The 466,580-nt window shown below is 41.6% G+C and overlaps 2 protein-coding genes across 9 annotated transcripts; one reads left to right on the top strand and one right to left on the bottom strand.

Moving 5' to 3' along the window:
- Nucleotides 1–14,304: 14,304 nt before the first annotated feature.
- Nucleotides 14,305–395,665, bottom strand: pknox2 (pbx/knotted 1 homeobox 2). 7 transcript variants are annotated; one of them, XM_052039850.1, is made up of 14 exons: nt 393,915–394,026; nt 324,190–324,250; nt 203,140–203,281; nt 187,109–187,198; nt 158,922–159,030; nt 143,405–143,541; nt 106,342–106,513; nt 95,445–95,633; nt 75,257–75,371; nt 67,595–67,692; nt 51,154–51,276; nt 29,113–29,189; nt 16,043–16,218; nt 14,334–15,186 (listed from the first exon to the last, which is right to left on the bottom strand). In XM_052039850.1, exons 5-14 carry the CDS (start codon nt 159,006–159,008, stop codon nt 14,957–14,959), a joined length of 1,404 nt encoding a protein of 467 aa, XP_051895810.1. In that variant the 5' UTR covers nt 159,009–159,030; nt 187,109–187,198; nt 203,140–203,281; nt 324,190–324,250; nt 393,915–394,026; the 3' UTR covers nt 14,334–14,956. The 7 variants fall into 7 exon arrangements, with proteins under 7 accessions (XP_051895815.1, XP_051895810.1, XP_051895808.1 ...); XM_052039855.1 differs by lacking the exons at nt 203,140–203,281; nt 393,915–394,026 and adding an exon at nt 395,569–395,665 and having other exon boundaries at nt 14,305–15,186; XM_052039848.1 differs by lacking the exon at nt 203,140–203,281.
- Nucleotides 395,666–428,477: 32,812 nt separating this feature from the next.
- On the top strand, nt 428,478–444,522 carry tmem218 (transmembrane protein 218). 2 transcript variants are annotated; one of them, XM_052039938.1, is made up of 4 exons: nt 428,478–428,531; nt 431,899–432,019; nt 433,371–433,476; nt 442,286–444,522. In XM_052039938.1, the coding sequence occupies exons 2-4, from the start codon at nt 431,910–431,912 to the stop codon at nt 442,418–442,420; spliced, it is 351 nt and encodes a 116-aa protein (XP_051895898.1). In that variant the 5' UTR covers nt 428,478–428,531; nt 431,899–431,909; the 3' UTR covers nt 442,421–444,522. The 2 variants fall into 2 exon arrangements, with proteins under 2 accessions (XP_051895898.1, XP_051895899.1); XM_052039939.1 differs by lacking the exon at nt 428,478–428,531 and adding an exon at nt 430,929–430,974.
- The last annotated feature ends 22,058 nt before the right edge of the window (nt 444,523–466,580 follow it).

Here is a 466,580-nt window from a genome sequence, read left to right as displayed (position 1 = left end):
CACATGCATCCACATTACCCTCTGAGCTTCACGCGAGCAACAAATTTTATTGCACTCTGGTGTATATGACAATAATCTAATCTGAATCTGAATCATATATTACTTTGAGACACATCAACTCCAGAGCTCACTTGAGTGACATCCCAACAGATAAAATGAGCTCATCCAAAACCCCGTTACCAAAATCCTAACTTTTGCCAGTAACACGATGACCAAATATAAGGTCCTTCATACTTCACAACCAATTAAGTTATTTTAAGTTACATGATTCCATTCTGCATAGCAGAATCCCAATACTCCCGAGCACAACTTATTTTGGCAACAGGTCCTTCAGTACCTTAAATTTAGGATCTCATTAGTTTAAAATTACCCAACTACAGGCCATCCCCATCTTATGAATGCCCGACTTATTAAAACGCCTATATATGAACAAGCTACCATAATATTATTAAATTCAAAAGTCCAATGTACATACATACATTTGTTTCTACAAATGACAGACCCAGTTTCCTTTCTCTCTCTTGGTAATTATTCTTTCTTATCAGTCTTATATGCTTTTGATGCCATTCCTCAGTACACTGTGGCGGTGTGGTTACCACATCGAGTGATTTTTACGTATTTTCCAACTTACGCACAAAATCGACATCTGCAAAAATGGATCCCGTTCTGCAGAATTTTAGAGAAAGGGATAGAACACAAAACAGTACAGCACAGGAGAGAAAATTCGGTCTATGATGTTGTGCCAATCTTGAGGCCAATTTATTCTAAATGTCCTCCTCCTGTGTATCATCCGTATCCCTCCATTCCCTTCATATTCATGTGTCTATCTAAAATCCTCTTAATCTTCACCAAACTGGCTGCCTTCACCACTACCCCTGGTAACCCCCAGGCACCTACCGCTCTCTGCGTAAAAAACTTGCCTCTCACGTTGCCTTTAAACTTCCCCCCTCTAACTTTAAGAGCATGTTCTCTGGTGTTTGACATTCCTACCCTAGGAAAAAGATTCTGACTGTCTACCCTATCTATGCCTCTACCCTAACTATGGATGTACTGAAAGAGTAACTTTCTCCAATCCTGCAAGCCTTTGAGATCTTCTTCAACTCTGCATATCATTGGCCTCCAGTTGCCTTGGAACTAAACTCTAAAATTACTTCATTACCTTCTCTTCTTCTCTCCTCCTTTAAGACATTCCATTATGGAACCTTCATTGGCTAATTGCTGGCTCAATAGTCCTTATGTCTCTGTTGGGCTGGTGAAAGGTTTGTCCAATTACTCTACTTGAAGTTCCTTGGAGTGTTTTGCCATCTTGGAGACACTAAATAAATGCAAGTTATTGTTACTGTTACTTTGATCAACTTCAATTGACTTGTCAAGGAAGTGGTCTCAGAACCCAAGAGAAATGCAAGAAATTGATCAAGCAGAGACACAATAAACGGCAGATGCAGGAATCTGGAACAAAAAGCAAACTGCTGAAGGAAATCTGGAGGTCGAGCAGGATCTATGGAGATAAAGGGATGGTCAATGTTTCAGGTTGAGACCCTGCATCGGGACTGAGAGTGTAGAGGGGAGATAGCCAGTACATAGAGGTGAGAGGGAGCACTTCTGGGTGGATTGTTGTCTAAGGATTCTTAGACAACAAACACAGACACAATGCCTATCCCTAGATCTGATGCTAGCAGGTTAGGTGAGATATCAGTGCACAATGGGGAGAGCTGTCGAGCTAACCATTCCTCAGGAAGTAGTAGTTCCTTTGCAAAGGAAGAGAGTGGGAGCTAGCAGGGAAAACAAAGGGAGGATCATCCTGGTGAAACTGAAACAAATAGTTGACTGGGTCCCAGATCAGTAAACAGTTTTGTTAAATTCATGCTCATTAGAACTTGGGGATAAGAATATAAGAAACAGAAGAAGGAGTAGATCACTTGGCTTCTCAATCCATTAAAAGATATTTGATTAAGTACATGGATAGGAAAGGCATAGGGGGATATGTGGGCAAATTGGACTAGCTTGGTGAGCATCATGGTCAGCATGGATGAGTTGGGCCAAAGGGCCTGTTTCCATGCTGTATTACATTATGACTCTATGGCATGTTTTGCCATGGCTGCTCTTTCATCTTGCACCAAGCCTGGAGGGCTTACTTCTTTTAATATCCAAAAATCAATCAATATTTGTTTTGAGTGTACTCAATGACGAAGCCCGGTGGCTCTCTTGGTTAGACAATGCCAAAGCTTTACTGTGTCCTGGGTAAAAAAAATCTTCTTATCTCAGTCCTGAATGGCCAAACCCTTATTTTGTGACAATGGATTCAGACACCTCCTATTCACAGTAAAGTAAGCTTTTACTTAGGATACCTTTATCACAGGTGAGCCCCAGTAGTGAGGGGGGGGGGGGGGTTATGGCACAACTTCATAAAGCTCAGCTGAAGTTTGGTGTGCAGTTCTGATGGCTACACTGTGGGAAAGAGGTGATTGCTCTGGAGAAGATGCAAAGGAAATTCCTCGGGATGTTGCAAGCGGTATTTCAGTTAAAGGAGAGACTGGGTTTGTTTTCCTTGGGACAGAGGAGGCTGAGGGGAAACCAGATAGAGGTGTACAAAATTACGAGAGGAATAGATAAGGTGGAAAATAGGAAACCTTTCCCCACACCAGAGGTGCCCAAAACTAGAGGGCATAGTTTGGGGTGCGGAGTAAGGGTTTGGAGAGGATCTGAGGGGGAATTTTTTCACCCAGTGTGATTGAAATTTGGAACGCACTGCCTGTGGAAGTGATGGAGGCAGCGACTCTCATATCACTTAAAAAGTATCTAGAAAAGCACTTGAAACGCTAGTCTATAAAAGGCTACAGAACAAATGCTGGTAAATGGAATTAGTATGAATAATGGTCAGCATGGACATGGTGGGCTGAAGGGGCTGTTTCAGTGCTGTGTGACTCTTTGTAAGTTCACGCAGCTGTTATGATAATATAAAATGCACCATAGTTAAGCTCAATCATTCCTGCACTTAATGACAGCACGCATGCAATATTTATGTAGAAAGGAACTCTGGTTGAATCTTTCCCCTTTGCTAATTCAAAGTCACCATGGTTAATTATGATGTCCCTCAGCACTACAGCCAATTAATTCATTACTGTATTGTAGGAAAAGTGGCAGCTAATCTTTGCATAGCAATGCCCACAAATAGCAACGAGACAAATGAGCACTTAATGTGTCCATTGTTATTGGTTGATGTTGGCAGTAAATAAGGGGGAAGATAAATCATCTGGGATTCTTGCATCCTTTTTTCCTACTTCCTGCTGGAAACTGTGTGTCCAGGTTTTCCAAGTGAGCACAGGATGGGGGATTACTTTCCCTTCCTGTCAAATATCCAGCCCACACCCATCATTATCTGCAGGAAACGTTCACCTTGGGTGAGTGAATAGCATCTGCCCGTCAGTATAAGGCAACTCACAAAGAGCAATTAGTGAGTTGGAGAGGCAGCAGAGAACAAAATTTCATCGTCCTTGTTGACAAATCTTGCTGTCACAAGAATTTCAACCTGGTCCAATGGTAAAATTACGCACAGCCAAGAGCATGTGTAGATTTTCATTCTGTCGAATTTGGTGCATACTCCCTGAGAGCATTAAAGCCAGCTGACAGAAAGGCAGGAAGCTGGTGGTTGAGAATTGGTCTTTGGTACTGGTAGTGTGCAGTCAGAGGTACTTGAGGCAACAGCACTCAGGATTAAAGCCCTCTGACAGATCTGTCCGGTCGCTGTTGCACCTACTGGGGAAGTACATTCCAATGCCTTTGCAGTCAGCAGCTCCACTGATTCTCATACAATCTAGTCAGAGGCTTGGCTTTCAGTCCCTTGTAATTCAGTTGTGGGCATTGTTCCTCAGGAAGGATTTATTGGTCTTGGGAAAATGCTATGCAAGTTCAGCAGAATGACATCAGGTTTAACTTAGGTAAATATAGCATGTATTCCTTTTGATTTCAAAGAATGAGGTTGGTGGCAGAGTGGGGGGGGGGGAATGGCTGGATGTTTAAATTGTTCATGGTATTTGATAGGATTTGCAGAGAAACTATTTCTTCCAGGGTGATTGGGGAATTCAGGAGACCAATCAGAATTGGAGATCTATTCAGGAGCAAAATCAGGAGCAATATTTTCACACAAAGAATGGAGGAAACTTGGATGTTCCAAGACCAATAAATCCTTCCTGAGGAACAATGCCCAGATCTGAATTACAAAGGATATTGATGCTGGGACCTTTCAAGTGTGGCAATCAGACTTTTTCGGAGTGGGATAGAGAGATATATGTGAGGTAAGATTTCTTTTTTGTTCAATTTATTACCCTAATTGCTGTGATAAGCTGCCTTATTGAACCATCTGCCACCCTTCTGATGGTTAGTTCCACAGTGCTGTTGGTTAGGTCAGAGTCACACGGCACAGAAACAGGGCCTCTGGCCCATTCAGTCCATGTCAAACATTAAGCACCCATCTATAGCAATCTTACTCTAAACCCATTTTTACTTTCCCTACATTCCCATCAACTTCCTCCAGATTCTACCAGGGGCAATTTTTACAGTGGCCGATTAAACAATCTGCAAAACTTTGGGATATGGGAGGAAACCAGAGCACACAGAGGAAGCCCACATAGTCACAAGGAGAATGTGCAAACTCCACACAGTAAACACTTGGGTTTGGGATTGAACAGGGATCCCTGGAGTTCTGAGGCAATCTGCACCACCATGCACTCCAGGAATTAGATCCTGTGACAATGAAGGAAAAGAGACAGCTTTCCAAGTCAGGACAGGAAGCTTGAATCTTGCAAGTGTTGGTGTTTGTATCACACTTGTTGCCTTTGTCATTCTTCATGGAAGAGATTGCGGATTTGGGAGCTTGGCAAAAAACTGCCACTCAGTGTGTTTTGCAGTTGGTGCACAATGCAGTATTAAGGGATGAAAGATTAAGGTAGGTAAATGGTTCTGAGGCATGGATCAACCATAATCTAATGGAATAGCAAAGCAAAACTGAAAGACTAAATAGCCTACATTTCATTACTTGTCCTTCACTTTTTCTGCTCTCTCTTCTCAGGCAGTTGCCCCACTTACTTCTACTCCAGTCTTGTTGATTCAGAGGTGATTGATGAGATCAGTGTAGGAACCACAGAGACTTCCATTAAGAGGGCAGGAGGTACCTGACAAGGCGAATGGATAGGCACTTCGTAAGGTGGTCTGTTCCTTCTGCCATTTATGCAGAACCTCTGCATGTTCCTGATGCACAGATTCAAGGTCCCAAATGGTCATAGAGTCATACAGCATGGAAACAGGCCCTTTGGCCCAACTGGTCCATGCCAACCAAGATTCCCATCTAAGATAGTCCCATTTGCCTGCGTTTGGCCCATATCCTTCTAAACCTTTCCTATCCATGTACCGGTCCAAGCACCTTTTAAAAGTTGTTAATGTGTCTGCCTCAACCACTTCCTCTGGCAGCTCATTCCATATACTGACTACCCTCTGGGTGAAAAAGTTGCCCCTCAGGTTCCTATTGAATCTCTTCCCTCTCACCTTAACCCTATGCCTCCTAGTCCTTGATTCCTCAACCCTGGGAAAAATTCTGTGTGCATTCACCCTATCCATGCCCCTCATGATTTTATACACCTCTATAAGATCACTACTCGTTCTCCTATGCTCCAATGAAAAATGTCCCAACCTCTCTCCACAACTCAGCCCCTTGATTCCCGGCAACATCCTTGTAAATCTCCTCTGAACTCTTTCCAGTTTAATGGCGTCTTTCCTATAGCAGAGTGACCAAAACTGAACACTATATTCCAATTGTGGCTGCACTTGTACAACTGCAACATAACATCCCAACTTCTATACTCAATGCCAAATGCCTTCTTCACTTTGAGCAGTCATGGACCAAGGACTCCCAAGAGTCAGCAGGGATGTTGCATGTTTTCAAAGAGGCTTTGAGAACATCCTTAAATCTGTCTGGCTGGTAATCTCTTCCCACAGTAGAGCTCACAACAGAATGCCTGCTTCAGGAGTCTGGTATGAGGCATGCAAAGTTTGTGGGCTACCTAAGAGAGCCAACTGGGGGTAATCAGGGCCTCAAAGGTAGGGATGTTGGCCTGTGGAGGACACTGATGTGGTCTCTCATTTACTATGCTGATGACAACTGACCAATAGTTCACTTCCTTACCAGTATTAAGGAACTTTAAGAATCACACTTTGCATATAGAACATTAAATTACATTGTCTTAAACTACCTCAATCAATAATGCACCAAATAAATCCAGGAACAGCATTTCTTTTTATCAGAGGTTATAAGTGTTACTGTGGGAGAGCAGGCTGTGTTTACATTAAATATTGACCTGAGGTTTCAAGGGCATCTTAGGATTAGCTCGCTTTCCTGACTTTGTGTGTTTACTTTGAAAACAAATTGTTGGTGCAGTCTTTCATTGTGGCAATGAATGTTTGGTTCAAGCACTGCCTCTGAGTTAAGAGTTCATCTCAGCAGAGTAAATGAGCGACAAATGGTCTTTAGATAAAGCGATGGTGCCTCTGGCTATGCTGGCCTGTGAATCATATTAACCAGTTGCAAACCACGGCTCAGTGGTTTCACTGCAGGCTCTGAGTTCATAGGGTTCAAGTACGATTGCAAACTTGGTTATGAATTGGAGCTGGACTGAAAGTTTAGAGGATGGAAGATGGGTGACTAAGGTAGCACTGGAACTTTGAACCAACATTTACCCTATTTCTAATCTAAGTGATAATGGCATTGTAGCAAATGGCATATAAATTCACCCAAACTTTGGCTCCCCAGGCAGCTTCTGTTCATTATTCCATCAACCCTCCCCTGAACATAGTTTCCCTGGGTGAAAATTCTTTTAATAAAAGCATCCATTGTCCTGTTAATAAAAGCAGCCATTATCTATGAAATGCTAAACAATGATATCATTTCTAATAATACAGTATGATGTATATTAAAAACATCTCTGCTTCGATAGAGGTCAAACATGTCAATTTTAAAAAAAGGTATGCCTAGAATTTGAATTTCATCTGTTTTGGTCAATCAACTGTTATACTTAGTGCTGATACTGATTTGGGTCACCTGCAAAAGGTAGTGAAATTAGCTAAAGAAAGATTTTAAACACCAGAAAGATGTGCTAAAATAGGACCTGCAGGTTTCCTACAGGAGCTGCCGAGAATCATTGTGGCTGCTGAATCTCTTTGGAGCTGTGCACAAAGATCTTTAAGAACCCAGCTCAATAACTACTACAAACCAGGTCCATAAAAGGCTGCAGTAGAGAGGGGGAGCAATGTGGTTTACTCTGTGTGTGTGTGTGTGTGGGGGGGGGGGGGGGGTGGGGGCGGTTGCGGTGGGAGCTGGAGAAGGTCCCAATGCCACTGTCTGCCCTGGGAGACCCCTGTTACATGTTCCCTTAAAAGGCGATAACCTTTGATCAGGCAAGGAAAAATCAATGCAAAAACCTTTGGACTATGAGGCAACCAGACGTTGTGATCAAAACATCAAAGACGCAGTGAAGTCTCTAATTCATATCTAATTGGACAGTTCAGCCCACTGTGCTCTTTCTTTTGTGACTGTCATATGGCAGTCATTTCCCAACATAGGAAAGAGGTTAAACTGTGGTGCTGATAACATTACCTCATTTCACAAGATCAGAAGATCACAAGACAAAGGAGCAGAAGTAGGCATTCGTCCCATCGAGTCTGCTCCGTGAGCTAAACTAAAACTATTCCTATCTAGCCCCAATTTCCTGCCTTATCCCCATATCCCTTGATAACTTGACTAATTAGATACCTAGCTATCTCTTCCTTAAACGCCCCCAATGATCGGGCCTCCACAGCTGTACGTGGCAAAGAATTCCATAATTTCACTACCCTCTGGCTAAAGAAATTTCTCCTCATCTCTGTTTTAAACCGGTACCCTCTAAGACCATGTCCTCTAGTCCTGGACTCACCCACGAGGGAAAAACAGCTTAGCCACATCTACTCTGTCCAGTCCTTTCAACATTTGAAATGTTTCTATGAGGTCCCCTCTCATTCTTCTGTACTCCAGTGAGTACAGTCCTAGAGCTGACAAATGCTCATCATAATTAAGCCCTTTCATTCTGGGAATCATCCTCGTAAATCTTTTCTGAACCCTCTCCAACATCAGTACATCCTTCCTAAGATAAGGAGCCCAAAACTGCACAAAGTACTCCAAATGAGGCCTCACCAGTGCCCTATAGAGCCTCATCAACACATCCTTACTTTTATACATTATACCTCTCGAAATGAATGCCAACATAGCATTCGCTTTCTTTACCACTGATCCGACCTGATGGTTAACCTTTAGGGTATCCTGCACGAGTACGCCCAAGTTCCTTTGCACTTCTGTACTTTGAATTTTATCCCCATCTAGAGAATAATCTGCCCGTTTATTTCTTTTTCCAAAGTGTACAACGGCACATTTCTCAACATTGAATCTCATCTGCCATTTCTTTGCCCATTCTCCTAAAGTATCTAAGTCTCACTGCAACTTTCCTGTTTCTTCAATACTCCCTACTCCTCCACCTATCTTGGTGTCGTCTGCAAACGTAGCCACAAAACCATTTACTCCATAATCCAAATCATTGATGTACAATGTAAAAAGAAGCGGCCCCAATACCGACCCCTGCGGAACAGCACTGGTAACAGGTAGCTGACCAGAACAGGATGCCTTTATTCCCACCTTTTGCTTTCTGCCTACCAGCCAATGCTCCACCCATTCTAATATCCTTCCTGTAATTCCATGAGCTCTCATCTTATTAATCAGCCTCTTGTGCGGCACCTGGTCGAAGGTCTTTGGAAAGTCTAAATACACAACATCCACAGCCTCTCCCTTATCCACCTGACCTGAGATTTCCTCAAAAAACTCCAAAAGGTTGGTCAGGTAGGATCTCCCCTTCACGAAACCATGCTGGCTTGGACCTATCTTGCCTGGCACCTCTAGGTATTCCATAACCTCGTCCTTGAGGATCAATTCCAATATCTTTCCCACCACCGATATCAGACTAATAGGTCTGTAATTTCCTTTATGCTGCCTCCCGCCTTTCTTATACAGTGGAACTACATTTGTGACCCTCCAGTCCTCTGGAACCATGCCAGAGTCTATTGATACCTGGAAAATTATCACCAATGCCTCCACAATCTCTAAAGCCACCTCCTTCAGAACCCGAGGGTGCACTTCATCTGGTTCTGGAGACTTATCTGTCTTTAGTCCATTTAGCTTCCCTAGCACCTTCTCTCTAGTAATCTTGACTGAACTCAGTTCCATCCCCTGAAACCCCTGACTATCAGGTATATTGCTGATGTCCTCCACAGTGAAGACCGATGCAAAATACTCATTTAGTTCCTCTGCCATCTCTTTGTTATCCATTATAATCTCTCCCGCACTGTTTTCAATTGGTCCTATATCAACCCGTGTCTCTCTTTTACTCTTCATATATTTAAAAAAACTTCCTATACACTGTGTACCCCTGGACATTCAGTTCCCAATCACATCCGTCATTAAGCCATGACTTGGTGATTGCCACAATGTCATATTTTTTAATCTGTAGCTGTGTCACTAGGTCATCCACCTTATTTCTAATGCTACGTGCATTTAAATATAGTACATTTAGACCAGTATCTGCTACCGATTTCGCTGTACTTCCGTTGTTCAGCAAATTATCCTGTCTTTTCACCTGCCTGTCCTTCTTACCATCTTCACTGAACACTGTCTTGGACTTGTTCCTATATACCTCTTCCTCTATCCTAACATCCTGGTTTCCTTCCCCCTGCCAAATTAGTTTAAACCCTCCCCAACAGCTATATTAAACATTCCCGCCAGGATATTGGACCCCTTGGAGTTCAGGTGTAACCCATCCTTTGTGAATAGGTCATACCTCTCCCAAAAAAGATGCCAATGATCCAAGAATTTGAAGCCCTGCCCCCTGCACCAGTTACTCAGCCACGCATTCATCTGCCTGATCTTGCTATTCTTACTTTCAGTAGCACGTGGCACAGGCAGTAATCCTGAGATTACTACCCTGGAGGTCCTGCTTCTCAACCTTCTTCCTAGCTCCTTGCAATCTTCCTTCAGGACCTCCTCTCTTTTTCTACCTATGTCATTGGTACCTACATGTACCAAGACTTCTGGCTGATCACCCTCTCCCCTCAGAATATTCTGGACCCGCTCCGAGACATCCCGTACCCTGGCACCAGGGAGGCAACACACCATCTGGGTATTGTTGACGGGTTCGCAGAATCTCTTATCTGTTCCCCTCACTATAGAATCCCCAATAACCGCTGCATTTCTCCTTGCTCGCTGGACCACAGCACCAGGCTCGGTGCCAAAGTCCCATTTGCCGTGGTCTTCCTCTGTCGGGTCATCCTCTCCAACAGAATCTACAATGAGATACCGATTTTTGAGGGGGACCACCACAGAGGTATTCTCTACAAATTCTTTATAGCTTCTGTCTATCTCCTCCTCACTCTCCCTAATCAGCCGAAGGTCATCGAGCTGCAGCTCCAGATCCCTAGCATGATCCCTGAGGAGCCACATCTCAATGCACTTTGCGCAGATGTAGTCCTTGGGGAGGCTGGTAGTCTCCCAGGGTCCCCACATCTGGCACTTCAAACATAACATTAATCCCAGATGCATACTGCTATGGCACTGTCTAATGTTACTAAAATAAATAAACTAGTAATAAGTAAACTAGTAACTTATCCCCGCTCTATAAATCTCGCCTCTTACCCATTCTCGCCTAAGCCCATTGAGCCAAAGCCCAATCACACTGCTCCCTCTCACTCCGCTGCCCACTCCAAATGCTGCCCGCTGGATATGGCGGTTTTCTTTTTAAACTGCTCGCACGCTACCCGCTTACGTCACACGCCTGCGCAGTCCAGCCCCACTATTCCTGATTCAATTAGAGAGAGAAAAAAAACACTTAGCTGCTCTGAAGTCTGAAGTTCGCTGAAACGACCCAAAACATTAGATGTGCTTAAAAGTCAGCACTGATTGTTCCAATTTCAAGGCTGTAGTAGTCCCTTTTGTTCAAGGCTTGATTAAAATTCAAAGAGCTCAACTTAACAAATATCCCTTAGTGTCTTTTGAGGAATTACGAATTCCAGCTGCAGGGAGCAGAAAATGAGGGGAAACATTTGTATTAAGATAAATGTCACCGTCCACTGATGCAAGGTTTTGTATGTCTGATCACTTCTCTTTCATGGTAGGGAACTATTGGGCTGGTAGTAGGTGCTCTCATTGGTTTGTATCAGATCCAGAGTCTGACTTCAAGGTGATTTTCTGACAAGAAGAGGTTGCGGGGAGAGCCTTCATCTACACAGAGCCTCCCGTTAGTAACCTTAAAAGGGTGTTGGCCTCATGAGGGTATATTTGCCAGAAGAGGGCCTGAATTAAGCCTGGAGTGCGGCTGGACTTGGACGTCTTGGTCACAGGCACCTGACTTTCCCATGCAGAACCTGTGACCAAGTTGAAGTAGAACGTCCTTTCAAACAGCTGGTGAGGTCTGGGATAGTAACTAATGGAAATAATTCCCAGTAAGCCAAGTAGGTGAAAACAAAATGTTGGCAGAATTTAGGATGCAAAGAGGCAGCCAGCTGTGCCGAATCTCCACAGTTCTGAAGAGAAACGTAGCACTGGAGCAGTGTTCCAGCAGTTACAAACTGGAGGGCTACCATCCAATGGGGCTGCTATCAGGCTCTTGGCAGCAGAATGCCAACGTACTGTGTTGGGATGATTCCAAGGGGAGAAGACCAATCAATGAGAACTCAAATTCAATGTTATTAAGTTGTCTAAGTGATCAGCTGGTAACTATTCCCCTTTAGGGTTGACAAGATTGATTTGGCTCTACTAAGACAGATTTGGCAATAAAAAACTACATAGATTGAGAGGAACATGAGATGCAGATGTGAAACAGTTGGAATGACCATAAGATGCCCCGGCTGTTTCCTGGCAAGCTGATACATCAGAGGTAAAAGTCAACCTTCTATTTAGTTATCTCCATCTCTTTGTTTATCATGAATTTTTGCACCAACTTGTTAGTTGGTTCAGTTAGTACAATTCTGATCCCTCATTCAATGTTCCCAGTCATGACTTGAATATAAAAGCTTGACTGACGGCAACACAGTACTGAGTGCCACACTGTACAGTCTTCCTTTAGATGGGATGTTAAACTGTTAACATCTGTCCACACAGATAGGTGCTAAAAGTCCCATGATGCCATATTAAGGAGAGCAGGAATATTTTTTGGGTGTGAAGACGATGGATCAGTCACCAAAAGTTTATGAATTCAACGTCCCAATGAAAAATCTTCTGGCTGCAGAATGCGAAATTGAATTTAACAAATCTAGTGCTCAGTGTGTTTTTAAAGTTGAACCTCCCATGGCCAAGCAGAATGAATACTATTCTACCACTGATGCCCAAGTCAAACAACAGCAGAGGAAAACTGAACTGGCCACACATGCCATTATTGTAACCCATAGAAATCTGCTCTGGAAAAAGTGGTTGCTGCCAACAATGCTTTAGGATAATGAACTGCCAGAGACATGGCTTGGAATACCTTGCTACATATGAGAAGGAGATGCATATTTTACTCAACTATCAAATTTTCAGGAATTGGTTTGCATGAGAAATATAAAACAGAGGCCCATATAGGGACGAGATCTTCCAGGCATTAATTAAAGAAACACCTCTTCACACAAAGGAAGGTGAATATCTGTAATTCTTCCACAAAAAGCTGCAGATTCTGTGGGGGGGTTGAGGGGAATTTAAATTTTTAAATCCAATCTAGATTTTTATTGGGTAAAGTTGTCAAGGGATATGGTGCTGAGATATAGATCAGCTATGATCTAACAGAATGGTGGAGCATGCTAGGGATTGACAGACTTCTCTTGTTCCTGTGAAATTAGTCGCAAGGGTACAAATTATTGATACAGTTGTAAAATCAATTTAAATCACATGTTGAAGATAATACAGAGGTGGCATTGCATACAAGTGGGATTTAGGACAGTTCAATTCCTTTACGATGACAATGTGAAAGAACAAAGTCAGAGATTCACTACCAAAGGGGAGCTAAGCTGTCAAGCGGGACATCCAGAGCAACACAGAGTGCTGGAGGAACTCAGCGGGTCAGGCAGCATCTATGGAGAGAAATGGACAGTTGACATTTCAGGTCAAGATCCAAAACATTGGCTGTTTATTTCCCTCCACAGATGCTGCCTGACCTGCTGAGTTCCTCCAGCGCTTTGTGCGTTGCTCGGATTTCCAGCATCTGCAGTCTCTTGCGTCTCTGTCAAATCTTCTAGATCTCCTGAAGTTCAGCAGAATCCATTTCTTGTTCATTGCCATGACGACCAGGAGTTGCATTTTACTTTGTGAGTTACATAGAGTTTGAAGAAGTATAGAAATTGAGTCCTGTATGTCTCTGTGTGAAGCAGAAACCATCCAGCATCCAAAGTGAAGTGACCATGCCTCTGCAGAGTACAACATTTGCAAGTGATGATCATCAGTAAGCCCTTCCTGCTCTGGCTAACCTAAATCCCAAGTACTTCTGGGACTAAGTCCAGGTGTATATAGAACAGAGGTCGGTGAACAATCTCATACAGATTAACAACATTCTAACTGATAGGCAGGGCAGGCCTGTGTAGTAACACACAAGATGCTGGAGGTACTCAGTAGGTCAGGCAGTATCTACGGAGGAAAATGAATAGTTGACAAGCTGCCTGACCCACTGAGTTCCTCCAGCACTTTGTGTGTTGCTCAAGATTCCATCATCTGAAGTCTCTTGTGTGTCCAGACCTGTGTCATTGTAGGAACTACTACTGTTACAATGTTCCTGTCAAGATGAATACTGATAGGAGTTAGTTGAAGCTTGAAGCTGCTACGACTCAGGAAAAGGAAGTTACTCTGGGCAGTTACAAAACACAACACTTTTCTCAGACCTACAAAGATAGGGAACACTTCCTCAGGTAAACAGTTTTTACATCTCAAGAAAACAGATTTTTAGTAACTGGAAATACTAGAGAAATATCTAGACAGCTCATCAAAATTTGAGTATCTTAGCTTGTCGTAACTCCAGGAACAAACTGATGTTTGGTGTCATCAGTCTACAGAAGGGTGATGACAATATCTCCTCAGGTGAAGAATTAGGTCCAGATTCCAGGAACAGCTTTATCTACTCTGCAGCCTCCATGAATGAAACATTAATCTCCTGGACACTATTGTGAATAACAGCCAGGAGAAAAGTCATAAGATTATTAAAAAACTAATGTTTTTTTAAAGCTTTTCTTTGAATGCCTTTATTTACTATTTATAAAAGTATACAAGATGGGCATCAAAAGGCTGTCTGATGGGGGAAGAGTTGTCAGAGACCCAAGTCATGTGATGAAGGTTCCAGGAATGCATCCAGCCCAAGCTGGCAACCTTGGGCAAGTTCTAACACTTGGAGAACAGACCTGCCAGGGCCATTTTTATCAAACTGGAGAGAAGCAGGGCAGAAGTGAAAGTGCAACAACCAATTTCTACCCTTTTTTCAAACGTTATTTATTTCAGTGGGAAAGAGGGAGCGAGAGCATGAGGGAAATATCCTTGGCATTTCGCTGCACCCTCCCTCCCCAGTGTTAAGAAAAGCTTCAGTCCGAGTGTAAAGCTGGGGCAGTGAGGGGCTGTGGAAGTGACCACAGCAGCCAAGTAAAAAATACAAATGTAAAACAAATGTCGAAAAAAAATGAAGAATACATTCACAATAACATTCATTAATACAGAATTAATCACAAAATAGATTTTAGACACAGGGGCCTTCATTCTTATGACTGTCACATCATTGTGACCTGTTCCTGGAGAAGAGTCTTTAATTAATTTTAAAAAAAAACAGTCCGCACACTGGTCAAACTTTACTTCCTTTGCCTCCTCTGTGTGCACGCAGTGCTGTTAGTCGAGTGAGTCACTATTGTCCAGGCCCAGGTCATTTACATTGGTCGTCTGCAGTTCCCCATTGTCGTCGTCCTCCTCCTCATCTTCCTCTTCGATCTCCTCCTCCTCATCCGTTCCGTCCAGCGAGTCGTCGCCCGCGTGGCCAGCCATCATGGCCTGCTGCATGGCAAGGGTGGCGGTGTCGGAGGAGAGCGTCTGCAGACTGTCCATGGCTGTGGTCATTGTGCCTGCAAGGGAGGAAGCCCGTTACTGTTTGTAGTGGTGATCCAAGAGAGAGCAGGAAAAGGATGGGAAGAGGGAGCGGGTGGCGGGGAAGCAGATACTGAAGGAAGGAGAGTGGAAGAAATGGGAGAGGAAAGTCAGAACGAGAGGGGGCTGGGAAGGGAAAGAGAGGGGGCTGGGAAGGGGAACGAGAGGGGGCTGGGAAGGGAAAGAGAGCTTTTTGGAGAAAAACCAGGGGCAGGCACAGTAGTGTAGCGGTTAGCGTAACGCTTTACAGCGCCAGCGACCTGGGTTCAAATCCGGCCGCTGTCTGTAAGGAGTTTGTACATTGTCCCCGTGTCTGCGGGGGTTTCCTCCCACATTCCAAAGACGTACGGGTTAGGAAGTTGTGGGCGTGCTATGTTGGCGCCGGAAGCGTGGCGACACTTGTGGGCTGCCCCCAGAACACTACGCAAAAAGATGTATTTCACTGTGTGTTTCGAAGTACACGTGACTAATAAAGAGATCTTTTATCTTAATGGAATAAAATGAGAATGAGAGGGAAATAAGGGAGAATGTGGAGTTGGAAAGAATGAAAAGATTTGGGGGAGAGAGAGAGAAAGGGAGTTGGAAGTGTCAGGAGAGAGGGGAGCCAGAAAAATAAAGGAAAAAGGTGAAGGAAAAAGAGAATGTAGAAAAGGTTGAGAAAAAGAACAGGGAAGACAGGAAAGTGGAGGGAGAGAGAGATTGAAGGAACAGGGAAAAGCAGGAAAGGAAGCACAGGCTGGTCACAGTTCGGGAGACAGAGAGAAGGCTGCAGCACAGCAGGGACTAAGATCCTTGCTGCATGCCAGGTTATGTGAGCACCAACTGCATGCTTACTGTCCGGGTTGCTGGGATTCCCTCCTTGCTGTTGTAGAACACCTGCTGCAATTGAGTCAGGCCAGAAACGCTGAGTTGGCCGGTGCTGGGATTTGATTTTCTTAGCTTTAGGAGCTGGGTCAGGGTTACTGGCATCAAGCATCGGCTGAAGGATACGCCGCCTGGCATTGATAAACCTGGAGTGAGACAGGACGGTGTTAGTTCAAACCTCAAACTCCACCTGAGGGCGAAGGGTAACAGTACTCGCAGTCAACAGTTTACTCCAAGGAAACAATTACACAGCACGAAATCTGCGCACATGAACATAAGACCTGCTCTACTAAAAGACCAACAATTTTGTGGGAACGCTGGAAGTTTCACGTTCTCTTCCAAGCGGCACTCCACCTAATGGATATTTTTCATTATCATCGAATCACCATCCTGGAATTCTCAATCCACAACCACTGTGGAAAGACCCAACACCTGCAAATGTGACAATGAAGCTGTTGGACTGTCATTCAATCCCAATTCATTCACTGATGCTTCCTAATCAACCTTGGGCCTACATGAGGCTCTAAGCCCATGCTATAATGGATGAATGTAACTGCCCCCTGAAGTGGCCTAGAAATTTACTCAAACTTCTTTTTGCTTAATAGGAAAGCCAAGCAACAAGACCACCACCACAATCATAGTGCAACAAGGGAGAGTGATAAATCCGAGAAGGAGCAGCCCTATAAAGGCAGACGATCATCTGGTCAGAACCACGGGACAGGCAATTCATGTGACCTTGCCAATTCAATCCAACTGGCATTAAGCATTGGCTGCAGGGTATTCTGGCTGGCATTTATAAACCTGGAGTAAGACAGCACTGTGTTAGTACAAAGCTTAAACTGCACCCGAGAACCAGTTTCCTTTCCCTTAACAGTGAAATTGAGAACCTGGTCTGCAAAGATAAATTCTGTTCCAGGAGTTTGAAGGATGAGTTGGCCTGATGCCCGTACCTTGGGAACACTGTATTATTCAACCACCAACATTCTGAGATACCTCTGTGAGTGGTGCCCCTCTTGAGCACATTGATGGTGGAATTATTTCACAACGATAATATTGCTTGTGTAAAAATTTCTCTAGAATAAGAAGTTTAGTGCTGTTGTCGCACGAGCAAACACGTCACTGAGTCAATGTATTTGGGTTAACCCATTTCATGCTGGAAGAGGTGGGTGAACAGCTGCTGCCAGCACATGCTTCTGCTACTCTCAGGGCTTTTCCTCCTTGAAATGGGAAGATGCTGGAAGGGGTGACACGTTCATAGAGCTGTAGGGTCTGCACAGGTGGTTGTGGTAAAATAGTGAAGAAAATTTGCCAGACAGAGACACAAGAGACTGCAGATGCTGGAATATGGAGCAGCAAGCAAGATGCTGTAGGAACTCAGTGGGACAGGCAGCATCTGTGGAGGGAAACAGACAGTCAACATTTCAGGGTGAGATGAAGGGTCTCGATCTGAAACATCACCTGTCCATTTTCCTCCACAGATGCTGCCTGACTCATTGAGTTCCTTCAACAGCTCGTCTTTTTTGCTCAAGATAAACTGCCAGCACTGTGCACCTTGGCTCAACCAGTAGCAGTCTGCAGTCTGATTTGGGGTGGGGAGATCTGGTGAGGTCCTCCAGTGACATTTTCCATCTACTGGTCTAATTGCTGGTTGCAGACCTGCTTTTCTCTCTCGCTTCCTGCAGCGTATGGCCTACTAGTGCTCACTGTTGATCACAAATCTGGGTGGAGACTTGTACCCTAGCTTTAGGAGGAGGAAAAAGGGAGGAGAACGCAAAGAAAAAAATCCTAATGGAACAGCCAGGGGAACAGCTGGACCCTGGCTTATTGGGCTGTCTACAGGTGGAACTGTGCCCAAAGTGAAGACTGAACCCACAGGTTGTCAAAATTCTGGCCAATCACTTTGTTAGGACCAGAATAAACTAGAAGCAGAAAATACTACAACGCTCAGCAGATCAGCCAGCATCTGTGGAAGGAGAACCAGAGTTAACACTTCAGGTCAGAGACTCCAACAAGTAAGACCAGTTGTGCTTCAAGTCATGACCACATTGCAATAGCAGTGACTGGGTAGGACAAAGAGTAGCAGCTTGGACTAGAAACACTGCCAGATAGCTAATACTCCTACCACTGCTCTTTGCTAACTTCAACCAACAACCATCAAGGATAGTCCCTTTAACATAGGGAAAGGTACCCAGGTCCTTTCCACAGATGTAAGGAAAGAAAATGCATGCCTTGACATGTTCTTTTTAAGAGAAGTCTTAAAAGGGGAAAGATAAAAGTTGGAAGGCCTTAGGTATCAAATTCCATAGTCAGGCCCTGACTGCTATTGGTGTATTAATAACTGAGAGTAATTGAGTGGGATTTAATTCAAGACATCTTGGTCTGTGTGGTTCAATGTCAGATCACATGAGGTATTTACAGATCATGCACTGGGACAACATCAGAACAAATGTTCTTTTAAAAATATACTCTACTAGTTTGAGGAGATTTGGTATGTCACCAAAGACCCTTATAATTTTCTACAGATGTACAGTGGAGAGCATTCTGACTGGTTGCATCACGGCCTGGTGTGGAGACTCTAATGCACAGGATCACAAAAGGCTGCAGAGGGTTGTAGACTCAGCCAGCTCCATCACGTGCACAACCCTCCAACAATTCAGGAAAAGCTTCTTCCCTTCTGCCATCAAATTTCTGAATGATCCATGAACACCACCTCACTATTCCTTTATTTTGCACTATTTATTTATTTTTGTAATTTATAGATTTTTATGCGTTTGCACTGTACTGTTGCCACAAAACAACAAATTTTACGTCACATGTCAGTGATAATAAATCTAATTCTGAACCCTCCCCACGTCGAGAACATCTTCAAGAGACAGTGCCTCAAGAAGGCGGCAGCATCCATCATTAAGGACCCTCACCACCCAGGACATGCCCTCTTCTCGTCAGGGAGGAGGTACAGGAGCCTGAAGACCCACACTCAACGATTCAGAAACAGCTTCCGCCACCAGATTTCTGAACAGTCCATGAACCCATGAACACTACCTCATTATTCCTTCTTTTTGCACTATTAGGTTATTTTTGTAATTTATAGTAATTTTATGTCTTTGCGCTGTATTGCACATTGCCACAAAACAACAAATTTCACATCATTTAAGTCAGTGATAATAAATCTGAAATCTGAAATTTTTGGTGTGATAGTGGGACTTGTTCTATCTGCCCATAACATTGTCTTCTCTGTAGGAGAGGAGTCTTGCCTCAGACCAGGAAAGAGACCCTCAAATATACCAGCAATGCTTACAAACACTGGCACCCCAGGTCTGGAAGGACGGTCTGTGGGAAGAATTCAATTGACCCTAATTTCTACAGCTACACTTCTTCTCAAGCAGTCCCTCAAGGTGAAGGATAACTTGCTTCCATTCCAGTTCGCTGAGACACGAGGTGGCTGATGTGGGACCTGCAGAATTAATCCTTAAATACTCTTTTCCTTAGATGGCCAAAGGCTGAATTGGCGCACTGAGAGCAACGGTGAATTTCATCATCGATGTCTGCCTTTGCTGAATGGCAGCTCCCAAGATATTCCAGCATATTCTCATGGACTTCTGGTAGGGACAGTGCTGTGCAGCAGGAGCAGGTCGATAGAGGACCTTAATAGTGGAAAGCCCATTCTCTTGTATGCTCCAGTGAACAAGTCAATGATGACTTGGAGGGAGGCCTCTGAATGTACACGGAAGCCGGCATCATCTGCGTATTGCAGCGTGGGATTGAGGTTGGAGTAACCTTGGTTCTGAGTGGGGGCAGCACGGATACGATAGTTTCTTATTCATCCAATAAATCAGCTCCACTCTAATGAGAAGCCTGTTGTGAGGTGAAGAGCAATACTACAATAGGAGAAGTGTTGGAGTAATGACACAGCCTTGCTTGACCCTGGTCTGTACTAGAAGTGGATGTCATAGACTCATTGATTAGAATCATAAAATAATAAAGTTCCCATTTAAATAACTTCATAATTGAAGGAGTTTTCCATATCTCACCTGAAAATGGACATAATCCAAAAAAATGTCCAAATTTTGTAATCCAAGTATGTCTGAATGAAGTTATCGATACCAATTATGAATAGGAAAGGTTGAGAGGGACATAGGCCAAATGCTGGCAAATGGGTCTAGCTTAGGTGACCATCTTGGTCGGCATGGATGAGTTGAGCCAAAGGGCCTGTTTCTGTGCTGTATGACTCTATGACTTGCATGCTGACATGTAGTCTCTGCATTTTCCTTGGAGTTACAGTGTGATCAAAATTAAGTCTATTGTGTCTCTTGATGACAGAATCCACAGTGCAATCCAGAAAGCAGCTCTTCAGCCACTGGGAGAAGGCAGTTGAGGAAGACCCTTGTGGTAACGTACCCTGTGCCAGAACCCTCTGTAGTTCCCACAATCAGATTTGCCTCCTTGAGAGCATTCACAAGGATGGTATCTCTGACAATATGGCACATGATCCTCTTCCCACATGTGGGACACAAGGCTGTGAATGTGTGTCTGATGTTCCTCTCTGCCTTTTTGGTCTGGGGCACAAACTCTATCCAAGGAACTGGGTTCTTTTAGTAGCTGGTTGTCATTACTTTAACAATCTGCTACTGTCAAATTCAGCTGTTGAAGTAGCTTAACAAGCAAAAATCGAACATTTTAACAATGAAGTTTTTCTTCAGAAAACATTTTGAATACACGATGGAGAACTGTAATATGAAAGAATTGAACTTCAATAGAAAGCACATACTGATATTTTTAAAGTATATTTATAGGAAGTGGAATCCAATGGTTCCCCATCTTAGTCTGTGTATCCTTCAATCACCCTCTGCAATCACCGGGCTACTGGACAGGGAAACATTACAATTGAGCAAACAAAGACAAGAGAAGGTGTTGGTGCGTTTGTCCAATCCAAGACCATGAATGGAAATTAAAACAAAGGTCTTTCAAAGAACCTTGAAGTTTCATGAGAATACTCAAGGAAACGGATGCAGTAAACCATGATTCCAAAGGAAGAGAAAAAGCACAATGCAATTACAGATTGGTGAGTTTAAGGTCAGGTACCGGAAGATAAACAACGACAGAGGAAGTCAGCAGTTGGAAAAGGAGAAGCTGATCAAGGAGTTACAAACAAGACTGCAGATGCTGGAATATGGTGCAACAAGCAAGATGCTGGAGGAACTCAGCATGTTAGGCAGCATCTGTGGAGAATCTCCCTCCACAGATGCTGCCTGACCTGCTAAGTTCCTCCAGCACTTTGTTTGTTGTTCCAGATTCCAGCATCTGCAGTCTCTAGGGTCTCCTCCTTTCTAACAAAGGAGTTGGCAGGTTTGACAAGGGTGTACCATGCCAACTCGAGAGAGTCTCTCGGCTTCACTAAGCCACGGCTGACACTAACAAGCCAACAACGAATTAAAATAAACCATAACATTAATGGCAAATCAGTTAGCGACAAAAAATTGCATTTATGCAGAAGCATGTTAACCAGAGTAGTTCAATCCAAGTAACAGCTGAAGACAGCAGTCCAACAACAGGGCTCACATGCTCATGTCTGCTCAATGGGTTTACCATTTCCTTCCTGGAGGTGGCAGCACCAGACTGTACATCAGCTGACCCGTGTCCGAGCATGTGCTGCTGGTTTAGTCACACCCCACGGACACAAGGGAGTTACAGAAATTTTCCAGGAAAGGTTCTCAGAAACACTTTCGATTTGCAAAATGTGTAACAGCGCTTAGTGATCCAACTTCACCAGCTCAAACCAATTATTTCAATAATCTTACAGAGATACTAAATGGCAAGTCGGAAAAGAAGCTAAGACTTTTAATACAGCCACTGGCTACATCATAAAATATTTGTAGGATTAGTATATCACAGACACTATGGCCTTCCAAAATATTAAAAACTGCCAGTGCAGAGTATGGCGTTTTGAATGTAAAATCCTTTGCAATATCCCTAGGCTTCTAGATACTCACCCTGTTGTGTGATTTCAATACTGTACCTGTTCTATTTTAAAAGTAAATTGATTTAATTGGTGTAATCACACAGCATTGTGTTTAATGGTATAAACGACTGGCACTGAGGTAATTACGGTTAGTGTCAGATTACCATCATTATTAAGTTTCTGAAGTGAGATGTAAGTATGCAGCATTATACCAGGCAGAACTCTGAGCCAAATATCTTTACAGTGAGGCCAGGCAGAATCTGTGCAAACACCCAACTTTGCTCCTGCTATACCCTGCTGTGTAGCATGTTCATTAAGACAAGTACAAATGAGAGAAGGCATTTCCAACTCACCTTTCCACAGAAACACGCAATTCTGTGACCTCTTCCTCACCATGAACTAGTTTGCAGTAGTTCAACAGGTTTCACCTAAAACTTCCAATGCCAATGGATAAGGCAGGCTTTTACTTAATCAGTCTGGGACTATGTTTCACTTTGTTTGAATTGGAGAAAGGACAATTCATCATACACTGGGCAACGTAACAATTCGAGCAATTTGACAACAGGATGTTTGGTGAGGAAAGGGGGTGAGAAGGAGGGTAAAGGATCTGGGGCACAGGAGGGTGGGAGGGACAAAGGAGCTAAGGAGTTTGGATAAACATCCAACTGATACAAATGAGTACCCAAATAGGCTCACTCAGAGAATTGAATGACCAACTCCCTATCTCCCCCTCATACCCCTCTCTTTACAGTTCCAATAATCCAAGTGAATCTTTGTGTCAACTCTCTATGAAACAAAGAGAAGAAACCACCAATACCATTACTGGTCTTCATTGAAGATTAGTGAAGAGATTGAAATAAAGGCAAAGTATGAGATGATAGGATAAATATTAGTCCTGCATAGTTTTCAGCCAGAGATACTGAAGAAAGGTGTGAATATTTGGGATGTTACAAAGATCCCTGAATTTTTTCAAAATCCCAAAGAATTAGAAAGTAGCAAATATTATTCAAAACAAAGGAACAGGACACAAACCAAGGAATTACAGAGTAGTGAGATTAAGCTCAGATGCCGGAAGATTATTCAATCCAGTAATGTGAACAGAGGGCATTGGCAGTTGGAAGAGGAGAGGCTGATTAAAGACTTGGCAGGATTATGAAAGCTGTGTCATGTCTGACCTGAGAGAGTCATCGAGGAGATGGACATGGAGCGATTCTGTCAGACACTGCCTCGCCATTTGAATTCCAGTGGCTGTAAAGTGAATGAATACCTGAACACTCATCTGAATTGTCATATGGGTGCAAGGAAATGCCTTAAAAGTGTAAGAAACTCTCTCCTGAGTCCTGGACAATGTTTATCCCTGAAACAACAGCACTAAAATATATCAACTGGTCACTGTCAAATTGTTCCGGTGTAGGATCTTGTTGTGCACTTTAGCTACACGTTAAAAGTATGATTACAGCCATGGATAAATACAGGTGCTGGATAAATACAAGAGTTGGGTAGGGAGTGGGTGAGGGGACGATGTGGATGGGGGAAACTGTTGGGGGGGGGGTCAGGAGGAAGTGTGTGGAAGAAAGAGTGGGGATGGGAGTAGGCACAGAGAGCTGTTTGGGGCCAGGATTTGGGGGCTGCACTGGGAGGGGCTGCTGAGCTAACAAGGGTGGAAGAGGGAAGCAGGATTATTTGGTGGGGAAAGGGGCTGCGAGGAGATAAGGGAGCTGAAGAACAGGAGGGTGGGAGGGACGTAAGGGTTGGAAGAGGTAAGGAGTGGAGGATGGGGCAAGACAGGCTCAGAGAGATGTTGCACAACTGCAGCAAGAACATAAAGTAGTTCTGCAAGACAAGAAGTGATACTGGAGAGTCACCATCCTTGCAAAGTTTATAATTCCGATTTGGACATTTACCAGCTGTACCACTGGCCACATTGAGCCAGGTACGTTAACAACATTTAAAAGGTACTTGGACAGGTACACTAAAAGGAAAGGTTTAGAGGAATATGGGCCAAATGTAGGCAAATAGGACTGACTCAGATGGGAATCTTGGTCAGAATGGACCAGTTGGGCCGAAGGGCCTGTTTCTGTGCTGTATGACTCTGTATTTCCCCCTTCCGTCCCTGCCCCCACATAGACACCTCCAAAAAAAGCAAAAGACATGGGTAAAGTCCACATTGAGGAGACAAAAGCCACTAAGCGTGGGTACTGTCAGCATGCGATCATCTTTGGGTTGTGATTACTGCACAAACACCGCCTCACTGTCTGCAGTGGTCAACTTGACATCTGCGGCGACTACGTCCGGGGACTGCAGAGTGCGAGCTTCAGAAATGCCTGTGGCCTGGACAACCCAAGTCTCCAGGACATTCTGAACAAAGTTTTTTTTTATGCTTAAAAGATATCTGAAAGCATTTCCGCTTTAGCCCTTTGCTGCGCCAACCATTTTCAGTGCAGTGTGTGGGTAGAAGCTAACCACAGTGCTCAGTTTAATCCGCCTGTAAAGTGTCCCTTTGTTTCTGCCTCCCTAAGTCTATCTGTTCCACTTCATCATAATGCTACGGCTAAAAGCACACATAATGGATGAATTCTTCCAAGGAGATAGGACCTGCTGTGTCTCTGACTCTCTGCACAGGGAACAGCTGAACTGCTGCAGGTCCTCACACAAGGCTTGCTTTGTCTGTCGCTCTCCTTTTAAGCCCAGGCAGTGTTGGAAGGACGCCTGAAGCCAGGTTGGCAGAAGCACGTTCAATAAGCTTTCTGTCAAAATTGTTCACAATCTGCTACAGGCAGAATGGCTTTTAACTCCTCCTGTTATGACGAGTGTGTGGTCATGCCAGGGTCGTGCTGCAGTCTCAGATGAGGGAGTGTGACCTGGTGATGAGCACCATCACAAATATAGGACAGGGCTGCAAAGCTCTGCAGACTTCGACACGTTGATGCTTCGGAATCTGACCCATACAGGCCTGAGGACAATCCCAAGAACGGGCTGGGACCAAAGTGCAAGGAAACTCTTTCACTGGACAGGATGACTTTAGTCACCGTGTCAACATCTCTTCGTGTCCCAGTGAAGTGTGGACGCTGCAGCGTCTCTGTACTATTCTGAGGGGACAGCCTGTGATTCCCCACCACGGTAATAGCACCAGACTCTTTGGTATGCTCTGTCATTCAATCAGACCACAGCTGAGGAAATAGAAGCAGGAGTCGTTCATACAGCCCTTTACACCCTCCCTGCTATTCAGTGAGATTGTTGCCTCCATCACTTTATTTTCACCACCTGACTGCCAATTCCTCCAACTCCCTCCATAAACCTGTTGATATCAACAGAGCATCCACAGCCCAGAGGCAGAAAGTTCCAAAGACCTACACTCTCTGTATAAAATAATTCTTCCTCATTTGTCCTAAATGGTTGTTCCCTTATCCTGAGACCAAGTCCCCTAGTTCTTCAGCTAGAGGAAACCACCCCTCCAGAAAGCTTCACCTCTAATATACCCATCTTTGCTCCATCCCTTTATACCCTTAACTAATAAAATCCACCAATCTCACCTTCAAAGCCCTGAGACCCACCATCTGACGGAGAGTATTCCAGATTTCCATTATTCACTTATTGCACTTAACGAATAAAATGTTCCCAAATTTATCATAGAGTCATACAGCACCATAACAGGCCCTTCAGCCCAATTTGTCCATGCCAGGAGATACCTCTATGCTAATCCCTTTTTCCTGCATGTGGCCCAAATCCCTCTATTCCTTTCCTATCCATGTACCTGTCCAAATGCTTTCCAAATGCTGTGATTGGACCCACCTCTACCACATCCTCTGGCAGCTCGTTCCATATACCCACCACCATCTGCGAGAAAAATGCCCCTCAGATCTCCTTAAATATTTCCCCTCTCACCTTATACCTCTGTCCTTTTGTTTTAGACTCTCCTACCCTTAGACAAAGACCAACTAGCTATGCTGCTCATAATTTTATAAATCTCTATAATGTCAGCCCTTAGTTTCTCTGTGATCCAGTGAGAACAATCCCTGTCCATCCAATCTCTCCTTGTAACTACAGCCCTCCATTCCAGGCAACATCTTGGTGAACCTCTTCTGCACTCTTTCTAGCACTACGTCATCCTTTCTATAGCATTGTGGCCAGAACTGCAGACGATATTCCAAGTGTGGCCTAACCAATGTCTTGTATAGCTGTAACAGGATGTCCCAATTGTTGTACTCAATACCCCTGCCTATCTCTCACTTTGGGCTGACTCAAACTGATAACAATTACCCTGTGGCACCCAGGAAGGGCAAGTATCCAGTTTAGGCAAAATGCAGTCTCCCACTGACAAAATGTGGAGACAGTACATGCCTTGGTCTCTGAATATCGATTTACACTTCTGTGGCTGATCTGCTGCTTAATGCCTCTGATCCCTAGTTTGCTTATCGCCCAGTCCCATACTAGATACTCCAATCCCTGGCTTCAGCTGAACTGTTTAGGTCGCTTCATCTAACCATCTCCCCTACCTTCACTTTGCAAGATGTTGTTTAGATCCCATTATTCTTTCCCCTGTCAGCAGAGACGAATGGTGCCCCTCTCCAATACCCCACTGCCATCCTTGGCTAAATCTGCCCAAATCAGCCCCAGTGTTTGAAGTGGAGATAAACACTCCTGCTAAAGGTCACATTTCTCCCATGTGTTTACCAGTAACATATGGTATCTGCACGATTACAGAGATTCAGGAGTTACCTTGCATGATGCATTGCATATCATGTATGTTGGAATATTGCTCCCCTGCAGCCTCAAATGAAACAGTTATGGTGTTCTGTGTTGTACTGCTTCAACATGCATTTTACCCCTAGAATAATTTCTAGACCATTAGATTTCTCCTGCACTCCTCTTTTTGAGAGAGTTCATCACTACTCTTCCAAGCTCCCCATTACTGTGGAGCATGCTCTCTGCATTTATCAATGTAGAGGAAAATCAAAAAGGAATAAGCAGCTGTATTTTCCCATTCACTTACACAAGTTGAAAAATTCAGTCAAAGCATTTTTAAGATATCGCAGACAGTGGTGGTTCAACATTGTAGTCTCAAAGGCTCTGGTTCGGAAATTGTAGCACCATTTTGGTTAGAGTTCACTGCCCAAGTGGAACAAAAATACATCATCTAGGTCTGAGGTTGGGTTCAAGATATGAGACATGGCCAGTGGTGGTGGGCATGATTGGGATCTGGCAAAGGGGGGGGGGGGGATGGGTTGGGAATGGAGTGGGGAATGGGGGCATGGTCAAAAATCATGGGGATAAACAAATCAGTTTGCAAATCAGGGCTGGGGTCAGGGAAAGGATAGGAAGTCAGTGTCATCATTGTGAGATCATTGTGGGCCTTGGGGGGATGGAGGGGGGATATTATTTAAGAACCTGGGCTAATCCACTGACTGAGATAACTACACAGGGTTGGTGGGTCGACGCAAGGTAAATAAGGGACTTTCCTTGGTGGAGTCTTAGTTGACACTGTTCTGTGAAAACACCGTTGTCCTTGGAGTGACCGTCGATGATTATTCCCACAACAAAGTGGATTAACTTCTTCAGCAACACAGCAAAAGAAGCTTTGCATGGGAAATGATGTCATTTGATGCTGCAATCCTGTGTGATGCATGTGGAAGTGGCCAGAGAGACTTGAAATGACCCAGAAATTGTTATTATTGCATAGCTCCTTCTAAGTTAATTTCAATTAAGTAGCATTGAAATAAACAGTGCCACATGATCTAATTTCTGGATACTATACCTTATTCCCTTTTTTCTAAACATTATTGTAAAATATTTTTCCTTCTAAAACAGGGACCTGTGGAAACTTAGAAAAGCTGGGATAGTTTTTCTTGCAGCAGAGGTCAACAGAACATTAAGTCGAAGAGTCCGCAACTATAAATTGTTTTCAAAGGGCAAATGAGAAACTATTTTCCAATGGGAGAAGGGCCAATAACCGGAGGACTTAAAGTTTAGTCAACTGGAAAAGAACTTGAGGGGTGGGGAGTGATGAGGGGAACGTTTTTAATTCAGCAAGAAATTATGGCCTGAGTCCACAGATGGAAAGGGCAGCAGATGCAAACTCAATAACAAATTTCAAAAGAGATTTGGACATGTTACTAAAAGAGGAAGGAATTGCAGAATTAGGGGAAAGAGCAAGAAAACATGACCGATTGGGTGGTTATTTCAAAGAGCCAGCATAGGCATGGCTGATCAAATGGCCTCCTTCTGTGCTATAAATGTTGATTACTCCTTCTGGTATGCCTTTTCCCAACCAGAAGTAATTTGTAAATTCTATTTAAAGTTTAATTTAACCAGTCAGAAACCAGGAGTGTTATGTATTGCCACACCATCCTCTGTGCCTGATATTTCAATGTACTTTCTGTCACGATGACAGAAGATGAAGATTAGCCATAAATTCCCAGGAACACTTCACCCGCTGTTACTAAGGAAACACTTTAAAATTAAACCAAGCTTGTGAATTTTAATTAATATTATACTTCTCTTAAGAACAGCAGATGAGAAATTTTCCCTGCTCAGTATACACTAGGTGCATCCCTAATTATCACATTAAACAGTATTTCTGATATATTAATCTTACACAGCCAAAGGTCTGGAAGAGACAAGGAGTTTATCAAGCAGAGAAAGGAGAGTAAAGCCCCATATAATAAATCCCACTGAAATCCGTGGATTTCCTTGTAAACCAAGTTATCTGCAGCCACGTTACTCAATTGGCTCTGCATTATACCCTTGTTACTTTCAGGGTCAGTCAACTGGAATTCTTTAAAACTAGGGTTTAAATTCTTTAATTATTAAAATCAAAATATAAAGGGAAGATTCTCGACTTGAGTGTGTGCGTGTGTACAGAATGAGCTGACCTCAGCTGAGTCAGTGGGGATTTATTCCATCAGATTACTGAACTCACAGGCCTGAAGCAAGGATTTGTAACCCCTGAACTCCCAGACCTCGTTATTCTATTGTCAGTCTGTTCTTCTCCAAGGATGACACAGGCTCATTAAATTATGGAAATAAAACAATGCATTGTCGATCTGTCCTCATCCGTGCATAAATTTCAAAAAGCTCTTACCAGTTGTTGACCTGTAAGAGTGTGAGGTTTGTTTGACCAGCAATCTGTCTCTTCTCGTCCTCTGTCGGGTAAGGATGCTGAAGAGAAAAACAACAGTTCCGTCAGAACAGCTGCATCAGTTTATGGGCCTAGCAGTTGCCAGTTCTCACAGTAAAACTCATCGTGGAGATGGTACAGCTGCCCCAGCCTGCACTGCTGGGGTGACATTACTCTGACTGGCTCCAGCTTACACTCCAAAGTCCCTGAAGGAGTTGAGGACTCTTTAAACTTTGCAATTAAAGCAACAGACTTGTTAGCAGATAAGGAGAGCTTGAGATACGATCTCATCTGATCAGTGGAGCAGGGACACAGATGCAGTTTGAATTCAGCACTCTAAGGCGAGCAAGTGGGAGAGACTGAAAGGTGGGAGAAAGAGGAGAGGAAAGAAAAGCCACAGCACAGAATTTTACTAAAGGATGTAGACCAAGTTACCAACACAATAAAGAAGAGGTGCCCTGTGAATTGTAAATCACCATAACTTGCTGGGTGTTGGTCTGATTCTTTATTAATTTCATGGAAATGGCATCAAGCCTTAACCTCCCCTTGAATTTCATAAAGTTTCTATAATTGTTCGTTAATCCTTGTGTGTTTGCTATGTAATGGCAAAAAGTACTCGCTTTAACAATGTGTGACTATTAATCAACCTCAATAGCCTTGTGATTAAGCAATTGAAGTGCTGAATCTCATTCTTGTTGTAGTCTCCGAGAATGTCAAAACAAAAACTTATTTTCTTACTTTGCATTCTCCATTTTTTTCTTTTTCTTAATCTAATAATTCTTTCACTTTATTTCATTTTCTGTTTTCCATTTACAGTGCATTCCCTAATTCTAGTTCACTTGCATTCCTCCATTTATTTTTAATCATTTTTTGAGAAGTTAGCTGTTCCCCGACTTCATCAAGACCCTGGATGCCATTTGCCTTGTGCCATAATTGGGCTATAATTTCAGCAACCAATCTTTTAGTACAAAATTTCAAAGTCTAACTAACAGCATGTCATATGATGTCTTTTTTCAGCAAATTTCAGCCAAAGATAACCAGATGACAAGCAATAATTGAGTTCATTTTGTTGATGTTCTTCTACAGATAGTTTACCATGTTCCTTCATAGAAAGTAATTATATAGATCAACTCACAATTCAGCAACAGGATACCACTCCCTGGTACGAGAAACGGACTGTACGAGATGAGAAATTGATATCCTTTGAACATGTATACAGCAAAAATTGTTCACTGGGAATATTCCTCAAGCTTTTGATATTAAACTATCAGTGAGGCTGAAGGAACCGTTGTTATGTGCAAATATTACAGTAACCAGGCATGATTACAGACAATAATCTGAATTTTACTGTCATCATTGCACTGTTCTACCACAGCTTTGGGAAAAATACCTCGATGCCTATTCAGTCATTGAATTAGTATATCCGTGAGATAGACGAGTTAAACCCAGTATAAAAATCCAAATTGGCATTTGACTTCTAACTACTCTTTTAACGGTTTGATGCATTAAACATTACCCTCTTAAAAGGTGTGGCAAGTATTAATTACTTCCAATCAGCCTTTCAATATGGAGATCTTAAAAAAATGTAAAAACATTCTTTTCTTCCTTCTTTCATCCAATCTTTCTTCTCCAGTTTCTTTGTCCATTTTTGAACTGACATTGAATTCACCCACTCCACCCTTTGCGTTGCTCATTTCACAGTTCTTCAATTGGATCAGGTGAGGAAATCAAAGTTGCTTGTTTTGTTTGCTCAAGTATCAGATGCCCCATTCCCCTCACTATTTTTATTGCTTTGCAACTTTTCAGTAGCTTGTTGTGTAAAAAGGCAAGTATAACTGATGCCCTACAACTGCAAACTATGGTCTATTAGCTTGTGTGATTTGACCCCTCCTGTGTTGTAGCTTCATCTCTAATCGTTTCAAAATGATAACAATCCCCTGAATGGAAGTACACTACATGTTGATCATCAAAAGAGGTGAAGCATCACAATCTCCTCATAAACAATTGAGCAAACGGTAGTACCCTCACTTCAGAGTCGGGGTTGAACTATATACTGAGACTTGAGTTCATTATGGTGACCCTAACTTCACTGCAGTGTTGATGGAGTGTTGTGTTGTTGGAGGCATCTGGCTATCCACCTATGGGATTACTTTTAGTAGGTGCTTCTATCGTTGAATTTAAACTTCAAATTTAAAATCATCATGTTTAGCTCTCTTTGTGGCCTTTCTCCTTTCTAACTCTGTAAGAACCCCTTCCTCGAATGTCCTATTGACCAAATATCTTTTTAAATTGCACTTTGGTTCTTTTACATTCATCTGAGAGGTTTAAAGTTGCTTTCATATTCCTTCAGTAGTGCACTGATGTCTCAGCCTAGGTTACATGTTCAAATCTCCGGAGTGGAGCTGGAATCCATGACTCCTTGAGCCAAGGCTAACACATGCCAGGAAGTCCCACAGATCACAAACAAACAATTAAAGTCCCAAATTCTTGAGCATTAGTGCCAAATGAAAAACTAATGTCCTATAGTCAACTCATTTAAATTAGACAGCCACTGAGGGATTAACTGAGGCACTGGCACGCAAAATGGGAAATCTGCTACATCAACATTAACTCAACAAATATCGAAGGTCTTTCTTTACCCTCATTTGATTTTGTTTGGGATCTAGGCAAAGCTGGCATTTATTGCCCATCCCTATAACTGTCCTTGAGCAAATGATGGTTTGCCATCTTTCTGAACCATTGCATTCTTTCTGGTGAAGTGCTTCAAAGTAAGAAGTTCCAGGACATAAACTGATGGAGCAGTAAATTTTTTCCAAGTCAGGATGATGTGCAACTTGATGGGTGATCCCATGCCAGGATCCAATTGTTAACAATTGCTAGCCTGCATCCTTGGTTGATCTCCAGGGCTGCACTCGTTGCCTCTATAATGCTGTGCTGCCATGTAGTGGGGTAAGGGTATATCCAGGGACTGTGATGGTAATTTCTGGTACATTGTAGGATATGGTTCTGTGAGTGTGACTATAGCACATTGTTCCTTGACTAGTCTGTGGACAGCTCTCCCAATTGTTCTGTTTAGACACCAGTCCCCAGACGTTTGTGAGGAAGTCAACAGGACTGAGAGTGACTTTTCTGTGTCCAAATTCAGTGCTGAGGTAAATCCTTCCAGTTGTATCCTTTTATTGCTTCAATGAAGAGCCAATGGTACAACAGAGTGGTTTACTGGGCCATTTTCATTGACGGTAGTTAAGAGTCAACTATATTGCTGCAAGAGTCAGTGAGTAGGGATCGCAATCATCTCCCTTGAAGGACATCCGTGGACCAGATGTGTTTTTATGAGAATCTGTAAATTCATGATCATCATTACTAATGCTGGTTGTTTTGAATTTTAATTCCATATTGTTCCATTTTAAGCCAAATTTAAATTCCACAACTGCCTTGGTGAGATTTGAACTCACATCTCTGGATTGTTAGTCTGGGCTAGTCTTCTGGTTACTTAACCTCTGTAACACCATCATATCCAGTTGGAATGAATGGAGATGTCTCTGATTCACTAATACCTTTTATCAGGGTGACACCTATCCTAACTAACCTATTCTTGCAAATATTTTTCATTAGTTCATCATTCTGAGGTGTCCAAATACTCCATGGGGTTGGTCTTCATTAGCTCAACCTTGGGATTTGTTAATTTATGCAGATTACAGAGGTGGAAAATACGAATAACTTTGATCCTTTTTTGTTAGAAAAACTTTCCTAAATTTATCACAATTCTGAACATATGCTATTACAGTGCTGTGGTAAGAGGTGTGCAATTCAGTAGCCACTCTTTCAGGGCTGTTTTCAATTTGTTTGCTATGTGTCCTTCAGTCAAACCTTAAGGGCACACCCACTGTACAATAAGGACTGAGAAATCTTAATAATTTTTAATCAAATTAAAAATTAATTTGTCGCAAGGATTGAATTATTAGCATGCATCCTCCACAATCACTGAGGGAAATGCAAGTCCCCGATCTGTTTGCTGTTGTAACCAGACAAATACTACAAGAAATACAGAGTGTTAAAGGTATCTAAAGCAGTACAAATTGCTTAGGCTCTCGCTTTCAATAGTCCATGGACAAGATCATCATTAACCCCCTTCAGGGCCTCATTAGGATGTGCAGCCAAGCCTGGCCCACAAGCCCATGAAGTCTTCTAATTGCATGAATCAGTGGTAATTGGGGCCTGAAGTAATGTATAGGAGAATCTGTCAAGCAGCTCTCTAACCTCGTATATCACTCGGCTTCAGAGCTTCAAGCCTTAAACTTCAACCTTTCAAAATCGAAAGGCATACTAATTTTAGAAAAACAGACGATGCCGTTGTTGTTTATTTTCTCAAAACTTGTCCCTGACAATCGCTCTGATGAGTATTATACTTGTCAGTTAAAGATGTTTTTAAGAGAATGATTAAAACCTGCACAGCAAGCTGACACCTCACAAGAATCCTGTGAGAGGGAGAGACAGAGGCACAGAAAAAAGCTCATGCACAGCTCAAATGGGTTAATTTCCATTATTCATGAGATTATGCCTATTTTCACCAGCCAACAAGTACCGCAGCAATGTGTCAAGCACTTTTCAATCCCTGCAGTCATTTTCCTTTCTCATCCTCACATACGCCTTCAACTTTATGAACCGTGGAGGGATGAAAGGCTTTCCCTGCAGCCTCCTGTTGGAAGTACTGGAGCAGACTTAAACTGCTGAGGACCATTTGTTTTCTTACCCTCTCCCTGGTTAGACTGGTAATACAATCAATGCTTTCCCATTCTTGACCTGTGCATCCCTCACTTTTAGGACTAGAGGAAATCTTACCACGATGAGCTACACAATGGAAAACTGAGTTTGGAATAAATCACGGAAATACAGTGAATATTTGAGAACTGTGCACTTTGGGAAACTGGACAAGGTCTTCTGATCATGATGTGCATGAATGAATGCTACACTTTTGCCCGTACAGCAAGGCTAATCTTCATGCAGTGCTTGTTTAGAGCGTTTCCAGGTCCAATCTGAATGACCAGCAATTTGTATATTTTTCCAGTACACTCCAACCGGACCATGTTTGCAATGCACTCATCTCCCTGAAAGAATACTAGTTAAAGACCTACATATTAGACAGCAACTTCTACATGAATCACAAACATGTTCAAGACACAAACATGTCAACCAGAAGACGACATTTCTCATGATCATTGTCGTGCTCTTTCATCTTTAGGCACTGCTTCATCTGCTGCACCACACCAAAGACTGATGTCCGCACCTCCCTTGGCTTCCAACATCAGGGCAGCTGAGTTCCGCCACAATAATGACCATGGAGCTAACAGAAGCTAGTGGATAATGCCATTGGAGTAATGCTTTGATTCAAGTGCCTGCACCACTTCAGGATGATCTATCCAGCGAGGGTTTCACGTTTTGTCATCATTTGCTGTCTTCTGCTTAACTCAGCCATCAACTGGGCCCAGCCTTTGCCTGAGACCCTCCAATAGATGAAGGGGATGGTGGTGTGGGGGCCGAGATTGCGGTGAGAAATGGATAATTACAGCAGGCAGCAGAGAAGGAGCCTGTCAGACAGGCAAAGGCAGCCCTATTTGGCTCTAACTTCAATTAACTTCATTGTCTGTAGATTGTCTCAAGTTTCAAGCATTCTGCTACCCGGCTGGGAGCTTGTAAGTTGGGATCACACCTGCATAACCAGACTTCGGAACTCAAAGTCCCACAGGGAGAGGCTACTGCAGCGGTGCCATTCTGTACTTCAACCACAGCAGATCTCACCTTGCAGGAAAGGGGATGTAGAGAAATTTCTTACCCAAGGATTTGCTGTCTTTAACAGCTAAAAATGCCAATGGTTCATTGTGCACATTGGATATTGCTTCATCATAAACAGCTGTGGTTATGCTGATCCCTCAGGAAACAAACAGGAGTCATTCATTCCAATTGAGTGGGATTCATTAAGGATACGTGCGGACAAATTGAAGTGTAAACACCTGAGGAATCAATATCAGGAACATAACTGGCAATAACCTGCTCGTGAAGACTGTAACATGTAATGTTCAACATCACAACCAACAGTGCAGCTGGGCGGACACCCGGTGGGACTATATCGTGAGACGCAGAGTTGAATCCTGAAGGATCTGAGGAACTGGGAAGGTCAGGGATTTTTTGAACAGGACCTTCAGAAATCCAGGTTGCTAATACAAAGTCACAGAACTGGAGACAAAAAGCAGAGCAACGATATGTGCCTTCATAAGCACAGGTATTTGATAGAAGGGCGATGGGTGGCACACTGCCTCATAGCTCCAGTAATTTGGGTTCAATCCTGACCTCTGCCGTCTGTGTGTGCCGTTTGCGTGTTCTCCCTGTGACCACATGGGTTCCCACTCGCTCTTCTGGTTTCCTGCCACATCCCAAAGATGTGCAGACTGGTGGGTTAATTGCCCACTGTAGATTGCCCCCAGTGTGTAGGTGAGTGATAGCATCTGGGGGAAGTTGATGGGAATGTGGGGAGAATACGTTACAGGGAAGATTAGTGGGGAAATGTGATTGCTCTGCAAGCCAGCATAGATTCAATGAGCCAAAATATAAAACATGACATGACAAAAGCTTGAAGATGAAACCTACTAGGCAGACCTCTTGACTGAAGCATTTCACAGATAAATGGAGGAATTGTTAAAGTTAACAGTCATCTCACAAAATATGGAAAATGAACTGACAATGGCCATGTTTCAATAATAGTACAAGACTTTATAGGACCAAGAACATGGTTTGAGTAATGGATACACACCCAACCTTTACAATAACTTCATCTTAAGCTAGCTTTATAATGATTGTCAACAACTGGCCTCAATAACACCTCAGGGCTATGGGGGGTCTGCTCAGCAGGAAAAAAGAATGCCACCATCAGAATCTTTCATCCACTACCGGACCATTAGAATAATAGGCAATAGAGCAGCTCCCTGACACTGCTCACTTTTCATACATCTGTCAAGAGGCTCAGATTCCTTTGTAACACTTTCATCTTCTCGCTGGAGAGGAATGGGAAGGTGCCTTCGCAATTGGCACACGTAACTAATGAATTAATTCCTTGTCCGTTTTCAAGAACATTCAACAAAGAAAAGGAACGATAAAGGTTCCACTGAAGCAGACCACTGCAGCACGAATTGCTCTATTCCTCATCAGCTTCTTCAGTCACTCCATCTGCAAACCCCACAGTCGTGATATTGAATGATTGTAATGAAATATTTTAATCCATGAGCAAGCAATAATACCAGAAGAAATTTACTCTACATCAATAGAAAATAATTACTTGATATTTTCTAATTATGATTGCCTTCTAACAATGCTCAACAATATTTTGGCCTCCAACCATCACTCCCCGCCACCCTCCACTTCCCCCTGCTCCTCCCCTCCTCTCCATTCCTCTGCAGAGGCTTTCCCCTTTGTTCAGGAGCTGCAGACATTCTTGACGGATGACCATGACAGGAACTTGTGTGGAAGGATCTGATGGTGTCTGCAGCATCTCAAGACAAAGAGTTGTAGTCCAGATTGTGGAGGAGGCAGGTGAGCACGTTGCCTGGCATCCACTGGAGGGAAGAGAGATGCCAACATCCTGGCAGAGATCAGCACTTCCATGACAGACAAAGGACTGCTTATCTGCAAAGCCCAGATCACACCACAGCTGTCAAAGAGTCCTGACTCAAGCCAATTCAGATAACCAGTTCCCACATGCTGGCAGTCTGCTCCCTGACGGCAACAGTGTGCCCCCGACTGTCAGCCCTCAGTTCTCGAAGAACAGCAATTTGTTCCCGGAGGAATGCCTCAGTTCTTGCAGAATGGCAGTCTAGTCTCAAGTGATTGAACAAGCCTGGGACTCCAGTGAGAGGTGAAAATTGTGGATGGTCTATTCATTTGTGGCAAGAGGTCAGCTTCATTGACTTTGAATTTCCTGCATTAGTTGGTGTAAAACTGTGTACCACTTCCAGGTGGAAATAATATGCTTCTAGCTCTGCACAAATCCCTACTGGGATTTAGGGATTGGGTTGTTGGTGTCAATGGACACCCAACATTTAATGCCCATCCTTAATTTCAGTTAAGTCAAGTGCATTGGTAGATCTGGAATCTCACAGTCTGAGAAAGGACAGCAGATTTCGGTCCCTGAAGAGAAACAGTATTTATCACCATCCATCACTGACACTAGCATTCTAATTCCAGATTTATTTAGTTAACAGAATTTAAATTTCCCAGCTATCATGGTCTCACACTCAGGTCACTGCATCGTTAGTCCAGGACTCTGGATATTAATCCAGTAACTGTACTACTATGCTGCTGCACCCAACACAAACTCCTCCATGTTGCTTGATATCTCTTATAGGTGTCTTGCCATCTCTTGATATCTCTTGTCAGGTGGCCAAAGCACTCAGCAGTTTGGTGTGCATGTATACCAGTCTTCCCATCTGTGCTCCTCAATCATAATACTCATCCAGTTCCTCTCGGACAGAATTGATGTGCACGCTCTTTTTCTGAGAGCTGGCACATTACCTCTGGCCTGACAGCATCCCACTAGGGTCAGGTGAAGCACACCCTTCTCACCTCGCGCTCACTGTCCCAGTGATGGGCCATTGTGGTATCACATATGATTATGTAGTCTCTTCGTCTCCCTCAGCTGGATGGTATTCCCCTGCAAGGTGGGGAGAGGGAGTTAGGGTGGGAGGAGCCATCCTTGAGAGACTGCAGTGACAAGTTTTCCCTTGCATCCACCTAGGCACTCCTTGTCCAGTTATGGAATTTACTTTTGGTACTGCTCCCAAGCATGAGATGGATCAATGTATGCAGAGAGTTCAGTTGCCATGTCACCTTGATGTTTGTCACAGGTACTGAAGACGTTCTTCCTCCACTCCACCTCCATCCACAAGGTCTTGGTTAATGAATCTCAGACTCCCTTCCTCTCAGCTATTCTCTCTCAGTTAACAAAACACACCTGCTACAGCTTTGTGTAACCTTTTCTAGAGCCCCAGCATGAATTAATGCTGGAAAGTTCTGGAACACGTTAAGTCCAAATAGTAATTCTTGGGGCCTGTACAGATTGACATTGATGGAAGCAGTGGGCACTGAAAATGTATGTTGTCGCCATGGTCACCATCAGAAACCACGTCCAATCTATTCTGGTGCAGGTCAATGCTCCTATTTAGGAGTAAACCAAAATTTAGGCATTTAGGGCAAGGAGATCCATACTTATGATTTTCAAAACATGCATAAAAATATGATTGATTTGACAATACAATACAATTCTGATAATCCGGCACTCTCGGACTTTGGTGGCAGACTAATATATTGCCCGTTACTATACCAACACACATTAAAATCAATTTAAAAAAAAAATGTCACACAGTAGCATAAGAAATTTTCCAGTGAACTAGGCAGGTTTAAAGGGAGTGCAGGAAACAAAACCTGGTGAGTTTGAAGGGAGCACAGGAAACAGGGCCCAGGTGAGTTTAAATGCAGCCTGGGAAACAATGCCAACATGAATTCCATCCAACATAAGCCTTGCAGGTGAAGCAATGCCCTGCTTTGCAAAGTTGAGTCTTTTTTATCAGGGACTGTTCAATGATGACCCATACATATTACAGTATGTGCATGAGGCTCTGGACACGCAAATCATTATATTCCCCTTGCTATCAGCCAGCTCGGAACTATTACCCAGGAACATAACAAAATACGAACAGGAGGAGGCCACTCAGCCCCTCAAGCTCTTGAACAGACTTCTTCTATGATAAGGAACTCCTGATCTCTCAACCTACCCTGTCATTACCCTTGCACCTTATTTGTCTACATGCACTGCATTTTCTGTCTAACTGTAACACGATATTCTGCATTCTGTTATTGTTTTTCCTTTTGCACTATATCAATGGCATGCAAAGCTTTTCACTGTATCTCAGTACACGTGACAATAATAAACCAATTACCAAGCCTGTCCCACCATTCTATATGATCACGATTGATCTGTCCCAGGCCTCATCTCCTCTTGGTATTGGTTTATTATTGTCACTTGTACCGAGGTACAGTGAAAAACTTGTCTTGCATGCCGTTTGTACAGATCAATTCATTACACAGTGCATTGAGGTAGTACAGGGTGCATTGAGGTAGTACAGGGTAAAAACAATAACAGAACACAGACTAAAGTGTCACAGCTAGAGGGAAGTGCATTGCAGGTAGACAATAAGGTGCAAGGTCAAACAAAGTAGATTGTGAGGTCAAGAGTCCATCTCTTCCATGCCACCTCCCCAGAGCCCTCAATTCCCTGATCTTTCAGAAATGTATCTGCTTTCTCTTTAAATACTCCCAATGATCCAGCCTCCACAACCCTCCAGGGTAAAGAATTCCAGAGATTCCACCTTAGAAATAACCTCCAGCGAGGTGTGGAGAGTTTGGTGCCGTCAGTCTGTTGCATGTGGCACAAACCTTGCCGATAAAAAGACGGCAGCTTCTGCTAGAGGGAAAGGAGAAAAGAAACCAAGAGGCTGGGTGATGTGAGGTGGAAACTGTAGAGCGGGAGGAGAAGGAGGAAAATAACAGCTCCCTCCACCTCCTTGCTGAGCATCCAGAGCCTCAGCCCCCAGCTGAGGGGAGGGAGACATTAACTCCCTCTTCACCCAGTGAGGTGCCCACAAAATAAAACTCTGTGATGCTGATCAAGTCACCCTCTGCACAGTCCTTAATACACACTTAACACACCCTCTACACAGTACATCAATCATTGGCAGCAGCTCCACCCACAGAAGTGGCAATGATAAACATTGTAAGAGCAGAACAAGTAGAAGATAAGAAATACAAGATAACACTTTGGGGCTAAAAGCGACTGTTGCCAGAACAACATGGTGGCTGTTGCAGGAGTCTAAACCACAATTTTTAAAGGGAGAGCATTATTTAATATCCAACCACAATTAAGGTTGTGTTCGACCATGTTCACATGACATTAGCAACCTTTCTGAGTTAGGCAAGTCAGGGTATGCAGCAATGACAGCAGCTGCTACTTTGTAAGGATGTCAAATCAAATGCCACATCAATGGAACATTATTATATCTTTCAGTAAAATTACACACTAACATCTTTCCCATTTCACAACCTTGTATGTGGGTTTTGATATCCCAATATTACGGCACGGTATTCCCAATGTGTCCACACAGATTCAATGACCCGAAAGAAAATTTTGCCTCACATGGACTGACTTCAAACAGCTGCTCATGGCCAACTGAAGCTGGAAGTCATGGACAGGTGACATGTTAGCCAGCTTCTGAAGGGATCAGATAGACAAAGGTGCAATGATAGGCTGGCATAAGGCTGCATTACCTGTAGAGGGGCACTGTGGCAAAGTGGTTGAGATATGAATGGTACCTCACCAGCGCAACCTTTGACAATCTGAGGATAAAGGTCAAGACCACAAACCTGGGACAAGGTCCATGGTCTACTGAAAGCAGTGACCTCCACCCTCCTATGCACTTCAGAGACTTCGACTACTTACATCAGGCACATCAAAGCCAGAAGTACCACCAATGTGGTCTCCACAAATCCTCCAGGAAAAGTAAACCACTTTGGGGTTCACTCCCAGCAAATGTCCCCAGCATTAAAGCTGTTCTCACACTCACCCAGCTACCATGGTTGGGTCACATTGATCGTATGAGAGTAGTGACTCATCCAGTTCCATCACAGGTACAGCTCTCCCCCACCATCGGGGACATCTACAAGAGGCGATGTCTCAGGAAGGCAACATCCATCATCAGGGACTTCCCACCATCTGGGCCATGCCCTCTCCTTGATGCTGCCATCAGGCAGGAGGTACAGAAGCCTGAAGACCCACACAGCAAGGTTCAACAACAGCTTCTTCCCCACTGCCATCAGGTTCTTGAACCGACCTGAAAAGCCCTAACGTGACTTCAGACTGTATTTCTTTCTCTTTCAATTTGGACTAATGTTGTTATGTTTGTCATGCAAGTTGCATATAATTTATGTTAATTTAAGTTGATGTTAACATATGTTTGTCATGTTTGTAATGTACTGTGCTGCTGCTACACACAGCTAATTTTCATGGCATTTATATCTGGGTATATAAGCCTATGACAATAACTTGAACTTGCCTGACGTCACATTCCCAAAACAGGCACTCTACACTGAGCTCTGCATGAGATTACCAGGAGGACAGAAGAAACACTACTAAGATATTCTTCAAGCTTTCATGAGACAAATGTAACATCCTCACCAGCCTTTGGGAATCCCTAGCCCGTGACCAATTAAAATGGAGGAGCAGCATCTGGAATGGCATTGAGAACCTGGAGTCGCTTCGTCAGAAGCACATAGAAGCCCAGGGAAAACAGCAGGAGCACAGTACTTCCCACGCTACCCACATACTCATCCCGTCAAGCACCTCCTGCCCCACTTACAGTAATCTGTGGATCCCACATTGGCCCCATCAGCTATCTCAGAATGGGAGTGAACGTAAGTTTTCCTTGACCATAGGGATTGCACAAGACTTCATACAAGTATCACCATATATTCAATCCCTCTTTCTAAGTACATTGTTTGTGCTAATAGATTAGGATGAACCAGGTTCAACACCATGCTCACACAGATTTAGCTTACAAGCTGGACAAGGTCTGAGGGAGACAGGGATTCAGTTATTGGCTCGTGGGTGAAGTAACTGAAGAACAGTTCACCCGAGGGTTTCAGGAAAGTTTATCAGTGTGTCAATGGAGAAAGTACCAGAGTCTGCATGCATTTGCAACACTGTCGTAAACACTGGTGAAAACTACCCATTCTGGTGCTCCTTACCACATAACAACCATTGCCTTTACATTATCAGTTCATACCCGTCAACCAGTTTCAGTCCAATGTATAGAAGAACTTTCAAATCTTTAATAAATGTATTTATAACAAAAATCAAATTTCAAAACCTAACAATATGGCAGAAAAAATGAACTTCAAACAGTTTGGTAAGAGGTGTTGGCGAGCAGAGGGACGGAGATAAAGAATGGGAGTAGGGGTGGGAGTGAGGTTGAGGTAGGAGTGGGGTTGAGGGTAGGGAAAGTGGGTATGAGTGTGGGAGGTAAAGGGAAGAGGACAGATGAAAATAAGGATAGAAGGAGAGACATAGAGTGAGAGAGGGGAGGGTAGAAGGAGCAGAGGGAAAGGGTTTAAAGGGAGATTGGAAGGATAAAGAGAGAATGGGGGGATTGGAGAGGGTGGAAGTGGAAGGAGGTGTGTGTGCGGTTTATGGGGGTAGAGGAAGGAGAAATGGAGGTAAAAGAATGTACTTGAGGAGTGGGGTCAGCGAGAGGGGGAATGGAGGGGGGGCATAGAGAGTAGAGAAAGAAGTGCGAGAGAATTGACTTTCAAAGGCAGCAGATCAAACAGAGACATGGCTTTCAATCAAAGAGTTCACATTCAATCATCATGTCTGAAAGCGGTCAGGCTTTCTCTGCATATCTCTCCGTCCCACTCTCTCCCTCTCTCTTCGTCTGCCTCTCGCAGCCTCTCTCTCCAACTACCTCTCTCTCTCCCCTTCCCCCTTTCTCTCCCTCTCTTGCTCTCTCCATCTGTCTCTCTCAGCCCCTTTTCTCTTTTCCTGCCACTCCCTCCTCCCACTCTCCGCCTTCTTCTCCCCTACTCTCAAAGATTTCTCTCCAGTGTTTCTGCTTCCAATGGCAGGTGTGGGAGCTGAGCTGTGTTATCTGCAGCCCTGAATGTCAGCAGGTCAAGCCCCGCTATATGTTGCCTTGACTCCAACAGACCACAAGTGGCAGCCAGCAGCGAGCTCTGACCTTGGCAGGTGGGTTGAGGGGGAAAAGATTGTCCTAACAGCACCAGTTTTCGAGTGGTGGACTGGTTAGATACCCTAGTTGCCTTTGGCCTGTAATATTTTTCCCAGGACTGTAAGACTCCAATGTTCAAAAGAAAACCACAAGAGATACTGGCATTCTGCAAGACTTGGTAGGCATTCACAACCAGTGATCATAAACAAAACATAAATTTCTCCTTGGGTTTCAGCTGCAAAACAATGGTCACCTCAAGCCTTAATTCAGAAGTTTACAAATTCAATTCCTACTCCATGGGTTAGAGAGGGAAAAACAGGCATCACTCTTATGCAGTACTCAGGAATTGCTGTACTGTCGAAAGAACATAAGACAGTTCCATCAAGTATCCTACTTTACTCTGATCTCTCAACCAACATCACTATAAAATAAATTATAGGCCACAACAACAAATTTTAACAGTGATTAATCATAAAAATATTAAAAGATAGAAATGCTCAGCAAGTCAGGAAGCATTTGCAGAGAGTTAACATTTTAGGTCAAGAACCTTTAATCGGAAAGGTTGGGTTCTTCCAGGACTATTTGCTTTTAATTTCATAAGAACATAAGAAATAGGAGCAGGAGGAGGCCATCTGGCCTGTCGAGCCTGCTCCGCCATTCAATAAGATCATGGTTGATCTGGCCGTGGACTCAGATCCATCTAACTGCCTTTTCCCCATAACCCTTAAAACCCCTACTATGCAAAAATCTATCTAACTGTGTCTTAAGTATATTTAATGAGGTAGCCTCTACTGCTTCCCTGGGCAGAGAATTCCACACATTCACTACTCTCTGGGAAAAACAGTTCCTCCTCATCTCTGTCCTAAATCTACTCCCCCAAACCTTGAGTTTTCAGATTTCCAGCATCTTGCTATTTGATTATCCTTGAAAACTTAACCGGCAAGAAAGCACTTTGCGGGGAGCTATTAAAAGTGATCTTTAGTCTGACCAGTTTTCAGTTGAGGTGCAAATAGGGCAGTGAGCTAAAATCTAAACAAAATATCCATTCATCATGACAAGCTGGCGCTCAGTGGAATGAAGGACTTCATGGTTATTAGGAGATGATTGGAAACTGGAATCAAGATCTACTAAAAAGGGTTGGACATACTTTTCTGAGTGTTTTTTTTGTAGTCCCTCAAAACTCAGCAATGGTTCAGCTCCATATGGGAAGCTAAATAATGCTTCCTTCTACATTAGGTGGTTCAGATACAAAGTTAACTAGAATCAACAATAACAAGCAAATTCACTTCACAGACATGAACCAGCACCAAACTAATGTAAGTGCCTGGAGCTAGTGTGGTTAATAGGTTGCTGACATAGCTCTCGGTAAAGAATAAAAGTAGAAGGATGAAGAGTTAGTAATTAATGCAGTTTTTGCTCAGACAATTGGCACATTTAGTGTAGGACTAAACATTTGGATGAAAGTAAGCAAATCTGGCATTGTTAGGAAATTCAATCATACAGGTAACTATTTTATGCAGTAGGTAATGGGAATGGAACAACTTTAAAGGAAGGCCATTAATGCAGACAGCACAAAGAGGCTCAAAGGGCAAAGAGATATGTTTCAGCAAAACAAGAAGGGATTGATGAATATTGGGAGACACTAGGAAATTGTTATCAAGATTGATTATAAAAGGAAGGGAAACTAATCAATTTGCTGTGTTTGAGTGACTTTTTCAACCAGACCACTGATTTAATAAACTACTCACAGGTTACTTTTCTCACTGTCATTTTTAACATTGATATTGTATGTAATCACAATAAGAAAATCAAGATACAATGCAATTTTATCACGACAATGCTATAATCACTATCTTCAGTTGTAAATTTTTACTGTTGATCCACAAGCTGAGACAAATCAACTAAGTATGTTGAAACAAGACAGGATTGTGTTATCTGTGTCATAAATAAGAATAAGTTTGGATCAAATACCAACAGGAATTTAATTATGCAAAAGGGAGGCAAGCATCTAGAGTAATCAGTAGCACCATCTGCGAGTGATACAAAGTTGAATGTTAGGTGGTAAAATCACACGAAGAGAGGGATAAGCATCCAGTTCATGATTGAACAAACCAAGTTTTGGACTTTTCATTGTCGGGAAGGAATACAACAACATTGCATCCCCATGTGTGGAAGGAGAAATGTCACTTGAAGTATCCAGAAGAGAAGCCGGCAGCAAACACAGTCATGGATGAAGTTCCTCGTAAGTAAAATGACTTCTGCTGCAGACAACTCTTGTTGTTTGCCTTCGCTGCAGTTTTGTGCACTGGAAGTGCACCAGCTGGTGTCTTTACTGCAGCTGTGCAGAGTGGATTAAAACAGTAGCTCATGGTATCAGAGTGTGTGAATTAATGGAAAAAACTTGAATATTGTGCTTAACTGAAGAATTCCAGTGCCAAACCATATTCAATGTATACAATTCCCAAGACTATTTCATCTAGTAATAAGGTGCTTTTCCACCATCCATCCTTAACAGATAGTGTCCTGAATATCTCTGGTATTGACAATATTATGGAAAAATTTACCCTGCGCTTCACAGACTCAATGATAACAAAGGCTCAAGCTAGACTGTTGCACCACAGTGATGAATCTCTGTCAGGCATCCATGAACATCTCAATCTATCTCGCAATTCAAAGAAGAACAAGAAAAGGGATCAACATGAGTGAACAAGGATGACTTTAGTTAATGATAAACAGGGAATTCCCTCTATCCCTCTATAATTCACAAGACAATATGAATAAGAAAGGCTGTTTGGCCAATCTTAGATGTCTACATTGCAGTCTGCCCGTTACACGTCCACTCTGCAACATGACATATAAAATTCTCAGAGTACATAAATTAGAAGCACTCATGTTCTGAGACGGTGATCTTAATAATGGCTCATTAATCTACAATCAGCAACTAAGATATCCCTTTGTTCACCATTCAGGTTTATAACAGTTGTATTTATTTGAATTATCTGTACATAATGCATTTTAGCCTATGATAAACAGGAATATTCAGAACAAATAAATTCTGTAACTTCTTCCTGCTCAGTCATTAACTCATGAAATATACCATCAGTGGGTGCAGTGCTTAAGCTGCCAACACTGCATTAAATTTTATCCTCAGCAAGGAACGAAAGAAACGTACATTGGTGCAGGAAAAATGTGAAGTCTTTTAGGAATATTGGAAATGATGTCATAAATTCCTTCAAAGTGGAATCAGATTGCCATTTGAAAAGGAAAAATAACAGGGCAGATAGTGCTGGAGAGATGCTGGGATCCTCCAGCAGATCACTTGTTGCTCCAGAGAGTGCTGGATGCAGCCACTTCCAGGAACTTGCTGCCCTTGATCCCTGCCCACCCACACTGACCATTCTGGATGCAAAGAACTGAACAACCTAACCCCTCTGCACCCAGGAGGCAAGTGCCAAAGACTTTTGAATTGTTTTTAAATATCTTTTATAATCAGAGAACAGTTTGGAGAGATACAAATTTAAAAGTGATTAAAGGCTTACCACAATTACCTTTCCCAACAACCTCAGTGACTCCATTAAACTGAGGGTGGAGATACAAAATGTATCCAGCCACTCTGTTCAGCATGTCACTGCTCTGCAGCAGGGCTCAATGGCAAGTCCACAGATGGAGCCATAGGTCAGAATCTCTGGCACCTAATTTCCAAGTTGGTTTGCTAAAGTAACAGCAAGTCCGAATTCAACTGAGCCAAGTAACAGCAGGCAGTCCTATATAGAAACACCAGCTGTCAGTCAGCTTGATTCTGTCCATTAAAGGAATTACAGGAAATATTAGAAAGGGTAAGATCAGACTACGGGTTTGTTTTAGAGGTTGAATGTCAATTTTAGTCAGGAGTTATGTGGATAGCAGCCATTAATACAAACAATAATCAATCGTCAATCAAGGACAAGGATAACTGCATGAAAACACACCATTGTCTGCAGAGAGGGCAATTTCTCAGTGCAGTGGTAAAAGGCTGTTCTGGGTGTCTGGATTCCCAACAAAAGTGCCTGAATAAGCAGACATGTTCTTGTCAGTTGAGAGATCCTCCCATTGTAAATATTTAGTTCTGTGGAGCCATTTGTACACACCCAAAATGTTGAAGTAAGCTATGTAATTTTAACTACTGAAACTGTATTTAATCAACTGGTGTTATCTTTGCACTTAAAGACTATAAAACTTCCATACACTTTGAGTTCAGATTGATTCCACTGAGGGATTCTCTCAGGAGGGAGTCCTCTACCAGGTCTCCCCCTGAGTCTCTGCTTGTGCTGAATAAAAACCTGTTATATCTGCAGCTCTGGTCTCTGTGTGGCTCATTCAGTCACAACAAGGCTGATGTGCAGAAAAGCTTGTGTAGACACAATAGGCTGATTGGGCTTTTGCTGTTCCTGGAAGAGAACCCAGACGAACCTTGAGGTAGAAAAGTCCAAAAGAGTTAAATGGCTGATTTTCAATTTTGTACTGTAAGATAATCAATTTTCCATAGATGCTAATTTACAGATGTTTCCCAGGTTGGAAACACCATACACACTATATTGAAGTGACAGTATGCTGTAATCTGCCTCCACAGTTCAGTTGCACTGAAGCTGATGGAATGAATTCTGCAGGCAGAATACAACACTGTTGCTACTATTTTCTAGGCAGTTAAGTCTTCCTCTATTTTGGGGTAAAAGTACTACTTTTGTGCTCACACACTCCATGATGCAGGGAAATATCCACTTGCCAGACATGAAATTTTATTAGCAGGGAACAAAAGTAGCTAGTCATGATGCATGTTCAACACTGTCTCTTCAAAAGAGAACATTATATAATGAAGCAAAACAGTGATTATGCAAGCTTCAGAAAGGCCAACTATCCTTTAACCAAAAGATACCAATGATCAAATGTTCATTAGACTAGAGACCAAATGTTCATTACACTAGAGATGCACAACCTTTTGTGTGTGCAGAGCCAGATTAACGATCTTAAACTCTTTTGAAAGTCACTCACATGAATGGCGAAATCATGAATTTTCTGTGAGGTCTTTGCCACTGCCACTCTTCCTGTGTTCCAATGTGGGATCCCTCCTAGACTCCAGTGGTGGAGTGGCAACTACTTCCAGTTTCCCAGGGAATATTTTTCATGCTAAACATGCACAAGGTCAGACCCAACACAGTGAGTCTGTTCAGTTCAGTGGACTCTGAAAGAGTTCACTCACAATTTTTGAATTGTTAAAACTAAATAAATCTGTTGCTTTCTAATGGTTTATTATTAAACATTTAACTTCTAAATTTTATTTTAAATGTGTTTTTGCATAGTTTTTCCATTTTTTTTTCTGTATTTGTGAGCATCAGCAATATTCCCAGACATTCAGAGATTGTTGTTGAGCAGATGTGCCTTGGGGCATGCCACAGCCAGCTAACAAAGCTCCACAGAACCTCACTGATTAAATCTGGCTTCGCAGACCTGCTGGTGGGTTACAGTTGGCCTTTGCCTGTCATGAAGATCACCGCCAGCCAATGTAGGTCATGTTGCAGCCCATCCAGAAGGTGCTACATGTGAGTAAGGGTATGGGATCAGTGAATGTGGGCAGCCTGCTATTCACCAAGGTGGGCCAGACAAAAATGCACCATGTACTGGACTTAGCCCGCAAGCCACATGTTGTGCATCATGGCATTAGATGGAGGCATCAATGGAATTTTGATTGTGGACCTATTGGAGAGTGACGTGACAGGTTAGTAGAAACTTTAAACATTTTGCATAAAGCTGTTTGCTCTGTTTCTCAGAGTCATATTAAAACCCAAAATGGTTACATCCTCCAAGAAAACTACAGATTTTTGGGTCTCTGGGTAGACTGAAACCCAGAATTTTGAATTGCATTAGTAAGTAAGTAGTTCATATATGATGACTCAAATAGGTACATTTAGTACTACAAACCTCTGCAATTCTATCAACAGGATGTTCCAACAGTGAGAACAGCCACCTTGGCCCAAAATTCTGCACATGGACCGCTCAGTGCTCACAAAGGTTGCCACCAGTATCTTGGTAATTCTCTATATTTCCATTTATCAATCAGCTCAGTAAATCTGCAAAATATTCTACACTCCTACCATCTTCTGTGTAAAACTTATTTTAAACCTTACCTTCAACATTTTTTCTCATCATTTTGTTACTCTTAACAGTTCCAAATAAAATCACATAGTATGTCACACAATGATGCTCAATATTACCACATCTTTGTGTTGAAACTTCACAGCATGAGGTGAATCAGGAAAGTGTCACTGTATTTATACCAAGTCATTAATTAAAATTATATGGTGCCCAGTTCAGTTTAGAGGTTAGCAGATCTCACATCCAACACAGCAATAAACTGCCTACAAATAATGCAAGCAAAATTTCAGTCGTTTAGTATATTTGTAAGGGTTATGGAACTTCCTGAATAATTCATTGCATTATTCAAAGGGAGGGGCAAATTTTTGCACACTGATCTGCAAACTACCCCTCAGTAGTCATCTGCCTTGGAGCCTATGCTTTCTTGGAGTGGGTTCCAGTCTGCTGCAGGGAAGCTGGCTCCCAGGTGATCAGGAAGTCCAGTACAGCACAATTGACATTTTCTGCCCTTAGTTTCTTTGACTATGATGACTGTCAAAGCTATAATTTAAACTGAATGCTTGCGCATGTCAGAAAATAATAAAAACTAAAACATGAAAAAATTAAAACACTTGAAACAGTTAACTATTAAGAAAGGATGGTAAAGCAATTAAATAATTTAAATCAACTCAATTAAATGAAAAAGAAATCAACTTCTTCTGATAGTTTTCCCTGTGGCAGTTCCTTTTCATTGAAAGCAATAGGCCCGACTAGACTTGAACTGGCTCAACAAACAGATTTCCCAATCCAAGTGTTGGGGAATCTGCAGACATCTGACTCGATGAGTCCAACAGCAGCTGACGAGGAGGCTGCAGTTCCACCTGTGCTCAGGTGTCCCCAGCCTCTGCCAGTTAAGTAGGTAAAGTCCAGCAGATAGTTTGCCGAGTGCTATTAGAACTCTGCATTTGCAAAGTTATAATTGGAAGATAATATAGCCCCTTTACTATCTAACAGCATGAATCCCTGTACTATTCATTTCTGCCACTACCATACAGATAACAACTAATTTTGTTGAACTCTGGAACATTAGGTTTGACCCCGAGTACAATATTCATTTTATTCAGGAAATAGTTCATTATTAATGACTTCTAATAAAGGTAATATAAAGTTTAAAATTTAATATAATCCACTTTCCGATCATGATCATAATTTATTTTCAGAATAAGTAGACATGGACAAAAGTTTGCTAATACTTCCTGGCAACTTATAACAAGTACAAGCAAGGTCAGGGGTCAGAAAGTCGTGACTGTAAAATAAAAATGTTTGCATGAAGTGGTTTATATTGTAATTGCATGGGATTGCTGACAAAGTAAGCAAGTTTCCAGGGCATGGAATATAAAAGTTGGGACGTTATGTTGCAACTTTATAAAACACTGGTTAGACTGTAGTTGGAGTATTGTGTGCATTTCAGGTCGAGGGTGTAGGAGAGGGCGTAGTGGAGATTCACCAGAATGTTGCCTGGATTGGAGGACTTTAGTAATGGGAAAAGATTGGATAGGCTGGGCTGGTTTTCCCTGGCGTGAAGGAGACTGCAGGGTGACCTGACAGAGATATATAAAATTAAGAGGTATAGATAGGATAGTCAGAATCTTGGAGGAAAAACAAGGCGGCATAGGTTAAAGGTGAGAGCAAGGAATTTTAAATTGGACTTGAGGGGAAAGTTATTTTTCCCCCCCACACAGGGAGTGGTTGATATCAGGAACCTGCTGCCAGAGGAGGTGGTGAATTCAAATACAATCACCACATTTAAGAGAAATTTAGACAGGCATTTGAATAGGCAAAGCATAGAAGGACCTGACGCAAGCAAATGGGACCAGGGTAAATGGGCAAAAAAGGTCGGCATGGATGTGGTGGGTTGAAAAACCTGTTTCTGTGATGTATGACTCTGTGACTTTATGATTCTAATTAGACAGGTCACAAATATAATAGAATCACATTGAAAATTGAGCATTGTCATCGATAATATCAGGACTGTGGCCGTCCTCACCCAAGAGCAAATTTGCTGACTCACCACAAGATGCTGGAAGAGCCAGGACCGCATGATGTTTGTGGCATGTTTGGGCAGGACTCCACGCTTGCTCTTTGACTTCTTGTCTTCCCCATCCTGTAGGAGAGAGGTCAGCTCCAGGTTCACCTAGTTTTACAGGGAGAACACAAAGGTTCTGATGAGGAAATACTTCTTCCACAACTCCCACTCCCTCCTCATTTGATCTCATCCAGCATCACATTTGATCCTCCTATTTTGCATCAGCAGCTAGGTCAGGTCTGGTAGGAGCTGAAGCTGTAGTCTTTAACCCTTCCACCCAAAGTTACCAGCTTCATTGGTAAAATAATGTCTGGACTGCCTGGATGAGCACAGCTCCAGCAACTCTCAGGAAGCCCAACCTCATTGATAAAGTGACCTGCTCAATTGATACCCCATACATCAGCCTAAACACTCATTCCCTATACCACTGGCACACAGTGGCTGAAGTGTATCCCATCTACAAAATGCACTTTCTCTGCAGCTGTGACACTTTACTCTGCATTCCGTATTGTTTTACCTTGTTTGTACCACCTCAATGCACTGTGTAATGAATTGATTTGTATGAACTGTTTGCAAGACAAGTTTTTCACTGTAGCTCAGTACAAGTGACAACAATAAACCAATTCCAATCCCATTGCTGTTCCTCACCTGGGGCTACTCTAAACCATCTACCAAATCCATGAACTATACCAAGAAGGAAAAGGTAGCAGATGTATTGACTGCAGGTTTCTCTCCAAGTCACACACCATCTTAATCTGGGAACGTATCACCATCCCTTCATCATCACTGGGTCTAAATGCTGCAACCCCCTCCCCAGAAACCCTGGATATCTTCACCAGCAGGACTGCAGTGATTTAAGAAGACAATTCATAATCACCTTCTCAAGGGCAATCAGTTCTGATGAAGGGTCTTTGACCTGAAACGTTAACTCTTTCTCTTTCTACAGATACAGCCTGACCCTCTGAGTGTTTCCAGCATCTTGTGCTTTTGCTACGTGATTAACTTCCATTTGGTGTAAGGACTACTAAGGTGGATTTGTCAGATGGCTAAGGGTGAGGAGGCAGTACTTGGAGTTAGGAGGTAGAGTGCTGAAACCTGCAGGGGCACGTCCAAATAGATTTGGCAGCCTTGGCTGCAAATCTCCTGTGAGATGCACTGGGATAGTCTCAGAGCAGTGCCTGGTGTTCCTCTGAGATTATGGCTGAGGCATAATGATGAGGCAGAATGAGAACTTTATGCTGCAGTCTTCTGTATTACCCCAGACCCGCAAGTGACAATGGGAGTTGGAGATGGGAAAGGATTCATTTTCCTCCAGATAACATTCCATGCATGGTAGGCATAAAATTCATAAAAAAATATAAACTAACAGTAACCTGTGTGCAATAAATATCAGCATCTATGAAACGCAGCTTCACATGATTATACAAATCAGAGTACCTCACACATACTCACTACAACGAGATCAAATCTTAAATCGCACAGAGATGGTACAAAGAGAAAATTAAAAACATCATTTCTAATCGTGTACATGTGGGGAATTTTAATCTTTTCAGACACCAGGACTCCAACTTCCTGAAGAAACAAGGCTGCTGGAAGCAGCGGAGGCATGACAGTTACCATGGGGATAAGGAAACACAGGCCTAGTGGCTGCATCACCTGGAGCCAGAGGAAAATTCCTGGGAAGCTATTTGATTTTAATCGGGAGAGGAACACTGCAGCGGTGCTAAATACTGCATTTAAAAGATCAGTTCAAATGTCAGAATAATTTACAATAAAAACCTTCATTGTCAGTCCAGATTCACCTATGCTAATTAAAAATAGTGACAACAGCTCCTTCAATGAGTGAGGTACTTGAATACTGCGAATAGGAGCCATGGAGTGGGAAGGTCCATGTTCTATCCCTGGTCTGACTGAGGTGGTATTCTCAGCCAGTGCTGACATTACATTAAAATGACACCCAAAAGTCACAGGATGAATGGAAAAATTAGAATCCTTTTTTTTAAAAAACATTTTTATTTTGTAAATAAATATGTTCTGTAAGTGTAAATTTAACAAGTAGAAAGACAAACCCATTTAGCAAAATGCCCTTTCCGTTCATCCTGTGACTCCTGGGTGACTTTTCCTGCTGAGACTCAAGCTCTAATAACTGTGAGGCACAAAGGGAACGTGGTGGGACAGATGACGTAAATGGGAGAACCCAGAAGAATGAGCTCACTGGACATTCTGCTGCTTTTAATTGTGGCATCCAGTTTAACCATTTTCAATTCACATCCCAGGAGAAACCAGACAGTTTGAGGAGCTGTTGGCTGTCAATATGTAGACAGGAATGGAACAATGATTGGAGGTACCCTGGATATGGAGGGGATAGATGCTTGGACAATGGAGGCCTTGAAAGTGCTAAGTAGTTCACCAACAGGTATTCAAACATCTCCATTTAATGGGAGTGTGGGTGTTGTAGCTAGACTGTAATTACAGATCAGAAATCAGTAGTTTTATCCCATGTTGGTGGTTAAATTTTCCTGTAAATGTTCAGTGTAACATCTTCAGCTTCACACATCTCACCTCACACTTGGAGGGATTGTTGAACTTGTCTCAGCATGATGAGCACCTTCAGGAGAGGACAATTTATGAAACAGTGCCTTCTCAAATGCCCTTTCTCACTTGGGACCAAAAAAGATCAAATGTTCAGCAAGCGGGTAACATTGTAGCTGTCCACCACATGGAACACAGACAGGACCTTGCCTCAGAATCATGCTTTTCTGACATTATTCCTTTGCCTCTTCCTCAAAGTATTTCCTTCCATTTTCGAAAATGCTAATTAACCTGGGGATACAAATCACTGTTACCACCTTTGGATATCCAAGTTTAGATTAGCTAACTCTTCCAATGAATGTGGATACAATCAAAATAGCATTGGCAGCTCTGCAACTCATTTGAATGAATCATTCTTCATAGAACATAGTTTTCAACTGAACTAACGTGGATCAGGTGATCGCCACTGTTCAATGCATCACCGCCTTGAACCAAACTCATATTCTCTCATAATCTATATTACTCCAATTAATGAATACATGTGTAGTAACATCACTTTTGCTATAACATAATAGAGTGACAACTTGCCTTTGTTTTTTTAAGGTGTAATCACAGTTTAAAAACCTCATTGAAGCACACTGTCTATGAAGTTGTGTCACTACAACATTACTGGTGCAAATACTACAGACAGGGCACATATTGTTTGAGATCCTAAAATCAAATCCCATCTTCAGTTTCAGATGGGTCCAAGGTAACCTACAACACCGTTTAAAGTGAAGAAAGTTTGCCCAATTTTATGGACAACATTCCTCCCCTAACCATCACCTATAAAATAGATCAACTAGTCTGTTACTCATTTAATTAGCCCATACCACTTAAACAAGCAAATCACTGACTGCAATAAACTATTAGGATATTCCATCAATGTGGTAAAGAGCTGGAGAAATGTCAGGGCAAATGTCAAATACAGTCATTTTCCAGAAAGTAAGCCTACACGTTCTTCCAGTGTTCCATCAGAATAACAACTTTAGCACAATTCTGTGAAGAGGATGTGATGCACACACACACACATGCTCACACACACAAACACATAATACAATACAATCTATCATTAAAGATCACTTAAATGATTTTGTAATAAGAACATGGAACTGGATGGTGGAGACAGGTACCCTCATAACACTTATTAAGTATCCAGACAAGCATGTGAATTGCCAAGGCATAGAAAGCTGTGAATGAAATGCTGGTAAATGGGATTATTATAGTGGATAATTGATAACAGCATGAACATGTGGGTTGAAGGGCCAGTTCTGTGCTCTATGACTCTAGGCACTTCAGAATAAAAATGACTTAATTAACTGAGTACTGTGTGTATATAAGCCTGCCCACATCATATGTACTTTCTGTATTGTTTTCTCTGTTGCACTTTGTTGATGACAGTTGAACAACATCAGATCAGATATACATTGGTTATCCGTATGTTATGGCGAATGATGAACTATTATAAAATGTCGTGTAGCATTAATAACTATACCTACGCAGAGTAAATATCCACCGCTGAATAATACAAGTGAGAACGAGGCTGGATATAATGAGCTGAGGGAGGAAGTGAAAAGAAAACTAAGACAAACAAAAAAGAATATGAGAATAAAATAACAGTTAACATAAAAGGGAACCCAAAAATCTTTACAAGCATGCTACTGTGTGGGAACAGTTAGTGTCGGCTTTCAGACCAAGAAGGCTATTTATATATTGAGACAGAAGGCATGGCAGAAGTACTTTGTATTTCATAATTTTGGCTGAGTGCTTTGTATCAGTCTTCAGCAAGGAAGAGGATGCTTCAAAACCTCAGTAGATGTGGAAATAATGAATGGAAACCGATAAAGTGGAGATTTTAGAAAGTCTGATGATTCTTAAAGTAATGTCACCTGTTGTAGATGAAATGCTAACTTGCTGAGTAGTCTGGTGGTTGCAGAAGAGCTTGACACAATCTTCAGTCCTCCCTAGATACAGGGGAGGTGCCAATGCACTGGAATATGCCTCATGGGAGGGTTCCAAGGACATGCCCAGCAAATACAGGTTGGATGGTTCAATCTTGGTGATGGGGCAACTTTTAGACGCAGTAAATCAGGGAAAAATGAAAAGGGAGAGCCAGAGAAGACTTGTTGAAGGCAGATCATGTTTGACTGTCCTGATTGATATATCGATGATGTGTTAGCTAGGCTGCACATGGAGAACTATGCAGTTGTGGTCCTCTTACTTAAGTCAAGATAGCAGCATTGAAGGCAGTATAGAAGAGATTCATAAGGCTAATTCCTGGAATGAGAGTGTCATCTTGTCACGAATGGCCAGAAGTTAGATCTGCATTCTTTGCAGTTTAGAAGGTGTTAGTGATCTTTCTGAAACATACAAGATCCTAGGGTGTTATCACAAGGAACATAGTTTCAAGATTAGCAAACAGACATTTAAAATTGAGATGCATAGAAATTTCTTCTTGCAGAGAGTGGTGAATCCCTGAAATTCTTTAACCTGGAGGGCTGAAGAGGCTAAACCACTGGAGGTATTTAAAGAGAAGTTAGATACATTTTTGAAGGATCGGGGAACTGAAGGCCATGGGGAACTGGCACAGAAGAGGATTTGAGGGTTGGGGCAGATCAGCATGAACTTATTTAATGGTGGGACAGGCTTGAGGAGCTAGATGACCTATTACTGCTCAAGTTTTCTTGTGTTCTAATAACATTAAAGACTGATGAAGGGAATTCTGTAGATTTGTCAATGTGGAATGTCAGAAGCTATTTGACCAAGTTCCACTGAAAAGGCTGGTTTCCAAATGGAGGCTTATGGAATAAAAGGGACAGTGGCAGCATGGATAAAAAACTGTTTTCTTTAAGATAAAATGCAGAGTCTTGACAAATGGTCGTTAATCAGACTGGAGGGAGGTAGACAGTGGTGTTGCACAGGCATCAGTGCAGGAACCATTAAATAATGACTTGAAAATGTACGCACAAGATAACATTTCCAAATATTCAAGTGACACAGAACTTGGTGGACATCAAGGATGGTAACAGACTACAAAGGTTTACAAATAGGCTGACACAATAAATAGCAGATGTGTTAAATGGAACTACAAAGTGATACATTTCAGCAGAAAGAATTAGGGGACAATATACAAATGGCACAGTTCTAAAGACGTATTTAGATAGGATAAGGAAAGAAGCTGTTCCAGTAGAGAGTTAAAGGACAGAGAAAAACAAACCTGTGTTGGGATGTGTGAAATGTGAAGAAAGTCTATCATGTCAAGAGTGGCTAACATCTGAAATTTTCTGCCTGCAAGGCTCATGGAAGAGACTCATTTAAGGCTTTCAGAAGGAAATTGGATAGACACTTGAGGGAAAATAACACAAGGAAACAGTGAGGAATAGGACTGACTAGATCACTTTACAAAAACTTCTCAAAAATTCAATGGGCAAAATTGCTTCCTTCTGTGTCATAATGATTCTATAATTCACTTAATTACACAGTATGCAAAGCACAGAAACGAGCCATTTGACCCAACTTGTCTTTGTTCCCCCCCCCCACCCTCCCAGCATTATTCATTTAACACTATCTACGTGCCCTTTCCCTCCACTTTCCTCATGCTTTTGCCTTCACTGGAACCATGCACATTGTAATGGGCGTTAATCCTTTTCAATTTTGTTCCTCTAAAATGAGCCAATGTTTGGTTTGCTTTTGGTGGCCTTATAAACCTGCATTGCTACTCTTATTATCTACTTATCTGTACTCTTAGATCACCTTGCTCTTCCACCCACCCAGAGAGAGAGGCAGTGGTGGTGGAGGCCGCCGTGGTTAAGAAACATGAGAGGGAAAGAGCATCAAGAGCGATGAAGAGTAAAAGACAGACACGAAACAAATACGTTAAAGATTAAAGGATTAGATGATAGGCAAAATTAACGCGAAAGGTGCAAATAACACCAGGGCAGCTGCTCAGGTTACAAATGTGAGCTCATTTTATTTTCATAATAACTTCAATCAGCCCCAGGCCTCAATTTTAAGAAGAAAAGGCATTAATGAGCTAAATCATCTTTAATGGGGGAGGACCATAGAAATAAAATCATCGAAAAAAAGTTAATGGTTTGGTATCTTCAAATGTGAAAATAATACAAATTGTGTAACAAATAAAGCACATATTAAACCAAAAGTCTATCATTTCAACCAGTGGCCTCTTGTAGATGTACCACCTGATGTGCTGCACTTAATATGCGTCACAAGGATTCAAAGGTCAAGAAAGCCATTTGTTTTACGTAGCTCGTAGTTCCACTGAAAACTTATTACCATGCAACACTGCATTTCAGTGAATGATTCCAGAATATTTGCCTTCATAACTTTCCCTTGGAGACTGTTCCACATGTTAGTCACCCTTCATTTTTCCTGACATCAGTGCTGAAGTTTTCCATAACCAATCGCACCCATTTCCCTTGCCTTGGAGTAGTAACTGGAAATCAAGGATCTCCTTGAAGCTGGGCATAAGAGTGCCAAAGCCTTGAGACACGGATTGCAGCCTCGTTGAGAATTTTCAGAGTGATGTCTGGAAATGAAAAATCTTGGAAACCACTTATGTGAGGCGTTCATTTCCTCAGGAATTTCTAACCCTCCACATAGCCAATGAAGATTTCCTTCAGGCAAACACAGCAATCAACTTGCAGGCAAGGTCCAACAACCTTAGCTTTATTCTTTCATACGTCCTCTGCTGTCTGGCATGTCCTGAGATTCAGGTTCACCGGGTTGGCATCTCATTTTCAGGTGGGCCTGAGCTGCCCACCAAACAAGGATTGGTATCTTGGTTTAAAAATAAAAATGGAGTAAACCAGAGGGGAAATGAAGTGAAATATTTTTTATGCAGCAGGTTATTATGATGTGGAATGTGCTGCCAGAAGGCATGGTGGGTGCAGATTCAATACCGAAGGAAATACGTGGGAAGACACAGAGTCCAGAGCTATTGAAATGAACAGGGGAATGGGAACAACTGGACAACTCTTTCAAAAGACTAATGGGTAAAGATGCCTCCTTGTTTGCCACATGATTCTACGATTTGTGTGTGGAGGTTCTCAAGAGAATTTAACGTAATTGGCATATATCTCAGTTAAAGTATTCTGCCAGTTCTGCATTCAGCCTTCACCTACTGTATGTAGTCAAGAACAAAGGATGAGGACTGAACACAGAAGAGGCAGGTTTTTTTACTCCGTCCCAATTTCAATCTGATGGATTGTGTAGTTCTGGAAGAAAGACTAAAGCACAAGACAACCACCGTCTATGTATGCATGGAGGTTCTTTCATCATTTAGACAAGGGATGTGTTTGTTTCTGCTTCTGTACGATTCAAACAGCTGTCTCTGGTCATCACAGTGACACCTGGGCTACATATCAAAACTGCCAGAGGACTCTGTAATGTTGCTTACTGTCTTAAGCATAGCTCACTGAGAACTTTTAGGAATATTCCTGGAAAAAAAACATTGTTGAAAAGTTTAGTACCTGAGGTGGGTGTCACCTACCTCAGATACCACACTTTCAACAATGTTTTCAACTTGATTAGTACAATCGCTAGTTTGGGAGAAGAAAATTTGAGAGTAAATTGACTTCTTTGATGTAAAAGAAGGAACTTATCATTACTAACCTTCAAATGCTTTCTAATCTCTGTCCCTACTGCCTCCTTCTCAGCTCAATAATCATAGCTGGCTTGTGAAACACCTGACAAAGTATTATTGTAGGGAGTTTATCAGCCAATCACCACATGCATTCAGCATTAGAGTGTGTGCAGAGGAGATATACAAGGATGTGGTCTTGGCATAACGAGAGACTGGCTAGACTGGAGTCTGAGGGGAGATACAAAACTAATAGTTCTAGGTTGAATGACAAGGAAGGCCCCATTTCCTTGGTGGAGTGGTTGATCGCCAGAAGACTAAGGTTTAAGTTAATTGGTGGAAGATTAAAGAGAAGTTAGAACATAGAATAGTATAGCACAGTACAGGCCTTCAGCTCACGATGTTGTGCCGACCTATATAAACCTACTCCACGATCAATCTAACCCTTCCCTCCTACACAGCACATAACCCTCCATTGTTCTTACATCCATGTGCCTATCTAGGAGGTCCTTAAATGTCCCTATTGTGTCAGCCTCTACCACCACCCCTGGCAGTGCGTTCCAGGCACCCACCACTCTCTGCGTAAAAAACTGACCTCCGACATCTCCCCTAAAATTTCCTCCACTCACCTTAAATGGATGTCCTCTGGTATTGGCCATCGCCACTCTGGGAAAAAGGTGTTGGCTGTCCACTCTATCTATGCCCCTCATAATCTCAGATAGAGTGGACAGCCAGCATCTTTTTCCCAGGGCGGCAATGGACAACACCACAGGACATCCATTTAAGGTGAGTGGAGGGACGTTCAGGGGAGATGTCAGAGGTCAGTTTTTTTTTACACAGAGTGGTGGATGCCTGGACAAAAAGTAGAAGAAAATATTCTTCTCCCAAAGAATATTAGGACTGGAACTCAAAACCTGAAAGGATGTTGGAGGCAGAAACCTCAATACATTTAAAGGATGATGGGATGAGTACTTGAAGAGTGGTATCCTACAGGGCTAGAGATTGGGATTTGGGAAGAGGGATTCATCTTTATACACAAGGATACATCAGCGAAATGGTGCCTTTGGTTACACAAAATTCTAAGAATTCTATGATCTTTATCCAACCACAAGAGAGTTGCTATAAATTTTCTGAGCCAGATAGACTAGGAAGATCATCTGTTTGTTGAATTTGCTGATTTAATTTACAGAGACTCAGAAACATTGGGAGGACAATGGATGATGCCAACACAATAGTTACAGAGGAAGAATGTGAAATATTCAATGGGCAAACATAATAAGAAAGGAAGCATTAAGGGTATAGCACCTTTGAAAGTGGATAAACCACCAAGTCCAGCTGAAATATATTCCCAGCTGTTTAAGGAAGCAAGGGAGGGAACTGCAAAGGCTTTGACTTTCATTTTCCAAGCTTTCCTGGCTACAGGAGTAGTCAAAGGATTGGAGGACTCCCACTTCGTACTGTTGTTTAAAAAAGAAATAGTAACTGGCCAGTTAACTTTGATCGTGGACAAATTATTGGGAGCAGTTCTGAGGGACACTATAAACCTTCACTTAAAAGGCATAGATTATTCAAGGACAGTCAGCATGGATATGTTATGACAAGGTTGCACTTTACTAACTCCATAATCAATTTATTCATAAGGTAACAAGAAGGGTTGAGGGGGGGCAATGCACTGGAGGTAGTCCACTGCAATTTTAGCATGGCCTTAGACAGGACTGCAAATGGTAGGCTAGATAACAAAAGGTAGAAGTACATGGTTCATTAAGGGGTTTAAAACTATGAGGGACTTAGAGTAAACAGGAAGAACAAATTTCCTTTAGCACAGGAGCTAAAAACAAGAAAACAACAGACACAAGGTAATTGGCAGGATTAGAGTTGAGGAAAATATTTTTCACCAAGAGTGTGGTTGGGGTCTGGAACTCATTGTGTGAAGGGACGTAGAGACAGAAACTCTCATCACTTGGATGTGTACTAGAAAAAACATGTGCTGCAAGGTGGGATTCAGCTGAACAGCTCTTTTTTGACTGGCACCAACAAAATGGGTCAAATAGCCTACTTCTATGTTGTTGTGGTATAACTGGCTTCAGTGCCTCTAGGCTGGTTGGAAAGAGGAAAATTAGCTAGATTTACCTTGAAGAAAAGCATGAGTATAACACAATCAGATTTTCGTTATGACTTCACTCCATAATCAAATAACCTGAACATAGACACTATAAAATTGTAGAACAGAATCTCAGCTGTACTGCTAAGCATTTGCACTCTTGAATTCCAGTACGGCTACAACAATGACATTTTCTGGAAAATTTGCGCAGTCTCAAAAATCTGGGTGTAATGTTTTCAAGTGTAGTGTTATCAAATGATACTTACTAATCAATAACTTGCTCACTGATGCCAGTTTCGATTTTGCCAAGACCACTCTGGTTCAGACTTCACCATAACCTTGGTCCACACATGGACAGAAAGAACTGAATTACAGCAGTGAAGGGGTGTGGATGCCCTTGACACCAAGACAGAATATGATTCAGTATGACATCAATGAGTCCAAGCAAAACTGAAGTTAGTGTTTGGGGTGGGATTAGAGTCATTGTAATCTCGTACAAAAGAAAACTGAATTTGTTGAAGCCCAGTTATTTTGGCTCCAAAATAAGTAGCAAGTAATGTTCACATCACTGTGAAGATGTGATTGGATTGGAATGGGTGCAGAGGAGGATTGCAAGAATGTTGCCAGGAATGGAAAATTATAGTTTTGGGGAAAGCTCGGACAGGCTGGAGTCACTTTCTTTGGAAAAGAGGAGACTAAAGGGAGAGTTAATTCTGGTGTACATAATAAAGGCCTTGTTAGAGTCACGTCACATCAGTGCCATGCACTGGCCACCTCCACCTCCACTGGGGGAGGGGGAGGAGTGGGGGTTGTGAGGTAGGCATCAATGACCAGAAACCTAACCAACAATGCAAATACTGTAGTTACTAAGAGCAGACCAGAGGCTAGGTCATTCTGTGGTGTGTGACTCACCTCTGAACTCCATATGGTCTTTCCACTAACAACAAGGTCCAAGTCAAGATTATAATGGAATGCTCTTCGTTTGTCTGGGTTAATGCAGTACTAACAGTTGATCAAAAACCATTCAAAACAAAGTCTGGCTGACTGGTATCCACCATATCCACCACCTTAAAAGTTAACTTCACTCACCACTGTTGTACTGTGTGTACACCTCCCAAACCTGCAACCTCGGCTGCAAGGAAGGGCAAGGTTAACAGGCTAAGTTGAACACTAAATTGCAAGTCGAACACTAAGTTGCAAGTCATTCAATAAGATTACTGCACAAAGTAGAATGCATGGGATTGGGGATGGTGTATTGGCAAATGGTAACATGGTAAATGCTAAATGCTAACAGCAAATTGAGTCAGGATAAACGAGTCATTTTTCTGATTAGCAATCATTGGGTGCCACAGAGATCAGTGCTGAGGCCTCAACTATTTATATCAATGACTTGACCGGAGGAACTGAATACACTGTTAGCCAAATATAAGTGATTTGTCAAGTTGTGCACTGGATACAAAGAACCTGCAAAGGGATGTAGGTAGGTTATGTAATCAGGAAAGAAGTTAGCCACTTTTGAAGGAAGAATCAACAAACAAATTGTTCAAACAGAATGAGTCTACGAAGTACAGCAATTCCAGGGACTCTGGAACATGAAGCACAAAATATTATCAGGCAGATAGGCAGATACACCAAGTAATTAGGAAGGCTAATGGAACATTGCATTTATTGTAAGAGGTATAAAGTGTAAAATTAGGGAATTTTAATGCTTGTGAGGTCATCTGGAGTGTCAGGTACAGCTTTGGTCTCCTTGGTTAAGGAAGGACCTGTTTGTTTTGGAGACAATGCAGGGGAGGTTCATTAGCTTGATTCCTGGGATGAAGGCACTGATCTATGAAGAAAGGCTGAGCAGTTGGGCCAATTGTAGGTGGTATCCAAGAATGAGAGGTGCTCTTAACGAGACAAAAGATCCTGAAGGGGATTGACAGGATGGATGCTGATCGTTTGTTTCCCCCCACTGGGAGTATCTAGAACCAGGGGAACAATAAGGGGTCTCCCATTTTAGATGGGGATAAGGAGGGATTTCTTCTCTCAGAGGGTAATGAATCTTTGGAAATTTTCTATCTGAGAGTACTGTGGAGGTGAAGTCATTGATTGTATTTTTGGCAGAGGCTGACAAACATTTGAACTTCAAGGGAGTGAGAGGGTATGGGGGGAATCAGGAAAGTGATGCTGAGGCCAAGATTGAATTAGCACCACCTGATCATATTGAATGGTGGAGCAGGCTCAAGTGGCTGATGGGTCTACTCCCACTCTGGTTTTTATGTTCATCATCACTTGGAAATATGCAATAGTTTCTAAAACACTGGTGGGTCAAAATACTGAAACTATCTATGTAACAGCACCAAAAGAATGCCTCCACCATACAGACTGCAAATATTCAAGAAGGCAGCTCATTAGCATCTTCTCCAGGACTATTAAAAACGGGAACAGTGATTTGAACTAATGATTAAAAACTAATGATGTCCATAGGTGGGGAGCAAATTCAAAATTCTCTGGCCACTTGGAGGATTAAAATGCAAGGTTGACTAGTGTTTCCCGTCAATTTACTAGACTGGTGTGATCAGATTTCAACACTGAAAGAATTCAATAGGCCAGATGAAGGGAAAAACTTGCTACCGAATGGGAACAAAGAACGAAGAACACAAGCTGAAAATTAGAGCCAGAACATTTATAAATCATAAATCAGAGGCTAATAGAAACCTGGAATTCTCTGTGCCAAGAAAGCTGTGGGTGCTGAGGAATAATTGGAACTTTCAAGGTTATGGTAGGTAGCTTGCTTGTCACACATGGTTGTTAAGGGATCTGGAGCAAAGAGGGGGGTAACTGAAATTGAAGTGTAGGTCAATCAGGATCCTGTTCTGGAGAAGCTCTGGGGGAATATGTTTGAGGGTTGAATAACCTATTCCTGTTTTATGTATGAAGAAAAAATGGGAGATAGGTGTGAGATGGCTCTGTGATGGACCTTCAATGAAGGTCCAACACATGATTCCTCACTTCAACCTTTTGGCCCCAATTCCTTCCACAAACAATGCAATAGACATCGTTCATATAGAATTTCTGTTTAAAATCACGTTCATTATGACCCCTTTAAGGCACGACATCATTATAGAAGGTAATTTTTTTGGTATCTTAAATTACTTCAGAGTCTTGGAAGCTTGCAGTGATTGCCTCACAGCAAGTGCTAATGAATTGTTGCACTCATAAAGATTTCTGTCAGAATTCTACTTATTCAAAAAAAATAATGAGGTGTCTATGCAGGATCATTTGGTGAAAGTCAATGAGAAATAGTCACTTTCCTTCTGATTTGACAGCTAGCACATTCTCTGAACTCCTGGTCCGAAAATAAATGCAGGACAACCTTGGTGTGATTAACATTCTTTTAATTGGTGTGATCAAGCTACACAGTACTTAATGGTACAGCAGTGATTACATTTACTGTCAGATTTCTGTCAATGTTCACACATTGAAATAAATTGCAATACAGAATATCCAACCAAATAACTTGATTATGCACTCCCTATTTAAACAGGTGCCTAGAAATTGGATATCACCCTCTTTTGACACCAACATGTGCTGCGTATAGAGCTATTGCCCATTCAATTCTCCCAAAAGTTTCATAAGATTGGGCAAGAATGTCTCATAAGCAGCGCAGTGGCATTCTTTCCACTTAATGGACCCGGGAATGAAAGGCTTAACGTATGAGAAACGTTTGGTGGCTCTGGGCCTGTACTCGATGGAGTTCAGAAGGATGAGGAGGGATCTCACTGAAACCTACTGAATACTGAAAGGCCTGGATAGAGTGGACGTGGAAAAGATGTTTCCATTAGTAGGAGAGTCTAGGATCCGAATGCACAGCCTCAGAATAAGACCATAAGGTATAGGAGCAGAATTAGGCCATTCGGCCCTTCGAGTCTGCTCCACCATTCAATCATGGCTGATTTACTTTTTCCCTCTCAACCCCATTCTCCTGTCTTCTCCCTGTAACCTTTGACGCCCTTACTAATCAAGAACCTATCAATCTCCGCTTTAAATACACCCAATGACTTGGCCTCCACAGTTGTCTGCGGCAATGAATTCCACAGAATGAATTCCACCCCCTGGCTAAAGAAATTCCTCCTTATCTCTGTTCTAAAGGGACGTCCTTCTATTCTGAGGCTGTGCCCTCTGGTCCTAGACTCTCCCACTACTGGAAACATCCTCTCCACATCCACTCTATCCAGGCCTTTCAATATTCAGTAGGTTTCAATGAGATCCCCCCTCATCCTTCTAAACCCCAGTGAGTACAGACCCACATCTATAAAACACTCCTCATACATTAACCCTTTCATTCCCGGGATCATTTTTGTAAATCTCCTCTGGACGCCTCCAATGCCAGCACATCCTTCCTTAGATATGGGGCCTTAGAATGAGGGGACGTCCCTTAGAATGAGGGGACATACCTTTAAAACTGAGATGATGAGGAATTTCTTTGCCAGGGGATGGTGAATCTATGGAATTCCTAACCACAGAGAGCTGTGGAGGCCAAGTCACTGGGTGTATTCAAGGCAGAGATTGATAGGTTCTTGGTAAAGGGGTTAAAGGTTACAAGGAGAACATAGAACAGCGAAGGAGAGAGAATGGAGTTGAAAAAAAGCCACAATTGAATGACAGAAGACTCGATGGGCCGAATGGCCTAATTCTGCACCTGTACCTTATGGTCTTAAACAGGACCCATACATTTCTCATTGACAGCTGCAATCAGAGCTTATAACTGCCCTGCATTTGCTGATTAACCGGAAGTGAATAAGAGTTTAGAGGAATCTCCACATGGCAGCTACTGTAAAGACAAGTATAAAGGTGAGGGACATGGCAGAGAAGTGATGGGATCTGTTGTTCTTCTGTGGGTCTGAGTAGGCCCTACATGATGGCGTGGCCTGATTAGTGAGAATGGCTCCACTCAGCCATGAGGTGTGGGTTGATCAAGGGGCTTGCGAGCACAACACATATCACAGATTTAGCCTGCACAAAACACGCGAGGATAGTGAAGACATCACTACACATGGAGATTCCATTACTCTGACCACTGAACACTGAGGCTGGCAGAAATCGTGAGCTAGACATGGACATCAGTGTCCACCTATTTTAATTGATATCTCACACGCAATTCGCACATAAACAACGTACACAAGTATACCCAACTTCAACATTGATTCCATTGCTGCTACACACTTTTGCCTGTACAGTTTTACTAAATTTTTGCTTACAATGAGAAACGACAGATACTCCCCATCAGTCTCAAACATTTCCGAAGCAGAAGTAGGAAAGCTCTTTGTATTCTGCCCCATTGCTGTGCATAGTTCACCTGAGTATCCCAAATTCGGCAACTGCAAGAGGCCACTGGATTTCTGATGTAACTTTGGCCATCTAAAATTTAGCATCAATCAGTGCTGTGGGCATGAATCCATCAGGAACTGAAGTTGGGGCTCTCTGATTTCATTTAAACAGGATGCTTAAGGCCAGTAGACAGTCATGCCAATCAATTTGAAATGGTTTTCAAATCATGAAGTGTCTAGTCCTCTGTAGCATCTGATCCCTACGTGCCGGTGAATGCAACAACAAACAAGTATTTCTAAAGGAGATTTATATTGCCTGAAGGTGGTCCAATCAGCAAATTACTTTTTAAGTGTAATCGGTGTTATTATGCAGACCAATGCTACAGCCAATGTGCACAGCAAGATTCCACACACAGCAAAGTGATAATCAGATCTCATGTGCTGTACTGTTCAGAAATATGTTTACTGGGCCACAACGGGTCCTGATACAATTTATTGTTATTCATTCTTCACAAAAGCACTGTCATCTCAATGTAGTTTAAGTCAGTACCCTGCATTAATGATACTTTGGCTGGGATATAATCAGTATCCTGACTTTGTGTCTAATGTTCTCATGATCTATACCGGTTCTCTTTGGGGAGAGGCAAATCCCTGAGTCAGACATTCAACTGAGCCTGTGATGTATCATTGTCCAATTTTCAATCTGATTTACAGAGGCTCTTGGTTTCTGATGTTCAAGTAATTCAGTCAGGAATTTTAGACTTTAGACATAGCAATGCTAATGCTTTCGCCTCAAAAACTAAAATACATAGGATGATAAAAAATGTCTTTATCTCTCACCTGTGTGTTCTGGATCTGTATTGTACCCTGCGGAATGGCCTGGGTCACCACTTGACCCTGAGAGGTTACCATAGTTACCGGCTGGTAAATTGTTCCACCTGCATAAGAATACAGCACAAAGATAACATGGAAATATTTTCATTTCCTTTTTTAGAATCTTTCTGTCACAAACTAATCTGCATTCATGCGGTACAGCTTTATTATTCCAGAGTCAAATGGGGCAAAACAGTACAGAGAGGGCAAACAAAGTGATATAGGAAAAGCAGACAAAATAATATAGGAAAAGCAATCCAATAGTACAAGTAAAGCAGACAAAATATTATGTGCAAAGGAGATTTTATGACGCATCTATTTTTCAGTTTTGGGAACAGTAATTGAAAGCCAGGAATTTCAGAAAGGTAAAACTCTTAACTCTTTAAACCCTGTTAGTTTCATTATTCATCCATTGTACAGGAAATATCCAAAACTGCTCTGCTGCTTTGTGACAATGTGGTTATTCAGTTGGCAGTTCAGATGTCAAGGGCCCATATGGAAATGGCACTGTTCTCTCTCTCTCTCCCTCCCACTCTCTAAACACAACTCAGCTCTCTGGGCTATTTGAGATCAGGTTCCACAAACTTGTTACTGATCACTCAATGGCTTATACCTTGCTAACTGTCAAATTGTAGGCTAGATTTAATACAACTAGAATAAAATTTCAGAAAGATTCTAAAAGCCAAAGAAGCTGATGCACATCAATACACCACTACTGCATACCCATTTCCAAACTACAACTGGTTCTGGCAACTGATAACAGATAAGTCGTCTAAAAGTTAGCTTACTTTTCCTCATATTAAGTATGGTCAGTTGTCAGATATTTTAAATGTAAAGAAAATTAAGATGTAATGAAAAACAAAATAAATGATAAATTAGTTCAAAGCCTCCACAGATATTTATTAGTTTTTAACCAGTAGACCATTCTAATCTGACCATGCTCAAAGACACCTTCTGTCCCACTGTTATAAGACTATTGAATGATCCCCTGGTATGATAAAGATGGACTCTTGACCTCACAATCCACCTCGTCATGACCTTGCACCTTATTGTCTGCCTACACTTTCTCTGTAACTGTGACACTTTACTCTGCATTCTGTATGTTTTCTCTTGTACTACCTCAGTGCACTGATGTGATGAAATGATCTGTATGGATGGCATGCAAAACAAAGTTTTTCATTGTACCTCAGTACAAGTGACAATAATAAACCAATAAAGTGGTGCTATATTGCTTTTAGATTGCCATGGACTGGGATGTATTTAACAATAGGGTAAATGGGAAAGATATACTGAACCAGGAAATGAAAGGTTAAGCATGATGATTGAAAATTTAGTTTTTAAAAAACAGGTATGATTGGTTAATGGTTAAGTTACAGGACTGACAACCCCAAGGTTTTAAAGCACACCTCATAAAATGGCAAGTTGTGAAAAGAAATTCAATAAATCTGGCAAGCTGCGGATTATCAGAAAAAAGTTGCCAATTACTATGAAAATTAATGTCCTTGGGTAAAATAACTGCCTACATGAAACTCTAGCTCTGCATCGCGTGATTGATTCAATGCCCCAAGGTCAACCAAGTTTGGGCAATAAATACTTCCTTGACAATGTCAACCACTATCCCAAGAACAATTCTTTTCTAAATTGGGTTTAGAAAAACCTTTGAAAGAGGAGAGACAAGTGCCATAATATGACTGATGACATATTATTCTTCTTGCATTCCCATCCTTAGTAACAATCTGGCAACAACTAACCAGCAATCTACTGCCACTAACTAAACACGATTGCTTCTCTCACAAAGATGTTTTTTGTGAAACTTCAAACCCCTGACACATGATGAGTATGCTCAAATTTTCCAAGCATAATTAGTAAAAAGGAGGCCTTAGACAAATATCAAAGCATGTTGAGCTGGATTCTGCTGGATACAATCCACCACTCAGGTCCCATACACTGGGTTGAATGTTGAGGGCTGAGTTAGCTAGCCCTCTGGAACCTTCATAGAATTATAGAACAGTACAGCACAATACAGGCCTTTCGGCCCACAATGTTGTGCCGACCTTTAAACCTCACCTAAGACTATCTAATCTTGAACCTTGAATCAGGAGATGAGGTCACATAAGTGACTAGGTCTCAGGCAGGGACTACACCCTTGGAATGTTGCCAACAGACTTTGACAGAAGGCAGAGATGGAGGTGGGGCTTTGCCTGCTGTCAATTTTAAATGTTCTTAAATACCTCTGGCACTTAGATGCATTTTAGAACTATTAGTACCAAAACAAAAAATTTTTAAACTAAAATTTTAAAGAATAAAGTTAATTATACACACCATAAAACATATGGAAATAATTTTAAAATATTGAACAAAAATAAAAAAAAACTTAGCTTCCCCTTTGCCTGGTAGAATCAGGCCTAGAATCCCAAATGAAGTCCGTTTGTTCTCATATCCCAAGACAGGTTTGGACCTGATGCACATTCTGAATGACGATAAGCAAGGAGGTGAAAGGTTACCATAGGTAGATAGGAACGCCAAGTTGAGGTTACAATTGGATCAGCCACGATCTTACTTAATGTCGGAGCAGGCATAAGGGGCCAGTTGGCTTACTCCTGCTCCTAATTTGTATGCAGGTTCGATTCCCTAATGTAATGCTGAGGAAGCCCAGCAAGTAGGCATGGTGCAATCCATCACGTAGTCCATCTCAGATTTCCACATTCAACAGCACAGGTTTGGAAATCTGAATCCTACTGAAGTTTCATCTGGTGAAAGTCAGCAGTTCCAATCTGAGTCGCCAACTCCAGCCAGCAAGAGTTACGCCAATAATGAGTTTGCAAAATAAGTATGTTACTGGCAAATTAATTTCGTTGTGTCTGTGAGAAAATGGCCTGTATCATGGTGACAAACAGTGGGTAGGTCCAAGACGTTCAGCTGTCAAACAGTTGTTTGCAATTTAACATACCTTGAGCTTCGGCATACACAGGGTCAAAGATAGAAGTCTAAGATGTGCTGAAGGTCAGACGCTACTGCATCGGAGGACTCACGATCAAACAGAATAGTGGAGCAACAAAACACTTGGCTTTATTGGTTCTTGATTGGTAAGGGAGATGAGGGTTACGGGGAGAAGGAGGGAGAATAGAACTTAAAAGAAAATCAGCTATAATTGAATGGTGGAGCACTCTCAATGGGCCAAATGGCCTAATTCTGCTCCTATATCTTGTGGTCTTAGGTCTTTATGCCAAGGAAGGTTGGTGTATAGAGGAAGGCACCAATGAGAAAAGATAAGTGCTTAACTTATTTCATTTTATTTTGTTTAATTATGTCTTATTAAGTATTTTGTTTCTGAATCTTTTAAATAATCTTTTTTTAAACTATTTCAATCTATTTAAATAGCTTTATATTTCTTCATCAGAGACATTTAACAACAGTTTAAAGTCCTTTGACAGATGGAAAGCTATGAAAGGCTCAGGGAATTCCAAGTGTGGGCCCTAGGCCTCATCACCCAGGACTCATTCTGCCTCACCGCATGCCTGTCAGCTCGTCTAGCCCTCCACGTCCAGAAAAACCAAGTCCAGGCAGGTGCTGCAGGCCAACAAGTTGAGACAACTCCTCATTGTTGCGAGATGTAAATCCTGGTGCTCCCTCCCAAGAGCATGGTGGGAGCTCCTTCACCAGAAAGACTGCAGCAGTTCAAGATGGTGGCTCACCACCACCTTTTCGAGGACATTTAGGGATCAACAATAAGTGCTGGCCTTGCCAGCATGGCCAAATCCCAAGAAGTTAATTGATAAATAAAAGAAAACTCGTGGAGGATCATAAAGAATGATGGGGAGGAAGCCAGTGCGGAGCATAAACCATAGCATAGTCTTATCATAATTAAAAACTAGAAAATACCTGAACCAATGCATCTAATCTAATTCTTCAATGTTCTAAAATTTTAAGTAGTGTCCCCTGAGTTCATGTTTCAACAAAGTAGGGCAGCAACGCAGCAACAAATGTTTGGAGAAATGGGATTCCAGTCAAAACACCGTCCTACATAGAGTCATAGAGTAATACAGCACGGAAACAAGCCCTCTGGCCCAACTGGTCCACGCCGACCACAGCATCCTCCTTGCACAGCATCCCAGTTGCCCGCATTTGGCCCATAACCTTCCAAGTCCCTCCCCTCCATGTGCCTATCCACATGCCTCTTAAATGTTGCAATTGTACCCACCTTAACCACTTCCTCTGGCAGCTCATTCCAGGTACTCAACACGTGAAGAAATTACCTCTCAGGTCTCTTTTAGATCGCTCCCCTCTTATCTTGTATCTGTGCCCTCTAGTTATGGACTCCCCAACCCAGAGGAAAAGACCATGACTGACCACATTATCTATACCCTTGATGATTTTATAAACTTCTATGAGGTCACCCCTCATTCTCCTACACTCCAAGGAATAAAGATCCAGCGTGGTCAACATAAGTTTAGAAACCAATAACTCTTTTACTCAGTTTGGTTACTAAATATCTCTTCTTGACTACCTGGCACCCACTCCTCAATATCTTCTCCAGTGGCAGTAATAAAACAGCTGTCAATGATTGATAAAGGTATCGGGTGCCCAAAATGGAAAAAGTGTTCCATTTCCCAGCAATGGCACAACAGCCCAGATCTTCCGTTGAGCAGCAGAGCTGCTGCCTTATACTCCAGTGACATGGGTTTAATCCTCATCTGCAGTGCTGTCTGTGTTTTGTTTGCACATTCTCCCTGTGACTGCTGCTCTGGTTTCTTCCCACATCCAAAAGGTGTGTGGGTTGGTAGGTTAATTGGGCACTGTGCAGGTGAGTGGTAGAATCTGAGAGGAGCTAGTGGGAATGTGGGGAGAATATAAATGGGTTAGGGTCGGTAATGTAAAAAATGGGTGCTTGTTGGTTGGTGCGGACATGATGGGCCAGAGGGCCTATTTCCCTGCTGTGTCTGTCAATGACAGTATTCATTCTCACCTGGAATGGTTTCCTGGTACAAACATCCACAAGGAAGCCAGCTCTCAGTGAGACTCAGCCTTGAGCAGGACCTGTCTGAACACATGGAAAGCCCTGCCCAGGATTAGCTTTGACAGACAATTAAGTCACACCTTGAGTCTTACAGCTTGCCAAACTAAAAACTTGAGTAAACACACAAGATGCTGGAGGAACACAGCGGGTCAGACACCATCGATGGAGGGAAATGGACAGTCGACACTTCAGGTCGAGACCCTTCATCCAGATGCTGCCTGACCTGCTGAGTTCCTCCAGCACCTTGTGTATTGCTCCAGATTCCAGCATCAGCAGTCTCTCTTATCTCCATAAAAACTTGAAAATACTATTCAAAAACAATTAAGTACACTTTTGCCTACTCAATAAATCAAAAGAATATCTAAAAGCAAATTGCATTTAACCTCCTCCTTTGCAGTCATTTTTCTCCCTGAGAACTTGCTCCAGTTCTGACCTTCCGCAGGCTCTCCTCAGCTGAGGTGCTGAGGAATTTGAGGAAGTTTGTGCTCTGTTATGTGGGGTCCAAGGGCAGAGTAGGTCCAGAAGACCACAGCCATTAGCTGTGCAGAGGTTCCAAACTTCCACATGGTTATGGAAGTAAAAAGCCTCAGTCCCGTTGTAAAAGATCCAAAACAATGAGCACAACATCCACAGCATCCTCAGCAGTCAGATTCTGGTGCACAGCTGAACAATGTGCTGATTAGTATTTGCACAATCTATTACAGTCTGCAAACTAAATACTCCTAAAGGGCAAATCACAAAAACAAAATAAAGATTACAACATGGAAACAGGCTGTTCAGTCCACCTAATCCAGCACAGTGGGGCAAGTAGAGCCGCTACCTCACAGTGCCAGAGACCCAGGTTCAATCCTGATCTCTGGTGCTACCTGTGTGGAGTTTGCATGTTCTCCCTGTGATCGTGTAGGTTTCCTCCAGGTCATCTGGTTTCCTCCCACATCCAAAGACATGTAGGTTGGTAGGTTAAATGGCCACTGTAAACTAGCGTGTAGTTGAGTGGTAGGATGTGGGGGGAGTTGATGAGAATAAAATGGAATTAATGTAGGATTAGTGCAAATGGGTAGTTGATGGTTGGAGCAGGGCTTTTTTGTTCAGTGCTGTGTGATTCTACTTCTTGACAGTATTTATCCTCTCTTCCAATTTATCTCCATTCCCCACATGAAGCTTTCCAGTATATCCTGTATGTTGACTTAGTTTCTGCTCAGAGAAACACCAAGTCAGTAAAATTGGAATGTAGATTTAAAATGACTGATATAGCACCGGGATCTCTGAGATCTACAAAGTGTGTTCTCTGTTCTCTGACAGAACAAAAGGTGATATACTGGAATGAAATAGGGAAATAAGAATTGCATCAGTAAATGTGACCATGACATTGGTAGTCTGCCCCCAAGATCTCCACCAGTTCAGTGAGGTACTTCTACTAAGGAAACAGGCCATCTTTAACTGGTCTGGTCTAAATGTGACTCCAGACCCTTATTAAAAAGCTCTCTCAAATAGCCTAGCAAGATGCTCATGTGACTTGCCATCTCATCAATAAATGCAGCTACATCAGCAAATGTCCACATCCCAAGGATTAATTTAAAAAGATACTGTAGAGTATAGAGAATAAAATCTTAGCTATCCAAGGGCAAAGGTGAATACCTGCTGAGGTTCCACCCCATACCCCTGACATGGGTGGCCAGAATAACTGACCACAAATCAGCATCCTCTATTGTACTTAAGACCCTGTCCAGAGATTCAAGGGTAAGGCTCACATCAAGCACATTCCAGCCATTTAAACCAGCCACTGAATGGAATATGGTTTAGTCCTTAAGGGAATTAGTCCAGGAAATGTTTATAGGGCCAAAATAAAATTACGCAAAAATATCAAATTAACAGGAAAAGCCATATTTCATTTTGGACAATTGAAGCTTTCAAGGTTGTCAAAATTGTTCAGAAAGATCGATCCAAATTTGTTGGAAGTAGTTGATCTAGGGCAGGGATATGGACTGTAACTACTCTAAGCATTCTTACAGCGAGGAAGAGAGCTAAAATCTTCCACAGTTCTGAAGAAAGGTCTTGGACCTGAAACGTCAACTTTGTTTGTCTCTCCACAGATGCTGGCTGACCTGATGAGTGTTTGAGCATTTTCTGTTTTTATTAAAGATATCTAACTTTGAACTCTTGATCTCCCAAGCTACCTCATTGTGGCCCTTGCACTTTATTTGTCTACCTGCAATGCACTCTCTCTGTAAACACTACACTATATTCTGCACTGTGTTTTCTTTTTAACTACCTCAATGTAGTTGTGTATGGCATGATCTGGATGGCAAGCAAAACAAAAGCTTTTCACTGTATCTTGGTGCACCTGACAACAGTTAACCAATACCAATACAGTTCTTAGTTTGCAATTCAACACGGCACATTACACATTTCTAATTATAAGTGCATCACCATCCTCCTTTATTTCTTGGCGAAAAGGAACAAGTATTCTCTGCTGACTAATGTTTCAATTGTTATGGAGGTGGAGAAGTGATGTTGGGGAAAGGATAGAAAGAACGAATGCAAGCTGGGGGAAGGAGAAGATAAAATAGGAAACTAACCAGCCCTTCTCAACACATATTGATAGCCCTTACCTGTTACCACCTGTGTTGGCATGGCAGCATTCCCTTGTTGTAGTGCAGAGGTCGGTACCACAATCCCCTGGGAGTTGACGGCATTGGTTATCGTCGTCAGAGAGGATGGAGAGCTCTATACCAAAAAGCAAAGGATAAGAAAAATATGAAAGGTAATGGTAAGCAGAGTTTGCATCTACAGCTTTACACAGGAAACTAGACCAATATTCCAGATAAGCCCCTGTTTAAAACATAAAGGAACATCACACCAACTAATAATACCAATACTAGGATTTCTTCAGTAAAGATCTCTGATTATTTGTAAGGTTGACCAAAATACCAAACTGCTGAACTAAATGTCAAGTCAACAATTTCTGAATGCACTGTGCTCTAGATTCCAGAAGATTATATGACTCACGTCAGTCTTATAAGCATCTTAAGTTGAATGGGGTTGTTGAAAAAGTCAATTTGTGAATAAATGGTCATGGGGCTTACTTATAACAATGGAGGAAATGTTGATTTGTCAATTATTGTTAAGTTCTAATTTTATCTCGGGTTGGATGATGAGAATGCAAGGGCTGAAATGTAGAGCAGTTTATTCATCCCCAATGCTTGAACAGCAAGTTCTTTCTGGAGGTAGTGGATCCGAGTATCCTGACAACATACGTATTTTAAATTAAGCCCTTATTCCCTCTGAGTTTTAAGGCAATTTCTGCAGAATGCAAAAGTAGAAATATGATGCTAAATCTATACAAGTGCTACAATGACCACTATTAGACTGGTCCGTTCACTTTGGTTTCCCCTAAACACACAAATTTCCTTATGTACATTATTGCAAAGATGCTGAAGGATAAAATGTAACATATATTCGATGGAACAAGATTTCACGATAATAGAAGACATGAAAAATTGGGGACACAAGAGATTGCAGATGCTGGAATCCAAGGCAATAAACAAACTGCTGGAGGAATTCAGTGGGTCGAGCAGCATCTCTGGGTGGGAAAGGAATTTGCGACCCTGCATCAGGATTGGATGCAGGGTCTTGGTCCAAAATGTCAACAATTCCTTTCCCCACTGAGCTCCTCCAGCAGTTTGTTTTTTGGGGTGTCATTTGTTGGAATAAAGGAAGTTAAAGAGTAAATTGATGGAGGTTTCTAAATTCATGAAGTCAAGAAATAGAGACAATTGTCCAGAAGGTTTGGTGCTGGACTGTCCTTACACTGGAGTGGCGATGATCCTTTACATCATGGGCACTGCTGCAAGATTCAGTGCACTTTTTTGTATTTGAAAATGTGCCACCAGAAGCCTGGTTGGGATTGGGGTGATTAGGGAGGGGGAGTCAGTAGTTGTAGATTCCATCAGGGCCTGTGTTGTGGTCAGGGTGGGATCAGAACAATCAGGGCCTTTGTTGAGGCAATAGAGAGAGTCCAGTATATGGAACACTGCCGAATGCAGGGAGTTCTAACTATAATGGAATTCTGGAAAACGTGGGCTGTTTTGGTTACGATAAAAGAGGTCGAGCAGTAAACTGATGGAGGCTTCAGTGCTGGGGAGGGTTCAGTGAAGAACAATTGGAGCTTGGGGCGTTTAGGCCGAATATTGTTACTGAGAATCGGGAAGGGAGACCAAGGCCCAGGTGTGAGCAATGGTGTTATATGATTACATTTCCAATTAATTCCCACTTCTAGTGGTTGAGGGGTTCCAGGGCAAAAGCATAAATACATGAATAATAGCAAGCTATTTAGAATAGAGAGTGGGAGAATTTCATTTTAGGGGTGCAGGGAGTGGGGTGGGGGGGAAGAATTATGACGTAAAGAAGCTAAACATAGACACAGAATCACAAAATGATACATGAATTGTGCTGAGTAGCCTCTTACTGATTTATAATTTCTGATCAATTTGTGGTGTACAGCTGACACTCTTTCCTCAGCGCAACTGGACAATGGACAATTAGTTCATCAAAAATACTGCCTTGGAAGCGTCATTCATATCCCAAGAGCAAATAATGGTAGAATGCAGTAAGATGGCACTTGTTAATCATAGAAAACTTCATATCCTCAGTGATGCACATAATATGTATGATAACTTCAAATCTGCAGCAAAGGTCACGAGTTTACTATTAAACAATTAATGGCGTTGGGATCTTTGAGCTGATATAGAAGAAGTGGTCTCGGGAGAGAGATTACAGCAGGAAGATTAAATATTACACGGTGATCAGAAATTCATTTTTCAATTTCAAATTAATTTGGTAGCACATCTTGGACTACTTATGAAATTGGACATACTGCAAATTCTAATTTTTTTGTACTTATTTGATAGTTAGTGCCAGCCAAGTAGTCAGCCTTGCAATCACTCAACATTACGAATGACTGAAAGCTCAAGTTTGAGAAACAAACCTGGTGGTGGAAAGCACGTTGTAGTTATAGTGAATCCGCTTATTTGGAGCTTTGCCAAACACTGATCTTTCAGTAGCAAGCAGAATAGGAAACCTATAATTCATCAAGTATGCTTCAGCATGCAAAAATAATCCTGACAGCGTTAAAGAAATTCTGTAAAAATCAGACTCAAAATGTAACCATTTCATAAAGGATTCCAGTAAGACTGATAATTAAATATATTGCATGCCACACAATATTAATAAAAGGCAAACATTAATGAAATAATGGAGCTTGTTGTATTTCTAATAAAGCAACAATAAACTTAAATTCAGAAAATTAACTAAGGGGCCAAAGTTTGGAATGATCTAAATCTTCTCCAGTGATAAGGCGACAGTTTAAATGACTCCATCAGTCAGAAGCATAGGGCATGAAGTCTTCATTCGTGACCCCGAGCACAGAATACTTAAGTACCGCACTGATGAGAGGTTAAACTCAGAAGTGCCTTCCTCCTGATGAGAGGTTAAACTCAGAAGCTGCCTGCCTTTGTGTGTATATGTGAAAGCATCTCATGATCCTGTTCCAAGAGTGGTTAGCACACACGGCTGCACCAAATCATCAAAATTCCGTCGATCAGCATTTCTAAAATAAACTTCTAATTTTTGAAATCACATTATTCAAATTTTTCAGCGCAAGCTGCAGACAACATGCATTTTCTGCTCACTGCTGAGTTAGCTGAACTCAGTACAGGGATTTAGGACTGAAATGAAACCAGTGCTGGCCAGCGGGGAAGACAAAAATTTCTGTCTGTGTTCCTCAGCCCTGTCCAATGAGTCCTGCTGGAAAACTGCATGATTGGAAGTGGGATACTGTCTACAGCAGAACAGGCTGTCTGCCTGGGAGGTATCTACGACTGCAGGGAGATGGGTATCTGCGTCACCTGCCTGATCCTCCAGCTGAGGGATCCAAGCCCTTTTGATGTGGAATGGGGAGACAAGCTCACATGCACCTGGCTCGTGCACAGTGGGCGTTAAATTAGTGCACCAGGTGTGGCAGAGGGAGCAGGAAGTTCAAAGAAGCAATCTCATGATTAGATACGGCCAAACCAGCAGAGAGAGGGGTGGAAAAATTGGATATGGTTAGAGACAGACAGAGAGATGTAGCTAAGATATGAACAGAGATATAAATAGGATACATATAGATTGATAGGAAACAGGAATAACAGTTGATTCTTGGAATTAGCCTCAAGCTACTGATGTTTTGGACAGAGAGGATTTTTATCTGGTGCTGTGCCACTTCTGAGAGGTTACTCAGATTCAGATTGGGGCCAGGAGTGTATGTGGACTGAAACAAAATACATCACAGACTAGATGGGCCACTGGATCTTTCACTGCCCATCAGTTCTCATATGTTTGCATCTGAGGAACCAGTAGCATTACGATGCAAAAACCATTCACATCCAACAAGGTTTTCCCTGTCTGACATTTATCTACGAGGTAAACTTTCCACAGCTTAATTCCACCCCTCCCCCTCTCCCCTTATATACACCCAAGGCGTTTTTGACTTTATCCTCATATTTTACTGATTAACTTAATCCCCATTACTTTCCTGTACAACTCATTCTAATTAGATTGCTGCAAAAAAGGCAAAAAAAACTGGGGAGGGAAAAAAAACAAGCTGTAGCAGCCATAGGACAGATTTACATCTCATTAAATTCCTACTTATTATTTCAGAAAATTGCTGATAAAAATGTGCATCTCAATTTGTTGGGGCTAGAAGCTTCATCATCGCATATCTAACATCTCTCTCGTCGCCCTGGCTGCGAGTCGTTGTCATGGTAACCCGCAATAATAGAAACTAATAAATTACAATCGAGACACCAGTCTCACAATTATCAATCTGTATATGCAGATTTACTGCTAATTTACCTCACAAGGCTAACTGCAACACCAAAACACTATGGGTTTTTTTTTAATGAAGAGATTTTACCTAATTGGGATAGGGAGAGAAGACTTAACACATCGAATGATAGCGAATAAAAACAAAATATTAATTCCAAAAAACTACATAAAGGGGCAAGGCAGACTTACATGTCAAGCAACGCTTAAAGTCATGCTTGTTTACCTCAATTAAGGTCTGTAAATGTTAGTAGGTTTAAACTCAGAGAAATAAATCGTATAGATTTGGATAGATCAATCCCTTCTCATTGCCTTCCACTGTATAGAATCCTAATAGATTAAACTCCTTCCATACCAACAACAGAATTTCCTAATGCATCAATAACTTTATTTATATAATGCATTTGAGGGGGTCAAAGGCACTTAACAGAAGTGTTATCAAACATTTGATATCAATCAAGGAAGCTTGGTCAAAGTTAGTCTTATGAAGTGGCTTGAATGAGGGAAGAAATGTAAGAGAAACGGAGGTGTGGGGAAGAAAATCTGAAATTCAGAGCCTTGAAAGCTAAAGGTACAACAATTACGTGTGGAATTATTAAATTCATGGATGAGCAAGAGGTCAGAAGTAGATGAGCCCTGTTTTGCAGACGGATATAGGGCCGGAGGACATCACAGAGATGGGAGAGGGAAAGGATTTGAAAACAAGATGAGCATTTTAAAACTGAGGCAATTATTACTGCCACTATATGGAATTCCAATTACTCAAGCTCCTCCTTCATTCCTGCTACACAAAATTCAAATGTCTAAACTCCCTCCTTTTGCTTTTACTAAGCAAAAGTCCATTCGATCAGAACATGGGACACAGAAGCAGGAGTAGGGCATTCGACCCCTTTAGTCCACACTGCCATTCTGGCTGATCTTTTTGCTCAGCATCACTTTCCTTGACTTGCTCCATAAACCTTGATTCCCTTTATACATTCAACAATTGCATTGTGCCCCCACAGCCCTCTTGGGGAGAGGATTCCAAAGACTCACTGCAGTCTGGGTGAAGAAAGTTCTTCTCATCTGAGTGCTGAATGGCCAATCCCTTAATGTGAGACTGTGACACTGGTCCTAGACGCCCCTGACAAGGGAAACATTAATTTGACATGTACTCTGTTATGTAGCCCATGGATTTTGTATGTTTCAATGAGATGTCCCTGCAATCTTCTGAATTCTAGACAGTACAGGCACACTATATTTAATCGCTCCTCATTGGACCATCCCAACATCCAATAATCAACCTTTTGAATCTTCCTTGCATTTCCTCTCTCATAAGTAGGGGGAGCAGACCTATACACAATATTCTTGGACTCAGCAGGGCCCTCTATGATTACAGTAATTTACTCTTTACTTTTGTACTTGTATTGTCTTCCAATAAAAACCAACATATCCTTTGCCTTCCTAATTGCTCATTGTCCCTGTATGTTAATTTTCTGTGATTTGTATCCCTCTGAACATCAACACTTTTCAATCACTCAGCATTTAAAGTTACACCAAACTCTTCTATTTTTTTTCCTACCAAAATGAACAACCTCACATTTTCCCCACATTATATTCCAACTGCCATGATCTCGGCCATTCACCTCAACTACAAACATCCTCTTGATATCGATCATGAACAGCTGGGGCCCCAGCACCGATCCCTGTGGAAACCCAGTAGCCGTACCCTTCTAACCTCCATCTTCTGCCCATTACCAATCCTGAACCCACCCAAGTATCTTACTCATAGTCTCACATGCTCTAATTTTGTTTAATAACCTCCTGTATGCCTTCTGAAAGTCCCAAAACACTATAGATTGCAATCTCAAAATCTCTAACATGAAATAGCTTTCATAAATCCATACTGACTCTGCCCAATCCCACAGTTATTTTCTGTGCCCCGTTACCATTTCACTAATAGCATTTTCCCTACTTATGATGTCAGTTTAATTTTCTCCCTCACTCTTTTTTAAATAGTGCAGTTACATGTGACCCTCTAGTCTGTGAGAACCATCTATGGAATCTAAGGAATTTTATAAGATGAGAACCCAATGTGTCTCTATTGCCGCTTCTTTCAAAACCTTGGGATGTAGATAATCAGATTCTGAGGACTTTTCGCTTTCGGTCCATTATTTTGTCCAGCATCAGTTTTGTTTTACCAATTCTCATTTCTTTCAGATCCATATCCATTCTACATATATTCACAACATTCAGGAACTTTTCTGCAGCCTTCTGCATGGACAGGTACAAAATATTTCTTTAATTTCTCTGCCATTTCCTAAATCTCAATATAATTTCTCCTATCTCGATCTGTAAGGGATCCACATTTAGTAACCTTTTCCTGATTATGCACCTATAAAAGCTGGAACTAGTTTATATACTTCTCACCAGACTGCTCCCATACTCTACTTTTTTTCTGATCAACATTTTGTTCTGCTTTCTGAATTCTGAAATATTTCTCGTCCTCAGTTTTATTGCTCTTTCTGACACATTGTAGGTATTTTCTTTTGGTCTAATACTATTTTTAACTTCTCTTGTTAGCCACAGTTGGATCACGTTATCTGGAGTTTTATCCTTTAAAGGGACAACATTTAAAGATTAGCCTTTGATTAGTTACTGTCATTTAAAAACAATAGTTTCTTAAACTACCATAGCTAAATCATGCCTCATATATTTTCAGTTTGCTTTGTTTAGACACATTAAACTAAATCACTTTCAATTTTTATATAAAATTATATCCTATTTTGATCACTCTTCCCTACGGCCCCTTGACAGGAAGATTACTAACCAACCTTTTCTCATCGCACTAAGCAAGATCTAAAATAGTCTATTCCCCAACTAGCTCCTAGTCATATTGATTTAGAAAACCATCTTGTATACATGCCATGAATACATCCTCCACACAATTACTGCTAATTCAGTTTATCCAGTCTATGTGCAGACTAAATTACATTACCCTTGTTACGCAAATCTCTAATTTCCTGATTTATACCATACCCGACATAACCACCAGCTGGGCATCAAAGAGAACTCCCAATTTTCTTTTTCCCCGCCGTGTTTCTGAGCTCGACCCAGATTGATTATACCCATCCTTCTCAGCCAACTTTATCCTATCTTTTATTATCAGTGGTACCTATTCTCTTTTTACATTTGATGTATATTTTCTAAATATTAAGAATCCTGGAAGATTTAATTTTCTGCCTTGGTCAATTTGCAACCAAGTTTCTGGGGTTAGATTGTACTCACTGCATTTGCACCATTTGCACCACTGATTTTCTGAGAATGTTGTGTGCATTCAAATAAGGACTTTTCAGTTTTGTTTCTTTACATTTTCTTTCTATTCTTATATCTGTATGTTCCTTTCCATTCTGTTCCACAATATGGAATTCCAAATGACCAAACTCCTTCCCTTTCACTCACACTCCACAGAATTATAAGGAATCACACATGCTGCACCAAATTCTAACAGGTTAAATTTCTCATCCTTTTGTGTTTGGTGACAAAAGATAGAGGTCATTAATCATTACATGTAGAATAGAGCTGCTAAGTTACTAAGTGCTCACCAGATACTCCTCACTGAAGAGGTCCAGTAAATGACCCCTCTCATTAAAAAAATATGATGATATTGATGAGACTGAGATAGAAGGTCTCCAGACCTGCTCATTGAAAGATGCAACATGTTTTAATTAGGAAAAAAGTAATATAAAAATCAATAGAAATAAATATTGACCCATTAACATCCGTGTAGACTTACCTGAGTACAAAATGTTCTCCAATTATTCATGGGTTTTATTGCCTTAATGATACTTTGTCAGCGAGCATTGTTTACTTTCACCTGAACAGTAAAAACTACAAGACTGATCTTTCACAGCCTGGCATCCTCTCATTATCAGATTTACAATGGTTAAGCATTTTGTGTTGTTTTAATTTAGATGCAGTTCTGGCACCCGTGATTAAATGAATTGCGCTGCCAATCAAAATGTCTGAAATATAAAGACAACAAACAGTTTGGGAAAGGCACCAGTAAATGAGGGGACTTGTGAGAGTACCTCAGGAAACACTGGAGAGAGGGCCCCAGGGAATGAGGGAACCGGAGGGAGGGCCCCAGGGAACGAGGGAACTGGAGGGAGGTCACCACATCTAGGAGGTGGATTCTAAATTCACCTCTCCCCCCCCACACCCTTACCCATCAGTGAAACCTTATGGCAGAAGAGTGAAGGGATTCCTCTCAGAATAGACAATCAACAGGAGCAGAAACTCTGGATGCTTAATTTGCCTCCCTAGTTCAAGGATGTTAAAAGACAGGCTTGGCTGGTTCAGCTAGTTCAACTCTTGATATGTCCCTATAAAGTTGTTATGTTTGACAGTGGAAGCACGTGAGCAGAAGTCAGCACTGTAAGCAATAGTCCCTCTTGAAAAGGGTATTTAAGGCCAAAAAGTTGGCTCCAATGGAGAAACCAGAGGTTGTTAGGACATGGTTATCCAACCAGAGATGGCTGGTAGCAATGGCAGGTGTGTACAATGACAAAACCTTTATCCAGGTTGAAACCAAACCTGAGGTGATTGGCCATTACCTTTGGGGAGTTCTCCAACACCTACAACACCATCAAATATTGTGGAGCTGGTGCTGGTGGTACTTACTCTTCCAGATACATTTCTCTGAAGTAGGAGTTTATCCTGGAAATGTTGTGAAAATAAAACTCATTCCAGTAAAAAGAAAATGAAATAGATACAGTCCAAAAGGATTCCTGATCTGTACATTTCAATCTCAGACTGGTCCAATATTCGTTCATTAAAAGGCTTTCATAATCATTGGTGCAGAAATTGGCTACCATGCATTTCCTATATTAAGAAAGTGTCCATATTCCAAAATAGTTAATTGGGTGTGAAACAATTTGTATTCAACTGAGGTTTGAAAGGCACATTAAAAATGCAAGCACTTGGGATATTCTTTTTAACAAAACTTATTCTGATGGAAAACCTGTATAGCTTTGTGCAGTGGCATAATCAGTGAGACATTTCCAGAAAACAAGGAGTTTCAAAAGCCACCTCTCCTACCTATCACACAAACATGTTGGGACATATGTTTTTTTTGCCCAGCAATATTGAGCTATTAATACTAGACAAGCAATGCATGTTAAGTCTTCAGTTCCTCAAGGAAAGCTTTCAGTCATTACTGCAACAAAGCAGCTTTAGCTAAGGCCACAACCTCAGCTGAAAGGGAAATCAAAGCCTTTTCACAATACAACATGACACAGTAATGCACTGTGGTATCAAACAATCTTGTCAGATTGGAACCAAGGAGGGCGCTATTGGATGAAGCCAGAGAACATTAACATCATACAGAATTCAATGCTTCAACCTGCCACATGAACCTAAGTGGGTCAGTTTGCATGAAGCAGAGGGGAAATAAGTGTAATCATTGACCCATCCCTCTTAAAACAGAGTTATAGGAGTTGGGTTCCAAACTCCCACTGAGATCTTTTGGCAGAGTCAAGAACTGTAAAGGGAGTTGCGTTCTATTTCATGGACATGTCTCCCACAGTTTCACATACAGCACTGCCTCATTTGAGTTTGAAGTGGATTGAAAATTTTCTAAAGGCTCAACCTGCATGTCTGATATGAAGTAGAATGCTGATTCTGTTTTGTGGCAGTTGTCCCACTTTAGCAGCTCTTGAAATGGAGACCTTAGTTATTAAGAATTTAATCAACTTTTCGACAGATGCAAACAAACATTCAGAAGTCAGATCCTGATCCGAGCCCACATCAAACTATGTTCCTGCCCTTGGGCAGTTTCACACCCAGGAAAAGATAGCAATGCTATTAGCACAGAAACAACATCCGATGTAGATATTGCTTCCTTTAACTTCAGAGGAAAGGCAAATATTGTTCAGTTGGCAAACCTCAGCTATTGTTAAGACATTTATCTTTATTTCTTATTCACTAAAAGCAAACCCTCCAGCCACAAGAGCTCCAGATTACTTGTGCTCACAATATTACTTAAACCCAACCACAGTCAGAATCTCCACTAATTCACAGAATTGACCTCAACAGCAGAGCAACAACCTTGAAGCAAATGAGAGATATTATTAACTGACAGTTGCTATTCCAATGCTGTATTGTTCCTAATTCCAAACAAGCCAAGATCACTGAAACTTTAAACTCGAATTGATGCTGCTGTAACATGAGAGCAGCTTACCCCCTTCCCCATAAGACTTCCGTTGCTCATTCATCAAGCACCCTTCATCCTGTCTAAACATGACCCTCACTTAATTTTGTTAAATAGTGAATTACCCTGTCTGAACCTACATTCTGCGCATGAGATTTGAGTGAGATCAGAATCCTCTTTGGAATTGAACAATTCAAATGGGTTTATATGGCCTTTTCTGATCTAGCCTATTTTTATCACCAGTAAAGCAGAAGTATCACTGGAAAAACAAAAGCATTCAAAGAAAAGAGAAATAAAACACAATTATGTAAATGTTCCTCTAATTTTTTTCTTCTGGTTGCTGCTTACAATAGCATCCTGGAGATTAATCTATAATTCATAGAGGCCCCAGGACAATCCTGAAGGCTGTTGCATTTACTTATCATTTACTTATCTTGCAACACTGACTGCACCTCAAAGTAATTCATTATAAGTGAAATATTGAGCTGCTTCTGACAGACATGATAAGGCACCATGTAAATGTAAGATTGACCGCCTGGCCTAACTAGTTTATTACAACAAGGGGACATTCATTTTTCTGGATAGCATTGAGGACAGCTAAATAGGGTCCTTTCCTCCTGCCAGCCATGACAGTGTGGTGCCCATTAACATGCCTGTAATAGTAAATTTAGTACTGAGCTTCCCACAGCTCACTGAACATAGCTCTGCAACTCTCGTTATACTGGATAATAATGAGTTATACTTGTGCCATGCAATATTAGAAGTCGAATAGTATGCTGCTTGCTGTACCTCTCCAGCACAGCATTCTATTCAGGATGTGTCTGTCTCCTCATTCCACTGAAAGTAGCCGAACAATTAGCATTTTTTTCCAACTTGTAAAACCTGCACTGCTACTGATGCACATTATAATATTAAATAGCTTAGGTGCCAAGCACCATGCACACCCCCTCCTCCAAATGTGCAGATTAAAAACATGAAACCAATGACAATCAGCTCTTCTAGCCATCTGCATGCTCCATTTTGAGAAGATTCATGTTGGAGACAATATAATTAATTTCGGCAAATTTTCCCTGCAGAAATGGATGCAAGCTTTTACAGTGAGGTTGACCCTTTTCCATACATACTACAAATTAGATACAGGATAAAACTATCTCCCACCCCCACCATACTATTACCCCTTTCTCTAACCAACATGCATACCAGGTTCACAAAAAATAAAAATAAATTGACAGTATTACCTTCAGGCCCCTTCACAAGCTCTATTCACTCGCCATTGACTCAGTCCCTCTGCCTAGCAAATATCAAGGTTGAAATTGTTCACAGCTTTAGTGTAATATCTGCTTCTAACCTCATACATGCATACTCAACAAGACTGCCTATTTCCACCCTTGTAACATCACCCAACTCGACCAGTGGCTCAGCTTCTGAAACAAACGTTCATTTAAACTTCTAAATGACAACTCCCATGTGTTCCTGACTGGCCATCTTTACTGTAACCTCCATAAACTTGGTTATCCAAAACTCTGCTGTTTGAGATTTAACACACATCATATCCTATGTTTGCTGACCTCCACTGGCTTCTTTTTCAGTAATGCTTCAATTGTAGCATTATTTTTCTTGTGTTTTAACCCTTCCTTGGTTTTCCTCTCCCTTTCTCTGGAATCTTCCTCTTGCCCTACAACCCTCCAAGAAAACCCTTGACTCCTGATCATCCCAAATTTTACAGCTCCACCCCTGGGGGTTGTGCCTTCTCATGCCAATAGCCCAAAGTCTGGAATTACTCCTTAAACAATTCCTCTGTGACCTTTAATATCTGCTGTTTGGACTATCCTTTGAGCCATCCTCTCTAATACTTCCTTATGTGGCTGAGTGTCAGATTTTGTTTGATCACGATGCCTTAGATTTTATTTTTACTGTTGCTGTTATATGTCATATGTTACCAGTTATTACTGATGTTTTCTTGCACCTAATAGAAATTCCTGAGTTCAAGTAGGAGGACTCAAATTAATTAACCTAGACTATCTCTCAGCAACTGTAAAGTGAGTGGGTGTCTTATGAAAAGGACTGTAAGGAAGTCCTTAGGTTAGCACCTAAAACACCCCAGTGATTTTGAGCTGCAACGGCTTGTCTCTATATTTCAGTTCCAATGTGCAGGACATCATTGTAGAGGGCTATTTCTTCATAGCCAATAAAAGCAAAAGAATGGTAAGAAGTAAGCCTCAACATGGCACTTATTACAAAGTTGTCAGGGTATATAGTGTTGCATTCATGCTAACAGAAATCTTTTGTTTTTGCAACCTGGACAGACTTTTCCCAAAACAGTTTTTAAGACCACAATTGTGTTTCTGTATTGTTACTCATTTCTTGGTGTTCTATAAATAGCCTATTAATAATTGTATGCCCACGGGGAAGCATCAGGGGTGTGGGACTAATTAAAATAGTCCAGGCACAATGAACCAAAGATTTCCCTTTGTGTTCTGTGATTCTGTTCTAATCATCAACAGCTGCATTATGGGAGAACAGGTAAATCAAATATTACATCTTAGATGGAGTATAGTGTTGATCATCATTCTCAACCAGGTCATCATCCCAGTTACCTGGTCAGGTAAAGTCAAGATACTCACCTCATCTCTTGACACAGTGCCATTCAAAAGCCTTTAGCCAAGCCAACACACCAGTGTTTCAAGTAGACAATGTTCTGATTTTCTAGAACAGTAATGCTAGAATCTCAAAGAGCAAAAGTTCCTCACTGCACTCTTCGTATTTCTCCATGCCGTGTTATGCACAACCTGAAGATGTTGAAAGTGCTTTAACAATATTTTTTTTAGGTCAAACTTGTAAAGTAGGGAACCTGATAAGCTCACAAGGACACACAACAGCTATGGAATAATGTGTGGATGATCTGTTTTACTGATGTTTGAGGTATGAATGTCGACAGAACCACCTTTTTTGAAACAGTGTCACCCCCACTGGAGTGTCACCCTAGGTTTTGTGTTCAACAAGTCTTTGGAGTAGGGCTTTAACCTGAAACATGCTGATCCAAGGTGAGGGCGAGACCACTGAGCCATAGCTGAACCTTGGTTGTTAGAATCTGATTAATCACCAACTAAAAAATGGTGGGTGCTGCTGGATTACCCAATCATAGCCAGTGGTGGTCACAGGGGCACCAAAAGGTGGCCCCAATTCATGGTTGGGGAAATTAAATGCAGTTAGGGAGGCCACACTAGCAGGCTAGTGCAGTAAAAGAAAATTAACTGTTTCTCTCTATGCAGACACTGCCTGATCAACTGATTGTTTCCAGCACTTTCTGTTTTAGCTCTGTACAAGTGAACACATCTATATTCCAGCTGCAATGTCCCTCATAGCTGCTAATATTATAACAGGGAGAATTGGCACCATCTATCCCAAGTAGTAGAAACTAAAACAGAAGCTGCATATGTGAATTTATTAAAGATCAAGTAAAAAGGGTAGTATTGACCACAACCCTTTACCAGTATTCACCTGCTATTAAAGATAAGCACAATGTAGGGGCCATGAGAGGCATGGATAAATCAGACATCAGTCTGAACCGTACCTATTGGTCAAGGCTTCTGCTGTTGCCTGGGAATTAGCACACGGGCATATATCTGGATGGAGCATGGGAAGGCAAAGAAAAGGGGAAGGTGAGAAATTCACTATTGCAGAGAAGGACAAGTTCAATCAGTTCAATTGGCTAGCTTTGTGCATCCTAGCCCCGAATCGAAGAGCTCTGTAGAAGGGCTGAGAGAGCACAGAAGCTGAGGCACTACTGGAGAGAATAAGTGTGTGGAACAAAAGCTGGTGGGGAAAGGGCATTTGTTTGAGCTCTGAGGGTTTGGGATTTGAAGAAATGGAGGTTGAAGGTGCAATTGGGTGGTGAGCAGATGTTGGAGACATGATTAGAACAGAATCCAGTGACTGGAGATCCCACCAGACATCCAAAATGATATCAGCAGTGAAGAGTGGGAGAGTTAGTAGAATAACAAGAACATTTTTGGAGACACAAGAGACTGCAGATGCTGGAATCTGGAGTAAAAAACAAACTGCTGGAGGAGTTCAGTGGGTCTGGCAGCATCTATGGAGAGAAATGGACAGTCGACATTTCATGTCAAGATCCTTCAACTGGACTGAGCATTTTTGAAGAAGGATCTGTCCAAAAGAAGGTCAATGCCTCCATCTCAATGGACAAAAGGAGGCTGGTCCCCTTTGAGTAATGCAGAAGCAGACCTCAATTGCCTTGACAGGATTCATTTTTGAGTGAGTGGCCTTTGCCGCTGGCAGACCTCCAATGAGTTTTGCGTGAGTGATGAGAAAAGATGCGCTACATTCCACGTGACGTCATTGCACGTGTCTGGGCTCCTATACACATAAAGGACTGGGATAAATTTTGCAAACTTTGCATGCTTAGCAATAAGGCTTTAGAGTAAATTCTTTCATGCAACATACAAAAAAGTAGCCCAGAGGAAATACTTCACAAGTAAATATCAAAATACAGGGCTTATACTGACAAAACAAAATTGGATCAATTATCTAACACCTAGCGTTAAATTAAGCTCAACCCACAGGTGACTGACAGTCAGTGGAGACAGCTCCATTGCAGCTTAGCGCCATCAGCAGTTTAAACTACCTTGCATATACTATACCTTAAAAGTAAAACCAGTGAGCACCAAACACTCACAAACTTTAAAATTCACCAGTGGTTTCAACCTCAGAACATAACAATTAGTGAATGAGAAAGTGGATTATAATCTGGAGTCTTGGAACATAAATTATCTAAAAATAATCTTTAAAGCACTATTTTAGCAATAACAGCTGAGTTTCATTACATTCTCACAATAATCATGACACCCTTCACTGCAACCCTGCACATGTTTTACCACCACTACCTGAATAGCAAGCAGGATCAGAAACAGTGGTTGATTCAACCCCTGAAGCACAGAGTCAATTGTAATACCCCTCAGTAACCCAACTGATCCGATGCAATCCAAATGCTTATCAATGAGGAAGAGAACTCAGGACTCGATTATTTATTTTCCAATTATACTCAAAATGTGGATGCCAGGGCAAGGCCACCATTCATCATTACCTTTCAGAAGGTAGTGGCAGGTCCATTTTGAACTGTAGCATCCATTCAAGGAAATTACTTGCAAGTTACTGTTTGGTAAGGAGTTCCAGGTTCTTAGGCCTACAGGTGATTAAAGAATGGCTATATATCTCCAGACCAAGGTGGGATGCACCTTGGTGGAAACTTGTGGAGGCACTCCTCTGTGTTTGCTGTCTTTGTTCTTCTGGCCAACGGAGATCATGGCTTTCAATGGTGCTGCCAAAGCCTTGGTGCAGAACCTCTTTATTCCTTTTTATAATATGAAGTTTTCACTACATCCACTATGCACTGATGATGGAGTAAATATTTAAAATGGGGGATTAGTGCTGATCAAACTTGGTGATAGGTTCTGAAGTGTGAAGTTGGAACCACACTCACTCAGGTTAGAGGAGATATAAAAATCATACTGACATGTTTTGCTTTGGGGAGTCAGGGGATGACTCTCTGCAGAATGCCCAGTTTCTGACCTGCACTTGCAGCCACTATATTTGTGTAGCTACAAATGCAGGTCAGAAGGTACCAGGATATTGAAGGTTCGGGGAGGGGGAGCTTGGGGATTAGGTCATTGGAAATGGTCATTGCAAAGCCCTTGTAAATTGGTTTATTATTGTCGCATGTACTGAGCTACAGTGAAAAACTTTGTTTTGCATACCCTCCATACATATCATTTCATCACATCAGTACATTGAGGTACTACAAGGGAAAAGCAATAAAATGCAGAATAAGTGTTATAGTTACAGAGAAAGTGCAGTGCAGGCAGACAAGGTGCAAGGCCATGACGAGGTAGATTGTGAGGTCAAGAGTCCATCTTGTCGTACATGTTGTGGCATGCATGTCACTTGCCATTTGTTTACAGATGCATGAAAGTTGTCCAGGTCTTGTTGCATGTGGGAAGGACTGCATCATTATCAGGATATGAACGAGAATATCATAATCCACAATGAACAAACCCATTTCTGAATATATGTTGGGAGAAAGCTGAATGAAGAAGCAGTTGAAGACAGCCAGACTAGGAACTATCCTGAGAACTCTGCAACTATGCCCTAGAACTGGGATGATTGGCTTTCAAGAGCCACAACCATCTTTCTTTGGTAGTAGTAGGTGTTATTGTCTTTGAATCCTATTGCCTTCATCTTCACTTGGGCAGCTTGATGCCACATTTGGTCAAATGCTAACTTGATATATAGATATTGCTCTCACCTTGCCACTGGAACTCAGATCTTTTGAATGTTTTTGGACTAAGGTTATAATAGTAACGCCACACAGCCCAGGCAAAACTCAAAATGAATACTGGCGAATATGTGGCACTTGACAGCACCATCAGCAATCACTTCCATCATTCAGAAGATGGCTGAGAGAGTACTGATGGACAATAATTGGCAAGATTGGTTTTGGTCTGCTTTTTATAGGCAGGACATAACTGGACAATTTTCCACCATTTTAAGAATCATCTAACAGTTGGATCTGTATCAGCTGACCTCCAAGTGTATTGCTGTGTTTAACCACCCAGCAACTACAAGGATTCAGGAGTGATGCTGAGTGGATGGCCTTTAATTAAAATGTTCATCAAATGATCGCTGGCAGGATTTATTTCACTGCATCTGTGTGAAATTATCCCTCGGCACTAACACTTTTAATATTCCTCACTGCTTTCAGCCAGTTCTCAGGGATATTGAGTGCATTTGGGCACAATGCCATTAGATGGCACCTGGGAAGGGGATAGGTAGGGAGAAGAGACATTGTAAACCTGCACATAACTTATTAATAGTGCACAAACATTTCTAATGTAAACAGTCAGATTCTACTCAATATTGCAAAGCACAAGTTAATATTCATACTCACACAATAATATTTATTTAAACCTCAATAATCAGTTCCTGTTGTTACAGTGCAGGAAGGAAGGAAGGAAGGAAGGAAGATTTATCAGCCTTTCCATAACACGTTACCAGTGCTCTAAATTTTTTCAAAATCATTGTTAGGGGAATGCTTTGATTTTAAATAGATTAACTGCTGGAACAAATAGCAACAGCCTAGCACAGAGCAAGCTTGCACAACTAGCCACTGAAATGAGTGCCCAGGTTGTTGACTGCATTAATTAAAAATCCATCAAACTTCATTTTAAAATAATCCTAATATTACTACCTCAATTCCTGCCTCAACGTAACTGGCCTTTCGACTCTAAGTGTGGCTTGACATGAGCAGTGCCACGGTCAGGTATAAACTTACTGACCTGTGTGAGGCTGTGAGATCTATATTTTCCCTTGACCTTCCATCTGTTGTCTAATCTTAGGGCTTGGCTTCTGAATCCAACTGACTGACGGAGCAGAGTACTGTTTTGATCTATGATTTACATCATTCTGCCAATGCACATAATGTAGCTGGCTTACTCACAGGCCTGGATTTTAATCCACCCACTCCCCACCCTTGGCAAAACAATGCCTGAAGGTCCTCATAACACAGTGCTGGGCAGCCATTTCTTTCCAACTTTGAAATGATATGACTGACTTCAATTTTAAATAGCAGCAAGGGCACTTGCCCCAAGGCAGCAGCGTCTTTAGCTACACAAGGCAGCTATAATGGGGTTATCAGGATCCAATCTGCACAGACTGAGTGATGGAGTAAACATGACTGCCGCCCCAAACCAATGTTGCTGGGAGCTGGACTGAGGTCCAGGGAGGTAAAAGTTTTCTTAGGAAAATATTTTCTTGCTGACTGGAGAATGTTCCTCTGGTCTCACAAGCAAATCTTAAGCTTCATTTACAATGGGAAACCTCCCCCGATCCTGATACAGTCATTTCTGGATCAATGCCTGTAGCCTCTCACTGACTGCTGGAGACCCCTCCTGCGATTCTCTGGCAGTCACCTTCTGCAGCTGAAATTTCCTTGCCTGGCTGATGCCCAGGCAGTGATTCCTGTAGGGATTGGGCAGAGATCCAAGCCGGAATACTTAATATGACCCTTAGTAGTCAAAATTTCTCCATGGCTTGGAATGCACTGATACTTCTCATGCCTGCATCTACTGATTATGTCCCCACTTAAAATCAAGCCACAGAATATATTTAGACAATTTTTTAAAAAAATTAAGTGTCCTCCACAGTACAACACTGCATCTTGGTTCTGCTTAATGAACATTGATTTGGAACTGGGAAGCTTTCAGTCAATATACATGGGGCGTCCCAAGTAATGATAGCACACGCCAAGGGCTGTACTAGAATGGCGTGGCTGCAGTGAAACATTCAGTCATTGTCACACTGCTTCAAAACTCAGTTGTGACTGTATGACTGCAATCTCAAGAAACTGAGCTATGCACATACTTGCATTATTAAATACATTGTACAGCCCTTCCATCCCAAGGCTGGGCTTGGGACTTAAAACCTGTGGCCAGAGATGGGAGTGGCCTTCAACTAAGGGCAACCAAAACACTTCTTGTTTGGGGCGTTGGAGGTGAGGGAATTGAGGGGTGGGTGGTGCGGGAAAGACTGGGATTAGCATTTGTGTGTATTGGGTGGGGAAAGGAGGATTAGTCCAGGAGATCATTTTGACCCATTGTATCAAAGCCAGCTCACAAAGCAATGCCATTCCCCTACTAATGTTTTCTCCATCATCTATACACATTACATTCCCATCAACACTCACCTACACACTAGGGGGAATTTACAATAGTGAGCTAACCTACCAACCTGGGATGTGGGAGGAAACTGGAAGCCCTGGGAGGAACCCACATGGTCAAAGGGAGAACATGCAAACTCCACATGGACAGCGCTGGAGGTCAGGATTGAACTTTAGTCGCTGGAGCTGTGGGGCCATACCTCTATTCGCTTTGCCACTGTGCTGCCACAATTAATGGTGGGCAGGGTTTAGGTAAGGGTTTTACTTGTAGCTTTCTCCAGTCTGCTCTGTGGATAGCAAGGGAGCAGACTCGATGGGCCGAATGGCCTACTTTTCTGCTCCCTTGTCTTGTGATCTTGTGATATGGGATTAAGTTCCCCAAGGAGTGTCCAGCAACAGAACCCCTAGGAAAAAGAGGTTCAAGTTCCAATCTCCAAGAGGAGAGTTGCATGATGAACGACATCATCCTATGCATTGGTAGATGTCATGTTAGGATTGCAAGAGTGAAGTAAAATAATTCAGCAATGGTTGTTATGATTGTTCATTTGATAGAGTGGACAGCCAGCGCCTCTTTCCCAGGGCACCAATGCTCAAAACAAGAGGACATGGCTTTAAGGTAATGGGTGGGAAGTTTAAGGGAGATGTCAGAGGTAGGTTTTTCACCCAGAGAGTGGTTGGTGCATGGAATGCGCTGCCTGGGGTGGTGGTGGAGGCTGATACGTTGGTCAAGTTCAAGAGATTGTTAGATAAGCATAGGGAAGAATTTAACATAGAGGGATATGTGGGAGGACGGGGTTAGATAGTCTTAGGTGTGGTTTGAAGGGCGGCACAACATGGTGGGCCGAAGGCCTGTATTGTGCTGTATTGTTCTATGGTTCTACAGAAAAAAGATAATTACATAAAGACAAAATAAAATTTAGACTTGAGAACACCACATAGCTGGGATCACCTGATCCATCTTCTCCCAAAGCCCAACTTAAATAAAGCAAGGCCAGAACTTGTTCCACAATCCTACCTGTGCTGGAAGGGTATGTGTCACAGCTGTTGGGGAGTATGGGCCTCCTAGGTCATTGCGAAGTAGGTTGTCACTGTGCATCTTCGTCTTAAGACAGGTTATGTAGCGGTTGCAGAAGTCTTTGCAAAGCTCATTGACTTTCTCCAGTTCTAGCAGATGGATTCGCAGAACCTGAATGGCTTTAACCATCTGCAACAAAATAGAAAGGTGATCAAACCCAGCAGATCTAATACACTCAGTCCTTCTCATTGAGAAGCCACCCATTTCACACATAGATCATTGAAAAGCCAACTCACAAAGTAGGGACCTTCATCAAATCATGAGTCCACACTGTGGAAAAAATCATTTTTTCACAACATCTGCCTGCAGCACATTCTGCGTAAGGTGGCACTGCTGTGATTTACTGCTGCCTACAAAGTTTGCTACATGACTTTATTGTCAGATCCTGCCTCAGAGAGGATCCCATTCATTGTTCTATTTTTTTCTCAACAGTTTCCAGTCCATGGTTCAGCCAAACACTGAGAGACCGTGTCATCCTCCACAATATTTAAAAACCAAACACAGCTCTAATGAAATGTCACAGACATGAAATGCTGACCATTTCTCTCCACTCAGACTCTGATTCAATGAGCATTTCCAGTGGTTTCTGCTTTTAGTTCAAGCAGCCACAATATCTTGCTTTAGTCACACAGATCAGTGTGATCAGTGTTTCAATTCCTCATTACCGGGTCTTGGATAGGGCATTAACATTAGATTTGACAATCTGCCAGCTCCTGCCCTTGGCTCTCATCCAACACTCACCACAGGAAGAAAGTGTGTAGATGCACACACAAATGCATACATATGCTTGTAAATAGAGGTGTGCATATAGAAGTGACTAATCTCAGGTGTGCATATAGAAGTGACTAATCTCAGGTGAGTTACTGAAAAGTTTCAGGAATCAGGAGGAAGACAGGTGAAGGGAATAAAATGAATGCCCACCCCATTCTTCAGCTGACAACTTGTAAATCAGTGTCAGGAGTTGACCAGCTTCTTAGAAAAATGTGTGCTCCAACTATTATTTATATCTAATGTATGTTATATAGAAAGGAACTGTAATTAACATTATAACATTATATGCATCATGTAAATGATTTTAGTTACTAATTTCTTCTGTGTCTTTTTAATCACTTTAATTTGTTAACTTACCTTCATGGTCTTCTTTCTGTCTAAGCTCTAAATACATGCTCGAAGGCTGATTGAGGAATGAGTGATCAAATCCATACCAAATGGAATTTAGAAGAATGAGAGATAATTTCATTAGGTTATAATATTCTGAGAAGAATTTTCACCTGGCCAGAGGGTCCAGAAAGAGGTCCTTAACGCCCTAGAGATGTGGTGGGGCAAAGAGCCTGTTTCTGTGTGGGTGCTCAGAAACTTTGGGCATAATCTCAGAAGAAAGGGTTGGTCATTTAGGACTGAGATGAGGAGAAAATTTCCTCAACCGTGGATGCTTTAGTTCCAAGTATACTGGTATTGGTTTATTATTGTCACTTGTACCGAGGTACAGTGAAAAGCTTGTCTTACAAACCAATCGTATGGGTCAATTCATTACGCAGTGCAGTTACACTGAGTTAGTACAAAGTACATTGAGGTAGTACAGGTAAAAACTGTAACAGTACAGAGTAAAGTGTCACAACTACAGAGAAAGTGCAGTGCAATAAGATGCAAGGTCACAACAAGGTAGATTGTGAGGTCATAGTCCATCTCATCGTATAAGGGAACCGTTCAATAGTCTTATCACAGTGGGGTAGAAGCTGCAAATGGCTACAAATGGTAGATTTTTTATATACTCCGAGAACTACATGATGAGGAAATCAGGTGAGAAAGTGGACTCGAGTACATAATAAGCCTTCAACTTAATGAATGGCAGAGCAGGCTTGAGGGGTTGTATGCTCATATGCTTACGGTTCTGTCTAATCATCTAGAGTTGAAAAGGCTTGCTACACATTCTGTGATCTCCCACTTGCCTTCTGAACTCAAGACACATCAATTTCAGTTTTCCCTTTCTCTTCCAACCGAGACGCTTCTAAAACTCAAGCTTACAATCACTTGATCATACTCAATAACGTACACAAAATGCTGGAGGAATTCAGCAGGTCAGGCAGCATCCATGGAGGGAAATAAACAGTCAATGTGTTGGGTCAAGACCCTTCATCAGGACTGGAAAGGAAGAGGGCAGAAGCCAGAATAAGGTGGTCGGGGGAGGGGGAGGAGCACAGGCTGGCAGGTGATGGGTGAGTCCTGGTGAGAGGGGGAAGGTAGGTGTGTGGGTGGGGGAGGGGTGATGAAAGGGAGTGATGTAAGAAGCTGATAGGTAGAACAGGCAAAGGGGTGAAGGAGGAGGAATCTGGTAGGAGAGAACAATAGACCATGGAATAAAGGGAAGGAGTGGGGGACCATGGAATAAAGGGAAGGATCATACTATCTGATTAATCTCATATCTTTCCATTTTTTCTGAAACTATAGCAGTTGTTCTCCTTATCTCAATATCTGAGTCACATTGACAAGTCTGCACTTACAATCCATCATTTGATATCCTGAGATGGTGATGGTAGAAATTCTTGGCATGGAAGTAGATCATTGGGTCTTTTCTCAGCTTGCATTGCCATTTTCAATATGTGCTAATCTATCCTGGATCTGCTCTCTACTCCTCTTAGAATTGTGTCTTCTAGTTTATTCTACCTCTTCTCATTTTTTTTTGCCAAAATGTAACACTTTATTTGCTATCTATCCATCCTACCAACTTGTCTATATTTCCTTCAGGCCTATTACTATCTTCTTTACAGTTCACAATGGTCAAGCTTTGTGTCATCTGCACATTTGGAAATTATGTCCTGTAAACTAAGTCCGAGTAATTGAGATAAGAAAAGCAGTGGGCCTAGTACCAACCCTTGGGGAACTATGCATGACTATCTTGGGGTGGTCCAGCTGGTCCTAAATGGGTAGTTCTGAAAATTCTTTCCTTTCAGATACTTATTCATCTCCATTGTGAATGCTACCATTGAATCTGCCTCCACCACCACTCCTGGCAGGCATTCTGGATGCTAATCACTTGCTATATTAACAAGTTTAGCTCTTTTGCCTCTCGCCTTCATTCTATGTACCCTAGTTTTTGAGCCCTCCACCAATGGGAACATTTGCCCTCTACCTACTCTTTATGATTATAAATATCTCTGTCAAGTCCCTTGACTATCTCCTCATCCAAGGAGATCAACCCCTGTTTCTCCAATCTATGCACCCGTACTAAAGTCTTTACATTTTACCTAAGGTGTGGCATAGAGAACTGGACACAATACTCCAATTGTGCCAAAGAGTCTTTGAAAAGTTTCATCATCAATCTCTTGCTGTTGTACTCTATTACTGATTGTAAAGCCTCCAACCCCATATGCTTTTTTACCCACTTTCTCAGCTTGCCCTACCACCTTGAATAAACTATGCATAAACACCCCCAGATTTCTCTGCTCTTAGAATTATATCTCCATTTCATATTTCCAATTCTAATTCTTCCTGCCAAAATGTAACATTTCATATTTCTGAGGATTACATTTCATCTGCCATCTAGCTTTTCATTCCACCAACATGTTCGTATCTTCAGAAGTCTATGATGATCTTCCTCTCTGTTTACAATGTCTCCAAGTTTTGTATCTGCAAACTTGGAAATTATACCCCATACTGTACATCCAAGTGGATGTCACTAATGCAAAAAATGAGGTATTCTGGTAATGATTCCTGGGATACATTTCCCTCCATTCTAAAAAACAACCTTTTAATACTATTTTCTGATAGTTAGCTACATTTATTCCATGCCTTCAACCTTGATAACAAACTTATGATGTAATACCTGTTCAAATGTCTTTTGGAACTTCATGTATACCACATTAACTGCATTTCCTTTTTCCAACCTCTCTTATTTCATCAAAAGTCTCTACTCAATTAATAATGCTTTATTTCCCTGTAACAAATCTATTCTGGCTTTCTATAATCAGTCCTATTTGTTGATTATTACCTTTCCTTAGTTATTATTTGTCGAATATTCCCCACTACTGTGGTTAACCTGACTAGTTTGTAGTTACAGGGTTTATCCCCTTGCCCTTTTTTGAACAAGGGTGTAACACACTCAATCATTTAATCCTCAGGCACCACTCCTGAATCTATAAATGTATGGAAGATTATTGACAAGGCCTCTGCAACTTCCTTCCTTCCTCGTTCCCCTCAGCAACCAAGGATGCATCCCATCTTGACCAGGTGACTTTTCCACTTTAAGTCTTTTAACCTTTTTGCTGCTCCTCCCAATCAATTGTTAGCCTGTCCAAAATCTTTACATCTTCTTCTGCAGAGACTCCTGTAGCATCTTCCTTGATAAAGCAAAGGCCTGGAATCTTTCATGATCATTTTATTCTTGATGCCATACCCATAAATGATAACTATTGATTTCTGGCTGAATCCAAGATGGGATCCAGTGCCAGAACCACTAAATGACTGAACACTACCATCCCGAACTTGAAAGTAAATATAAATTTCTGAACATAAAACAAGTTAGGCATTCATGAAATCAAAGGAAGATTATTTCCATTTATCAAATCACATTCATGAACATACTGTACCACAAGGCATTTCACAGCTAATGAACTAAATTTGTACAGCTAATGAGGTAAATCTGAAGTGATAATAAAAAGGTAGCCATTATTGGAATACAGAAAGACAGCAACTCATTTCACACAAAGCAAGCTTCCACAAACAGCAATATGATAATGACCATTTCAGTGTTGTCTGTTGAGGGATAAATATTGGCCAAAACACCAGGGAAAATGCTCTTACTCTACCTCAAAATTGTTCCATATCTTTACATTTACACAGACAACTCAGTTTAACATCTCACTACAAGTCTAACATCTTCAACAGTGCAGCACTCCCTAGAACTGCACTGATATGTCACTCTGGATTTCGTGTTCCAGTCTCTGAAGTAAAAACTGAACTTATGACCCAGAGATTTGAATTTGCTATCAATTGAGCCCTTTCTGACACCTTTATACAGGTTTAGTATACAACAGTATTTGAACCGCAAATCACATTAAGCTCCTGACATGAGTAAACCATTTCTATTTGGCTGTGCAATGGGATTTTAATATGATAATTGTGCAGAAAATCTCAGTCCGGGGATAATCCTGACTCAGACTCCAGATATGATATCTGTGCATTCCTGGAATAAAACCCTCACATTCAATCCCCACCCACAGGCAAATAGGCAAGCGAGTCTGAGCAAGGAGCTTTGGATCAAATTCCCTCTACAGTAAACTGGGGATTAAACATAGCTGCACAGCTACAACCTGAGAGAGGAGCTTGTTGTTTAAGTCACTGTGCAAGGGCATGGGGGTGGGGGTGGGGGGGGGGGAGGAAGCAGTTAATAAATATGCCAATTACTGCAGCTCATTTGTGAAAAGATTCTCATTTACTGCCCTGCTGCAGTATATCTGTCCTGATAAAGACCTACAGTCAGATGTAAAAATTGAACGGATCATAAAAAATACAGATGCAAAATTAATTGACTTCACAGCGCTTTGGCTGATTTGGCGGATAATGATGAATTCTGACCTTTTCTAATTACTCTGCGAACGTACAGCCCCACGGAAAGCTCAATGCTTATGAAATATGACAGCCTGCCCCAACTACCACAAGTGTTACCGGCTAGCTTTTCCTTTTTGTGCTGACATGAGACCAAGCACTTATTCTCTCCCTCTCCATCAGCAGATTTTGCCTCTTTTTTTTGTAACTGTTTAATCCTAAAAGCGAATGCAAGATAAATGTTGAACACAAACGACAAATTAAACACATAGCAGGATGAAGAAAGGAGGATTTTAAAAAATGCAGATGCTGGAAATCTGAAATAAAAGCAGAAACACTCAGCAGCATAAGTGGAAAGTGAAATAGGGTTAACGTTTCATAGCAGACTCTCATACTGCGTTTCTTTTTCCACAGATGCTGCCTGACCTGACGAGTGCTTCCAGCATCTTTTGTTTTTATTTATGAATAGATGAGGATTTCTCCATCACTAGCTGAGGGCCAGATGGAACGAAGTTGCTTCCCCACGCCTACTGACGCTTGCCTTCCGTGATTGGTCTCCCTCTCTGCAGTTGCTCAATACCCTGCCATCTGATCCTTAACCCCAACCTTACAATCCCAACTTTAGAACACACTACTTCATGCAAGTGATCTCCTGTTCAGCTTCAATTTCTTCCCTTAGCTATGTTGGCAATCTTTCTCCTTCTCCCACCTTCCCTCCGTCCAGTCCCAAGTAGTGTCCTTCCAGCAAAGGACTCCTTCCCAACATCCTCAAACTGACCCGCTGAAGGGCAGGAGATGAAATAATAACAAGGAGCAAAAAAGCAAACTGCTGAAGGAACCCAGCCGTTCAGGCAACATCTGTGGAGGAAAACGGACAGTTGATGTTTTGGGTTGAGAACATCCATCTGCACTGAAAGATAGCCAGTATAAAGAAGTGAGGGGAAGGGATGGAGCAAGAGCTGGCAAGCAACAGGTGAATCCAGGTGAGGAGGGCTGATAGGCAGACAGGAAGAGTGGAAACAGCGACAGGAACTGGGAGGTGACAGGTGGAGGCAACAAAGGGCCGCAGATGATGGGATCTGATAGGAGAGGAAGGTGGAGCGTGGAACCAAATAAGGGAGGTGGGGAGGGCAGATGGGAACAGTGGGGGGAGGGGAACCAGTGGGAGGAGGGTGTGGGTGGTGGACAGATGGAGGGGAAAGAAACGGGGCTGGGCGGGTGGTGTTAGGTGTGTAGGAGGAACTGGGTAGATCAGGAGGACGGAGAAAAAGGACAAAGGGAGATGTTCACACCCTCGGGTTGTAGCATACCCAGGTGGAAAATGAGGTGCTGTTGCTCTAGTTTGCTTTTAGCCTTGCCCTGGCAGTGGAGGTGGCCGGGGACAGACAGGTCGGTGTGGGAATGGGAAGGGGAATTAAAATGGCCGGCAACCAGGAGCTCCAGACGGCCATGGCGGATGGAGCGCAGGTGTTCGGCAAATCGGTCAATAAAAATGAGGCTCCAGTTAGCAGCACCTCAGCATTTCCTGTATTTCTCGATTTCCCAGCTGTTCTGTCACACCTGCATCCCACTCCACCCCCAAAATGTAGAGGCTGCTGTGACCAAATGCAGCAGGATCTCAGCAGTAAACACAGATGGTCTCCGCTCCAGCACTGAAGGAATGAATTCACCTGAAAGGGGAAAGGCAATCTTCAGAGGAAAACAACGTTCCCTCATTTGGGAATGAATACAAGGCACGGTGACTTGGATTAAAGAGCAATTTGAAATTTTCTGCAACATTTTGTTGTCTGATCAAGTTCCCTCACTCACCCCTGGTCAGATATCACCCATCCTCTCTCTTTTCTCCCCCGTTCCTGCTCTCCTCTCCCTCACACACGCACTAGTACTGCTAATGCCAGCAGCAAAATGTCTTGCACATTGCCATGTTTTCTTTTGGAAAACAGCTAACAGATAATTAAATGTTACATCAATGCTTTGGGTCTCATTAATATTCATCAAGCAAACAGTACTAGTGCTGAGCAGAAGCATCAGCCAATGACTGCAGAAGCACCTATTTAGGAAATCTCCAATTTAAAGACAGCTTAAAGTGTACACTTGTGGTCACAACCTAAAAACGTTTTCCAATAAAATAAGCTGCCAATCATACTTTCCATTTATCATTTGTGTAATAATCCACAGTTAACACCCTGGAATCACAGCTAATAATCCACCAGAAGTGAGCAATCATTCGTGTCACTGTCAATGTGCGGAAATCCATGACCTACAAGTTCCAGCCTTGAGCCCTGAGAGCTCAGTACTCAGAGCTCATCAGCTTTGATTTTCACTTCCTTCAGCTGCAGAATTGTGGAAAAAATGCCCAAAACACAGAAGGGGCTCTTTCCTTGTCATTAACCCACCATACAAAGGAGCGAATGATGTTCAATTGCTCTGCCTCATGGACAACATGGCTGAGAGACTGCATCAAAAGAAACGAGCAAAATGTCTGTCCAATAGTAATCAATCCCTCAATCAGTAGTATGCAAATATTTTGTTCACAAGGATCATGTTTTTTTTAAGTACTCCATACCTTTGTAAATGAGTAAGTTGCTACCAATTTCCTAAAGGTGTTTCAATGCGCTAACTAAAATGGAATTCACTTCCACTGCTTGTTATTCTATCCACAAACTCTCACTGTAGGTTTCCCAAAACACCATTGTTGAAATCACATCATTAGAATTTGCATTCCCCGCAGGAATGTGACAACTGTTGTACCTGGCCTACCAAGTTTAATAAAGAAATTACACAGAAGCTGGATTTAATTCAGCAATGCCAATCTCCATGGGAAAAAATGCACTAATATGGAGACATAGTAAGAACATTTATATGCATGCACCATTTCCTTGGCTGAACAGGTTGCAAGCATTCATTATCTGTAGTTCCCATGAAAAGAGTAGCCACTGGGTCTGATAATAGAAAAAAACTCAGCAAAGAGTTGGAAGGGAGGGGAGACCAAGGGAAGGGAGACCGATTTCTATTCTGCTCAGTACTGACCACGGTGATATATTAATTGTCAGGAGAGAAATAAATGACAGATCTAACTCCAGAACAAAACAGGACAGGGGGACAGTCAACACATGGTCAGACTCTACTGCCTGGCTGCCAATGTAGCCTAGAAATTTCTTTGCTACCTTTACAGGAGGAAAGGATCACTATTGCCCAGTACACCATGAGATAGCCAAATGCTGTGCTGTACTGGAGTGCTCAGGTGATGTTGAATTTCATCACTAACATCTGCCTTTGCTGAGAGTTGGCTCCCAAGATAATGGGAAATGGTGATGTTTATGAATCTTATCATAGACTTTTACTGTCAGAGGACGGCATTATAGAGGGATGGGTTGAAAGAGGGCATCTGTCTTGCAGATATTAAATGCATGGCCTATCCTCTTGAATGCTTTAGTAAACGAGCTAATTATGAGGTGGCGCTCGGCCTCAGAACATGTGCAAGCATTGTCTCGATGACTGAAATTGAGGAGGCCTTGGTTCAGGAGTGATGGTAACATAGATTGAACAGTTTCCATTATTACTTTCAGTTAACTCCAGTCTAGCTTATTGGAGGTGAGATGCAACATCGTGGCGGGAAGAATGAGAAAAGTACAGAGTAAGTTATACCTGACGTCAGTCAGCATGAGGTTGGGTCTGTTGGTTACAATCACAACTTGTATGTCATAATGCAGCAAACGTAAGGAGGAAATGAATCTGTACATTCAGCCAAATATGAGAAGCGTGTTCTGCTGATGTCTTGAGTCAAAGACTTCTGTGTAGCGGTTGATGTTGCTTCCTGCCTTTCTCTAGTGAAGGTCAAGTCTATTGTGACATGGACCCAAACAACAATACACCCTATGGCACACAGCAGGGAGATACTTCTGGAGTTACCACAGCTGCATTTCTCAAAGATGGTCATGATTACAATTTCATTTAAGTTTTCTGGCACATGCTCTTCATTCCAGATGTGGGAGATGAGTTTACAAATTTGTGACTGAATTTCTATTTCGTGGGGATATTGTCTGCTCCCAAGGCTTTGTTCTTCAGTTGGTACGTGGCCTCTTCAACTTCTCAGTCAGGATGGTGGCAAGGCTGGACTGGATAACTTGCTGTGGAATGGAGTCTGGGGTGCTCATATCAAGGACAGAGTTGAGTTAGTCAGAGAGTAGTGAAGAGATACAGAATGTAAATAGGTCCTTTGGCCCCTCGAGTTACACCATCCATCCACCCATTTATACTAATCCTACATTAGACGCACTATTTTATTCTTCCCACATTCTCTTCGTGAGAAGCGAAGGGAGGGTGCTCACAAAATGCCTGCTGGATCTTGTGAGGAACTGTGCCCACAGACGACATGGTCTTATTGTAAGGAGGAGTGGGGGGGGGGGGGCAAAGAAACCCTAAGCCAAATGTTCTTGGAAGGAAGTTGCCAAGGAGTTCAGTGGAAGGAGTGTAATCCATCAATGTCTGCACTTTGAAAAGCCTGCAATCTCGATGTTCATTCTACCTGCTCCTGTGGGCTGAAGAAAAAAGCAGAAGTTTCTCTCTTTGATCGGGGAGTTTGGCTAAGCTCCCACAAATGATCTGTAAACTGCGAGATGCAGCAGAGATCAGCAGCAGCCTGTAAAGATCCTAGGGTTAAGAAGTTAAGGGTGACCACGACCTTGGCCCCAATGAGCAAAGCGACCCAAGAGCAAATTGTAACAGTAAATAAGATCAGTGAAATTGAAAGTCACACTGGAGACAATGAATTTTGGGCACTGTTGACATCACTGGAGGGACTTTTATGCCAAAAAAAAAGTGCTTTTTCCAAAGTCTGGAACTGAATTTGCTTGGCACTGGGATTCCCAAAAGTTGGCACAATATTGCTCAAGGTTAAGCCGATTTTCAACTGCACAGTCCTGTTTTTTTTAATAAAGAGTTGTGTAAAGGAATTTCTAGGCTGGTGTACAGAGATCACATTACAGCAGCTGGAAGCAAGAAACTCTTAATCTGAATTCAATGCCCTGTCAGCAACTGACATCCCCTCAACCTTCAGAAGCGGGAGGTGAAAGGGAAGCTTCCATTCAAAGACCTTAAATCCATTTTAAAATGGAACATCTAGCTGGTGATTAATTTTAGTGATTAAAAAAGTATTAGCGAACCTGTGACCCACATAAAAAGAAATATAAGAGAACATTTTAGTACCCATTACATTCTTACTTAGCTTCTCATTTACATGGGTGACACATTTTTATTTTTATCTATCAATATTTATCAAAGAATAACGTACCAAGCTGTCTATTTCTGGATCATCGCTGAAGAAGGGTTTGTGCTCCTGCTCTTGCTGGTGAACAAAGTTTTCAATGTCAACATCGAAGCTTGCTGAGGTAATGCACTCTGATCCCTGCGTAGCCTGTTCACATTTCTCAAACAGGAGAGCGAGGAGTGGAAAGAGTGGATGTCTGGGTGGGAGTGGGATATAGGGGAGAAAAAAAAATTGAAATAGTCAATTTTAACTCATCACATCAACAAGAATTGGTAATCCAAAGTAATCATGGACCTGTTCAGTGAGAATACATGCCATGTGATACAAATAAAAAAAAAATCACGTCTTTGAACAAAACTCTCCTCAGTTTGTTGAACTTAATCTAATTCCAAGGAGAAATGGGCCCATATTATTAGCTGGCAATCACAAAAGTAACTTGTACCATTTTGTTTATTTCCAGGAGCATGGGGAAAGAGCAGGGAAATGGGACCTACTGTATCAAAAAAACAAAGTGCTGGAGGAACTCAGTGGGTCGAGCAGCATCTGTGGGGCGAGAGGAATTGTTGATGTTTTGGGTTGAGACCCTGCATCAACGAAACATCGACAATTCCCCTGCCCCAACATATTCTGCTCGACCCACTTGAGTTCCTCCAACAGTTTGATTTTTACTCCAGACTCCAAATCTGCAATCTTTGGTGCGGCCAGTTGTACACCACTATCGGTGAGGAAACAGAGGCACGACAAACTGGATGACCTCCTTGGGGTATAGGATTCTTAACCGAGGAGTAAAGGAATGGAGGTGTGGCGACCCACCTTCGACGCAAGCGAACGGGCTCTGAGGTCGGCGCGCACGTCGGCAAACAGGCCAGCCACAAAATGGCACTGGGCCTCCTTCTTCAACAGCGAGGGGAGAAAGCCCATGCACGGGAAGAGGTTCGGTTGGCGCACCTCTGACGTCATTGCCGTGTGTCGAGCGTGGGAACTTAACTGCTTAAAAGCCAGCGCAGCAAGATTCAAATAAACCAGTCTTGAGTTCAACTGACCGACTACATGTCGTTATTCCTAGTTCAGTGCGTAGCCCATCACTACAGAGGAATGAGTGGCCAGGGTCTTATGGTTGGAGATCACTTGGACAAAGTAGGGGTGGTGGGGCCTCACAGCTCCTGCAACCTGGGTTCAGTCCCGACCCTGGGTGCTGTCAGTTTGCACATTCTTCCTGTGACTGCGTGGATAGTAGGTTAGTAGGTCAATCAGCTGTTGTAAATTGCCCTTATTATGTGGGTGAGTTGTAGAATCTGGCAGGTGATGATGGGAATCTGGAGACATTAAAATGGGATTACTGTAGGATTAGTATAAATGGCTACTTGATGGTTGGTGCAGACTGTGTGGGTCAAAGGCCCTGTTTTTGTGCTGTATGATTCCATGAACTGTACAATTCAAGAAAAACTTGAAATTGCTTTGGCCAGTGGTTGCAGGAAGAACCCAGGCAAAGGTGTGAGTATTGGATGTGAAGGAGGCAACTCTGGTAAACTGTCGCACAGTTCCTCCAGCATTTTCTGTTTTTGTTTCACAGTTGCTTCTTACTGTTCTTGTACGAGAAAGTGCTCCTGCAGTGATTTTAAGGGGAAATACTTTTGTTTATCCTGGACACCATGAAATTAATAATTTCTAACAAACAATGATCTATCATCTCCCCTTTAAATGTGGGAAGGTACACACAACCCAATCAAATTATCAGCACAAAATTATAAATAAGCAAACATCGATTTGTAAACAGTAAAACAGAAGAGCCCCCATCAGTAAAAATTTGTCATGGTTCTAATCTAGCTTCACCATGTACATTTTAGTGAGTCCAGAAGGGTGGTCATTCCTTATAGGGCTTAAACATCTGGCACGTGAAAACTATGAACAATTTAGTTTCAATCCAACAGAGTCACTTGTACTTTTGGTTAAAATCTAAAACCACATTTGAACTGTCACATTATTTCCATTTTCTTTTTTGAGGATACAGATATACAGGTTACTGTTGCTCCATTAGTAGATAAAGAACTTCTGGTGGCAGTGTCCGCTCTACTTCAGCAGATATTTTGTGTGTTAATTTTAATTATTTTGATAAAATGTTAGCCATAGGAATGTCAATAAAAGTAATTAGTCATCTTTAAAATTATTCTGACTGCAAGTCCTACTCAAGGCTAAAATATGGCACAGGCAACACCTAGTATTTATCTATTTATTGCTTCTCAGTCACATCAGATCCTGCACGCACTGCCAACACGACATCTGTGACGTCACCACTAACACCAGAGCTGTTACTGTTCCACAAACTCCTGCTCACTTACAGGTTCTCAACCGGTTGAAACATCTCGAGAGCACCACATAAGAGGCTGGAGGAACTCAGCGGGTCAGGCAGCATCTATGGGGGGAAACGGGCTATCAACATTTCCGGTTGAGAACCTTCATCTGGACTGAAAGATAGAGGGGAGAGAGCAGTACAAAGAGCTGAGGGGAAGGTGTGGATCAAGAGCTAGCAAGCAAAAGATGGATCCAGGTGAGGTGGGGTTGATTGGCAGAGAGGGGAGAGAAGAGTGGGAATAGTGAGAGAAGCTGGGAAGTGATAGGTGGAAGTGACAAAGGGCATCTATATCTTTCAGTCCAGATGAAACGTCGACTGTCTATTTCCCTCCATAGATGCTGCCTGACCTGCTGAGCTCTTCCAGCATCTTGTGTGTGCATCTGCAGTCTCTTGTGTCTTGAAATATCTCAGGAGTTCATTTGGTTTGTAGTTTTCTTCAAGGACTTCCATGCCATAAAACTCTTGCTTCTTCCCACTCCTACTATCTCCCAATAGTTACTTATAGAGCCATAGAAAAATATAGCTCGGAAACAGGCCCTTTGGCCCTCTGGGTCTATGCCAACCATCAGCCATCCATTGATACTAATCCTACAAAGAATCATAAAACTGCACAGCACAGAAACAGCCCCTTACGGCCCACCTCATCCATACCGACCACGATGCCCGCATTAGGCCTGTAGCCCTCTGTGCCTTTTCTATCCAAGTACCTCTCCAAAGTTCCTTTTAAACATTGTGATGATATCTGCCTCTACCACCTCCTCTGGCAGCTCGTTCCAGATATTCACCACCCTCTCTGTGAAAAACTTACCCTTCAGACCCCCTTTAAATTTCTCACCTCTCACTTTAAACCTGTGCCCTCTAGTTCTAGATTCCCCTGCCCTGGGAAAAAGATTCTGACTACCTGTCCAATCCATGCCCCTCATAATTTGCCGCCCCCCCCCCCCCCCACCCATGGGCAGGCACGGTGGTGTAGCAGTTAGCGTAACGCTATTACAGCGCCAGCGACCTGGGTTCAATTCCAGCCACTGTCTGTAAGGAGTTTGTACGTTCTCCCTGTGTCTGCATGGGTTTCCTCCGGGTGCTCCGGTTTCCTCCCACATTCCAAAAACGTACAGGTTAGGAAGTTGTGGGCATGCTATGTTGGCACCGGAAGCGTGGCGACACTTGCAGGCTGCCCCCAGAACACTCTACGCAAAAGATGTGTGTCTCGATGTACATGTGACTAATAAAGATATCTTACTTTGTAATTTTATAAACCCCTATTAGGTCACCCCTCAGCCGCCTATGTTCCAGTGAGAATAAACCCAGCCTCTTCAACCTCCGTTTGTAACGACATTCTGGGCAACATCCTGGTGCATCATTCTGCACACTCTCTCTACTCCTACACATCCTTCCTATAGTGTGGCAACCAGAACTGTACACCACACTCTAAGTGTGGTCGAACCAATATTTTGTACAGCTGCAACGTGATGTCCCAACTCTTACACTCAATGCCTTTGCCTGGCAAGGCCAGCATACCAAATGCCTTTTCCACTACTTTCTTCACCTGCATCATTAGTCTTAGGGAGCTATGGACTTGCACCCTAAGGTCCCTCTGTACACCAATGCTGCCATTTAGTCTCTCCAACTAGAAGTTGACTTCCCAAAGTGTGCTACCTCACACTTGACTCGATTAGATTCCATCTGCCACTGGTCTACCCAACTTCCCAGTTGTCAACACATTAATCCTTTTTTTTTACTCTTCCCACATTCTCATCAACTTTTGCCCAACTCTACCACCCACCTGCAGACTAGGGGCAATTTACAGTGACCAATTAACCTCCCACCCCTTGCACCTTTGAGGTGTGGGAGACAACTGGTGCATCCGAAGGAAAACCCACATGGTCACAGGGAAAACATGCAAACTCCACACAGATAGCACCAGAGATCAGGATTGAACTGGGTCGCTCTATCAGCTGTGCCACCCATTTATCCATTTTTTCTGACAATCAGAACACTTCTACTGAGTGCCAATATCCCCAGTTGCCATCAAGGTCAGAGAAAAAGTAGTTTAAATATATTGGCATCATGCCCATTCAGCTGAAGGGCCAGCATAAATCCAGCAGGAAACAGTAGGGAGGATAATTCCTTTCAGGGGATGAGGGTTAAATACTCCAGTGTGTCAGAATACATTCCTCCCAACTCTGGAAACTACTTAGTGAATCCTGTGCAGTGCAAGCATTGAAATCTGCTCCATCTAGAACAGTTGCTACAGATTCTGACTGAATTGAGTTAACAAGCCAAGTAGTAATTCTCAGTGGCATAAGTCAACTGCATATTTCCAATTCCTTGCTGCCCCAAATAAACCTAACAATGATATAATCACCTTAAACCTATAACTGCAACTCTCATGAAAATTGAATTCTCAATTTTCTAAATGTTTATTGCAAAAACTGGTGAAGGCTTCTAACAGGGTCTAACTTTATATGTGGAATTGTATGCCCCCTCCCCCTCCAGCTGCTAGGAACAGCACCCTTCTCTGAAAGTACTTTCCCAGCAGCCTATCACATAGCTCATTTGCCTTAATTACATCTGCTTTACAGACCTCATTACCTACATTACAGATCCTTATACTTTCATACGCTCCCTCATATACCACCCTGATGTTTCTCCTTCTTAAGCAGTCACTCAGGGTCAAGAATGACTTGCTTTTTCTCCAGTCCTCCGGGTTCTGGTGGGTTATGAGTTCAACGAGAGATTCATAGACCACACAGGTGAGGCAGGTGGTACAAGATGGGACAGGCGAGTAGATGCAACGAAGGTTGGTGCACTCCTTCACTAGGTGTTCCCGAAGAGACTCGAGGTTCTCAGTATCATCTCAGAAGCTCTTTTCCCATTTTGAGTGGTTATGGGACAGGGATTCCTAGGAGTTGGTGAGGATATTCCATTCTTTAAAGGAGTCTTTGAGTACCTTCTGAAAGTGTTTCTTCTCTTCTCCTGGTAATCTATTGCTTGAATTACAGTGTCTGTTTCAGGAGTATGCTGTCAGAAATACAAGTCACGTGATTTGCCCACAACAACTGGTAAAACGTAATAGAGCATTGATGCTGGGAATGCTGGCCTGGGAGATGATGCTGATGTTGGTTGACTTATCCTGTCCGCAGATTTGGCGATGGTCCAGTGCTCTGTGATGAAGGTAATCAAACTCCAATTGGACATGAGGATAGGGATACCTGCTGCCCAGTAAACCAAGAGCTTTGTACCAAGTTTGAGGTCTCGATCTTTAAACACTCTTTTCCTTAAACAGCCAAAGTCTCTGCAGGAGCTCTGGAACTGATGGTGAATTTCATCACTGATGTCTGCCTTCACTGGGAGTTGGCTCCTGAATATGGAAAGTAGTCCACATTTTCTAGCGTCTTAGTCATGGACTATTATGGCCAGGGTGGCAGATAAGTAGATCTTCATTCTGTAGAAACTTAGTCGCAAGGCCCATTCTCTTATACACTTTGGTGGACAAGTTGCTAATGACTCTGCCTTTGAGTTTGCACTGTCTGCATACTGCACCTTGACAACCGGCATTTGGTTCTGGAGAAGTGACGTATGTTGAACAGCTTCCCTTTGGTGATATAGATTATCCCTACTCCAGCAAGCAGCTTATTGAAGGCGAGGTGCAATATTGCAGCAAGAAAGATTGGTGCAACCAGTCTGTTCTCGGATTGGCTCTTTGGTGGATCTACTAGTTGGAATAACAGCTTCTATGCCATAATGTAGCAGGTGCAGAATGGAGACAAATTTCTCATATTCTCACATACTTTGCATGCTATCACCACATCATTACCTTTCTCTAATGCTCTCAGTTCATCTCTTGTTGAAATCCTCAGTCATGCCTTTGATACATCTAGTTTCTTGATTCTCCCAATGTTCTCCCGGCCAACCTCCCACTTTGAACAAGATACTGCAAAACTCAAATCTTTATAAATGGTAGGTCCCATTCACCCAACTGGATTTGGCAAGCTGAGAGTCAATAGTTCAGCAACACTTGTTAAAATTTTGATCCTTGATTGACTAGCTATTGTACATTACCCCTTGGAATCAAAGGAGAGTTGATGGGCTTGTATGAGAAGCATACTTTGCAAAAATACAGGGAAGTGAAATGAATAGGATTGCATCCTTGAGAGCTGACATGGACTCGATAGGCTGAATTGTCTCCTCTGTGTCGTTAGAAGTACAAGGTCCTTCTATAAACTCCTTGCAATCTACAGCTCTGACAGAGCCTTTGGTCATTTGTCCTAATTTCTCCTTAAGTTGCTTGGTGTCAAATTTATTGGATAATCACCCTGTAAAGTCTTGGGATGCTCTAGCATGTTAATAGTGCTAAGTATATGCAAGCTGTATTAACTGTACTTCAAAAATAATCTTTGTGGTAAAAGTGCATTAAGATGTCATAAGGAAAAAAAATAGGCATTATACAGATGCAAGTTCTTTTTTTCTTTCCCTTTCTTTAAGGAGGATTTTTTTCAGGAAGACAAAGCATCTTAAGCACAGGTGTTGAGAGTTGGCAGTCTGCACTGTCCATCATGAGAACACTGAGCTCCAGACCAGAAAATGGTGGTGGGTGGGGGTGGTGGGTGGGGGTGGGGAGTGGGGGTTTGGGTAGGAGTTAGGGTGGGGAAAGAAAATCAAAACCTCTCACACATTATTTGGGAAAGGGAATGTGTGACATCATTTTTCCAACGTTATTTCAAAGACTGCCTTTCTATCCCTGCTGATTCCAGACTTTCATTACCCTCATGCAGTTACACCAGATGTTAATGACAATGTAATTGCTTAATTTGTGTCCACATTATGCAGTCCAGTATGTTTTATATTGGAAAACATCTATACCATCATTTTTGCAGCAGAGTCCACCCTAAAGTTGGTGATGACTTCTACCTAAACATCTGATAAATTTCAGCCAATATTGAGAATGTTTTAGCTATTTCCTTCCATTCATGCACAGACTCCCTTGTGACCCCTCTGTAAAGTTTTCTCCACTCTTGCTTTGCACATCTTTGTTAGCAATCAATATCAAAACAATGATGATTTCCATCATAAGGTGTGAACAAGATTTCCATCATAAGGTGTGCCATTAATCCACTTTCAGTTTATAATATGACCTCCATGGTGCATAATAAATATAATTCCATTTGTTTAGATGCGTTAAGAATCAGTTTCAACCTTTGACAATACACGTCTCACACCTCACATCTGGATGTTGATAGACAATAATTTAATAGATCTCAGCCAGACTAAACTTTAGTTCTTCACAGAAGTTCTTTTCCCAATTTCCTTTGTATAGGAGCGCCAGGTGTAGTAAATGACAGTAATCATTTTGTTTCTACTTTTGACTTAAGAACCTTAACTATGTGGAGTGGATGTGAAGGACTAAAACCAACAAAACATCAGAGTTGTAAAGGGATGTAGATTCAAACCAAGCCATAATGGGTAGGGGATGTTGTCTTTAGACTGTTGGAGGAGCTGACTACAAGAGTTCCATTACTTTGACACTCTGATAGAGAATAAGGAAGAGCCAGCAACAAACCAATAAACTTAGGAACATATATCAGGGTCAAAAAATTAATTATACTTCTTAAATAAAATGTGTTCAAAATTCACCATTCTGTTGGTAAATTATTATTTGCATTCCTGGGTTAAACAATTAAAAATGCTGCTGACAAATGTACTTATTAATGTCCTTCAGAGATGGAAGGTTGACATCTATACCCAACTGTGTTTAGATTTTGAAAAGATCTGTTAAGCCATTTTTTCTTAAAGCAACTTACACTTGTGAAATAAATTGAGCGCACATGGAAAATACAAGATAAATGGCATGAAGGATGCAAAATTAATGCATCTATAGACAAATTATCACCATCTAACATAAGTGCTTTGTTGTGAGGGCCATTATTTTGGTTCTAGCTTGATCATATATGGTAACAATGTAAATGTAACATAGGAGGTTGAAAGATATCCTTCTAGCATCTGTGGAACTCATATCAGTTAAACAATTTGCACCTTAAGTTTGCCACCAATCTCTGAATCTATTAGCATTAAAAACAAGTTTAGGACCAAAGGAAACAGATCATTAAAAGTGTCTTTATAGAATAGTTGTAATAAGTTTGGCCCACTGATTCAACTGATCTACAATTACCTCTTTATCTTAACCTTTTACTCTACATGGTCAGTCAGACAGAAGTGCTAAGCTTGTGGTGCCTTTATTGTTAATTAAAAAGAAAATTACTACTTAAATTTTTGAGTTCCTGACAAAGCTGAATTGAAGGCTCTGCTTTTTGTGTGAGAAGGTGTCCTATATTATGAAATGATCTGTCTGATCCCACTTTAATATAAACCTGTGAATCATGGTGGAATAAAAGGAAATAGCATGCTCATGTCAATCTGCTCCTCTCAGAGGAACTGCTGGCAATATATGAAAGGCAAATTCCAGCAAGTATTAGTATTATGAAATTTCTGCACCTATGAAACCTCTTGGTCAGCAGTTGCCTCTTCCTGCCATTTACCTGCCTCAAGATCAATTATAACAGGAAAACTAAAATTGGCCATACATGGGTACCAAATCAGTTGGAATTAATGTGAGTGCCGAGTGTCGAGAGTTCAAGTACTTCTGGTCCACACTGACCTCCATTTACCATACATGCACACACATACACACACATTAACTCATGCAGTTCTTCTACGAAGCGAATTTAAATACTTCAAACTGAACATGGAGGGTCACAAAAAAAAAAATATTTTGGAAAATTAACTGGTCGACCAGCGTCGTGAATGTGTGTGTGTGTGTGTGTGTGTGTGTGTGTGTGTGTGTGTGTGTGTGTGTGTGTGTGTGTGTGTGTCGGGTGGGGGGGGGGAAGGGTGAGAAAGAACAGATTGGTCTTCAATGAGTCTATACAAATATGCAGCGAAACTGCTGTGACATTTACTGCAACTGAGAGGTCGTTTGCTGCCTCTAATAATAAAAAAAAGGATTTGACATTGCCTAATAAAGGCAAATGAATTCATGTAATGGGCTAATTTAGCACATTCAGCACTGTTCTGCTAGCTAGCTGAGGCAGCAGAGAGCACAGGCAGGAATACAGAGAGGCTACTACTCCGGCAGTTTTCCACTTAACAACTCATTGCTTCAGTCTCATTCACTCCCAAATGGACTGAATCTGCTCCTTTACATGGTGCTCTTTAACCCCAAACCAGATGTTCCCTGTGATTTGTTCCAAATGAGCAGCCTCCATGTTAATAGGGAAGGTTCAGGAAACTGACCTGAAATTGCACAGTACATCTGAGCTGGAGATTTAACTGTGTGTTCCTGAATTCCAAGTGTGAACTGATAATGGTATAGCAAGGGAAATTGGGCATCTGAGACCCCAATGAAGAGGGTATTTCCTTAATGAGATTTAGGGACTGGGAAATAAACAGCAGCAGGACTGAGGAGCGGAATGGATTAAAGAACTGAATTCCATGATAATCAGATTTGGAAGAGGAATAATGAGTGGGAAAGATTCAATGAGAGAGTAAGAGGCACAAAGGAAAAATAAGAAACAAGTTAAAATATTTAACATTGATTTATTTTAAATGGGCCAGATGTTACTGTAAGAAGGACCTAACAGTTTTTGCCAGCTGTTGGATTTGTCCCTTGCAAATTTAAAGTTGCTAGAAGTACCAGATTTTGCAGTAAATAAAAGTCAAGACACCTGGGGTCAGAATGAACAGTAATTGTGCAGCTCCTAACTATTCACATGGAAGGATTTTGAAATTAACAGCTAAAGAGAATCTATAGAGAGGTCACATTCACTATTAAACAACTAGAAAGACAATGGCCAAGCCTTGACCTGTCATGGTCAGTATGGCTCGGTGGTGTACCGAGGGTGGGTGGGGGGGGGGGGGGGGGGGGGGGGCGGGAATATGTGGTGCATTCAATCAACATTATTAAGTGAACTGCAGTTGTTGAAAATCTGCCCATTGTTCCTTTTGTCTTGAAGCTCCTCACTCTTTCCAAGTCATTTACAGAGATTCGCCAAACCATCCCAATCAGTTATCCAGATGGCTTATCTTTTATAGGTCAAAGTGGTCTTGACCTATTATTCAGCTGCGGCTAGACCTGCTAAAGTACTGGCAGCAACAATTCTCCTCAGTTTATTCACAAACAGAATAGTTTCTTGCTGATCCTCTGGTGCCACTTGACTAATGAGATTCATGATTAAGACACACATCCCTGACACTTGCTCACAAACTGGCTGATGCATGTTAATAACAGCACTGCATGTGCTAAACCTAGCTGATAAAATGCAAGAACCGCTCCATGACACAGATAAAAATTATGGCAAGAATCATGTGTTCACACAAAGGGTCCTGCAAATATGTAACTTTCACTCCTTAAAGCTGCTGAGGTGTGATGAATTAAAAATGTTTAACCCGAGATGGAGAGATTTTGTTTGGAAAGAGCACTAAGGGTTCTGGAAACAAGGCAGATACACGAAGATAAGGTACTGATCAACTATGATGCCACTGAATGGTGGAGCAAGCTTGAGAACATAAATATCATATAAAATAAAAACAGTATAAGAAATGGTGACCACAAAATTATCACAAAAGTACATTTAGTTCACTAATGTCCTCAAGAAAGGAAATCGATTGTTCTTACGTGACCGACCTTTGCTCTTACATTACGATTTAATACATTTCTTTTTGCCCTTAACATTCCTGGGCTATGAAACTAAGTATGTATAGAAATAAATGGAACTGTAACGCAGGGCTTCTTTGCATCAAAAATCTGCAGGATGCTGCAAAACCCATTCAGTGTTGAAATGTTGCATGGTGCTAATTCATGCAGGTTAGTAGGAGCTAGATTTAATCATGGTCCAAGTGTTGATTAAAGGAAATACAATTAGCTTCAGCACCATATATAGAAACAACAAAAAAAGTCCTACCACAAATAGTTGCTATCGAAAGATTTCTACTCAAAGTACACGTATTGTGAAACACCAGAAAATGCTCAACTGTGATAGCCCTGTTGTGTTTTGATAGCCGGCTATGGCACACCACCACGGTCCACCTATAGTATACTGGCACAAGGTATTGGTTAGTTATCAGTGTTTATAGAATTTTACTTTAGCATAAGATTAAAGGCCCAGACTAAGGAACAAAAGGCAAAGATTATACAGCACGAAAGGAGGTCATTCAGTGCAGTAAACCCGTGCTGATTCTTTGAAGGATCTATCAGATTATTCCAGCTTTCCACAGAGCTCTGCATTTCCCCCTCTTTCAAGAATTTATCCAATTTCCTTTAGAAAGTTACTACTAAATCTCCTTCAACTGCCCTTTTCGGCTTTCCAGATCATAGTTTATAATGCAAAAGAAATTTTCTTCAGTTACCTTCTGTTCTTTTCCCAATTATCTAAAACTTTTATTCTCTGTGTCAGTGGAAGCTGTTTCTCCTTATTTACGCCAAAAAACCCATGATTTTGAACACCTCAATTAAATCTCACATAACCTCTCTACACCAAGGAGAATAATCCCAGTTTCTTCAGCCTCTTCACATAATTGACAAATCCTGCCTGTGATATTGTTTGTTAATACCAGTTATCAGCCCGTCATTGCTTATGGCAAACTTTATTTCATGCAGTCCATCATTGTAAAAAGCTGCCCACACAGAATGTCATGTAAAACAAGTACATTCTCTCAAAATGAGAACCAGTGTTACCAGGACAGCTTTTACAAACTTGGTGAGATTTTTTTAAATCTCCCAACAACCTCTCCACAAATATGAATTTCAGAGGACTTTTTGATCCCATGCATAATACACCATCAGGAAAGAGAAAAATATATACATCTATTTTGAAAGTGTGCATCATTTCCCTGTTCCCCTTCAGGTTTCAGTCATTGTTACATAACCCATGGGACAGGAGATTATAAAAAGAACATGAAGTGAGTATTAGTATGTTCCTGGGAACATCAGCAACATAACATTCAGGTCCACCAGGGAACGCACCGACAGCAAGCAACTGCCACAGTCAGAGAAACCTGCACTCTCAGAAGACAAGGGGACCAGACAAGGTCAAAGGGAAAATGTTAAAGTGCCTCTGGGGCTGTCTGATATTTAGCTACAGTGCACTACTCAGTCTTCTCACAAAGAAAACAAAACAAAACACATAGGCTCTGGGCTAAATTATGGTTTGTTTTGATCTGCAATAATTCTCTACGGTCATTAGTTGGCCCATGACAGAGATGAGTGAATTACAAACACAAATAAATCTTAAGTAAACCAAGCAACTGAGACGCTGCCAATAGCCAAAACTAACTTTTACTTGCTGCTTTGAACCACTCCTTCCAACTTTTCCCCACCTTGTCCCAACAGATTGAGCTCAGATGAGAGAAGAGAGAGAAAAATAAAGAACTTCCACCCTTCACAACCTTAGCACTTCCAGAATGTTTTGGAGCCAACAGAGTAGCTATAACCTTAAGGCATTATTAACTTTAAAAATTGATTATCCAAATCAAATGAAACCAAAGAGCATTATATTCTTTAAAATCCATTTGAACTAGAGTGAACTAACAGAAAAAATACAGAAAGTGTTCAAGAAGGGAAGGGAATTTTATTCTTTTTCTTAGTTCAAATACATATAGGTGAGCAGTAGGTATGATAGCACCTTTATTTAGAGACCTTACACTTACTCAAGCCATTTTTTAGGTGTCCCACCTTCTCTGAACAACACCACTTAAATGTTTCTGAAATGGTTTCCTTCTTCCTGAACTGTGGTTTTCCCTCTGCCATTGTCAACAAAGCCATTGATCACATCTCATCCATATCCCGCACCTCTGCTCTCACCTTCTCCTCAGGGACACGATAAGGATAGGGTTCCCTTGGTCCTCACCCTCCACACCACCAGCCTTTGCATTGAACAGATCATTTTCCACAATTTCTGCCACCTTCAAAGAGACACATCTTCCCCTCTCCTCCCTTTGCAGCATTTCACAGGGACCATTCCCTTCGTGACCCCCTGGTTCACTCCTCCACTCCCACCAACTACCCCCTCTTCTTACAGCACTTTCACGTCCAACTGCAGGCGATGCAGCCCCTTCCCTTCCCACATCCAGGGATCCAAGCAGCCTTTCCAAGTTGAACCAGTGATTCATTTGCACCAATCTAGCGAACTGCATTTGCTGCTCACAATGTGGTCTCCTCTGCCTTGGAGAAACGAAACACAGATCAGATGATAACTTTGCAGAGCACCTGTGTTCAGTCTGCAGGGATGACCCTGAGCTCCCTGTTGCCTGCCACTTTAATTCCCCATCCCTCTCCCACTCTGACCTGTCGGTATGTGTCTTCCTGCTCTTCATTTCATAACTCCTACATTTTTTAGGTGTTCCATCTTTCTGAACAACACCACTGACTTAAATGTCTCTGAAATGCTTTCCTTCTTCGTGAACTGTGGTTTCTCACTCTCCAACTGCTCCCACTGCATTCACCCATTGACCAGATAACCTTGTGAACAGCTTATCCCCATGGTCACCCTGGTTTTACCCTATCAGAGATATCCCCTTCCCCCATCTGCAGCTTATTGAACTCTTTTGTCTCCTTCCCAGTTCTGATGGAAGGCCTCTGACCTTAAACGTTAATTCTGTTTCTCTTCCCACTGATGCGGCCTGATCTGCTGAGTATTTTCTGTTTTTATTTTAGATTTACAGCATCTGCAGTTTGTTTGATTTTCACCACTTATTTAAAGCCAATTCATTGACCAATCTGGGCAGCCTAATGCTGTGGAGTCAGTTTCCCAACAAGTTAGACTACCCAAATTTGCTTCATTTAAGCTCATGCAGTTGAGACAGAGCATATTTTCCATCCTAAATGAAGGTCCCTGTCATTGGTATGAGAAAGATCATGACAAGCTACTTTTACAGTCATGGAGAGATGCAGCACAGGCCTTTCGGCCCATCATCCATGTTGACTTTCAACACCAGTTGACACTAATTCTAGCCTACTACCCATCAGCGCCCCTCCCAGATTCTACCACTCATCTACACATGAGGAGGAATTTACAGTAGCCAATTACGACCTACTTGCCTTTGGGATTACATTTATGGGTTTACATTATTAAAAACCTGATCTAGGAATGACGCCATACCTGTATTCACTGTTGCCAAAACAGAGTGAGACTTGAGTCTCTGTCAGTTCAGATCATACAGAGTGACATAAAACGAGATCTAAACCTTCAGAAATATTCCCCATTTTATTCCCTTGTTGGTGTTAGAAGAACCAGATAATCAGGAATAATTTTAACTAACCTCTGGGTTAAGTTCGGAGCCAGTTTTATCGCCCATGATTACTTTCTACTGACTTCAATGATGAATAAAACAAATAACTAGAAGAGCTGTAAAATTAGCACCGCACCCGATCAGTTTCCCAATGGACGTGCAAGGTTAAAATGACCCCCATTAAAGTTTGATTTACTGCATGCACTGGGGAATAGCAACCCCGTATGTCATACATCCCCAAAAGGAAGACTGTGATTTATTGCTGTACCTGCAATCAATTTTAAAGGCTCACTGGGATCAGAGAGCCCCATGAGCACAGACCCATCAACACTTATCCCGCCCACGAAGCTCTTTCACGTAGCTGCTCAGCAGTTGCTCTCAATTATCATACGTCAGGAAATGAGTCATTAGTCAGTCATTACTGAAAGTGCGCCATGGCAGGGCAAGCATCAAAATGAGAACTGTTCATGAACAACATGGACATCCTCTGTGATAAGATGGACTCTTGACCTCACAATCTACCTCGTCATGGCCTTGCACCTTATTGTCTGCCTGCACTGCACTTTCTCTGTAACTGTAACACTTCATTCCACATTCTGTTATTGTTTTCCCTTTAACTACCTCAATGCAGCGTTGTAATGAAATAATCTGTATGGATGGCATGCAAAACAAAGTTTTTTTTACTGTGCCTCTGTACATGTGACAATAATAAAACAATTTACCTATTTAGTATTATTGAAAGAGAACAGTAATGATGTATTATAAGACAAAAGACTCAGCAAACTTTCATACAAAAGTGGATATTTTTTGGGTGAGCAGATTCATAGTTTCAAACTGTCAGTCATGGAGAGATACAGCACAGAAACAGGCCCTTTAGTCCACCTAGTCTGTACTGACCATCAACCATCCGTTTACATTAATCCTACATTCATCTCATTTTAACTTTATTCTCCTCCCATTCTTATCAACTGCCCCCCAGATTCACCACTCACCATACACTAGTGGCAATTTACAATAGCCAATTAACCCACCCATCCACACACCTTTGGGAAGTGGGAGGAAACTGGAGCACCTGATCACAGGGAGAACGTGCAAACTCCACACAGACAGCACATGGAGTCAGGATTGAACCTGGGTCTCTGGAGCTGTAAGGCAGCAGCTCTACCAACTCCACCTCTGTGCCATGCCTGTTACAAAAACTGTAATGGCCTGGCATGGAACTAGTCAGAAACCCCAGTAAGGTAAGTAACTCATGTAAAGGAACACAATGAACATCTGAGACAAGTGCCTACAAATTGGACCACAGAGCAATGGTGTAGCATTGCAGAGGAACTTGGACCACACTGTCTGGGCACACCTGATGTTGACACAGTGCCAACCTGGAGTTCCACAAGGCAAGCAAAATATTTACCTTCATCCTTGGGCTCTACCCCTGCCAATTCCTGCACCAAAAAGACTCCTCAAACCACAACCCCCTTTGCATCTGTTGATCTTACTTTCTTCAGGCTGGATTCAGGTCTACCACACGTCCTGAGCTCTCTGTCTTCCTAAGTTCACCCCTCTCTTCCCCAAAACCCGTTCAATACCACACGCTCTTGACCACACCAGTGCTAGTCTGATCCTCCTCTCCCCACTAAATGCTGTGCTGATGATCCTTCAATACCCAGTCCCCACCAATGCAAAACAACCTTGCAGAAAGTCAATAAGTACTAGGTTCAAGACCAACTCCCAGCCAAGTTGTGGTTGACCTCCTCAATTCAGCCTCAGGAGAGTTAGATCAGGAGGCACATTGATTGCTAAAACATGCAACACTGTCTTTTGCCTCTGAGGCCCAAGGTGGAGTTTAATGCAGTGGGTCAACAACCAAGTTGATAGTCCATCTTATTTACCCTATTCCAGCATGCTCTTCCTTAACCAACATTATACCTGATAAAGTGATCTTCCAAAATATTCTTTCACAAAGTTAGAGCTCAATATGAAGGTCAATGAGCCAGCAAGATAAGAAGCAAAAAGCCACATATTATGAGATATTTGAATATAACATTGGTCGATATATTATGAGTGGGGCCCGTCACTCACATCTGCCTCCCCTATTCTTTACTCCACTGAACACAACTTTTCCAGATCCACATGGCTGATCTTGCTGACTAAGATGGCTCTGGGGCCAGGTGATGGGGCCCTGACTGGTGCCAGGGAACGTTCTTGAGTCATGTGTGCAGGGCAGAACGAGCCTTACCCACAAAACTCCTCCCAAAAATGTCAACAGATGTCAAGCTTCATCCCCAGATTTGCCAGCTGTCAAAGCCACCACAGCTTTTCAATATTTCTGAGTGTCTCTGATATTCAGAAATGTATAAAAACTATTAAAATGAAATAAACAATTGAAAAAATTTAACATAATGCCTTAAAAATGAAATAAAATATTCAACCAAGAACACAAAAGTACCTACATATTTATAAATAGTAAATCAAAGACCATTATTTTAAAATTATGACATTGCTTGTTCTTTCCAGTAATAGATAATGAAGTGACTCTAGGGAAGAAGGAGCTTAAAACAATTTATTACTAGGAAAGAAGAGTACTCCAGACAGATGGAGTTCAATCTGGAGAAGTGTGAAGTGATGCACTTTGGAAGATCTAACTTGAAGGCAGAGTGCATGGTTAATGACGGCAGTGTGGAGGAACAGAGAGATCTTGGGGTTCTGCTACATAGATCCCTCAAAGTTGCTGCGCAGGTTGATAGGGTGGTTAAAAAGGTGTATGGTGTGCTGGCCTTCATTAGCTGGGGGCTTGAGTTCAAGAGCAGAAAGGTAATGTTGCAGCTCTATAAGACCCTGGTAAACCACATCTGGAATATTGTGTTTAGTTCTGGTCACCACATTATTGGAAGGATGTGGAAGCTTTGGAGAGGGTGCTGAGGAGACTTACAAGAATGTTGCCTGGATTGGAGAACATCTCTTATGAGGAGAGGCTAAGCAAGTTAGGGCTTTTCTTTTTGGATAGACGGAGGATGAGAGGAGACTTGATAGAGGTATATAAGGTTACGAGAGGCATAGAGTGAGTGGACAGCCAGCATCTTTTCCCCAAACAGCAATGGCCAATACTAGAGGTCACCCATTTAAGGTGCGTGGAGAAAAGTTCAAGGGGATGTCAGAGGTAGGATTTTGTTTTATACAGAGAGTGGTGGGTGCCTGGAATGCACTGCAGGGGAGCAGGGTAGGGGCTGATATGATAGGGTCATTAAAGAGACTCTTAGATAGGCACATGGGTGAAAGAAAAATAGAGGGTTATGGGAGGTGAAGTAGAGAGGGAGATAGAATGTGGATAAGGTTTATATAGGTCGGCACAACATCGTGGGCCAAAGGGCCTGTACTGTGCTGTACTGTTCTACGTTCTATGTACTGAACAAATGGGCTAAAGTCCAATGAGTCTCCTGGACCTGATGGCCTGCATCCTGCAGAGATACGCAAGTGTTAGTTGTGATCCAGCAACATTTCCTGGATTCTGCAGAGGCTCCAGAGGGTTGAAAAACCACAAATATAACATCATTCTTCAAGAAAGGAAGATACAGAAAGGAGGAGGTAATAGCAAAATCTTTAGAAAATTATGAGGCAGTCATGCCGGGTCATTGTGGTTTTATGAAAGGGAAGTAATCATAGAGTCTAGAATCATAGAGTTATACAGTGCAGAACTGGGCTCTTTGACCCACCCTGTCCATGCAGACCTTTTTACCCATTTACCGTAATCCTATTCTTTTTGCATTAGCACCATACCATTCTATGCCTTGACAAATTTGCTTAGTTCTTTGTGGATGTAACAAACAAGGTGGATAATGGAGAACCAGTAGATGTAATATATTAGGATTTTTGGAAAACACAATAAGATGCCATTAGAGCTCATGAGGTTGCGATAATATGTCATGGATTGGGAAGTGACTAATAAACAGAAAACTTGAGAGTTATGATCATTTGGCAATCAGCAACTGTTGGGTTGCTAGAGGGATCAGTGCTGAGGCCTCAGCTATTTTTAATCTGATGTATGACTTGGATGAAGGGACCAAGTGCACTGGAACCAAATTTTTTGCTGATACAAAGATAGGTCGATTAGTAAATGGCGTGGAAGACAAAAAGAATCTGCAAAAGCAATATCTTTATTGAAACACACAGTGAAATGCATCTTTTGCGTGGAGTGTTCTGGGGGCAGCCCGCAAGTGTCGCCACGCTTCCAGTGCCAACATAGCATGTCCACAACTTCCTAACCCGTACGTCTTTGGAATGTGGGAGGAAACCAGAGCACCTAGAGGAAACCCTCACAGACATGGGGAACATGTACAAACTCCTTACAGACAGTGGCCGGAATTGAACCCGGGTCGCTGGCGCTGTAATAGTGTTACACTAACCACTACACTACCGTGCCTGCCCAGGACTTAGATAGGTTGATTCATAGAGACGATGAGTAGTAACCACCTATTTTTAAATGATGCTAGCCCATTTTAATCTGCCCATATTCCCATCAACTCCTCCCCAGGTTCTACACTCTCACCAACAAACTGGGGGCAATTTACAGTGGAGAATTAACCTACCATCTTGCACATTTTTGGGTTGTGGGAGGAAACTGGAGCACTCGAGGAAAACCGACCCATCATGGAGAATGTGAAAACTCCACACAGACAGCACCATGGGTCAGGACCAAACATGGGTCACTGGCACTGTGCGGCAGCAGCTTTCCTACCTGTGTCACTGTGCTGCCCCAAAATGAATGATTAAGAACTGGCAGATGAAGTATAATGTGGGAAGATGTGAGTCCCAAAGGCAGTGTTGTCTGCAGGATACTGGGTGTTAGAATATTTCCTCACAGCTGAAGAACTTGATGGAGGAGGAGGAGAATTTCATTGTTTTCCAGGTGTGAACCAATGAACTCAGAATAATATTCTGCTGAGGGAGTCTGAGGAGTGAGAGTACAGAAGAGGAAGCTCACAGGCAGCAATCCTTTGGATTGCCTGTTGAGCTACACACAGGCATGGTAGTGTAGTGGTTAGCGTAACGCTTTACATCGCCATCGACCTGGGTTCAAATCCGGCCACTGTCTGTAAGGAGTTTGTACGTTCTCCCTGTGTCTGCATGGGTTTCCTCCAGGTGCTCCGGTTTCCTCCCACGTTCCAAAGACGTATGGGTTAGGAAGTTGTGAGCATGCTATGTTGGTGCTGGAAGCGTGGCGACACTTGCGGACTGCCCACAGAACACTACACAAAAAAAGATGTATTTCACTGTGTGTTTTGATGTACATGTGACTAATAAAGATCTTATCTTATCATTGGTATAGAAAGATCAGAGATTCAAATCTTTGGCTGAAAGATCAGTTCTGGTGGCAGGAGTTTCAAATACTGGGGTAATCTGGCAATGTCAATATTACTGGTGATAGTGTTCCACTGGGACATGGCTAAATTTGGACTGAGAGCAGCATCCTGGTAAATTGAATAGGAATGTAATGCAATGAACTATTTCAGATAAGGACACATTTATAAATCTCAAAAGAAAAGGCAAGTCTGTAGAACAGTGTAATAATTTGGGCAAGGTCAACTAGGATTGTCAAAGAGTTTAACAAATGGCCTTAGCAAAAACAAAAAGCCATACCAATAAAACCAACAACATAAATACCAATAAATTTGGTTTATCCAGTGGTTATGAATGGGAGCTGGGCAACCAAGGTTGAGAACTAAATTGTGATTTTTTGAAAACTCAGACAAAAGGGAGTTAGTGGTCTTGCTGATAAAAGAATGCGATGAAGATGCAGAAAGGATCTTGCTCCCGAGACTTAGGATAGAATCGATAGGATCTTAAAATTTAAACAGAGCCAATTATAGGAGGTATCAGGGTCGAGTTGCCAGAAGTAGATTAGGAAATTGGATTAAAGGATATGACAGTAGATGAGCAATTGCAAACATTTAAAGAAATATTTTTATTTTCAAAGAATAATATTTACTTAGGGATGAAAAATTCCACTAGAAAAATGATATGACCAAGGCTGACAAGAGATATTAAGGATTTAAAAAAACTCAGGATGTCACCAAAAAAGGTAGAAACATAGTAACTTGGGGATCAAAACGGTTTTAACAATCATCAAACAATGATCAGTAAATCGATAAAGAGGAAATAAGGCAGCAAGAGATTAAAAAAACAGATTAAAAGAGCTTTTAAAAGAGCCCTGGTGATTTTATACAAAGTGTGGGAAACAGTCATAGTGAGCTTAAACAAGCATTTGTATTAAACAAAGAGCTGGGGGATTAAAGAAGTTCCTTCAGGGTAAGTGAAACAGTTAGTAATCTAATAGTAATAGTATTTTAAGTATATTCTTTCTGTTAGTCAAGTTAATCGGATAAGTAGCAGCATGGCAGGGCAGTTCAAACCTGTGTAATGTATACCCTGTGCGTTGTGGGAACATGAAGACACTTCCAGTCCTAGATAACTGCAGATGCAGGAAGTGTGGTCAGCTGTAGGGACTCGAGCTACAGGTTCATGTGTAGGTATGTGTGCTTTATGGATGGCACCTTTCTGGAGACGGTCACCTCACAGCTCAAGAGAGTTCAAACAGAGTGGGAATGAACGACTTGCAAGGTAGGTAGTCTAAGAGAGCACTGATGGCACCTTGCTCTCTAACCAGTATTCAGCTATGAGGGAACATAACAGACTGCAGATGCTGGCATCTGGAGCAACAGGCAATCTGCTGAAGGAAGTTAGCATCATCTGTGGGGGAATGGAACTGCCGACTTTTCAGGGTTTTGAGTCCTGATGCAGGGTTTCGACCAGAAACTTTGATAATTCCATTTATCCCCCCACAGATGCTGCTCGACTTGCTGAGTTCCTCCAGTAGATTGGTTGTTGATTCAGCTATGAATGCTAATGACAGAGCAGTTTATCCTGGGAAGTGCAGGCACAGCCAAGACCACAGTAACAAGTGCAAACAGGGAAGAGGAAGATCAAGAGAGCAAGAGTTAAAGTGGATTCGATAGTTACAGGAGTAGACAAAAGTGATTTCGAGACGACACGTTGCCCCCCTTATGGCAAGGTTGAGGATATCGCTGAGTAGCTGCAGTGAATTCTTAAGTGAGGGGGTGAACAGCCGAAAGGTGTGGTCCTTATTGGTAACAATGCTTTGGTAGGAAAAGGGACGGGGTCTTGCAGGCAGATTTTAAGGGGTTAGGAAAGAGATTAAGAAGCAGGAGCTTCTTACTCTCTTTACTAACCCCTTAAAAGGTGGTAATCTCTTGATTCTGGGGCTATAGCGATTATGGAGCTGGTACCTATACAGGCCGGACAGACTGCAACTCCGCAGACCTGGGACCATGGGAAGACCTGGTTGTGGCAGGGGTGGGGGTTTAAACTAATTTGTCCATCAGATGGGCAAAGGAACGCAGCAGGGAAAAGGAGAAAAAAAATGCAAAAAAGTATCGGGAGAGATAAACACCAGAACAAAGTTTTTACACAATACCAGACTGAGGGCACGTACAAGGAGGTCTAACTTGTATTTGTACACATGCACTTTAATATTACGAAATGTATTGAACAAGTTGTTGAGGTATGTGCAATTAAACATGTGGGGTTACAGTGTTGCATCGGTGACACAGATCCAATTCATACAGGTCAGAAGTGGGTTATAAATACTCTTGTATACCAGGTTACAGAGTCATGGAAATAGGTCCGACATACTGAATCCACACCAACCACCAAGCACACATCTTACACTTTTTCCCCCTCATTCTCCCCACATTCCCATCAACTCTCCCCAGATTTACTCATCTACATTGGGGGTAACTTACGGTGGCCAATTAACCTACCAATCTGTACTCCTTTGGGATGTGGGAGGAAACCCGAGCACCCAGAGGAAACCCACACAGTAAAGAACATACAAACACTACACAGACAGTGCCCGAGGTCAGGATTGAACCCAAGTATCTGGCACCACTATGTTGAATTTGGTTGGCTAAACAGCCTGCTTCTGTATTGTAATCTTTATGTATTTCTCTGATTTGCCCTTTAGGAGTACTTAGTTTGCAGACTGTAATAGTTTATTAGATAAGATATCTTTATTAGTCACATGTACATCGAAACACACAGTGAAATGCATCTTTTTGTGTAAAGTGTTCTGGGAGCAGCCCGCAAGTGTTGCCACACTTCTGGCACCAACATAGCATGCCCACAACTTCCTAACCTGCACGTCTTTGGAATGTGGGAGGAAACCAGAGCACCCGGAGGAAACCCACGCAGTCACGGGGAGAATGTACAAACTCCTTACTGACAGTGGTCAGAATGGAACCCGGGTCGCTGGCACTGTAAAGCGTTACACTAACTGCTACACTACCGTGCCTGCCTTAGTACTGCAAATACTGATCAGCACATTGTTCAGCTGTACACCAGAATTTGATCAGTGAGGATGCTGTGCATTGTGCTCATTGTTCTGGATTTTCAACATATCCTGAATGAGACTGAAGATATTTACTTCCATAACCATGTGGAAGTTTGTAACCTCTACACAGCTAATGGCTGTGACCTTCTGGATTTACTCTGCCCTTGGACTCCACATGACAGAGTATGAACTTCTTCAAATTTCTCAGCACCTCAGCTGAGAAAGTAGCCCAGAGGTCTGGATTGAACCTGGGTCACTAGAGTGTGAGGTAGCAGTTTCACAAGCTACACCTCTGTGCCACATTGGTGTTCAGGAAAGATGGGGATTGTGGCAGTATTGACTAAAAATATTGCCAGATAGAGGATGTCCTGGAATGATCCACAGAAACCATCTGTTTAGAATTAAGCAGGGGTGAGATTATGCTACTCTCTATTCTATAATACACATCTAATGGAAAAGATATCGAAGAGCAAATTTGCAGACAAATTGCAAAGAAATGCAATACCCATAGAATAGTGACCAGGATAACAATAACTTATGGAACAAGGGGTGAGTGGAGTCTCTGAAGAGAGCTCAGGAGAACATTGTCAAGCATGATGGTGGCCCAATGAGGAAGACAGCATTGCTAGCCATGGCTTCAGGAAATGAGCTGGCAAATTAGAAGACAATCAGTAGGGGGAAAATTTAAAATATTATGGAAGAGGATAGCAACCATACAAGGTAAAAAAAAAGTCAATTGGAGAAGGGCCAGTTTCACTGGGATGAAAACACATCTGGCTCAGTAAACTGGAATCAAAGCTTGGCAGGCAAGACTGTAATTGAACAATGGGAGGCTTTTAATGTGAGATGTCTTAGCTAGAGTCTAAGTACATTCCCATAAGGGAGAAGGTAAGGAAATTAAAACCAGACCGCTATGTGTGACTGAAAGGGAGGGTGAAACAGTGCAGAAAAGAGGAAGGTTATGATATATTCGAGGTGGTTAATGCAAGTCAAAACCTGGCTGATTGCAGGAAGGTATAAAAAATGGAAATAAGAGGCAGAAAACATGATAAAAGATTGGCAGCAAGCAGAAAAGGGAATCCAAAAATATTCTTTAGCCATGTGGAAAGGGCAAGATGAAAAGAGGTGAAAACAGTGTCCAAATAATAAGTCTATTCATGGAGGGAGAGGGAGTGCCTTAGGCATCAAATGAGGTCATTACATCAGTCTTCACCAAGGAGGAAGATGCTGTTGAATTCTGAGACAAAACATCTACAAATTATCTCTTGAATTTACATGACTAAATGTGCCTCTCTTTCCTTAGTGATAAACTTTTCACTTCTATAACTAAGGGCTGAAGTCCCAGTCTAGACAGTTGAACACAGTATCTAAGCTGCAACCACCACAGACAGAGGATGTTATCTTTTAGATTTTTTTTGTGTGAGGCATTATTTGTCCTCTCAAGAGGACATAAAATACCTTTTGACACCATGTGAAGAACAGTATAGGTGTTCTCTCCACTTTTCTGGCCAAGATTTATCCTTTAATCCATAAAATATGTGATTAACTCATTACCATTTGTCTACTTCATTTTGCAAAGATTGGCTGCCACATTTTAGATATTTAAACAGTAACAATTCAAAAATGTTTCATTTAAAACGTGGGCTGTCGTGAGGTTATGAAGAGTAGTATATAAATGTTTTATTTCCTTTTATTCAGAAAACATTGTAGATTCATGTTTCTGTGGATTTATGATTCTGCTTTTGCATAAAGCAGCCAAATAAATGTGGGCAGTCAGCTTGTGTTGATGATTTCCCAAACATCAAAATCAAAACAAGCATCAGTGTAAAAAAACTGAGGCCAAGCAGCTAAAGGGAAATTCCACCAAATCAGCCTCATAAGTTTTAATTAGCTGCTTCTACCTTCAGTGTTACTGACTAATCTATTTAAAGCAACAGATTCTGATTGACTAATGAGATGTCAATGTGAATAAAAATAACTGCAAAAAACTTAATCAATCTGCAAATAATGGAATGATTACAAGGGAAATTACAATATGAAATGATAACATTAAGAGGAGCAGCTAAACTTGGGCAGAGTATGAACAGCAGCTAATTTAGAAATGTTGTGGGCTACAGAAATCAAATCTTATTCACCCAGCACACCTGTGCTGACGGATCTATAATTACTCCCAATCCAGCAACATCTCAAGTTTAAAATTCTCATCCTTGGGTTTCAATCTTCCTATGATTTTGGCCCAGTCTATCTCACCTGTATCTCCAAACTTCCAAAACTACAATCCACAAAATCTGGCCTTTTGTGATACCTGATTGTCATCCTCCAAGCACTGATGATCATACTTTTGACTTCTTCAGTCTCAGCTCTGGAATTTATTACTCAACTTCTTTGCCCCTTTTCTTTTTCATTAAGATGCTATTAATAATCATAGTCAAACCATCAAATTTTTCCATTTTCCTCTCCCACATTATTATTTCTTGTGTTTTCCCCTCAAGGATCCAACCTTAGGTCTTCCCATTTCTTATTTACATGCTATACATGACATGATATGAAAATAATTTTAATACACTGACCAATGATATTTAATGACATCTCACCACAACCATATGTGATGGTGTGGCGACTCACCGTCTAGTCAGGCGAACCGGCTTGGCAGTCGGGTCGCGCGGCGTCGGAGCGACGAGGCCCAAGATGGCGGCGGGCCTCGTCTTTCCGAGCGACGGGGAGAACCCGCGTGCGGGAAAGTCCTGATGAGGTAGGACTTACGTCATTGCCGGTTGTTTTGGGCGGGAACATTCTCCCTTAAAGGGCCCGCGCAAGGCGGTAAAATAAACCAGTTCTGTTTGGCAATCCTCCGAGTAGAGTCTTGTTTTATTCCGCGGTAGCAACCGTTACATTGGTGACCCCGACGGTCCAAACGGCTTTTGGACCCGCGAAATGGACGACAGCGCAGCAGCCAACGCAGTGGCCCTCAAGCTGCCCACCTTTTGGACACTTCGGCCCAGCGTCTGGTTTGACCAGGCCAAAGCGCAATTCCACCTTCGGCAGATCACCTCCGACTCCACGAAGTACTACCATGTGGTTAGCTCTCTGGACCAGGAGACAGCCGCCCAGGTTGGAGACTTCATCCAGTCGCCTCCGGAGGAAGATAAGTACCTGGCTTTCAAAGACCTTTTGATCCAGACCTTCAGCCTCTCCCGTCGTGAGCGCGCCGCCCGCCTGCTTCATCTGGATGGCCTGGGGGACAGATCCCCATCCGCCCTAATGAATGAGATGCTGGCATTGGCCGAGGGACACAAGCCATGCCTGATGTTCGAACAGGCCTTCCTCGAACAGCTCCCCGATGACATCCACTTGTTGTTAGCTGACGCCGACTTCAGCAACCCCCGTGAGGTGGCCGCCCAGGCAGATGTCCTGTGGAGGGCCAAGCGTGAGAGCGGTTCGTCCGTCAGTCAAATCACCAGGCCGCGAGCCCAACGCCCGCCTCGCCCGGCCCCAGCAACCGAGCAGCCACGCCCCAGGAACACAGACGACGACATGGGTGACCAGCTGTGCTTCTACCATCAGAAGTGGGGTGCGGAGGTCCGTCGATGCCGCCCACCCTGCAAGTTTCAGGGAAACGCCAGGGCCAGCCGCCGCTGATGGCTATGGCGGCTGGCCGCCGACAGAGCCTCCTCTTCGTTCAGGACAAGAAATCTGGACGGCGTTTCCTCGTTGATACTGGAGCAGAGGTCAGTATTTTGCCCCCGACAGGCCGCGACACTCGTGACAGGCCACCAGGTCCTCTACTCAATGCCGCCAACGGTACAACGATACGGTCTTTCGGCACCCGTACGCTTCAATTACACTTTGGCGGCAGCCGTTTTACCTGGACCTTTACCCTTGCCACCGTCGCCCGACCACTCCTAGGAGCTGATTTCCTTCGGGCCCACAACCTGTTAGTCGACCTGCGCAGGAAGCGGTTAGTCCACTCTAGCACTCTCCGGACCTATCCCCTGGGAGAAATCAGCCCACCAGCCCCGCGCCTGGACTCCATTTCCCTTTCTGGCGACGATTTCGCCAAGCTCCTAGCCGAATTCCCATCAATTTTGGCACCTTCGTTTACAAATTCTAGGCCCACACACGGGGTACGACACCACATCATTACCACAGGGCCACCCCTTCATGCCCGAGCACGACGATTACCTCCAGACAAGCTCCGCCTGGCAAAGGAAGAGTTCCGTCACATGGAGGAGCTGGGGATTGTTCGCAGGTCAGACAGCCCCTGGGCCTCCCCTCTGCACATGGTCCCCAAAGCCACTGGAGGGTGGAGGCCCTGCGGCGACTACCGCAGGCTGAATGACGCCACCACCCCGGACCGCTATCCCATCCCTCACATCCAGGACTTCGCAGCAAACTTACACGGGGCCCGCATCTTTTCCAAGGTGGACCTCGTTAGGGGATACCACCAAATCCCGGTCCATCCGGATGACGTCCCCAAAACTGCGATTATCACCCCATTCGGCCTGTTCGAATTCCTTCGGATGCCGTTCAGCCTTAAGAACACCGCGCAGACCTTCCAGCGGCTGATGGATGCGGTAGGCCGAGACCTGGACTTCGTGTTCATTTACTTAGACGACATACTGATCGCCAGCCGTAACCGCCAGCAACACCTTTCCCACCTCCGCCAGCTGTATTCCCGCCTCCGCGATTTCGGCCTCACGATCAACCCGTCCAAGTGCCAATTCGGACTTGACTCTATCGATTTCCTCGGCCACAAAATCACCAGCAACGGGGCAACACCCCTACCCGCCAAGGTGGATGCTATCCGCCATTTTGCCCGCCCCGACACAGTCAAAGGCCTACAGGAATTCCTTGGGATGGTCAACTTTTACCATCGTTTCATCCCTGCAGCAGCCCGTATCATGCGCCCTCTGTTCTCGCTGCTGGCTGGTAAGGGCAAGGACATCACCTGGACTGACAAGGCTGCGGCTGCTTTCGTTAAGGCCAAAGACGCCCTGGCAGACGCCACGATGCTGGTACACCCCAGGACTGACGTCCCGACTGCCCTCACGGTAGACGCGTCCAACACCGCGGTGGGTGGGGTACTGGAACAGCTACTCGAAGGCCGCTGGCAACCCTTGGCATTTTTCAGCAAGCACCTTAGACCGCCTGAACTGAAGTACAGCGCTTTTGATCGGGAACTTCTAACGCTGTATCTGGCGGTCCGGCATTTCCGATACTTTCTAGAAGGCAGGCCTTTCACCGCTTTCACCGATCATAAGCCTCTGTCCTTTGCCTTCTCCAAAGTCTCCGATCCCTGGTCAGCTCGTCAGCAGAGACATTTATCCTACATTTCCGAGTTCACAACTGACATCCAACATGTCTCCGGAAAGGATAATGTCGTTGCTGATGCACTTTCCAGACCAGCCATCCACAACCTATCCTTGGGTGTCGACTACACGGCCCTAGCTGACGCACAGCAAGCCGACGACGAACTGCCCAGCTACAGAACCGCAGTCTCGGGTCTGCAGCTCCGAGATTTCTTGGTTGGTCCAGGTCAGCGGACCCTACTTTGCGACGTTGCGACTGGTCAGCCCCGCCCTATAGTCCCTGCAGCCTGGCGGAGACGCGTTTTTGACTCGGTACATGGGTTGGCGCACCTGTCCATCAGATCTACTGTCCGACTGGTCGCCAGCAAGTTTGTCTGGCATGGCCTGCGCAAACAGGTCAGTGAGTGGGCCAGGACTTGTCCGCACTGCCAGACGTCAAAAATCCAGCGACACACCAAGGTCCCACCACAGCAGTTCGAGCCTACCCGTAGGAGGTTCGACCACATACACGTCGACCTCATGGGCCCTCTGCCGGTTTCAAGAGGAGCCCGGTATCTCCTTACCATCGTGGACCGGTTCACGAGGTGGCCTGAGGCAACCCCCCTGACTGACATCACAACTGATTCCTGCGCCCGGGCGCTGCTCACAACTTGGGTCTCACGTTTTGGCGTTCCGGCCCGCATCACTTCAGACAGAGGCACCCAATTCACTTCCAGTCTCTGGGCTGTATTAGCGAACCTGCTAGGGACGCAGCTGCACACCACCACGGCCTACCATCCTCAATCAAACGGGTTGGTGGAACATTTTCACCGCCATCTGAAATCGGCCTTGATGGCCCGCCTGAAGGGTCCTAACTGGGTTGATGAGCTGCCTTGGGCCCTGCTCGGCATACGCACTGCCCCCAAAGAAGACCTCCGCACTTCGTCAGCTGAGCTTGTATACGGGGCGCCACTAGTTGTCCCCGGGGATTTCATACCTGCCCTTCGGGACCAAGGGGAACAACCCCCAGCAGTCCTACAAAGACTGCGCGAGAAGCTTGGCGCCTTGGCCCCGATTCCCACCTCATGGCACGGTCAAGCCCCATCCTGCCAGCCCAAGGAACTACGGGACTGTAAGTTTGTTTTCGTTCACAGGGGCACACCTCGGGCGCCATTGCAACGACCATATGAGGGACCGTTCCGAGTCATACGCAATAACGGATCCACATTTATTTTGGACATTGCAGGCAAGGAACAGGTTTTCACAGCGGACCGCCTCAAACCGGCCCATTTGGATCTGCAACAGCCTGTCGAGGTTGCCATGCCGCGACGCAGAGGCCGCCCCCCTAAGCGGCAGCTGGCACAGCCCACGGACCTTGGGGACTGTATCGCCGGTTCTGGGGGGGGTTGTGTGGCGACTCACCGTCTAGTCGGGCGAACCGGCTCGGCAGTCGGGTCGCACGGCGTCGGAGCGACGAGGCCCAAGATGGCGGCGGGCCTCGTCTTTCCGAGCGACGGGGAGAACCCGCGCGCGGGAAAGTCCTGACGACGTAGGACTTACGTCATTGCCGGTTGTTTTGGGCGGGAACATTCTCCCTTAAAGGGCCCGCGCAAGGCGGTAAAATAAACCAGTTCTGTTTGGCAATCCTCCGAGTAGAGTTTTGTTTTATTCCGCGGTAGCAACCGCTACAATGGTCCCTAAATCATCACACTCTTTGCGCAACATCTAGTATTGAATATACATAAACTTCACATAACTAACTATTGGAAAAAAAATCAATGCTATCATTTGTGGTGCTTGCCACAACGTCCATCCCTAGCCACTACACCATCTCTCTCTTTGGCAACTATCTGACATGGAACAGGACTTTCACAGTCTTGGTGACATCTTTGACCCTGAGATGAGCTTCAGATCACATGACCACATCATTAGGACCAACTACCTCCACTCATGCATATGCCTCGACATACAGCTGAAGCCTTTATCTAGTCCTAACTTCTCCAATGCTTTCCTGGGCAGTTTCTTCATTTTACCCTCATTAAACACAAACTCAACCAATTTGCACTGAGTCCCATTCATTCCACTTCTTCCCCATTGTCCCAGACCTACATTATTTCCCCTTTAATTGACTTACTTTTAAAACATCTATTCTTGCTCCAACATACTTGTATGCCTTGCTTTTCACTATTTTTGCATTTGCTTCCAAACCAAGAACTATATCTATAATCACAATTCACTTTCCCCTCCCTCACCCTCCTGACCTGCCCCTCAGCCACACCTTCCTCTCTCTGGTTCCCTACCTCCTTCCCTTTATTCCATGGTCTACTGTCCTCTCCTATCAGATTTCATCTTGTTCAACCCCTTGCCTCTTCCACCTATCACTTCCCAGCTTCTCACGTCATTCCCACTTCCCCCCACCCTCCCCACCCAACTACTTTCCCCCCTCACTTGTATTCACCTATCATCTGCCAGCTCGTGCTCCCACCTCTCCCCCCGCCCCCTTTATTCTGGCCTCTGCCCTCTTTCTTTCCAGTCCTAATGAAGGGTCTCAGCCCAAAACATCAACTGTTCACTTCCCTCCATAGATGCTACCCGACCTGCTGAGTTCCTCCAGCATTTCCTGTGTGCTGCACTATATCTATCATCCTCTAGTTCTGACCTTTTGACCCTCACCAATCTTAAATCTCCCTGCAACTGGCACTCATAATTTCAGATGGCAAGACAATAATCTCTGCAGTTTGTACCTGAAACATTTCATTCATTTTCAGGCAAAATATGCCCTCGGCATAAGTGTTTTAAATCTAAACAAGGTGTATGGTGTGAGTTGGCTACGGTAGATTTGGGAAAATGTATATAAAGGTATGGTAGTACTCAAGCAATGGCTAAGATTTAAAGAATTAACACACAGTTTTCAGTAAATACATGTGCCTTTCAGAAAACAAAAACCCAATAGGAAAAGTGGTCCAATCATGGCTAACAAGTTAAAGATAGCATCAGATCAAAGGAAAAAGCTCAGAATGCTGCCAAAGAGACCATGAAGCCTGAGGATAGGGAAAAGTTCTGCAGAGTAGGACCAAGAAATTGTTAAGAAGAGGAAAAGTTTAAATGACAATAATCTAGTGAAAACGTAAAATAGGCTTCAAAAAGCTTCCGTGGATACCTACTGTACAGAAGAAAATATTAGCGAGTTTAATGTGGATTGTTCACAGACTGAAACAGGGAAATTATACTGGCAATAAGGAAATGGAAAGAAAATTATTACTTTGCATGGGTCCTCGTGGAAGACCACAAAAAAATGCCTCTCTAAGATAGTGGAGAACTAAATCCAGGACGAAAGATGATATGAAACTAATTAGCATCAGTTATAAAAAAGAAATAAGAATTGGTTAAAAAAATTGAGAACTTAAGGGTACTGAATGCGACTTGCATGCCAAGATTTTGAAAGAGGTGGTTAGAGAAGACAGTGGATACACTGGTTCCAAAACTTCATAGATTCTAAATTGTTCCCACAGAGTGAAAGACAGTAAATGTAACCCCACTATTTAAGAAAGGAGAGAGAAAACAGGAGCTGTACACTAGTTAGTCTGTCATCACTAAGTAAAAATGCTAGTATCTAATTTTAAGGCAGTGGTACTTACAGACAGCTTTGGCAGAATCAACATGAATTTACAAAAGACAAGTCATGTTTTTTTGAGGTTGCATCTAGGAGTATAGGTAAGGATGAACCAAAGGGCATGGTATATTTAAACGTTCAGAAGACCTTCGATAAGGTTTATTAACCAATATTGGAGCAGATGACAGTGGGGATAATAAACTGTCCTGGACTTGCAACTGGTGAATGGGTAGAAAAGAGAGTAGGAATTCTAGGTTGGGTGACTGACTTAGTGGGGTGATGCGGCGATCAGTCCAGAGGCCTCAGCAGTTCACAATCTATATCAAAGGAACTAAGTGCAAGATATCCTGAATGGCCAAATCTTTACTTATTCCCCCACCTGGCTCCATCTGCCCATCATTCCTCACCCTTTCTTTGTCCACCTATCACCATCAGAGCCCACCTCACTCCTCTCCACTACCTTCCCTCTCCACTCTCAGTCATGATGCAGGGTCCCGACCCGAATCATCGACAATTCCTTTCCTTTCACAGATGCCGCTCGACTTGCTGAGTTCCTTCAGCAGTATGCTTATTGCTCCAGATTCCAGCATCTCGTGTCTTCTTATTTTGAGATGGTGACTCCTGGTTCCAGCTAGGGGAAATGTCATCCCTGCAACTACCATGTAAAGCCTGTTTCAATGAGATCACCTCTCATTCTTCCAAAACCTATAGTATAGGGCCAGTCTGTGTAACTTCTCCTCCCAGGACAATCCTGCAGAACCCCAGGAATCATTTCACTCTCTCAACTACATGTATATCCTTCCTGAGGCAAGGAGACTAGATGGAACAAAACAGTTCGGATATTGTCTCATCAAGGCGTTATGTAATTGCAGCATCACATCTTCACCCTTGTATCCAGATCCTCTCACAATAAAGGCCAACACTGCGTTTGTCTTCCCAATTGCATGCTGTATCTGCCTGATGAATTTCTTTGATTCATATATAGGGAGACCCATGTCCTTCTGAACACCAACGTCACTTAACAAATTTCATCATTTAAATAATAAACTGCTTCTCTGTTGTTGCTACCAAGGAGGATAACCTCCCATTTAATCATATTATAAGGCATTTGCTAAGTTGTCGTCCATTCAGTCAGCCTCTCAATATCCTGTTTATGATCCAGAAGCAGATACAAAGAATGGAGCAAAGGTAATCAAATCATGGCACATTGTTGAGAAAGTATGATGATGTTTGAAGATAACTCCACTAGTATAACAGGGTACAATACCCACATTGTCATCAATAGAGCAATGCTCAACTCTATCATGGCCTGGGAAGTTATGGGAGAGGGCTCAGCTCCATAGGGTGACCTTGTGTATGAGTAGAGCCACTTGAGGGAATGCAAGCATTCCATTTATTGTCCATCCCCTATTGCCCTTGAGCTGAGTAGGCAGTTGGTATGGGATACAATCACAGAGGTTGGTATGGGATAACATATCAGCCAGATAAGACAAGGAAAGCAAATTTCCTTCCATGAGTAACATTAGTGAACCATCCAGTCATTTCACGTTACTGAGAGAAACCAGTTTTAGTTTAATTCAGATGCACTTAATTATTTGAACTTAAGTTCTCTAGCTGCCTTGGTGGGCTTTGAACATGTGCTTGGGTCAATGGATCTGGCTTGTAGTTCAGTAACTTAACCACTACACTACCTATAATGTAAAACACATCAGAACAAATGGGCCAAACTGATAGTGGTTGTGCCTAAAGCAGACAAAACTCTTTGGAGACTACGAAGTAACACTAAATCAAGCTGTAGACAATAAACAAGACCCACTATACGCTATGCAAGGCTTACACTCAAAGTTGGAGGGATCAAGGGTATTCAGAAAATTGGATCTTTCCTTGCCAAAGCACAGTTGAAGGCTGACAAACACATTCAGCAGTATTTGGCCATTAACACATACACAAAGGGCTCTATTCATACACAAGATCACCCTCTGGATTCAAGTCTTCTCTCAAGATTTTACATCCAAAGATGGATGAAATTTTGCAAGGAATGGATCCTTGCTTGTGCAACCAAGGAGAACTGCTTTTGCCATGAGCATAAAAGAAGAAAATTTCCTCATTTTGGAGGAAGTGTTTAAGAGATGACGTGGGCATTATATGAAGTCAAAACAAGGCAAATGCACAAAATCAGTAACATTGGTAAGTTGGCTAAGAAACAAATTGTGGAACTCCAATGTTATTCTTCAATATAAGTGCCACTAAACCTTTTTACATTCACCTGAGAACAGTGAGGGCTTTAGTCGCATCTGAGAGACATCACCAATAAAGGTGGAGCATTCCCTCAGCACTGTGCTGGAGCGTCAGTCCATAATTTTGTGCTCTACCTTTCAAGTCAAAGGTGAGTGGTACCTGCAATACCCTGAACAGTTGGTCCCTGCCGTACAAACGGACAATGTAAAAATGTTTTTTTTTAATGAATTACTATAATATAAAATGAATCGTTTAAAAAAAACCATTTTTACATTGTCCATTTGTACAGCAGAGATCAACTGTTCAGGGTATCGCGTGCGATCTAACCAAGATTTTATACAAATTCAACATAATTTCTATACTTTTTAACCTAATGCTTTTGCTTGCATTTTTTATGAGATGAGACTACATTGCTACATTCAGTGATACGGGAACCTGCGGCCCCAGATCTCTCCTTTTCTCTGCCCCATTTAAATATTTATTTGACAAGGAATATGCAGCTCCTTGTAAATTCTACAAAACGTACTGTCTACTTCACAATTATTTATATTGCTTTACTGTTGTAACTTCTCTAGACATTCAGCAAAGAGGGAATGCTACTTTTCCCATTTGCCATATCCACTATCTTTAGGCATGTCAAGGTAACATTAGCAACGGGTGCTAGTTTAGGTACTGTCGATCTACGCTCATCAGAAACCAAAATAATGCTGTTCAAGATAAACTAACATTGGGACAAGTGATGAGAATCTTTCATTTTATTGGTTTCAGGAGCAGTTAAACAGATGCTAAAGACGAAAAAAAATGCTGTAACCTATTTTGATGCCTGATTCTTCCAATACATACGACATTATAATACATTGCCTAGTACTGTTGAAGGATATGGGCACAGATCCCAAAAATTGAATTTTGACTTCTACATGATAATTCAGAACTTGATTTTTGTTTTATATTTTTTCCCCCTTGTGTTTCTTCTCTGCCCTCCTGAAGGTAATGCTTTGTGCTGGATTGTCAAAGTTCTTGTGCACTTAAGACAACTTGATGTAAAGAATGGAAAATCCCTTCTCTCTTACCAGAAATCTGAAATAGAAACAAAACTGCTGGAAGTACTCAGCAAGTCAGGAAGCTTCTGTGGAGAAAGAGCTTTAACAGAGATTGATGAACCTTCTTCACAACAAAAAATGTCAGAGACTTAACAAGTTTCCTATCTCTAACTTTTTCCAGTTTTGGTTTCTAACCCTGTAAATTAACCTTTTCCCTCCACAGATGCTGCCCAACTAGGTAAGTAATTCTAGTATTTTATATCCTTATTTTGAATGTTCGATATCTGCAGTATTTTGTTTTATGAAAAAAATTTACCTCACATGTGTCAATGGAATTTCCAGCAAAGCAGTTCCTGCGTGTCAACTTCTCCGAGGATCTATCTTGGGCCCAACACATTGATGAGATCACAAAGAAGCACACCAGCAGCTCAACTTCATTAGGAGTTTGAGGAGATTCGGTATGTCACCAAAGACTCTTGCAAATTTCTACAGATGTATGGTGGAGAACATTCTGACTGGTTGCATCACAGCCTGGTACGGAGGCTCCAACGTACAGGATTGAAAAAGGCTGCAGAGGGTTGTAGACTCAGCCAGCTCCATCACAGACGCAACCCTCCCCGCCATCGAGTCATCGAGGGCATCTTCAAGAGGCGGTGCCTCAAGAAAGCAGCATCTATCATTAAGGACCCACACCACCCGGGACATGCCCTCTTCTCGTTACTACTATAAGGGAGGAGGTACAGGAGCCTGAAGACCCACACTCAATGTTTCAGGAACAGCTTCTTTCCCTCTGCCATCAGATTTCTGAACGGTCCATGAAACCATGAACGCTGCCTCGTTATTCTTCTGTTGCATAATTTATTTATTTTTGCAACTTACTGTAATTTTTATGACCTGCATGGTATTGCTGCCAAATTTCATGATGTACGTCAGTGATAAAAAACCTGATTCTGATTCTCAGCTGGTGTACTTGTGAGGAATTTCTTAGCCAACATCTTATTCTGCTATTTAAATACAAGTTTGTCACGTTAGAACAAATCTAAGAAATACTGGATGATTTCAAGTAGATGCAAATTGGGAAGCTGCTGATATAGTTTTTTTATATATATACAGAGTTGTTTTTTTCCTTAAGTTGCTTTACCTTGCACAAGACATGTGTTAGTGCCATCAGTTTATGAAGCATCGAACAGAGTAAAACATGCACTGCTTACAGCTCTCACTGATAGGGAAATGTAGCTTTACACCCATTCACTGGAAACCTCATAGAGAAGCAACACTGCTAAATCTTCAGTACAAAATGTAACACCTCAAACGAGCCAGTGAAATGGTACTGGTCAAAGAGTAATCTTAAGGATACTGACTCGGGCAGGGTGTGCAGCAAGGTCTTTGGCTTGTATTGTGTCTTCTACAATTTGCATAGGAACACAGGGTATTCAGAAACTCATCCGAAATCCTTTGTGAGTATTTCTGTTCAACTTTACAGAACTCAGTTTCCCCCCTTATATCTTTATACTGCTCTATAAGTCATATTTGCACACATCTCTGTGCACTCCTTTCATACTTGTAAACTGTTCTGTGTCAGGTTTCATACCTCTACACTGTTTATACGTATGCTTTTCATACCTCTTTTGTACCACCATCCGGCACAGTATAAGCTTTTCACACCTCTACTCTGTATACCTTTACATGTCTGACCACTGCTCTGACCATGCTTTTATATCTGTGTGGTTCTCCCTCTACACTTCCCACCACCACCACCACCACCCCCACCGGTACATTGTTCAGTATATTCTCTTCATACCTACAGTTTCAAACCTGTACGTCGCTCTGTATATTTTTCACCTCCGAAGTATTTATAGCTAAACATACCTGTACACTGCTCTTTTGTCAGACTCCAGCTGTGCTTGAGGGTCAAGTGGTACAGTAGCTACAGGAGTGGCAGCTGCGGAGGATGCTGGAATATGCACTGGCTGCGTCTTGGTAGTCTGCTGAGCCGTGGCTGTCATCTGTGCAGGAAGAAAGATAGCAAAGGTTTACAATGGTGCTTCACCTCAGAAAAATACTTAGAACTACTTTGAGGAGTTTTGTATGCTCCCTTGCCCTACAGACACACCGATTCCTTGAAGGGCTTTAACCAACCAGCTATAGTGAATGGGATGGGATACGTTTCATAATTTTTCACAATGGCAGGTAACACAGGCCACCCCCGGGTGATGAACGGGTTTCATTTTTACAGATGTCCAGAAGTTGATTTTGTCCGTAAGTCAGAAAATACACTAAAATCACTTGATGTGGTAATCGTACCTCCATAGTATTGTAATGAATGGCATCAACAGCACGAGACAATAAGAAGGAACAACTACTAAAAGTGTAGAGAGAGAGAAGAAATGTTCTGCCATTCGTAGGAACAAACGTGTACATAAGTTGGACTTTTGAATAATAATATTATGGGAGCTCGTTCACATCTACGGGTAGCCATAAGTCAGGCTTTTGTAGCCCAATAATGGCCTGAAATTGTCAGTGGATAACTCTTTGATATAATTAAGCTGTACAGAAATCCCCAAATGTAGTGATCAAGCTAAAGAATCTCCACTCCAAACCACTGGTTTCAGCAGTAGGGACCCTAGAGTTCTGAAGGCAGTAGCAAGGGAGACTGGGTTTAAAGGTGGTGAAGCACCTTGTTCAGGTGGGTATCAGTTCATGGGGCATTGTTCAGCCCTGTCTGAAGCAAATTTCTGTTTGTTAAGCACTTTCAACTCCTGCAAGAGCAAAAGAAAAAGAAAAAAAATTCAAGATCATGCTCTTGTTACGAAAAATAATAGGTGTTGTCATGCAGATATTTACCATGGAGATTGAAGAAGATTACTAAGTGGAAATGGGGAGTGAGGAACTTGGAGGCAGATAAGATGGAGCAAAGTGAAGAGATTGAGAGGGCAAGAGGCAACGTGGAGGTTGCGGCAAAATTGGGAGGACGATCTGAAGGAGGGGAGAATGAGGATAGATTAATTCAGAGACTGCCAAGTGATGAGCTTTAACTCTGAGATCAAAAATAAGTCCAAAAGTCCCTCATATTTGGTTTTGGGTGAGGAATTATAGAATCATACAGCATGGGAACAGATCATTTGGCTCAACAGTTCACACAGACTAACAGGCACATTTCTGTATTAATCCCATTTTGCAGCATTTAGTCCATAGCCCTCTATGCCAAAGCGATTCAAGTGCTCATCTAAACACTTCTTAAATGCCGTCAGTGGCCCAGCTTCAACTGCTCTTTCAGGGAGTAAGTTCTAAAGTTGCAATTTATTCTGTAAAAAAAAGAAATGCAATATTGCTTTGGATTCCCCAAATGATCTTGTGATAATAGGTGATCTTGGTCAATAGAAAACAAGGTGATGCAACTTCCTTTGGACAATAGTCTAAAAATGTCTTTGCTTTTCCTCTGAAAGTGATGTAATGCCATTGGACGTCAGGAGCCAGAACAAGCTGCTCCATCTTTATATGAGAGCCCAGGCAAGTCCACAGCTTGCACTGTGCCAGAGTCTAATGCACAGCATGTCCAAGATGCATCAAGTTATTGGATATCAGATAGATGGGGAACTCTGCACTTTCTGCTCCCTGGATAATGCAACCAACTGCAATTTCTCCGCAAAGAGCAGGTAGCAGTGAACGGAAGGCAGTGGAGAGAAGTGCCCCTGAGGTTTCAGTGTTCAGTCACCCTAATTTACATTAAATGTCAATAAATTGGATTTAGGAATTGAGAGGAAACAATCAGCAGAATATCACAAATTCTGGTGAAGACATAAAATTTGGAGTGCAACATAGGTGGGTCTGTAGAGTGGATAGACTGATTGTCGATGCATAGTCTAGAAGTATGATGTTGGAAAGAAGCAAGATTTTAAACAGAGCAGAGAGCTTTATGTGAGCAGATACATAGATTATTAAAGACGGCAGTGCAAGTGGGTGAGATCATTAAAAATTAAAACAGGCTCCTTAGTTATTGCATCTAACAGCAAGAAGTTAATGCTGAGATAGTACGACTGTAGCACCACACAGAAATTGAACGAGTGCTTCTCATCTGCATGGTTTAATACCACAGGTGCAATGCCTTTACTCTGTTGATCTTTGGAAGGAAACAAAAATTAATTGAATGAAATGCACACCCCTGAATGTTATAAGTTATTGTTGTTGTTAGCAGTCAGTTCACATTGCAAACTACAGTCAATCAAAAAAGATAACCAATGGCAGCTTAGAACAATAAATGAATAGACATCTAAGGAATTTAATTCATGTCAGAACAAAGCAGCAATGATTAAAGGGCTGAACTGTAGCCCATCCAGTCGTAAAATCTTTCATTAAATGTTTAAGGCCCAATCTCACCTTGCAAAGTCCCTCCATTAATCTTATTACTTCCTCTGCACCCTGTGGTATTTAACACAAATGAGCTAAATGGGTTTCAATTCATTTACTGACACCTCAAAAGATCTCTGGGAAGGGACTGACAATTCAGTGTGACTGAACACCAGAAATGGAGCACAAGAGCAGTTGTAACAGTAACTTGCCAAATCTAACCCCATCAAGGGAGCTTTCACTTATATATCTCTCTGGATTTGCCTTCAGGACTACCTGTGACATGAATCTGGTTGACCTGTTGTGCACAGTTCTGCTCACTTCACTACAGGAAGGATGAGGTAGAATCAGAAAGAGTGCAGAAGAGGTTCACCAGGGTCCATTACAAAAGGAGATTGGATAGACTGGGTTTGTTCTCACTGGATGTAAGGAGACTGAGGGGTGACCTTTTAGAGGTTTATACGATTATGAGGAGGGGCATAGGGAGAATAGATAGTCAGGGTAGGGAAATCTAAAACTAGAGAGTGCAGGTTTAAGGTGAGAAGGGAAACATTTAAAGGAGATCTGAGGGGCAATTTTTCCACACAGAGGGTGGTAGTTACAAGGAACGAGCTGCCAGAGGAGGTAGTAGAGGCAGGAACAATTACAATGTTTAAAAGGCATTTGGACAGGGACTGGGATAGGAAGGGTGTAGACAGCCTAAGGCACGCAAATAGGATTAGTGTAGATAGGCATTTGGTTGGCATGGACGAGTTGGGGCAAAGGACCCGTTTCTGTACTGTACAGCGATAAGACTCTGTCCAGATGCAGACTCCAAGCATTAGATCAGACAGTTGTTTTAATGCCACTCTACATAATGTGATGTTATGAGGCCGTGGAAAGTTAACTGCTCTATCTGACTTGGGAGCCTGGCCTCCAAGTTTTATTTAGAAGCAAAAATAAAATAAAAGTATTATACTTCCAGCTATTCACCCAACACAGCAACTTATAGGAATGGAAAAAAGCTGCTCTTCAACTGTTCTATCTATAGATACAACCACATAGTAAATGAGGCCATTCTCCCATGTGTCAGTAATGCTTGGGACTTTACAACTTCTGACAAAGTCTGTATCAGGTGGCAGAGAAAACTATGGCTCTTGTATGATAACAATAAAAATGCAAACTAGAGGAACAGCACCTCATTTCCACCTGGGTAGTCTACAACCTGACAGCATGAGCATTGAATTCTCCAGTTGCTACCCCTCTGTCCCTTTTCTCTCTCCTCCTGATCTCCTCAGTTCTTCCCGCACCCACCGCCCTGTTTCTTTCCCCTCCTCCACTCACTCCATCTGCCCATCACTCAAACACTCCTCCCACTGGGTCCTCTCCCCCTACCGTCCCCAAGTGCCTTCGCCACCTCCCTTATTTGATTCCATGCTCCACTTTGTTCTCCTATCAGATCCCATCACCCACAGCCCTTTGTGGCTTCCACCTGTCACCTCCCAGCCTCTGTCGCTGTTCCCACTCTCCCCTCCTCCATCTGCCCATCACCCCTCCTCACCTGGATCCACCTATCACCTGCCGGCTCTTGCTCCACCCTGTTCCTTCGCCTTTTTATACTGGCCATCTCCCCTCTATCTTTCAGTTCAGATGAAGGGTCTCGACTCAAAACATCGGCTGTCTGCTTCCCTCCAGAGACGTTGCCTGACCTGCTGAGTTCCTCCAGCATCTTGTGTGTTGCTCCAGATTCCGGAATCTGCAGTCTCTTGTGTCTTCACTACAAAAAAACTCAGTGCTTTGTAGCTTCCTTATTATTTCTGCTCCAATCCTGTCTCACACCTTCCACCAGAGAGAGTGTAATCCCGCTCCACCTTCCTTAAAAAACATGCAGTCTTCCACAAATCCAACCCCCAGTCCTCCACCCCAACATCAGAAACTGCCCAAATCCTGACCTTATTCAGGAACCAATACAATCCAGCAGCCTCTGCCCCAAAGCCAGATGCTCTAAAACAATCAAATCCTCTCTGTCCAAAGGAGATACTCTGCTCCATTCCATCCCAGGCTACACTAAAAGCAGAGAACCTGCTCCAATCAAATCCTCTCGCCTTCTAAACACCACTAGGCCCCCTTTCCCTCTAAAGCCAGGTTCCTTGAATGCTGAAGCAGTTAGGGGGTGAGGGACTGTCATTCAACAAATAGCTTGTCTGACAGAACAGGCACTTGGTACAGACGATTTGGTGGGCAATGAAAAGGAGAGCTGTTGTGCTACCTGACACAAGGGAAAAGCTTCTCTCCTTCCCCCTCCCATTTCCTCCCCTAGGGAACTCTTTCTGGATTTTGATCTCAATCCCATTTTATTAAACAGTCAATTTGTTTCTCAAGGGAGTGACAAGGATAAGGTTGCTTGGTTCATTATCAGCTCTTTCAAAAGCCATAAATTCTTAATCCCTGCTTCAGTGTGAATTAAATTGGGCTCTTCACACTCAACTAACCCCATTCTACATTCCTTTGTACTTCCAGCTCTTAAATCTCCACAGGTTTTTAAGTTTTATTTGGTCGTCTCACGCTCACCTACTACAGATACCAGCCTCCCCAGAGACCTCTATAGAAGCTTAGTCGTCCTGCTATCAAGCCTGTGGAAATGACTGACAGCCACTGTCTGCTATAAATCCCTCCACCACAAATCCTCAAGGACAGAATTTATGCGCAAAGAACAAAGAAGCTTAATTTAAGACATTCTAATTTATTTTCATTCTCCTGATCACTGGGCAAATCAGAGTGGCAGCAGATTGTTAATGAGTGGGTGCTTGATGAGTCTATTTGTCTCAATATGTACCACAGAGCTCTGACAAGATAAATCGGCACCCTCTGTGTTATTGTATGTACTTGTGCCAGCTCCCTGGGCATTTCAGGTAACAAACTCATTGTCCAGCATTGCATCAAGGCCCATATAAGCCCGTACGAGTGCGACTTCTGCCAACACTGCAGCGGCTGAACGGGAGAACAGACTCTGCCCGTCACACTTCACCACCCTGCCCCATGGTAATTCCTGCCAACCTTAGCAGAACCATCGCCTGTAACGACACCACGTGTCAAGCTTGCTGGGGACCTGGTGGAATTGTCCAAGTTGAGGTGAACGGCAAGAGTCGCTGAAGGGAACATTGGGTCAAAATATGTCTGTCGCTAGCCACAGGCATTCCTCTCCGTTACCTCATCAAAAGGGAGTGATTACAGTTACAGACCAATATCATGCTAGCTTCAATCCCTGATAGGATCATAGAGCCCTAGAGTCAGGGAAACAGGCCATTCAGCCCATGTCCATACTGACCAGTGGGCACCTGTCCATATTAATCCCATCTTCCAGCAAGTACTCTTCTTACTTCACAGAAGCTGCCCGACCTGCTGGGTATTTCCAGCTCTGCATCTCAGTTCCAGCAATGTTTTAAACTTCTCTCTCTTTCCTCTGTACTCATTCATCTCTTTGGGCAGGCATGGTAGTGTAGCGGTTAGCATAACGCTTCACAGTGCCAGTGACCTGGGTTCAATTCCGGCCGCTGTCTGTAAGGAGTTTGTACATTCTCCCCCTGTCTGCATGGGTTTCCTCCGGGTTCTCCGGTTTCCTCCCACATTCCAAAGACGTACAGGTTAGGAAGTTGTGGGCATACTATGTTGGCGCTGGAAACGTGGCGACACTTGCGGGTTGCCCCCGGAACACTCTACACAAAAAGATGCATTTCACTGTGTGTTTCGATGTACGTGTGACTAATACCTCATTTGGAAATAACAAACCTTCACCCCCCCTCCTTTAGCCAGCAGCATCACTATTTAGAGTCCCAGAGTCAAAGAGTGTGGAAACAGGTCCTTTAGCCCAACTGGTCCATGCCAGCCAAGGTGTCTATCTGAGCTAGTCCCATTTCCCCACATTTGGCCTATATCCCTCTAAACCTTTCCTATCCATGAACCTGTCTAAACTTCTTTTAAACAGTGTAACTGTACCTGCCTCTACCACTTCCTCTGGCAGGTCATTCCACATATGCACCACCCTCTGTATGAAAAAGTTGTCACTCAGATCCCTTTTAAATCTTTCCCCTCTCACCTTAAACCAATGCCCTCTAGTTTTAGACTCCCTCCCTAAAGGGGGAAAAAGATTGTGATCATTCAACTTATCCACGTCATGATTTTATAAACCGCTATAAGGACATCCCTCAGCCTCCTACGCTCCAGAGAAAAAGAACTCCTAGCCTATCCAGTCCCTCCTTATAGCGCCAGCCCTCCAGTCCTGGTAACATTCTCGTGAATCTTTATTGCACCCTTTCTGGCTTAATGACATCCTTTCTATAACGAGACAACCAGAACTGCACACAACATTCGAAGTGAGGTCTCACCAACATCTGTAACATGAATTCCCAACTCTTGTACTCGGTACCCTGACTGATGAAGGCAAGCGTGCCAAACGCCGCCTTCACCACCTTCTCTCTTGGTCTCCACTCAATCACAGACATTCCCTTCATTCTCTCCACCCCTTCCCCTTCTCTGCGACCTAAAACGTGCTTGTTCCTAGCTCTGCCTACTTTTGGTCAAAGGTCATGAACCTGAAACATTAAGTCTGTTTCTCTCACCACAGATGCTGCCTGACCTGATGATTATTTCCATCATTTTCTATTTCATTTTTGACCTCTAATTTGTGCTGAGTCTGGTCATTGTTGGAAGTCATTGTGCTAGCGGGGAGCATTGACCTACCTAGGAGTGGGCACTGCGTTGCACTGGACATCTAGCTGAAGAAGTTGACACCAGAGGGAGGAGATCTCGAATCAAGGGGCTGAGGAAGCCACCAATACGCAGTAGCAGTGAAAGATGGTGGCCAGAGAGGGGAATTTCAAAAGTAATGCTCAGGGACCTGGTTCCAATCCTGGAAAAGGTTTAATAAAATAATGTATCTGATCAAGGTCAGTGGAAGTGTGATTAAGCCCCAGCAACCAACAACCATACTACAACACTCACAGACTTTGCTCTCTATAACACCCTCACAGGTACAGATTTCACACCTTGAAGCCATTCACACATTCACACACAGCACAACTCATTAACGAACATTTCCACTGTCAAGAGAACTTGGCAGCAGAACTACAGACTGCAGCAGCAAACTGGTGTGGGTTCCTCTGCTCCACAGGTGTCCGCAGGACCTGGGTGCAGTTGTTCATGAATCACTGAATGTTAATATTTAGGTACAACAAGTAATTAACGTGGCAATAGGATGTTTGCACAAGAGTAGTGGTACTTTGCTCCAATTACATAGGGTTCTGATGAGAATACTGTATACAAACCTTATCTAGGGAAGGATATACATGATAGAGGAGTGCAGTAAAAGATCTCCTGGGTTTTTCATATGATGAGAGATTGGACAGTATAGGTCTAATCTGTGTCGAATTTAGAAGAATGAGTGATGACTTCATTGATACACACAAAAGGGTGTATGGACAGGGTACATGCCAAATTAATGTTTCCTCTGGCTGCCATACCAAAACCTCAAATAAGGAGTCAGACATTCAGGGCAGAGGTGAAAAGCACCCAGAGGCTGGTAAATCTTTTGCATTTTCTGCCCATGGCAGTTTTGGAGATTCAGTGCCTGAGTGTATTCAGGACAGAGATCGACAGAAGTTTGGATATTAAGGGATATGCAGAAAGAAGGGCTGAGATAAAAGATCAACCAATTGATATTGAATTGAGGAGCTGGCTTGAGGGGCCAGATGGCCTACTTCTACTTCTTTGTTTTATGTTCTTATGCTTGGTATCAGCTGGAGAAATGGGTCCTGGAGATAATGAGTTTGCCTCCTTAGAGCCAATGGCCATAACAGGATCAGAGATCAGTGCTGATAGTATTGCTTATCCTCTTAATCACAAACCACTTTCTCCTCATCCCACAACCTCCTCAAGTGGTTTAAATATGGATCTTTCATGCTCTCCCTCCCCTCATGGCACCTTTCTCTTTTCAGAGTGCCTAGAAACTTCTGTGAGCTGTCAGAATCAAGAGGGAGAGTCAGACTCACTGGATCTACACCCTCAAATGTGGGCACTTCACAAACACAAGAGGGTAGATGGGAGGTGGGACCATAAGTGGTGAGTTACGAGCCATGAGTGGACTACAGCCCAAGTGAGAGGATGGTGTGTGCTAGTGCTCCAAAGGGGGAGCTTGTGCACCACTTTTCTGAGAGTCTGTGGAACAGAATCAGATTCAGGTTTATTATCACTGATGTGTCGTGAAATTTGTTGTTTTGCGGCAGCAGTATAGTGCAAGACCAGTGCAGTTGCCAGAAGTGACTGGCAACAGGGAGATGCAGATCGCGGTTACGGACAGAGTGCAGGTGTTCTGCGAAACTCCCCCTCCTACACTATGGCAGATATGTCAGTCCTCGGCCTCCTCCACTGCCAGGAGAATTCCAAGCGCAAACTGGAGGAACAGCACCTCATTTTCCGTCTTGGAACCTTGCAGCCTGACGGCATGAACACTGAATTCTCCCACTTTAAGTAATCCCCACATCCCTTTCCCCACCCCCACCTCCACACACACACCCAACCATGCCTCTTCTTTTCTTCCCTTTCCTAGCCTCTCTTTTTTCTAGCCTCCTTTCTTTCTCTCCTTACCTTTGACCCATCCCCCAGTGGATCTGCTCTCCCCTCCTCCCCCACACCTGCCTATCACTATCTCTTAACTGCATCTACCTATCACCACCCTGTGCCCACCCCGCCTCCCCTCTTATGTCCACCTATCACTGCTCTGCTTCTCCCTCCTATACATTGAGCTTCCCTTTTTCCTATCTTTAGTCCTGAAGAAGGATCCTGACCCGAAACATTGACCGCCTGCTTTTCTCCACGGATGCTGCCTGGCCTGCTGAGTTCCTCCAGCATCAGAGTGTTTTTCATCTAGATTCCAGCATCTGCAGTCCTTTGTTTCTCCCCGATACAACAGTGCTGGATTGGAAGCTCTGACCTCTGCCATGCAATCTTAGCTTGCTGACATCATGGCTATGGATTCTCATCATTGCCAAGGACTTTGAGGGTGTCCCTACACTCCCAATAACCTATCCTTTATCACATTTCTAGTCTGGCTGATACTCTGCCCTGGAGGAATGGCTTAGATCCATGAAGATTCTTTTTAACTGTAACACTTTATTCTGCATTCTGTTTTCCCTTGTACTACCTCAATGCGCTGTTGTAATGAAATGAGCTGTATTGATGGCATGCAAAACACAAGTTTTTCACTGTAACTCGGTACACGTGACAATAATAAACCAATTTACCAATTTTGGTACAAATCAAAAACTTGTGCTCTTCCCAATGCTACTCAAATCATTCACTCACAATGGGTCATCAGTGGGACAGCACAGACTGTTACCACAGGTGATACAGAAAACACAGGTCAAATCCAATCTGGCTGATTACCATCTTATCAGTCTACTCTCAATCATCAGCAAAGTGATGGAAGCTGTCATCAACAGTGCACGGTAGTGTAGCAGTTAGCGTAACGCTTTACAGCGCCAGCAACACAGGTTCAATTCCAGCCGCTATCTGTAAGGAGATCATATGTTCTCCCCGTGACTTTGTGGGTTTCCTCCAGATGCGCCAGTTTCCTCCCACATTCCAAAAACGTATGGGTTAGGAAGTTGTGGGCATGCTATGTTGGCGCCGGAAGTGTGGTGACACTTGTGGAGAGCTCCCAGAACACTACGCAAAAGATACACTTCACTGTGTGTTTCGATGTACATGTGACTAATAAAGATATCTTATCTCTTATCAAGCAGCACCTTGCATCAATAACCTACTCACCGATGGCCACTGTGGGTTTTGCCAGGACCATTCAGCTCTAGACCTTATCACAGCTTTGGTCCAAACAAGGACCAAGGAGCTGAATTCTAGAGGCTGTGTGTGACATCAAGGTGCCCTGATAAAGCTGAAGACAATGGGCATCGAAGGGATAACACTCCAGTCAAACCTTACTCGAAAGAAAATGACCGTGGTTGGTGGAGATCAATCAGCCCAGCCACATGACATCACACCAGAAGTTGCACAGGGCAGTGTCTTAGGCACAGCCTCCTTCATCAATGGCCTTCCTTCCATCACAAGTTCACTGACAACTCATCCTCAACTCCTCAGCAAATGAAGCTGCCCGTGCCTGCAGACGGGCAAGGAAAATCCTTACACAACACAAAATCCTACACAACACTCAGGCACTGAAGTTCCAAGAAATGACCATCTCCAACAATCATCACTGAGACCACCCACCCCCTCAACCACCACCACCACCACCACCACCACCAATATCCTAGGGATCACCAGTGACCAGAAATGAAACAGGACCAGCCACATAAACACTGTGAGTGCAAGGACAGGTCAGAGGCTGGGTATTCTGTGGTAAAGGACTCACCTCCTAATGCCCCAAAGCACAAGTCAGGAGCATGATGGAATACCCTCCGCTGACCTGCATGAGTGTAGCTCCAACAACTTTCAAGAGACCCATCAGCATCGAAGACAAGATATCGCTTTTGACTGACACCCCATCAACCAACTTACTTCATCGTGGCCCTTGCATTTTATTTGTCTACATGCACTGTAATTTTTCTGTAACGACAACACTATATTCTGCATTCTGTATTCTTTTTACTACCTTGATGTAATTATGTCTGGCATGATCTGACTGGATGGCATGCAAAACTGAAGCTTTTTACTCTATCTCAGTGCATGTGACAATAATAAACCAATAAACCATTCCCTCCATCACCAGTGCACAGTGACTGCAGTGTACAATGTACAAGGTGCACTGAGGTTATCAATCAGGCTACTCTGACATGGAACAAAACATATCAACCTGCTTGTTAGGACCTGTTGGAGGAGGCATCTCACGTTTCCATTTGGCACCTCAGGAGACTATTGGCTGAAACGACACACTGGATATCAGAGTAAGAGGCTTTTTCACATCATATGAAAGAGAGAGACTTGGCACCATCTCACTGAATCCCCACAATGGAATGCCCTACCACACAAAGGTTCAGGAAGGTTAGTTGCTAAAGCAGGCTTTCTTTCATTACAGCAGAGGGAGATTTAATTGAGGTGACAAAATTATAAGATATGTAGAGTGAATTGGGAGGATCCATTTTTCTTAGAAGAGAGGTCAATAACTGTAGAGGCATGGATTTAAGGTAATTGGCACATATAGACAGAAAAAAAAGAGAAGCAAAAGGACAAAGGGTTGTGATGGCTGGCCTAAACTTTTGTCCACTTTTCTGTATGATCCTTGCGTCTTGTAATTCACTTTGTGTCTTTGTTCTGTGAATCTCAGACTTGACTACAACTCAATGATGTGAAATGCACAGCCCTCTGAGGCAGAGAATTCAAAAAAATTACAGCGGCATGAAGGAAATTTTCCTCATCTTGGTTGTCCTCTTATCCTGAGAATGACGGTAATTCTTGACTCTCCAGCTAAAGGAGACATTTTTAACTGCATCTATCTTGTTAATCCTTAGCCACTTTCAAAATCGGAATGAAATTACTTCTTGTTCTTTAAATAAGAACAGGCCAAACCTCCAATCTCTCTTCTTAGACCAACTCCTTCATCCCAGGAGTCAACCTACTTAATCTATACTGCACCAACTCCAAGTGTAGTACCCTTCTTTAGGTATGGGAATTAAAACTGCATTGCTCTCCAAATGTCAAGTTTGCCCCCTCTTTCCTCTTCATTCTACTCTAATGATGCCCAATGTGCAGGTAGTGGTGAGGGTCAAGTTCTCTCAATGGTGAGGTGGTGCAACATAGAGCAGGTCACCACTGAGACCCACTCTGCCAACCTCCTCCACAGTGGTCCAGGCAGCTGGATCTTTGTCTGAGTCAGCTGAGAGTCTGCTCTTTTACCATAAAATATAGGAACAGAATTAGGTCATTCGGCCCATCATGATGATTTTATTTCTACCCCATTCTCACACCTTCTCCCCGTAAGCTTTAACCCCCTTATTAAATCAAGAACCTATCAACTTCTGCCTTAAGTACACCCAATGGCTTGGCCTCCACAGCCCTCTGTGGCAACAAAATCCACAGATTCACCACCCTCTGGCTGAAGAAATTCCTCCTCATCTCAGATTTAAAGGGACATCCCTTTATTCTGAGGCTGTGCGCTCGAATCCTGGACTCTCCTACTAATGGAAACATCCTCTCCACGTCCACTCTATCCAGGCCTTTCAGTATTGGGTAGGTTTCGATGAGATCCCCCCCTCATCCTTCTGAACTCCATCGAGTACAGGCCCAGAGCCATCAAACACTCCTCATATGTTTACCTTTTGTGTGGCAGAGAAACATTCATCAAATGTCAGACCCCAGGTTACTTAGCAGTGACATGCATGATGCATTAGGCACAGTCGTATCAGCTGGAAATTAAAGGAGCTGAACCACTTCCAGTTGCAGTACATCTTTGGTAACTGGTATCTGCAAATATACATGCATGTAATGAATGGCAGCCTGCATCATGTGTCACTCTGCCTGCTGCTCTCTGGCAAGACAAAATGAAATTACTCCACTGTATTGGAGCAGTTAGTCACAGCACAATGGAAGACAACTGCCAATGCAGCAAAGATCTCTAGCTCCATCCTGAGATAAAACCTAAAATACATAAAAATTCTGGGCCACACTGGCCTTGATAGCCACAAACAATGCAGTTATCACACTACTCTGCCTAGAATATGCAGCATATTTTCAAAGCATGTCCTTATTTAGCACTAATGTCTTTGCTTTGATCCTTCATGAGCCTTACTTAAGAAAATAGTAAGGTGAGGAGACTGTGTGAACGTGTCCCCCGACTAAGAGCCCTTAGTACCCCACCTCCTCCTCCTTGTAGGAGCTTATCCCAGTCATTTGTCCACTGCTTTTCTCTTTATCATACTGCTCTTCAGGGAGATAAAGAGAATAAATCACCCAGTCTGGGAGTAACCGCTACTGCAGAAGCCTTGAAGTCAAGACAAATTTTTTCAGCATCTGGCATAATACTCCCCATAGACTTTAGCAACCTCAGTGATGTCTGGAAAGTACTAAACTGCCAATCTGCTGAAACAGCAACTGGCAAAAACCTATCAGCAACTAACCTGCAAGTAGCTCCGTTATAACAGGACAGTAGCCATGAGAATGGAGCTCTAATGTTGAAGAAATGTCATCAAATAAGCATTCCATATGATGACCTTCCTATTTTGGATGATTATGGCAGGGATTAGCTCTTGAGCTGCTAATGTCCATCCTAAAATGGTGGACTGCACAATTCATATTGCAAATGTGTTCTTACGTACTGGTTGTCATATTTGAATTAATTAAGCAACAGTGGCACCATACAATCTTTGTCTACCTGCACTGCACTTTCCCTGTAACTGGAACACTATATTTTGTATTCTGTTTTGTTTTCCTTTTGTACTTATGTATTCCGATATATTTATGTGCGGAATGATCTGTCTGGATGGCATGCAAACAAAGGTTTTGGCACTGTATCTCAGTATATGTGACAAGACTAAACTAATTACCAGAAGGAGTTGCTGTTTCTAAAGAGCTTTCATCTAAAAGTAGAAGACACAACATCTTACACAAAACACTTTGGATTGTCCAAAGTGAGCCACAAGCAAAATGAAAACCATTGCAAAATGGGCTAAGTGGTTGATGATGCAGGCACTTTCATGTTTACTAGTCAAGTGAGACTATCTAGAAGAGTTTAGAGGAATACAAACACTCGATTACAATCTTCACAAAGCATTTGCAATCATCACAAAAGCTCTTTCCCTGGATATCTATTTGGATCCCTGATAATAAAGAACTACTGAACATTCCTGAAGCAATTCCCTACACTTTCAGAAACTTGAACATTGCAAATTAAAAAGATAATTTTTAATTTCTACTTTGCAAATATGAAAGTTAATAAAGGAAATAAATTATTTTTTTCCAATATATTGACATTTAAATCATTTTAAGAACAAACTACCAATGTGCCACATACATTGTTTTAAAATCTGTATCAAATTAATGTTAGTTCATCTTCACTTTGTATCACCATAATTCTGTTAATGTCTGTAGCTGCAATATTTAATGTCCGTGCAGCAAACTGAAACTTGTTTCCCTTTTCAGAAGTTATTGCAATTCACTGTGCCTCACTATGCAAACCAATGGACCAAACCAGTTGCCCTCTCTAATTCCCTCAATCATATCTGACCCGACTACCCTAACTTATATCCATTTACTATTAAGCAAACCATACCCCATTCATTCGATTCTACACGTTTATGAACATAATCATTTCTAATTCACAAAATTCTATATTCAAGCATAAAATGTTTGCTAATTCTTGATCTTCAAGATTACACGGGATTAAAATGTGATATTGGCAGAATAGTAAAAGAGGAGACATTTAAGGGATCAAAAATAAGTAAAGGAATGTTACAAGACTCTTCCATGCTGATTTCTTTTAAAAAGATGAATTCTGCTTTAATAAAATCTGGGCTATAAAGAGGAATGAACAGAATATACTGAGTCTCTTTTGTGGGGAAAGATAAATAGACAGTAGGTCCAATGGTCTATTTCTATGCTTCTACATCAGAAGGACCTTCTTTAAGTTTTCAATGCTTGAAGGCTTTTACATATTAAATGCCATTTCATTGCATGCAGTGCAATTTACTGAAAAAGAAAACAGAGGAGAGAGAGAGAGCAAGAGAGCAAGACAGCTTTGAACTGTTAACAAGGCCTTGGAATATCTTACAACATTATTTTTTCAGTGACTAAAATTCCACTGAATAGCAAACAAAGAAACCTCACCCTTGGAACTACTACAGCTACCTGTACTGCAAACTATTAACTTTCATACAGCATGGAACCAGCAAACTTTTCTGCTATTCTCCCACATCCGTATGACAATACTAAAAAAGTATGTGGATGAGATCCAATTTTAAAATTAATTTCAGGGATCTCATTCTCAGAATTCCATAAAGTATTCTCAGGGTGAAACCTTACAGACTGCACAGTCAGTCTTCATTTACTTCAGACCCACCTGTTGGCTTTCTTGGTACGTTGGAGGGGGCACACTCTGGGTTGCCATCATGGTCAGTGATGATGCAGGGGATGCATGTTGCATCATGGGATTGCTTCACATCTAGAACCTAGGGAAACAATAAATAAAAATGGTTTTTACAGCTGCTTAGTACATAGACATGAGAGTGTACAGAAGAAAAAAAATATGCTTAGCCAGCTAATGGCATTGAAGCTCCAATTCCAAGAGCAACTTGAAGTAGAAGTAAGATTTATCTTAGTTTACCATTACAAGGACATTCAGAACTGCCAATAACAACTAGATCACATATGTAGTTTACAAAACTGCGTTAATGTGCTGGTCAGAAGACTGAAGGAATGGGCAGGCTGTTTCAGATTTACTAAAAATGCTTAGACCAGTATAAAATGAAATTAGGGGGAAGGAGAAAACAGCAGGCAGGAATCAAAATAGCAGGACCTCAGGTAAGTGCACTGTGCACTTGGTACTGATACAAAAGGGCCATAGTGAGGTAGAGGGGAGATGATGCAAGAGCAGGGTGTAAGGAAAGGGGGAACACAACGGGGGGGGGGGGGGGAAGAGTGGAGGAAGGTAAGGGAGAGTGGGAGTGAGTGAGGGAGTGGGAGACGGAGTGGGGGTGATGGAGGGAGGGGGTGAGGGAGGGAGAGGGAGAGGGAGAGATCAACACCAGTCTCCTGATCCTCCCACCACCACCACCCTAAAAACAGAATTGGCTAGTGGTCACCAAAATAAGTTGTCAGGAAGGAGAAATCAATGAAGACTAATGTATACATAAATAATGTCAAAAAACTGCAGTAAATCACAGAGACAGTTCCTGCAAGGTGACCCAGTGTTCAATGGTAGTTACTGATCATTTTTTAAAAAGTTTCTCCAGTTTCCTCACATCAACTGGAGATCGGACTTGTGTAATTAAAGTACAACTTCTTGATGGACTGTTTATATGCTCCTGCAGCTTCTCCTCATTGGCAAATCTGGGCATAGCAGCAGGACAAAACCAATCTAAACCAAATCCCTGTCAGGCAACAGCCCTTAGCTATCACACTCCTTAAAAAAAAGGTCTGCAATCTGTGGAGCTCACTGACTTAGCAGGGCCAGTATTTATTGTCCATCCCTGATTGCTCCTGGAAATGAAAGGCTAGCTAGCTCATTAAGACCCAACCTAGTTCATAGGTCTGGAGTCACATATAGGCCCGGCCAATTAAGGATACCATATATGTACTACTGAACCAAATAGTCACTCATGGCAATCCATGCTCCACCTCCTCCTATCAGATTCCATCATCTTCAGCCCATTGTCACTTTCGCCCATCACCTCCCAGCTCCTGACATCATTCCCACTCTCCCCCTTCCCTCATCTGCCTAACACCCACCCCTCCCCACCCACACCCGCTCACCTGGATCCACCTATCACTTGGCAGCTCTTGCTCCACCCTTGCCCTCCACCTTTTTATACTGGCTATCTCCTCTCTTCCTTTCAGTCCCGATGAAGGCTCTTGACCCAAAACAACCACTGTCCATTTCCCTCCACAGATGCTGCCTGACCCACTGAGTTCCTCCAGCACTTTGTGCATTGCTCCAGATTCCAGCAACTGCAGAATCTTGTGTCTCCTTCATGGCAATCTGATGGTTTCACAAATACTGGTGCTCCATTCCAAATTTACTAAATTACCTGAACTTAATTATTCCAGCTGGTTTTTTAGGATTCATACTCATGTATCTGGATCAATAGTTCAGCCTTGAGCTACTGCTGCAGTAACTAACCACTGTACTCCTGTATTCCTTAACATAAGCCTTTGGGCAAAGTCACTAACAAACACAAACTTCTTGGCTCCTCGATTTATTGTTCATGATTGTCCAACACTGTTGGCCTAGTTTGCAAAAATGGTTTCAGAAGCATCTTTATTTTGCATTGGAACCATATAATCTATTTTGTTATTAATATAATGGGGCTAATATTAGGAGGTTGATCCACATACATGCCTATTGAAAATACAACTTTCTGAGGAGAGCTTGAGGTTTAGCAATTCAAAAAGAGGAATCATTAATCGTTAACTTCCATTCTGAAAACACATAATGAAAGGAGGAGGGCTGAAAAACACTGAATAAGAGAGAAAAATATTATAAGAGAAGTCTCGAGCTAGTTCTGCGATTCTATTAGATCAAGGTTAATATGTATTTTAATACCATTGACCACACCACACCTGGTTGAAAAACCTTTGTACCCTATAATCTATCAATATCAGCCATGGAAACTTCAACCACTCCAGAATTCACAGGCCATTAGCTTTGACTCTCTGCGAGTCTTTAGGTGAAGAAGTCATTTCTGGTTTCACTCCTGAGGTCCAGCTCTGACTTTGAGATAGGAAGGGCTGGGGAAAGAAAGAAGGAAGGGCAGGAGAGTGACAGGGAAAGGGTTTCAAGGAATAAGGGTGTATTGACTGAAAGGTTACACTGAGGGTCCAGAGGACAATATAGGCAGAAGGACCATTTTGGAACTGGAGCAGAAAAACTCAAGGGTATAAAACCAGCTGAGTAGGACCATGATGGGAATGTTTAATATTAGCAATGTGAAATACTTTTAATAAGTCAAGGAGTCAAGTAGTTTGTGTTTGTTAGTGACCTTGCCCAAAGGCTTTTGTTAAGAAATACAGTAGCATAGTGGTTAGTTACTGCAGCAGTAGCTCAAGGCTGGATTATTGATCCAGATACATGAGTATGAATCCTACCATAGCATCTGGGGGTAATTAAATTCAGGTAAGTTAATACATTTGAAATACAGAGTCAGTATCAGTGAAACTATGAGATTGCTATGAAAGTGCACCAGGCTCAGTAATATTTTCCAGGTGAGGAAAACTAATAGTCTTACCTGGTCCGGTTTATATTCAACTCCAGACCTACCAACAAGGTTCAATCCAATTGAGCTCGCCAACCATTCATTTCCAGGAGCAAGTAGGGATGGACAATAAATGCTGGTCTTTGGACCAAATGTGGAGTCTCACTTGACCGGATGGTAGATCAGACACTCAGGGCAGTTCACCCACTTCAATATTCATTTCACAAAAATTAATAATTTGGAAAGATCATAATTCAGGCTTGAAATCCTCTGTGCCCAATTGCCAGTCTGTCAAGTGAGGTTCCCACTGGTAAAGCTTACTCACTGCTCACAGGTGAAAACATTAAAAAAAAGTCCCAAGCTGCACCTGACCAATGAGAATCACTTTCAGGAAAATGAAGTGATGAAAGTAAAATTAATTTTCATGGCTCTGTGAGACAGTGCAAAGATACTTATGCACAGCATTACTTCATTAGTCAGACTTCCCAGCAACTTCTCAATCTAAGCAAGATTACTTTGGTAACAGAAAATGAAAATCAAAAAATTGCAGATGCTGGAAATCTGAAATAACAACAGAAAATGCTAGAAACAATCAGTGGGTCAGGCAACACCTGTGGAAAGAGAAACTAACGATGTTTCAGATCCAAGGCCCTTTGCTCTGACCTGCTGAGTGTTTCAAGCATTTTCTGTTTGTATTACTCTGAGTAACACTCAGAGGAAATCTGAATACTGTACTCACACTGCAGTATGCTTTTACTTGTTCTTCCTGCAAATTCTTGACTGATATCGGGGTTTAGTGCCTTTCACTTGTGCCAGCTACTCTTCTTCAATCAAGTGCCTGTACTTTGCACACAAACCCAGTTAATCAATGTCACCGGGCCAATCACTGTGGAAAATATCAGTGACAATTCCAATTGTATTTATATTTTGCCCTTCTCTGATATTATTCTTCTTTACTTTCAAGGAACTCTTTTGAAGCAACTGGTTCTTTGAACTCTCTTCTCCACTTAGCCCATTTACCCAATCCAGTAAGGTGAGGAACAGGGGTTGACAAGAACCAAGGCTTAAGGACCTCTCGAATGGGCAGGGATAATATTCGATTTTAATCCAGTGGAAACCATGGACCATTAAATATCACACATCGGCAAGCCTCTTGCAGTCTTGCAACCAGATCCATGCTATTTATCAGGACACAGAATTACATTGTTTTCACAGCCAGACTACGTTATTAAGTCTGGTTATCTGGCCAACCAATACTAAGTTTCCTGTGCCAGATGCAAAGGATCAGCTTTAAAGTGACATGCCATCACAGACGTGTCAATTTAAAGCGATCAGCCGCATCAATCCCACTTAATTCCACCCCTAAAGGGAGTGAATACTCGTGACCTAACGAAAATCTATCAATTGTCCAGAAATTCTCAACTGTCCCAGCATCTACACTCTCCATTACTAAGAGACTCTGTCCACAAAGTTATAAATTGAAGAAAATGGGGCAGTGGATGCCACATTAGCACTGCTACTTGCGTTGCTGCTTCACAGCACCAGCAGCCTGGGTTCAGCCCTGACCTCTGTGTCCTGTGCTGTCTACGTCGAGTTTGGATGTTCTCCCTGGGTAAAATTCCTTCCGGGTGCTCTGGTTTCCTCCCATGTCCCAATCTCGTTTGGATCAGTCGGTTAAGTGGCAGCTGTAAACTGCCCCAAGTGTAAGTGGGTTGTAGAGTCTTGGGGGTGGGGGGAGCTGTGGGGGGGAGGCGGTGGAGGAGGAGTTGATGGGAATGTGGGGAGAAAAGGTTACAGATAAAATTAGTGGGGAAGTTGGATTGCTCTGTGAGCTGGCATAGTCTTGATAGACAGAATGGCCTCCATCTATGGAATAAGGAAATACAGAAAAATGAGAATCTTGTCATCTAACCCTTTAGCACTGTCTGTCAACATTCTGATGAATCTCTGCTGTATCCCCTTCAAGGGGAACATATTGCAATCGAGGTGTGGTACTCAAGGTACGGACTATTCCTGATATAGTCATACTGAGGCCAACAAGTCTGATGGAACCAATGGCCTCCGTCCTAGGGTCCTGAAGGAAGTGGCTGCAGAGATGGCGAACACATTGGTTGTAATGTACCAAAATTCCCTGGATTCTGGAGAAGTCCCAGAAGATCGGAAAACTGTAAGTGTAATTCCACTATTCAAGAAATGGGGGAGACACAAAGCAGGAAACTACAGGCTGGAATCTGACCAAGGCACTGAGAAACAAACTTCACTTCCTTATTTTACATTCCAGCGCTGTGGAGAGAAGAGCCAACAATCTGTTTGCTCTCTTGCATGCAAATTTTCTGCAACTTAGTACTACCTTCTTATGATTTGTGTACACGAGTATCTAATTCCTTTGCTCCTCCACAGTTCCTGGTCCCTCAACATTAAGAAAATATTTTGATTTGTCTCCTGGATCTGTGGATCACTGGACACTTCCACACATTGAACTCTGTCTGCAACAGTTTTAGCATCTGGCTCTGTTTCTTCAATTTCTTGCTACTATCTACACAGTATCAAATTTAGGTTTGGATATACAACCTGAATCTTTCATTTGCATCCTTAATAAATTTGATGAAAAACTGAGATCTCAAGGCAGCTTCCTGCCAACACCATTTATCAATCTTGAAAATCAGAGCATGTCCTTTTTAATCCCAAATTTGTCCTGAAAGAGGTAAGAGTTAAAATTGAATGCTTAACCATGTTGTCCCAGAATGTTCAGCATTTACAGGAGGGTTTCCCAAAATGCCAATTCAAAAGCCTTATGAAAGGAAATTAAAACTGCTTCTAAGCCTCAGGATGTTTGAAGATCTGACGTGAAGTGCTCCATGTCTTCCTCACACACAAGCTCCCACTTGAGTACTTGGCAGGCCTCAGAGCATCAACTACACATAAAGTAAGGATTCAAAGACTCGCCTTTAGAGCCACTGGCATCAGCGAGATCCTCTGGATTGAAAGCAGAATTACATTCGGAAATGATGAAAAGAATCCCACTGCCACATCTCAGAAGTTGGGTCAGTGGCTCCTTTCAAAGATCTTCACTGTGTTCTCCCTTGCCCTCAACCCCACCATAGGCAATCTACAGAAAGCCACTATAAGATTCTGAGTTCTAGCTACAACATTCAAATATCCATCCTCACACCACAATATTCTTTCATGTCAGAATGCAATCTGGTTCTTGTTTCAGTAAAGTTAACGGCAGATCAGTTCATAAATGGACACTCATTGCACTGTTGCTTCAGAACTCCAGTTTACTGCTCTCTCAGAATCTGTGCATCCTACACTGATCACAGCTTCTGATCTATACCTTACTCCTTTTAACATTGAAGAGGTGCATTAAACTGATTCAAATAATTGTCACTTTTAACCATTTGAAAAAACAGATGCAAAAAATGCCAGTTTCCAGTTATGAAGCTTACCAAAGAACGATCAGTGCCTCCATCCTTCCTGAGCTACCTATTCATCCCTATCAGTGGAACCATTTATCACATCGCATTGCAGGCTTGACACATACTTTATAAAATTCCATGCTGTTTATAGCTCCCATTACCGAGAAAAAAAACAATAAAAATGTCAAACAAATGAGGTGAGTAGCCCTTATTGTTCTCTGATATACTGCAATGGCTTCATATTGAACCAAAATAGATCAGGGAGATCCCAGGATCAGTTCCTGTGTTGAGCTGGCTGATCACAGCCTGGGTGGTGGCAATACGATTAACTTCAAGATGTTTGGATAGGAAGGAGAAAATAACACAACGACCCCTGCTAGAAGCATCTACGTGAGCTCTGCAAGGGCAAAATTAGATGCAGCTGTGAAACCGCGTTTAAAAAGCCTGATGACAGTGTTCATACAGCAGAGTTGACCCATCTGTACCTTCACCACAGCCCATACATACATTTCTCAAGCAGGTAGAAAGAATACATTTCTATTTATATAACACATCCTCAGAACATCCCAACACTGTAGTCAATAAAGAACTTATGAACTCCAGTCATTGGAAACATAGTAACCGAGTGCACATAAGATGTTGCCAGCCAAGTGAGATGTCAACTGTACAAGCTCATTAGAAATAATGATATAGTAAGCTCTCAAAAGTAAGAAAATAACCAGATAAACTATTTTTGCTTGGTTTAATTCAGGCATAGAGATTGATTACGGCAACAGTTCTCTAATCTCACTTGAGTAGTGCCATGGTCTCTTTTGTGGATGAACATTTCAGTAGAAACTCAGGAGTGTAACACTCCCTCAGTATTGTATTAGGGTATCACCTTAGGCTATGAGCTAAAGGCCATGTATTGAAGGAGTCCAATTGGGACCCATAACCATCTGATGCAAATTCAAAAATAGCACCGGCAAGTCATGACTTCAACGACAGGAAGCTACATATGCAGCAGACCACAGTAATTCTCTCAAGTTCCCACTGAGGACTACCTGAGGCAAGTTTATTTTCTTTTTCCAACGTTAACGGTGAGCTGACAGTGTTCATCACTGACCACATCTGGTCCTTTTTAACTCAAAAAAAACTGAGTTGCTAATATTACAATCAATTCTGTATATTGTACAGGAGCAGCAGTTATCACTGACCTTCAAGAAGTTAGCTTCTATCAGACTATGCTCTTCAAACAACTCAGTCATACTGCAAAATGATGATTTTATTTGAGGTGCTTTATATCAGGGTGCATATACATGCACAATGAGATTTTGGACACAATCTGCATATTGAAAGAATGGAAGTTGTTCACATTTATGCAATGTGGTAACTATGATGGTGATGTTGATGTCAATAATTGTCCATAGAAGTAGGTTGGTCACTAGGAGTTAAGCTGTCTTGTCCTATAACTAATTGAATCACTGGTTTTATGAAGACAACTTCGGTTACATCACACAAGCTAGCAAATTCCATTAGCTTTGTTGCCAGTACTAGTTACCTTGCATACTGTACGTGTAGAGCTCGACAGCAGGGGTTACCTTAAATGCTACTGTTGGTACTGCTGCCCAAGTTTATTGTGGCTGCAGATGAACCTTAGCAAATGGCCCATCTTCATTATGGTGTTGAGCCTCACTGGTCAATGCTTCTCAGTGTGCTGTAGGTACCAGTGCTGGTACAGAAATGTCATACAGTGACGCTGTGCTAAAGCTCCCATTCATTTGCTTTCTGCAAATGCACTATCTGCGCTTCTGCAACTTCTCAATCCAAAAATTTGACCTGCGTTCTTTCACTGCACAGGAAGCATATATAGGATAGATAACCACTCATCTTTGAGCACCTAAAGATGGTCTGGGCAACTCGTCCCTAGATTGGCATAAATAAACCCACCAAAGAGAAGTGTCACCCTCCCTTCTTAGGTTTTTCAGGTCTTAAAGACGATCTCATTTCCCTTTGTGATACTTAAAAACCTCCACTAAAACCACTGAACTATAAATGGTGGGGCACAACAGCTTCATAGATAAAATGATCTGGGCTGAGCTAGCTAGTAAAGCAACTACAATCAGCAATGGGGTCATTGGTTGAAGGCAAACAAGTAAAAAGCAATTGAAGGTGGATTTTCAAAGTATTAAATTGTAGATATCAGCAATAAATAGAAATGAAACACAACATCTCAGGTAGTGATCACTCTGGGTGACTGAGATTCAGAGACCAGAAATATTCTGGGTTTATTCATTTAGCTAATTTCTGCCAAGATAAGATAAGATAAGATTTCTTTATTAGTCACATGTACATCGAAACACTCAGTGGAATGCACCTTTTTGTGTAGTGTTCTGGGGGCAGCCCAAAAGTGTTGCCACACTTCTGGCACCAACATAGCATGCCCACAACTTCCTAACCCATACGTCTTTAGAATGTGGGAGGAAACCCACACAGTCACGGGGAGAACATACAAACTCCTTACAGACAGCAGCCGGAATTGAACCCGGGTCGCTGGCGCTGTAATAGCGTTACACTAACTGCTACACTACCATGCCTGCCCTGTAACAACTATTAGCTTTAGGACCTCTGGGTTTCTATCTCTTACTGCTAAAGCATGAACTCAGTTGGTCAAAGTTCACATGGGCATGTTAGGTAAGCGTAGTGACCCATCATTTGAACAGTTGCTTGACATTCACTTCCCTAACGGGATGAGATGCTGGAAGGTGTCCAAGGGGTGTTCCAAATTTGATAAGGTATTTTTGTGGGGAGGATTTGGAGGCAATCATACTGGAGAAAATAAATACACTTGAACAGAAAATGGAGCAACAAGAAAAAGACTAAAAGACACACAAGGCAGAAATCAGAGCGAGCCCCCGAGGGATATATGTTTGTGATCATTGCAATCATCTGTACTTCTGAAGCAATGACTCCCAATCAAAAGCACATGCACTTCAACATATAATGGTCCAGGAAATAACATGATGCTTGGATTAGATAAATCCAGAGGTCTCCTGGAAGAATGCCTGAATATTATTACCATGATGGGAGTTACGAATTTTAGTAATGCTTCTGACAACACCTGCTGGTATCTGAACTGTCGGTCTGGATTTGGCTGGATTTCGTCGACAGTTATGGACAGACCTGCCGGGACTTACTCCTGTAAGCGTCAGCAAGAGTGTCATGAGCAGAAGTGAAGTCTTGAACTTGCTGGTTGAGCTCCAGGCTGCATTCTATTGCTGGACTCTGCATGGAGTCTAACAACAGAGTGACAGCTTGCTGAGTTTCTCCGCTACTTATGCAGGATTCATTAGCTCATTCATTTAAATTGGGATTTTACAATGAAGAGAAAAGCAAGAATGTTACATTGGAAAAGTTTTTATCCTAACAGTATTATTTTTAATTATTTAAATGTAAAGTGGTGTTTATATATTATTAAATTAAATAACATTTAATTTTAATAGTTTATTTCATTTTTAATAGAACATTGGCACTTGGACAGGTACATGGATAGGAAAAGTTTAGAGGGATAAGGGCCAAACATGAACAAATGGAATTAGTTTAGATGGGAATCTTGGTCAGCATGGACAAGTTGGGCTGAAGGGCCTGTTTCTGTTCCGTGCTGTAGGACTCTATTGCCAAAACTTGGAATGCTTTGACCGATGGCAAAACTGAGGGCATGTGTTCAGTCAAGTCCCCACCCCCCAAGAGGATTTCTGTGGGCAAGGCCTGATCTGATCCACTCATGTGCCTCAGTTACATTGTGTGAGGAGCTGCCACCATGCAGACTCTTTCCCTTGCCTTCAAGTTTATCTTGGGCAGCAAGGTGACCTTAGTGGCTGTGCCAAACTAAGCACATAATATTGATGTGGTATGGTGGCCCTCACATGAAGTCTAAGCCAACCCATATAACTATATCACAAACAAAACGGCACAGGTTTAAGTTGAAAGGAATGGGTTTTAAAGGCATTTGAGGGGTGAGTTTTTTTTAAAAACAGGGGGAGTGGTTGATATCTGGAGCACTCTGCCAAAGGGAAGTGGTGGAATCAGATACCATCACTACATTGAAAAGGCATTTAAACAGACACTTAAATAGGCAAGGCATAGAAGGATACAGACCTAATGCAGGCAAATGAAATTAGCACAGATGGGTGAAAAAGGTCTGCATGGACATGATGGACAAGGCCCATTTCTGTGCTGTACCACTCGATGATTCTAAATTCTTGCAGTATATCATCCTACTGACCATAAAATATTATCACAATAATAAATTTCTCCTTATTTAATGTGTATATCGAGTCATTGAAAGAACATCGCATTGCTTTCTTCTTTTATAATTGGTGTCGTCGCTAAACAAGGATCAAAGGTGCATGAAACAAACTATGACTGTACAGTTGGACCCCAATCCATTACCTTAAACAGTCACTCCTCCTACCACCGGCACATCATGGGTGCAGTTTCTGCTGCCTACAAAATGCACTCCAGCAATCTACAACCATTACTTTAACAGCACCTCCCAAAGCTCTCATCTCTACCACTCAGGACAGGGCAGCAGGTCCATGGCAACGTTACTACCTGCAAATTCCTCCCAGGTAACACACTATCCTGCCATTTGTCCACTGTCACTGAGTTATTACTGGGTCTCCCCACCTAAGAGCATTGTGGGAATATCTTCACCGGACAGACTGAAGTAGCTCACCACTGATTTCGAGAGTAGTTAATAACAGACAATAAATGTTGGCCTTGTGAAACCCACATCCCATGAATGAATAAAGTAAAAGCTCCAGCAGCTATCTCAGGATCAAGCTGCTCTCTGTGAGATAACAATTCCATTACTCCATGCTTGTGGATCTCACATCTGCCATGTCACTACAGAGGACTGAGTGGAGATGTCCCTCCACGTAAGAGGATCACAGGGTCATACAACACAGAAACAGGTCTTTCAACCCACCATGTCAACACCTACCACTATACTTAGCACTATCAGTCCCATTTACCCATATTGGTCCATAGACTTCTATACCTTGGCAATTCAATGCACATTTATCCCAAATCTACTCATTGCTCTTTTTTTTAAAGAGGCTGCATTCACAGGTATGGGGAGTCTAACCACACAGCTGGTACTTAGTGCAGAGAGAGTATGACACAAACAACCCGGAAAACAAATCAGGCTTCCCTAAAGTCAAAAATCAGAATCATCATCATTTGTTAAGCTACACTGACTAAAGGAATCACACAGCACAGGAGACCATTCAGCCCTGCCTGGACGTGAAAGAGCTTGGCAAACAATTCTACTTGCTTGCACGTTTCCCAGAGTCCTGCTAATTAATCTTCTGCAAGTATAGTGCCAATTCCCCAAAGGAATTTAATGGGGAAAAAAGTAGCTCCATTTTTCATTAGTTGCTTGCAAGACAAATAATCAGTACATTCTGCTGACATGCAGAAATGAAGGAATGACCGACCCAGAGGTCATTCTTCCTAGAAGTTCCAAAACAGAAAAAGTCTGCTCTCCCTACAGTCCTTCATGAAACTCTACTCTTCCCTGAGCAGGAATCTTTAGCAGGCAGCCAGAAGACACAAATACAGTACTCTCCCAAGGTCCAAGCCCAATACAACCACACAACTTCACATTTTTTGGCCACCAGTCTGGACAGAACAGTAAGAGGCACAAGTAACAACAGAGGACTACTTCTGTTGGACACGTGGAGATTTCTTCTGCAGAGCTGACAGGCTGATAAGTCTCAGTGCAGGAGCAAGAACTGCATCAAGTTATTAAGAAATAGACTGCAAAGCAAAGAAGAAAAGCTCTCTCATATACAGAATTCCTCCAATGCTGCTAAAAGGAGCAGTTTAACTCCTTCCCTCATCACTTTGCCATTGACAACTTTTTAAGTGCTCCCAGAAGAGTATGCTAACCCACTCAACTCCTCCAAAACAATGCATCGCCTCCAGCACAGGCCAGCAGATCTACATCTTATGGCGAAAAACCAGATTAGTAAAATACAATTTCTTTACCTTTAGGCTCTTAGAGTGGGAAGCAGGTGAGGAGATGATTGGGGGTGGGGTTGGGGTGGGGGTTAGGGATTGAGCACACAAGGCAGACATGGAGAGCAAGGGAAGGAGAGAAGCTAAATGCATACCAGAGTGAGGGTGAGAAAAAAAAGCAAAGAAAAGCAACTCAGATTTATTTAGCATCACAGAACATGTTCAAAGCAGACTGACATCCTATGGTTTATATTAATTTTAGATTACTTTTGAAAGAACAATCACTATAAGGGGAGATTAGGTTTGGGAGAATTGAATTACTGTACAGAAACATCCCATAAGGTTTCACTTAGTAGCTCTTTGGTGACAAGGATTATGAAACAGAAAATAAAATGGCAAAGCCATCCATCTCATCATAGCCATTGGCTTGCTCCAGGGACAAGGGTCTTGACCTTTTCCCCATGATTCCAGGCAATGCCTTCTCGCCAAAAGCAGCTGTTTATACCGTGGACATTTCCCATCCATCCAAATCCCACTGTGGATTCTCATTTTTTTACTTAATATTTGCCAATTTTTTGCTTTTCTGGCTCACAGTCTCTTATACTCCAACAGTAACCACACTTTAACACTAATTCATTGGGTCTGAAGCCCTGTTGGGGTGCGTGGTCATGAAAGCTCCTGCAGAACAACAACTTCTTTTTGTTTTTCTTCTATCATTGATGTCCGTCCATTTTTCTTTAATGGAGCAGCAACATTTTGTACCTATTATCCTTGCATCTATATTTGCAGTTTAGGGAAAGAAAAATGATCTTCCATGGAGATCAAAACTGTTTCTCCAAGCTTTGGCTAAACGTCTGGAATCAACATGGGCAGTATGTAAAATAAAATAAAGATGGCAACCATAATGGTGCTGAATGAAAGCAGACTTGTCCAAAACATCTACTAAATCACAATAAGCTGCTTTGATAACCGAGTGGAAAGGTTAGATGAGAATCTATGACCTTTGAAAGTACAACGACCAAGAATTCCCACACACTTTGTATAACACAGAATAGAGAGAGTGTGAAATATCCAAGTTCATTGGCAATACCAAGCTAGGTAGGAAAGAGAGCTGTAAGGAGGAAGCAAAGAGACTGCAATAGATTACAGACACATTAAGTCTATCACTTAGTGTCGTTTACTTCAATGCAAAACAGATAGTTCCAGCAACACTGCTCCAGAAATTCAACCAGCTACTTCCCAGAGCACAGCAGTGTTAGATTATTAGACTCGCAGCTAAAATTCTGGATCATAGATTTATAGATGAGTTTCAAATCCCACTATAGTACCTAGGAAATATAAATTCAAATAATGAAATAAAATTGAAAAACGTTAGCTTCAATATTAGTAACTGTGACACTGCAGGATTGTTCTAAAAACACATTCAGGTTCACGTACGTCCCCTAGAGAAGAAAATCTGCCATCCTTACCCAGTGTGGCCTATATGTAACTCCAGACACACCGGCATGGTTAACCCTTACCTGCCTCCCAAAGTTTTCCCAAAAAAACTACTGACAGTAACAAGGCCGATCCTTCACTGCCCTCTGAAATGACCCACCAAGCCACTCAGTTATGGAGTCAGAGCTATACAGCACGATAAACAGGCCCCTTGGCCCAACTCATCCAGGCCGACCAAGTTGTCTACCTGAACTAGTCCCATTTGCCTGCAGTTGGCCCATATCCCTCTAAACCTGTCCAATTCACGTACCCGTCCAAATGTCTTTTAAATGTCCTAATTGTACCTGCCTCTACCACTTCCTTTGCCAGTTTGTTCCAATATATACACTGCTCTCTGTGAGATAAACTTGCCCCTCAGGTCCCTTTTAAAATCTTTCCCCTCTCACCTTAAGTGTATGGCCTCTAGTTTTGGACTCCCCTATCCTGGGGAAAAGACTGTGGCTATTCATATTATCTATGTCCCTCGTGATTTTATAAACCTCAATAAGGTCACCCCTCAGCCTGCTATGCTCCAGGGAAAAAAGTCCTCACCTATCCAGCCTAGCCTTATAACTCAAAACCCCCCAGTCCCAGTGGTATCTTCGTAAATTATAACCACTATGTTAAAACAGAAAGGATAAAATTGATGGATTACTGTGCATTGACCTCAGTACTAAATTCGGTCATGCTGCTAGCCAGTTGACCTTGCAAAAACATTTGGATTCTGGGTGTCTAAATTGGGACCCACAGACTGGTCAAACACAACCTGACATGGTCACACTTACAATGTGCCAGACTCCTCCATCACAATCCCTGGCTATATCTTGTTCCACTGTCAGGACAGACATTCCAGAGGGACGTAGTGCAGTGGTTTAAGGGCAAGAGGGAGTAGCCCTTGGAATGCTCATGATTGACTACAGAACTGATGAAGTTTCATGGCATCAGGTCAAACACAGGCGAGGAAACCCCCTCCTGAATAACACCGATCTCCCTCCTTCAGCTGATGACTCAGTGCTCCTCCACACTGAATTTGGAAGAGGTACAGCATATTCTCTGGGTGGGACATTTCAATGCCCTGATTTGGTAACATGACCATTGACCATGTTGGCGAATCCTGCAGAACATAGTTGCCAGACTAGGTTTGCTGCAGGAAGTGAGGGAACCAACATGAAGGATAAACCCATGACCTCGTCTTCTCTAATCAACCTGTGACAGGTACAACTGTCCGTCACCTCACTGACCTCGTGGAGATAAAGTCCCATCTTCACGATGACATTTAAATGGGATAGACTCTTGTGAATAGACTCTTGTAAATGGGATAGATTTCTTGTGAATGTTGTGTATCTGATGCAATGTGCCTGTGATGCTGCTGCAAGTAAGTTTTTCATTGCACCTGTGCACACATGAACTTGTGCTAATGACAATAGACTTGACTTTGACTTTTACAAATCTGACATTTCAAAACTGGGCATCCATGAGGCACAGTGGACCACAAGGAGCAGCAAAAATGTGTACCACCACAATCTGTGACCTTACAGCTGGCATATTCCTCTTTCTTGTTACAATAAAGTTGATGATGAACCCTGGTTCAAAGAGAAGTACAAAAGAGCGTAGTAGGTGCAGGACCGGGCGCACCTAAACTTAATGGGCCAAAGTGGTGAAGCTGCACCATAGGACAACACGTGCGCTAAACAGAGAAATCCAGCAATCCCATAACCAAGAGATCATATCAAAGCCCTGGAGTCCTGTCACATCAAGTCTTGACTGCTGGTTGGTAATTCTGCAACTAATGGGAGAAGGCTCCAAGAACATCTCCACCTCAACAGTGGTGTGGCCAAGCACACGTGTGCTAAAGACAAGGCTTGAAGTATTTACAACCATGTTCAACCAGAAGTACCGAATGGATATTCCACCTCATATTCCTCCCAAGATCACCACCATCAGAGAAAACACTCTTCAGCTAATTCCATTCACTGCACATGCTATCAGGAAGTGCATAAGATACAACAAAGGCTAGGAAACATCCCAGCTATAGTACAAGAGACGCACTCAAGAACCATCCATATCTCTAGCCAAAATGTTCAGCTCCAATGCTACCTCCTGCCAGGTACATATGTCTGGACTCACCACCCCAGCACAATGGCTCTCTCTCCTGTGCAGTGGATCTCCTTCACCGAGACAGTTTTTCTCATTGCCTAACCTGGTATCTCTTCAAGTCATTGACATTTATCTCATTGCCTATCCTGGTATAGGCAAAAAATCTAGCAATCACCATTTTAAACATGCTCAACAACTGAGTCTCCACAGTCTTTTAGGTAAAAATTCGTAAAATTGACCCCCTCTGGATGAAAAAAAATCATTACATCTCTGTCCCGAATGGCAGACCCATATTTTGAGAATGTAATTACAAGTTCTAGTGCATACCAACCCGGGGAAACATTTTCCTGCAACAAACCCTGTTAAAGTTTTGTAAGTTTCAACAAGTTCACCTTTCATTCTTCCAAACTTGAGAGATTGTAGAACTAGTCTGTTTAATTTCTCCTTATAAGACAATTCCATTCCCACCACCCCGCCCTCGCCCCCCAATCCCACCTCCATCTCACCAATCAATCTGGTGAACTTTCCTTGTACACCTTCTATTACTGGTATGTCTTCCCTTGGGTCAGGAGACCAGGTCTGAACACCAGGTGGGTCTCATAATAGTGCTACAAAACTGCAGTATCACAGTTCTTGTAATTAAATCCTCTTCCAATAAAGGCCAATAAAATTTGTCTTTATAATTGTTCACTGTAGCTGCTAAATTTCTGAGAGTTATGTACAAGGACACACAGGTCCCTTTGAACACCAACATCATTTAAAAAAGAACCTAATCATTTAAGGATAACAGGTAGTCCCTGAATTATGTAAGGGTTCTGTTCCCGAGAATTGTCTGTAAGCTGATTTCTCCTTAAGTCAGACGTATCCATTTTCTATAGTAACCCATATTGTATCACTCTACATACATTTGTTATAATTCTTTAACGTCATTGAATAATCACCCTAACACTATCCATAATTAAACTAATGGAATATATACTGTATCCAGTACTATGAAATATGTTGTTATTATTATTACCAGATTGAAAAATGATTTAAAAATGTATGGGAGAATTTATGTAGTTAGATTTCTGTGAGTCAGGTCATTCGTAACCAAGGGAGCCCATGTACTTGCTTTTCTATATTTTGTGGATGGCGTTACAATTTTTCCCACACTATTTTCCATTTACTACTCCCTTGCCCACTTACGTGGTCTGTATATATGCCCTGAAGCTTCTCTCACACTCCTCACCACTCACACTGACAGCCTGCTTTGTGTCGTCGGTAAATTTGAATATATTACATCAGGATCCTCATCAAGTCATTGATGTAGATTGTGAATGGCTTGATCCCAGCACCAATCCCTACAGCACCTCATGAGTTGCAACCTCCCCACTTAAAAATGATTCTATTCTGCCTTTTCTGTTCATTAATCAATCCACTCCAGTTTACTTTATCCTCAATTCCACGTAGCCTGTCCGTCTTTAATAACCTTTTATTTGACACCATATTGGCCTTACCTTCTGAGTCCAAATTTACTACATCCACTGGTTCACCCTTATCTATTTTGTTAGTTACAACCTAAAAGAAAGCACCAAACATGATTTCCTTTTTATAAATTCATGCTGACTTTGCTCAATTCCCTTATTTATTCCAACCAAAACTATTTAACAGAGGAATACATACTGTGCATATCTCATAAAACTAGTAGACATGACACCTTTCTGCTGCTCCTGTAAGTATGAATTTATGCTGAATATTACCTTAGCACTAAACTAATTTGAAATGAAAAATCACATACATCTTTACTTCCTTCCGTCATGGGTCTAAGTGCTTCCTGTCTAAATCAATTTGGTGACTTCATGATCTCTGACCCAACAGCTGCAACCAGCTGGACTGACTTTCTTTTCAATTCTCATTAGGGGGAATCAATTTTCTGGGAAGAAAGGAGAATCAATTAAATCTACATTAGGACTGGGCAGGTCAAATATCAGAAATGCACACAGGATGAGCTAATTTAAATAAAATAATGTGTGCAAAATCTTGAAACCCATGGGTAGATGCTGAAAAATCCTTTAATAGGTCTAGTGCACATGTTGTTCAGTGGAGCTCCCAATAATGAGTCATGAATGTTAAGGGAAAACTGATCCATGAGATTCCACAAAGGCAGTGAAGTGGGAATTTGCAGCCTCTTTAGGATTAAACTCATGGACACTTCAGAATGTCTGTGATCCTGCTTCTATAAACCGATTATGTTATAGGTTTCTCTCTTGCTGAAAAGGAGGCACAAGCACAAAGGAGTTAAAATTCACTCAAATCCTTCATCATTACGAAGAGATACCACCCCCACCACCGCCGCCCCCCCCCCCGACATACCACGAGCACTATACACAGACCCATGTAGCTTGCAGTAGTCTGTGGCTCAATGTTAGCTCTGTCCCAGAGTGCCATGAGGTGATTAACATAACAAGACATTGTTGTCTCAAGCTCTCAAAAGCACAGCCAATAAAAGCAACAGGAAACACTGTGTTGGCTCCAATATAACTTTATGCTAATTGTTATTAGTGGCGTTATAATGCTACACAGGACATGAGTGAGCAAAACCTCACATCCAATGAGTAGGTCAAGAAACGAAATTAGAAAATGCTCAGCAGATCAGGCAGCATTGGTGAAGAGAGTAAACACTTCAGGTCGAGGACCTTTCACTAGAACGAGGAAAAGCTGGAACAGAAGGGAAAGTTTGTGATAGGGTAGGAGAATAAGGGAGAGTGAACAACACAGGCAGTATTTCCAGGGCTCTCATTCAGCTTGGATTTGCTGCAACTGCAGTGTTCTGTATCTCCCTGTTCTAGCAATGTTTTTGTTGCTCTTCCCTGTCCTCATTTATCTCCTTCCATTTACACTTCCTCTAGATAGCTCAGTTGTGATTGACAAGTTTTCATTAACCTCTTTCAGCTGCCACTGCTACCGTCTGCTTAATAACACCAACCATCATCATTTATATAGCATCTTTAAAGTAACTATAAGTTCTAAGGTGTTCCTCAGGAGTATTATCAATCAAAAGGTGGCACTGAGCCATAGTCAAAAATGGAGGTTGTCTTGGAGAATGAAGTAGAAAGGTTTGTAAGGGAATACCAGAGTTCAGTTCTTGACAGCTGAAGACACATCTACCAGTATTGAAGTGATTCAGGTCTTGGAATTGGAAAAGCATAGAGCTCTCAGTGGGTTAGAGGGGATTACAGAAGGCAATGAGGAGCTTCAAATCAAGGATGAGAATTTTGAAACTGTGGCTTTGGTGAACCGGGAGCCAATGCATGCGAGCAAGGACGGGGCTGATGGGTGATGTTTGCTTTGCGTTAGTATGCGAACAGCAGAGATCTGGATTAACATGTTTATGTTGGGTAATGGGGATCAAAACATGATGGGAGGCTATGCAATTGTGAGGAAACTGACTTTAGGTCTGGGAGCTGACAAACGTTCAAAGACTTGAGAGAGAAGGCAGATTGCAAACGAAATATTGTTTTCAAGAAAAGAGAGGTCAAGGAAAAAATGGATTCTGTTGATATGTTACTGGGATAGCCATCCTAGTAGCTTAATGTTAAGATATAAGAAAAGTGAGGTGCAATGGGGAGTACGAGTGGAAAGAAATTGATAATCCAAGATATTTACTGTGGTTAAAATCTGGAGGCAAATGGAACGTCACAAAAGTAGCCTCAGTTTTGATGTTATGTTGACAGTGAGACACCAGTGGATATGCACTTGAAACAAAAAGTAGAAATAGGAGGATGAGGGGGAGACACAGAGATAAAGGAACAATGACATATTCAAGAAAAACACATTCACAAGGAGCAGGATAAATCCGAAATGACTCATTATTGCCCAATCAATCCATTCTCAATCATTAGCAAAGTGATAGAAGGGATTTGTCAACAGGACCACCAGGCTGCTCCTACTTACCAAATACCTGATTATTAATGCCCAGACTGGACCAAGAGCTAACTTTAGAGGTGAGGTGGCAATGACATCAAGGCAACATTTGACCAAACATGGAGCCCTGGTAAAACTGAAGGCAACGGGCATCAAGGGGAAAGCACTCCAATTCATAGAATCACAAACAAGTCCCTTCGGCCTACTTCATCCATGCTGACCATGATGCCTATCCACACCAATTCCATTTGCCCACATTAGGCCCATTCCCCTCTACACCTTTCCTATCCAATTACCTGTCCAAATGCCTCTTAAACGTTGTAAAAGTATTTACCTCCATCACCTCCTCTGGCAGCCTGTTCCAGACATCCACCATCCTCTGTGTGAGAAACCTACCACTCAGTTCTCCTTTAAATTTCTCCTGTCTTACCTTAAACCTGTGCCCTCTAATTCTAGACTCCCCTGCCCTGGGAAAAAGGTTCTGACCAACTATCCTAACTATGCCCCTTATAATTTCAGAAACCTCTCTAAGGGTACCCCTTAGCTTTCTATGTTCCAGTTAAAATAAACCCAGCCCATCCAATCTTTCCTTATAACTGCAACCCTCCATTTCAGACAACAGCCTGGAGAATCTCTTCTGCACTCTCCCTAATGTTGTCACATCCTTCCTATAGTGTAGCAACCAGAACTGTACACAATACTCTAAGTGTAGTCAAACCAATGTTTTGTTCAGCTGCAACATGAAGTCCCAGCTCTTACACTCAATTCCTCAGCCTATGAAGACAAGCATATCAAATGCTTTTTTCACTACCCTACCTGCCTGTATCATCACTTTCAAAGAGCTATGGACCTGGACCCCAAGGTCTCTCTGTAAATTAATGCTCCTAAGATCCCTGCCATTTGCTCTATATACCCTACCAGAATTTGACTTCCCAAAGTGCATTACCTCACACTTGTCTGGATTAAATCCCATCTGCCACCACACATCCCAGGTTTCCAGCTGATCTACATACTGATGTACCCAAAGATAACCCTTCTTTGCTATCTACCCCACCAATTTTTCTGTGGTCAGCAAACTTACTAATCATACAACCTACATTCTCATCCAACTCATTTATACTTATTACAAACAAAGGAGCCAGCACCTTTGTTGCTTGTAATATTGGATTCATACCTCACAAAAAGGAATACAGTTGTGGCTGATAACATACAACCTCAGCCCTTAAACATCACTGCGGGAGTTCCTCAGGGCAGTATCCTAAAGCCAACTATCTTCAGCTGCTTCATCAGTGTTCTTCCATCCATTACAAGGTTTACTGATGATTGTTACTCACCAAGACTACACCAACAGCATCTCCCAAACCCGCAACTTCTACCACCGAGGAGGATACATTAGGGACGTTTAAGAGACTCCTAGATAGGCACATGAATGATAGAGAAATGGAGGGGTATGTGGGAGGGAAGGGTTAGCTAGATCTTAGAGCAGGATAAAATGTTGGCACATCTTGGGCCGAAGGGCCTGTACTGTGCTGTAATGTTCTAATAGAATGGGATTAGCGTAGGATTAGTGTAAATGAGTGCTTGATGGTCAACAGAGACTAGGTGGGCTCAATGGCCTGTTTCCATGCTGTATGACTCTGACTCTCGCCCTTAGGGACGATCGGATTCAAAGCAGTTACAACTTTCCACAATAGTTGCTCAAAAACTCATTTTTATAATCTCAGGATGGTTACAGAGAGTCTTATATGCTGTATTCCTGCTGGCTAGTTCACCATATTATTGCATCAGTTGGCCCACTACCTTGTGCTGGCTGTGGATGCACATTTAACTTGCACCCGGTAGCAATTACTGTTGTTTTGTTTTGTGTTTTGCAAACTCTGGAATTAATTCTCACCTATGATGAATACTTGCTTCATCCAAAGGATCTGGGAGCTGAGCCAGGTCTGTACCAGATTATAGGTTTCAAAGTTAAAGGGCAAATTGCCTCACCCCAATCTGTTCACAATACGCAGCTGAACTGAGTGCAAAACAACTGGGTGAAGTTTGAAGTAGTCTGGGGTTTAGAGGTGATGTCAACAGTTTCTTTTGGGAGTGCATCTATCACCCACCAATGACACAGGTCCAAGTTCACATCATCTGCAAGGATGCAGATAAAAGAGGTTGCAAGAAAACACCTTCAATATGTAAAGGAGGAGGAAAAAAGTTTGACAACTTATTCTGGCTCTAAACTCATCATCTACTGTAATGATACAACTGTGGTTAATAGGTTCTTGATTAATAAGGAGGTTAATGGTTATGCAGAGAAGGCAGGGGAATGGGATTGAAAAAAAATCAACCATGATTGAATAGTAGAGCAGACTCAATGGGCTGAATGGCCTAATTCTGCTCCAGTATCTCATGGACTCATAGTTTCAAACCATCCGTACACCTAATAAATTCTCTTACATCTCCCAGAGTCTAAGGGGGGAAATGGCCCTCCACAGATGCTGCCTGACCCGCTGATTTCCTCCAGTGTTTTGTGTGTTGCTCCAGATTCCAGCATCTAGTCTCTTCTGTCTCTCTAACATCTGCTCCCAGCTGTATATCCTCACCGTTACATAATCAAAATTGACCACACCATCTCCTACTCCACGTCAGTCCTTTCTGGTCCCCAAAACTGCAGAACACCTCTCCCCTCTAGGTTTTTCCTTCCTCCTACAACTTCCGTGTTTGTAAAATTTTATTATTTACTTTATTATTTTCTATCTTGAAATTTTCTTACTTTTGATTTCTTTCCAACCTTGTCTTACAGGCCTTCACTTTCTCAATTAAATAAAAAAGCTTTAGAAATATTTCATGACCTGCAAACCAGGACTATTTTTTAAAAAAAAGAAAACAAAAAGAAGTGGTTCTATTTGCTGCGCACTGCGGCACAGCTACTAGAGCCGCTGCCTCACATCACCAGAGACCCAGGTTCAATCCTGATCTCAGCTGCTGTCCGTGTGGAGTTTACATGTTCTCCCTGTGACTGCCTCAGTTTCCTCTGGGTGCTCCAGTTTCCTCCCACACCCCAAAAACCCGTGGGTCAGGTGATTAATTGACCACTCTGTAAATTGCTCCTAGTGTGTCATAGAATCGGGAAGGAGGGGTGGAATTACTGAGAATGCTGGGAGAATAAAAAAATGGGATGAATCTGGATTAGTGTAAAATGGATGGTTGATGGTTGGGCACATCTCTGTGGGCCAAAGGTCCTGTTTCTGTGCTGTACATCTAGGACTTCATGAAAAAGCTTGGTTTACACTTTCACATGATATTTTACTGCATTAAAATTTCACAGGAGACAGGTAGTCACGTGTGACCTAATTTTGGACAATGACGTGAAAGAGGGTGAGGAAGGAGACGAAGTGAGATGAGTGCGTCACACAGGCCTCACCTGTTACTAGGTCATGCATACTTCCAAGGGGAGTCTTCAGACAGCAATCAGGAGCAGGAATCTAAGCTCATTTCTCAACCAAGATTTGCTCTCAAATCAACCCATATTCTTCAAAAAGCTAGTGATTCAATTCAATCACAATCAAGATCACAGCACTGTGAAAAATGAGAAGGGAAGGAAAAGTTTGGAGAGGAGTGAAAATAGTCGTGAATGAAACAATGGTGCTCATTAAGGACAGAGATCAGTGCACAAGCCAAGTTAACTGTAGGAGAGCAGTTTGTCAAGGATAATCAGCCAATATAATACTGCACGTAAACAGTGCAATGCACCATACGGGATACTAGAAGGCATAACATGGCGCATCCTGTTCCCATCAGTTTAGTTAGGATTGTAACATGAATGTCCCATCTAGTCGCTGCAATACTTCAGATTCATTTTCACAGGATCCATGCTCCCCGGTACTAAAACCAAAGTACCACCATTGAACTCAGTGGTTTACTGTTCCATGATCCCACAATGAAACTCATTAGAACTCAGTAATGGATGAAATTTAAATAGTTCCTTTTTAAAATTGCACATCAGTTCTTAATGTTATTTTATGTACTGCAAGGAGATTTACAAGAAACTTTTATCTTAGGTTTTGTTTTTATGTAATCCTGTAAAGAGAGTACAAAATGTAGCACATTGCTCAAGGTTAACTACTAGTGCACTTGGAGCACCAGACAGCACACACGCAAATTCACCCTCGCCAGACAAAGGTTGGAGGCGTGTGTGCACACACGCACGCACGTAAAAAGTCGCTTTCATTGAGCTGTATTGGAATTTACAATCTCCCGCAGTTTGGAGCAAACTGACGGACTGCATGCAATTTTGTAAATGATGCTCATTTCCACTGAGCTGCGGATGGGAAGATCAGGTCACTGTGCTGCAAGACACTGCTGGCTGGAGGAGTGGGCAAATTAGAAAAGATGCCATTGCTGAGGGGGAGAAAGAGACAAGCCAGAGTGGGTGGGGGGGGGGGGGGTGGTTACAATCAGTATTAGAAGTAACTGGCAAAAGTTTCACTTTTAAGTAATATTTATTCCAATTAAGATTCTTCAAGGAACCAATAAGGAAAATGAGGCCCATTACCAGATACATCTGCGCAAACCAACCTTGCATTGGGGGCCACATGGACAATGGTCTCTTTATTTACATTTTCAAAAAGTCTAATGCCCTTTTCTAGCTTAAGCACATCATGCCAATTATCTTGGCCTTTACCAATATGGTGAGAGATGCACTTCCATCTTGTAATGAGCATGTGCCTCTTGCCATCATACTGGAGGCTTAAATTTTGTGCCCACAATGAAAAGAGTTGTGTGTTTTAGTTTCTAGGCCATTATACTTTATAACTGTACAGTATAATTGTACGGAGCACCGTTGTTGCTTTGCTGGGATGAGGTTGCCAAGCAGAGATAGAAGGAATGTGCTATACTATTAAGAAGTCTGTATATTAGTCCTTTAATTAAAATGATATTTTATATGGCATCTTATTGCATCTCTCAAAATCTTGTCAAGCATATTGTCAAAATGAATGACAGTCAGAACTTGTGCACAGTCAGAACCTATAAACTGGAATGAGATGAATGATCTGAAAAGTCACTGTAAAAAGTAATGTTTGTTTTATTTAACTCATTTTTCCTCCCACTTTCCCAGCTCCTTCACTTCCCAGTCATTTTTACAGTGCAGTAATCATCTCACAGAGCAAATAAGACCTTTTGGCAGGACAAGAGCCCAAGGAGCTGCTGGTGAGTAGTAAAACAGGATAACACAATTTCAATTTTAAGGATCCTGCATGCAAAGTCCATTTCAACAGGTGCAAACACACCTGGCGTGAAAAAGTAATCGAAGGATTAAGTGAAATCTCTTGTTCAGTTGGACAAAAAGTACATTACTGACAGCGACGATATTTCACTGCAGGTTGAACAGGGGAGTGGCTGAGTGTTTCTCTCCCTCCTGAAGACACTTCCCTTTCAGATTGTATTTAAGGACAGTCAATAGGTTAATGATGAGACAGACAGACAAAGTAGGGCACCACCATTATCCCTAATCAAAGAACCTTCTTCATATGTCAGTCAATCGGCTATGAACTGCTGCCTCCAACCCCCAAACTTCTTGACAGAACCATCCAGCAGTTTGGTCTAAGAATTCAATCACACCATTTTCTAGCATTATACACTAGAAAAATAATTTTTATTTTCTCCCCTTTTCCCCAGAGAGAAACTGGGGGGGTGGGGGCTGGGGGAATAAAAATTATTTTTCTGGTACATGCCAGGTCCATTTTTTGAGTGATATGACATGACCATTTCTAGTTCATGCCACATCACTCTAAAAATTGAACCTGGCACTAACTTGCCCTTGCACCCCTAATGCAATTACTGAGTCAGGGGTATACATTCCATATGCAACATTCCTCTGGAGTGCTGCAAGAGAGCTTGGATCAGTACTGGTCATTTCCAGGACGAATAGGTCTTCCCAAAGCAATGCTGACCCTGGACCACTTCTATGCTTCACACCCCAATACAGTCCCAATTCCATCAAGCCCTGACTATATTTGATGCCCCTGATTCGCAGACTCTGAGCCTTCAGCCCATCCAAGATTTCCAACACCACACCTGCCACTTACATTATTGACGTCCAACCCCCAAAATCCTTGGCCATAATCTTGGGTCATCCTCCTCTATCTCCAATTTTTCAGGCTGCCAACCTTCAGTAAATTAAGGGTATGGATCCATCATCCACAACTCCTCCAAGCCCATGAAACTTCCCCAACCCCATCACTTGAACACAGCATAGCCCTCTCACCACCTACATCATCTCCTTCCCAATCCCCTGCTGGGACACCTCTCTGAAACATTGTCAATCTTCAGTTACAATTCTCGGTGCTCACCCTGATCCTTGAAAGAAGCAAGGGTCAGCACTTTGCTGAACATAGAAACGATGTCTTGAAGGGACTGCTGACACGTAAAACTATGAATTGGTCATGAGTATGTGCGCCTTCAAAGAGAGTTGCCAACCTTCAATAAGTGAGGGGTTATAGATTCATCATCCACACCTCCTCCAAGTCTTTGGGCACCAGCCCATTCTCACCACCTGCAGGTCAGGCAACATTTGTAGAAAGAGAAACAGAGTTAACTTTGTGGGTCAAAGACCCTTCATCAGAACTGGGAAGGAGATAACAAGTTAGCTTTACATTGCAGAGAAGATGGAGGAGGGAGAATTAGGACAAAGAGAACATCTCTGATAGCGTAAGGCCAGGGTTGCCATGGGGATAAGTTGTGGACGTCATTCAGTTGATGGGTTAACAAGAGTTGTTAGAATGAGAAAAAAAATAACTAAAACTATGAAATGGGGGAGTTAGAGAATGAGAACAGAACAACGAAAAGTTAACAGTTTGAGGAATACAGGGGGTCAGACTGTGATGTGCAGGGAGAAACACCAAGAGTCTGTTATTGAATGAGTTTCTGATGGAAGGCTTAGAGCAGAACTGAACAGTTCAAAACAGACAGAGAAAGCAAGTTAGCTGAAGTTGCAGAATTTGATACTGAGTTGGGAAAACCGCAACATGCCCAGATAGAGCAAGAGGAGGTATTCTTCAGGCTTAGGTTGGGCCTCATTATAATAGTGCAAGAGGTCACAATCAGAGTGAGAATGGACTGGGGAATTAAAGTGGCAGGCCAGATGGAGCTCAAAGTCAAAGTCAAGTATCTTGTCGTATGCACAAGTATGCGTATACTTGTGCAATAAACACTTGCAGCAGCATAGGCATATAGCATCAGGTATACAACATTCACAAGAAAAACATAAATTATACACCATTTTTACAAGAAAAAAACACAATTAGAACAAAAAAAGGATTATAGTGCAAAGTGGTCATAGTGTTGCTATACTGAGGCAGTGATTAGGGTTGTGCAGGTTGGTTCAGGAGCTGAATGGTTAAAGGGAAGTAGCTGTTCTTGAACCTGGTGGTGTGGGACTTCAGGCTTCTGTACCTTCTGCTTGATGGTAGCTGCAAGAAGGTGGCATGGCCCGGATGATGGGGATCTTTGATGATAGATGTTACCTTCCTGAGGTAGCTACTAGCAATAGTGGGGAGGGACGTGCCTGTGATATAATGGGCTACTCTCTGCAGCTTCTTACATGCCTGCACATTCGAATTGCCATACCTGACCATGATGCAACCACCCCACAGGTACTCTGCAAAGCAGTCAGCCAGTCTGTGCTTGGTTTGTCTCATGTAGTCATGTACTCACTCTTGGTCCCAAACTCTAGATAAAGCACTTTTGTTAGTGGAAATGGAGGCTCACTGCAATACTCCTCGACCAAACTCATTTGCTGTGCTGGAATTTCAAGTTTTACACATTTTCATGGCTGGCATTTATTATCCTCATTGCATAAAGATAGTGGTTTGACCTCAGTAGTGACTTTGGAATTCGTTGGGATCTTCCAGCCTGGTGTGGGACTAGAGTTGTATTACATATCAGACCAAAGACAAAATGATAAATTTCCTTCTCTACAAGAGATTAGTGAACCAATGGGGGTTTGTACAATAAGCTAATAGATTCCTGGGCAGTTCTTTTTCACACATTTAAAACTGAATTCAGTAGATACAGTATGGTGAATACATCCTTTACAAACCTTAATCCTCTTTCAGATGCTCCCTACATTATTCCACAACAGGGTTAAAGGTGCACATCTGCTTTCAGGTCTCTGCCCGTGTTACAAGTCAATACAACCTACAAAGTCAGCACAGTAGAGTGTGCGTGTACTCTGCACTTCTGCATTTCCCCATCACCATAAAAGTGTTGGTCAAACACCAGTCTTCCCACAATCCTTTCCAAAACAATTCATTTAAGGCTTCAAATCTGCCTTTGTACTTTAATTCATCACAGTTGACAAATTTTGAAATCCTTAGCACAGCTAACAGGGAAGGGAAGATGCAGAGGGGAATGGGTGGGTAATTATAATGAAGTACTTCACATACCGAAGGTTGGCAGCCTGGTATCTGCAGATCTCTTTTAAGTTCCAGGCTGGAAACCAAGATGCAGTTCACAACTTTACACAACAGCAGTCCCTGTAAAACATAAATTAGGTGAAGTTCAAGTGAAGTACTCAACCTTTCCCTCACAATATATTATTACAGTCACCTCTTTCCTGGTCATAACATTTCCTTATGTGGCTCAGTGTCAACAACATAGTGTCTGACATAAGTCCTGGGAAGTGCCTTGGAATATTTTACAAAAGTTAAAGAAGCCGTGTAACTGCAAATTAATTTCTTCTGTGCACTTCTGGAGTACAAATTATCCACCTGACATTATTAGTACACATACACTGCAGGATTGCAAGACCAATGATTTAACATCACAAAGTAACCAACTGGAAGAGCTTTACCACAGATATACAAAACACAATAGTCTGAAAAGGAGATGAAAATGAGACTCCATCAGTCTGGGAAGAGAAAATACACAGTCCAAAGGTCAGTTCCACTGGTTGGAAAGAGGACTAAAGACCATGGTTTAAAAGTCCTTTTGTTGATTACTGTTGATTTTGCTCTACAGTTGCACAATTTTAAAGCACAAAAGGGAAGCTGTTTGGACATGGCACCTGTATTGCCTGAAAGAGCAATCGCACAGCCCCATTTTCCATATAACCTTTTAACTAATGCCAACTCTTTCAGCTATAAATCTGATTTGGCAGAATTTCCAATTTTCTTTCAACCACCCCCAACCTGGCTCCTTCCCCTTCCAGACTTTTGCTCCAGTGCAGTCTGCAAATACTATCTAGAAATTAACTGTAAGGTTGTAGCCATGGAGACTGACCTTGCAACTAAGCATGCAAGATTTGTTTAAAATAGATTTGTTGACATTTGATAGAATTAAATAGCAAAAACTGCCCTTCAACATGTTGATGCTTAAAGCAAAGGTTTGCAAAAAGTCAGAAGGAAGCACCTGAAGCAGATTATAGATGGTAATATTGTTGAATGGAATTAATAAAGTGAGTCAGGCTTAAAAGACCACTTCAGCCCATCTCAACTCATTCCTCAGATACGCTAATTGTCTCATTACATAAAGCTGCATTTTTAATTGCCAGTTCTGCCTCCGCAACACCATTTTGCAGACTATTACAAATATTACTTACAATTTGATTAAGACATTCATCAGGGTATCTATACTAATCACCATGTACCGGGGCAGCCAAGGCAACAACTTTGGGTGTAATCATAGAATTGCCACAGCACATGAGACTGATATTCGCCTTCTTGTGCCTGTGCCAGTGCGCCACAGGGCAATCCAATCAGTCCCAATCCTTCACTCTCTCTCTCTCTGGCCTGCATGCCGCTTTCCCTTGGGCCTATCCATTTTTCTTTTGAAAACCCAGATTCGAATGTCTCCATCCACCTCTACAAGAGTTTCAGAACATAACTATTCTCTGCATAAAAACATTTCTCTTATTTTGCCCATCACATTGATTCCCCTGATTTTTAAACCATCTGCTAACATACACTTTTCATCTCTCTAGACACATCACAATGTTGTTGTACACCTCTATCCAATCTCTTCTCAACCTTCTTTGCTCCAAGGAGAACAACCTCAGCTTCTCCAATCTAATTTTATAAGTAAAATCAGTCATTCCTGGAAGCATTCCAATCCATCTTTCCTGCAGTGTCTCTACAACTTTCAAACCCTGCTATAGCATGGTGAACTAAACATAGACAGTTTAGTCTAGACAGTATTTCACAAAGGTTCAAAGCAACCTCACTGTTTTTCTATACCATGACCCTATTTATGAACTCACTGGATCCCGTGTGGTTTATTAATTACTCTCTGAACACATCCTACAACTTTCAAAGATTTTGCACATATACAGCCAGGTCCTTCTGCTCCAGCACACGTTTCAACTGTGCTATTTAGTGGAAATTTTTGCTCCTCGCTCTTTCTGCCAAAATGTATCATTTAAAATCACTTAAGGAGAATTCACTTGAGGAATAATTCTGGGAGCAATTAAAATTGGGGAGGGAGGGGGGAAGTGGGGGGGGGAAAGGAAGAAAAAAAATGTTTAAACGTATCGAATTGGATGGGATTAGGATGAGGTGAGATTGTATAATGGTTACCTTATTGGGAGATGCCATCTGAATGATCCATTTCAATCTTACATTTTGCCTCAGTTTGTGAACAAATGGCTGAAACTAATAAAATGGTTTGATGAGGTAACTGCAAAGACTGATGAAGGAAATGCAGTCTGTATGGATTTACGGGAGGTTTTTTTGTCCAGCTTCCATGTAAAAGCTGGTTAACAAAGGTTGAGAGGCCTGAACTAATAATCCAGATGATGAGAGTTCAAGTTCACCAAATCAGTTTGAGAATATGAATTCAGTTTTTAAAGTATGGCAGATTGGGAGTAACTTGATTACAAAGAGACAGCAAAGGCTCGACAGGTCAAGTGATCGCCCTCCTATGCTGTTATGATTCAAAGATTCTCTCTATTAAATTCATCTACCACTTGCCTGCCATCCTACAAGGTCACCTATGTGCTCTTGCAGTCTGTCACTATCCTCCACACTGTTTGTCATATCTCCAAGCTTGGAGTCTTTCTATCCTCACATCCAAGTCATTAATATATATTAAAGAATAGTTTCAGCAGTGATCCCTACAAATCAGCATACTTTTTAAATGCAATCACCTCAAGTCTGAGAAATAACTATTTACTGTGACTTTCTGCTTTCGTTCCTTAAGCCAATTTTTTTTTAACCCAAGCTGCACTGACTTCTTTGTGCCTCCATTTTGTTAACCAGCTTTTACTTAGGACCTTGACTAAAAATCTTCTGAAAATCCATGCAGACCGCATTCCCTCCATTAGTCTTTGCTGTTACCTCATCAAGACTTTTTCTATCAGCATCAGCCATTGATTCACATCCTGAGGCTATAGAAAAAAAACACGTAAGATTCAAATGGATCATTCAGATAGAACATATCTTCAAGTGAGAGCAAAAACTATTCTCAACAAAAAACCCTGAATAATATTAACAAATTTAAATATATAATCCCAGGGTGTGTTAAGTTGCCATTAGTTGCATTATCAGGGGTAACATGCTACAATTTAATAATGGAACAAGCACTAGACACTTCAGAACACCAAAACTGACTTTTGCAAACTTCAGCTACGTAGTTAATTGAAAATGGCAAATCAAACAAACAAGGTGATTACATTAAAAGGTATTATACTACTAATGCCTCATGGCTCAGGCAGAGTGGTACTACCTATGGGGGCAGTTAGAGAAGGGCAACAAATGCTAGCATTGGTTAATCTCCACATCCTGTGTTATATTAAAAGATGTCAGAACAATGAGAGTTAGACACACACGTGTAGCAAGCATATAACCTCGGGGTTCGTGGGATGTCTGCTACACGCTCATGCCTAACTCTCACTGTTCTGACATGGAACATAGAACAGTACAGCACAGAACAGGCCCTTCGGCCCACAATGTTGTGCCGACATAGCTAATCCCTCCTACCTACAGAATGCCCCTATCCCTCCATTTTCCTCTCATTCATGTGCCCATCCAAGCCCCTCTTAAAAGCCCCCAATGAATTTGTCTCTACCACCCTATCAGGCAACGCATTCCAGGTATCCACCACTCTCCCAGTAAAAAAACTTACCCCCCACATCTGTTCTGAACCTACCCCCTCTCACCTTAAATGCATGCCCTCTGGTATGGATCGCTCAATAATGGGAAAAAGATATTGCTTGTCCACCCTATCTATGCCCCTTATAATTTTATACACTTCCAACAGATCACCCCTCAGCCTCTGCCGCTCCAGAGTTTGTCCAGCCTTTCCTGATAGCACATGCCCTCTAATCCAGGCAGCATCCTAGTAAACCTCCTCTGCACCCTCTCTAAAGCCTCGACTGCCTTCCTATAGTGAGGTGACCAGAACTGCACGCAATGCTCTAAATACAATACATGACTTGTGCCCACCAACATTTTTAAAATATAACCCAGGATGTGGAGGTTGCTGCCAACGTTAGCATTTGTTGCCCTTCTCTGATTGCCCTCAAGAAGGTGGGAGCAAGCTGTGTTCTTGAACTTCTGCAGTGCATTTGGTGAAGGTCGAGCTGTTGGTAGGATTCCAGGATATCGACTCAGCAATGATGAAGGACAATACATTTCCAAATCAGGATGGTACATCACTTGGAGGAAGGTTTGTCAGTGGCAGCATTTCTATTCTCCTACTGACCAGTCCTTTTAAGGATTACAGTCAGAGACTTGACAAAGAAGCCTTGGTGCAAACATCTCTTTGGTGATAGGCAGTGCAACCATAGTGCGATATCGTTGGGAAAAGTGTTTAGGGTGGAGCTTGGGGTGCCAATCAAGGGGCCGCTTTGTCTTGTATGGTGTAAAGCTTATACGACTCCAGCCAGTGCTGCGTTTTAAGCATTATAACCATTAACATTCTGACCCATCTGTTATTCTAAATATAATGAAATCGTGGTTGCCATGACAAAATTGTATTACATTAGAAGCAAACGAACAAATTAACTAATGCACAAAAACAGCACATTCCTACGCAGTTACAGTCAATTATCAGCACAATTTGAAACTAAGCACAACCTTCAGCATAAATGCCACATGACAAGTCCAATTGCTTCCTATCGAGGAACTGGAATGAATGATATTTACACTTCTGCCTAATTAAATAAAACACAAAGGCATTCATTTGAGGCAAACAACTCTGCATCTTGTCACCAAGACAATAATGGCATTCAGTCATCCCCCTCCCCAAACTGGCAGCAATTATGTTTAATAAATCTGATTATGTACTGAGAAAGATTATTAACTGTGGTCTTCACAATGATGGCTGTGTAGTCATGAACATGGTTAGTATTCATGCTGTGAAAACTTCTTCACTTAGGTAAAACGACTAGCAAAAGTTAACGTGGGTCCCATACAGGCTGGGGCGGGGGGAAATTATTAAGAAATAAGGAAACGGCATGAGGGAAAAAAAAGTTTGCATGTCTTCACAGAGGAATGTATGGAAAACTTCCAGGATCTGAGGAGAAATACTGGTCCACACCAGATGAGGAACTCAAAGAAATTAACATTATTAAAAACTAGTCTTGGAGAAATTAATGGGAAGAAAGATGGCAAATAGCCAGGGCCTGATTACCTGCACCCCAAGGTTTTGAAGGGGATAGTAAATGCACTGGTTGTCATCTTCCAAATTTGCATAGATTCTAGAACAGAATGTAGAAAAAGAGAGGAGACCTGTAGATTTAGCCTGACATCAATAGTAAAGAAACTGTTGCAATCCATTATTAGGGCATTAGGATCCAGGGACTTAGAAACTAATAATATGAATGGGCAGAGTCAACATGGATTTATGAAAAGAAAATCATGTTTAACAAAACTACTAAGGTTATTTTTGGGGTTGGAACTTGCAGACTAGTTGATGAGCTGGACTTAGATTTTCAGAAGGACTTCCATAAGGTGCCACACAAGAGATTATGAAGCGCCATAGATTGCAAGTGATGGGGACAATATACTGGCGTGGACTGAGAATAGGTTAATGGTCAGAAAACATCATGTAGGGTTAAATGGATCACTTTCAGGTTGGAAGTCTCAGCTGGGGGCCTCAGCTACTCACAACCTACAGCAATGATCTAAGAGGGGAGCAAGCGTAACAGATCCAGCTCTGCTGATGATACAAACTAAGTGGCACTATGGACTGTGGTGAAAGCACATAAAGACTTCAGGTGAAACAGTTAATGAGTAAGCTCAGAGGAACATAATGTGGAAAAATGTGAAGCCAATTATTTTGGTGGGAAAAGGTGGTGGCAAATGATTTTTTAAAATGATTAGGGTTAAGATAGGTTATAGAATCATATAGCACAGTAATGGGTCCTTTCAGCCCATCTCATCCATGCCGAGCATGATCCCTATCTGTGCTAATCCTATTTCCCTCTGCACCTTTCCTATCCAGTATCTACCCAAGTTCCTTTTAAACATTGTAACTGTATCTCCCTCTACCACTTCCTCTGGCAGCTCCTTCCAGATAGCCACCACCCTCTGTTTGAAAAACGTACCCTTCAGATCTCCTTTAAGCGTCTCCCCCTCACCTATATCTGTGCCCTCAAGTTCTAGACTCCTCTACCCTGGGAAAAAGACACTGACCATCTATCCTGCCTATGCCCCTCATAATTTTATAAACCTCTTTAAGGTCATCCCTCAGCCTCCTACGTTCCAGTGAGTATTAATCCAGCCTATCCAATCTCCCTTCACAACTACAACCCTCTATTCCTGGTGAATCTCTCGGTACTCTCCCTATTGCTACCACATCCAGTAGTGTGGTGAGCACACTATACGGAATACTCTAAATGTGGTCTAACCAGTTTTGTACAGCTGCAATGTGACATCCCAACTCTTATACTTGATGGCCTTTCAAATCAAGCATAAAAATATGCTGTTTTCACTACCCTACCCCCCCTGTGTTGCCACTTTCAATGAGCCATGAACTTGGACCCCAGTGACCCTCTGTATATCCATGCTTCCAAGGTCCCTGCCATTTACTCTCTATGTCCTACCAGGATTTGATCACCCAAAGTGCACTTCCTCACACTTGTCTGGTTTAAATTCCATCTGCCCTACTCTGCCTAACTTTACATCTATGTCCCCCTATACCCTTAAACAACTTTTTTCACTGTCTATAACTCCAGCAATGTCATATTGTCTACAAGTTTACTAATGAGACCATCTACATTTTCATCCAAGTCATTTATATATATTACAGACAACAAAGATCCCAGCATCGATCCCTGCAGTACACCACTTGTTACAGACTTCCAGTCAGTAAAACTTACATCCAGCACTATCCTCTACCTCCTATCACCAACCCAATTTTGGATCCAGTTTGCCAACATGCATTGGATCCCTTGGGCCTTAACCTTTTGGACCAGCCTACTATGCAGGACTTTGTCAAAGGCCTTACTGAAGTCCACGTGAACAACATCTACCACCCTGCCTTCATGTTGGTGTTTAGAGGGAGTCCTCGGACATGAATCACAAAGGAGCAGATAAAGCAAACGATTAGGAAGGTAGTTAAAGCAAGACTTCTGAGTGCAAGAGTACAGTTGTCTTACTCCAATTATACACAACCTTGGTGAGAACATATCTGGAATATAGTGCGCGTGCCTTTTCTCTCTACCCAAGGAAGGACATATTCATGACAGAGGGTGTGCAGTGAAGGTTCTCCAGATTGATTACTGAGTTGGTAGGTTGTCTCATCAAAGTGCACAAAATTCATATGGGGCTTCCTAGGGTAGATACTGGGATGATTCCCCTGACTAGAGGGCTCATAACCAAGGTTTAGAATCTCAAAATAATAGGTATCTTCACCGAGAAGGTTTGTGAATCTTTGGAATTCTCCACTCGTAAGGCTGGAGAAGCTCAGCCACTGACACAGACCAATAGATTTTTGGATCTAATGGAATCAAGGGATTTGGGGTTAGTGCAGGAAAGTGCCACTGAGGCAAAAGTTTGCCCACGATCCTATTGAATGGTGGAGCAGGAATGAGGGCACAAAGGGTCTAATCCTGCTTCTACTTCTTACATTTTTACATCCTTATGGTCAGGAATAATTAAGCACATTCCAAATTACATCTGGAACAGCCACCTGCTGCAGCTGTAAAATGAGTGGGAAATGTCAATGATTGAACGCAAATGTTTAGAATTAGACATGAATGTAATAAATGGAGCTTGCCCAAAATGGACCAGATGTAGAATAAGCATATGTGCACACATAAATGCAAATCTGAATACATTTTCCAAAGCCTTTTTGTTTCAAGTTATTGTAAACATGAATTTAGCTGATGAAGCTTGACTTGTTTGTGGGAGGTTAGGGGGTGTTTGAATGACTCCACTAACTAAGAATACAAGGAATAAAAGGAGCAGTCTCTCATTCCTGCTCCACATTCAATAAAATCATGGTTGATCTTTTACCTCAGTGCTGCTTTCCTGCACCATCTCTGTATTCCTCAATCCCATAAATAATCAAAAATCTACCTACTTCTGCTTTGATCGAGTCTCCACCGTCCTCTTAGGTAGTAAGTTCCAAGATTCACTACTCACTAGGTGAAGATTTTTCTTATTATTTCAGTCCTGAATGGCTGACCTTTCACCCTGAGACTATTTAGACACACCTGGAAACTTCACCACATCTACCCTGTCAAGCATCAGAAGGATTATTTCTTTTTCATTTAAGACCACCTCACATTCTTCTGAACCCTTGAAAGCAAAGGCCCTGTCAGCTTAATCTATCGACATAGGGAAAACCCCTGATCCCAGAAATCGATCTGGTGAGTCTTTCTACAGCCTCTCTCTACACTTGCCATCTCAAGTCGATCCTTCTTTGGGTAACTGTACATAATTTCCAGGTGCTCCCTCACCAGGGCCCTATAAGAATTCCAGAAAGACATCTTTACTCTTGTACTGAATTGCATTAAGGGCCAACATGCTGCTTGCCACCTTAATTGCTTGATGTACCTGTTTGTTAGCTTCTGGTGATTAGTGTACAAGGTCCTCTGAACACCCAAATATTTCAATTTCTCATCATTTTCTAAAAAAAAGCTTTGTACCTGGGACATGTTATGTTTGGTCCCCTCTTCCAAATTATTCAGGTAGACAGTGGGATACGGCACTAATTCAAGTGGCATGGCATTAGGCTGCATCTCCTGACTTGCCTTCTGTCTATTCACCAATTCTCAATCCAGGTCAGTATATTACCAACTCATGCACTTGAACTTTAGGCAATAATTTCTTATGTGCCACATTATCAAAGTCCAAACACACCACCTCCACTGATATTCCCTTACCTATTCTGCTAACTAGATCACTTTTTTTTTCAGTTTTGTCTGACTGAAATTCATATTTACCCGGCCACATCGCACAAGGTGGGAAATCAGATCAGAAAATTTCTGACTTTAAATACCTTCCCTATTGGGTACACAGGATGGTATTATTCACTGTGCAACGTTCCTACTGGAATGTTGTAGGGAAACACGAACCCTGGGAATGGTCACCACTGCACATTGTTCAGACAGTATGCTCTTACTTGCACATGCAATTGGAAGGCCCACGATAAATTAATGGCTTGCTTAGATCCTTGGAACCCCCTTCCACAATCTCTAGCCTATCCACGACCACCTCTTCTCACCACTCCAGTGGTCGCTCATTACCATTCCGATCCTTCACCTTCTACTTCCGACTTCCCCCCAACGAAAACTGATGGATTCCCCACCCAAAATCCCTTCACAAACTGCCGACATCTCACTCCCCCAGCCTCACGGTCACTGCTCTTCTCCCAACATCTAAGCGCAATGCCAGTCCTTCCCCTAACCTGCTTCAATCCCTCCCCACCCAATCCACTCGTCCCACCAGCAAATGCTGTGCTCTGACAAGTCCCCCCTTGGGAGGACCAGCAGTATATTTTTGGCTTAGGGCTCAAGTGTAACTTAAGATGTCTGTGCCGTACCATTGAACAAAACAAGAAAATGAAAGCAACAAAATACTTCAATATACATTGAGGCATAAAAAACAAAAAAGAAACAAATTCCAATTAATTCTACCTTTGTGTCTTGTAGCCACTTATCTCCATTTGAATGAATGAAGACAATGCTCCCCCACCAACTCAGTCAGGTAGATTCACTAACATTTGAGCATTTCAAAGGGACTGCTCCTTCCACCCGCACCTCTCACTCCCCATTGTATGGCACTCTCCCATGGAACCACAGGAGGTGCAACGCCCTGTCCATTCACCTCTACCCTTCCCAAATAGACTTTCCAGGCAGCGATTCACTTGCCCAATCTGGTCTACTGCATTTGGTATTGGTATTGGTTTATCATTGTCACTTGTACCAAGGTACGGTGAAAAACTTGTCTTGCAAACCAATCGTACAGGTCAATTCATTACACAGTGCAGTTACACTGAGTTAGTACAGAGTGCATTGAGGTAGTACAGGTAAGAACAATAACACTACAGAGTAAAGTGTCACAGCTACAGAGAAAGTGCAGTGCAATAAGGTGCAAGGTCACAACAAGGTAGATCATGAGGTCAGAGTCCAGATCATCCTATAGGGGAACCGTTCAATAGACCTTCCCTACACCAGAGAAACCAGATGCAGATTGGGTGATCATTTTGTGAAGCACCTGCACTCAGTCAGCAGGAGTGACCTTGAGCTTCTGGTTGCTGCCATTTTATTCGCCATTCCGCCCTCACTAAAATGCCTCTGTCTGTAGACTCCTTCAGAATTACGAGATCCAGTGTAAGCTCAAGGATCAACTCCTCATTTTTCGTCTGGGCCTGTTACAATCTGCAGGATCAATACTGAAATCACCAACTCCTGATAACTTGCTGTTTCTTTTTGCTTGTATCACGACTGACCGTTTGTGCTTGCCATTCCTTTCCAGCACCCACCGTTTTTTGTTCTTTCATTTGTATATGCTGACCTGATCAGCACATCTCATTTGTTCAGACTATACAATGTTACCCAGACTTCACAATATGAGCAACACATTACACAGAAAAAGCTCAACTGTCCATTCAATGACTTATCCATCATTTCACCCTACTATAGACACTCCCTTTGTTCCACACATTGCCTCCCCCACCTTCTCTGCTCAATTGCTTTTGCTCTTTCTCAGTTCTGAAGAAGGGTCTTCGACTTGAAATGTTAACTGTTTCTCCTTCCACAGATGCTGCCTGACCTGCTGAGTTTATCCAACATATTTTGTTTTTAATCTCCACCATTAGTGTAAGGGAACTAACATTTGTAGTCACTTGTATCTCCAGTGTTAGGGAACTGCCACATAATTGTGCCCCGCCATTGTTCTCCGTGTAGAGTCCAATATCTGAGCTTGTTTGGGAAAACTACAGAAAACAGTTGACAGCAACTTCAGGACATTTTAGTGGACTATTGTTATGACAACCCATTCAATCAAATCATGAAGATTTTATGTTTTAATCTTTCTCTGCGGTATCTTTATGACTATTTTAACTCAAAATTCAATTACATTTTATATAAATACTTCAAAAAAATCATTGTAATGCTCAATTAATAATTTAAATGACAGTAAAGAAAATGTGAAATAATGGTAGAAGCAAAATTGCAATATGAGCACACTGAACTTCTAACGAATGTGCATCCACATGTTATACATTAGCATGGAACCTGATTTTGCAAATGGACAGTATATTGCCAGTTAATTTTAATTTGCTGATCAGTGAGAATGAAACGTGTAGTTTTTCCTCACCTTTTCCCTTCCACCGTTTTCCCCAACTTCCAGAGCGATGCTTAACCCCACAAGTTTGCCTTTACTCCTGGAAATTTCTCTCAAAGCCACTTTTATTTGCTACTTCTCACCTTTCAGAACAACTTTCAAAGTGAAATGTCCTGTTGCAGGGCTTTGGTCCAAAACATCGACAATTCTTTCCCCCCCCCACAGATGCTGCTCGACCGGCTGAGCTCCTCCAGCAGATTGTTGTTTCAAAATAAAAACCTAATCTGATAATTGATCCAGTCCCCATTTGGAATTTTCCATCTCCTTGCCTTTTGACATACTGCTCCACCAGTATGGCATATCCTTATTTCAGAGGGACCCTACTTAATGGCATTTACTCCTTAGATTAGAAATGCAAACTAATATTGCACTGTCACGTTGTTAGAAACTTTTGATATCTGTCCCATCAAATTCTTAATATTAATTCATAACTGAGGAAGGCACAATTCTAGTCCAATGGTCCCAGCACCCCAGGAACCACATGGATTGTCTTGCACGTGACAGATTCTGATAGTTGCTTTTTGTTCATTAGAAATATAAATATTAAAGATGAGGAAAGGAGCAGGAATCACACAATGATATCACTTGGAAAGCAAGTAAAGAAGATGAAGTAAATCTGGATAATTCCAACTGAGTAATTTTTTCCATAATTACAACAGTGACTGCATTTCAAATGCGCTTCATTAGATGCAGAGTCTGAAACAACTCATTACCATGGTACACCTTGTATTGATAATTCATTCCTTACCTTTCAATGTTACCCACTATTTCCTATTAACAACCATGTGTAATTTAGGACAAATAAAGTCCAGAGTAAAATTATTTAAGGCTAATTTCTCATTTTCAATTTTCCAGCAGCCAACACTGCCCTCATTATTCTGTAAGAGAGGTCACAATAAGCAGTGGCAGAAAATAGGATTGATATAAAGGGAAGCCAACAGCTAAACCACTGGGATGAAGAACCATGTTATGATTACACAGCAAATTAAAGCAGCTACGTTGTATCTGCAATGGTTTTAGTATTTTCCTTTGTACAAGCATGAATAAAATTAGTTTGAATGAAATACTGCAGTGACCTTATACTGATGTACAATGAAGTAACAGCATTTGGATACAACAAAAGCATGCAAATTAAAATTGTCAACTTCGGCAGCCATTATACCTAAGATTCGAGGTACCTCAAGCAATTATTTTCAAAGGTGTTTTTCAACAAATTACATCCAACGGAACTCATGTTTCCAATCGCACAACTCACGTTCAACAACAATCTGGATGGGCCAGAAATTCAGGCTAGAATTTAACTGCTCTGAAGAACACTTGGGTTGGGATGATTGTCCTCCAACAAACGTAAACAGCATGGTTCTAGCCTGTGGAGACTTTTGCCCTTTATCCTCCATGACTTCAGTTTTATTAGAGCTCCTTGATTGCATGCTTAGCCAAATGCTAATGTCAAGGGTCATCATCCTCACCTCTGAAAGTTAACACTTTTGTCCTTTTTTGGATTGAGGCTGCAATGAATTCTGACTGAGTGTTAATGGAATATAAAGGGAGATTCAGTAAGCGGGCTAATGATGGGTGCCCCTTTCTGTACCTCCTATAACTTTGGTGATGACTGAGAATAGGTTGAAGGGCTGAAAACTGGTCAACCGGTTGGTCCTGCTTTTTGTATACAAGGTGTTCGTGTGCAACCTTCCACAATGTTGGGTGGATGCCAGTTTTTTTTTAGCAATACTGGAACATTTTAGCTGAATGTGCAGGTAGTTCTGGTGCACAAGTCTTCAGCACTACAGCAGGGGTGTTATTGGAACCCGATATGCCTGCCTAGAGCACAGAGCAACAGGCTTTGAAGTCTCCCACCCAGTATACATTCCATCCCTTTACCACACCCAGTGCTTCTGCTGAGAGATATTCAAATGGACAAATACTTTCTCGTCTTAAAATCTGGAAGACATTATGACACTAGAGGACATTATATCTGTGCTCATCAAAAAAAGCTACCCACACTCCAGTATTCAGTCTTAGCCCTGCAGGTTACAGCTCTTCAAGTACACTTTCAAGTTCTGTTTGAATGTTATGAGCATTTCTGCCTCCAGCATTCCAAGAGTTTCAGACCCTTAACACCCTCTAGGGCAAAAAAAAACCCTCACCTTCGCTCTCATGCTTCTACCAATCTTTGAAACTATCAACTGAGGAGGGAAGGCAGGTGGTAACCTGCAAGATTGTTGTCTGTACTTGAATTAATGTCATGAGACTTCATGGGGTCCAGAATCAATGCTGCAGACGTCCAGAGTTCCTGCGTCTACCTGCCCCCACTGATCTGTCACCAATGAAGGGTCTGATCTACTGATTGGAAAGGACATACCCACAGATTATATGGATTGGTCTGAAGCACTGACTGAAATGTATGATTTGGTGAGTATGGCTACGTATGAAGCTGTTGCTTTACAGATCTGCTGGCTTTTGTAGCGTTTGAGGTCAATGCTACAAGGTCTATCTCGTTTTATTCTAATTGTTTTAATTATTCCTTGTTTTATTGTAGTGCCCTGGCAAAACTCAGTAACTTTGTAGGCTATTTAGTAAAGTAAAACAGTACAGCACAAGAACAGGCCCTTTGGCCCACAATGTCTGCGTCGACCATGATGCCAATGTAATCGCATCTGCCTTCACATGGTCTATATCCCTCTATACCCTGCTGCTCACGTGTCCATTGAAACGGCTCTTAAATGTTACTATTGTATCTGCTTCCACCACCTCCCCTGGCAGCGTGTTCCAGGCACCTTCTACTTTCTGTGTAAGTAAACCTGCCTTGCATATCTCCTTCAAACTTTCCCCCTCTCACCTTAAACCTACACCCTCTAGTATTTGACTTCTCCAGCCTGGAAAAAAAGACTCTGACTATCTACCCTGGCTATGCCTCACTTAATTTTATGTATTTCTATCTGGTTGCCGCCTCAGCATCCAACGCTCCAGCAACAACAATCCAAGTTTATCCAACTTCTCCTTATAGCTAATATTCTCCAATCCAGGCAACATTCTGGTGAACCTCTTCTGCACTGTCTCCAAACCCTCCACATCCTTCCTGTAGATTGGTGACCAGAACTGCACACAATACTCCAAAGGTGGTCTAAACAAAGATTTATACAACTGCACCCTGACTCCCCAACTTCTATACTCAGTGCCCCAACCAATGAAGGCAAGCATGCCATATGCCTTCTTAACCACCCCATCCACTTGTGTTGCCACTTGTGTTCACTTTCAGAGGACTATGGTCTTGTACCCCAAAATCCCTCTACATCAATTCTCCTAAGGGTCCTGCACGGTATACTTTCCTCTTGCATTTGACCTCCAAAAGTGCAACACCTCACACCTGTCTGGATTAAACTCTATCTGCCATTTCTCCGCCCATATTTCTAGCTGATCTATATCCTGCTGTATCCGATGAGAACCTTCCTCACTCTCCACAACGCCACCAATTTTCATGTTGTCTGCATACCTACTAGTCAGGTTACCTACATTTTCATCCAAATCATTTATATATATTAAAAACAACAGAGGTCCCAGCCGATACTTGTGGAACACCACTGTTCACAAACCTCCAGTCAGTGGAACACCCCTCCATCACTACCACTGTCTTCTATGACCAAGCCAATTTTATATCCAATTTATCAACTCACCATGGACCCCATCTCCTGGACAAGGCTCCCATGAGGGATCTTGTAAAATGCTTAAGTAAAGTCCATGTAGACAATATCCACCGCTCTACCCTCATCAGTCATCTTTGTCACCTCCTCAAATTTGTGAGACATGACCTTCCTAGCACAAAGCCATGCTGACTGTACCTTGTAGATCGACACTTTTCCAAATGCAAGTAAATCCAGTCCCCAAGAATCTTCTGCAACAATTTCCCTACCACTGATTTAAGGCATACAGGTTTATAATTTCCTTGATCATGCTTGCTGCCTTCTTAAACAAAGGAACAACACTGAATATTCTCCAGTCTCCTGGGACCTCACCTGTGGCTAAAGAGGATTCAAAGATACTTGTCAAGAACTCAGCAATCTCCTCCCTTGCAGAAGGCTAACAAGAGACAGGCTGTCTGGACATCAGAGAACTAAATGGGTTTATGACCATCTGGTACCGTCACTGTCATTACTAATTCTGCAGGCTTGTTATACCAGATTACTTAATTAACTACTGCAGATTGCATGGCACCAGATCCACTCAAGGAATCAATTGTGAAACCACTAGGAAGTAACCAATAATGACTTTCAAAATCTAATATGTCACAGCTTATTGTTTATTAATGAAGTTTTGCAATCCATGGAACAACCAATCCATGGAACAACAATTCAACTAATAAGAAATATTATACTTACTTCCTCCTATTTAGGTTTTAGCACAATACCTTTGATGTATAATATTCCATACAACTTGCCTATATAAGAGTGTCTGCAGATCAAGGTGATTAATGTACACAAATTACTTTGAAACTTTGAAAGGCAAGATCAGGTATCTGATGAATAAAACTTGCTCCTTTCTTTCTTCAAAGAAGGCATCCATTTCACCCCTTCCCGAAACAACAGTCCAGATGCAGCAGACTTTGCTAGCAGTTCTTCACTACACTTACCTTTCTAACTGCCAGAGTGATTGGAACTCCCACGCGATTGTCAAAGTTCTGAACTTACTGGTTGAGCTTTGCAGGTGACTTCTTGGCTGCACTCCATCACAAGGACCCCAATGCTGAGCAGCAACTTGCAGGAGTAACTCTGTATTCATGCTAAGGAATCTGCTCTCAGATCTTGTGCCAGGATCTGCGTGCCGATTCATCTGAATGGGAATTTTACAACTTCAGGGATGGTAAAGTAAGTTATTTTTTAAGTTATGTGCCTCAGTATTGTTTCTAATTATTTAAAATGGTTTTAGAGTTGTTAGGTGATTTTATTGCTTTTTTCAGAAATTATTAAAGCATGTTTATGTTTATTTCATCTTTAATAGTTTATAAATGTCAGGAACATTCAGAAGCACTGAAGTTTGGCTGCTTTGAGAGACGGTGAAGTTGGCAGAGCTCGGCCCCATCAGCAGAGTTTTACTGAAGGGATTGATCCAGTAAGGTTTTACTGCTCATGTCCTGGACTGCCTCAGTCAGCAGGTTCACCTTTCCGGGGCTGCAGATGTGCAGACGGCTGCTCTCACTCAATCAAGTCCAGCACTAAATTCTTTTGGAAACCATGTGGATTTAATGATAATCACTCCTGAGCAGGTGGTGAAAAACAGAATGAAAGCCTCTTGTTGTGATTCATGATATGGGACCAGCGGTGTGGACTATGGGGTGGGGGGGAGGTTAAAAGAAACATTGCCACAAGATGGGATTTCTTCAATAATACACAAGGAGTGAGGGAACAAACTTGCATTTGTAAGACACATCGGATGACCTCAGGTTTATCCAATAACCAATTGTACAGTCACTGCTGTAAAACAGGGCAGCCAATTTGTGCACAGCAATGAGATAAATGGGCAGATAATTCCAGTAAATATTATTTGAAAGATAAACACTGATCAGGGCAGTGGGAAGAACTCCTCTCTCTTCTTCAAATAAAGTGACTGCTTGCAACCACTGCAGAGATCATAGTTCAACGTCTCAGACAACGCAGTGCTCCTTCCTGGAGCATTGGGTTAAACTGTGTATCCGTCCAAATTCAATAGGTTTTTGGGTATTATCTGAATTTGTAACATTCAAATTTGCATATTTTATACATAATTATTCCCCTACAACTTGGCAAAAAAGAAATGTAAAGATCTGCATTCATACAGTACCTTTCATACCCTTTTCAGAACACCCCAGAGTGCTCTACAGCCAATACCATACCTTCTCAAGATTCACTGCTACTGTAAGAAACATGACAATCTTCATTGAGGAAGCTCCCTCAAACAACAATACAGCAGCAACCAAATAAAACGTCCATTAGAGAAATAAATATTGGTCAGGAACACCTGATGCCATGATACTAAATATTGACAACCCAATGGTTAGTTACACCCAAAATAAAAACAGTAAATGCTGGAAACTCTCAGCAGGGCAGGCAGCATCCATGGAAAGAGAGTTAACATTTCAGGTTGAACTGACAAAGGGTTTTTGGCCTGATATGTGAACCGTTCTACTTTCTGCGCATGCTGTCTGACTCGTCGAGTGCTTCTGACATATTGTGTTTTTAGTTTAGATTTTCAGCATCTATAGTTCATTGATTATCAGTTACACCTAGCCAGTCTTTTCCAGTGAAACAGTGGAGGGAAAATTCCAAAAAGTAGAACACAGAACAGCACAGCACAGGAACAGGCCCTTCAGCCCACGATTTTGTGCTAAACTAATAAAATGCCTAACTAAACTAATCCCTTCTGCCCACACAATGTCCAAATCCCTCCATTCTCGACACATGCATGTGCCTATCTAAGAACCTCTTGAACACCTCTATTGTATTTGCCCCCACTACCACCCCTGGCAATGCATTCCATGAACCCACTACTCTGTGTGAAAAAAACTTACCCACTCTCATCTTAAATGCATGCCCGCTAGTATTTATTTGGACCCTGGCGAAAAAGATAACAGCTGTCTACGCTATCTATGCCTCTCATAATCTTATAAACTTCCATCAAGTCTCCCCTCAGCCTCTGCTGCTCCAGAGAAAGTTTGTCCAATTTCTTCTTATAGCACATCCCCTCTAATCCAGGCAGCATCCTGGTAAACCTCTCCTGCACCCTCTCCAGAACCTCCACATCCTTCCTCTAATGGGGCGACCAGAACTGAATGCAATTCTCCACATGCGGCCTAACCAGAGCTTTATAAAGCAGCAACAGGTACATGCAGGGGCGAGGCTTAGAGGGATATGGGCCAAACACAGGAAATTGAAACTAGGTGGGTGGGCACCATGGTTGGCTTGGACTCGTTGGGCCAAAGGGCCTGTATCCGTGCTGTATTGCTCTCTGTGGCTCTCTCTAACATAACTTCCTGACTCCTGAACTCAAAGCTCAACATGCCAGAAAGCTAACACTGTGATGGAGTGGCAGGATGAAATGATTTTCTGGAGAAGCCAATAGAGCCTGCACATTCACAAGTAAACCTTATAAACCAATGGTGCTAGTCTGTCTCACTGTGTGGGCTTATCTTTAGCTTACCACATGATTGTGGCTCATGGCCAAATCAAACACCTTTGTGTGAAGACTACAATCACATTACATCAATTGCTTGAACAAACAGCTTGAAATAGTTATCAGAGAGCCACAGAGGCTATCAGCTACAGATAAACTTGCCAACAGCACGCCACAAAATAAAGAGCACTAGATGCGCACTGAGTGATTGGGCTGTGCTCAGCAAACAAAGTGTTTCAGGTATTTATAGTCACCAAGTTCTCTAATACACATCTGCAGAATTATTCTTAGCCCTCTTAACGATAAACTGACTTTCACTTTAATTTCCATACACTGACCAGCCTGGGTCAACATTCCTTTTACATTTCTGCTGATGTCAGTAAAGATGTTGACGCCAAAATGAAACACTCACACGAAAGAGGGAACAGAGATAGAGGAGGAAAGAGATTGATAATAGGGAGAGAGTAACAAAGAATTTGCTGGAGGAAGTCAGCAGGTTGAGTCGCATCCATGGGAGGAAAAGGGAGAGAGCGACATTGAAGAGGGGTCGAGAGGAGATAGAGTGAGAGAGAAAATAAATAAAAAGGGCAAAGAGAGAAGATAAAGAAGCAAGAGAGGAAAACGAAAGGCAAAAATCATAAAAATATGCAAATGCTAGAAATCTAAAATAAATCAGTATGAATACATTTATTAATAAATAAATTAGAAGCAATCAGCAGGTCAGGCCACATCTGTGGGAGGAGAAACAGAGTTAACGTTTCAGGTCAAAAACACTTCGTCAGAACGGGGAAGTCACTAAGGACCCTCACCACCCGGGACATGCCCTCTTCTTGTTACTACCATCGGGGAGGAGGTAGAGGAGCCTTTGGACCCACACTCAAGGATTCATAAACAGCTCTGTTCCCTCCGCCATCGGATTTCTGAATGGTCCATGAACCCACGAACACTGCCTTGTTATTCCTTATTTATGCACTTTGTTTTATTTTTGTAATTTATTGCAATTTTATGTCCTTGCACTGTACCGCTGCTGCAAAACAACAAATGTCACGTCACATAAGACAGTGATAATAAATCTGATTCTGAAGAAGCCTGTTAAACTGCAGGCAGGGTGGGAGAACGTGGGGGATATCTCTGACAGGGTAAAACTAGGGTGACCATGGGGATAAGCTGTTACAAGGTTTTATGGTCATGTTAACCCTGTTTTGCTTCCCACAGATGCAGCCTGACAAACTAAGAAAAACGTAGAGGGCAGACTGTCCCAAACCATGCAAATGGAATGTTGCTCTGATGCTCTAATCAGTCCACAAGATAAACATTTTTCACAAGTTTAATGAACACCTGGTCTTCACTGTTATCATTGGCCTTGCTGAAAATCAGAAGCTTCTTGTTTGGATAATCCCAGAAATGCAAACCTGCCATCACACTTTCAGTCTTTAGCATTTCTAACATGAAAGACAACACAGAGACTCAGCTTTGCACCAATTAACTTTATTAGTTTGCTGAAACAATGTGTCTCAACCTGAAGGCACAATGCTTTGGGTCCATCATGGTGCACTTTGCTGAGTAAAACAGAATTGTATGTCTTCTGCCCATAATGTTTGTCCTTGACCCACAAGCTTGGTTCAACTGTTTACACTTTCACCCTGGAGTGAGAAACCAGTGGGTTAAACCCCAATTTAAGCACATAATTTAAAGCCAGTATTATAGTGTAGTTGGATGAGGGTGTGCTGCATTGTGGAAAATGTTGTTCCTTAGAAGAAATGAGTTTGACCTGGTGGCCATTACAGGGACATGGCTGTATAGTGAATAAGATTGAGAGTTCAAAGCTCCAAAATACACAGGGTTCGGAAAGGATGAGCAAAAGAGGCGTGGCAGCCTTCAGAATAAAAGATGAAATAAGGGAAATGAGGAAATTCTCGAAAAACAGAATGTAGAATCAGTATAGGTGAAGAGTGTTTAGTTAAATCATTTCTCTATTTAGACTGCACCAGCTCACAAAATCTTGGCTTAGAAGCTGAAATGAAAAGGTAGCTAAAGCCATTACTGCAAAATGGAGTTAGGAATAAATTGAGTGCTCACTCTATTGACAAAAGGCATCCACATGCAACAGTGGCATACTTAGCTCTCTAGCTTATGACTGTGGAATCTGGGCTCATTGACAATGAAGAAAGAAAACAGAACCATTTTCGTCTTCAATCTCTGTTGAATCCTTGACAAATATCAATGTGACAAAACTTTCAATTTCACTGCATGTCTTGGTCCCATCCAGACAACACAATTGTGCCTCGAGGCGAATTCTCTCAAGAAGCAAGATTACAATTTAACAGAATTTTATTTTTGAGATAATTGAGATGGAAGCAAGGTTTCTATACTTAAATAAAGCTAATTGTAATGTCAAAGTAGCTCAGATTATAAAATTAAATTAACAGATTTTCCAGTAGGTGAACAAGACAAACACTTACTAATTTGATAATTTTCAATGAATGCATCCACTTTGAGAAAAAAACTTCACAGGAAATGTGATTCTTTCATGACTAACCAAAAGGAGTTAAAAGATGACCTTAAACTAGAGGAAGTGACTTAACACTGCCACAAGCTGAGGATCTGAAGATGGAGAAGGTTTCAGGTGCCATCGATGAATGTCTAGAAAAACAATAAGGAAGGTAAACGTAAAGAGCAAGAATGAAGTAGCAAGAGTTTCCATAGATGAAAATCAAACATGTGTAGAAGCTGGAAGTCTGAAACTAGGACAGAAAAGGCCAGAAACACTCAGCAGGTCAGGCAGCATCTGTGGAGAGAGAAGCAGGGTTAACCTTTCAGGTTGAAGACCATTCATCTTCAGCTTGAAACATTAGATCTATTTCTCTTTTCTAGAGATGCTGCCTGACCTGCTAAAATTTTGTATAAAACTTTCCAAAAAGGAAGAAAATATCAAAAATGTTTCCCTTAGAACCATACAGCACAAAACAGGCCCTTCGGCCCACCATGTTGTGCCATCCATCAAACCACCCTCACACTATCTAACCCTAGAAGCAGAGGCAGGAGAATTACAACATGGAATAAAGGAGTAATCAAGGCATTAAACAAGTATTTTGAAACTGATTTCCCTGCAGAAAACATAATAAAATATCCAAGGTAGCAGAAAATCCAATGATCTAATAAGAGAAAGGAATTTAAAGTAAGTAATAATCATAACAAGATACATGAGAAAGTAGGAGAACACCAACAAATGCCCTGCATCATAGGATAGTGAAAGAGGTGACCACAGAGACAGTAAAATCACCATTGATGTCCCAAGTGTACGGGGCTCTATTTAGACCAGATCTGGAAATACTGTGTGTAATTTTGGCTTCACCGCCCAAGAAGACATACTTACCTTGCCGGAAGGCAATATACATTCACGAGATTGATTCCTGGAATGAGGGGTTGTATTGCGAAGGATTAAGTGATCCATACTCATGAGGTTTTAGAAGAATGGAAAATGATCAAATTAAAACAAGTAAGATTCTTAAAAGGGTGGCTGCAGAGAGGCTCCCTCCTCAGGGTGGATACTCCAGAATCAAGTGGTATACTGTCAGGATAAGGAGTAATATTTTTAGTCAGATGATTGCTAATCTTTGGAAATTAGCCTAGAAGTTTGTGCATGCTCAGTCACTGGGAAACTTTAAGGTTGACGTGGACACTGAGGGCCTGCAATTTGAACAGGACAACTACACTCAACACCGACATTAGCAAATTCTTTAGCAAAGATGTGAGGATTGGGTGGGAGATTGGACAAGGTACATGAATGGGGTCATGGTTTTTACTGAATGCCAGTTCCAGGGAAGAGGTGGCCTTCTGTTTCTGCTTCTTGTACTCATGTTCCAGGTGTCTTCCTGTTAGCTCTACTTGTTGGTGACCGCACTGCAAGAAATTCTTTTTCTGTTCCACTGAAAGTACATTGATAATTTAAATGTTATATTTTTAATTTGAAAGCAGCTGTGGCACTTCAACTCATTTTATGAGTTTTGCATCCAGCGACAGTGTCGAAGAGAGATTTATGAGACCGGATTTTAGTGAGCAACTTCAGCATTTACTCATATAACTGCCCATGTTTCTCACGCAATGGTCCACTATCTCCGAGTGTCCAAGGAATTGCTATTTGTAGTTGTTTTTCCAACTGTACTCTGCCACTGAGCTCCTCACAAAGTTCATCAAGGGAGCAGAAGGCTGTGGTATCTCCCCTTGAGTCATCGCCACTGGGGGCATAACTCAAAATGAGTTGAACTGCCACAGCTGCTTTCAAATTAAAAAAATACTTAGTGCAATGCGAAAGGAATTTCTTCTTGTTACATCACCAGAAAATAGGGCCTACAGAAAGACACCTGTAATACAAGAAAGTCAAAGAGAAGGAAGTCATCTGATCCCTTGAACTGCCTTTCAATAAACCATGGTCCATCCTTTGCCTTGTCTACATTCCCACCCAAACTCCAGATCTGTCAACTCGCTTAATGCTGAAGAATTTATCAGCTTCATTTTAGAATACACCCATCCTGCCCAATTTGCATATCTATCAATTCCCTTTGTGTCCACACAGTCTTGAGTTTGCTCAATGAATGAGTATCCAGAGCTGGGGTAAAGAACTCTTACCATAAGGAATCTACACAAACAACCTGCCCCAAGTTAAAGTTCAATGTCAGTGACCTAGTTGCTCATTACTAACTGTTCCTTGGGGTACGGCTGCAGCAAGTAGTGAGATGTGTGGAGCCACAAAAGGTTAGTATGATCATAGGCCTTCGCAGGAGACACACACAAAACTGAGCCCGATCAAGCATAATTCAACCTTTCAGTCAATTTAGGTTTCTTTTGAAAGATTGCTCAAGTCACTTAGATGTTTTTGGGTGCAAATTCTTTTTAAATATCATAGATATTCTGTTTCAACATTTTTGAATTTTCTGAATCTCATCAACATTTCTGGGATGGGCTTATTCAGACCCACCCCTTTCACGTAAAGCCCTAACTGCACAACAGGTCAAGAAGCAAGTGATCGACCAGCCACTGACATCCCACTGGGGATGTTCAATTGGAACATTAATTGGAGGTCAGCAACGTGCTAGGGCAGACTGCTGTTGACTCCAAATTCTGGTCAATATATTCAAAGTCAGGCTGAATTTGGATAGAGACGACAGAGCAAGATTGTTTGCGCTAACAGACGGTCAATAATCAAAGAACACATATTTATTAGCAATAAATTCAGTGCAGGAATCAGAATTTTTTTTTACATAGATCTGAAAAGGATTGTTTGAAAGAGTGTCAGAAGCAGGTTGAATGCAACCATGAGTGTGCAAAGTGATCTGGACCTAAAAAGAGAAGATTTGCAAGACCACGGAGATAGAGTAAGAGCTATTATTTCACTGCAATTGGTACAGTATCAATTGGTATCTGGTTCAAGGTCCAGGGGACACAACACACAAGCAACGATCTCGTCACTGTTATAGGAGTTCACAGAAATTACTCAGCAATATTCAAAAGCCAGTTCATCACTTATTTACTTTAATAAATTCAAGAAAGAATGCTCATCTAGCAGAAGGGTAGGAGAGCGAACAATGAGTTGATAATCCCAATAGGAAACAGAAGTAAAAACCAGTGTTTATTGACACATGAAATTAAATCTGAATACATCACGAAGTCAGTCCTACTCTGGGACCCAATTTATTTTGTTTCTCCGTTTCCTCCTTTCACAAGTGCTGACTATTCTTTTCTAAAAGGCGAATTTAATCACATATTAATTTCCAATCTCCTTTTTCCCACCTAGTGATGCCTTTCCACACTATTCAAGAGGACAGACATGCCAGAAGTCTGTCCGTTGCTCAGGCATCAGTCAGTCCTCTCCCATATGTGGCTCCACACCACGACCAAAATCTGGTAGCCTGACCCAAGTGTTCTGATTACAGAACTGGCATCACACAGAATCAAAGTCAACCCAAGTCATAAAAGGACTGCCATGGAGTATCAAGGTTGCTATATTTACCTTGTCATGATCTGTAGGAATGAGTAAACAAAAATTAATACTGACTGGGCAACTGTACAGGACAATAGGAACCCACCCAGACCAGCAGCAAAGGACTGCAAATACACCTCAGGTTCTAGCTTCCAACTGTCAGTGCTTAAATCACTTCTACAAGGCAGAATCCACAACTCCAAGTATCTCAGAATATTCCAACGATTTTTTTAATATGTCAGGCAGTTAATAACCACTTCTCCTTTTGACAGCAATAGGAAGCATGAAGGACTTCACCCCCCTTGTCCCAACCACAGCCTTCCTATTGGCTGAGTGAACTGTGATGAAATGCATCAGCTTCATTTGTAGCCCGTTATAAATTGGCGAATTGAACTGTTTGCATCGGGCTCAATGAAAACCAAGCCAACAACAACACTAAACAACTGAACAACCAAGTAAAACAAAGTGACTTTATTGCAATAAAATCATTAGAAGTGCAGGTGAAAGTCTCTCAGTGCTGAGCCTTCACCAGGGAGAGCGCAGAGTACAACTAACCTGTGTGCTTTTAAGTGACTAACACTTGGACATAATATAGCTCTCCATCAGTAACCTCAAAACACTATTTGTTTATATAGCATGGTTAATATCAGTAAAATGTCTCAAAGCATTTCACAGAAGCATTATTTATCAGAACTTCATACCAAACAGATGACCAAAACCTCAATTGAAAAAGATAAATATTAATCGGATCTTAAAATAGACAACGATAGAATGATTCAGGGAGGGATTCAGAAGAACAGGGATAGTCAATAGAAAACCAGGAGGTGGTATTGGAAAAACACAGAGACCCAAGGGTCAGAGGGCTTTGCCTCATGAAGATCACCCTAAAGATCCAATTTTTCTTTAAGTGCTTCAACAATATTAAAAACCACCTCACAAGAGAGATGCACTGCTAAGCAACACAGTCGAGAGTCCAGAACAAGACAAGCGCGTTATTGCATGTGCTCTCATGTATAAGCTTTCTATGAGGTCAGATGGCTCCAGTTTGCCATTCACAGATCTTCCACTGAGCAGCCATGTACAGTCGAGGCCTGATTTGGCAGGACCCAGTGATTATAGCGTTGACTTGTTCTTTTAATTAAAAAACTGCACACACTTGAGCATTTTAAACAATATATTCCCCTCAGATCATGCTTTTACTTCAGCCAGCATTGTTCACTATTGAGATATTAAAGTAGCAATGTGGAGGGAATCTGAATTTAATCTTGTCTACTGACTAAAGAATAAAAAACACAGATCACCACAAGACCAAAACCATGAAGGTGGGAAGATAAAATAGAGATATATCTGACCAGCCACCAGATAACAGACAGATACCACCCCCAGTAAACCTATATCTAGGGGAATCACTATATCATTTCCAAAAGAAAGGAATGATTCTTGATGTGGTTAGTTGACTTTCTTTCTCATGTTAATACACAGCATCAAAATACCCTGCTCACAGCCTCACTGCCAGCAGAGTTTGTTTTAAAAAAGAACGCAGGACCCGTGAGAATAAAAGGCGGAGGGTTTAATTATGCATCAATTGTAATGCATAGATTTTAGTTTTCTGCTTCACAAAATCTGTTTGAGGACATCAGTGGGGGGTTAATGAAAAGGTCGATTAGTCATTTAGGATTCTCAAACTAACTCAAACTGCACCATTACAAACATACACTGCAAATGAGATTAGCCTTTCAGGGAATCCGTTTAAGGTTTTAACAGAGATTTGTGCTATCAGCCTTTGCTTTTAATATAAAAGATTTTTTTTATATTTTACGATTGCTAAATTGGAATGAAAATTAATTGTAGTAAGAGATCCATGCAAAGGACCATGGATAGTTGTGTCTGTGTAAAGACAAGCTTGAAATGCGAGTGCTCATAGAGGTAGCGCTCCCACCCGTTCCTGGACTTGACTGAATAGCAGCATCAGGCTCACCCCAAGCTGCCAGAGAATTTGATGTTTATTAACAATTCTTTTGTGGAGTAGGCAGATATCCAGCATTGTCCTGGAGGTTCCAAGAACGATAGATTAATATTCGACACAGTGCTGCAAGCAGCCCCAGGAAAGAAAATTCTAAAAGCATTAAAAAGGTCTTTTTTATTATTACTAGCAACTGCAGATGCTGGAATCTGGGGCAACAAACAAAGTGCTGGAGGAACTCAGCAGGTCAGGCAGCATCTGTGGAGGGAAATGGACAGCTGGTGTTTCAGGTCAAGACCCTTCACCTGGATTATTTTTTTAAAATGTTATTGAACAAAATAAGGACTGGATGGGGCAGTTGGAGGTGGCGGGTGAAAACGATTTAAAAAAAGGATTAAAAAAAAACAAAAAAAAGACAGTCAAAACGTTTCCCTCTACAGATGCTGCCTGACCCACTGACTTCCTCCAGCATCTTGTGTGTTGCTCCAGATTCCAGCATCTGCAGTTTCTTGTGACTCTATATAAAAAAAGAGTTAGCTACCTAGCTCTTGGCAGCAAAGCCAAGTTGGTGTCTGAAGTGATGGAAAATTAAACTAGCTCAAGTCATTATACTTATTATGCTTTTTGGACTAACATAGGCAAAGTATCCTTCCTCTATACCTATCCCCCAAACAAGCACATGATGTGCTGGGGCATAAACACATGCAAGTTGCAGTCTCACCCTTGCTGTCCATTATATTAGCTGCAGAACAGCCCATTCTGCCCATGCTCCAATCCCATCCATTGACACAGCACTGCACATTCACCTCTCTGCAGAGCACGTCCCAAGATACTCACAGTGGAAAATTTCCCTAACAGTGACAAACAAGAGTCCCACTGCATGAGCATCCAGAAAGGCCATAGTCCTGGGAAGCAGCAAGTAATGGAAGGAAATAGGAACACTTCGACACTGTCGAAATGCTGACAAAGAGGCCATAAATCACTCCTACAACCAATGGCACCCTGTAAAACACCCTACCCTGTTGGTAGAGTCGGTGACAAGCAAATCTGATTAGCAGCAATCAGGTTTTCAACGACTCAACTCCAGAGAGAATAATTTCCCCATTTCTTTGTACTAAGAACTACGGGAACTCTAGCCTTTAACAGTCTTCAAGTAAGGAATGAAGCCAAAGCATATAAGACAACAAAACTTGTTTTGGGGTCTGTGATGAGAAAACACAAGGCCCTGAAACCTTGACATTTTTTTTCTTTATTAACATATTGTTGTTTTTCAGCTTAGTTGGCATGGTTCAGTTGGTAAAACATCTGGAACTTCCAAATTGTGCTCATTGTTTGTGTTAAATTAGCTTAGCTTAGCTGGGGCATCTTTAGAAGCACAACTTATTCTTTAGTTAGAAAGGAAGAAAGCCAGAGAGAGCTTCTGCCACCAAGTGGCCCACTGCGATCTCTGCTCGTAAGCCAAGGTGGGTGAATGTCAAGAAAGGAGTGAGGGAAGAAGACACAGCGACTTGGTGGGACTGGAGTCTACCAACAGTCAGTGGCCAAATCCCCAAAGAATGCTCTTTGCAAAGAGTCACTGGTGAGCACATTGTGACCATAAGACATAGGAGCAGAATTAGGCCATTCAGCCCACTGAGTCTGCTCCACCATTCGATTATGGCTGATTTATTTATCCCTCTCAACCTCATTCTTCTGCCTTCTCCCCATTACCTCTGATGCCCATGTCATCTCAGGAGTCAGGACCTTCAAGGAAAAGCACCGGAACAGGAGGAGAACATTCAATCCCTCAACCTTGCCCCATCTTTCAATTAGATCATGGTTGAACTGTACTTTAATTCCATTTTGCTGCCTTTGCTCCCTTTCTCTGCATCCAATTAAAATCTATTGAGCTCAATCTTCAAAGCTCCAATTGACCCAACTTCTTCACCTTATTCAATGTGAGAATTCCAGATTTCTACCACATTATAAAGTAATTCCTAATTTTCCTCTTGAATAGTCTAACTCCAATTACACCCCTTCAGTTTTGTTCCCATGAGCAGAGTGAATGGCTTTGTAGTACAACTTCTTTTAAATTATTTTATTATTTTATAGACCTGGGCCAGAAGTGCCCTTAACCTTCTCAAATCAAAGGAATGCAATTTCCATTAGATCATGGTTGATCTGTACTTTAATTCCATTTTGCTGCCTTTGCTCCCTTTCTCTGCATCCAATTAAAATCTATTGAGTTCAATCTTCAAAGCTCCAACTGACCCAACTTCTTCACCCTATTCAGTGTGAGAATTCCATTACCATGTTCCATTGCCACCAGTCCTTCTAAGCAAACCCTCTAAGCCCTGGTTTCATTCTGTTGAATCTTCATTACACCTTCAATATTTTTATTAAGTCACTACTTCCTCCTTTTTATATCCCACACCTTCTTAACTTTTCATTTTGTAGTGGTCTCAGTAGTGAGGTGAGGAAAGAAAACACAGGAAAAAAATAATTAGGTGAGGATAATTTGTGCTGAATTTTCCATTCATTACCAAATCCTTTCTCATCTAACTGGAGTGAGTTTAACAGTATGTTCTGAAAAGGTGTTTGTGTACAAGAAAAAAAACTAAAAGAAACTCCCACAATGGTTTTCCTCCATGGGGACTTGAGTGGTGAGGATTATTGTGTTCAGAAGGATGGAACCGCAAATATTTGTTGTGCTCACATGGCTGGTGCTGACAGGGTTGAGGTTGGGCAGCTACTAAATTTCAAGTTGTTTCTGATGGTGTGTAAAAAAATAAAACACACTTCCACAACAACTTCATTTTGAGAAGCTATAGAATGTCTATCGGGCAGGGATACTGCAACAGTGCAGCACAGGCTAAAATAGGTTCATCCAGTATGGTGAACTGTGTTTCATTACACAAAAAAAAACACTGTATCAAGGAATACCTAGGAATGTAATCTGAAATGATCTTTAATCTGCCCTTGGAGCGACAGACTGAACATTATAAATGGAACTTTGCTCATCCTCTATCCTGTGTTATGACATTTACATTTAAGGTAAAAGTGCAGATGCATTTTTATTTAAATGAACAAGACTTCTCCAAAGATAACATTGAACACTAACAGAAAAAAGATGAATAAAATCACCCAACACTTGGAAAATGACAACAGATTTATAGTAGGTTTTAGTCGTTTTGCGAAGTTGTCCTCGTGCAAGGAGATTGAAATGAACCACAGCGCAACGATCACAGCTTTTTCCCTACTAACATCACATGAATTTTTATAGCAAAATTCCCTGTGTTTGGAATTTTCCTCAATATATTTGTTTTCTATTTCTGCGCATCACTGACAAGACTGACATCTCTTGCCCATCCATAGATGCCCCTGATGTTTTGGGCTTCTGAACTGTTGCAAATTGGCTTACCAGACCACTGAGAGTGAATCATATTGATATGGAACTGGAATCCTACACTGGCTAGACCAGTGAAGCACGGCACATTTCCAACCCAAACCAGCTGTGTTTTTAAAAATAACTTGGAAACTGTCAGATCGATGTAATGATACCAGCATTTTATTTCCATACTTTTTAAAACACTGAACAAATTCTCAGATTTCCATGGCGGAATTTTAACCCTACCTCGTTATTCAATTTTTTTGCACTATTTATTTTGTAATTGATAGTAATTTTGTCTTTGAACTGTACTGCTGCCGCAAACAACAAATTTCACATCATATGTCAGTGATAATAAAGCTGATTCTGATATAGTAGTCTAGGCCGTTGGATTACTAGTACAGTAATATAATTACCATGGCATTCTAGTCACAAGAAGTGGTGTGGAACTGTCTGGACACAGAGTAACCTTCCACTCATGAGGCTGAATCATGTTCTGACAGCAAAAGTTCTGGGCATGAGAACATTAGGAATAGATGCTGTAGCAGGCCATTTTCCACCTCACCTCTGCTCCATGAATAAATAAGATCGTGGTTGACCTTTTATCTCAGTGCCATTTTCTTTTACTTTAACCAAATCCCTCAATTCCCTCAATATCCAAAACTCAACTGATCTCCAACTTCAATGCACTCAGCAACAGAACCTCTGTGGCCCTCCGAGGTTGGGAATGCCAAAGATTCACTACCACCTGGGTGATGAAACTTCTTTCCACCTCAGTTCTAAGTAGCTGACCCCTGATTTGAAGCAATCTGGCCAGGGGAAACCCATCTCTGCATCTACCCTATCAAACCTGCAAGAATTTTGTGTTTTTCACTGAGATCACCCCATATTCTTCTAAATGCTGGAGTGTGTAGACCCAGCCTGCTTAATCTCTCCTCAGTGGAACATTGTGCAGACCCAGATTCAAACTGGTGCACCAGTGAACTCTGTCCATTATAAATATATTCCCCCCCTTGGTTTGAGAGACTGGATGTGCACACAATATTCCAGGTGTGGTCTCACCAGAACTCTATACAATCTCTTCGGTCTCAAACTAAAATCTTCTTGCCATAAAGGTCAACATACTGTTTACCTTCCTAATTGCCTCTACATCCACACATTAAATTTCAGTGATCTATATGCAAGGACACCGAGGTCCCTCTGAACACCAACACCTCTCAATCTCTCATGATTTAAAAAAGCCACTTTGCCATCTTTTTTTTCTTTCAAAGTGGATGACCTCATGTTTCCCTGCAATACATTCCATCTACCTTATCATCATGCATTCATTTAGCCTGTCCATAAACTCTGAAATCTCTGCATTTCTTCACAACTTACAGTGGCATTCAGCTTTATATCATTAGCAACTTTGGATATATTAACTTACACCCCACCCCACCACCCACATGTTCATATCCCCGAGGTGGATGGTGAATAACTGAGCCCCAGTACCATTTGTTATGTCCTCCCAACTCAAAAATAACCCATTTATTCTGCTGCTCTCAGTCCATTAACCAATTTTCAATCCACACCAGTGCCATTCTAATTTTACCTAATAAACTTGAATGGCACCTTATCAAAAGTCTTCTGAAGATCCAAATACACACTCACTGGTTTACACTCATCTCTTCTGATAATTACAACATTAATAAAGTCTAACAATTTTTGAAGCATGATCTCCCTTTCATAAATCCATGTTGACTCCCTCTGATCCTGTTATTATTTTCCAAGTGCCCTGTTGCCAATCCCTTAATAGATTCCAGCATTTTCCCTATAGATGATATCAAGCTAACTGATTCGCTGCTTCCCACTTTCCTTTCTTCTCTATTTCTTAAATAGTTGGGTTATATTTGTTACCTTCCAATCCATAGGAACCATTTTAGGAACTATCTAATTTTGGAAAATGCCAACCAGTACATCTATCCCCTCCATTGCCACCTCTATCAAAACCTTGGCAAGGAGGTCACCAGATCCTGGGTATCTGGGGATTTATTGGTTTTCTGTCCTATACATTTCATAGAACATATAGAACATAGAACACTACAGCACAGCACAGGCCCTTTGGCCCACAATGTTATGCCGACATTTTATCCTGCTCTAAGATCTATCTAACCCTTCCCTCTCACATAGCCCCCTATTTTTCTATTATTCATGTGTCTATCTAAGAGTCTCTTAAATGTCCTGAATGCATCTGCCCCCAGGACCTCTGAAGGCAGTGCATGCCATGCACCCACCACTCTCTGTATAAAAAATTTACTCCTGACATCCCCCGTATACCTTCTTCCAATCACCTTAAAATTAGCCATTGTCGCACTGGGAAAAAGTCTTTGACTGTCCACTCGATCTATGCCTCTTATCATCTTGTACACCTCTATCAAATCACCTCTCATCCTCCTTCTCTCCAAAGAGAAAAGCCCTAGCTCACTCAACCTGTCCTCATAAGACATGCTCTCCAATCCAGGCAACATCCTGGTAAATCTCCTCTGCACCCTCTCTAAAGCTTCCACATCCTTCCTATAATGAGGCAACCAGAACTGAACACAAGATGCTCTTGTTTCCTTGTTAAGGCATTTGGATGACCATTTTTAGATGTTTTATGTGGATCAGTCAAATTTTATTTCATAATGCTCTTCGAAATGCCTTGGGATGTTTTATTGCATTAAAATCACAATGAAGTATAATAGGTAGGCCTTGTGCAACTAAGTTGGTGGCAATCATATTGTTTAACTGATACTTTCATTCTCTTTCTGGTGAGCAGCCCGATGCTTTATAGGACGGCTACTTAGTGGGTAATTAATAATAGTAATAGGATTGAGTTGCTATGGAAAACAGCTGCATACATTAGTGCATTACAGTCAACCCACTTACACCATCACCTTTATCGAGAAGAACCATTTATCATCACCATGTATTCATAACTAAGCCACCAATTTAAGAAGTGTGGATTGTGCAGTTATGTGATATCCTGATTGAAAACTTCAAAACTTTTAACTAATGCTAATTTCTTCCAATGCCACTAGACCTGTAGTTTTACACTATTTCTGAGAGCTTCATGACTCCTTCCCGGAAGACAGACACAAAATGTTTGTTTAATTTTTCTATTATTTCCTTTCTCAACAACATAAGTTCTCCAATCCCATTCTGTAACTTTACCTAAACATTTCCTTTTTATGCAACTGCAAGAGCTTTTACAATCTGTTTTTGAGTTTCTTGCTGGATTACTCTTTACTTTCCTTTTTGTTATCAATGTCTTGGCCCTCTTTTGCTGAACTCTGAATTTTTCCTAGTGCCTGCTCTTTCTGGCAATGTTATAAGCTTCTTCCTTTGATCAATGGTTGGAACACTTTTACTGCTGGGTGTTTGTGCCTTAAGAGGGATATACATCTGTTGAGCCATGGTACAATTATGGCAAATACAATGATTCTGAGTCTTTTGGATCCCTCATTAATTCTCACTGTGATTACAACATCCATTTCAGCAAAAGGTAGAAGCTAATTTGCAGTTCCAATATTGCAGAGCTCAATTTTACAAAGTTCTGAGCCCAACAACACTCAGTTTTAAGAATTTTGGATGATTTTGTTTTGGGTCATTTCATATGAACAAGCGAAAACCGTATAATAGTTTTTCCCAAATTAGTGGATTGTAATTTATCTTCCTGCATTCATGAAAGTGTTTGTGCCATGGAATAGCATGCTTTCTGTAGTGGCGTTCATTGTTGGCATCAGGTACACCCAAGTCAGATTTTGCACAGTCAGATGCAGACCAACTTCAGAATAATATTAATGACTAATCCCCCTACCAAGAAATCCCAATCTTGTGTCAAATGAGGCATCTGTTTCCTTTTCCTCATCCATAAGGAAGAGGACTAAAATGTACTTGAATTATACATTTCTCTTACAGACAGACCAAGGAGAATTTCATCTACACAGCCCAGGCTGGGTTTCAACCTTAGAACTCATAAGCAAAAAGGCCAAACATTATATTTAAATAAGCTGCAAAGCTGACAGCATCATATCATTATTTTCCTTAACCATCAATAAGACTAAATGCTATACTTAAAACATAAATGATTAACTACTACCCAGTCACCTTAACTCAGCTATGCTAGCCCTCATTTTTATTTTTTTTATTTAGGATCTGTAAAGCAATTTTACAGAAACAGTGTTGGCATTTAAGAACAACCAGGGTGTAGAAAACAGGACAAGAAAGCAAATACAGTTCTTGTACAGCTATCAGCCCTGCACATAAGCTAAACCAGCACCTACAAGGAGAAGTGCTCCTTACTGGGCTACCAAGGCAGAACGTTTCTTAGAATGGGATTCTGTTTTACTTAAACCAATTCAATTTTTATAGTGACTCACTACCCAATTTTCATTAAATACACAATACAAAAGTAAAACTTTGATTAGATTTTAAAATATTTTACTACATGCAACTTTGGGGTGATCTAAAGAAACATAAAGTACCAACTAATTGCTAGTCTTTCAGTATTGAGAAGATCAACCTCCTGGCATCAATCTGAATGTTCTTAGCTGCTATCTCATTTAAATGAAGGACCTCATTATCAGAGGAGATGCAAGAGACTGCAGATGCTGGAATCTGGAGCAAAAAACAATCTGCTGGAGAAACCCAGTAGGTCAGGCAGCACCTGTAGGGGAAAGGAAATGTTGATGTTTTGGGCCTGGATCTCATTATCAAATTCAGTTAAATTTCTATTCATTTTTAAATTTCTTCCAAGTACCATTCGAAAGCTCCTGCATGCTCAGCTACGTAAACAACGACAACATCACACACAGAAACATCTACTCAACTCTTCTGCTTGAAGTAAAGGAAGTGCAGAAAGGCAATGTGATCACTATTTCTCACCGTGCTGATTTCTTTAGCGGTTTACCCACTTTGTCTTCTCAGCTGCTTGTAAAAGATTCATTAACACTATTCCGAGGAAGAGCAGAGGAGTTACTCCTGATGTCCTCACCTGTATTTATCCTCAACCAACATTATTAAAGGCATGTTATCTGGTCATTATGACATCACTGTATGGGAGGATTTTCTAGGCACAAGGTGCTTGCTGCATTTTCTACTATACACGAATCCATTTCATTGGCTGGAATGCACTTTGGGAGGTTGAGGTCCTGAAAGGTTCAGTATGAAGGAAGTTTTTTTGATACTGTAGCATTCAGATAGTGTTCCTAGTTGCAATTGCAGTATTGTTCCGCGTGATAAATAACACAATTTTTGGAGCAAAAAAACAAGTTGCTGTTGGAACTCAGTGGGTCAGGCAGCATCTGCAGAGGGAAATGGACAGTTGTTGTTTCGGGTGGAGATCCTTCACCTAGACAACGTTTTGCTTCCTTCTCCCATAGAAATATCACACTTACAAAAATCAAACTAGATATGCCATCCATTCACCTAACCTAGAAAGATCTTGCAATCATTTTTGCACAATTCCCTTTCTTTCTTCTTCATGCCATCCGGAAAATTCCTCAATAATGTGTAAATTTTAAAGCATCAATAGTAATAAGAGCACAAAGATAAACAGACCTCTAGGATCCCGTTGAAGACTCCACATCATTTCTCATTCACATAATGTCATGATTTCTCTTCCATTTTATCCATTTTAATTATCAATTTGGAACCTATTCAAAGGTTTTTTTGAAAATCCAAATGTATACTGACTGTATTTTGTCTCTATTCCATGTGTAATAGCTATCAAAAGTGACAGCTAGTTAGCTAAACAAGGCCTCATCTATATGGGCCAGAATGGTCAAGTTTGACCCCTGCATTACATTGCTGATCTAATCACAGCTTAGACTGCTGCAGTGACAATTGGATTCCATGCACCTAGGTAAATTATTGGGCATCACTTCTGATTTGTATTGCTAGCTAGTTAGCAACCCCTTTGAGAAATGCTTATGTATAGTTCTGGAGAGCCGATTTGGGCCTTACGGTTGTTGCTTCTCTCAAACAGCTTTACAGCATACTAATTTCCATAGCTTGGACAGGCAACCAGTACCTACAAAAGTGACTGGAAGTCGATCTCTAGAATACTGTGGAAAACAGATGCAACTTTTCCTTCCTGAGTCTATACATTTAAAAGTGTTCACCCGCTGAATCCACTGCAGGCTGAAACTTTCTAGTCCAGCACCCTTGGGACCTGACTGGTGCCGGACCACAGAAAATCCGGACCAAAGAAATTGTCCCCAGTCATCTTCCCCTGACCAGGAGAACTCCCCGGGTCACGTCAGGGTTCCAAGAACTGTCCGTGACCTGAAGTTTCCGTACTTCTGAAATGGTGTTGGCTGAGATCGCAGAAGTTGCACTGGCAGGTTAATTAGCTACAGATTAGTACAGACCTTAACTAATTCTAACTAAGATCTAAAATTAACTAATTAGTATAAATCTGTACTACAGATTCAAAACATGCCAGAGTTTCAACCAGTAATACCAACTAAATATTTTTCCCTTCAATGCAACACTAATCCCCATGATATACATTTTTCATCTTTGATTAATCATTGACAGTCTCCTCTAATTTAGTGAAGTTATAATCATCACAGTGAAGCCTCCATTCACATGCAGAGAAGCAAGGGCTATGTTGCATTGAGAAAGAATGGGCACATATCTTTCATTCTCCCTTTTAATTAAGGAACGACAGGAAAGGAATTGTCGACATTTTGGGTCAAAACCTGCATCAGGTCCTCTCAAACCGAAACATCAAGAATTCCTTTCCTCCCATAGATGCTGCTCAACCTGCTGAGTTCCTCCAGCAGATTGTTTGTTGCTCCAGATTCCAGCAGCTGCAGTCTCGTGTCTCCCTAGCGACTTACTGATATTGGTTGAGGAACAAATGCTAACTGACACTAGGAAAATTTTCCATAGTTTTCTTTAAATTCTGGTAAATTGGTTTATTATTGTCACATGTACCAAGGTACAGTGGAAAAACTTTGTTTTGCCTGCCACTTATACAGATCATTTCATCACATCAGTACATCGAGGTATACAAGGGAAAAGCAATAACAGAATGCAGAATAAAGTGTAACAGTTACAGAGAAAGTGCAGTGCAGGCAGACAATAAGGTGCAAGGCCATGAAGAGGTAGATTGCGAGGTCAAGAGTTCATCTTACCTGTACTCTGTAACATTCACCTGACCAAGTATTTCAGTTTAACATTTAATGTACACATGGATTCAACATTAAGAGTAGAATAAATTCAAGACTGCAAATAATAAAAAAAAGAGCCACAGAGCATGTGGTGTTTTAGGAACAGAACTACTACTTGCTGTGTGCTGTTTCTTGAGGGATATAACGGAACCTTATATTTAGTCTCCTTCCACAGATCCTGCTCTCCAACCAACTCCATTCAATGTCTTTACAACTTTTTACATCAGAAACAGAGGCTGACAATGAGTGAGGAAACATGAATGGAAGTGGCAGCTTTTAGCATCACTGCTGATGGGCAGGTTCTACGAAGTGGTTGTGAATACCACTCTGAATTTCAAACAGAACAGCAAAGTCTTATTTTAAAACTCATTCTCACCTGCTCCTTTTTCTTGGCTGAAGCTCCAAAGCACTTTGGAGTGAAACACAATGACATTTTGGCTGTAACCATCCCACCTTTAGCCAGTGTTAATTTTTTTTCCAAATGGCAGGCAGCTGTCATTTACAAACTTGCCCTCTGCCACCAGCTCCCTTTTGAGCTCAAATCAAATAAGATTTCACATGCCGCAGAAGGTGGCGCTAATTCTAACATGGGATCCTCATGCAGAAACCGAACCATGTGTGGTTGTGAATCTAAGCGGTGTACTAAAAATACTGGCGTCACGCTTCTGAGGAATAACTGTGTCTTAAAGACACAACATCCATAGAATATTAAGCATTTAATACCGTGCTGTTTAAGTTTTTATTTAAATAGCTTCCCTCTTTTTGTGTGTCAACTACATCATTTACCCAAAATAGCTCTCCAAATGTCAAGGGGAAATAAATAAGAAAACAATTTCTCTTATTCATTGAAAGTAGTTCAAACACTACATACAAAGATCATCAGAGAAGAGTGGAAGAAGACGAGACCCGTCCTTCAGAGGAAACAATGTCTGATCAGCAAGATAAGACTGAAGCAGTTTTACTCAAAGTGTGAGAAACCAGAAATCAGAGAAGAACATCTACCTACGCAGCTTTTTCTAAATATATTTATATAATATTTGTTTCTTTTTGTTTTATTTGCTAAGGATTGCAGAACAGAACATTGCTGAGATGGAAGACAGCAGGACAGCAAATGTGTTAAACCTCCCCTACAGAGGGGAGAAAGTTTAAAGGTGATGTGAGGAGAGGCAAGTTTTGTTTTACACAGACAGTGGTAGGTGCCTGGAATGGGTTACCAGGAGCGGTAGTGGAAGCAGGCAGTTTGGTGGAGTTTAAGAGGTTTTGAGATAGATACATGAATATGAAGGGAATGGAGTGATCTGGATGATACACAGGAGGAGGACGTTTAGTATAAATTGGCATCAAGATCGGTACAACATAGTGGACCAAATGGCCTGCCCACTGCTGCACTGTTCTATATTCTAATAATGCCGCATATCCACTTCTTTAAAAACCTGAAGATCACACTTAGAAGGTTAGGAGTTCCAAAGTTTAAAGCACTGTGTAAAATAATTAAAGAAAGAAAAATTAAGGCAAGAAAAAAATAGAAAGAACAAGCAATCTGCTGGAGGAATTCAGCAGGGCAAGTAACATCTATGGGAGAAAAGGAAATGTCGACAGAATGAATCCCATCCTAATGAAGGGTTTCGACCCAAAACGTCAACAATCCCTTTCCCCTCCACAGATGCTGTTCAGCCCACTGAGTTCCTCCAGTAGATTGTTTGTTGCTCCAGATTCCACCATCTGCAGTCTCCTGTGTCTCCAATAAAAGCCCTTACCCGTTATTCTAAACTCTGGAGAAAATGTTCCTTTTCAAAATAAACTCTGAAACTTTCATCCATCTTGATGTGATTCTGAGGAAAATGAGGAATCAAGTGCTGGATGAGTATTTTCAATGTAATATCAGCTTCAAATGGTCTCACTCCTTACTCTTGAGTATAACTGCTTTTCTGTTTGTCATCTCATTTTTCTCCAACAACACATCAGAGTAACAAGCTTTGACAACAGACCCATGCAACTGTATGTACCTAAACTGTTGAGCAGGTCCTGACATAAATTCTTTTTATGCTCCTGATTAAATTCCTGCTGACTTGATAGCACCTTTATAATGAGCATCGTTAAAGCAATACAGGTTAGAAGACAAACATGTGACGATTTGTAAGGTTTTCCTTTAACTTAATGCTGTTACACCCTGTGTCAGGGAATTGCCAAAGGAAACATGGGGCACTGCTTGCCAAATAATCTGGAGGGAGAAAGCAGGGAGAAAATCTGCCAGAAAGACAAGTACTAAAGCCTGTTTATACCTTCAACACCGTCTCTCAAATCTGTGTCACACCACAGTGCACACAGTACAATCAACTCCAAACAACTTTCCAAGTTGTAAACCAACCAGAATTAGAAACACATTGCCATTCCTTCATTGTTGATGGTTCAAAATTCTGTAATTTCTTTACCCAGTAACTGTGTCAGAGTACCTTCACAAAACAGACAACATCAGATCAAAAAGGCAGTCCACCACAACCTTCTCAAGGGCAACTTGAGATGGATTTCAATTGCTGGTCTTGATGCCCCATCCCAACAATGAACATTCAGAAGATATTGTCAGAAGCTCTGACATCGACACACAACTCGTGTTTCTCTATTTGAAACAACTTTTACAAAGTGACTATTTAGCAACTTGTAATCACCTCATATCAAAGTATTTCAAAGGTACTAAATTAGTTTCTTTTAAATATATCATGACTGTTGTGCTTTAGAAAACTTGTAACAAATTTGTAGATAGCAAAATGCCACAAATAAGATAATTGATCCCACAATGAGATAATGACTACATAATCTGTTTTAGGGATGTTAGTTGAAGGATAAGTATTGCTGAGAACACTGGGAGGCCCAGTGAGTGCTGGCCTTTGGAGTGTCACTTAACTAAAACCCTTTCAATTGGACTAGTAAATGTAGCACAGAGATTAAGCATCACCTAATCATGTCTGAAACATGAGCCCTTTAATGACGGGTGTTGACAGGGTTTGACATTTATTGACTGGACCTGCGTGAAGCAGAGCTACTTTGAATGAGTTACTAAAGGAATTATGGGACTGTACCTATCACGAGCCTTTGACTTTGGGGAGAACCACACTAAAGAACAAATCAGGGGAAAACCTGGTCCAAAGTCTTTGTGGAGATGCCCACATTCATGCATTCTTTCAAGTACTGCTATTTACAATCATAATTTAAAGAGATTTCCTGTCAACTACAGCCCCGCAGAAAACTCTGTCACTCTCAAACCAAATGAAGCAGACAACATTCTTCACCCATACCCACAATATCCCTCCCACAATATGCTCTTCAAAAAGAATGGGCATGGATGTAACATGAAGGAAATTACAACCATAAGACGGTAATATTTTCCAAACCCTAATCAACTCAGACATGAAGTCCTAAACTGGCTCCCTAGGGTTTACTGAACAATTCTGTGTTCCAGCACTAAGAATAATGATTTATAAACAGCAGCAGAGAGCAGTTAATATTGCGAAGTCGGATAATGTTTATCTGAAACTTAACCTCCTCTTTTTATTTTAAAACCAGTTCCGTGGCTCCCATTCTCATAATTAAAGGCCTGTACACACTTCCCAGGCTCGACACACACTTTGCCTCCTGGTAGGTGGCTGCTTTTACTGACATTTAATCATATGATAACTGAACAAATGACATTTGATCAAGTGACATCCACAGGCACAGAGGCAAGTTGGGGAACAGGAAGAACGATGGACAGAGAGTAATCCACAGAGGACAAAGCAGAAGTTGGATTAAATAATTCCAGCAAATAAATTTAAATCACAACAATGGCACCAGTGACTACACTGATCAGCTTCAGACCAACCAACAGTAAATAATAACTCTTAACAGTCGATTTGTATCTGGCGATAGAACATCTGAAACTCCATCTGATAGAAATTGCACAGCTGAGGCCACTTTTAATGGTACCAATCTTGTCACCAACTACTATGCTCCCACCCTACCATCGCCTTCAGCTCTGGTTCCATGCAAGGTCACAACTCTGAACTAGAAGCCTCAATTACCGCTGATGTTAGCTGGTGCCAACACCATCTGTGCCATCACTCTCTTGGTCTCCAGCCCAACACAGAAACCCCTTTTGTTCTCTCCACATCTCCATCATCTCTGCAATTTAAAACAGGTTTATTTTCCAAATTTGCCTACTTCTGATGAAAGGTCATCATTATGTGACGTGAGCTCCTTCCCTCTCCATAGATGCTGCCTGAGCTGTCGAGTATTTCCAGAGTTTTTGTGAGTTTTTTTTTCTAGATTTCCAGCAGCTACTACCTTTTGTTGATCTGTACTTGCTCTTCAAACATTGAAAATAGGGCAGCACAGAAATAGACCCTGAACAAAACACAGCATTACTGGCCTTCCCAAAGGGCAGATTATTGTAAGCAGTAGCAATGTGGATGATTTTCTCTTAAACAGGAAAACAGCACAGGAAATGGCCATTCAGCCCCTGGTGCTAGCCCTCCCCTGTATTGTAAATCAAGATTTTTTAATATTCCTCCTTTCCAAATAATTATCATCTTCCATTTGAAATTCCAAGTCAATAGCCATGTTGAAGTAGTCCAAGAAATGTCCTCCTTTCTTCTGCTCCAACACTTGATATCTAGTTTCCTACTTGCCTATTATTAGGTACAATCTATCACTATTTACCGAAAATGTGGTCCCTATTTCTTTCTACGGACCATTCCCACTCATCACCTTCCTGCTGCTCCTGGCTCTGTGGGAGATGCTAGGCAGAAGACAACTTTACTCCTCTGCACACCTCTACCCCAATCCTCCATTGTCTGGGAGCATTCATTCCCTCACTGAAACACTATCATGATTTGGAGCTAAACTGTCATTCCTTCATCGCCACCAGGTCAAAATCCTAGAACAGCACTCTGCTGGTAACTTCACCACAAACTTTCCCCAAGTGAATCAAAAATTCTGCAATAAATGTCTGCCTTTTCACCAAAATATACATCCCATCTTGAAGGGTCAAATGGCCTACTCTTCCGCTACCCCAATGACCCCATCTTTCCCATTCCTTCTTCCCTGTCTCCTTCCAGTCCACCTTTCCTGGAATGAACATTTCCAGCCTACCATTCTTCATCACATTTCCCCAATCCTCCTCACTTCCGCTATCCCACCACTGCAGGCTGCCAGTTCTCCCAATCCCAGCCCCACCGCTGAGCTTCCATTTCCCAGTTTCTCTCTCCAACCCCCATTCTCATGGTGAAGCCCAGCACTGTGAACTCTCAGGTTTATCCAGAAGTCAATGATCTCCACTGCACAGACTGAGAGGGGATCTCTGTTTTTCATTTCTTTCAACACATTTCTTTCCAAGTTATGAAATATTGAAAACCAGTTAGAAAGCATGTTTAAGTGCAGTCAAGAATCACTGTGAACACTGCAAGGCTGGACATTGACAGAGCAGAGGTGCATGGGCAGAGAGAAAAAAAAGTAATTATTTATTTGTCCACAGGGTGTGCATATTGCTGGCAAAGGCAGCATTTATTGTCTATCCCTAATCACCACTGAACTGAAGAGGCAGATACAGTTAGTGGAGCTGGAATCACAGACAAAGGAAGGGTGCCAGGTTCCCTTCCCTGAAGCCCATTAGTGAGCCAAATGTTTTTTTTAATGACAATCCAGTCATTTCACGATTGCAGTTACTCAATGAGCATTATAAGCATTTCCTATTTAAATATCAGATTTATTTAATTAGTTGAATTTATATTCATCACACTGTCACAGTGGGATTCAAACTCATGTCTCTGGGTCAGTGGTCCTTTATTCTGACTGCTGATCAAGTAACATAACCATGATGCTATTGTGTCCTGTGAAGTCAACAAACTAGTTTTGGTAGCCCTACTAGAGTCATCAATGGTGTGGTCAACACCACCTCAACTGAGAACAGTTCACAGTGAGAGGGACTAGGCCTGGCCGGAACAATACTGGTATACACGTTGGCCTGTTGAGAGAACAAACGTGCAGGCTTCCTTGCAGCAGTTACTTGACGACAAGACAATTTGTCATGTAGAGCAGCATACATTGGGAAAGGTCATTAGCACAGTAACACACTACATGGATAATCCACTCCTCTGAGATTCAGAAGTGCAATAGTCATCAGGGATACATGGGCCATCAAAACACATTGTGTTATCTCCTCTCTCCATGCTGTCAAAACAGACAACAGCTTAATCAAACAAACTTCAGAGAGGGAAAAAAAACATCGAATTGGCTACTCCAGATATCGCCCTGGTCCATATTGAGCCTGTCTCCCTTTGTAACCGTTTCATTGCACAACATAGACAATAGCTCCTGATCTCTCTGTATTTTACATTTTAATTTTTAAAAAATTCTTTCTGCTAAATCCCCATAAATCCTTATGATTCTGATTTGATCTTCATCCTGGTTTTATTGGGTGGGACAGCCTGAGAGAATCTATAACCATGGCAACATCTTTGTTATGACCCAATTGAAAGAAATAGTCATAATTGCAAGAGATTTTTTTAAAATGATAAAATGCTAAGTTTAACCCCTTCTCCCACCCACGGTACCTCAGTAGCAACTCAGCTCGAAAGCACAGAATCCCAGGGGGCTGGGATTGACAGCTGCTGCCAGCTCATTTCACTTGAGATTGCAAGGTGTTAGTGTTCAGAGGGACCTGGGTGTCCTCGTACATGAATCATTGAAAGTTAACAAGCAGGTAATTAAGAAGGAAAATTGGCCTTTATTGCAAGAGGATTTGAAAACATGATTAAAAATGTCTTACTGGCATCAGGGACCTGGTGTGACTGCACCTGGAATATTGTGTGCAGGTCTGATCTCCATTTCTAAGGAAGGATATACTTGTAATAGAAGTGCAACATTGGTTCATCAGATTCATCCCTGGGATGAGGGGATTGTCCTATGAGGAGAGATTAAGTAGATTGGTCTATACTCTAGAGTTTAGAAGAATCTCATTGAAATATACAAAATTCTAATGAAGCTTGATAAGGTATTTACAGGGATAAGATTTTCCCGGTTGGTGTGTCTAGAACCAGGGGTCGCAGTTTCAAAATACTATTCCAATTTGAAATGATAAGAAATCTCTTCATCTCTCAGGCAGTGACTCTGGAATTCTCTGGCCAAGAGGGCCGTGGAGGTTCATTTGCTAAATATATTCTCGACACAGGCCAAGAGATTGTTCAATATTGAAGGGTACTGCCTGTGATTCAGGTGGAATCTCATCGTTGTAAGAATGCTGCAGCTTTTAAGGGAAACTATGGGGCTAGGGAAGGGACAGGATTATTGGAAAACACAAGGAACACAGGACAATTAATGTCAAATTTCCCCAAGAAAGAACAGCTTCTGTCAATGCACAAATAAGGGATTACCCTTTATTTAGGATTACTAAGAATCAATGTGATCCCTTCATCATCTTATCAGAACATTACTCAAATACAGTGATTAAATGATGTTCCTTCAAATCAATCAATCCAATGCAAGTGTTGTACTTCTACAAACTCCTCCTTCAATTTTACTCCCTCCCTTCCTTGAAGATGCTGTTTCTTGGCAAGAAAATTGAAGGTGCAGAGGATTTCAGACCCGAGTCACCATTCAATATAAGAGAATCTAGGCGACGAGCACCTGTACACAGAAGCAGATCCCCATGTTCCCTTTTTCCTCATCATTCTGTACGTTCTTGTGATTCATCAAATCCCGGGGAATGGTTTTGACAACATGTATTTCAGTGCAGATGGTAACCAGAGTATAAAGCGTGAAAATAAAATCCAAGCCAGGGGAAATTTTCTGCAGAACCTGTATCTCAAAACATCTACAATATGTATCTCCTTTCTGCGTCCACGCTTCACATCCATAGACACCTTTTAACCGCATCAATATTCTACTTATTGTGCACTTGTCCTTCTAAATCTTGTTCAGCATTTCAGCCACATTTCTAACTGGAGCTAATCTGGTTCCCCTTATCTCTCCTAAACACTTTGTGCTCTGTGACCCAGGATAGAAATCAGCAGATGTAGTATCTGAATCTCCAAAGAGCTGAAGCCAAGCGAACTATGAATCAAAGTGAAAGAAACTATTCTCAAAGCCAGTAAGGAGCCAATGGGTACACAGGCAGAGGAGGTGAAGTGGATGACAGAAAACAAAATACTAAAGACATTGAGAAAAGCAAATGATAAAAATAGAAACAAAGAAACTAGATGGCAGTATAAAGAAGCACAACCAATGGTTTACGATTCAATAACAAGGAGATAAAGACTTGAAATAAAACTCAAGTGAAAGCCAAGAACTGCAGAATTTTATTACAGGTACAGCTCAAAAAGAGAGACAAAAGTGTGATTTGATAAAGGATGAGAGATCAAGTAAAGCTTCAAAAATATACAAGGCCGGAATCTGCAAAATTCTATTCCCAACACAATCAAAGGGTAATCTCTCTGGCTACAAAGGACTTCACTGACTGGTGCGAAGACAGCAAGCAAGACTCGACAAACATCCAAGTTTATTTTCTTAATTCATCACCTTATATTGTACCCACCAAAGACTAAAGCAATCTGTCCCATGAATTCCATTAATCCCTAAGGGGCAGTTCTTGACTGGCTTTACAATGTACTTCAAGAAATCCATCCTTCATTGCCTGTGGTACAATTTCATGTAAAGTGAAGACTGTGGCTTCCTAAACAAATTCAAAAAGAAAAAAAATCTAATGCCATGGAGCATGACATCATCAGGAACAAGCACACAGACAACTGAAATGTGGTTGAATGCAGTTGACATCAGGGACAAACATATTGAGACAGACAAAACTGAATGGCTGGTCTTACGAGCAAATTCCAATGTTGCACTCCCATGGTGCTCAAGCCTCGAGTCCACGACCTTCTGTCTCGAAAGTGAGAAGTTTAAGTTTTTCGGACACAAGGTTGAATTTCAGACACTTGGTCAAGTAACAAGAACTTTAGTCCCTAGCCCGAGAATACTTTCATGCTGCTTTATTTTATATTCACAAACTGTACAGCAGTGGTTTGACAATTGATGTCAGAACAAAAACGTGGCAAAAGTAAAATTGTCCATTTGGGCAATATAGATGAAAATCAGCATGTTGTTTAAATAGTGAGAGATTGCAGAGCTTGGAAATCTTTCTCCCATCAGCAGTAGAGAAAGCAAATTAATATTATTTTATGTTTTCCATTATTCCTTACAAACTCCATAAATCAGAATCAGAATCACATTTATTTCACTGACTTATATGACGTGAAATTTGTTGTTTTGCGGCAGCAGTACAGTGCAAAGACATAAAAAAAACTATAAATCACTAAATAAATAAATAGATAAGTAGTGAGAAAAAAGGAATAACAAGGTAAGTGTTCGTGGACGATTCAGAAATTTTATGGCAGAGGGGAAGACGCTGTTCCTAAATCGTTGAGTGTGGGTCTTCAGGTTCCTGTATCTCCTCCCCAATGGTAGTAATGAGAAGAGAGCATGTCCTGGATGGTCAGGGCCCTTAGTGATGGATGCCACCTCTTGAAGATGTCCTCAATGGTGGGGAGAGTTGTGCCCGTGATGGAGCTGGCTGAGTCCACATAGTCGTATATAGCTATACAGTATTGTTATTAGCAGTCTCTTGTAAACTGCTGGGAAAAGCAAATTGGGTATTTATCCAATCCTCTGCTAACAGAAACAGCTATGTTGTCCGTGAGCAACAACAAGTACCTGGCGGGGAGTCATAAGCATAATCTGCCAAGCAAAATACCCCTCTTCACCCTTACAGAGAACCAGTCTGTGCCACAGGAGGTATTCAAGGGGAAGCTGCACAAAATATTTCCCAATAAACGCACCAAATTAAATCCACAAGGGTTATTAAATAATGAGCCTAGATGTATTTTGAACTCAATGCAATTCTAATCCTCCCTGCCTGCTCAGGTTACTTATCAGGACAAGGGGTGCAATAGATTTATCTGAGACATGCAGATTATACATCACACTAGTGGATGGGTCATTCTGGCACTAGAGGGAAATCCAAATGATTTTTGAAGTTGGTCATTTGTAGCAGTAAACAGAAATGTAGTCCTCAATGTGTGCACAGCAAGGAACCAAAGAAAACAAAACAAAATGACCATATAATTGCCTGCAACTTCAACTATGCAAAGCTCTTTTTTAAATGGTATCTTTTCCTTTAAAAAGGATAAGTGAAACTTTTTAAAAAACTACTATACCCTCTTTTCCGACACCTTACAAAATTGAAACTACAGAAAAAATTTTAGGTCTTAATCCTTATCAGAAGAGTTTGATAGCGATAATTTATGATTTAATTATGAAAATACGTCTAGAATCATTAGACAAATTTAAGAATGAATGGGAAAGCGAACTCCAGACATCTTTACCTATAGAGACTTGGAAGAAAATTCTTCATTTAGTCAATACATCTTCAATGTGTGCCAGACACTTGTTGATACAGTTTAAGGTAGTCCACAGGACCCATATGTCCAAAGATAAGTTAACTCATTCCTATAACCATATAAATCCTATATGTGATAGATGTAAATCGAATGTGGCTTCTTTGACACATATGTTTTGGTCCTGTCCTCTTCTGGAAAAATATTGGAAAGACATTTTTAACATTATTTCAAACGTATTGAAGATTGATTTACAACCTCACCCTATCACTGCAATTTTTGGATTACCAAGGATAGAGTCTGGCCATTTATCTCCTTCCACTAACCGTATGATTGCTTTTGCTACATTAATGGCCAAACGATCCATTTTGCTTAAATGGAAGGATCCAATACCCCCTACTACTTTTCAATGGTTTTCTCAAACTATATCATGTTTAAACTTGGAAAAAATTAGGAGTGGTACTGTTGATCCTTCGCTTAAATTTGAAGATATTTGGAGTCCATTTATTCAATATTTTCACATGATGTAGATCCCCTTTCAATAACTTTCCAACTTGGAGGAACAGACTTGACGACATAATATTGCTCTGTTTCTACTGAGAAATTTTAGCCCAATTTTTTTTCCCCTTTTTTTGTTGTTTGTTTTTCTTTTGAAAAGTTTTTTTTTGTTTAGTTTATATTGTTTATAATTTTTTTTATTGATTTGGGTTTTTTAAAAATTTATGTAATAAATATTTTTCTTTCCTTTCTATTCATTATATCATATTATATTCATTTACTAAGAGATCGTTGGATCTACAGATTTTTTTAATATTTTATTGTTCTTTATGATTATATATGCTATGATTGTTATCCTGATCTCTTTGTATTACATGTATAAATATTGATGCTATATATCAATCTGTATTAATTTGAAAACTAATAAAAAGATTGAAAAAGAAAGAAAAAAGGATAAGTGAGCTGATGGCAATACCTTCCTCCAGGTCAACATTCCCAGCACTGAGGCCGCAGTAACACGCAGTCAACCGCACGGGGCGGGCCTGATACTCGGCTCCCACAACAGAGCTCTGTCATGGGCAGAGGTGGCAGAAGAAAAGATTTAAGGATGTCCTCAAAGCCTCTTTGCAGGAAAAAGAATGCATCACCCTTGTGCCTCCTGGGAAGCTCTGACTCCTGGCTACTCAAAGTGGAGAAGGATTATTTGGAGTGACACTGAGAACCTCGAGTTCATGCTTCAAGGCACACAGAAGCCCTGCGACGATGGTAGAAAAAACTCACACCTCACAAGCCACTCACTTACTGTATAATTCATATTCTGTGCGTTGTCTGTACCTGCATGCCTGTGATGCTGCTGCAAGCAAGTTTTTCATTGTACCTGTACCTCACCGTACTTGTGCACATGACAATAAACCCGACTTTACTTGATATTTATCCAATTCAGTATTAGAAATATAGAAGGAAGTTCAAGTCATTCCAGAAGTCCTATTCTGCCTGCTACAGTATTGAGCCTTCCAGGCCAGGTTCATTCCAAGGCACCTGATCTCAGCCAGGGTGACAGTACTGGACTAGGGTAGGAAACAGAACCCAGCCTGCATTCTTTTTCTTAACTACTGGTCTGGCTATTGAGACCATATCACTTAATGTATTGTAGTTGGGGCAGGACTTACAGCTTTATAGCTTATTTGAAAGTTACTTGCAAAGGTTAAACAAAGACTGACAGTCAACTTACTTAATCATCTTTGCATTAAACATTACCAAAATGATTTGCTGCTAAATTAGACCTGGCCAGGAGCCTCCATAGTAAGGAATTGCTCCCAACATTTAAGATCCGGGGTGACATGTGAAGAATTGAAGGAAACAGAAGTGAAAACAAAAGAAAAAGCACAAATGTGCAAGGGCGGCACAGTGCTGCAGCTCGTTGAGATGCTGCCTCACAGCTCCAGTGACCTGGGTTCAGTCCTGACCTTCAGTGCTATCTGTGTGGAGTATGTATATTCTCACTGAGACTGCGTGGGTTTTCCCCAGTACTCCAGTTTCCTCCCACATCTCAAAGGTGTGCAAGTTGGTAGGTTAATTGTCCATCATAAATTGTCCCAAGTGTAAGGGTGAGTGGTAGAATTTCAGGGGGAAGTGATGAGAATGTGAGAAAAATTTTAAAAAATAGAATGAATGCGAATGTGTGGGATGAAGGACCTGTTTCCCTGCTGTATGACTCTTACTCAATGACCAGATGTGTCCCTCATTCATTTCAATGGAATACAAGCCTTAAAAGACTGGTGAGCCTTACAAGATGGGCAAAAGTGGTAAAAAAAAGGAGCCTCTTTATCTACAAATTATTCACGTACCTCACCATGCAACTTTCAGGACACAGAGTAAAACCTCTCCCTTAAAGGTTTGTCCATTAATAGAAAGCAGGTTAACAGTATATTGGAAACCTCAGCAAAAACAAATTCAACAAAGGTTTCAGCTGTGGCTCGGGAACAGTATTTTATCTGTAAATGCAAAAAAGACCTTTTCCAGACCCAAACAATCAAGGCCTAAACTTCAGTGTATCACTGAGGAAGTCGTCTTTGGATGCATCATTAAACCAAAGGTCCCTCTGCCCTCTCAGAGGGATACGAGATATACCACAGCACTACTAGAAACCAAGGGAGCTCTCCTGGTATCACTGAACCAACACACGAAAAGATAATATTGCTCTGTAAGGATGATGTGGAAAATAGAAATGTCACAATAGTCATTCGAGGTGCTCCCCTGCAGTCAGGATTAAAGCAGTTCATAGGAGCAGAGCAAATGGGGCTTTACTCAGAAATAAACCCTTGGCACAAGGTCTGTATCTTGTATACTAGGTTTTGACAACAAAAAGGATTCATAAACCAGAATGTGAAAGCAGAACCATGGCTTGACTGGTTTATATTAGCCCACCATATTTATTTTCTCATTACGATATATGCTTAGCAGGTAACAAAACTCTCTGCATTTACAACTTCATTGCGGATTAATCTACCATTGGGAGTGCACGTCTAAACACTCAGAGTGGGGGAGGAGGCAGAGACTTGGTTCACCTTTGACTTCCAGGTGAGCAGGCAAATTAATCCCACCTTCGTCTACTGCCTGAAATGAGCAATGAAATAATTTAGAGGGCATCTATCATCTTGTCAAAGGGCATGAAACAAAACATTATGTGACAGATTTGACAGGGTGTCTTTGAAACTTTGCTCAAGCAGGTTTGAACCAACGAAGGCAGACTGAGTCTTTATTAAAGCTGGAAAATCAGAGACAAGTGCGGTCAGAAGTTGGGTTGCAACTGTTGAATAATTATTTGACCTCTTGTTGCTGACGACAGACGTTATTTTCTCTTTGGCTACTGGCATGCACGGTGATATTTATAGCTTGAAAAGGTCAGCCTGATGGAAAAGGACCAAAGGAAAAATTACAGCTAGGAATCTTAGTAAAAGACATAAACACTCCACCCCCATGACAAAACCCACTGTTACCAGGCTCCAGTTGTTCTTGCATTTGAAGGTGATTTTTAGGGAGGGCGATAACAAGAAAATCTAGCTTCTCCTGGTCTATATTACAGTCAGGAAAGTCTGAATCATTTGATGCAATACCCCTACCACAATAAGGAAATCGGACAATTCAGCAAAGGTGCAAGAAGCTGATTTGCCCCACCAGAAAGTGATAATGCAGGAGGATAGATGTAGAGGAATATCAGATTTATATGCCTCAATCTTCCAGATTAGATTTTCCATATAAGTTTTCACAAGCTCTAAACAAGTGCAGCAATACCATTTTAAATATCAAAATGAGAAAGAGTGGGAACATGGAGCGGGATTCCTTAACTTTTTCTTGCAATAAAAAGCGGCAAAAAAAATTGGACACTTTGAGCTTCAAAATATCTGTAACAAAGCCACATTGGTATGTAAATCAGTGCAATAATGAAAAGCAAGTGGGAAAATGATATTGGAAAGAAAAGGAAAAGTTTGCTGCACAAGGCACTGAAATATAATTATATTAAGGACTTGGATCTTTCACTTTAACTGAAAAACTGAGATTCCTCATACATCCGGGGAGAAGAGATGTATTTTTTTTAACCAATAAAAACGTGTTGGCAATAAACTTCAACCATGCAAAGTTTGCATTTTCATTCATTTTGTCTTAAAGCTACCGCATGGGGCTTTCAAAATACTTGTACAGACAACTGACCAATCTCATGGGTCTGTGGGGCACGTTGGTCGATGGTGTGGAACAGTGCCGGAAGAGTCAAACTGTGGGTAGAAATGGGAATTAAAACACAAAGTGCTGCAATTCCACAAAAGAAAAAGGAAGATTTAATGAAAGAATTAACTGTAAAATATGAACTAGTCCACAATTGTTATTTTTACCCATTTAATTAAGTATCACTTCACAGAAAATGGAAGTTGATGAAGTTTTAAATAACTGAAAATAACTTATTGCCAAACACTAAGAAAAAATGTAAAAGCAGTCCTGAGCTGAACAATAGTATTAGAAGACTGGTTAAAATCGCCATTCCGTACCATGACGTTTAGAGCTCAGATGACCCTGGTATTGCTATTAGGAAGATTTGACTGCAGAGAAATAAACAGGAAAAATCTTCCCTGCCAATTCCTCAGGGTTAAGATAAGTCCAGTTCTGTAGTCTCCAAGGTGGCCAAAGAGTCTTTTGTAGGATCTGCAGTCTCTGTCACAGGTGGGGCATAACGTTAATGCGGTGGGTTAAGGATTTTGACCCGAGAGAGGCCAATGACACAGCCCTGACTGTTCATTGTTTGAAAATGGGCTCTGCATGCTCTCAACCTGCCTAAATGCTCTTTTGTCATTCTGAATGGTCACAGTCCATGAATTCCTACAAATTGGCAGGAATGTTACATTTTTTCAAGGAGGAGAATTGAAAGTCCCTGAAGCATGTATTCTGTCCTCCTGGAAATCTCTTCCTATGAAAAGATTTGGAGCATGATGCCGGATTTGGAAGTCTGGTGTCAGACATACAGTTAATGTGGTAGGCACAGAGAAATGGTTTGTTTGTGAACAGAACCAAGATTAGGGAGTTTGCTTGAGAAAATACAATGACATTGACTCATCTATCCTGCCGATCCCTTTGGTGGATTTTGGGGAGACAACCTTGGTGGTATTTCTTGTGCTTTGAAGCAACCTGCTGTAGGTAGTTTTTGACTCTAAAATATACAGGAGGGCAAGGATCATTGCTGCTTGGTAGACCATGAGCTTGGAGCCAGGTTTGAGGTCTTGATCTTCGAATATGCTTTTCAGCAGTTCATCAAAGACTGTGTAATGGAAGCAAAGGTGAATATTATCATTAAAGCCTCACCTTTACTGAGAGTGGATTCTGAAGTATGTTAAGTGATCCAATTTTTGCAACAGCTTGCAAGTACATGCGGTGGAGAAAGACGAGTCTAAGGCCAAAGCTTTCATACACTTCAGTGTTAAAGTCAATGATAACAGCAGTCTCAGAGTGTGCACACACACAAGCACGTCTGCTGGAAAGAGCACTCCGAAGATCTCCTCAATCAAGGCTCTGGCTTTGACATGTGTTCTTCACTCCATCCCACCACAATCTTGGGACTCTTCCAGCATAACAATGAGTTAAAAAGGCCATTCAATAGTTGATAAAGCACACGGCCTCTGGAGCAGGTGCAATCCCTATTGAAGTACTAATACTCGGTGCAGAAGCTCTTCTGGCCAAATTCATGACCTTCACTCCCTTAACTAGGAAGAGGAGAATATGCAAGGGGACTTTGGAGATGCCGTGATCATGACCACATTCAAGAAAGCAAACCCCCAATTGCAGTTCAGGGTAATGGAAGGGAGCACCATGGATAATCAAAAACAGGAATGATGTAAAGGTTGATGTAAAATAGCTTAAGGCACATCAAACACGCTGCACAGAAGATATTTTGTTTATTCTTCATGCAATGCAACTAGTGGAGGTTTCTCAACTGGGAATGGTTCAGCACCTAGACTGGTACCCTGCTGAACGGTGTCCCACATAGCAATGATTCATTATAGTGCTCCTGGTTGTCCAGTATCTGCAGTCTTTCTGGTGTCTCCAAAGTGCTCACAGGTATGGACAGGTATGAACACAACTGCTCAGACATGCTTTACTACGCAAGAAGACTCGTGAGCCCCTGTCCTCTCTGCTGCTGTGCAGTGCTTCGTTGGGAGCCTGCCCTGGACCCATGCCCTCTACTGGCATTCTCACAACAATGGATCACCCACGGCTCAGTGCGGAGAGGCTACCTGTGAGGGCTGGCATTGTGTAGGATGGTGTGAATGACGGGACTGCTCAGTGCAAAGAAGAGTCTTTACTGGGGACTGGCAGCACCCGCTCCATGCGTTACAGACCATCTACAGTCTCTCTTATCACCTCCTGTTGGATGAGATGGGAGATACTGTCCACCCACTTTCCTCCCTCCTTGTTAGGCCACACCAGCTTGAATGTCTGTTGAGCTTGTGTGGCCAAACAAGGAGGCAACCACACGTGAGCTTGAAACCACAGAGGGGTCTCCAGGCTGGGGAGAGCTGTGCAGAGAACGGGAGACAGTAGCTCCCAGCGGCTGGTGACCACAGGATCTGGGCAGGTGGTCAACACATGGAGTAGCCGCTGCTGGTCACCAGCCTTGGTCCACAGACACCACCCCAGCCCTGAACCCACAGCCCAACACCGAGTGGCCGCAACATCAACGCAGCTGATGCAACACTAGACTCACCAGCAGCTTCTTTACACCAAGCCATGGGCTATTCATTGCCGGATAGTGCCCGATTCCCAGCACAGGAGTGAGCAGCAATGGGGAAAGCAGGGATTCATGCCAGTCTCCCTGCAGAGCAGCACTCTTGGTAACACATCTTTAGAATGCAGGATCGCTTTTAGCACTGATACCATCAGCGCTTTCATTTCTGGGAGTGTATCTGAGCACTAAGTGAGGTACCAGTGTATTGTAAATAAACATGGGACAAGGGCAGCCCACCCCAGGGCTCCAACAGGTCAGGGCTTTACAATGGTGATCAGAGGTTGCGTCCAGCAGTGATGCTGTGCCCAGGTGTCAGAAACCAGATAGACCTCTGTCAGAAATTTGGGAGTTGATAGTAATCACAGAGGGATTGCCCTGCTGTCTGCCACAGGGAACATCATTGCAAAGTTCCTCCTCAAACACCTCCTACTAGTGGCTTCATTCCTCTGCGAGTCACAATGTGGATTTTGCCCACCAGGGGCACCCTCATCACAGGACACACAGGCAACAACTGCTGCTCATGGTGTTTTCCAACCTCACAGAAATGTTCAACTTCATCAACCAACATGGACTAAAGAGGATCTCTCTCAAATTTGGCTATCTTTAGGAACAACATTCTAGGAATGCTATAATCATCCAATGTCATAATCCTACCCAATGGATCCATCTGAAACCTAATCCCAATGGGGTCAAGCACACCAGCCCTCAATAGGATGACCAGGATATGTTCAACCTCTGTCATCACCATCCAGAACCAAGACCACCACAACCTCATTTTCTTGTATACTTATAATTTGATGACTGTTAGAAAAATGACATAGTCCTACAATTAACAGGCATTCCATACACTGTTAATTAGTATTGCACACCACTATTTGAAGCAAGTTTGATAAGGAAATAGTCTGTTGCCAGTCCATCCAACTGAAGAACAAGCTTACTAAAAAGCAGTTTGATGCAAGTTGTTGGAAACTATTCAATGGGAAACAAAACTAAATGTGAGAAAATGAGGTTTAATCATCAGGGACTGGAAACTGAAATGTTAAATTCTATGGGGCATTTTTTTAAATGACCAGGATTCAAAATACACACATACTCTGGCGTTTAGCTCCCATTCCACACTCTCAGTGGGAGAGAAATATACAATTAATGTTAGAGGCAGCCAAAAAAAGGGGCTTACTATAAAAGAGGAAATGTGAAACTGATGGTGTAACTGCCTTGATTGATAATGCCTGACACGTTAGTGGGTCAGAACCATACTACCAGCTCTTGGCAAGTTTCTGAACCTCAATTAGTTTAGCACAACTACACAGCAAGACCTAAACAATTCAGACACTAACTCCATAGTTAATTGTAGTAGAAACGTTCAACCTCAGTTATAGGGAGAGGTTGGGCAGGCTCTTGTTCCTTGGAATGCAGGGGATCAAAGGGTAACTAACAAAGGCGTACAAAATCATGAGGGCCATAGGTAGGGAAAGGGAACTAAAAAGTAGAGGACATAGGTTTAAGGTGTGAAGTGAAAGATTTAAAAGGGACCCAAGGGGTCCCTTTTAATTTCCTCATGCAGAAGGTGGTATGTATATGGAATGAGCTGCCAGAGGAAGTAGTTGATGCAGGTACTGTAGTAACATTTAAAAGACGTTTGGATAAGTACACAGATAGGAAAGGTTAAGAGGGATACGGGCCAAATGCAGGCAAAGGGGACTACCTTGGTGGGCACCTTGATCGGCATGGACGAGTAGAGCCAAAGAGCCTGCTTCCATGCTGTATTACTCTGACTCTATAACACGTTGACCATTTTAGCCTAAATGAAAATCTTCAGCCTATGCGTGGAGTTGGATTATTTCCTGTCTGAGTGTACTATAATCAATTGTTTCTCTTTACCCATTCATCACCTCCTTGTAGGATGACCTCTGATATCTTGGCTTGCAGGCATGCAAGCATAAAACTAATCAACCATGTAAAGCACTGCAGTCATGTCCAATCTCATCCTCACCCAAAATTCACGTATTTTTGAGCTGACATATTCTCTCTTCCAGTCAATTAAAAGTATTAGTTAACTGAGACCAAGAATCCAATCTGGAATGTTTCTGGAATGGCTCAGCTCAACACAAGTCAATTACTTAGGGATCAGGAGAGTTACCCATGCAATCTAATGAATATTTCCATGTTGACACACATCTAGTGTGTGTGAAAAGAACAGATATCCAGCAACTTGATGAAGTCATGACATACAGTATGTGGATTCTTCAGCACAATGAAGGCTAACTATCCAAGGAACTACATCACAGAGAGCCTGTAGACAAACTTATCAAGGACAGAGACATTTCAGCAACCACTAAAAGGAACATTGTGAAGAATCCCTCAACTATGACTCTATCCTTGACACACTTGCTTTAGACTCTATTCTCTAACAAACTGCCCAGATCCAAAAACCAGAAGTGCATAATGCCAGCTGAAGGACAACAAGCCCTTGGGAGCAGATGGGATCCCTGCTCTCAAATTTGGCCACAAAATCATAAATTCACAACCTCATCTCCTGTCCCGGGGATCTCAGAGTTGCCCTAATTGTGACCATCTTCAAGGAAAGTGACAAGTCTGATTGTGGCAACGACAGAGAAGTTTCCTGTTGTCCTTCACAGGGAATGTTATCACAAGGATTCTTCTCAACCACCTCTCCAAGTGGCTGAAAGGCTGCATCTTAAAGTGTGGTGTAGATCCCATCCATTGAACAGCACAGCAGACATGATCCTCACTACACAACAACTCCAAAAGAAATGAGTGAGCAGCAACAACGTCTATGTGGCTTTGCTTGACCCTTGACTTTATCAGTCCAAAACTTCTCAATTTTTTCTACCCACAGAAATTTGTCTCCACCTTGCCACTGTTTCGTGATGATTTACAAGCTGAGATCTTCTTCTTCTGCAGTCTCTCAGGATCGAGGATGACTTGTCTTCACTTCAGTTTCGTGGATTCTGAGGTGGCGAATGAGGCCAATATGGGAACTGCAGACTCTTCCACACATGGGGCAGGAGGTGTCTGACAAAGCAGACGAGAGGATAGTTTTGTGAGGCAGTGTGCCCCTTCAGTCGCTAACGCAAAGCTTCTGTTTGCTCTCAGTGCATGGCGTCCAGGTTCTCAATACCACCCTGAGTGATCCTTCACCATTCACAGCATTCCGAGGCCAGAAGTTCTCAAGAGTCACTTCAAGGGGTACTTGAGTACATTCTTCTCACTGCCTCCCACCCACCCCGGACATTCTCTCTTCTCCCCCCTCCCATTGGGCAGAAGGTACAAAAGCCTGAAAGCATGTACCACCAGGCTCAAGGACAGCTTCTATCCCTCTGTTATAAGACTATTGAATGGTTCCCTAGTATGATAAGATGGACTCTTGACCTCACAATCCACCTCATTGTGGCCTTGCATCTTATTGTCTACCTGCACTGCACTTTCTCTGTAACTAACACTATTTTCTGCATTCTGTTATTGTTTTACCTTGTATTACCTCGATGCACAGTGTAATGAATTGATCTGTGTGGACGGTGTGCAAGACAGGTTTTTCACTGTACCTGTGACAATAATAAACCAACTTAATTTATTGAATCTTTTTCTTGATTTTAACCAGCAGGTCCACAACAGACTCAATCCCAATGCAAATGAGCCAAGTGTGACTTCATGATCCCACCAACACTTTCCTCAGTCTTTCTCACTGCAATGCCTCATCTCCAACAAGCTTCCCAATGTTGTAGTGATAATCTACAGCACAAATGGGAAAATATTCAGCCTCTGTCACCTCCATTTCAAAACCAAGGTCCCCCCCCAATGTCAGTCATTGAGGTGACATCTGCATAAGCGTATTTGGAAGTCAAGCTGACCCATTCACTTATGCATATGAGAGAACAGACCTTACATTTAATATTTGCTAAAACAAAGGTCTTCTACCAACCTACCCCCACTGAACAACTGCCTCCATCCATCCACAGTAAGACCCTGTGAAACATGGACAACCTCCCATTTCTCAGAAGCCACCTCTCAGTGATGAAGGGCATCCATAATGAAATTCACAATCACCTTCACTGCACCAGCAAAGCCATTGTCTGATTGAGAAAAGACCATTTAATGACCAAGACCTCAAACCTAGCCCAAAGTTCAAGGTCCACAGGCAGCAGTGGTCCCAGCCCTTCAGAAACATGGACCACCTATAGCAGGCACCTCAAAGCATGGCAATACCACCTGTGCTATCCTCCAAATCCTCTCAGAATAAGCAAACCAACATCAGTGACCTCCCCTGGGCCAACAATGAGGTCCTAATTACACTCAGTCAGCTCCACTGGGAATGACGTGATGTTAACATGCATGACACAACTCCCAAAATGGATTTAATTCTTGCTCCTAAAAGTACACTGCACTCAGTGAAGCAGGTCTTGGCTCACATGTAAAGATGAGGCATTTGGACAAGATACGAGAGATCTGTTACTTCCTTTGACACTGCTTTCCATGAAGGTTGCCTCCATGAGGGAAGGGGGAGAGGGGAAGGAATGAGGGGGCGTGAGGAGGGGCAGGCCAAAACTCACATCAATAGCAAGCTTTTATGAGGGCTGTTTAAATGAGTGAAGAATCACAAGGCGTTTTACAGAAGGATTATCAGACAAGAGTTGACACTGTGCCAAAGAAAGATAAGAGACTAAAATAACTTGGTCAGAGAGGGAGGTCTAAGTGAGAGGAAAGAGGTTTAAGGATAAAATTCCAGGACGAGGGCCGATCAATCAATCAGTTCTAGAAAATGGATCATCATAGTCTGCATGTAATTTTCATTCAAAATTCACAATGCTGAGAAGCTGCATCAATTTTGATTTACAACAGGGTAAAGTAAATTCAAGTGTGACCAGTTCACTAGAATCACAACACAACAACCCCCTCCCCATGTCAAAACCAAAATGAGAATCATAAATGTCAACCCATCAAACCATGCACGACTCCCACATAGCAGCTGACATCCTGGGACACACTGAATACCTCAGTGACTGCTGCACTAGACATAATTCTACTTGCATGTTGGCCTCCCCCTTCTCTTCATACCATTGGTTATATTTAGCAATTGTGACAAGGGAATAATTCAGCAAATATAGTGGGACAGTATTTTAACAACCACGCTGTTACAGCAAGAAATAATAAGAATGTCAGAATCACTCAACGACGCCTGTGAAAAAAGAAATAATTAACATTTCACGTCCAAGATCCTGTTCTAACCAAGGGTCTAAGACATGAAACACCAACTCTGTCTCTCTTTCCACAGATGCTGCCTGATCTGCTGAGTGTTCCCAACATTTTCTGTTTTTATTTCAGATTTCCAGCATCTTCTGCTACAGTAAGAGTTCTTCTTTTCTAGCTGTTGTCTAGATTTGAGGTGAGAGGGGAAAGATTTAAAAGGGACCCGAAGGGGAACTTTTTCAACACAGAGGGCGGTGGGTTCATAGAACGAGCTGCCAGAGGAAGCTGTAGAGGTGGGTACAATTACAATGTTTAAAAGACAGGTACATAGATAGAAAAGGATTAGAGGGATATGGACCAAACACAGGCAAATGGCACTAGCTCTGTTAGATAACTTGGTCAGCATGGATGAGTTGGACTGAAGGACATGTCTCTGTGCTGTATAACTCTATGACCCTTTCACTAGCATGGACAAGACAGATCAAATGCTCGCTATCTGTCCATAGATTGCTATAATTCAATGAAGATAGTGGCATCTAACTTTAGCTCCTATTTTACACGATAGGAAGGAAATAACAGTGTCAGGACTTATTGTTGTGGCAGTGTTTCAGGTGCAGATCATTACTGCCTTTCCCATCCTTATCCTGCCAACTCCCTCCAGTGCCTACACCAGTAGGAAAAACTGAACATGCCGATCAAGGAAAATCCTAGGATTGGACCCAGGCTGGGGATATAGCGGGATAGTTATAAATGGCCACCACTAGGAAGGTTTGAACTTGCCATGTTTTTATTTTCCTCTGGGCAGCACAGTGACGCAGCTGGTAGAGCTGCTGCCTCTCAGCACCAGGGACCCAGGGTCAATTGTAACCTGGGGCTATCCGTGTGGAGTGTGTACATTCTCACTGTGACACCGTGGGTTAACTCCGGGGAGTGCTCTGGATTCTTCCCACATGCCATAAACATGTGGGTTGGTAGGTTAATTGGCCAACACAAAATTGCCCCTAGTGCGTGTTGGCAATTGGTACAATCTGACGGAGTTGATGAGAATTTGGGGAGAATTTAAAAAAATGTAGGATTAGTGTAAATGAGTGGTTGATTGTTGGCGTGGACACTGTGAGCTGAAGGATTGTACTTCTCTCTGACTCTATGGAAGGATATGTCGTTTTGGCAGGCAGGTATTTCATTCAGTGGAATTGGATTGGGGGAGGGAAGAATGGGAGGTGGAAAAGAGAGGGACTCATTGCTCAAATGGCTCACTCGATGTCACCTACCACAAGCAAGCAGCCAAGGCAAGGAGTCATTGGGTATTGAACGGGACTTTTCTTTCTCTAGCCCAGACATAGGAATACTCATCACTGCGCCACATCCATCTCAGGTGAAACCAGTAAATAATAATGCCAATGGCTGAAGCTTGGTCGATCTAGCTCTGTACGAGTCAGTACAACAACATGTGGGATTGTGTACTTGTGTCCTGGGCCATCAGAGGTGGGACTTCCATAAGAAATTTTAACACAAGGTGGGAAGTCCAATCTAACAGAAAGTTGCTGCCAAGTTTATGCTAGAGACACCAGATTAATTCTGGCAAGAATTTTGCATTCATTAGTCCACAAGGGAGGGGTTGGGTAAGCAAGCCTTGCAACTTAAGGTTGCAGGGGCACAGCAAAGGAAGATTATTTACACAACCAATCTGTGACAAAGCCCTCAGCACAAAGTTCAAATGATACCTCCAAGGTGCAAAAGCACACATAGGAATCAATCTCTGCCAAAATGGATAACTTAAGGAAACCTGCCTAAAGATTCAGAATTCATTTTGGTTCGAAGCATAACAGCGTGTGATGGGTCTGTTTGATTGTAATTAAAACATTTCTGATGCAAATGTCAAATTAACTGAAAGGCTGTACAACCATACTGCTGAGCCATGTTTCCAAAACCCTCAGATAATACACAGCCAAATGCAAAAGGTAACACAATGTCACACCGCACATGTTCACAAATCTACACAAAATCAAAACTCATCCAAAATACAAGTCTTAAACACAGCCCATAAATACACCCCAAATATATACAAAAATACAACCTGGTACACATTCAAGCACAACATGAAATACAAATGACAACCAAAAGATACACAGTTTCACATAAATGCACCCACAGAGAAATGATATCCAATACACATGTGAACATGCATATGCAAATATCATGAACACCTCATACATAAAGAGAAACCAACACACAAGTGTTAAAATGTAAACCATCTTTTACCTGTACACATTCAAACAGCATATAAACCCACCAAAACACAAAATCATACACTAAAACTGTATAAACAGAATACAAGAAACACACCAGGGCTATGAGAAGAGGGAAAAGGGAACAGGAGCCATAAGCCGGTCTCTGTTTCAGTATCCGGTTCATTGCACTTCTGTGAATCCTCATCACCACACATCGTAAAGCAAATGTTTTGGGCCAGCTGTACCCCAGGATATTGTTATTTTCCTAAACGAGCGTAAGCCCTCTGCTACAGCACAAGCCTTCAAAGTCTCAAAAAGCCTACAAATCCAGTCAAATTATAGTGGGGATCCCCAGGAGACCCCACTCAAATATCAAGGCAATGAGTCATATTAAATCGATGTCCCCGGGCCTCCCATAGTCATAAGAGTTTCAAATCTCTTAACCGTAAACTCTCAGGAGTCCTAGCAACACTTCAGGAGCCAACACCACTGACAGACAGTGAGCAGATGTTTCTGAAGACACTGCCTACAAATCTGTAATCAGACAGTCAATCTTTTGAAAGCATCCGGTTTTTCCCAACAAAAAGATAACGACCACACATCAGTGTTTCATTACGCCAGAATCTGTAGGTCCCAGGTTTTACCCTTCTATTCTGCAGAGATAGTCGATCTCAGCTTGAGTACTGGCCATAAAGTTGACCCTGGTGCCCCAAGCTGAAAAGAGGGAAATCAAAGCCATCTTGCTGCTAGCCACTGTGCTCCAGTGCAAGCCTGCAGAAGTCAGACAAACACAGCTTCAGCTGTGATGCTACCAGGGACGGAATAGCTTGGTAATGATCAAAGAAAAAACTTCCGTGCTCGAAGGAAGTTTGACTGCAGATATGTCTTCAAGACTGTTCATATACAAAGGGATCTTGGTGTGCTTGTTCAAAGTATACAGGCATGTACAACAATCAATTAGGAAGGTAAACGGTACATTGGCTTTTATGATAATGGTGTCAGAAGCCATGTCTTACTGAGATTATACAGGGCTTTGGTGAAAGTCCATTTATTGTCTGCAGTTTAGATCTCCATAGCTAAAGAAGAACATACTTGCCATGGAGTCAGTGTAGGATGGATTCATTAGGTTGACTCCTGGAATGAAGAGGCTATCTGTGAGCAGAGATTAAGTGTGGCCTACACTAAATGTTACTTTAAAAATGAGAGATGATCTTATTAAATGTACAAGACTCTGTAGGTTTGACATAATGGATGCTGAGAGATTGTTTCTTCCAGCTGTGAAGTCTACAAGTAGGAGACAATCTCAGGAGCTGGCCACTTAGAAATAAAATGACAAGAAATTACTTTGCAATAATTACAATTTTCAATTTACCTCATGGGGTTGCAATTACTCAGACATGGAGTCTATTCAAGGCTAAGATTGATAGATGTCTGTACAATGAGTGAGCTTGTGGATTAGGACTGAATAGGTAAATGGACCAAGCATAAGATCAGCCTTCACTTATTGAATGGCAGAGCAGGCATGTAGGATTGGATGGGATGGTCTTGCCTCCATTTGTTAATGCGTAAGATTATAATACAGAGCATTCTATCTTGTACCTTCATGAAATTAAGCCCCTGTTTGGGTAAACATAATTTGCCTTTTACTGTCTCAGCGTACACAACATGAACAATTGTTAGGGAAAAGTATCAGTGCCTTTGAGGCAGCACATCAACAATGTTCTCAGGAATGTAATGGAGGCAAGTCATTCAAAAGCGACCAAAAAGACCTCCAAACACTATATTATCAGAAACATCATTGCTTAAAACTTCTCCACTTTACCACATAATCTAGTTTAATATTTTAATACCATGCTAAGAAAATGCCACATTGCTGAACAAGCCATATTTTGAATGAGATGTCAAACTAAAGTCACATCTGTCTATTCAAACAAATATAAAAGGTCCCATGACACAATTATAAGAGGTGCAGCAATTGAAGATCATAACACTGGCCCCATTTTGTTTCGGGTAGCTTTTTTACTGATTCCACTAATCCCATTTGTACCTCCACCAGGCCTGTCTTAGTTTTTCTTGTCCTATGACCTTAACACAATTATTCCTTTCAACATTCAACCTCACAGCCTTCACCAGTTTTTCTTTTCTCATTTTTCCTGACTTTGGACTTTCTTAAAACCTGTTACATACCTATTTTTTCCCCCAGTTTTAATGAAAGTTACTTGACCTGAAATTTTAACCTTTGTCATCTCCCCAACTTTATAGAATTTATACTCAGTGGGTTCTTCATATCTGACTAAATCCACCGCAGAGTACACAAGTGTGTATAGTTCCTGCAAGGGACCTTCACGTACTGCCCCTGAAGCTTATTATGAACTGTGAGCTGCAAGACACAAAACACAATCTTTAAAGGGTGAAAGCCTTTATTATTTGCAACCAATATTACATATGCTATAATAACCTGGGTATTTCCTGCAATTTTTACTTCTATAGACAGAACTCTGCAAATTCTGGATATCAGAGTTACTGTGTGATCTTGCTGAGCTCAAATTTGTTTTCATGTTATATTTCCTCAATGATGGTTGTTGCATATTAAAAGCAAGTTGTTGGCAGTGAACAGTTTGGGGGCATGAAACTTGCATTTTCACTCGTCCTTCCCTAAGAATTTACTGTGCCAAAGGTTCACACAGTGAAGAGCAATGGAATCCAGGAACACGTGGCATGTAGGTCACGGTCTGCTGATAAAAGAATGGCGGAGTCCAAAACCCATAGCAAAGGTTCAGCTAAGCACCAAATTCTTCCAGTTACACTTCACTCACCCTTTCAATGAAGGACATACATCTAAAAATTAAAACCTGTTACATACCTATTTTTTCCCCAGTTTTAATGAAAGTCACTTGTCCTGAAACTTTAACCTTTATCATCTCCCCAATTTTAAAGAATTTATACTCAGTGGGTTCTTCATATCTGACCAAATCCACCGCAGAGTACACAAGTGTGTATAGTTCCTGCAAGGGACCTTTTCAGCTGTTAATAGATTTGTTGCGAACTTTGTTTTGGTTTAGATTCCCGTTATCATTTTGCTGTTTTTGTTAAATCTATCTTAAGTGAAACCTTGGCCGGACTGGGCCCAGAAAATCAGTGCACAGTGTTTCTGATAATCAGTAATTTAACAGAGACAAATGGCAAATCCAATTCCACCAAGAATTCTATAGAATGAACACCATCAGCACCCAGTGCACACACACAGCTCATGAGCAAAATGCATCCAATGATGTCTTAAGATATCAGAATTCAACTTGTCCCTAAACTAGAAAAACACAACTGTAAAATAGAGAGCGCACAGACACAATCGACTGATTAGCTTTCTTCTGTAGTGCAAGCATGTGTGTTTTATCTTACTGATAATGCTGTTGTACGAATGTCACTCACATCAGTCCATACATCATGGGAGACAAATTCAAGCCATATGTGTAAACAGGGTTGCAGAAATTCCAAGATGGTTTGCTTGGCTGTGGATATTTGGAGCCAAGTCAAACTTCTGTTGAAAAGTAAGAGGAACATCCTTCGGGCAGTGCTGATTACACCTGGCAAATTATTTGTACCTGGATATTGGGATTCCTCCCCCTTTGTTGCAGATGCCCATGCCAAAAACTGCTCCAATAAGTAGGATATCTCCACCTAGACAAACATTAGGAGATTTACTAGGGCTTTGGATTAATAACTATGCAGCTTTAGCTGTTTAAGATCTGACAATACCCACATGCACATTTATAAAGATCCTTAAACCATGGGTCTGCCAAGAATGCCTCCAGGTACACATTTGTCAATAGACTGACTTAGAGATACAACGTATGGTGGGTGGGTTTTCATAAATATTAAACACTCAACTGCCAAAAGAAATAAAAATTTCCCAAGGCACAGTGCTAAATTTGGATTAACATTGCACTTGTAAGTCTAGAAATTGCTTCTGGTAATGATCACTACAGTGCAGCCCTCCATAAAACTTTCCAGTGGTCATCCCATCATCTACAAGTGAATTACAAAAATGCATAGAGATTACAAAACTAGATGGACCAAATAGTCGTCTTCTGTGTTACATTCTTCCATGGTGTGAAAGGATCATTCAGTCCAATCATACGTACTGGCATTTACTCTCCACATACATAAATAGATCTAATTACATTTCTCTGTCGTGTTCCTGTATCTTGTCATGTCTTTGCTTTCTTTAACCCATACAATTGCTAATGTTGACAGTTTTGTATAAATCTGAAGAATTTAATTCAGTTTTATGACCTCTTAATGTTGACCATTAAACTACTGGAAATAACTTGCTTCCAACTACCTTTTTACTTAACCCTCTCCACTATTCTTAAATATTCCCTTTGAAGTCTGCATATTGTTTCACTCTGTTTATTTGCATTCCACATTCGAGCTCCAATCCTATTTTTGGTGTTTTAGTCTATGCTTTAGCTTGCACTGCATGCTCCTTAGACCTTTCTTCATGTATAAGATCTTCCATTGTTGAGTTTCTTGCAACTTCTGGAGAATGCTCCTCAAGGTTCCAAGGCTCCTGAGGCTAGACCTCCCCAGGGCTAGAGCCTCGTTTCCCAAAAGGGTGTGCATCCCTCTCCAGGTGGGTGTGGTGAGTTGCTGAACCTTTCAAGAGCCTTTAATAATATTGCTATTGGTTAGAAAGTTCAAACATGTACTAATAAATAAATATATACTCGTCACGCTGCCCTGGCCGTCGGAATATGAGCAAGCCCTGGGATCCCCAACACCCTGAAGTAATGCCCGTGACATCATCAAGCACTGATGGGCTACATGTATACAAGTGGGGCCTTCATTCAGACAAGAAAGCTAAGGAAGTGCTGAGCTAGAAGTACAGTCCAGATACTACTAAGCAACGGCAGTTTCCCCCAACCCAACCTCCCTCTCTTCCACTTTCTGTACCCTAGAGCCTAAATCACACAATGTACTCAAAACTGAGTAGACTACAGACCCACAAAACTGTATGTTGAATTAAGAAAAATAGCACATGTAAACACGTGGGACCAATAACACATCCACATTTCCATCAAATCTCCAGCAGAGCTACAAGGCTGTGCATTTAAGTTTCAGAGAATTGAACACAGAATACAGAGGTTAATGCTGCACTGTTGGAGCTGTCATCTTTCAAATAAGTTAAACCAAGGCACCATCTTTTCTCTCTGATGCTTGTAATGGTGCAAGCCATTTTGAACCATCCTATCACAGACCTTCCCTTGGTTCTACATATTCCTTCCCCACTTTCTCTGCTACTGAAAACTAACTTGCATCTCTCTTTCCCTGTTCTGATAAAGGATTGCAGACCCAAAGCATTGCCTGTTACCACAGATGCTGCCTGACCTGCTGAATTTTTTCAGCATTTTCTGTTTTTATTTCAAATTTCCAACATCTGCAGTTTTTTTGATTATCCTTTGGTGCTGTTTTGAATAGCAGATTTCTCCCTGGTGTCCAGGCAAAAACATATTTTCTTCAACCTATGTCACTAAATTAAATTATTTTGTCATCTTTACATTGCTATTTATGAAAGTATTTTGTGCACCATACTAGATGCAACATTTACCACAATACTACAGAGTTTACACTTTAAATATGCAACACCTCAGCCTTCACCATAAAGCTTTAGGACATCTTGTTACTGTGGAAAGCACAATAAAAAAGCATGTTTTCTTTCTATAGGTAAATACCACCTCAGTCAGTAACAAATCCCAGCTTGCTAAATTAGCATGAAAACAATCAATATGACCATGAAAGCAAAAACCAGAAGTGGGTTGGCATGGGAAAACAGGCCAAATCTGTGGCAATAACATTTAGTAATAGTAATAAATCAAACTAGCAGTACACATTCAGCAGCACTGTGCCTATCAAAGGACTTGCTGTTTGCTTTGCTCGGTCAGGACACTTGGAACCTGGGACTTATATGGTTTAAAGGTGCCACAAACACTCCTGGTAGGGCATTGCCCTGAAGTCTCTAGAAACAAGGTTAATCTGGACATTGCTGTGAAGAATTAAGAGAAAGATCACAGACACACTAAAATCATGATTATTTTCTTATTCTTTAAAACCTTTTGTTGAAGTGGTCTTTGGAAAGGCTGTTTAACTGAGCAGGTGCACTGAAAATGGGAGATCATGCAAAAGAAAATCTCCAGGTCACGTGAAGCTGCCTCCAGGAATATGTCTAACCAGAGCTGACAGCCCTAAATATCAATGGCGACAGAAAATTTAGCTACTATATAAGAAAATATAAGTTCTTGAATTGCACCTAATTTCCCGACCAACCAGAACCCTAAAACATTGTCATTCTACTTCAGTTTCTTCTTTATAATGCTCCTTGACACCTACCACTTCACCCAGCTTTAGATCAAATGCCAGAATCCGTGGCTATGTATCACACAGAACATAGAACAGTACAACACAGGAACAGGCCCTTTGGCCCACAATATTATGCCAAACTAATTAAGCTAATGACACCTAATCCCTCCTGTCTGCACATGGTCCATATCCCTCCATTCTCTATTCATGTGCTCATCTCAGAGCCCCTTAAATGCCTCGATCGTATCTGCCTCCACCACCACCTCTGGCAGTGCATTCCAGGCACCCACCACTCCCTGTGTAAAAAAATTTGCCTCACACACCTCCTTTGTACTTGCCTTGCACACCTCCTTTGAACTTGCCCCTTCTCACCTTAAATGCATGTCCTCTAGTATAAGACATTTCGAATCTTCTATCAGGTCTCCCCTCAGCCTCTGCCGCTCCAGAGAAAACAATCCTAGTTTGTCCAACCTCTCCTTCTAACACATGCCTCTAATCCAGGCAGCATCCTGGTAAACCCCTCTGCACCATCTCTGTAGCCTCCACATCCTTCCTATAATGGGGCGAGGAGAACTGAATGCAATACTCCAGATGCAGCCTAACTGGCGTTTTATAAAGCTGCAACGTAACTTCCTGACTCTTGAACTCGATGCCTCAACTAATAAAGGTAAGCATGCCGCACGCCTTCTTTACCACCCTATCAATCTGTGCAGGCACTTTTAGGGAGCTATGAACTTGGACCTCAAGATCCCTCTGTACATCATTGCTGTTAAGGGTCTTACCATTAACTATGTACTTTCCCTCTCCATTTGATCTCCCAAAGTGCAATACCTCACGCTTTCCCAAATTAAACTTCATCTGCCATGTTTCCACCCATATCTGCAACTGATCTATATCCCACTGTAACCTTTGGCAATCTTCTACACTGTCCACAACGCCACCAATCTTTGTATCATCTGCAAACTTACTAACCCACATTTTCATCCAAGTCATATTTTTCACAAACAGCAGAGGTCCCAGTGTGGATCCCTGCGGAACACCACTAGTCACGGACCTCCAGCCACAATAAAGCCCATCGACCACTACCCTCTGTCTTCTTTGGACAAGCCAATTCTGAATCCAAATGGCCAAGTCACCATGGACCCCATGCATCTTAATGTTCTGGATGAGCCTGCCATGAAAGACTTTGTCAACTGCCTTACTAAAATCCTTTGGCCAACATTCATTGCTCCACCTTCATTAATCACTTTCGTCACCTCCTTGAAAAAGTCAACCAATTTAGTAAGCCATAATTTGACCCACACAAAGCCATGCTGACTGTCCTTAATTAGGCCATGCTTTTCCAAATGTTCATACATCCTATCTCTTAAGAATCCTCTCCAATAGCTTCTCTACCACCGTCATGAGACTCACCGATCTATAATTTCCAGGATTATCCTTATTTCTCGTCTTGAACAACAGAACAACATTAGCCAGTCCTCTTGGAGCTCGCCTGCGGCTGGAGAAAGTTTGATAACGTGCCTGAGAAAAACCTTCGGAAGGTTTAAAAATGTTACAATGTGCCTTATGATATTGTAAGGTAGTTGTAAAACTGGCAACACGAATTCAGTCCATTATATGCCAACATCACACTGACCTCATTCACTGTACATGTGAGAGTCCCAAAAGTCTCTTTCATTGATGCCCAGTAATGACGACAGGCACATGCACCTCAAGCTGATGGTGAAAGAAAGAACTGGAACAGATTATTTTGCTACAACAGGTGTCTGGTCATGTGCCACATTTTCCTGGTGAGACATTCACTCAGTTGTAGATTCATACAGCATGCAAACAAGCCCTTCAGCCCACTGAATCTACACCAACCATCAAGCACCCATTTACACTAATCCTACCCTAACCCATTTTATTACTATCAACTCCCCCCGATTTTACCATTCACCTACACATTAGGGGCAGTTTACAACAGCCAATTAATTGATCAACCTGCATGTCTTTGGGATGTGGAAGGAAATGTTGTTTAATCTTTTATTATCAACTTGAGGTGTATGAGCCTGTTGTCATCACTACCATCACCCAGAGGAATCCACATCAAATGGAGAACATGCTAGCCCCGCACTAACAGCACTGGAGGTCACCACTCTACCTCACTTCAGCTTTCTCCTTTGTCTCAAGCAACCATCCTAATCTAATCCAGGCAATGCTAATTTAAAGAAGTAGTTTGCAATGATTAAAGCTGGAGGAAGTTTTGGAACCATGGCTCCTACACTGAAATATACTCAGTTTCTAAAGAAAATGCCTTCAAGTAACTTTATAAATTAAAACTCCATAATCACTTTATTGCATGAAGGAAAGGTTGTGTAAAAAAAATTGAAATCCATTCACTAGTATAAAAAATTAATGATATTTTAATCATGCTTTCGTGTCTATTTTTTCCAAGCTATAATTAAGTACAACAGAAACCATTTTACAGCCTTTCTGATCAAACACTAAGTTCAGCATTTTCAGGTGATAAGCTCCTAACAACTGCTGGGCAATAGTTCCATTGTTGCCATTTGTGCCTCTTCGACACTAATATTTTCTCCTCTACATTAAGCCCCACACCATTGTCCCGTCAGTTAATCTTTCCTGCCAAACCATCAAAGACACGTCCTGTTGTTTCTTTTTCCTCCCCTCACTACCTTGATTTGGTACTTAATATTAGCTACACTTATAACATTTTCTGGTGGAAAGGTCAATGGCATGACCCATTAAATCTGTTCCTCTCTCCATGTATGATGCCTGACCAACTCAACAACTCCAGCATTTTCTATTCTTACCGCAATTCATACATCACCTGTGCAGGAGTTGCAAAGTTCCAATGCCTTGAAATTTTCCTTGTAAAAGTATATCGTCTCTTTTTGTGTCAAAAGTGAATGAGAGAATAATTTTTCCCACTATATAAAACTAAATGGCCGACCTCATTCCTCTTTGTGACACCTTATGGTTAATGTGTTTGCCTACTTCGGGATGTTTTCATCACATGGACAGTGCCACTAATAAAAAAAATCTCAACGGACCCAGTTGCAACAGGTTGACAATTACCTTTCCGGTCATTGGTCCCCATTTCAAACCAATTGAACGGACCTAGTATATTTTCACGGATGAAAATATGCCACCTGGTCGTCCGATCTGAAGCCAGGTTTAGGTGATTGGATTAGCCTAGCAGATAGGTCTGGACAGTGGTCAGAGGAGGGAGTGAGCTTGTGCTTCTGTGGAGGGGCTACTAGTTGCTAATCAGAGTCCAGGCATGAAAGAGAATGTATCAAAAGGCTTAGCATCTTTGAAGTGGATAAATCAACAAACGTGGCTGAAATAAATCCTAGGATGTTAAAAATTGCAGAGGTTCCAAACATCTTTTTAAACAACCCTAGCTACAGCAGCGGTGATGGAGCATTGGAGTACTGGACATATTTTCAAAGGGGATAATTTAAGTAATTAGAAGCCTGTTAATCTAACCAGTGATGAGCAACTGATTGGATTCAATTCTGTGACTGTATAAACCTTTACTTAGAAAGACACAAGATGGATTTGCCAAGGGAAGGTCACATTTGACGACTGATTTTTTTCAGCAGGAGGAACAAGCAGTGACAATGTGCGCAGTGCGTTTGATGTGGTCTACATGGATTTCAGCGATGTTTTAGACATGGCCTTACTTGGCATTCTGGTCAAAAGATTAAAAGTGCACAGGATCCAAGGCAGAATGGCAACTTGGATTCAAGATTTGGCTCAGTGGCAGGAAGCAGTGGGTAATGATTGCCGGGTATGTGTGTGACTGGGAAGCTTTTACCAGTGGGGCTCCACAAGCTCAGCATTCAGCCCCTTGCTTGTCACATGTGTTAATGATTTGGACTTAAATGTAGAGAGCATGATCAGGAAGTTTCCAGATAATACAAAAAAACTGCTACGTGGTTGATGATGGAGGAGGAAAGCTTTTAACTTCTGTGAGATTTTAGTTGATTCTGATCTGTTGAGCAGAGAAGTGAAAATGGACTTTAATCCAGAGAAGCATAAAGTAAGATTTTTGGGAAGGAGCAGAAAGGCAAGTGTGGAGAAACAAAGAGACCTTGGAGAGTCGGCTAGACAGGTAGATAAGGTGATTAGGAGGGTAAGTAGGATACTTTCCTTTATTAGAAGAGGCACTGAACATAGAAGTAGTAAGGTTTTGCTAGAACTGTATGTCCCAATTATTAAACCACAACCTGAATACTGCGTACAGTTCTGGTCACTATATAACAGCTAAGATTGCACTAATGAGGCTACAAGAGAAGATTTGTGAGGATATTACCTGGACCAGAAAATTTTAGCTACGAGGAAGGATTGGACAGACTGAGGATGTTTTGATAGGGGAGGCCAAGATAAGACAAGTGAAATGTATGAACTTTTGTGGACACTCAATGAAATGGGAGGGATCTAGTTCCCTTAGCAGAGGGATCAAAAACATGGAAATAGATTTAAATAAATTGGTAGAAGGATTAATGGAAAAAAAATTTTAAACTGGAGGTAGTAGGAGTCTGGAAATCACTACCTGAAAGTGCCAGGTTGTGTTCTTGAAAAGCTATGATCGCTGAGCTATGGATTGAATGCTGGCAGGTGGGGGGGGGGGGGGGGGGGGGTCGCTGTTTTGATGGGCATGGACGCAATGGGCCAAATGGCCTCCCTCTCTGGCATAAATTTTATGTAATTTTACAGCTCTATGATCAGTTGTGGGGGGTGGGGGGTGGGGGGTGGGGGGCAGGAGGCCTCCATTTGATTTGGAGAGAGAGGCAACAAATTAGGGGACAGGGCTTGAATTGGTGAAGGGCCAAGCACAAGGAAAGGAAAAAGGGATCAGTGGGGAAATCAGAATGAATAAAGGCATGTCCAGAACTGACAGGGGTCCCTAGTACCAGTGGGAAAACTTAATAGTCTGGGGGCAATATAGTGCACGTCTTCCCAAGACCTTCCAAAAGAAATGGCATTGTTCCAGGTGCCCTGGGACTGATATCACGCATGGTCCACAATGGTAACTCTCACTCAGATATGACTGGTCAAATATCCAGAAAGGTCCTCTTCCCCTGGGCCTAAGCTAGCAGTCAAGCAGTAAGTGAACCTGACCTGAGAAGTTCTCAAGAAGATCACAATCTAGGAGACAGGAAGCTTCAAGGTACTGGTGGGAGAGGAAAGAGGAGAGTGAGATCACATGGCCCCACAAGAGTGCACGACTTTTCTTGGGATGTCATGTTCGACTAACAATAACTTCCGAGGCCAGACACTTCAAATAGAAACAGAACCTCCTGCAAGGTCCATGTGGCCGTCATTCCAACTTTGCTCGGACTTTGGAGTCCTCATGGTGTTCAGCAGTGGAGTGTCCATTTCCTGCAGCTTCCCAGCATTTATTCCAGGATTTCTGAGCATGCTGAACCTGCGTCAGTTTATGGCTCATTCATTGCAATGAATTAGCAAAACAAGTTGTCAAGGTCAGAGACTTTCACAACATTCCAAGCACATTCACAGTTTTGAAAGCCCATAAGCCTGGCAGTACGGTTTAACCAACTATCTAAGTCTTTCTGGATCAGGAGGGCCTTGTCTGCTGATCAAGAGTGACTCCAGGCATTTGGTTAGTACAGGTAGGGGAGCGACAAGTGCCAAGAGCTAGTCAATCACTGAGGCAGGTCAGACATGGATTGTATTTTGTGCACCTCTGCTTTAGACACGCTCAAAGATAGCAGGAAGAGCTGGGCAAACAGAACAATGCAAAGTATTTGGTCTTCAAGGACCTGGATGAAGAACCGTCACAATTTCAACAACCCTGCTCAGGTGAAGGTCAATAAAGGTACTTGCAGATACCTCATCACACACCGGCCGAACACCGAGTTTCAGCCATTACTCAATCGATCTGACTTCCATCACTCACCAATAACCTCCAATGATGAGGGCCCCCATCCAACAGTTGTACACTTCCCTCATCCTCACACGCTGCAGGGTTGGTAACCTTAAGGCCACTCCCTTTGTTTGCACGTATGGCAGCTTTCAATTATGACAGCTACAGCACTGATACCCTTTCCTCCCTCTTGCAGAACCAGATGGTGCACAACCAGTGGCAGCAAGGACTACCCTCAGGATAACAGGCACACCAGCATGCCCCAACTCCTGTCATGAATACAAAGCTTGATTTTATTGCAATGAATATGGCTGGTGATTAAAATGCCCGAAACCATCAAGGATAACTACATCCTCATTACCTAATGCTTCTCACATCCCACTTCCTCCATCCCTAAACCTCTTCTCACATGGTGCTCTGTCCGCAACGGCCGTCTTGACTTCCAGTTGCACTTCATTTCAACTCCCCTTCCCATTCCCACATCAACCCGTCTGTCCTCGGCCTTCTCCACTGCCACAGTGAGGCCAAACGCAAACGCCAAATGCAACACCTCATATTCCACTTGGGTAGCCTAAGACCCAATGGCATGAACATTGAATCTTCAAGTAACCCACTCCCCCGTGTTCCTTTCCAACTCCCACCAGTCCACCCAGGTTCTCTCTCCCTTTGTTCACCTTTTCCATCCCTCCCCCATTTGTTACCAAGACTCATTCCCCTCCCCCACCTGCCTCCATCTCAAGCTCCCTCCCTCCCACATGTGGTTCCACCTATCATCTAGCAGCCTCTGTCCTACCCCTCCCCTCTTCTTTTTATATCGGCTGTTTTCCCTCTACACACTCAGTCCTGAAGTAGCTTCTCGGCTTGAAACGTTCACTGTCCCTTTGCCCCCACAGATGCTGCCTGACACCGAGTTTTTCCAGCTGGTTGGTTTTATCTCCAGATTCCAACACCTGCAGCTTCTTGTGTCTCCTTTCACAAACAAGCTACAGCCTGCATAAATACTCAGCTGTTATTAATTCCCTCCCTCTCACTGCAGCCTTGATCTCCTATCTTTCTCCTTTTAGTTATCCCAGTAGTGAAATCTGGACAAGCAGATAAGGTACAGCAAGAAAGTAGTGATTATTGTGGTGATGTTGAGAATGATGCACGGACACCTGATTTCACCTTGGAATCAGCTTAGAGACTGTGACCAAATTTGAGGTGAATCTGCACGTGCTAAGACATCGAGTACAAATGGCCTTCAACCAAGCCAGGGAGAAGATACTGGAGGAAGGGGGTCATACTCTGGTTCTACTAGAGGATTCAGATGAACACTTTGATGAGACAGTCTGGAGTAGGAGTCTGACAGGTGAACACAATGAAACGCATGGTGAAGGTAGCCAAAAAGGGCACTCATTGATAAAGAACGTGCAGAAATCTGGTACCAACGAGCAATAGAACTTTAGGCAGAGCTTGAAGCCCACCTGTTCTAGCCTGGAAAGATTGGCTAGCTCCACTAGATCCAACAACACCAGGCTCAAGGACAGTTTCTATCCCACTTTTATAAGACTATTGAATGGCTCCCTTACATGATGAGATGGACTCTTGACCTCACAATCTACCTCGTTATCACCTTGCACCTTATTGTCTACCTGCACTGCACTTCATCTGTAGCTGTGACACTTTACTCTGTATCCTGTTATTGTTTTTACCCCGTATTACCTCAATGTACTGTGTAATGAACTGATCTATACGAACAGTATGCAAGACAAGTTTTTGAACTGTACTTTGGTACAAGTGACAATAATAAACCAATACCAATATGAGAGGTGTCTTCATGTCATTGCAGTTCAGTCAGCAGTCTCCTATGGACTGAACCAGACTGCTGAAATGAAAATTCAACTTTCGGTTCATGGCTATGGAGTAAAATGTTCAAAAGGTTTGCAGTGTGTAACAGCAGTCCAACAACGTAGATTACGATGATAGTTGATGACATCCTGGGGCATAGCAGTGTATCACAAAGCACAAGTCTGTTGTCTTCTCTCTGGATGACACCACTGCCACTCCACCAGTGCTCTTGGTGCCGGTCAGACAGTAAAGACTGGAGACATAAGAGATTGCAGATGCGGGAATCTGGAGAAGCAAACAAACAATCTCTGGAGTCCTGATGCAGGGTTGTGACAAAATGTCAACAATTCCTTTCCTCCTATAGATGCTGAGTTCCTCCAGCAGGTTGTTCATTGAGCACGTAAAGACTCATGCCAAGATGGTTTGTGCTAGAGACGGGCCTTCTAGGCCCAGAGCAACTTGAGGTCATCCTCTAGTTTGCAACCTCTCCACACAAAGTCCATCAGCCATGCTACAGACACCAGAGAACAGTGCTCAAGAGGAAGGAATGCAGAAAGGTGACTATTTTAGATTGGTGTGCCATTCAACCGTTTACAGAACTCTCCTGCTCGCCCCCATCCACCAACCCAACATTACGGAGTAAGCCGAGAAACAGTTCAGGGTGATGAGAGGCAGAAAGTGCAAAAAGAGAGTAGGGAAGAGAAGAAGGACTGGAGAAAAACAAAGCAAACTGTCTTTTCTTTGAAGCAGTATCCAATGGTGGATGTTTTGGAAGAAAAAAAACCTTATATATTTGAGGCCCCAAACCAGGGAACTTTACAGCCACAAATACTTTCTTGTTGGGCCCACATCCCTTTTGGACAGACTACCCTTATTCTCCTTTTGCGCACGCACCGCATTCCCTTCTGCTGAACACACTGGAGCTGCAGCTCTGATGCAGAATTGTTCAGAGAATGCAGACCTCTGGTTGGTTGCCGCGGCGACAGACATACCATAACTCTGACCCCAGAGGAGGGTTACGTTCTGTCCCAGCAGGGACTCCAAGCAGCTGCTCTGCAGCTGTTGTATCATTCCAGCTCCCACAATGCCCTGCTCTCCCCCACCCAACCCACTACCAAAGTACCACTAGCAAAACAAAATTCAACCAGTAAAATAAATACAAAACCAAGTTCACACAGACAGCTAATCCTCACTTAGTTTTAAAATGCCGGGGTTAGGATGTCACAAAAACAGGATGTTGGTATTTGATAGTTTGCAAGAACACGTTTAAAGAAAATCATTATTGCCTCAAGGAGATTATTTCTTGCCAATGGTGCACCAGATTTTAAACCTGAACATCTCCAGAGACAGGCATGCCCCCACAGAAATATCCTCTGTATTATTATTTTGACTCTCATGGGTAGGGTAGCCATGCAACTTTCACACAACCAGGCTGCATTCACCCAAGGGGCTTCAAGCAATAAACAAAACACTGAATAATTCTGCTCATCGAAAGAAGTATGCACTGTAAATATTTCCAGGTGAATCGATGAAAGAAATAACTTGGGTTTCAGTTCCACACAAGTTCAGATATTCCTTTAAAATAATATTGAGTTCAGGTGACTATTCAAAAACTGAACATGGTTGCGACTTTGGAAAAAATAGCCAACTTTGTGAGACTTCATACAAAAGACTGACTTCTGGATGGGAAAATTCTAGAGGGATCAGAGTCACTAATTGGCAAACAGAACCGGCAATTCTTTCTACATCACTGATTCTCATTCCCTACCTTAAATATTGGAAATTTTTAGTCCCTGGTTGAGATTCGTGGACTAATAATTCCCCTGAAACTTTGGAGTCCAGTGTCTGGTTAAGAATTATCAAGAATAGGTAATCAGTTTCAGGGCAACAGTAGGAGACTAATTTCCACATCGCCAGTGGGTTAGGGAAAGGAAAATCTCACATATGGTCCACTTCTGGGAAACTTATAAATCCAACTGAATTGGGTCCATGCAGGTGACATGCAAGGCATGATCTGTGCTGTCACAATCACCAGACCCTACTGATATCCATCCAAGTGGCATATGTATAAAATAGTCCCTTGGGAAAAACGGTCTGAAAAACTTTCCTTTAGTCACTGAAGGTGAAGCAAGAATCAGAAGATATAAAGCAACTTTTGTTTTCCATTCACCAGATGTGGCCCTCACTGGCAATACCAACATTTATTGTCCATCCATAAATGCACCTGGACAGAGGAAGCAGTCAAAATCAAACACATCATTGGGTCTGGAGTCACATATAGTCCAAATCAGGTAAGGATGGCAGATTTCATTCCCCGAAAAACAATAGTGAACCAGACGGGTTTTTATAAAAATGCAGGAGCTTCATGCTTAACGTTACTGAGACTGGTTTTAATTCCAGATTTATTTAGTTATCCAAATTTAAATTCCACAGCTGTCATGGTGGGATTCAAACCCATGTCACAGGCTGCTAGACTAGTAACTTAACCACTACACTACTGTATCCTGTTACCCTGGAACGCTCTACCCAACAGTACGGTGGGAGTACCTTTACCGAAAGGCTGCTGTGATTCGATGTGTTAACCCACCACCACTTTTCCAAGGGAAATTAGGGATGGGAAATAAATGCTGGCCTTATCATCGCTATCCAGATCCCAAAAAGATTAAAACTAAAATAAAATTGTTGTGTTGAACATTAGAGAAGCATCTGAAATCCAAGTAACTCCCTATTCAAATACAAACCACAGAGTGCAAGGGTCAAATTGGATGAATTACAGGGGATTATTGAAACTAGTAGATCTCATTGAGACATGACTGCAAGATTATCAGGCCTGCAAACCAAATGCACCAGGTTATAATGACTAAAGGAAAGATAGAGCAAATAGTGAAGGAGGAGGAGCAGCCGTTGGGTCAAGGATGAAATTACTTTGACTACAAAAGGAACAAGAAATAAACAAAATGGGATGAATTTAGAAACAGAAGCCAGAACAAGAAGTAAAAGGCAAAAACTAGTATAAATCCTGGTATATGATAGAGAAACAAAGAACAGCAAAAGGTGATAAAACAATAGATGATAAGAGCTGCTGACAAAGAGGATGAAAAGAAATTAATGAAAGTAACATACAACTTCTGTTATAAGTATATTAGGAGGAGGAAGGTGGTCACAGGTACTGTGAAACTCTTGAAAACACTCATGGTTATATTATAAATGGAAATAAAATGATAGGCATGTTGAAGGATCACTCTGTCAGCATTTAGAGTAGAAGATAACATTGCAAGGAGGTTCATACTAAATCAGGGAAGAGGAAATATCCAAAATTAATGTAATTTAAATAACAGAAATGAAATAAATAATACCTGAAGGAATGAGAAATTGCCAGGACTAAGTGGTTTCCATGCAAAGGTGTTAAAAGAAGAAGATGGATAAAACACTGTGGATATCCTATAACATTCGAAGTTCTTCTGATTCAAAAAGCATTCCCTTAGATGTTACTCAATAGATTGAAAATGGCGAAAAGGGAAAACTAGGAAACTATCGACCAGTTAATACACTCGTAGTGGGTTAAGTTACTAAAACTGAGGTGACTGAATCCCTAGAAAGCTTTCAGCTGATTGTGGAGATCCAGCATAGATTTCTAAAGGGCAGGGAATGCTTGACGATCCCGTTTGAATTTTTGAACTGGTGCCTAAATCAGTGGATTCAGATACCTGTAGGCATTATTTAGATGAGATTTTCAGAAGCCGTCAAGTTGTTCTTGCCGATTTCAAATCAGATGACCAAAGAAAGAGCTTGTAACTGTAAGAAGCCCTAAAGGTGTGCTTAGCTATAATGTAAGAAACAGGCCAGTCAATTCACACAGAGCAACCATGCACAATGCAAGTGTGACCCGATACCCTCTGCACTGTTGCTTCGGGGATAAAGGAGAACCCTCTTCTTCAAAATAGTGCAGTGGTATCTTTAGATCACTTGAGTACACAGAAATGATAACTGATATGTTGTATTTGCTATCTGATGCTGAATTTAGAAGCATAAGTACTGCACAAACAAAATTCTTCAGTATGTGAACTGATTTTCAAATTAAGCATGTTACATGGTAACAACATGCAGTTCAATCCCTGAATATATGGAATTTCCCATCTTCTACTGGGGCCAGTTATTACTGAAGGAGATCTCCATTAGCATTGGTTATGTCCTTCAAACTGACAGGATGTCCCGTGGCGAGGATTCTGATGATGGGCATCAGGGCATCAGTGCATACACACGTTCCCAGGCACAACATATAAATACTTGATGCCATCAATCAGCCATGTACCTTCATTCAAAAGTACATTTATTAAACCCAGTTTCTTTGAATGTGATTGGGTGGGGGGCAGTGAACAAAGAAATATATTTTAAAAATTGAAACAAATACAAATAACACCAGTAAAAGGAACTAACAGTATTTCTTATGGAAGGCCTCTTTTAGAACTCCTGAAGATTAGGTGTACTTAAAATACTACTTTCTTTATTGTTTTTAACAGATGACTCTGTACATTTCCAGCATGTGTCAATTGAGCTTCTGATTCAATCCTGCCTTGAGTTCACACTGTACAGTTTCCATCCTCGCCTGTCGTGGAGTGGTGTCCTTTCATACTGCAGGGACCGGAGAAACCCTCTCCCAGGATATACTCCTCAAGGAGATTTACTTGGACTTCTTTAAGGTTATTAGTCTGAAACTAGCTCCTCACTCCATTATTTTAAATGGAAAACCCTGTTTCACAGTGATGTAAAAAGGGCAGCGTTTCTTCAACAACTCAGCTGGAAGTCTGCCATGGTCATACAGAAGCCCTTTAATAAACCTCTATCAGCATATCTGTATCAATCAAATTAAACATTTACTAGACTGAAGAGTGGCTTGTTTTCAAAACCCTTCATTTTTTAAAAAAATAAAATCATTTATTACCATTTCCCTTTTCTCCAGCCCCATCTGGTGAGAGTCCAGACTCACACATAGAACACAGCCCTGCCCACTTTTTATTCCCCCGCAAAAACAGGCAATTTTTTTGGACATTTTTGTTTAAAGTAGAGCCAGTCTATAGACAGTGCATTCAACTACAGATGAATCAAGATACTTTGCAACAGCCATCGCCGACCACCCCCACACCTCCCAACCCATCGTCACCTTATGTACTCTGCATATTCCACAACTGTAGAAATTGGTTAGTGCCTTGTAAAGCGTTAAGCAGTTCATTCTCAGCAAGCCAATAAACATTTTATTTGAGAGCCTACTAGTGAGAAATTCAGTGGTGCACAAGGTCTATGGTGTTGCGAACTAGTCAACAGGTCACTATAAAATCAAAGGGGCTTCCTTTGTTCTTTCTGCAATGGGACAAGCCGTTTAGAGTGTTCTTCATGACAATGGCAGACAAGCAAAGGAAACTGGTTTAGTTGAGGGCCAATAAGTCACAGGGGAGAGGACCATGGTGCTGAAGAGAAAGATAGGCTGACAGGAGACAGTGGAGGGTAGGACGAGAAGTCCTAGGTTAAAATTGGTTGTCAGCAGGGTAGAATCCATAGTCATTGGAGACAGGCAAAGATCAGTGGAATGGGGGTGATGTTGGTAGATGAGGAGGGGATGTCAGTGGTTGGAAGGGGTACAGTGATCAGCAACGTAGAGTGAGGAGAGAAGTATCACAGTTGGGAGTGGGGTCAAAGGTGGATGAGCACATCAGTGGGCTTTGGGGGGGGGGGGTGGCGCAGGGTCACGGTTCAAAAAAAGCGACGCACTCGGTGAAGATTTGTGGAGGGACAGGGACGCCAGGGAGGCAAACTAATACGAAGTCAATCAAGTGTCATTCAGGTGCTGTGAAAGTCTGCCACAGAGAGTTCAGTCCAGGCGCACGAGTTGCATTCGCTGGGTGCCACGGCATTTGTACAAGGTTCTCCTCAATTACACAACTTGCATCAAGTCATGAATTAGATTTGATTTTTCATTGAAATCAGATCAAGCTACACACAAAAATGTGGCATTATTATAATCCAATTTTTGAGGCAAATTGTTCTTCCTACTCAAAGAATCTCTATAAGCAAACATTAACAAAGGGCCACCTTCTCTTTGTCATCTTACAGAAGAGTCCTGCATCAATCAAGTCCACCCACTTTTGATCAGGCCACTCCTCCATCACTTTTGCAAAAAGGCAGCAAATTTCAATAGAACAGAACCTTGACTGATTTGCATCTCCCACAGTCCCAGCCTGTGTAGAGATTTTATGGAGAAAGGGTTCGGAATTCTCGGTTTTGGTGGTCGCTGTTCATCAACACAAAAGCAAGGCGGTCAGTAGGTTAAACTCGCAAGAAGTTCAGGAGATACCTTCAATACCTGCAAGGGAAGGGAGGAACAGTGCAGGTTGCTTCCATTTACTCTGTAATTAGAATGGGAATGAATGAGAAGATTTGAGGGGTTATGGAGAAGGAAAGGTAGCAACAACCCAACAAAATAAGATAATAAATATTCCACCCTGAAAAGGCCTTTCCAACAGATAAAGACCTATTAATTTGCATGCTTCATGTACTTTTTAGTATTCACTGGATCCCCATTTCCAACCAAGTAGTTTCCTACAATTTTGTTATGTGAGGTACAAATCCCACCCTCCATCCTTCACTGAGGCAGTGACAGAAAACAAAATCAACTAGAGAGGGGGTACACAGATACCTTGACGTCTACTCCCCATCTCAGCACTAGCCCTCAAGATCCCTTGAAAAGCTGCCTCAAGATTCTTGGTGACTCACACACAATGCCATTCACCCATACCGGGGCTGTCAGAAGTGATGCACACTCTAGACCACCAGTTTCACCTTCACTTGCTGGGTCATATTTTTAAAATAAGTAACATCTGACAACCAAGTGATAAAAACTACACCCACGTACGTACATTGGTACCGAACTGAATTGGCGGTGATAATACTTTGAATCTCTCATGTGTCCTTAATTTAAAGTTGGCATCTTCTAAATGTTTTTCTCTTTACTCAGACCTGAGCACCAAACAGCCTACGGGCACTGCACTTGTAACAGGCCACACACTTTTACAGCATCTGAAGTCCCTTGTGTCTCCACTTTTAAAGGCAGTTCTCTTCATTATACCTTATAGTAAATTAGTGATCTCAATCTGAGAGCATCAACGATGAATTATAATTGAGTACTGAAGCCAAAATTAAATTTCAGCTATTGAAAAGGTAGCACATCAGTCAATCAATGTTAATCTTGTAGCAAGAATCCTGTAAAACGCAACAGGGTTGAAGGGTACTGTGTGTGGGCTGAATGCAGCTTTCATTAAGTCGAACTGCGCACTGAGATCTGAATAATCAGAGCAGCAAATAACTTCAAACTGGCTATAAACATCCCACCTAGTTAAATCAATGTAAACAGAACACTAACACATGCAGTGACAACACCAGCCTCAACTCTTGCCAACTCTGGTTGGACTTCCCACTTTCACTCCAGCACCACCCTCCATCCCTAACATTCTTATAAATTCAGAAAGCAAAATACTTGAAGACATTAAAAATTCCCCCCAACCCCCTCCCTGTGTCTTCAGGATGCTCATAGCACTGTCTTGGAAATTAACCCTTTAATGCTTGGACAGTAATCATGAAGAGAGGTGGCAATCCTATCCTACACATTTGCTTTGCACTTTGTGGTGATGTCAAGGGCTCTGCTCTGCCTCTAGTGTTTACTGCTTTCTGTGACAGAGTCAACGTTACTCAGAGTGCCTTCATTCCGATGAGTTTCTGCTGGTGCTACTCAAATCCACGAGGCATCCTGAAGCTACTGTTACCCAGTTCCCTGCCTCATGAGAAATCAAGAAACAGAGACAATGGGCCAGACCTCTGCTTACCTGCAATGATGCAATATTTTTGTGTGATATGTGGGTGAATTTTATTCAAAACCCAATCACTGAACATAATTGGGGTCTTTTTGCAGGTAAAGCACAGTTCCAGAATTTCAATCTAGGTTCCTCGTCCACAAGGTGTTTGCCAACACAGAGACTGGCAGGGACATGCAATGATGTCAAATAATGTCACCAGTACAAATTTATTTGAGATCAATGAACAGTATGGGCCATCAAACCTAAACAAGCCATAACCTGAGATTTGAGGCATGTTCCAACGTTTGTTGATGGGAACAACACTTCAGTTGCTATGGTGTCCACTTGGAGGATAGCAAATGTTGTGCCTTTATTTAAGAAAGGCAGCACGGATAAGCCAAGGAACTAAAGGCTGGCAAGTCTTACATCAATGGTAGGACAGTTATTAGAAGATAGTTTTAATAACTAGATTGAATGTTACTGAGAGACAGGATTTATTTGCATGTAGAAAGACAAGGACTGGTTAGGGATAGCCAGCATGGCTTTGTGTGCAGGAAATCATGTCTCATGAATTTGGTTGAATTTTTTTTTGAAGAGGTGACCATGAAAATTGATGAGGGCAGGGTGGCAGACGTTGTCTACATGTACTTTAGCAAGGCCTTTGACAAGGTCCCACACAGTAGACTGGTCCGGAAGGTTAGAGCATGTGATCCCAGGTAAGGAAGCCAATTGGATACAAACTTGGCTTGGTGGTAGGAGGCAGAGGGTGATAGTGGAGGGTTGTTTTTCAGATTGGAGGCCTGTGACCAGTGGTGTGCCACAGGGATCAGTACTGGGTCATCTGTTGTTTGTCATATATATTAATGATTTAGATGGGAGTGTAGATAGCATGGTTAGTAAGTTTGCAGATTACATCAAAATTGATGATACAGGACAGCGAAGGTTGTTTAAGATTACAACAGTTTATAGATGAACAGGGAACATGGGCAAGGAAGCAGCAGATTGAATTTAACTCAGACAAGTGCAATGCAGGCACAGTAGTTTAGCAGTTAGTGTAACGCTATTACAGTGCCAGCGACCCAGGTTCAATTCCGGCCACTGTCTGTAAGGAGTTTGTAGGTTCTCCCCATGTCTGCGTGAGTTTCCTCCGGTTTCCTCCTACATTCCGAAGATGTACTGGTTAGGAAGTTGTGGGCATGCTATGTTGGCGCCGGAAGCGTGGCAACACTTGCGGGCTGCCCCCAGAACACTCTACGCAAAAGATGCTTTTTACTGTGCATTTTGATGTACATGTGACTAATAAAGAAATCTCTTATCTTAATGCATTTTGTTAAGTTAAACCAGGCAGGACTTGCACAGTGAATGGCAGGGCCCCGGTGAGTGTTGTTGAACAGAGAGACCTTGGGGTACAAGTACATTGTTCCCTGAAAACAGCAATACAGGTTGACAGGGTGGGGAAGAAATAACTTAGCATGCTTGTCTTCACTGGCCAAGATACCGAGTACAAGATTTAGGACATCAAGTTATGGTTGTACAAAACGTTGGTTCGGCTGCACTTGAAGTGTTGTGTGCAGTTCCGGTCACCACACGACAGGAAAGATGTAATTAAGCTAGAGCATGTGCAGAAGAGATTCACAAGGACGTTGCATCAATTGGAGGGCTTGAGCCATAAGGAGAGATTGGATATGCTGGGTCTGTTTTCCCTGGAGCAAAGGAGGCTGAGAGGTGAAAGGATAGAGGTATACAAAATTATGGGCGCTTAGGTAGGGTAGATCACCAGTGTCTGCAACCCATGGTAAGAGTGAAAGGTGAGAGGCAGGAGAGGATCTGAGGGGTAAATGTTTCATACAAACAGTAGTTGGTATCTGAAATGAGCTGCCAGAGGAGGTGGTGGAGGCAGGAACAGTAACAACATTTAAGAGGCATCTGGACAGGTAATTGAATGAGCAGGGCATAGAGGGATATGGAATTCATGCAGGCAAGTGGGATTAGTATAGATAGGTATGATGGTCAGCATAGACACAATGAGCCCAGGGGCCTGTTTCTATGCTGTACAACTCTGTGACTCTAGGTGAATGTAAAACCTCTCCCTGCTTCAATATGAGGTTCCCACCTGTTTTAAGACCACTATCATTTTGGTAACTAAGAAAAACAAGGTAACATGCCTTAGTTACTACTGACTGGTGGTTCTGACATCCACCATCGTGAAGTGCTTCGAGAAGCTGGTCATGGCATGCATTAACTCCAGCCTCCCAGACAACCTCGGCCCACTGCAATTCGCCTACTGCCGAAACGGGTCCACAGGTGGACACCATCTCCCTGGCCCTACACTGATCTCTGGTGTATCTGGACAGTGAAGACACCTACGTTAGACTATTGTTTGTTGACTACAGTTCCAGCTTCAGTACTATAATTCCAAGCAAACTCTTCAACAAACTCCGAGGCCTGGGACTCAACACCTCCCTCTGCAAATGGATCCTTGACTTTCTGACCAACAGACCGCAATCAGTGAGGATAGGCAGCAACACCTCCAGCACGATTATTCTCAACACCAGTGCCCCACAAGGCTGTGTCCTCAGCACTCTACTCTACTCCCTATATACTCACAATTGCGTGGCCAGATTCTGCTATAACTCCATCTACAAGTTTGTAGATGACACCACCGTAGTAGGCCGTATCTCAAAGAAAGAAGAGTAGGAGTACAGGAAGGAGATAGAGAGCATAGTGACATGGTGTCATGACAACAACCTTTTCCTCAATGTCAACAAGACAAAAGAGCTGGTCATTGACTTCAGAAAAGGGAGCGGTGTACATGCACCTGTCTACGTCAATAGTGCTGAGGTCAAGAGGGTTGAGAGCTTCAAGTTCCTAGGAGTGAACATCACCAATAGCCTGTCCTGGTCCAACCACGTAGACGCTATGGCCAAGAAAGCTCAACAATGCCTCTACTTCCTCAGGAGGCTGAAGAAATTTGGCATGTTCCCTTTGACACTCACCAACTTTTATCGAACCACCACAGAAAGCATCCTATCTGGATATATCACAGCTTGGTATGGCAACTGCTCTGCCCGGGACCACAAGAAACTGCAGAGAGTTGTGGACACAGTCCAGCACATCACAGAAACCAGCCTCCCCTCCACGGACTCTGTCTATATCTCTCACTGCCTTGGTGAAGCAGCCAACATGATCAAAGACCCCACCCACCCGGGTCATTCTCTCTTCTCTCCTCTCCCATCAGGCAGGAGATACAGGAGTCTGAGGGCACATACCACCAGGCTCAAGGACAGCTTCTATCCCATGGTGATAAGGCTATTGAACACTTCCCTTATATGATGAGATGGACTCTTGACCTCACAATCTACCTTGTTTGACCTTGCACCTTATTGTCTACCTGCAATGCACTTCCCTGTAGCTGTGACACTTTACTCTGTATTCTGTTATTGTTTTTACCCTGTGCTACCTCAATGCACTGTGTAATGAATTGATCTGCATGAATGGTATGCAAGACAAGTTTTTCACTGTACCTCAGTACAAGTGACAATAATAACCCAATACCAATACCCCATGGCACCATTTTGAAAAAGAATAGGAACCCTCATCCAATGTTTATTTCTCAACTAGCAAACAAAAACAGGTTTTTTTGGGGGGCATTGTGAATATACTGTTGTGTCTCTCAGAAATTAAAAATTTCCATTTGTCAGTAAATTAGGACCAATCTGGTAAGACAGTAATAAAACTGACAGTTGCAGAAGAGGATATAATATCACACATAGGAGTCTACAAGTGTCAAGTTTGGATTTGGTAAGACATAGAGTTTATAATGAAACACAAGGAGAGTGAAGAACTTTCACAGTTTAGAGATCCAAGAGATGAAGTAGATCTAATGACTCTCGCTATCACCTTGACTTTTGCAGGCGTTACTGAAGCAGCAAATAACCTAAAGCACCATATTTCTTATGTTATTTGCACCTGCTGCTATACGGCAATATGCACAGAATATCAAATGTTTGCAGAGGTCCATGCAGCAGTTGTTAAAGTGAGAACCTCGTAAACTGCTACTGCAATTTAAGGGAACAGCTGTGAGTGAAACCATGAGAGGCAGACTTAGTCCAGCACAGTAGTTTCACAATTCTGACATCCAATGAAAGAGTGCTTAAAGTTATGGAACTCAGAATTGTCCGTGTTGTTCTTAAGTAGTCTCTCTTTTTATTTAAATTTGAAAATTTCCATTTGATATAATAAACAGAATCACCTCAGAACCAGAGCTCGGAATTCAATTATTTATTCTAGAATTATGGAAATGTTAGAATGATAGACACAATCTACCCACTCCACCTCAGATTTCATCTCCGCCTCTTTCTTCTGGCACAAGGTTTCAATGCTGTATACTTGGTCTTCTCGTTACGCCTGTACATTTGGTGGCCTAAAAATTCCTTCAGCATCCATGAGGGTATGTAAATCCATCATCACAAGACATGCCAACAAAGGTTTTGGCCATGACTCATTGTTTAAAAATTCAGAGAGACTGAAGCACACGAGGCATTGGGTGTCAGTGTGGATCATAATCAGTGTACTTCCCATGCTGCACCTTTGTAAAGGGTGGGTGCACTTTTGGCAGCGATGGGAGGTTCTGGGGGAGAGAGGCCAATTGGTCAGAGGTCAGATCAGAGCCAAATATCAGGGACTGGGACTTAAAGGATTGGTCCTAGGGAGAAGGTGGTGTGGTCTTGATGCAGTGTGTGGGTAGAACTTTGGATCTAGAGGAATACAGGTGAGTAATTAAAGGAAATCTACCCACTGAGTTATCAATGCTAGGCTAGGACCTGCTCAGCAAGCATTCTTAAAATACTGCAATCAATCAGTGTTATTACACCACTACTTCCTCAGGAGGCTAAAGAAATTTGGTTTGTCCCCTTTGACTCTCACCAACTTTTACCGATGCACCACAGAAAGCATCCTATCAGGATGTATCACGGCTTGGTATGGCAACTGCTCTGCCCAAGACCGCAAGAAGCTGCAGAGAGTTGTGGACACAGCCCAGCGCATCACGGACACCAGTCTCCCCTCCTTGGACTCTGTCTTTACCTCTCGTTGTATTGGTGAAGCAGCCAGCAGCCAGCATAATCAAAGACCCCACCCACCCGGGACATTCTCTCTTCTCTCCTCCTCCATCGGGTAGAAAATACAGGAGCCTGAGGGCATGTACCACCAGACTTAAGGACAGCTTCTACCCCACTGTGATAAGACTATTGAACAGTTCCTTTATACAATGGGGTGGCGCGGTAGCGTAGCAGTTAGCGCGACACTATTACAGCGCCAGCAATCGGGGTTCGATTCCCGTCGCTGTCTGTAAGGAGCTTGTACATTCTCCCTTCTCTGCGTGGGTTTCCTCCAGGTGATCCGGTTTCCTCCCACATTCGAAAAGACGTACGGGTAGGTTAATTTGGGGGTTTAAAATGGGCGGCGCAGACCCGTTGGGCCGAAAGGGCCTGTTACCACGCTGTAAACAACATTTTAAAAATTTAATTTAGATGGACTATGACCTATGACCTCACGATCTACCTTGTTGTGACCTTGCACCTTACTGCACTGCACTTTCTCTGTAGCTGTGACACTTTACTCTCTACTGTTACTGTTTTTACCTGTACTACATCAATGCACACTGTACTAACTTGATGTAACTGCACTGTGTAATGAATTGACCTGTAAGATCGGTTTGTAAGACAAGTTTTTCCACTGTACCTCGGTACAAGTGACAATAATAAACCAATACCAAAAAAACCAAAAATGCTAGAAATACTCAGTAGGTCAGGCAGCTTTTATAGAGAGAGAAAAACAGAGAGTTAACGTTTCAGATCAATGATTTTTCATCAAGACAGATAAACTCGAAACCAGACATGCTTTAAATTAGAATCATGGAGTCATGGAAAGATACAGCATGGAAACAGGCCCTTCAGCCCATCGAGTCCATGCCAACCATCAACCACACATTTATACTAATCCTACTTTAATCCCATTTCTTTTATTCACCCCACATTCCCAAACACCACCTGTGCCAGAGAACCCTTCAGCATTCTGAAGAACTGAAGCAAAAGCAGGTTATCCTGGACCCCAAGGAATTGGCCAAGATAACAACAGTGGGAAAGATAAGGAGGAAACCAGGCAATCACGTTCCAACCAGTTGAATAATCCTGGAGAGGTTAATATGGTCAATCATCTCAAGGCAGCAACAGGTCATGAAGAACAAGGTGGCATAGGTTATCACTGCCACGATCACATAGGATGACTGATCAGAGCTGTTTCCGTACCATGGTGGGGGCAGAAATCTGGACAGGTTCTAATCTGGAGTTGTTTCAAAGGTGGATACAAACTGAGGAAGTAAAAGGATTCAAGGACTTTAAGAGGATAGGGAGTTTGGAAATTGTGTAGTGCTATGCAAAGATTGAAGCATCAAGGAATTAATGGCCCTAATAGTAATCATATCTTACTACTGTGCAAGTCCATATTGAGCACTAATACCAATTAGAAGGTAGTAACAGAAATTCTAACCAATTTCTCCCCTCCCAGATGAAAGTGAACCACCTACAATGTCATGGAATCCAACAGGTGTCAGCTTTAGTTCAAAGGGTGGGGGGGGGGGGGGGGGGGGTGCTTCCAACTGAAGACCAAAGCTGATAGTATAACAGCCCTCAATATTTTATTGAATTATCACTGAGTTGCCAGCTAATGTGTGACATTAGACCAAGGCCCTTTCAGCTTTGTCGGTGGATACAAAAAAATTTCCTAGGCATTATTCCGAGAAATGTTCTAGCCTTTACATCATCATTAAGCAAATAATCTGCTCATAATCACATTGCTGTTTATGGGACCTTGCTATGCACAATTGGCTATCTTATTTTCTAAACTACTAAAATGATTGCACTTCAAACGCATTTAACTGATTGTAAAAACACTTCGGGCTGTACCAAAGCCATGGATGCTGTAGAAGCATAAAATTCCTCTCTCTTTCATTGATAGGCATGGAATCAAATCTACACAATGCAAGTAATTCACCAATGAAGCAGTGCAACAGGACCAAAACTGCACAGGAAATGATCAATTATTCTTTAAAAATAATTGACTTCAGTAACTTGAAAAAGGTTACATTCAACTCCTGATACTTTAAAATAATTGGATGGTATGTACAATTATATTTTCTTACCCATCCATCACTTGAATGCTTTATTCACAATCAGCCCAATTTGAAGTACCCCCTTTATAGATGAGAGGGGGAAAACAATCAATGTGTTTGAAAGCACTGCACGATTTGGCAAGGGTATGTAGAGAGAAACTATTTCCCCCACCAGAGAATGAGAGAGTGCAGCCTTAAAATGGAGTTGGTTCTGGTATTGGTATTGGTTTATTATTGTCACTTGCACCGAGGTACAGTGAAAAAAGCTTGTCTTACAAACCGATCGTACAGGTCAATTCATTACACAGTGCAGTTACATTGAGTTAGTACAGAGTGGATTGATGTAGCACAGGTAAAAACAATAACGGTACAGAGTAAGATGTCACAGCTACAGAGAAAGTGCAGTGCAATAAGGTGCAAGGTCACAACAAGGTAGATCGTGAGGTCAGAGTCCATCTCATTGTATAAGGGAACTGTTCAATAGTCTTATCACTGTGGGGTAGAAGCTGTCCTTAAGTCTGGTGGTATGTGCCCTCAGGCTCCTGTATCTTCTACCCGATGGAAGAGGAGAGAAGAGAAGAGAGAATGTCCCGGGTGGGTGGGGTCTTTGATTATGCTGGCTGCTTCACCAAGAGGTAAAGACAGTCATTATAGATTAAAATCTTCTGCTCAAAGTGTCCAGGAAGTATGGAACTTTCCACAGTACCATTGAGCATACAGTATCTGTAAACTCTACACTAGATACAGAGTCTCTGGTAACTGATAACATTTAACAGAGCTCTAAAAATATCAAGGTGAGTTCCAGGTGACTGGTCATTACAGGTAGAAATGCCAGCTATGGAATTCACTGTGTGCTGTAGAACAGGAGGTCAGGTAGCTGTTTGCTGCCCATCAAGCATGTTGTAAATGGAAGCAAAAGGCAATCTCTTACTTACTGTTCCCAGTGTTTGTAGGCATGGAAAATTACATGTTTTGAGAATCTTTATTTAGGTAACTATTTCATGCACTCTATTAATGAAGAAAAGGGGGAAATGATGACCGAGGGACAGCAAATTGGCAAATAACACTTAACAAACCCTTTAAGGATCAGGACTGCTAGAGCCACCGTTGTAATACATCCAACAGTCAGTGTAATGGGAACAATGGGGGGGGGGGGGGTGGGGGGGGAAGGAAGTTAAAAGTACAGTGTGATTGGATAAGTGGTAGCACATATTTGGAAATTAGATGAGGGAACCAAGAGATTGGCAGATATGTGCACTGATGTCAAAAGGGCACCAAACACTCATTTAACAATCCTAGTGCCAACATGTGCTGTGCAGCCAGGCTGTCAAAATGCATGGGCCTCACAGACAGTGCAAGGATAGAAGTCTGCATTGGCATTTCCAAAGAGCACCTGGACTTACCTGGGCAGCTGCCAGAGTCCATCTTTATGTGGATGGGTTCTTCTTTATGCAGCGATCGTTCTCACTGACTGTGCCCTCCTCCCCTCCTCCCACACAATCCCCTTTCTTCGCCAGCCCCCAATCCCCGCGACTTACACTCCCCACCACCAATGCTTTCCCTATTTTTACACTCTCACAATATCAGCAAACTGCAGAGGAAAGGCCAAAGAATCGTGGTGTTGGGCCTCTTCTATCTTGCGTGATGCTTGGGAGAACCACAGCAATGCACAAAGTTGGTTGTGGCATCGCACATAGCTTTCCTATCAAGAGCAATTCCAGGCCACTATCTTTTGACAGTGAAATTTCCCAAGTGAAGCAGGATTTAGCATGTAGCAATGCAAAGAGAGGATCCAGATCGCTCTTCCTGTGCAAACTACAGTATGCCCAGGGCTTACAAACTCTCATGGATCTCTTTTGTGAGGTATTGCACAAAATAGGGCACCTACTGCAATTCATGCTGTTAATTCAATTAATTGTTGTAACAAATCCTGGTTCAGACTATCTGAAAGCAACTCTCTTTTTTACATCCAATCAAAGTGGGTCATCGAAAAGAAAATACTGCTGTTATAAACACAGAACATGCACTTCTTTAAGAAGAAACTGCATGAGTAAATTGAATGAGTTTTGTCCTGCTTGTTGTACTTGTTTCCATTAGACCCGAGGGTAGATGAAGATTGTAAATCCCACACTGAAAGAGGAGGAGTTAACCAGAGTTACTCTGGTTGGGAATAAACTGCATTATTGAGTAAATCTTGAAATTTCCCAGAATGATCTTTGTCAGAAGAAAATTGAAACAGAAATGCCTTTCACTGAGTTTTTAAATTGAGCAGAACCCACTTTTGGCAGCAATGGAATATTGGAGGGATTTAAATAAAAATAATGTTCTCAGAGCCAACTAAATCCAAAAGTTCACAATTACGCTGCAGAGGTTAGACCCTATTTATTTTATTGGGCATTACAAGGCCACATACGAGAGGCAATGGGGAAGGCAAGTTACTTTTATTTAATTATTTCACTTCACTTTAATGTGTTTAATTATTTTTTTGTTAAATTTAAAAGAATTAAAAGTAGGTCTTCAAACTATTTACTTCAATGTTAATGGTTTTGAAAGTATCACTGAATGTCAGAAAAACAATCAAAATTTGCTAAAAAGCTTTCATGACCAACAAAGCTGTAGAGACAGGGCTTTGCCTGTTGTTAAGGTATCAGGGCAGTTTTTGAGGCAGGATCCCCCCTCAAAGCCATCCAAACTATGCTACTGGAGAGCAGGCTGCTTTGGGACAGCAGGATTAATAGGCTGCATTTAGGACGGCCAGGCAGAAACCAGAGACATGATTCCATTCAGGGAAACACGTCAGCAAGATCTGGACCAATGGCTCTAACATACAAAGCAACCCAAGATATTTCACTTTGCACTACCCCCTCCCCATCTCAGAGACCGACTCCAGCAATTTCCACTTCACACACTGGAACTAGTTGTACACCCTCGATCCTTGGTCCCACAGTCCTCGACCTTTGCCAAGTGTCCCTCACACTCTTCAAACTCTGCCTCTTCTATAAAGCATTCATTCAGTCAGCTCCTAAATGCAACCACCACAGCTTTTAGTTCTTATCCCTGTAGAGCATTATAAGATGTGCATTATTTTAAAGGTGTGTTATATATGTAAGGTGGTGATTTGGGTTATAATTATTACCGCTCTTTCAATCTCACTAAATGCTGATAATCTCGTTTCAATTTTGTACCAGCCATGTAACGTACTGCTTCTGTTACTGTGATGTACTCAAGTGATGCTAACATTGAAACTTTGAGGCTGTATCTAGACGGGTAGAATCCTCATTAGACGGAAGAATCCTCATCTCATCTCCAAATACACACATAAAATCCCATAGGAGATCTCCTTAATGTTAAAGAGCAAATAGGAAGAATTCATAGGGAGCTGATGAGTTTGCATCCACTCTTTTAAGTAAATAGGTGCTTGTTCTTTCTCTCAAACACATGACAGACAAGTACTTCTCCCTTATTACTGTTTAGCTTCCACTTTTTAAAGCATCTCGACCCAAGGCTGACGAGTCTTGTGCTGCACATCAGCAGGCTATGCAGTGATATCTGCTTTACTAATGAAGTACTTCTGTCCGCACATCCACTTCACTGCTCGTGTTATTCAATCCATATATCCACCAGTTGGAGATCAGAACAGAGAAACATTTCCTACTGCCAAGGTGAGAGAGATGGAGGTCAACTGTAGTATCTCAACTTCCATACCTTGGGACATCAACTAACTCTGCACAATCTTGTTCTGTATGACTAACTAAACAGTAGCAGTGGCATATCAGGGGATCAGTACTGAAACAAATGGCACACTAAACGGATTACATGGAAACTAATGCCAGTGAGGACAATGAGATAAATTTGCCACACAGTTATAATTCTGTTAATGAGGAAAGATCCAGCTTACCTCCAGCAGATGATACTAAAATAGGTGGTATCATAGACAGAGAAGGTTATCAAAAATTACAAGGGGATCTTGATCAGCTGGGTAAGCGGGCCAAAGATTGGCAAATGTCTTTCAATTTGGATAAGGGCGAAGTGGTGCATTTTAAGCAAGTCAAACCAGGGTAGAACTAATACAGTGAATGACCAGGCCCTGGGAAGTGTTGTGGAACAGAGGGACCAACGAGAACACGTTCACTGAAATTGGTGTCACATGTAGACAGGGTGGTGAAGGTGGCTTTTGGCACGCTGGCCTTTATCAGTCATGGCACTGAATATAGGAATTGGGATGTTATGTTGCAGTTGTACAAGACATTGGTGAGACCACACTTGGAGGACTGTGTACAGTTTTAGTTGCCCTGTTATAGAAAAGACATCATTAAACTGGAAAGAGTGCAGAGAAGATTTAAGAGGATGCTGCCAGGACCCAAGGGCCCAAGTTATAGGAGAGGTTGGGCAAGCTAGGGACTTTATTCCTTGGAACGTAGGAGATCGAGGGGTGACCTATTGAGGTGTATAAAATCATGAGGTGTGCGGATAATCCTTTTTTCCCCAGGGAATGAGATCTAAAAACTAAAGGGCATAGGTTTTAAGGTGAGAGGTGAAAGATTTAGAAGGGACCTGAGGGGCAACTTCCTCACATTAGAGGGTGGTGCGTATATGAAATGCAGCTGCCAGAGGAAGTGGTTAAGGCAGATAAATTAACAATACTTAAAAGATAATTGGATAGCTACACGGGTAGGAGGGATTTAGAAGGATATGGGCCAAACATAGGCAAATGGGACTAGTTTGGCGGAAACCATGGTCAGCATGGACGAGTTGGGCCAAAGGACCATTTCCGTGCTGTATTACTCTCTAACTCTATGATAGCGTAGTTGAATCATTTACAAAACTAAAATGTGCAATACTCACAGCACTTCAGTAAAAATTATAAAAGTAAGCCTTCACAATATTAAGTCATTTGTCTTTGGGAGTCCCCAGTAAATTGCTCTAAAAATACCTATTATGTCCTTTCCTCACAATCAGAACAATTAGATTTTCTCCCACATCATTACAATCTCCCCTCAATCACAGGGTTCAGATTTTAGCGATGAGTCTCAAAGACTTCCATTTTAACTGGGGAGCAAAGCGTTAAACGAGACCAGCATTCAGACAATTTTGATCGGTCCAAAATTCAGCTGTCCACGGCTCCCAGGAGGAGCTAGGAATTGAGGCAGCGTGTTTTCTCCTCTCATTCTTGCACTAAACACACGTCTGTATTTCATATCAGACTGTAAGCTGGAGCTGGATGCAACTTCCAAAAGAGATGGTGGCAACACAGACCTTGGCTTCAACCTTCAATTTCTTAGCCCTCGTCAAAACTCTTGAGGAAATAGCAGGGCTTGAAGTTCAATAGTATTTAGAAAACATTGACTTTCTTTACATTCCTTGCTTTCAAAAAGCAGCCTGCAGTTTTCCCTAGAACAGCATGGAAAACGGGTGCCAATTTGCAATTAACATAATCACCTCCATAAAACACTGAAATGACTAATCAGACTTCGGCGAGTTCATTTTATACAATCTAACACATCAGGTGTCCTGTGCTTTTTCAACTGACAGCACGTAACACACTCACCCAGAGGCTTTCGGGAGCAAGGGCCTAAATTTATTTCAGTATAGTTATGTCTGGGTTCCAAGCCCCTCAAGACTTCTAACTGTGTAAAAAAACTATAAATCTATAACTGTCCCACTGGACTTATCGACTTGCAACTATTGTTCTTAAATAAACTTACTTCAACGCCATTTTCCAGAACTCATCTGATATTAAATATTCTAATGCTCCCCTAGTTAGCATTCTACTTTGAACCCGGCATAACTTGAACTCAACCAAACTGACAATACTTCGTCCTTGCTTTCAAATCCTCTGTGGTATCTCCTGTAGCTTCCTCCTGTTCCACAAATGACCAACAATTCCCCTCTTCTGCATCAAGCACTTCTTAACTTATATACTCAACTACTTCAACTGCCTAAGGCACAACCTAGAATTCTCTCCATAAACAGTTCTACCTCTACTCTTCCTATGTCTGTGTCCTTGAGTAAGCTTTAGGTTGCTTGCATCATCCTAATACTATTTGATTCAATGCCAATTTTGATCAACTATGTTCACTTAAAGTATCTGCAATCATTTTATTAGATTAAAGGTAGAACACAATTCAAGTTGTTGCTGATATGGTACAATTGAGTTATTCGCTCCATTGTAACAAGGAAAATCTACAAACATTCACTGTTCCCCTGTGGAGACCTCTGGCGATCTTGTATGTTTCAATCAAGTCACCACTCAACTCTTCCAAACTCCAATAGATAAAAGCCCAACCCATCTAACCTTCTCTCATTCCAGGCATTAATCTAGTAAATCTTCTCTGAACCAGTTCCAATGCATTAACATTCTTCCTTAAATAAGGAGACTAATACTGTGCACAGTACTTCACAAAACATCCAGCCTTCACCCCTCCAAACTGGCAAACTACTTTGTATGGCAAATGTAGTTGCCTCTTGCATCTTGAATGACATTCTACAAGTCCTTTTTCCTTCCACTGAACTACCCAGATGACAAATGTATTTATAACTGCTTTGAGGAGCTATTTGCTATCAATGAAAATTTGCTTTCTTGTGGTTGTGACCCTGCCCCTTTACTTAGACAAGTGCTTAGGAATTTATTCCTAGTCACTCCATCGGTGACGCCAAATACCGCATCAACATGTCGTACCGTGCCTCCAAAAGTCGTTCCAGTGATTTCAGTGGAATGAATGTGGAAGGAAGGAGTGCGGTCAACTCACATGATAACACAGTGAGTTGAGCATTATCAACCAGAGATGAATTTCTAGGCCAAGTTGTTTCATAATTATAAACACTATTTACTTAACACTTGACAATACTTTTACTTGAAATGTTTATAAATTCTGGCCCTCAAGTCTGTTAATTGTCTTACAGCAGAAGAAATTCTCACACTGTGTTTCGGCAACATTCCTTTCTCTTTCAGACACTGTTGTCTTTTCCTTAATGAGGGGGGCCAGATGTCTTGGGTATCCTTCAGGCCATTACTAACAAGGAGACTGACTCAAACCTGAATTCTGTGAAAGGTTTCCTTCTTAACCCTGCCATTGATGAACAGGACACTATATGGTAACCATAACACAAACCTGTTCTGCATCTGGGTGACACAATGTCAACATCCACCCTCCCAGAATACTTCTTCCTCATAAGAAACAACATCATGCGATTGGAAAGTCTTGAGCCAAGCACCCTCTTGTCACTACCCCCTCCTCCTCTGGCTGTCCCTCAGGGTCGAGGGTGACATGCTTCCACTCCATTTCCGAGGAATGGTGTGGGAATTTCCATTAATGTGGATGGCCGTCACACACCAGGTACTACATGGTCATGACAGAGCAACACCCTGTCCAATGGCAAGATGGTATAAGACAATTGGAAACCAGTAGTCTGATCAAAGATTCAGTTTAAGAGATAAGGCTACAATCCTGAGTTGATTCCCCCCATGGTATCCAGCTCCCTCACACTGGTGAGGTTAGTAACCACATCCAGCCACTTCCCTGCATTGCTGCCTGTGTGATAGGCATTCTGAATTGGTTGTCTTGATGCAGAGCATCAACGTTCATACTGGGATTTTTAAGATCTCGACGTCAACGCAGTATTCTGAAACTGAAATTCTTGATTCCAATCGCTGGGAAAAGCTAGAGTGGAGCTCGATCTTCTACAGATTGTAGCCATACAGGAATGCTATCACTCACACACAACACACCCAAAATGCTGGAGAAACTCAGCAGGTCAGGCAGCATCTATGGAGGGAAATAAAAGTCAGCATTTTGGGTTGAGACCCTTCATCAGGACTGGAAAGGAAGAGGGCAGAAGCCAGAATAAATAGGTAGGGGAAGGGGGAGGAGCACAGGCTGGCAGGTGATAGGTGAGTCCAGGTAAGAGGGGGGAAAGGTAGAGAAGGGGTGGGGGGGGGGCATAGGAATGAGGATAAACAAAGGGGGCTCTCATCTCCCTCTCATTCCCCACCTCCTTTCCTTTATTCCATGAAGTACAGTCCTCTCCTACCGGATTCCTTCTTCTTCAGCCCTTTGCCAATTCCACCTATCACCTCCCAGCTTCTCACATCACTCCCTTTCAGCTTCCCCCTCTCCCAGCAACCTACCTTCCCCCTCTCACCTGAAACTCACCTATCACCTGCCAGCCTGTGCTCCTCACCCTCCCCCGACTTCTTGTTCCGGCTTCTGCCCTCTTCCTTTCCAGTCCTGATGAAAGGTCTCGACCCAAAACGTCGACTGTTTATTTCCCTCCTTAGATGCTGCCTGACCTGCTGAGATCCTCCAGCACTTTGGGTGTGTTGCTCCAGATTCCAGCATCTGCAGAATCTCTTGTGTCTCCAATGCTATCATTCATCTTACTTAAAACCATCAAAGGCATGCGAGTTACTATCTTGCATTCCCTCTTGAGCAGTAGTTACACAACAGGATTGGACAAAGCCTGCCTACGTGCCAACTGTGAAATGTTGAACAACCCTAGAGCTGGGGAACCTCTCCACATTTACCTAGTAGATCCTTCCCAGCCCAAAGGAGACATAAGAGACTGGAGATGATGGAATCTGGGACAACAACAATCTGCTGGAGGAACTCAGCGGGTCCAGCAGCATCTGAGGTGGAAAAGAAATTGCTGATGTCTCAAGTTGAAAAATCAACAATTCCTTTCCCCCCTCACGGTTCAGATGGGCAAGCTGCCAACACTTTCCTGCCTCATCATTACACCTCTTGAGAACACAAAAGGTAAACCAACTCTATTTTAAAGTAATCTATCATGCAAAACAGAACATATTACCATTCTCCAGCAAGCCAGAAGCAAGCTGTGTGGAAGGCTTGAAGTCTGAAAGGAATACTCGTGTTTACACAAGAACTGACACATGGTCAAAGCAGCTCACAGAGTAAATTGCTGGAATGCTGGAGGTTGTACAGGAAAATGTGGCAGCCTTATGGCCCAGGAACAGCAGTGTCCAGTTAAATCATTTCTGGTGGTTTTGAGAAGACTGGTAGTTCTTTTTTCTCCTCAATCTCATGTAGATCTTCAAGACCCACCTGAACAAGCCAATCAGAGTATAAATTCAGTGGCACACCCTAGGTAAGGTAACTCTGAGAATACAACAGTTTTGGAGAATTGCGAAACCTTTTGTCAAGTACCTCCGCTCTGTCTGGCCTATCAGCCGGGATCTCCCGGCGGCCAGCCATTTTAATTCCACTTCCCATTCCCACACCGACATGTCTGTCCACGGCCTCCTCCACTGCCAAGTCAAGGCTAGACCCAGATTAGAGGCACAGCACCTCATATTCCACCTTGGTAGTCTCCAACCTGACGGCATGAACATCGATTTCTCGTCGACTTCTGGTAACCACTCCCCCTCTGTCCCTTCCTTTTTTGCTCCTTATCCCACTAGCCCCCATCACCCTCCCTCTTTCCCCTCTCCATCTGATCATCACCCCCACACTCCTCCCACTGGTTCCCCTCCCCAACTCCCTCTCTTTATTCCATAGTCTATCAACCCCCCCCCCCCCACCTGGATCCACCTACTACCCACCAGCTCTTGCTCCACCCCTTCCCTCCATCCTTCTTTCCAGTCCTGACAAAGTGTCTCAACCCGAAACGTCGACCATTCATTTCCTTCCATAGATGCGGCCTGGCTCGCTGAGTTCCTCCGGCTCCTTTATGTGCTCTGAGAATGCAAAAGTGGTCGAGATGCAAGCTGAGATTCTGGGGTGATATTTAGAACACATGCCACCACCGGCACCAGGTTAGTACGAGAGCGGTCAGTACGAGAGCATTATTCTCACCCACTTTTCCTGACGACAACACTAGGAGTACTGCCTCCCCTCAACCACCCCCACCCCCACCACCCCCAAGGGTGTCTGCAAGCCAGAATTACAAGTAGATGTGCTTTCCATAGGCACGAATGCTACTGGTAATTATAGTGTTCATGCTTCAAATGTTAACACATTTCAAATATACGCATACATTTCATTTAATTTCACTTCATTATACGACTAATGTAAAATGCATAGTGGTCTAAAAGCAGTGATTTGACACTATATGAATAAATAATGCAAATTGAATCACCATCATAGCCTCGGCCTAATCACCCAATCAAATGCCTGGCCAATTATCTTTGCCTCCCGCAGCCTCCCAGTCACTTTAAAAAGTTTACATTCGGAGAGCAAGCAGCGAGGTGCCACTGCCAGTGCCCACAGCATCTCGGTTTTAATAGAATCATTATCAAATCAACACAGCTCCCAGCCTCTCTAAAGACCTGTTTACACAGAGCCATTTAATTCTGATCTGATGGAAATTACCTCCTCGGCTTGGATTTATCTGACTGTGAAATGACTGTGTGACGACTGTTATTGTACCAGATATTATCACAACACTGCGGCTCCACTCCTCAAACGTGAATGATAATGATTGCATCACTGCTACCACCATCCACACAGCCCACCCACAACTCTGAACGTTCAGCAACAAAAAGATATGCCTCCAGTTAAACTTTACTTTCCAAGGTAGGACTGAGTGAGAGAAGGTTTCTCACTGTAGCCAGTGTTAGCTGCAACTCTGCTGCTTGCATTCCTGCCTCAGGATCAAAAGCCTCGTTTCAAGCCCAACCGAGGGACTTAGTCAGAGAGCTACAGAGCAACACAGCAAAGAAACAGGCCCTTCAGCCCAATCCATCCACGCCAACCAAGGTGCCCACCTAAGCTAGTCCCATTTGCTCACGTTTGGCCCATATCACTCTGAACCACTTCTATCCAGGTATTTATTCAAATGTCTTTTAAATGCTGTTATTGTTCCTGCCTCAACCGCTTTCTCTGGCAGCTCATTCCATATACTTGAACACAAAAACCTGGGCTGATATCACAGAGAGGGTCAGGTGAGACATTAAACTGAGGCTCCAGTTTGACATAAACCGTTCAATGATGCCGTTTTGAAGAGAATTATCCATGATATCTTGGCTAAAACCTATCCACAATCAACACCACTGAAAAAGAGACTATATGGTCACTATTGCCCTGTCATATATGGACCTTGTTGCTTTTTCCTACATTATAACAGAGTCATTGTCAATAACTCACGATGGGATATCCTTAAAGAGACATATGGGCACTATATAAATGCATGCTTTTTATCCCCTCTATGGCATGTTAACATCCAGAATTACTGGAGTCAGAGTGTATTTTCTCATCTCTTCATCATTTGACTGCAGCAAACTCTATCTCCATGCAGCAACTAAATCCCCTGTGGGTTTCTTCAAAGCCCTCACTTTCCCTTACAGGGGTGTGGAGCATGAGGAAGAAAAACGAGTATTACAAGGATGGAGACCTTCCATCAGTACGGCACTCTTGCCGTATTAATCAGGGAGGCTCAGAAGCCTTCTTCCCTGCTGTGCGAGTTCAGCCTGCAGTGAGATGAGAAGACTGAGACACTCAAAAACTGGACCTGCAAGATGTGCTAAGGCATAATTTACACAAATTATTCTGAGCTTTAAATGTTACACACGTGCCTCTGCTGCCAGTACATCTTGAATCCGTTGTGATGGGTAATGTACTTCTCAACAGTAAAACTAGGCCAGTTGTGTTTAAAGAACAGGTTTTACACAGCTGAATTTCCAGGTTTTGAATCCTGGACTGCTTTGAGCTCAGAATATCGGGATAAAAAGACAGAGTACAAGTCAAACCCTGCAAATACCAGTGAAGTTAGTAATACTTGTGTCTGCAAAAGGAAGCTATCGCAGATAAAAAATGGACTGTTTCCTAAGAAGCCAGTGTGTTTCAGGTTCATTCACTGGACCGGTCACCTTTATCTCTGCAAACCAGTTCATAGCCAACAGGACCCAAACACAAAATCGCCATTCAACAAACCCAAGGAAACAAAAAAACTCTTTCAGTTCAGGGACAGAATGAACTGAAATGCAGCACCAGATCTGGAGTACCCACCACACATCTCTGGTTCCACACCACAGTCAACTCCAATGTTCTGCGATGTTAAATTTCAAGTCTCACCACAGCAAAATCAACATATAATGACTTTTTAGGTCATTTTTTGCTACAGGTCGAGAAGATGAGGCTTCGTGCTGATGGTCCCCACATCGGAAAAACTTGCGTAAACTACATAGGGTCAAGTGCACGGAAAAATTACTTCAAAGATGTTTTGACCAACTTTTGTTGTTGCACATCTGATCTCCTCCATGAGTCTGTCCTTTTGGGAAAGGAAACTGGCAAAGAATTGTAAAAGGGTTTTTTGTATGCAAATGTAATTGTATATAAATGTATGTAAATGTAAAATGCCATTTAAACATGTCAAACTGTTATAGATTCCACCGGTGACTTTCCCAAATTTGAGTGCTAGCCCATTCTAAGCAGGCTTATCGCTATTGAAGCAATGGTTGGGGTAAGACTAAATGCAACAATGTCCCCAGATAGGAGAGGAATCAGCAAGGGTTGCACCCCCTGATTGCCATCCAGTGATCCTATTAGATGTCCTTAGCCAAAGGCGCCCATCAAAAGAGGGCATAGACTCACCCACCTTCAGCTACAGTGCTCGCAAATGAATAATGGAGAGACGGTCAGATTTGACAAATGTCTCTGGAACTGTAAACTATTAAGAGAAGCCACAAGGATGGACAGAGAATACACAACATTGGACGTGTGCCACACCGGGCTGCCCTTTGCCCTGCATTCACTGGCTCTAGTTTCCTTACTGCTGTATAGAACATAGAACAGTACAGCACAATACAGGCCCTTCGGCCCACAATGTTGTGCAGACCCTTAAACCTCACCTAAGACTATCTAACCCCTTCCTCCCACATATCGCTCTTATTTTAATTCCTCCATATGCTTATCTAATAATCTCTTGAATTTGACCAATGTACCTGCCTCCACCACCGCATTCCATGCCCCACCACTCTCTAGGTAAAAAAACCTTCCTCTGATATCTCCCTTGAACTTCCCACCAATTAAATTAAAGCCATGCCCTCTTGTATTGAGCATTGGTGCCCTGGGAAAGAGGTGCTGGCTGTCCACTCTATCTATTCCTCTCAATATGTTGTACACCTCTATCATGTCTCCTCTCATCCTCCTTCTCTCCAAAGAGTAAAGCCCTAGCTCCCTCCTCATAATGCATACTCTCTAAACCAGACAGATACAACTGACATACTTCCAATTACAAAGTCCATTCTTCCATGCTGGAGGTGTGGACATTGGATGACACCAGGATAGAATTCAGTCACAAATTCCTCCATTACTGCATGGTCTGCCAACCTTGACTAGCATCTCTCACTTGGAAAACATGGGTTAATTAATAAGTGGCAGCTAACACAAGTTTCTTAAAGGCAAATCATGACTGGAAAGTGAATTAATCCTTCAATAAAATAATGGAGAATATTGATGAAAATAGGTCCTGCTAAGGTTGTTAATACAGAATATAAAAATGGTGTTTAATCAAGTGCCACATAACAGGCACACTAGCAAAGCCGAAACCTGATGAATTGAAGGATTAGCAGAATTGAGACAAAACTGGGTAAGCAAAAGAAATTAGGGCAATGGAAAAAGGCTGTTTTTCAGACTGGAGGGAATTACATTCCCCAGATACTAGCATGAGGATCACTTTTCTTTTTGATATATATCTATGTCCTCGTTCTGGATATAAAACACATAACTTTAAAGTTTATGGAAGTCACAAACTTAGCAAGCAGATGTATAAAGACTGGCAAAAATAGAGCAGATTCATGGCAGACGAAACATAATACAGAGTGAAGCTAAACATCGAGGGGGAAGAATGAAGAAAAGGAATTTTAAGTGGGTGAAAGATCCAAGAGACCTGGTAGTTCACATAGACTTTAGAACAAGTTGATAAAACTACTCAAAAATCAAAGGAACCTGGGATTATTATATGAGGGCATCGAGAGTACAAAGGCAAAGTAATATTGCACAACTTCATTAAGTCACAGGTTAGACCCCAACTGAGCATTCAATTCTGACCTCTACACCGTAGGAAAGAGATCAAGGCATTGGAAAGAGCACAAAAGAGATTTACTAGAAATTATAATATGGATGAGGGACTAGTTACCTGCAGAAATTAGGTAAGTAGGGATCAATCATATCTGCTCCAAGGACAACACACAGAGATAGCAGAAAACTTAAAAAATTTTTTTAAAGTCCTGGAAACTGTTATAAAATTAAATTCTTTGCCAGAAAGGGTATTGGAACAAGATACAATGGTAATTCTCAAAGAAAACTGTATAAATATCTGAAGAGGAAAGTTTGGAAAGCTACAGAGAAAAGCAAGTGAGTGGAACTAACTGAATTGTTCCTTGATAGGATTTGTACAGGTATAGTGGACCTCCTCCCTGTCAGTATGATTACATGTTTTTGTCTATATTCAAGACACAAGATATATCACTTAAGGCACAAGTGGCTATCTAGGGCAACATGAGATAGCACCTTCACTATGAGAGAATAAAACAGGTGATGATGGTGGAGGGAAGCTTACTAGCCCTTTCCAAAGGACAGCCTGACCTTGCAACATAATGTAAAAACACTCAGGTACCTTGCCAGGTTCTAGGCAATAGAAGATGTTGTCACTCAGTCACATAACTTTCTATATATTCCCAACAAATATTTTTGAATTGGTCTAAAATACACCCTACAGAATTATATTTACATTTTTTTAAACTCAGAGTAAAATAATTAAATTATTTAGTTATGATCAGGTGTATACACACACACACACAGAGAAAGTTAAGTGCTAATTGACAATGATTCAAATTATTCAAAGAAAGGACAGACGTTAAAGCAATTCATTAAAATGAAGGAAGGATCCAAAAGATATGGGTTTATCCCAGTCATTATGGAAAAAAAAAGCCAAATTCATGATATTTGAAACTATGCATGTAACTACGTGACAAAAACACACTGCCCTAGTTTTATGGCCTAGAAATAGTTTTAGTCACAGATTAAAAAATAAGATCGATAACATGCAGAATGCAAGCTGCCAGCCACTGGAAAGATTTTAATCAGATTAAGTGGTGACCCGGAACCTGTTTTGTACAAATTAACTACAGTTAAAACCACAAATAGCTGGCAACATGGTGGCTTAGTGGATGATTTGCATATGTGTTAGATGACCAAAGGTGGGCTCTTGCACCTCACCACTGGCTTCCCAAACTCACCCACAGCTCAAGAGGGAAGGAGAGGATCAGAGGATCAACCAACAGGCTACACTCATGCACTCCCTAGTGGGAGGGTTTATTGTTCGATTGGCAAAGCCCTACAGTCGAGTTTCCTCTTCTCTCTGGCATGGTTTACAGCTAAGGCACTCTGAAAGAATCCAACAAAAATAATCTTATAAAGTGGGTACAATAACAACTGGTTCCTATGTTTTAATCCTAAATGCGCAATGCATGGTTAAAAAATAATTTTGGCTGTGCTTACTGTTTCCAACAGAACACTGCAGTGGCACAAAAAATTCAAAATCTGAATTAAAATTAATTTTAGACCAAAACACTAAAGGAGAAACCGTGGACTTGTTCCTTTGCTCACGACTAGCGCAGACTGCTTAAGTTGGAATACATTAGCTTTTAATGAAGTGAATCACACAAGCCATCCAGGCAGCTCATTTTGTGCAATTGTTCACAGCCATTACCAGAAGCAATTACAAGGAGCTGCTGCAGTAATTGGAAAAGCTGGCAAGAGCCAGCAAAAATGGCAATAAATAAAAAAATATTCAGCTTAATAAACTTCAAACAGGGACAAAAAAACAAATCAACATAATTAGAATTAAGCTGCAGCAGAAAAATTAAAAAGGGAAAAATGCTGGATTGTGCTAAATATAAAAAATTTTATTTCCCCGATTCTCACTGTACCAGAGACAACTGTAAAGGTAATTATAGTACATCTCTGGCTCTGCATTTCACCAGACCACTCCACTTCAGCATTCAGGAGATCTATATATGAACGATTCACGACAGTCCACAGTCAACTTCCAAATAAAGCTACCAAATAAAGATTGCAAAAATCAAGACAACATCCATTTCACTTTACCAGATTTATTTGTGACAAGTTGCGAACTTGCAGCCCGTAGTACAAGGACACTTCACTTAATCAGAATGCAAAAGGTGTCAAACCTAATTGATGGATAAGGTCTCATGGTATGAGACATCAAAGTTAAAAATTAACTAACAGAGACCAAAATAAAACAAGAAACAATGGCGAGGGAGCATGAAACATTGCTTTTGAAAGCGAATAACCCATCCAAAAAGGAAGGAACATAGAAAAAGAATCAAATTCAGGAGCTCTGAATTTCTGGAAAATTAATTAAAACTATAGCCAATGAGATAAGCCTTCATTTCAACATCCTGGGAACATAGGAAGGAAGGAGTATACCACATGTACAGTACTTCCTAGCTGGAGTTTTACTATTTCATAAGCTGGTGCTATACATGTTGTGATGTTGGGATCATCCAAGTGGTACGATTTTCAGTTCAAATCTCATTGGTTACTGCAACTCTGCAAGAGCAGCTACTTTTGATCTTATTACTTAAAATTAATTAGGTATATTAGACAGTAAAACTACTAGTTCTCACTTGTATGGACTAGAATGAAAAGTTAATGTTAGTCACAATTACAATGAAACTACTGGACTATTATTTAAAACCTATCCAGGGAAAAAAACCTGCCTCCTTACTCAGTCTGGCCTGTGCGCCTTCAGACCACGAAGATGGTGAACTCAAACTTCTCCAAAATGATAGAATCGTAGAGTCAAACAGCATGGAAACAGGACCTTCAGCCCATCAAGTCTACCCTGTCAATCAAACTCCTATTTACAAGAATCATACATTAATCCCATGTTTATTCTCCCCATATTTTCATCAATTCCCCCCAGATTCTACCACTCACCTACACACTGGGCACAATTTACAGCAACCAAATAACCTACCAACCCACACGTCTTTGGGATGTGGGAGGAAACCAGAGCATCCAGAGGAAACCCAAGCAGCCACAGGGAGAATGTGCAAATTCTACACAGACAGGACCAGAGGTCAGGATTAAACCTGGGTCTCTGGTGCTGTGACAACCATTGTGCCACCCAAAAACTCAGTCAGAACTCTGATCTAACAAAAAGCTCAGTTCAACGGACAATTAGGGTGGACTTTGCCATTGGCACCCACATCCCAGAGCACATTTTTAGAACATCTATGCAAATTCTATCATACAATACAAGAATCTGCTGGAAAAATGCAAAAGATGGAAAGTTATACTTTGCTACACAAAATTTCCAGCTATCTGGTACATTAGTAGCTTGAGTGAATGAATTGGATTGTCACCATGGATTACTGCCAGTGATGAGCAGAGGATCAAGATGTTACACTACTTTCACCAGGTAAAGATTAAGGAGTCAGCCACACGACTAATGAAACAATCCTTCAGAGATTACAACAATTGATGCTAGAACTTAGTTTTTCTATTACAAAAAATACTGATAAGATAATCACTTAAATGCAAAGATTCCTCTGACCCTTAATCAAGTTTAATCAATTATATAGTGTGGGAAAGGAAGAGACTCCTCAGTATGGGGTATTAGACACAGAATTTTCTTCTGCTCCAACACACCTCAACACTCAATTCAGAGAACCAACCCCTGCTTTTTTCTCCTATCTCCCACAAGACTGCTGATGAGCTGTGAATGAATTGATTGTGGACTTCAGGAAGGGGAAATCGGGAGAACACACACCAGTCCTCACTGAGGGGTCAGTGGTGGAAAGGGTGAGCAGCTTCAAGTTCCTGGGCATCAACATCTCAGAGGATCTACCTTGTGCCCAACACATTGATGCAATCATGAAGAAGGCACGCCAGCGGCTCTACTTCATTAGGAGTTTGAGGAGATTTGGTATGTCACTAAAGACTCTTGCAAATTTCTACAGATGTACAGTGGAGAGCATCCTGACTGGTTGCATCACCGCCTGGTATGGAGGCTCCAATTGCCAGATCAAAAGAGGCTGAAGGTGGCATCCATCATTAAGGATCCTCACCATCCGGGACATGCTCCCTTCTCGTTACTACCATTGGGGAGGAGGTACAGGAGCCTGAAGATCCACACTCAATGTTTCAGAAACAGCTTCTTCCCCTCTGCCATCATATTTCTGAACAGTCCATGAAGCCATGAAAACTACCTTGTTTTTTTCTCTTTTGCACTATTTATTTATTTTGTAACTTATAGTAATTTTAATGTCTTGCACTGTACTGCTGCTGCAAAACAACAAATTTCATGACATATGTCAGTGATAATAAACCTGATTCTGATGATGGAGTTTTATGCAGAGTGCCCACAACCAATAGGAACATTAGTCCATTAAAATATATTTCACATATTTCACTTTCAGCAGAGGCAACTTTCATCTTATCTTTCAAGGTTGGATTCAAACCAACCTGAAATTATCTGTTGCACGACATGTTCTAACTTCCTTTTCCTACCAACACTTTTCCCCACCTCATCAACTGCTTCCCCTCACCTTTGGATCGCTTAGTTGTTCTTCTTGGCCAGAAATCCTGGATCTAAGAAGCCTTGCAGATAGCAGGAAAGAGGAGATCCCTTGAACTTCTGATGTGTATGTGCCGCATGGACATTTCTAAAATAATGAGCCCATTCTGATGCCATTCTAAACAGGGCACTGGTTGCCTGTTGATTATCTCGGGGCATGGTGTGCCCATCTTTCTTCACACAAACACATCACACCTACGTAGAGCTTCCCTCCCTGATAGAACAACCAAAAGAGAAATTATTCTGTACAGAGAAAAATCAAGTTGTGATTCCAGATTTTAAAACACGTATTTCTTCCAAGGGGGCTCCAACTAAAACTGGGCATGAGGCTTCGCCAAAGTGAGCCAAAAAAATAAAACTAGTCTGAACTTCCGAATATTTGTTAAAAGTTTTTCAAAGAAAATGCTTACAAGCTTATCCCTGAAGTGTCATGTGGCACATGGTTGAATTCCCTGGCTCCATCTAATTAACTCACTACTTAGAAAAGGACGTGTAATGGAGCAAGGCTCAAATGTTTTCATTTTTATGCAAGATCTTTGTCCCTTGTTCCCACTCAGTCAATGCCGGTCTTAAGCCAACAGCTGAAGACATACAACAGGTGGTCAGAAACCCAATAGCCATCGAGTTAGTGGCCGACAGCAATGTGCATTACTCAACAACATCTGGCTTTCACTCGACGATCCCTTTAGGGTCAGAAAGAGAGACGCATTCAGGGACTGGGCACAGATGGGAGGCTTAGGAAATATAAACAAAATTGGGAACCAATTGGCAGGGATTAAACACACTCTTCCTCGACTCTCACACCTTGCAATCTCAGTGCTCTTAGCCAGCAGAAATTGTATGCTTCATATCTGATATATTTGCCAATTGTTTCTACATTAAAAAAAGGGTCTAAAAAGTGAAAATAAAATGCTGAAATTGTGCTACATTTTACCATTCCAATTAATGCTAAGTCATTGCTTGACGTAGCAACTAATCACGTTCTCAGGAGGTTCCAAGGCACTGAAAGATATTGCTTCTTCTGGACTGAATGTGGTGATTGCAGCTGCATCACAGTTTAAAGGGGGTGATCCGTTCTGCAATAACTCGTCACACCCAAATTGCTGAGCACTGAGGGCAAGTTATTCGTTGTGAAAAGGAAGCTCTAGACTGCCAACTCCAGCCAGGATTCACTAGAGAGCAATCAATAGGTTATCCCACATACCATATGAAGGGGCCCCAGACCTAAAACATGAACTGTTTCTCTTTCCATAGATGCTGCCTTACCTGCTGAATGTTTCTTCCATTTTGTGTTTTATTTCAGATTTTGTGCAAGTGCAGTTTATTGCTTGTCATCCCAAATACCATTGCTGGCCAGGGCAGTATAACTAATGCAGGCTGGAATCAAAGGTGGGTATTTCTGTCAGTGCTCTTGCTGTTCAAGTGCCAAATCAGGAAGTAAAGTTCCTCACGAGGAGGACTACTAACTTTGTGAGATATAATTTTTGAAAAAAAGTAAAATGATTCAAAGGATACTCAAAAGATTATTCAAAGAATATCTGCCCATCATATCAGACCCTACACACTAGTTATTGAGTGGGAGCAGATTCTGAGATGTACTAAATGGCAAGATTTTCCATTTGTGATCTAGTTATCTATTCTTTGCTAAATAGAGGCAGAAAACAGTTGAATTCAATACATGTTCTAGCTTATTCTGCATTCTCTAACTTTGATGACAATGTCACAAACACAACAAATTCTGTTTAATTTAACCCCTTACTACTGAGAAAAAATTAAAGACATTCACAAAGACAAGGGGAAAAAAAAAGCAGAAACCAGGTTAGGGTTGAAAGTTTAAAAAGGCAGTCTTAATGCTGCCTGAAGAGAGAAAGGTGGAGGAATTTAGGAAAATACTTGGGGGATTAAATCAAAGTGGGATTGAGGTAACAGATCATTCATGACCTAGTTGAATGACAGTACAGACATGATGGGCCAAATGGCCCAGTCCTATTTCTTCTATTCATTTGGACCCTTCTATCTCTGCCTCCATTCCACAAGATCAAGCCTGATCTTTTACCTCAGTGTCACTTTTCAGCTCCAGCTCCATGCCCAATGATTCCCTTAATATTAAAATCTTTTGATCTTTGTCTTGAATACACTCAGTGACACCCAATGAAAATTCCAAAGATTCCACCCTCCACTTTAACTCAAAGAAATTGTTTCTCATTTCTATCCTGATTAACTGGCTACTATTTTGAAACTCTGGCCATCGGTTCTAATCGTGCCAAAACAACTAACTCTGCATCTATCCTAATGCCCTGTAAGAATTTTATACATTTGAAGCAGTTCTCATTACCGATCAGCTGTGCTAAACCGTGAACCCTACATTAACTAGATACTGGCAGTTACAGGCAAGTATGAAACCTCAAAGTTTAAAATTATAACTTTACAATCAAGTCCTTTCTTGTAATACAAAATAACAATAAATAAAAAGTGGGTCACTTCCCCCAAAGTTAGCAGAGTGAACAATCATTCAAGTCGGAGTGGTCAAGCCCGCAGACGGAATATTCATACAGAAACCTCTAATTTTAATGAAAACTGGATTTGATGACTTCATTCAAAGGATATTAAAAAGTTGATCCGGCAACTGATTAGGGTCATGAGTACTCAAGGGAGCTTTTCTTGCTGTTTAGCAAGTCTCAATTAGGCTTTACACATGAAGTCTGACTACAAGTGACTGTATTTTTAAAATGTTATATGTCTCCTTAAATAAATTAGCTTCAGAAATGCAGAAAATGTAATTTTATCCTTCCCCAGTATATTTCCAGCTAATGTACTAAAAAATTGTGGCAAAATGAATTATACAATGAATATTTCTTCATCTGCACTGAGTTAACTGATCTCAGCCATTAGGCAACTGCAAATTTATTTAGCACTTAGAAAGTAGAACAGCACAGGAACAGACCCTTCAGCCCACAATGTCTGCGCCAACCATGATGCCAATCTAAATTTATCCCACCTGCCTGCACAAGGTCCAATATCCTTCTACTCCCTGCCTGTTTTTGTACCTGTGTAAATGCTTCTAAAGCATTACTCTCATATCTGCTTGTACCGTTTCTCCTTTCCAGGCACCTACCACCCTCTGTGTAAAATAACTTACCTTGTAAATCTCACTTAAACACCCTCCCTCTCACCTCAGAGTGATGCCCTCCAGTATTTGACATTTCCAGCCTAGGAGAAAGACTCTGTATCTATACCGTACTTTGCTGTATCAGAGCCTGAAGAGTGACCCAATAGAAGTACAATATATAAAAATCCACAATTTTTATTATACTTCTATTGGGTCACTCTTCAGGCTCTGACACTCCAGAGAAAATAATCCAAGTTTTCCAACCTCTTTATAGTTAATACTCTCTAATCCAGACAACATCCTGGTGAACCTTTTCTGCACCCTCTCTAAAGCCTCCACATCCTTCCTGTAATACAACAATCAGAACTGGGCATAATACTCTAAATGTCACCTAACCAAAGTTTTGTATAGCTGCAACATGACTTGCCAACTTTTACATTCAATGTCCCGATCGATGAAGGCAAGCATGCTGTACGCCTTCTTTACCGCCCTATTTATCCACTTTTGTTGTCACTTTCAGGGAGCTATGCACTTGCACCCCAAAATCCCTCTGTACATCATTGCTCCTATGGATCCTGTCATTAACTGTACACTTTCCTCTTGCACTTGACCTCCCAAAATGTACCAACTCACATTGAGATTAAATTCCATCTGCCATTTCTCCGCTCAGATTTCCAACTGATATACATCCTAGCCACCACGTTTTAGTGGAGGAGAGGAAGAAGGAAAAGGAGAAAGGAGAAGCGGAAGAGCAAAGAGGGGGCAAGAAGAGAAGTACAAGACAACAGGTGGAGCAGCAAAGGGACGTGCTCTGATGGATTTGGAAAAAGTCACACTTGCCAGCCTGCCCGCTGGAAAGAGATGCGTGTTGACCTTGGATGGAATAAGATCGAGGTTGAGAATGATGGCGATTACATGATTAGTCTGCCAACACAAAAAGAAGAGAATTAACAGAACATTTCAAAACCCCGTTTGTCAGATGTTGGTTCCTTAGATATAAAAGCCAACTGAAACAACATTTTGCTACACTTAGGCTGTGACTTGGTTGCCCAATCCAAACTAAACTGAAGTTTGTAATGTAAATATCTTACAGAGAAGCAATGGTATTTCTCGGTCTTCAAATGAAATTTGGCAGAGGTTAACAAGGAAAACCAAGAACAATAACTTAGACGACTGAAAAACATTTTGTACTTTGGTCAAAAACTCGTCACTACTGGGAATAAACAAGAATTGCAGCATTGTGCGGGTCAAGGAATTGATCCACCGAAACTTTAAACTGTGCAAGTCAAGAGATGGGCTAGGTCCATAGCAGCAGTGGCAAAGTGGCTGAGATTCCAAGTTAGATCAGATATATAAATATCAACTGTATTGGGTAGATCAAAACTCTAGTTCATAAAGATGAGATCAATAAAATTTTCAGTAGAAAATTTAGGAGAAATTTCTTTCTCCAGTAGCAGAAATGTGAAACACTAGTTGCTGAGGCAAATAAAATAAATTCATGTAAGGGGAAGCTAGGTAAATAGACCAAGGAGAACAGAATAGGTTAGTTTGATGGTGTTCAATAGACTATAAACATTGGCATGAACTATTGAGCCAAAGAGATACTTGCTTTGCCTTACATTTTATAGTGGAGCACAGTAAACTGTATAGAAATTAAAACCAATTTCAAAAGATAGATTTCACTGAAAAACATGATACAAGACCTATAAGAGGATTCAACATTTTTTTAAAATATACAAGACAGGAACTATTTTCCTTAAGGGATTTTCCTCATTCTGAAAATCTCCATACACTGCATCGGTAAATCCAGATTCCCAGATATGTGGGTACGATGCTACGCTATTTTCATTATAAATGAGAATGACAATTAATAAAAATAATAAGGCTCATATTACTATACAAATTTAAATGAACCTGTATTATGCCAAGCCTAGGAGGCAAAATCCCACTTATAGAAGCTGCCTCATTGTTATTGTGGGGTTCAAGTCAATAACAGCAGAACAACAAAGAAAACAACTGCACAACATCTGGAAATAAAGATCCATTATTGTATTCTGTATGGAAAGATCAGAGAGATCAGCACAAAGGAAACCAATCACCAGGGCAGCCTGCATCATATTAAGTGTGTTAATATACTGCAGTCATAGTACAGAGATTCTGGTGGAAAGTGCCTCAGCAGAGCCAGTACCAGTGTCATGCACATTTGTCATGGTTCATCAGGAATGCACACCAATTTACAATGGAGTAGGAAATACATCTGCAGTCTGATCAACCAATTCCCACAACATGAAATTCCCTTGCTTTCCACCAGACTTTCACTCACCCTTCTTGCTCATGCTGTGCCAAAACTAGGAACACACTTGATCACATGTTCTCACCCTGCCAAGGTACAATCCTCTAACCTTATCAGCACAACACCAGTATAAACATAGGACCAAATTAAAACAATCTATCCTTCTCTCCTGACCCAGAAACCCACCCCTCTTTGTTTCAATTCACCACCTTTCATGATTCTAAAGCCATTGTGCACATGAATACCAAGAGAGGGCAAAGCTTTTGCAATAATGGCAATGATGACATAAAAATGTCATACCTACCATTGCTTCTGGACTGGTGGTAACTCTCAGAAAAAGTGAAAAACCTTGAAGAAATACACCATAGCCACATAATCCGGGCCACACCTTCAGATGGAAGCATCAGACTAAAAGATTGCAGCTATTCTTCCATCTGACCCATGGGGAATATCGAACAGCATACAAAAGACAACAATGGTTTTTCTGCTCATGTCATTAGCTGACCAGCAGCTGATCTCTATGCAGCACAACAGTGGAGTGGATATCAGTTGATCTGTAGCTTGAGCAACACATCTGTTGCCCATCAATAAAAAGATATGTGAAGATGGATTCCAAATAGGTTTTATGCCTTCTCCTTAAAAAAGGAACATCAGTTTTTAGAACATAATCTAATACACCTCTATCAGGTCTCCCCTCAGCTTCCGACACTCCAGAGAAAACAACCCAAATTTGTCCAACCTCTCCTTATAGCTTGTGCCCTCTAATCCTGGCAGTATCCTGGTGAACCTCTTCTGCCCCCATTCCAAAGCCTCCACATCCTTCCTGTAAAGAGGCGACCAGAACTGCACACAATACTCCAAATGTAGCCTAACCAAAGTTTTATATAACAGCAAATGACTTTCTGATGTTTATACTCATTGCCCTGACCAATGAAAGCAAGCATGCCATATGCCTTTCAGTGAGCTATGAACTTGGATCCCAAGATCCCTCTGTACGTCAATGCTGTTAAGGGCCCTGCCATTAACTATGTACCTTCCCCAACTTTGTAATCCACCTTTGTTCTTCAATGTCCATACAACTTTTCAGCACAGGTGATATAATACCAGGCATCAAGACAATTTAGATGGGAAACTGGCAAGGTTGCAAACAACACATCACTCAATTTTACTTTCCATTTTAGTCAATGAAGAAAGAACGTTATGTAAAACCAATATTCTCCTAATCCGGTGAGGTTTCCTGCTCTATATTTTCAGTTGAAATGGTTTGCTTTACGCTTTACTCATGTAGTAACCAATTCCAAAGGTTGATGTTTCATAAGAGTTATTCCATATAGCCAACCTGAAAATGTAATTTTAGGATTCATTGGAGAGATGTGCAGGAAACAGCTGGAATCTTAAAAAAAATACTGGCTCACCAATACCCTTGAAAGAGAAAAACTTGCCATTCATGCGATGTTGGTGCCAGAAGTGTGGCAACACTTATGGGCTGCCCCCAGAACACTCTACGATAAAGATATCTTAAATAGGTATATAAGTGCTCTAGTCCTACTACTTACTTGACTCTTAATACTCCTTGTTTAGCACAAGGTATGTAACTGTAAAACTGTTGCCATGAAGCTCTATTTCACAGGAGAAATAGGAAGGATTAATAACTGGTCTGAAATAAAAACAGAGAATGGGGGAAATACTTAGCAGATCAGGCACCCTCTGTGGAAAGAGAGCTAACTATTCAGACTGATGACCTTTCATCACAAAGAACACGCACAGTGAAATGTCATTGACTTGAAACATTAATTCTGCTTCTTGCTCCGTGGATGCTGCCTAACCTGCCAAGTGCCTGCAACATTTTCCACTTTTAATTCAAATTTCCAGCATTTGCAGTTTTGCCATTTCTAGTAAATATGGACTTGCTAAGATCACACACATTGGAGAAAAACGAATAAACCAAGATGGAATACTTTAATCTACAATTTAGGCTTTAGGCTGGGAAGTGCTCACAGTATTAAATGTTTACACTTCCGTTTGGTCAATGTTTATCTAGTTTGATGCACTGTTCAATAGCTGATAGTACTAGGGCACATGTCATTGTGTAGTCTGTACATTACGATGAATACTTAAGAGTTCTAACTGAGGCATAGCAGCAGCAAGCAAAAGATTATCCAAAATTACTTCAATTGGCATCTTGGTCAAGGCCCATGAACGATGCCATTGGAATAACGAACAAAATAAAGTTGATGCCAGTGACAGTTTTTTTTAAACAAAGGTCATGAAGAACAAAACTTGATACAGTACATTCAGACAGACTCAAAGGGGGAAATATTAACTTATAAACTCTAAATTAACACTTTAGCATTAGAACTTATACACAAAACTTATTCATATTGTTCCCTTGCTCATTTATTGACATTTCAAATGACAGCCAATTCAAACAAAAGCAGCTGGCCGAATTGCAGATACACATACAAGCAAAGTTCTCAGAATTATAAATGGATATGAGGTTTTGATACCAGAAGTTAGTAGATCTTCAGAAGTGTATAGACATAATTAAAGATTGTGAACCCCTGTTTGGTGAATGGAGTGCCAATCAGGCAGACTCTCTTGGATAGTGTTGAACTCCTTGAGTCGGTTGCCCTCAACCAGGCAAATTGAGATTATTCTATCCCAATACTGATGTGTCATCATAGTAACAATTGGAAGGACTATGGCTGGTCCAGTTGAGTTCCTTATCTAGAATGTGGTCGTAGCAATGGTGCTGAATGTTGAAGGGAGGAAGCTCATTTCTTTCCTATTAAATTGCCTGGAAGTCACACATACAAGCCTCATTAGCGGACAACAACATAACACCCCAGTAATAATCAGAAATGCTATTCACAGTGTTGGCCCCTTGGTTATACCAGCTCTTCAGTGTCTTGTTAACTTTGAGTAACTTTGAACCCAGTTCTTCAGCAGAAATAACACAAAGCTCTGGAATTCACAAATGGAGAACACAAACCATTTCATAAGTTGGTGTATATTAAGTACGTATATCCATGGCAGTGAACATTTTGGTCTAGGATGACTGCCTGTTCCCAGGCATTCTTTTTCAATTTAAACCGAGACACAGACTGCCTGTCAGTATATAGATATCTTCCTAGATAAATGTTGTTGAAAGCTGTTTAATCCATTTTGCAGATCCTGGAAACGTGATTGCAGAACACTCTCTTTCCCTCCACCTTGCAATTGAACTATTGATTCTGTGAGTGGAAAAACAATTTCTGCCTGGTTTCTTGGGTTGCCCACCCAAAACCCCACTACACCAGCTTCCAACATCCCCCCAGCTCCTGACCCTCATTGTCTGCTCCCCACCCACCCCTGCTGCAGATGGAGTGGATTGAAATATTGAAGTCAGAGCCTCCACAACTTCCTTTGCTTATAATTTACTCAGCCTACAGATGTAAGGGCCCCACTAACTTTTACTGAGTCACAATGAACTTTAAAGTGGTGAGACAATGACCAAAACAACTGCTTTCCCACACTTCTATGCCACTCCAAGGTTCACTAGAACTTCGACACAAAGATGTTAAACAAGGTCCCATCTCCCTTGTCCAAGAGATGTAAAGGATCCCATGTCACGAACCTGAAGACGAGCAGGACAGTTTCCTTGCTGTCTTGGCCAATATTTTTCCTTTAGCCACCACTGCTACAACACATAATCTGGTCATTCACGTAATGCTGTTTGTGGGACTTGGCTTATTCACATATTGCCTGTTGCATTCCCTGTGGTACAACCGCGATTAACAGTAATTCAAGCACTTTATGAAGTCAGGAGATTGTGAAAGATGTTACATAGATTCAAGATTTATTAAAATAAAATTTTGAATTTACAAACCTGAAATGCTGCACAGTTTATGCTCTAAAGCTAGCAGTTAAAGTTACAATAGGAACCATTTTAACTTGCTCCATTACCTGGAAAAACTGAATGAAGGACAAATATTAAACCATATGTACACAAAATGCATCCTTCAGTACATCCTTCATCCTAGAGAACTCCTTCCCAATCTGCCTTTCTTGTGCCTCCTGTTCAAACACATCTGCAGTTCAACTTTTGCATAGCTTCTGTTTCTGCACTGTTATACGAACTCCTTACTGACCTGCTCTCTCAAATCTTCATCCAGACCAATTCCAAAACGGCAAGTACAAAGCTAAAGAAGACACCAAGAGTTATGGGAAGCAAACCCTTTATACCTGTAACTGCTTCTTCGTTCTTTGGCGATGAGAATTCTGCATGTGTGAGCATCTATTGCATCTGGATACCAATGCTATCTTAAGCCAGGGAACAGTTGCACTGCAGTAGGTATGAAACTGAAGCCAGGTGCCAAATGTCGCTTCTAACAGTCATGCTTTTTGGACAACATCACACCTGAATTACAGAGTGGAAACTGCTCCATGGAAAAAATCAGGTGGCTGCCAAGCCTGTCAAGAGAGTCAATCAAGTCTACTCTTAATATGAAGTTGTTTATTCTAATTGTGTTACCCAAATTCTTTTCTTAGCAAAAGTGCCTCCTGTGCAGTTTTATTTAAATTGCTAGGCAATTCATTTCTTAAAGCAAAAACACAACTCAGCATTAAGACAAAGTTAATTATCCTCCAATGCATGACAGTTGGGGTTTCAGATCTTCAAGCTCAAGTAGAATCAGCTGCAAGGAAACTCATGTTGCTTCTATTAAGAATAAAAATATTTGCAATTAGAAAACTTCTGAGCTTAAATCAGTCAAGCAATTTTGGAAGGGTTGAATGAAACTTTATATAAAAGGTCTGCACTGCTTTGAAATGTTGCATTTATTTTCTAAAGAACTTTTCCTATTCCATCACTGTAAAGACTACCGTAATAACAGTTCAAAGACTTCTTTTCTCACAAGATAAAGGATTTTACTTCAAATGTGATGGGTAGCTTCAACAGTGTTCTCGGTATGAGTCTGTCTAGTTTCCCTCTGACTGAGGGACACAGGATTGTTGGTGGAGGGAATGAAATGGCTATAGTTCTGCAGATATTAGAGAAAAGAGAAGGGTCTTCTGCTCCACTTTTGCTCCTGCTTCACACGGCCTACAAATGTTCACAGCTGACACTTGACACATGGAGGGGAAACCAGCCTATTTCCCAACACCAATATCCCACAGTCTGAAGGTGTTCTGTGATGGTGTCTTGTATGAACGAGAAAAATTAGTGCTTCTAGATTACAGGCAGGATTCACACTACAGGCTCCTATCACATCAGGAGAAGGACCTATTTGTACCAGATCTTCTCCAAACATGAGGTTACCAAACAGGTTTATTCACAGAACTATTTACAGCAAATGCACATTAATATCAGACTTAACAACACAGTAGCATTGAACCAAACCCAATGGTTGTGTGTTTGTTCATCCTTATCTGTTGATGTTTCATAGAATTTTTTACAACATGGAAATAAGACATTGGCCCAACTAGTCCAGGCTGATATTTACTCCCTTCGATTTACCCTATTTCAATCTATTGGCATATTCCTTCATCCCTTGTGCACCTTCCCAGCTAGATCCTAATGCAACAATGCTCATCACCTCAGCTGCTTTACCTGGCAGCAAAATCTGCATTCTCACCACTGTCAAAGTATGAAACAAAGGCAAAATGTTCCTTAAGTTATCTCAACTCGTTCCAACAGTTGCACCTTCTTCTTCCAAATGAACCTTCTGCTGTAGAACAGAATTCCTAAATATTTTCATAGCCATCAAGTTCCTACTAACAAATGTTCTGAATTATTTTCAATTACACAATAAATAGCTTAAAGAAGAGTAACCATCATCACTCTTCCTTCTCCTATTCCTACTGGAATGATGCAGCCATATATTTACTAACTGTGATAGCGAGGTAACTAATTCTTTTGCCAATAAAAACTTTTAAATATAATCCTATCATTGGAGAAGTCATCCTGAGATAAAGGTGCATTAATAAAACAAAAAACAATGGGTGGTGCAGTGATGTAACATTCAGTGCTAGTGTCTCCGAGTGCAAGGGATCTGGGCTTGATCCAGAAATTGGGTGCTGACTCTGCAGAGTTTGCACGTTTCCCCGTGACCACATGGCTTTCTACCCTGTGTTTTGGTTTCTTTCCACTTCCTAAAGACATGCAGTTAGATTAATTGGCTACTGTAAATTGTCTCTCAATATAAATACAAGGCAAAAGAATCAAAGGGGTGTTGACGAGCAAATGGGACAGGATAAGTTGCTGGGTCACAGGGGAAGTAAGGAGAACGGGAATGGGACTGGGACTGGGACTATCATTGCAGTGCTGACTATGTGGCATGCATTAATTCTTTCTAGCTCATATGAACAGATTTGTTCCGGAGTTATTTGTATCTGTTCATTATCCACATGGGTTTCATCCAATTATGTTCCTTACAGAGCAAAGTGAATAGAAGCTTATTCTCGGCATACAGTTATAGAAGTCGTTTTGTGGATGGTACATGTTGTACTGATGCCATTTCCCACATTGCCATTTCTCAGAATTCCTGCCAGCCATTTTTATGCAATTACAATGCAACAATTATAATAAACATGGGCACAATAATTTGCCAAGGAAGTAAAATCAAAGACAATGCTCAGCTTTAAAACTAGCCATTGTGTCTGCACATCCTGATCCAATTATGCCTTTTCCTTCGGTCCATTTGATTATTCACCGATGACACCTCTGTTATTGGCAGAATCTCAGACGGCAATGAGGAGGTGTACAGGCTGGTTGAGTGGTGTCGCAACAACAACCTCACACTCAATGTCAGCAAGACCAAGGAATTGACTGTGGACTTCAGGAAGGGGAAGTCGGGAGAACACACACCAGTCTTCAGTGACGGGTCAGCGGTGGAAAGGGTGAGCAGCTTCAAGTTCCTGGGTGTCAACATCTCAGAGGATCTATCTTGGGACCGACACATTGATGCAATCACGAAGAAGGCACGTCAGCGGCTCTACTTCATTAGGAGTTTGGGGAGGTTTGGTATGTCACCAAAGACTCTTGCAAATTTCAACAGATGTATGGTGGAGAGCATTCTGACTGGTTGCATCACCGCCTGGTATGGAGACTCCAATGCGCAGGATTAAAAGAGGCTGCAGAGGGTTGTAGACTCAGCCAGCTCCATCATGGGCACAACCCTCCCCACCAGAGGACTATCTTCAAGAGGTGGTGCCTCAAGGCGGCTGCATCCATTATTAAGGACCCTCACCATCCAGGATATGCCCTCTTCACTTTACTACCATCAGGGAGGAGGTACAGGAGCCTGAAGACCCACACTCAACGATTCAGGAACAGCTTCTTCCTCTCCGCCATCAGACTTCTGAACAGTCCTTGAACCCATGAACACCATCTCATTATTCCTCTATTGAACTATTTATTCATTTTTGTAACTTATAGTAATTTTTACGTGTTGCACTGTACTGCTGCCGCAAAACAACAGATTTCACAACATATGTCAGTGATAATAATCCTGATGCTATATTTCATCTGATCCTCACATGCAAAACTAACAATCAACTTGTCAATTCATAAATCCTGAGGAAATATTTAAATTCTATTGTGTAACAAAATATGAAACTACTTTCTGTCTGACCATGTTACATTAACCTAATATTAACATATAGTGTGTAGTATCCAAAATATTAGAAACATTAAGAATAGTAACAGGTGATACCAAGGGCAAAATCTTCATTTTAAAAAAAATGTACATTTTCTTCTTTGGATACTATTAGAATTGAGAATATAGCTTCAACTGAGCAAGAATATTAAATTATTTTTGGATACGTTTATATTTCTGTAGTCAGGAAAGTGAGAAATTAAATGATCACTGAATGAAACCAAAATTCAGGCCAGGGGTTTGTTCCTTGCAGTTTCCATCACTAATTCCCCATATTCAGTTCTTTCACCAGCCAAGTTTGATAACAATAAAAATCCCAGATAATTGGTTGACCCAAATGGCTCATGAGTGAATGGCGGTATGGTGCAACACATTACACTGTGAAGCAATGGGATTTCTGGCGCCTCAACTGCCTGAAACAGTATCCAACAAATAGGCTGCATTGTAGTCTTATCAGCACTATTCAATTTATCCCAGAGTAAACAGCACTTAGTCTGATCACGCCATTTAGTATAGTCAGGAACCTTATCCAGACAGTTCCAGTTATGAGTCACCCTTACAACCCCAAAGTGAGTTCCACATCAGAGATGGGTGGATGATATCATTCCCTGTGCAACACTCCTCTTGCAACAAAATTTGCATCATTTTTCCTAAGATGGATTGCACTGGGCACACCATGACAACATAGTCCTTTCTCCTGTGAAGCCAAGCAGGGAGGCCTGCAGATAAGCAAAATGTTTACCCTATGCCTTCAGGCAGACACACGCTTTTGCACTGAACTGCTCACCACATAACCAAAGACTCCTCCAAACCCATGTCTCTTGGCTGCTACCACTGCTACCCAGATATGCCAATATCTTCAAGCCAGACTGCCCCCTCTCCAACCCATCCTATGTCATAATGCTGGTTGGCTTAACGTCCCTCTTCAACAATTGAGTTCAGCCTCCCTAATACCCCTCTCCAAAATACACCTCCCTGATCTCAACCCATTCACCCTCAAATGTCTCTGATGCCTCCCCCTCCCCAACCAGATGGCTACCAATCCTGCTACAGGAGAGTACTACCAATTTCAAGCTCAATGTCCACAAATTTTGGTGTGGTTGGCCAATGGCTAAAGTGGAGGGTCCATTTTGGACAAATTTCTGACTGAGTGAGTTTTCAATCATGCCATCACATGCAAAACCCAAATGGACGTCAGGTAGTGACCCACTGGAAGTTGGGAAGAAATATAATCAATGGCCTTAACAACCCCTTCTTATGGCCTCGTTTCTTAATTGTTAACTCTGACTGGGCACCAACAAGATATACCCTAGTTCTGGTAGTATCCCACACAACGGAGACATGAATTGACTAGCAAGTCTACAGAGGGCCACAAACAAGAGGAGGACCTGGGCATTAAGTTGCTTTGATGCTATATTATGAACACCACATGTGCCCTAAATATTTGTGTCCATCTTCAACAATATATTGTTATAAATGTGTGGATAGGTTGGCCAAACCAACGGTCTGCCAATTGCCTCAAGCAGTTTCCAAAATCTTGGCTTTTACACAGAAACTTTGTTAATGCAGGTTAATGTCAATGCTTATGCTTATAAAACACCCCAAGGCACCATGCATACTTGTATGCTATGTTGTTTTTAAATGTTATACTTGGTTGGATATAGCAGTTTATATGTACAGTAAAGCTTTGATTCTGTTCCAAGTTCACAACACCTTTTATTGAAGTGACAATTCCATTTCCCACACCTCCCGTCTTTGTGGCCATGGCAACCATGAAGTGCCAATTTATATTGAACTCTAGATAGCTTCTTGCTGTCATCACACCCACTGGGAACGAGGCCCTGGCTGCATCAAATTTCTTTCACAGCACAGATTCAAGCTCATGCCTTAAAGACAAAAGAGCCGCATGCCAATGCAACAGATTACATATAACATTTCAATATTCTGGTCACAGGCAAGTACTTGAAAAGTTGCACAGAATGTCTCATGGTCATTTGGTAGATCATAGCATTGCAATCTCAGAATGATCTACTATTGTCTTTCATTGTTCTTCATTTACAGGATGGAGGAATTGCTGACAAGCTCACATTTCTTGTCCATTCTCAACTGCCTTTGAGAAGGTATTGGTAGCCATCGCCCCTTCAAACACTGCAGTCCTTCTGGTGAGGGTACTCCCAGGTACTCCCATACAGCTTTTGGGTAGCGCATTTCAGGATTTAAACCTAGCAATGGCAATATTTTTCCCCAAAGCATGTGACTTGGAGGGGAATCTGCCAGTTGTGATGAGATCACATTTTGAGATCAGTTTTTTTTTGGGAAGGGGGTGGTTCTATCAGAGTGGCTTTGGTGATTACCTGCAATACATTTTGTAGAAGGTACACATTGTAGACACAGTGCATTGCTGGTGCAGGAGTGAACGTTTAGGGTGATACAAGGGTTGCCGATCAGGGCTGCTTTTCCGAGATGACGTTCAGTATTGTTAGACCTCATCCAAACAAATGGAGAGTCTTGAGAACAGTACAGGAACAGTCCCTTCTCCCCGGAATGAGGAATGAATTGACCAGTCACTGAAGAGCAAAATAAAAGAATGAATTATCCCAAACTTCTGAACAGCTTCGTAACAAAGAGCTGAGAGAGGACTGATAGCATGTTCATTCAGACAGGGACCCAGACATAACAGAAAAAAATGCTGGAACTTGCTTCCATCTTTTTTTTTGGGCTGTTTCTCTGACTCATAATGTAGTCATCCATACGAACACTGGTCTTCCACAAACTATCTAAAATAATTTGTCAGCATGCACAGGACGTAATCCTTTCTTTATTTTAGACCTCAATCAAATTACTTGAGGCTTAAGTAAAAACCAAAATCTTTAAAGTGTTAAGATTAAACCATAATCTGGGTGGCTGAAATGTTTTGAACTAAAATTAGTATTGTAGAACACTCCTGACCCATTTTCAAAGATTTAATATCAAACACCATGTGAGAAAAACCCAAACTGCTTACAATGAGGGCTAACCAACTACAAAATGGCATACTTCATTTTGGAATGAATAATCTTGTGATAGCAGCCTAGGTCTATTTACATTGGCTACAGCTTTATGACCTTGCTGTGAACCCAAAGGGATATAGAGCAAGACACTAATCATCATCTTTTCTCACCACAGGTTTCATTTCTGCTCATTGTAAGGTGTTAAGATGCTTAATGTTAGTCCTGCCCTAAATACAGTTCTCAAAAGTTAATGGCCTTTAAGAAATAATAGACCCCTAACCAACACGTGAAGCTTGCTTTCAGCTGTTTGAATACAGTCCAAACAAGTACACAAATCAAATCTGTGGCTCATCACCCCAACACCTTTATCAACAACAAAAACAAATTGCATTTATATGGAACTATTAACAAAATAAAATGTTCCAAGGCACTTAACAGAATTACTAGAAACAAAAGAAGATCTGGATCATTTGTATTGATAGTAATGACCAGAGGTCCATCCGTGAATCCCTACGGGATATCCCTACTTATCCAGTTGCTGTGCAGGGTCACAGTTGTTATTAATTACTTTCTATGAATCGATTTTTTCCATCATTTCTTTACCCACAGTAGTTTCATTCCAGTAACTCTACAATGCACCTTTGAGTACATGGCATGCTTTCAGAAATTCCAAAACCCAAGAAGTGCCATCAAAGCAGTGGTTGCCATAAAATATTGTGTGCGCCATTGGAGCAGGCAGAGGACTGATGCATTATTTTGACAATTTAATCACTTTTCAGCACCTGGTAATGCCCACCTGGTCAGTTATTTATCATCTATCCGACTGCCCTCGAGGAGCTGATGGTTAGCTACACTCGAGCCACTGCAATCCTTCTGGTGAAGATTCTCTGCCAATACTATTCCGGGGAGCTCCAGGATTTAAACCAGATTGAATGAAGGATCGGCAATATGTTTAAAACTCAGGATGGTGTGCAGCTTGGAGGGGAACCTGCCAGTGGTGGCGTTCTCATGTCCTTCTTGCTGGTAGAGATCACAGTTCTTGGAGATGCAGTTGGAATAGTCTTGGTGAGTAGCTGCAGCGCATTTTGTAGGTGGTACACACTGTAGCTACGGTGTGCTGATTGTGAAGGGAATGACCACTTAGGGTGGTGGATGAGGTACCAAACAGGTTGCTTTGTCCTCAAATGTGTGGAGTTTCTTGAAAGCGGTTGGAACTACACTCATCCAGGCAAGTGTAAAGTGTTCCATCAGGCTTGCAGATGTTTTAGCATTTGAGAAAGTGAGATTAGTCCATTCAGTAGTGAGATACAGGTCAATAGTGACCCCTAGAATGTTGTTAGTGGGGCACTAGGCAATGGCAAGGTTACTGAGTGTCAAGGGCAGGTGATCAGACACACTTTTGTTGAAGATGGTCATTGCCTGGCACTATTATGGTGCAAATGTTACTTGCCACTTACTAGTTCATGCCTGAATGTTACCTAGGCCTTGGTAATCTGATTGATTAGCACTGTCTATTGCATACTATTCCAACATGTGTTGCAACATGACATCTGTAAAGTTCAGTTCTCGAGGTAAGCTGCTTCTTGACTTCTGTTGGATTGATCTCTCAATGATTGTAAACTAAGATCTAAGATATCTTTATTAGTCACATGTACATCAAAACACAGTGAAATGCATCTTTTGTGTAGTGTTCTGGGGGCAGCCCACAAGTGTCGCCACGCTTCCAGCACCAACATAGCATGCCCACAACTTCCTAACCCGTACATCTTTGGAATGTGGGAGGAAACCAGAGCACCCGGAGGAAACCCACGCAGACACAGGGAGAACGTACCAACTCCTTACAGACAGTGGCCAGAATTGAACCCAGGTCGCTGGCACTGTAAAGTGTTATGCTAACCACTATACTACCGTGCCTGCCCATGAGAAGGACTTTGGAAAAAGTCACCTGGACTGGGAGTATCTTTGCTGTACGTCAATGTGTTACCTTGGTCAATGCCAGGTGGTCAATCCAGTTTTGTTTCTTTTAAATCTGCTTTAACAGAATGATTATGGTACAACACATAAGGGTGACATGGTGGTGTAGCTGGTAGATCCGCTGCCTCACACCAGCAGTGACCCAGGTTCAATCCTGACCTCCGATGCTGTGTGGAGTTTGCATGTTCTCCCTGTGACTGCATCAAGTTCCTCCGGGTACTCTAGGTTTCCTTCACCTCCCAAAATGACATGCAGGTTAGTAAGTCACTGTAAATTGCCCCGGTGTACAAGTGGGTGGTAGAGTCTGGGCAAAGTTGTTGGAAATGTGGGGAAAATACAAATTGGGATTAGTGCTAGACTAGTGATCAGCATGGATTTAGTGAGCCAAGGGCCTATTTCCATGCTGTATGACCCTAAAAGGTCTATGACTTTAGTACATAGCTTCCTAGGACATTTCAGGAGGACACTTAAAAGCCACTTGTTGTCTGAAGTCAGACATAGGTTAGACTGGGGAAGGATGGCAGATTTCCTCCCCAAAGGAAATTTCCTCCCTCTTGGCAAAGGGCTTCTACAACAATCCAGTGGTTTCATAATCAGCTTTACCAAGACTAGTTTTCTTTTTATATTCTAGATTATTAACTGAATTTAGACTCCTGAGCTGCCATGGTCGGATTTGAACTTTGGCCCCTACATTGTCAGCCTAGGTCTCAGGACTACTGGTCTGGTAGCTAATCTACTGTAATACCCCAATACAGAACAAAGCGCTGAAGAGAAGTGTTCAACAGGATGAGGAAGAACAGATGACAGAAATAGCTTTTTTCTTTAAGCCCCCACAGCTGAAACAATCACTCAGAGTAATTGGATGAACTTATCCAATTTATATTCTGGTTTCTCAATGACTGAAAATGAGATGATATAGGATACTGCATTGGTTGAATACTAAATTATAAAACCTGGCCTCTATCAAACCAACTAATGGCAAGAGAAAGTTATCTATCCACTGCTTGGAACAACGCATATTATGCGCAGATCCTAATGGATCACTACCAATAATCTGGTCCACTTTTACTCTGCTTGACACTCTCATCTGGCAAAATAGATGGTGTAGGGAAGGAAAAACTCCATCAGATTGTTCTTCACTCTTAACACTCCACAATTCCTGAGAGATGATAATGAAAACCAAAAATGCTGGAAACGCTTAGCATGTCAAGCAGCTTCTGTGGAGAGAAAGACAGAGTTAGTGACTTTTCATCAGAACCCAAAAGGCACCAGGCAAGCTGTTCCATAGCCCCAACTATACCAAGTTGCCCATTGTACCCTCATTCCTAACCTACAATTCTATTGTATTAATCTATGGCGTGTATCTGATACATTGATACACCCCTTGCAAGCATCTGCAGCACAAATTTAACTTATATTTCACGTTTAGGCAATCTACAAAGTATTCCAAAGCGTTTATTAAATAAATTCAGTAAACGGCTGACCCATTCACACCAAACCAAGCCAAGCTCTGCCAAGTCAGCCAAGACAGTGGGAGGGATTCAACAACTGAAACCCACCCAAAAACCAACTGGTTGCATGCTACATCTAACACAAGACCATCAGAGAGTTTTTAAAAATATTCTGCACTATTATTTAATTTAGTGTTAAACAGATCTTCCTACGCATCCTGGTCATTCACAGCACCCATCACTCTTACTGTAGTTACTTTAGGAAACAAATCCTCTCAATACACAGCTCTACAAGTGTTGAACCATTCTCCATATCAGAGCCTTTGTGACTGATGATCAGAGCCCCAAACACTTCATACCTGAAGAGAACTAAATTCCGGCCCCATAATCTTCCCTTTATCCACCAGTTGTGGGGTCAACAATGAACAAAAATATTTACAGAGAAAATAGCCAATCCGAGTATAAAAACAGCAGATTCTTCTTCAACTTGAAACATTAACTCAGTTTTATTTCCACAGATGCTGCCTGACCTGCTGAGTTTTTCCAGCACGTTCTCTTTTTATTTCGGACTTTCAGCATCTGCTGCTTTTTGATTTGCATTGATTGTAAATACTAGAGTTATTTGATTTGCAGGAAATTCCAGCTGATCCCTTTGGGAGAATTTGAGCATCATTTGGATTTCAACTGCAAACTTCTGTTTATGTTTATTCGGGCAAATCAAAAAAAACTCCAGTAGCAACAATTTGGAAAATGACCAATATCCATATAAAAATGTCAAGTCTTGTCTCCAGAGTTATTTTCTTTGGAGGTGGCTAAATAGTTGATTAACAGAATGAAGAACTGAGCACGTACTTCTCTTACACCCAACTCTCTCCCCAACTGAAATATTCATAGAGTGATGGTCCACTGCCTAATGATGGCCTTAAGGAATTAACCAAAAGGTTTGCTGACCAACAGTGTGACAGAATGGGATTATCAGTGGAGATCAGTACAATTTATTTATCTCCAAGTACTGAGGGAGGGTTTAGGAATCTCAGACAACACCTTTGGAAAATTAAACCAAGGTCCTGACAGACTTCTCAATGATTGTAATCTTTGGGGAACTTCTCATTAGCATCCGCCAGATTTTAGTTACTGCATCAAAGTGTCAACATCATGGTGGGAAGGAACATGTTGAGGCATGGGTGCAAGGGTACAAAGGTGAGGCCTCTGCTGAGGACAGACCGCTCCACCTCTGAGAGGGGGAGGTCAGAGGGGATGGCGAAGACGCGGCCAGGGTTAGAGCCGGAGTCAGGCGTGGGATCAAAGGAGGGCGGTGAGGTTGAGGGCTCAGGGGAGGTGAGGTGGTGGGAAGAGGAGGGCTCGGAGGACCGAGGGGAGGACAAGGGGTTGGCATGAGAGGGGAGGGGATGGGAGGGCAGGGAGTGGTGGTGTGATGAGTGGTGGAGGAAGAGCAGCAGGACCCAGCAGCGGTGGAGCAACAAACAATCTGCTGGAGGAACTCAGCAGTCGGGCAGCACTGTAGGAGGAAAGAAATTGTAGACATTTTGAGTCAAAACCCTGGAGGTGGGATCCAGCAGCAGTGGTGGCAGCGTTACTGCAGCCCGGGTCTAACAGGCAATCTATCACGGCAGGTCACTCACTGGCAAGTGATGATCTACATGCGTCTCCTTTCACTTCAATCAGTTAAACACTTCATGCAAACTGAACAGTTTATTTAAAGAAACTATTCGTCGTAGCAAAACGTCATTGGCAAAAGGTAGAATACATGAACAAGAATTACAGAATTCGATCAAAAGAACTGATTCCAGTCAACTTAAGTTCCTTGGAAAATTAATAGTTCCTTTAGAAAGCAGTTGTGTCTCATAATTCCTAAATATACCATACACCACCTTGAAGTGAGTATTTTAGTGTAGTTGTTAGATGCAGAATAAGTGAATCTCCAAACAAATCCACTGAACTGAAGCCCAATGACTAAGCACAAAATATTTATTCCATGGAATGTCTTTGATATAAAGCTATTTTTGAAATCAATATGCAAACAGGATTTTAACATTAGGCACTTCAGTCTTTTGGATTCAATCCTGAGTTTGGCATTATCCACTGTTCCCATTTATTTGGGCAACAGGTGCTGGTAGTGAATCCACATTACTATTTACAGCTCCTCCAGCATTGTCTTATTTCTTTACCTGTCACATTACCAGCCCTATTGCATCAAACCAGCTTCTTTTTAATTGCTCCTCCACTAACACAGACTTTCTCTTCCGCATCGCCCCTCCCCAATGTACCTTTGCTAAAAGGTCTTTTTTAAGTGAGACATTAGCCCTGTTTCTCATTTCGCTTTAGTTGCCTAGCCTACTTGCAATGTTTTCATTTCGAGAATTCTGTGCCTGCAGTATTTTGTTTCTGAATGATATCAACAATCCTTGCTCTTTGGGTGGCGGGGAGGGGATAAAAATAAAACATGGTTTTAAATCCTGCAACTTTGTGATCATACTTCCATAAAACCTGCATCCAGCATGGAAGATATGAGGGAAAACTGATAGCTGTGGTATATTTGGATTCTTGGGAAGAATTCGATACGTGGGCACACTAGAGTCTGTTACATTAGACTAGGGATCATGGGATTAGGGACAAATATCACCTGGACTGAGGACTAGATAATCAACAGAAATCAGAGCAGAAAGAGAGTAATTTTTGGGATGGCCTGTCATACGTCGTTAGCTCCTGCAAGCAATCTTCCAAGGCTAGAACCAGATGCTTCTAGTAGGAAGCTGCTAGGAAACAAGTGCAGCAACTACTAAATTTAAATCCAACTCGCAGCTTCTCTGTGGGAGTCGGGCTGAAATATTTTAATGAAGTATTCTGCCTTTCTTGTAAAACTTATTGCAATTGGCATATACGAAGCTAATTGGAGTCATGCATATTATTTAAATATAACCTCTCCATTCCACATCGTTCTACCCAATGGGGAAATGGGAGAGTGTGTTTACTGTAGAGGCCCTTCCATTTGATTCTGATGTATTGAAAATTGCCACTCTAAATGTGGCACAGAAGAGATTATCCAAGGTCTGTCACCACAGTAGGGAGTGAAGCAACTTAAAATGCTCCATTTTTAGTTCACATATCAAAGTAAGACGTTCACTTTAACCATCTAAACAGGATGAAAGGTTTATGCAACTTCCTGGGATTGTGTTCTAGAAATCATGGCTTTCTTTGCTCAACAAGTAACAAGGAAACCTGGAAATATAATCCCATTCCCATTTTTACCCACAGACAACTCGCATGGGAAATAAATATATCACGGTGATTGGTGTTTTAAACTGGTCCAGCCCGAGAAGATTTGACGACTGCGTGGTCGTTACGTGTTCCATGGTCGTTAATGTGTTCCAATATTCAGTATCACCATCCTGCAACTTGAAAAAACTCGAAGTACAGAATTGGATGACAAGGTTAATCTCACTGATTTACACCTGTGGAAGAAAGGCTTCAATAACAACTCACTTAGAGAAGCAGCAGTAACAAACCATCCCAGGGATGGGAGAATATTTTGAAATGAATTCACTGATGTTATGCACGAAATGCCAGTTCCCACAGTCTACAATGAAGCAGATGGCCTGACGATCTATTTCACTAATGGAGATAATACAATAAACTTTTGCCAGGACAACAGGGAGAGCTCCCTTGCAGTATTTTAAACTGAGCTATGGAATCTTTTGTATATATTGGAACAGGAAGATGGGGCCTCAATATAATGTCCCAGCTGAAAGGTAGTACAGCATAACCTCAGTCCTCAGTGAATCACCAGCCTAAATAAATGAAATCATCAAGATCAACCTTTCAACTCAGTGACAACAGTTTTGTTAAGTTAAATGCTTTGGGGCCAAAAGTTGCAGCTAGTACACAACATAAATTAGACTGGATAAATGTACAGATTTTGCTAAAACATACATAATCTGATCTTTTTCCATTTAAAAGGAAATCAGCTCAGCCAGTACACAAGAACATTTCAAAATCCATTCCACATTTTCTCAAATTATGCAAGGGCAATTTGAAATTCATTTTTCATAAAAATTAATTCAGTTTGTTGAATCTTCCTCTATTTAGACCCCAAAAAATTCTGCAGATGCTAGAATCTGGAGCAATACACAAAAAGTGCTGGAGGAACTCAGCGGGTCAGGCAGCATCCATGGAGGGAAATAAACAGTCGACGTTTCGGGCTGAGACCCTTCATCGGGACTGGAAAGGAAGAGGGCAGAAGCCAGAATAAGAAGGTGGGGGGAGGAGGAGGAGCACATGCAGGCAGGGAATAGGTGAGTTCAGGTGATGGGCAAGTCCAGGTGGGGGTGGGGGGGGGGGGGGAAATGGTAGGTAGGTGAGGGCAGGGCATATGTAAGCTGAGAGGTGATAGGTAGAAGAGGCAAAGGGCTGAAGAAGGAGGCATCTGGTAGGAGAGGACAGCGGACCATGGAATAAACGATGGAGGAGGGGAGGAGAGGAGATGGGCAGGTCATCAAGGCAGGGGAAGGAAGCCACAGGAATAAGGGAAGACAAAGGAGTGGGGGGGGGGGGGAAGAAAAAGGGGTGGGGTTACTGGAAGTTAGAGAAATCGATGTCGAGGCATCAGGTTGGAGACTCCCAAGGTGGAATATGAGGTGTTGTTCCTCCAGTTGTGTGTTCACTATCCAAAGAGTGCAGAAACAAATTAGTTACAAGGCTATTGTTGGGCAAATCTCCATTTTCATTTTCTCTCAGTCACTAGACCTGGACCTCATGGGCAATGCCAGAATTTATTGAACTGAGAATGCAGATAGTGATGGACAGAATGATTCAGGGTCACCCACACTGGTGGGTGCGAAGTCTGGAGATTTCCTTCACTGAAGGACATTAATGAACTAAGTGAACTTTTAACCACAATCCAGTAGTTTCATAGTTACTTTTACTGAGATTAGCCTTTGTTTTTATTCCAAATGTATTTAATTGCTTGAATTTAAATTTCCTAGTTCCCATGCTGGGACTCAACCTCATGCCTCCAGACCAATTATCCAGAATTATCTCTGTTATTAATTATTACACTGACTTGAAGACTGCACCTTAGCATCCTAAGTACACACTTTTCAAGGGAAGTAGAAGAGGTATGTGACACAACCCCAACAAACAAGCAGATTTTGTTTTTAGTTACAAATACACGAGGATCAAGCTCAAAATGGGGCTACTTAAACTATTCAACTCATCATTGAACCCCATGCTACATTTTGAAGGCATCTAATTCTTTTGGTCTGATGTTTTACTACATATTTTTCAATATTTCAATAAAACCATTCTTCATTCTGCCTTTCTAAAATCATTTATCATTTCTACTTAAGCTCGCTGGTTGGCACTTAGTGAATTGTTTTGCTGCTATATTCCTTCATCCCATTTATATATGAAAGCAGGTGGAGATGGGCAACTGAATGCACAGGAAACTAACCAGAAACAGAAAATAGAACTGTACTTCTAAAACTCCCTTTACAGCTTCATGTCATCCTGAAGCACGTTATAATCAATGAACATCTGACCTGCTGTTCTCCAGCTTTCTACCAGAAAGTAGGGGCCACAAACCACACCAATCAGCAAACCTCCTTGCCAGTGATGAAGAATCCCTCCCTCTGATGGACCATGCAACCTGCCAGTTACATTGCTGCATGTGGAGGATCACATGTCTGATGATGCTGGCAATAAAACTATACTACTAACATTTTTTTATTCAACTTCGCAAGCAACACCAGACACATGAATTCCCTTTATTATTAAAAGTATATCAGGAATAAACAAGAGTTTATCTTAGTACATTGGGGTCTTGGAAACTGAATAAAGAAATAGAGGCCAACCCTGGGTAATGAACGGGTTCTATTTTTACAGACATCCATGTCTGCAAGTCAGAAAATACACAAAGTCACTTGATGTGCTAACAACACCTCCACAGTATTGTAATGAATGGCATCAAAAGCACACAAGGCTGATAAGAAGTAATGATCACTGAAAGTGGAGAGAGCGCGGAAACTAGTTCTGCTATTTATAGGAATGAACATATGTACATACATCGGACTTTTGAATTTAATAGTGTTATGGGAGCTTATCCCCAAAGTCAAAAGTCAAAGTTGAGTTTATTGTCATATGCACAAGTGCATGTATGCACAGGTGCAATGAAAAACTTACTTGCAGTAGCAAGCACTTGGGGACTTGGGGGGGTGGGGGGGGGGTGGTGGGGGTGCGGTCTGTAAATCAGGTGTTGTTAACCCAGGGACTGCCTGTAACAGGTTTCTCAAGCCGTAGCTGCTTCTGTGTGACCAGAAACCCTCCCTCTCCAAGTCCCAGACTGAATCAGAGGCCTCTTTCCTTTTATGATTAGTTTCTCAACCAAAAGACTCTGGCCATTCAGTGATCCAGCAGCATCAAAAGAATCGCAGTGGAGTCAATAGATCACTGGTGGCAGAATTTGCCCACCAATGAAAAGACTTGGAGATCCCAGCTGCCCATGACAGAACAAGGGACCAGTTTTACCAGTGGGAGTGTAGAAGGTTGATGATTCACAACCAATAGCTTGCAGTGGTGATTGTGGCAGTATCTGCCAGTGGCTGGTCCCGTGATCTATGCCAACGGTCAACCTGCACACGGTGGTATGTTTACTGTGAGAGAATTAGTATTTGTAATAAATATTGATTAGGATAACAAAATTCATTTGGTCATTTCTGAAAAGGCATTAAGAGTTTGTCTGAAAGACTACACTTCTTGAATTAGCATGATTTAGTGCTACACAGGTACAACAGCCCAGAGTTGTATTTTAATGTGTCTGAACTGGAACTGGAGTATATAACCTCTGACTCAGACATAAATGCTATCAGCTGAAACACAGCTGAAAGAAAAGCCAAAAGCTGTGCTACCTGACCTCAGAACTCCCATTCCTATTTCCTTAAACTTCTGCTCCTGCTTGGTCTGTAATACATCAGTAATGCCATGATCCTGTGATGTTTACTTTATAAGGGCAGACTCTACAGAAACTAGTGACACACTTGCTTCATTGCTGGCTGCTGAACTGACCCTGGAGGACAGAGAGATCTCATGCACACAGTTAACCTGTCACCAGAAGTATTGGCAACTGTCAGCATTTGTACTGCTATCCAGGTCTCCTGCCTGATATGCAAAACTGATTGGCCAAAGCATCTCTGTTGACAACAGTCCCTTATCAATTACTTTACCAATTACCACTGAAGCAAAGGCATCCATCATCTGCAGTGCTGGTCCTTACTTTGATGAATTGTCCTTACAGTAGTACCCCAGTGGTAATGGTCAGTACTCACCCAGTCATATCCACCTGCTGGTTATTTACATTTTCATGTCTTTCTTTTGCCTCAGTGGAAATATTGTCTTAAGGAATTAAGTAATAATTAAATAATTTTTTATTTTGAATAACAAAGTCATGCTACAGCACTTCTCATAAAATAGGATAACAATCAAAAAGTAGGAAGGTCATCCAGAAAGATAGGTGACTTTCTCCCATAAATACAAAATCTACAACTTTGTTTCTGTTATAACATTCACTTTAACTGCTCCCCTCCACTCTTGTGCAGGTAACTGGCTACTGATCCAGTGCCTCACACCCTCAGTATATGAACTAGTTTTCTCTGCCTGCATCATACACCAGCCCAGGGGAATTTCTCAGCCACCTACAGGACATACAATGTGCACTAGAATCGAGTTATTACAAGGAGTTTTCAAAGTTTTCTGTCTAAATGTTGCAAGATCTCAGTAATCCTCCACTTACAAATCAGAATTACATCACATGAACACTTGATTAAAAAACAATGACTGTTGAGAAGTTCCAAATCCAACACATTTGTTTGGTCTTTCTTCATTCAAATCGCACTGTCAATCAGTGTTTGTCACCACCACCTTCAACTACGTTCAGCTCGGACTAGGATTGCCAACCCTCTCGGACTGTCCTGTAGTCTCCAAGAATTAAAGATTCAGCAACTTTGAAGAACAGCAATAGAATATTTTCTTTTAAAATGTGTGTTTTATCATCTTCCTTGAACACTTTTGTTGCTTGATGAAAACACTAATGAGGGAAGAAAAAAAATTGGAAGGCATGCACTATGATGATGGACATGCCAAACAACCAATAACAAAAGAGTGACGGAAGGTCATGTGATAAAGTATTGAGGTACAACTCCACCTAGAATTGGCAACCCTACTCATGCCTAAACAATACTCATAACAATTCTGCATCTGGCCAACATGTTTCAAAGCTTCTGGAGTCATCTTGCGTACAAAGTACCACAAGGCTTTTTAAATTACTTACAACAGCGATTTCTCTGTGAACTGGGTTTTTCAGGAAAATTTCAAATGCTCCTCTGATGCATCTGTGGAAATACAAGGTATCATGATGGTCAAGTTAACCAGTTATTCACAAGAGTTTCCAACAGCGAAACTATTACAACTTGCATATGCAATTTAACCAAAGGTTTCAAAGAGTTCTGTAAATAGGTAAAAGGAAATTGGCTCCAAGCCAAAAAGGGAGATATTGGACAGGACAGGACAGATGAAGCTGGAGGAAAATGCAAGATAAGGAAAGGAAAGATCACCAAAAGATTTTAACACCAACAGTAGAATTGTAAGTTTAGGGTGTTGCTAATCAAGAGGCAATGAAAGTCAATGAAGTGAGAGTGTGTACAAAACAATACCTGGGGCAGAAGTTAGGGTGTTATTTCCGAATGACTTCAACTTCGACTGAGTCTGTCAAGCTTGAATTCTTGGCAGGAAACCTCAAAACTTCACCAGGTACCAATGGTTATAAAATTTTGACTGAACTGAGGCTGAGATGAATTGACAGATTTCTGGACTACAGGGGAAGTGAAATGTTGTGGTGATCAGCCAAAGATCAGAGATGGAGTCGAGACAGGAGACACTGCAGATGCTGGCATCAGAGACTGAGTTGACTCAGCCTGTATTCTCCAAAGTTTTGGAAAATGAGAGAGCTTTTGAGAAGTTTTCGAATTTTTCGAATTTTTCACCCGAGAGGGCTGTGGAGTCTCAGTCATTGAGTTTATTCAAAACAGAGCTTTGTATATTTCTGGTTATTAAAGAGAATCAAGGGGTGCCAGGGTACTACAGGACGACAATGTTGAGGTACATGATCAGCCATGATCTTAATAAATGGCACAAAAGACACGGATGCCCCAATGGTCTACTCCAGCTCCCATTCTTACATGCCTTTATCCATGCCCCTATAACATCCTATTGAGAAGGCAACTGTGCAGATTACACATATCAAGTCACGTATAAAAGCTGAAATAGTCATTCAACAGGAATACCCACTTGTTTTTGCATTAATGCAAGAGTATGAAGAGAGGCAGTGAGATGCCTGTGAGTGTGTGTGTGAGCTGAGAACTATGAACAATGGGCCAAAAGTAGAGCAATGGAGAGGTAAGTAAAACAAAATGGTCTTTGGTGAATGAAACATAAACCCTAGAATGCTAACCAGCACAGTGATTTGTCACACAAATAGTGCAGCATTTACAAGAGGAGATCAAATATTGAAGAAGCAGATGGTGCAAGTCTGTGACACTCGCACTGCAGCAATGTCAAGGTAGAATGATAAACTCCACCCTTGGGGAAGCATCAATCTACCACAAACTGTGCAATTAATGATCTGATAAAGGGCAGAAGGGGAAATCCCAGTTGATACAAGGCCTAAGAGCATGTGGTTAGAAGTAGTATTTTAAAATGTGAAAGGTAATCTCTGTAGAACCCTTCTTAGAGCACAATAATGCAACTGCCAATGAGCTTTGATGCCTCACAAACTCTCTTATGAATCTTACCTGGCAAAATCAACAATGGTCTCCGAGTCATGCAGTGACAATCAAAGCCATGAGCATAATTCACACTTGCCTGTTATTTACTCGTATTGAAACGTAATTCATTCTCGGGGACTCAGTCGGTTAGAAGCACTCTGTACTAACAAATACTACACCCCATAATTCCTTCTGCAGCATTGTTTACAGAGCAGACAGGTATCACCCTCTGACTACCACTGACCAATACACTTGAGTGATGAGCTTTGAGCAACACTCGCACTAGATACATGCAACGTCAACAGCAAAACTCAAGGATTCCACAAGGCAAGGAGGTTGGAGTTCTGAATTTTCCCCCCCATCCACTACATAATTTGTACCAAGAAGCAACTAGATCTTTAGCTGATGTAGATTGTTAGTACATACTTAAATTAAATTGCCTCTGACCCCTCCAAAAAAAAAGACCCAGCATAGTAATAAATGATGTTAATTCATACACATAATGTATGTCAGAAGGAAAAAAGGAATAAGTTCCAGAGAAACAAAGGACTGCAGATGCTGGAATCTAGATGAAAAACACTGTGATGCTGGAGGAACTCAGCAGGCCAGGCAGCATCCGTGGAGAAAAGTAGGCAGTCAACGTTTCGGGTCAGGACCCTTCTTCAGGACTGAAGATAGGAAAAGGGGAAGCCCAATATATAGGAGGGAAAAGCAGAGCAGTGATAGGTGGACAAAATAGGGGAGGCAGGGTGGGCACAGGGTGGTGATAGGTAGATGCATACAGTTCAATTCATTACACTGTGGCTTCCCCTTTTCGTATCTTCCATCCTGAAGAAGGGTCCCAACCTGAAACAATGACCGCCTGCTTTTCTCCACGGATGCTGCCTGGCCTGCTGAGTTCCTCCAGCATCATAGTGTTCAAGAAGTTCCAGAGCTAAGGGCTAAGCCAGCTGAAGTGAATGTCAATGGTGAAATGATTAAAATTGGGAACATGCAAGAATCAAGTCCTCAAGGGTTGAAAGGCTGGAGGTTAGAGGTAGAAAGGGGCAATGTTGTGAACTGACAAGAAAATAAGGGTAACCACCAGATCAGGAACTAATATAGATTAATAATGCACAGGAATGTTAGGGGAATGGCAAGGTTGGAAAAGAAAGTTTTAGTGAAATCAAATTTGTTTAAGGTAAAGGCCACCAAGGAAACATCGTAATAATATAATGATAACATGCTCTAGAGAGGGTATTACAGGATTCAAGTTGACTCGGTGCAGAAAACAGTTACAGAAGTGAAATAGGGAGCATTGGTGATGGAGTAGAACTGTGTGCAAAAGCTGATCTTTGGATCAAACATGACACAGGTGTTGACTGTTTTCAAATGAAGATGGATCAAAAGGTGATAGAAATGAGATGGTTTAAAGAGGAAAAAGTGCAATATTGTAGAAAAGAAATAGACTTTGTTCCAAAGGGGCGAAACCATAAAATTATAGCAAGGTCATTCAGAGAGAGGTCAGGAAGAACTTCTGCACAGGTTAATGGAAATCTGGTACACTCAATCCAAAGTGTTGTTAAGGCCATGTCAACTTTAAATTTCATATCTAAGATTGCTAGATCTTGCTTGGGATAAGCTATTTGCCCCTGCACCTGAGATTAAAAAGGTTGCTAACACATTAAAAATGTACAAACATTACTATCAGAGCACCTGTAAAACCATTCCCCAAAATATGTGCTGGAAACATAGATGAGCTTAGGATCTCCAGTGGGGCAGTGTAATAGAGTGAACTGAAGAAGCAAAGAGATGCTCTATATAGAATTGTACATTATTACAGAATCAAATTAATAGCATCATCATAAATAGTACAAATTGAAAGACCTGAAAGAATACTGAGAGTTCTCACTAAGTCGCTTCCAATCAATAGTCACTTTTAGCAGTACAGTAAGTAATCAAATACGATCTGCAACTTAAACCAATGTCAGATATGCCTTTGCAATCTGAGATTATATTTCTGCATGTGATATTAAAAATCTGTGTCCATTAGTAACCAGAGAACAACTGAACAAAGCTGGCCTGAGAAATGAATGCATGGCAAGGATGTTTCAGAAACATTTTGAAATACAGTAAATTGTCTACCTGGATTATGCCACTAACCTGTGCCACTTACTTGGTATTTGCGGGACCTTGCAGTATGCAAGTTGATTGCTACATTCCTACATTACAATGGTGACTAAACAAAACAATAGTTCATTGGCGACGTCTCCAGTTCATCACAGGTGCTACAGAAGTGGCACACTTCAATTTTCTTCACACCAGGATACCTATAAACATGAAGTTATAGTTCCAATGGTACATCTATTCATCCACACCTTGCCAAGTTTGGGCATTCTTGATATGCTAGCCTGCAATAAATTTGATATCCTTTTTGACCAGTCGGTGTAAGAACACATGAAGACAATAGCTTATCCAACCTTGTCCATTAGTATTGTGCACTTTCCATTGGGTGTACCTGAACAGATGCAAGGACCACAGTTGGATTTTCCCCCTCCCCAGCTCAAAGATAACCAGCAGTAGCACTACCCAAACACACTGCAGATGAGATCAGCTAAACTGAAGAAACCTTATCGACATATTCCTTCCTATATCACGATAATCTGCACTGCCAGATTTCAGATTGCTTCAGATTAAAGCAGTGTTGCAGCTTAACTGGAATTTTAAGCCCCAGCTCTGTACAATGCAGAATTGCACCTGCTTGGAACCTTCCAATTCTATGTCATTCTTTTCCTTCAATTTGAATTTGAGTTCTAGCTGCCTCCTGTCCATACTGGAGCTCTTGACATTCGCCATGAAATCAGTTTCACCAGCTCACCAGCAGATAGTTAGAAATGGAGGTAATGAGGAGGGGACACAGAATCTGTTGCAATGTGGCACTGATGACGTGCTGTGCTAATGAAGACACAGATGCAGGAGCTTAAACTTGAAACCAGAGTAGGACTTAGGTCTTGTAACTCAAGCTCCAAGACTTGCTTTGACAATGGTAAAAGTTCTTTGAAACCCTTAATAAGCATGGAAAGGACAGACAGAGGTGGATTCAGAGTAGCTTTCAGAAACTATATCAGGTCAAAACCAAACTCCAGAGTAAACTCATTATACTTGTCTTTCTCGCTACAATTAGCATCCACCTGCATTTCCAAATTTTCAAAAGTATGCATAAGGCACCAATTAAGAGAATTCACAGATAATTATATATTCTATTTCTCTACAAAACCAAACTTCTGAGTAGGATTAATGATGTTAGAAATTTGTTACTCTTTCCAGATTACAGCATATTTGTTGTAAGGAATTAAAAATGCTTTAGGCAAATCAAATGCTCTGTCTTCTTGTTGCTATTTGCCTCAAAAAGGCAAACCAGATTTTCTTCATTACTTGAAATAAGGCTGCAGAAGAGAATTAATGGTTTTTTTTAAAAGGCAGGATTATCAGAGGTGAAAGAAATTACTGTTTCCAAAGGAAGTTATTTATGTCTGAGTGAGTCATTTTTCAAGTGCAAGTGTTGGCAGACTGTTCAATTGGAAAGGTGGGGGCCAGAGTCATCAGTAGCAATGGATTTCTTTCATCACCTGAACTCCAATCACGATTTAACACGTGCCACTGGGCCATTCATAGCACCCATCTTACACCAGATGTGGATTAATCAAGGTTTTATATAGCTGTAACATAATGTATTCCAACCCTCCAAATATGAAGACCAGTAGTCCATTAGCTTTCTTGATCACCTTCTGTACCTGCCTCTGAGATGTCAATGATACATGCACATGTCCCAAGGAGCCTCACTGGATGCCTGCTCCTTTTGTTCCATTTATTAATTATGCTGTCCTATCTTCCTTATGAGAGGCACTGAAAAAAAAGATAGATTCGCCTACAATGAGATGCCACAGTTTTACCAATTCACTTTATACTGCAAATAATTTTTTTATCTAGTGCTTCAATGTTTTTAGAAATTCATGTCTCCAATATGATTTGAAACATCAGAGATTGATTGATACTCTTCCATCTCTCCCCTCAAGGTGCAGAGTGCAAGGTTCAAAAAAGATCTACATACTGAGAAAGGCGCACTGCAAAAACATTGCCAAGTCTCCTCATTCACTCTGGCAGATATTGATATTTCAGACCCTGTTAATGATAGCAGCAACTAAAAATATGATGACGGGCTGCCAGCACTTCTCAGCTACTCCGCTCTCAACTGGCATTTCATTTTCCAAGAACAAGAAGGGAACAACAGTGGTATATTAGGAGCAGTAACTAAAAGCTTTGTCAAGGCGGTGGGACTTAAAAGAGAGACTTAGTGCCAGCAGTGTTGATGGAGGCTTCCAAGTTACCAATGGTGGGAAGAGAAAGAGAGGAAGGTTCGAGACCACAGCAAGAGGGAGAGTGTGGGGGTGTTTTAAGGCTACATTTGAATTTGAGCTATGCAGTCTGAAATTTAATATTGTTCAGCAGAATGAACGGCAAATAGGACAGTGCAAATGAGTATATTGGCAGAATAGTTTTGGATGAGCCGAAGCTTATGGAGGGTAAGGAATGGATGGCCAGTCAGAAAAGTTTTGGACCAAACATGGAGATGCAAAGGCAAGAATGAATGTTGCAGCAGCATAAACTAAGGCAGCAACAGCAGCTTACAAGGGATGAAATGGAATCAAATAATGCCATGACATACAATCTGCTTTGCCCTGAGACAGTGTTGGGGCAAAGGGACAGCACCTACCTTTTTACCTCTTTCCCACCACCCAGGATCCCAAACCTGTTCTGAGTGAAACAATTTCCTGACATTTTCTTCCATTTAGAATATTGGGGAGACCAAGAAGATTGGGGGACAGCTTTGCAGAACACCTTGATTCAGCCCCCAAATTTGAAGCTGACCTCAAGGTTCCAGTCCTTTTGCATTAATTGTCCAGCTCATTCCTAATCTACTCTGTCCTCAGCCTCCTACACTGTTCCTAAGAAACTCGAGTTCGAGAAACACTTCCTGACTTCTGACTCTGGATTGGCATTTCAACAATGTCAGATAATGGTTCTGCTAATCTTGTTTACACTTCTCTGGGATCTTCTCACTTCTTGTTCCATTCATGGCTCCTTTTGCTTTGCAACATCATCCTTTAAATCATCTCATTGCTTCTTGCAGTCAATCCTATCACAGGTCATTCTTGTTCTTTCCTTTCATCCCTTTCTCGAAATCTTAGAACATTTTCTAGTTCTGATGAAAGATCAGAGACATTTAAGGTTTTCCTCTTCATTGAAAGCACCTGAATATTTCCAGTAATTTTTCTTTTCATTGGCAGTGACTGGAGTCTGCTTCACCCCGATAATTTCCCACTTAAATTCATAATCTAAGCTAGGTGGTAAAGGAAATGGAATCAGCAGTGGCAGGCATTTTGTCTGAAATTGCCTTACTCAATGACCTGAAGGGGTGAATAATATACAAGTCTGAACCATGACAGGATGGGCAGCCTTCACCATTAAGGTGGCCCTGTTTGTCTTGTACTCTCCACCAGAGGAGCAATTGGAGCCCATGTTACAATGTCAGAAAATTCAGCCAACCTGCTCTAAAGGAACAGAATAAAATCAAACGCCATATTCTCTAAGAATAAGCAGCCAAAAAATGCACATTGGAAAATCTCTTCTTTCCTCAGTACTAGGAAAGGACTTCAGTTGCAGTTGTTGAGTGAGGAATATTGCCCAACATAAGGAGAACCCTCGTATCATGGCATGAGGGTCATTAGTTCCACCTGAACTGAGACACAGAGATTTGACATTTGAAAAAGACATGCCAGGTCACTAGGTTTCGGTTTCAATGGAAAATGCTATTTCTAAGACATCAGTATAGATCCTTGAAATCAGACAAGAGAGAGAGAGACATAAAGGGACAGAGAGACACACACACAGAGACAGAGGAACAGAAAGACAGAGACAAACAGGGACAGAGAGACAGAGGAACCGAGGCAGAGAGGGAACTCAGTCCAACATTTGCCTTGGCCCTGCGACCTCTTGTCTCCTTGACTGGCAAATTAAAATTCCAATAAACTGGTGGGTGTATGAAAACTCCAATATTTCTACCAGTCTTTGAAAGAAATATTCCCCAACTTCTCTTTTGAATGGGCCAGCAACTTTGTTCATCTACAAGACGCGAAATCCACAAAACTTTTAGATATTTTTATAGAATTCGGTACATTGTTTACATGGATCACGTTACTTTTTTTGTTCATGGGATGTGAACTACACTAGCAAAGCCAACATTTATTGCCCATTCATAACTGACCACTCCTTCCTCCCCCCCCCCCCACCCCGACCTGGGCGCCATTTTAGGGAGTAATTAAAGCATTGGTGGATCTGGAGTCACACAGAGGCCAGACTAGGTAAAGACAGTAGATTTCCTTCCCTCAAGGCACATTACTGAACCAGATCAGATTTTACAAAAATTCAATACTTTCATGGTCACCATTAAATTAAACCTGGAAAAATTAGTAGTGTCTTGGATTCAAGTTCCCCTTTGTGTCAGATTTGAACTTGACTCTCTGGATAAATAGTCCAGGCCTTTGGAAAGTGGTCCAGCAAAGTAATCACTGTGCAACCAATGCAGAATCTCAATTTCTTACAGCATAGAAGGAGGCTATTAAGCCAGCTCTTTGAACAATCCCATTCAGCCACCAACTTCCCTGTAATCCATTCTCTCTCAGGTTTATATCAATTCCCATTTCCTATTCCTGATTTTCCTGACACCCAACTGCACTAGGAATAACTTACAGTGTCCAATTAATCCATGAGCAATCTTTGGGACATGGGAGGAAATCAAAGCACTCGAACAATACCCACAGAGAGAACATGCAAACTCCATAGACAGATTGCTTTCCAAGGTCAGGGTTGAACCAGAGATGCTGGAGCTGGGGGCAGCAGCAATGCACCAGTGTTTGGCCAGAAAATTTGTCTTGAAAACAGGGAAAAAAAACCAGCATTATACAGATGAAAATCATATTAATATATTAACCATTTTTTCTGGACAAGTGAACAGTTGTTAACAGGGTCTGGACTTCCTAGTGTAGGATCAGAATGCCACCCTCCCCACCCCCCCAGCACTTTTTTTTCTTGCTTCCACCTCACTCAGGTGACATAAATAGCACTGTTGTACGCTAACTTGATTTCTGGCAACAATTTGCACCACATTGGTCTGAATAATAACTGGAGTTGTTCACTCCCAGAACCACCAACTTTTAATAATGTTTCAGTTTTGAGCTTTTGGCAGTAAAGGGCAAGACAAATTTTCCCCTGCAGTCAGGGGCAGAGGACTTCTCCACTCTCTGCAAAACTACCCTCAAGTAGACTAAGCCAAACCAGGATCCCAATCATCACACATACAGGTGGCATCAGCGAGTTCCCCATCGAAACACCAGAAGAAATCCTGCAGGGAAGTGGTCCCAACTTCGTTAGATCAAGAACAAGTGAAAGTAGTAAAAAGATATCTGACAAAAGAAGTGACAACAAACAAAAAAATATCCCGACTTGGGCTCCACAGGGGTCAATTCTTCCAGCAAGAGCAATGCCGATCCAGATTATCCTTCTCACTCATTTTTGTAACTTTCAATTTCCTTGACGAAATTCGAGAGGAAGCGAAACTGGATCCTCTCCCAGTCTGGGCAGGCACGGTAGTATAGCGATTAGCGTAACGCTTTACAGTGCCAGTGACCTGGGTTCAATTCCAGCCACTGTCTGTAAGGAGTTTGTACGTTCTCCCTGTGTCTGTGTGGGTTTCCTCCGGGTGCTCCAGTTTCCTCCCACATTCCAAAGACGTACGGGTTAGGAAGATTTGGGCATGCTATGTTGGTGCCAGGAGCATGGCGACACTTGCGGGCTGCCCCCAGAACACTCTATGCAAAAGATGCATTTCACTGTGTACATGTGACTCATAAAGATATCTTATCTTATCAATCACCTCTTCAAGCTCACAAGTGCCTGCATGCTCTCAAAGTCAAAGTCAGGGTCAACCTCACTCTCAGAATACTTGCAGGATCCTTGCTGATATGTACGACTTACATCTCTGCAGTTCACAGCTGAATTGCTTAACTTTTTAAAAAAAAAATCAGAGTTGGCAGCTGTCGATTTCTGGCCAATGGCTCTTTTGCATCGAAGGGCCCGTTCCTGTGCCGTACTGTTCTATAGTCTACGCTCTAGCCTTCAGGACTGGATGGAGCATTTAGCTGCACTGCAGATCTCCGAAACCTTCAGGCATCCACGAAGGGCACTTATTCCCTTAAAACACCTCCGCAGCAATTAATTGCCAGAATTGCACTTGCAAGCAGCTACGTCCTGAATGTACTGTTCGTCAGAAGCCCCAAATATTTCCCCTGCTCACCCGGGAGGACACTAACTGCCCTCCTTCTTCCACTGCAGGGTGCATTCATTCCTTGTCGACATTCCCCAGTGGCTGAAAGAGTGCTAATGGTATTGGTGTATGGCCCTTCACGATTTACTTCTCAAGTTCAGCCATGCAGAAAGATGTTACTAATGTTGATGGGGAAACTTGACCCCTAACACCTGCTGTTCCCAAAACAGAGTAGCATTATAAGGGGAGCCTATTAGTTATTTTGAAACTAGCTCAAACTAAGTTCACAATCTTTTTTAAAGAAATTTTTAAATAGCATTAAAGAGGTAACCTACAGAATAATGGCGCAAACTTCCAGGCCCCTATGTTTAGGATTATATGTGGTTCTCTCTTCACCCATCAGACTCAACTCAGATGGCAACACATCAGAGTCAAAAAGGTTAGTGCAGTACTGCTGCATTGTCAGAGGTGCTATTTTTCAGTTAAACCAAGGTGGTACCTACTTTTCAGAAGACTGCAGCACCATTCTAAAGAGAGCAAGAAAATCTTCACAGTCACACTGATAAGAGAAATCTGAAACCAATGAAGGAAGTAGATGATGGGTGTGGAAGAGTTTCAGTGACGCAAAATGTTGTAGGAGAAGTCCATGTTTTGACTTACCATTTTAATGCAGGAAGAAATTCAACCCAATTTATTTTTTGACTAGGTGTTACCTTACATTGTTCCCACTACTACCTGTAGTAACAAACTTGTAATTTCCTGCACATCAGCCTTGCATTGCACAGATCAAAGTGCTCTTTTCACACCTGGCTAATAATAAGATCTTTGCTAGTGTTCATAGTTCTTGAGAAGACCAGTCAATGGAACATGAAAATATCACTGTAATCTACTGATACAATCTCCATGCCAAACAACATCAAGAACGCTCCATTCTGCACTTCCATTCTTTAAATGTCCACTTAAGAGCTTTGGTTTGATATGTATGTGAAAAGCAACGTACAGTTCAGTGGGTTCTGTAGATTGGAACATTGGGTGACGTGACCACAAATCTAAGTGTTAAGAGGCATCAAATTTCGGGGTATCACTGGTGCTGTTTCTCTTATTCATCTTGTATCTACAGAGGGTAATTCCATACAAGGATTGGTTAACAGGGGCTTATTGGTCAAAGATTTTAATGGGAGGAAATTACTCTACTGAAATTGGGGACATTCCCAGGACTTTCAGGTGGGAGTTAGTCAAACAGCATACCAATGACAGAACATCATTGAGCAATCGTCTTAGGGTCTTCTACTTCCTTAGTCAGTGACACACAAAATGGTTATGGACAGTGCTGGACATTATAGGATTAAAACAGACCGTGACAATACCTTGCAGAAAGGAAGATGGTTGTGGTCAGTGGAGGGCAGTCATTCAGCCCCAGAGTTCCTCAGGACAGTGCCCTAGACATAACCTTCCTCAGCTGCTTCATCAATGACTTTCTATCGTAAGGTCAGAAGTGGAGATGTTTACTCTGATTGCACAATGTTCAATTCCCTTCACAACTCCTCAAAAAATGAGGTCATCTATTCCTGCGTGAAACCTGTATGGGGTGACAAGCACCACATGCCACAGAAATACCAGGCAATGGACCATTTCCAACAATCTAACCATCTACCCTTGATAGTCAACGGCATTACAATTACCGAGTTCCCTATCGCCAACCTCTTGGGCATCACCATTGACCAGAGACTCAACTGAAGTAGTCACAGAAATGATACAAGAACAGGTCAGTGACTGGATATCCTGCAGGGTCTGATTCAGGTCCTGATACCCCAAAGCTTTTCCACAACTGACATAACCCAAGTCAGAAAGGTGCTAGCATCATCTCCACTTGCCTGGACAAGTATAGATGTAAACACTCCATCCAGGACATGACAGCCCACTTGAGTGATACCCCATCCCTCAAACTAAACATTAATTGCCTCCACCACTGGAACACTATGGCTACAGTGTGCACCATTTACAAAATGAACTGCACCTACTTACGCTGGAGAACACCTCCCAAACCCATGACCTCGACCAGCACAAATGGAAAAGAATATAGGCAATAGGAACACCACCACCAGCAGATTCCTCTGCAAGTAACACACCATTCTGACTTAGAAATATAATGCCATTCCTTCACTGTTGGGTCTAAATCCTGGAACTCACTACTCAACATTGTGGGATACCCTCATCAGAAGGAATGTACGAGTTCAAGAACGTACCTCAGTGTCACTTCCTTAAGGGAAATTAGGGAGGACAATAAATGTAGGCCTTGTCACCAATAGCTGGATCCCAAATAGAGAATAAATAAAAAGCTCAAAACAGCCACTGAAGTAATATTCAACATTCAAATCAAAACACACAAATCTTTCCATAACTTGGTTGGTAATGCCAGTTTGAAACTGGGCTATGTGGACAAGGAGGGTTAAGTCATCAAATCCAGACTCCATTTGGAACACAGATCCACCGTTGGTTGCTGAGAGGGAAAACAAAAATCCTAGAGTAATGGTACATCCCCAGCATTCTCCTGGCTGGCGTTGTATCCTACATCTTCTACAAACTTCAGCTAACACACTGCTCTTCAAAACCTGCTTTTGTTAACTGTTTGTTTCCTTTCCCAATACAAAGGTGTCAACCACACTTACATTGGTATCATGTTCCCCAAAGCATTACATTTAAAATTTTAAATTCTTGGAGGAACCTTCCACATATCAATAACTTTCTCCATCTTTACAACCCTCTGGGTAAATTTTGCTTTAACTAAAAATCTCTGTTACATAAATCACAACCGTCAGCTCACTCTTCATAACTGAATGAGCCTTGCATTTTCCTCTTCCTTGAGAGGCCCCCTTTAAACCCATCTCTGACTCTCATCGTCCCTTCAGCACAAGCTTTGTCTCATTATGCTTCAGTGATGTAGCTTTGTGATATTTGTATATTTGAATGGAATCTTATCAATGTAATTTGTCACAGCAGTTCATAGTCATGAGGATATATGGACTCTGCCCAAAAAACGCCTATCATCTGTAGGCCTCTTCTTGAAAACCTACCCTGAACAATTTTTTTTAAAAAGGAGTTTACAAGTGAGCTAATTCAAATGACCCAGAAAGGAAAATGATGTGACGTTGATAGAATCCTCTTCTCCAGGTTTAACCTATGACAACAAAGCAGCTGCACAGGTTGACTCTGTGGTTAAGAAGGCATACGGTGTATTGTCCTTCATCAATCGTGGAATTGAATTTAGGAGCTGAGAGGTAATAATGCAGCCATATAGGACCCTGGTCAGACCCCACTTGGAGTACTGTGCTCAGTTCTGGTCACCTCACTACAGGGAGGATATGGAAGCCATAGAAGGGGTGCAGAGGAGATTTACAAGAATGTTGCCTGGATTGGGGAGCATGCCTTATGAAAACAGGTTGAGTGAACTCGGCCTTTTCTCCTTGGAGCGACGGAGGATGAGGGGTCACCTGATAGATGTGTATAACATGATAAGAGGGGTTGATTGTGTGGATAGTCAGAGAGGCTTTTTCCCCAGGGCTGAAATGGTTGCCACAGGAGGACACAGGTTTACGGTGTCGGGGAGTAGGTACAGAGGAGATGTCAGGGGTAAGTTTTTTACTTAAAGAGTGGTGAGTGCGTGGAATGGGCTGCCGGCAACGGTGGTGGAGACAGATACAATAGGGTTGTTTAAGAAACTTTTGGATAGGTACATGGAGCTTAGAAAAATAGAGGGCTATGGGTAAGCCTAGTAATTTCTAAGGTAGGGACATGTTCGGCACAGCTTTGTGGGCCGAAGGGCCTGTATTGTGCTGTAGGTTTTCTATGTAACAACTTTTCTTTGAAACAAAATACTTAACCAAAAGCAGTGTGAAGTACTTTCACTACAAAGATTCAAACAGTTCAACAGGGCAGTAAGTGACCAGGCAGGCAACAGACATATTTCTTAAAAGTAATTTTAGAAAGATCACCACAATTTCTGTATTTCTATTCCTGTCATAAACTGTTCAATGAACACAATTTGTGCGGCAGGTAGTGCTGCTGCCTCATAGCTCCAGTAACTTGGGTTCATTCTTGATCTCCAGTCCTGTCGGTATGGTGTTTGCATGTTCTCCCTATGACTACATCCCCCTGCCTCCCCTCCCCTCCACCAGCATAGGTTTCCCTTGGATTTCCTCCCACATCCCAAAGATGTGCTGGTTAGCAGTTTAATAGACCACCGTAAATAACCCCTAACATAGATGGGTGGAATTTATGGGCATTTGAAGGGAATTAAGTGGGGGAATGAGACTGATGCAATTGCTCCAAGAGCCTGCATAAACTTAATGGGCAAATAACCGCGACAATGTCATGAGCAATACAAGATGTAAAATACTAGCAGCCTGCTGCTCAGCTGGGGCTAATGACAGGAAACAAATCCTATCGTGTCAGCGCACCTCTTCAATTTAAATGGCACACAGTTATCTACACATGCAGAAGCTGGTGTACAGGCAAATTCCACAGCCACACAGTGCTGTGGAATTTTTTGATGGAAGAATATCAACCAGGGCATTGGAATGGCCCTTTCAAAATGCTGAGAGGGGAGGGGATTGTTTAGTTGTGGAATCTTGTTGAAGTTGACGGAAATAATAAAAATGATCCAATGAGCATAGAGGCTAGGGGGATGGAAGGCAAGGACCAGGGCAACTCCACTCTTGCTCTGTCCAAGAGGAGAGAAAAATGGGAGAAGAGACACAGGAAATAGCTGAAATGCAAATCAGTAGCTCTGTTAACCATGAGAATGCAAAAGCCATGGTTCAGGAAGAGGGAAGACATCTCACAGGCACCCCTGTGGAAAGTCTCGTCATTGGAACAAATATAACAGACACGGAGGAAATGGGAGAATGAAATGAAATCCTTGCATCCTTAGAGAGACAGGGAGGTACTATAGTCAAGATAGGTGCAATTCTTCACCCTAAAACATTAGATGTTTCTCCCTCCACAGATACTGCCTGACCTGATGAGTGTTTTCAGCATTTTGTGTTACAGTTTTCCAACATCTGCAGAATTTTTTCAGATAAGGTAGATCCTTATTAGTCACATGTACATCGAAACACACAGTGAAATGCATCTTTGCATAGAGTTTTCTTGGGGTAGCCTGTAAGTGTCGCCGCGCTTCTGATGCCAACATAGCATTCATTTTCATTCAAAATCCACAATGGTACTTGAAGATGTGAGCTTCTGACATCACCACTTGTTTCTGGCCACCACTTGAGACACTTAGATTCACACAGCACTGGAGACTGCCAACCAGCCCATTGTGGGTGCACAAGTTTTCTTAAAAATGCTATTTAATTAACTTCTCTGCTTTCTTCACAGCCCAATAAATGTTTTCTTTTAAATTACACATTCAGCTCCTCTTTGAAAGCTGCTATTAAACTTGCACCAGCTTTTTGAATTATCCATTCCAGATCTCTTCCAATCCCAGAGTAAAATCAAACTCATCTCTCCTTTGCAGTTTTTTTTTGTCATTTACCTTAAATAAGCATTGACTGATTTTTGACCTTCCTGGTAGTTCCAGCTTTGCTTTTCACTGCATGTGGCTACTCACAAGACAGTGCAGGGGCAGTTTGTCTTTTGTAAATGACGCTCAACCACATCCCTTGCCTACACATAAGTTTGAAGTTCAGTGGTTTAATTTATTTGTCCTTCTTAAGGAGGAAACTGCTTTCTCTTTACAAAGAGAAAGGCTTCAGTCAAGACCTTCAAGGTGGAAAAGGGGCAGAAGTTACAAACCGACCTTGTGTCAAGGATCAATTCTTTGCTCCTTAAGGTAGTGAAGCAGGAAAAGCCCAAAAGCTCTACCACTGCAATCTTGCACATGAACAGGATTAAACAATTGCACTATAAAAAGCTACCTACACATGTTTACTGCTTCCTAAAAATGATACCCTTAAAAATCAGCAGGCTTTGCTGTTTCCTGTAATTTCACACTTCCCACAGATGTCCATTAGATGCACTGCTACAGACAGCAGACTGCCAAGGCCATTTCACTATGTACTGCCTCTTCCCGACAGGCATTTCCAAAAGACAAAGACCCTCTCTTCAGGGAAATGAGAGCCCAGGGAACAACTTCTGTACGGATGAGGCTGATAAGAAACAGAGACTCTTGGCTCAGATGCAAGTCTACAGATCTCAGAACTTTTCCCTCAGTGCCAACTGTACTGGTAAAGAATTATACCACAACCACTGGTGATTACTCTGGGCACCACATCACACATGCTTCTTGTAACGACCAACTGTTTCACAGAAAAACTGAGTACAGAATATGGAACTCCAAAATACATTTCTTTTAAAAATCTCTGCAGTCTGTTTCCATCTTTTTCCCCTTTTTGTGCAAACATACGTAGGTGCTGGGGAGTCAACATTTTTGTTCTCGGCCTTGAAACTTGTAATTACAAAATATCACAATTGTTTGCTTGTTGTAAAGTTAATACACCATTGGTCGGCAAAGCACATCAATAGTACACACAGCAGAAAGATTTTCCATAAGAAAGGATTCATTTTATAATAAAAGCTGAAAGAGTCATCAAACAGAAATAGTAACTCTGTTTCTCTCTTCATGAATGTTGCCTAATCTGCTGAGTATTTCTGGCATTTTCTGCTTTTATTTCAAATTTTCAGTCTCTGTAGCTTTTTGCTTTTTGATTAAATTTTACATCAGACTAGAAACCTGAAGAATTATTTTGACATCATTGGACTATTCAATTAGATTACCACCTGCAAATTCCTGGTATCCATCAATTGAACTATACAACAAGAGAAGTCCATCCCATGTTCATTTATGCCCAAGTTCCAGACTTGTACCACACAGCAGAGGAGAAGCAATTAACATGGGGCTGACATTTTATCTCTGGATGACTCCTGGCTCTAGGGCTGGGGATATGAGGACACATAGACTGCAATGTCTTTGGAATAGAGTAGCCTTGGTACACTTTATATTTTTTTGCCCATCCTTTCCTTATATGTTGTTTCCTAAAACAAACAGCAGTGGGAGAAGGACATTATTCAGGATGGCCATTCTGTGGAGTGGGACCTAGGGTATAATATGAATCATGTATGCCACATTAAGTGTACATTAAAGTACCTTCCACTCTAGACCAACAATGCATACTCAACTTTGGGAAAGCAACTTCAACTGCAAAGGTTTATTTCCCATGTTAAACTCAGCCCAATACATCACAAGCACATCCTTCCCCACCACTGATAGTACCTACAAGAGATGTTGCCGCAAGAAGGCAACATCCATCATCAAAGGTCCCCACCATCCAGACCATACCATCTTCTCACATATACCATCAAGCAGGAGGTACAGAAGCCTGGAGTCCCACACCACCAGGTTCAGAAACAGCTACTTCCCTTCAACCATTCAGTTCTTGAACTAACTGGCACAATAATCTCTACAGTTTAGCAACACTGTGACCACTTTGATCACCTTGCCTTTGTTTTTTTTTAAAAAACTAATTGTGTTCTTTCTTGTAAAAATTGTATCTCATGTTTAACATGTTTTTCTTGTCAATGCCATGCGTCCGATGCTGTGTGCCTGTGCTGCTGCTGCAAGTAAGCTTTTCATTGCACTTGTGCACACATGTACTCGTGTATATGACAATAAACTCAACTTTAACATCAGTCCTAAGCAACTAGCAATTACACCCAAACTGGTTTTATATTGTACAGGGCTGCCCATTAAAGACATTTAATGTAGGATCCCTTCACCTAGTAGTATCGATTTATGTCACAGAAGTGACGAGACAATATACCACTGGGTCCTACAACAAAGCACTCTCTCAGTTCCTGCAGATATTACCTGAAGTAGCAGGACTTGGATCTCATGATATTCATTGTCAAAGTTTACTTGCAATTAGCCAGACATCAATATGTCACTCATTTTAAATACTTCCAAACATTCCACAACAGCACCACTTCTCTTCCTTGCATCCCAAGATATTAACATTTAAACCAGGGCCTCTTAAGAATCTTAATGAACTGAACAAATTAGAGGTGATTGCCAACAGTGTTGATTTCTGAATGATTTAATTTGACTCAAGAACTTGGGCCAAGAGTTTCACATTGTTAATTGCTCACAACTGCAGGTCAAGATTAGCTGGGAGAAAACAAATCAATCCAGTCTGATTGAGCCAAGTATCACCTTGCATGCAATTAATGGACATAATTCTAAGCAGGCAATTAAAAGAAAAGAATAGTCCAATAAGCTACTCTAGAATTTAAGGGAAGCTTTCGCTGGTGTGTCTCAATGGGCTCATTGGCCCATTTTATGTTTCCAAACTTCTCCTTGCAAAATTTCCCAGAATATCTACATTTAGGCTACAATGGGCAGAAGGCTGATGTAGAACAGAAGGTGACCCTAGCCTGCACTGCCATTCAATAGATGAGTGATCTGTTAACTCTATCTACCCTTAATACCACATTACCCTAACACCTACCTACAACTGGATCCAATTTTTGACAGACTCTGCCATCGAGGAAACAAAACAAAGGTTTGTTCTCTGTGCGAAGAAGTGATTTCTGACAATTTTGTCAAGCCTCCTCATCATTTCATTCCACCTTGAAGAACCTAATAATCATTGCAAACATCTCAATTCCATATTTAAGGAAATGAAAATGCATCTGTTCTCCTAGTAACTAGATGTATCTTTCAAACACTACTAGAGTTGTGATGGGCAAGTGGCTTTTTTTTGTGCTAATATGCTATCCCGCACAAGGTTGGGAATTAAATATTCCACTAGAATTAATTTTCAGAAAGATATTCAAAATGGAACATGTGGTAGAGTAACAAAGAATGGAATAAAGGCAGTAGAGAGGAAAGATCTGAGCTCAGAAAAACAAGTAATAAAAATCAGATTAGGTAGAGCTAAGAAATGGCAAAGTGCAGGAAATGTTGGAGGAATTTGTCTCTATGCCTCAAGCAGTAATGCTGATCTAGGGTGTAGGATATTAGAGGAACATGTACCAAGGTAACACAATAATCATGGAGCACTTTAATCTATGTAAAGACTGGGCAAACCAATTCGCAGTAATAGAGTAAAGCCATCTTGCTCCAATTATATAGTGCCTTGCTGAGATCACATTTGCAAAATTGTATGGTCTCCCTGCATAAAAAAGTGCTAGGAAGTGCAACAATAATTCATTAAACTGATTCAATGGGTGGTTTGTCCTATGAGGAGAAATTAAGCAGCCTGAGCCCATATAAAGGTTTTAGAAGAATGAGATGTGATCTCGTTGAAACATACAAAAAAGGTTTCGCAGGATTGATGCAAAATTGATGTTTCCCTAGCCTAGGGTGTTTAGAACCAGGTGTCACAATGTCAACATATAGGGTTAGCCATTCAGGATAAAGATGAGAATTTTCTTCTTCCAAGAGGTAATAATTCTGTTAAATTTCCTGCTCAAGAGGACTGTGGGCATTCAGTTACTGAGTATATTTAAAATAGAGATGAATAGATATTAAGAAAGTCAAGGCATTTTGGTAAATGCACGGACGTATAGCTTTGGTAAAGCTAATCCAGGATATTATTGAAGAGCAGAGTAGATTACTGGCTAAATGATCTGCTTCTGCTATATTCTTATTTTATGATCCTGTGATTATCCCTTTCATAGTTGCATTTTGGCAAATCTCCTCCACACTCCCTCAACACCCAACATATTCTTCCAGAGGTGAAAGGCCCAGAAGAGAAATGGAGTCTATTGGTGAATTCACTAGTACAAAGTAAAAACTTCCATCCCTTCGCATTCCACCTCTCTTAGAATGAAGGCCAATTTTTCATTAGGCATTTTACTACCTGTCCACTAACTTCTGGTGATTCGGTATATTGTCTTATTTAGTCATAGAGCTGTACAGCACAGGAATAGGCCTTTCGACCCAAGTCATCCATGCCAACCGTGATGCCTATCCATACTAATCCCATATGCATGCATTCCGCTTGTATCTCTCTACCCCTTTCGTAAACAAGTAGCAGATCATCTAACGTTGTCAGGAAATTTAGATATTCTTTCAAGCAAATAATTTATAATTGGAGAGAAAACTGAGCAGAACCCATCTTTAGTCTTAAATTCCATCTTGTAAGGCATAACTAATTTCCTATCAAAACTACTGCTGTCCTCCAATTCCAAAAACCCCCATTTTTGTAATGTTTCATATGGAATCTTATTAAATAGCTCCTGGGAGTCAATAAAAAATAAAATCTATAGATACTCCTTTACCTATCACATTTAATACCATCTCAAAAAAATCCAGTTAAATTCTTTAGGCATAACTTGCTCGACAAACCCATGAATTAGTGGCTGGCTACCTATTGTGAGCTGAAGTGGTCTAATTTCATGAGTCAGTAGGCCCATGGGTTTGGGTTGGATCGTGCTGAGCTAGACTAGACTTGCAGCAGCCAGCACTACATCAACTAACGTGCTCAAGCTTAAGGGTTGGAGACCAAGTTTTAAAAGTTGGATAGAGAGACATAGGGGATGGGAGCCCTTTGCCATTAGGTCAACTGGGCATGTGCTGCATTCAAGGGCTAGAAGCCAATTCTTGGTAAGGATTGGGTCTGGCAGCAAAAAGAAAATAGATTTACAATCCTTGGGCTTAGGTTGGGTCTTAATTTTGGACCCAAGCTAATCTCTTGGATCAGATCCTTGCTCTACAAATGTGGTCATCCTATCCCTAGTAATAGATCTAGAAACTTGCTCACAACAAATACTGGACTACTAGGGTTATATTTCTTTCTCTTTCCCCCTAAATAATGGAGTATGTACAAAAGAACAGCAAACCTGGTGATTAGGTAAAGTTGGCCGGTATAGTTAAGTTCCCAGGTGCAGCAAACTGCCACCCCAAAGCTTGAGCTGTCCATTTCAATGTTTATACACAGACATGCAACACACTAGGTTCTGGAGCTTCTGTCAAGATTGTACTGCTGAAGCAAGTATTAGAGCCAGAGAAAGCAAGTAGGATGTTCAAAGATGACTTACACCTATTGGAACGTTACTTTCTGACCTGCCACTAGTCAATCCAGAAAACTCCACAAAGTTAATGTTCCACCTGAATAAAAAGATGGTGCACAAGAACTTAAGTTTCTTTTTTGCGGAAGGCAGATAACCCTCAATCCTCACCTTAAATACAAAGATGTTATCTGAGATGACGCCAATATGAGAGAGTCCTACCTCACCAAAAAATGGCCATGGAGTGAAAATAAGGAACCTGGCACAGAAACCTGCTGGAACTTCATGGTCATAACACTGCAAAACATACCCATTGTATACTCTGTGCAGAATACTCTTCCACCTCACAGGTCTTGCAGTTACCATAGAAAGATCACAGAAGTGTCTCGAATCATTCAGTGCACTGCAACTCACTAGCCACCAGTAATGGCCCATGCTGTCCTACCTGCCATTCCACATCCTCTGCAAGATGGTGGGGCGGAGGGTGGGGGGGGGGGGGGTGAGGCGCGAGGAAAAAACAAAAGCAACATCAATCTCCCCATTCACAAAGACCTAACAAGGCCACCATAAAAATATGCTTAAAATTACTTTTGGCTATTATGGGGAAACATCAGCTAACATTTCAGCCAGGGCGAGAAGCCCATTGTTCAGAAGCAAGGAACTGTAGGAAGCGATGCAGGGAACAAACAAAGGAAAATGTCTGCGCACGCAAGATTTTTAATATTATGCACCTGACGTGCTGAAGTTCAAATAACGTGCAAGGAATCTGGAAATTAACTGGCACCCTAGGAGGAGGAGATGAAAAAGGTATCTTTGCGCTTGACAATATTCTTCTAAAATAGGAAATGATGGTAAACACAGTAATGAATAGCCAATTACATACATGTGCTATTCTTGTTCTTTTATAAGTTTTCTTTTGTTTTCAGTATTCTTGAGTGTGCCAGAAATTACAGGTGCAACCACATCCCAGTCAAGCTCTCTCCATCCTTTCCAACACCATAGCTCTGCAGCCAAGACAGTTGACTTTACCCTGTGGAATGGTTCACGGAATAATCCCACCTGCTATCTAGTCAAGATTGGCTAAATCGGTACATGCTAGTTTCTCTGCTGTCAATTGTCCATGTATCTTTGAGCTATTACCAGGCAGCACATTTAACCTGAGGTACATCAGAACTATTTTAATAGGCAACCCATTCCCAGGATGAGAAACATACTCCTGCAAGTGTGATGTAAGGTATTACAGATTTATACATAAATATTTGGTATTGGTTTTATTATTGTCACTTGTACCGAGGTGCAACGAAAAACTTGTCTTGCATACCGATCGTACAGATCAATTCATTACATAGTGCAGTGAGGTAGCACAGGGTAAAAACAACAACAAAATACAGAGTAAAGTGTCACAGCTACAGGGAAGTGCATTGCAAGTGGACAATAAGGTGCAAGGTCAAACAAGTCCATCTCATCGTATAAGGGAACCGTTCAATAGTCTTATCACTGTGGGATAGAAGCTGTCCTTTGGTTTGCTTACTAGTTTGTTTGCTTACTGGCCAACTTTGAAGGAGATATCCAATGTGGATGTCCTGAGACAATTCACACTGAACAATCAAGAGCTGCAGTATCCACCAATAATACCCTGCAATTGAGGATATTAAAAAGTCAGAGTCAAGCAGCATGAAAACAGCCCTGTTGGCCACCAATCCACGAGATCATCAAGCACCCATTTACACTAATCCCTTTTATTCTAGACCCTAAAACATAGGAGCAGAATGAGGCCATTCAGCCCATTGAGTCTGCTCTGCCATTTGATCACGGCTGATTTATTTTTCCCTCTCAAGCCCATTCTGCCTTCTCCCCGTAACCATTTACTAATCAAGAACCTATCAACCTCTGCTTTAAATATGCCCAATGACTTGGCCTCCACAGCCATCTGTGACAACGTATTCCACAGATTCTCCACCCAGTAGCTAAAGTAGTTCTCTCCACGTATTCTACCACTCATCTACACACTAGAGGCCAATTAGCCTACCACCCCGCACATCATTGTTAAGAGTGAGGAGAACAGAGCACTTGAAGGAAGACCATAGGATCACAGGCAGTACATTCAAACTCCACACAGGCAGCCCGAGATCAGGATTGAACCCTGGCTACTGAAGCAGTGAGGCAGCAGCTCTACTGACTGCATTACTGTGCTGCCAAAAGCCCACAGTTTTTCCAAGAGAAGTTAGGAGAAATACCGTGCAGCTGCAAGGGTCAGGACTTTCTTTTCAGAGAAAGCTGAATGACAAGAGGCACTACTTCAGCAGACAATGGAGATTAATACAAAAGTAAAGAGTTGTTTTTGGCATTCTGTCACTTTTGCCAACTCCTTCTCGCTGGCAGATCTTGTCAACCATAAAAGATGGTCCTATGATTGTCACAACCCTCTGGCATCTCACCTCAATAGTTCTCCCATGGAGTATACACCAGAAACATTTGACTGTGGGAAAAGCATCATAAACTAGACAGTTCCATTTATTCTTAAAATCATTGGGAGAATTAGAGGGGTATCAAAAAGAAAACTTGGTTGGATTTTAACCTTCCCGACCTACAGACATTAAGCCAACTGCAACACACCTATTGCCAGCTGGCTGGAATCTGCTAACTGAATGTGGTCCAAGAATTTAACTAGGAACTTTGTCAGTACAAAATGCTGGGAATACTCAGCAGGTCAGGCCAGATTGTCAACTCAGGTTTGCCGACACAATCAGTGGTTCACTGCCAGTCACCTCTTGAGCTATCAAAACACCATTTTTAAGCTTATTTCTTGTTCTGCTTTTACATAAAAATTGTGCACTTCCATCTGATCAACAAAAAACATTATAGAGATTGGGACCAACAGAATGCACAGCCCAGAGGGGCAACTACCCTTCTGATGAGCAAGACATCTCCAGATGGAATGATGCAAAAGCTGAACCAGATCCTCAGAGGTTGAAAAGTGACCACAAAACAAGGTGTCGGACCAAAGTGCAAAGGAATAAAAGAGGTTTCAACTTGAAGTGTTTTACAAAAATTAGTGAACTCATTTTAGTTGTTGATAATTGGTTTATTATTGTCACATGTACTGACGTACAGTGAAAAAACTTGGTGTTGCATGCCATCCATACAGATTATTTCATTACATCAGTACATTGGGATAGTACAAGGGAAAATCAATAACAGCATGCACAATTTAGTGTTACAGAGAATGTGCAGTGCAGACAGAGAATAAGGTGCAAGGCCATGACAAGGTAGATTGTGAGGTCAAAAGTCCATCTTATCACACAATAGGTCCGTTCCATAGTCTTATAACGGTGAGACAGAAGCTGTCCTTGAGCCTGGTGGTATGTGCTTTCAAGCTTTTATATCTTCTGCCGAAGGGGGGAGAATAGAGAATGTCCGGGGTGGGAGGGGTCTTTGATTATGTTATTTTTTATTATTTAGTCATCATTATTATCAGTTAGTCATCAGTGATTATTAGAAACAATCATTGCTACATTATGAAGTTACAGAAATTAACATCATACATTCTCATACACCCATAACACTCACAAAGTTCTGGAGGAATTCAGTAGACCAGGCAGTATCTGTGGAGGGAAATGAACTCTTCATTTCCCTCCACAGATGCTGCCTGGTCTACTGAATTCCTCCAGCTTTCGTGTGTGTTACTCCAGATTTCCTGCATGTGCAGTCTTCCCTTCTGTCCAAATACACTCATGCCTGCTTTTATTTCAATAGGAGCTGGTAGCAGTCAACAAATGGCAAATAAGGTGATACTCACAGGAAATACACACCTTCTCCAGCTACCAAAACCACTTCCTAAATTAATTCATTGAGATGAAGTAAATTCACAAAAGCCACAATTATAATGCAACAGAATCAAGGGTACACTGCTCCTCTATTTCTTGGTCCCATCTTTTCAGACAATAAGATGGTTTATCTATGGGAGATGCAAAAGTACTTTAAACCACTCGGAAACACATTTCAGCCAAGGAAGTGTTGTCTATATAGACATAATGTGGAGATGATCTCATATTAAAATTCAAAGTACTCTACGATAGTAATGTTGAAGCAAGTAAAAACAAGACACCTATGAATGCAATATTAAAATACTTAAAAAATGTAATAGAAAACAAGCTCTGCTCCATTAATCACATTGAGTAACTTTGGGGAGTAACTCTGTTCAGTTCGCATCCCAACCGCCCCAGTTCCCCTTCACTTTAATTCTCCATTCCACTCTCACACTGACCTCTTTGGCTTTGGTTCCAATGATGCCCAGTGTCAGCTCTAGGAAAAGCACCTCATCTTCAATCTAGGTACATTGCAGCTCCTGGGACTCAATATTGAATTTAACTATTTCACCAGCCTTTCCTGTTCATATCGGCACTGCAATATTAGTTTTTCCCCTTTCTCCAGAGATACTCCCTGATATGATGGCATTCTTTTTTGTTTCATATTTCCAGCAACACCTCACAGTTCTAACAGGTTCTTTTGTTTCATTTTCCCTCTCTGACTGCTGGCACTGAAGCAATTACGTTACCTGGACAACCTTGGTCTCCACTTTATCACAGACATTCCCTTTATTCTCCTCACACCTCCCCCTCTCTGCAACTTAAAACATACTTGCTTTCTTTCTAGTCCAGTTCTAATAAAAAATCATTAACCTGAAACGTTGACTGGTTCTCTCTCCACCAATGCTGCCTGACCTGCAGAGTGTTTCTGACAACTTCTGTTCTTGTTCTATTGATTACAAAATGGCTTTCCATGTTTCTTCCTCGCTTCCACCTCCATTATTCTCAAGTTGTCATTATGCATTCTGTAACAAATTCTTGAGAAAGTGTCCACAAGTGGCCAAGGGAAAAGGAATGCTTCTAGTTTCCACCTGCTTCTCAGGAGGTTAATTATGTTCTTCAGGTTACAAACAGCTCACAGGGATGAAGCCCTGTTGTAACCTGGGGAGGACCTGTATTCCTCAATAACAATCAAAATATTTTAGGAACTACAAGCCTTACAACAAAAAAAAACTGTTGCATATTGTTCCATAATAATTTGGCATTCATTTAAAAAGCAGTGCGTCATCCAGTTCTGAACTTAAGGTCAAGTTTTGTAGTGGTTTTGAAGTTTCATGAGACAATCACATCCCATTTTGTGAAAGGATTCACTAGAATAGATCCTTTGTGGCCCAAACTTAACACTGGCATTCTGGGCAATAACAAAGCTAGATTCAGCTTCTTCCATGATCGTGAGGCCTGGTTTAGGCTTATAAAAAGTCAACAGGTACAGGTCCACCCCAGCTTACAAACACCCAACTTACGTACAGCCCGTACATATGAACGAGCGTTTGGGAGACCGAAGGGATGGATTTGCTGGCTGCTACGGGGCTGCAGGCACCTTCTGCCGGGTGGGAACTCTGTTCACAACCACATTTCTTACCTGCAAACTGTTTGGGTTATGGACAGTTCATGGGAATGGAACCCGGTCGTAACCTGGGACAGATCTGTATTCCTCAATGGCAATCAAAGTATTTCAGGAAATACTAGTCTTACAGCAAAAAAAACTGTTGCATGTTGTTCTATGATAATTTGACATTCATTTACATTTGGAGAATTTGCAAACGGGACAGCCACTTGTCATAGTGAATGAACATCCTTCATCGTCAAGAGTGCAAAGTTAAAGCAAAATAAAAGTCAATGAAAAATTTCTCAAAATAATCTACAAAGTTGCATTTTTGGGGTGAAGGAATAAAGGAAAAAAAATGTAAAGTACATCACCAATTGACAAATTTTCCACAAACAATTAAAAAAATTCAAATTCAGATGATCAGAACAGAGAATAAGGGTCAGGAATAAATTAAGCAATCCGTGAAAGTGGAGCAGACAGCATGAGTTGCGAGTGTGGCATAAAAGGAAGGGGTCTGAAAGAAAAGGGGTGAGATAGAGCAAAAACAAGATCAGAGAGAGTGTGGTGAAGAGACGAGGCCTATGACAGGGCAAGGGGCAAGTTTAAATAAGAACATGGAAAGGATACAAAAGGAGTGGTCCAAAGCGAGAACGGAAGGGTATAGAGTCAACATAAGTAGGTGTGGCTAGATAGTACAAAAACAAAAAAGCCCTTATTGAAATTTGGGCATTGATAAACAGAGAAGGTGGGGGAGTCTCTGCTCGCCGCTGATTGAGTAACAGCTTTTTGCTGCTGCTCTCACTATATATAACCTCTTCAATCCGATTTGAAATCCTTCCTTTTCACCCTTGGTAGCAAATTTAAACGTGATTTTATCTTATTATGAATACAGGGGTGCTAAGGCTATGAAAACCACTAAGGAAGATGTTCCTCCTGCAACTCTGGAAGCTATTTTCCAGCAGCTTCAGCAACTTCATGCCAAATTCGATTCTTTTCAAAAGAAGCCTGGAAGATCATGAAGGACAAATTGAAGTGAATGAAGCCTTTCTTTCGGTTTTGGATGGGAAAATTGATGACTTACATAACCTTTGTAAAAAGCAAGCCAAAGACAATGAAAGATTAAAGCTGAAGATTATTGACTTAGAAAACAGGAGCAGAAGATCCAATCTTCGAATTCTAGGATTACCAGAAAAGACTGAAGGTAATCAACCTACGGAATTCTTTGCAAAGTTTTTGGCTCAGTTATTCCCTGCTATTCTAGAATCTTTGCCTAAGATTGATCGAACACACATAATACCTTTTTTTAAACCTCCTACGCGAGTCAAACCCAGATCAATTATCATCCCTCTCCATGACTTTCAAACTAAGGAGCTTCTAATTCGGGAAGCACGTCATAGAGGAATGATTAACTCTCAAGATTGTCAAAGCAGAATCGTTGAAGATTACTCACCAGAGGTCATGAAGGAACGGGTTAAATTTAAAAAGGTTATGTCGGATCTGTATCAGAAAGGGTATAAGCCGTCACTTCGCTTCCCTACAAGACTCAGGATCATACTGAAAAATGGCTCGCAAAAATGGTTTTGATCGTCCGAAGAAGCCCAGATTTTTCTGGAAACTCCCACTGAATGATTTCATATTCCTCGTTATGAACATTTTCTGTTTTCTATTTTTTTTTTCTTTCTTTTTTTTCTAGTAATCACTTACTAATACTTGGGATGATTATGTTTTTTGATTCTTTTTTGTTTTGTTCTTTTTTCTGAATCGTTTTTTTCAATACAGTTTGAAATAAGAAAAAAAGCAACATGTAAAAGCTGTGTTGTACTAAGAACACTTGTTTTTTTTACATTTGTAACTGCAGTTTCTTTGTTTATCTTATTGTTATATCTGGGTTGGAATTTTACTTACCTTGAAGTTATTGAGCAGAGATAATTGGGGTTATACTGTCTTTAGGTAGGTGCCAGCTGTTTCTTAGCTGGCTTGTTTTCTTTGGGTGTTGAGAGGGGGGTGGGGGGTTTTCCTGGGAAGCTGTTCTGGGCTGTCAGCCAAATCTGCTGCTTAGTTACCCTATCTATCTGTGACTCTACTGTAGTACTTTTTGCTGGTACATTCCAATGGTTTGCTCATTATTCTTTTTTTACCTACATTTAAATAATATTATAATGGATCGAGTTATTAATTTACTTAGTTTCAATGTGAAAGGCTTAAATCATCCTTTGAAGCGAAATAAGATTTTTGCCTATATTAGAAAACTCAAAGCCTCTGTTATCTTTTTACAAGAAACCCACATCCATAACTGTGATATTTCACGTTTTTTTTAAAATTGATGGAATGGGCTCCAATTTCATTCTTCTTTTCAAGTTAAATCTAGAGGGGGTTTCAATCCTTATAGATAACACAGTTTCATTTGATCAACATAAGGTAATAACTGATACTAATGGTTGTTTTGTTATAATATCAGGGAAAATAAATAATAGACCAATGGTATTGGCTAATATTTATGCTCCAAATACAGATGACCCAGGGTTTTTGGAAGGATTTTTGTCACTCCTACTAGATTTGAATTTTTACTCTTTGGTGTTAGGAGGAGATTTTAATTGCTGGTTAGATCCCAAATTAGACAGGTCATCCACTAAATTAGCTGCTCCTAATAAATCAGCTTTATTTCTTCAATCATTTTTAATGAAAACTAGTGTCATTGACGCCTGGCGTTTTTTGCACCCAGAAGATAAGGAGTATTCCTTTTTCCCTCATGTTCACCATACATATTCCAGGATTGATTACTTTTTTTATTGATAATCAAATGATTTCATCAGTTTGATCTTGTGACTATAAAGAGATTGCTCTTTCAGATCATACTTCTGTGCTTCTATCTTTAAATCTCCCTGGGCTCCCTCAGACAAACAGATTTTGGCGTTTTAACCTAACCTTGTTATCTGATAAAAAATATTTAAAATTTATGGAGAAACAAATTACTCTTTTTTTTAAAAAGGGAATTCGTCGGAAGAGATTTCTAGTCTTATCGTTTGGGATACTTTCAAAGCCTTTCTTAGAGGTCAAATTATTTCTTATACAGCAAGCATTAGGAAAAAAGCTAACAGAGAAGAGCCGATCTAATTGATCAACTGAAACTATTAGATCAAAAATACGCTTTGGATCCAGATCCGGCTTTATATAAAAAGTGAGTTGAAATTAAAACTAGTTATGCTCTTCTTTTAACATATCCAACTGAAAGCCAACTTTTAAAAGATAAAAGTCAATTTTATATTCATGAAGATAAAACAGGTAAATTACTGGCTAACCAATTAAAAATTTCCAGAGCTAGACGGCAAATTAAAGAAATTTCAAAAGCCAATGGTGAGAGGACAACTGATCTTTTAGAAATAAATGATGCTTTTAGAGAATTCTATTCTAAACTTTAGTTCTAATTTTCCTAACGATAATACCGTAATGAATAATTTCTTTGATCAATTAAACATTCCTATACTTTCTACTGAAAACCGAAAACAGCTGGATCAATCTATTACATACAAGGAAATCGCCGAGGTTGTGCGATCTTTACATTCTGGAAAGACTCCAGTTCCTGATGGATTTCCTGGAGAATTCTATAAGGCCTTCTCCTCTTTACTTGTACCTCATTTATGTGCTGTTTTTTTGGATTCTTTTAAATTGGGTAGACTACCACAATCTTTTTATAAAGCCTCTATCTCAATTATTCTTAAGAAAAATAAGAACCCAATAGAATGTGCTTCATACAGACCAATTTCACTACTTAATGTGGATGTTAAAATTTTATCTAAAGTTCTAGCTCGTAGATTGGAAAATATTTTACCTTCAATTATATCCGATGATCAGACTGGTTTTATTAAAAATCAATATTCTCATTTTAATATTCGCCATTTACTGAATATTATCTATTCTCCCTCTAAGGAAATATCAGAATATGTGATATCTCTAGATGCTGAGAAGGCCTTTGATCAGATTGAATGGAATTACTTATTTAAAACTTCAGAGAAATTTAATTTTGGGCCTGATTTTATCCAATGGATTAAATTACTTTATTTATCCCCTTCTGCTCGAGTTCTTACTAATTTTCAAAATTCTAAATCTTTTAAACTTCAACATGGAACCAGACAGGGATGTCCTTTGAGCCCTTTGCTCTTTGATTTGGCCTTAGAACCTTTGGCTATTTCTCTCCAAGAATCTAGAGATATCCTTGGTATCTCCAGAAGAGGTATTAACCACAAAGTTTCTTTATATGCTTATGATTTATTACTTTTTATATCTAATGTTGAAGCCTCGTTACCTCCTATGCTTTCTTTATTTTCTCGCTTTAGTCATTTTTCAGGCTACAAATTGAACTTACACAAGAGTGAACTTTTTCCTCTGAATAACCTGGTACCATTTGATATTAACATCCCTTTTAAAATTGTAAGAAATCATTTTACCTATCTGGGGGTGCCAATTACTAAAAATTATAAACATTTATTTAAAGAAAATTTTTTCACCTTACTGCATTATGTGAAAAGGGTTTTATCAAGTTGGTCTCCCCTTTCTATATCATTGATTGGTCAAATTAACGCTATTAAAATGAATATATTTCCTAAATTTATATATCTATTTCAGGCTTTACCTGTTTTTATTCCTTTCTTTGACTCTCTTGAGTCAATTATATCTTCCTACAAATGGAATAATAAACATCCCAGACTAAATAAAGTTTACCTTCACAAAGTTAAAAAGAACGGAGGTCTAGCCTTACCTAATTTTAGATCTTATTACTGGGCAGTCAATATACAAAATCTTACGTTTTGGTTACATTACATTAATCAAGAGGCTTGTCCAATATGGGTTTCTTCAGAAGTTAACTCTGTTAAAAAAATTTCTATTATTTCTCTGCTTGGTTCTTCACTTCCAATATCATTAAATAAACTAACAGATAATTTAGTAGCTAAACATGCTTTGAAGATGTGGTTACAATTTAGAAAATATTTTGGTTTATTGAGTTTTCCTTTGTCCAGTCCTATTTTCTCTATGTTTTTTAAACCTTCTATGACTGATGTAGTTTGTAAAGAGTGGGACAAATTAGGTATTACTTGTTTTCAAGATCTGTTTGTTGGAGGAAACATTTCTTCGTTTGAACAATGTCTACCAAGTATAATTTACCAAAAACTCATTTTTTCTGATATTTACAAATTAGAGATTTTCTTTGATCTCAATTACATTCTTTTCCTTTAAGCCCTGATAAAAATTTATTAGATGTTATTTTTAATTTGGAACCCTTTCATGATGGCTCAATATCTAATATTTATGACAGATTACTAGAAATGAGTAAGGTGCCACTAGATAAAATTAAAAACACTTTGGAACAAGATTTGCAGATGTCAATTTCTGAGGAAACTTGGAATGAAATTTTCAAGTTGGTTAATACTTCGTCATTATGTGCCTGTCATTCTCTCCTTCAATTTAAAGTGGTCCATAGAGCTCACTTGTCTAAAGATAAACTATCCCGTTTTTATTCCGATATATCTCCTTACTGTGACAAATGTAATAACGGAGTGGCTTCTCTAATTCACATGTTCTAGACATGTCAGAGTCTTAAAAAATATTGGACAGAGGTCTTTCAAACTTTTTCTGTGCTTTTCAAAATAAATTTTAAACTTAATCCTTTGACTGCATTATTTGGAATCGTTGGAGGAAACGATACAACTTTGAAGGCTTCTGATTTACACATTCTGGCTTTTATTTCTCTTATAGCCAGGAGGGCTGTGTTGCTTAAATGGAAGTTACTCCGCCTACTCATGCTCAATGGTTACGGGATGTTATGTCACACCCGAATCTAGAGAAGATACGTTGTTCAGTTTTTGAATCTCACTTAGACTTTCAAATCTTGTGGGGACATTTTTTGAATTATTTTCAAAATCTCTGATTTGGTGACTGAAATGCAGATATTGGCTGATGTTGTTACATTTTAAGGGTTTTTCCTTATTGTTTTTTCCATTAAGCAGCTTCGGTTTTTGGTAGTGGGAGTAGATATTTTTTTTATAAAATATTTTTTTTTCCTAACTATTACATGATTATTAGAGTATTGCGATCTTAAGTATGATTTAACACAATGTATTCAGTAGTATTTTTCTCTCTTTCTTGATACATGTACTCTTTTTTTTCATGGAATTAATAAAAAATATTGTAAAAGAAAAGATAAACAGAGAAGGTAAACTAAATTTAACAATCAGCATGCAGCAGTGAACAATGTCAATCGAGGTAAAATGACAACATTAAACTGTTTTATCTGAATGCAGAAATCACTCATAAGACAAATGGATTAAAGGCACAATTATTAAGGGGTTTGGCTTCCAATGTTTACATAAAAAAAACCATAGGTACATAAAAAAGCAACAGTAAAAACAGATATTGGTCCTCAAACGGTAGATACGATTGAGGAAAGATGCCTATTGAGCCACCCCTCGCCCTCACTTTGGTAAATCAGACCACCACGCTGTGCTCCTCCTCCCTGCATACAAACAGAAACTGAAACAGGAGGATCCAGTACAGAGAGTCATGCAGTGCTGGTCTGAGGAAGCAAATGAGCTTCTACGGGACTGCATTGAGTCAGTGGACTGGTCCATGTTCAAAGACTCAGCTGCCAGCCTTGATGAGTATGTCACCACCATCACGGACCTTATCAGCAAGTGTGTTGAGGACTGTGTACCAAAGAGGACAATACAGGTGTTCCCAAACCGGAAACGATGGATGAACCGAGAGATCCGCTCCTTACTGAAGTCGAGGATTGCTGCATTCCAATCAGGTGACCCTGACCTTTACAAGAAATCAAGATATGACCTCCGGAAAGCTGTCAGGAATACCAAGAGACAATACCGGTTCAAAATAGAGTCGCAGACCAGTCATTAGTTGTGGCAGGGCTTACATGCTATAACGGGCTACAAATGAAGTCGGGCAGCACAGTCAACAACAGCGCATCCCTTCCTGATGAGCTGAACGCATTCTATGCGTGTTTTGAACAGAAGGGGAGTGGTTTGTCACCACCCGTCCCATCCTGACAACCTCTAATGCAACTGAACCAGTGGTCACCGTCAAGAACGCAAGATCAGTCTTCCGGAGGGTGAACCCGAGGAAAGCATCTGGCCCAGATGGTGTCCCTGGCCGTGTGCTCAGATATTGTGCTGATCAGCTGGCGGGGGTATTTGCAGACATACTTAACCTTTCCCTGCTTCAATCTGAAGTTCCCATTTGTTTTAAGACCACTATCATCCTGGTACCAAAAAAAAACAAGGTAACATGCCTAATGCCTACCGACTAGTGGCTCTGACATTCCCCATCATGAAGTGCTTCGAGAGGCTGGTCATGGCACACATCAACTCCAGCCTCCCAGACAATCTTGACACACTACAATTCGCCTATCGCCGAAACAGGTCTACAGTGGACACCATCTCTCTGGCCCTACACTCATCTCTGGAGCATCTGGACAGTAAAGATATCTACATTAGACTATTGTTTATTAACTACAGCTCCGCCTTCAATATTATAATTACAAGCAAACTCATCTTCAAATGCCGAGACCTGGGACTCAACACCTCCCTTTGCAATTGGATCCTTGGCTTTCTGACCAACAGACTGCAATCAGTGAGGATAGGCAGCAACACCTCCAGCACGATTATTCTTAACACTGGTGCCCCACAAGGCTGCGTCCTCAGCCCTCTACTCTACTCCCTATACACTCATGACTGTGTGGCCAGATTCTGCTCTAACTCCATCTACAAGTCTGCAGATGATACCACCGTAGTGGGCCGTATCTCAAATAATGACGAGTCAGAGTACAGGAAGGAGATAGCGAGCTTAGTGACATGGTGTCATGACAACAACCTTTCCCTCAATTTCAACAAAACAAAAGAGCTGGCCATTGACTTCAGGAAAGGGGGCGGTGTACATGCACCTGTCTACATCAGTGGTGCTGAGGTTGAGAGGGTTGAGAGCTTCAAGTTCCTTGGCGTGAACATCACCAATAGCCTGTCCCAGTCCAACCACATAGATACTACAGCCAGAGAAAGCTCACCAGCGCCTCTACTTCCTCAGGAGGCTGAAGAAATTTGGCATGTTCCCTTTGACACTCACCAATTTTTAACCAATGCACCACAGAAAGAAACCTATCTGGATGCATCATGGCTTGGTATGGCAACTGCTCTGCCTGGGACCTCAAGAAACAGCAGAGAGTTGTGGACTCAGCCCAATGCATCACAGAAACCAGCCTCCCCTCCATGGACTCTGTCCATACCTCTTGCTGCCTTGGTGAAGCAGCCAGTATAATCAAAGACCTCACCCACCCAGGTCATTCTCTCTTCTCCCCTCTCCCATCAGGCAGAAAATACAGGAGACTGAGGGCACATACCAAGGACAGCTTCTATCCCACGGTGATAAGGCTATTGAACTGTTCCCTTATACGATGAGATGAACCCTTGACCTCACAATCTACCTTGTTATGACCTTGCACCTTATTGTCTACCTGAAATGCACTTCCCTGTAGCTGTGACACTTTACTCTGTATTTTGTTATTGTGTTTACCCTGTACTACCTCAATGCACTGTGTAATGCATTGATTTGTACGAATGGTATGCAAGACAAGCTTTTCCACTGTATCTCGGTCCAAGTGACAATAATAAACCAATACCAATAAAATAAAAGTCTGAGACGTTAAACTTTTTTTTTCACATATTTCTTCATGGCAGAGGTTTATTCTGGAAATTAGGAGCAAGTAAGGTTTGACCGAGTATGATGAACTTAAAAAGTAATCAATAATGATAGTACTGGAGAAATTGAAGTCACTGGAAACTTACAAATCACCTCAACCTGAAGGCTGACATCATCGGCTTCTAAAAGCAATGGATTCAGAGACTAAATGCATTAATGATGATCTTCTAAAATTCCCCCAAATTCAATAACAGTCTCAATGGATTTGAAACTGGCAATTGGAACACCACCAATCGAGAAAAAGGAGAAAGAAGATAGGAATCTTCAAACCAGTTGGTCTAACCTTCATGATCAAAAAAACGCTGGAATCCATTCAAGAGTCTACTGACAAGACCCTTAAGTCAATATCGATCAAATGAAAGAAAATCACATCTGATAAACGGACATTTTTCAATGATGTGACTAGCAGGATACATAGGCAGAAAACCAATGAATACAGAATATCTGGATTTTTAAAACACACCCACAAAAATGTTGCTATACAAGAGCTCCTGTGGTAATATATTACCATGGGCAGAGGAATAATTAAAGGATAGAAATGGAGAGAGCAGCAGCAATTTTCCATTTGGCAGACTTTTACTAGTGGGGTGCCATAGGTATTGGCATTGGGCCCTCAGCTAATCACAATTTAATGATACAGATGAAAAGACACTCTAACATATTCAAGTTTGCTGGCAAATGCAAAGCTGGGTGGAGCATGTGAGCAATGTGCAAAGGGAGGTAGGCAAATTAAGTGAGTTTACACAAAGATGGCATACAAAGAAATGAAAGCTTTTGGTTGGAAGCAGAGCCAGTACGGAGATCTGGTTGAGAGAAGGGCAGGACTGGCAGCTCAATGTTCCAGGGTTCAGATTAATCAGACACGACAGGAAAGGTTGTGAAATGACTGGGGGAGCTGCACTACTGATCAGGGAGAATGTAAATTGGTAAATTGGTTTATTATTGTCACATGTACCGAGATACAGTGAAAAACTTGAGGTAGTACAAGGAAAAATAACAGAATGTAGAATAAAGTGCTACAGTTACAGAGAAAGTGCAGTGCAAGTAGACAATAAGGTGCAAGGTCATAAAGAGGTAGATTGTGAGGTCAAGAGTCCATTTTATCACACTAGGGAACTATTCAATAGTCTTCTAACAGTGGGATAGAAGCTGTCCTTGAGTTTGGTGGTATGTGCTTTCAGGCCTTTGTATCTTCTGCCCAATGGGAGAGGGGAGAAGTGAGAATGTCCGGGGTGGGTAGGGTCTTCGAGTATGTTGGCTGCTTTCCTGAGGCATCAAGAAGTGTAAACAGAGTCCATGGAGGGGAGGCTGGTTTCTGTGATATGCTGAGCTGTGTCCACAGCTTTCTGCAGTTTCTTGCGGTTCTGGGCACAGCAGTTGCCATACCAAGCCGTGATGAATCTGGATAGGATGCTTTCTGTGGTGCATCAATAAAAACTGGTGAGGGTCAAAGGGGACATGCCAAATTTCTTTGGCTTCCTGAAGAAGTAGAGGAGCTGGTGAGCTTCCTTGACCATGGCATCACAGCAGCTCTTAGGACACTCAGTTAGGCAATATGCACAGAGCTCAGCAATAAGAAAGGTTCAACGATGGGGTTACACTATAGGCCTCCCAATAGCCAGCAAGAGATAGAAGAACATATATGTAGGCAGATTATGGAAAAACATAAAAGCAGCAGGATACCTGTAGTGGGCGATTTTAATTTCCCCCATAATGACTAGGCCTCCTTTTGTACCAGAGGCTTAGATGGGGCAGAATTTGTTAGCTACATTGAGGAGGGTTTCTTGACACAATATGTAGATAGTTCAACTAGAGCTTGTACTGGGAAATGAGCCTGACCAGGTGATCAGTGTTTCAGTGGGAGAGCATTTTGGGAACGTGATCATTACTCTGAGTTTTAAGATAGTTATGGACAAGGACTGGACCTCAAGGTAACATGCTAAAGTGGGGAAGGCTAATTACAACGGTATTAGGCAGGAGCCGGGGAGAGTAGATTGGGAGCAGCTGTTATTGGGCAAGTCCACATCTGACGTGTGGGAGTCGCTTAAAGGCCAACTGATCAGAATTCAGGACCAACATGTTCCCATGAGGAAGAAAGACGAGGATGGCAAGATTTGGGAAGCTTGGATGACAAGAGATGTTGTAAATTTTATCAAAAAGGGAAAAAGGAAGTAGATGTAAGGTTTAGAAAGCTGAAATTGAACAGGGCCTTTGAGGAATATAAAGAGAGGAGGAAAGAACTTGAACAGGAAATGAAGAGGGCTAGAAGGGGCCATGAAATGTGTTTGGCAAATTGGATTAAGGAGAATCCCATGGTGTTTTATACATACATTCAAAACAAGAGGGTAACTAGTAAGAGGATATGTCCTCTAAAGGACTAAGGAGGAAATTTTTGCCTGGAGCCAGAGGAAGTGGGCAAGCTAAACGAGTACTTCACATTGATATTCACCAAGGAGAAGGACATTGAGATTAGCGAGACCAAGGAGGGGTATGCTGATATTCTAGGGCACATTGATTTCAAGAAGGTGGAGGTGTTGGGGCTCTTGAAGAATGATAAGGTGGATAGATCCCCAAGGCCTGATGGGATCTATATTAAGTTATTGAGAGGCAAGAGGGAAGATTGCTGGGGCCTTGACAGAGATCTTTGTATCCTCTTTAGTTATAGGCGAGGTCTGGAGGACTGGAGAATGGGCAATGTTTAAGAAAGTTGATAGACACAAACCAAGAAATTATAGGCCTTACATCAGTGGTAGGAAAATGCAGCACAAGTAGATAGGGTGCTAGAGAAGGCATACAGCATACTTGCCTCCATCAGTCAGGGTGTTGAATATAAAAGTCAGCAAGTCATTTTGCAGTTGTATAAAATTTGATTAGGGCACAGTTGGAGTACGGTGTGCATTTGTGGTTGCCACATTACAGGAAGGATGCAGAGGCTTTGGAGAGGGTGCGGAGGAGTCTGATCAGGACATTGCCTGGAATAGAAAATATTTACAATAAGGAGAAGTTGGACAAACAGATTGTTTTCTCTGGAGCGTCGGAGGCTGAGGGGCAACCCAAAAGAAGTCTATCAGTTTTTAAAGAGGCAGAGACAGGGTGGATTGTCAAAGTCTATTTTCCCCAGGGTGGAAATGTCAATTACTATAGGCTCTAGGTTTAAGGTGAGAGGAGGAAAGTTTAAAAGGAGATTTACAACACAAGTGGTTTTTTTTTTACATACTGTACACACAGTGGCAGATGCCTGCAACATGCTGCCAAGGGAACTAATGCAAGCAGATATGATACAGGCACTTAGACAGAGATATGAACAGATAGGGAATGGTGGGACATACTGTATACCATGTGCAGGAGGACAGATTTAGTTTGAGCTGCTATTATGGTCAATTGTGGGCCAAAGACCCTGCTCCTATGCTGTGCTGCTCTGCTCTATATACAGCGCTTATTAAATGGTGGGAAACCAGCTAATATTGTTCTACAGAAGTGCAATGTATTAGTAGGGTGTTTGTGCTCAGTTGTAAGGATGAGGTTGATGAAGTTTTAGTCATTATTCGAATCTAGAAACATGGACTAGGCAAAGGATCAGCCATGATCTTACTGATAAGTAAGGAATGCACATCACCATTCTGCCTCCTCATGCCTCTAGGTCTCATGTTCCTAAACAGAACTAACCAGCAAGACTAAAATCCAGGCAACTTCCAAGACACAAAGCCAATTATAATTGAAGCAAGGCAGGAAGGATGCCATAAAATTAGCACAAAGCTTACCAAACTGAATGTCCCCAACAGTTTTGGAGTTTATATGGGAAACTGAGTGATTCTGTAATCCAGAGACTGTTGGATATAGTATCCAAAAATGCAAGATTTCTTTTAAAAAGATTAAAATCCTCACATCAGGCAGTAAGCACATTTTTGTTGCATCTGTTTTAATCATAGCAGGTGGTAATAGTCAATAGTCTTGGGATCACAACACTGAAATACATCTGCATGTGCGGGAACACAACCATCCAAATACTTGCCTCAAGACACTGCAGCTTCCCACTTGGGTCTGAGAAGAAACTCAGCAAACTGATCTGGCAGCCTCATAGCCACAACACAGATGGGTTTGAAAGCCTACTTCTGGGCTCAGCATCGTCAGAACATTTGTTAATTTATTAGGATATAAACTGTGCCCCTCCTAAACCTATAGTCATTACAAAAAGTTTTCAACAAGTGACATAACTAAAATTGTTCATATCTACTGCATCTAAATCAATATGTCTGCAGTCTAACATATAACCACCATCAAAACCTGCTTACTGGGGAGTATGTGGGATGCACATTAATACAATGCACCAACATAGATGGTGGAAAGTATTAAAATGCTTTATAAAGATTAAATTGCCACTGCCAACTTATTTACAAGCAAAACAACAAGGGAACATAATCACTAAATGCTCATGATATACAAACCAAATGGCTATTCTAAAATTCCTTGTATTCTTGCTTGCCAAGTTCTCAGAAACACAATCTCTGTGGTGCATGCATTTTGCTGTGCATATAGAGCTTTTACACAGCTTGCTGTGTAATTGGCCTTTGAGAGAGTGCAGTGCAAGTTTACCCAAGTGATACAAAAAAATGAAAAGGATCAATCATTGTAACATAAAATTACAGATTAATACAGCACAGAAGGAAAACATATGTCCAGTCATAACACTGCTGAAGAGAAAATTGAAAACCGTAAGAATGAAGTCAAGAAATTGGATTAGTTAATAACAAATTGTGCCCTTTTGTTATGGATAGATTATGCATAAAAATGGTTTGGGGCATGTTTTGAAGTTTTACACTAATGTCACTTTTCTGTCATATTTTGCACACATGATGACATCATGCAAGCAGCATAAACTTCAGACTTACCAACGGCACGGGACCCAGTGAGACTGCCCAGTCGTGTAGGGGGTACCATTACCAAACCGTTCCCTTCCCTGATAATCTCCTTCCCCCACTCTTCACTTGTCCTCTGCCTCATCCCAATTTCCTCTTTCTCTGCACCCTGCACCCACCCACTCCCCCTTGTCTATGACAGCCCGTGTGGATGCCAGGGAGTAAAAGCAGGAATGAGATGGTGACTGTGGCTCAGGCTGCAGCTGATGTTTGTGGACACACCAATTGGTTTCTAACACTTAAATGGGAGAAAACTGGAATAACAATTAGAACTTGCTCCCTTCACCAAATTGAGTAAATTTATGTGTTAGCCCCCCATTTAGTGCAAAAAAAAAGTGGGGAAAATCCAATTTCTAGGCTTCTAATGAATCGGTAGCGCCAGGCATTGCCATGATTATATTAAGCCGAAAAGCATCAATGAGCATTTGCCCAACCTTATTAATTAGAGGATTATATGCAACTAGTTAAGCCACAGACCCTGACCATGCACCGCACACCAAAAGCAGACACCACTAACATCTAGCAGCCAAATGGTGGAATTAACATTTTAAATACTGTTTTTTTCTTCACGTTGACTAATTCTCAAACTATACTACTGGACAGAAGCAGAGTAAAACACTGCAGGTCAAGGTAGCATCCATAAACCATCTTGCCGTCAAATCAACTCTACAAATGATCCATCTAGAGTCACAGACCAAAGAAACAGACCCTTTAGCTCACCATGTCCATGCCACCTGTTGTATCTATCTGCACTAATCCCACTTAACCACATTTATAAACTTGGTTTATAGGATAAAAGACATCACCAATGAAATGTCTGTAGCATTCCAGGGAGAAACGTGATCAGTCCTCAAGGACTGCACTGTGCATTTCCATGCTACCACATGGTTCCTGTTCAGTCAATGTTAGTACCTCAAATCCAGCAGTGGTGGCGGGCCAGATTTGCCAAGGCAGCCAAGCCCTGAGGAAAATCCAATGGTTTGCTTGATCCATAAAAACCCAACAATCCAAAGTCTTCTTCTAACAGCCTTTTCACAGTGAAGCTTAATTGACTCTTAAAGTTATCCCCCATTTAGGAGTGGATATGGGAATTATCCATAACGTCATGCATAATTTGAATTGCTTTGTACTTGCAGTTAGGGCTATTCATCTTCCATACGTATATAACTGTTTGATCTACCATGGGTTGTCCCAGTGTGTTTGATGGCAAGAAGCCCAAAGGCTCAGTCATTAGATTAGTGACCAAACATTATCAGAAGTATCACTCTCTAACCATTCCTCCATTTCTCTGTCAGCCCAAGGTTTCCTGTCAGCAACCTGTGGACAGTACCAGTGTGGTCCCATCTGAGACAGGGTCTCCATAAGCACATTATTTCTGCAAAGGCAGGGATAGATTTGGCAAAAAATCTGTCACATGCCCCAAGAATTACAGCTTCCTCTCCTATTCATGGTAAAACCGCTGATTTATGGAGCACCTCTGATAATTTGCAAAGCATCATTTAACTGGGTGTAGATCATACTTGTACAAGAACTGCTGGCTAACATTGGTACACAGTACTCAGTTGCTGAATCCACAAGTTCAGGAGTCGCTGTGCTTACTTTGGCACTATGCCTACAGTTGATGCCAACCAGTTGATTCATTTTGTTTTGGCTCATGGGTTTTTTCAGTGAAATTCCTCAGATGCTGCTTAAGAGAAGGCTGCAATCCAATGCAACTCCAAGATATAAGAGGTCTATTGTGAGAAACCTTTCTGCCTCACAAGATAATGTGATTCTCTTGCTCCTGTCACACTGTTTAAATGAAAAGCTGAGCACCTTGCAAACTCCAAAATTGGGGGCACCCATTTTGGCAAGATTTGTACCAATGCTTTAATATCCTTCCTCACTTACTTCAATTATCACCAAAATTTTATCTTGCATAATGGCTGTAAATTGATTGGATTTTAGTCTTGCTGGTTAGTTGTACTCAGGAACATGAGAACTAGAAGCACAAAGAGGTTATCCAGTTTAAATGGCAAGTAAGCACGCTTTGCTTGTCAGAAAGATCGAAGCTGATCCTCTAACTACTCCATTTTCCAACCCTATTTTTGATTCTCTTAAAGACCAAAACTCTAGCAATCTCATCTGTACAAACTGTGCATCCACACCCTTCTGATATGTGGCCTCTACCTACCAACATTTAGTACTTTCTCACGATTAAAAAATACCGTATTTTATGCAGTGTGTCAACCTGCAATGATCTTTTATTTGAACACGTCAAAGTACCTTCCTGAAGCTTCCTCGTGCCTTTTTTACCACAGTGATGTAGGTGGCTGAACCCAAGAAACTTGCTGTTGTTTACATCTTAGCAAGAAGCCTGCTTCAACATTGGAAGCGCTTGATCTGCTTCAGAAGCCCATTTGCTCCGAGACTCCGGTCTCTCATGGAGCATTCCCTCGATTAGTTTATATGTGGGGTGCAGGTGGGATATTAGTCCAAAGCTGTGCCTTCTGCTGATTTCCCAGCCTCGAGAATGGAAATGAACTTTGCATGTCACAAATCCTTTTGCCCGGTTAAATTCTGTTCATGAACAAGAATAGTATCTGGTCCTGTCTTAACCACAGACAAAGGGAACATTCAGAAATGATTCTGTCAATGGTGACTACCTTTCTGGATTTAGCCTTTTATAGCCCTGCACCAATCTCGGATCATGTAAAAGGAGCGGAGGGCTATGTTCTTGCAACACAAACTCTAATCTTCAAGGCTTTACTAACTGCCCAGTTTATTTCCTGGATTGTGGGGACTTTTGAAGCAATTGTGTGCTCTGCCCTATGTTGTTTGTTTGAGCTGAAGTTTCTTTAAACATTGTAATTGTACCTGCATTTACCACTTCCTCCAGCAGCTCATGACATCTACCCACCGCCCTGTGTGTGAAAAATTTGCCCCTCAGATCCCCTCTCCTATGCCCTCTAGTTTTAGATTCCCCCTCCCTGGGAAAAATGTCCTTCATGATTTTATAAATCTCTATAAGGCCACCCCTCAGCCTCCTTTGCCCCAGGAAAACAGTCCCAGTCTATCCAATCTCTCCTCATAACTCAAACCCTCCAGTCCCAGTAACATCCTTGTGAATCTTTTCTTCACCCTTTTCCAGCTTAATGACTTCTTTCCTACAGCTAGGCAACCAGAACTGTGCACAGTACTCCAAGTGCAGCCTAAACAACATCTTGTGCAACTGTAACATGATGTCCCAACTCTTATTCTCAATGCCTGAAATGAAGGCAAGCATGCCATACACCGTCTTCATTACTGTGTCTACCTGTGTTGGGTCTAAGTTCAACAACACTCCCCAGAGCCCTGCCATTCACTGCACAAGTTCTACCCTAGTTTAACTTACCAAATGCATCACCTCACACTTGTCCGAGTTAAATTCCATCCGCCTTTCCTCCAATCACGTTCCCAATTGATCAATATCCTGCTGTAACATTAGACAACCTTCTTCACTGTCCACTGCACCACCAATTCTGGTTTCATCTGCAACCTTACTAACCATACCACCTACATTCTTATCCAAATTATTAATAAATATGACAAACAACAGAAGACCAAGCACCGATCCCTGCGGCACACTACTGGTCACAGGCCTCCAACCTGAAAAGCAACCCTCCACAACCACTTTCTGCCTCTTATCATCAAGCCAATTTTGTATCCAATTGGCTAGCTCACCCTGGATCCCATATGTTCTAACCTTACAGACCAGCCTACCATGGGGGTCCTTGTCAAAGGCCTTGCTAAGGTCCATGTAGATAACATTCACTACTCTGCCTTTGTCAATCCTCTTGGTCACCTCTTCAAAAAGCTCAATCAAATTCATGAGACATGATTTCCCACGCACAAAGCTGTGCTGACCATCCCTAATCAGTCCTTGCCTTTCCAAATGCAAATAAATCCTGTCTTTCAGAATCCCCTTCAGCAACTTTCCCACCACTGATGCTAGGCTCACCAGCCTGTTGTTCCCAGGCTTGTCCTTGAAGCGCTTCTTAAATAAAGACACAACATTGGCCATCCTCCAGTCTTCTGGTATCTCATCTATGGCTAACAAAGACACAAAAATCTCTGCCAGGGCCCCAGCAATTTCTTCCCTTGCTTCCCTATTGTAGTATTTTCAAACAGTAGTATTTCCTTGTGTTTTTGTTCATACAGAATAATCAGAACTACAAAGCAGTAACTTTAATTAAACATAAAAATTAGAAGCAGAAATAGGCCACAGCCACTCTAGCTTGTTCCACCTTTGACCAACATCATGGCTGATCTGATTGTAACCTCAACTCTGTTTTCCATCTACCTATAGTAATCTTTCATATCCTTTTTTTTAAACCATGTATCTATCCATCTCTCCTTAAAAATATTCAAGAGTCTTCCTCCACTATCCTTTGAGGAAGAGTCTGAAAGACACACTGGCCTCTGAGGAAAGTAACTCACATCATCCGTCTTAAATGAATGACCCCTTATTTTAAAACAGTGACCCCTGGTTTTTAGATATTCCCACAAGAGGAAATATTTTCTCCACATCCACCCTGTCAAGACCTATTTCACTCATCTAAACTCCAGCAGATGCAAGACTAACTTGTCAAACCTTTCCTCGAAAATAACATTAGGTATTAGGCAGCCATTAGTTTACTAAACCTGAACTATTTCCAACACATTAACATCCTTCCTTAAATAGGACCAATACTATGTACAGCATTCAAGATGTGGTCTCCCCATTGCCCTATATAACTAAAGCACAACCTCCCTACTCTAAACCTAGTAATAAACAATAACATTCTGTAACATTGTTTGTACTTCTACATTTTAATTTTTAAAATTCATTTTCAGAGAGGTTTGGAATATTACCCACACCCGTTTCTCATCCTACAAACAATTAAGAGCACACTTCAAAGATCACTTACGAGTCTACTGAAGCACTGGGAGTAATGATCTTTCCTTAAATCACAGTGTACCAGTAGAGTTTTTTGTGACAATCCAATGGTTTTTCCCAAGAAAATTCAATAACTACATTTCCAAATATATTTTTGAATTCAAAAAGTCACAAGTTGCCTTGGTGGGATCTGAACCAGCATTGTCAAATTATTAGTGACTGCAGATGCTGGAATCTGAAACAAACTGCTGGAGGAACTCAGCGGCAGGCAGCATCTGTGGAGGGAAGTAGACAGCTGATGTTGAGTCGAGACCCTTCATCAGTCCAACTGTCCATTTCCTTCCACAAATGCTGCCTGACCCACTGAATTCCTCCAGCATTTTGTTTGTTGCTATTAGCCTGGACATTTGGACTGCTGGGCCAGTAATCTCTGCTGCAGTTACACCCGTGCACAAAGAAGTTGCACACTACATCTACTAGAAATGCAGCAAGTGACACTACTTCACAAAGCACAAGCGAACTTGCTGATAACCAGCATTTCCTGAACCTTGGCTATTAATACAAACAACAAACGATGGTAAATTTCAACCTTATCCAATACAGTTATCCAGCTGTTACTAAAAGATGTACACGCTCAGTGTGCTTGGACCAAGTCTCCCAATCAGGACAGGACATTAAGCTCTCACTCAAACACTGTTTAAATCACTTTTTAAATAGCTGCTTAACCACATGAAGTCAACTAAGATATCTTTATTAGTCACATGTACATCGAAACACAGTGAAATGCATCTTTTTTGCGTAGAGTGTTCTGGGGGCAGCCTGCAAGTGTTACCGCATTTCGAGCGCCCACATAGTATGCCCACAACTTCCTAACCTGTACGCCTTCTTTGGAATGTGGGAGGAAACCGGAGCACCCAGAGGAAACCCACGCAGACACGGAGAGAACATACTAACTCCTTACAAACAGTGGCCGGAATTGAACCCGGGTCTCTGGCGCTGTAATAGCGTTACGCCAACCGCTACACTACTGTGCCTGCTTATTCGAACTCAACTTAATCCATCAACCTAAGCTACAATTCAGAAGAAAGTGAAGCTCAAGTGAAGTCAACAAGTGAAACAAGGTATATATAAACCTATTTACTTTGGATTCATTTCAATTATAAAATTATATCTTACAATAAAACATTTAGTAATAGTTCTCACTCGTAATGCCAACTGAATCGAACATATACACACACTCAACTATCAGCCATCAGAAATCAACCTGAAATTAGAGTCATACAGCATGGAAACAGGTCATTCAGCCCATCACATCCGCACCAACCAGTGGGCACCCATCCACAGTAATCCCATCTTCCAGCACTTGACCCGTAGTCTTCCATACTATACCTAGGTGATTGCAATGCTCATCTGGACACTTCTTAAAATGCGGTCAGCAACTCTGCTTCCACCAACAGTGCATTGCAAGTACTTACCACTTTCTGGGTGAAGGTGGTCCTCCCATTACCTTAAATCTATGTCCTCCAGTTTTAGTCATGTCTGATAAGGGGAAAAGGTTTGCTGCAATCTATACTATCCATACTCCTCATGATTTTATATACCTCAATCATATCCCCTCCTAACCTCTTCTGTTCCAGGGAGAACAGACCCAGCTTCTCCAGTCTCTCCTCATAACTGAAGAGATCCATCTGAGGCAACATCCTGGTGAATCGCCTCTGCACCCTTTCCAGAGCGATCACATTTTTTTCTATAGTGTGGTGACCAGAACTGCATGCTGTACCCAGCTGAAGTCTGACAAATGTTTTATTAAGTTGGAGCATAACGTCCTTGCTCTTGTATTCAATGCCCAATTAATGAAGGCCAGTATCCCATGTGTCTTCTTAACCATGTTATCTATCTTCAAGGATCTTCAGACTTGCATGCTAAAGTCCCTGTTCCTCAATATTCCCGGTGACCTTATCCATGGTGCATGCGCTAGCCTCATTAAAACTCTCAAAATACATCACTTCACATTAAACTCCATTTCTCAGTCCATTTCGTCAACACATTAATATCACCCTTTAGCATAAGACCACCCTCCACACTGTCAATAACTCCACTAATCTTAGTGTCATCTGCGAACTTCCTGATCATGCCTCCTACATCCACATATATTACCAACAGTCAGGGTCCCAGCACCGAGCCCTGTGGAACACCACTGTATCACAGGTATCCAATCACAAAAACAGTCCTCTACCATCACCCTCGGTCTCCTATTGCAAAGCCAATTTTGGATCCAAGTTGCCAAGTGCATTGGATGATATAGGCCCTAACCTTTTGGACCAGTCTTCCATGTGGGACCTTTTATACTCTTGATGAGCCTCCCCTGTCTCTGGTTCTCTATACGTCTCCTTTTTTCTCTTTATCCAACCCTTGTTTTCCCTCAACATCTTGGGTTTCCTGTACTTCTTACCCTTGGCTTTCATCCTTTGAATGCTTCCCACTGTGCAGATGGAGGTTTACCTGCAAATAGACGCTGCCAGTCGACATTCACCAGGTCTTGTCTTATTTTAATGGAAAAAGGCCTTCCCCCGGTTTTAGACCTTTATTCCTGGTCTATCCCTATTTTTTTTCCATTGCCAATTTGAGTTATGGTCACTATCTCCAAAATACTCCCCCACTGTCACTCCCTCCATCTGACCAGCAACATTCCCCAAGACAAGATTCAGTAATGCTCCTTCTCTCATTGGTGTATCTACATACTATGCCAAAATGCTTGCCTGGATACACCTCGGAAATAATTACACCCCCTCTGAGCCTTTTACACTAAGGCAATCTCTGTTAATATTTGGGAAACTTAAGTCCCCTGGTACCAACCCTATTTTTTTTTTCCAAAACATAACCTCTCTCTGCTATTTGCCTACATACTATTTTCCTCCATCCCCTACTGATTGCTAGGTGGTCTGTACTACACCCTTTTTGATCCTAATCTCCATTCTTATGGCCTCAGTAATCAACAAATTCAATAAAATTAAATTCTGGCTGAAAATATCAACCATGCACCTTGAAGCAACCGAGGACCCCTTTAGACATGATCCACCATCTCCAGAACAATTAAACTTCAACTTCTTGGTTATTATTTTATTTGAAAGAAGAACATTATTCATGATGCTGAATTGTTGTGCTTCATTTACAAAATCAGTATTTAAGTTTGTTATTACTTTATGAAAACATAAATCAGAAACCTTATGTAACCTCCGCACATAATCTTCAACACAAATAACATCCATCTACTTCAGAAAATGCCTCACTCAGCCAGCTAGTATCTTTTCTCTTCCTAGAAACACTTCATAAATGCACTAGAGAATGTATTAGAGGAGAGTATGGTGAATTATCATTCCAATTGAAAAAGAGACAATATGAAGTGGAGAGCAAGCAAGCGATTGTTGCATTTACTTTGCTGGCTTTTCGTGATCTCAGCATATTCCAGAGGTCTGAGCAGCCTAAGCCGTTTGTTTATTTTTCTAAATAAAGATTACAATGTTGTAATGCAGGAAGTATGGAAATCAGTTGTCCAGAGCAAGTTCTCAAAAGCATGGAGACAATTATGAGATATTTTAGGGATATTGGTTGAGGGATAATTGCAGCTACAAGAGAGGGATGATATGGCAATAAAGACCATCACCCAGACCCCATTCTACACAAAGAAAGAAAAGCAGCATTAAATCTTCCCAGTTTACTTACTGGGATAGGGGGTGCAATGGAAGTGGGCCCTTGTGAAAGTAGTAAGGAGGACAACCCATAATGCCTCACTAAAACAATGATATAGCAATTTCCTGTTTGCAAGTCAAAGAACACAACAAGAAGGAAGTTACACACCAGGTAGAACCTATCATACTGCAATTAAAATGGAGCAATATCCCTTCAAGACCACAAAATATAATTGTTAAATAAACAACATCCATCAGCATTAAACTGTTTGATGTGCAGATGGGTTACTGCTTCGGCTCGGTGGGGAGGGGGGGTGCAGGGGGCGGTGTTGGAGCATTGAACATTAAAGGGCTAATTTTATTTTTCCTGTTTTAGAAAAATGTTTTTCATCTGTGCATTTTTATTAAAAGCATTTAGAAAAGAAAACATTTGAAAGCAAAGTATTCAGAGACTCTGATGATTTCTGAATGACTCCTGAAATAGAAAAGGAGGTTGTTCTTCAATTACTAAATCTACTAAAGTGAACCTGTTACAGAGAGAATTTTCATTATGTCCTTACTAGGTTTTCATTGGTGATTAACTTACAATCTTGTCCACTTTTCATTAGCAATCTCCTTGTCTGCTCAATTGTGATTGTTATTGTTTATGTATTTTAAATTTAAGCCAATTACATACGTAGAAAAATTTGCATTGCACAGGTGTGCGATGGCAAGACAAAAGTATGAAAGCCAATTAAATTATGTATTAAACAGAGGACTCTGGAGACTTGATATGGATAGCCAATTTAAAACAGTCTAATAGGTAGAGAGGAAGGGAATTTCTCTTCTGGTACTGTGCCTAACATGGAAACATGAGCAGTGTTTCAGAGAACTGATTTCCTTCCAGTACAGAAATAGAAGTGTTCTTTGCAAATGTAATACTAGATCTCCTTGGCCTTGGTAGGAAAATAAAGATAGGTACTTTATATCATGGTGTATAATCAAGAAGAGCACATTCCATTACTCTATTACTAAAGATGTAGTTACGTGAAACATCGCTGTATTCTACAAGATCCAGAACTACTAATATCCCGATCAATTACAGGTTAATTGAGACATCCTGAGGTCAATTGGAAGTTATTTTCTGTTACTGAAGACATTCTCTGGCAGTGGTTGTTCTTTCCCATTTTTCTAAAACAAAATACGTGAATTTTAAAGGTGTTTAACCAAAAGCATTTGATAGTCCTGTCAAGGTTTTCCACAGGCACACTTAACAAGAGCAAAGTACTGCAACTACTGTATATCACTGAAGTTCACTCTCCTATCATCAATGTTACACTCCCTTCACTTATTGTCCCGAATTCCCTGGTCTGTGAGAGGCCAAACAACCTCCCGACACACCTGCTCACGAGTAATGGCAACAACTATCCCAGCCGTGCTCCAATTAAGCCTTCAGTGACATCAAACTGTTAAGGTTAAAGCACAAACAAAACCAAAATTGGTCATTGGTTTATTATTGTCAAATGTACCAAGATACAGTGGACAAGCTTTGTTGCACTGTGCTAAATCCTACACTGACGACTGATACTAGGTCAACCTAATAAAATCTGTCATGTTTCAAAAGTTTCAATTAACATGTGGTCACCACAAAAATCAGAGCTGTTTACCCCCTTGGTTCTCTCTGATCCTTTGCTTCAGTTGTCCTCACTCTGGATATGGCACGAAGGATCAAATCTAGGTTCACCTGACTGTATAGTGCCATGGAATTTTCCACAGTCCAAACCTATGAGATGCTTGGAGTAGATATTATACAAGTTTATTATATTAAGCATCAAGGTTTCAAAAGAACCCCAACAAGAGCACCGACACAAGCTAATTTTCTTGGCATTTATACCGTGTATATATATGCATATGACAATAAACTTGAACACTAACTAATATGGTATTCTCAAAATGACAGGTGAGATTTCTTGCTGAAAGGGACTAAAGGAAAATATCAATCTGCCTCCCACCTACTCCCACACATACCTGCTGAAATGATCACTAACAGATCTCACAGATGGAAATTTTTTTTAAGCAATCACATAGCACTTTTAAAAGTTCAGCACAAGACCCTGAGGAACAGTTTCAGCTGCAGCTCACTTGGTAGTGCTTTTACCTTCAAGTCAGCAGGTCGAGATTTCAAGCTTCACTTTGAAACGAGAGCCCAGATTCTAGGCTGGCATTCTAATGTAGCATGGGAGATAACTGCGTGGATTTAGGTGCCATATTTCAGCAGAGACACCGATTGCCCCCAGGTGGACGCAGAACATCCCAGGGCACAATTAGAGGAAGAGAACAAGCCTCCTGCCAATACTTTTCCCTCAACAAACAGCACCAAAAAAGATTATTTAATAATCAGCATATTTGTGGTTAAATTGGCTGCTGCTTTACCAATATTACAACAGTGACCACATGTCAAAAATAATTTATTGACTGTTAGGAATATTTTTTATTAAGGCAGGTTCATTCTTTCATACAAGTCCAAGGAACACCAATACAAAGTGTGTAGATTAACCACCTTAGGATCTCCTCCAAACCACAGAATTGGAATTGCAGTTACCTATATGGAGACTGGGCAATGCAACCAATCCTTAATAAGCATTCATAATAAAATTCTCGCCACTTATAAAAATCCAGCATCTATTGCCTTACTTAGAAACCCAGCAACATGAACACAAAGTTCATGCATCTACATTTAGAGCATTCGTTACCCATAGACAAACTGTATTTCAGGAAAACTTAACTGGCAACAAAACAGATAAGCTCACAGGTGAAAATTAAAAACTTTCAAGGACACACAGAGGAAAGAAGCCAGAGAGTTTCACATAATTATGTCTTTTCTATAGATGAGAGCTCATAATTCCTTGAAATGATGTTTCAATCACTGCTGAAGAAATAGAGTTCACTGCACAATCCTCAACTCTAAGTTGGAGGAGTTCCAGCACGATATCCAAATACTGAATCTTCTTCTTTGTCGGTATCACTTGTTAATCATCCACTGTGCAACAACACTTAAAGCCAACCTTCTTTTCAGGGGGCATCCATACACCATCACTTATCAGGCAGAGTAAATGCACTGCACTCTGAAGGATGCCAACCATTCTCCCTCCCTCTCTCTCTCTTATCCTAGCTGGGATTAAGTCAGTACAGACTAGAGTCCAAGCCTGAAATTTCTTGTGATTGGAGTTCCTCTGTACAAAAACACAGGCAAAGATTTCATACTTTCCATATGCTAATAAAACCCCTTTTCCTGAAATCAGCACATTCAGATTGGTGTATCCCCACAATTTTATCAGTGGTCACAAATTTTGGAGAAAAGGATGGAGCCTCCAGTTTCTTTATGTGGAATTTCAAATTTAGATGTGGGTCGGTGCATCTTGTTGAGAGGGGATTAGAGCTGGCAATCCCCTGAGATTGTCCAGATAATTCCAAAATCTGCAGGATTATCCCAAAATCTCTAGGTATTGAAGACTGACCTCCAGTGCACTACTATGATCAGCTCAGAGCAGTATTTTAGAAGTATTATTTACCATTATTTCCCCCCTCCCACCCCCATACATCAGCTATGAGAGTATTGGAGATGGGGAAAAAGTCTCTATAACTAGGCGGGATAGTTGCAGGTAGGTCATATAATGAAATCTCCAAAAATATATTAAAGCAGACATGGCAACCCTGGAGAGGCTCTCTCAGAAAAACAGAAGTTTATTTGCAGTTCAAAAAATATCTTTGTCCACAAATTCATCAGGTACCTGACAGGTGTGTTTTTATGAACTCATGGATTTACGGATAAACAATTTCAGACTGCATTCATTGCACACATCAATCCTCGGCTGACTCAAGGGGAAAGGAGAGGCACCAAAGTCTGAGTTTAGAGTTAACACATCAGGCTGATGCTTTGAATGAGGAAAATCCAATAAATAAAAACAAGGTTTGTTTGACTGAGCAGGTTATTAAGGGGCCATCCATAACCGGCGCCTTCAAAGACATCACGTGGAGATTTGATGGTCTTGCAATAAAAACAAATGTGCTCCTCAAACCCTGCACCACTGTCTCAGAGAACTCCTCTGAAAATTTATAATTGCAAAGATAATCGATCAACCAATGAGTGGGCTGGAAATGGTGGCTCATTGACTATCAATGTCCATTTAGAATGAACGTGAGGTAGTTTAATTGCCCTTGAACATTGGGCTTTGGCTCCTGAGCACAGAAATGCAGGAGATTTGGGCAGGCAGAGGTGCACATCCCGAAAGGAGATGCCAGATTTCTACCTGTTTCAATTGTCGGACCTTGAATTGGTCAGTCACCATTAGCGCAAGGAACCTGTGTGTATAGAGCACCCTTTGTAATCTCAGGATATCAAAAAAAGCTTGAAATGCTTTAGGACTGTATTCATTATAATAACACAAGAAGCTGCAGAATTAATTTATACATAACCACCACAATAAACAAATAAATGGTTGCATTTTTTTTAAGACACTGAGGGACTTATGCAGAAGGGGGAGAAGTCCCTGCTTTCCTTTGTGGTAGTGCCTTGGAATAACAGAGCCTCGGTTTAAAGTCCAAAAGATGGCACTGTCAACAGTGCAGCACTCCCTCGGTAATCCACAAATCTACAATTTTATGCAGCTGGAAATTATTTGATAAACTGGATTTATCCATTCAATGGATAAATGGAGCTCAAGCCTACAATCCTTTGATTCAATGTGTGCACTACCAACTGAACCAAGGCAGAAAAAAATTTCTCCCGGTGAAATTATCCTCCACTCAGTAGTCAAGCAATTTAATTGCCCCAAACACAGGAGAAATTGGCCTGGCTTTGATCAATGCTTTTAAATCAGTACTGGAAGCACCACACCACTCGGCAATGTGGCTTAAGTACAGCTAGAGAGGAGGGAAAACACCGGACTGTGCTCTCTCTTGCCGGGCAGGCACGGTAGTGTAGCGGTTAGTGTAACGCTATTACAGCACCAGCGACCCAGGTTCAATTCTGGGCGCTGTCTGTAAGGAGTTTGTATGTTCTCCCCATGTCTGCATGGGTTTCCTCCAGGTGTTCCGGTTTCCTCCCACATTCCAAAGACGTATGAGTTAGGAAGTTGTGTTGGTGCTGGAAGCGTGGCAACACTTGCAGGCTGCCCCCAGAACACTCTACTCAAAAGATGTATTTCACTGTGTGTTTTGATGTACATGTGACAACAAAGATATCTTGTTTGATCTGATCTTATCTGATCTGAGCTGACAGGCTGCCGTGTAATACCCTTTGACTCGGTACATGTGGACAATGGCTACTTGGAAAGTACAGTATTTTGTGTTTGAAGAATACAGCATGGGAAAGTTGTGTTTCACTTTATGTTGATACAAAACCAGATTCAGGTTAACTCCCAGATTGAACTGGACCATTGGATTACTGACTGGGATAATTACTGGGTGAAGAAAAGATCAGATGGAACAATATGAACTAATTTATGCAACTGCTCTGGTATAGAAAGAAAGTCCAAAAGCACTTTGCAGATGCCAGTTCGTAGTAAAGTCGAAGTACTTGGTTTTGTTAAGTAGGGACTTAAAACAAGTGGGCAAGGTTGAAAAGTAGAAGGGTTTAGGGTCTAGCTTAATGCTAGACAGCTATAGATGAAGAGAGATAAATACACAACAGAACAGCCAGAGAAACAGTAGATAAGGAAGGCAAGTGACATTGTTGGGCCAGTTAAGGTTATAGATATAGGGATTAAAAATAGCAAATCATGAATGAAACATCTTGGGAGCAGAATATTAAGGACAATTGTGCAAGCCACACGGTGCAGCAAGTGAATGAATAAGGATTCGGAAGGGGCTGATGTTTAGAGTGTGAAGGTTGGGTGGCTTTGGACACAGTCCACAGGTTACGAGCACCCGACATGACACCTGTACATACATTCAAAAGTCCGTCATACGTTTGTTCCTGCAAACGAAAGAATTAGATTTCTCTCTCTCTCCACTTTCGGTAATTGTTCTCTATTATCAGTCTTGTGTGCTCTTGATGCCATTCATTGCAATAGTGTAGAGGTATGGTTACCATACCAAGTGAATTTTTTTTTGTGTATTTCCCGACTTAGGGACAAAATTGACTTAGGAATGTCTGTAAAAACAGAACCCATTCATTACTGGTGGAGAGGTGGGGCGGGGGTGAGGTGGGAAGGCCTGTAAACACCTTTCAAGAGATGGAACAGCAGACTATGCAATGGAGGATCTCATCGAAGACGTTCAACCCAAACCTGCCTGCTTCAATCTACCACAGAGGCTTCAGAAGGACTTATAATTGCCTCTAGCTACCAAACAGATAATGGGGTTGGGGGCCAAAGATGAAGGTTTGGATGTTTGACTGGAGGAACCTGGAACTTGCGGGACATCATCACAGTAAGGCTGTGAGCAGCAACAAGGTGTGGAGGTTAATGCCATCAACTGTCCCATTTCTGCAGATAACCTGGCCATGCAGTGATAATACATACGAGGGACGAAAGAATCTGGCGTTAATTCGTTAAGAATCTGGAGACAACTGTGTAATTATTGAAAGCGATACCACAACTGGCTAGCAGTCAGCATGGACAACAAGGGAGCTCTTCTGGGAGATAATGAACAGCCACAGGTAGGGCGAACAGAAAAACTGATGCACAGTTATGTGTGATAGTGTTGTGACAAGGAAGGAAACTCAATTAAAGAGATTCACGCATGAAGTTGAATGTATTTGCAAAGATGATAGCCATTCAACGACGTGCTTATATTACATCAGTTTTAAGAAGGAAAGTTATTGAATTTGTTGTAGAATAACAAGTGGTATCCTAGTGAGTCAATGAAAACCCATTTTATGCAGCCAGCAGGTGATCTGGTTGAAAAAAACTATCAAATTGCCACTAGCTACCAAACATAGTACAGCTTTTCACAGAACTAAGACACAGGAAGCAGCTACTTGGCCCATCGAGACCATGCCAGCCCCTGGCAGAGCAAGTCCAGTCACATTTCCTGTCCTTCCCCTATTGCCCTGCAAATTATCCTCTCAAAAAGCTTCCAAATCACTTCAGAAATCCCTGATTGTTTCAACCACCCTTGCAACCATCCACCAACAAAGATTTTACACAGAAAAAAGGGCAAAATGTGATACTAAAGCTAATGTTCTAGTTCAATAACCCTTACAGAAGAGATTGCACATTTTGTGTAAAAAAAATAAAGTGTTTAGGCAATATAGAATCAATATAAGATGGCTTTCAACAAAAGAAAAGGAACTTTGTATCAAGACTTGCTGAGCAGAATCTAGCTCAATCTTATACCTTTAAGGTGAACAACATCTGCACGTCACATGGAGCAAAAATCTGATACTGGATATTCCAGCATACATTCCCCATCTCCAGCAGTGCCTCCAAGCTGTTAAAAGTCTGGGTCCTCAGTGCGGAGTCTGGAAACAGCACAATTCTTCTGCTGTTCCAACCAGCTCCTGAAGCACACAACTACTAAAGAAAACAAGGCTGTCAGGAGATAAAAATGTGAAGCCAATGCCTGGCTTCAGTTACAGCAGCTCCTGTGCAGAGTTCATAAAAATAAGATCAGAAAATGTAAAGAAATGCTGGAAAAAGACAACTTTGAGACAGCAGAGCGAACAAGTCCAGCTTCCACTCACACTCCAACCTGATCTTCTCTTCTCAATGGCAGAAGATATGTATGCAACACACACAATTAGAAAGCACACATCCTATACATGTAGCCTATCATTAATGGATAATCCGCTCTACAACAGGGAAGGTCAGCCAAGTCAATCATCAACCATGGGACCTTCTCTTCATCATACGTTAACTTCACACTGAAATCTTGGAGAACATATCAAACCAATCTCACAATGAAATAATATTTTTGTGGAATGGGGAGCAAATAAATTATCTAGAGCTACACATACAGTGGTGTGGGCCATCATACAATGGAACAAACAGAAAATATCATGGACTGCACATGACCCAGTTGAGACAAACAAAAGAATGATCAAATTGGATTTATTGAACTTGGCGTGTTGGGGGGCAGTGGTGGTGAGGAATAGAAGTTCAAGTTATGGTTCTTGTTTCTCACATGCTTTGACTAATTTGCAACTCATTCCACTTTTAAGAAGAAATATTTGATCGCCTTTCCCCCAAATTGTCACTAACACTTAAAAATAGCAAATGTAACTTTTAGCATTTCCATCCGTAGTCATTTCAATAAGTCAAAAAAAAAAGTCAGCACCATCAGGAGAGGAGACAATATAAGAGTATAAGTCAGTAACCCAGAGCCTAAAACATTCTCTTTGGGATCAAATTCTATATTTATCTTGTGGAATGCAGACACTTGCCAAAAAAATGCATCAATACAGAACCAAGACTGTCCAGCTCTGCACTGAATTCCAACCGACTTCAGAGACACAGTCAGAAGTATGAACTGACACTCCAGTGTTATTTTACCAGTAGATGACAGTCCACAAGAACAGAATGTTTCCAAACAGCTCTAATAAAAAAATACCTTGGGACAAGGTAGTTGACACTGCCAAGGAAAGAATAGTCTTGCAATCCAGTCAGTCATCTTATATCTAAAGGAACACAAACATTTGTTTTATCTATCAGAAAGACTGTGCTTCTGAATGAGGGCAAGGAAAGGATTAGCTCAAATTTGATGTCTCAGAGAGTCATATTGTTTGCCAGCACTGGTGGTTTAGAGGATAATTGGTACCTGCAGAACTATGTGTCAGCAGGAATCAGTGCCATCAGGAAGTACTCCTTCAGTGGTGTACTGGATTGTCAGCCTAGATCAGGGTGCCCAAATATTTGGAGTCATTTTCAAGCTGAAGCAAAAGACTGTAGTCCAAAATTGTTGTTGCCACTTCAATATATCAAATTCCAAGTCCACTGAGCATACACAACGATCAAAAAAATGCACAGTTCTTTTGACTGCAATCAGTGAGGATAGGTAGCAATACCTCCAGCACGATTATTCTCAACACTGGTGCCCCACAAGGCTGCGTCCTCAGCCCCTCTACTCTACTCCCTATACACTCATGACTGTGTCGCCAGATTCTGCTCTAACTCCATCTACAAGTTTGCAGATGATACCACCGTTGTAGGCTGTATCTCAAACAGCACTGAATTGGGGTACAGGAAGGAAATAGAGAGCTTAGTAGAATGGTGTCATGACAACAACCTTGCCCTCAATGTCAGCAAAACAAAAGAGCTGGTCATTGACTTCAGGAAAGGGGGCAGTGTACATGCACCTGTCTACATCAATGGTGCTGAGGTCAAGAGGGTTGAGAGCTTCAAGTTCCTGGGAGTGAACATCACCAACAGCCTGTCCTGGTCAAATCATGTAGATGCCACAACCAAGAAAGCTCACCAGCGCCTCTACTTCCTCAGGAGGCTAAAGAAATTTGGTTTGTCCCCTTTGACTCTCAGCAACTTTTACCGATGCACCACAGAAAGCATCCTATCTGGATGTATCACGGCTTAGCATGGCAACTGCTCTGCCCGGGACCGCAAGAAACTGCAGAGAGCTGTGGACACAGCCCAGCGCATCATGGACACCAGCCTTCCCTCCCTGGACTCTGTCATTACCTCTCGTTGTCTTGGTGAAGCAGCCAGCATAATCAAAGACCCCACCCACCCAGGTCATTCTCTCTTCTCTCCTCTTCCATCAGGTAGAAGATACAGGTGCCTGAGGGCATGTACCACCAGACTTAAGAACAGCTTCTACCCCACTGTGATAAGACTATTGAACGGTTCCCTTATACAATGAGTTGGGCTGTGACCTCATGATCTACCTTGTTGTGACCTTGCACCTTATTGCACTGCACTTTCTCTGTAGCTGTGACACTTTACTCTGTACTATTATTGTTTTTACCTGTACTACCTCAATGCACTCAGTACTAACTCAATGTAACTGCACTGTGTAATGAACTGACCTGTACAATCGGTTTGCAAAACAAGTTTTTCCACTGTATTTCAGTACAAGTGACAATAATAAACCAATACCAATCCGGGAAATTCAAAGGTATTTAGAAAGCCTGTGGACAGCACAGGGCTCAAACACTGAAGCAGGCCTTAGCTGGAGAACTGTGGCATTCCTCTGCATTAGTTATAGATCTCCACAGTACTGAAGGTGTCCGGCTTCCTCCATGTAGATGACTTCTTTAACTTTCCATTGTTAGCGATCAGATTCAGATTCAAATTAGTTTATTGTCATATACACTAGGGTGCAATGAAATTCCTTGCTCACGTGCTCACAGGGTACTAAGAATAAGTACACCCCAAGGAACCATTGTGTAGATGTCTACAGCATTACTCCCCTCCCTAATCATCTGCCTGTCACTCTCTCTATCACACCCATTGCCATGTGCTCCACTCTATAATGGCTGGCTTCTGCGGAACAGTGGAAAACTGTGGAAGAATAGTGAAAGGACTATTATACAGCTCCTAGCATCTTGGGACTCATGCTCTGTAGAATATCACAGACCTCGCTGAGCAGAAGTGTTCACTGGTCAAAGCCATTGTTCAGCATCCCTGATCAAGAGTATTTTTGTGCCCAAGTCTATGGAAGGACTGACAGACACACACCGAGTTGACAACAAGAGAGAAGATGGTTGGATGTGGAACTAGTGGATGAAAGGTCTCCCAAAGGCTGCTCTTCTACGATGGATCAACATGTTCAGTGTGGGAACAAAGACGAGTGGAACACAAATAAATTATTAAACCAATTTCAGTCGGGCCTCTCAGACTGCAAGTTTGCTTCATGGCCAGTTGGAGGGAAGGAAAGGGGAGCAAAATGGATGCTCAGGCACCATTCCATTCCTAAGAAACCTTTGGCTTGTAAATGGGACAAAGAAAATGTAAAACCTGTATAAATTTCTTCCAACAACAGTTGGAAGTACCAAATCCTGGCATCAAGTTAGAATACACAATTTCTAAGAGAAAAAGTAAATCTACTGACACACCTACATTTGTTGGAAACAGAAGTCCATTTTTACAAAGATCTACAAACGGTAAAGTTTGACAGTATGTGATCTCTGCACCAGATTGACAGCTCACTTTGTGCTTGAAATCACACACTCAGCATTGGCATTGTCCAAATAAAACAATTCACAGTGAAACATTATATACAAAAAAGAAAAAAAATTAATTTCCACAATGCCTTTTGGAACCTCAGGATAGTCCAAAGCCAATGACATAATGTGGAACTAAAATCTGCTGTCATGCAAGACACTTGACAAAGTGTGCAAACAGTAAATATGCACATTTCACAATACGACCAACAACAAAAATAATCCATTTTAATGAGAATGGTTGAGGGGTGCATGTTGACCAGGTCACTGTGGACACTGCTATTATTTGACATGAAGTATCACAAGACCTCATACATCCATCATGCCTGATTTAATAACTCAGCCACTGATAGCACTGCCAACTGTGCAAAACTCCCAGTGTTGGAGGGCAGTGCAAGTTAACAAATTATTTTTCTTAAAACTCAATAAAAGTGATTGAAAAACTGCACTCAATCCCTTATACAATAAGGGCTTATTTTATTCAGCATTTAAATACAGGCTCTTCCTCGGTAATGAAGAGGTTCTGTTTTTACAGATGTCCATAAGTTGGAAACATAACAACCACTTGACACGGTAACCATACCTCCACGGTATTATAATAAATGTCATCAAAACCACGCAAGTCTGATAAGAAAGAACAATTACGAAAAGTGGAGCGGGGGAGGAAACTAGTTCTGCCGTTCAGAGGAATGAACGTATGTATGCACGTCAGAATTTTGAATTTAATAATATTATGGGAGCTCATTCCTATGTACAGGTGTCCATAAGTCGGGTGTTCTTAACCCGGGGATGGCTCATATACGTTACACTCCCCCTTTTTGTTGCAAATCAGAGTACACATTGCATTTTCAACACACTCCCACCTCACTGCAAAAAGAAAAATCTTTAATTCATGTGGTACTATTTTTGCATTACAGGCATTTTTTGTTGGGTGAAGTAGGTTATAGACTGTGCTTTCATCTCTGGGATCTGCACAGAATTCAGCTCTAACTGATCAGATGAAAGGCTTCCATAAAAAGAAGTTTAAATAATTGCATCCAAAAACTAAATACTTCACAATTGGAAGTTCATGATCTCATGCAGGTAAGCAACAAAGATGGCTATTGTAAAAAGTGGAACAAGGACACTTATGATCACAGGTTCTCTATCAAGGCTGAGTTTATGTGGGTAATACCCACACAAAGCTTTATCCTACAGATGATTTATTCTGAACTGGAAGCAATATTGAAACTTTAATCTTGAACAACTTGTTCTGTTCCTGCATCTGATCATACTCAATATTCAAGTGTCGAGAGAGCTTTACTTTCCAGTTAATTAAGACTAACCTTGTTACTTCAAGTTGTTTGAAAAGATAGAACAGGGTAAACACTGGAGACCTCAGTTTCCACCTTAAAAGAAAATGACTGTAAAACCAACGTAGAAAGTAAAAGAAAACAAATGACATGGAATCTTTTTTCAACCTAAACTATGACGGCATGACAAAGGAGATATAGGATTCAACTGGTAAAAAGGTAAAATTCAAGTCCAACGTTAGGAGGATTTGTAAATATCTCATCAAAGGGAATGATTCGCAGGTAGGTTGTGAAAGCAATAAACACTTTATAGAAATGATTAGATGTGGTGATGGGGGAAAAGAAGCTGTGGGATCTCAGCACATACTTTCAGCCGAGAGAGCTGAATGACTGCCTTGATCTGAACGTGTCATGCAATAAATCAGCTGAAAGTACAGATCAGTCTCAAAGTGAAAAATGCCTTGAAGGCATGCCAACCAAAAATATAATTAGGCAAAAACAAAAACTGTATTCAATATTCTGAACTCCAATTCATCCCAAAAGGAAAACTCAACTCCTATTGCTCTACAGCTGCTCACCCCCAATGTGGTACAGGTAGTCCACAAGTTACAGAAGGGTTCCGTTCCCGAGAAGTGTCCGTATTCCAATTTGTAAGTCAGAAAATGTATGTTTCTATAGCTCTACCTGTAAGTGCTATAATTGTTTCATTTCTTCAAATAATCACCCTAACACTACCCATAATTAAACTAATAGAAAATATCCTGTATCCAGTCATTACTGAATACCATGAAACATTTGATTATTATCACTACCATCTTCAAAAATCCAGCTAGAGAAATAGAAATTATGCTTTCTTTTATAAAAAGAAAAACTATGAAAAATTAAAGACAAAAGAAAATGGAGAGGAAAATAGGTAGAAAGTATTTTTCCAAAAGAACTTTTTCCAAACAAAAAGATGACATTTCTTATTGGATTTGAAAGTAATAAAAATTGGGAAATGTTGCCCGTAAATTTACGAACTGCTAAATCCCATTTCATTGCAAGATCCATACTGTGACCAAGACAATGATAAATCCCATTTCTGCAACCTCCTTCAGCCATACAATCAAGAACAGTTCCTTCAACAGCAGCCCACTCCACCCCCCAACCCCACATCAATAGCTACAGCCATGCCTTCAGCTGCCTATGCTCCAAACTAAATTTCACATCTTAATGCACTTAATTTCTCCCTCTTAAAATGAAGCTTAAAGCTAGCTTATCATCCACCCTAATAACTTTGGTCAGTGTCACGCTTTGCCTGATTAACCTGTGAAATGTTATCATATTAAAATGCACCATAAAAATAAAAGTTATGGTAGTATATACTACATAAAATGGGCTAACAGGACAGAAAGATTATGAAATATGTTACAACTTCGAATTAATATGGGTTGAAGCCCAGGAAAGATGAAATAAACATACAAAACTAGAATGAAAACAATTTTACATCAATATGCTGTTTCACATTTAGCACATAGAAACTGGGTAACATTCTGTCTGAAGATTTCCTCCAGAAATTATTTAATTTTTAAATATTTTTTTTTTGTAAATGTCTACATCACTAATGGGGATGATTATTTCTCTGGTGGATGTGTGTTCAGTTATCGTGCAAATTGAGAAGGATTCTCCCACATCACAGTTTAACAAATTTAGACCAACTACAGATTATTGCTTACCAGGGGAAAATCTTCTCCACAGTGTCTGCAGAATAGAAAATGGAAAATTGACACCATAGGGGAGAATGCTGAGGTGTGTGTTTGGGGTAGAGTAGTGCAAGTTCCACTTCATGCCAAGCTACTCTATACCACGCAGTCAACTGAATGAAATGGAAAGTACCCTATTCACCTCCAAATGCAAATCCCATCCTGATTTATTTTGGATCTTGAACCAAACTTGTGGCAGTTGAGCTTCAGGAGAACACAGACTAAGCCATCAGTTTGAGCACAGCAATAGACTAAGACAGGGATACCCATCCACATTTAAAAATTAGCAAATTCAGTTCAGTCACATGGAGTTCTCATATGTACTTGCATATCAACATGAGTAAACGATAGGATCATGTCAGCTAACGACAATGGCCATCTGGGATCTCAAGGTTAGCAATAGTTCTGGGTGAGGTTGGTGATGAGTGATTGATCTCCAGAGCCCTGAACAGACCAATAGCCATCAACTTCATTCTGGGAAGGATGGGGAAGCATTTAACGTGATTTCTGCTATTTTTGTTTCAGTGTCATCATTTGGTGGAGTACCAAGGTGAAGGACTGAGCTCTGGGAAATAAGACATAAGAGGGTGCTGACGTTAGGATTGGACAAGATTGGGTTCAATATGCAGCTCTCTAAATGAGTACGCACCAGCCCAAAACCCAAATGAAGACAGACTATCAAAGCAAGGCACTGGGGTGGAGAACACATTGATGGGATGGTTGTCCCAAGGTGCTCTGACATAGATTTATGCAGTTAACAGAAAACTCAAAATATATTGCTGACGTTACAAAGATTGATGGAGTTATAGCGAGGATGGTTACCCAAGGATACAGAGTGACATAGATCAACTGAAAAGTTGGGTGCAGCAATAGCAGGTGGAATTTAATTCAGATGAGTGTGGGGTAATGCATTTTGGCTCATCTAATACAGTCTAGACAGATACAGTAAATGGCAGGTATCTTAGGAGATTTGATGTTTGAGGGCCCAAGTTATAGGGAGAGGATGGGCAGGCTAGGATTTTATTCCTTGGAGAATAGAAGACTGAGGGGTGACCTTATAGAGGTGTATAAAATCATGAGGGTCATAGATACGGTGTATGCACGGTCTTTTCCCTCCCAGAGGAAAGGAAATCAAAAACTAGAGGGCATAAGTTTAAGGTGAGGGGAAAAATTTAAAAAGGGACCCGAGGGGCAACTTTTTCACCCAGTGGGTGGTGCGTAGATGGAATGAGCTGCCAGAGCAAGTGGATGAGGCAGGTACAATAACAACATTTAAAAGACACTTGGACAGGTTCATGGATATGAAAGGTTTAGAAGGATATGAGCCAAACACAGGCAAATGGGATGAGCTTGAATGGGCACCTTGGTCAGCACTGATGAGTTGGGCCAAAGAGCCTTTTTCCATGCTGTGTTAATCTATGACTCTATGCACAAAGGGACCTTGAGGTGCAAGTTCATAGCTTCCTGAAGGTGGTGATACAAGTGGATAGGGCAATGAAGAAGACATTTAGCTTACTTGCCTTCGTAGGCAGGGGCATTGAGTGCAAGAGTTGGGACATCATGTTGCAGCTGTACAAGACATTAGTTAGGCCACACTTGGAATACTGTGCGCAGTTCTGGTCACCACACTACAGAAAAGGTGCAGTAGTGCTAGAAAGAGCGCAGAGGAGATTCACCAGGATGTTGCCTGAAATGGAGGGCTTTAGATACAAAGAGGGATTGGATACACTGAGATTGTTCTCACTGGAGTGCAGGAGGCCTAGGAGTGGCCTTGTGAAGGTTTATAAAGTTACGAGGGGCATAGATAGGATAGATAGTCATTCTTTTAACTAAGGGTAGGGAAGTCTAAAACTAGAGAACACAAGCTTAAGATGAGAGAGGAACTATTTAAAGGAGAGCTGAGAGGCAATTTCTCCCCCGACATGGAGGGTGGTGGGTACATGGAACAAAGGCGATGGTAGGGGCAGGTACAATCATAGGGTTTAATAAGCATTGTTAAAGTCAAAGTCGAGGTTATTGTCATTGGCCAGCACACTGTGCTTTTGAGTACATGTATGCAGAGGTGCAATGAAAAACTTACTTGCAGCAGCATCACAGGCACAGCACATCATTTGGACAGGTACATGGATAGGAGAGGTTTGGAAGGATATGGGACAAATGTAAGAAAATGGGACTAGCTTAGATAGGTATCCCAGTCGGCACGGACGAGTCGGGCCAAAGAGCCTGTTTCCATGCTATACGACTGTGATTATGACATTGTCCCGATTTTGGAAACCACTGATCTGATACAACTGGTTTACTTGTGTAACATAGATGAACAATTAATGTATTCAGATTTTATTTCCTCAAGGTTAGTTAATATGTTAAACAAATTATCAATTCATTATGCTTTTTAGATGCACTGAGACCCCCGTTTCCATACAAATTTGTTGGAGGTGGGAGAGAATTGGGGGGGGGGGGGGGGGGGGGAGGAGGAGTGGAGGCACTGGTGTAGAGAAGGAAGGTAATATCGGAGGACACAGCGAAGTTCACAATAAAACAGAAAATGCTGGGTACTCAACATGGCAGGCAGTATCTGTAGAAAAAGCAAGAGCAAAAGTCAATGCTTCAAGTCTGATGAAAGGTCATCAACCGGAAACATTAACTCTGTATCTCTAGTCATGGATGCTGCCTGACTTATTGAGCATTTCCAGCATTTGTTTTATTTCATATTCGAAGCCTCAGCACAATCTTACTTTTGGATTCCCTTTTTTATGTACTGAGAAAAGAAAATGGATTTGAATAGTTTATTGCAGAAAGTGCCTCTTCATCTTAAAATTGCTTTAAAACAAAAACAAAAGCCTTGTTCTTTATATTGCCAGTGATGTTATTAGGTCAAAGCACAATTCTGATGAATCAAAAAATGTTAACCCATCATCTTTTCCTCTCTAAAAGATACTGCCTGGCCTGACAATTATGTCTAGCACATTGTGCCTTTATTTCAAATATCCAGCATCTACCATAGTTTGATTTTATACAATGGCTTCAGTTGATATATCTGTATCAGTCTGAACTATCAGTCTCTGCAGCAATTTTCAATCAACACACAATTCTGTAGCCACTTCCAAAATAGACAATACGATCTGTAAACCAGGAACAATTTAAAGTAGCTTGAACTAGTGACAAATGCAGGTAGCAAGTTCGTCCAAAATTTACATCCTACTTCAGACATTCCTTGAATTCCCCCAAAGATATTCTCTCTGGTCTCAGATCCATAACCCTAAAGAATATTAACTCACTGCCCTTATTGCCATTACTAGTCAAGGCTAGATGTTTGGAATGGATAGCTGCTTGACTGCAAACTAAATTTTGAATGTTCAAGGCAACTTTCCCAGGTACTACAGGTTCAGGTCCTCTATTTCAATGCCAAATGTCTCTTCTTATTTACATCAACTTATAGCTTCAAGTGCCACTTTCCATCTCACTTAAAAAATATCCCAAAATTACTGCCAATATTTTGTTTTGCAAAACAAGCAAAGAATGACAGAAATTGGGCCAATCTGTTGCAAATCCAACCTAGTATAACTAGATATTCTGAATACCTGTAGCATCAATGTGTACTTATAAAGCATCTTTATTAGAAAGATGTCATCTCGATCAAAATTGACATCAAGGCTGTAAATAGCAGGCCAAAAGTGCCATAGTACTTGAAAAGCCTGGATTAAAGGACAGATTAACAAGAAATCATGAAGCAAATGAAATAGTTAACAAAAGGAAGAAATTATGGGAAAGGGGGAAAACTGGGCACCAAACAATTGAAGCTCTTAAAAGTTAAAAATGTCATGCGGCGTATATAGTTAAACCAACAAAATACAACTAATCAATATTTGAGCAGTAAATCACATTTTACTTCAGCACTGTTTGCAGGCTGAACATCAAAAATTAATCATGGGAATCTAGAATAAGGGGACAATTATTAGCTTTAAGAAAATGAGTTTCTAACAAAGCAATAGCATGGATAGAAATTTGGCTAAGGAATAGATGACAGTAGCAGAGAAAGATTGCCTTACAGATTGGACAGATGTATACATGGAGTCCCCCAGGGATTGGTACCAGAACCACAGCTTGTCTCCAGATATATTAATGACTTGGATTTGGACGTACAACACACAATCTCCAAGTCCGCAAATGGCACCCACTTGGAGCCATGGTGAACTGGGAGGAGGATAGTAACAGACTTACGGAGATATACCCAGGCTGGTCGAATGGGCAGGTAGGAGACTGGTGAAATTTAATGCCAAGATACATGGTGTTACATTTGGTGGAAAGATCAAGAGGAAATAAAAATCAGAGGCCACAAATCTAAAAGATACAAGAACAGAGCGATCTGGAGCCATAAGTACATGGTTCAGTGAAAGTGCCAAAGCAGTTGGTTCAAAAGGCATTTGGGGACCTGGGATTTATAAATGGAGGTCTAGCATACAAGAGCAAGAAAGTTACGATGAACCTTTATAGAGCATTAGTATGGTCACAGATGGGGTACTGTCCCCAGTTCTGGATGCCACACTTGAGGAAAGATAGAATGACTTTAGAGGTGCTGTAGAAGAGATTTACTAAAATGAATCCAGAGTTGAAGGAATCGAGGTACGTGACGACACTCTGATAGAAAAGGGTGGAGGGAAATTACCCACCAGCACTTTGCTCAGGTTGATATCTTCAGAACAAAGATATTTAAAATCATGAAGGACACAGAGAGGGTAGATTGAGAAGAACTGTTCCCATTGACAAGGTGATCCAACAAGAGGGGGCAACGAATAAAGGGAAAATTATGTTACACAGTGAGCAATGATGGCCTGGAATGCACTCCCAGGGGCTAGTAGTGGAGGATCATTAACAAGTAACATTCAAAAGGGAGCTGGATAAATACCTGAAAGGGATAAATTTTCAGGTTTGGCGGGGGAGAGAGCAGAAGGGATGAAAGACAGGATCCAGCTGAACTACGCATCAATACAGACAATGGAGCCAGTGGCCTCCTGTGCTGCCTCCACACCATGATATCTTCAAACCGCATATTTGAGGACACTGTTAAGTAAATTAGAATTGAACTTTTCTGTTAAATATACAGTGCTCACTAAGCCACAAATTACTAACAGGCCCCACAACTGTTCAAACAATTAGGGATTCAAAGAGTTGCTAATGTAGAGCGGACAAAGTAATAATTTTTTTTAAATTATGCAATGCAGAGCAGAAATAAAAGGACACATTTTATATGTTACTTTGGAGAGTACATGAGAAAAGGTTGGAGGCAAACTAATAAGTATCTACCAGCACTTTCCTGAACAGCTGGCATTAAGCAGGACCCTCAGGCACAACCTTTGGAATACCACAAACTGCTCTCTGTACTATCATATTCATCTAGTTCACATTGAAAGCCAGGAGCAATTCAATCGAGGCAGGCTTTCAACCCTACCAGATGACAGCACTGCCGTTCACAATCAAGGTAGCATCAAACTGACAGCTATGCTGCACAGTTACTGTACTGTGTATTTGATTGTTTCTCCTAGAAAAAAGTCTCCCTGAAAAAGTTTACAACAAAAATCTGAAATCATCCAGCAAATCAAAAGGTTTAGTCACAATTCCTGAACACCCTGCATTGGAAACAGTCACCAAATTATCAAGTTCTACGCAGTTTCTTTTTTGAAAATGTCAGTCTGAACTACACACAAGTCAACAGGGCAAATGCGGACTGGTGTCCTGCCTATATAAGCAGAAGTCTAAGCTGCAGTTCACATCCCCTTGAAGCATCCTCACCGTATTGCTCTATGATTTCATGATATGCTTTTTACCCTTATGTACCTGTCCAGTTTCTCCTTAAATGCACCCAGTCCTACTCACATTCACTGCTTCAGAATGAGTTGTTTAAAAAAAAATGAAGCAAACAAAACAAGTTCCAATTACATCTAAAAAGTGGAAAAGATGAACTCCAGTCAAGGCACAAATGAGCTCTACAGGAATTAAGGGAATGGCACTAACAGAATGCTTCTACAACTCATTCCAATACTTTGGGTTAATCTGGTTCTCTTATAGATCCATTCCTACCTGATAACCAGAATGCCCTTCTCAAGTTCTCCACACACTTTGCCATTTAAAACCAAATGAAACGTACTTCAAGGCAACCAATTATTCATACTGAATTTCTATTTTCATTAAAAAAAATTCCCCCTTCGCTGGTTGCCACAGAACTATGTCTAATTTTCATTGAGTCTGTGCTGAAAAGGTTTTTAGCAATGTAGTAACAGAGTGGCTAACTAAACACAACAATTTTCTCACGTTGTGCATCCTTCCTTATTCCCTAATATTTAAACAGTTCAATGATTCATCTGGTGATTTACCACTCAAATTTCTACAAACTCAAGACAACTTATATTGAGGAAAATAGAAAATGAAGTTATAAGGAACACCTTCAGATTTGACGTAGTTGCAAACTTGAGTGTCCTAACTTCCCTTCCTAACCAGCGCACTGGTAGAAATGGAATTAGAAAGTGTTCATTAAAAAAAATTAAAACTTCGGACAGACAAAATGACAAAGAATGATTTGCATTCCAACTGAAGAAGCGTCTAACTGTACGACAAAAAATAATTTAAATTTAAATTTTCAAGCCAAACTTGAAATTTGAATTTATCTTAGCTAAATACAATATTGATTCCCGGCGGTGTTTCAATATACACTATTGTTTAATTTAATCACCCGCACTGAGATAACTTCTGCAGAAATATACATTCTCCTTTGATTGTAGTTGCACGTTCCTTCTTTCCTACGCGTAGAAAGGGATTCCGAGCCATGGGATGACCCAGGATCAGAGTGACAGACAGAAAACACAGCTGGAATTATCGCACAAACATGCCTAGCAACACCAAAACACAAGTGGAATTACACATCAAACTTGGTTCGATGGAACGCAAACACGCCGACAGGATTTTAATTTACAACTCACGGGAGGGGCAAGAAAAAATGTGCACTTTTGTTTTAAATATCAACTGAAAACAGTTTAATTTCCCCAAATGCATACCTGATTCCTGTACAGAATTCCACTACGGCGCTCCCGTTTACTCCCATTCCATAGAAATCATTGCAATCCCAGCATAACCCTGACAGCAACATAAAAATTCTTAAGAAATTAGTTCTGCGTTTGGTGGGACTGGCCTGTGGTGGACACATCCGCAACTGACCGATTAATTCCATAACCCTACTGATCGAAGACTGGAGCCTTGATGCACATCTGTGACAGGATACATGCTGTATGCTTAAAGGGAAGACATTGTGAAGAATTTAAGTCAACAACCGAGGCTCGTTCTGGCAAATTAAAGTGTACGCTTGATTGCAAAGGGCTTCACGCTTTTTTCAAAAAAAAAGCCGAATGGTACAGATGCGAGAGGATTTTGGAAACTGCATTGCGAAGGGGATTGTACATAGGATCGCGAGAAGAACGAAATCGGGTTTCTTGCCTCTCAATTAATGGTTTAAATGCATTCCATGCAACAAATTAAAAAGATGAATTTAACGATAGAATACAAGCCAAAACAAACCAATCCTCGAATCCATAATGCAAAATCTCTGATAAGCCAAATGTTTCGTTTCCTTCCCCTCGATTTCCTCAGTAATACTACAATGGAGCAAATAGGAAATCATAAAAAAATTGCAGCATTCTTGCTATACTGATGGATTGAAACGCTAAAAGCAAATGAAAAATCCTAAAAGTAGCGTGTCCTAAATTTCCTCCTTGATCTACCAGTGCAACAAACAAAAAAAATACGGCAACATTTTAGGAGCACAAAACCTGAGGATTGCAGGCATAGTTCAAGATATCACAGCCTCAAACTCTGCTCAAAAGTACTTGGAGTACTATATTTAAAAAGAAAAATTATTTTGCAAAGCAAAACTTTAAGCGCTGTCAATAACAAATTAAATGAACTGTAACCGAGCAAGTGTCCCTTTTAATCAGTACCAGGCTCTTCTTGATACAAGAGGGGGAGGGGGTGGGAGAAACAAGAAAAGTACATCAGGTCAATAGTTGTATCAAACAGAAGAAAAAGGGTCGAGGTGGCGGTAAAGAGATAAAGCGAAGGGAAGCTAAATCGGAGCTTCTTCCTCGGTGCGAAAAGGAATCTCCTCCCTTTTAACATCTAGAAAGTGGCAATTTAAAAAAGACGTACAAAACAGGTTACACCAAAACATTGCCAAATACACTCAGAAAATCCCTTAAAATATATCATCCATTAGTTGCCCTGTTTACAAAAAAAAAGTAGAAAATGTTTAGAAGTTGCGATTTGAGCGCCCAGGACGATGCAATTGTCAGACAGCTCTGTGGAAAGCTACGGGATTCCATTAGCAAACAGAAAGGCTCCCCGCTCATCGCTTAACAATGCAGCTACTTTCTCTGCCACAACCACCCCCCGTCAGCTGTAAAAATCTAAGAGAGAGGAAGGAAAAAGAGGTGGAGAGAGAGGTGGAAAATGCAGAGGGGGAAGAAGCAAAACACGCAGCGATTTAAAACGTGCGTCTTTTCTTCCGGTTGGGACAATGACTGACTGAATGAAGCGGCTGCAACAGCCTTTGCAGCCACAGTGTGCAATGTATCCGTGTGCGCCGCTGGTTACACTGTATTGCCCCGTGATACACTGTTGCACCGCGGTTACTCTGTCTCCCTGTGAATGACAGCTTACCTTCATGCCAATCTTCATCAGACTGACACCGCCGCCGCGCCGCCACGCGCTCACATCGATACATCCCCATGACGTCACCACGCCCCGGACTCTCCCCTCCGACCCGCCCCTTTGCCTCCATTGGCTGCCCGCTCGGCATCCAATACGGGCGGGAAGGGAATGGCGCGCGCTGATTGGAGGTTCCTTGGGAGGGGGATTTGCGCCGCCCCCTTCGGCGAGGGGGTGTGTCCAGCAGACAGGGGGTGAAAGGGGCCGGCCAATTGTGTCGTCTTGCCCACCGCGCAGCCACTCGGGCTGCGCTTTGGTTCAAATTAGCCCTGCCTCCTCAGGTGCGAGCTGTGATTGGGCAGCGCCTCTGTCACTCAATCGTCACACGAGGGCTTCCGTTCTAAGTAATTAATATTCATAAACTGGGAGTTTTTAAAGAATTGGTGTCATGTTAATTCACTTTGGCGCCCAGCTTTCTCTGACGGGAAGTAAAGTATCTTTTTTAATAGAAACCTGTCTAAAAGTATACAAAACCAACTAAATATTTCAGATTTTTTTGCTTTATCAGTGTCAGTTCCAGGAATCCCCCATTAAATTTCCATCTGTCAAGCAATTTCTGACTTGGACCTAACTGCCAACAAATACCATAAAAATCCACTATATTTCTAATGAAGTAAACAAATTCAAAAGCCATTCTCCATATGCTGGGAAGGATAACAGCCTATTACAGAGAATTTTGCATACCTAAGATTCTGGTCAAAATATTCATGAGATTCTTAAAAGAATAACTGATCTCATTTGAGTTGACAGAGGGAAGCTATTCTAATGGCAGAAATGGAGGGGAATCAAGTCTGACTGTAAGGAACATTGTCGTTTATTTTTCTGTGGATGAAGTACTGCAGAAATTAAGGGGACTAAAATCAGATGAAACCTCCCCAAGACATGATGGCTTGCATTCCAGGATTGTAAAAAAAGTGGCTGCAGAGCTTACTGATGCATCAGTGATGATCTATCAAAATTCCTTTGAACCTCCCAACTTCAGCTGAACAGTAAGTGTATCACTCTTGAAGAAAACAAGCAGTAAAAATGACACGGAACCACAGGCTAGGTAGATTGACATCCATTGTCAGTAAAGTGCTGGAATCCTTCATTAAAGATATCGGGGCATGGTACTTGGAAAATCCTCTTATGATTCAGCATTGTCCATGTGGTTTTTGAAGAGAAAGTAGGGTTTGACAAATCTAATAATTTTTTTTGGTGGATGAAACTAGGAGTGTAGATAAGGAGAAACCAGTGAATGCGATTGCCTAGAAGTTCAATCATGTAACACTTTTTTTTCTTTTTCAATGTTTTGCCTTTGAAAACTGAGTTTTTTTTCTGGGTGAATTATGAGTATGGCCGTTTCTGAGTGTGTGTCACCCAAAGATTTCAGTTGTCAGCATGCAGGGGATGACATCATTCCCTGCGCAGCGTTCTTTTAGGGGAAGGAAGTAACAACAGTGTGTCACTCTTGGGACAAATAGGTCTTCCCAATGAATGACTGGATTGGAACCCCTGATAAGTAAGTCACTTTCTTACCTTCAGTTGTTCTGGCCTCCCTCCCTCGATGCTCCAGCACAGCACAGACCAGCTTTCCCTGCATTCCTGATATAACTACTGGCTTTCGCAAGGCTTTACAATGTGTAACATTTGTTCAGTTACATCCAAGTAACAACCAAAGTTTTTGGAGGGACCACAACCAAAATAGTGGTTGGCACCCAAATGTAGTGCTGAGCTAGCATGTATAATTTCCAAGCTAATATGCAAAACGCTTTTTGAAAACCTTGATATTTTCTGGATTTATGGTGTTACATAAAAGAAGGGGTAACATATAAAGATGATTGGAGGATTAGTTAAAGTCAAAAAGTAGATAGTGGGATATTTTCCTGTCAGCTGATGACACAAATAGGATGTCAAAGGGATTAGCATGGGCCTCAGCTATTCACAATTTGTATTAATCCCTTAGGTTGAAAAGATACGAGTGTAATATGCCCAATAAAATAAAGGAAGTACTGGAAAGATTCAGCAGATCAGGCAGCATCTATGGGGAAAGAAACTGATTTAACATTTCAGGTAGATGATTTTTATTTCCATCCGTATTTTCTGGCTTTATTTCAGACTTCTGGCATCTGCAGCATTGTATTTTATATTATAGTTAAGTTTGCTGATATTTGCAAAGTTGGACAGGAAAATGAGATGTGAGAAGTAAGCAGAGAGTCTGCAAAGCAATGTAGATAGGTTAAGCAAATGGGCTGAGAATAACCTGGGAAAATGTGAGATTCTGCACTTTGGTAGAAGGAATAGAGAAACAAAATATTTTTTAAATGGTGATAAACTAGTAAACATTGATGTACAGCAGGATCTTGGTGTACTAGTTCATGACAGAAAGAAAAATGAAGGTACAGCAAACCATTGTAAAGATAAATAGCATGTTGGTCTTTGTTGCAAGGGGGTTGAAATATAAAAGTAAAGAAGTCTTGCCAAGATTATTCAGGACATTGGTAAACCTTATTTGGAGTACTTCATGCAGTTCTGGATTTCTGCACCTGAAAAAAAGGATATGATGTATCTTGGAGTCAGTGCAGCATAGATTCATTAGATTGATCCCTAGGATTTGTCCTAAGAAAACTGATTGAGGAAACGTGCCCAGTATTGGAGTTTAGAAGCAAAAGAGGTCATCTCACTGACATAAAAGATTCTGAGAGGGAATGATGGGGTTAATGCTGAAGATTTGTTTCCTCAGGCTTGAGGATCAAGGGGCAGAGTCTCAAGATAAGAGGTCAGCCATTTAACAGTGTGATGAGGAGAAATTTCCTTATGGAAGGGGGCTGTAACTCTTTGGGATTCTCTACTTCAGAGGATTGAGGATACTTAGTTGTTGACTATTTACAAGCCTCAGAAAGGAATTAGATGGTATGGGGATCTGCAGAAAAGTGGACAAGGCCCACGACCAGCCACAAACCTACTGAAAGATAAAGTAGGTGGAAAAAGTCACAATGGCCCATTCCAGACCCTGCAATAAGGTCTCATGAAATAGGACTCTTCTTTTCCACACCACTTCTTCAACCATGTGCAGTTTACTTTTCCCTATGCCAAATTGCTCATGGCTTTGGTAATAAACCAGAGATTATAATTACTAAGATCCTGTTACTTTGTTTACTTTTTTCATAACGATGAGGGGGGATCTCATTGAAACCGACCAGATACTTAAAGGCTTGGATAGAGTGGATGCGGAGAGGACGTTTCCATCAGTGGAGTCCAGGATCCGAGGGCACAGCCTCAGAATAAAGGGACATCCCTTTAAAGCTGAAATGAGGAGGAATTTCTTCAGCCAGAGGGCGATGAATCTGTGGAATTTGTTGCCACAGAGGACAGTGGAGGCCAAGTCATTAGGTGTATTTAAGGCAGAGATTGATAGGTTCTTGGTTGGTAAGGGTTACGGGGAGAAGGTAGGGGAACAGTGTTGAAAAAAAACGGCCATGATTGAATGGGGGAGCAGAGTCGATGGCCAAATGACCTGATTCTGCTCCTATATCTTATGGTCTTATGGGTCTTATGATTTAATCCTCTGTACCTGAAACAGAATCTCATGCCCACTCTTTCCTAATGTGGACTGCTTCTTCCTTTCAAGCCAGCTTGTGCTGTCCCCTAGCAAAATTGGAACATGCTGGAAATCTGAAATAAAAACGTGCTGGAAATGGTCAACAGGACAGGCAGCATCTGTGAAGAGCAAACAAAATTAATGTTTCAGCTGTTACCAGAACTATGAGGTTAGAAATCAAATATGTTTTGCATTGCAGGGAAAGAATAGGGATGAAGACAGCAAAGATAATGTCAGTGAAAGGATGGAGTTCAAGAGATACTGAATGGCAAAGTGTTATTGATGCTGGTTGAGAGAGGATAGTGAAGCTTGTTAATGACAGCTGATCTGAATGAAGGAGGTGACAATAGAAGAGAGTAATGAAAACAGGTGAGAGAAGGAGAAAGAATATTGGAACTGTGAAACATGTTGGAAATCTGAAATATAAGAAAGAGAGATCGCTGAAAATACTCAGCAGGTCACGCAGCATCTGGCGAGGGAGCAAAGCAGAGTTAACATTACAAGTTATCACCTTCAATTAGAACTGACCGGTTCTGATATAAACTGGAGAGGCTGGCTTTCTGAAATTGTTGAATTCAATGTTGTCCTAAGAGGTGTAATTCGAACCAGAAGGTGAGATGCTGTTTCTCAAGCTTACATTGGATTTTTACACCCCTAAGAACTTAGAATGTGTTCAGCAGTTTCAGGTAATCAGATTTCCAGTTTGTCTTAGAACTGACCACTTTTGATGAAAGATCATCAACCTGTAATATTAACTCTTTTTTTTGCTGTCTACAGATCCTGCCTAACCTGATAATTACTTCTAGCATTCTCTATCTTATTTCAGGTTTCCAGCATCTGTACTGTTATGTATCTCACTGTTCCAGCACTCGTAGTTGCTCCTTCTCTCTCCTTTTCAGTTTTCATTCGTTTCCTTCCATTGATAACCCCAGCAGACAGGACAGATGTGATTAACAAGCCTTCACTCTCTTCTCTCAGCCATCACGTGTCAATCAATCTCTTGGTCTCCATCCTGTCAAAGGCATTCCCTTTGTTCTACTCACTCCTCTTGCTTTCCTGAAACTTAAATCATCTTTGATCACTAATCTTTCTCAGTTCTGATGAGAGATCACTCTGTTTCTCCCTCCACAGCTGCTGCCTGACCTAGTGAATATTTCTAGCATTTTCAGTTTGATTTGCAGTGCCCCTTGCCTTGGAACCGTATGGAACCCTCCAACCTCCTTACAGAGGATGTTATCTGCCCCCCCTCCCCCCCCTCCCAGTTATGGAATACCCATATTACTCTTTCCCCCCTCCTTCCTTAAATGCCTGCCCCATTACATCACCACACAACCACCCGTCCCCCCAACAACTTCACAACTTCCTCTACCTTTTCTTCCTCCTACAATTAGTCTTTAAAATTGTTAAGACATTTGTGGGCTTTCAAATTCTGGGTTTGTAGCCAGTGAATTAATTTACACTATCTTCCCACCCTGATGAGCTCTTGCATAGGTGCCAGACGCTTTATGAGCAATTCTGAGTAGAAAGTGCAGGAAAAAATTCACATTACCAGAACTGAGGTGATATCAATATTGACCATTAACACAAGCTTCTAAATAAGAAAATAAAGTCAAGATAACTCCTTAATTCTATTGCTAAGCATTTACATCCATCATAAGGATATCATAATTACTAGCTCCTGAATTTTATACTGTTATACACACATTGCAGACCATCATGAATATTTTAAAGTTGTTCGGCTGCAGTTTTAAGCTAATACATTCAATTGGTTTAAATATTTGATTGTCATAAATGAGCTTTAATTTTATTTAATTTCAGTTTTATTTTATTTAATTTGGTAAACCTTTGGTCTGCTTTCGTACTGTAAATTCTGTGTAAGTCTCTCTAAATGCAGCATATGTTGCCTGCACCGATTGATCAAAACTAAATATTTATTTTTTCTGTATCTTGATGTTGCTGGCATTGATTGCCCATCAATAATTGTCCTTCGATAATTGTCCTTAAGAGGGTGGTGGTGACAAGACGTCTTTATCAGTCACATGTACATCGAAACACACAGTGAAATGCATCATTTGCGTAGAGTGTTCTGGGGGCAGCCCACAAGTGTCGCCATGCTCCCGGCGCCAACGTAGCATGCCCACAACTTCCTAACCCATACATCTTTGGAATGTGGGAGGAAACTGGAGCACCTGGAGGAAACCCACGCAGACACGGGGAGAATGTACAAACTCCTTACAGACAGCGGCCGGAATTGAACCCGGGTTGCCGGCACCATAATAGTGTTACACTAACCGCTACACCACAGTGCCAAAGGCAAGGAGGTGGGAAACCAGAGGGAGAAAGGTGTGGGTGAGGGGCAGGTCGGGAGGACAGGGGAGGGGAAAGAGAAGGGGTATAAGGGCCAGAGGGATAAGGGAAAACCGAAGTGGGGGGGGGGGTGCAAGGAGAGAAAAAAAAGAAAAAAATACAAGGGGAGGAGTTGCTGGAAGTTAGAGAAATTGATGTTGATGCTGTCAGGTTGGAGACTACCAAGACAGAAATATGAGGGGTTGTTCCTGTATCAGCTTTAATTGGTCTTAAATTTACAAGGGAAGCTGTGGATACAAATAGCACTATCTGTGAAGAGAGCTGGCTACCGGCTCACACCAGGAGGCCATAAGGGATATGGTTTGGAAACTGACATGACCATGAGGCATTCTTGTATGCATTGCGAAAAGTACAGACAATAGGACCACATAAACTGGACTCCTCGTAACCATTGTGACAGAGGTCAAGGATGGTTGGCTCTTTTGCCACTTAACGCATCAAACATTGTCATGGACATATTTGTTAACCTTCTTTAACTGCATTAGTCCTTGTGGAGAAGATATTCCTACAGTTTCGTTGGGAAGGGAGCTTGTGGATTTAGCTGAGTGATGATCAAGGAATGGCAATATATTTCCAGGTCAGGGTGGTGTCTGGCTTGCAGAGGAACCTTCAGGTGATGGTGCTCCCATGCAACTGCTATCATCCTTCTTGGTGGTAGGAGTCACAGATTTGGGTGTGGCATTGACATTTTAGAAGATCAAAACATTCCTTATTTTTACACAGTGTAGCTAATCTTTGTTGGTGCTATTCTCCACATGAGCTAAAGTCATAGAGTCATTGAGAGATACAGTATAGTCCCACTGCCCGAGTGCAGGCCAGCCACCAACCATCTACAGACTAAGGGCAATTTACAGTGGCCATTTGACCTACCAACCCGCACATCTTTAGAATGTGGGTGGAAACCAGGACACCCGTAGGAGATCCACGTGGGAGAACACACAAACACTGCACAGATAGCTCCCAAGGTCAGGATTGAACCTGCGTCTCTGGCACTGTGAGGCAGTGGCTCTACCAGTTGTGCCATGGTACCACTCTACTTTAATCATCTCTTCCCAAGCTTCCCTTTTATCCCTCACTTCCCTTCTTAAATGTATCATTGCTACCTGTTTCAATCATCTCATGTGCCAGCAGCTTCTACATTCCAACCATTCTCCATGTACAGATATTATCTGTGTAAACCAATGTTTTTTGTTGATCTGTTTGTTGCTATCTTCTGTTCTGGTGCCTTGAATACAAAGGGAAATGGTTTCACTATGGACAACCTATTGAACCCCTTCATAGTTTTAAAGACTATCATGTGGTCAAGTGAGAACAGCCTTGGCTGCATCATCCTACCCAACAATGATACCTTTCCAGTTCTGGTAAAGTCCTTGCGATTTTCTTCAATATCATTTTTGTAATACAGAGACCAGAGCTGGACACAGTATTCCCTATATGGTCCAATCAGCGTTTTGTAAAAATTAAAAATTAACTCCCTTAGTTTGTAAACAGTTCAAGAGAAGATGCTCCGTATTTTTGCACAATTCACGGACATCTATGCACTTGTCATTTATCTGAATGTTTTTTCTGAGTGTTTTTGTGGTACAGTCCTTCCATTTTTTTATTACACCTCAATTTTATAGAAAAGAAGAAAGCTTTCCTTTTATATCGCATCTGTCACACCTTGGAATATCTCAAAGCCATTTACAGTAATATTTCTGAAGTGTAGAATTGTTAATATATAAACAAGTCTATTTGCAATAAGGATCGCACAGCAATATGATAATAGCCAGGTGGTTGAGAGGGCAGATAGTCATTGCCAAATTCCTCATCTGAAAGACATCACCAATGCTACTGCAACACCCTCCCAATACTGCATTATGTTAAGGTAAAAGATATCATTTCTTATTAAGTTAGAACAATGTTGTCTGTTCTCTCCTTCTCTCCTAAGATTGCTGTCTACCTGGAGATATTACATAGGGTGGGGAGGTGTCATTAAAAATATCTTGATCCTATCCTCACCTGACATCCATAGGAGCCACTGGATGGCAATCAGCTATTGGAACTGTGCCCAGCGTTACTCCTCTCTAGACCATAGTGACTGAAACCAACCATAGCACACCAGCTTTTGCCCTTACTGAGATTAGTCAGCTCAACATGAAACCAAGGATTCAATTTGGGATCCTTCAGTCCTTCTGGTTCCGTATTACATTGGACATTAGCAAATTATCATGGAAGACTTTATTACATTGTGTATCACCAGAAGTTTGTACCATCTGATCATTGTGTGCATTAGGCCAGAAAATGGTTAAGTGTCAGTCTGGTTGTGTAATAGATGCGTGCGTTGACACATTTTGCTTTATGTTTAGCAACCTGATTCTTTGCATTTACTCATTATAACTTGGCCACAGCAGGCATAAATGGAGGATGAATTGGAACACGGCAATTCCAGTTTCAGTCACAATGTATTGGGTGCAGAAGGCAGTAATCACACTCTCTCTTCAATGGAATTAATTGTGCAAACCATCTTCCAAACAACAAGGAAAATAACATATATTTAAAGCTTACTTTTAAGGCAGTAACAATATAAGGCCTTTGATAAGATGAGGCATGAGATCCTCACATCAGAGATCAGAGCACCTAGGTTCAGGTGCCAGATGGCAGAGTGGTTTGAAAAAAGACTGCAGAATGTGAGTCTGGGATGGGAGTTAAAGAAAGTATACCCCCTAGAGATCTGTGCTTTACTGTCACTTTCCATATTCGTAAATGATTTTGACTCAGAAATTGGAGGCATGATATTGAAGCACGCAGAAGATAAGATTTCTTTATTAGTCACATGTACATCGAAACACACAGTGCATCTTTTTGCGTAGAGTGTTCCAGGGGCAGCCCGCAAGTGTCGCCACGCTTCCAGCGCCAATGTAGCATGTCCACAACTTCCTAACCTGCACGTCTTTGGAATGCGGGAGGAAACCGGAGCACCGAGAGGAAACCCACGCAGACACGGGGAGAATGTACAAACTCCTTACAGACAGTGGCCGGAATTGAACCCGGGTCATTGGCGCTGTAATAGCGTTACGCTAATCACTACAAGTTCTGGCTGGTTGAGTGGTGTTGCAACAACAACCTCACACTCAACATCAGCAAGACCAAGGAATTGATTGTGGACTTCAGAAAGGGGAAGTCAGGAGAATGCACACCAGTCCTCATTGAGGGGTCAACGGTGGAAAGGGTGAGCAGCTTCAAGTTGCTGGGCATCAACATCTCAGGGGAACTATCTTGGGCCCAACACATTGATGCAATCATGAAGAAGGCACACCAGCGGCTCTACTTCATTAGGAGTTTGAGGAGATTTGGTATGTCACCAAAGACTCTTGCAAATTTCTACAGATGTACGGTGGAGAGCATTCTGACTGGTTGCATCACAGCTTGGTACGGAAGCTTCAATGCGCAGGATCAAAAGAGGCTGCTGAGGGTTGTAGACTCAGCCAGCTCCATCATGGGCACAACCCTCCCCACCATCAAGGACATCTTCAAGAGGCGGTGCCTCAAGAAGGCGGCATCCATCATTAAGGACTCTCACCATCCGGGACATGCCCTCTTTGCTACCATCAGGGAGGACGTACAGGAGCCTGAAGACACACACTCAATGTTTTAGGAACAGCTTCTTCCCTTCTGCTATTAGATTTCTGAATGGTCCATGAACCCATGAACACTACTTTGTTATTGCTTTTTTGCAATATTTATTTATTTTGTAACTAACAGTAATTTTTATGTCTTGCACTGTACTGCTGCTGCAAAACAACAAATTTCATGACATATGTCAGTGATAATAAACCTGATTCTGATTCATAGAGTCTTGGTTCAATGGGAATGTTTATGCCTTTGAGTCAGTAGATCTAATCTCCAAAGCACTGAGCTCAAAATTCTAGTGTGACATTCCAGTTGCAGTACTGCACTCTTGGAAATGGCACCTTCTGAATGAGAAGTTAAACAAGCCCCTGCCTCCTTCTCAGGTAGAGTTAAAGATTCCAAGGCACAATTCCAAATAACAACAGAAAGTTCTTCCCAGTGTCCTGGCCAGTATTTCTCCAGCAGCTAACACACAAATAATAGACAATTTGGCTGTTATCTTGCATACACTTTAAAAGAACATCAAAAATACATGGAAAGCAAAACCCCACCCACCCGGGACATTCTCTCTTCTCTCCTCTCCCATCAGGCGGAAGATACAGGTGCCTGAGGGCACGTACCACCAGGCTTAAGGACAGTTTCTACCCCACTGTGATAAGACTATTGAACGGTTCCCTTATATGATGAGATGGACTCTGACCTCATGATCTACCTTGTTGTGACCTTGCACCTTCGTGCACTGCACTTTCTCTGTAGCTGTGACACTTTGCTCTGTACTGTTATTGTTTTTACCTGTACTACCTCAATGCACTCTATACTAACTCAATGTAACTGCGCTGTGTAATGAATTGACCTGTACAATCAGTATGCAAGACAAGTTTTCCACTGTACCTCGGTACAAGTGACAATAATAAACCAATAGCAATGCCAGATGTTAACTATTGTACTAATTAAAAAAATGAGAAAATATATATAAAAATGTAACATCATAGGAGTACCTTTCCTCTCTGTCCAACAAAACTCATTGCTTTACCTCAAGACAATGTTCAAATGAATTAAAAAATGACAAGGTCAATTACAAAAAAACAGGGCTCAATTATTTCTTTCTTAATTTCTGACTTTTATTTTCTGATGGCAGGTAGGTAAGGAAGTAGAAGCGGCAATAATAGCTTTCCTGTGACTCCTTATGGATGTGGGGTACCTCAGAGTCCTGAAAGTAATTGGCAACTGTCCATACTGTACACTAACCCTTTAAAAATGTGATAGGGAACAATAATGGACTAAGGTCTGAACCACATCACATAAAACAGAAACATGACTTACTTTCCAAAAGTTGTGAAAATAATATTCACGTAAAAAGCAAAAGAATCCCAAAGCCTATGGAGTATTTGAGCAGCAAGGGAAAACATTTAGTTTCTTAGAAGTTTCCTGATGATGGGATGAAAGCTTAGGAGGTAGTTTTAGCACTTACATTATTACTCTATAATGTTTCTGGTTCACACTGACATGTATTCTGAATAAAATATTATTGAGTCTTGCTGATATTTTGCAGGCTGCTCATATCCATACAGATGGTGTCATCATTCATTTATTGCCTTACATATCAGAAATGCAAACCAGTTCCAGCTGGCTACCCTGAAGCTAACCCTTGAGCACCTGAAGTAGGGGTTATATCTGAAAGACAGAGATGGCATCAGGATAGTCAAACAGAATTCCAGTATATTTATCTATCCTCTAGCTTTATTACCAAACCCTAACAGGTCAACCCCTGCACACCAATTTCTATTGTATCTTGTAATATATTTTATCATATCTATTTCTACTAATATTTAAAAATAGCAATTTATCTAGTTACAGTTGTGAGATCCTGTGGTGTGAAAATAGGTTGCTACGTTGCTCTACACTGCAGCAGTGAACACATTTTATAGCAAAAAACAAACTGCTGGAGGAACTCAGTGGGTTAAGCAGTATCTGTGGGGGGAAAGGAATTGTCGATGCTTCGGGTTGAGACTCTGCATCAGGACTCCAGTGTCTCTGAGTACATTTTATAGTCTATGATGCACTGGAATGTTTTTTTGAGATGTGGGGCTGGAATTTATCAGCCACCCCTCACTGTTTTTGAATAGGTGGTGATAAATCACTTTCTTGAACCCCTGGTGTCTTTCAGGCGAAGGTCCTCTCACAATGTTGTTGGATAGAGAGTTCCAGGATTTACACCCAGCTACAATGAAGGAACCACAATAAACTTCCAAGTTAAGATGCTGTATGACTTGAAGGGGAATGTGCAAGTGATGGTGTTCCCATGTGTCCAATGCTCTTGTCCTTCTTAGTGGTAGGGATCGCTTATTTGGGAGTAGCCTCGGTGAATAATTGTAGTTCCTATACAGATGGTACGTACTGCAGCCACAATGCATCGGTTGAGGAAACAAATGTGGAGGAAGTGCCAATTAACTGCAGCACTACAGCCAGGATTTGTCTGGTCTCATAACCTTTGCTGTATCAAGTACTCTCACCAGTTTCTTTATAACACATGGAGTAAATTGAATTGGCTGAAGACTGGCTTCTGTGATGGTGGGATCTCAGGAGGGGAAGCCAGGAATAATCATCCACTCAGAACTTCTGGCTGAAATTGGTTGCAGAGACTCAGCCTTGTCTTTAGCGTTCACATGCCGGACCCTGCCATCTCTGCAGTTAGGGATGTTCTTGGAGCCCCCTTCACCCATTAGCTGCTTAACTGTCTACCACTAATAACACAGAGAGATGTGACTGAGTGTACCAAGAACCAGGATCAAACTGGCATTTACCTGAAAAAAAATCTATCTGCTGAAATTCATGAAGCTATGTGCCAAGGCATTTTTATTGCCAGAGTATGGGGAGTCAGAAGCTTTCAGTTAATAACTAGTGAATGTAGATCATTCATAATGATACTTTATTCTTCACGAAATATCAATTATGTAAGCACATTCTGATGATCTTACTCTTTGAGCCAGATGTCTCCTGGTACAGCAATAATGTAGGATTATACCTATGCAAAGACACTACCATTCATCTTTTTGCTCTACTTCAGCGAGGTATTGATACATCCATGCTTCCAGCTTGACTTTTCTAATGTTTCAGGATTTCCTGAAGGCATCCACTTTCTCCTGCTTGTATACAGAATTCCCCCTTGGAAGACTCCTTGACCATCGTACTGATCCTCCCATGAGGGGGGCTTATTTGATGCAACTGGTGTTTCATCTTCCAGATAGACCTACAGACTTTCTGCACTTTCTGTGTGCAGGAAACACCAGCCTTAGCATTCATCATTAAGTGCTCAACAACAAGATACTAAACTAGCAATTTTGTTTGTTGCCAGAGTTATTTATACGCCATGGAAGTGTTTCAGTAATCAAAGAGTTAATATTGTTAGTTTATAGATGTTTAAAATACCAAGTGTGTCAGAGCTGGAACAACTTCTTTTGCAAGAAGTTTTCTTTTCTGAAAGAAGTCACAGGCAGACAGGGTGGTGGAAAAGGCGTTTGGCACACTGGCCTTCATCAGTCAGGGCATTGCGTATAGAGGTCGGGATGTTATGCTGCAGTTGTACAAGAAGTTGGTGAGGCCGCATTTGGAATATTATGTTCAGTTTTGGTCACCCTGCTATAGGAAAGATGCCATTAAGCTGGAAAGAGTGCAGAGAAGATTTACGAGGATGTTGCTGGGACTTGAGAGACTGAGTTATGGAGAGATGTTGAGCAGGTTGGAACTCTTTTAATTAGAGCATAGGAGAATGAGGGGTGATCTTATAGATGTGTATAAAATCATGAGGGGCACAGATAGGGTCAATCTTTTTCTCAGGGTTGGGGAATCAAGAACTACAGAGGTGAGGGAGAGAGATTTAATAGGAACCTGAAGGGCAACTCTTTCACCCAGAGGGTAGTCAATATATGGAACGAGCTGCCAGAGGAAGTGGTTGAGGTGGGTACATTAATACCATTTAAAAGGTACTTGAACAGGTACATGGATAGGAAAGGTTTAGAAGGTTATGGGCCAAATGCGGGCAAATGGGACTAGCTTAGATGGGAATTTTGGTTGGCGTAGACAAGTTGGGCCGAAGGGCCTGGTTCTGTGTTGTATGACTATAACTTCAGCTTCAGGACCATCAGGAATTGAAGTAAGATTCAGTCTTGTTTATAGTCATTCCAACACTTGAGAAAGAAACAGAAGAACCATGGAGAATTAAATAGAGTCAATTAGAGTAAAACTAGTAATAGAACAAGAAATAACATAAAGAGATGTAATTGGATTGAGAGAAAAGAAATTTTAAAATATCAAGTAAGGATTTCCAACCATACAACTGAGAATCCACACTTTCAACTGTTCATTTTTCTGGAGCTGAGAGATTAAGCAGTATTTCAGGAACATAAATCTCATCATTAAGATAATTTATATATTGTTAAATATCAGCCATTGCTTTACGCAGTGAGCTTAATTTGTTTTAACAGCTCATATGCAGCAATTTCTTGAACATCAGAGGGCAGTTGATAGAAAAATCTCATTCTCACAAGGCTAACAGCAGAGTGGCACATCTGCATGGTCATCTACTAAAAATGTTCACTTATTTTCTCCTTTCACGGATACTGTTTAATCTGTTAGATGTTTCCAGCATTTTCTCTTTCCAGAGCAGTGCAAATCATCTGGCAACTTGTGGCAATTCACAACTCATGGGATATATTTCCCTCACTACATATTGTCTGCACACCAATCACAATATGGCTATTAAACTGCTATTACTTATCCAGTAAACTTAGACACAGTGTGATTCCTGTATCGGGTAGTGTATATATCTGGAAAAGCACAGTTCATTTTACCTGTCAAGAAGAAACTTTGCAAGGGTTTCACATTCTAAATTCCAGTTCAATGCTGCTGCCTTCCAGTATCTCAGATACAACAAACAGGAAAAATTGACTGTCCTCTGCAGATTACAACACGTTAATCCAACCTAGTACTTGATGTCTGTCATTTAATGGAGATTTACAACATACCAGGTGTGGATGCTGTGTTACAACCTGCCAAAGAACTGATCTGTGAAAGTTGCTGCCAAATTCCTCCAGGAATTTAAGTGAATTTGTTGCATTTGTTGACTTTGAGCCACTGAACATAACAGCACATCTGGGAACATGATGGCTGAGTTCAGACATGGTCTTGAGACAGATGGTTGTACTGCTGAATCCTCCATATGTGCCAGTCGAGAAAATCAACAAAAGATAATCAATAACTTACAATAAAAAATATGGCACAGCAATCAAAAAAGCTGAAAACCCAGTTACAGACCTATTACATAAATGAAGACAAAGAGTTAGTTTTTAAGTGCAGAGAGGTGTGAGATTGCCATCACCCAACTATAGAAGTACTCACCAATCTATCACTTTTATTATTTTGAGAAGAGCTAGTGCATCCTACAATGGTGGATTTGGAATATACTGACGGGAAGAGTGAATCCTGAAGGTATAAGATGTTTTCTATGTAGCCCTGAAGACCATTACTTCTAAGAGTTTTTATTTTTGATGATATATCTGGTACATTTTTACCAAGTTGAAATTTACTATAACTTTGTTTTAAACCAAAAATAATCTATTTTCCATTCTTTTTAGGATACTGGTGTTGCTGATAAGGCAAGCATGTATAGGTATTGGTGTATTATTGTCACTTGTACCGAGGTACAGTAAAAAAAACTTGTCTTGCATACTGTTCGTACAGATCAATTCATTACACAGTGCATTGAGGTAGTACAGGGTAAAAACAATAATAGAATACAGAGTAAAGTGTCACAGCCACAGGGAAGTGCATTGTGGGTAGACAATAAGGTGCAAGATCATAACAAGGTAGATTGTGAGGTCAAGAGTCCATCTCATTGTATAAGGGAACCGTTCAATAGTCTTATCACAGTGGGATAGAAGCTGTCCTTGAGCCTGGTGGTACGTGCCCTCAGGCTCCTGTATCTTCTGCCTGATGGGAGAGGAGAGAAGAGACAATGACCCAGGTGGGTGGGGTCTTTGATTATGCTGGCTGCTTCACCAAGGCAGTGAGAGATATGGACAAGAGTCCATGGAGGGGAGGCTGGTTTCCACGACGTGCTGAGCTGTGTCCACAACTCTCTGCAGTTTCTTGCTGTTTTGGGCAGAGCAGTTGCCATACCAAGCCATGATGCATCCTATCTGGATGCCTTCTATGGTGCATCGATAAAAATTGGTGAGTGTCAAAGGGGACATGCCAAATTTCTTTAGCCTCCTGAGGAAGTAGAGCTGCTCATGAGCTTTCTTGGACACAGCGTCTACGTGGTTGGACCAGGACAGGCTATTGGTGATGTTTACTCCTAGGACCTTGAAGCTCTCAACCCTCTCGACCTCAGCATCATTGACGTAGACAGGTGTATGTACACCGCCCCCTTTCCTGAAGTCAATGACTTGTTTTGCTGACATTGAGGGAAAGGTTGTTGTCATGACATCATGTCACTAAGCTCTCTATCTCCTTCCTGTACTCTGACCCTAATTGTCATTGAGAAGGTGGGGTGAGCTGCAGTCATGAATTAATGCAGTCCCTTTGCTATTGATACTCCCACATGTATTGGGTAGGGAGTTCCAGGATTTAGACTCAGTGACAATGACGGAATAGCAATGTATGTTTGACATGGTGGATGATTTGGAGTGAAATCTGCTCGTGGTGGTGTTCTTATGCATCTGCTGCCCTTGTCTTTCTTGCTGGTGGAGGTCACTGGTTGAGGAGCTATGACATTAGGGTTCAGATGGCCAAGAGTTCTGATCAAAAGATTACAGCTATTTTAGAAATTCAACTAAAAGTATTTGTAGGTATTTTACAAATAGAATTCCCTTCATTAAGAAGTATATTACATCTTAATTGTGTGCTCTACAATTTCATTAAATTTACTGTAATAATTCTCACAGCACAAAATGTTTAATTTAGTTTATTGTCATATACATCAGGGTGCAATGAAATTCCTTGCTTGCATGAAGTTCACGGAGTAAACAGTGTACATGGTAATAATAAATATAACAATAAATACAGAGATGAGTGCAAAAACAACAGAGTGGTGAAAAGTGCAGCAGAATGGTGCAAAGATAGGTGTGCAATCTGAAATAGTGCAGAAAAAAATGCACAAGTGTCAATAATGGAATAACTGAGCGAGGTAGAATTAAGAGACTGAGAATGTGGCAGCATCACTGGGCAGGGGATATGAAAGAGGTAATTGGCTCAGAAGTTGGATAGCAGTGGGGAAGAAACTGTTCTCAAGTCTGGATGTCCAGGCTTTCAAACTCCTGTATTTACTGCCCAAAGATAGAAGAGAAAAAAGAAAATAGCCAGGGTGGCAGGCATCCTTGACGATACTGTTAGCCCTCCTGAAACAATGCACTGTGAAAATGAAGTGGATGGAAGTGACGAGCCTGTGATGGGCTGGGCAGTGTTTACCCACTGTGGCTTATTATTACATCAGCTCCTGTTCTAAACCTAAGATCGGCCAGAAGTTGCCAAAGGATAGCAGGATTGAAAACTGATTCAGTATTAAAAATTGTATATTTACTTTTGAACTTTTTAAAAAAATAAGCATAAGTCAATGTTATTGAAACAAACCTTTAGAAATGTGTCCTGATCCATAACCAAACATTTGCCAGCCTTCCTCCTTTCAAAACTAATCGATTTACTGGCCAATGTAAACATATTGTTTAAAACCTTAAAATGTCTCTAACATTTGGTAGTTAGCGTTGACAAACATCAACTGTATTGGTCCAAAATTCCACTGTTATTATAATAAATGCGTAGTAAAAATAACAAATGGTAATAAACAAGAGAACAGTAATCTCAACTTCTATTGTGCTTTTAACAACATAAAGAAAATTTAAATTCTGGAACTGGACGATAAAAATTATTGAGCAATGTGATCAATAGAAGTATATGAAAATATCTTTGCAGAAAAAAGCAAAGGAGCTGAAATTCTTATTATGCTCTTCCTGATTATTAGTACCACTTCCCACATTTGTAGATGCAGACATCTCTATTGCATAAGATACAGTTTTGCCCCTAATTTCTGCTGGCTGGCAAAAGAACCCATGTCATTAGTGCACAAAAATATTATTCATTCTCAACATGTGGAGATTGCAAGCATGACCAAGACTTTTTGCCCATCTTTAGTTGCCCAGATAAGATTGTTAGATTACCATACAACCAAGCAGCTAGTTGGGCCGTCTCGGAGACCTATTAAGTGCCACATTTAAGTCAAATGATAGGAATATGAACAGACAGGCCTTTCAGCCTCTCAAGCCTAGTTTGCCATCCAATTGAATAATAACTGACTGTACCTCAATTCCATCAACCTGCCTTTGCTCAAAAACACACAACAAAATAGGCCATCAGACCCTTCTAGCCTCACCATTTAATATGAACATGGCTAATCAATGCTGGCTCCTCTTCTGTGCCATTTCTCCATACCCCTCTATTCCTCAATCTATCAAATATTTATCCACTTCCACTTTAAGTACTTCTAATTATCCAGCTTCCACCACCCACTGGGGCAGAAAATTCCAGAGATTCACCACCCTCTGAGAGAAGAAATTTCTATGTATCTCAGTTTTGAATAACCAGCTCCTTATCTTGTAGTTATGTCCCCTTGGTTGTGACTTTACTGCTAGTGAAAACATACTAATATCTACCCCATCAAGCCCCCTTAGGATCTTATATGCTTGAATAAGTCACCCCTCAATCTTCTAAACTCCAAGGAATATGAGCTCAAACTGTTTAGTCTCTCTTGGTAGGACAACCCTCTCATCCCAGGAACTAGCCTGGTGAATCTCCTTGGTACTGCCTTCAATGTTACTTTATCCTGTACAATTGCAACAAAACCTTCCTATTTTTAAACTCCAGCCCCTTTGCAATCAAGGCCAAAATGCCACTTGCCTTCTTCACTACTTGTTGGACCTGCCTGCTGGCTTTTTCTGATTCATGCACGAGAACACCTAAATTCCTCTGTAGTTCATTCACTTCCAGTCTCTTTCCAGTTAGATAATAGTCTGCCTTTTGATTTCTCTGAATTGCATGACCCCACACTACTCCACATTAAACTATTTTGCCAGTCTTTTGCCCACACACTCAATGTATCTCTATCCTGTTGCAGAATCACAGTATGCCCTTCCACCTATTTTTGTATCATTAGCACATTTGGAAATCTTACATGCTGTTCCTTCCTCCAGGCTGTTGATGTAAATAGTTAACAATTATGGACCAAGAACTGATTCCTGCTGTACTCCACATGTTACCTCCTTCTAGTCCAAAAAGGATCATTTATTCCAACTCTCTGTTTTCTATGTGACAGCCAGTTTTCAATCCATGCTAACGCAATTCTGATACCATGCATTTTTAATTTATGCAACAGCCTCCTATGTGCAACCTTGTCAAATGCCTTTTGAAAATATAAATACTCTACATCTACAGGTTCCCCTTGATCAACTCTCCCTGTTACATCCTCAAAGAATTCAAGCAAATTTGCCTCATATCACTTTATATGCAAACTTAACCACAACCTTTCTGGTCCCAATAGAGAAGAAAATTCCAAATTCCCACTACCATTTGTTTTAAAAATCACATTTTGATTTAGCTGGCTTTAAGCTTGTTTATTCATTATTGACCTTCCCAATATATAAAGTCAGCCTAGAAATTCATTATGCTGTCTCAGGTTGTAGCATTAGGGTTGCAGTTTTTAATCATAATCCTAGTACAACAATGTGAGCACATTTTCATGAGGTAGCACTACCCAATAGGAAAAGCTGTACTTGCAACCACTGTGAACAGACTAATTTCTCTCAGCCACCAGAACTTTGCTGTACTGCTAATAATAGAGCTTTAAAAGGTGAATTGGCACCAAGTCATATCACAGTACACCAAGTGGTGTGACTGAGGGGATGGTGGAAAGCGAGGGTGGAGGTCAGAGATCAGACTCTTGGTTCTCCATTCCTTTGAAATATTAACTCTTTAAATTCATTAATGGAGGAAGGCTCTCTGTTCCAGGGGACCTTCAAGGCCAATAATGGGAAAGGGCTGACAGGAGAAGGCACACAGATATATAATCTCCAGGAGCATTGGCCAATGCCGAAAGAAGTAGCATGTCCTCACAAAATATGTCAAGGTGTAAGCTCCAAAAAATGTATTTGCTTTTCAGTTGTCCTCCTATCAGTTAACATATTCAGAACTCACTCTCCCACACAAGCATGCCCACCACTGTCCCTGCCCACCCCCAACCCCCCCCCCCCCCCACCCCCCCCCCCCCCCCCCACACACACACACACACACATACTTAGGCTGTGGCAGCTGATGGATCATGTTGCAGCTTCCAAGAAGGCACAGATAGAAGTTAGGAATACACTGCAGACATGAAAGAATACCCAAGGTGCCAGCTGGGAAGCAATTACTCTCCACTGGGAGAACATTGCTGTTCTTGGCATACCAGAGAACTGACTTCCAAAAAGTACCTGCAGTCCTTGGGGAGCAGACAGCTGCTTTGTGTGACTTGGTTGCCCAAATAGCACTGGTCTGGATCCTTTAACAGTAGTTGTGTAGTCTGGGTCACAGCAGATCAGAATCTCCTTAACTGCCCAGTCCCATTAAGATCCCAGTGGCATCCTCCCTTAGGAGATTGGGCCCATTTGCAACATCTAACTTACTTGTAGATAAAGACTAAATAAATAAACCTGTAACGTGGCATCAACAGATCTTAAAGTTTGCTCACATTAATGTGTACCCAATGGCGTAGAAATATAAAATCTCATTCATTGGTTGCTTCTTACAATTTTCTATCCCATTTTCTAACTAATTTTATTCTTACTGACAGGTGCCAATTTTATTTATCTTGTTTCATCCCAACAAATTTTAACATCATTGAAAAGAACTGTTTATTCCTTGTGAAATACAAACATTCCTGAAATACTGAGTGTCAGCTTAAACAGCCTCTGAAAGACTTACATTTTCTTTCCATCTATTTGTTGTCATTCAAACCCAGAATGACTGTGTTATTTGTGTGGTTAAGATTTCATTCACATTTCCTGATTCTACTTCTCCCATACCAGTAAAAACTTGAAGAACAATAAAGAGCCATTCTTTGTTTACATTGATGGATCACTAATCCCAGAACATTTAACACAGGGTAACTGAAACTGCTGAGTGACCTGGACAATTTTCTTCCAATAGGTTAAATTAATGTGGGTTGGGATAAGGACAATAAATGTAGGATCATTTGGACGTTGTAGACAAAGTTGTCCCTTCCTGACAGAAGGAGCTTTCAAAAAAATGTGGTGAACTCAAAACAGATACAATTCCCTGAGTAACGCCTCATTATACTATAAAAAAGCCTGCCCATTTGCACACTTCTTAAAAGATAAACGTCTTTTTAGAGTGTTACCATGGCTCAGTGAAAGCACTTATTATGTCAATCGGAAGATTATGAACCCAAAGGTTTAAGTACATAATCCAGGCAGACAGGCATATCAGTACAGTGCTAAGGGAAAACTACTTTCAGAGGTACCATTTTACATGAGATAACACTGGAGGTATTAGTGAAAGAAAAATGTGCTCTAGCCACAGGGAGCCAGGAGATATACCAGGCAATGGGACCAGATAACTATGCTGGCGAATGCAAAAGGCAGAAGCCCTAAAGAATTGGATGCCATGCACATGTTTTCAGAGACTGCACATGGTCAATGAATGCACCCTCAAATGTCAAACCTATCGATAACACCACTAACTTCGGAGGCTGCTCAACATAACACATCATCATCACTCACCTATCCACAATCTTTACCAATCAGGACTCAAACATGACATTTAAAGGTACATCTTACATTCAGGTATTTAGCAGTACTGCAGGCTGTACACCCAATTCTCATAAATTGCATACAGTCAGCTATTCCACTAAAGCAGACAAACAAATTGTATGGCACCTATTGAGACATTCCCTCCCTCTTGCAGAAAGATGGAACAAAAATAGAGATTGCAGCAGATAACAAATGGAGGACAGGAATGATTGTAGGACCAGCCCCAAGGAATGGACATCCCTCATCATTGTTGAGCCAGCCATTTTGACAAGTTTCCATGGTAGATCTTGTAGATGGTATCTATTACAGCCACAATGTGCTGATGATGAAGGGAGTGAATGTTTAAGGCAGAGTGAACCACTGGAAACCAGTTTAAATTAATTATTAACTGAAATTTTGAAATGATCTGAACTTTCAACTATCTGATTGCCAGCTCTTTAAAAAATAGAAAGAACTTGCATTTATATAGTGTTTACAGTACTCAGAATATTCCAAAATTGTTCTGCAAACAACAGCATACTTTGAAAACATTGTAATGTAGTTTTTGCCATCTCTCTGCCACCACTTTTTATTTATTCTTTTTTTTCAGGATTTGGGCTTTCCTGCTCAAGGACATTTATTGCTCTTGAAATTGTTCTTGAAAGGATGGAGGTGAGTCACCTTCTTGAACTGCTCCAATCCTTCTGGTGAAGGTACTCCACAACGGAATTCATAAGGAAGTCCAAGGATTTAGACGCAGGCATTATAAAGGACAAGCAATTTATTTCCAAGTCAGGATGTTGTGGAACTTGAAGGGAACCTGTAGCTGGTGGTGTTCCCATGTGCCTGAAACTCTTGTCCTTCCTTCTTGTGGAGGTCATGAGTTTGCGAGTGTTGACCAAGGAGCCTAGGCAAGTAACTACAGTGCATTGTGTAGTTGGTATACACTGCAGCCAATGAGTGGCATTGGTTTAGGGAATGAATATTTAGATAGTTGATGCTAATTGAGCTGACTGCTTTGTCTTGAGAGTTGTTGAAGCTGCACTTGTCCAGGTAAGTGTATTGCATCATGCTCCTAACTTGTGCCTTATAGGTGACAGAAAGGCTTTGGCGTGTCAGGAGCTCAGTCACTCACCATAGGATAACAACCTTTGACCTACTCTTGTGGTGACGTTATGGTCCAGTTCAATTTCTTTTCAATGGTGAACCCAAGCATGTTGATGGTGGGAGACCCAGTGATGGTAGTGCAATTGAATGTCAAGGGTAGATGGCTGGATTCTCTCTCATTGAAGATGGCAGTTATGTGGCCCGAATGGGACTTGTCACTTAGCAACCCATGGCTGAATGTTATTTTGGCTTTGTTTTATACAGATTTTGACTGCTTCAGTTTTTTAAGTTGCAAATAGAATTAGACACAGTTCAAATATCAGCAAATATCTCCACCTCTGACATTATGATGGAAGGGAGGTCATTGACAAAGCAGCTGAAGATGGTTGGGCCAAGGACACTGCCTTGAGGAACTCCTACAATGATGTCCTGGGACTGGGATTGTTGCCCTCCAACAAGCACAATCATCTTCCATTGTGAAAGGTATGACTCCAACTGTTCCTTGAGGCAACAATCGGTCAAATGCTGCTTTAGTTTCAAAAGTTGTCACTCTCATCTCACTTCTGGAATCCAAGCCTTTAGTCCATGTTTGGACCAAGGTTATGATGTGGACTAGAGTGGAATCATTCCCAAGGATGAGGCACAAAACCCAAAATACACATCAAAGTTGGAGGGGGTAGAAGATAGAGAAAGACTGTGGGGGTGGATAGGAGATAGAGAGAGTCAGTGAGAAGAAGTGGAAGAAAGTAGGGGTACAGTGAGAGAGTGTACAGAAGAAAAGGGGACTGTTCAAGGACAAAAGAGAGAGTAGGGGGATAGTGGGAGCAGTAAGAGCCCCACATGATGCATCAGGAGTGTAACCAAATGCTCTCCATTTGCCTGGATCCTGACAGGTCCAACACCATTCAAGAAATTTAACAATAACTAAGATGAAATAGCCCTGTTGTTTGACACTTCGTCATCTGCATTTAACATTTACTCCCTCCACTATTGTTGCACTGTGCTTCCAGCTGGCACCATGCACACAATACAAAACAGTAACCACCCAAAGCTTCTATAACAGTACTTCTGAAGCTTGGTAACTTTATCCAAGAATGACAAGTGTGGCATGTACATGAGAACACTTTCAAATTCCCGTCCATATTTCAAATTTCAAATTTCACTTTCAAATTTCCCATCCTGACTTGAAATGCATTGTCTTTCCTTCATCACTGCTGGGTCAAAATACTGTCAGCCCCTAACTAACAGCACCGTGAGACTAGTCCTGACAGCAACTGTTCAAGAAGCAAGCTTGGCATCACTACCATCTTCTCAAGGGCAATTAAGGATAGGCAGTAAATGTTGACCTCTCCATCAAGACCCACATGATGTATGAAGTACTCAATATAGTTAGCATATTACCAATGTAATGATGTGGTCAGTCAGTTATTGCATTATCAGTATACCAATGCAGCCAGCATACAGTCAGCATATCAATTTTATCAGCATTTTATTCATATACCAATGTCTTATTAGTTACCTTTACATCATTCATATATCAAAGCAGCTGAAAAAGCAATCAGTACATTATCAGCATTTTGATGTTATCAGAATATAATGCAGTCAGTGCAGTGAGGAAGTTAAGGGTTGACAAGGAGAGTTTTGAAATGGAAGGCATGGATAAGGGTCAAAGTGGTTACAAATACGTATCGACTGGCGGAATTACAGAAGGAGACATCATCAGTCTTAGCGGCATTGGAAGCTTATAACTGCAAAGTTGTGTACAGTTGGGCTCAGTTGCACTGAGCAACTATGAGGGGTAGCAGGGGCTGGAGTACAGATATTGCTGTGAACTAATGGTAAGTTTCAGTCTTGTTAAAGTGTTGGAAGTTAACATTAATCCAAGATTTTGACAGCACCAGATTTACAAACATTGGCAAAGGGAAGCTGGTTGTCATCAAGGAACATAAGAAGGTTGGCCTCATTGTTCTGGATGATATCACCCGGATTAGTGAAATCAATACAAGAGTTTAGTTATAATGTCAGTGTAGCGGGTATATTAATTGTACAGGCCATATGTTGTCGGTACAGTTAGATTATTGGTGCAGCCAATATTTGTATCATTTGTATATAATTATGTTTGTGTATCTTTACGTCAGTTTATTCATGCAGCCAATATTTTGGCAGTTGGCATTCTTGTGAATTCCATTAGTTTCTAGCCTTGGTAAAGACTGTGCAACACTGCAATAAGTATTTTAACAGGTCCACACATCTACCAGTGCATATTATCAGTGGAAGCAAGATGTTAATATAGCAATATGTAAGTGTGGTAAACCATGCAATCTTTATATTAGCAGCTGATAAAGTTAATTCATACAGTATATTAATGGATATAATATGTGGCAAAAACACAAAGGAATTCAAATAAGCTTGAGAATTTTAAATATGTTTTGGAAGCAAGAATAAATGAAGGTCAGCAAGATTAGACATGAATGGTAACTGAAAAGAATAAAGATAGAGGATTTTGGAATGGCTGAAGTTGAGGTTGGTAGATAGGAGACAGCCAAGAAGGCAATGGAATTTGTTGAGTCAAGAAATGACCAAGGAGCTGTCGGGCTGAGGTAATCAGTGTTAAGGAGATGGAAGTAGGCAATTATTTATTATTGAAATAAGGGTTTGGAACCCAGTACAGAATGAAACAGGATACCAAGTTTACAAACAATTGAATTTGTCTTACCTGACCAATTTCCTACTATGTGAATTCTGCCATTAGGTGACCTATGACCATTTCACATCTGTTCACCCACTCACAAGTAAATTGTGAGCGTATTCTGAACAACTACCTGGTGGCAGTTTTGCTCTTATCATCAAGCCATACTCTGCTGACTCCCTTGCTCCTCTGGCACTTTCTACTTCTTTGAGCATTTAGCCTTGTTCCAGTCCTTAGTTCTCATGTAAAGTCCTTATACTCTCTCCGAGACATTTTTCTTCTTACCCCACTCACCCTCCGCACTAACTTCATTTTTCATCCTTATTTCAGTGTTCCTCCTCAGTTTACTGCCCTCCTATCCTCCCTTAATCTCTCCTTCTACATAAGCTCTCCAAACTATATTCACATCCATTCTCTTTACTGCCACCGTATCAATCATACATAGAGCCATAACTTGTATATATTACTCTACACCCATATTCCCATTCTGTCCACACGTCCAGTACAGCAGCCCCACCTCCATCCGTGCTAATCCCTGGAAAAGATTCTCAACTCATTTCAAGTTTCACCGACAGAATCCTATGTGTCTAGAACTTGGACCTCCATTTGTCACAATATTTTTGTAGCTTTGAACCTACTCATTCAAATTGTCTTCATTTTTGATGTCTGCCAGTCTTTATTAAAAATAGTATTCTCTCTCTTATCAGGATGTTCTCACTGGTACAGACCTCAGCTTTGCTCTCCTAAGTTCAAGTGACACAGACAAATGGATATGGCAGACAAATGCTTTATCCATCATATCTGTTGAGACACATTAGGCGCTAATTGACCTTGTTCTCACATATCTAAACAGCTCACTCTTTTAGGATTAGAATGTACAGATAGCCTCACCCTTCTATTCTCTACTGTATACTGTCTTCTTAAACTCCAAATCCCAGTCTTCTCTTTCCTCACCTCCAATAGGTGTGAGGGGCTCATGAATTTCTTTGACAATAAGGCCATTAAATCAGTTCCCTCCGATATTTCCCTACTTCTGGTCACCCAGGCATACTTTCTTTGTTTCCCACTGGATCAGTCCTGACCTCATATCCTCCTCTATTTTCTTTCCTATTACCCCTCATGCCATCTCCAATATCCATGCCCTACTTCCCACCAAGGTGCCATCCAAATTGCTTTCCTGTCCCATGTTAGCTGATATTGCTGATGATTCATCACTGAACCCTTACTCACAAAGAAGAGTGCATAACCTCCAGGTCTCCTGGTTCCATACGAGCTGGTGTGAGAGCTTGGAGATGGACTTCTCCATGCTCCTTCTCTCCTATTGTTTTCAGTCCGAGGTGACAAGGAGCATGGAGGAGTCCATCTCCAAGCTCTCGCGCTAGTTGTAAGGGCTTATTGACAATCCCATCACACAGTGCATACTGGTTCAGGTGACAGCCACCATGTGGAGAGGGTGCTCAGCCATGTAGCTATCTTGTCTCTGACACATAGACAGTTTGAAGTTTCTCAGGAATAGCAACATGCCACCAGGACATGCTTGATGACCTCATTGAGCAGAAGGATGCCACTAATGACCAGATTGCTGTTCTGAATGAGCAAAAAGATGCCATTCATGAACAGTTGCTGCTGTTAATAGACAGAAATGCTACCCAGAAAGAGCTCCCAATCCAGGTTCACAAGATGCTACACATCAGCAGCTGGCTATTCTTCTCAAACAAAGAGACATTTCACATGAACAGATTGCTTTCCTACACCAGCAGAGAGATATGATAGTGGGACATGCAACCAGTCTCACCATCAACACCTTCCCCATTCCTCCCTCCACCGGACCATTCACACACCTGTCCATTGTGAACAGAGTCCTCCCTTGAATGAACAGAGATCTGATCTCAGGAGTGAACACAGCAGGAATAAGATGCCTACAACTTAGGATCTGTTGACTGCCTCTGCTTTGAGTCCAGAGGTTGAAATGATAGTAATGAGCTTTAGTTCTGCAGCTCCACACACCATGCTTACCTAGTCCTGGAGTGCAGGGTCAGGATATGGTTATCACCTCCTCATAAAGCCAGCAATTCACTTTGCACCATACCCTCTTAGGCAATGTTCTTGCCCATGCCACACAGCCAGTCAACCCAGACAGTTCCTTTAATTGACCATGGGCAGCAGCATGATGTTGGGCCATCTACAGCAAGACCTTCATGTGGATCATCAACAATTCTAAGTGGACTCAAAGGGAAAGAGAGCAGTTTCCAGCTAACAGGGTGCTGACACAACACAGCACAAGGCCATCAAAATGGAACTGTGCTAGAAAGACAAATGTCATCAATTCCACTTTACAATCAATAATTTTCAATGCATAACCAAAGTTTAACTTTGTTTTCATTTTGGTCCCATATGTTTTTCCAGTGTGTAAAAGGAAGACACAGTGGTCTAGCAGCTGCTGGCATTGCTGCTGAAATTTACCTTAATAAAGGTACTAATTATGTCATGATAGGTCAACTGGCTTGGTTATGGTGGATTGCTGCTGGGTGTCCACAGATGGTTCTCAAATAATGCAGTCATAAATAAATAAGCTGATGCCATTCTTGCCATGTGATTCAGGCAATGAACGATTATGATCTCTGATTCAAAATTAATTGTTCTCTCGGAATTCTCTCTTATTTGGTGAGATTTTCAAAGACTTTTAATGACACACTCTACGACAGGTTGAAGAATACAAGCGAAAGAGCAAAGTCAAATGGAATTTACTCAATACTGCCCCCAATTTAGGATCCTTCATTTTTGCCCTGGATTAAAAGTAACATGAACAAATAATTTAGCATCAGTCCAAAGTGATTTTTTTAAGCAGGAAAGCATGAAGATAATCACACCAGACTGGTTTGAATAGAGTGAAACATTATCATTCTATCCTGGAGGCTTCATCATTAGTTGCCCAATGTGTATCTCGAAATGGTTTGTTGGTTCAATGGATTCAACTGTAACACAGGACTCCATGTGAGTTTACTCTTTGCTGATTGTGAGTGGACTTCATTGGCATGAAATGAAAGCTCTTCAATACACTTCCCTAACCTTTGCATGCCAATTTGCTCAGTGTATTGAGATGCCGATTACTCTCAGCTGCAGTGCCCATCAATATTGATAAATTGACCAAAAGTACCAATGCTCATGACCATTGCTAACATTAACAGAATAGGACTGGAGAAAGTAAATTGTGTGTGGAGATTAGACCACTATAAGCAATCCACCATCCCTCAGATAATAAAGAGATGCTGGAGTAAGACATTTAAGTAATAGGAGCAGAGATTGATTCCTTGATGTGGTGTAAACAATGAAAGTGGATGTGCAAATAAGTTTGTTAGGGAATATAATGCATCATTTAGGATCACTCAGCTGGTTACTGGTATAATGGGGTGGTGAATTGATTCTCCACCACTCTCCTGCTCATGGTGTAGCTGCCATTGTAGTGCTGCTCAGGTGGAGTGATGTGATAATGCACAAATGCCAGAACCGATAAAAGCAGTAGGTAGCCTTTGTCTCCCAAGATCTGTCCCTTAAGGCATTGCTATACACTAAAAGTCTGGCGTTGACCTCCACGGAGAGAGAATCCAGGCCCAAAAGTGTGACTGAAGTTCATCCTCAATGATGACAGTATTTGAAAAGATGAATCTACATTGATGTTTTTCTTCAGAAAGCATCTTGTATCTCTGAAAACTCCCTGCGGACACAAGCATTCTTGTGTTTCCTGCTCCAAGGTTTTGCCCCTCCCTGAGGCACCCATTAAATGCAACAAACACTCCTTGCTAGTTTGAGTACACTGGGTACTGGGAGGTATGTGGACAGTCTACATTCAGTTTCGGACCTGCTTTGTGAAGTGTCCTGATGTCAATAGAGTAGCCCTTTAAATGGTGCCTAAATGAAGAAAGTAGGTCATCGTGCTCTTGTTTTATTGTAATTATCATCTGAAGATGGGACCTCCAGTTTATGCCTGGAAGTGTTGAACCATAAAACGTATTTTTTTTCAATAATATGAAAAGCAATTTTTAGCCATATGTGCATTTAAGCCATTGGTAGATTAGTGTGGCTGGTAGTTTAACACAGTCAGTATGTTATTGCATGTATCTTGAAATACTGCATATATTTGGTCACTATAAGGAATGCCTTGTGTATTTAAGTTACAGTATATTAGGTCACTCTGTACATTAGTGCCCTGCATTTAAATCAGGATTATGTAATTAGTGCATTATGTATATTCGTGCATTATGGATATTAATACCAGGTGTCTATTACTGCATTGCTTGTATTAGTACAGTGTATGTAGGAACATGGGGGAGTCATTGACTCTCTCCAGCCTAATTTAACTAATCATGGGAAATGGGGATCTAACTAAAACATTAATTTCACTTTTGAAATTGTGAATTGGTTTAGCATCAACAGCTCTGAGGGAAAGAGCTATCCAGACTTCTACTTCCCATTGTTTAAAGAACAGTTTCCTGACATAATGTCTGATAAGCCCCGTTTTAGTTTTAAGGCCATGGCAGTTTATTCAGGACTGCCCTACAACATAAAATAATTTCTGTCTATTCACTCAATGTGTTTAATCATGCAATTCAATTAGATCACCCACTAACCTTCTATGCTCTGGGGAATACAAGACTATCTATGGAGCCTGTCCTCATCAGTTAGCTCTTTTAAATCTGGTATGACTCTAATGAATCATTCCTTCCAACATCAATATGTCTTTCCCAAGATGCAGTGCCCAAAACAGAAAACAAGACTTTTGACTGTACATAATTCCTGCCCCTTTGCATGCCAACACCTGTAACATAAAGACCAACCTTTTTATGTTTTTACCTGGCCACTTGTATTCAGTGATTTCTGGATTTACACACCTAAATTACACAATTCCAGTTTCTAGATTCTCATCAATTAAGAAAATGATCCATCACTCCTGGATTCAAAGTTAATGACCTCATATTTATCATTGTATTGTCCAGAATCTATCAATGTCCCACTTACACTGTTTACTGTACTACATCCCATTGGGATCGCAATAGTTAGAAATATGGTTCTCTATTGTCCAAGTCATTTCTAAACATAGCAAATTAGATATAGTAACACCAGTATAGATCCATGGGGGACCAAACTTGCCACATCCTGCACATGCAGCACATATCCTTTCTCTCTCTCTATCCTCCTAAACAATTCCTTATTCATTAGAGATTACTTCTAATTTCATGTATTTCCATTTTAGTCAAGTCCCTTGCATGGGATTTTATCAAATACCTTCTAGAAGTCTGTATCTGTAATATCTTTATCTACTTGTATAGCTCCCTCCACAAAATATTCAGCTAGGTTAGTCATACACGACTTACCCTTTAAACAGCAATAAACAATCCGCAAGAGGAACTCAGCAGGCTGAGCCGCATCTGTGAGAGGAAAGGAACTGTCAATGTTTCAGGTTGAAACCCTGCATCGGGTTTTGATCTAAAACGCTGATAATTCCTTTCCTACCATAGATGCTGCTCGACCCGCTGAATTCCTCCAGCAGATTGTTTGTTGCTCTGGATTCCAGCATCTGCAGTTTCTTGTGTCTCCACCTACCCTTTAAATGTTGTAAACATTGATCAGTTATTATTTATATGAGTACTCATTCACTCTATTTGATGCTGCCTGACCGCTGAGTTCCTCCACCAGTTTGTTTCTTGCTCCTGATTCCACATTCTCTATTTCTTAAAATGTTTCCTATTAACTTTTCTGCAACATACAATAGCGAGTAACTTTGGATTTTAATGCATTGTGCACATTTGGGTACTTTGTATTTCTGTATATTAAGTTGCCGTACGTTGTGACTATATTGTCAACATATATATGTATATTAGTACCTGTATGTAGCAATGTTTGCTTGTACACAGTATATATGGACAATATTAAATAACTATCTATTTGAACACTGTTTATTGTTATTCTGTATATTAAGTTAATGTGTATTACTTCATTTTGTTAGACTTTAAAGTTACAGTACTTAAGTCACTCACTATAATCTATGGTTATAAATTGCCATACTGCAAATTATATAAAGTCAGTTTGCATACTAGATCACTATATGCATCAGTCTGTATACGCCATTGATCTTTATATTAAATCTCTCTATATAACATGAGTTTATATATTAGCTCACATTGTTTTGCTGTCTTGTTATATTACATTAGGTTACTGGGTACGTCAGTTTGTATACTAGATCATTCTGTTTGTATATTAGGTCAACCACTGAGGTTGGGATGATCTCAGTTCTGGAATGCAAGCACTTAGCTTTAACAATTACCTATTAGTCCTATAGATGAGCTCCACTCCTGAAGAAAGCTTGTTAGAGGTAAGTTGTGACACTGTGGTGAGACAGTATGAAAAAATTACTGGGCAATGATGCAACCTTTCTTTTGACATTGGTCTTCACTGAGATTGGCTCTGTTGTGGACCCATGTTTAGGATATAACTTCTATGGCATCAATGAAACAAACATACGATGATGTTTAATCTCTGTGGGCAGCAATTTCAGAAGCCACTCTTTGTGAAGGGAAACTCTGATGATGAGATTTACCATCAACTTTAATGCACCAGCACAGCCTTTTGAGGACTGAGGAAAAGGATGATTGAAGATCAAGACCTCAAATTAACTCAAGACTCAAGTTCTACCAGGCTTTCAGTGATCCTATATGCTGTTGAGATCTGGATTACCCACAGCAGGCACCTTGAGGCACTGAAAAGATATCACCAGTGTTCCAAAATCCTCTAAATCCACTGGAAGGATAAGTGAAGGAACATCAGCACCCTCCACAAGGTCTACGAGGATTGAGATCTTATTATAATTAGTTGATGGGGCTGGGAAGGCCTCATCATTTGGATGCCTTGTAACAGAATCCTAAAACAGAATTCTATTCCAAGTTCTGTAATGGGAAGAGATTAGCAGGCGGACAGAGGAAAAGATTCAGAATGTTTTTGAGGCTTCCATGATAAAACATTCCCATTGACTCCAGAGAACCCCAGGCTAGTGACCATTCAAAGCACTTGTGATGACACTGAGCACCTCCACTCCATATGTTGGGAACACAAGGCAGTCCAGCATAAAAGGCAGAAGGGGCCAACCAACTCACTATCTACATACCCACCCACCACCTGTCCATCCCACTCCCTCCTGTCCAGCTGTGGGCATAGTCTGCCATTCCTGCATTAGCCCCTCCACGTCACTTCCAAACCCACATGATTGGAAGCAAGAGGGAGACACAAGAGACTGCAGATGCTGGGATATGGAGCAAAAAAACAAACTGCTGGAGGATCTCAGCGGGTCGGGCAGCGTCTGTGGAGGCAGAGGGATGGTCGACGTTGCGAATCGAGACTCTTTATCAGGATTGGATTCGTCCTGGATCCCAAGCTACTGCTTAAAACAAATCAAGTTACTATGTATTAGTTCACGACATATCACGTCACTGTATATTAGCTGAGAATGTACGTTAGCTCACTCCATCTATTCGGTTACTCGGTATTTTCCCGCCGTCTCCCTCCTGTCGCTCAGACTGCCGCCGTTACTAGGAGCTTCCTAACCCGTCAGTATCGGCGATTCCCATAGGTCGCACTGCCGCCTTGGCCAATGGCAGCGGTGCTTACTTGCAAGTGCGGCAGCGCCGTTGCTAGGGCTGAAGGTGGCGGGGCCGCGACTCTCCCCGGCGGAAAGGTGAGCGGACCCGGTGCGAGGGGCTGCGGAGAGGCTGGCTGGTTGGCTGTCTGTCTGTCAGTCAGCCCGGCATGTGTCCCCGTGTGATCCAACCCCGGACACCCTGAGCACCGCACGGCCACGTTGTTGTTGTTGTTGTTGTTGGCCCCTAGCTGGGGTCATCGACCTGAAATATTACATCCTACAAACCGATGGAGGGACTCAGCAGGTCAGGCAGCGTCCATGGAGAGAAATAGACAGTCGACCCATTTCCCTCCATAGACGCTGCCCGACTTGCCGAGTTCCTCCAGCGTTTGGTGTGTTGCTCCAGTTTCCAGCATCTCCAGTCCCTTGTATCTCTCTCCCTGAAATATTACATCTCCGGCAAATGTTTATAGGGTTTCCTGTGGGTTTTGGTGGTGGGGTGGGCTAGGGCTTCAGAATGCATTTGGTGGTGGAAAGAAATTGGCGGCAGGGTTGGGATGTGAGATTAAATAGAGGCAAGAGGAAAAATGCAACTAATAGGAGGTGTTGTAGGATGAAGGCTGCCACTACTTAAAAATAGATAAGGTAGGAGAATTGACATCAACAGAGCAGACTTTAGATAGATAGATAGATATCTTTATCAGTCACATGTACATCAAAACACACAGTGAAATGCATCTTTTGCACAGAGTGTTTTGGGGGCAGCCCGCAAGTGTCACCACGCTTCTGGCGCCAACATAACATGCCCACAATTTCTTAACCCGTATATCTTTGGAATGTGGGAGGAAACCGGAGCACCTGGAGGAAACTCACGCAGACACGGGGACAACGTACAAACTCCTTACGGACAGCAGCCGGAATTGAACCTGGGTCAGAATAGTATGCAAGATGGGAAGCACAATGCAATTTTGAGCCACCAGATATGTTGTAACTGAGGAGTAAAGCCCTGCGACAGAAATAGAAGAGGAGACACCCTGGCAATGTAAGGGATGGATCAAAATTTGAAACTTAGTTAAGGAATGTAATTCATTAGATAAGGACAAGAGAAAGAAGCAGCATTGACACAGCCATTATGAATTTAAAAAACTATGAATAAATCCTAAATAGAGTTAAAGTAGAATACTCAAAATATGGTACAAAAGGCAGGAGTAGCTTGCTTCCATAAGCATACCAGTTTGCTAACCAAATAAAAGGTGAATAGCTCCGCACTGACTTGATGAAAGATGGAGTGAGCCATTAGGGATGGAATTCAAACATGGTATGTGGGCAATAGCAGGTCAGCCACTCCTACTTATGCCTAAAGGAAACCTATGGAGTATATAACTGGCAGATAATTCACTGTGGCTGATCTCACACACCAAAATTCTAGTGTGCCTCCTTATGCATCTTCAGGGAAAAGCAAATGATTGGGGCTAGATATAATTTGCTGAAGATGAAGATGTAGATAGGTAAGAATTAAGTGGTGCGGTTGGGTGGGTGAAAAAGTTAAAACAGAAAAATTGTCTTGACAGCTGATGAATCTTAAAGATGGTCTTCCCCCATGTTCTAGAATTTTTTGCATTGTTTACTTACATGAAATAAGAAATTAGTTCAAAATACATCACATTCACTTCATAATACATCACATTCACTTCATTTGGTATAACTATGGAAAACCACAATTAATTTGCCTCCCTCCTTTGATACGGTTATTTGTTAACAGTTATTTTGAAGACTTTTACTCCTCCAAAGGCTTTCCTACAAAATTTCCTGTGATTAAGAAAATAAATGTAAGAATATAAAAAACAGAAGTAGAAGGAACCCATTCAGCCCCTCATGCCTGCTCTGCCATTCGATAAGATTATGACTGACCTTTTATCTCAGTGCCACTTTCCTGCACTAATCTCATATCTTCTGATTTCCTTAATATCCAAAGATCAATCAGTCTCTGTCTCAAATGTGCTGAACAAGAGAACCTCCACAGTCTTCTTGGGGAGTGAATTCCAAACAATTGCTCCCTTTTTGGTGATGCAATTTCTTCTCATCTTGGTTTGAAACAGCCAACTCCTTAGTTTGAAATTGTGACCCCTGGTTCAAGACAAACCAGCCAGGGTTTTGGAAAATGCATTTATCTCCTGCTTTGGGTCTCTCAACCTATTTAACCTCTCAACCTCTTAACCTATGAGTTGGAATTATTTTGTAACTGGTACGTATGAAATATGGAGAAAAATACAGGACTGGTTAGCTGGTGTGAATGCATTGCGTTGAATGACCTTGTGCTGTAAGATTCTATGATTAACAAATTATGTATCTTTATTATGTTGAAGAGTTTATTGAATTAGTGTTTCAAATAAAAGCTTTTTTAAAATTTCTAACACATTAACATTAATTAATTTTTAAATAGGCCAGAAATTATTCAGCAAACATAAAGTGTCTCTCAATTAAAGTTTCTTTATTTTTGCTGCCTTGTATGTGCCAAGCTGGATAACATGTTTTCCAGGTAATAATTTCTTCTATCAAACTCTTTCTCTGTACATTTGCTTACTTGTGTAATCAAGTACTTTTCAGGTTATAAGTAAAGGAAAACTCCAATAATCAGCTATCTTGTTGTTTGGAAATCCTGATGGTTCAGCATCTGGCTCACCTGGTGCTGTTTCCTACACTCGCTTTAAACTCATTGTGGGACCCTGGTTCATGTGCTTCCTTTAAACATACTCATGCCCTGGTTCCTGCGCTCCCTTTAAACATGCCACAGACCTGTTTCCCATGTGTCTTTTAAACTCACTGGGGCCCTATTCCCGCACTTCTGTTAAATTCACCAGGGCCCAGTTTACTGCGCTCCTTTTAAACTCATATGTTTCACTTGAAAATTTATTATACCATTGCGCAGCATCTCAAAAGAAAAAGAATTAAAAATGTCTTGGTGTATTAATTGTAATATCCAGTAGTCCAGAAAATCTACTAGCCCGGCACCACCAAAGTCTCAAGGGTACAGGATCATCAGTGTTTTATTGTACATGTTTTTTTTTCTAGAATCAAGATACATTTTCCGTAAAAGCTTTGTAACCAAGTTCCTTCTTGTTAGAATGATGAGGCAGCATTGTAGACATATTTTCCTTCAGGGCGAACTGCTCGCTTACAGCATCTGGAAGATCAGAAGATGAGGGGACATACCTGGCTAGTTTTGCACATCACTCAGTAGCCTGCTCAAGATTGCTCGCTCTGTTTTCATTAAGTAATGGTGGGTTGCATAAAGTAGTTTGAGGAAAAGAGATAGAACATTTAATTAAAAATATAATGGAGGAAAAAATAGGAAGCCACTGAAAAGATGCATAATAATTATAGTGAGGCTGGGCTGTAATCGTTTATCTACTGACATTTTTGAGTTCTTTCTAGAGCTAACGCTGTTTTACTCTACTTGCAGCAATCTTTACAATGGCTGGTATCGTGATGGGGGTAGGACCAGGGATTTTTATCCTTGCTGTTATTTGGGTTTTGTCTTTACTGATATGTAACCTGCTATCTCGGTCAGGAGGCATGGTCAGGTAAGGCACCATTCACTGCTTAAACCTTTCAGTTAACTGCAGCATATTTAAGGTTTTGTCCTTCTCAGGATTATTATTCTGGAACCTTGCCTTCAGATGAATGTAATTGCATCAAACTTAGTCCAACCATTTTTCTGCTTTGAGCTACCTGCCTGAAACAATTTTTCTGTCCGAGGCTGAAACATTGGACCAATCCCAAATTTTACACTGAACTAGTTTCATTCTAAATGACCAGTGATTATTAAACTTTTTCACCTTGAATCTATCATTTCAATTAAACTTCTATTTTAAACTTGTATAGAGGCACAAGGGAAACAAATTCTTTCCTCCTTCAGTCAGTTATCTCTTCTTCATTGGACTTTTGTGCAGGGGTCTTGAATGGTGTATAGGTTACACTCAGCAAGCAAGAACGAATGGATCTAGTCATGGAACAAGGAGCATAGAGAGTGGGAGTAAATAGGCCACATCACTGAACAAGAAGCACAGTGAGCATGAGAGAAAGGGAGGGAATAGGTCAGGTCACTAAATGTTGCTAACTAGCACTAAACATGGCTACACAACACTGTTCTGGCTGTTTGTACTAATTTTAATAAAAAGCTCCTTAATACATTCTCAGAATATGTTTAAAGTACTTGTACTTCACATGTATACCACTATTCAGTATCCAAGAGGTACATTTCTCACAATGATTTTTTAAATCTGTATTGCATGTGCAAGGGCGCACGCACACGTTTTTGTCATACAAATTGAGAAATAGTTACACAAAGTATTAAGATAAGCTTGAATATACAGTACAAATGGGATTTGAGAGTCTATCATATTTATTATTTACTAATAAGAAATTGTTAGGTACATCTGGCTATGTATCTGGTGGTTAATGGATTGGAGTGGGTTAAACCATTGATCAGGGTGTGTAGAGATAGGAGTGCAATTAAGCTTCTTATAAAGAGTCACAGGAAGAGATGAGTGGCATAAGTTAAGGCAGTGGAAAGAACATACAAAACAAGGCAGGGATTGGGCTTCTGCACAAGGGACATGTAGAGTGGGTGAGGGTAATCCTAAATTTGGAAGGATTGCAGAGAGCAGACCTTAAAATCATACAAAATAAAGCTAAACTCACACGTTTGATTTGATTAAATAGGCAAACTGCCATCAATTAGCAAGAATCAGTGCATCAATACAGGACTACTTTTATTTGAAGTAAATTTATCTTCAGCTCAATGATTTTGGTTCTCCAAGCACCTTGCATTGCTAGGTAGTTGAGAAACCTTTGAAATAAAATGTGTTCTGCAATATCATCTGTACAGTAATATGGAATCGATGGAAATATCTTGTGTGTTATTTTATGCAGCTGGCTTTCAATTGTATTGGTTTTCCTCCTGGCATTGATAATCACCGTGATCCTCATCTTTTTTCCTCGAGCCAAGGAAACACCTGAACCAGTGACTGAAGAAGTGGTAAGAACAGTGTTTGTATCTGTAGTTTTATAACCTGCCTCTGAGCTTTTATTAAAAACAATGAACTGTGTGCAGGCAACAGAACTTTATCAAGCCTCGGGCAATCTCATTTTTCACATATGCAGTGCACAACATTATTGATTTCAGTGAAAGATGAAGTATAGTACCTACAGCATAAATCCAGGAAAACTCCCAAAAGAATAAATCAAAGGTTTAAAGTAAAACAAAATAAACCCAGCAGTAAAATAAATTCCCTTCACTATATCACTCCTTCGCTCAATCCATTTAATTACAGAGAGTGCTTCTGGCTCCCAGGTAGTCCTCTGGTCAAAGGATCAAGGCTCACTTATTGAGGTCACCTGAGCTGATCTGACCTCTAATCTTTGATTTATAAATTATGTCAGCATACTAGAGTTTCATATTAGGATCAGAATTTTATTGTCATGTATTTATTCCCTGATGATTTCCCGTTTCTAAAATTGGGAAACTTAGGCCAAACCAATGCCACAAGAAAAGAAAAATGAAAAAGGAGAGAAAAGGCAAAATAAGAAGTTGTGTTTAGGTGATGTCATACTTTTTTTTAATAAATCATGGGAAGGAAAATAAATGGCAGGAAATATGAAGTTCCAAAACAACTATGGCTCAAAACAGCAGAAGGACACAAAGTATTTAAAGTTTAGGAGTAATGTTTCTAGGAATAGTGATTGTAGAAGCCTTAACAAAGTAAGGAGATGGGGGAGTGTTCTGTAAGGGAGAAATTGGAGGTTGGTATGAGGCAGGAATAGCATTTTAGATGAGAAACTTCATTTTTTTTTTAACCAGACTTGGGTTGTAATAGAAGTACAGTAAGAAAAACCTTCAAAAGTCAATCTTAGTCTTGAATGGATTGACGTATAAGGAGCAACCTTTTCAAATTTTTGTCTGTGATGCATCTCCAAAAATTCTTAGCATTCCCAGGGTACCTTCTCCCTGTTCTAGTTTTAATATAACTGTGTCAGCTAAGAAAATGGAACTTTGTAATAATTGTATAAATTATTTTTAATAAATAAACAGTTGAAAAGTGAACAAGAAACGAGATTATGAAATGCAATGAAATACTGAGATACATCTGACAGTGTTAGAATCTCATTGAAGGATTTCAATTTGAAAACGTGACTATAAATATTTAACAACCATTGAGAAAATATGAAGTTAGCAAGGACGAGGATCAAATGTAGGGTTTTATGTGAGGTCAGAATAGTTATCAATTTCAACAGTGTATTAAATGAACAGTTGAGAAATCAAATTTAACAGGTTGTGGTTATTTGTTATGAGTGAGATAAAGAACCTGTACTTTTAAAGCATTGAAAGAATCAAGACTTTTGTTAACCCATTAAAGTACTTGCTGTAATTCAAGAATTAAATGTTCAATTAATTACACCGAAGAAGAATGAGGACAGTGTCCTGAGGGTGTGTGGTTTGAAAGAAGTTGATGAACCTAGAGTAGAATCAGAAACATAAGATTAGGTTGCATGATGAGTTGAGCTCATTGGTGTTGAAAAGGAACAACGTGACAAAGCCTGGAGGAATATCTGAGTTAATGTCATCTGAGGAATGAATGGCATTTGTCTAACAGACATAGAGTTCCTTTGAGAGGAAATCTAGACAAGAGATCTTAGAAATACTCACTTGTAGGCCATGGTGGGAAACACTGGAGTTGTCCAAGTTGATGAAGTGTTTGAGAGTACATTTCCAGATGTATTTAAAAGATGCAGGATGCAACTAATGATGTAGTTGTTCCAAAAACCATCTTGGTAATCATGTTTCTGTAATGCAATGCATGAGTTCCAAATAAAGCTAGTTGCCTTAGAGAGATATGAATCAATCTGTTTGTACTTATGCTCTCACCATCATATGCCCCCACTTTTTGGCAGAATTGGTTTAGTCATAGAGTTGTACAGAACAGAAACAGGCCCTTTGGCCCACTACATCCATGCTGACCTTTTTGCCCATCTACACTAATCCCATTTGCATACATTAGGTCTTTATTCTTCTATGCCTTGCCTCTTAAGCATAGTGATTGTATCTGACTCCACCACCTCCTCTGGCAGTGTGTTCCAGATATCACCCACTCTCTGTGTAAAAAAAACTTATCCCTCTGATCCCTTTAAAAATTTCTACCACTCTCCTTAAAACTATGCCCTCTTGTTTTTGATGGGAAAAAGATTTTGACTATCTACCCTATCAATGCCTCTCATAACCTTATATATTTCTATATCAGGTCACACCCTTAGCCTGCTCTGCTCCGGGGAAAGCAAGCCCAGCCTATCCAATCTCTCCCCATAATTAAAGTCCTCCAATCCAGGCAACATGCTGATAAATCTCCTCTGCTTAAAATACTTATGTAATAATTGTTGGCTAGTGGTGCTTTAGAATCAGAGTTGCACCTTGAATAGAATTTAGAGGATTGTTGTTAACTGAAAAATGACTTTTTCCAAAAGATGAGTGTGACTTCAACTTTTAAAGCTATTTTGTAGTCAGTACTTCCAGTGGTTTCAGTTCACAAACACTACCAGCAGTCTGCTTCCCCAGAGGAGGCTCAGAAACCCACCTTCTGACATGTTATTGGTGCTGATGATTTCAGCAATGCAATATATAGACATATACAGCACCTGGGACTAGCTGCAGCCATATGGAAGGGAATGTGCATGTTTGCTTTGCTTATTGATTGTTCTTGTTTGGTATTGGTGTTTATCAATAAAAACAATGAGTTAGGGACAGGGTGACATACAAAAATACACAAGATCTTAAAAATAATAGCCCCCTAATTTGGGAATAATTCAGCTTGGCTAATGCAGTTCACTAGCTGACTGCAACACCACCCCCAGCTGATCAGATGTGAGATTTTACAAACCTGACATTAAAACGGAACTGTGTTGCAGTGAGCGTCAGCTAACTTCCACCTATGATCAAATAATAACTACCAGGATACCAATTAGCAGGGCACAGGGCAGGACCTCTGCTCACAAACCAATGAGCTATTAATATTACATGGCCCAAGCTCTGTGTACTGCTCACAGTACCAGGCCCCACTAATTGGCTCATTAAAGAATGAGGTGTGTTAAACGAGCGCCCTGCTAGTCCACAGGAGATTTTGTTCTGCCGCTGAGGTGGAGTTTATTCTTCCTCAACATCTTTGTAGTGAATCAAGCTCCTTGTATTGCTGCACTAGAGTACACAGCCAAACTCTCCTGGAGGGGCAATGATTACCATTCATTAGCATTCTGTCCCTGCCTCTTTTTGGCTGTTTTGCTCTCAAATCTAATTAATATTTTAGACTGCTCATGAAGTTGCAGATTTGCATGTTAACATTACTTAGAAATTTCAGATAAAGCGTTCTTTAAAATTGGATTGCAAGCGTAGCACTAATTTTACTTTGGCGAGTCACATGTAAGTGTTTATGGAAATCTGTACTTGTCAATCATATGAAAGATACATGATCAAAATGGCACAGGTATTTGGGTGTTGATGATTTCTTGTAAAATTCAGTTAAGTTTTTTGTCAAGTTGTATCACGAAAATATAAATGCTGGTGGGGTAAATTCACTGCTGTTTTGTCATAATATTTCTGGATATCTGATGCTTATCTACTCATCTGTTCTCATTGTTCTAAAATATAGACTCACAGTTCCATTTTAAAGAAGGCAGTGTCCTGATCTCAACCAGCTATCTAGACAGTCTGTTCCAGCTGTTGATCACTCTGTTTTATACACACTTTCAATGACGTTTTTTCATATTTTCTTATGACATAGAAGAAGGCCAAATTGGCCTGTCGAGTCTATGCTGGCTCATACAGCATTCCCATTCCCCAAGTAATTTTCTCTATAACCTCTTTCTCACATTCCCAATTCCCTCCCAGATTCCACTACTAACCTACACACTAGAGGCATTTTATAGTGGCCAATTTACCTACTATCCAGCATAATTTTGGGTTGTGGGAGAAAACAAGAGCACCTGGGGAAGCACACACAGGGAGAAGTGCAAACTACACAGATGGCACCAGAGGTCAGGAGTGAACCTGGTTTTCTGGAACTGTGAAGCAGCGGCTGTGCTAACTGCACTACTGTGCTGCTGATTATCTAGTACACGAGGGTTTATGGTCTGTCTTCCTCTCTCTCTCTCTTAGTGTAAACAGCTTGGATCTGTTGGTCCTCTAGCATTGTGTCTGATAATGAACCTTGAAGTTAGAAAAATTGTTCCAACAAATTACAACAAGCAAGCCCATTCTGTGGCTCATGGATGTAAACAAATGAGTATGTTCATTCCGCCTACCGCCCAAAAGAAGCAAGTCTAAAGCTATGAGCAAGTAGCTGGTTTGAACCCATACTGTCCACATTCAGAAGTGGCTTTGAAGTCATAACCAGCCAAGTTACATTCATCGGTTTCAGTGTTGTTTGTGAAGATATCATTGTTCAAAATTGCAACTACCTGGCAATAAGTGGAAACTTTATTCTGATTTGTGTGGTACTTGGTGTGGTTTGATTTATAAACTTCGGTTGGTATATTAAATTTCCATCAACATTTATTTTGCATTGTGGTCAAGCCATGACAGTTAAGATCAGAGAAAAGTATGATAGAGACTCTTGATTAATTGGGGAAAGAGAGTTGTGTTTATTGATAACACAATCTTTTAAGTTGAACTTTGATTAGAAAGTCAAAGTTGAGTTTATTATCACATGCACTAGTACATGCAGCACAGGTACAGTGAAAAACTTACTTGCGGCAGCATCACAGGCACATAGCATTATATAAACAGCACTCACAAGAAAAACATAAGTTAAATTGTGTGGGGCAAGTCATGTCTTACCAACCTGGTTGAGTTTTTTGACAGGGTGACGAGAGAGATTGATGAAGGTAGAGCTGTGGATGTCATCTATATGGACTTCAGTAAGGCATTTGACAAGGTCCCACATAATAGGTTAATCAAAAAAGTTCGGATGCATGGGGTCAGTGGAGAATGGCTGTGTGGATCCAGAACTGGTTTGCCCGTAGAAGACAGAGGGTGATGGTTGAAGGGACTTATTCGGACTGGAGACCTGTGAGTAGTGGTGTTCCGCAGGGATCTGTACTGGGACCTCTTCTGTTTGTGATGTACATAAATGACCTGGATGAGTATGTTGATGGGTAGGTTAGTAAGTTTGCAGACGATACCAAGATTGGTGGAGTTGTGAATAGTGTAGAAGACTGGTGATGGGTACAGCGTGATATAGATCAGTTGCAGGTGTGGGCAGAGAAATGGCAGATGGAGTTTAACCTGGATAAATGTGAGGTGTTGCACCTTGGTAGGACTAATGTCAAGAGCCAGTACACTCGTAAGGGCAAGACCCTTAACAGTGTTGAAGAGCAGAGAGACCTTGGGGTGCACGTCCATGACTCATTGAAAGTGGCTACACAGGTAGACAGGGTGGTTAAGGAAGGCTTATGGAATGCTTGCATTTATTAATCGGGGTATTGAGTATAGGAGTCAAGAAGTTATGATGCATCTCTATAGAACTCTGGTTAGGCCGCATTTAGAGTATTGCGTGCAATTCTGATCACCTCACTATAGGAAGGATGTCAAGACTTTAGAGAGGGTGCAGAGGAGGTTTACTAGGATGCTGCCTGGATTAGAGGGCATGTGCTATCAGGAGAGGCTGGACAAACTTGGGCTCTTTTCTCTGGAGCGGCGGAGGCTGAGGGGTGATCTGTTGGAAGTGTATAAAAATTATGAGGGGCATAGATAGGGTGGACAAGCAATATCTTTTTCCCATTATTGAGAGATCCAATACCAGAGGGCATGCATTTAAGGTGAGAGGGGTAAGGTTCAGAACAGATGTGAGGGGTACATTTTTTACTGAGAGAGTGGTGGATGCCTGGAATGCATTGCTTGATAGGGTGGTGGAGGCAAATTCATTGGGGGCTTTTAAGAGGGGATTAGATGGGCACATGAATGAGAGGAATATAGAGGGATGTGGGCATTCTGTAGGTAGGAGGGAATAGCTATGTCGGCACAACATTGTGGGCCGAAGGGCCTGTTCTGTGCTGTACTGCTCTATGTTCTTAAGCATAAATTATACACAATTTTTACGAGAAAGAACACAATTAGAACAAAAAAAAACAAGTCCATTTTAATTCAAAGTGATCATAGTGTTGCTAAATTGTAGTGATTAGGGAAACAAGACCCTTCCTGAAGAAGGGTCCTGACCCAAAACGGTGACCGCCTGCTTTTCTCCACGGATGCTGCCTGGCCTGCTGAGTTCCTCCAGCATCATCGTGTTTTTCATGTAGTGCTTAGGGTTGTACCTGTTGGTTCAAGAACTGAATGGTTGAGGGAAGTAGCTGTTCTTGGACCTGATAGTGTGGGACTTCAGGCTTTTGTACTTTCTGTCTGATGGTAGCAGTGAGAAAATGGCAAGGACTGTCTAGAACGTATCCTCCTTCTCCAGCTTTGCAAGCTGCTTCTCATTAAGCTGATGACAACGGTTGAATCTTCATGGTTGCCAACTTGTATGCACAACAGACTGTCAATAATCTAGAGACCTGCTCTATTGATTACAGCACAGTTCCTTCACGGCAGTTAATGCAACCATTATTTGTGCACACTGATGGTTACTTCTATCGTATTGCATGTGGCATCATTGCAGCATCTGTTTCTCTTGTTTTGTGTGAGTTAAGTAGCCAGTCGAGTGCTATGCGGTGAGAAGCAGGCCCCTAATAACCCTGCAGCCACTTTTTCATTTGCTATGGACCCTCAGGTATAAATGACAAAGATTCTTCTTTTTGGCAGTTCTTTGGAGTTGAAAATGACTTGTTTCACCTCCTAGTTTTTTGGTTCTAAATTAGGTAAAAAGCCCTTTGGGAGGTGCAGATTCAACTACTGGTAAGGTGCTGGTTCTGATGGGAGGTGGGTGAATAGATACGGGTGCCTGCTTTTGGTTTTTACACATGACTTCTGAGTGCTCATGTCATTGTCTCAAGTTGTCTATAACAGTCTATAACAGGTTATAGACAGCACATGTCTTCCAGATAATTAGTGTATGGTTCAGCCTCTACAGGTAAGTGTAAATAAGCACCATGTGAAACTGCCACAGAATGAAAGCCATCATGGCTGCTGCAAAAATAGTGAGCAATAACTGCATGTTTCCCTGTATATGGTCACATATCAGCTGTCATGGAACAAGTAGTAGTGCCCCTTTTGTTTGTGATACTACTCTATGCTGATATTCAGTGCAGTTAATAGCTCCCTGTACTGTGGGGAAGTCACCAGTGGTCACAGGGCTGTCTCTTCCCTTCATCTGCAACTCCCTGGCTAGTGAATGATATGTATTTAATTTCCTTGGGACACAAGTGTCTGTGACCATCAACCCCCCGACCCCAATCTCTGCCCCCCACACCCCCTTTTATACAATAAGCAATAGAGTACTGCAGACTAACAAATACTGCAGATATCTGTATCTTGTACCTGGGAGGTATCACAACCGTGGCAAACTGATCTTCGCACGATTGTGATCAAAGTTGCAGCTTAAGTTCTCAATGAAATAACCTTACTGAAGCATAAACACCTCCTCCAGTTCAGGAGGATTTCTCTTTGAAGACCTTGTATGGATATTGCCTGCCACTGAGAGCCCTTCTCCTCCTCATAGTCACTCTTGTAATAGTTTGTCTTGCTCGTTCTTCCTGTCATGTGGCACTCCTAGCGAAATGGTAACTAAAGGACCCTTATCTGGTTATTGCAGAAAACTTGAGCTCCCGGTACAGTACTTGCTTGCATCAAATCAACGTAGCAGAATAGTACATAATCTGCCTTCTCTGCTTACTTACAGCAGACATTATGATTAGCCAGGTAACACCTTTACAACTTGATGATATACTAAAAATGTGCATGTGTATTGCATATCTTATTGGAAGCAAATCAGCACCCAAGCAACCAAAAGGACAGGAGCTGCACAGGCACATTTTTCAATTGTGTGCCTATTAATTTTGCTTTTTATCAGATTCTGCTATTAAAAGATTATTTCAGGTGCAACAGAACTAGAATAATTTCCCCCTCTCTGCTCAGTGGGAAGGGAATTAACAAAACCACACTGTATAAAGATAGCCTGGAGACAGTTCATAATTTTGTTACATCGTGAGGAGAGTTTACATCCAGAGTTATTTTGTTCTTTTTTACTATCGGGCATGTGGAATCCTAATTAAATAACCTTTTTTTTACTCCTTAAGGTTTGGGTTTCTTCGCAGGGTAAAATTACTGCAGGCACCTTCTTTATCTGTAAAACTAGGATATCACTAGCTAGCACTCAAGACTGGGAGTTCTATTTTTTTCCCATCCTTAGTTTAGGGCACTGAGTCCATTTGCACCGACACTCCACTCATCCCAATTCAGATAAGCTAACTCAGCATAGACCGATAATCAAAACCTTGGCCTTTTGATCTGCGTACCTCGGGACTATGCTGCATCACACACTTGCTGACCTCAGGGAAAGTTTATATTTGGCAATGTATTATTGCAGCATTTATCACTGTCTGATTTGGATGAGCATTATTAGATGTTATATTCAAGTTTTGATTTTGTTCACAGGCTCAGTTCCCAATCTATGTCTTGATAGAGGGAGGCACTTTGTTGCATCTGAGGTTTGCCTATAAGGAGAGGCAAATAAGTTGCCAAGACCATCTGCTTGTTGCTTGTTAAGTTGCTTTGCTTTAAATATATGTATAAGCAAATTGCCTGCTTGCTCCCTAGGAGGGAGAAAGTGTTGAAAGTTGGATCCATTCCTCTTTTCTTTATTTTGCAGATTTTCGACAATTTCTTCATTGGCCGCTATTGTCTCCTGTGTATATTGATTGTGGGATTCCTGGCGGGCTTGATTCTACTATTTCCTCATTACATTGTGGAACATATAGAAGCAAAACCCCTTCGAAGCTTCTGAGAAGCAATCCACAGAGCCCCTGGACTCTGTCTGTGTATGAAAGCATTTGTAACTTAAAAGTTTATTTTTGTGAAAACCATGATGTGGATATTGAAATATCTGTTGAGGAGTAACAGACAAGCATTAATTTAAATATAAAACTCTCCTCTTTAAAAGAAAAAATATCCAAATTAACTGTCTGTTTTTATTTTTCTGCTATTTCCCAGGGCTCTGTGGTTTCTGTTGGAAAGGAAATGAAAAGATTTTCTTTGAATTGAGCAACATTTCAGTGGAAAAAGAAACTAGTATTGAGGACGTGTATTAATTAGGAAAGAATAACTACAAAATCATGGAAATGTCAGCACAAAATAAGACCATTTCTGGGTGATATATACAAACACAAACATTTTTTGATCAGTTTTGTCCCTCTTTTTCTTCTCTTTTAAATCCATGGGGAGTGCAAGTGGTAGTTGTCCTTCCATACCAAGTGGCCAGTCATAACGCTTGAATCTGAAAAATGCTGGCTAACAGTAGTTGGGTGAAAGAGACAAATCTTATTTACTTTACCCAGGGCTAACTTACATTTTCAAGCTGTGCCACTGAATAGTGATCAGGTATTGGCATCTTGGTAGATTTTATCTCGAGCCCTGGGATGATGAACAGGGAGACCAGACCAGAAACCGTTTCTGCTCAGTGTTTGAGAATAGTGGAGAAACGAGGGATATCCTTTGTTTCCTTCACTGCAGATTCCAGATATCTAGGTCAAATAAGATGTGGCCTTGCACATAAAAAATCAGAACATATGAGACACATTAAACAGATGTTTATGTCTCATCCTGCTTTCTCACAGTTCGATTCTGATTTACTTTTGAAAGTTCACCTAAGGGACGAATCTGGTGAATTTATATAAAACCACAGAAATGTTGCAATTTTGGTTTCTACAGCTCTTAAGGATGTTGAGGCAATAGAGCAGACAATGCAGATTTCCTCTGTTGCTGCCTGGTATCTGAATTGAGGAGGGTAAAGGGTTATTTGCTAGTTTAAGATTATGAATGAACAGAATAGATTAAACAGAAGTAGGCTGTTTCCACTAGAAGAGCTACTTACTTTTATACAGTGTCCTTCACATAGTAAAATGTCCCAAGGCTCTTCAGATATATGGTAACAAAAACAATTGACACCAAAACATGTGGTAATAGACCAAAAGTTTGGACAAAGAGGTAGGTTTTAAGAGCACCTTGGAGAGAAGTAAGGAGGTAGAGCAGTTTAGGGAATGAATTCATGAACTTGAAGGCATGGCTGCCAATGATGAAACAGTTAAAATCATTGACATTCAAGAAGGGCAGATATCTCAGATAATTGTAGATCTGGATATTACAGAGATAAGGTGGGGTGAGGCCCTGGAATTATTTGAAAATGAGGATGAGAATGTTAAGATTGAGGTTTTGCACTGGGGAACAGATAAATTGTAAGAGATTTAGGATGGAGATATGCAAGAGTTGGGATTGAAACACAGATTGTGGTAACATTTGAGAGTTGAGTCACTGACAGCAGTTAAGAAGTGTTTAGATGAGCACCTGAATTGCTTACGCACCAAGTGATGGGTGATAGGGTTAATACAGAAGGGTGGCCACCGGTCGGCATGGCTGAATTGGGCCAAATGCCCTGTTTCTATGCTGTACAATTCCATGAAATGGAGCATGCAAGTGCATTGGAATGGCTTGTGTGAACTGATTAGGCCAAACAGTTTTGTTCCATATAGTATTAAAAACAAAATCTCTTTCTGGGGAGAAGCAATTTGTCTTTACTAGATGCTGTTCCCTGTTGACAAAGGGGCTGTGTGAGGAATGGTTGGTACAACAACAATGAATCACTCTATGGGACCAACCAACCACCCCATCTTAAAGACTTTTTGCAACTAATCACTTAACATGATTTTTTGATATATTGAGAACTTTTTTCAGATTTTAGAGACTTAATATTTTGTAACTACTGTAAATAATCATTTTCTACTCTGGTAAATATACAACTTTATGTAACTAAAATGGAAATGCTGAGTCAAGCAGCGTCTGTGGAAAGAGAAACCAGTTACGTTTCGGGTCAGTAAACCTTCCTCAGAAGTGTTCCAAGTTCTCCTCTGGCCTTCCCTTTTCACAGATTCTGCTTGACTGGCTGAGTTTTCCCAGCATTTCTGTTTTTGTTTTGGATTCCAGCATCTGCAGTTTAATTTTTTTTCCATTTCAGCTTTATATATGCTTGTTAAAAAATTAAAGTGCAGACAACTCGTGCATTACGAAGTCTTTAAATAAAAAGCTGTTTAAAACTCCCACATCTGAGCCTGACGTTCATGAATTCCATGGAATTTGCAGCTCTTTTTCCCTGTAGGTCCATTGATGGTCGAATGAAGAATGTGACACTAGGTGGCGTTGCAATGCCACCTAGAGACCAAAGTTAAGAACTGTACCTGCATAATATTGTGCAGTTGTAGCTGAAAAATGGGAAGAATGGAAACAAATTTCTAAACGAAAGCCATAAAAGTAAATGAAGCATGAAAGAATAAAGATAAATCAAGGAAAAGAAATATAATGCATATGTTGTGCTGCCACACACTATAGCAATTCTGTATAATAATTATAGCTAAATTTAATCTAGATGGGACAGATTTATTCTGCCATATGTGATTAGGTATTCTTCCTATATGATTAATTCTCTTCCCGATATGTCCTTTCTCTCAAGTTCCACAGAGCACAGCAAACTAACTTAAAACAAGCAGGAAACAATCAAATATCACAATGTTAAATGTAAATGTGCATAGTGCCTAGTTTCTAAGGTTTTCCTGAAACATTTGCATAATAAAGTGTATAAATTTTCTATGTATGATTCAGTTTTTCAAGTTTTTCCCCTTCTTTGACACAGTGATAGAAATGTAAATGGAATTGAAGTACAGATCAACCATGATCTAATTAAATGGATTGAGGGAGTGAATAGCCTCTCACCGAGTGTAAGATTGCTGATAGCAGGGAAATAGGTGCGAGGGAATGCTGTGATGATGATATTTGGACTCAGCAGCAGTATATAGACAGGTCAAGTGATTGGGCAAAAAAACTGGCGAATCAAGGAATGTGTAGGGCCATGTACTTTCGTAGGAGGAATCAAAAGGTAGACTATTATCTAAATGGAGAGAGACTGCAAATTAGTGGAGTAATCAGGGATCTTGCGCATTTAAACATAAAAAGTTAGCATTAAGGTACACCAAGTGATTAAGAACACAACTGAGTCCTTTATTGCAAGGATGTTCATGTTTAAAAATAGACAAATAATATTTCAGTTGTACAAGGTGTTGGTGAAGCTAAAGTTGGAGTACTGTGTATAGTTTTGGTCCTTTATTTATAGAGTAATACAGCTTGGAAACAGACCCTTTGGCCCACACATCCACATCAACAATCATTCACCCATTCATACCAATCCTACGGTAATCCCATTTTGTTCTCCCCACATTCCCATCAACTCCCCCCAGATTCTACCCCTCACCTACACACTAGGGGGCAACTTACAGTTGCCAATTAAGCTGTCAACCCAAACGTCTTTGGGATGTGGGAGGAAACCGAAGCAGCTGGAGGAAACCCGCAAGGTCACAGGGAGAATGTGCAAACTCCACACAGACAGCATCGGAGATCAGGATCGAACCCAGATCGTTGGAGCTGTGAGGCAGCAGCTCTACCAGCTGTGCCACTGTAGAGGATGTATTAGATTGGAGGCAGTCCAGAAGAGATTCACTAGGCTAAATCCTAGGATGAGAAGGTTGTCCTATCACAAATGGCCAGATATAAGTTTAGATGTATAGTCTTTGTGGTTTAGAGATGAGGGTTGATCTTATTGAAACAGAAGATCCTAAGGGGGCATGAGAAGGTAGATGTTGAGATGTTTCCTCCAGTGGAGAGTCTTGAATGAGGGGTAGTTGTTAGAAGATAAGGGGGCAGTAATTTAAAACTGAGGTACGTAGGAATTTTTTCTTCCTGGAATTCTCTACCCTGAAGCACTGTGCTGGCTAGATCACTGGAGATATATAAAAAGGAGGTAGGTAGATTTTTGAAAGTGGAGAATTGAGGAAACATGGAACTGACACAGGAGAGTAGTTGAGTCCCTGGCAGATCAGCCATGAAGATATTGAATGGTGGGTGGCCTGCTCCTGCTCCTATTTTCTTGTGGTCCATCACTTTTGCTTGGTGTTTAGGGCTGCTGCTTTTGTGTCAGAAAGGTGTGATTCCCAGACTTTATCACTCAAGTTGATGCTCAAGGTATTTGAGTGAATATAGCACTGTTGTTCTACTTTAAATAAGGGATCAAAAATTAGCATTGATCTACTGAGGTATCGACTGGGAGCCAGTTATACCGTTCGAGAGAACAATATGTTTTCTGATGTCATGCAAAGTTTATTTCTGCAACCAGTACAATTAAACTGAAAAGCAAAAATACAGACTTTTGAAATCTGAAATAAAACACAAAATGGTGGAAATCCTGAACATGTCAGGCAGCATCTGTGGAGAGAGCAAATAAAACCAGGTGTACTGTTCAGGGGATCACATTCCTATCTGCATTATCTTACTTGCAGAATGGCTGCTGCAACATTCGGCCTGTGTTACAACAAGCATACACATTTCAAGGTAAATTATAGAAAGTGATCTGTTGAAACATTTATGAGACATTCAACCCATTCAGATCTATGTCAATCTTAGTTTAAACAATCCAAATCTAATTCTGCTGCCCCAGTAGTCTCCTCCGTTGAGCTTCTATTATTGCATTGCTTTAAATATTTTATACCACTTTCCCTTCTTTCCCTTTCAAGGATGCAATATTCTCTGGCTCAACTAGTACCCATGACAAGGATTTCATGCTCCTACCTACTGTGCAGAAAGAAAGCTGTACTAACCTTTCCTCACTCATTTAGTGACAGCTTTAAATTAATACTCACCCATTATTGATTCTCCAACCAGAAGACATAGTTTGATTCATGCTATCAAATACAACTTAATTTAAAAAGTCATCATTAAATATCCTCTTGACCTTTTTATCTGGAAGTAAATGAGATCTGACATTATAAATAGGGGGTTAGTGGAGGCAAGCTGAGGAGATAGAATGTCAGCTGTGAACATTGAATGGTAATGCAGGCTCAAGAGGTCATATGGTCTACTTTTGCAGCTGTTTCTTAAATTTAAAAAATGAGAGCTTGTATTATATGCTACCTTTGACAACGTCTGGATGTCCCAACTCATTTTGGTATCTATGGTATGTAATCACCATGGCCAATGTAGTCAATTTTTGCAAAGCAAGCTCCCACACACAACAGTGCTTTCATGACAATGTTTTTAGTGATATTGGTTGAAGGATAAATATTGACCACAACAATATGGATAACTTGCTCTTTGATATCGTCCATGAGATCTTTTATGTCCATTGGAAATAGCAGGCAGGATCTTGGTTTAATATCTCATCTGAAGGACAGCACTTTCAGGTGAGATATTAAACCAAGTAACAGTATATGGCTTGATTTTTGTACTTAAGTCTATTCCATCTGGAAAATGACTAGGTCATCAGTTTAATTTCACATTGGGTAAATCATTTTACTTACTAGACTATTGGATGAATGTCCACCAGCCAATTGTGAACTTTGTTTGAATGGTGAATACAGTATCTCTGATTAGTTCTGATTTTGTTCTGGGAGTGGAGGACATACCTAGCCTGACCTGCTCGGCATTTCTTCCTGCTCTGCATTTCACACTCTTACATACTTTTTTCAATGTGTTTTTGCCTCTGTAGCTGCTCCCATTCAATCATTGGCCAAATCACCTTGTTTACAGCTTATCCCCATGGTCACATTGGTTTTACCCTATCAGAGACACCCCTCTTCCCCCACCATCCCTGTAGCTTAACAAGCTCCTTTTCTCTCCTTCCCGGTTCTGATGAAGGGTCTTTGACCTGAAACATTAACTCTGTTTCTCTTCCCACGGATACAGCCTGATCTGCTGAGTATTTCTTGCATTTTCTGTTTCTTATATTAAATCTGGCTTCCTTTTTCACAGGAACAACTAAAATCACTCTGCTTAAAAAAAATCACCACTGATAGTTTCTGTGACAGCAGGCTTGTGGTGTAACCATTCTGCAGCAGTCAATGTCTTTCATTCCAACACCTCTGTACCTCATCTCTTTGGTAACTGCCCTTGCATGGGTGTGCTACAGTTCCAAATGTGTCCAGCAGTTTTGTTTCATCAACGGCTTCTCTTTCTTCTCCTGCTACTGCCCTTTCCATTGTACCACAAGGTGTCTTTCTTGCCTCACTTCCCTTCATCACGTGTCCTTCAGCGTCATCATCCAGAGGCACAAGGTCAGTATTTTTGCTTGTGGGGCAAGCCTGATGCAGGGTTTCAACCTGAAATGTTGACAATTCCTTTCCCCCCACAGATGCTGCTCGACCCACTGAGTTCCTCCAGTAGATTGTTTTTCGCTCCAAATTCCTGCATCTGCAGCGTCCCTTGTGTCACCTCTCAATTCTGTAACCACTTCTGCATTGTTGGTCTGTGTGGATGAACAGGAAGTCACTCTAATATCAGAAGGGTCTAAGTCAATGCATTCAGCCCCTGTTAAAATCTCTCAGCTCTTTCCACTGATCATATGACTCCAATGTTAACCTAGAGATGGGAACTGAATGTATGAGTGCAACACCATGTGAGCTGACTCTCAGCCTAATAGATTTCAACAGGCTTGGTGTTAATTAATTAATGCTTTTCGTTGTCATGTCAGGATTTTAGGTCTGAGAGCATTCCAATGTCTTTTTCAAATCTGAATCCAACTATGCAAAGAAGGGAATATATAGATATAGAAACTAGAATAAGATATCTGTTAAGTGGGTAAAAATAGGGGAAAGTAATTTTCTCTGATTCTCTGATGCCTTCCTGAAGGCCTTTGTAAGGACCAGGAGGTGTGCAGGAAGGGGCGGCACAGATGGCACAACTAGTAGAGCCACTATCTAGAGATCCAGCACACCAGATCCACTGCAGCACCAGAGACATCACTCCATCACTGCGTGGACCTTGGGCGCTGTCTCCTGGAGTTTTGCACCTTCTCCTGGATTGTGTGGTTTCCTCTGGGAGTTCTGGTTTCATCCAGAGAAGGGCAGGCTGGTAGGTTACTTTGGTCACTTTAAATTGCCCCCTGTATGTAGGTGAGTGGTAGAATCTGGGGGGAGTTAATGAGAATGTAGGGAGAATAAAAAATGGGGTTAATGTAGGATTCGTGTAAATGCATGTATGTGGTCAATGGTCGGTGAAATGTCCATGGGCCAAAGGACCTGTTCTGCTGCTGTATCTCTCTATCATTCAGTAACTCTTCCTCAAAGGTGGAAGTTGTTCCCAATAAGGCAGTCTAGAAGGATCCTGGTGCTAATGAATCCAGCACAACGAGCATTTCAAGGACGTGTCCTAGGTCAGGAAAGATCTCTACACACCTGTGTTTACTCCTCTGCTCTAACACCCTTCCATCTATTCCCTCTTGTCCCCCTTGGGCTATTCATTCTTCTCCCCCTTAAGATTAATTAGCAGAGTTCAATGACTCCTAATGACATCTTTCCCATGCTCACCTCCTGTTCTTGCTTCTGCTGCAGCAACAGACCATCCCATAAGACCTGCTTAGCCTACACTCAATCCAGCCAAACCTTCGCAATTTGCCTTCAACAACCAATTTCCCACAAAAGCACAGGATCCTAACTCTTTTTGAATCTTCCAGATCCTATCGTCTTCCTTTCACTGTATGAGAAAACATGCATCCTTGCCAGCCACCCTTAGAACTACTCCATCCCTAGTTTTGGGGAAAAGACTGTAAAATTCGGACCAGACATGGTGAAGTGATCCCACAGAGATTCTGGAGCCAAGCAGTCCCCTACAAGCCCTTTGGTGGATGTGATTCTGTTGCCCATCAGAGTGAGATTGAAGCCTTCTCTTCAGCTTCACTTCTCCATATTCTGTACCTTTTACCCGTTATTTTGTTTACGGACTATTGATTTGCTGTTTCTCAATACATAACTTTCAAAATTCCTTTTCAATAAATCGCCTGAAAATCTTGCCCATCTTGCTACCAAGACTCCCTCCTCCTCATTGTTTGAATTCTGGCCCTCTGTGCACCTCCATTCTCTCCAGGTCGAATGAAAGCATCAATCTGAAACTTTAACTTTGTATTTCTCCTCCACAAATAATGCCTGACCTGTCGAGAACTTCTAGCATCCTCTGTTTTTATTTCAGATTCTCAATGTCTGCATTATTGGCCCATCCTCTCCATTCCGGAATTGGTGGCAGAACTGTCAGTCCTGTTTGTCTGTCAATGTCTGCCACTCCCTCCAACTAATTAAACCCAACTTTTAGGAGCTTTCTCGAAACATGCCTATTCAGTTTTGCCTTTGGCAGGTTTATTATCCTCCAACTCATGAATCATTTTCACCCTTGTGAAGTACAATGGGACCACCATCTGGGTTAAAGGCAAAACCTTAATGACATAATTGAGATTAACTTCAGATGAAGGGCATGGATATTATACATTATCTTGTGAAATAGCAGAAGTTTACTAAACAAAGAAAGCAGTATTGCTTATGAAAGGTGTCTTGAAAGCCATGGTGCCCTTTTGTTACTTTGTCTGTTTCTGGGCAAGGTACTGCAGTTAGTAGCTGCAAAATATATTAAAAAGTATTCTGCTGAGCTCTAAATTTAGCTGTGGAGTGACAAACCTCTAGTCCCCAGTCTCTCAGATTTGTGGAAAATTCCTGTTTTCATTAATTGGGTATGTTAGATATTTTATAAGCCACGAAGAGGGCAGGGATCAGCTTTGTACTGCTGTGAAGTTTTCACAGACACAGTTTTTGTTCTGATTTATTGTATCATTATGGGAATCACCTCTCATTAAAATTGCCACTGCTCCTCTGTATAGCCTTAAGGCAGTGTCTCAGATTGTTTAACAGAGCAACTTGTGGAATATTATATGCTGAAAGGGGGTAATGTTTGCTTTGGGTGTATGTTATCAGAGTCTAACTCTATTCCCCTCATTTACCCCACTCTACAATGATCTTTCATTCACCAAAGACTTAGTCTTTGGAAACTCTATCCTCCACCATCTCTGCTCCCAAACACCCTGCCCCCTCCCCCCCCCCATAGCCCCCCATCCTCCCTTGATCACACCTCTCCCCAAACCAGTTTACTTTGTTCTCCACCATCATTCCTGTGAAAGACAGAATTATTTATTTGATTTTAAATTCATCCCAATCTTTCCAGTCTCCTGTGCTTGCCATTGCATAACCTCCTGTTTGCTCCTTTCATTCTTTCCATTACAACGTTGTGTGTATTTCAAAAAATATCACTGACTGTAGTTAGGATGTGAAAGCATTATGTAATTACAAATCTCTTTGTCGGTAATGTGTGTTATAGCTGAGGTTACAATCTGTTCGGAACACGCAGGACTGCTAGGTCATCTATCTAATGTAAGAACTACTTTTCAGGAAGGGTTGCTACAGTGATGACATTGGTTAATTAAAGCAAATTGGCTGCCATGGTGAGCTACATCAAGTAAATTATTGGACGTGATATGCTTTGAGAACATTGCATTATATGATATGGTAAGATATAAAGGATAATTAAATAAACACATAGGGAGAAAGCAGAAGGTTATGCTGATAAGGTGAGATGAAATGCAGAAGGAAGGGTTCCACGTAAAGCATAATTCCCAACACAGACCAGTTAGCATGAATATAAAATAAAAGCAGAAAATGCTGGAAACAGTTAGCAGGTTAGGCAACAACTGTGGAAGGAGAAAGAGAGTTAATGTCTCAGGGCGAAGGTCCTTCTCCAGAACTGAATGCAACATTTTGGTTCTCTAATAATTATGATGCATAACTATGATGCATCGATCAAAGTCAGTGCAATACCACCAGACCACAAGGTGGAAAAGTTTGGGAAGGAAAAGTTAAGTTTTGAATAAAAGCATGAAAGCTGATCCTTGTTCCTCATCTCAGCCACTGCAAGTGAGAGACTACCAGAAGGTGAATCAACCAAAATCTACTGTACTGAACTTTTGATGCTTAGATATGGAAAGAGATTGATGTGGATCTGGGATCTCCCTTTCAATTACTGGAAATAAATTGTGGTTATTATTTCATGTGTGTGTTGGGGGAAGGGATGGTGGTGGCTGCAGGCAGATTGATTGGGGTGGTGGAAGACAATATTAAAACAAAAATAAGTGCATAACTGTCATCAGGAACTAAATAGTTTTCATTCTGAGGGTTGAAAACAAAACAAAAATGTAATAGCTCCTGTCTGCGGATTCCCAAGTACTTCATTCTTTAAATTCCGTAGAGGTTTCCCCAATTTGCCATTTTGAAAAAATAAAAATATACAGTGCACTTTTCAGCCCAGGATGCCCCAGTGTTCTATAGTTAATGTAATAATTTTGTAGTCATAGTTATAGTGCATGTAGCCAACAGCCAATTCGTGCACATCAAGCTCCCAAAATTAACGATGTGGGAACAACAAGATAACCTAGTTCTAGTGATATTGGCTAGTGATACTGGCTATGATCCTCAAACTACTGCCACAGGATTTTTTAATATTCATTTACGAGGACAGACAGAAACAATGTGGTACTTCCTCAGTCCTGCACTGCAATGTTAGAACTAGAAGCAGGAGTAGGCCACTCGATCCCTTGTGTCTGCTTTTCATTTGGTAAGATCACAGCTGATACTTTACTTCAGAACCACTTTGCTGCACTAATACCATCTCACTTGATTCTCTTAATATCAAAAAATCTGTACTAAAGAGTCAACTGAACCTTTGTACTCAAATTTTAGGAATGAGACCTGAGTGCACAACCTTCTGTCAGGAAAAGGGAATTCCACTTCGCAGAACCTCTGAGTCCTTGTGAACATGTTTCTTTGATAACAGTGATGACTATTGACACTTCACCACTGACTGAAATATTAACCATTACTGTCCTTCTATTTATTTCAACACTATCCAGCATCAACCAACCTCTCTTCCACTGGTGACATGGTGAGCTTTGATTTCTCCAGTGGTCTCTTTGTCAACTGTTCAACTTTCATCCTTCCACCAAATGCAACTCATTTAAATAAATTGTTTACTGAACCCCTTATGTTATGCCTCTAATCTCCAAGCCAGACTGACTCCCCAAGTCCTGGACTCCAAGTCTCTGCTTTCTAAGCCTACAACTTCATTCTAAGATTCAAGGCGTTTTTCTATTTCGCTTCAAGGGATATGTTTCAAAGAAACTAGCTAATGTGAAACAAGGATGGCCAGATAATTGCAGGATCCATCAATTAAAAAGGCATTACTTTTCATCTTTTGTTAAAATCTGTTTTTTTTTGTTGTGCAGTTAAAGAAGATTCTCAGGGAAGGGAATAATAAATGCAACGGAATAATCTGTGGGCTTTGGTTAAGTGTACTGTAATTCTGTTCTAAACACAAATTGCAAGCCAATTGTTAAGTAAATGCCTGCAGCAATAGGGGCAGATGTTATCAGTCAATCATAGTGCCTGATTTGGGAGAAGAGAAGATGCTGTGGAATAACGCTGGAAATTAATGAGCAGTTAATGATGACAGCTAGTTAGTACATTCTGTTCAGTACGCGAATTGCCAATATCTAATTTCAAATGTGAATATGAATGTATGCACTAAAATTATAGAATTTATTGCTGTACTGTGACCATCATAACAGGATCACAGTTCTGATTTTTGTAAAACATCAAGTATAATTTGTTTCTTCTTGCTATAGGAAAGCCATTCACTCATCATCAAAGTACAAGGTTTGTTTTAATTACCTGATAGAAATTCAAAGTCTGTAATCAGATTTTCAAATTGATTAATTATAAAGGCTCACAAAACACAACTTTACATTTAGTGCTGGCTCAGATCCTTGTGTTTGCAGTTGTCAGATCCTTGTGCTTGCAGCTGTTGAATGAAGAAGTTCAATGCCATAAAATTTACCTTTTTGATAAAGCAGATTTGAAGAAGTCGCATTATGCTGGAGTCCTACAGGCCAGACCTGAGGCTTAAAGCCAATCTGGAAAATGCATCCATAGAACGTAAAAGTCCCAGTGCAAAGTTTGGAAAATCTCATTAATCTTAGTAACATGAAAGCACATTTTAAAGAAAGGATTGTGTTTACATTAGAAATCAGTTGACCAGTCTGTCAGCAGAGGTATTGGACTTTGATCTCATCACACTGCAGAGAAATGATAGAGCTCAACATCATTTATATCTAATCCACTTCAATGTCAACATCATTGAAAAATCTTCCACTTTAATCCAAATTAAGCTCTGGATAGTGTACGGGGTAACACTTTGATTACCTTATTTCCGATTCCATTATGTTTTCAGAGTTATTACACCCACAAGGAGATTTCACATTATGAATGAAGTACCATGGAAAAAGACCAGTGAAACTATAATTCCATAATTCACCACAGATGTCCCAGTAGTGTTCCATGCACATCATTAACCGTTTTGCTGATATTACTGCGGAAAATAGGCAAATCGCTCCCGGATGCAGGTAATTTAGAAACAACATGATTGGCGTTATTGCCTGTTTTACTTGAAACTTTAAAGGAAATATTCCAAAATGAACAGAGCAGAGGGAGCAATTGGGGCACCAGGATGGCCATTGGTACCTCTGAGCAGAAAGAAATTCCTGTGCCAAATTGCTAATCAGTGACCCCCTGCTGAAACTGTGCTTGTGTGGCCATTCGGTGGTGACAGGGCTCAGCTTGGTTGTGATGCTTTCAGCAGTCCAATAGTCTGCCAACATTTCCTGCAAGGCTTGAATACATGGTTATGCCAAGGCATAAATGACCAACACTTGGCTAGCTAAGGAAGGCGAGCAGCACTCTTGAACTCCATTACAGTAACAGTCAACACTTTCAGGTGAAACAAGATAGGGGGTAATGGTAAAGCATAAGGCCTTTCACAACAGAGATTATTCAGTGACTAACCAGTAGTGTAAGTGAGACAAAAGGAAGGTGGTTAGGTAAGTGATTAAATGAGTAAGTAAATATTTTTGGTGGCTAAGTGGTTGCTAGCTTGTGGTACTAAGAAATTAAATAAGGGCATGGCTCTAATGCAGGGTCTCAATTCGAAACGTCGACTATCCCTTTGCTACTTGACCCCTGAATTCCTCCAGTAGTTTGTTTTTTTCATCCAGATTCCAGCATCTGCAGCCTCTTGTGTCTCCATGAGTAATGCTTAGCAGATGAGTGATTAGTTGAATGATTGAGTTACTGAGAAAAAGGTTAATTTGTGGAGTGATTGAGATATTGGATGAGCTAATCAGGATGGAAGGAGTGTTTAAATTTGGGGGAGGGATGGATGGGGTAGACAGGTGAGTGGGTGTGGGGCAGTGCTTGAGTGAGTGCTTAGTTATTGGGTGTAAGTCTTAGAAATAATGGTATTGTTCTCTTCTTTGAGTCAGGAGGTTATGATTTTGAGTCCTGAACCACAAATTGAATCATTCAATCTGGGAAGACTCTCCAATATACGACTGAGGGAATACTGCCCTGCTGAAAGTGTTGACTTCCTGGTGAGTCATTAAACCCACTCAGGTGGATATAAAAGATCCCATAACAATACTTCAAGAAAAGCAAGGCTGTCATTAATTCTCAAATGACTGCAGAGAAATAATTATTTGATCCTTTGTACCTTACTGTTTGTGGAATCTTATTGCATGCAAATTAGTAGAAGTGTTTCTCTACTTTCTGACATTTCAATAGCACTTAATTTTCTGTAAAGCACTATGGGACATCCTGAGGTCGTAAAAAGTGCTAATTAAAGGCATATTCTTTTTGTGGTGTGTAATTATTTCTTGAGTAAGTTCTTGGGTAAGAGATTGAGGTTATGAGTACTCTGCCTTTAGGTAAGTCGTTGGCCAATGATTTTGTTTTTATATAGTGGTCTGTTTTCAACCATGTTTTGATCCATGATTTGGACATCTATGAGGGAGGAGTATAGAGTTTCTCCAAACAGATAACACCAGCTGTTTTGGATTCTATTCCAACATAAACTTAGAAAGATCTTGTAGCCTTCAGTTCCAAGGTCTGTTGCTGAAAATCAGAAAATGTAGCAGTGGGTATATGTCCTCTGCTGTGCCAGTTGACGTTCTAAGTGGGCAGAAGACGATTTCCAGGGATCCCCCACCAACGCCTCTGTTTCAAGGAGAACAATTTCAGCTTCTTCAATTTATTTACAGAACTAATGTCCTTCATCGCTGGAATAATTTGAGTAAATCCTTTCTACACTCTGTATCATGTTTTGGACGTAACACCTGTGGTACATTGAAAGTTAGGTTGTGGATTTATTGCTAGCAGTATACTCAAAAAGGATGATGGAAAGTATTAAATATATAATGCAGTAATAATGGTCAAGGTATTCTGATGAAGGAGGAAATAACAGGAGAAGAAAAACAGAAGAATGATGAAAGGATTCTTTAACAAATGTTATTTTAGCAGAGGTCTAGAGGCAACAGATTGTCCTCCTGGTACATTTCCTCCGGAGAAATCATATAAATAAACCATGTTAGGTGGAATGCAAGTAAGCGAAAGGGATAATATGCCGTGTGTACCTTTGAGCAGATAGCATAATCAAGTTAATTAAGTTGGTGTCATTACATTGGACTTAATCAGAATCGGGTTTATTATCACTGACTTATATGTCATGAAACTTGTTTTGTGGCAGCAGCACAGTGCAAGACATAAAATTACTATAAATTACAAAATTAATAAATAGTGCAAAAAAGAGGAATAACGAAGTACTGTTCATGGCTTCATGGACCATTCAGAGATCTGATGGCAGAGGGAAAGAAGTTGTTCCTAAATCGCTGAGTGTGGGTCTTCAGGCTCCTGTGCCTCCTCCCTGATGGCAGTAACGAGAAGAGGGCACATCCAGGATGGTGAGGGTCCTTAGTGATGGATGCTGCCCTCTTGCGGCACTGCCTCTTGAAGATGTCCTCAATGGTGGGGAGAGTTGTGCCTGTGATGGAGCTGGCTGAGTCTACAACCCTATGTAGCTTCTTGCTGAGTCTACAACCCTCTGCAACCTTCAGCCCAACTGGTCCATGCCGCCCACAGCATCCTCCCTGCTAGTCCCAGTTGCCTGCGTTCAGCCCATAACCCTCCAAGCCCCTTCCCTCCATGTACCTATCCAAAAGCCTCTTAAATGTTGCAACTGTCCCCACCTCAACCACCAAGGCTCAATACAAGAGGGCATGGCTTTAAAGTAATGGGTGGGAATTTCAAGGGAGATATCAGAGGAAAGTTTTTTTACCCAGAGAGTGGTTGGGGCATGGAATGCGCTGCCAGGGGCGGTGGTGGAGGCAGGTACATTGGTCAAATTCAAGAGATTACTAGATAGGCATATTGAGGAATTTAAAATAGAGGGTCATGTGGGAGGAAGAGGTTAGATAGTCTTAGGCGAGGTTTAAAGGTCGGCACAACATTGTGGGCCGAAGGGCCTGTATTGTGCTGTACTATTCTATGTTCTATGTTCCTCTGGCAGCTCATTCCAGGTACTCACTACCTTCTGTGCAAAGAAATTACCTCTCAGGTCTCTTTTAAATCTCTCCCCTCTTATCTTGTATCTGTGCCCTCTAGTTATGGACTCCCCAACCCTGGGAAAAAGACTATGACTGTCCACCCTATCCATATCCCTGATGATTTTATAAACTTCTATGAGGTCGCCTGTGCTCCTAGGAATAAAGATCCAGTGTGGCCAACCTCTCCCTATAACTCAAGCCCTCTAGTCCAGGCAGCATCCTCATAAATCTCTTCTGCACCCTCTCCAGCTTAACAATGTCTTTCCTATAACAGGGTGACCGAACCTGTACACATTACTCCAAGTGTGGCCTCACCAACGACTTATATCACTGCAACATAATTTCCCTACTCCTAACCCTGATGCTCTATACATGTATAAAAATTTGCAAGAGTCTTTGGTGACATACCAAATGTCCTCAAACTCCTAACAAAGTAGAGCCGCTGACATGCCTTCTTCGTGATTGTATCAATGTGTTGGACCCAGGATAGATCTTCTGAGATGTTGGCACCCAGGAACTTGAAGCTGCTCACCCTTTCCACCACTGACCCCTCAATGAGGATGGGTGTGTGTTCTCCCGACTTCCCCTTTCTGAAGTCTACAATCAATTCCTTGGTCTTGATGTTGAGTGCAAGGTTGTTGTTGCAACACCTCTTAACCAATCTATCTCACTCCTGTACACCTCCTCGTCGCTATCTGAGATTCTTCCAACAACAGTAGTGTCATCGAGAGAGAGTAGAGCAGTGGACTAAGCATGAATCCTTGAGGTGCGACTGTGTTGATTGTCAGTGAGAAGGAGATGTTACTACCGATCCGCACTGACTGTGGTCTCCCAATGAGGAAGTTGAAGATACAGTTGCAGAGGCCCAGGTTTTGAAGCTTGGTGATTAATACTGAGGGGATGATGGTGTTGAATGCCGAGCTGTAATCGATAAACAGCAGCCTGGCGTATATTTTGTTATTGTCTAGGTGCTCGGGAGCAGAGAGCCAGTGAGATTGCGTCCGTTGTAGACCTGTTGTGGTGGTAGGCAAATTGCAGCGCATTCAGGTCCTTGCTCAGGCAGGAGACCAACCTCTCAAAGCACTTCAGCACAGTAGATGTGAGTGCTACCTGGCGATAGTCGTTTAGGCAGCTCACCCTGCTCTTCTTTGGCACCGGTATGATTGATGCCCTTTTGAAGCAGGTGGGAACCTTAGACTGCAGCAGTGAGAGGTTGAAGATGTCCTTGAACACTCCAGCCAGTTGGTCGGCACAGGTTTACAGTATCCGGCCAGGTACACCATCGGGGTCTGACGCCTTGCGAGGGTTCACCCTCTTGAAGGATGTCCTAACATTGGCGTCTGAGGCAGAGATCACAGGGTTGCCAGATGCTGTGGGGATTTGCACAGGTGTAGCGTTGTTCTCCCTTTCAAAGCGTGCATAAAAGGCACTGAGCTCATTGGGGAGTGAAGCATCACTGCCACTTATGCTGTTAGGTTTTGCCTTATAGGAAGCAATGGCATGGAAACCCTGCCACAGCCGTTGTGCATCCGATTGCGTCTCTAACTTCACACGGAACTGCCTTTTCGCTCTCACAACATCCTTCCATGGGTCGTACCTAGACTTCTTGAAGGATCCTGGGTCACCAGTCTTGAATGCCACAGATCTAGCCCTCAGCGGACTGCGAATCTCCTGGTTCATCCACTACAGGTTTGGGAAAACTCGCTATGGTCTCAAAGGCACACACTCATCCACGCAGGTCTTGTTGAAGTTGGTGACAACCGTGGCATATTCATTCAAATTTGCAGATGAATCCCTGAATATGATCCAGTTCAACAATTCAAAGCAGTCCTGTAAAGCAGAGTACACAACTGTCTCTGATATCCCTCTGGTACTGCATCTTGCTCTGAGGTCTTCAATTTTATTTTCCAGAAACTCTACGTTAGCCAGAAGGATGGTAGAGGAGGGGCCTTAGGGCCCTGCACTTCAGTTTTACCCAGAGCCCTCCCCTGTGGCTATGTTTTCTTAGGAGAAAGAGTTGTTTACACAGAACATAAAGACTGCTTGAGATAAGGAAGGGTCACAACTACATTACCAAATCAAGGAAGAATTGGGAGTACCTCTTTGTGATTGGATCATTAAAGGGTGGAGATAGTTAGGATAAGATTGGACAGAGAGTATTTTCCAATCTCTTTCTATGCAAAAGGGGTAAAAATCAGGTAGCTAACTGAGAGCTCTTTGAACTGAAATTAAAGTTAGCCTTGGCTGTGTTTTGATTAATTTAAGATTGAGACCAAGACTGAGAGCATTATTTACCCATGGCTGATGCTGAGACGTCTTACTATTATTGCTTGCTTAACCAATCCATTGCGAGAGAATCATCACGTCTGCATGGCTCATACATCTGTTTTCTATTATTATACTGTGATAATTACAATGATGCCATTCCTTTGTGAACCATTAAATTGCTCTATTCATTGACCTTTCAGGTAACCTGTGACTTTTGGAAAAAATTAAAATCTAACACCTCTCTAATGCCTTTACACCTTTCCCAAAATGTGGTCCCCAGAACCAGACACCAAAGTGGCTGAAACAATGTTTATAAAAGTTCATCAGAACTTCCTTGTTCTTGTACTCTTTGCCTCTATATGTAAAGCCCAGGACCACAGGCTACATTGATGGCTCTATTGGTGTTGCATCCTGGTCTTATACAGAATTCACACGTTCTATCTCCTTTTGCTGCCGACTTTTATTCTCACTTCAACATGGTTCATCTCTGACCCCTTCCCTTCCTTTCCACACACCTCTATCTCCATTTCGATGATAGCTTTGTGGAATTGGAATTGGTATTGGTTTATTATTGTCACATGTACCAAGGTGCAGTGAAAAACTTGTGTTGCATACCGTTCATACAGATCAATTCATTACATGGTGCATTGAGGTGGTACAAGGTAAGACAATAACAGAATAAAGTTTAACAGCTACAGAGAAAGTGCAGTGCAGGTCGACAATTAGGTGCAAGGTCATAACGAGGTAGATTGTGAGGTCAAGAGTCCATCTTATTGGACTAGAGAGCTGTTCAATAGTCTTATAACAGTGAGATAGAAGCTGTCTTTGAGCCTGGTGGTACGTGCTTTCAGGCTTTTGTATCTTCTGCCCAATGGGAGGGGGGAGAGAGTGAATGGGTGGGGTCTTTGATTATGTTGGCTGCTTTACTGAGGCAGCGAGAAGCGTAGACGGAGTCCATGGAGGGGAGGCTGGTTTCAGTGTAGTGCTGAGCTGTGTCCACAACTCTCTGCAGTTTCTTGTGGTCCCGGGCAGAGCAGTTGTCGTACCAAGCCATGGTGCGTCCAGATAGGATGCTTTCTATGGTGCATCGATAAAAATTGGTGAGTGTCAAAGGGGACATGCCAAATTTCTTTAGCCTCCTGAGGAATTAGAGGGGCTGGTGAGCTTTCTAGGCCTTGGCATCTGTGTGGTTGAACCAGGACAGGCTATTGGTGATATTAACTCCAAGGAACTTGAAGCTCTCAACACTCTCGAGCTCAGCACCATTGATGTAGACAAGAGCATGTGCACCGCTTCCCTTCCTGCAGTCAATGACCAGCTCTTTTGTTTTGCTGACATTGAGGGAAAGATTGTTGTCATGACATCATGTCACTAAACTCTCTACCTTCTTCCTGTACTCTCACTCATCGTTATTTGAGATACAGCCCACTATGGTGGTATCATCTGCAAACTAGTAAATGGAGTTAGAGCAGAATCTGGCCACACAGTCATGAGTGTATAAGGAGTCGAGTAGGGGGCTGAGGACACAGCCTTGTGGGCACCAGTGTTGAGAATAATTGTGCTGGAGGTGTTGCTGCCTATTCTCACTGATTGCGGTCTGTTGGTTTGGAAGTCAAGGATCCAGTTGCAAAGGGAGGTCTTGAGTCCCAGGTCTCGGAGTTTGGTGATGAGTTTGCTTGGACTATTAGTATTGAAGGCAGAGCTGTAGTCAGAAACAATAGTCTAACATTGTTGTCTTTACTGTCCAGATTCTCCAGAAATGAGTGTTGGTCCAGGGAGATAGTGTCTTTTCGTAGTGACCAGTATCTGTTAAAAGTACATAGACTCCCACAGATACTTTGGTTGTATCTCCTCCCATCCTGGTTTCCAGAAGGACACAATTCCATTTCCCCTTTTTCTCTGGCTCTGTCATATCTGTTCCAAGGACTACACCAATACTTAGAAGGTGTCTTCCATTCTCCTTGTTTAACTGTTCTCTTTCCGTAACTGTGGCTTCCCCTTCACAATACTTGAGAGGGTTCAAACTGGTGACTGTACCATCTTCCACACCTCTGCTCTCACTCCCTTTCCTCCCATCCAGACCGCTCCCATTAGTCTCACCTTCCAATCCATTGGTTTCCACTTTCAGTGGGTCATCCTCTGTAATTTTTGCCATCTTCAACGTGATGCCACACCAGGCACATCTTCCCCTTCACATTTCTGAAGAGACTGTGTCTCTGGTTCACTCTTACATCTTCACCAACTGCCACTGTCTTCTTCAAGTGCAGGAGAAGCAACACTTGTTGCTTTTCTATCATCCAGGGCTCTAAGCACTTCTCCAAGATAAAACAGTGATTCACTTTTTCCAATTTAGTGTACTGCACTAGGTGCTGATGGTGTGGACTCCCATACACTGGAGAACTCCAATGAAGATCAGATGACCACTTCCTTTTAGTCCACAAATGTGACCCTGAACTTTATTTTAATTCCCCATCCTACTTCCATACTGACCTCTCTGTCGCTGGCCTCTTACACTTTTCCAACGAAGCCCAACATAAGCACAAGGAACAGCATCTCCTTTCCCACTGGGCATGTCACAGCCCTCAGGAGTCAACACTGAATTAAACAGGCCTTTCCTGTTTGTGTCACAACTGGTCAGTTCTGATGTGAAGTCATCATTCTATAATACTTTTCTCCCTACTGCTAGGTATTTCCTTTTATTTAAGATTTCCAATCTGTGTTTATTTTTACTTTTCAGAAGATTTCTTAATGTTTAATGTTCTGTATCTCAAAATCTCAGCCCTTCCTTTTCTCTACCCGTCTTCATTCAACTCCTTCGATTCACTGTCCGACCTCCAACTCCGCCCCTCCACCTCTCCCACCTGGCTCCGTCTGTCTGCCATGCTTCATCCTTCCTCAGTCCACCAATCACCTACAGGCCCCTGGCTCACCCCTCCCCTTCTACTCTTTATGCTGGCTCTCTCCCCTCTCCACTCTCAGTCCTGATGCAGGCTCTTGACCCAAAACGTCGACAATTCCTTCCCCCCCCCACCACCCACAGATGCTACTTGACCCATTGAGTTCCCCCAGCAGTTTGTTTTTGTTCCAGACTCCAGCACCAGCTGTCACTTGTGTCTCCACCTTCTGTTTATATCCCTGCATGTCGATCAGCTGTGATTATCAAGCCTTCACCCCCCTTTCAGTCAGCACCAACAACATCTGTGTCATTCAGTCTCTCTTGGTCTCCAACCCATCATAGACTTTCCTTTCATTCTCTCCACCCTTCACGCCTCTCAGCAACTTAAAACATCTTTGATTTCTCTTTTCCCAGTTTTGATGAACAGTCATCAATGCCAATCGTCATCTCTGTTTCTCTCTCTGTAGATGCTGCCTGATCCACTCAGTATCTCTTGAATTTTCCATTTTTACTTGAGATTTCCTGCATTTAATTTTTTTTTGTCTTTAAGCAGGCTCCTTAATGTTTTGGAAAAAGAAACTAAATAGATTTCAAATTTTCTTGATAAATAAAATGCATTAACAATGGCTCCATCTGCTCATATAATCCCCCACCTCACCTGGTTCTACCTGGCACTTGCTAGCCCCTGCCTCACCCCTCCTCCTCACCTCTTTATATTGGCAATCTCCTCTCTGCACTCTCAGTCCTGATGCATGGTGTCAACCTGAAATGGTCACCATCCCTCTGCTTCCACAGATGCTGCTTGACCTGCTGAGTTCTTTCAGCAGTTTGTTTTTTGATGCTGTGAAGATGGTTCATCTGGTGAAGGATGTAGGACTAACGACCTAACTCTTAGCGATGAGGCTAAAGTGAGCAATTTCATCATGTACAATTCTATGAATCTTTGGAATTCTTTATCCATGATGCTTGTAGATGCTGAGCCATTAAGTGCATTCAAGCCTGAGAGGTAGAGGTTTTTGGACTGCAGGAACTCGAGTGTTACAGGTTCAGCGGGAAGATTCAGTTGAGGCCAAACTGTAGGCATGATTTTATGAACAACAAATGAGGAAGAAGGGGCAGTGTGGCCAACTGTTGCTCTCATTTCTTATGTTTTTAAGGATGGAGACAACAACGTAAACTTAAAAAGTGGATTATTTATTATCGAGAAGTACAATCTGTTAAACAATTCTGGCCATTTTGATAGCAGGTGCCCAAATGGAGTGAAATTCAAATTACAGAATGATGAGATTCTTGAATCAGGGAATGAGGTGCCACTTGCCATTTTAAAAGCATTCCATTTTGTCACAATTATGATGCTGCTTTAAAATCTTAATATTCCTTATGCTCACAATCACAGGATCCAGGTTAGAGTGCTATATTCAATTTTATATCTTCCCTCAACCCTCCTTCCCTACAGAATCGATAATGGCAAACTTTTAATAAGACCACGAACAAGAAAAATGCTGCTTTTTCAAACTGGTTTACTAAACTTCTGGAAACTTATTTCCGGCAGCAAGGATCTTCAGAGCAGAAACTGAAATAGACAAATAGTTCAGTCCTATTTTCTCCAGCACCACACCAGTCTTTACACTTAACTAAGATTAGCAAACAAGACTTGGAGTTTTTCAAGGCTGGAGATTCAATCTCCTGGGCAGTGGTTCTATGATTTCCCGTAGAATGGTTTAAATCTGAAAATTTGGTTTGGACATTGCTGAGGTAGATCATTCCTATCTCCTTGGTAACTGAACAATCATAGCATTGTGTCTTTTAGGAACCATTGTGTAGTGGAGAGGTTCCTTCCTCAAGAAAAGTATTTCAAAGCCTGTGTTTTTCAATAAAGTATCATGGACATTTAAAAAAATATTGTAAAAGAATGCAGAAGGAAAGCAGGAATTTTGGATTACAAATCCCTGTTCATGACGTGCAGTCTGTTCTGATTGCAGATCAGAAACCAGGGCAGAGACCAAATTTGTGGAACTTCCAATTTTCTGTATTGTGAAAAACTCTCTCTAATCTGCATTATTAAAAAGCAAAACCATGCCAAGACCAGGGTCACATTTCTGGGGCTATTTTGCAGATTTCACCCAGTTTTAATCTGAAACATTGCACATTAAAATTAAGGGTCCCTTTCCTCAAATTCATTCTTATTCCTCAAAACTACATTAGATAAATTCCACCTCTCCATCTTAATTATTTTTTTAATTCTAATTGATCCTTCTTCTTCTGAAGAGGCTGGCATTTATCATGCCATTGTTTGACTAGATATACCACAATGTCATTTGTTAATTTGGACAGGCACTGTAGTGTAGCGGTTAGCGTAACACTATGACAGCGCCAGCGACCTGGGTTCAATTCCAGCCGCTGTCTGCAAGGAGTTTGTACGTTCTCCCCGTGACTGCGTGGGTTTCCTCCGAGTGCTCTGGTTTCCTCCCACATTCCAAAGACGTACGGGTTAAGAAGTTGTAGGCATGCTATGTTGGCACCGGAAGCGTGGCGACACTTGCGGGCTGCCCCCAGAACACTCTACGCAAAAGATGCATTTCACTCTGTGTTTCAATCTACATGTGACTAATAAAGATATCTTACAATGGAGAAAGGAGATGAGTTGAGTTTAACTCTATTCTCACCTGACATTTGCGCATGCAACAGAAAATGGATTGCGATAGAGTGATATAGCTGTTTCCCTATCCTTCTTTACACTAAGGCTAGACATAGTTATCTTGTATCAGCACAGAATGGACCACAGTAAGGGTGTAGATTATAACAGAAAGTGCAATCTGGATTATAGTGATGTCTGTGTTCAGACAAGAGACTTCCTGAAATTACATTATCAAGTTTATTGAATTACTTTTATAACATAATGTCCTGTAAACCAATGCCAGTCATATTTAAAATGAAAACAAATCCAAATATATCAACGTTAATTTTATTTATAATGATAGGCTGATAAATCTTTGAACTGCGAGAAATATCAATAAATAAAGAATTAGTTTAGCGATTGCACTACTGAGTGTAATTTTTAGGAGTTGAGCTATTGGTTTTACTGTGTGGTGTTTTCAATATATAGATGGTAGAGAAAATGAGCTTATTACTTACTGTGTTTAAGGTTATCCAGTAGTTCTGTCTATCTCAGAAATGAGAAGGATGACTTTGCAAACATACTGGAAGCTTACCACCTGATACCACACGGAATATTCCTGGAGTTTGAATAATGGTGTTCGTTAGATTTGGGGAAAGGGACTTGGAACAGGTAGATTCTATGTCGGGCAAGATACTATTTTAATGAATATTTCACTCAGAAGATCCTGATGAAGCTGCTTTGGGTGTCTACAACATTCAGGGGCCACACAC

This window comes from Pristis pectinata, chromosome 27 (genome assembly GCF_009764475.1).
Source record: "Pristis pectinata isolate sPriPec2 chromosome 27, sPriPec2.1.pri, whole genome shotgun sequence".
In the NCBI taxonomy this organism is placed as follows: Eukaryota; Metazoa; Chordata; class Chondrichthyes; order Rhinopristiformes; family Pristidae; genus Pristis; species Pristis pectinata.
The sequence above is the reverse complement of the archived record's forward strand: the minus strand, read 5'-3'. Positions and strand labels throughout refer to the sequence as shown.

What these genes read in the sequence shown, in the direction of transcription:
- pknox2 (XM_052039855.1), bottom strand. Translation starts at nt 159,008, where the DNA reads ATGATGCAACATGCATCCCCTGCATCATCACTGACCATGATGGCAACC. An exon ending in ATCCAGAAATAGACAGCTTG is followed by an intron (nt 95,634 to 106,341) that starts GTACGTTATTCT and finishes ATTTTGTTGCAG; the next exon opens with ATGGTTAAAGCCATTCAGGT. An exon ending in GAATCCCAGCAACCCGGACA is followed by an intron (nt 15,187 to 16,042) that starts GTAAGCATGCAG and finishes CCTCCCTTGCAG; the next exon opens with GCACAATGACCACAGCCATG.
- tmem218 (XM_052039938.1), top strand. Translation starts at nt 431,910, where the DNA reads ATGGCTGGTATCGTGATGGGGGTAGGACCAGGGATTTTTATCCTTGCT. An exon ending in CGGTCAGGAGGCATGGTCAG is followed by an intron (nt 432,020 to 433,370) that starts GTAAGGCACCAT and finishes TATTTTATGCAG; the next exon opens with CTGGCTTTCAATTGTATTGG. An exon ending in AACCAGTGACTGAAGAAGTG is followed by an intron (nt 433,477 to 442,285) that starts GTAAGAACAGTG and finishes TTTATTTTGCAG; the next exon opens with ATTTTCGACAATTTCTTCAT.